The sequence below is a fragment of the Perna viridis genome, chromosome 3, assembly GCF_037379345.1.
Source record: "Perna viridis isolate PV_CMFRI_1.1 ecotype Kerala chromosome 3, ASM3737934v1, whole genome shotgun sequence".
NCBI classification, from domain to species: domain Eukaryota; kingdom Metazoa; phylum Mollusca; class Bivalvia; order Mytilida; family Mytilidae; genus Perna; species Perna viridis.
Window position 1 is genome coordinate 56730430 of NC_142447.1, and position 489244 is coordinate 57219673.

At 33.3% G+C, this 489244-nt stretch overlaps 15 protein-coding genes, 3 long non-coding RNA genes and 1 pseudogene across 55 annotated transcripts; 9 read left to right on the plus strand and 10 right to left on the minus strand.

Moving 5' to 3' along the window:
- Nucleotides 1-350: 350 nt before the first annotated feature.
- On the minus strand, nucleotides 351-4919 carry LOC148623024 (uncharacterized). 2 transcript variants are annotated; one of them, XR_015920901.1, is made up of 3 exons: nucleotides 4815-4919; nucleotides 2229-2432; nucleotides 351-509 (listed from the first exon to the last, which is right to left on the minus strand). It is a non-coding gene; the product is annotated as an uncharacterized LOC148623024 (long non-coding RNA). The 2 variants fall into 2 exon arrangements; XR_015920900.1 differs by lacking the exon at nucleotides 4815-4919 and having other exon boundaries at nucleotides 2229-2800.
- Nucleotides 4920-11086: 6167 nt separating this feature from the next.
- LOC148623025 (uncharacterized) lies at nucleotides 11087-63775 on the plus strand. 6 transcript variants are annotated; one of them, XM_088573483.1, is made up of 22 exons: nucleotides 11087-11223; nucleotides 12042-12429; nucleotides 12994-13090; nucleotides 17154-17641; nucleotides 40139-40288; nucleotides 40562-40687; nucleotides 47526-47645; nucleotides 48066-48143; nucleotides 48413-48534; nucleotides 49283-49372; nucleotides 49639-49728; nucleotides 49915-50028; nucleotides 50679-50907; nucleotides 51528-51686; nucleotides 51964-52049; nucleotides 52417-52508; nucleotides 55085-55122; nucleotides 55508-55655; nucleotides 56091-56167; nucleotides 57240-57290; nucleotides 57743-58269; nucleotides 63474-63775. In XM_088573483.1, exons 2-22 carry the CDS (start codon nucleotides 12120-12122, stop codon nucleotides 63477-63479), a joined length of 3198 nt encoding a protein of 1065 aa, XP_088429609.1. In that variant the 5' UTR covers nucleotides 11087-11223; nucleotides 12042-12119; the 3' UTR covers nucleotides 63480-63775. The 6 variants fall into 6 exon arrangements, with proteins under 6 accessions (XP_088429609.1, XP_088429607.1, XP_088429608.1 ...); XM_088573481.1 differs by having other exon boundaries at nucleotides 57743-58199; XM_088573482.1 differs by lacking the exon at nucleotides 63474-63775 and adding an exon at nucleotides 59516-59665.
- Nucleotides 63776-67206: 3431 nt separating this feature from the next.
- LOC148623026 (uncharacterized) lies at nucleotides 67207-91167 on the plus strand. Of its 3 annotated transcripts, XM_088573487.1 has the most exons (19): nucleotides 67207-67345; nucleotides 68924-68982; nucleotides 69490-69746; nucleotides 71476-72346; nucleotides 75124-75195; nucleotides 75876-75998; nucleotides 76235-76357; nucleotides 81121-81195; nucleotides 81460-81590; nucleotides 81875-81964; nucleotides 82251-82460; nucleotides 84118-84313; nucleotides 85091-85234; nucleotides 85556-85641; nucleotides 85804-85874; nucleotides 86196-86401; nucleotides 89505-89649; nucleotides 89953-90033; nucleotides 90231-91167. In XM_088573487.1, coding segments are annotated over exons 2-19 (2919 nt in total). In that variant the 5' UTR covers nucleotides 67207-67345; nucleotides 68924-68945; the 3' UTR covers nucleotides 90232-91167. The 3 variants fall into 3 exon arrangements, with proteins under 3 accessions (XP_088429613.1, XP_088429615.1, XP_088429614.1); XM_088573489.1 differs by lacking the exon at nucleotides 85091-85234; XM_088573488.1 differs by lacking the exons at nucleotides 89953-90033; nucleotides 90231-91167 and adding an exon at nucleotides 88393-88494 and having other exon boundaries at nucleotides 89505-89641.
- Nucleotides 91168-93608: 2441 nt separating this feature from the next.
- Nucleotides 93609-129254, plus strand: LOC148623027 (uncharacterized). Of its 6 annotated transcripts, none has more exons than XM_088573493.1 (17): nucleotides 93609-93809; nucleotides 95800-95845; nucleotides 100457-100525; nucleotides 117294-117397; nucleotides 119343-119441; nucleotides 119679-119777; nucleotides 120526-120630; nucleotides 121123-121221; nucleotides 122173-122271; nucleotides 122641-122739; nucleotides 123138-123185; nucleotides 123725-123823; nucleotides 124268-124366; nucleotides 125605-125700; nucleotides 127198-127396; nucleotides 127782-127910; nucleotides 128525-129254. In XM_088573493.1, the coding sequence occupies exons 2-17, from the start codon at nucleotides 95827-95829 to the stop codon at nucleotides 128593-128595; spliced, it is 1533 nt and encodes a 510-aa protein (XP_088429619.1). In that variant the 5' UTR covers nucleotides 93609-93809; nucleotides 95800-95826; the 3' UTR covers nucleotides 128596-129254. The 6 variants fall into 6 exon arrangements, with proteins under 6 accessions (XP_088429619.1, XP_088429617.1, XP_088429618.1 ...); XM_088573491.1 differs by having other exon boundaries at nucleotides 93613-93809; nucleotides 123138-123236; XM_088573492.1 differs by having other exon boundaries at nucleotides 93613-93805; nucleotides 123138-123236.
- Nucleotides 129255-135266: 6012 nt separating this feature from the next.
- LOC148623028 (uncharacterized) lies at nucleotides 135267-148344 on the minus strand. The gene is made up of 3 exons (XR_015920753.1): nucleotides 139384-148344; nucleotides 138083-138203; nucleotides 135267-135624 (listed from the first exon to the last, which is right to left on the minus strand). It is a non-coding gene; the product is annotated as an uncharacterized LOC148623028 (long non-coding RNA).
- A 92-nt stretch (nucleotides 148345-148436) lies between these two features.
- On the minus strand, nucleotides 148437-155459 carry LOC148623029 (calcium and integrin-binding family member 2-like). Of its 3 annotated transcripts, XM_088573498.1 has the most exons (8): nucleotides 155307-155459; nucleotides 151817-151851; nucleotides 151383-151500; nucleotides 150958-151105; nucleotides 150348-150454; nucleotides 150068-150156; nucleotides 149575-149631; nucleotides 148437-149182 (listed from the first exon to the last, which is right to left on the minus strand). In XM_088573498.1, the coding sequence occupies exons 1-7, from the start codon at nucleotides 155355-155357 to the stop codon at nucleotides 149613-149615; spliced, it is 567 nt and encodes a 188-aa protein (XP_088429624.1). In that variant the 5' UTR covers nucleotides 155358-155459; the 3' UTR covers nucleotides 148437-149182; nucleotides 149575-149612. The 3 variants fall into 3 exon arrangements, with proteins under 3 accessions (XP_088429624.1, XP_088429623.1, XP_088429625.1); XM_088573497.1 differs by lacking the exon at nucleotides 149575-149631 and having other exon boundaries at nucleotides 155307-155458; XM_088573499.1 differs by lacking the exons at nucleotides 149575-149631; nucleotides 151817-151851 and having other exon boundaries at nucleotides 155307-155415.
- A 5181-nt stretch (nucleotides 155460-160640) lies between these two features.
- LOC148623030 (phosphatidylinositol 3-kinase catalytic subunit type 3-like) lies at nucleotides 160641-187580 on the minus strand. Its single transcript, XM_088573521.1, has 23 exons — nucleotides 187429-187580; nucleotides 181819-182007; nucleotides 180638-180781; nucleotides 179868-179991; nucleotides 179317-179499; nucleotides 178045-178116; nucleotides 176989-177093; nucleotides 175740-175832; nucleotides 175409-175594; nucleotides 174602-174729; nucleotides 173700-173808; nucleotides 173158-173225; nucleotides 172654-172759; nucleotides 167939-168055; nucleotides 167469-167606; nucleotides 166646-166774; nucleotides 166134-166203; nucleotides 165748-165900; nucleotides 165069-165143; nucleotides 162957-163125; nucleotides 162315-162405; nucleotides 161581-161706; nucleotides 160641-160754 (listed from the first exon to the last, which is right to left on the minus strand). Exons 1-23 carry the CDS (start codon nucleotides 187497-187499, stop codon nucleotides 160740-160742), a joined length of 2661 nt encoding a protein of 886 aa, XP_088429647.1. The 5' UTR covers nucleotides 187500-187580; the 3' UTR covers nucleotides 160641-160739.
- A 164-nt stretch (nucleotides 187581-187744) lies between these two features.
- LOC148623031 (F-box/WD repeat-containing protein 5-like) lies at nucleotides 187745-198301 on the plus strand. Its single transcript, XM_088573522.1, has 8 exons — nucleotides 187745-187889; nucleotides 189998-190130; nucleotides 190359-190598; nucleotides 191125-191308; nucleotides 192165-192304; nucleotides 193053-193798; nucleotides 194189-194401; nucleotides 196353-198301. The coding sequence occupies exons 1-8, from the start codon at nucleotides 187759-187761 to the stop codon at nucleotides 196543-196545; spliced, it is 1980 nt and encodes a 659-aa protein (XP_088429648.1). The 5' UTR covers nucleotides 187745-187758; the 3' UTR covers nucleotides 196546-198301.
- A 1320-nt stretch (nucleotides 198302-199621) lies between these two features.
- Nucleotides 199622-265931, minus strand: LOC148623032 (leucine-rich repeat serine/threonine-protein kinase 1-like). 8 transcript variants are annotated; one of them, XM_088573508.1, is made up of 30 exons: nucleotides 265661-265931; nucleotides 248316-248560; nucleotides 245814-246021; nucleotides 238229-238405; nucleotides 237737-237891; nucleotides 230393-230610; nucleotides 229542-229702; nucleotides 228274-228440; nucleotides 226693-226828; nucleotides 225791-225920; nucleotides 224442-224465; nucleotides 218670-218852; nucleotides 218233-218348; nucleotides 217290-217390; nucleotides 216369-216497; nucleotides 215462-215629; nucleotides 214843-215041; nucleotides 213170-213418; nucleotides 212921-213048; nucleotides 212327-212481; nucleotides 211704-211952; nucleotides 209680-209903; nucleotides 208742-209268; nucleotides 208064-208321; nucleotides 207146-207370; nucleotides 206726-206854; nucleotides 205982-206188; nucleotides 204916-205095; nucleotides 203364-203486; nucleotides 199622-202793 (listed from the first exon to the last, which is right to left on the minus strand). In XM_088573508.1, exons 2-30 carry the CDS (start codon nucleotides 248556-248558, stop codon nucleotides 201480-201482), a joined length of 6483 nt encoding a protein of 2160 aa, XP_088429634.1. In that variant the 5' UTR covers nucleotides 248559-248560; nucleotides 265661-265931; the 3' UTR covers nucleotides 199622-201479. The 8 variants fall into 8 exon arrangements, with proteins under 8 accessions (XP_088429634.1, XP_088429637.1, XP_088429632.1 ...); XM_088573511.1 differs by lacking the exon at nucleotides 265661-265931 and adding an exon at nucleotides 259959-260421 and having other exon boundaries at nucleotides 245841-246021; XM_088573506.1 differs by lacking the exon at nucleotides 265661-265931 and adding an exon at nucleotides 259959-260421.
- On the plus strand, nucleotides 260865-274329 carry LOC148623033 (uncharacterized). The gene is made up of 4 exons (XR_015920755.1): nucleotides 260865-260946; nucleotides 262177-262274; nucleotides 269088-269219; nucleotides 273585-274329. It is a non-coding gene; the product is annotated as an uncharacterized LOC148623033 (long non-coding RNA).
- Nucleotides 274330-275261: 932 nt separating this feature from the next.
- On the minus strand, nucleotides 275262-303180 carry LOC148623034 (sodium-dependent phosphate transport protein 2B-like). Of its 2 annotated transcripts, XM_088573524.1 has the most exons (11): nucleotides 303149-303180; nucleotides 302727-302878; nucleotides 289170-289245; nucleotides 281109-281178; nucleotides 280657-280765; nucleotides 279123-279282; nucleotides 278493-278621; nucleotides 278110-278253; nucleotides 277570-277880; nucleotides 277189-277258; nucleotides 275262-276529 (listed from the first exon to the last, which is right to left on the minus strand). In XM_088573524.1, exons 5-11 carry the CDS (start codon nucleotides 280699-280701, stop codon nucleotides 275658-275660), a joined length of 1731 nt encoding a protein of 576 aa, XP_088429650.1. In that variant the 5' UTR covers nucleotides 280702-280765; nucleotides 281109-281178; nucleotides 289170-289245; nucleotides 302727-302878; nucleotides 303149-303180; the 3' UTR covers nucleotides 275262-275657. The 2 variants fall into 2 exon arrangements, with proteins under 2 accessions (XP_088429650.1, XP_088429651.1); XM_088573525.1 differs by lacking the exons at nucleotides 302727-302878; nucleotides 303149-303180 and adding an exon at nucleotides 297395-297545.
- Nucleotides 283084-302067, plus strand: LOC148623035 (schlafen family member 8-like). Of its 6 annotated transcripts, none has more exons than XM_088573518.1 (10): nucleotides 283092-283206; nucleotides 289206-289276; nucleotides 290128-290291; nucleotides 291041-291104; nucleotides 292706-293397; nucleotides 294888-295006; nucleotides 295340-295490; nucleotides 295865-295978; nucleotides 296196-296934; nucleotides 297542-302067. In XM_088573518.1, the coding sequence occupies exons 4-10, from the start codon at nucleotides 291067-291069 to the stop codon at nucleotides 298374-298376; spliced, it is 2688 nt and encodes an 895-aa protein (XP_088429644.1). In that variant the 5' UTR covers nucleotides 283092-283206; nucleotides 289206-289276; nucleotides 290128-290291; nucleotides 291041-291066; the 3' UTR covers nucleotides 298377-302067. The 6 variants fall into 6 exon arrangements, with proteins under 6 accessions (XP_088429643.1, XP_088429644.1, XP_088429642.1 ...); XM_088573519.1 differs by having other exon boundaries at nucleotides 283105-283206; nucleotides 289209-289276; XM_088573517.1 differs by lacking the exon at nucleotides 290128-290291 and having other exon boundaries at nucleotides 283084-283206; nucleotides 289209-289276.
- LOC148623036 (uncharacterized) lies at nucleotides 296822-306990 on the plus strand. Of its 3 annotated transcripts, none has more exons than XM_088573533.1 (4): nucleotides 296822-296934; nucleotides 305204-305306; nucleotides 305534-305704; nucleotides 306217-306990. In XM_088573533.1, exons 2-4 carry the CDS (start codon nucleotides 305249-305251, stop codon nucleotides 306462-306464), a joined length of 477 nt encoding a protein of 158 aa, XP_088429659.1. In that variant the 5' UTR covers nucleotides 296822-296934; nucleotides 305204-305248; the 3' UTR covers nucleotides 306465-306990. The 3 variants fall into 3 exon arrangements, with proteins under 3 accessions (XP_088429659.1, XP_088429657.1, XP_088429656.1); XM_088573531.1 differs by lacking the exon at nucleotides 296822-296934 and adding an exon at nucleotides 303257-303384; XM_088573530.1 differs by lacking the exon at nucleotides 296822-296934 and adding an exon at nucleotides 303292-303412.
- A 538-nt stretch (nucleotides 306991-307528) lies between these two features.
- Nucleotides 307529-323222, plus strand: LOC148623037 (uncharacterized). Its single transcript, XM_088573529.1, has 3 exons — nucleotides 307529-307620; nucleotides 311419-311592; nucleotides 322753-323222. Exons 1-3 carry the CDS (start codon nucleotides 307569-307571, stop codon nucleotides 323010-323012), a joined length of 486 nt encoding a protein of 161 aa, XP_088429655.1. The 5' UTR covers nucleotides 307529-307568; the 3' UTR covers nucleotides 323013-323222.
- A 1754-nt stretch (nucleotides 323223-324976) lies between these two features.
- Nucleotides 324977-403483, minus strand: LOC148623038 (cilia- and flagella-associated protein 46-like). Of its 5 annotated transcripts, XM_088573501.1 has the most exons (74): nucleotides 403349-403483; nucleotides 399819-399952; nucleotides 398958-399089; nucleotides 398278-398342; nucleotides 397444-397608; nucleotides 397014-397137; nucleotides 396193-396287; nucleotides 395645-395815; nucleotides 392955-393041; nucleotides 390848-390922; nucleotides 390494-390520; nucleotides 389549-389648; nucleotides 386718-386816; nucleotides 383636-383826; nucleotides 383292-383388; nucleotides 382730-382861; nucleotides 376856-376973; nucleotides 376058-376084; nucleotides 375002-375131; nucleotides 373565-373585; nucleotides 372618-372752; nucleotides 371974-372172; nucleotides 371207-371340; nucleotides 370191-370403; nucleotides 369622-369838; nucleotides 368770-368919; nucleotides 368205-368315; nucleotides 367655-367833; nucleotides 367209-367340; nucleotides 366777-366948; nucleotides 366397-366549; nucleotides 363825-363895; nucleotides 363546-363621; nucleotides 362801-362836; nucleotides 361222-361329; nucleotides 360785-360944; nucleotides 360420-360449; nucleotides 359561-359578; nucleotides 357280-357480; nucleotides 356464-356633; nucleotides 355352-355561; nucleotides 354693-354761; nucleotides 353993-354141; nucleotides 353341-353439; nucleotides 352699-352858; nucleotides 352424-352522; nucleotides 350697-350750; nucleotides 349947-350153; nucleotides 349676-349782; nucleotides 349366-349459; nucleotides 348218-348361; nucleotides 347669-347749; nucleotides 347143-347289; nucleotides 346879-346949; nucleotides 344449-344527; nucleotides 343886-343972; nucleotides 343546-343659; nucleotides 342865-342954; nucleotides 342554-342643; nucleotides 342068-342250; nucleotides 341666-341763; nucleotides 340706-340788; nucleotides 340137-340327; nucleotides 338016-338140; nucleotides 336607-336824; nucleotides 335160-335207; nucleotides 333217-333323; nucleotides 331450-331510; nucleotides 331168-331203; nucleotides 330790-330892; nucleotides 329729-329841; nucleotides 329331-329412; nucleotides 327188-327324; nucleotides 324977-325584 (listed from the first exon to the last, which is right to left on the minus strand). In XM_088573501.1, the coding sequence occupies exons 1-74, from the start codon at nucleotides 403395-403397 to the stop codon at nucleotides 325325-325327; spliced, it is 8700 nt and encodes a 2899-aa protein (XP_088429627.1). In that variant the 5' UTR covers nucleotides 403398-403483; the 3' UTR covers nucleotides 324977-325324. The 5 variants fall into 5 exon arrangements, with proteins under 5 accessions (XP_088429627.1, XP_088429629.1, XP_088429628.1 ...); XM_088573503.1 differs by lacking the exon at nucleotides 392955-393041; XM_088573502.1 differs by lacking the exons at nucleotides 335160-335207; nucleotides 362801-362836; nucleotides 392955-393041 and adding exons at nucleotides 363195-363209; nucleotides 392618-392719.
- LOC148623039 (uncharacterized) lies at nucleotides 377442-382709 on the minus strand (annotated as a pseudogene). The gene is made up of 2 exons (XR_015920754.1): nucleotides 382327-382709; nucleotides 377442-378755 (listed from the first exon to the last, which is right to left on the minus strand). The product of XR_015920754.1 is annotated as an uncharacterized LOC148623039 (transcript).
- On the minus strand, nucleotides 380690-382069 carry LOC148623040 (uncharacterized). The gene is made up of 2 exons (XM_088573858.1): nucleotides 381832-382069; nucleotides 380690-381460 (listed from the first exon to the last, which is right to left on the minus strand). Exons 1-2 carry the CDS (start codon nucleotides 382067-382069, stop codon nucleotides 380916-380918), a joined length of 783 nt encoding a protein of 260 aa, XP_088429984.1. The 3' UTR covers nucleotides 380690-380915.
- Nucleotides 403484-403693: 210 nt separating the features above from the next.
- Nucleotides 403694-421973, plus strand: LOC148623041 (PACRG-like protein). Of its 3 annotated transcripts, XM_088573527.1 has the most exons (8): nucleotides 404509-404692; nucleotides 405521-405682; nucleotides 410094-410161; nucleotides 413169-413259; nucleotides 415480-415614; nucleotides 417747-417854; nucleotides 419053-419133; nucleotides 421041-421973. In XM_088573527.1, exons 2-8 carry the CDS (start codon nucleotides 405617-405619, stop codon nucleotides 421095-421097), a joined length of 606 nt encoding a protein of 201 aa, XP_088429653.1. In that variant the 5' UTR covers nucleotides 404509-404692; nucleotides 405521-405616; the 3' UTR covers nucleotides 421098-421973. The 3 variants fall into 3 exon arrangements, with proteins under 3 accessions (XP_088429652.1, XP_088429653.1, XP_088429654.1); XM_088573526.1 differs by lacking the exons at nucleotides 404509-404692; nucleotides 405521-405682 and adding an exon at nucleotides 403694-403954; XM_088573528.1 differs by lacking the exons at nucleotides 404509-404692; nucleotides 405521-405682 and adding an exon at nucleotides 407238-408898.
- Nucleotides 421974-451985: 30012 nt separating this feature from the next.
- Nucleotides 451986-474412, minus strand: LOC148623042 (BTB/POZ domain-containing protein KCTD9-like). Its single transcript, XM_088573534.1, has 12 exons — nucleotides 474261-474412; nucleotides 464242-464369; nucleotides 463056-463099; nucleotides 461629-461773; nucleotides 460933-460994; nucleotides 459978-460109; nucleotides 459422-459489; nucleotides 458611-458706; nucleotides 457705-457854; nucleotides 456617-456722; nucleotides 454180-454313; nucleotides 451986-453951 (listed from the first exon to the last, which is right to left on the minus strand). Exons 1-12 carry the CDS (start codon nucleotides 474306-474308, stop codon nucleotides 453835-453837), a joined length of 1230 nt encoding a protein of 409 aa, XP_088429660.1. The 5' UTR covers nucleotides 474309-474412; the 3' UTR covers nucleotides 451986-453834.
- Nucleotides 474413-489244: the final 14832 nt, after the last annotated feature.

Here is a 489244-nt window from a genome sequence, read left to right on the forward strand (position 1 = left end):
ACAAACTCTTGTTATCAAAACTACTACGCAGTTTAAAAATCTTTAAAATAAAAAACTTTTAGCCATTTAAGATTCCAATTAAGATGGAACAAATACACTTTGAATATATATCCATCTTTTCTACTTTCCAAAACAAAAAGGTTACTAGTGAACCCATACCCCATGAGTACCAATTTTTATGATGAATCATTATTGCGCTTAAGCAGAGTGTTTTATACCTGTCTGCCTTCAATAATGTTTGTGCATTTCTTTCATTTTTGTTTCTGATGATTGTTTTTACCGATATGTATTATATTAAAATACAAGTAACTCTAATGTTTTGCCAACAAATAAGTGCTACGAAATCATACTTCAAATTTGTAGTTTTTATTAAGAGATGTTGACATGTACCAGCACTAGAGAATCATAAACTTTGTTTCATGCCTAAATAGTGTCCCAGCACAAAAATAGTTCATTTTGCTTTTGCTTTCTTCTCACTACATCTAGTGAAACTTTAAAAGGAATTACCACTGAAAAGAAATCAAGGAAAAGATGATAACAGTACCTTTGATAATTGCAAAATGTTACAATATGTAAATGCATGGAAATATACAAGTATTTTAGCCACATCATATGGAAGTACAGAAACCTCCTCTTGATGAGAAATATTCTTACATTTACATATAATTGTGTGCACAATCAGGCAAACATAGAAGTTGGGTGGTTATCATTGTCCCAGGTTTTGACTGGTTTTTAAGCCACCTAGTCAGTACTGGTTGATTGAAATTTTGCAAACAGTATTTCTGTAGCATTATGCTTTCTGTCCTACATTATAAAAAGTTAATACAATAAATATATATTATATTTTAGTGTTCTGAAATTTTATTCTTAAAATACCTCTATCAGCTGTCTTAATTAAGAAAAAATAAACACTTCTTTCTCAAAAATAATTCCAATATATCTTAAATGAAACATACCAAACTTTACAAAAATGTAGTATAATGTACTTCATGAGCACATCTTTGTTTCAATAACTGTTAATAACAGGTAACATAAGTAAGAGTAGAATGGGTTACTTTTCACCTGACTGACAGGTGGTCATTGTTAAAACAACATCCCCTCATAACTAGGAAGATCATTAAAGTGGTTTGAAGTGGTGAGTTTAAAACAATAAATTAAAGCCATTTCGTGTACTAGACAAAACTTCTAAATACAGAAACTGGAAAGTTCACTATTGATATTGCTTTAGGGCTTCTCCCATGTATGGTTTCTAGTCACCTGCTGATTTATAATGATGTCTGGACCCCCCCCCCCCATTTCAAAATATCTGGATCCATTCGTGTATGTTGATTTATTTATGAGCAATTACTGTCACACTGTAAAGTAAATAACAAATTTGATACATGTATTATTATGTTACAAATATCATAATTTCATGTATGAAATCTTTAATCAATACTGTACTGCATATACCAGTAACCATAGTTAGAGTACATGGACATGTATTTTTGAAGTTTTCAGTATAAATATCCTGTTCACAGACATACAAATGTAAACTGCAAATTTTGCTAAGACATATGAAAACTGTTCTACACTAGCAAAGTTTACAGTAGATCTATCACTAGTTCTGAAGCCCCGTGCAGGTCCGGGTATCAAAAGAATAGGCCTGCAGCAGCGCTAATCTTGTCGTAAAAGGCGACTAAATAGTGCTCAGAAACCTAGCTGGGGGCTCGGCGCTCTGCCCACAGAGCAACTAGGATGTGTGCCCCAGGTGGTGGAATGGGATACCCCTGGTATGTTACATGTTGGGGTCGTCAGGCTATAATACGGGAAACCTGACCGCAAACCATAGTGGTGCACCGTGTTGAGAAATATGTCACGTTCCTCGCACGTTAAAAAACCCTGCTGTGGTATTCTCCCGGAGTAGGAACCATAGGGCTCCGCCACAGGAGGCTAAATTGCCCGACCCTACCCATCTCTCCCTTTTTCCAGTGGCAATCAAAATTTGTCGACCCCATTGTCCTTGTGTCCCATCCCATCTTTCATTTCATCATCATTTCATGTTCATTTTATCATCCACTTCATGTTCATCGCCTGAATATAGCTGAAGTATTGCTACTCGGGCGTTAAACCCCAACAAACAAACAAACAAACAAACAAACAAACAAACAAACAAACCAGTTCTGAAAATTTTAAATTATTGTGTACATTGGAAGTATATGAACAAACTTATGTATACCTTCACTTACCTAATACATTGTACATGTATTAATGTCCCTGAAAATCAGCTCTTAAGAAAGGTCTACCTTTGGGTTCCTTGATATCCATCATATTTTCAATCCACTTTCTTGGACATAGAATTTCTAACCTAATTGACCGTGTCCTTCATGTGTCATGAAAATCCTGTATCTAACTTTAAGATCTGCATTCTAAATGTATATCTTTACAATGCACTAAAAAGAACCATATTGATAATCAATTATGACTTACATGTATATGGATATAATACACATGTACATTCCATACAGAATATTACATGCCAAAATCTGTATCACATGCGGTATCAACACAAGACTCCTATGTCAACCCACTTAGGGCTATTGATCGCGGGGTGATATAGGTCGAGGATTGATACCCCATCAAATACATGTCATGTTCATCAAAACATATATTTTAATTATATTTCAAGTGTGTTTTGTGTAGGGTGTGATATAAGGTATGCAATATAGGTCTAGGGGTGTGATATAGGGTATGCAATGTAGGTCTAGAGATGTGATATAGGGTATGCAATATAGGTCTAGGGGTGTGATATATGGTATGCCATATAGGTGTAGGGTGTGATATAGGGTATACAATGTAGGTCTAGAGATGTGATACAGGGTATGCAATATAGGTTTAGGGGTGTGATGTATGGTATGCCATATAGGTCTAGGGGTGTAATATATGGTATGCCATATACCCGGTAGGTTTAAGGGTGTGGTATATGGTATGCCATATATGTCTAGGGGTGTGATATAGGGTATGCGATATACATGTAGGTCTAAGGGTGTGATATACAGCATGCCATATAGGTCTAGGGTGTGATATACATTTGTACAGTATGCAATATAGGTCTAGGCTTGTGATTTAGGGTATGCAATGTAAGTCTAGGGGTGTGATATTGGGTATTTAAATCACAGGTCAGCCACAATGATAATGATTGAAAATTTTGAGAATGGGGCAATCTCTAATACAATAAATATGTAATCAAATCGTTTTTAACGCATTTAGGAAAAATTCAGCAGTAATATCATAAGCGCGGACTCTTTATGCTCTAAATGTTTGTTCGGCTACATATAAATACCTAATTTTTACTAGATATGCCTCTTTTTGATAGATCAACTACTGAATGTGATAAATACGCCACATTGCTTCATTTCATTCCAATCTTATTCAGATCTCACTAACCACTTCTAACGTTTCCATTACTTTACATGTTAAGAAAGTAATTTTCAAAGTTCCACTGTGAATTCCCAGGACAAATGACATCTTAAAATGGCATACCGTTGCAAAGCTTGGAAAATAAGGCTTCCAAAATCATTATGCTAATGGTACGACGATTGTAGAAATTCTTCACAAAATTTACTTGAATAAATAATACTGAAAATCCACATTTTTACCTGTTCTGCTAACTGACAGCATGGAGGCAAATTACTCCAACATGAAAACAAAATTCATACACTTTTGTAGTTAATTACATATATGATTTTAAAGTACACATTCTCAGCTTAATTTTACTACTTTTAATCATAATACACACAAATAATGCACTTACAATGCATATGTCTAGGTTCAGTGTGTTTTTGGTACTACATAGGGGGGGGGGTGGGCATTTGACCTGGAAGGGGTTAGTGAGACCTCAGATTAGATTTTAATTGCTCCCCCTTTTTCGCATGACTTCATGTGACATAGAAAAAAGGGGGAGCAATTAAGATCCAATTTTAATTGCATTGCCTTTCATTTTTACCTTTGAAACAGACATTTTGTTTCTGGTTTTGAAATCATATTGATTTAGCAATTCCATGATTCAAATGTTTATTTTCTAGTTTAAATACGCCATATTGTTTGCTACATATACATTTGTATGTTTATTCATGTACATGTACACATTGCTTGCATTTTAAATTCCTGGGATCGAATCAAACACACATGATACATGTAGGATTTACATGTATTTAACAGTACAATATGTATTAAATATATAACAACTTGAAAACTCTTAGCATATGTAAAAATGTTTTTAACAAAATTGTTCACAAAAATCACCTGTAATTTACATGAAAATGAGGGGTGGCAGCTTGGGTTCCTCATAAAAAGGGGGTGCTAGGACATTATTTGCCATTGTTGTAAATTTTATCCATGAAAATTATAATTTCAAAAAGGAGGGATGCCAACCCCCCCCCCCCGAACCCTCACTGCAATCATAAACATTAAAACTATACTTTGGTTTTTTGTACATCACAAAAAACGTACATTGCAGCTCCGAAAATCCGTTATTAGATTTGTACAGTCATGATAGTAGTCTATATTTAACTCCTTGGTAAGATTGACAAACAATTAACACTTTCAAACCTACAGGGCCCATCTTGTAATTGTAGACATTAACAATATACTAACAACTCAAAGAATGTACATTGCAGGTAAAAAAAAACGTCATTAAAAACTTCCGACATCTTCATGTGACTGTTTGACCGGGTTGCTCGAATAACCAATAACCTCGGTGTTAACCCGAAAACCTCAATAAAACATGTTTTCGGGTGGTATAATTGCTCACTGTGTTATTTAAACACACTTACAAATACGTTTTTTTATTCGTATTCCAGCAATTTCTAGATACCTAACGAAAGTCTGTAATAATCAATATGGCGTCATTACTTTGAAATTAGTCACTTGTCCTTCCGACGCCATATTGTTTTCGGTTATTGGAGGTACCGTGTTTGACCTTCGTCAGGTCAATTAGCAAAAAATAGTCCTGCTCGCTAAGATAAAATTCAAATAGTTTAAGATAAGCACATAATTGCAATTCAACAAATATTACAAAGGCTTTGATGTCATAATACTTCCATCTCTTACAAAAAATAAAGCATCACATATTGATCGGCGGCGGAGCGATATACTAAAGTAAATTTGCAAGGTGGAAAAGGGGAGGGCAAAGAGGACAGACCGTGGAATATTTAGGCAGTTCCATGTGGCAATATCCACTACCGGTATAAATAGCCTTCCTTGACAAAAAAACATGGACGCGGTAATGACAACCATATCTTTTCTAATATAGCTTTAAGACAGTTTCTGTCCTAAATTGACCCTAAGATGGTTAATGGTTCTAATTTTGGTTCTCCAATATTACTTAATGCTAGAGGTTGTATTCAATTCATTAGGCACCTGACAGGTCTGTAATACAGGTACTATTATATAACATCGAATCCCCTTCAGAACTTTACTAATAGGACTTTTTTTCATCGATTGATCGTAAGAGAAACAAGAAAGCTGAAGTCATTCGGTTTGCTTTCTTTGAAATGAGAATCAGTTCTCCAATTATTGTTATTAGCTCCGACATTTTCATAATACTTGTTTAATTTATTAGGTGTATGAGTTACTGAATAATGTTTCTCTAGATGTACCGGCAAAGATCCTTTTTAACTTTTGACTTATGCTCCTTGTAACTTTTTTCAAATAAACTTTTTTTCAATAGAAGAATATTACCTTGGTTCTCTTGATTACTCTTTCATGTAATTCACATAGATAATATGGCTTCAGTTCTTGTTTTGTAATTATAAAGTTTTTTTACAGTGTTTTGTTTGAACATTTTTATCTACTATGTGTATTGTGTGTTTACAGCGACATTTGCGTGAGAGTGTTGGCTATTCAGTGTTCTCACCGAGGTCAGGAAAAGAAAACCCATTGATTTTCCCCAATTCTTCAGGTTTTTTTTTATTTTCTTCCAATATAGAGGTTGATATAAAATTTTTGGCTTATTCACAAATTATTTATAAAATTACTGTGTAAAAGATAAATTAAAGATCGTTAATACATCTAAATAAAATCGATGATTTTTCAGGTATAAATTCAGGTGTACGAACCCTGGCTGCTACAAATCAAATACTAGTAAGGCAGTAAATCAATACACTTAAAACCCCGGTTTTCCCAAGTTAATCTACATTTCCTTTTTAAGTAGCAGTCCACCTAAGAATCATGCAGTGGGTGATTTATCGATTGCAGACATTTGAACCAAATTGACTTGCAATATGTAGGATTTAATGGAAAAAACAAGAATTAATATAAAAAAATGAAAAATGTTTTCACCGTAACCATAGCAACGACCATTCCTTAGCAACCACCAATTTTGGGCCTAAAAACACAAAAACATCACAATTTGAATGTATTTTTTGTATCTAATGGTGGAAATTTGTCAAACTACATAATTATATTAATGAAGTATGTCTTATGAAAAACAATTTACAGTAAAGTACAAAGCAATCAGATAGGTTTAGGTCTGGTTACCAGGTGGAGTGTTGCGTACCAGAATAGATGAAATTTTACCTGAATTTAACCTGTCAACCTCATGGTCAAATAAGATACACATTTTGGCAAAATACCACCAAAGTTTTGCTTGTGCCATAACTTTTTTGCCTTTTTACTAAGATATCTGACATTTGGTATGTGTGTATTTCACGCCAAGGTTGAGTGTCATATATCAATTAAGGTGACTTTTGAACATGACCTTTGACCTTATGGTCAAATGACATACACAATTTTATTTTGGCTTAAGTTCATGACTGATTTCATGCAATATTTCACCTCACAGTATGTCGTAATTCTAAAGAATCACTTACCCTTTATCACCTGATTGTGCGCAACTCCAGTAGCAGTACTAATTTTTTACATCTGTTATGAAATATGGGTTCTCTTAATTTCAAAGGAGAAGAACTCTGAGCTTAAATAATTATACCCCACGCAATGCAGTTGCGCAGGGTAAGATGTGTTTGACCCGTCCGTCTGACCGTCAGTCCATCAGTCCATCTTAAGTTTTCCGCACTTTTTTTAAACACTTGCAGATATTAAAATATTTTTTTGGTTAATAAGTTCACCATGATAATTTAAAGGACAAGTATACTTTTCGATAATTTTTATCGAAATTACGGGCTCTGTAATCATCAAAATCCACAGAAACAAGCGTTTTCCTGACATTTTTATCCTGAACATTTGCAGTTATTCACATGATTTTTGTTATAAATTAACCGTGATAAGTTACAATACAAGTTTGTGTTTGGTTTCACTACGATGATTTTACTGACATTACGGGCCTTGAACTTAGCAAAATTTACAGAAATAATCGTTTTAAGGACTTTTTTCCTAAACGCTTGCAGATGATGACACGATAAGTTCACAATGATAAGTTACAGGTCAAGTTTACATTCTGTTCCAATAGATGATATTTAATTCGGATTAATTAAAATTTAATTAAAACTTTGCGTTTTAAACTAACATTCTGAGTAACAGAATTTAGTTAGAAGAGGTTGGTTTTCTCATCGTCTATTTAAGCTCATCTTGGACGAAGGTCAGTGTGAGCCATTGCCATCATTTTGTGTTCATTGTAGTTGTCTGTTGTCATTGTTGACTTTTTCAAAAATCTGTTATTTTATATTGTTGCAATCTTTTCTAATGCCTATAAAAATCATTTTCAAAAATCTTTTATAAATTTCATTTTTGTTGCAATCTTTTCTACACCTGATTTAACACTCTAATTCCTTTTTTTATCTAGGTCCTTCTAAATGTATTTCTCTTATCAATCTACCTACATGTTTATGTCTGTGTTCCAGCATAGTTGAATATAGGGAAACTATATAAAGGAATATGCCAAAGAAGACAAAAAACTTAATTTTTTTGTAAAAACATCACGATTTAGTACTTTTGGTATCATACCTCATTAAATATAAATGGCAGGATTATATAACTGAAGTCATATACGGATACATCAGGATATTGAATCAGCATCAAAACGAAGTCTGCAACCTATATTTTACATTTCATTGACTGTATTAAAGTTTACTTCTGATCTCATGTATGGGCAATAATAAGTAGAAAGATCATGTAAACTTGTTGACTATAAATTTAAGTAGTTCAAATTTTACAATTATGCAATTTATTCTTAAATGCCAATACAAGATGAAATGTATAATTTTAGGTCACCCATGTTTGGTTCTCACATAGATTCTAGACAGCTACAAGTAATAGATGTAGGGTAACAGGCCAGTAAACAAACATTTGTTATTTTTTAGCTCTCCTTGCCAAAGGCCAAGTAAGCTTATGCCATCACTTGGCGTCCCTCCTCGTCGACAAATTTTCGAAATTCTCCTCCTCTAGATAATTGTGCACAAAATGACTGTCGGGATTTATGATCCGTGAAAAAACATAGACGCCGTTACTAGAAATAGAACATGAGTGTCAAAAGGCATTTTTTAAAAAATTACTCAAAAAACCGTTGCCTTTAGCGTAATTCTTGCAGGGGATAATATTGTCCAGGATTGCGAGAAAACCTATGCCGAAATTCTACAAACGATATTTACAACTGATGTAGGAGTTATGACCCCTATAAAAGTTTTTTTTGGGATTCCTCGTATGTACAACTTTGAAAATATTCTCCTCAAAAACAATTTTTCTGTATGGTATTCCACAAAAATAAATGTTGGGATTCTTGATCCGTGACAAAAACATAACCCATGTTACTAAAAATAGAACATAGGGGGTCAGAAGGCAATTTTTTGCAAACAACCCAAAGGTTGTTGCCCTTTTTTGGAGGATTATATAGTTCAGCGTCAAAAGATTGACCAATACCGACATTTTCGAAACGATTCGTTTACTAATGTAGGAGTTATGGCTCCTGAAACAATTCTTAATTTTTCCACATGTATATGTGCAATTTTGAAAATCTTTTTCTCTTAATCCATTTAAGATCAGTTAATGGAAATAAAGGATATTAATTCTTTAGTGTATTGTGCTCGAAATGACTTGTGTTTTTTAATCCATTAAAAATGTACATGGCTGCCTATTATAAAAATGGAACATAGGGATCAGAAGAGTTTTTTTTTTTAAAATAATTCAAAAACTGTTGCCTTCAGCAAAATTCTGGTTCAGGTCATAAAATGATATCAAAAGCGTTTCATGCATTTGACTATTCAGTTAATTTTAACTTAGCCTGTCTCATTGCCATTTTTGTCTAATTAACAAATGGTAAACCAGGTGAACGATTCAGGCTCTCTTAAGCCTCTAGTTATCCATTTATAATGTTTTTACAATATATTATAAAATTTAATGTTGATTTTCCAATTGTTCTTATCTAAATTTCTGGCACAAAATTCCATGTTGAGTAAGTCACAGTATTGTTTTAAACAACAAAATTATAAAACATTTTGACTTATTCTACAAGAACAAGATTGACAAGAACCTACATGTGCATGTTTACAAGAGTAATCATGGGAACCAAGATTCTAGCGGAAATGAAAAGAATGTAATCCTGGGACATTTTGATAAGAAGATGTGCATTTCAGTAAAACAGGAGTTAAAAAATGAAAATGGGATATAATGTCAAGAGTTGATCAACAAAAACAAGAAATATTATTCTTGGGTCTGATTGAATTCTCTCAAAATACAGAAATTAAAAAAAACCAATTTAGTATCAGTCATATGACACCTGTCCTCATTAACACTCATCAAGTCAAAAGTTGATATGTTATTTGACCATGAGGTCAAAGGTCAAGTTCAAATGTCAACCAGTCTAGTACGAGGCCCCTCGCCTTGAGAAAACATAACCCCATACCAAATATCAGATGTCTCAGAAAAAAGACAAAAGAAAATTATAGCCCGGACAAAATTTTGTATGATATTTGGCCAAAATTTTGTATGTCATTTGACTTGGAGTCAAATGCCAAGGTCAAAAGTCATCCAATCTAGAACATTCCATTCTAACTTGATGTGATTTACTTAATTGTCAAACAGGTCAGATTTCTAAGTAAAAAAAACAAAAAGTAATGGCACAGAAAATTGTGTTTCGTATTTTGCCAACATTTGTATGTTATTTGATCTTGATATAAAGGTCAAGGTCAAAGGTCACTCACTCTGGTACGCGACACTCTGCCCCGAGAGGATATACCAACATACCAAATACTAGAAGTCCAGGTCAAAAGACAAAAAAGTTATGGTCTGGACAAAGTTTGTATAAAAAGCGTTAAGAAGAAGAAAAGTTTTTATGGGGTGATTTAAGGCCCAAATGAGCAAAAAACAAAGATGTGCTACATATTTTTATTTTTAATATGTTTCAGTGGAGAGCACCTACTACACATCCATGCATACATTTAATTAATATCTTCTTGCTCTTGTTAGCAAAACGGGTCTAAACATAGCCTATTTTCGTATATTTCAAATTGTCAGAAATTAAGAATTTTGGTTGCTATGGTAACCAGATCTTAACCAATCTGATTGCTTTGTACTTTATTGTAAATTGTTTTCCATAATACACACTTCATTAATATAATTATTTAGTTTGGTAAATTTGTATCATTAGATATAAAAAAAATACATTAAAATTGTGACACTTATGTGATGATTAGGCCCTAAATTGGTGGTTGCTAAGGAATGGTTGTTGCTATGGTAACTTTGTAAACATTTTTCATTTTTTCATTTTATTCATTTTTTTCTGATATATCCAACTGATTTAAAGTCAATTTGGATAAAATATCTGACATCAATAAATCACTTTCAGTGAAAATTGCATGATTCTTAGGCGGACTGCTACTTAAAAGGTTTGATACGGAGAATACACGCAAAGTATCTATAAATAGTTTCGATATGTAAATATATGTATGTGTTATTTACAAGTTTTGATGCGTTTCGACAAAAATAAATTTGAATTTCACTTTTAACGCTTTTCGTTCAAAAACAAACAATTATTTATAAATGTGAAAGATGCGAATGCCAAATACCGTATATGCTATTAATAAATTTTGCTACAATTAGGTCAGGATACTGTCATTACACAAACTCGGAGACACATTTTCAGCGGGAAATTGTCTTTCTTGTGTTCTATTTTTAGAAGGGAAAAAATTGACGAAAGAGAAACTATTAAATAAGTAGACAATTGATAGTTGAAAGCCAGTAATCTTTTCCAGTAGGTGCTGTTTATTTGTGGAGGACATGAAAATGAAGAAGGTAAAGTTCACATTTTCAAACTAGAATTAGCTGTTAGCCACGGAACAATTTAAGGGAATATTTATTTATATTTTGTGTTTCATATACACCTACATATATGTCAAGTCACAAGTGGGGGAAACCATTGTTTGTTTTGTTTCAGTTTCTATTTCCATACCATTCAGCTTGGAACAATAATTGTATTTAAGTACATCAATGACTGCTTTGGTAAAGGATGTATTTATAAAAAAAAAAGTATACTCGACGTCACATACAAAAGATATTATACAAAATGGAAAAAAATGTAAGAACGTACTTTCTTACATTTACTTTTTTCCCTCTTTTTTCAACTTATCAGGGAAAAGTTAAAAATAGAAAAGGGTAAAGAGAAACTGCGTCCTTACTTTTTCTATTGCATATACAATATCACTTAAACTGTGAAGTGTAAGAGATAAGAAAGCATGTTTTCAGTCACATTATAATGGTCTTTATAGTCCCATAGAGTCTAACCTGTTGGGTTGTATATAAGTTCCTGACTTTAGATATTATTGACATACTTATAGTTACTTAATTAATAAAGTTTGACTAAATGTTTCATACACTTTACCTGTAGAAGTGTTTACCCTAAAAACACTGGCTATTTCCCATTGCAAAATTTCCTTAAATTACTATTTACTCGGGGCTAGGTTCCAAATTGCAGAAAATTTGTAACAAAATCACTGATATAGTCACGTATGTAACTTATGCTACACTTTTTATGAGATGATTACTTTTTTATTTCATCATTTTCAAAACGTTCATAAAATGAATATTCATAATTTTTCTATTTTAATTTTTAGGTTGCATCCATATATGATTGTAGAAAAGACTCTGTGTAACTTGGAAAACCTTGACAGTACAAAATTGTAAATTACAAAATGGAACAGACTAATTTGAGTTTAGGAGAAATAAAGAAACTTCGGAGAGAAATGAGGTCTATGAACCAATCCTTGGATCACTTAAAAAATGACATGGAAGGAATCCATCAAACACTTAGTAATGGGCTCCAGAAAATCTTCTCAGAGATAGAAAAATTAAAATTAGACAACCACAAAATTAAATCAAACTTAAAGTATGTTATGAAAATGAAAACAAATATCTCATGGGAGTCAAGTTTTTATTCTGATTCTGATGTGAGATGTAATCCATTGATGCATGGATCAAGAGAAAGCCTTGGATATTTTAAAGGTAATCTTACAGCTTATCATTTGGTCAGTATTATTCAGGACAATGCAGTGCTCATAATTTACTTCTTGTTTGATAAAAAGGTGAAAAAAAAAAGAATTTACAAAAAACAGCTAGAAACAGACATTTTGTGAAATACCAGTGCTTAATTTCATAGTAATTTATTGACAAATACAATTAACAATACATGTAAGTGAAACAAATTGTTATTGCATTCTTCAAAGTTTTTGACATTCTAGTTTTGGTGTCGTGAATTCAAGCTTCCCTGAATTGATATTTATCATTTTTTTCTGAGAAACACAGCTACAAATGTATCTGATGTCAATAAGGAAACCAGTACTATAAAGTTTTTACTCACAAAAGTTATAATCAATCAATTACTATGCAGGATACTAAGGGTTTAAAACTTTCCAATGCGAGCTAGTACTATTGTGCAAACCTGAATTAAAGTGAAAATTTAGTGGTGTTTAGGTAAGTTTGATATAGGATGTACACCATTGAAAGGTCAAGTAAAAGGGTTTCATATTTGGAAAATTTTGAACCTATAAGAATATTTTTGTATTGAAGGAACCCTACCTGACCACAAAGGTAGAAACTATACATCAGATGACACTGATGATGATCGAGACACATTGGTGTCAGATATTGTTGAAGATGGTACAAGGTACGGTTTGAATGGAGGTTGAGGGGAGATAATAAATCATATTAAGGGCTCAAGGAGAAATGATTAAATACAGGTAAGGAGGGTTCTAGGAGAAATGATTAAATACAGAGTAGGAGGATTCAAGGATAAAGAATTAAATGGGTAAGGAGAGTTGAAGTAGATATGATTAAATACAAGTTAGGAGAATTCAAGGAAAATGATTGAATACAGGTATAGTCCATGGGCTGGGAGGGTCCACCGTTCACACCCCCACTCATCAACTTCATGGTGGTTTTTAGGTACCTTTATATCTCCCATTACCGAATCAATTTGACGCCAAAGAATATTCTCGGATTCAAAAAGGCCAAAAAGCCAAGATTTTTGTGACTCAATTGTTTGAGCGTCTCAGCTTTCCTAGGATACCATGTGTAAACAAACTGAACAAATTTAGGTATTATTGTAGAGTCCATTGCATCAGCTTTACAATGGCACCAAGAAAGTTGCGGTAACACTTGGGGTTTTGGGGTAAAACGAAAAAAGTGTACCCCTACTCCGCCGAAAAATCGCTTAAATTGACATATTTTTCAATGTCAAAACCCTTAGAATATTTATGCTCCAGTAATAAATAGTTTATTTGGTATTTTCTGTTTAGTATTATCACAATTTATACTTCTGGGGTTCTTTTGATGATTTTTGGCAATTTTCGTAGTCAGAATTTATCAAAAAAGCGAAAAGTGGGATTTTCGATTTTTCGGCCAAAAGTCACATAAATTCAACTTTGCAAGTTATTGCTCCACTAAAACATCTCAAATTTGGCATCATTCGATAGATAATTTAATTTTCTACATAAATGAACCACGAACAACTATATTTCAAGAAATGATTTTCAAAAAATGTTAAAAATATTACCCCTACCCCTAGAAAACTGGTCGTAGTATCAAACGGAATTCTCATTCACAGCATACTAACATTGTAGAACTCATATTTTTAGGCATTCATAATTAAGATAATGATGTATCTAACATATCTGATCAATTCAGGTGGTTAGACTTTTCTTTTGGGGTGACATTACTATAAGATCGGAAAAAAGGGGAATTCTCAGAAATTTGTAATTTTCTACTATATCATCCGATATTGTCTTTTTTTCAGAATACCATAGTTTAAAGAAGCTTTTGTGTGGTACGGTTTATTCATATAATGTCTTAACTTCAAAATGAGCCCAAGTAATACATATTTGAACTTTTCCGAGTCAAGTTAGGTGGGAAATTGCCAGCCCTATCCATGATAAAAAATTTATGGAATTTCATGATTTCTTTAATTTCACCTATAATTGGCAATTTCTATAAAATACCGTACTTCAAACAAGCTTTTGTATATTCCTATACAATTAAGTAGTGTCTTAGCTTTCTAAAGAGCCCAAGTAATAAATATTTGAACTTTTCCAAGCCCAAATAGGTGAAAAATTGTCATCCCTACCCTTGATAAAAATGCCTCAACCTGAATTAAAATGTTAATTTTGGCATATGATCGGTGTACAATAGACATGTTGTGTGTTAGTACTTTAATTATTGATGCATTCAACATACCTACTCATTTCAGGCTCGTATTTTTCAGTTTTGATGTGACAATGAGTTTTTCATAAAAAGGTTAATTTTTGGATTTCATATTTTCTTCCATTTCAACGGTAATTGGCATTTCTTTTCAAGTATCCTACTTCAAACAAACTTTGCCATATACAAACACATCTTTGTAGCATCTAAGCTTTCTAATAAGCCAAGGCATCACATACTTTAACGTATTCCAAGCCATGAAGGCGAAAGAATGGTACCCAAACCCACTAAAATTTCCGTGATAAACCCAGAATTCGTATGTGGTAGATTAGCATTTTTTTAACGGTGTTGGATATATATATGCCTATCATTCACCGTAGTTGCTTCTTTGAATCTTATATGTATAAAAATAATGATAGCAAACAAAATCAAATCATGTAAAAAACTTTAATATTTTAAACAAATATTAACAATTTACGTGCTAAGATGCGTGATAATCTGTTTTATTCTTAAATTTCCCCTTTTTTGTAGTATTTTGTCGTCGTCGGGACAATAAAAGCATACTTTTGCTTGACAAATGCTAGACGGACATTGCGTACAGTTCGTGTATGCTATAAACGATCATTTTCTTTCACATTGGGGCAGATTTTAGTGAGTAGAGGTACCATTCTTTCGCCCAAATGGCCTGAAATACGTTTAATTGAGCTTTGCCTTGGCTCATTAGAAAGGTAAGATGCTACATAAATGTGTTTGACTATACAAAAGCTTGTTCGAAGTAGGGTACTTTGCCCATTACAGTCGAAATGGAAGAAAATATTAAAATCCGAAAATTCCCAATTTTATGAAAAACTCATTGTCAGCTTAAAACTGAAAATTACTTGCCGCCTGAAATGAGAAGATATGTTGAATACATCGATAATCAAAACAAAAGTAACCAACATGTTTTTTTTTACATCGAATATGTGCTAAAAATTAACATTTTGGTTCATATTTAGGTATTCTTTTCATGGGTGGGGTGGCAATTTTTCACCTAATTGGACTTGGAAAAGTTCAAATATTTATTACTTGGGCTAATTTTGAAGCTAAGACATATATTAATGTACTGTATTGCACAAAAGCTTGATAGAACTACGGTATTCTGAAAAAAAAGTAAATAACTGGTGATGTAGAAGAAATTCTGAAATTCTGAGAATTCCCCTTTTTACGATTTTATAGTAATTATTACCCCAAAAAGAAAATCTAAAGGCCTTAATTGATCAGATATATTGGGAACATCATTATCTTAATTATGAATACCTAAAATATGAGTTTTCTAGGGGTAGGGGTAATATTTCTTAACATTTTTTGAAAATCCTTTCATGAAATATAGTTGTTCGTGGTTCATTTATGTAGAAAATTAAATTATCTATCGAATGATGCCAAATTTAAGATGTTTTAGTGGAGCTATAACTTGTAAAGTCGAATTTATATGACGAGACCGAAAAATCGAAAATCCCATTTTTCGCTGTTTTTTTTTTCTTTTGATAAATTCTGACTACGAAAATCGCAAAAAATCATCAAAAGAACCTCAGAAGTTAAATTGTGATAATACTAAACAGAAAATACCAAATAAGCAATTTTTCACTGAAGCATAAATACTCTAGGGGTTTTGACATTGGAAAATATGTCAATTTAAGCGATTTTTCGGCGGGGTAGGGGTATATTTTATTAATTTTACCGCAAAACCCTAATTGTTACTGCAACTTTCTTGGTACTATTGTAAAGCTGAGACATTGGACTACATGATGATACATACATATGTGAGTTTACTTCGTTCTGTAGAAAGAAGAAGTTCGTAGAAGCAAATAAGATTAAAAATAGATTTTTGCTGCAACGAGGTATAAAAAGTAGCCAAAAATTACAAAATGCTTCAGTTTATTTTTTTGGCAACAAAAAGATTCGTAAATAGGAGCTATAAGGGTACCTGAAAATCATATTTTGGTTAATGAGTGGGGAGGGGGTGCACTGGGGGGGGGGGGTATCTTAGCCTACGTACTAGTAAGGAGGGTTCAAGAAGTGATTAAATACGGGTGAGGAGGGTTCAAGGAGGAATGATTAAATACAGGTAAGGAGGGTTCAAGGAGGAATGATTAAATACAGGAAAGGAGAGTACCTGGAGAAAGGATTAAATAATGGTAAGGACTGCTTTTGACATTAAGTGCAGCTGTTTTGTCTCAGTAGTATAAATATCCTAGGTAATGAAATTCGTTTAAGTTTTTTAAACAGTACTATTTAAATCTCCACATATCCTGAAGTAAAAGTTATTTTTACCAATCGATTTTGATCGGGGGAGAGGCTAGGATTAAAAATTTTTGTTTATATTGAAAATTTTGGCACTTTGCAACGAAGAAAAACAAAGACAGGGCCTAAATTTTCTGTAATTAGAGAGGCAGGATAAGAATTTTGATCAAGTCCCCCCTACACACCCACATAAAAATCTAACGGTTGTTCCCTTAGAAAAAAGTGCCTCGTGTCAACTTATGATATTTACACAGGAAATGTAGAAAAGAGAAAAGAAAAAAGTTTCAAAATCAGTTAAATCCAAGACCATTTTCTGATCAACAAATCAGTTCATCAGATTCAGAAAATACCTTGCCAAGTCATAAGCAGCGATTGCCACACCAACAGAGCGAGATTTCAAGTTCTCCAAGACAAAATTGTTTTGAAACAGACCAAATAACATTTTCAGTTCAAGATATTTTGCCTTATAATACTCCATTACAAACAATGAAGAAGGAATTAAGACCTGTCAGTGGCAGTACTAGTAGTTTAACTACTACAAGCACAGATACTAGCAGTGGAACATCTGGTACCATTAGTACTGTTTTTAGTGGAACCAGTAAAAGTGAGAATGGAGCTAGCAGCACTGATATAAATATCAGTAGCGGTGCTGCAGGAAGCTATGAAGAAGTTAGTGATAATGGATATGATTCTGACGAGCCTGATACTAACATCGAAATGGAAGTGAGGACAAAATGTCAAGGTAATATGATTTAATAGTGTAGTGCCTTAATAAGACGCAGTCAGTCTAAGCCAATTTTATTGATGCTTGTTACCAACAAAAAGCGGTGAAGAACAAATATCTATTTCAAATAGAGTAAAATCTGACGTCACATGATTTGTGTGTACAAACGTAAACAATAGCTTCCTACAATTAATTATCAATATATAATTAATGCAAATAATAACTACAGTTCCTATGAAATGCTAAAAATGAGTAACTTACGTGATGGCCAGCCTTAGCTCACAGAATTAATTAAAATATTCCTTGCGAGATTTGACATTGTCCTTGATCTAATAATAACAAAAGTCCGATAACTAAAGAAAAAGTATCTATGGAACCCATGGAAAACATATGAAACTCAAAAACGTCAGAAAGTTAATTTGAAGGAAAATAATGATGAAAATAAGTTTGTAATGTTTTAAAATAATTGTAAAACATTACCAAAGCATAGAAATATATATTTCAACGTTTATATCGACCTAAGTTTGAATAACCAAATGTGTACTTTCACTGTTCCAGTACACTACCCGCATGATATCATTACTTTGATATTATTCCTTAGAACCAAAATCACTTATAGTCCAATTAATATGATCCATATTGTCATTCTGACACATGAAGTACGAGATCTGTCGATGGTCGAATGTATGTTGTTGGTTGTTCTGTTCTTCACGAATTACACACGAACTTTACCGTCATCATTAGGAAATATTCTTGTTACAATTCCCATAGGCCATTCATTACGAATGAGTGATTTGGCCCTTAATAATACAACGTCACCTTCCTTGATATTGGGCGTGTCGGACTTCCACTTTCTCCTTGACTGGATACTACTTAGATTCCACTGTATAGATAGGTCACTGCAGATAACTTTATGACAAAGTGCGGAAATAAAGCAATACTGAGACACTTAAACAAGCAAATCCAACATTTTTTTCAGATATTATTTTCTATTTTGTTTTGAAAATCTGTAACCATGGTAACATAATAAAATTATACCTCAGTTTTCATAACAAATTTTGGGTGCCTTCCCAAAATTAATTGTCAAATACAGGTTTTCTAAAATATCAGTCACTTAATAACTGCCAGAAAAAGTAAGTTGGCAGGGTATTATTGTAAAAAAGCGAATAAAAAGTGTACCTTTTTCTGCTCATTTGTTCATGATTTTAATTCTTAAAGTTCGTGCAAAATTTTGCATTTTTGAAAAAACAGCCAGTTGGTGCAGGGAAGAGAACCCAATTCGGTGAGGACCTGAATCTTTCCAAATAGCTTAAAGCATGCATTTTACACCTCCTTACCTTCACAAGTATTGCATCTATTCATGTACGAATGCTCTACTACCCACAATCAATATTTCCACCAAGTTTCACCTTTTATTTATTTTAGTTTTACAAAATTAGACCGGGCAGTTTTGTGTACGAAACAGTGCACCTGAATCTTATTTGTATAGTGCAAACTTAAGTATTCACGACGCCATCTTGTCCGAAACATATCTGAGAGTACCATCAAACGTTTCCATTCAGAACGCAACGTCTTTTTGATCAAGGTCAATTACATCTGTACGATCAGAAGTATTCGTCTTCTGAGTTAGAAGTATTCCAGGGATTGTCCGTGTCAGTAGAAACTGGTACAACTGACCGGTTAACAATACTACCAACTTCTGCCATGAAAGTTATTAAAACATCGTGAGTCAAGTATCTAAGTTTGGATTCTAAGAGAATCTAGTCAAATATCCTTCTGGTCACCCCTATGAGTCTTTCCCATGCTCCTCCCATGCATGGGGTGGATTGAAGGTCCAAACGACACGAGAGTTCGTTAGACAGTTCCTAACTGTATCGTTTTCAACGTTTATCGCATGTACTTGAAGAGCATCAGTTGCATCCACAAATTGGTGCCACAGTCCGACCTAAATGTACTAACTTTACCCCTGATAGCAACAAAGCTTCTCATAGCACTAATAAACGCACTTGATGATAATTCTTCTACCACCTCGATGTGGATGGCACGTGAACTGAGGCATGTGAAAAAAATGGCGTTGGGAACTCCTACACGATCCTTCTATGAACAACTTTCCAGGGTCTGAAGGCATCAACAACACCTACACTTGTGAAAGGCGGAGATCTGCCATAATCTGATACTGTCTTGTTTCTCGGAGTTTACGACAGTGAACACAATGATGAATCACTAATGACACGATTCGTTTCATGCCAACAATCCAGTATCCTGCAGCACCTAGAGCGCTTTCAGAAAAGTGTCTCCCTTGATGCTAAACCTGAGCGTGAATATGTCTAACTAAAAGTCTCGTTATGTGACAATGTCCTGGTAGAATCAATGGATTCTTTTCACTATATGGTATGTTAGCTTTGTTCAGCCGTCCTTTTACTCTTAGTAGTCCTTGTTCGTCTTTGAAAGGATCTAATTATGATAAAGTACTTGAATTCTGAAGATGTTGTCCATTCTGAATACATTCTACTTCTGTTTCATATGCTTCTCTTTGTGCGACTTTCACTAAATAAATCTCAGCTTTGTCTAGAGATTTCAGTGTATCTGAAGTGTCACTGTCACGTTTAATTCATGGCTCTGAATGCGCACATCTTAACAGATAAGCTATACCCTTGACGAGTCTATTTCAGTCTGAAAACTTATCGAACCTTGACGAAATGAATTTGTTAAATGTCATATCCATGTCTTTAGTTGACGTTTAAACTACTGATACAAGAGGTCACACGTCCTTGTCTTACTTCGAATCGACAAATGAAGAATAGTTCTCTGGATTGTTAATGTTCTGTTGTCTATCCATGAATATACCCGGTCCACGTATCCAACTACTAGAGCTCAAATCGTCTGACGACACCGATCTTGTACCGATATCTGCAGGATTTATAGAAGTAGGAACATAGTTCCATTGAAATGGCATAGTAGACTTGCTCAACACTATGTTTCATCATACACATAAAAACGACGAGTCTGGTTGAAAATATATCCAAGGACAACTTTGTTGTTACCCCGGACTTGACTTTTTTATGAGCAACTCGGTGGGTGTTTCTAGAAAAGCAGAGGACGCTTACCCTACCGGTGCACCTGGTCCATGCTCCCAGTTTTTAGTGGAGTCCGAGTTGCTCATTTACTTTTGTTTCTTTGTATGTATGATTTTAGTTACTTTATGTTCTTTGTTGTGTATGTCTGTTTTCCATGTCTGGTCTTTGTCCCTGGATTACATTCTTTTGATTACCGCTATAACCTTGATTCCCTTAATTACTCTTTCGTATAGTGCTTAATTGGCGCTATAGGATGATCTAGGTTTCATGACACTGTTTCTGCGATCTCGACTGCTGAAACTGCCGCGCACAGTTCTAGCCTGGTGATGGTCTGCCTATGTTGAGGAGAAACCTTTGCCTTTCCTAACATGAATCCGACTTCCAATGTACCATCTTCTTGTATAGACCTTAGATAAGATACAACTGCAATAGCTTTCTCGGACGCATCAGCAAAAACGTGTAGCTCTAGTGCACTGCTCTGTGATAGATAACGAATTAGGTAGATACATACGAGGAATTTGTAAGGCTAGAAGAGTGCAGAGTGAACTTTTCCATGTTTCCCAATCGAGTCTATATTGTTCTGATAATGGTTTGTCCCAGTCGACGGATTGTGTAATTATTTTCCTTAGAATCAATTTACCACGCAATATGACGGGTGCTACTATTCCTAGATGGTCATACAAGCTCTTCAACGTGGACAGAATACCTCGCCTTGTGAAGGGTTTGTCCTCAACAGAAATTTTGAAAGTGAACACATCGAGTTCGAGATTCAAGTAAAGACCCGAACTCCGTTGAAGCGAATCATCATCGGAATCGAAGTCCAAGCTTTTAAGATTTTGCACAAGGTCTTCCTGAGGTAACAAGTTCATAACATCGCTACTATTTGATGAAATTTGTGTAACTTGATGTTTCCATTATTCTTGAGTATCTGCTGAGTACGTAACAGTAGACTAACAATGTCATCGGCATTGTCTGTTTAGATGAGGCCATCATCAACATAAAAATGTCTCTGTACAAAGTCCTTAACATTCGGATCAGCAAATTCAGAGCACTTTCTCAAACCATAAATAGCCACCGCAGGGAACGGGCTATTACCAAACACGTGTTTGGTCATCCTATAAGTAATGAGATCCTTGTTGAAATCATTATCCTTGTGCCAGAGAAAGCGGATAAAGTCTCTGTGATCCTCACGAACAGAGAATGAGTAGAACATTTGACGTATGTCTGCCAAAGTCGCAACACGCTTCTTCCTGAAACGAATCAAAACACCTAATAGAGAATTGTACAAGTCTGGTCCTTGTTGTAACACTTTGTTGAGTGACACATTTCCAAATGTCACTGGAACACGCAGCGGATTTTACCAACTTTCTTGTGGTGATATACACCAAACACAGGTAGGTACCATATCTCAGTGTCCTTGTCTATGGGGTTTGCTTCTTCCGCATGACCGTTATCTAGAATGCCTTGCATGAATTCCTTAAAGTGATCGAGTTTTTCTGGGTTCAACTCTAGATTCTTGTCTAACGACTTTGCATGTCACATAGCCATTGTGTAATTGTTCGGTAGACGTTTCTTGTCTCCTTTGAACGGTAACGGAGCACACCAGTTTCCGTTTTTGTCCTTTTACATTTCTTTGTCCATAATGTCTAGAAATAATTTGTCTTCAACCGACTTTCCTAGCTTGTTTGCCCCTATTGGCACTTTATTGTAGTCATAATTGTCTGTTTCATTCTGAAGCGATAGAATTTCACCAATCGTTAGAGTATTCGAACATTGCTTAAGCAAAGATGGACGACCATTGGCATTGATGTATGTTTTTATACGACTTAACACTATCATCGACGTGTTTGTTTCCTATGCAGAAATCTCCTATGATAACCCATCCCAAGTTCACACGTTGAGCATAGGGTGCGGTTGGAGGTCCAGTGAGTTGTTCCAGAACATGGTGTGCCTTAAGAAGATCGCGTCCGATCAAAAGAAATATTTTAGCATCATTGTCGAGTGGCAGAAACACCTTTGAAATGTCCTTTAAATGTTCATGAAACAAAGGTATGTCTGGAGTAGGTATTTCCCCGCGATTGTTTGATATCGCATCCAACTATATGATCGTAGGTAGATCCATCCTTGAAGTTCCATCTAAAGATTCGACATAGTGTCCTGAGAGTCGACGGCCACTACGTTTAGTCATTCCTGAGCATGTAGCTAGACTATATTGTTCAGGTTTACAGTTGATATCGAAAGTATCGAACAGCATTTACTCCCGAGTGATCGATTGCTTTGTTCATTGAGGATGATGTAGGCCTTGAGACGTTTCGATGGATTGTCCTTATGTGTCACATATGCCGGAAGTATCTTTGCACATTATTTTCTGGTGAATTCTCCTTTACAAATGTCCATACATGCACTCTGAACTATAGTCTCTTGAAGAAGGGGCTCCCCGCCTTGAGATTTAGGAGTCTGCGGATTTCGAACATTTTCATTGTGCATAAGTGTGTTGTGATTCGTGTTATTACACTTGGAACATCTTATCTGTTCCTTACAGATCATCACCTCATCATTATACAGACTTGTTGCCATCTTATCTGTTCCTTACAGATCACCACCTCATCATTATACAGACTTGTTGCCATCATTTTGGATATTGGTTCCACGGACTCTTTAAACCAGTTTGTGTGATATTCAAGATGAAGAAAAACGATCATTTCTTCCACTACCATTTGTCAACAAAGGTATAGATGCAATTAATTTGGCTAACATCCTCCATTACAAAAACGTTACCAACAAAATTCCCCCATATTTCAAAGACTAATCCATACCAATTATTTCATATTCCGATACTTCACCCATTGCATCCAGAATTTTCAATTATAAAAGGCTATTGCAGAACCTCGAGATTGAGGACTTCAAGGCTAAACCACCTCACTGTTCTTGCAAAACCTCTCCATTCAAATATGGTCCTTCTGGTCACGTCGTTACGGGAGATTTAACCATTATCGAAAACGAATCTCTGCGTCATATCTTTTCTAAAGGTCCCAAGTACCGTGAACCACGCTCCATAAATTGGAATTATAATTTAAAGTTCTTATGGATGCCACCGAGGACTATGCAAGAAAATGATAAAAGGAGAACAAGAAGACATTGATTCTCTGTCAGAGTGGTTAAAGGCCATGAAGTCTTTAATTTTGAAACGAATGAAAGTTTTAAGTAGGTCAATGAGTGCCAAGGCTACATCAGTTTTCAAAGACCCCGATGTAGCAAAAACATTGTCTACTATACATGACAAATATGTTGTCGTACCAGCAGACAAAGCCCAAAACAACATTGTTTTGTCTGTAAAACGTATCACATGAAATGTTTATTATCAGAGGTAGACGTAGAAATAATAGCATTGATAAGACCTATACTGCTACCACTCTCTCCAAAGAAGAGATTGTGGAAAACCATAAATCTGTGCTATCCTCTTTTGGTCTCTCTACCAAGGACGATGATTGTGATTTACCGTCTATGTACTGGATTCCTAAACTCCACAAGAATCCATACAAACAACGTTTCATAGCTGGATCTGCAAAATTACCACCAAACCTCTTTCAAAACTTAACTTCTATACTCACAACTGTCAAAGAGGGTCTGTAGTCCTACCACAACACGTGTTACTCCCGTAGTGGTATTAATTCAATGTAGATCCTGAAAAATTCGAAAGATCTTTTGGAGACAATCAGTTCAAGACTTTTATCTGAATATAATAGCATTAAAACCTATGATTTTTCAACACTGTATACTTCTATTTCCCATACTCAGTTAAAATCCCGACTTAAAAACATTATACATCGTTGTTTTTTCCAAAAAAGATGGTACACCTAGATTCAAATATATAATTTTGGTAGAAATTCCACATACTTTGTAAGAAATAATTCCAAACCATCTTCCAAATATACAGAGGAAGATGTTTACAAAATGCTGGAATTTTTAATCGACAACATATTTGTCCAGTATGGTGGACGTGTTTTTCAACAAACGGTCGACATTCCAATGGGAACAAATTGTGCTCCTTTACTTGCTGACCTATTCCTTCACTCTTATGAGGCTGACTTTATAGCTGATCTGATCAGAAAGAAAGAATATCGTTTGGCTAGATCCTTCAATCTCAATTTTCGCTATATAGATGACGTTTTATCTTTAAACAATCCCAATTTCGGGGATTTGATACATGGCATCTACCCAAAAGAACTTGAGATAAAGGATACTACAGACACTGTGAAGTCAGCCTCATATCTTGACCTACACTTAGAAATTGATGGTAAAGGAAAACTATTGACCAAACTTTACGACAAGCGTGATGACTTTTCATTCTGAATTGTCAACTTTCCTTTCATCTGTGGCAACATCCCTTCGGCTCCTGCGTATGGAGTGTTCATATCACAACTCATACGTTATGCCAGAGCTTGCCGAAACTACGCAGAATTTTTGTATCGCGCTAGAACTCTAACAAATAGGCTTTTGAAACAGGGTTATGTTGCTACAAGATTGAAGTCATCACTACAGACGTTTTATGGTCGTCATCATAAACTCGTGGATCGTTATGGTGTATCCATCAGCACCATGAAAACTGATTTATTCAACAGGTCATAGTTTTCCTTTCCTCGTTTGTCTACCCCGGACTTGACTTTTTATGAACAACTCGGCGGGTGTTTCTGGAAAAAACAGATGACGCTTACTCTACCGGTGCACCTGGTCCATGCTCCCAGTTTTTAATGGAGTCCGAGTTGCTCATTTGCTTTTGTGACTTTGTATGTATGATTTTAGTTACTTTATGTTCTTTGTTGTGTATGTCTGTTTTCCATGTCTGGTCTTTGTCCCTGGATTACATTCTTTTGATTACCGCTATAACCTTGGTTCCCTTAATTACTCTTACAGTCCTTGCTAAGATGAGCATTGGAATTAAGACACTTGAACAAATTCCATTGTCCTTTAAAAGTTTCAGTTTGTCTGTAATTGACATTCCCTTAAATGTTACACAACGCCCGAGTGAGTGATTCATCTTATAAGTGGCACACTTAATCTTCGGCTTTTGTATCGACTGTTTCTCTAGATTCTCTTGGCGGATGTTTGTTTTGTGCACGTGCACTCTAAAGTTAGGTTTGTCACTCTTCGGTTTGTCGCTCTTGTAGTGAGACTGTGATGTAACAACTGTGTTATATTGATCACTCTCAAAGTTGAAACCTGGGTCATTGTAAAGACTAGCTCGATCAGCTATAAAATCCACAAAGTAGGAAAATACAGGATACGCAACACTATATAATCTCTTGTAAGACGTAGCCTTATCTCTCCAACTAGATTGCATCGCAGCATGTAGTCTCGTAACAACTGGATTGACACCAACGAAAGTATCGAAATACCTGAGTAACTTCCCATACATCGGATTGTCTTTGTATGATTGTATTTCACAAAGTAAGTCATGTAGATCATACGTTCGCTTTCGATCCTTGAATGTGATTCATGGGGATTTCTCTAGTTTCGATTTCAAAGAAATTTCGACCATTTCTTCTATCCTGAAACGCTCCTCTAACCGTTTCCAAATTTTGTCTGTATCGGCGAAAGGATCAATTAATATTTGACCCTCCGATTAACTGTGCAAATTTGGGAGATTCTGGCCCGAGCCATTTGCCTCTTACTAAGGCGTTGTAGCTAGTTCCTTAAGAATAGTATGAAAGCTTGATTTCCAGATGGCAAATGACTCCGGCTGGTCATTAAATTTAATGAACCTTGATATATGTAAATCCTTCATTGAAGAGAAATCTAGAAAATTCATTCATGTCAGAACTATTTGACACAGGAGATAGGGTCTTAGGGTCCATTTTCACATTTTCAAATTGTGCAGATGTTTTCATAACATTTTGTTCTTCGACATATTTCTGAGTGTGTTGCACTACATCATCCTTAGAAATGCCCTTTAAACTACAATTTGATTCTAAATCACTTGTCGAGTCAATTTCTTCCATAGTCAATTTGTACTCGGATTATGCTACTGTAGCTTCCTTCTGCTTATTGAACAATTGTATGTCGGTTTGAATATTCACTTTTTTCAGGTCCATTTCGGCCTCAGCTTTTTTGAGTTGAGCTTCCTTTGTCGCGAATTCTAGTGAAGTTTTCGCTGCTTCAGCTTTCATTTTCATTTCAAGCATGGTGTGAGTACCGGATCTAGCTGATGACCTAGATGACCTAGACCATTTCGTAGATTTAGATGATTTCATAGATTTTGCCTTTTCAAGTCTTTTTCTGAATGTCATTAAGAATCAGGTTCACACGCTGTTCGGTGGTATTGTATCGGCTGCTATGTTCCTGTAATTCTTTCATACTGTCGTCACTGTTTTCCTTGTGAGAAATTGTGCAAAGTCCTCAGACATCACTTTGTATTTCGAAAACGAACTTTCAATTCGGTTTTTGCACATAGTGACTGAATTAAAAAATGTAGTTACACTCTGATCCATACGATTCAATTTCGCACTCCGCATGGTCGACTAAACGATTTACTTTATTCCTATATTTGTCAACAGCACTGTCATATTCTTCCTTTCCTTATAGTGTGGGGGCTCCATGTCATAGATTCACGCTATAGACCACTTACCTTGACTAGAAAATTTCACATGTGTGATTAAAAGATGTTCATTCTCTCATTGTTTTTCCTCGACAACTTCATAAATTCTCTGGACTTTATGATTAATTATAAAAACGATTTCAAGAGTTAAATCTTTTCCGGCGAATCAAAAGTAGTTGATTTCGTTTTGGAATAATTTCATTAACCAGGTTTTATAATCTTAATACCAATATCTTGCTTGTAGACACTGTTAAAAAAACAGTAGTTATTTAATATATTGTATATAATAAGTACCAAGTGTATATCATTCATTCCTGCTATTTAAAATCAAAACAAATGCTGCTTGATGTGTATGAATGAAATATAATGTCATTTGAATTCAAAATATCATGGTATTGCATTCAAAATTACTCATGATACCCGAATAATTCATTTTGTTTGTGTTTTGTAGTTACTGTAGTCCGTGTTCAGAATTATTCTAAAATATATTTTTATATTGTAGTTTATGTATTTTCCATCGTAATGTATTTTGTACTTTGTTTTGATTTTGGATTGCTGCTAGGCCTGAAGAACTGTAACACATGTCCTAGACCTCTGCTGTTGCAGTTCTGCGGATCTGTCAATCCTGACAAAACCACCCAATGGGTACGATGTGCATTGTGATGGATATATCTCTGCAATTATTTAGAATGATGCTTTATATCTAAATTTACTAAATACAAGTACATGTAGTTATACAAATTTTCAGCTTTTATGATTTACCATATTTTAATGCATTTCTGTGTTCGTGAAAATCTCTCAAAATGATCCCTAAATTCCCCAATGAAATGATATTTGTCTTTTACCTGTATATGTCTCCATATCTTGTGTTTTATATTGTTTCTCTTTGTACATTTTTATATCTGTTTATCTTTTCTCTTGGTGATGATGATTTGATACGGGTTACACTTTATAACCATGGCTGTACTGTGGTAACTTACCTTATATCTGTCCCTGTATTAGATGATGGGTAGTGACCTTAGTACTTACAGGGCAGCCATTGGTATATTCAACAACAGAAGATTTGTCAAATCTGGGCCACTAAAACCGTCAAAATCCACCTTCTTTGAATTGTTGTGTATTAATCTAAAATGTACATTTCTCGTCGTCAATCTGTCCATCCTGCAGTCAGTTAATCCTAATATTGACATTGTTTTTCTGCTTTTTGTACTCCATTTTATTTTGATCATCGGTAACATAGAGATGAACCCTGGTCCAGGATCATCTACTAGGTCATCGGTCACCGACAACTCACTATCGATATGTAACATCAATATCCGAAGTATCAGAAACAAACTTAATTTCTTAAACTTGTTTTGTGAAGATTTTGATATTATTTCCATCACAGAAACACACTTAGATCCAAACATTAACGACGAAGAAATCCATTTAGAATCATTTTCTAAATCCATTCATCGAAAAGATAGAAATGCGTTCGGTGGCGGTATCTTGATATTAACCAAGGAAAATATCCATGTAAAACGAATGAATATGTTGGAAAATGATGTTGATGAAACTATCTGGGTCGAAATTAGTGCAAAGGGTCAAAAATTTCTATTATGTAATGTTTATCGTCCACCAGGTACAGATTCGGAATTTTACACGCGCTTGAACCACTCGATAGGTACAAGTTACCTATACAGTCACGGTTTAGTGATCTGTGGAGATTTGAATACGGATTTACTTGTCAGAGAAAATAATAGACTTCTCGACACAATGAATCTGTTTAATCTCACTAATGTGATCAAGAAAGCAACAAGAGTAACTGACCAACGTAGATCTTTATTAGACCCTATACTTATTAGTGATACTTGTCGTACAGCTTTTCTGATGTTTTTGATGTTCCGAGATCAATATCGGACCACGATGCAGCTGTAGTATACCTACTGTGCCCACATAAAGAATCCGTAGCCTTTAAAAGACATATTTGGTTGTATGATAAAACGAATAAAGAAAAGTTTTCAGCTGATTTACAGGCTCTGGATTGGAATGCCCTCCTTCCCGACGGTACAGATGTAGATCAAATGACTGATATATTTACAGAAACATTTCTGGCCGTCGCGGGGAGGTCCATTCCAACTAGGGAAGTTACCATCAGACGAAATGACAAATCGTGGTTTAATAACGAATTAAGAAGGGAAATAAGAAAACGTGACCGTTTACGGAAAAGGGCATTAAAATCAAAAACCGACGATGACATTCTTAAGTACAAGAGGCAGAGAAATAGAGTTAATAATCTTAAAAAATCAGCAAAAGAAAAATTCGAAAGTAATTTGGACAATTTCATTTTAGAAAATGTTAACAACCCCAAAGCGTACTGGAAAATAATGAAAATGTTGATAAAGTCAAACAAAGGTTCCAACTCTATACCCCCACTTCAGAATATTATAAACGATCAGGATTTAAATGATATAGCATATGCAGATGACGAGAAGTGTGCATTACTAAATAAATATTTCTGTTCAATCACTAAATTGGATGAAGAAAATCATCAAGTCCCGGAATTTCAAAACCGAACAAATCATTAATTATCGGACGTACATATAGAAGAGTCTGAAATTATTGATATTATTAAGGTTCTAAAACCAAATAAAGCATCTGGACCCGATGTTATCAGTCATAAAATGCTTCAGCTGTGTCCTGATAAAATCGCTCTCCCATTGCAGAAAATTTTTAATAAATCTATTCAGCAATGCAAATTTCCTACTAGTTGGAAATTGGCAAATGTGACTGCTCTCTTCAAGAAGGGTGATACATCTTTACCATCCAATTATAGACCCATATCATTAATAAGTTGTGTTGGAAAAGTAATGGAAAGAATAATTTTCAAATATGTGTACAACCATCTTCACAGCAACAATCTCATCTACAAATATCAATCTGGTTTTCTTCCAAAACATTCGACTGTCCACCAACTACTTGAAATTTATAGTAACATCCTAAATTCACTTGAGAAAAAAGAAATTAACTGTTTTGTTTTTTGCGATTTTTCCAAAGCTTTTGATAAAGTCTGGCATAAAGGTCTTATGTGTAAGCTAGATTCGTATGGTATATCAGGAAATCTTGTTAACTGGTTTAAAAGTTATTTATTAGATAGACGTCAAAAGGTGATTCTAAACACATCATCCTCTAACAGCTGCTCTCTGTCGGCTGGAGTTCCTCAAGGCTCGGTCCTCGGTCCTCTCCTTTTTATAATATACATAAACGATATTGCAGGGAATTTGACATCTCTGTGCAGACTGTATGAGATGACACTTCTTTCAGTTACTCTGACTCTGATAGAGAGCAGATATTTTCTGTTATCAGTCATGATTTGGTGGAACTGGACAAATGGTCAAACAAATGGCTTATGTCATTTAATCCGGACAAAACTGAGATTATGGTATTTTCAAACATCGAAAAGCCTGATTTTAATTTCTCCTTAAACGGTACAAGCGTTCCAATCACAGATTGTCACAAACATCTTGGTGTTACATTTAGTAGCAATGCTAAATGGAACGATCACATTGAAAACGTTGTAACTAGTGTTAAAAAACACTTGAATATCTTGCGAAAGCTAAAATACCAACTTAACCGTAATACATTAGAGAAATTATACTTAGTTTACATTAGACCCATACTAGAATATGCTCCTGAAGTCTGGGATAATTGTGGGGTTTGTCTTTCGTCTAAATTAGAAAGACTTCAATTGGAAGCTGCTAGAATAGTGACAGGTTTACCTATCTTCACCAACTCAGAAAAACTCTACGGAGAAACTGGTTGGGAAAAATTAGAAGTGAGACGTAATAGGAGAAAGTTAAACATGATGTATAATATCGAACATAAAAATGCACCTGCATACCTATGCGATCTAATTCCACCTAAAATCCAGTCACTTACAAATTACCCACTTCGAAATGGAAATGACATTATGCAGCCTTTTTGTAGACTATCTGTGACAAGCGAGTCGTTTTTTCCTTCTACAATTAAAGAATGGAATAAACTCGATATCTGCACGAGAGAATTAGATTCAATTTCTAAGTTCAAGCCCGCTTTTAAAAGTAATACAAATATCTTGCAAGTTCCAAAGCATTTTTCTTTTGGTCCACGGAAACTAAATATTATTCTGACCCAGCTAAGACATTCTGTATCTTCCTTAAAGCATGACTTGCACAGAATGAATATAGTGGATGCACCTTTTTGTAGATGCGGAAGAATGGAAGATGTTAATCACTTCTTTTTTCATTGTCCGTTATATGATGAAATAAGAGCACGCCTTTTAAACCACATTAACTGGATTCCTGATACTTTAACAATAGATGTTGAACTTCTTACACGTGGTAGTTTGGAATTAACATATGATCAAAACATAAGTTTATTGAAGCACGTTCTAGCCTTTATCAAAGATTCTGAGAGATTTTCTGTTGTCTAGTAACTTGTAAGATATTACTTTGTGTACCCACTCTCCTACCACCATCATCACCATCATCATCACCACTACTTTTCTGTCAATTTTTTTTTTTTTTTTTATTTCTTTTCTATTTCTTTCTCTTTATTTTCTATCTTTAAATTTAACTGATTATTATAAGTATACACAGTTGATGCATGCTCAATGTCATTTTGTTATTGTATATTATACTGTATTTAGGAGAGAACCTCGTAAGTGTGATTCACTTTTGTTCAATCCCTTTTGTTTATATGCAAATAAAATATGTTTAAACTATAGATTCACGAGTCGTGGTCGTTTCCGGTCGGATTTGTCCTTTTTGGATTCCTGTTTCATCTCATCCATGGGTGCTGTATGAACTTCTTCGCTGTACTGCCTTAATAAGACGCATTCAATCTAAACTAATTTTATCGATGCTTGTTACCAACAAAAAGCGGTGAAGAACAAATATCTATCTCAAATTGAGTAAAATCTGACGTCACATGATTTGTGTGTATAAACGTAAACAATAGTTCCCTACGATTAATTATCAATATATAATGTATGCAAATAATAACAACAGTTCCTATGAAATGCTATAAGTACTTACGTGGTAGCCAGCCTTAGCTTAACCTTGAAGTTAATTTCAAGGAATTCAAGGAAAATAATGATGAAAATAAGTTTCTAATGTCTTAAAATAATTTCGAAAAATTACCAAAGCATAGAAATATATATTTCAACGTTTACATCGACCAAAGTTTGAATAACCAAATTTGTACTTCCACTGTTCCAGTACAAATAGTGCGAACTGTTCATTATGAAAATGGATATATTTTATACAACCACAAAAAATGCGGTCGTATATTGGTATGGTGCTGTCACCGTCATCTGTGTCGCTCATCATCGTCCGTATACACTTGATTTTCGTGAATAACTTTAGTTGTGGAAGACCAATCGTTATGATATTTTAATATTATTTTACTAACCCTTAAAGGAAGGTAACTATTAAAACTTGGAGTTTGTGGTCCCTACCGTTTTAGAATAAGGGCCAAAAAGGGTGAAATAAGTGTTACATTAAAACCCATGTAGAATGTTTATTTTTCTTCTGATTATGATTATTTTTTATTGTGTTCCTTCTTTAATTATGGTAAACAAATGTATTAGCAGATTTGATGCGTTTTAGACCATTTTCGAGTCATAAGGGGTCAAAGGGACCACACACCCCCAAAAAATGACATTTTAGCTCACCTGGTCATAGGCCATGTGAGCTTTTGTCATCACTTGGAGTCCATCGTTGTCATCGTTAACAATTTTTAAAACCCCTTCTCCTCTGTAACTATCAAGTGGATTTGGATGAAACTTAACATCATGATTGTTCCTTTGGGTTTCTTGCACAAAATGGCCGTTTGGATTTTTGATCCGTGAAAAAAAAAACATGCCCGTGTTACTTAAAATGGAACACTGGGGTCAGACGGCAGTTATTTGCATATATTTTGACTAAGTAAAAGTGTTTAGCATGATGCGAACAATATGTGGTCTAATTCTGGTGAAAATCTGTTGACCCATGTTGGAGTTATTGCACTTTTTGGACGTTTTTTGCTGTTTTTTAAGGGTATTCTGCAAAAACTGATCTTTTCATATTTTTTCATCGACCAAAAACATGTCCTTTGTTACTAAAAATAGAACATAGGGGTCAAAATGGGGGTTTTTTTTGGCTATTTTTTCCTCAAGTATAGAGGAATAATGAAGATGAAAGCAACTTTTAAGATAAACATGATATTCTGAGTTCACTGGCAGTATTGAAATTATTTTAGGCTGCCATTTTACAACCATTTTCACCAGTTGCTCGGTTTCCAATGATTTTTGGATTCCTTAGGAAACATTGTGTTCGAAGTTTAATGGTGATGACAAAAGTTTGTTCTTGGAGGCCATTTACCCGCTATTTTTATATTTGCTTTGATTTTAAGGATATTGTAATTATGGTCTCCTGAGTTTCATGGTGATGCTGAAAATGTTGTATAGCCATGGTTTAACTTAATTTTATGTTCTTTTTTTCAGCAAATGTATACTGGGCTAATGCCCCTCAGATCCGCATGGGGAACCCCTGCCCAAATTTTCTAAAAACACTTTGAAGGCATTTCCAACATTTTACAGTGCCTTAGGTACTCAGTTGAACTTACAGCATTCATCAATATGTGCTTTTTTCAGCATTTTTGTCAAACATGGTAACATAGCATGATACCTTTACTTCATTAGTTAATAGGGTATGATTTGCCAAGTGAGCGAATCAGGCTCTTCTCTTTATTTTTTGTATTATTTCAATTTTTTTTTTAAAGAATTCCTTATGAAAATCCTACCAGCCCATTCAATCAGATTTCAGATATGATCTCTTACGGTTTTCGAGTTATACGGGGTCAAATGGGCCACACTTTGAAAAAATGACTTTTTATTTTTTTTTTCAATTTCAATATATCTTATAAAAATTCCTGCCTGCATTTATCAATCTGTTATGATTTCCTCCGTTTCCTTTGTTTTTCTATAGCTATGACAGACAGCCCATGATAGACAGGTTCACGTGACCATGTCTGTCATGGGTAAAATAACCAATCGCAACACGCAATGTCAAAGTTGTCTTGTTTACTATGTTACCCAGAGGTGTTTCATTATAGAAATAAAAATTTTCTACTTGTATTGAATAAAATATAAATCCACATTTTACATAGTAATTCAATGACGATTTTCGAATACGATTACAATAGACCCTTTTGTGGTAAGTTGGTGAGCATGCTCAATGTGCACTTCCGCGAGGTAGGGCTTGGGTAGAACAAAAGAATTTTCCTCGCGGAAGTGTATATTGAGCATGCTCTACGCATGCTCATCGACTATCCTGCAGTTAGCACAAAAGGGTCTATACGATGTGCCGATATTCACTTTACCAACAATTCTGTCGGGCCAAAACGAACTTGCGTCTACGTACTTCGATAACAATTTTACAATTCCATCCAATACACTCTAAACTGACCATCACTATTCACTAATTATCTCGCTTCAATTAATTGCCCTTAAAGTAATAAAATCTCTGAACTGAATTGCTGCAAGTGTTATCAGTAAACAAATTAACATTGAATCTGACTTTTTTTTTAAATTAAAGTTAAAAAAAAAACAAATGTTATTTGAGAGACAATATTCAATTGGAAATAATGAAAAGTAGTTTTCTCTTCATTTCTCTTGATTGAATCTGGCAAAAACATAACAAAGCACATATGAATATTAAATAATTTTTTTAAAACCAACAAATTCAAAATAATTGAAAATCATTTAACTATCGTTTATACGACACTCAGTCATTCGATAAGTCCATAGTAATCATCGAGTTCTAAACGATGTAACTTAGATAACGGCTTAACTAAAATATTTTCCCCTAATCTCACTTTCGCAATTCTCGCATGTCCATCTTTTCCAGGAAACACCTCTATTATTCTAACTAACGGCCAATGTCCTCTCGAAACGTTTTGATTCATTACGAGTACAGTATCGTCAACTTTTAAGTCTTTGAATGTTGTTGTCCATTTCGATCGTTTCTTCGGCACTGGTAACAACTCACGCAACCTACGATTCCAAAAATGTCGAACAAGTTCTTGAACTCTACGCCATCTTTTCTTTGGGGTATAGACTTATAGTCCGTTTCATCAACCGAATGTGGACCAAATTGCCCGCCTACTTGTCCATGATTCGGAGTTAGCGGTACATCGTCTTTTCGATTAGCGGTCTAGAGTTCAAGAAAGACTCAGCACCAGTAAATGAAGTTAAACGTTCCTCATCATTTCCGAGTATTGCATAAATAGCTCGTTTAACTAATTTTATCAAAGTCTCGTGAATTCCACAGAAATATGGAGAGGCCAGTGTTGGGGGTTTGAGGGGGGTGGGGGCGTAAAATGCCAAATAATCCCATGATTACATACCGGATCATTTATTTCGTCCTCGTCCAACTTCGAAACTAATTCCCGGAGCTCACGATCTGCCCCACAAAGTTTGTTCATTTATCGGATAGCACCTCAGTAGGAAGTCCTGTATGATTCTCCATAAGATAAAATGCGTTTCGAAACGAATTAGTATCTAGTCAAGATGAACGGCCCTTGAAGTTAAGCAAGTAAAAAGACACAAACTACGTTTTTCTTGTCATTTTCCTCTGACTTGCACAGTAGTAAAATGTCCAGCATAATCAACTGCTATTCTTGCGAACACTTTTAACAGAGTTTTAAATCGAATGTCTGGCAATGGAGCCATCAATTGCTGTCCAGCTTTAGCCATTTTTTCTTCGACACTCATAACATTCATTCTCATACTGTCACGACCAGAAATAATTCATAGGTTTAATGTAAACATATTTATTTGCTCAAGAATACTAGCAAGGGGATTGGACTCAAGTTATAACAACATTATGGAGGGCTCTCCCATACAAACAATGATTACAAAGAATGCATAATGACGGCAATTAGATATAACTAAAAATAACAATAGAAAAGGAAAAAGTAATGCATATTAACATGAACGATATGAAACTAAAAAAAGGATACGGAACAAAAGGGGGGTCTGGCAAAAGGGCGGGGTGGGAGTAACGTGAGAAATAATAATTAGACACACAAACAAAAATATCCGTTTTTTCATCGTATGTGAGGCTTTCCTCACCAGTTAACAGAAATTCTATTGTCACGTTAAAACCGCCTAATTGTGCCAACAGGGAATATCTATGTTCATTATACAAATTGCATTCCATACATTCCATAAAACAGTGGATGCAATCTCCCAAAGGATGTCCACAACTACAAGAAGGGGTTGGCATTACATTTATACGATATAAATAGCATTTAAGGAACTGCACATATGTCTTAGCCTGGTGTGTATAACATTAACTTTCCTTTCACCAAAACTGAAGTACTCAGGGTTTTTCCCGTTGTCCTTTAATGATTCTTTTGAAAATACGTATGTTTCTTGCATTTCTTGTCTCTAAATTTAGCTGATTCTAGTCTCTTACTGTTGAATAGAAAAATGACCCTTTCGGTACTAGTTAATCTGAAGTGGGGTATGGTATAATCCGCACTGTTGCGTGAATTATACGACGAAATATGGTTATTAAGTGGGGGCATAAGATCGTTTAAGTATTGTGGACACAATTGATTATGAATAGAGCAAAATATGTTAAGACGTTTGAATCTTCTTCGATCTTCCAATAACTCCCAAGCAGTTTCATAATAAATCGATTCCTTTCTGGCAAAAAAGGTAATCCTGTTACAATACGCTTTAACTTCAAGATGCAATTTTTCTAAATTGTTTTAAAAAAACATCAAGACCACACCCGTCCCAGACTTCTGAGCGTATTCCATGACTGGACGAATGAAAGTTAGATAAATTTTAGCTGACTATTTTCTACAAAGAACATATTTAAGTTTTGTAAGAACGGATATTTTTTTGCCAGCAGATTGCATAATATTGTCTAAATGGGTTGAAAATTTCCCGTTCGAATCAAACGTTATACCTGCGTGATTATGAGACAAAACATTTTCAATGGGTTGGTCTTGAAATAATAAATCAAAGCCTTCCGTAATGTTGCATTTAGCAATGATTAAAGCCTTTGTTTTCTGGGAATTAAAGTTTATTAACCATTTTTCAGACCACGTTGTTATATTCTCTAAGTCTAAGTTCATTACATCCTCGATTGTAGAATACGATAGTGCGGAGTATGATAGCAATGTGTCATCCGCAAAAAGTCAGGTAAAACTGATGAGATTATCAGCTATGTCATTAATATATCAATTACTTGTAAACATCTAGGAACTTTGATTCTTTTCAAATATTCAAATTCACTAAACCATGACTTTGCTTTGCACATAAATTCCACTTCTAGAATCATCCCATTCATATCCACATATCCACATAACTTGAAGTAACATTTTACCTCTAATTGTGAAAGACGCAATAAAGCTCAACGAATCAAATAACATTGCAATTTTGCTAAGAAAATTCCTCTTTGTATATTTCAAATCTTCACTCGAAATATTCAAACTATTTTCAAGAGGCTTCACACTTTCAATGTCCCAAAATCTCTGAAGTATTGCATCAATTTCACCTCAATGCGATACCAACGAAATAGTACGATTGGAGTGTGTTTCACTTTGACCATTTTCCGGATTGCCGATACATGTCCACCCTAGCAGATTCAACCTTGTCATAGGCTCGCCTTGCCTTCATCGAATATCTCGATACGAATAATGCAAGCCCGAGTAGTCCAATCCAATGGATTTGTAAACTTGATTCCTTTTAAATGTCTCCATTTCTCACTGTGTTTTGCCCAATCGATTGGCTGCATATCTCCTGTCACTTTGTCAGTTGTAAATGAAACCATTTAAACTTTCAAGCTCGTATTCAACAGGCATAATTTTTGAAGTTTTCTCTTCATCATTTAACACATTTACTGTCACAGTTTGTACATGATCTTGAAGCCCCATCTCTGCTGCTACATTCGAATCAATGTACGTTTTTTTTTACTTGCATCACCAAGTAAAGCATTCACTTTCAGTCGCAATATTACAGGTACAGTTCTTAATGTCATTTGATTTACCTCTTTTCGGTCTTATGCGATCATCGTTCTGTTTTCCCCACTTACGGACTGTTCTGGTGTACTAATGACAGACTCTGAATTAATGTTTCCACTCTAACTGCTATTTTCGGAATGTCCAACATGAACACTGTGAAATCGCTAATTCTACGCTTGTGTAGCATACTATCGTGTAGTTCTTGATATCCGTCAATTTAACATTTTCTACTCATTGGGCGCTTCTGTCCGAAATTAGCATCACCCAGGCACCGATAACACAATCTCTTCTCTTTTGAAATTAACCACCTTTTTCGAACATCCAGACACCATGATTTTCACTACAGACTTTACGTATTCGTTTTCGAAAGTTCAGCTGCTATCTGTCCGATCTTGCAGTACTAAAGAATGTTCTTTTTGCACTAGTTTTATTTCTCCTGAAATCACAGCTTTCCAATCCACGAACGTTTTTTTTTGCGGCGATAGATTGGAATTAAGCTTCTTGAATAATTCCTTCACGAAGTGACTCAACTGATTTAATTTTACATTTCTCGAATATCCACGTATGATATTGCGTAAGATTAGCTTCTGGCAATTTCAGTTGCAGTTTGTTATTTAGCGATTCATTTGCAAGCTCATCAGTTCGACCCCCGTTTTTCAACGATCTGCAAATCGTTCCATGTCATTAACATTTTCAGATCTTATCGATCGAAATTTATAAGTTGTACCAAATGCCGCGCAATCTGACGCATTTTCCCGCCATATTTTCGCCGGAGTTGCTCTTTTGCTGCTTCGTTTGCCATCTCGGAATATCCAAGATTTTCAATCACATTCAACGCTTCGCCTGCAATTGTAACAATTTGTATTATGTTGTCGCTGGCGCTTGATCCACACATGACATGAATGTCGCTATCCAGGAATCGTAAGTCCGTTTATCACCGGAAAATTCTGGTTGAGGGTCAATGAATAAATTAATCCAACGCAGGTCCGCTTCTTTGTATGACAATGTATGTAAATACATCCATATTATATAAAAACCTAAGAATTAATTACTATATAACGGAATACTGCTAACCACTCGTAAAAAGACGGAACTTCTCACACTCATGGAAGAAATCCCAGATATCCAATAGAGCCTCGTTTAAGAACCTATTAATCTCTTATGGTTTTGGAGTTATTATGGGTCCAAGGGACCACAGCCCAAAAAATTAACTTCCTTGTCTTTGGTTTGATTTTGAATTTTTTTAACTCAAATTTTGTGCAATATATTGTCCAAACCAGTTGTTGTGTTTATAATGAATTGTAAAGCCCTATGATAAAGTGTGTCAAAAACTAATATTGTGTCCAAACTTGCCTGAACTGTTCAGGGTTCGACCACTGCGGTTTTATTATGCTGCGCTTGGCGAGCCTTTTTATCATATGGTGGTTGTAAAATATTATGGTACTGTAAAATATATTTTTGTATGTGTCTTTGTCTGTAGGCTCTTGGTTTTCGTGTGGTAAAGATTTTACGATAAGGTTCCATACCACAAAAGGTATATATACTACCTTGGAAATAAAACTGATATATAAGTGTACCGATCTCTTTAAAATTTCACACAAGGTTCAAAATATATTGAATTGGACATGAAGGGAATTTACTGAGGATGTATGTTTAGACAGCTTTCAAGTTTATTCAGGACTTAGTTATGAAAGTTTTGTTGTACATGTACTGCTAAGTAAAATATAACTGATATACTGGTAGATCGAAAGACAGAAGAGGAATGTAATAGCTTAAATGTATAGAAGTTCTTGTTGGTGTTTTCAGTGTTGTACCCCCATTTGATAGAGGGATATGAACCAGTAATGGTACCGTGTGATCAGATTAAGTTCAATGATCACAAGCAGTATCTAAGATCACTTGGATTTGTTTTGATTGACCAGACCCTGAAAGAGTTTATGTACAGAATGGCTATGGGTAAGTCAAAAGGCAGTTATTTTGTGAATAAAAATTCAAATATGATTCAAATATAAATTTATTATCAATTACTCAATCTTTATGTCTACTGTGCAGTGTCTTGTTAAAATAAGTAGACTACATTTAAACTACCGGTATTAGGATTTTCTCCTTGATCCTAACCAAAGATCAAAGTTATATTTATTCTATATCTTATGATAGAAAACTTTCTAGATTTGATTGTTATATTTTTACCATTTTTAAGGTTTTGACTCTTTCTTATTTTATGTGAAGTGGACAATAAGAAGAATGAACAGTTACCAAAAGGATTATATACAGTATTACTGCTGGATACCTCCTATAGTATTGGACCAGGAGGAATGTATGAAGTTAGAAAGTTTGTTCATGACTTCCTGGATGGTAAGTCACCCTTTAAGTAAATTGCAGTGGATAAAAATAGGTCAATGTCTGCTACATATACATGTATAACAAGTGGTACTGTGTTTGCAAGCAAAACACAACAGTCGCCAAAACCGGCAAATGGTCGGGTTCAGTCAAATTCTGAAGATGCCATTGAATTTGGAATGTAATGTTTTTCTTAGAAATCAGTTTTCATTGAAATCCAACAATGTTGACATTTTGCCAATTCTGGCGAAAAAAATGGGGACTTTCTGACAAAATCTGAAGCCCCCATTGAATTTAGAATGTCATGTTTACCCTAGATATCAATTAAATTTTATGATAGTACTCTAAGAACTGAAAATCGTTATAGGGCACAGTCACTTGCAAATTTTGTTTACAGTTGCTTGTATAGAAAAAACATACAAATTGACACAAACATATTCATCTTCAACTCACATCTACATTGATGTTTGTTTGTTTGTTTTTCCCTTAAATGGACAGCAATGAGTTATTCGTCATCTTTTCTTTTAAATTTTCAAAATTTGTCAGCTTTCCTTTTTCTTTGCAATAGCATTTAAATGGCCAAAGTGTTTCAACGCTCGTATGCTTTCTAGCAACCATTATTTCAGTTCCTCAAATACTTTCTAGGTTGGCGACTTACAGAAAAACTGTTGTTGTTCATTAATGTTGCCCATAGATGAAAGACATAATTTTGCAAGTTCTGCAATAGTGACTTTAACGTGAATAAAATGGAGAGTCTATATTGGCTATAATGAAAGTCTCTGACTGTCAAAGTCCATATTGGTTATGATGAAAGTCTGTGACTAATCATAGTCCATATTGGTAATGACGAGGGTCTGTGACTATTATAGTCTATATTGGTTAAGATGAGGGTCTATGACTATCATAGTCTATTTTGGTTATGATGAGGGTCTGTGACTATCATAGTCCATATTGGTTATGATGAGGGTCTGTGACTAATCATAGTCCATATTGGTTATTATCAGGGGCGGATCCAGGATTTGAGTTTGTTGGGGGGAGGGGGGCTTTAATTGAATTAAATGCCAAGCAAAGCAAGGCAAAACATATTATGAGGTGAAACTTGTGGTGAAAATTTTTTTTCTTACCGATTTAGGGGAGGCGTACGCCCAGTACGCCAGTCCTTGGATCTGCGCCTGATTATGATGGCCTTTGAATATCATAGGTGCTCTTCTTCTTTCACCAGACTTGACAGACAAAGAGCATAACATCAGATATCTTGCCAGAAGCAGGCAACACCGGAGTCCACCTTCAAATTTAGTCAAATATCTATCATATATTTAGCTATGATTGGGTTATTCTTGGATGTAAGGAGTTATGACTTATGACTGTCCTTTGAAAATAAGATAGTCTAATACAGAAATTAAAGAAACAAAATGAAATAATTATGATATATTTTGAACAAACAAGTGTGGACACAGACTGGTATTACCCAAGGAGCAAGTATGGACGCAGACTGATATAGCCCAAAGAGCAAATTTGAACATATATATATATATATATATATATATATATATGTTTTGTCTTGAATGTGTTTGCATTGTCTAGAAAACTCCTCCATTTATTTTTATCAATAATTGAATCATAATTATGTTACTAAATATCCACTGATATCAATAAATGGGGAATAAATTCCACATTGGCTTGCCATTACCATAACACAAGTCATATACATATTATAATTCCTCATTTCTCATTTCGTTACGGGAGATTTGACCATCATCGAAAACGAACCTCTGCGTAATATCCTTTATTTAGATCCCAAGTACCGTGAACCACGCTCCATAAATTGGAAGTATAACTTTAATGGATGCCGTCGAGGACTATGCAAGAAAATGGATAAAACGAGAACAAAAAGACATTGATTCTCAGTCAGAGTGGTTAAAGGCCGTTAATTCAGTTAATTTTGAAACGAATGAAAGTTTTAAGTAGGTCAATGAGTGCCAAAGCTATATCAGTTTTCAAAGACCCCGATGTAGCAAAAACATTGTCTACTATACATGAAAAGTATGTTGTCGTACCAGCAGACAAAGCCCAAAACAACATTGTTTTTGTCTGCAAAACGTTTTACTTCCAATGTTCATTATCAGAGGTAGACGTAGAAAATACTAGCAGTGATAACACCTATGCTGCTACCAGTATAACCTTGGTTCCCTTGATTACTCCTTCTTGAAGGTGTACTTGCATGGATGTGTTGAACTTGCTATGCCATGTTAAGGATTGGCCATTTCACTTTATGTGGCTTCGTTTGGTAAAAGTTGTTGCGCTAATTCTGGACTCTAACTTATTTTTTACATTAACAGAAAATCATATCAAAAGTTCATATCGATCGACCATAACTATAAAATCATCGCACGAAAACCAAGTGAATATGGACGACGACGACGTGGACGCCGCTGTCAGTACCATACCAATATACACGTACGACCTCATTTTTTGCGGTGACACTCTTATATTAAACACACACACACACACACACACACATATATATATAAGCAAACAGATTCGGGTTTGGACATGCTCCATTTATCAATTCCCTAGAAAGCCTGTCAATTACACTTCCTTGGGACCACACAAGTAGCGTGTGATTTGCTAAGAATTTACATATATAAGGCCTTTGTTTTTACATTAGTCCTAGTTAAACAGTTCTGTAGCAAAAGCGAATGAAACTGCATAATGGAAAAAATTTCCCACTTACAGTCATGTACACAACAGAAAACATTCGAATTTCTTATGAAACAAAATTACAATGCAGTATGAAGGTGACTAAAATTGTATTTTTATGAACATGTACAAACGTCATAATACATGTACTGCTCTCGCACTATGCCGAATATTCTTGCGACTGACATAAGAATGCCGTTCGCCGCTCACTCGCAATGATCGTAAAGCTATCGCTAGACATTCGTACTCACTCTTAAGTATTCGTGGTCGTTCGTGAGTTTTAACGAATATTAGAAACATGCTCCCATAATTCGCAAGGAATTGAAATTCACAATCCAATTGTAAATAATTCATATGCATTCTTAAGCCAATCGTATTGTTGACAAGCCATTGATTGTAATACATTCCTTATGTGTTTACGAGGTTGTTTTCTTTTTCGGCGGTGTAGCAACTGGTGTGATAGAATTGTTAGGTCTATGACCGGAATTATAGGAATTTATTATTTCCGTTTGGGTTTTATTGCTTTTCTGTTCATGTTTTTTTTTTCAGTTAGTCATTTTTGGTAGGACTACATGTAATTCTGTCCGATTTTCCTCTGCCTCGACCCCTTCCAGCTTTTTTCCACCTTTTTTTTTATCCTGAAGCGATCTTAAATAGCTTTTTCAATTAAATCAAATGTTTAGGTGTTTGCTTCACTGCAGTTTAGTTCAAAAATTAATTCAAGATAAAGGTATTCGAGAAGAATTGTTAAAAAATCGCTACGCATGCGTTTTTATTCGTTTTTTTTCCTAACTGCAAGAATTCGTTAGACTCGCAACGATTATAGCAAGCATTCATAAGGATCGTAAAAGGCATCTGTATCATTCAGAAGATAATTGTAAGAAATTCTTGTATATTATTGCAAAAAAAAAATCATAAGGTTCGTATGGAATTCGTTTAACTCGCAAAACACTCGTAAAGATTCGTAAGACAGTTGTAAACGATCTTAAGCATTGATGATTTTCAATATTTTAAAAACCCAATCTTATTATTTCTAACGAATTTCCGCGAGCGCCAAAATTCGCAGTGACATTCGCCATAGTGTGAGAGCAGCATAAACAAAAAATGGTTAAATTGATTAAAAATCATGTAAAGAGTTTTGGAACAAACGTCGAAAAGTTCATATATATGATATTCGCGTACGTGTATGGAACGTAAACTCCTAAAAGATGTGTAAAAGGAATGTCCTATTTAACCTTGGACCCCAAGTTTTTCCTTCAGCACAGCAAAATGTGAAGAAATATAGACCACATTCAATGTGTGCTATATATAAAATCCAATTTGAAGAATCTACCTACCTCCTGGACTGCTTTATGAGCATTTTTCCACTGAAAAAAATATTTTACAAAAACCTAAAGCCAAACCTTTATATATATATTTTCAGCTATATTCAGACGATGAACATGAAATTGATGATAAAATGAACATGAAATGATGATGAAATGAAAAAGGGATGGGACACAAGGACAATGGGGTCGAAAATTTTTTATTGCCACTGGAAATAGGGAGAGGTGGGTAGGGTCGGACAAATTTGCCTCCTGTGGCGGAGCCGTATGGTTCCTACTCCGGGAGAATACCACAGTAGGGTTCTTTAACTTGCGAGGAACGTGGCATCTTTCCCAACACGGTGCACCACTATGGTTTGCGGTTAGGTTTTCCGTATTATAGCCTGAAAACCCCAGCATGTAACACGCCAGGGGTACCCCATTCCACCACCTGGGGCACACATCCCAGTTGCTCTGTGGGGAGAGCGCCCTAGCCCCCGGCTAAGATTCTGAGCACTATTTAGTCGCCTTTTACGACAAGCTTAGCGCTGCCGCAGGCCTATTCTTTTAACACGCGGACCTGCACGGGGCTATATATATATATACTACTACTACTACTACTACTACTACAATGTAAGAGGTTGGAAATTAAAAGGCCTGTCGACTGTCTTTCAGACAAAAAAAATAAAGCCAAAGATGTTTTTTTCTTCTATCCTAGGTGAAAAAAAAACGAAAATAAATACTGGTTGTTTATATTTATTCAGATTCCATTGTAAACACACATCGGATCATTAGATCACGGTTCGCCATTAATATTTAATGAATTTAATGAATGAAGGTGGTCAGATGACAACTAATTTCCCGGAATACACCATGACCCAAATTCACGGGTATGACTATGACTCCCCAGTCCGTCATGCAGTACAAATACCATACATTAGTGCAAACCGGGTCTTAACAGTATTGTGTGGCAACCCAAAGTGGACAAAATTGAGCATTTTCTAATATTAAAAAATGATTTTTTAATATTACAAATCCATTTTCTAATACTACAAATTAGATTTCTTATATCTCGAAACACTTTTTAATTTTAAATTCAATTGAATTTTAAATATTAAAAAACTATTTTTTAATATTAGAAATTTTTTTTTCTAATATTAGAAAATGGATTTGTGGTATTCAGTTACGATTTTTTAAGTTTAGAAAATCATTTTGTAATATTAAAAAATGTGACTGATTTTGCAATATTGCAAAGTGATTTTCTAATAGTACAAATTCATTTTCTAATATTACAAATTCAATTTCTAACATTACAAATTCAATTGGTAATATTACAAAATGAATTTCTAATATTAAAAAATCTTTGCGAATATTAGAAAAATTATTTTGTAATATTTAAAAATTCATTTTCTAAAAGTGCTATCTTTTCCAACTTTGTTATAGTGTTATTTGATAATCAGAAAAAATGCAATGAAGACGGCCTCTAAACTTCTATTACAGTTATTAGTAAGTTAAAGTTATGATAGTGACTGGACTATGTGTACATCAATAACTGATTGGTGAAGTACTCACTCTTAATCTGGACTATACACATTTACACCCATTTGCACACTTGAACTTTCTACCCAACAAATGACTGGACAATTCCAGTAACTATTTTTGATGCTGATTTATTATATTCACCAATATGTGGAAAAATAATCTTTCTTTTGACCATTTTTTAAATATTTTAGAGGTGTTGAATTAAGTGAAAAGCAAAGTTATCTGCATTAGGACAAATATAGAAATAGGAATAACATGAGACATTCAATCCTTTAGGTTATTGTGGATATACACCTTCACAATGAAGAAAGTTGTTTCATGGCTGTACTCTTCTATCCCAACACACCATATAAAACTTAATCTCTAAAACAAATCTAAAAGTGAAAAATGTAGACCAGGGTAACATTTACAGTAAAATATGTAAATATGGCAAGCCAAAGTGGACAAAAATGAGCATTTTCTAATATTAAAAAATGATTTTTTAGTATTACAAATTCATTTTCTAATATTACAAATTGGATTTCTTATATCACAAGAAACTTTTTTAATATTAAAAATTCAATTGAATTTCTAATATTAAAAAACTATTTTTGAATATTAAAAAATTGATTTTCTAATATTAGAAAATAGATTTGTCATATTCAATGACGATTTTTTAATATTAGAAAATTATTTTGTAATATTAAAAAATGTGACTGATTTTCGAATATTACAAATTCATTTTCTAACATTACAAAATGTTTGATATTTTATAATATTACCATGGGAGGATGTAATATTACTAAATGAGGAATTTGTAATATTAGAAAATAAGTGTTTTCTAATGTTAAAAAATGATTTTTTTTAATTATACAAACTTATTTTCTAATATTACAAATTAGATTTCTAATATCACAAAACACTTTTTTTATATTAAAAATTCAAATGAATTTCTAACATTAAAAACGATTTTTTAATATAAGATATTGATTTTCTAATATAAGAAAACAGATTTGTCGTATTCAGTTACGATTTTTTAATATTAGAAAATCACTTTGTAATATTAAAAAATGTGACTTATTTTCTAATATTACAAATTATATTTGTAATATTACCAAATGTGTAATGTTTTATGATATTATTAAATCAGGAATTTGTAATATTAGAAAATGAATTTTTAATATTACAAATTGAATTTCTAATATTGAAAAATCTTTTCTAATATTAAAAAAATGATTTTGTAATATTAGAAATTCATTTTCTATTATTACAAAATATTGATTTCTGTCCACTTTGGCTTGCCGTATAATGTGTCACTTGTTTCACAGAAGTAGAGACAGCTACAGAACACAATCTGGAGGAAATGATCTGTTTGTTTGAACTAGGATCATGTAATGGTGTATTACATGAATTCACTAATGACTACTCCTTACTCAGAGAAAGTTTAGGTGAGTTTTTACCAAACGATATTTCAGGAGGATTTATCGAAGTCGTAGAAATGTCACTCAGAAATAGTTCTAGTTTTAAATTTTTTTTAGAGTTATTTGAATATGACCATAACATAATACAATGTATCAATGTTAAATTGGTCCAATGTGTCAAAAAAATTAACTTTCATTCAATTTTAGTAAAAATTAAAGTAAAGTCATTATTTGACATGTGCAGTTCCTCACTGTATTCAAAATATGGATATTGGGTTGGTCATCACATGCAAAGTATGCTGTGTCAAACCTTTTATTACAGTTCTACTTTTGAACTGTGTTGGGCTGAAATGTTGTGCCCTTACTTGCCCCAGCTGCCCAAACTGACTTCTTTGAAGCATTTTATCAATATAATGATTTAAATGTTTTTTTTTTATCTTAATACAGATAAAATAGACAAGTGTGGTGGCAGGACAAATTTATGGAGTTCTTTGATAGGCTTGTACTGCTATCTTCATAAAAAATGTAAGTATTATTGAGTTATGTACCCTTTGCTGACAAAGAATTGTTGTTCATTCAACACAGATATTAACAGAAGTACAAAAATGAACTTGAATATTTTCCAGTGATGAAATTGTGTGTCTCTGTATCAGTTTAATAAAAGCCAAGAGTTTTGTCGATGATTCATAGTTCTTAAATCCACTGGAAATAGGGTAAATTTAGTGAGTGTTTTTCTTTCAGAAATGAGTTTGTGCAAATAACTTTATTTATGTGTTTATATGACATTTATACAGCAAAGAAGTGTGTTATTAATGAGAAAACACATGGTGTTAGGATCGTGTGGGTTTCTGATGGAAATGTAACAGATGATATGCATGTCCTTAGTAACAGCGAGAATGAGGCTGACCTAGAGAGAGTAAGTATTGCCTATTTCTTCATATTCAACAATCATCAAAACAGCTTGATTACAGATCTCTGTATCATTCAGTGTATTGAGTTTGTAACATGTAACATTTTATCCCACCAGATTTTGTGTTCCAATTAATGTAATGTTTAACTCATTGTGATGATAGAAAGAACAGGGATTTTCTGTATCAAGTGAATACCTCATAATCCCTAACAAATCATCAACAAAATTAACTGATCCGAGAGTTATTTCCCTTTATTTTAAATTTTGTAGTGACTTATTTTATTCTTATCTTTTCAGTTGACTACAAAACATTGTGACATCCATTTTTTTTATTTTTATTTTTTTTTTTATTTGAAAACATGGGTTTGTGACTTCAAATGTTAGAAAATGTTTTGAAGACAAAATTTGGCATATGCCACCCACTGTCTGGGTCTTCTGTGGATACCATTTTAACTTGTAATGGCATGTGCCACCTAATGTCTGAGTCTTCTATGGACTTCCTCTTAACTTGTAATGGCATGTGCGACGTAACATCCAAGTTTTCCATGCACACCCACTTAACTTGTTATGACGTGCCATCTAATGTCTGAGTCTTCTTTGGACACCCTCTTAACTTGTAATGGCATGTGCCATGTAATGTCAGAGTCTTCTGCCATGTAATGTCTGGGTCTTCTATGCACACCTTCTTAACTTGTTATGGCATGTGCCACCTAATGTCAGGGTATTTCATTGACACTCTCTTGTTATTTTACAGATACAAGACAGAATATTAAAGTTTATGCCATATCTACTCCGTGAGAAGATGATTCTCTCAGCAGTAGAAGTAGGAATGGATTCTGAACCGGTATATTTTTTTTATAGGCATAAGATGTTGTAAGAACAATTATTAACTCATCATTACACAAAACATAATGTTTTCTTTCTGTCTGTAATCTGTTTTGTGCCTTATAAATCTGTTGAGGGCCTATTTTATTGGTTCAAAGCCCAGGGTCTCTATAATCTGTCTCTGGACCAGTTCCTAAATGGATTAAGTGGCTTGTTATACAGATTTATAATTTTACAGAAAAAAAAATAGTTCAAATGCTATTTATTAAATTTACTGTATCAAAGGAATTTCTGGAAAGATTTATAAAGAAAGGTAAAGGACAGATTGGCAAAGCTCTGTGGGGAAAACATGTAGGAAGATATTATCTGTATCAGGTAAGAAATTAAGGTTCCTGTGTTTGTAACAGCTTTATTAATATATGATGTTAACATTGTTATCAGAGAAAAAAATGCATACAGTTAAGTAATAGTTTGTTAAAAAGTTTGTTTTTAAATATTCCTTTTATTTGCTGCACATTTTAAGTTTTAAATAGTATTATACATAAATCAATGTCTTTATAGCATATTATTGGGAAGATGCTAGGAGATTTAAGAGATCCCCAGAACAGAGGAAAAATAAAAGAAGTGATTCAGAAACATACAACTGACTTTGACTATTTTGACAAGACAGATATAGTAAGTATACATTATCTAGCACATATATAATGAGTACACTTCTTATAGCCTAGATATAGTGAGTATACTTTGTCAGGCACAGATTAAGTTAGTACCCATTGTCTAGATATAGTGAGTGCACTTTGTCTAGCATCTGTATCTAGCTCATATATAGTTAGTACATTTTATTAGTGCAGATTTAGTGAGTAAACTTTGTCAAGCACAGGTATAGTGAGTACACTTTGTCTAGCATCTGTATTTATTACTTTATATAGCACACATATAGTTAGTACATTTTGTTAGCACTGATGTAGTAAGTACACTTTGTCTAGCACAGTTATAGTGAGTACACTTTGTATTACATATATATATACTGAGTACACTCTTGATAATTTCACTGGCCATTTAATTTGAAAAAAAAAACTGTAGTCAAAGTGATCTTTATATCAACCTTTGCTGATCTTTTACTGAGCAGAATTATTTTTAATATGGAATGATGAATTTATAAGACATACATGGCATTTTTTATCTATTTAGAACAATGCAGGAGCCTTAGCAAGACATTATATCTATCATATATCATATTTTTTTCACCTGCCACTTGCTTACTATTAGAGAATGTGTTAAAAGAATTCTTCACATTATTGATTTATTAATCTCATAATTAATAGGCTGAAATCAGTTTACTTTTGAGGGACAGATATAAGTTTACAGTCCCTGAGGAGTTGTTTGAGAGAGAACCACTACCGGAGTATGATGATGACCACAGAGTAGAACTATATACCAAGGAACTTTTCCCTCGCATCCCACCAATTGGCACACGTGTAAAGCCTGGTGACAAGTTCAAAGACCGACATAAACAGTATTATAAAGGAACAGTTGTTGCTCATTGTCGTAGAAGTAGGTGGAGTAGTTGAAAACACAAATATAGGTTTCCATGTACTTTTTTATACCCTCCACAAACAAAGTTTGGGGGTGGGTATAGAGGAATCACCCTGTCTGTCCACATTTGTTGTAAGCACAACTCCTCCTAAACTGCTCAAGGGATTGTGATGAAATTTTATAGGAAGGTTGGGTATCATGTAGATGTGCATGAAGGAATATTGTTACTGGTGGAGCACTCTAAATGGAGATAATCTGACTTGAGGGATTTAGGTGTCAATACCTTACAACTGCAACTCATCCAAAGCAGTTCATGAAATTTTTATGACATAAGGAAGAGTGGGCATCAAATGCAGATGTGCATAAAGGATTATGATAACTGTTGAAGGACTCCACGACTCCAAAGGGAGATAGTTGAATTACTGATTATACATGTATATTTAATTTCATTTGAGGTGGGGGTATTCTCTTTGTGAGCTTGCACACAATATTTCTAGTTAATCTTAACACTGGGAATAAAACTTTTGTGGTGGGGTTTGTGAATATTTTCTTTTTCTGTATAGAACTAAGTTTTTGTCTTAAAGTTAATATTTATACATTTTCTAGTTCTTTAACAAATTTTACAAATTCTTTGCCAGACACTGTAGTTGTAAAATGGGATGAGGAGGTACCACAACCAAAGATATATTTCTATAAATATGAAATAGAAAACCATGAAGTGGAAATTATATATGAGTATAGAAAGATTAATATAAGTATCCCTGGTGATATTGGTACCGGATGTCGTGTCAGAAGAGGTAAATAAAAATTGGTTCTGTATGTTTAAATGAAAGGAAATTTAAAATTTTCCCAAATTGAATTGCAGAATAGTTAAAGTTTATAAACTGTGTCTGTACACAGTGATCCTAAAATAATATTCAGATTGAAAATTGAACCAGTAAGATTATTAGAAGTAAATGAATTAATACAAATTAGTTGTTAAAAAACTTTTTGAATGATGTGTTAGAAAAAAAATGTGAAAAATTACAATTTTGACCAACAAAAATGAGTGAATTTGTATCTGGGATTTATCAGGTGTACACTGGGAGAGGGGAGACGAAGATGGCGGACGTAATAAAGTTGGTATAGTGGTCAGGAAACATGCTGGAAAGATGGTCACAGTAAGTCAGTAAATTAGTGTATAAGAAAATCAAGTTTGAAGATATTGTAATAAACACTGTTCTGATTGCCTCAAAGAGATATGATTGAGGGTAAAATTGCAGTATAAGGAGGGAGGAATTTATATTGTATCTGAACAAATGATGAGGCTTAATGTGACCAATGTAGGTCAAAGCTTGTCTCTAAAATCATATTCATCTAAAGTAATACAAAAGTCATATTAGCAAGCATACATATAGCTTGGTAAGTTCATGATCTATATTATTGGGCATAAATCCATACCCTTTCCACTAGAATTGCATTCCATTACGAAGGAAGCTATATTTGACAAGTACACCATATCTTATTATTGAAGTTAATTATTTGCAGGTAAAATGGCCCAGCGGTAAGAGTGCTAGATACAGGTTTGGTGCTGATGATTGCTATGATTTAGAAGTTATTGCTGAAACAGAAATCATAGAGTAAGTCATTTACCTTTGCATGCTAAGAAAATTAAAGAATGTGGTATAAAAAGTTCAAAAAAAGACAACAACCCGAGAAAGTACACATGAAAGTGAAGTTTTTTCAAATGCTCATTTAGTTTTATTATACCCCTTGCTTCCAAAGTGGAGCGTATATAGTCATGGGGGTATCCATCTTTCCATCCGTCCATACTTCCTTCCTTCCGTTACACAGGGGGAATTAATCTCTTTTCCATTACTCTTCCTATACCACTGAATGGAATTAAATTAAACTTTCACAGAATCTTAATTACATGTTCCCATTGTGTACCTCTTATTTTAGATTTTGATCTGAATCAATTTGGGGGTTTCACATATCAATACATTGACTAGTCATTTGTGCATATGGGGACATGGGGGACCCATCTCTTATCTGTTACTCCTCCTATACCACTGAATTGAATTGAATGAAACTTTCAATAATCTTTATTAAAAGTCCCCATTGTGTACCTCATATTTTAGATTTTGATTCAATAGTGCATGTTATTAAATGTCGGACTTGTGGGTATCAGGTTAGTGAGTATTGCTCACAGTTTTTCTAGTTATTTCTGCTGCTGTCTCCTGTTTTAGACTCACCATAGGTTTGTAACATAAGTATGTATTTATTGATGGAAGCAGTGCTGGTACATTTATTACCACAAAATATTGTGTCTGTTCATCTGACTATCATTCCATTCTTTGGTAACATCTGGGCTCTTTCTTAGTTGTCATATAGGCTTTTAGTTTTGATATATTTGTAGGTAGACAACCTTAAGACTTTTCTGTGTTCCAGGGTTGAAGACCTATGACCTTGAAGTATGACCTTGAATTTTTTGTTTTTGTTATTTTACAACTACAAAAAAATGTCAGTTATATAATAGTATCAAACTGTTGTCAGTGTTCTTGGCATTGATTACCTTTAGTTTATTTACAGAAACTTAAAAAAAAAACATCTCTGATCTTTTTTAAATTTTAACATATTGTTCCTAGGAACATGGCAGAGAGCACTATAGTTTTAAGAGGTTTTTGTCCTATTCCTTTTGGAAATAAGGGGCTAAAAGGGGGTAAATAGGTGTTATCATTAGAATTGATAGAAAAAGCTTATTGTTGACATATGTCAATCTGTTCCTTTTGAAATTCTGTTTTGAAAATAAATGGGTAGAAAATCGGGCCAAGCCAAAATATCAACTTTTTAGATCAATTTGTCATCACATGTGACCGATGTCATCATTGTTTACAATTTTTCAAAACTCGTCTTCTCTGACACTATGTGACTAATTAAAAATAAACTTGGTATGAATGTTTCTTAGGATTTTCTGTGCATAGATCTGATATAGGGATCTTTTGATCAGTTGAAAACCATGGCCACCGTTACTAAAAATAGAATATAAGCGTCAGACAGTAGTCAGTTATTGCCCTTTTCCACGTTTTATTGCTATTTTTAATGTTATTGCTTATAAAAATTTTCTCCTCAGAAACTACTGGACAAAATTTAATCAATATTAATATGATTGTTCCTTTGGTATGAGAGTTAGGAATGTTTATCAAAGAAAAAAACATGCCTGGTTTTACAAAAATGGAATGTTGCTTATCAAGATAGGTGAGTGATTCAGGCTTTTTAGAGCATTTGGTTTTACTTACTTGTGATTTTTCAATCAGATTTCAGATATCTTTTACCATTTTTGAGTAAAAAGGGGTCAAAAGGGCAAAAAATCATCTTTTTAATTTTTGGTCCCATTTTGAACATTTTTAATTGATTTTCAAAAATTATGTCATATTGTGTCCAAACCAATTGTTGTGTCCACAATATACTGTAAGCCCTATGCTAAAGTGTGTCAAAAACTAATATCATGTCCACACTTTCCCCAACTGTTCAGGGTATGAACACTGCAGTCATATCATGCTGCACCTGGCAAAGCTCTTTATTCTGATATTTTGGCAACTATTTGCTTAAAAGAGTATCAATCTATATGAAATTGTACTTTTAGGTTTGATACCATGAGAGGAAGGTTTTGATGGATTTTAAGGGTTTCAGCCCTTACCTTTAAGGGGATTAAAGCCAAAATATGCATGTTCTTCAACTTAATATAAATTGCTTACCATATTTCTTCTATGTCTTACTGTTCGTTCTTTGACCTCTGTCACTTGTGTCAGAATCATGTCAAACATTTATTCTCAATCTAAGTTCAGAGCTGTATTAAATTTGAATGTCAATACTTAGTCACAACTGTTCATGAATTTACATCTGTGGTATCAAGCTGTGCACTTTTTCCAACGCAGTCAGTATAGTTTTGCTTTTACCCTTTGACCTTAAAGATGCACTTCCATGGAAATGCAAGTCACCTGGCCAAATACTGATATCTTAGTTGCATTTGAAAAAAACTATTGAAAATTGAAATTGCATGCCATGTGTAGTTTCCTTGAAAGAAATGTAGAAAATTGTAAGTAAAAAGAACAAATTTTTACTGTGTCAGCTATCTTTTTAAAGATAGTACTTATTTTATCTTTCTTTGCCATATTTTAAGTTCCGTTTTTTAAGGTTTTTTTTTACTTTACAGATACACAGATGAAAAAGACAAAGAGAAAAAGCTGAAAGGTATAAAAGTAAAATGTATTAAATGGATTTTATTTATACATATATTTTTGGTGAGATAATGAAACGTGTCAAAATTAAACATATCAAAGTCTTTAAACTGAGGTAAATATTTTAAGAACAAAAATTTCTCAGGCAAGTTTTTAGCAGTACCTACCATACAAGAATGTCACATATTCTTATATATATAATATAAAAGTACCCTTATTATTTATCATTTCTATTTTATGTTTTTTTTTATGTTTTTTTTTTTTATAACTTGCTAGACATTTAAACATGTTCTTTAAAATCTATTTGATTTATCTTTTCAAAAGATGAATGATATATTTACATTGTTGATACATTATGTGAATAAGCTTTAAAACATTGATCATGCTTTACATATCAGCTAGAGAGAAAGTCCTACAGTGGGAATTTGAAGACAGAGAGGGTTTGTGGAGGACATTAGATGAAGAGGGAAATAATGCTGTAATTAATTTCTTGGATATGCAGAATGGAGAAAGAGGAAAGGCTGAAACTATTTTTGATGGAGCCGGGTAATACTGATCTTTATACCTGATCCATGAAGTTTCCAGATGATAACTTGATAACAGATAAATAATTTTTTTTACTTTTTACAGTTGTTTAGTACTACATGTATAAAGCATCGGTAATGTGGTATTTGAGTTAGGCTGTTTTGAAAATTTTTCTTTCCCTTTTTTTCACCATTATGTGGCAGGGTATCACTTAATATTGCATTAGTGACCATTTTAAGTTATGCTGTTTTAAAAAAAACAAAATGTATGAATATTTGAAAAGGCACTATTTTAAATGCTCTTCTACAAATGAATTGAATGATTAAAGACGAAAAAATAAAATAGTAGGATATAAATAATTTCTACAGAGGTAGTACATTTTCAATTTTTTGACTATTAGAAAAAAAATCTGGTTTATTTGAGCAATTCAAACAAATCTACTGATATATATTTCAGGTACTACTTTTATTTAGATAGAATGGAATATGAATTGAAGAATGATACCACAGTTAAAGGAAAAATCAGGGTTGAAGGTAAACTATTATAACAGTTTAAAAAGGATTAACTTCTATTTGCTTTAAACATAAGATTTGTTTTCACAATACAGAAATGCTAAACAATTGCTCCTGTTAGCCTCACTTGATATCTTATCTCTGTAATCATCAAAACGAAAACCTTTCAACAATGTTTATTTTTAATCAAAGACTGAAGTCTTCAAAGTCGCTAATGATCAAATATTCACAGTCACTGATTTTGGCATACTTTAAACATCCGAAATGGTACAAATGCGATGTGCTCAAAAATCAGGTGATTTCCGCTAAAATCTTGGTTCCCTTGATATTATTGTGAACTCTTTCGTAACCAGTATGACCCAAATGGCTATATATAGATATTGGTGTCCTGATAATATATATGACTTTTATATAATCAATTGTAACGACTCCTGTGTTTGAATCAGAAACCGGATAATATTACATATAATCAATTCTAACCTATCATTAACTTTTAATGTAAACTTCTTGTTCTAATACAAGCTAAAAAAACACGCATAGACATGTGTATAATATGTTTAAAAATAGGTGGGATGTAGCACTCTTTGGGTTGCTTATGATTTTACCAGTGAACCAGTTTATTAACCAGATTAAGCAGCTGGCAATGAATATTCATAAATAATGGGGCGTGCTTATGTATATGACCTATATAGTCCAGTAGTGAGCCTCAGTGCCTGAATCAGAAACTGGGTAATGTTCGAAGCTAACCGATGATTCCATGTAAAGTTCCTGTTCTTGTACAAGCACAAACACACATAGTACACACGTGTATAAAACTTAAGAGGTACATTTTTATCGTGCATGAAGCTAGAACTATGACGCTATGGTGGTGAACACAGCGAGGGTCTGCAGCATTTAGTGGCATATACTGGTAACTATATATTTATGCAAATCATAGGGAATAATAAGTAAAAAAATTATGAGTGCAAGAAGTCGCTAACAATATTAGCGACTTAAAAAACCAGTTTGAGTTTACATGATCCATTTCATCAAATATAGTATTACCTCTGGATCACTTGACTTAACAACAAATTAAATATGTGTTTCATTGCAGAGATAACTGCTGAGGAACAGGAGAAGAGAAGAGATAATGAGTGGGAAAGATGTAGGTACTAAAATAGTATTATAACTGATATGGTCCCCATAGCGAAATGATAGATTTCTGTTTTCCAGAGTAGTTAGTACTTGTACATGTATTATATTTTAGACTTTAGGATTCACCAAAATATTTGATATTAAAAAATGGTGTTAATTTGGAAGCAGTATTACTGAAGTACGTATGCATTTTATGACACGGAACTTGAGCAGGCAGAAAACTGACATATTTTAATGACAGATGATATAATTACAACCATTAACAAAGTACTAACAGCAAGCAGATGTTTTGTAAGAAATGTTCTAATAGAAAAAAATTAACTGCCAAATTATACATTAATTGCATTGTTAAGATTCACAAAACGTGAAATATTAATATAAAAAATAAAGCCTTGACATCAAAGAATGCATATTCACATTTTGTATGAAACCTTATTTAATAAATTTGAATGTATCTTTCAGATAAACAAAGGAAACGTGCTAATCGAATGAGACAAGGTGGTCAAGGTGGTCTGTTCATGGGCCAGATGGGACAAGAAGGTGGGATACATGGACTGTCAGGTCAGGCTGGACAAGGAGGAATAGAAGAGCTAGCTGGAGTGTTAGGTCCAGATCAGCAAGAGCAACTTAATGCATTATTAAGCCAGCCTGGTGCAAAAGAACAGCTTGCATCTTTACTACAAGGTCAAGGAGGGCAAGAGATGGCAGGAATGTTTGGGCAAGGGGGAGGTAATTCTGTGTCCAGCATGATGATGGGTAGGGGACAAGGGATGGGGGGCATGGGCCAGATGTTTGGTGGACAAGGCATGCCTGGTCAGGCAGGTGTGATGAGACAGGGAGGCTTTGGAAGAGGAGGCATGATGGGCCAGGACATGCCTGGTGGAGCAGGAATGATGGACCTATCAGGAGGGCCTAAATGGTACTGCAGTGTTTGTACCTTAGAAAATGATCCTCAATTATATAATTGCAGTGCATGTGGCAATAACAGGGTAATGTAAAAAAAAAAAGAAACTTTTTTTATGTTTATATTTTTCATGTGGTTTGCATTACATTGTACATTGTGTTATTTATTGAAAGATTATTAAACTAAAGTCTCTCATTTTCCATGATTATAAAAGAAACAGCAAATATATACTTTTTACCTTAAAATGAAAGAAAAAATGAAAAACTTTAAAAAGATTAAAGTGGTTTTTTTACGAAAGCCCATTGAGCTCATTTTTGTAGACTAAAATTATAACGCGAAAGTTATGTGAAATAACACGATAATTTCGTGCAGTAACATGGAACTTGCACATAATAACGCAATACTTTTGCGCAATAATGTGAATATTTGATATATATAATGAAAACACGCAGTATGGGGATCGAGATTTGATTTTTTTCTAATTCAAATGTCTATCATTTAGTTAAAATATACGTAGCAGTGAGCTCCCTCATGGTAGTTATGAATAAACTTCTCCTTGAAGGTGAAATTATTTTGCATCGATGTTAGCAAGAATCTATTTAGCAGCCACCATTTTTTTTATATCAAAGGTCTGGTTGATTGCTATATAATCAAGAGGGGGGGGGGGTTAGCTAGGTAATTTGTATGCCCCCGCTTAAAAAATTATTTGGTAGCTAGCACATTCTTGATATTAAAGTTTCATAAATTACTTCGTTTGACCAAATAAAACATTAGTACTTCTTGATATAAAGAACAAAACTGTTTTAAATCTCTATTTTGACCTCCAACACAAAATAAAGGGAAAATTGAAAATTTCAGAAAGTCCAAGTCTTAAAATACAGGTGGACAATTTATACATTTTCTTCTTTTATATATACAAACAATACAAATGTTTGGCTTTAATTCACGTAAGTTTTGCTTTGTTACGCATAAGTTGAATGTTATTACACAAGAGTTTCGCATTATTTCACGAAAGTTTCGTGTTATTACATGTAAGTTTGGACTTATTATGCAACAGTTTGGCTTTAGTACGCGACGGTATTTCCCATAAGTTTTGCGTTATAATGCGAAAAAACATTTTTTTAGTCAATGAAAATGAGCTGAATGGGCATCTGTAGTTTTCACCATTGACGAAGTAATAAAAAATCATTTTTTTCTTAAATATGCAAATATTGAATGCATAGAAAAAAGCAACTTTATTCCAATCAAGTGCCCTCAAGGTCGTACACGTTGCAAACAATGATTATAATAATTACATTAGATAAAATCCAGAATATATAATTCACTTACAGAAAAAGTCATGACCGCAAAGAGACTATCTTAACTAGCCTTGTGTGGCAAGCCAAAGTGGACAAAAATGAGTATTTTCTAATATTAAAAAATAATTTTTTAATGTTACAAATTGATTTTCTAATATTACAAAATTAGATTTCTTATATCACAAAACACTTTTTTAATATTAAAAATCATTTGCTAATATTAAAAATTCAATTGAATTTCTAATATTAAAAAACGATTCTTTGATATTAGAAATTGATTTTCTAATATTAGAAAATAGATTTGTTGTATTCAATTATGATTTTTAATTATCAGAAAAATCATTTTGAAATATTAAAAAATGTGATTAATTTTGCAATATTGCAAAGTGTTTTTCTAATATTACAAATTCATTTTCTAATATTACAAATTCAATTTGTAATATAACAAAATGTGTGGTGTTTTGTAATATTACTTAATCAGAAATTTGTAATATTAGAAAGTGAATTTTTAATATTACAAAATGAATTTCTAATATTACAAAATAAGTATTTTCTAATATTAAAAAAAATATTTTTCAATATTACAAATTCATTTTCTAATATTACAAATAAGATTTCTAATTTCACAAAACACTTTTTTAATATTAAAAAATCGATATATATATATATAGAAGGGTCTGAAAAATTCCCAACGATGTTAGAACTGTCAAATTTGCGAAGCAAATTTTTGGTCGTTCCCTCCGCGGGACTCGGAACTCGTACCGCTGTGACATCTATGGCAACACCGCCTGCACTAAGTCCAGCGCCCTAGACCACTCGGCCAGCTAGGCTATATTAAAATATAGCTTTCGCAAAATCTAGGGCTGGTGTTGCCATAGATGTTACAGCGGTACGAGTTCGAGTCCCGAGGAGGGAACGACCAAAAATTTGCTTCGCAAATTTGGCAGTTCTAACATCGTTGGGAATTTTTCAGACCCTTCTATAAGTTTACGTTATCTTCCCTGTATCAATTTGATCTGATGGAGCAGTGTAGCGAATAGAGTCGTCACATTCTGAGACGTTGTGTATATATATATATGTGTGTGTGTGTGTGTGTGTGTGTGTCATTCATTTTTATATGACCGCAAAAATTTGTTTTGGTGGTATAATCGAATCATCCTGTTGTCCTCAATGGCGCCACTATTGATGGTGTCTGTTTACTTTTGTTTATTTACAAATCTTGGGTCCAGTCTTTTTGCAATTTTAACAAATTGTTCCTAGGAGCATGGCGGAGGGTCCTATAGTTTTTGGAGCTTTTTTTTACCCATCACTTTTGGAAATAATGGGCTAAAATGGGATAATAGGCGTTATTATCAGAATTCAAAGGAAAAGCTTATTGCTGATGCAGCTTTTAGCTCACCCGGCCCGACGATATTGTTGTTATTTTGCACAAGTTGTTACTTGTATTAAAATATGGTACAATTACCTGTTTGATGGCACCATATACAAGTTATAACCTGTACAATTATTTTCTCTGCAAAAATAGGTATAACTCTTACAAGGCCTGGAGTTCCTGGCTTAATATTTTGTTTCTTTTTCTATGTTAATATTGAGAAAACAAAGCAAATGTAGCATATAAGTTGAATATTCTGTACTAGCAGCATCCTCAATAAAGACTTATGTCACTACGTGCCGTTTTGCAAATTAAATGGCCCAGGATTAAATAAGCATTAGAGTAGTTCAATAGCAGGCTAGGATCATAATGATTACTTTTCAACGATAATAAAGACTAGGCCAAGAAAGCAGACACTATTGTCAAAAATTGGAAGTAAATATGTATTTGGCCAAGCCAATTAGTCGATTCAAGTCCATTAATGTAATTGATTGATGTATAACATATTCAATTAAATCGGATCTGGCATCTGAAAAAATAAGCGACAATTACAGGGCATTTTAAATACATCAAACATGAAAACAGGAAGCAAAGAGCTAGCACAAAAAACAAAAAAAAAAAAAACAAACAAACAAACAACAAAACCGGTAAGGAGTGCTCACACAACTGAAACCCCCACTTCCCCATTTGATGACATGCGCCTTTTGACCTCTAAATTGATTTCAGTGGAGTAGGAGGAATTACGAACGGACACCCCTATATATTTGGGTATATAGTTTAAAAAAAACGGGATCGTCGAAGTCGTTTTTAGCTCATCGTGCCAAAGGCCATGTGAGATAGTACCAACAATTGGCGTCCGTCGTCGTCTTCCTTCGTTAACATTTTTTCAAAACTCCTTCAGATCTCCTATCATGACCTCTGAAACTACTGGACCAATTATAATAACTTGGTATGAATTAGGGTATTCTGCATATTACTGATGTGGGGGTTTTGATATGTAGAAAAATATGGCCACCGTTACTAAAAATAGAACATAGGAGGTCAGACGGAAGTTTTTCATATATATCTAAAAAAAACTGTTAGGTTTAGACAAATTATGACTGGGTAAAAGTGTTAACATGTTGAGATCTATCCGTAGTTCAATCTGTTAAGCCATGTTTGAGTAATTGTCATTTTCGACGACGTTTTACTATAACTTACAATTGCTGAAATGATCTTTATGGTAAGACCTACAAAAGTCTGTGAGGATCAAAGTTGTCGGACAACTCCTTGTTAGAGTTATTGCCCTTGGAAGGCGAAAATGATGTTTTTAGCACTATTCACCCGATATCTTGAAACCTGTAGTCGATAGAAACTTTCAACTGATTGATGAAATGATCCTTATGATAAGTGATGTCAAAGTCTTCTGTTGAGTCAAAATTGTCGGACAACTCTTAGTTAAAGTTATTGCCCTTGAAAGGTGAAAAATGATTTTATTTTTACAGTTTCATCCAATATCTTGAAAATATGATTTTCAGTTGCTGAAATGATCCTTATGATACGGCCTACACAATCTGCTACGATCAATGTTGTCGGACGAATCCTTGTTAGAGTTATTGACCTTGAAAGGCGAAGAATGATGTTTTTAGCTCTATTCAACCAATATCTTGAAAACTATAGTCGATGGAAAGAAACTTTCAACTGATGAAATTATCCTTATAATGAGTCCTACCAAAGTTTTCGTTTTAGTGAATATTGTTTGACAACTTCTAGGTAGAGTTATTGTCCCTGAAAAGCAAACATTTGACCAGATAAGTGATTGCGGCTCCTGGGAGCCTCTATTTTTTCATTTTCATGAGTCCATTACATCTGTGTTCGCTCTTTCCACAGATCCTTTGTTAGTTCCTATCATCAGAAAGGTAGGAAAGCAAGCCATGCCAGGTACTATTGCTATTGTCAGAAACCTTAATCTACAAGTATAGATGCAAACAACGTTATATTGCTAGATCGATCTAATGCTACCAAAACAGCTTAACTACTTATAGCTGACGAAATGGGCCATCAGAGTTACATGATAGCTATTACTTAGGAGGGGCATATTTTTTCTGTGTTGATTTTGGAAAAAAAACGATTTTTTTAGAAAACCGCAACTTTGTATTGTTCATCTCCATGTCAATATTATTTCTCATATGCAGCTCAAATCTAGATTTGAATATACAATGTATTAACTTATTACATAGTAATATATTTTTTTAAATTTTACTTTTTTTTCTGAGGAACACAGTACACACAGATATAAATTAACATGATTTGTGTTCGGTAATTTTGTTGTTACCCTTATTTTCAAAGAGTTTAAAGTTAAGCTAATTTTTAGAAAATATTTTTGAAGGGAATGTACAGCTATAAAGGAAGATGTGGAGGGATATGTGACACAATGGGTAGTGGTTGGGGGGGAATAAACGTAGTATCAAAAATATATCAAAGGAGGAAGCAACCGTCTGATTAAAATGCTAACAAATGTAACACAGTCGGACATGTTTGTAGTTTCAAATTGATCGCAGATGAAGATTGTTTAAAACATTATCTAATTTTGTTATTTCGGATAGGGTTTGACATTTGGTGAAGTTTGTTTATTTTTAGGATTGAAGATGAGAGATTGGTAATTGGGATGAAAGAATGGCTGGTGGGTGAGAGATGGTACAATCCCTGGCCATACCACAAAAGCATGTTATATTGCGCTGTTGTCATCATCGTGTCCTCAGTGTCGTGGTTTTTGACGTCTGTAGATACTATAAGGCTTACCTTGTAAGGATTACCTGTGCCATTAACAGCTAGTGAAAACAGGACTGGTCTAGTAGCCGCTCGACGCCGTCTCTTTATCCTTTCTAGGTCTACCTACTTAGTGTATTTTGCACAATGTTTATAAATATGTATGAAGATTACACTTCTTATTATGATGACATTTGAAAAATTCTTTTTTACATACTTAGCGCGTTGAAAGTAACCGTTGTTCGTTACTTCATGTTTTGGACGGCGCCTACTGTGTGCAAACTCTAACTAAAGCAGTTTGTTGAGTTGACTTTATTCATAACCTCTCATTTTAAAAGTAACAAATTTTGACTATGAATAAAGTTCCCTATTGTCTATTGCCAAAAAAAGATGTGCAAATTCCGTTAATGTCTGTATGTTTGTGTCAAGCAGATGCCTGTAACAATTCAGTACTTCAAAAGAAATTTTAACAAAATATTCGAAATGATGAAAATTGAAAAGTCAGAGTGTAGTACAATGTCATAGAGATCTATACTTTCACTACAATTATTGTGCGGAAACTTGTTTGTTTTTGGTCCCTTTTGACCCATGATTCTTAATCCATAATGAGTCAATCCAACCTTATTTATGGTATCAAGTCTTGCGTTTTAACTTCATAGATAGTCATACATTTTCACTCAAGTTGTGCGAAAAAAAACCCCAAAAAACAGACAAATAATGTTTGTTTTTAGTTTCTTATTTCAACCCTTAGGTTCATAACCCCCCCCCCCCCAAAAAAAAAAAAAATAAATAAAAAAATAAAAAAATATCCCAACCTTCCTTTATCTAGTATTGCGCCTTGTTTTATAATTTCATAAAGATCCATCAACTTTTACTGAAGTTGTTTCGCGGAAAAAATAGGAAAAAAATGTTTAAGAGACAACTGATACACCTTATTCTGCCTCGTACCTAGACTTTAACTTGTACAGAGTCAATACAGGACCTTTATGACAAACGTGAAGATTTTGACTTCCCAAGTGTAAACTTGTCCTTTCTTATTGGAAATAAACGAATATCTCCACCCTATGGAGTATATACATTTTATAATTAATACGTATTGTCGAGCCTGTGATCTATACACGGACATGTAGAGCATAGACATTGTCAATAAACTTAATCGGGGATACGTTCAGCCATCATCACTACAGAAAGTTTTCCGGTCGTCATCACAAAGATTCTATCTCACAATATATGTTTAATTATTCCATGTCTTACCGGATTGACAACCTGCCGATGTTGACACTTAATAGCTGTAGTTGTGTTACGGAGCAGGTCAAAGGTTCTATATGGCTCACTTTGGCATTTTCTTAAGTACAGGTGTTCAAATTACACAGATATACATTTCATTTCCCTTGAATTCTTAACACGATTTCAAGTTCAAGATCAAATGTTCCGACGTTCATTCATATTATTATAGTTGTTATTGTTTATGGTAATTTTTATTACATTTTTATTATTAATTTGTCAATTTCTAATACATTTTCACCATTTCCGTATTATTTCATTTATTACTTTATTAAATTTAACGACATGGCGTAAATGTGCATTGTTTTGAAGGGACCCCTTTGTGACTGGCGTCGGGGAGCTGCATCATTATTGCTAGGCTTTTACCAGATGATTATCACTTGCAATATGACGGGTGCCGCTGGTGGAGCAGGACATGCTTACCTTTCCGGATCACCTAATGTCCCTCATGGTTTTTATGTGGGAGTTCATATTGCTTGAGCTTTACTTTTGGGGTTATGTCTTCTTGTCTTCAGTTTTTATTGGTAATTTATTTGATTCAACTTGCTACATTGTGCGTGTACATAATCTTTACGTTCAGGTCATGTACATGGATTTTGACTTATTTGAATTGTCTCGTTGTTGACGCTTCGGTATTTTTACCGATATTTGTTTTAAGTTCCTTTTTGGTCCCTTATGTCTAAGCGGAAATGGTCACAACTCCCAAAATCAATACCGACCTGACCTTTGTAGTATGAAACCGTGTGGTACAATATCATAGAGGTCCATATACATACGATTGAAAAAAGTGTGGGAGAATGTCAACGACCAAACAACCAATCGTCGGTTTGTGTGTGTGTGTGTGTGTGTGTGTGTGAAATTGACTTGTTGGTCGTAATTTAATTAATATAAAACCTTTCAATTGTTCCATCCACTCCATTCTACTTTCTGTTCAGTGAACCTTTTCAGGGTCCTTAGTGTTTTCCTTGGAATAATGCTTTCAAAATCACGAAAGATGAAATCTGACGACTGACCAGAAAGGTCATCAGAACAGAAAGTAGAATGGAGTGTTGTTAGATCCTACGTGCAATGACTGAATGGAACAATTGATAGGTATATATTTTTAATTAGATTGATGTTGGCCGAAGTGGAGACTGATTTTTTTTCAAATGTTGCGAAACACAAACCTAAATATCAGCAAAAATATATATAAGCATCAAAACAGGGGATAATAAAGAGACACGAATATCCATGTAAAATGTCGATAACACAACAAAATACTATCATGAATAAACACTGACGATAAGAAATACAAGACATCACACAAAAAAAAACTTAATCATTTTTAATATGAAGTCGCTCAAAAAAACCCAAACAAACAAACAAACCGAGAGAGACATCGGGTACTCAAGAAGGGTAGGCATCCATCAAATTGCAAGTGAGTGAATGAAATGTGCTTATTCTTACTAACAGAAAATAAGGTACGCAAGCGTTCGTGTCAATCTGATTAAAATCAGTTGTCAATGCTTAATGATAGTATGATAGTGTAGCGTATATCAGAACAGCTGATTTTAATCAGATGGACGTAGGTGTTATACATGTATATCATAATAGTATTGTGGTTTAAATTTAGATTAAAATATAACTTTTTTTTGTATATACATTATAAGAGTTTGTTTAAACCCTATATCGTCTACCCTATATCGCATACTCTTTATCACACCTACATTGCATACCCTATATCACACCCTAGACCTATATCATACCCTATATCGCACCCCTAACACAGAACACACTTGAAGTAAAGTTGAAAAAATATATTATGAACATGACATGTCAAAATCTGTATCGCATGTGGTATCAACCCTCGACCTATATCACCCCACGGGCCAGTGGCCCTTGGGTAGTGCGAATTTCTTCTGACCCTACAACCCTCCTCTTTTTTATTTGGATATTGATATGTCGTGTTGGGAACCCCAACCCGACTTATCAATATCCAAATAAAAAGAGAACGGTTGTAGGGTCAGAGGAAATTCGGACTAGCCCTTGGGGGTGATTCAGTTTACAAAGAGATTTTCCGCTACCATATTCTAACACTTTCGGCTAACTAGTGGGGCTACATATTTGATTGTGGAAGCAAGCCCCTGTGGCCAACGTATGTAAAATATATTTACTCTATAATTTCAGATTATTTTTTAAGCTTATTATCTCTTCAACAGAAAAATGAAAATTATTTAGAATGAATAAGAAAACTGGAAGATTAATAAAATTTCTTAATTAAGCGTATGAACGGGTTGGCACTTTTAAAGTGTTTAAAAATAAATACTTGCAACACTAACTTATCTAATCATGTGACTTCGTAATTCTGGATCTAAATATAGCAAGGGGTTTTCCAAAGTTTTACTTCTCTATGCGAATCTGAAAAGAAAAATATTTTAAAATAATTATTTCAGTTTTTATCTGTGGAAAGAAAGTGTAAGGTAAGTCGAAAACTTTTCTCCTGATTACATTGCAAACACTAAAAGAAATCTCGATAAATATAGATTTGAATTAATAAGTAACGTTTTGAAAAAATACTAGTTTCGTTTTCCCTATCAAAAGATCTTGATGCAATAAAGCAACATCAAAATAGCATGACCGTTTGACAAATATATATTGTATTTATTCACATCGGTTGAGAGTGCCAATATAGGGCAATTAACCAACGCCGCCAGGGATTTTGACTTAATTGACTTTCTGCAGACTTTGGATACAAGCTGTTATGATACTGATCACTTAATCATATTTCATGCGAATGACAAGAGTCCTCTTATCTGGCATCCAGTGTTCCTTTGGAACTCGATTTCCTCCTTCTGGAAATTTTTGCCTTTTTTTATAAACTTGAGTCACATATTGAAAAAGACCCATTTTTACCATATTTGATTATGCAAGGGTAGACATTTTTTTTTACTTTCGATGAAGTCAGTAATTATTCACTATATACTGCAGTTGTCCTCTAAATGGCATTTTTTTTGCAATTATATCAATTATTCATTTTAATTAACTCGGAAATGCGTCACATTTCCAAGAAAGATATAAACAAATTTTCATGATGCGGCATAAATCCACTATCTTAATTGCTTCCCCGTTGTGTTGAGGGAATGTTTTCGCATATTTTTATACTTTTTACACGACCGCAAAAGAATGGCGGTCGTTTCTTGGTATGGCGCTGTCGTCGTCGTCCGGAGACAATCGGTTGCTCGCGCGACAACTTTAGTTGTTGTTGACATATTGTTATGAAATTTTGATATGATTTTACTAACTTTTAAAAGAAGGTTCTTACTTAATTTGAATTTTGTGGCCCCTACTGTTTAAGAAAAAAGGTATCAAAAATCACAGGCCCTTGGGAACAGGATTTTTTTTAATCACAAAAAATATCATAACATCATTTTGTTTCCATACTTGAGTTATTATGTGTGTTCTCAGACATATCCGCTTGCTATTTAATATGTATAAGCAAAGTTTATGCGTTTGGACCGTTTTCGAGTTATAAGTGCTCAAATGGACTTTTTTTTGGCCCGATTTCGATTTTTTTTATTGGATTCTTTATTAATATCCCTGCCTGCATTTTTCAATCATAATCCATTTATATCTCTTTCGCCTTTCGAGTTATGAGGGGTCAAGGGGGCCACACCCTATACAAATCGACTTTTCAATTTTAGGTCTGATTTTAGAATATATTTTTTAAATTTCTTTATGAAAATTCCTGCCTTCATTTCAATCAGATTTCAGATATCTCTTACGGTTTTCGAGTTGTAAGGGAACAAAGGGACCACACCCCCAAAAAGCGACTTATTTTATTTTTGGTCTGATTTTGAAATTTTTTATTTGAATTTCAAATTTTGTGCAATATAGTGTCTAAGCCAGTTGTTGTGTCCATAATGAATTGTAAGTCCTTATGCTTAAGAGTGTTAAAATCTAATATTATGTCAGGGCTAGAACACTGTGGTCGTATCATGCTGTGCTTTTCGAAGCTTTTTACTCATTAGATAATTTATAAATTTCATGATTTACTTCAGAAAAGTAAAGTGATCGGATCGAATGGCAACAAACTACACAGACTTGAATGGCGAAGAAGGTAGTAAATGTACTGTAAAGTAGGAAATATGCTTAACGAAAGTCCACTCAGTACCTACCTTGGTGATAAAAAGCTAACAAAAATATAATTAACTAATGTCATAATCACTATGAAATGTGGCTATTTCTTTCCTTTTGAGACTTGTTTTATTTCACAATATGTTCATGCCGCTCATCCTTTTTTTAAAGTGTTTAATTTGACAGAAAAATTCCGACCGATATCTGACAAAGCTTCGGTTACTTGTTTTGTAAATGTTTGTAGACAGCGAATATTTTAATGATTTCACTCGGTCTTACCTCCGCTTACCATTTAGTTTGCACTTTGTGTGGATTTCTAGCCCTAAAATGTACCAAGAATCTTAGTTAAATATTCTAAGTAAAAGCGAAGAGACCTTGATAAGAACAAAAATATGGTATCAATAATTCGGGTGACAAATACCAGACTAACACCATAAATAGACATGCTAAAACTTTTACTTAATTTGTTTCTGAAAATGTGTTTTTGTAGGCCAATGTGTAAGGAATAAAAAGCTAACGGGTGAGAAACATTCCAAGTCAATGAAAGATTCTGTGGGACACAGACATTCGGGCATGGGAAGTGGAGAGGAGCCAGTTGTCAAAAAGAAGACATTTTCATCATCATTAAACCAGCATCATGGTATCAACCATCACCCGAACCAGTTCCCATATCAAATAGACCAAAGATACAGCACATCTGAGCAAGTCCAGTATCTTATAAGTCAGAATATGGAACTTTTACAGGAGGTTAGTGTATACCATATAAATGTATTTGATAGACCTAGCCTTTGTTTCATAAAAAAATCTCACGTTGAGAATTTCCTCAAGCCCTGTGTTTTCCTCGAACTTCAATTTCCAGTGATTTGATTGGTCGAAATTTTTTAGTTGAGAAAGGATTTGAGGAAAATCTCAATTTGTGATGTTTTATGAAACCAGACCCAGGGACTGACGTAGGGCTTATATATTTTAACGACACGTGACTATATACTGTAACGACTTATGACTTATACTGTATCGACACAGGGATTATACTGTAACGACACCTGGCATATACTGTAACGACACAGAACTAATATTGTATCGAGATAGGACATATACTGTGACAACATAGGACTTATACTGTAATGACACAGGACTTTTAAAAGCTGTAAAGACTCATTGCTTCCACTGTAACGACACATGACTTATACTATATCGACACAGGGATTACACTGTAACGACACCTGGCATATACTGTAACGACACAGAACTAATATTGTATCGAGATAGGACATATACTGTGACAACATAGGACTTATACTGTAATGACACAGGACTTTTAAAAGCTGTAAAGACTCATTGCTTCCACTGTAACGACACATGACTTATACTATATCTACACAGGGATTATACTGTAACGACACCTGGCATATACTGTAACGACACAGAACTAATATTGTATCGAGATAGGACATATACTGTGACAACATAGGACTTATACTGTGATGACACAGGACTTTTAAAAGCTGTTAAGACTCAGTGCTTCCACTGTAACGACACATGACTTATACTGTAACGACACATGACTTATAATGTAACGACATAATACTTCTAATGTAATGACACAGGACTTCTACTATAATGGCACCGGACTTTCATTTTAATGACACATGACTTAAACTGTAAAGAAACATGACTTGTACTGTATCGAAACAGGACTTATACTGTAACGACACACCACTTCTACTGTCATGACACATGCCTTAGACTGTAACGGCACACGACTTATACTGTAACGACACAGGACTTCTACTATAATGACATCGGACTTTTATTTTAATGACACACTACTTCTACTGTAATGACACACATGACTCATACTGTAACGACATACGACTTATACTGTAACGACAGACGACTTATACTGTAATAACACACTACTTCTACTGTAATTACAAACGACTTCTACTGTAATAACACTTGACTTATACTGTAACGACACACGACTTATACTGTATCGAAACAGGACTTATACTGTAACGATACAGGACTTATATTGTAACGACACATGACATACTGTTATAACAATACCAGGGCCTAATAATATCTTTTAAGAAGTATTACAGTATCAAGAGACATATTTCCTTTATATATTGGTTGTTTATTAGTCTAAGTGTGACGTTAGTCAACTTCCATGTTTTAAATGAGATTTCCGGAAAAAAAATTGGTATTTGTGTTTTATTTTTCGGTTTAGTGGCATTTTTAATGGGAAAGCAAATATTTTGGGATCGGGAAAAAATAATTATTCAATTAGACCGCAAAATATGTGTAAGGTGTGGCACATGAAGAAGAAAAAACGGAGAGATTTTATTGCAAAATCCAAGTATTTATACCCCATAATCTCTAGAAATAATCACCAAAGTGTTTTGTGAAGTTTGCCTTTTTAAGATTTTAGTTGAAATGCACTATTGAAAATGGTTATTTCATGATTTAATAGGTGAGAGACATAAAGGGATTTGCTGGCATGATTAACAGCATCAATTCAAAGGTTGAGTACCTTATACAACAGTACAATCAGATGAAAGATGTAACAGATGCAATGGCATATAACTTCAATAAAATTAGGAGTCGGATACATATGGATAGTGAAGAAGAGGAGAATGACGACGAAGAAAGTATAACATCAAGTAATGAATCTGAAGATGTAGTCAATGTTGAAAGTAGAGAACAAAATCCTGAACACTCATCTAACATAGCAGAAAACCAAAGAACCGATAAACCGAGGCAGTCACAATATACAGAAGAACAGCCTTCTTCAGAAACAAAAACGTCTTCTCCAGCAGAGAAACACGACGAAATGAACCTGAAACCAGTATCTATAAGGAAACCAGATAAAGCAGTTGATCAGTCTGTCGAAATTGGACAACAATCTGAAGAAAATCAGGGAACCGAAGAACGACAATTCAAACCAGATCCAAGTCCAACTGTAGAAATAACTCGACCAATTCCAATGAAAAAAAATGATAGGAAATTAACTAAAGACAATGGTGATGAGCTAACACAGGAAACTAGATATCATTCGGAATCTGTCTCTGTATTCTCAGAAATGTCGCTCAAGACACCTATTATTTCATCTGAATCAAAGGAAATACCCCAATCAGATTTCAAGCTAAAAGTTCCAGTGAGGAAAACTAAGAAGAGCGTGGCTTCTGATCAAATGAGTCCACAGTCATCAAGAAAGTATAAGTGTAAACTAACAGGTAAATCCATTGACAATAGAGTGCAGTATTTAGAACAATGTGATACAGAGGCGGAACCTGTAAATCATTCCATGCCAAGACCTGTACACATGGCTGAGGGATATCCGGGTAGGTAGACTACTAAGACATTTTAGCATTATTTTGTTTATGTTACATTTTAGGGGTTTTTAAGTAGTTATCATGTCTTTTTTGTTTAAATTTGTAAACTTAACTAAAAACGTAATTTTATGAATTTCTCATTTAATAATCAGTGATTATGTTTTGGTACAATTTTTATTGTATTTGAAACCTCTGAAGAATAAGTGGTAATAAGGTAGAATACTAACAAATGCTGCGATTAACTTTAATATAACACAACTATTTAGCTAGGAGACATTTATTCTCTATGGGATCGAATTTCTGGAATTAATAACTTGATATTTTTTTTCATATGTGCACAGTTGCTTAATTGACCCATATGGTGGATTCCAATTTTTCAATAACCATGGAGCAAAATGAAACATATACTTGCAAAAAATATTATATTGAGTATCAAATACTGTTTTTAAAAGTAAAGTAGATACAGATAATATATACCATCTAAGCATGGTGTTGTTGACAACTTTCTATTTTCTTATAAACATTTGATCTTTCTTGCCATAGATGAGATGGTTGTTTCTGTATTGGTGGTTACCAAAACACCGCACATGTTAAAATGTTTTATTTAAAATGCTTGACCTTCAAAAATTATATTGCATCGTGTTATTTTTGAATTTATAAAGATAAATCTTTGAAACATTTTAACTGTAAATTATAACAAGTATAATAGCAAAACTGCATTTCTTTTTAGCGCGATTCAATATGAAGAAATCTTAAATACACGTTTTACTTAAATGTATATTTTTCCCCTGTCATGTATGTTCTCCAACATTTCAGTGGAATGAATATTGATTATAGACCCTTCTACATGTTTCATAGTGTGGCTTTCGTAATTTATCTGTTGTGACATTCATTCACTCCTGCCTATTTGCTAAAACATATTTAGAAGAGATTGTGGAAAACCATAAATCTGTGCTATCCTCTTTTGGTCTCTCTACCAAGGACGATGATTGTGATTTACCATCTATGTACTGGATTCCTAAACTCCACAAGAATCCATACAAACAATGTTTCATAGCTGGATCTGCAAAATGTACCACCAAACCACTTTCAAAACTTTTAACTTCTATACTCACAACTGTCAAAGAGGGTCTGCAGTCCTACCACAACACTGGTTACTCCCGTAGTGGTATTAATTCAATGTGGATCCTGAAAAATTCGAAAGATCTCTTGGAAACAATTAGTTCAAGGCTATTATCTGAATATAATAGCATTAAAACCAATAATTTTTCAACACTGTATACTTCTATTCCCCATACTCAGCTAAAATCCCGACTTAAAAACATCATTGTTTTTCCAAAAAAAGATGGTACACCTAGATACAAATATATAGTTCTTGGTAGAGATTCCTCATACTTTGTAAGAAATAATTCAAAATCATCTTCCAAATATACAGAGGAAGATGTTTACAAAATGCTGAAATTTTTAATCGACAACATATTTGCCTAGTGTGGTGGACGTGTTTTTCAACAAACGGTCGGCATTCCAATGGGAACATATTGTACTCCTTTACTCGCTGACCTATGCCTTCACTCTTATGAGGCTGACTTTATAGCTGATCTGATCAGACAGAAAGAATATCGTTTGGTTAGATCCTTCAATCTCCGTTTCCGCTATATAGATGACGTATTATCTTTAAACAATCCTAATTTCGGGGATTTGATACATCGCATCTACCCAAAAGAACTTGAGATAAAGGATACTGCAGACATTGTAAAGTCAGCCTCATATCTTGACCTACACTTAGAAATCGATGGTAAAGGAAAACTATTGACCAAACTTTACGACAAACGTGATGACTTTATATTCAGAATTGTCAACTTTCCTTTCATCTGTGGCAACATCCCTTCAGCACCTGCGTATGGAGTGTTCATATCAAATCTCATACGTTATGCCAGAGCTTGCCGAAACTACGCAGACTTTTTGTATTGCACTAGAACTCTAAGAAATAGGCTTCGTTATGGTGTATCCATCTGCACCATTAAAACTGATTTATTCAACGGGTCATAGTTTTCCTTTCCTCGTTTGTCTACCCCGAACTTGAATTTTTATGAGCAACTCGGCGGGTGCTTCTAGAAAAGCAGAGAACGCTTACCCTACCGGTGCACCCGGTCCATGCTCCCAGTTTTCAGTGGAGTCCGAGTTGCTCATTTGCTTTTGTTACTTTGTATGTATGATTTTAGTTACTTTATGTTCTTTGTTGTGTATGTCTGTTTTAGCGTTACACCTGATCAATGTATAGTAGAAGAATCCTTGTTGTTTCTTCGCATTGCTGTTTTGACTCGTGTACAAGTTCAATTTCTTTGTTCAGTTCAACGCTATTAACTTATTTTATTTTGTACGAATTTCATTGTACGTAATTTTGCAGCAGAGCTATCTTAGAAGGAATATAAAGAAGACAAAAAGCAAAGAAACAAAAAACAAAAACAAACACAATAACAATAACAAAATACAAAACAAAAGTAAAATCAAGAACTGTATAAATTATATATTTATCTCACATATTTTAAAAAAGGTATTGTCAAAATTCGTTTTACTTATTTCTTATAAGCATTTACATATGGAAAAAAATTAAGTAAAATAATTTTTAGTAAACATCTTCAATGTTGTAACAAAACATTTTAGAAGTGCATGCTTGGCTTCACAAGTAACACACTAAAATGATTGTTTTAAGTACTAGTCCAGTTTCTTGCTAAGAAAAAAAAATCTCTTAGTTAGTTTTGTCTACATAATTTATTTAAATTTAGATGACATGGGGGACATTAAACCGAAAGAGGACAAATTTTTAGAAGAGCTAGCCTTGACAGAGAACTTTAAAGGTATGCATCTTATTCACTATATTTATCACAGATTTTTAGAAAGGAAAGTTTTTCCGTTCTCAAACAGTAAGTTGATAAAACATACATTTATCAGAAGGGTTGGGCTAGGATGAAAGCATGACCAGAATTTATACAGAAAAACAAATTCACATTTTGTTAGATATCTTATAATAAAAGAAGACATCTACTAAATATATATGGTATGTAATATCCTTTATTAGATAATGTTTTATAAGATATCTTTTAAATTGTGAAATATCTGATAAACTTTACAAGTTATCTTATAAACTATATCAGATATCTTATATATTTTACATAATATCTCATGAACTTTATAATATATCATATATAGTTTATTAGATATCTTATAAAAAATAGAAAGTATTTTCTAAATTATATAAGATATCTGCAAATTGGAATAAGTATAAATAAGAGACAGGGTGAGTGTCTAATATTTATTGTAATGCATAACAAAATAAAAATCCAGGACTAATCGGGTGCTAAAGTGCAACTAAAAATATATTGGACAAAATATTTCATCCTTGCCCTCCCCTTCCATAAAAACTTATGATTAGTCCTTTATATGAGAAAATTGCTTCTTATAAAAAAAACCACATCCTAGAATAATAAGAGATATTGGTATATTGTGACCTTCTTTAACGTAAGCTCTTACTTTCTAGCAAGAGACTGTTTAGATCCTAAATCCAATGGGGCTGACACAGTAATATGTATCGATACATCTTCCAGCATGGAAGGACAACCATTTCAACAATCTTTGGAATTCATCAATCAGTTTATTGATAGTAAGTTGATAGAACCAAATATTGGCATAAACAATAAATTGAAGACATTTATAGACTTTCAGAGTCAAGTTTGTATTAAAATGCTTTTAAATTACTATAATAAATGCGATAAAATAATCAAGTAGATCTCATGTTTTCATTTTCAACCCAAATAATGGTAAAAAGGATTATACGAAAGTCCTTTCATTGAAAAGTCGATAGTTGACATGTATGGACTATTAATAAATTTTGAACAGACATAGAGAACTGGGCCACTGAGTATTCTATAGAGGAAAACATAGCCATTGTACACTTTGGTAAAGAAGCAAGGATACTGCAACAACTTACAAATGATTACAACAAAGTCCGGGAGTCTATAGGTAATTCAAATATAATCAGAGAGTCCATAGGAATGTCAAATAGAGCAGTCAGGTAATATATCTTAATCAGAGAGTCCATTGGAATGTCAAATAGAGCAGTCAGGTAATATATCTTAATCAGGGAGTCCATAGGAATGTCAAATAGAGCAGTCAGGTAGTCTATGGGTTTGTTAAATAGAACAACGTCAGGGAGTCTATGGGTATGTTTTTAAAATAGAACTAAATCAGTTAGTCTATTGGTGTGTCAAATATAACAAGTCAGAGAGTCTATGGGAATGTCAAATAGAACAACGTCAGGGAGTCTATGAGTTTGTTAAATATAACTAAATCAGGGAGTCCATAGGTATAGCAAATAGAACTACTTCACGTAGTCGTTGGGTATGTCAAAAAGAACAACGTCACGTAGTCTATGGGTATGTCAAATAAAACAACGTCAGGGAGTCCATTGGTATATCAAATAGAACTAAGCCAGGGAGTTTATAAGTAAGTTAAAATAAGTACGTCAGGATGTCTTCGAGTATGTTAAATATAACTAAATCAGGGAGTCCATAGGTATTTCAAATAGAACAACGTCAAGGAGTCTATGGGTTTGTAATATACAGAGGAAAATGTTTTCAAAATGCTGAAATTTTTTATCGACAACATATTTATCTAGTGTTGTGGACGCGTTTTTCAGCAAACGGTCTGCATTATAATGGGAATAGATTGTGCTCCTCTACTTACTGACATATTCCTTCATTTTTATGACGCTCACTTTATTCCTGATCTGATCCGAAAGAAGAAACTTCTCAACTAGATCAGGGAGTCTATGGGTATGTAAAATAGAACAGCATGCGGAACAGAGGGAGTCTATTGGTATGTTTTATAGAATAAAATCAGTTAGTCTATTGGTATATCAAATAGAACTACATCAGGGAGTCCACATGTTTGTAAAATATAACTAAGTCAGAGTGTTTACGGGAATGTCAAGTAGAACAAAGTCAGGGAGTGTATGACTATGTTAAATATAAAAACGTCAGGAATTCTATAGGTATGTCAAATAGAACAACGTCAGGGAGTTTATTGATATGTTAAATATAACTAAATCAGTGAGTCGACTGGTTTGTAAAATATAAGTTAGTCAGTGAGTCGATAGGTATGTCAAATAGAACAACGTCATAGAGTCTATGTGTATATCAAATAGAACTACGTCAGGGAGTCTGTATGTATGTCAAATAGAGACATGTCACGTAGTCTATGGGTATGTCAATTAGAACTAAATCAGTGAGTCTACAGGTTTGTAAAATATAAGTAAGTCGGAGTGTCTATGGGAATGTTAAATAGAACTACGTTAGGAAGGCTATAGGTATATATAAATAGAACAACGCCAGGGAGTCTAGAGGTATGCCAAATAGAACAACGTCAGGGAGTCTATGGGTATGCCAAATAGAACTAAGTCAGGGAGTCTATAGATATGCCAAATGGAACTACGTCAGGAGGTCTATTGGTATGTCAAATAGAACAACATCAGGGAGTCTATGAGTTTGTTAAATATAACTAAATCAGGGAGTCCATAGGTATAGCAAATAGAACTTCTTCACGTAGTCGTTGGGTATGTTAAATAGAACTACGTTAGGAAGTGTATAGATATATCAAATAGAACCACCTCAGAGAGTCTATTGGTATGTCAAATAGAACCACCTCAGAGAGTCTATTGGTATGTCAAATAGAACCACCTCAGAGAGTCTATTGGTATGTCAAATAGAACCACCTCAGAGAGTCTATTGGTATATCAAATAGAACCACCTCAGAGAGTCTATTGGTATGTCAAATAGAACCACCTCAGAGAGTCTATTGGTATATCAAATAGAACCACCTCAGAGAGTCTATTGGTATGTCAAATAGAATAAACGTCAGGGAGTCTATGGATATGTTAAATAGAACTACATTGGTGAGTCTATAGGTTTGTAACACATAACTATGTCAGGGTGTTTATGGGAATGTCAGATAGAACAAGGTCAGGGAGTCATGGCGTATGTTAAATAGAAAAACGACAGGGAGTCTATGGGTATGTCAAATGGAACTGCGTATCTCAGATAAAACAAAGTCAGGAAATCTAAAGGTATGCCAGATAGAAATAAGTCAGAGAGTCTGTAGATATGCAAAATAGAACTACGCCAGGGAGACTATAGGTATGTCAAATAAAACAGTCAGGAAATCTATAAGTATGCCAAATAGAACAAAGTCAGGGAGTCTATAGATACATCAAATAGAACTACGTCAGGCAGTCTATAGGTATGTCTATAGAGCAAAGTCAAGGAGTCTGTAGTAACGTCAAATAGAAGAAAGTCATGAAGTCTATAGGTATATCAAATAGAACAAAACAAGTATTAGTTTGGGGAAAGAATCTTAAGGCAAATAATTACAAAGTCAGTGTATCTATAGTTACTAAGAAAAGAAAGAACACTTATGATTAATTACAATTATTTCATATTCCTATATTTCACCCACTGCATCCAAAATTTTCAATTATAAAAGGCTATTGCAGAACCTTGAGATTGAGGACTTCAAGGCTAAGCCACCTGACTGTTCTTGCAAAACCTCTCCATTCAAATATGGTCCTTCTGGTCACGTTGTTACGGGAGATTTAACTATCATTGAAAACGAATCTCTGCGTAATATCATTTCTAAAGGACCCAAGTACCGTGAACCACGCTCCATAAATTGGAATTATAACTGAAGTTCTTATGGATGCCGTGGAGGACTATGCAAGAAAATGGATAAAACGAGAACAAGAAGACATTGATTTTCTCCCAGAGTGGTTAAAGGCCGTGAGGTCTTTAATTTTGAAATGAATGAAAGTTTTAAGTAGGTCAATGAGTGCCATGGCTATATCAGTTTTTAAAGACCCCGATGTAGCAAAAACATTGTCTACTATACATGACAAATATATTGTCGTACCAGCAGACAAAGCCCAAAACAACATTGTTCTTGTCTGCAAAACGTTTTACATCCAAAGTTTATTATCAGAGGTAAACGTAGAAAATAATAGCAGTGATAAGACCTATACTGCTACCATACTCTCCAAAGAAGAGATTGTGGAAAACCATAAATCTGTGCTATCCTCTTTTGGTCTCTCTACCAAGGACGATGATTGTGATTTACCATCTATGTACTGGATTCCTAAACTCCACAAGAATCCATACAAACAACGTTTCATAGCTGAATCTGCAAAATGTACCACCAAACCTCTTTCAAAACTTTTAACTTCTATACTCACAACTGTCAAAGAGGGTCTGCAGTCCTACCACAACACTTGTTACTTCCGTAGTGGCATTAATTCAATGTGGATCCTGAAAAAAATTGAAAGATCTTTTGGAAACAATTAGTTCAAGACTATTATCTGAATATAATAGCATTAGAACCTATGATTTTTCAACACTGTATACTTCTATTCCCCATACTCAGCTAAAATCCCGATTTAAAAACATCATTGTTTTTCAAAAAAAAAGATGGTACACCTAGATACAAATATATAGTTCTTGGTAGAGATTCCTCATACTTTGTAAGAAATAATTCAAAATCATCTTCCAAGTATACAGAGGAAGATGTTTACAAAATGCTGAAATTTTTAATCGACAACATATTTGCCCAGTGTGGTGGACGTGTTTTTCAACAAACGGTCGGCATTCCAATGGGAACAAATTGTGCTCCTTTACTTGCTGACCTATGCCTTCACTCTTATGAGGCTGACTTTATAGCTGATCTGATCATAAAGAATGAATCAATATCGTTTGGCTAGATCCTTCAATCTCAGTTTCCTCAATATAGATGACGTATTATCTTTAAACAATCCTAATTTCGGGGATTTGATACATCGCATCTACCCAAAAGAACTTGAGATAAAGGATATTACAGACACTGTAAAGTCTGCCATATCTTGACCTACACTTAGAAATCGATGGTAAAGGAAAACTATTGACCAAACTTTACGACAAGCGTGATGACTTTTCATTCAGAATTGTCAACTTTCCTTTCATCTGTGGCAACATCCCTTCAGCACCTGCGTATGGAGTGTTCATATCACAACTCATACGTTATGCCAGAGAATGCCGAATCTACGCAGACTTTTTGTATCGCACTAGAATAGACTTCTGGAACAGGGTTATGTTGCTACAAGATTGAAGTCATCACTACAGCAGTTTTATGGTCGTCATCATAAACTCGTGGATCGTTATGGTGTATCCATCTGCACTATGAAAACGGGTCATAATTTTCCTTTCCTCGTTTGTCTACCCCGGACTTGACTTTTTATTAGCAACTCTGCGAGTCTTTCTAGAAAAGCAGAGGACGCTTACCCTACCGGTGCACCTGGTCCATGCTCCCAGTTTTTAGTGGAGTCCGAGTTGCTCATTTGCTTTTGTTACTTTGTATGTATGATTTTAGTTACTTCATGTTGTTTGTTGTGTATGTCTGTTTTCCATGTCGGGTCTTTGTCCCTGGATTACATTCTTTTGATTACCGCTATAACCTTGGTTCCCTTGATTACTTTTTTACAATAGATATACTTGAAATAAAATTATTAAACGGTTTATTCTCATCTTCTAAATAAGTTTGATAACTGTTGTAAATGTTATAGGACGATGATGATTAGATCAAAGTCCGGAGAATGTTTTTAATTATAAATGAGTTCGAGGCATTTGAATTCGAATCAGACCTGTCTATTTTCAGTTTCTTTCACAAATTGCAAGCAAATTATATTACCATCATGATTTTTATTTTAGAGAATTTAAGTGTTGGAGGACCATCCCCTATGATGACTGGATTAGTTATTGCAATGAGTGCTTTGTTCAACAGAGGTAAGGGAAACGCGTGAGCAGCAAAATGATTATGCTGATACATACAGTTACTAATGAGTCAAAAATATATCATTAAAAACAGAGATAGCCTTACATTTCAACATAGTATGTCTTTAGAGACTGACCTTTTTTGATAATTAGGTTAACTATATCAGTCTCAAGAAAACTATTTACGCCTTTCACATTAAGAATTTTCATAAAAACACTAGAGTCATTTGAAAAAATTTAAATAACTGATCATGAAATGACTATCTGTAATGATAGGAGGTCCAGTGACAGTATTTGACCGCCAGATCAATCCTCGTGTGATACTATTGTCCGATGGGAACGCCACGGACCACAGAATTTTTGATGGACCAGACATCCTCAATCCAAATGGTCTACAATGGAATATGGTATGTCCAACTACGAATGACCATGTTCAAAGTGTTTTTAATTTACTGTTTCCAATGCATTGACCCATTATATTTCTTTTTTACGCCTTTTTTTTTAATTTGTGATTTAAGTCGCAATGAATTTTCGTAGTATTGGTCGTTAGTTGCTTCTTGTTGTTTTACGAAAAGACCTTTTTGCAATTAATGATATAAAATTGATCTATAACAGAAAGTATTGTAGTAAAGTAATAAGAATTATTTCCATGTACAAATTCGGATTGATAGTTTTGTTTCAATACCCGCAGATAAAAGATAAGTTGGTAGATTTTGCAGAAAGAGTCAAGTTAGAAAACCGCCATATCATTACGGTACCTGTCGGAAATAACCCGTGTCTGGTAAGTAAACTACTCCAACCTACAAATAATAGCATAGTTAACAGTTTAAAACATTAACTAGTATTCAACTTGTACAATTCTTCTTTTTTAGTATAACGTTAAAAATTCTGTACTATATTCTCTACTAACACTGTATTGATTTTCTGCTTAGACCATGTTTGTATGGTCGTTTTGAAGGAAAACATATGGATAGAATAATGGAATATGCTACGATTTCTACTTTCTGCTAGTTCAAAAGATGATACGTTTTTGTTACGACTTGACAAATTTGTTTGTAAACTAACAGGACACTTTGCAACCACTGGCAGAAATCACCGGGGGTCATGTCTCATCAGTAAACAGAGTCCAACAGTTGTCAAGGTCATTCTTTGTAGAGGTTATGATAAGTAATACAAGAAATGAGGGTATTAATGACGACATCAAAAACAACAGACAGGAGATAGCAGCTATAGCAAGAAGCTGTCCAAATGGACAGGAATTAACAGAGGATGAAATGGTAACCATTAATCCCATTATTAAATGTTTCAAGATAAGAATCATTGTGAAACTGAAGATATATCCTTTATATCTTGTGCCCACTTTCTCCCTTTATTTCAAATTAACTCTTAGATAAACGATTTGTGTTAGGTCGAACATTCAACATAACCCTGTCCCACAAGCCTAATTATAAGATTTCTAGTACGGTACTAAAAGTCCGGGTAGTTTCGGCAACATTTGGCATAACGTGTGAGTTATAATATAAAAATTGCAAACGCTGGTGCTGAAAGAGTAATCAAGGGAACCAAGGTTATAGGGATTTTGTCAAAGATGAAAAACTAATTGACAGTACGAAATGAGACGTCCCCGCATAGTTTGGTCACAGGTTTTCCTTTTCCATCAATCTCTAAGTGTATGTTAATAAATGAGACTGCCTTCATAGTGTCTGTAGTATCCTTTATCTCAAGTTCTTTGGGATAGATGCGTTATATAAAATCATCAAAACTGGGATTGTTTAAAGATCAAACGTAAACTATATAGCGAATAATGGTAATAAAGGAACTGCCTCAACGATGTTCATTCTTATGGATCATATCAACTATAAAGTAAGCCTCATAAGAGTGATAGAATAGGTCAGCGTATCGCGCAACACAAATTGTATCAATTTGAATGCCGGCTATTGGTTGAAATACACGTTAACCGCACTAGACAACTATACTGTCCATAAGAAAATTTCTGCAATTTGACAACATCTTCTTTGGTATATTTAGAAGACGATTTGGAATCGTTTTTTAAAAAGTATCGAGAATCTTTACCAAGTACTTCGTATCGTATGCAGGTGTAAATTCCTTCAGTAGTAAAAACGATGTATAAAGCTTTAAGTCGGGATTTCTGAGTACGTATAAAGGGTTGAAAAATTATAGGTTTATGCTATTATATTTCGATAAAAATCTAGCATTGATGACTTCCTGAAGATCTTTCAATTTTTTTCAGGATACACATTGAATTAATACCACTACGGGAGTAACATGTGTGTTAAGACTGAAGACAGAGACTCTTTGACAGCTTCCCTTCCAAATTTAGGACGTCTAAATTACATTGCCTATTAATGACGGAGTAATTTCTACTCAAATAACAACTCACTTGATGATGCACCGCCGTGTTGTTATGGGTGATATAACCATATGCAGGATTCCTATTTCATCTGCTTTATGCCTGATTTAACAATCACATCCGAATTATTTTTCTGTTTAATATCCACTGAGTCGATGCCACTGCTGGTGCACTAAAGGTCCTCAAAGTTATTCACCAACCCACTACTCAGACTTGTCTGAACCGAATCATCTTATATTTTAATTATCAAAATTTGCAGTTTTAAACATTTCAAAATACCTTGAACACCGATGCTTCATTCCTTGTATTGAACATCGTAGAACCTCTAGGTGATGGATTTAGATTCATATTCTGAAAGTTTTGGTTTTTAGTACTTAAGTTGTATACAAGTTTTTAGATTTAGATTTTCTTATGTATTTTATTCTAATGCTGCTGATGAGCGGTAATTCTTTAAAACACTTATACTGCATATTGACATAGCAATATTAATATGAATGATTGTTTTTTATGTATTTAAGGTTCTTTTTATTGATTTTGATTGGTACCATTTTTTTTAAAAACAGAACGAGGTTATTACCAAAGTTGTACAAGAGACAGAGGAAGAGATAGAAATTCAGCGTCTCAGAGAACAACAACAGAATGAAATTGACGAAGAAAGTGAGATGGAAGTTGGATTGCGTGTTCGACGTGGACGAAGTTGGGAGTGGGGTGATCAAGATGGATTCGGCACTGGAACTGTCATAGGACATAAATCTAGGGGTAGGCTTAAATGGCCTTTTTGTAGTCATTAGGTTTAAGTCCCATTAATGTATTTTTTCGTAACAAAACTAAGAAATGTTTTAAAATATTTAAATGTCATCTCAAAAGATATTAAGTGCTTTTAAAATGTAGAAATACCAATAAAATTCGGGTACAAAGTAATGGCAATGACTTGGTCTTTGACTTTGAATTTACATGCCATATTTTGCAATAGTATGGCACTGTCGTCTCCTGCGTCTGATGTTTGTACACATTTGGTTTACGGACACTAACGTGAATGAAATAGTACGAATATATATGAAAAAGCACCAGAATATGACATACCACAAAAGAAAAGTTCGAATTGATCTCGTGGTGTGTGACTTTAACTGTTTAGTAACTATGAAGGCCAAAAACAAGCATTTTCCTAAAGTTTGGACAATAACGTGGATAAAAGTTATGGATCTCAATGAAATTGAGGTGCAATGTGTAACACAACAAAATGAAAGCTTAGATTGATTTTGGGGCTGTGACTTGAGCGATTTAGAAATTTGTCACAAAAAAGGACAAAATATAAACATTGTCCTGGTTGCTTGACAAAATTTGAATAAAATAGCATGGATAATCTTTGAAAAATTAGGTTTGGGAATATTTTTCTCTTAATGAATGTTGTGTTCAAACTTGTCCAAACGTTTCAAGATTTGACCTTTGCGATCTTACGAAGCTTTGCCATGCGATGTATTGTAGTTCAGTATAAAGTCACCATTTATTTATTTTTTCATTTTAATGATTTTTTAGGGTATGTCAGGGTTAAATGGGATTGTGGAAATGTAGGTAGATATCGTCATGGCGCCCAGAATGCCCACGATCTAACAATTGTTGATGAACCAAGAATGTTACCTGACGATGTTCTAATAGCTGAAGGGGTCTATGTCAAGAGAGGTTAAATTTATTATCTCAAAAGATTGATATCTATTAAAATGTAATGGACGGTTTTACTTTCTAACGTTTCTGTTTTAATGAATTTGTTAGAATAAAATGTAGCGTCAAAATGTTTGCTTATAACTAATACCCATTAGAAGAATAATTACCCTATACTAGTCTATATTTTTCATAACACTTATTCATAAATTGTATGATAGATACATTTTGGTATGGTATATAAAATAGTTGTGCCTTTTATAAGTAAAGTAAAGTAAAGGAGCGGTATCTTTACATCATTTATTTGACGTTCCAGTGCATTTTCTTTTTATTATTTTCTAGGTAAAGATTGGGAATGGGATGACCAAGACGGAGGTGATGGATGCGTAGGATGTGTTTATAAATGTGACGATGAGGGAATAGTTCATGTATGTCAAATTGTTTAAAACGATTTTTGTAGTATTTTTTTTTTGTAAATGTTTCATAAGTGATTAAGGTTTTTCTCTATATATTTGTTTCTATTAATTTAAGTTAAACGTTCTTCAGAGGATGCAGATGAAAATACAATTAAAATTTACTTTCTTTGTCAGGTGAGATGGGAGAGTGGTATCCGTGGTAACTACAGGTTTGGGGGATATGGCAAAATGGATTTAGAAATTATGTGAGTATACCACTCAATTACATAATATCATTTTGGTTATATTTTGAGCTGTCCTATACCGTCTTGCACTCTTAAAAGACAACTGTCATTTCTTGCAAAAATTCTCAAAGCAATTATTTTGACAATTACAGTCATAAACTTTGATTTAACCGACTAGTTCATGGAAGAAATTATAAGTGTCACAACATAGGCGTATTATGTTATTACCTAATATTGCTTATAATTTTATTGATAAAATAACTGTTTGGAGATGTTTTTGACGTAAATAATAATCAGTAAGTTATAAATGATAACTCAATGTTTTTTTTCTTTTAAACTAAGGACTCCTCAAGAGTATAGAGTTTTGAGAAGTCAAAAGTCTCCAATACAAACTGATGGCCCTAGTGAAGACCCAGATGATAATACTGACCAACCAGTGTCCAATGACTCACGTACTCACGCCAGTGCCTCCTCCACTACAAATGTATTAAAACCGGTTGATATCCTAAGCCATGAGGAGAACAGTGATTCACAAGATTCAAGTAAAGGCTAGTCTGTTTTATTGTTAAAATGATGTTTTAATAAAAATAATTAAAGGTTAAAGATGTACTGTGTAATTATCCTAAAGTCAATCCTCCCAAGTCAAGGTTTTGAGTCCACCTTTGCTCCCTCAAAACCCTGACATCACTCATTTATATTTAGCGGGTTTCGTGCATCCAATTCCGATTGGTTTCTTCTCCGGGTACGAAGCACCGATGAAAATCGATTTAATATATAACGTTAGTGGAAAGGTAAACAGTAACACAAGGCAATAAACGGTCCGATATAGTAACTGATAGTTGAAAGAGGTTACAAATGATTCAGTATGAGCAAAAATGATAACTGCAGATTATGTTTAGAGTCTTTACCGAAAAAAAATAGACGTTATATGTAGCCATTTTGTAAGTTTTATCGAAGAGAATGATTTGATTGGATGTTGGATCCGGGTTAAAATTAGGTAACTCACTAGAGGGCGCTGGACGATACCTGCTAAATATGAATGGATGAAACACTGTATCACATAACCACAACCCACCAACACTGTGACATATTCCAACAACCCACCAACACTGTATCTCATAACCACAACCCATTCAAACTGTAACATATTCCCACAACCCACCAACACTGTATCTCATAACCACAACCCATTCAAACTGTAATATATTCCCACAACCCATCAACACTGTAACATAACCACAACCCACTAACACTGTAACATACCCACACCCACCAACACTGTAACATATTCTAACAACCCAATAACATATTCCTCACATCCACCAACACTGTAACATATACCCACAACCCACCAACAATGTAACATATTCCCACAACCCACCAACATAGTATCACATAACCACATCCCACCAACACTGTAACATATTCTAACAATCCATTAACATATTCCTCACACCCCACCAACACTGTAACATATTCTAACAACCCGATAACATATTCGTCACACCCACCAACACTGTAACACATTCCCACAACCCGACAGTACTGTAACACATTCCCACAACCCACCAATACTGTAACATATTCTAACAACCCATCAACACTGTAACATATTGTAACAACCCACCAACACTGTAACACATTCCCACAACACATCAACACTGTCACATATTGTAACAATCCACCAATACTGTAACACATTCCCACAACCCACCAACACTGTAACATATTGTAACAACCCACCAACACTAACACACTCCCACAATCCAACAGTACTGTAACACATTCCCACAATCCATCAACACTGTAACATATTGTAACAACCCAACAACACTGTAACACATTCCCACAACCCACCAACACTGTAACATATTGTAACAACCCACCAACACTAACACATTCCCACAACCCAACAGTACTGTAACACATTCCTCACAACCCATCAACACTAACACATACCCACAACCCACCAACACTGTAACAAATTCCCACAACCCACCAACCCACCAACACTGTAACACATTCCCACAACCCAACAGTACTGTAACAAATTCCCACAACCCATCAACACTGTAACATATACCCCACACCCACCAACACGGTAACACATTCCCACAACCCAACAGTACTGTAACATATAACCACAACCCTTAACATAATTACAACCAACCAGCACTGTAACATAAACATATTTTGGCTTCAAGAAATTAAGATGATAATGATTTTTTTCAACATAATTTATGCGTTTAGTTTTTGATTTGTCAAGATTTCAATATTTTGTTGTATATTTTACACGTTATTTACATTAAAAAAAACAGTTCAAACAACTTCAGTATGATAAAGTACCATTATGTTATAGTGTTACTAACTGGCTGATTCTGTATTTTCCATGGTATTGATTTAAGACTAGCTGTATTGGTCCCATGGACCATAGCGTTGAGGTCCAATTGAGCTGACCGAGAATCAGTGCGGGGTCAATATACAGAATTAATCAACTCGTAATAATTTTATCAAATTATTCAAACTTTCTGTACACCAGGTCCGTATAATCAGTGCGTATGGACATCTATGTTGGTCCTTTGGAAAGCTGTATTACCCTATGTATTGTTTGTATTTCTGATTTGCTGATTACAATATAAAGGTACACTTTAAATTATTTTATCAGTGTTATATCATTGATATTTATTACAATCATGCTCAAGTCTACATGTTTTATGTCCGTATGTCTGCTATCAAAACGATGTGGAAATCATTAATTTATTCACCCTACAACAGTGAATAAAATCTACTAAAACGTGTAATTAATATTGGTATTCCGGTCCATTAAAATTGAAATTTATTGTTCCACGTTCCATTGATACATATCCCAAAAAAGCTTTGGCTTCTTCTGTTGTCAATTCCAATATGTCGTCTTCCCTACATGTACATCCATGACAGGCGATCTTTTAATTTATTGATGCACAGCAAATGGTAAGTGGATACAAAACGGGCCAATATGACTTTTCGTATTGAAACGGGCCAAAAATTGAAAAGTTATTAACCGGTTAGATTTTCATATTGATTTATAAATCTATACGGACCAGGGTAACACATATATCATGCTGATTTTACCATATTAGGGCCGATTTTCAATATCATTAAATGAAGTTTTTTTATCTTCCAAATTAGCTGAATCACTAAATATCCAAACTATTAAGTTTTCTTGTTCATGATACTGTAATAGGGCTGGGACATTACATCAGGCTTCCTATATTTCATTTAAATTATCTGAGGAAGACTTAGAAATTAGAAAAAATTGGTTAAAAATATAAAAATAGAACCCAAGAATATTATTTGGCTGCACATTGATATTGATACTATTTGGCAGTATAAAGGTACATCATTATTAAACTGATGACAGGTTGTATATTACAGTTAAATGACTATATACGATCCTTTTCAGAACATTCATTTCTAAAATATCTTATTCTCACGGATAAAATCAAGAAAAAGATGTAGAGGTTTGTCTGACGATATTTTAGTATTGTCATATTTCTGTGTTATTTTTCTGCTTTTAATACAAGCATGTGAAACGAAATTGTTTTTTAGTGTCTAATTATGATCTTCATTTTCAAACAAAGTAATAACAAATTGGATAATACCTATTTCCAGAAAGTGAACCTATACCTAAAACTATTTGGCAGTACCAAATGGATGGGAACTGGATAGACTATTCTGAAGCAGACTGTGAAAAAATAGAAAAATTGTACACTACAAAAAAGCAGGGGACTTTAATTGTTAAATTGGGAGGTTTTAAGTGAGTATATAAAGGCTTTTATTATACAGGCTTCGTGATGATTTAATGGTTTCAATTGTACAAGAGAGTTACAAATACTCTCAGTAAAAATAAATAGTTTTGTCCACGTTAAACTTAAACTTTACATCTTTTCTGAAGTAAGAGCAAGAAGGATATTAACAATATAGATATTTGAAGGCAGCAGTTTTACTGGGATTTTGATACATTTTTTCCTATAGATACGATCATAGAAATTCACTGTCATAATGATGGTCTACCTCCACTGGGGCCTTTGCTTGATTTTTTTTTATAATTTCATTTTAGTTACCGAGTGACACCACACAAGCAGAAACAAAGGAATCCAAATAATGGGGATGAACATCCGATAAGAAGATTGGATCCTTGGTAGGCTGATATTTTTGTTAAGGCAAAATACCTGATAAAAAAATGAAATATATGTAATATTAAGCAATTTTAACATCAAATAAGAATTATCTGCATTAAATTAATTATCAAATACAAAGTGATTTAAAGTTGCCAGTGTTGTTATAAATATTACGTAAAAAATATTACGTAAATGATTTTTGTCTTATATTTTTCAGATACTTTATACATTGAAGGACATTTTGAGTTTCCATCTTCTAATGGCTGTTTAAATGGGCAGTTTTCACGCAATGTTGTGAGGAAACACATGTAAACTGAGAAGTTGTGACGGAAATATTTTACTCTCATTTAAATATTTGTTATTGGAATTTTGTGACAGTTGTGTCCTTGATTATAAATAAATACATAAGTGTTAGACAACTTATTCCTGCTTTAGAAAAATGGATAGTACTAGCTGTATATATATATTGCTTCGCTATGGGGAAAAATGACTTTATATTTTCATTGCTAGGAAATCGTTTGATGGGTTGACTTAAGTTTGTTTTATCTATTTATTACATTTTAATATTTCTATGTGACAAAAAAGTCATAACCAAGCGGCAATGGCATAACGAACTGGTCACATTGTATCTATAGTGATGGGATGGAATGTGAAACCAGTGTAAGAACACTTCGAATGTTTGTCGTTATTTGTCTTTCTTATAGTTCGTGTAGTGATGCATGAAATATTTTTTTTTAATTCACTGAATGAAATAATATTATGATCCAGTAACTATTTTATTTATAATCAAATTGTTTTAGTATTTTTGGTATCCTCTTTTAATTTCATTGTAACATTGTGTAGGAATAAAAGTGTGCAAATTAGCTGTCTATGCGCTTTTTTTGATTGCATTTGTATATTTTTACTGTCATATCAATTTAGCAGTTGTTTATTTCTAAATTACATGCATTAGGAAAATTGAGGGGATTTTTCCAAAATTAGAAAGACATTACCGCAAATTGTATATATAACATTAAGTTTTCAAAAGGTATGCTTACTGTACATACTTGGATTGAAGTGTTGGTATTTAATTCGGACATGTAAAAACCTAATCGAATAGCTTATATTTAACCTATTTCATATTTACCTACTTCTAATAAATTAATCCATTGTTATTCAGCAATCTTTTTATTTGGTTTACCAATGTACAACATCTTTATGGAATGTGAACTTTAGGAAGACCAACTTCGATATGAAGAATTTTTACAGCGTACAGCCATCGATCCATGAGGACACTGCCAATGCCCCTTGACTTTAGTCACTGGTTGTTACGTTGTTGATGTCTACACTACTTTGTGTAGGTTGTTACGTTGTTGATGTCTACACTACTTTGTGTAGGACGATTATTTTGTTGATGTCTACACTACTTTGTGTAGGACGGTTATTTTGTTGATGTCTACACTACTTTGTGTAGGACGATTATTTTGTTGATGTCTACACTACTTTGTGTAGGACGGTTACGTTGTTGATGTCTACACTACTTTGTGTAGGACGGTTACGTTGTTGATGTCTACATTACTTTGTGTAGGTTGTTACGTTGTTGATGTCTACACTACTTTGTGTAGGACGATTATTTTGTTGATGTCTACACTACTTTGTGTAGGACGGTTACGTTGTTGATGTCTACACTACTTTGTGTAGGTTGTTACGTTGTTGATGTACTTTGTGTAGAACGGTTATTTTGTTGATGTTAACATCTCAATAAACTATAATTTTGTTAATGTTTACATCTCAGTTACGTTATAACTATTTCGATGACTTCCTTTCTGTCGGATTGAAACCTACATCATTCACTGATTAATACTGATTAAGGGTAACAACAAAATTACAGAACACCAATCCGATTCATAATCAAGTCAAGTTCAAATTAAAATCTGACAAAATAGATATACACCACCGGAGTAGCTGGTAACGCAACGGTCCTGACTTTGTACCGGAGTTTCAAGCGAAATTGTGGGTTAAATCTAGGTTTTACAGCGCGCCTAACCTCCCTCTTCCATTGCGACGTGAAAATACCGATAATAATTAAATAGCATTTGCACAGTGTCATAATCGTCAAATCAGTGGTCATATCAGCACAAAGAATAAATTACAAAAAGCAATCGTTATTCATTGTTTTAGAAGAAACTGAGTATATTATATTTATGAGAAGAATGAAATAACTGAAATGACATAATCAAATACACAAATGTAAATGAGCAACCTGGATTCCAACAGAAAGCATAGATCAAGTGCACCGATAGGGTGAGCAATCTCTGCTTTTTAGACATACCCGTCGAATTGCTCCTAAAATGTCACGACGAAAGAGGCAAGGAAAACTATGAAAAGCTGAACAAATCGGTTCTTATGGTATAAATGGAATGATCCACGAGTTCATGATGACGACCATAAAACTTTTGTAGTGATGACTTCAATCTTGTTGCAACATAACCATATTCAGAAGCCTAATTGCAAGAAGTCACTATACAAAAAGTCCGCGTAGTAACGGTAAGCTCTGAGTTGTGATATCAAATATTCATACACAGGTTGCCACAGATGAAAGGAAAGCAGACAAAACTGAGTGAGAATCATTGCGTTTGTCGTATAGTTTGGGAGTTTTCCTTTTCCACCAATCACTAAGTGAGACTGATTCATGGTGTCTTTTATCACCCATCACCTTAAAAACTACGTGATGAGTCTCAATTCCTGTAATCTTGGGTATGTTATCAAACATATATTTTTCATTTCTGAAGATATTCTATTCTTAATGCGCAATCATTGTCAGGAGACAGTCTCTTAACCAAGGTTATAAAAAATACACGTCTCATACGCTGCCTAAAAAGTTTTATTTCCAATATCCATATCTTATCGAGAAATACTCTATTTCTGACAAACAGATTATAGATGATGGGTTTTCATAATATCAACACAAAAGAAATTGTATTTTTTACTTGAACACCATTATTTCTATCTTGAACTTGACACGTCTTATTAAAAAAAGTTCAATAGCAGAATTTGCAATAAAATGATTGTTTTGTAGAAATTTATTACTTTATGGCTAGATCTGATAAAAAAATGGCACAAGGGGATTTATCATAAACCTAACTTTTTTTTAAATGTACAATGTTGTTTCGAATATTAATTAAAATAACAAGAAACAGAAATATAACACACAGGGATATGGAAACAATATTCCTCTTCGACTGCTCGTCGCTTTACATCAAACTGTGCTATTGTTATGTCAACAGGATTACTTTTGTAACTTCCTGAAAAAAATGGTTTTGTGTTTTTTTCTATTATACAAAATTGTAATATTTTGCTAAGAAGTTAAAACTAATAAGTTTAATTATTACTTACTTTATTAAAAAATACAAGGAAATAAATCCTTCAATAAATTGGACGTAGTTTTTTAAACGCTACAGTCAAAGTGCTTCAAGGAGACTTGTTCAGTCTGGTTTTCTTCGTGATCAATTATCACGCATTTCAGAAAATCCAATAACTACTTTAAACCAGTACATCATTATCATTAATTATTAAAAAAAACTTTTCGACAGAGAAGTGAATCATCAAATATTACCTTACAGGATTTTCAGACATGCGATGAAAATTGAAAAATAACAGTGTTTAATGTTTTAATTCAGTAAATACTTTTATTGGACGATATTGGTTTGTAGTGTATTGATTACCACTTTCTCGCACTATATAGTTTATTGATCCAAAGATCTTTTCTGAACCAAAACATTGGAAATGGAATTATAGAAGTCTACATAGCCAGTAGGTAAGCTTTTCACAAGTACAGTTCTTAAAGCTGTCCTCCTTGATTGTATATGTGTTTATTGTCAGATCACAATAGTGTATGATGCTTTGATGGGTGGTTATTGACAATATCATCAATATTGATTGAATCTCGACGGATTCCAATGAAACGTATACGTTTAAAGTGGCATTTTTTTCAAGTCATTTGGAATATTAAATGGAAAGCTGATCTTTGATAGATAGTACAACAAACCGGCTCTCTCTATGGTCTCCCTCATAATCATCATAATATAAGTATGCCATAGTGGTCATCTCAGTACTAAGATTCATTATAAAAGAGAATACTTTAGTTTTAAAATTAAGTTTTCTTACCTGTGCAGCAATATACCTTCATATGCATATGGTATTGATTAGCTACGCTAGAACTAACTACTCTGATTCCCAGAACACTGTAAATATAAGATTAACAGACTCCTGAATCAGGGGTATGAGGAAATGCATTTCAAAAGGTATCTTACAAAATTCTTTTTCATATATCAGTCTTGTTGAACAATACTTAGTTTCTTCTAAAACATGTGTAATGATTACTTTTAGAAAATTATTTTTTTTTGTACTGCTATGACCACCGATTTTCTAGGTCGGTAGTGGGTTTGATCCCCGATTGAGGCATATCAAAGAACAATTTTAGCAATAACTGCATCTCTTTTAAGATGTTTTCAAAATGCTGGAAATTTCCATCGACAACATATTTGTCCAGTGTGGTGGACGGTCGACATTCCAATAGAAACATATTGTGCTCCTCTACATGCTGACCTATTCCTTCACTCGTATGTGGCAGACTATACAGCTGATCTGATCCGAAAGAAAGACATCGTTTGGCTAGATCTTTTAATATCAGTTTCGGCTATACAGATGACGTTTTATCGTTAAACAAATACTAGTTTCGGGGATTTGATACATCGCATCTATCCCAAAGAACTTGAGATAAGGGATACTACAGACACTGTGAAGTCAGCCTCATATCCTGAACTAGTCTTAGAAATCGATTGCAAAGGAAAACTATTGACCAAACTTTACGACAAGCGTGATGACTTTTCATTCAGAATGGTCAACTTTCCTTTCATCTGTGGCAACATCCCTCCAGCACCTGCGTATGGAGTTTTTATATCACACTCATATATTATGCCAGAGCTTGCCGTAACTACTTTTTGCATCGCACTGGATTTCTTACGATTAGGCTTCTGGAACAGGGTTATGTTGCTACAAGATTGAAGTCATCACTAGAGAAGGTTTATGGTTGTCATCATGAACTTGTGAATCGTTCTATGTATTCATCTGCGCCATGAAAACTGATTTGTGCAACGTGACATAGTCTCTTTCGTCTACCCCGGACTTGACTTAGCAATAATACTGTGTCTTATTTGGGTTACAATAAAAATCTGCGTGTCGGACAAGTACAAGGCCAAACTGCATAAAATACCTGACATAAGACATTAAACTCGAATCATCAATTAATCTCTGTAATGTAACATTTGAAGAACTTTCAGTTCAATAAGATGAACATTTTGTTGTAAAACTGCGACTTGTTGGAAACTAAACTAGTACGCAATTTACTAGTTAACAGGATTGTCAATACGACAAAGTAAAGGAATCTTCATTTATGTGTTATGTAATTTAATTCAATAGCTTGTTATATTTCATTATTGACTAAATAGAATAAGCCAGTACCTCATAGGGCTTATAAATAAAGCTTTCGATAACAATATTAATTATTTACTAATTCCTTTCAGAAGTTCCTCTATAAGTTATAATTAAACACCTTCAGAGTTTCTGCTTGAATTGAACTTTTGCTGAAAAAGATAAGATGAAAAAAAATGGACAAAAAATTGTATAATTTGGATTGGATTTTCTCAGAAATATTCAATCGTAATAGAAGTTTTTCATTATATATCACTGACAAGGAAGAAGTATGTGTATGATCTTGATTATAAAATATAATGGATATATTTCAGAGAAAAGATGACTGTAGCCTATCCACCATGACACAGACACCTGTTAGTGAGTAATTACCATTATATATTTTTATTTTATTCTTGACAAAAAACAACTATTCTGCTATTCAGAGAGGTACGTGTCTTGCTGGAACATGTTTATGTCACAATGAAATTTATTAAGTTACTTTAAAAATTAGAATGCATTGCATAACATATCGCTAGTATTGACATGCAAATATTGCTTTTTTTAAAATACACGAATTTACTGACATGATTAAGATATTTTTACTGCAAATGTCTCAATGTAAGCTTTAAATAGATCATAAATACATCTTCTGTACTTTTTACTTGTATATAATTATTCTAATATTAAATTTGACAAGTGTTCCCGTGTTCCGAAGAAAGTTCAAGATATTTGTAGTCACCTTTTCTATTTTGTCTGCGTTGTCAGCGTTTTAATCCGTTTTATTTGTATTTAGTTCTTCTTTACCTTTTAAATATAAATATTTTCCCTTATTCAATATACATATCTCCTGTACTTTTTCACTACTGGTTTCACCAACTTCGTCCGGGGATAATTTTATCGTGTAATATAAGGGAAAATAATTAACCGTAATGGCTACGGGAGGTTGAGGGTGCTATAACCCCCCCCCCCCACCATTTTCATCTACAATGCCTTTGTTAGTCCATTGTAAAGGTTGTTTTGTCATTTGTTACACGGACATTCCTTATCACTTTTCCTTTTTAATAATTGCTGGAGTTTATCAGTTGGTTATTTTGTTATTGCCCTTCACTGGAATTGCAAACTTTTTAGTACCTCAATTATACATCTTTCTCTAAATACAAGCATGCATAGACTTTTTTTCGCTGTTTTTTATTTGCATGAATCAAAAGTTTTAAATTACAGATAGTATTACAGGACATTAAGTTTAGAGTCACATGACTACTTTCGCCACACTTCTCAATAAAAATTAGTCCCTACGTTTTCATCCAGGAAGCTTTTGAATTTCGTTGAAAATTAATTTTGTCGTGACGTCTCAGCTTATGTTACCAAGGTTCGGTTGGTTGAGAATGTATAAGGAACAAGTACAGGGCTATACAAAGGCAAGAATAAAATGAGAAGACAATTCTCAATTCACCTGAATACATTAACTTTTAAACTTTACGTGCTGTAAAATATTTTAAAAATATTGACATATTGACATAGCAAATGCTCTGTCCACCGTTGACGATGGATATGTTGTAGTTCCTGATGTTAAGGCTTGATATGATCACAATTACAACATAGGTAAATTAGAAGCAAACGACAGGAAGACGATTACTTAATATCCTGTATTTTCTAGATAAGGATCCTTTTTTTCGTAATGTTAGTCTCTCCCTTCTATGTTATTGATAAACCTGCTGAATTTTATTGAATGTAAACAGCAATTACATATAGCAGAATCTGACAAATGCTGTATCTCTTTTCAATTATTTAACTTGCAATTTTCAAAACTGTCAAAAATAGTTTTTTTTTGTGGATTTAGAAACAAATTTAATGCTCTGCTGGAAAAATCTTTACTCTTAATTTTGTTATCGTAAGATATCAATGTTATGACACTTCACACCCTTTTAACATGTAAAGCTAAGCTAATATCTTCCAGAAGAAATATTAGGGAGTCAGTCCTGCAATTTGTGCATACATTTTAACATGAATTAGTTCATATGTGTTGTAACATTGTTAAGTAAAACTTCTATTTATGGTATTTTTCATTATCTTTAACACACATATTGTTAATATGGTAACATAATTGTAATTTTGTGATTTTTGTTAGCTTTTTGCACTCCAAAGATTTACATATCAGGGATATCCTTTGTTAAATACAACCAATGATGAATTTTATTACATATATAGAACAAAATAAAATTGAAATTGAAGAATCGATAGAAGTGTATTTACTATTCCGATTGATTATCATGACAATATTTGTAATGGATTCTGAGCATTGGTATTTATTTCATCATGCTCCCATTTATATATTATACCATGTAAGATCAATAACGTCTATTCTCTTGTGATAGACATATTAATGCATTTAGTCGTCGTTCCGATTCTTCTAATAATACTTGGAGTTGTAATATAAACACAATCCTAATCTCAAGAAATAATTAATCTTAGTGTACCATCAAATGTAGGAAACAAGTGTAATACTATTCCAGAGGAAACAGTTTCTAAAACTTTATCTAAGAACAAAGAAATATTTTATACATGATCAAAGTCAACACTGTGACAAGGATTAGCCGTCACATTTTCCAAGGAAGATCACAAAATGAAGAACAAAACCATTAATTCCAAACACAAAGACAACACGATTGTTATTCACAAAATTTCTTGGAAAACACACTTCAATTTCAGTAAACGAAGTCATTAACACTATAGATGCGATAAACAAAGACAACTAATTACTCGTATTCAATGGTACGCTATTTTTTCTGGAAATATAGAAATATAAAAGCATATAAACAGTATTCCTCTTAAGCCCTATTGTTCGTTGAACATATAGGAAATGTTTTGTAGTATTTCTTCCAATGTCAATGTTTACATGAGATTTTAAATAATCTATAACACTGTTACGCACCATCACAACATATTCTGATACTACAGAGCAGTGTGGTTTTAAACTATAAGGTTTGTTTATATCTCCCAGTTTTAGTGGAGTCCGAGTTGCTCATTTGCTTTTGTTGCTTTGTAAGTTATTTAGGTTACTTTATGCTCTTTGTTGTGTTTGTTTGTTTTCCATGCTTGGTCTTTGTCCCTGGATTACATTCTTTTGATTTTCACTAGAATCTTGGTTCCCCTAATTAATCTTTCGATTGAACATGTATCCAATTTCCATTTTAGAACATGGATGTAAATCAACAAACTTTTTTTATATCTCAAATCTTAAATAGGTATGGAAGAGTAATCAACGGAACCAAGATCCGAGTGATAATCAAAAGAATATATTCTAAGGACAGAAACAAGGCATGGAAAATAAACATACACAACAAAGAACATGAAAAACAGAGAGCATGGACTAATGCACCGATAGAGTAAGCGTCTCTGCTTTTCCAGAAACATCCATCAAGTTGCGCATGAATCACGTCCGGGGTAGACGAAAGAGGAAAGGAAAACTGTGACACGGTGAATCTGTTTAGTCTAGTTCTCATGGTGCAGACAGATACCACATAACGACTCACGAGTTCATGATAACGACAATAATACTTTTTGTTGCGATGACTTTAAGCCTTTAGCAACATAACCCTATTCAAGAAACCTAATTGTAAGAAGTCTTGAACGGTACGAAAAGTCCAAGTAGTTTCGACAAGCTTTGGTAAAACGTATGAGTACGTGCCACAGATAAAAGGAAAGTTGACAACGAGAAATCAACGCGTTTGTTGTTTAGTTTGGTCATGAGTTTCCCTTTTCCATCCATCTCTAAGTGTAGGTCAATATATATGACTGACGTTATAATGCATATAGTATCTATTATCTCAAGTTCTATGGGACAGTATTAAAATCCCCAAACTAGAATTGTTTATAGACAACACGTCTTCTATATTGTGGAAACTGAGATCAAAAGGATAAACAATGTTCCTTCTTTTAGTTAAGATAAGCTATAAAATCAACCTCATAACGGTAGTAAAAGTACCACAATATGTTCCCATTGGAGAAATAATTTTTTTTCTAGTTTTATTTTTTGTTATATCAAGTAAATTTTTAATTTGATATAGTATATCATTATGACAATAGTAAATGGTAGTAATCATACGCCAGTCAGTTTGACATAGTTTTTAAGACTTGTCTTGAAATAAGTGTTTGTTCCCATGTGCTCTATGAATAGACATGACAGCCATGTTTTATTACACGGGAAAAAATCTACATTTGTTTTTGGCGTTGTACCCTCAGTGAGGTCGACTCTCTTCTTTCTAACAGTTGATTACTATTTACTCATTTTCCCCCAAATTGTTAAAAGTTTAGCAATGTTTAGATTCTTAAAGGACAGATTGAACAAGTGTTTGCGCTATAATCACGGAAATTGTCTTTTTTAAGTAGCTTAAATTGCTTTAAAGAATTCCTTAGCATTTGACCACTTCACTACCCATCAGTAAATATGTCTATTTAGCTAATAAGCTCTGAAATCCAGAATTCGTATATCACTTTATTGAGTTTTCTAATTCATTGTATATTTTAAAAAGGGTTCTTGAAAAAGAATGCCATATTTCAACTTTGACATTGGTAATTGAATTACGATTCCAAAATGTAACATTGTTAATATTGTATCCTAGCTGACCTAATGAGTTCATCTTTGAATAATTCTATAGCTATCTTTCAAAAACTATATTTCATTATTTGAGCAATGAAAATGCCTTTTATGTCTTCATAGTTGGAAATATGTCAATAATAATAGTTAAGACATCATTTTTCTTCTCATATTAATTCCTCTCTACTTTCAGTCCCTAGAGTTCTATCATCTAAACATTCATATTCATAGTTTTCCTTGAATCCCAGGAGAAGCCATTGCTGTATATAGTTGGTATTTTCTTCCTGTAGTATCTATTTGCTCAAAGTGTTTTTAGTGAAAGTTAACCTTCTTCTGAAATTTTATGAGGATATTCGTATTTTTGAGTATTTTTACTTTTACTTTTTTTAAAGGAATTGTATGTAATATGATATCAAATCTAACTATTGATGGAGCTGACGAAGGCATTGAAAGAGAAATATGTATGTATTAATTTTATAATGTTTCTTTAACAAATGAACACTTATCGTTGAGGGTAGAATTTTGTAGAAGTTGCTATATTGTTTCAATATTTTCGAATTAACCATGTCATGTGCTCCCCATTTCCCCTTTGTTAACGATATTGCGCATTCTATGATTATTATTACCGTTTGGTTAATTCACTTTATGTTTTGTTGTGTTGTATGAGTCTTGTTCTTCACTTTTATTGTGTTATGTTAAAATGATAAAAGTATTGATAATTGGGCGCTTATCCTCCAAAATGTGCTTTATTCCGAAATGTCTGCTATAATTTATTTCCTTTTTTAAATTTGCTGTTGTGTCAAAATGAAAGAATGTACAAGTATTAGTTGCAGCTTTGCTAGTATTTTTTAGTGATTGTTATCACATGGGATTTTTTTGTACTATTTAATGTAGTCTTAGAACAAAGCGCCAAAAGGCAAGCTCACATTGATTATCCTATAATATTTATACTCGATTCGATTGGGAATCAATTTGCTTCAGATCAATTATCAGTGTGTACTGTTTCTGGATTTATCTTTTATATAAACAATATTATATCAGGCAAATTACGTTTTTTATACACTAGTAAAACTTATCGGTGATGGATTGGCTTCATATTTCGATATTTTTGGCTTTGAGCCCTTCATGTAAACAACTACTTTTTGGGATTTTGAACTTCCTAAGAAGTTTGTTCTAATGCTTCAGAGGAGAGATTATTCCTTGAAACACGTGTACAGCATAGCGAAAATGATTGATATTATATGTATTTTGAAACTCGTGTTAAATTTAGGAAAGAGCCCAAGATTTCATATAATAGGGGTGTAATTAGAAATAATTGCGAAAAGGAACGATCCTCAATAACCTTTTATTGGAGATCCCAATCTTATACAAAACATTATATTTTCAAATTTTGTTTCAAACCATGTGAGCTTTTGCCATTATTTGGCGTCCGTCATCGTCGTTAATATTTTTTTTTCAAACTTTTCTCTAAAACCACTAGTAGGTGAGCGCCAATTTGGAAAAAGGCCTTCTGTTAAGGTTTTTCATACACCTACCTAACACATGGCTAATTTTGGTATGTATTGTAAGAAAAGTCATCATAGCTTAAGGTTTGATTGGTCGTAAAAGTTTCCCGTGGTCACGTTACTTAAAAATCTCGCGAGATCAAAAATATGTCGAAAAGCTTGCAATTATACAGTGAGATTTATTTCAATACATTTTTAAACTTTTGATGTTGAATTATTTCTTTTCTTAATAGAAAGATAAACACAAAAACATTATATTAGTTTAGATTTCTTATTAAAATAACCTATTTGGACATGCATTAGTCTTTTTTAATCTTATTTCGAATACATTTAGGCGATTTATTCACTTAATGAAGATCAATGATGCGACTTTAAAGCCTTTAAAATAAATAGCAGTGGAGCTGTCTTCCGGATTGTTTTTCGTGTTTATCCCGGCCTCGTTTTATTCATCGGGTAAATTGAAATATTCATTAAAAAGATGTTATATTTGCGTATCATGATCGAGTTTCAGTCCCGTTGAATGTATACCCTGCCTATGAAACGTATACAAAGCCAATAAATTGGCATCGTTGTATTATATGCCAAACTGTCACACAGCAGAAACTAACCGCTTATCAACTGATAAAATATTTCCGACTTTTATAAATGCTTTAAGGCAAAAAAGTGATATACATAGAATGTTACTTATTGAATTGATCCATTGGATGACATTCCTTCAAATAAAATTAGGCATCACAAAAGCTTTTACAAGACTCATACAAGTAGACGACACCTTACATTTTTGCTGTGTATGTCTGTTTTCCATGTCTGGTTTTTGTCCCTGGATTACATTCTTTTGATTTCCGCTAGAATTTTGGTTCCCTTGATTTTAATCTCAATCGAGTTTTTCATTATCATTTAAAGTGTAAAAAACTTACACGAAGAAAAACTACTTGTTTGGGTACATCTCCAAACAAACTGACTATATCTAATACCTTACACAGTTGGTCGTCTTGCATTTTATGCAAAAAAATCGGAAACTCCATCGTATTCATTTGTATTTCAAAATACAACATAACTTTGGCGTGGTACAGAATCGACAAAAAATCAGATGAGAACATGTTCGTGTACCATTCACGTGACTTGTCAAATCAATAAGTGTAGAGGTGTTCGTACTGAAAAAAAGTCATGGTGAAAAAATACAAATATCGCTTTCTGCATACAGACAAGTTATTCAAATACGCGTCTTTTTGACTTCAACTCATTTCTTTATAAATATTTCGGGAACAACATAGTTGTTGGTGTGAATCATGGTCAGGGGAAGTCAAACTTTGTATCAAGTAGTTTTGTTTTTCACAACTGTCTTTGGCATTCAGTGTTATTAGTTTAAAAATTGAAAAAAAAAGAATGTGTAAAACTACGAATGTCTGCGTAAACTTTAGAAAAAGAAACCAAAATACTGTATTTGGGAGGGACAGTTATAAGACGCAAAATTAGGATTACTATTCTTCAATGAATATCCTACTTTGAACAAAATGACACTGATGAAATCTTTAGAGACTTTTCCTTCTTTATCGACAGGGTTTATTACATGACTGTTTGATGATAAATCTTACAGCAATGTAGAAAAAGGAACATTTATTTAAATTCCTTTTGTATATATACAGAAAAAAGTTATGGTTTGTCCGAATGCATTGCGTCATTGCTTACAAAGGCTCTAGTCACACTTTGTATTGACATCCCTTTGAAATTGCTCTATATCGAAGGTTATAATTTCTAATTGAGCATTTATACTTTCATAGACTCCTTGCTTCATATTACGAGGTTTGATTGTACATTGAAGCTGACAACCTTTACATGATTGTACTTGATATATTACCCACTGTTTTCTGCTATTACGATGTCAAAGTTGATATGAATGCTGAAACAGTAGATGGAAAGGAATATTTTTACTCAATAGTTAGTACCATATTTCATGTTTTGGAGGATTAGGCCGCAATAACAATTAAATACTTGACAACAAAATCAGAGAATCACCAGTTATCGAATAAAAGCCCAGCAAATAGGTGAAAAAGTTTCATCGCTTCATACTGGTGCAACCAAAGCATAGAGCTGATACTGTTCAGAAAAACTAGGCTTTTTCTAAGCTATTAGAATGTTTCATTTCCATGCCGAAACCTCTTATTACTTGGTAATTCTTTAGAAATTTACCACTTACTATTGTTGAGTTACCATGTAAATTACCTACAATTGACAGACAGCAAATTCTTTTGTGTCCTGTGTTCAACAAACAAAAATACAATATCAGTGGTTTGCTGATATATGTCAGCAGGCATGTCGACCATTTTCTGTGCATACTTGATCGTCTGTTTTCAGTTACAGATTCTGCGGTTTGGTGGCTTTTATACTCTGCCGTGTTCTAATTCATCATTAGGAAAAAAAATTGGGAAATTGGAGTCTTTGATATACGTTGGTAAATACAGATTTATATGCAGTCACTCCTATTCACCAAATGCTTTCTGGAAAACAACCCAACTGTGTAATACATACAGCCAACTGGAGCTGCTTTTTTTAGGTTGTATTAGGTAACAAGAATGTCTCGAAATACCTAAAGTGTTTTGGCATGCCGCATACAACATTTGACAATTTTATGAGCCGTTCTCTCACATTGGGCAATCATCAAAATTAAAGTCATCAAAAAAGCAATAAAAGCAATCTGGGGTAAAATATGAAGAAATTTTAAGAATGGGCATATGTAATCAGCCTCTAGCTTCTTAAAGCATTATAAGTTTTTCTAATTAATAGTGAAGAGTGAAAAAGATATATGGCTTTCATATGCATTCATTATTCCCATTGTTGCCTTTTCTGTCTCTAATTAAATACGCCCCTCGGACCCCTAATGGAGCCCTGTCGTCTTACGCGACATGCTTTATTCTGCCTACTGAAGTTGCCAGTGGTCCTCGACCGTTTTTTCTTGCGTTGGTTTAGCTTCCGATTAAGATATTCGTAGTTGTATATTTGTCCACCTAAAAGGGAACAATTCAAAAACATTACACAATACACAAAACGCAAACATTTACACACTTTAATATATTCAATCCTTTACATGTATGTAACCAAATGAAATATTGCCCATTGACCGATGTACGTGAAAAACTCTAAGATATTGTTGTTTCTAATCATTGACATAAATTTGAAGTAAAACGGTAAAAATACGGAGGCGTTTCCTAGGTCACAAGACGTTAGGACGGACGCAAGGAAACAGGTACGGACGTACGGACAGATACTTGAACGGACCAAAACATCAAAAATCCGCAACTTTTCGTTGCATATAATAAATAAGTATTTTCGATCATAAGTTACAAATCCTTTAAAAATACGCTTTAAAACCTTTTCCCTCGTTTTTGCATTTTTTGCGAATCAACCACGATCTTAGGTTTACAAAAGTAGATAAATATGTTCTTGAGTTTTTTTATGTTTATAAGGCAAAAAAAAAATGCCGGTCGTTTTATATGGAAACCCCCCCCCCAAATTTTGTCTTTTTACAAAATAATGTGTTTTTTTTTCATAAACTCTAAAGAATTTCTATAAGGTAAATTTAAAAATGAATATAGCTAAGATTTAAATTGATTAAAAAGCAATTTTGATATAATTTTAAAATATGGTTTATTTTTAAACCACGTTTTTATTTAAATGTTATATGATTTTGAAATACTCATTTTTTTGCTGTTTTTGCAGTTTTTAAAAAATTGTGACCTTTTCCCATTTTTACGACCGTGCAATTCTGAAAGTTCGATTAAAGACCTTTCCAAAGATATATAATATAGGCATGTGTTAGATAGGTGCATTAAAAACCTCGAAATCCCTTGTTCGGTACTCGCCGATAGACAAAATTCAGTGAAATTTGGTATGGTTGTTCCTTAGAGTGTCCTACACAAAGCTTATGGTTGGGTTTTTGATTGGTCAAAAAAACAGAGCCATCGTTATTTAACATAGACCATTTTTTTCCTATCGTTCAAAAACCGTAAAAATATAAAAGAAAATCTTTATGGCTCTTCAGTTCGATGTGATCTATCTCCCATGATCATTTCAAGTTGATCAAACGTCCAGTTTTAGATTTATTGCCTAATGCCATTTACACAGGTGCTAATGGTTCGCAACTTTATATGGTTGTTGACCTCGATGATTTCTACAAATGATGAATTTTTGTGTGGCTAAGATGACCCAGTCGGTTGCTGCAAACCTTTTTGGAATTTTGTATCTGCTTATACTACGGATATGGGGATCATGGCATAAATATTTTATACATCGTTGTTTTTCCAAAAAAGATGGTACACCTAGATACAAATATATAATTCTTGGTAGAGATTCCTCATACTTTGTAAGAAATAATTCCAAATCATCTTCCAAATATACAGAGGAAGATGTTTACAAAATGCTGGAATTTTTAATCGACAACATATTTTCCAGTGTGGTGGACGTGTTTTTCAACAAACGGTCGGCATTCCAATGGGAACAAATTGTGCTCCTTTACTTGCTGACCAATCTTAATCCTTCACTCTTATGAGGCTGACTTTAAAGCTGATCTGATCAGAAAGAAAGAATATCGTTTGGCTAGATCCTTCATTCTCAGTTTCCGCTATATAGATGACGTATTATCTTTAAACAATCCTAATTTCGGGGATTTGATACATCGTATCTACCCAAAAGAACTTGAGATAAAGGACACTACAGACACGGTGAAGTCAGTCTTATATCTTGACCTACACTTAGAAATCGATGGTAAAGAAAAACTATTGACCAAACTTTACGACATACGTGATGACTTTTCATTCAGAATTGTCAACTTTCCTTTCATCTGTGGCAACATCCCTTCGGCTCCTGCGTATGGAGTGTTCATATCACAATTCATACGTTATGCCAGAGCTTGCCGAAACTACGCAGACTTTTTGTATCGCGCTAGAAGTCTAACAAATAGGCTTCTGGAACAGGGTTATGTTGCTACAAGATTGAAGTCATCACTACAGAAGTTTTATGGTCGTTATTATGAACTCGTGGATCGTTATGGTGTATCCATCAGCACCATGAAAACTGATTTATTCAACGGGTCATAGTTTTCCTTCCCTCCTTTGTCTACCCCGGTCTTGACTTTTCATGAGCAACTCGGCGGGTGTTTCTTGAAAAGCAGAGGACGCTTACCCTACCGGTGCACCTGGTCCATGCTCCCATTTTTTAGTGGAGTCCGAGTTGCTCATTTACTTTTGTTACTTTGTATGTATGATTTTAGTTACTTTATGTTCTTTGTTGTGTATGTCTGTTTTCCATGTCTGGTCTTTGTCCCTGGATTACATTCTTTTGATTACCGCTATAACCTTGGTTCCCTTGATTACTCTTTCAAGACGAGATAATTTTTTTTATTAAACGAGCTGATCGCCAGCTGATATGTTAATATGTGTGCACCTATAAGCATTTTGGGGTAAATTTCGTAACCAAGAGATTTTCGTGTCTCAGGACTTCAGCCAACTTCCTATTGTATGTTGTATAAATGAGTTTTCAGAAAAGTTTCCCTGGATGTCATGTTACGTTTTTAATGTGTCTGAAACCTATTCCAGACAAAGCATCACAAACTTTGGGCAATTTAAATCAGTCATTATTTACGTTCTACAATTTATTTATGTCCTTTTAATATATATAAATTCTACATTTCTTTGGATTAATGTTATTGTTTCTAACATTATTGAGTATACCTGGACTGTTCTATTTCCTGTTCTACTAATTTAATAGCATGGCAATTTAGCGAGTCAATTAATATAACTATATTGACAACATTAGTAATGTATTCTCTGAACATTCATATCATAATGTTACACTACGTATACTGTAATATGTGCGATCAATAGAGTAGACACACTTGAGGATGAAAGCAAATTCTGGTTACGAAGCATGTGGTTCTTGCGTCTTGGATTTAAGTGGAATTTTAGATGTATTTCCTTTGTAATTTTAATGAAGTATCATTTTAACTACAGTAAACTGTTTTGCTCGTAAGGAAAACAGTCTTTCATATATTAAGTTTGACGATTAATCCGATTATATTGATACATTGCTTCTGATAAAACTAACTTGTAACATGAATTGAGATTTTTCATTTCTTCTTTTTTCACAAATAAATATGAGAGGAAGACCAAATGTGCTCTAACTAGAAATCTTGTATGATATTGCATGAAAGGTCACGTGTTCCCATGGAAAACAGCCATGCAATCTTCAACCTCATTAGCATATATATTGCACATGTACAACTCCGCTTCTGACGAAAATGACTTCGCGCGGAACGAGAGCACAAGCTATCCGTGCCTGTATACATCTATCTCTCACTGATCAATTATCGATTAATGAGTATGGTCAATTCATGTCACAAATTATTTATAGCACCGCCTTCTTCGTTATCCTTATAGATTCACACCCTGCGGGCTCAAAGTCAATTTGAATAACTGGTAAGACCGTGCTATAAATATAACTTATTCGGATTATTTTTTCTTACCATGTTACGGATATATCAAATTATGAATGTTTCACAATGAATTCATATTCCATGGAGGGTAATTCAAAAACATGTGTAAGCCACTGAGCCCTATCTATAAAATAATTGTCGCCATTTCTAATAAAGCATATGAGCTCCATTCGCTTGAGCAGTTGGAATTATACAACATGTAAATGGATATTGACAATGCGAGGAATTAGTCACGTTTGTCAGTGAAGTTAGTTAAAAAGTTTCTTTTTTGTTTTTGTCAATTTCATGATTAAGGCAGAGACAAAAGGCAGGCCTTAGTTTGTCTGTAATGTCTTTTACCTCAAGCTCTAGTGCTGCGGACAGGTATCAAAACGTGCTTTAGTTTTCGAGTTTAATGGGCCTAGAGGGTACACGGCTGTATCATATGTCAATGGAAAGATAAATTAATGCAGTTTTTGAATATCGTACTTATCAAGGTGAAAAACAGTAAAGTTTTCTGCTATTTTGCATTAATTAGAGGAGGGCTCAAAGATCAATCGACCCCAATACACTTTGATAAGTAATATAAAAGGAATCGTTCATTATAGGTATTGGGAAATAAATAACATGTAAAGATCACATGAATACAATTTCAAAAATGTAAAAAAGAACTTTTTTCCGACAAAAGTTGACTATTAAATCACAGAACAAAGTTGCCCCTAAAAATTGTTACATTTTAGTGCATTTTTAATGATTAAAAGATAATAAGACACCGTAGAATATTACAATGTATATATCAATATTCTTAACTGAATAACAAATAAAATAAACACAACGTTCTCGATTCGATATGCAACATAGGATTTGTGAAATTAGTTTGAAGTTGCAAGTTTTCACATATTTCAACTGCCTATCATACTAAAATTGTAAAATACGAAATCAATTCCCGGACAACCTGTTCTGTTTCCGAACTGTTGGTACAAAAGAATAGCATGAATATCATCCAAAGTAATTTATTTTTTGACATGATCAAGATTTTAAGTGCTTTTTATGCAGATAGATAAAAATTTGACATATTTTTTCTGTTATTCAAGATCGAGCGCTCAACAATGTTCGTTTTCAGGAAATTGGAATGAAGAATAGGATATGCATATAATCAAGACAAAGCACCAAAAATACCAAAATAGTCATGAGAATAAAATATATAAATTTAAAGAATTAACTAACAAGCCAGTCTTGATTTTAAAAAAATGGGGGTTTGGACGAGGTTCATTGCTAGAATATTAATTTTAACGCCTTTTCTCTGTTTTTCCTTAAGCGCCCGTCGATCTGTTCTTATATAAATGATGTCATTCCAGTTTAAACAAAGGAGGGAAACTCTGCCATTGCTTAAAAGTCATCTAGTATGTGACGGTAAAAAAGAGAACGTTACAAAGATTTTTTGTGAATGGATTATTTCAAATAAAATCGGCATTTAATATTATATCATGCAGACCGATGAAAAGTTCCCAAATTGAGTGGCTTATTTCCGATTCCTATATTTTACAGCATCTTCGTTAGGCAAGGTTTACAATCCTGCCCCTCCCATTGCGTGAAGGGAGGGGGCAAGACCGTAACCTTAGTGTAGCGAAGATGCTTTTTCAGTTGTGATCCCATATTCAGTTTGATTCTTATTGGTATTTAGAATATAACAAATCAGAATTAGAGTGAACCATAAAGTGGCTCACTTATTCATTCTTTGCGTGAAGCAGACAACCATGATTAGCTGTCCGAAAATTAAAACTATGACATTGTAATTGTTCAAAACAACTTTTCTACCTTGTCAAAATATGACAATAGAAGTAACGCACAATTCAATGCACAAATAACATACTACAACTGCTCTGTACATGTATGCTTACGCCGCAAAAAAAGGTTTATAACAACTTACAGACAGTAAATATAGCAAACGATAGATTGTATCCCCTGTTTTTAAACGTCTTAATCAGAGCCCCTCTCTTTTTTAATATTCTTGATCCGCCCCTGGCCTGGACAATGATGTTTCTTTTGAACTAATATTCTATAACAACTATGATACCATTGTGTCCTATTCATACAGCTACTAAAACTGGAGTCTTTTTGAGAGGTAAAAAAAATCTTAGAAGTTTTTATTGCGTCTGAACTTCTTACTTATTTTTGCGTTAGAAATAATATTTTTACAAGGAATCTTGTTTGTCTAGTTTAGTATAATCCGTTCAGAGCAGCGGCGGATCCAGAGAGGGTGCATAGGATAGGCTTTCCCTTTTTTGTTTGAAAATTTGTCATTTTCATGTGTAAAATTGGCAAAAATAGTAAATGATATCCTAGTACACGCCCCCTTTTCTGAGGAATCCCGGCAGGCACCCTCCTTTTTACAGTGTGAACACCATGCTTCCATGCAAAGTTCAAAGTTCACAGTTTATGTATTGTCAAATTTATTACGAAATCCAGACTTATCATGAACCGGTGAAGTGCACAATTATATTGTAAATAAGAAGTTAGTAACATAGTAATGATTTAATCAGTTGTATATTTTGTTCTTGGATTCACAATAGTTTTCTCAAAGAAAGATTTCTCATGATCTATGGTAACATGCATATACATGAGTTTTCTGCCTATTGTAAAAAGCAGCGTTGAATTTTCATCGTAGATTCTCTGCAATTTCTTAAAGACTTTTCAAAAACATCCACCACTTCTGAAAATTGTCTCTGCTTGTTCAGCAAGTAACACAAAAGTATCATAGACCATTAATTACAGATGTAAAGATGTCATTAGGAAGCATAGAACAGGAGTTGGACATTCATTTGGCTTACCCAACAAGAAAACACTCTTTGATAGACACAGATCAAGTTAAGGTATACAATACTAAGATGGTTAAATCAAATCTTCGTATTTCGTGGAAACTTCAAACAGAGGTAATTGCAATTTCATATCATTGTCTATGATTTCTTCCTTCAAAAGCATAGGAGCTATATATGTTCTACTTAGTTCCAAGTTCCTTCATGAAAATATATCGACTCTTACAGATGAAGACGATATTGGTCTGAGAATACAACAACACACTTTTTATTTACTTTAGAATTCTCTCTGCAATTACAAGAATTGCATCTTTTGACATAGTTGCTTGAACATTAAGACAAAAAAGAACCAAAACAGCAAAACAAGATAAAACAAAACAAATAAAAAACGAGAAAAGGATGTAAATATTTTGAGTTCATATTCTTTCTCGTCGATAGCATCACATTGTGTTTAACTTCTAGTATCAAACATACCGTCAATAAGTTTTATGTATTGCATATTGATATATCAAGCTGTTACTTTATCTATGAATACAAGATGGTGTCAATTACTATGTTGTTTAACTTATTGCCAAAAATCAATGTTTACATATTTAACATTATAAAATCTATTTAAATTAAATTTCGAGAAGGGTTTCTTCCTTATCCTTTTTAGTAGTATTGCTGATATTATCAGTCGTGATTTCAGCATCTGATATTTGACATTTCATTTGGAAAATATAGACCTAGAATTAATATAAAAAAAATGTAATATGTTATCGGAGACTAAACATCTGTGTAATTATTTTTGAAACATAAATTCCGTTTTAACACATCTTCTGTTGAAAAACATTATAAGGATCATTACTTGTGACTATGACATGTAACAAATATATATAATGGAGATTGTACTACTTCAATATAATCAGTAACAAATTAGTTATTAGTGATTAGTGATAATTAGGTGTTATCTCCATTTGGAACAATATGTGGTCCCAGTTTCTGTCGAATGACCATAGTAAGTATAATCGGTGAACATTCTTATCTTTTCTCTACAGAATACAGTGAATACGTAGAGCATTTTTACGATCGAATAGAAACTGTTTAATCCGATTTTCTTATCATATCAAATTATTTGTAGTACTTTAATAACATCGATCATTTGAAATTATTAGTTTATCTTGAGATCGTGCACTTTAAACAAATAAATTTATGCAATGCATATTCTAACCGGATTAATATTTAATGGCAAGATGATACTTAACTTCGTATACACGTTATAGTGAAATGCAATTTATTTTACCCAACAGTATTTTGAGAAAGCTATGTCAATTTATTGTTTTTTTTTTCAAATCCATTCTGTGCGTATACTTGTCCGAACGACTGAATGAAACTAAACTACGCAAAAGGGTATCCTTTCAAGTAATATTCGAAACTCTCAATATGGCCGCCATTTCAAAGTGACTGTCAAACAACCAGATCATTATGAAATAAAAAGACCAGCGAAGCAGCTTGATGCTACCGCAGTGGCGGGACCCTGAGCAACAAAGCAACCTTTGCCTTCTCACATTCCTTATTTTGGACGGCAAATGTTTCTGACACAGCGTTTATTTGAGTAATTATAGAAATTGAAAATTAAATTCAAGATTCGTCAATTCATCCAAGATCTCTGAAAGTATTTACTATTTTGTATTACGGTTATACACGGTTGCATTTTTGCGTTTCACCATATCCGTTCCTTTTTCTAATACAGTTTATTTTTAATGATAGATCGGATGCATGTTCCTGACCTTTCTCAAACAAACAGCGTGTGATCGCTATAATTGGCAGTCATTGAACACATTTCCTACATAACAATACACTATCAAACATAAACAACTACATTATAAAATAAAGTATTGATTTCTATAGCTTTAAGTAAATTGTCGTCTTACCAGGCTAATTACTACTGGAAACCTGATTCCTCTATTAGTACAATGAAATCATAAAGAACCAACATTGTGACGATAGTCATAAAATACTGTCATTTCATTTCCTCCAACCTGAACTACAGAGTTCTGAATAATCATGCCTCGCCGGAATAAAATCCTGTATATGTATACAAGACGTGTGAAAAACGCACTTGTCATTAGAATTAACGGCTTCCAGGCGAAGTGCTTCAAATCATTCAATCACATACGCTTATGTATACCACTGGGATAAACTTCACCACTGTTTCAATAAATTTCCATACAATATTTCACCACGGAGTAATCCACAGGAATAAGACAATTTATTTGGATATAAAATGTGGTCGCATGCCTCAAATAGGGAAATCAGTAAGTTCAATTTTATTCTCACTTTCTGTATGATGCTTATGTTTTCAGACAAGACTACTATCAAATTCATTTAGATTCCCTCTATATAAGTGATTACACCGGTATTTTTTTTAAACTGATATAGTGCATCTTTGATTTGATTATTGCTTAAGCAAAAAGGAAAGAACATCCGTGTATTGCAAATAATTCATTCCTGAAATCTGGCGAAACCACTGTAAAAGAACCATAAATATCAGATGTCCACGAGAAAATCAGGGATAAAAGTGACCAAGTAAATCCAGAAATGAATTGTAAGAAAGATAAACGTAAAGGCGTAATTCGGACTTACTGATGAGATAAGCGTCTCCAGCTTTACTATAAACACCCGCGAGCTGTTCGTGTTCTGTCCGATGAAATAAGGTGAAAGAATGTAATAAAGAATCAATTTAATTGTTCTTTGGTTTAAACAGTCAAATATCGGTTCATAGTCCCATGATGACAGTCATGTAACTATGCCGTATTTGAAAGCTTGGACTCAGTTAGACAAGCTATCAGGGAGCAGAGAAATAAGCCCTGCTATCTTTCTACAGTTTTACAAAACAAAAACAAAAAATACACTAGCAATACAGGCCTTTTGTGTGGTTAGATCATAACCACACTGAAGAAATATTTAGTTATCTAGGTTTGATCGGGCACGTTTGTTTTCACCAATGACTTCAAAAGATCACAGACATAAAACGAACAAACCCCATTAATTATTTTAATAAATCATCACTGAGGCACTGTCTCCTTGTGGTATGGTTTTAATCACAAGTATAGTTGGTCTGCATTTTCTCGTTTACGAAATAAGGTTGACGTTGTTTCAATCAATAAACCAAAAACCTATATATCAAGTCACAAAAGGAAACAAATGTAAACTGATTTTTTTTCATTGATTTCAGAATATTTATTACTGTCAAAGTTGGAAACATTAAAGAACGGTTTGCGTATTTTGTATTACACAATTAATAGAATCGCTGCAATGATTCAAACATAAAGTATGCTTATGTTGCTTTACCCTGCTTTAAAGATTGTGTGTGTATACTGAGAATGATGCATGTTTAGCGTTAATGCATATAAATTGTTGTCTCTATGTTATTTGAATACATCTTCAGCATTATTGATTAGGTTGATCATATAGTGAAAGCACAACAAACTAGTTAAGTCATTACAAAATAAAACGTATAACCCCATGTATTTATTCATTCATCATTTAAGTTCAGTGGTCATCGTACAACCACTTTAGATATAGTTCTATACGTAAACAAGGCTTTCTACAATTAACAATGTTTGATTGAGTTTTCGGTAATCGGATTATATGGCTACCGACTATTGATCTTGTTCCAGCTACGTATAGAAAGCCGGTGTTTTAATTGTCAGAGATGCAAAAGCAGTGATAATGCTTAAAACATTAAAAAAAACTTAACAGATCAGATTACAACATAAATAACATTTCTCCTCGTAATAGCTTATTGTAGAGTAGTTTTACGCAAATAAAGCTACATATATATACCTGAAAAAGAACACTAATTTGTCGACTCCGTTATAATTCGTAGTATTCTTTTGTTTTCTGTGTCATTACTTTCATCATACCACTAGACTTAATGAGAACTTATAAGTCTAATCTAACTACCTTTTTTAAAGTCCTTTTCGTTTATTTGTACATTTGTTAAATATAGACACCTTTCCTGGTTGATGGTTTTACTTCAACTTTTTATTCTTTTACGACTATTATTATAATAGAAATGTGTCGTTCAGTGAAGTTCTTTGTTCCGCTTTCAATATTGTTGGTGATCTGTAATACCTCCAGCAAGGTGTGTACAGAGGGGGTGAATCATGTATGGCATTATCCAAACACATCTTTTATCAAGTGCATTCTTGTTTAATATCCCTCAAAACATTCTCCTTTGCATTCCATTACCATTACTTTACGCATAAGTGATAAAAATAATTTACCCTAATCATATTTGTTTTTTCGTTCCATTTGTATGGCGTTTCTTGGAAAACACTGGATGCTTATATACTACTTGTATATCTTGTCCATTCAAAGTCCAAGTTGCTTGCTCCATGTTTTTCCTTTTATTTTGCCCCGTACTTCTTTAAATACCATGTCGTTCAAGTCCTGGAGTTTTTCCGTCACTTTGAACAACACTTAAGGACAGACTGTAATATAGAAATAAATAGAACCATTCATAAGTAACGTAACTCTGTTATATCCAAACGGACGTGTTCAAAATGAAAATCGATTTAGGTCTTCAATTGATTAATGTCATACCCGGGACGTCATATTTCAACAGTATCTAACAGCTGCGGCAACCAGTGTAACGGTCTCGCTCATACCGGACGGGAACGAGGATACCTGTGCAGATATATGCGCGTGCGGTTGATATGCGTGCGCAAAATAATCACTGAATATTGTCTATACACAATTGAATACCGCAATAGTATCTGATCTTAAGATAAGAACAATTTTGCTTATTTTTATTTGTTTGTAAAAGTTATATATATATATATATATATATATATATATATATGTCTCAGAATGTGACTTCGTGTAGGCGGTGTTGCCATAGATGTCACAGCGGTACAAGTTCGAAACCCGCGGAGGGAACGACCAAAAATTTGCATCGCAAATTGGACATTTCTAACATCGTTTGGAATTTGTCAGACCTTTCTATACGTTTACATATCTTCCCTGTATCAATTTGATCCGATGGAGCAGTGTAGCGAATAGAGTCGTCACATTCTGAGACGTTTGTATAATATTGATTTGTTGTAACATGCATCATTAATTTGATCCTCTATCCTACATAATAACATCTAAATGAACTGTCCCGTACTACCATACATCGTGTACTAAGTTACAGCCCTAGATTAATCCAACGAGGAGGAATGATCCGACCAGGGAATGCTATATTTTTATATAGCCTAGCTGGCCGAGTGGTCTAGGGCGCTGAACTTTGAGCAGGTGGTGTTGCCATAGATGTCACACCGGTACGAGTTCGAGTCCCGCGGAGGGAACGACCAAAAATTTGAATCGTTGGGAATTTTTCAGACCTTTATATATATATATATATAAACGTCTAAAATTGTGACGACTCTATTTGCTACACTGCTCCATCGGATCAAATTGATACAGGGAAGATAGAAACATCGGTAAACCCCTAGTTTGTTTTCAGATTCAAAACGATGTTAAACGGTACCAAAATAGTAAAAAAAACTCCAGCCGCAGAGAGTTACTGTTCAAGTTGCCACCGCAAATACATTACATAGTAGACGAAAAAACTTAATTTTAAAATTCAAACAAAAATGAAACCCATCATCCACGTCTTGCCTCCCCATAACTATCCTGCTATTTGAGTGGTTTTGATTACATTATTTATTGTTCATTGAACTTCCTCAAAATAATTAGTATTAAATACCTAAAAATCTTTTAGGTATCCTTACCATAGTTTTTTGTTTGCAATTCGGTCACCAGGCTATGGTGCTGTGGTTGTTCACACTATCTTTGAATTTCACCATACAAATATTTAGGCTTCATCTCTTCTGGAACAGGGTTATGTTGCTACAAGATTTAAGTCATCACTACAGAAGTTTTATGGTCGTCATCATGAACTCGTGGATCGTTAGAGTGTATCCATCTGCACCATGAAAACTGATTTGTTCAACGTGTCATAGTTTTTCTTTTCTTTTACTTGACTTTTTATAAGCAACTCGGCGGTTGTTTTTAGAAAAACCAGAGGACGCTTACCCTACCGGTGTACCTGGTCCACGCTCCCCATTTTTAGTGCAGTTCGGGTTGCTCAGTTGCCTTTGTTACTTTGTATGTATTATTTTAATTGCTTATTGTTCTTTGTCTGTTTTCCATGTCTGGTGTATGTCCCTGGATCACAATCATTTGATTACCGCTAGAATCTTGGTTCCCTTGATTACTCTTTTTTAATGTGTGTCAATGAACTTCATACTAAAATTCCAGTAGGAATTGTGGGTTTGACGGAAACATGTTTCGTTATGTACGTTTACTGTTTCTTGGTGTCAAACTATTAAGCGTTAAGCGGAAGTTGCATAGCAGCTGATGTGTACTATTAGTAATGATGGCATTTAACAAAATGTACTTATATTTTCAGTGACAAAAAGCGAAATAAACTTTCACAGCGCTGCTAAAGATAATGATCTGGAATCGGTCAAGAAATTGCTGAGAGAACGTGTTGACATCAATTGCAAAAACAACGTATGTATAGAAGCTTTGATAAATTATATATACAATTCCTTGAGGAATGCATTGCTTCAATCCTAAGTTGAGTAAGATATACATCTTTCAATTCATATTTATTTCATACAAAAGCCCCGGACTTGTCTATTTAAGTGTTTCTAATTTCTGAATCAGTTTGCGCCACCATTCTTTAAATAAAGTTTGAAACTGATCCGAGTTTGTCTTTGTAGATATGAAAAGTGTTATGGAACATTAAAGTATACATACTATTAATTTTCTTGAGGATAACTGTTTATGGTAATTTGTCCAAACATATAATCAAAGTCAGCCTTTAAACTATATCTCTGTCCGTGTAATACAAACGTTCATCATTGTCCTGATTTTGGTACATTACAATATGTTTTTATATCGTATAACAAAAACCATCAAAAAAACTTTCTTTTAAACCGATATCGGTAATATAAACTTGTCATGGCACTGACCATTGTATTAGTCATAGGGGGATCTTTTAGAAAGAATAATGAATACTCCAAATTTTGAATATTTTTTACTCTTCTATTGAAAAAAAAAAGATTCTAAATAGCCCCCATCACTGAACAAGGCAGAATTTCAAATAAAAATATTGAATTCGGATGCTACTGAAATATAAATAAAAATTCTTGTGCTGGCGCAAAAAGAAAATCCTTATCCGACATCAGATCCCAGCCCCCAACCCCCCTTAGGATAAAAATTGTTGGTGCCCAAGTGAGTAGTTCTTGACAAATTTACAGCTTTACTATATTACAAAAATAAATCGTAGATTTGTCTTGCTTCTCTTCAAAATGGGACATATGTGTTAATGTTAAGTTTTTACGAAAGATATGAACCCTGGCTGGTAGATTGGACCCAAACGAACACATCATACAAAGATATGCCCCTGACTGGTATAGTTGACTAATGGTGCACCTAGTCCATGCTCTAGTTTTTAGGGTAGTCCGGGTTGCTCATTTACTTTTGTTTCTTTGTACGTGTTATTTTTGTTCATTTCATGTTCTTTGTTGTATGTGTCTGTTTTCCCTGTCTTGTCTTTTCCCTTGAAATATATCCTTATGATTTCCTCTCGGAGCTTAATTGGTTCTCTTAAATACTATCTCAAGAAAATACAGATGGCAAAGATATTCCCCTCAATGGTATAGACTCATTAGTGGACCTCATGCAAATACTCCATACAAAGATATGCCCCTGACAGATATAGTGGACCTCAAGCAATTACAGTATGCAAAAAAAATAACTTACAAGTTTTCCCTTCTTTTAATTCCAATCTGTTATATAAGTGCATTGTTTTGGAAAATTGTCACTGCCAACTACAGCTAACTCGACCGATCAAAATGTGTTAGATCTTGATCTGTTTAACCCACTTCCAGCCTTTGATAAAATATTTTAGACATTCAGCAGACTCTATACTATTAAAGTACATTGCCTTAGGGATGATAGAAAATAATATCATTGAAAATAATTCATGACACGACTGTGTTTCACATCCACAAACTGTAAATGAGGTAACAGCAGATTTTTATACCAATATCAATACAAAAGTATATTTTTAAGAATTTGATATGAGACAGGAGCAAACGCAGTGAGAAATAATCTGGTTTGTTTACAATAGTACACTAATGTGATAAATTAGTTTACACTGGAAATATTCATTAATGTTAAATTATAGATACAGTGTTGCATATACCCCATGACAGTTCAAAATCAGCATCCCCAGAAAATAAGCACACACGAATCTATTAAATACAACATAAACAATTCAATTATCGATATTTGTATCACCTTTCGGAAAATTATTATAAAATCTTGATGAACGTCGTCTAAGCAACTGTTGGAGGAAAAAAAACACAAATGAAAAAAATATTGATCTTTACTAATTCTACTGTACTATTATACTGCTTCACCGGACTTCTCATTTTATTTATTTCAGTTAGACAGAACTCCATTACATTGGGCTGCAGCCAATGGCAATCTAGATATTATAGAGAAACTAGTAGAAACTGGAGCTGATGTTGAGGCTAAAGACAAAGTACGTAAACACGTTAAACAGCACGATGTCTTTGATAAAGAAAAAAGACCTTAACCAAAGAAAGTATACATCACATTTATAAATCACTCTGAACTTCTTTATACAAGATACCTGAGTAAATTGTCATCAATTTTTGTAGACTACCATAAAATGTTATTTGCAATTTGATTATTTCGACTATTGTCTGCGAGTTTAACAAACGCATGTTAATCTTTTATCTGGTTTATGCTATTGTAGTACGGGATGCGACCAGTTTTATGGGCAGCGTGGTTTGGTCATTTAGAAGCAATGAAGATATTAATCAACAGTGGTGCTACCCCTAGATGCACAAACAAGGTACCGGTTTATTTCGTCATGATCTGTAAAACACTAGTTTAAAGGGAAAATTAAAATGAAAAATGATTCAAATAAAATAAATGCAAATGATTTTTTTAAAAATAAATCCTCATCGGAAATACATTCAGCACCGGTCAATAATGTATCCGTTTGCGCCATGAATACTGATATGTACAACATGTCATAGTTTTCCTTTCCTGGACTTGAATGGTTTTTTTTTCCAGAAAAGCAAAAAAACGCATACCCTACCGATGCACAGGTCCATGCTCCCAGTTTTTAGTGGAGTCCTCGTTGCTCAATTACTTTTGTTACTTTTTATGTATTATTTTGGTTTTTTATGTTCTTTGTTGTGTGTGTCTGTTTTCCTTATCTGGTATTTGTCCCTGTATTATAATTTAGTTTCCGCTAGAATCTCGGTTCCCTTTATCTTTCCGTATATATCACCATTTAGGAAAAAGTCGTTTGAAATTTATATTTGGTATAAAAAGGCAGAATCAGAATTTAATGTAGAAAATCAAGATAAGCAACTGGGCACACTCAAATAGTCGTCGAAGTGTCCGACATTATTGGCATTTAGTATCTATAATTATAAAATAGATCCAAGATTTAATTGAGTGAAAAATAAAAAATCTGATCAGAATCTACAACTAAAAATCCAAGACTAAATATTTTATCATCTTCGAGCCCGAATATTTAAAACTGTTTTTCCTTCAGTAGCTCTTAAATTCACTGATCATTATTATTTCAGCAAGGAATGAGTATCCTTCATTGTGCTGCACAGAATAGCCATGTCAATGTCATGAACTTTATATTTGAGTCCCTGGAAAACTTCAATGTGGACGAAATGGAAAAGGTATTGACTTTAAAATGGCCTGCTAATACTTTTTAAGGGGTTTAATTTTGTAGCATGAAAAGTAGGTCAAATGTATTTTTAGACTAAATATCTTTTTTAACACTTGTAAGACAAAACTATTTAAACTACAACTAAAGTGACCTAAGGCGTAAGAAAACGATGGTTGTACAGAAAGAATGGTGGCATTTTGCCATGTGAGTTTTATCATTTATCTCGGGGTATATTTTTACGACCGCTAGAAGAATTTGTCGAAGGATGTGGTGAATAGTTCTTTCTTTGTCATAAAGAATAAACCGAACATGGTTTGTGTAATATAGCGGATGCGTCTATGATTCGGAAGACTCTTACCCTGCACCTACCTCCTTGTTTTTTTTTCGGGATGGTAATTCAAACCGACAAATGATCAAGTCAGAATTACAACTCATTTTAGTACTGTATTCTGTATCATTCAAAAGTTGATAGAAGGAAAAATGGATAATTATTTATTTCCAGTCTGACCGAACGGCCTTATTTTTGGCTGCAGAAGAAGGACATATCGAGGTTGTCATGCGACTGATAGATATGCGCTGTAATGTGACCATACGGGATAAGGTAAAATGAATCTTAAAACAGACTGGTGTGTATAAGGTTAAAGAGGATTACGAACTATAATACTATAGTATGCCATAAAGTTCAAGAGATTTAAGTCATATTTTTATAGGTTTGTTAAGTGGGAGAGAGTGCATTTGTTTCTTTACGGGATCAAACAAAACGCATGATAATATCAAAGTAAATGCTCCAATGGATGACTTGTCGCGCAGCTGGTTTCTGTACGACTTTGTCCTTTCTACATTTGTTTTCTCCATGTGAATTCTCCTCGATCGATTCCGTGTTTGAATAAGTCATTTCTATTTGTTTTTTAATATTCCCTCGATATTGATGAGAAGCTCCGTTGTGGATTTTATTCATTAACTTTGGAACTAAATCGCACGACCTTTTTGATTATGTAAATTCATTCATTAGAATGAACCATTACTTCTGCAAAACTTACATATTTGTATTTATATGTACTCTAAATCTTCAAAGTGATTTTTCATCTGTATATGTATGTACACTAAAAATCTTTGACCAAAAAATCGAAAGTAGTCTTTTCGACAGAGATTAAAAAGGGCGAGAACTCAGGTCAAATGACTTAAACACACACTGTACTGAAAACTCTAAAAGTAGTCAAAAGTTGAGTAACGATTGTTTTTCGTGTGCAGGGACGCATAGTCATAGAAATCTTTTAAGAAAACGTAGTCAATGAAGTGAGTGTGACTGGATTGTACCTCTCAAACCACAGGGGCCCGCTCCCACTGTCAAGTATGCAACTCGACTAGTATTCGTGTTTATATACTAGTCGGGCTGCATATTTGATAGTGGGATCAAGCCCCTGTGCTCAAGCAAAAATTAACTTAAGGCTCTAAAATTAAATAAAAAATCTGATAGGAGTACTTAGAGTAAACATATTCACCGCAATTTCCTTTTTCTTTTTTTTTTAAATAAATTATTTTATGTGGACAGGAAGGTGAAACAGCAGTTCATGTTGCTGCAAGAAAAGGCCACCATCACGTGGTTAAAAGGCTTTTAATGATTGGTGCTTTAGTAGATGACAGAGATGTGGTAAGTAAATCATAATGTCACTTCGGATACAGCTATATTGTTTGATAACCCTTAAAGAGTGTTAGCGTCATCAGATTGATCATGGCCATGAGCTGCCATAATGTGTTGACGTATAAAGATATATCCATTATAAAGATAGATCCATGCAGTCGTGTATATTTCCTCTGAAAGCTGTGGTTTCAAGTAAAATATTTTAATAAAAAAATAATCTACAAGTTTATTTAGAATTACCGTTTTCCCAGTACTAGAATATGTAATCTTTCTTAAACAGTAAAACACTTTAAAACAGTAAAAAGACTGAAAACAGAAAATGATGAAGAGATCTTCATAGTTTTTAATTTGATAAGTTAGAAATTCGTTTTTATCCAGGAAGGGAGGACCGCTTTACATGTTGCAGCTGAAAATGGCCACAGAGATGTTGTCGATGTGTTGTTAGAATTCAGTGCAGGTCCAGATACTGAAACAATCGTAGGTTTGCTTCATATACAAAACCAGTCTTAGATTTGCAATGTATAATGTAAAAAAGCCAATAAAACCGATGTTCTTTCAAAGTTGTTAAATCGTACAGATTGTTTAATATTTGATATTATTAAATGATCTTGATCGGTTAGGATTGATGTTTGTAAAAGAAAACAGGATTATGTTTTTGAGACACTTAGGGTCAAGCCTCCTTTTAAACATCAAGTTTGGGATCGGAGGCTTTTCTATGGACTTCATGTTCGTATGGTTGAAACTAATATTATTATTAGAAAAAGCTCGTTTTTTTCAATTTGCAACTAAAGATATTCCTTTTTGGCCTTTACAAAGTTTGTGTGCGCGTTCATATGCTAGAATAATCTGTAATCAGTAATTCATTTTAATTTCAGAAAGGGATGAGTCCACTACATTTTGCAGCAATGAATGGACATGAGGAGGTGATCCTAAATCTGATAAAGAATGGTGCTAATATTGATGCTCAAAATTTTGTATGTAGGAAAAAATGTCATTTAATTGAAATAGTTTTCAGTTCCAAATATTCTTTATCTTTCCCTTATTTCTTCATATTTAATCCCAAAAAGTCTTCGAATATCTCAGTAGTATAGTCTATACACACGTGTTATCTTTTGTAGGGATCGGGGTTTGGTTTGTTCTTTTACACTTTATGTACGGAATATTTGTTTCATTTCATTCATTTGCATATTTTTATAATGTTATAATGTTTACATCACATGATATCGCCTTTATTGTTCAGTTATATGTAAGATATACATATAAAACATGCAATTTATAATGTATTCTAATACACACCTAAAACTATCTACAGAATTCTGAAAGCAATAAACTTTCAAGTATTATACGCTATAATTACTATGTCATATTGTGCGTCAAAGTTAAACAATATAATTATCGTAATTTATATTATTAGGAAAGGTACGTCAAACATAATTACAATTGCAAATATAACTAATTTCAGCAAGGGAATACTCCACTACACCTAGCAACCTTGGGGAATTTTCGTCATATCATTGAAGTTCTGGTGCAGTCTAAATGTGACGTTAACATTCCTAATGCTGTAAGTCACTTTCTCACTACTGTTGTTGAATGTAAAATACTTGACATTCTTAGATTATACCAAACATTATTCTTTATCGATCTCCAAATTAAGGGAAGGTTTTAGTTTGGTAATTTTTACGTTTCGTTACCGTATTAGTTATAAATACAACTTAGTTGGTCTTTCCAGAAAAGCAGCAGTCGGCTTTCTTCAAGGCTAACCAGGTCTATGCAACCAGGATGGCTATGGAATTCTAGTTACTTGATTTACTTGGTGTGGTGTTCTTGATGTTTTTGAATGAATTAGGTCTTTCTATTAGAACACACATATTTTCTAATTTTTATTTTCTTATATTGCTTAACCTTTCTTGAATCCTGTAACCACATGCAGTTATTGACTTTTACGTCTGTAGCAGAAATTTCTTCATTAAAAACTTATTTTATAAAAATTTTCTTGGTCTTTTAGAGACAACAGTCAGCTTTACATGTAGCAGTAGAGAATGGATTCCAAGAATCAGTGGAGGTTTTACTAGCGGGAGGTGCAGACTTATCTGGCAGAGAGAAGGTTAATTCACAAGTCCTTTACATTTATATCACAGTAAAATGGTTAACGACCACGTTGCATATACTAATATATTTTGTACTATTCTGAAGAAGAAAAACATTACTACCGACTGCAGCTTTTTTTTTTTAAAGTTTTTTTACAAGACAAAGTCATAGCTTCTCCGAAGTCGATGATAATTCAAATTAAAAACCATTCACTTTTTATACCATCAATGCGATTTCCCCAAGAGTCATAAGTAGAACATGCATCACAATAGTTCAAAAAACAAAATTAGCGAAAAGATTGCAAAATACCAAAAATGTTGTGATAAATCAAGCAAGGCGAATTCGTAACTGGGAGTAAATATAAGTTTTCGTATAAATCAATTATTTTATAACCATGAAGTGAAATGTCTACTTCCATTAGTATATTTTATCACAGAACTAAAAAATTGACAGATAATGAAATGCAAAAAAAAATGTTTCATAACGTCATTATATGTTGTATTCTGTGTTCAGACAGGATATCTTAAGGAGAAACTGGTGTATTTTCTCTGGTGATAAAAACCCTTTTAGATCTACTAGACTAAAGATAAACTAAACTGTAAACATCTCTTTGTGTCCGTCTCCGTCATTTCAATAAAATTCTTCTTCTCTGAATCCAATGAATGGAATGTAAAATGGTTATGGCTATGTAGTAGTACTCAAATCATTTTAATTGTATGCTGGTCAGACCTGGCCGCAAATGTTTAATACTAGTCTTTTTATAGACAAAAAATCAGACCATCTATTTTAAGCTTGAAAAACTATACACGTCTCCATTTTACTATATGTCAAAATCGAATATTTTAATTAGTTTTGTTTCTCTTTCCATTTTTGACAGTAAAAGATAGGAAGAAACTGTCCATTATGAGAAGCCTTTACATTTTTATTGGGTGGAAATAGGTGACAAATCTTTTGAAGAGCATTTCCCTCGAAGATTATTTTGCTACTGATTAGTTTTCCTTAGTATTGTCTTGAAATCATACAAGGGAAGAAACTGTTATCCAATAGCATATGATCCTTATGACAAGACTGACCTACAAAAATGTTTAAATTGTATACTTATTAACTCCTTTGATGTAACTCTTGTGAGTATTGCTAAATAACAATGTTCCGTTAAATTATTTCCTTTAAGCTACAGCTGTTATCATGATTACCAAAAGATTTCTGCTTAATACAGAGGCTAAAGTTAATTACTCTTTATATTTTTGTCTACAGCTTGGAAAAACACCGCTTCAGTTGGCTTCTCGGGGCAGTTTTGTAGCCATAGTCGACATGATAATCAAAGCAGAACGATACTATGCAGTAGCTAGGGTAAATATAGGGTTGCAATGTAATTTATGCGACTTGAAAAATATCTAGAAAAGCTTGCATCTCCAAGATTATGTTTTTGTTCTTTTAACAGAAAAAAATCAAATAAGGGTAACAACAAAATTACCGAACACCAATACCATCCATAATCAAGTCAAGTCCAAAATAAACTGGTAAAATAGATGTTATACCACCGAGGCATCTAGTACTGCAGAAGTCCTGACTTGGTACAGGCATTTCAAACGAAATTGAGGGTAAAATCTACGTTTTACAGCGCGGTAAACCTCCCTCTTCTATTATATACCGAATATATCAGTAGTGATTAAGGAGGTGAGGGAAATCAGTGATATGCTTGGATCATATTCAATTTCCCAAAGCCTTTCAAGCTTTCTTTTGTAACAGAATGAAATCAGTCGGAGTTACTTTAATGCTTGCATGAGATTGATATGAAATGCTGACCACAAACGTTCAAATGAGTTGTGTCCCTTACCCTAGGTTTACCTACTTAAATAGCATATGCATGCTTTTGCGTCATAATCCGTAAATCAGGGGTCACATCAGCATTAAGAACAATTTACGACAAAAACAAAAACAAAGAAAAAACAATTATTACTAATTATTTTAGAAGAAACTGAGTATTTTTCAACCAAGACGGATATCTTGAAAAAAAAAAAGAATTTGGTAAGATACCTTTTGAGACGGATTTCCAGGAGTCTCTCATGGCGTTCAAGGAAATCAGAGTTAGTACTTGCTCTTGCATAGCGAATCAATTGTGAAATATAGACACCATATGCCAAAATTTAAGGTATATTGCAGCACAGGAAAGGAAAATTTATGAAATTAAAATTAAAGTAGTTTTTTAGCATAAATCTTAGTGCTGAGATGACCACTATTTTAAATTCAAGATATAGGTAACAAAATGCAGAAGAAGCTGCGATTGAGAGGAAATTTCTATGTATAGCTGCACTTTTATCTCTAAAATACTTTTAATGTCAAAATAACCTTTTTAACCATACGTATACTAACACTTCAAGAACATTTTCAACAGAAATAAAATCATTTGTGGTTAAGGCTTTATAAAATTAGTTTAACCCTACCGATTTTGTGCGCCCGTCTACAGTCAGGAGATGTTGGTCATTATTGTGTCTTTGTGTCGTATATTACTTTTTGATTTGATTTTGAAGAATTGTCATCGTTCTGTTTCCGTGGATTTAGTGTACTATTGCTGTCGGGGCCTTTCGGAGCTTACTTTAAGATGCGTTTGCATTTGTTGAAGACCTTTTGGTGATCTTTGTAAGTGTTTAGGTTATACGCTGGTGCATTTATTGCGTTTCACTATATCCGTTATTTTTTTTGTAAATTTACTATCAGTAGGTTGTAGTTGTTTTCTCAACACATTGCTTTGTTTTACATACGCAGTAAGGTTATTTTTTGCACACTACAAAAATATCTGCAAAAGCATGCATCTCCCAAGATTTCGTTTTTTTTTTCATTTAACAGGAATACATGGAACAAGAATTAGATTACATGGATCCGCATCAATACCTCAGAACACCAAAACATCCTTCGTCCACTCAAATGAAAGACATTTTATGGAAACTTGCAACTAAACAGCTGAAACCAGGTGATTGGAAAAAGTTGGCTGTTCACTGGAAATTTACTGCAGAGCATATCAGATGTATGGAACATCAATACACAGGTAAATTAAGATCACAATTGTGATAGATACAATTGATCTTTTAACACCTGAAAATATCTTGATGTAAAAAAAAAATATATTTTTACATAACATTTGTCACCTCAGTTTGATTTATCTTTTGTGTAAAACCCCTGAGAATTTTTTTAAAGCCTCTAGGCGCTTTCCTTACCATGTATACTCAAGAGTAACAATATTTTCTTCGTAATATTCTCTTCCTGTCGGAAAACTAATTAAATAATGACTTACGTAATTGATCTACCTAACCCTTTATGGATAATGCCTGTACGTAAACTTGAAAAAAAAAATACATCATCTGCTTTTTGACAGAATAAAATATTTGTTTTGGAATTACTGCTTGTAAGTAAATAAAATATATTTCTTATAGGTACTAACAGCTACAAAGAGCATGGGTTCAGATTATTGATGATATGGCTCCATGGTATAAGGAAAGATGAAAACGTTATAAAACTATTGTTTGAGGCCTTAGTTGCAATAGATCGACGTGGTCTTGCAGGTAAGGTGTGTTGATCAGTAGAATATAGTTCCACAAAGAAAACATGTGAATTTTAGGTCGCATATCATTAGCAGAATTTTATGGGTAGACAGAAATCATTGGTCTCGCGGTAGCGTTCTCTTAGAAAGAGTAATCAAGGGAACCAAGGTTATAGCGGTAATCAAAAGAATACAATCCAGGGACAAAGACCAGACATGGAAAACAGACACACACAACAAAGAACATAAAGTAACCAAAATCATACATACAAAAATACTTTAAAAACTGGTGATCTGTTTTTTTCCGCCACATTCCAAGTACTTTGAGGCATAATGATATTAATAAATATTGAACAGATTTGATGTCACACATTGAAAATATTATAAGAAAAGATATTCATTTTGCATAGTCTCGACATGAAGTAGAATTTGGTTGTCCATTCGTTTTGCTTACTGACATATTTCACAAGTCAGATTTGTAAAAGTGCTGGCAATGCTAAGTTTAACAAAATCACCAAACGTTTGTTTGAAAAGGTCAGTTCAATGTTTAGTTTTTAGAATATTATAAGCCGTGACTTAATTCATCACAAAGAAGTTATCACTGTTTGGCAATTTGTTGGTTTATTTTTATTTCAGAACAAATCCGTGGAAAACCTGATAGTAGATCACCGAAGGTTTGTATGGGAAGAATGTGTGCTATGTGCTAAAGATCATGAGGAGTATGCTATATCACAATTATCAAACAACTTTATATGTACCATTATAAAACAATGCTGATTTTTTTTCCAAAAAGATCTCGTGTAACTGTTTGAATACATAATTTATAACGTGTTTATTTTGGCGTTTAGTATCTTTTTCCAGTTTCGATAGAAACCAGTGTCATAGATAACAAAGAGCATGTAGATAGATTGATTAGTTACAAAAGTTTGTTTCGACTGTTGCTGCAAATTTTCAACTTTTAAACTTTAATTTAATATGTTCTAATTAATGGACGCTAATTGATAGTCTGTGCTAGAGGAGGCTGTGTTGAGTATTTTATATTTATATTTTTACATGTATTTGTTTTAACGAGGGAATAAAATTACTGATATAGGTCTACACCTACAGTTCATGGTAGACTATTCATTATTAGCGAACTATCGAAACTCGTTATTTTTTTTATTCCTATACACTATGTTTTAATGCACGGTGTTGATCTTCTTTATTTGTCTGACTGATATAAAAGGTGACGGAATGATGACTGGAACTATCTGCATGGTTGGCAATTTCGAATACTAAATATGTATACGTAGAAAAGAAAGTATTGCAAAAGGCTTTTATTCTGCACTTCAACTAAAAATGTTACTAAAATAAAACATAGGGGTCAGACAGTGTTTTTTTTTTTTTTTGCATATATCTCCAAAACCGTTAGGTTAAGCTAAAATTTGACTGAAAAGTGTTCAGCATGATCAGATCTATCACTGGTCAAATTTTGTTTTTAATCCGTTAAGCCCTGTTTTTGCTATTTTTAATGTTATTTCTTTCAAAAATCTTCTCCTCTGACACTACTTGACATATTGAAACCAAACTTGGTATGAATGTTCCTTGGTGTATCCTGCATAGAACTCTCGTGGGAATTTTGGATCTGTCGAAAAACATGGTCGCCGTTACTAAAAATAAAACATAGGTGTCAGACATTAGTTTCATGCATATATCTCCAAAACCTTTAGAACAAGCTAAATTCCGACATAGGGAACAGTGTTCAGCATGATGAGATCTTTCTCTGGTCAAATATTCGTTTTCATCGGTTTAGCCATGTTGGAGTTCTTGCCCGTTTTTGATTTTTTTTTTTTTTTTTTTTTTTTTGCTATTTCTAATGTTATTTCTTTCAAACATCTTCTACTCTGACATTATTTGATCAATTGGAACCAAACTTGGTATGAATGTTCCTTGGTGTATCCTGCATAGAACTATTGAGGGGATTTTTTATCAGTCAAAAAACATGGCTGCTGTTACTTACAATAGAACATAGGGAACAGACAGTAGTTTTTCACATATAGCTCCAAAACTGTCAGGTTAAGCTACATTCTTTCAATAGCTGAAATGATCCTTGTTATAAGGACTACAATAGTCTTCAGGGACAAAAGTTGTCAGACGACTCCTTGTAAGAGTTATTGCCCTTGAAAGTTGAAAAATGACTTTTTTTACCGTTTTCAGTTAATATCTTGAAAACTGTGATAGATTAATAGAAACTTTCAGAAAAATGAGCATCAAAATATCTATAGGAGCTATTATCGGTTCTGGCAAAATGTCATTACATATAAAGTTTGGCTATTTTGCCCTTAATCCCGATTCCCAAGATATCAATCAAAACATTACAAAATTGTAGAAACATAATGAGGTATCGATAACGAACTGCTTACCCCTCCGGAACACCTGAATGCACCCGTTTTGGTTGTGTTCTTGTTGCTCGTTTATGTGTACTTTTTTAGTTTTTTTTCTCGTACGACCTATCTTTCGTATGTTGTCGGGTTTTTTGTCAGCAGATCTTCTATTCCGTGAACCTATGATATTCTATTTTTACACTCTTATTAAAGACACATAATAATTATTCATTATATATCATAAATAGATGTCAATATTTAAAAAACATAAAATTCTTCACAAATGTTGCAAACCTGTGACAAAACTTTTAGAGCATTCTTCCTTGCTTCACAATTGTCATTGCAAACATACAAACAAACAAAAAATGGTTGCACTTAAATATTTCTTGAATTGGTGGTATGATAGTTTGAAACAAAAATAAAAAATGACCATATAATTTATACTTATAATTTTCAACAAGTTCGCCTTTCAATAGCATAAACTAGAAGTGACCCCATGACGTTTTGTAGGCCTCATCATAAGGATCACTTCATCAAATATAGGTTTACTCTGTCTTATATGTGTACTGAGAAATGAAAAGAAAAAGTCTCTATCTTGCCTTTCAACGACAATAGCTCCGATAAGTTACAAAAAATACCAATCGTATTAATTGCAAATTTTGATATGCTGTACATGTGTTTTAAGGTGTAACCCTCATCAAGCAAGCATTAGCATCAAATATATAAGACGGTCTAAATCCTACAACAATAATTATATACAAGAAGTAATCTTAACCAAAACTATCGAAATAGGAAGGCAAAATCAATCACAGAGAGGTTCTACCATGTGTAATACAAGAAATGATATGTACAGTAGGAATTGTCCAATTTTTTGCGGCTTATACTTTGTGGTATGTACCGTCTTAGTTGTAATTTGTTTATGTCTCTTTTACATGCAATATACAAATGCTCGGTATTATAAAAAAATATTGTTCCAACTGTACATCTACATTATATTCAAGTTTAACGATATCGGAACCGCCTGCTGAACATGCAAAAAACAATAGCGACTCGTCATTTTTCTCGTTACATTGAAAAATATTAGAATTATTTTCTAGCAAAAATTTGTACTATTCTTGTTTGTTCGTGTTTACAAGCTATGACCTTCCTGGTCACACGAAGAAAAATTGCATCCAGAGAGTAAAAACATTTCAATTATTTTGATACAATTTTGTGTAATATTATTTAGAGCATTTTCAGATGGATCTTCCTGCTGAATAAATGCTCTTCTCACTTGTTTGTACTTCTGTTTGCTAACAAATACGTGTTTTTTTTTTCGAAAACTTAAACAAATTTGCGAATTCTAAATTCGGAATAAGACGGTGATAGTCTCTGATAATTGTAGGATCACCACATTTACAAGCAACACATAATGGCGAGTTACATTCTATTATGTCTAAGCCATGAAATGTAAATGTACTAAAATCGATGTCATTGTTTAAAGAGTAATCAAAAGAATGTAATCCAGGGACAAAGACCAGACATGGAAAACAGACATACACAACAAAGAACATAAAGTAACTAAAATCATACATACAAAGTAACAAAAGTAAATGAGCAACTCGGACTCCACTAAAAACTGCACCAAGCAGGACGGATTGCTTATTATCAAAACCTTCTTCGTTACTGTTTAATATCATCTTCATTACGTCCACATACTCAAGAGAACATGACACATGGAGTAATAGCTGCCCAAAGCATACAAAGTCATGTAGAACTTCAAGGTATTTTTTAATAAATGTTCAATGATAAATGTATAGTCTTTATAACAGTAGATGTTTAATGGCAATGGTTGGTACCGGTCACCAGGAGATAAATGAGGATTTCCTTTGAAAAAGATTCTACACTAAACTTTCAAATCCCCCTTCACAAGCCGCATTTAGTGGCGTTTTCCCGTCGTCACAACAGTAGTTGATGTCGGCTTTATAATCTAACAAAAGGTTGACTATACGTTTATGACCTTGCCAACAAACACCATACAATGGTGACCATCCTTCATTGTCACATATGTTAACATCGCCGTGGTATCGAAGTAGAAGTTCGATTATATCAAAATATCCTCCTTCACTTGCTGCTGAATAAAAAAAGAACGAGTTGTACGCAAGTGATCGGGAAGTAGGTATGTTTTCCTGTTAGAGATTTCGTCCAACTTTTGAACGTCATGGTTTTTCTTGACTAACAATCAACAATTTCAAAGTATCCATTTTCACTAGCTGCAAATAATGGCGATTGGGCTCGTGGAATTATTTCGACTGTTTTTTTTTCTAAAAGAAGTTACAATCTGCAAATGTACCGAAAAAGTAATCAAGGGAACTATGGTTCTAGAGTAATCAAAAAAGTGTAATCCAGGGACAAAGACCAGACATGGCAAACAGACATACACAACAAAGAACATGAAGTAACTAAAATAATACATACAAAGTAACAAAAGCAAATGAGCAACTCGGACTCCACTAAAAACTGGGAGCATGGACCAGGTGAACTGGTACGATAAGCGTCATAAAAGTCAAGTCCGGGCTAGACGAAAGAGGAAAGGACAACTATGATACATCGAACAAATCAGTTTTCATGGCGCAGATGGATACACCGTAATGATCCACGACCATAAAACATCTATAGTGATGAGCAACATAACCCTGTTCCAGAAGCCTACTTGTAATAAGTCTAGCGCGATACAAAATGTCTGCGTAGTTTCAGCAAACTCTGGCATAATATATGCCTCGTTAAGGGACTGATTAAAAAAAATGTCAATTAGGGCCATATTAGCATAAGAAGAAAAAGACGCGTTATTTCCGTCTGTCCATTTCTACAAGCTATGCACAAGGGTGAATTATCATCAGTGTCACACTGGGAAGGATCAACTTTGTTTTTTAACAGAAGTTTTACAATCTCAGTGTGGCTTAACTCATTGGCAATATACAATATTGGTTTATGTCCAACGATATTGCTAAAATAGGATATATCAGCGCCATGTTTGATTAAAAACTCTATAATGTCTAAAAATCCTTTCTCGCATGAAATATATAGAGCAGTTAGATGTTTACTTCCTACTTTGTTTACATTACAACCAATATCGACAAAAAACTTTACCAGATCTAAATTCCCAGTGTAAACAGCTTCTAACAATGGCAGTATTGTGCTTTGCAAGTTAAATTTGCCTATATATGGATCATAGTGTTCATCGACGATTCCAAGTCCTGTCTCCTCAATGTCAACAAAAATGTTCTCAACTTCTGTTTTGTTTAATTGTAAGTACTTTACCAAGCTATAACAGAATGATTTTGACTTAAGTTGCCAATCATAATTAACATTAATAAGATTTAACTTGTAATACAGTGAAATAAATGAGCTTTCTATGAAACATCGACCGTATGCAACAGCTGCTATATCATATATTTTGTTATGTATGATAGAGTATATTTTATGTATGATAGAGTATATTTTATGTATGATAGAGTATATTTTTCCTACTTTTTCACATACGTATCACAAAGGGTATCAAAGCTGTGACGTAATTTTGTTCGTATTCTCTTTCTATTTTAAGTCCAACTACTTTACAAATGCTTATGATTCGCTCTTCGAGGTTGTCGAAAGGTACAACCAATCTTTATTGAATCCCTCTTCAAAGATGAGACACAAAACTAGAATACAAAGATGCATTTTGCTCTCTGAATTTACGATGTTTTCAATATCTTGTTTTATACCTTGTATTGGATTAGATAGTAACTTTGGAAGTTGCTCAATTTGCAGGTTTGAGGAAAGTCTACAAAGAAGTAGGAAGAAATCATAATTTTGGATGCTTGATTGAATGATGTCCATTTTATTTTGGGAGTTGTACTTTTGCAAGAGTAATCAAGGGAACCAAGGTTATAACGGTAATCAAAAGAATGTAATCCAGGGACAAAGACCAGATATGGAAAACCGACATACACAACAAAGAACATAAAGTAATTAAAATCATACATACAAAGTAACAAAAGCAAATGAACAACTCGGACTCCACTAAAAGCTGGGAGCATGGACCAGGTGCACCGGTAGGGTAAGCGTCCTCTGCTTTTCTAGAAACACCCGCCGAATTGCTCATAAAAAGTCAAGACCGGGGTAGACGAAAAGGGAAAAAAAGCAATGACACATTGAACAAATCAGTTTTCATGGCGCAGATGGATACACCGTAACGATCCACGAGTTCATGATGACGACCAGAAAACTTTTTGTAGTGATGACTTCAATCTAATAGCTACATAATCCTGTTCCAGAGGCCTATTTCTTAGAATTCTACCGCGATACAAAAAGTCTGCGTAGTCTCGGCAAGCTCTGGCATAACGCACGAGTTGTGATATGAACACTCCATACGCAGGTGCTGAAGGGATGTTGCCACAAATGAAAGGAAAGTTGACAATTTTGAATGAAAAGTCATCACGTTTGTCGTAAAGTTTGGTCAATAGTTTTCCTTTACAATCGATTTCTAAGTGTAGGTCAAGATATGAGGATGACCTCACAGTGTCTGTAGTATCCCTTATCTCAAGTTCCTTGGGGGTAGATGTGATGTATCAAATCCCCAAAACTAGGATTGTTTAAAGATAACGCGTCATTTATATAGCGGAAACTGAGATTAAAGGATCTAGCTAAACGATATTCTTTCTTTCGGATCAGATCAGCTATAAAGTCAGCCTCATAAGAGTAATGAATAGGTTAGCTAGTAGAGGAGCACAATTTGTACCCATTGGAATGCCGTTTGTTGAAAAACACGTCCACCAAACTGGAAATATGTTGTCGATTCGAAATTCCAGTATTTTGTAAACATCTTCGGTATATTTGGAATATGATTTGGAATTATTTCTTGCAAAGTATGAGGAATCTCTACCAAGAACTATATATTTGTATCTAGGTGTACCATCTTTTTTTGGAAAAACAACGATGTATAATTTTTTTAAGTCGGGATTTTAAATTAGTATGTGGAATAGAAGTATACAGTGTTGAAAAATCATAGGTTTTAATGCTATTATATTTTGATAATAGTCTTAAACTGATTGTCTCCAAGAGATCTTTCAAATTTTTCAGGATCCACATGGAATTAATACCACTACGGGAGTAATAAGTGTTGTGGTAGGACTGCAAACCCTCTTTGACAGCTGTGAGTATAGAAGTTAAAAGTTTTGAAAGAGGTTTGGTGGTACATTTCGCAGATCCAGCTATGTAACTTTGTTTGTATGGATTCTTGTGGAGTTTAGGAATCCAGTACATAGACGGTAAATCACAGTCATCGTCCTTGGTAGTGAGACCAGAAGGTTGATTCGTCTTTCATCCAAGACTGTACGTAATGTTCGTGCTGCTCTGAAAAAGTAATGAATTATATACTGAACTTTACGGCTATCCAATCATTTGGGGGGGGGAATGAAAATCAGTCATTTAAACTTGTTAAATGAAACCCCGGTCTGCAGAATAAACGTTATCATATCTTTAACATGCAAACTCGTCGTTCATTGAAGACCCACGGATGGTGGCTTTGAGCTGACATTTTTTATCCAAGGGGAGTTGTTGCATCTTTCACATATTCACCATTTCCATTCTCGTTATATTATAGTACATATTTTACCGCATTATGATGTTATTCAAAATTGAGGAAATGAAATATAATATGAAGTGATTGAGAAAATTATGTGATAAGTTCAAATTAAACTTTTAATTGTTCAAATATTGACTTAACAGACGATACCAAAACAAGAACCTAATCTTGTGATTTTATTCCTTAAAGCTGCATTAGCTGTCATTCTCGAAAATTTTTGTTTCTGTTGAAATATGCCTTAACTTTGAATTATTTCTACGAAATTGTATAATTTCATTTGATATCCACAAATAAAATGTGTTAAATACATGAAATAGGTGCCTATATATTCATTGTCTTGCAAGACAAAAATACGGTCAGTAACTGTCATTATGTATTTGAAAACTAATCAAGAAATAGATGAAATGAAATGTAAACAAGACACGTGCTTACCTGTGTATCCGTTGTTGTTATTTTTTTACCAAGGTTAAAGTATTTTTAACCCAGGTTAATGTCCTGTCGGTAATCTTCGGAAGTAATGGCGAAAAATAATTAGATCTGAGCTATCGATCTTCTTTGATTAAAAAACGTTGTTTTCACAATATTCTGTAGGTATTATTGACAGTTATTGCTTCAATTGCATTACTACAAACTTATTTCATTTGATCAGCAAAATTCAGTAGAATCAAAACTGAACAAATTTGGCAGCTAATGCAGCTTTAATTTGTTCAATTCTAAGACACAAAAAATAATGAAACAAAACTCTTAGCTAAATGTCACATTCTATTTTATATACAGATATAATATCACATTCTACAGATACACTTGTCTAATGCAGAGTTCGATAATAAACAATTGTTAAGCGTTGAAGCACCACAGGGTCCAGAGATTTATAAAAGTGATTCTAGGTTGTTAAGCGTAAATTGAAGCACCACGGGGTCCAGAGATTTACAAAAAGTGGTTCTAGGATCTCATTTGCTCATTTTTGTCGAAATTTTGTGCAAAATCAATAAAATTATCCAACAAAAAAGAGTTCCAAATTTATCCGCCGGAAACCCCCGAATGTTTATTACTGAATATTCGATTAAACTAGTCGACTTACTGAGTCGTCGACTATTACTGACCAGTGTCTAAAACTAGACATTTAAAAGATGTTCGAAAATTGTGAGGTGTTCGAAAGTTTTGTTTTGTTTTGTTTAAAACTGCATCGTTTGTTTTTGTTAGGTATTTTTACAATACTTCGTCAATAAACGCCTGTCTATTTCCCTACTGTGTTTACGTTTTTTTAAAATGGTGTGCATTGGCGTTCAAATATTGCGTCGTCAAGATTTTGTAAAACCAAACTACTGTACTGATGAACTCTAAGCGACATTTAACAAAATAACACAAAGGAAAGTCCATATATTATAATATTATAAAAAAGAAACTGTAAGCTGATTCAACCAACAGATATATCGACTTCATAAAATGTTGGCCAGCAGACCTATAGTATAAAAATAATTATTTAAACACAAAAGAAACAAATCATCATTAAAAAAAACAACAGAAAAAATAGTACAAAGTTGAGGTATTCAAGTATCGTACATTTTTTTCTCATTTAAGTCGGTAATGAAATTCATTGAAAATATATTTTTTAAACAGATTGGTCGGAATCCGTTACTGTCAAAATTTCACTCACTTTGCAAAGGAATTTTATTAATCTTTTTTTTTTTTTTGCGATAGAAAATTTTGGGTAGGATTACATTAACATCGGCAATGAAACACTTAAACAAAGTTTTGAACTGTGCTTTTTGGAAACAAATGTATAAAACTTGACTCATTCTTTATGAACTTTCAAATTGATTTTAATGGTAAATAAATTTCTTTTAAGTACCTGCTGAATACTTTTTAATTTGACATCAATTTCGGATTTGATTGTCATCAGATATTTTCGGGCATTTTCATTTGTTGAAATCAACAATTGTTCTATATTCCATCTTTATTTCTTTGACCATCTGTTCCATCCAACATATACTATTCTTATTATGAGAAAGATAAGTGCAAAATATATCGATTAGCAATGTGTTATTCCCCTTTATAAAAACTACCCAAATTCAGAAATGCGTGTTGATCTCATGTATCGTTGTAGGTGCAAAGTAGAATGTACTTGTAAATATGATATGTTATCCTTAGCTTACATTATGCAAATGTATTCATATTTATCTGTGACATAAGTTTGAAGCGAAAGGGTAATAATCATAATGTTACCATCTGTCTAACTCTCTCAGGGTCCATGTTTTTCCTTGTTTGTGAAGCTGGTAGCTTTTGCCAGATTTTTCTCTCATTAAAAGATGCTTTATAGGAAGATTTATTCCAATCTGTGACGAACCTAGGAACAATAACTACAAAGTTAAATAAAATTTGTTTCTTAAATGATTTTTATCAAACTAGAAAATACACGATTAACAAAAGATCGTTTTTTTATTGAAGCATATGAGGAACATGCACATATTCTATTTATTTTGAAATTTCTACAATTTCGACTTAAGTGCAGATATTACGAATTTTAAAAGTCGAAAATTCCAATGTTTACAAAGGTTAAAATTTTATACTTTAAAATCCCAACTCTAAGTTGCGAGCTTTTAACAAATCGAAATTTCGCTATCAAAAAATATTTGTATGTCCTTAAAACGCTTCATTTGTACTTCCATAAGAATGCGCCATGTATTGCACTTTTTTCAAATTTCAAAAACATATTATAATAAAACTGTTTACTGCTATTTCTTACTTAAAATATACTTTAAAATGTTTATACATACACGAGTGGCGTCAAATTGAAATTACATTTCTAACGACAGCTGTATGAATTGAGAAGAAACAAGTTATCAACAACTTAATGTTGCAGCATAAGCTTTTAAAGTTGGGTTGAAATCGGGAATTCCTGTATTGATGACAATACCGAGTAAAGCGGAGACATCGTACGTGTTGTCAAAGCCTGTGTATGTAGCTACATGTATATCAACGAACAGCCGGTCGCAATACTTTATAATCATATTTTTCAAATCGCGTTTTAGTTTAGTTTAAAAGAGTAATCAAGGGAACCAAGGTTATAGCGGTAATCAAAAGAATGTAATCCAGGGACAAAGACCAGACATGAACAACAGACATACACAACAAAGAACATAAAGTAACTGAAATCATACATACAAAGTAACAAAAGTAAATGAGCAACTCGGACTCCACTAAAAACTGGGAGCATGGACCAGGTGCACCGGTAGGGTAAGCGTCCTCTGCTTTTCTGGAAACACCATATTTTATTTGTCAAATAACAAAAAGGAAACAAGTAAATTCATACTTATGAAGTCCTCTTCACAATACAATATATGTATACAATAGAAGTACATAAATCAAGGTACAAGAACGTGCTCTCATTTTCTATTATAAATTCATAAGAGAAATATATACAAAAAGGTCAAATGTTGAAGGTGTGTTTTTGAGACTTATGATTAAACAATGAGAAACCGTTTGGATTTCCTTATATATTCAAATACCGATTTAAATATTCTTACATTTTGATCATATGAAAGTTATTCCCCAAAGGTAAGCATGTGTATATCTATGGTCATCTCAGCAGGTAGCCAGTGCAGATTGTCAAAAAGTTCTATTCTATAATAATAAAATTTTCTACATTCAAAGAAAAAATGTTTTACATCTTCATTTCCTGAACCACATCTACAGGCAGGGTCCGAAATAAGTTTGGCTTTGTATAGGTCAAAGTTAAGAAATGATGCCGAACATCTCAGTTGACTTAAGATTATATTTAATTTCCTTGGGCCATAAGAGTAATGTTTTGGCACTTCACGGTCGAACCACCCGGTACCTCTTATTGCATGTTTACCAATTGAATTAGAATTTCGTATATTTGGATCAAGACTATTCCACTGCCTAATTGTTGCTGGAATGAAAGAATTAGTTGTAATAGAGAGTCGACAATAAGGTAGAATAATGTCATCTCCATTACGTAATGGATAAGCGCTTAAACTTAGGACCTTAGCAGGAGTAAATATTCAGGTGTATCTTGATTTTGTATTTTATAAAACATTTGTAACCTTCTATACATGCGTCTATCAGCCAAAGATTCCCACCCAATTCCGAAATACAAAGTTTCTAATTTAGTAAATACTGGTAATCCTGTAACAATACTTGCTGCTTCCAACTGGAGTTGTTCTAGTTTAGAAGAGTTTCCAGAACCACTGTTATCCCAAACTTCAGAAGCATATTCGAACAAAGACCTTATATACACTAGATATAATTTTTCCAAGTTAGTTCTATATAATAACTGGTATTTCAATCTTCTCAAAACATTTAGATGCTTCTTTACATTTGTTATGATATTTTCAATATGGAGGTTCCATTTTGCGTGGTCACTAAATGTTACTCCGAGGTGCTTATGGCAGTTGGTAATGGGAATGTCAACATCATTGAAAGTAAACGTTATATCTGGAATTCCTATATTTGAGAAAATTATAATTTCATTTTTATCTGGATTGAATGACATTCGCCATTGCTTTGACCAGTCATTCAACTCCTGGAGATCGTGATCAATTACTGTTTTGATATGCTCATGGCTTTGGTCAGAATAATTAAACGAAGTGTCATCTGCAAATAATCGACATAACGAAGTTAGTTTCTCAGAAATGTCATTTATATATATATATATAAACAGACCTTGCAGCACAACCGCAGATATGCTACATAACGGCGACTCAAACGCATTTAAAACAACTCTTTGTTTCCTTGATTCAAGATAACTCTCGAACCAACGAAATAAATAATTTCTTAAGCCATAAGCCTGTAATTTCATTAGAAGCCCATTATGCATAACTTTATCAAAAGCTTTAGAAAAATCGCAAAAGACAAAACAATTAATTTCTTTCTTTTCTATAGAGTCAAGTATACAGTTATACATTTCAAGTTGATGAACTGTGGAATATTTGGGTAAAAACCCTTATTGGTACTTATATATCAAAGAGTTTGAGACAAGATGATTGTAAACATGCTTGTGAATAATCCTTTCCATGACTTTGCCAACACAACTTATTAACGATATCGGACGATAATTCGATGGCAATAAATTGTCACCATTCTTAAATATCGAAATTGCATTGGCAATTTTCCGTTCAGATGGAATTATGCATTGATGGATATTATTGAATATGATATGAAGAGGAATTGCTATTTTTTCTGGATATATTTTGAGCATTTCATGACTTATAATATCTGGACCAGATGCTTTATTTGGATTTAACATTTTTATAATATCAACTATATCACTTTTTTCTATATATAAGGTTTCAATAAAATTTTATGTTTTTTTATCATCGAAATCTGGGAGAATTGGATCTGCCTCATCAAGCTTTGATATAGATGAAAAATAATGATTAAGAAGGGTACACTTACTTATATCATCACACATATATCATCATCTCCTGGATTAAAAACAGTATCTCGATGTGGAGGAATATCAGACGATCCTTTATTTGATTTAATCAGCATTTTCATTATTTTCCAATAGGTCGTCGGAGAAGTTGCATTTTCCAAAATCATGTTATCTATATTTTGTTCAAATTTTTCTTCCGCACTTTTCTTCATATTATTGACCTTGTTTCTTTGCTGTTTGTATACCGATGTCGTTTCCGTATTTCTCTTCTAATTTCACTGTTGAACAAGGATTTATCACGCCTGCGTATCGTTATGAGCTTTGTCGGTATACAATCTCTTACAATCTCAAGAAATTCGACAGTAAACATTTTACAAATCTCATTCACATCTTCATATAAGGGAAGAAATTTTAACCAATTAGTTCGATCAAGCCTATTTTCAATTATTCTTTATGTATCTTATCGTAGAGCCGGACTTCTCGCTTGTATGTCCCGTTGGATTTTTCAGGGCAGTTTATAAATGAAATACAGGCATTTTGATATGATATTTGACGTGGAATGTCAAAAACATCAGAATAGCTATACGATATATAGTGTCACTAATAATAATTAGATCAAACAAAGAGCTACATCGTTCAGTGACTCTAGTTGGCTTTGTAATAATATTTTTTTTTAATTTAACAGATTAATTGTATCTATTAGTTTATTGTTATTGTGATTTAGGAGGTCGCAATTTAGGTCACCCGTAATTACAAGATTTTCACTTAATTGGTAACTTAATCCTATTGCATGACTAAATCTTGAAAAGAACAGATAGGAGTCAGTTGACGGAGGCTAATATGCAGCGCATAGGATAAATTTTTTTTAACTTTGGCTCGAATTTCTACCCATAAAGTTTCAACAATGCTATTTCCAAGTTGTGGGATTCGTTTGATAACAATGTTTCCTTTGGAGTAAATTAAAAGACCACCTCCATTACAGTTGCGGTCTTTTCGGATTATATTATTTGAAAAGTTATCAAGAAAATTTTCATCGTTTGAAATACTGTGATCTAAGTGTGATTCGGTCAGTACCAATATATCATATTCATCAAAGAAGTTATCGTGAAATCAAGTTTCTGTCGTAAACTTCGAATATTTAAGTTACAAATTGATAAATGATTTTCGCTTCTATTTTCTGCGTATGATGGACCTGGATTATTTTCGATATTCCCGAACATGAGAATGAAATGGAGAACAATCAGCAGAAAAACAATGTCAATATTTGGTAAAGTTGATTGCAGTAAGGTGAGTGCTAAGACCGTTACAGTACATTTCAGGTTAACCTTAAATATATCGAAATAAAATTTATTTATTTTACTAAGAAATCCATTTTGTTTAATTCTTATACAGTTAAACTGACCTATAGCCGTCCTATATCTCTGAATATCGCAATCCATTTTGGTGGCTTATATAAATAGCATAACGTCGAGAAGAGGGCCAACAGACGTCAACAAAATCTAGATTATATAAGTCATTTAACACACCATCAACATTTTAACATAATAAACCAAAAAGGTAATATACATTAAGGAGAAGGGAAATGATAAAATGTAAAAGTGAGGCATGGAAGTGAAACAATAAGAGCCCTCGAAAACATAAGTATGAAAAAAAATAAAATAAATATTTATATAGTTGTGCTTTATACTTCATAGAAGTTTGAAAAGTTTACACAAGATAAATAAAATACAAAAAGAACATGAAAATATAATCGTCAGGTTACTGCATTAAACTAGTAATGGCGTTGAACAATGTGGTGCAGTCTCTGTCTGGATTGGTATTTTTGACGAACTGCTTCATCAGAGGCTCTGAACCTTTGATACATTTCGGATAGTCTAGAGCAATCCAAAACAAATAACATTTAAGTAGACTTTTTCAGTTTATGAGTTGCATAACATTCGTCATTCCCACAATTATTATATTGTTATAATGCGGAATTTTGATGGAGTAGGATTTAGCGCGCCAAGAGGTCTACCCCTCTCGAAAATATAAGCTGTGAGAGAAGAACTAATATTTGGTGAAATACTGAAAAATAAACAAAAAACACGCACAAATTATATTATATCTATATATATTGTTATGGGACAAGATGATAAAAGTTAGAAATGTAAAAGGGCATGGTTTTTAATGCGTGATGAAACGAATTCTTCAAAATTTTACAAGATAAGGAAATTAAAAGTGGATACGAAAACAAGCACCGTATTAAATTGAAGAAGAAAGAATACAATAACCTATTGACTGATATAATATAATTGAAATTAAAAATTGAAAACCAGTTGACAATGAAAAACCTGTATGACCAGTTTTCAGTCTAGACAAACAAACAATATTTGCATGCTATGTTATATCTTACTGTTGGGCGGGACTCAATTGCTAAGACTATCAACTAGTTTAGTTCAATCATCATTTGCATAAATATTATATATAACATTGATCATGATCAAACACACACTAACGAGTTAACATAGGAACATAAAACTTTAAATAACAAGAACAACAGAGCATAAATATGATTAGTAGTTCAGAAACTTTTTAAGATAAAGTAATACATGTAATAGGATTAGGCGACTAGACTGTTGTACTCAAAATCAGGTACTGATGGTCTTGGGCGATCTGTTGAGTCAATTAAATCATTGATGCCATCATAACTACGGATTACTAGTCTACTGCTTTCTTTAGTTTTTTTTAACATAGATGCGGCCATCAAATGTCCAATTAGCTTCAATTAATTTTTCATACTTCAACTTTGATAGTTTTTGAACCAGACTTGTTCTGAATTGAGTTAGATTTTCAGTTATGTATATTCCATTGTCGTCACCCTTTAGCTGAGACTAACTTGTATATACCAAGTTTCTAGTACGATATGAAATGAAATGAAACGAACAATTATCTGTGATTTTCCATTTCGCACTTTTTCCTATGACATATGACCGACCTATATTATTTAGTGTTATGTTCTTTAGTTTAAGTTTGTTATTTATAATGTTTAGGACAAGATTGTCTGTATCAATTGGGTGAACGATTCAATCCTTCTCTTCTACAGGTACATTGATGTTGTGAAATCTGAGACTGGTCCTGCGCGAATATTGCTCCTGATTTTCAAGTCTATACTCAAGATCAGTAATTCTGGATTGACGATACTCCAAGTTCTTGTCATGTTCATTCGCACTTTTGATGGTGTCTGCAGCTGACCTTTGAAGACGTGATATGTCTACAAGCTGCCTAGTAATTTTCTGATTTTGGTTTTCTATTGTTTGTGCTTGTTTATCTATTTGTTCTTTGAGGGGTTTTACTTCTTTACTAACCCTTTTGTGAACCTTCTCTTCAATGGTTGTAGATAGTGTCTCTCTTAATTTATTAGCAAGAACTGGAATAATTGAACTCAGTACCTCTTTGCTTGTTAAACATCCATAATTTTTTCGGCAAGAGTTTTTCTAACAGACGATCTTTTGTCCAGACCAAGTTCTCCGAGATCACCGATCGAGTTGCGACGCCGAGTTTGTCGTTGGGTTTGTTTTTGTGTGACAGACAAAGTATCAGGGCTGTCAGAGATAACTCTCTTCTTTCCACTGGTGGTTCCTAGTTATGATGGAGTTTCAGGGGTGGGTTGTGAAAAAGATGATAGGCTATCTTGTATATTTTCTGTCAAAGAATCAGCCAGGTTTGTGTCACCCATTTTGACCTTCGACTGTTCACGAAATTATTGTCTATTTAAATTGTTTTTGTTGGTCTTTTCCTTGTAATATATAAATTAATACATACTTTTATCTTTATAACTTGATGTTACACATCTAAAGTAGCATTCAATCCCGAGGAAATCCCAATTTTTACGGAGACCTTTTATGTCAACATGTTGTTGCGTGCACGTCCTTGTTGAAATCGCGTTTTAATTACTGTTGAACCCCTCATATTTAAGACACTTTAGATCTGATTCATTTTATTTGAGTTGGTTTGGATATGACTGAGTATCAAGGTTATGACTAGCCTTAAGTGACTTCCGAAGTTGATTAAACCGTAATTTAGTAAACCTCCTTAAAAATGGCGATACAACTGAATTCATACCAATTCCAACAACTAGCCATCTTCTAGAGTTGTCGCCTAATGCTGACATGGTGACAAAATGATAAATAACTTTTTGATGACGAATTATTCTATTAGGCAACCGAACGTGAACTTTCAATTATGTATACTTTCGTGAATACTTTTAAGAATATGCGTGTTTGTAAAATGTAAAATCTACAGAACATATAGTTAAACATGTTCGTCAAAAAGCTGATAGTCTTTTGTTGAAGTTTGATCAACTGTAGTCATTGGTAACCAGCAAAAAAACTCTAACTATTATCAATTTTGAAGTATGTTTAATAACAATTAATTTTTCCCACTAAATTTTTCATTGCAGTATAATTTGTATATCATATAGTATAAAGATTTCATTAAATCGACAATGGATGGCTCAGAAAATGATTTTAAGTTCCCCACACAAAACAACCAAATTTTGCATAAAGTATAGAGTAACCTCCCCTTTTCGATGAATTTCAATGCTTTCTATGTAATTCATTTCTTTTTAATTGTTGTAGTTAATTAGAAACTATGTGAACTTGTGACTTTTTCACATGATATTTGGGGGATTGTTAAACTTCAAGCCATTCTTTCTTCCTTTAATGCAAGAATTTCCGGAGTCCGTATGTTTTCTCAGTTGTTATGGTAAAATCACTATTAAAATTATTAACACTGGATGATTAAATTTCAGTTGTATTTTACACTGTAAAACAACGCGTTTTGATTCTAAACACAAACCTAAACGCTTTTTTAGTGTACGTTGTGAAACATGTCAAGACTTGAACATATTTAGGTCTCAATGAAAGTGTTTACAATGTAATTGGTACTAAACATGTTTAAAGATGTATAGTCTATTTGAGTTTTATAAATCTTAGGAAAAAAATTCTTATGAAATCATTTTTCAAAATAATTCAATTTTTCAACTGCATTTGGTTTTCTATAGTGCATACGAACTCTGATAAATATTTTTTGAAATTTATTTCAACAGACCAAAGAAATTCTCATTAGGCTTAATGCACTTTTAATTTTAAATATTCAAATATGATAATTTTGTCTGTTTGAAAGTTGAAACAGCTATTTTAATATTTGAAGTAAATGTGCTAAACTACATAATAAAACTAGACTACTTCAGTATAGGACTATCTATAGGTGTCAATACAGACTTAGTTATTGACCAGAATATTCAAATAGCTCTTACAATACCAGGGCATACAAAAATAATAGAAATTACATTAAGCCTCATAGGAAAAGTTGTTGTTTATTACGATAAAATTCTGAAAATATTTCTAATATACTATAGAAATGGATCTGCAGTAGAAAAATTAAAATATTGTAAAAAATAAATTTATAAGATTTTTTTTCTCAAAGATTTATAAAACTCAAACGAACAGTAGGCGTTTTTAGGGGGTGCTGTCCTTTACTTGCTGTCGAATTATTTTAGTTGCATGTACTTTCTAACAAAATCAGACATTCCTTTCAATCAGATGTGTAATACAGTCTCAGACTCTCTCAAGCCTTTAACATGTGGGTGTCCAATTAAAATATGTTGATGGACTGATATAAGAAGGAAAACACTAAGAAGATTTGATGTAAAAAGAAACGAATTAAGAATATAACAAAATATAAATTTAATGGAAATTTAATTCCATCGAAGTAAACAAATAAGACGCGAAGTTCTCAGCGAATTTGATTTTTAAAAGTACCATTCCGAGTAAGATCGGGCAAAAGGTGGCACATCATTTTCCCCATGTAGTCATTTTCGCCTAAAATATATTCAGTAGATGCAAAATATGGACTTTGTTATTTGTCAACCAAAGGGAGACCCTCTTCTAATCCGCAGCCCTGAATGGATATCCTGATGCAAAATATGATATGGACTTAGTCATTTGTCGAAAAGGTGACCCCTCTTCTAATCCACAACTCTTCTGAAACCGCGGAATGGAATTGGACGAAACTTACACAGACTCTTTATTACATGATGCCATTGTGCACCTCATATTTCTTTCCTCATTTGAACGACTTTTGGGGTTTGGGGTTTCCTGATGCAAAATATGGACTTTGTTATTGGACTACCACGGGGGACCCTCTTGTAATCCGCAACTTCTCTTATACAATTGAATGGAATTTGATAAACTTTCACAGATTCTTTATTACATAATGCCACTGTGCGCCTCCTCTTAGTTTTACAATCTGAATGTCTAAATAAATTATGGGGTATTCTACATGGTTTATGGAAGTGGGGGTATCACCAAGTTAGCTTTGCTCAATGTTTTTCTCAGTTTAAATGGCAACATATACAGTGTGTAGATTGGTACTATCGTGGAGGCCAAAGCCTCGTGACTTACATGGACAGCCTTTTAAGCTTGATCGAATTTGGATTGTGAATAAATGCTTGACACAGGATGAGAATCCAAACCATCACATGTTCCTTATCAGTTCGTCACAACCTCTTAACCTAACCTCAGCTTTCCGCTGGTGGTATGACACCTCGTCTTAGAAATTTATGTTACCGATACTCAAGTTATTGTCTAAACATTAGAAAAATTCTTGTTTCTGGGCCTTTTGGTACATAGTTCCTAAACGGTTTAAGTTACAACTTCAAAAATTAATCAAAGCCTTCCTTTTATGATATGACACACTGTGTTACATTCCAAAGTGATTCATTAACATAAGTTATTGTTCACACATCAGAAATACGTTTCTTTTGGTCCCTAAATGGTTCAAGTCAAAAGCAAAAAACTCAAACTATGCCTTTTTTGTGGATACAATTTCACACTTTACTCAAGTTATTATTTAGGTACAAAATACCTGTGGACCACCATGACCACACTATGACACCATGATATCTCTGCAGATGTTTTGCAAAAAAAGAAAACAAAAATATATATTTCAATTTGGTTCCTATGTTCCTAAAATATAGCTTGCATTGCAATATTTCCTGTATGCCAAACTTGAAACAAAAACAAAAAAATTTAAATTACTTGTTTTATAAAAACTGGTCGAAAATAGGCTTAACCTTAAATAACAACCACTTAATGGACAAGGTAAAAATGCCCATGTATGCATATTAAGCTCAAACCAACAGAGTACTTGATTGATTTTATTTCAACAATTCAATAAATCAACAGAATATAATAAAACAACCAATAATCACTTTAAAAATATTTCTACATGTATATAATAAAACTGTATTTCATAACACTTTGTGTATAGCAAACAAAATAATAATCACAACCGACTAGTCATAAATGAATGAGCTCCAAATATATTTTATATTTCAATTCTTTTCAACTCAAAGCTAATATTTGAAGTATGGTGTTACAACAAAACTTGTAGGTTTTTCTTGTGACTTATAAAGCAAACAAGAGCATTGATCATGATACTTTAAAATCTCAGTTTCCTGATTTAAGACACATTTTCATGTGCTGAGTGAAGTAGGTTACCCTCCCATTTCCTATCTGTACATGAAATGGACCAGTTAGTTTTGGTGGAAAATATGTAAATACTTACATTAAGAATATTTAATAATGATTTTTCATAGTCTCTGGTAGATGCATTATTTCTTAGCAATTTTAAATAGTATGATAGTACCAGCAGCTGAACCATAGCAATTTATATATTTTACAAAATGAGATCAGCTTTAAGGGAAGTGATGACTGTTTTGATGGTCATCAAAAAAATGAAGCAATTTCATATGACATTGAATAAATCAATATACAAATGATCAAAATCTTAGAACCTACTTTCTACATGAATATTATAAAATGTTGTAACAAAAATTGGCATGCCCTCTCAAATAGGTCTTGTTTCATATTCGTATGTGGAATGTACTGAAACAAAAAGATTAGAAAATTAGTAACCAGTGTAATTAATGATAGTGCAGCGTCCCTAAATAAGAACTGACAATATGTGATTTCTGAGATTGTCTGGAATAACCGTATCCGGACCGGAAATATTTTAGGATCATATGACTTCTGAGTTTTGTTAGGCATAAAAATGACACATCCCTGATAACACCAGTAATCTTTTGTCAATGTAAAAAAATCGGGATAAAACGGCATTGTCAAAATGGAAAAAGAAAATGTTGTTGACACCCCTTCAAAGTTTTAGTGTGCTGTGCTAGATTGCACTGCAGACAGTAGGAAGAAGACTAACGCAGAAAAATACCATTTTTTGTTGTAACTTAGCCTATCAAAACATTACCAGAAATGTCTTTTCCTACCTCTACTGCAAAGAGCGATCAATCTTGGAAATCATATACTATGAGCATGTCTGTTCCCTAATGTAGGCAAGAATAGAGATCCATAACATGAGAACCAATCAATTTAACAATGCTTACATTGATGAAAGACCAAAACAGAGATACATGTACAAAATGCTTAAATTTCAAATACTCCAATACAGCCAATCTAATCAAAATTAGACCTAGCAAGAGTCAAGAGTTGTCTTTCACATCGTTTGTAATAAGTTTCTCTTTTGAAAACCCCAATTATCAGTACTTATAGTTCACATGCATAATAAAACAGAAGTTTATAATTCCTTAAGAAAAATCACTAATAATTAATTGTAAAACTCAGCCAGTGCTCTGGGAAATATTCACCAATATAAATGCAATAACTCTATATTACAACCTGAATCTCAGGAAATATTTCTATACATAGACTACAGGTGAAAATGTCACACCACTAAAAACAAAAGAGTAAGATGCAACTTACTTGAGGAAATCAGGAGACCTGGATATAACATGTTCAAACTCTATAAAGGATAACATTCCATCATCATCTAAATCTGTTTCTTCTAAAACCTATAATATCAATTATTCAAAATTAAACAAATCACCAATCAATTTAATTACTTGTGAATTACCATGTTTTGAATTTGGTATGCATATTTAAAACATTACACTGATTGATGTACTACCAGTATTATTCACTGTATATATCCAAAACATTGCATTGTTGTACTAAATGTATATATCATTTTAAAATATCTTACTTTATCTACTACAAATTGTTTGTCTTCATCAGAGAGTTCTTCTTTGGTGAGACAGGTCAATGTTTTCTCTAAGTCATCCCTGCTTATAAAGTTATCTCCATCAAAATCTGTCAAGACATACAGTAAAACAAGTCAAAACATGCAACAAATACTTTAAGGAAAACCCAAACCATTTTGGCCGTGACTTCTGACCTTGTTTAATTGGAATAGCCCAAGGTAAGTACCAGTTTTGCTAAATGAATTAATCTATTGAATAAGTAACAATGAAGCTTAAACTCTGTGGTCATTTGATAAATTCATTTAGCAAACTAGTATTTACCTTGGGCTATTCCAGTTCATCAAGGTCAGAGGTCATGTTCAACTCAATGTAATTATTATACAATGTAGTCTTTTTGCCAGGTTTCTGGCCACCTGAATGTTTTAACTGAAAGTAAATCATATACATATTATAAATTGATACAATTACTAACTTTCATAAGTCATAGGAAGGATGGACCTTCCCAGGATGTTTTCAATCATAAAAAAAAAGACAATCAACATTTCATTTTGCATACATTAAAGAATACAGATATAGATCTATCCTCACGATTAATATCCAATAATGTCTTACCATAGATTTTGAATGCATATGTAGTTTTGATATCTCTGGGTGCTGCCTCTGAGAAAACAGAAAACATGTCAAGGAAATCATCGAATGACATGTCACCTGACCCATCCTCAGAAAACACCTTACAAAGTCTCTCTTTAAATGGATTCTCCTGAAACATTACAGTTGTAACTACACAGTTATCTGCAATCATCATGGTATTAATTGATGAAATTTATAACTTTTTTTATACCCTTACGGACAGGGGTATAAAAAAATTATGACCGAAACAAACAACAGCTTTACAAAAAAACATTTTTCAAACCCCAGAGTGTATCAGAAATGTTTGACAGCTAAGCATATTGGTAAAAATTTATAACAAATGTACATTGTTCATGGTTATGACCATGAAATCATGATTAAAATGATGAATTATCAAAGGAAAATACCTTGATCTCGGTCATCTTTGTTAGTTCAGGTAATGATATTTTAAAAGAACTTGTTCTGCCATCTTTCATATCCAATGGAACATTATCTGGTGACAAATTGTGATATCTCTTAAATATCCTAAAACAATTAGAAGTATATTCAACACAAGAGCCATGTGTTGGCAATAATTACTGATACATTGTGCATATATCTTAACCTACCAACTATTTGTATCCAGCTGTTTTCATCTTACTTAATGTTTTTCTAAAATAAGAAATTTGAGTATAACTTGTATTGTCTCACAAAATGATCATGTCAATTAATCATTATCTAGATAACAGAAATCTTGTAATAGAATTAGTTAGCTTTCAATAACACTTTTAATTTGTGTTCCATTCAGATTAAGTCTAATCTATTCCAACTTCACTCCTATTTATTTTGAATACCCACTCACCTTAAAATTTCCTTCCTCGTAAAAAATGTACAATCCTGTAAAATACAGATCCAGCTAAAAAATAAGGTCTATAGAAGACACAATCCCTGAAACGAGGGAACCTAAATCAACTCTAAAACCCCTGGGTTATTTCTGGACTTTACCTATATTACATAGAGATTTCCAGAAGCAAATTTTAGCATGTGGAAATAATTTCTACTTCAAAATTGAATTTTAACTTCCATTTAGCAAGTATTTCCCCTTAAATTTGCTCACTGGATGAGCACATTGGCTAGTACACTAAACAAAAATCCTATGGTATTTTATACATTTTAAGTTAAGTAAAGGTATGAATAATTAAATACTATTGTTTTGTTGGGGATTACAATTTAAAAGCTTTCCAATGTAAGTAGGGCTAAAAGCAAAGGTTTTTCTTAGATTTAAAGAAATAATTTATGATGTGTTTCAGGAAAACTTGAAGTTCTTTATCCATGGTCAGTTCATATTTCATGTTTATTCTTTGTAGTTTCAGCGAATATTTTCATAATATGATAGTAATTAATTTGTTAAGGCTCATCATTACAGTTCAACAAATATAGGCTCAATTTGCCACAAGTTTCCCTCTGACTACAAATTTGTATATCCAGAAATTTTTTAGGCAAAGCATACATGAATGCCCTAGATTTTAGAAAATTATATCAATTTTAAGTAAAATTAAAACAAAAATTGACCAGACTTCTGCTGTGCTGTTTTTATCAATTATGCAGAAGATGGCAAAATTAGAACTAACACCTTAGTTTCACTTGATATGGTCCACTCATTTACACAGTTTAAATCATCTGTTACTTAGTTACTTTGATGATCTGTTCTCTTATCCTTAAGGTGAGGACCTTACTCCATTTTTAAAACTTTCTAGAGAGGGCATGGACAACAGTAGAGGAAGGAAGCAAGTTCCAGGAATTTACCATTTGTTGGTAAAAAAAAGTTATTTCTATTTATGTCTTGTTTTAAACCAGTGTATTACATATACGTATACTGTGTGCTAGGGTTTTTGAAAACTTTCAATTTCCCAGAATTATTTATGACAAAAATTGCTTTTCCACAATACAAATGAATGAAAAAATAGTATAAGTGCACTTTCCCTGGGTTTTCCATGGATGACGGGAAATAGGAATCCTAGAACACTGGTATACATGTTCATGTAGGTCTGTTGTCCTTGTATTGACCAGCATGTCAATTCGAATAGAGTCCACCTTTAATACATAGGAACATCTCAAAACATTACATGTACCTCAACTTAGTTTATTTTGGCAGTAAACAGACAGAAAGTAATAAGTGTTTCTCTTGAGTTTTTAGATAAACATTTTGCAATGCTATACAAAAATTTCAATTTCTTGCATTTGCTTTTTGCAGTATACTATTTACTATAATGTCTCCAGATAGGAATTGATCAATTTGAAGGCCCAAATATTTAACACTATTTTGAGATAAAGGAGTGTGATTGTTGTGTGGCAGCATGGCCTACCTGCGTTGTCGTAGGTAGTGAGATTTAAATAGCCAGTTAATTGACTTGGCTAAAGGATTAATTCTTCAGCCAAATGGGTTTGTCGCTGGCTATATGATATAGAATGCACTCCCTTTTACCCAAATGGAGGCTTTATTTATTATCTGCAAGTCATTCACTACAAATTTGAAGTTAATTACTAAATTTTAAAGATGTAGTGTTTGGGTTTTTAACAGAAAATAAAATTGAACTATCAGCTGCATATACATGTAGCACCAGCTTGCACTCATACCCCACACTGGCAGATATGTCATTTATATAACATAAGAATAGTAAATGGCTCCAATATACTTCCCTATTGGACCCCACACTTAATTGATATTGAGAAAATCAGATTCAGTGCCATTAGCACTTACTTCCTGTTGCTGATCTGATAAATAAGATTCAAACCATTTAATTGAAAGAAAGAAAGGTAATGTTTTGAATTGTTCCTCATACATTAAATATGAGCTTTATATTTATATAGACATAGCGTACAGTGTTGGTGTCATTTTTGGTAACATCGAAATCAGCAAAATTTGACGTCTTTTTTGTATTGCGACGTACATCGTTCTATAATCGTTACATGTAAAAAGAAGTGTGCTTGATCATTTTTTTTTATAAAATAACACACACAACACGCTTTATTATTTAATTATCTGATTCAATATTTATTTTTCGTACGTTTTGGTCAATTGAAATAATCAGATTACATCCTGATATGGTAAATATATAGTTTGGCATCAACCATTTAAAAATGATTTGAAGGACATTTTATCCTATGAGAAAAACGTTAGGAATTATGAAAACAAATTTCGTGATGCGAAAAAAAGTAAAACACCCACACTAAAACAGAAAGCCAACAAACCTACAAGCAAAAAAGTCTGTAGAACCCCCACCCCACCCCAAGGGAAATCATATTGTGAAAGCGTATAAAGTGAATCTTTCCTATTTGAATTTATATCTCTAATGTAGATGTATGTTGATATTTCCGAATAAATGTACTCATTTCGGAATTTTATAAGGTCTGTTGCTAAACATTTTGAGAAAACAAAACCTTGGCAAATCTCCCTCTTTGAGAGCGAAATCTCCCGTTTTTATTATACAACGAAAAAAAAAACGTGTGGTCGTATAATGTTATGGCGCAGTGTCTACACATTTCAAAATACTTTGATGCAGGCACTCTGATTCCGATTTCACCAGGACATCATTGCATATAAACAGACAGGAGTGCATGAAGGGGGGCTTTCTTTTTCCTGTTTTCTTTTCGTAATAATTTAATCTAGTACCGTAACTTTTCAATACTTTTTATTGTTTTCAAAATTGGCGTTAAAAGAGTTTTTACATTGCAAAATAGAACGTTACTTTGGAAACGTCAAAAATGCGCTTTGTGACATTTTTGTTAGGCACGGTTTTACATATATATATAACCCATTTGTTAAGACAAAGAAAAAAATGAAATGATAAAATCATAGAGGAGGATGAATACATTTTTAAGTATATGAAGAAATCAACTCAATACCATTTGCCTCTTTGAACAATTCGTTCGAATTTCGCATGGTATAAGCGTGAATAAATAAAATATACAAATTTTAGATGTTGTAACATTTTTGTTACCCATCCATGAAAATTGACGTTCTTGTGATCGAATAATGCTTTCCCACCACAATTAACGGCATCTTTCAAAGGTTTATGATTGTAATGTAATCTTAAAACAACGACCATTTTCGAACATTTTAATATCTACATTCTCCACATTCTAATGGCTATATTTCGGTTTTCGTAACGAGCCGCGGTTCAATCGAATGTGACACCAACAACGCACGCAACGTCATATTTCAAACCTGAATTGGCTGAAACAAAATGTAAATACATGTACAGTAGCTATCCAATGTCAATGAAAAAGTGTGGGTTTAGGTGTCTGGAACAAGTCACAGAGACAAAATGTGCCAAAACTGCCATTTTAACCTGATATGCATCAAGTTGGTCCTCTGTAAAAGTTGTTACTTTATTTCCCATTGTCTGTGATTATTTTCTACGTCCCATTTGAGGACTTCCGGTCTTCAAGTGGTAAAAATAGACCAAACTCGGATTCACTAAGGCAAGACTCCCGGAAAAACCGAGAAGAAAATAATGTTTAAAACACACGTTCCATGTTTGTCGATTGGTCTCAAGGATACCTAAAACTTTCTGAAGTTTTCGGGTGAGAAAACATGAACTAATTTCACCATCGGGAGTTGCATATTCTCCTCAGGAACAGTAACCCAAGATAGTAAATCAGTTCTATTAGAACTTTTAAAAATATGCCGAAACGCGGTTTTCTGTTTTACTTTTGCTAAATATTAAATGGTTATACCGGTATTATTGTAACCGTGATAGTACTAAATAAGTAACTGATATGTTAGGCCTCCTTGTCTCAGTTTTTGGGGGCCTCGTTATTCATCGCCATAGAATTAGAAGTATACAGGGCCCAAAAAGAGCACCAGGAAATTAAGTCAAAAGTTTGAAGTGTTGAAACAAAAATATGACACACAAGCTGAAACCTGTCAAAATTAGATGAAGAGTCAAAACACATTAGAATTCAGGTATCAGGATAATCTAATATACACTCCCTGATAACACAGTAATAAAGGTAGAGGACGATAGAGAGTTAAAAACTATTAACAATTAGCTTGTTTATTATTAGTTCTATCAGTAAAAAGTTTAATATATTTCTAAAATTTTATTTCATTTTTGGTTCTGAAATTCTAAAAATAAGCGTCAATTTTTAGGACAAAGTATAACTTTATAGCTTTCGTTCAAGAGATTAACAAATAATACAAAAGAAATGGAATTAGTACCCAGACGACATGTCTCCATTGGGCCAACGTTGGCTGATGGTTGTATCGTTGGCTTTTAGTTGGCGTTGGCAAGACAACGTTGGCCCAACGTTGGCCCAATGTAGTATTCCGTAGTTATGGAAGTGTTTCTTCTTGATTTATTTTTAACCAAAATGGTTTTTACTTGACAACCAAATGATTAAACACATTTTGAAATTTTAAATACTTTCATATCACAAAAAGGTTCTACGTTGGCCCAACGTTGGTCCAACGTTGCCCCTACTATGTTTGAACAACCATTTCATTTTATGTTTCTCTTTAAAAACTTGTTTTAGAAGCGAATTCTGCGTGATAGTATTGTTAAATTTTGATTTTTAAATCAAAACCATGATTACATTATTTGCATTATTCTACATTGTCCAACTCAGAGCCAACAGTGAGCCAACACTGAACCAACATTGAATCAACGTCGAAACGACTTTGTTAACAAACATGTTATAAAAGACTTAATATTATTCTTGATGCAAAAATGTATATCGTTCTCAAGAAAGTAAAACTAGAAAGCAAATCAGGATGTATGAAAGCAAATATTGTGTTGCATCTAAACTGCGATACTTAGTTGGACCGACGTTGGCCCAACGTTGAAAAACCAATATATATATATATATATTAATATAATTTTACTTCTTTCAAAAAGTATTATTGGCTCTTTTCTTGAGTTCTTTTAACTGCATGTTTAATATTCATGCAACAAGTATTCGCATTTTATATTTAAAACTTAATAGCACAAAATAATTATTATGAATAACCAAATAATTTATGATAACAACAGTGTACATGATTATCTCCCCCTTATGCAGCTTTGTAACTGAGACCACAATACACCTTTTCAAAACAAAAGTTGTCTCTCATTTTAAACAAATTTATACATATTTTCAATGTAAATTCATCCTAAACACAAAACATTGACAGATATTATCATATGTCTATTCAGTGCAAAAAATTGCAAATTTTCAATAATTAGTATACCAATGTCCGTAGTATCTGCTAATTTTATAATAGATTTTCTTCTTTTAATCTCGTAAACTACAATCAGCTTGTTATTGGTATATTCTTGCTGTAAAGAATTTATGATAAATTGAGGGGAAATGGGAACCCTTACTCTGTAGGAGTGCGCAGCATCAGCACTTTGCGGCATGACCAGGAAATACATAATAAAATTATGTTCTAATATCTTAAGGAATACAATCGTCTGGCCATATGGTTGGGTTAACATTGGGGATTCGTTGGGTCAGTGTTGGCATTACGTTGGGCCAACGTTGGCTCTCTTTGCACTTACAACGTTGAGCCAACATTGGGTATCGTACATTGGCCCAACGTAAATGACTCCGTTGAACCAACGTTGGCCCAACGTAGGAATGCTGTCTGGGTATCCATAATTTAACATTTTGTTTATGGAATATTATTAATGTAGGTGGTTTGATTTTCTTCACTCTTATGATGCTGACTGTATAACTTATCTGATCCAAACGTGAAGAAGGAACATCGTTAATCTCAGTTTCCGCTATACAGATGACGTATTATCGTTAAAGAGTTATCAAGGGGACAATCCTAGTTTCGGGGATTTGATACATCGCATCTACCTCAAAGAACTTGAGATAAAGGATACTACAGACACTGTGAAGTCAGCCTCATATATTGACCTGCAATAGAGATCGACGGTAAAGGAAAACTATTGACCAAACTGTACAACAAATGCGATGACTTTTCATTTCTTATTGTCAACTTTCCTTTTATCTGTGGCAACATCCCTTCAGCACCTGCATATAGAGTTTTCATATCACAGTTCATACTTTGAGCCAGAGCTTGCCGTAACTACGCAGACTTTTTGTATCCCTAGATTTCTTTACAATTAGCCTTCTGGAACAGGGTTTATGTTGCTACAAGATTGTAGTCATCGTTACAGAATTAAGTTTTACGGTCGTCATCATGAGCTCGTGGATCGTTTCGGTGTATCCATCTGCACCATGAAAACTGATTTGTTCAACGTGTCATAGTTTTCCTTTCCTCTTTCGTCTACTCAAGACTTGACTTTTTATGAGCTGCCGGTGCACCTGGTCCACGCTCCCAGCTTTTGGTGGAGTCCGTTGCTAATTTGCTTTTGTTACTTTGTGTGTATTGTTTTGGTTATTTTTGTTTTTTGTTGTGTGTGTCTGTTTTCCATGTCTGGTCTTTGTCCCTGGATTGCACTTTTGGTTTCGTTAGAATCTTGGTTCCCTTGATTACTCTTTACTGACATTTTTCAAGTCATTTGGTATCCAGTTGAAACAAATTGTGCCCCTCTGCTGGCCCACTTACGAGGAAGACTTCTTAGCAGATCTGGTTCTAAAGAAAGACTGGTACTTGGCAAGATACTATAACCTCAGTTTTCGCTACATTGATGACTTTTATTATTTGAATAATCTAACGGGTATGTTGAATTTTTACATCCCATCTATTCACTAGTAATTGAGATAAAGTAGACATCATTCTCGAAAGATTGAGACAGCTTTGAATTTTTATTGTGAATAAACATTTGACACACGATTGAAATTAAAGTGGCACCTTTTGACCCCTAATTCAATCAAAGTGCTGTAAGAGCTGAAGGGTTTTGATCCTTACAAAGACTGTGGCATAAACAGAAATTCATTTTACATAATGTAAAATAATACTGTTAAAATAAAATTACTTTCCCACATTACTTGAATTATTTTTTTAATATGTATAAAGTGAATGTTGATATTTGCTACTGATAGCAGATAAATAAACTGTAGATCATTAGTTAAACAGTATCAAATTTCACACATATTTACCAGTTTCATTCAATTTAACAAAAAATCCAACAGTCTAAAAATTAATTTGCTGTTACATTCAAAAACAATATAAACAGAGTATGTATTTTATCCTGTATTTATACTCAATAAAATAAATTTCAGTCTTAAGAAAATAATTTCCTAAATGTACACAAGATTTCCCCCAAGCTAAACTCTATATTTTGAATTTTCCTACCATTTTAAATAATAAAAATTACCCCTCTTCACTTCCTGTTTATTATTCACAAAATTTCTGATGTAAAGATGAAGATTTTGTATTTGCAGTAATGATATAATTTCATTAAGCTGAATACTAGACTGAAATATATTTTACTAGTTTTAAGAGGTATTGAATGGTTTAAAAGGAATTACACTTGGACTTTACCTTGTGTAGTGAAACTGTAGGGAAGTTTCTGACATAAGGTATTTTGATCAACAACCTAAAATTGGCTCCAGTAACAACCACCTAAATCTTTTGGGATATGACATTTTGTAGTACATTTCAAAAAGATTCATTCCTTTTCACTCACATCAAGAACATGATGTGTTTCTGGTGGTTAATTCCTAATTAGGTCAAGTCACAACCCCAAACTTATTCCAGCTTTCCTTTGTTGGTATGTGCATTGAGGTAAAGTTTCAAAGAGATCCACCACTTACATATAGTCAAATTTTTGTACAGACATCAAGAAAAATGCTTGATGTAGGCCCTCCTTCCTGAATGGTTCAAGTTTCAACAAAAAAAAAAGTATTTCCTTTTGTGGTATGGAATGTTGTCAATGAACATTATAGACATCCATAATGCTTTTACTTGTTTTAAACATGTTGTTAAATTCAATGAAAGCCTTGCTTTTGGTTCCTAATTCCAAAGTGGTTGGGGCCATGATCCTGAATATCAATCCAACCCTTCCGTTTGTGGTATGGAACTTTGTTTTAAAATTTCATAAAGATCAACCAATAATTAAATTATCACATGAGACCTATAGATGAAGATGACAGCATCATACCACTATACAGCCACTGTTTAAAATGAAGACTTCTCCATTTAAACTGACAATTCTACATGTCTGAATTAATCCTTCATTTGGAATTTTTATATCCAAGCTTACGTTTTAGGCAAGAGCTTCTCAAAACAACACATATGGGCAGATCCAGAAATTATGAAGACAAGTTTTACGGTGGACATTGATTATTATGGTGTTCTCCACCATGAGAACAGTTTTACGGTGGACATTGATTATTATGGTGTTCTCCACCATGAGAGCAGTTTTACGGTGGACATTGATTGTGTTCTCCACCACGAGAACAGTTTTATGGTGGACATTGATGGTGTTCTCCACCATGAGAACAGTTTTACGGTGGATTATTATGGTGTATGATATAATAGATTGTCATTACACTATAACATTAATAAACATTTACAAAATGATTAAAATAATAAAATAAGGTCTGACAAAATGAAAACCAATGTGAAAATAAATCAAATGCTGCTTATTGACTTAAAGCAGGTGAACTCATCAGTATGAATAACAATTGGTGATAGAAAACCTGAAATATTCTTTAACAGCCATTGACTAATATTTGCCAGACAAAGCAAAAGTTCAATATTAGATAACTTAAAAAAAAACTGACGATGATAATGAAATACTTTAATCATTTTTCTACATTTATTGACACATACAATATATTGCACAAAGAGTTTTTTAACTAAGATCTAGGAGACTGTATTCTCTTTACTTTCTCCAATACTGCAAAAAAAAAGAAGATTGAAATAGATTTTAACAAAATGGAAAGATACAAGCGATTCATTTATTTGAAATATATAAGTAAAGTTGATGTTTTAGTCCATGGCGTTACATGTCAAAATGAAAATTACTGTACTTATATATACTGTAAGTTGACACAAGTTCTCTCAATTTTTCTATTTCATGTTATTTTGAAATGAAGAATTGCCAAATTGCTATGACTATACAAAATAAATGTGTGATCACAAATAATGCATGGACTGTGAATAATAAGAACTTAAGAAAAACTATGATATGCATACAGCATGAAATATAAATTTACACAAATATGGATATGAAATGAAAGTACTCACAATTAAAAAATCAAGAACTTATAATACAAGAGACATACATGTAGACAAGGAAAAAATAAAGCAATAACTACAACCAAAATTCAAAAACAAAATGGAAAACACCCAAATAGCTACTGTTAAAAGTAAATGAGCAACACAGAAAAAAATTGGAGCATTAGCCTGGTGCACATGTGGGGTAAGTGGACTATGGACCTGGTGTACTGGTAGGGTAAGTGGAGTATGGAGCTGGTGCATTGGTAAGGTAAGTGGAGAATAGGCCTGGTGCACATATGGGGTAAGTGGGTATGGACCTATTGTACTGGTATAGTAAATAGAGTATGGACCTGGTGCACTGGTTGGGTAAGTGGAGTATGGGCCTGGTGCACTGGTAGGGTAATGTGACTTCTGCTTTACCATAAAAAAAACTGTGGAACTGCTTATGTCATGTCCAGTAAGAAAATGTCAAGAACATGTTTTAGATATAAGGTTACACATACTTGAGCCATTTTATGTATATTTTCCATGAGAGCAGCCATGACAGCTGTTACACTGATTTCTATCAAATTTTGCATGTAGTGGACAGCTTCCTCATCATTTAAATGGAGAACAAACTTATCTTGTACCTGGAAGTATATCATATATATTTGCACAAAAGAACTAAATTGAAAACAAAATATAAAGCAAGTCATTAATTTTGATTAAATATGATTTATCATTCTAAACATTATGAATAAACAATGATTAATAAAACATGTATCGATGAATAGAACACTTTTTTTTCAAATAATTCTTGGCTTACAAAACCACTAAGAATTCTATAACTTAAAAGATATTATATTTTTTTCTTTCGGTAATAAAATGCTTGGTATGATGCAGCTTGATATGATATAAGATATTGAACCCTGAAAAATTAGGACAAGTAAGACTTGATTCATTTAAAAAGTGTCCATATCATTTTATTCCCATTTACTTACAATTAATCCTTCCTTTTGTGATATGAGCCAGTGTAGTGCAACTACATTAATATTTGTACACTTTCAAAGATTATTGTGCAGAAAGTACAGGGTATTGGTTTCTTGTTCCTTAGTTAAAAGTCATTCCTTCTAAAAATAACACCTGCCTGATTTTAATGGAAAATTTTGGTACAATTTCAAAGATTCATGTATTCCATTCAATAAAAACAAATTATTTGGAAGTTATAAATGTGATAAATAAACTTTATCAATAATACCTTTTTGACAGTTTTATCAGGTTCTAAGGCAATATCAGGAATACTGGCATCGACCACCAAGGCAAACAGGTTTAAAATCAGGTTGGCCGACCTATAACATAATCAAAATAGGCAAATAAAAATACTGATAATTATACTATTTTTAATTTTCTTTCACAAATTATCAAAACAACACATTTGAACCTCTATCATTACATTTCTATTTTCTATACAATATTTCTTCAAGTTATACACCTTTGATCTTGTTTTATGCAGGTATCATACACCTTACAACAGGCTATATTCTCTTGTTACATCATTCAAATGTCAACTTGTGTCTAATTTCTGGTGTGTATTTTCCAATCAAATGCAATAATTAATTAGATTTATCTAAATGTTCCAATTTTACAGAAAAAATTGACAGCCTGGTAAATTCTTAATCTCAATGAAAGGTTGAACAATCACAAAGGTAATAAAATTTTAGTCTCTTGGCTATCAGATAATACACTTTCATAAAAGTGAATTCCATAATAAAATAATTTTTTATTTTGATTGTAAAAACACCAGTGTGTTCTCACAATAACATATGCTGGAAAGATATATAACTGCAGTACAAAAAGTACAAATTATGTCTGCATCCTGTATGCTGGAAGTAGGAAATACCTTCTAAGAGCCAGGAATGATGTGTAGCAGTGTTTCTTGAAGTCATGGAAATGTTCAGAGTTAGTACCACCCATAGCATCAACCATCTCTCTACCTAATCTCATTGGTGGTGGTAACACTTTAGGATCACGCCCAAGGATATATCCAAAATCTACATGGAATAATTTACCTGAAAAATATTTCCATTGACACAATATGAATAACAATGGTCTCATTAAGTATTGTAAGAAATGTTCTCTTACTGTTTAGGTCTATGGGAACACAAAAATAGGAACATGTCAAGATTATATAAAAATAAATCATAATTTCATATGCTTGTATATCTTCAAATCTCTGAAATACAAAATTTAAAGATTGTTCAAAATTATTACCTGTACATCGATTTTGGCAAAATAAACATTTCAATTCAGCTCAAATGAAAACTAGGAAGAAATGTTTTACTACACTAAAACTGATTTCAATCCTTCCATTTTTCATAAACACCAAACTACCAAAAATCAAATTTCTATCTATTGACATTTATGTAAAAAGGCAATGTCAAATATGACAAGAGGCTCCCAGGAGCCTGAATCACTCATCTGGTTTATTTTATGTCTTTCATAAGGACGCTTACCCTACTGGTGCACCTGGTCCATGCTCCCAATTTTTAGTGGAGTCTGAGTTGCTCATTTGCTTTTGTTACTTTGTATGTATGATTTTATTACTTTATGTTCTTGGTTGTGTATGTCTGTTTTCAATGTCGGGTCTTTGTCCCTGGATTGCATTCTTTTGATTACCGCTATAACCTTGGTTCCCTTGATTACTCTTTCAAGAGCAATAACTCTAATAAGGAGCTTTCTGACAATTTTGAATCAATAAACACTTTGGTAGGACTTATCATAAGGATCATTTCATCAATTGAAAATTTCATTCTATCACTTTGGTAGGATTTATCATAAAGATCATTTCATCAATTGAAAGTTTCATTCTATCTATCATAGTTTTCTTACCCTACCGGTGCACCTGATCCATGCTCCAAGTTTTTAGTGGAGTCAGAGTTGCTCATTTGCTTTTGTTACTTTGTATGCATGATTTTAATTACTTTGTGTTCTATGTTGTGTATGTCTGTTTTCCATGTCAGGTCTTTGTCCCTGGATTACATTATTTTTATTACCGCTATAACCTTGGTTCCCTTGATTATTCTTTCAAGATATAGGCTGTAAACTGCTAAAAAATACTGTCTTTATATGACCTTCATACAAACCAAATATCATAAGCATTTGTGAAAACACAAAAAAGTTATGACTCGAACAAAAAATTGGCTTGAAATCCATTATTTGATCATGAGATCAGAGGTCAAGGTCACCAAGTTTGGCACTGGACACAATGTGTTCAGTAGGCATTACATCATCTTCATATGACCTGTTGACATATCAAATTGTAAAGCCTATGTCAGAAGATAAAAAAGTTAATCTAGACAAGAAATTGGCTTTAAAAAATCAATTATTTGACCTTGAGATCAAATATCAAGGGCAAAGGACACCGACTTTGATACATGCCGCGTTGTCTGAATATGAAGTACCTGCACACCAAATATCAAGCATATGTCAAAAGACAAAAAAAATTATGGCTTGGATAAACTTTGTATGAGAAGAAGAACAAGAAAAAGAGCTTGAACAAGGGGAGACAATAACCTCATGCAAAGTTTTACAAAAAGCCCTATACTACAAAGAAGTTTTATTGAAATCTCATGCTTAATGTACAGTCAGTGAATATTGAAACCTTTATTTCCAATTCACTATGATTTTAATCTTTCTTAAATCTTAAAACAAGACACATAACCTACAGTTTTCTGATCAATACTTCACTGAACTTTCTGATGATGGATATTTACACATCTCTTTTAATATTCAAGCTAACTGTAAAACTTACTTAGATGTACAGTACAATTTTTGCAGGTATATAAAAAATATTATTTGTAAAATTGTAAGACAAAAAGAGGAAAATATGTATATTATACTCATACTACTGAATTAATACATTATTGTATGATGGGCAGTTACTGTTTGCATTTAGTCTGTCTGCAAGAAACCATGCTACATTACATTCTTGAGAAGATATTACACTATGTACCTGTTTTTGTCAGCAATAAGTTATCATAATGTCGGTCTCCTACACCAAGTAAATAGGTCACCACACAATAACCAGCTATAAATGATCAAACAAAATGAGTTATCTACCTTTGCTTATTCATGATGTTTAAAGCATTTCATCACATTTAAGACGATATAAGATCACCTTAGGTTAGTACATGTAAGGTAAACAAACTAAAAAATAATATTAAGTACTATATATCAAACTGGAGAAAAATGTCTATTTTTACTTCAAGTTTAAAAACTTTATCAAATGCTGATCCTAATGGACAAATTCAGAAACTGTATGGCATTCTGGGATTGCTATTGTTCCTGATAGGTCAAGACTTATCTATAAGTATGATGCAATGGCCCAATATTGTTATATTGATAGTTGTTGAATTTCTAAATGTTTAAAGTTGAGAAACTCTATCTGAACATTTAATCACTATCTGAACTCATTATAGTGAAACATAATAACTACTGATGTTACCCTATATATAAAGTCAATTGAGAATATTTATTGTTGAAATAGAAACAGTTCACAACAAATTATATGTGTTGATTCATTATGGCATACAAAAACATCTCTCTTTTTTTTCTTTTCTCAATTTAAAAAATTCCTAATCTAAACACTGAGGTAACAAACTTTTTACTCAGAATTTCAAGTAAACACTTACCACAACTTTTGATGTAGTTATCAAGCACCTCAGGTGAGATACCATAAGGTGCTCCATCCATAGGAGCATGTTTCTTAAGATAATTATGTATAGTATTTCCAGAGGCCAATACTTCAGCTAGTGGTGTAGATTCTTCAACAAACTGGACAAATCCTAAAGTTCAGTTTCAAAAAGTTTTTGGTTAGATAAATTTCTATACCATCTCTATCTATACAGTTAAGGATCTCATACATAAGTCAATGCTCCTTTTGCAATTCAAAATCCAATAAGAACTAAAAACAAAAGAGAGTTTCATAGATTCAGGTTTATAGAACTTCTATAAAATGTTAAAAGAAATTTTAGAATCAAGCTTTAAATATCTTAAGAATGTTATCTTAGAGCCTCACCATGTTTACTACTAGTAGCCAACACCTTGTAAGGGGTCAGTTTTAAATCTAAATTCTCAGTCTGCAGTAACTAAAATAAAAAAAAAACAATACATAATCATAATCGTATAATCTGTAGGAGCAGTTCATTTACCATTCACTTCTAAAATAAAAAATGTGACATCAGAAGAAAAAGATATACATAGACATATAGCTATCTGTAAATATCAGAATCTTATCAAAAGATATTTTCTTTACATGTATGAATGTTATATAGATGTTGTAACAGTAATTTATATTTTTAAGGACAAAATCATTATTGTGACAGTTTTGAAGTTCAAGGACTGTTATGTTTTTCAACAGTGTGTACCTTATTTGTCACACTCTAACATTCATTGGCTTCATATGTGATTCAACCATTAAATTTGACTAAAAGGAAATCAGACTGAAAACAAAACTTTTTATATACAACAAAACTCTTCAAAATATGTACATAAAAGAAATTATGAATGTCTTCAAACCAAGTTTCTAACCTTATCCATTAGGGTAATAATCTGAAGTATAAGTTGGTCTTGACGTAAATCATCACCGTGTTTAAACATTGTCACATACTCTGCTCCTGTGTTTGTTTTAAATGTCAGTCTGCATGGCATTAAGGCACTCTGTTGAAATACAAAATGAGCATGGACCCAAGTCTAATATAGGTCAACAACTATGCAACACTAAAAATAAATTAATTATTTAATATAACAGATTAAGTTTTATATCATTATAGTGTTGTTCAATAATGCTTTAAAAGGCTAACTCAGATAAATAATCTATTTCTAGAATCAAACACAGGTCTTAACAAAATATTGTAAAATTTGTTATCAGTTGGGTTTTGAATTGTGGAACACAAATATGAATAGAACCTCAAAGTGCAACTCTTACATAGATATGTTATAGAACATGAGGTACACAAACATTATAGAATGATAATGAAATTAATTCTACATATTGACACATCTAATTAAAATCAGACCTATCCATTGTTCTATTCAGTCACTGCTTCTAGGATAAAAAAAAACCACTCAATTCTACTTTCTGTTCTGATGACCTTTTTAATCAGCCAATCAGATTTCATCTGTCACAATTTTGAAAGCATTGTTCAAAGGGAAAAACCAGATGATTCTGAAAAGTCATCTGAATAGTGATGTTAGATCCTACATGCAGTGACTGAATGGAACAACTGATAGGTCTAATTTTAATTAGATTGACATTAAACACTGACAAACATCTCTATATCTCTTTTGCAAGTCACCTCAGAAACAAAAGACAGCTCTTAACACAACTGTAGTAGGTAATATTGCTATTTACCTTCATCAAGGTGGCCTTATCAACAGAAATACCATTGATCTTAACACTAGGGTCAAGGGGTAATGGTAGATCTTCAAAACTGGCAAAGTTTATCTTGTTTGTCTCTGGATCTTGAAGTAATGCTCTAAGTCTCTCAATCTAAACACAAAGATATACAACGTACCATCAGATCTTGGACATCAAAGGTGAGGTATGAAGTATCATATAGTTTCAAACTTGGTTGATTTCACAGATAAATGTTTACTTTTTATATTTTAAATATTCAACTACTCTACACAAACAGAACAAGATAAATTTAATTACGGTACAAAAGTATATTACAGTCCTTAAAAGCGGTCTAATTTAAGAAAACACATGTCTTGTCAGAAAGTTTGCTTCTTTCATAATATATATTTGTAAAAGTATCAGTTACTCAATTGTTTGAACACATTTCAATAATGTTGTATTTAAAAAAAAAAATAAAACCATACTTTTTTTTTCCTGCTGCCACTTTCTCTGGTGACAGCCTTGACCAGATTGACTAATTTCTCAATAAACATTTGTTGTCTGGCCAGGGTAGCTCTCTTTAACCTACACTCTTGTCCTCCCTGTAATATATCATTGATCTCCTTAAAAAAATCTAGTGACATGTTTTTGTTGCTACATGTATTTTGAAACAATAATACTGCTCAAAAAGTAAAAAAAATACTTACTTTTTTTCAAATATAATATAATTAAAGTCCCTTTAATTTTTTGCTACATTATAATTACAAATACAAAATGTACCTAGCCAGTAGTATCCAAATACCATGTAACATCCAACATTTGGCTTCCACCCTTGTCATATATATTATTATTAGGGCTTTCCATTAAACCAGCAACATCCGATCAGCCTGATCGGGCAACATGCGCAATTAAGCTTTATTAGATAAGGACATATGGGCGGTACTTAAACAAACAGCTGTGTATAAAATAAAAACAAATGCACGTGTGGTTATCTAGGTAAATATATGCAGACGACATTTAGAGTTAATTATTGTTTGCTACATAAAGAAATAGTTCTTAATCACCTTTTCAATTGAAAAATGAATTATGCCTTTCCAATTTTATTAATCTAGATATGCTTTAACTAGTTTACACCATATTTCTGACCACATGTTATATGCCTTTCTTTTTAGCACTTTTATATCTACTTGTCGCCTTAAATTTTTAGCATCTAGCACAGTTTTTGTTGATGTTGCTTCCCTATTCACGTGTTCATTCCAATCTAAGATAGCTAGATTAGTCCGTAGTACATAAACTTGCTGGGAAAAGTTTATCCTTTTGTCATGATACTGCAATATAGCATTGTTGAGGCTTTCAACATAATAACTGTCCATGCAGTGAATACAATCTACAGGTGATTTATACACTTGAGTGTTCATTAACGCTCGTCCAAGTAACATTTCTGCCTTTGGATCAGACATCTTTTGATGGCTCATACTTCAGTTCTGTTTTCCATCTTGATAATTCACTGCAGTGTTCATGATTATTTTTATAATGTTCTACAATATTCAGTATATGCCAAGTTTGCCCTCTTTGTACTTTGGCCCTCTGCAAATTGATTTAATTTCATTTGCAATGTTTTTTGTTGCATGCCAAGTATCATTTGTAGATTTAGTATCCATTCCATTGCTCCTTATGAATTTGTTCACACTTGTATTTCTGTCATGACAATGAACACAGATTTTTACTTCATACTCATCATGTAAATTGTTAAAATACTCGTATATTCTTTCTGTTCAAATCAGTTCGTGTTTCTGTGCACTCGGACAATCAACTTCAGAAATAGTTTCGACATGTAACACTTTGTGAGTTCTAGAACCAAGACATACAACATCAGTAAACATGGAGTTCTTCCTAGTTCCATGCCTAGCATCAGTAACAATGTCAATGCTGTCTTGAAGATCTTCATAGGAAGCAATTTCTTCGAAAAGTGCTGTTTTACATGACTCATTTACTAAACCTTCTACCACTGGTGAATATTTTTGAAATATTCCATTTAGGGTAATTACGCCAATACATCCAATATTTGAGGCCTGACAGAATCTTGAATACTGGTTTGGTAAAATACCAGAGACATAAAATCCATGAGCCATCCGAAGGTTACAAAGAAATTTGTCACCAAGGTAGGATGAAGAAGACCAAAGTAGATCATGTTGTTTGTCTTCACATCTAAGTTTACAAACTCCAACATATCCTCTTATATCAGTTGATTTTGACAAATAAATTGCTCTTGCAGATTTTCCCGTGATTTGTTACTCTCTGAATGAGGTTTTCTATAGACTTTTCACCAGTTATAAAAAGCTGTTGTTGGGATGCATCAATATCACAAGCTGTAAACGAACAGTCTAAAAATGGAACATCCTCCTCATCATTTTGGTTCTCAGGGTCCAACTTAAGTGTTAGTTTATTTCTCATATAAAAAGAAAATACTTCCAAAAGCATGTCTTTATTTGTTGTTCTACATTTGTATTAGGATTTCCATCACCCATGGCACACTTGATGTCATTGGCCATTTTATATATATGGTCTTTTTCATCAATGGATTCACATGTAAATCAATTTTTCCATCAATAGGTTTTGGTTTATCTGGCAATATTTCTCTTCTTGACACTTTCAAAATTATCTTTTGCGTATTTCCTTTTTTCTGGTCGTTAATTATTTTCATTATTTATATTAATATTCTGAAGAGGTAGTGCTCCATGATGATACATTTATTTTCATTTATTCAAAATTTTCCTCCAAACTGTGACATTTACAAATTTCCCACTAAAACATGGGGCCATCAAGGAATTTATAGTAATGCATTTTATTTATATTAATTGATGTATTTTGTCAGGATCATCATTACATTTTGAAACATTTTATTATTGACAGGTATATCCTCCCATCTGATTGATTGTTGCAATGTTTTGAGGATTGGGATAATGATTAAAAATCTCTATCATTCTATAACCTTGTTGTCAAAGGTCATGCATTTTTGTTTCATTAGAGGGAATGATAGGTTTTAAGGATTATTTTTAGGATTTTAATGAAGTTAATCAGATGACAAATTGCTGAATCGAAGAACCAGCTGAATACACCAACAGAAATGAGTCTGAAGAACAACAAGTTGACCTGCAAACTTTTGAAAGTGGGCCAAACCATCAGGAAGACATTCAGCATGGAGTAGATTGGGAATGTTTTTGTACTCCATGTGTAACTATAAACAGGCAAAGTTGGCTAGGTGAAGAGCAAATGGCTCACATTAGAATTAGTGCTATTAGGAAAACCAAATACAAAATATTTTGGAAAATGATGCAGAATAGGGAAGCCTGAGCAGTACCTCGGAAAAAAAGTTGTCTTCTTAATAGAGATAGATAGATGACTCAGTAGTGGTTGTGAGGAGAGAGGTTATGCCTATCTGTGTTTTAAATGTTGTGAGAGAACTTTATCCAAATCCTAAGTCAAAGCCATACATGGGGCACAGATGGTATTGAAAATTGCTAAAGTGTTAAATATGAAAATCTGTTATTTAGATCGATTTTTCACTTGCAGTATATTAGAATAGATTGATTTTTGTGTAACAACTTATTTGCTGACATATTATATTCTTTGGATATGTGTAAATGAATTTTGATATCAGTATTAATTTGTTGGAATAAGGTGAAAATTACATGTACTGCTAACAAGGTACGTGAAGCATGCCTGTAACCATTAACTTGCATGTGCATTTGTTTACAAACAAAAACAGCTGATACCAAACTCCTTCCACTAAATTCAAAATCTGTACAAAATTGTGTCCACTTCATATTTTGCAAAAGTAATTTCTCTAGGAATATTGATCAAATAGGAAATATGTTTTCACAATTTGTTTATTGTTAAGGTAGAAACATTTGCGACAAAGATTGTCAATAAAATCTGCTTCTAGCTCATGATATTCTAAAATTATATTCTCTGATCTTAACCCTGCCAGTTACAATAATATTTTTGAAAAGCAAGGGATGCAACCCTTATATACCCAGGCTGCTGCTTTAAAAGATATGAGGTACCAGGTGAAGGTGTTTTGTATTAAATTCTATATTTTGTCAAGAGGCCTGAAAACCACTCATATACAAAATATAAACAATGCCTTCCCCCAGTCCCTCATATGTTTTACTAGAACAGCCCACATAACAAAATACATAAATATATTGTGCATATACAGTTCATTTAATTTTACTCAATATGTATTCAAGAAGGTAAATTTACAAGTCAGTTTAAGGGAAAATATTTATAATCTTAAATTCTAAAAGGCTTCAATTATGCTGCATCCTGTTGTAATCTTAGTAACATAAGTTTGCAGAATAAAATCAGAAAATAACAGCTAGAAAAAATATGAAATGTAATTACTAAAAATTAAAATTTTTTACCTACCTAATTGTTTTTTTGGAATGGCGAGGGTGAAATACGAAATACATAGTTTATTTATTTTGGCCTTATTTAGGGTCTATGACAGGCTTTTAAAAAGGATGATGATTAATCTGTACTGTAAGACAAGCAGAATAAATGTAAGCAATCATATTTGGAAAGCCATATTTACAACATCTAGTGTCAATATTGCTGTCATAGATACTCATTACAAACTGCAATAAAAATAAGTTTATAACTTTATAGTATATTATTTTATTTTACTTTCATGTGTGTGTATTTTCAGTCATTAATTCATTCAAACTTGACCGAGAAGTACAATTGAATTCACAGATGTAATTAAGTGTTAACAATACTAACTTTGTGGAATTCTTTTTTTTTATCTAACAAATCAAAGTTCTTATATTGAAGATTTTATTTATAAAATAATTCAATAAAGCATTCAATCAATTTCCTATCCAGATGAAATAATTCAATTTGTCAAAGTTAAAAGTTGATGCATAGTGAAATATGAAAACAAACATCCTATGTTCTGAAGCAAACAAAGATGATGGATTACTTTGGCAGTGTCTTCCATTGTTAGATTTCAATCAATGGACTGAATGTTAACAATACTTCACTTAATAATTTCAATTAAGATTTTGATTAAAAATTTAATAGTTACACATGTAGTTCACTTCTCTATGTACTTACATGTAAAGTGATGTATAATTCACACCACTATCCATCAATACTTGGTGTGGATTATACATGACTTTTGTATCTACTTAGTTACCTTGACTAAAGCCTGACTGAATCTTTTCATTATACACAGGTACATTTCATTAACTCTTTGTTCTTTAGCAGTAGAATCATCATTTTCACATTCAACTGACACATACCTATTGGAAGAAATTTGTAAATACTGTTTCTATTTCATTTCAAGATAGTCATGTCTTCTTACAAGAATGATTTATGAAAATCTTATGTGATAGTTAAGTTATGATTCCTATGTAAATATTCTTAATATACAAAATATTAATTGTCAACATAATTACTTTTCTGTTACCAACCACTTTTGAATTTTATTTTAAAACATGTATCTCATGTATATAAAATACAGGAGCAACATTTAAAAAAAATTAAATACACCCAGTCTTCAACAGAATCCTTTAGGTGAAAGTAAAAAATGAAAAAAAAAATGAGAAGCAAGAATACAAGTTTGTATAGCCTATATGCCTTGTCAACAGTGGCAGAACTGCCATTTCTAGGGTTAAATTAAGTGTAAAAGGCAACTTACCAATAAAAATAATTAGACAGTATAGAATTATTGCAGGCTCTTTCTATAAGAAATGATGCCAAATCAATCTGAAAGAAGAGTAGATACATGTACATACATGAATCTAAATAACCAATGACAATTTTTAAAATACTTGGAACTTTTTTATCTAAACATGACAACAAAATCAATTATGTGAATTATGGCAGTAATGATGAGCTATAATTTCTTCATAATGTTGGGTTGTAAAGTTATTCATAGTACAATGTAGTTGTTCTATGGGATTTTTAGTGTTGCTTTCTGATGTCTAAGTATTTGGTTTAACGACATCAATTTGTAGTTAGTACCAATCATCAGTGTCTTTCTCCTCTATGTCCTATGATATTTTATAGTAAATACATTTTTTTAAATGTAGATGTTCATTTTTTTTTTGTTATGTCAAGTGAAAAATTTCAATACTTGTAATTTTCAAAACTTTCTGCACTTTCCCTAACTCATCATACTATTACTGACATATAGTTCTAAGACTATATGTATCAGCACTTTAAGTATTGAATGCTTACTTCCTTTGATAGTTTGAGTTCTGGACTTTCTTCCTGTTTTGGGGAAGCTCCACCCAATGCATCTATGATTGAGTCATGCGATCCAGCTCTAGTAAGCACTGTATGTGTCCTGGAAATAATCATACAATCAAAAAGTATCTCCATGAAAAACAAAGGAGAGGTGCAGTCACTATGAAATACTGTCTGACTATCAGATATGTCTGACAAAAGTTAAGTTGGTCAGATAGAAATCTGGAAGTTTATGACTGATTATATAGGAGCAAAAAAATCAAATTTGGGTTTCGGTCAGAAATCTATTTCATAAAGACTGGAGGTGAGTTGTCTCCAGGGAAAACTAAAAAGAGGGGGCAATTGCCTCAAGAGAAAACATAAGAAAAGTTATACCCAAGGAAAGCAAAAAAAAAAGGGGCAAATGATTCCAGAGAGAAAGTGATCACACACACTTTATGCTATCCAGGGAAAACAAAGAACTGGGGTGGGCAGTTGTATCCAGGGAAAACAAAGAACTGGGATGGGAAGTTGTATTCAGGGAAAACAAAGAACTGGGGTGGGAAGTTGTATGCAGGGAAAACAAAGAACTGGGTGGGCAGTTGTATCCAGGGAAAACAAAGAACTGGGGTGGGCAGTTGTATCCAGGGAAAACAAAAACTGGGGTGGGCAGTTGTATCTTGGGAAAACAAAGAGGTGGCTAAGTATATACAAAATTATTGTGTACACAGTACAGCAAAACCCGTGTAAACTAAACCCCCTTCAGGCTTAAGATTTTGTTCAGTTTGGGAATGAGTTCAATTAAACTTCTTTAAAATGCATTGAAAATGGCAATAAGAAATACCAGGTGGTGTCTCATTTAGATAAGTTCAGTTCAGACAGGTTTCACTCCATAAGAAGATTGACAACTATACCTATCTCTGTCTGACAAATCACTGATCGAGTCCCTCCTGGTTGTTAACTGGTCTGTATCATGCTTTATCTTCTCAAAGTCTTCATATCTTAATGCTTGGACTAGTTGGAACAGGTATAACAATAAATCCTACAGAGAAAACCAGCTTATACATGGCATAGTTATTAGCTAACTTGTTTGTATGGTCTACAAGACTGACTGATTGATTGTAGTCTAATATCCAAAGGAAAATAATTCGTGCATTTCATGATGAGAACATTTAAACTAAACCGACTATGCTATGTACTTGTCTGACCCACTGAGACATATTTTGAATGTGCTATCTTACAACCCACAGGATGGAGTGTTATCTCATTCAGACATATTATTCTGTCTCCAAGCTTACCAGTGATTCCTTTATTTTCTTTATACCTATGCTTGACAGGGAAGGAGTGACTCCCAACTTTGATGTCTTTGGTAAGACTGAGCTGGAGATCAATAGCGATGATTTTAGGTGGTCAACAAACATAGTGGAAATTGGCAAAATCAGAAGTAGATATACATAAAAAAAAAGGATCATAACAGTAAAAACCAGATTTGAAATAGCTGGATTCCACTGAAAATTAGGCAAACAAGCTACCTCCAGCCCACTGATGCAGTCATATTTTATTTAAGTTCTAAAAAATAGTAAAGGTTAAATTCTTTATGTAACTTGATGTTTTATTGATGCACACAGATGCTAAGAAGAGGATGGCTATGTGTAGCTCTCTTCAAACCAAATGTTGCAAAGTACCCTTAAATAAAAAATAAATATTTATGCCACATATACCTCATCATCAGCTTGCCTCAGTCTGGAAACAGCATACTTCCTGACAGTAGGATGAGTGTAGGCAGGGGATAACAGTTCCAAGGCATCATCAGCATCAATTGGACTCCAACGACTCATTAGTTCTATTGCTTGTTTGGCTTCTTGTGGCATCTTCCAATTCACACACTTTAAAAACTTTGTCAGGGCCTATATTTTGTAAATAAAGTAATTTTGTATCATGAAATTAGTTAAATATTTATTTAATTCAAAGACAATGGCAGTTTTAAAACAAGTATAACAATGGATGAATACATAGACATTTTTAGTTTTGAAATGAACCTCATCATCTTACCTTTTTCTGACTGGACAGATAGAATCTGAATTTCCACACTAAATCCTGTTCCTCAGAAGACAGCATTTTGGTTGGTGGATAAGCAACTATAGCCTGAAAACATTTTAAGACATACTGAGCTGTGTTTTACTTTGAGAACCAAGTCATAAAATGTTTTGACTTATCAAAATTCTTTAGAAATTTTTAAAGGGTTTATATTCATTTGTCCTAAATTAGTGAAAAATACACATCCCATCTGTCCTGCAAAATTATTTATACTAATTAGCTAGCTTTATTTTGTCAGGTATTAATTGTGCTGTATTGTGTATTCTTTTCTGTTTATTGACATTAAAATTTTAACTGAAGTGCAAGTAAAAGGCAAAATAATATTATAAAAATCAAAATATAACATACATACAATGTATTACAGTTTCAAAAATGTTTTAATTAGAAAAAAAAACAAGCTTGCTAAGATATATCAATGAGAGTAAGATTGATTGATTGATTGTTGGGGTTTAACGCCCGAGCAGCAATATTTCAGCTATATTCAGGCGATGAACATGAAATGAATGATAAAATTAACATGAAATGATGATGAAAATGAAAAATGGGATGGGACACAAGGATAATAGGGTCGACAACTATTGATTGCCACTAGAAATAGGGAGGGGTGGGTATAGTCCGGCAATTTAGCCTCCTGTGGTGGAGCGCAAAGGTTCCTACTCTTATCGAATACCACAGCAGGGTTCTTTAACATGCGAGGAACATGGCATCTTTCCCAACACGTTGCACCACTATGGTTTGCGGTCAGGTTTTCCGTATTATAGTCTGATGACCCCAGCATGTAACATGCCAGGGGTACCCCATTCCAACATCTTAGGCACACACCCCAGTTGCTCTGTGGGCAGAGCGCCTTAGCCCCTGGCCAGGGTTCTGAGCACTATTAAGCTTGGAGCTGCAGCGGGCCTATTCTTTTGACACCCGAACCTGCACAGGGCTAAATGAGAGTAAAAAATAAATTATATAGATAGATGTAAAAAGAAAATATATGATCAAAAGTAGAATATATTACTAACTCATTGACTTCCTCATTATGATCAAAGAGATAATTAATAAGTATATACCTCCCACTTGTCTTACAAAATTTCACCTTCATTTTGCTTTCTTATTTACAAATGCAGGACAAAAGGGATGACACTGTTTGAAGGACAAGTAATTTGTCTTAAAAAAGTCAATATTATATTATTTTCAATGCCCTATTATAAATTACATTAAGTTGATCTCTGGTTTTAGCATCAGGTTTCATGTCTCTATCTGTAGGTCCGCTGTGAAGACTTCTGGCCAATTTGTGGTGCTTACTCTCTACTAAATTTTCCTGCCATAGTAAAATAGTCACATCAATAACATTAGGAAATCATTACCAGAATGACAGAAAGGTGAGAGGTACCCAAAAAAAGACACCTTGAGTAAATTGCATGCTTCATTTTCTTCTTATAGCTTTTTCATAGTTGTACTGATAAAAAAACTGTGTAAGTTTTTTTTTCAGTTAGATAGATAGTGCTTTAGTTAAACTTTCAATAAGGTGAAAATAATACCACCCTTTTCAATTCATTTTCTCACAATTTTAGGTCCTAAACTTTGTGCAAAATAAGATATTTTGAAAATCAGCCTGCTGATGCTGAGGAGAGAACCTAATACAGCACGGGCAGAGGACTGAAACGTTCCAGATACTTTTCTTTATTTGAATTACACTTGTTTGCCATTTCATATATTACATCTGTCTATGTATAAATGCTTAAACAATATATCCACCAAATTTCTACTTTTACTTTTAAGTTTTACAAAATTAGACTTGGTCAACTATGTATGTGAAACAGTGCACAAAATATGTAACTGTAACAAACAGCAAAACAAATCCATCTGTAGTAAATTTGATGCTGTATAAAAGTGGGCCACTAACATTTACCATCATAATGAATATCTCTATCAAAAAAGTACAGTCATGTATATACATGAAACAGGTCAAAACAACTAACCATACTTTATGACCAAGCTATGCTTAAATTAGATCACTCCCCAAATGATGTCATCCTTCAATAGATTATGTAATAGAAGCTGTCAAAATAACTCTTTCTCTTTAAACAACTTGTTATCTGAAACAACTGGACAAGCCATATATAAGCATTGACCTGGAAAGTTATTCAAATTACAATTATACCTTCTTGATAATGTATTAAAAGTATCATACATAAACTTCTGTTTTACTTTTTTTTGGTTATAATTGAACTAATAAATATTTCATTTTAAATAGAACCATAATCCTCACCATCAAGATTTCAGGATCAGGGACATTTACAATATCAGCCTGGACTCTGTATTGAAATGGTTCATCACCACCCTGTCAACATTCAAGGCAACATATTTAGCAACATAAGTCCACACATATGTAACAATATCAGTGCATCAGTATGTCTGTGATGGGTCATAAATAACCATATTAGTAATACCATAAAGTTTTCAACAGCCTATTTTTTCATCACTTTCGAAAAATTTCAAAATTATTGTATTTTTTGTTAGATTGAAAAAGTAGAACAGATAAGAGCTATTCCAGAAAACTCTATGCCCCATCTCCTGGAACTTCTTGAAAACCCACCATTACACATGTATTTAAATATATTAAATTCTTAACATTGACTACATAGTTGCACATTTAGAGACTACCACATAAAATGTTTATATTTATACTGTGTTTTGAAAAGATATTTAAAGGTTTCCTAAAGAATGAAATTTGAATATCTCAAAATATCAATTAAGTCATCTAATTTCAACATCATAACATATGAGCCTGGGCAACTTTGTTATGAGGTTGAAATTAATAATAAAATGAAATGATATTAATAGGATAATTCATTGGAAGGTGTGAATAACCAAAATATGATCATGAGTTCTGAAGAATGCCTAGTTTTAACGAGTGTGCAGAACTTGTTCCACGCATGTTCTTATTGCATTCCTGGCACGAGTGATCATATTTTGGTTATTCACGATAACCAATTGATTATCCTATTTATTATATAGATTTCCTCGATTATCTGTTGCTATTTTCAACATAAATTTCAAATTTTGTAAACAGTGGAAATGATATCAAAGTTGTGACATTTTGGCGGGAGAAAGTTCTAGAGTGAAATTACCAAACTTATGCGACAGTATGAATTATCAAAATTTATTCCACTGGGAACATTCGATAAAACACTGCTATCTATATAAAAATTTGAAATATTCAAATTTCACAAGTTATAAAACCTTTAGTTTCCTCTATGATTTCTTCAGGCTGTTTGACTGCTTGACATTCTTGCAAAAAATCGCCTGTTTATGACATCACCAGTTGTTCCAGAAGAACAACATAAGAAAAATCTCAACATTGCTTTCAACCAATCAGATTTTGTAGACAATACAATAAAATCATATACATATTATTTGTTCATCTTATTGTCTCTGGTGCGATATCACAATTATCAAGCCATCCAAAATAGATTAAACAACCAAATCATATAGAAAGGCTTAGACAACCTGACAAATATGTTATAAACTCAAATCATACCTTCTCAAAATACACAACAGTGTACTGTACATCATTATAGTGGATATAAGGAAACTCTATCATAAGATACATGAAGTTCGAATCCCTTTTCTGTTTCTCGTTGATCAACTCTATTTCACGGAATGTTAACCGATCTAACCAATCCACCTTTACCATGTGACCATCCCGATGTTTCTTACTTAACTGTAACATAAAAAGAAAACAAATCTTCATAACTGACAGAGTTATTTTTCAATATTGAAATACTGAAAACCAGACATTGATTATGATAAGTGAAGACAACATAGTTTAACCTGATACCCTCAACAAACACAATTCTACTGGTATGGAAAGCGAGTTAATCTAATTACATTAATGATGAAGATATTTATTACTTTTTAGGCATTGAACTTGAAAGTGCAAAAATCAACCTTGTGAAGAACACAAAATCATTGATACAATTTACAAAGACAAAATGAAGATTCTCAAAAAAAAGGCAACTAAAAAATTGTCTACTAACTCAAATTTTGTTTTTAACCATGAAATAACTTAGTGTTTATACATGTCTTTACCTTGGCCAAACGGCTCATCTGATCATTGGAGTCTTTAGTTTTTCCAGGAGTAGTCGAATTGATCTGTGGATTTGCTTCTTCATCAGGCCACACTTTCAAATCCATCATACCCTTTCTAAAAGTTCTGGAAAAAAATGTGATTATGGCATCAGGAAAATTGTTGGCTGTAAAACAGATATTAGCTTTCATTTTCTTTATCAATCAGTGTTTATTTAGTTCTTTGATTTGCCTACAGTTCTTTAATTTTTTGCAGACTCAACTATTCATTTTTTTCCCAGTTAGCAGAATAAAAGAAAACAAAATTTGCTGCTACTTGTAGTTTCATTAATGATGACCACACAGTATTTTAGGATTTAAGACAATTTTCAGTATCCCAAAGACAACAAGTAGAAGAATCATCCTTCTTAACAAGTAAGGCATCAAATGATATAGAATCCATAACCTAAGGCCAGTCATCCTTCTTAACAAGTAAGGCATCAAATGATATAGAATCCATAACCTAAGGCCAGTCATCCTTTCAACCTGTACAGCTCAGATGTTGAAAGGATGAGGGACATTTAACACTAACATATCATGTGATTATTTCATTCTTTTGTTATTTCTTTACCCATTTTTGTTGTTGCTTCAAAAATAATATAAAGAGATGAAATATATAGGCTGGTATTAACAATACAAGTACTCATCATTATTTTTATTTTTATTAATTGACCTTTGTATAGCCTGCTCATTATTTAAAAAAAACATAGCTTAAGTATAATCATATTTCCTACCCTCTTTTACCAAACAGACTGATGGTAGTTCCTCCTACAGGTTTAGCCTTATTTGTTCCATAGATATCCCAAATAGTCATGGCCAAGACAGCATTTCTTGGTAAGTCACTGAACTTCAGTGGTAATGTCAACCACTCATTCCAACTGTAACAAAACAAACATTTCAGTCTTTAAGTCAATTACTCATTCCATCTGAAAAATATTAAGTACAGCTCTGCTTTAAAACCAGGTAGAAGCTTATAAAGGGTGATTTGCGCTCTTCTTAATACCAAATGTTTTTTATTGCAAATCCTTCTGTAGGCTCCCTAGAAACTGTGTTAGGAAATGTAAGTGCTAATATAAGTTGCCCACTGGAGATATTAAAACTTAAAATTTTGTTATGTTCTTCTACAGAAAAAGTAGGGGAAAATTTCCAGCCAGAATTTTTACACAATAACTAGTCAAATATTTTTTTATTTGAAATCCTTCGGTAGGCCTGATAGAAACTGTGTTTAAAAATAAAAGTGCAAATGAAAGTTGACCATTGGAGATATTAACACTTAGATTTTGGTTAAGTTCCACTTCAGAAAAAGTACAGGAAAACTTCCTGCCAGAATTTTAACACTATAATCAGTCAAAGAATATTTCACAATAAATATCACATCCCTGACATGAATTGAGGAAGAGTTGTTTTTTGGACCTAACAAATGTATTTATACAGTTTCATTGATTATCTGAAGGTATGATGAATCACCACCTGCCTGGTTTTTAGGTAGAACCATACTTCTAAAAGTACTCATCTCATTTCTCTGAAATAAACATCCTGATATCAAACTATCAATATGTATGACATAGAGATGGTGAAACTCCACTAATAATGGTAGTTCCATAATTCATTCAGTCTGACAAACTGGATTATTATTAATGGTGACAATTCCATTTGCATAAAAAACTACTGTACCTTTTTCTGAAGAGTTGCTTTATGTTTGCTGACTTTTTAAAATCATTACTGACATCAGTATCTATTATTCAAATTCTTTATTTGCTTAAGTAAAAAACACAGAATATGATCTAATCTGATTCACAAAGAATGGTGTCAATAAAGAAAACATCACTAATGACCATGTACTAAATTGGAAACATTGATACTACTTGCTCATGTTTTTGTGTGTGCTAAATAATTATTGTAATGTCTTACTTACTTCCACCTAGTACTGAAAGCCTTATAAGATGTACTGACAGCAAGGGATAGAGGCCGGCCATCAGCATAAATTCTACAAGTGACATAGAGATCAGCATGTCCTTCCTGATAAACCCCTGAGAACTTCAACATTGGATCCTTTAATAACTCTTGATAACTTGGTCTTTGTCTCTCTCCTTCCAGTGTACCACTTAAGCAAAAAAAACATAAGTTTGTATATGAAGTTAACTTATGACCTGATTCCAGTCTGACAAGGGAAAGAAAACAAAATCTCCTAGGCATAAGTGACAATTTTGAAAACAAGCATAATATGACATCCTTCACGAATTAGAAAACCCAGTCACCTTGAGCAATGTGCTATCAGCAATATAGATGTAGAAAATGTTTAGGTAACCAGGACACCATGTGATTTACCCAGTATTGGAGTCCATCTCTTTCCCTATTGCCACTTATTATTGATCAAATATCATTTTGTAAGGTTTTAGCTCTACTATACATTTTCACAAGGCAATACTAGAATATGTTTCTGGTGTACTGTACTAACTTACATTACATAATAATTAACTATATAATGCTCAAGAGGGATTATAATTTATACCATTTAAAGACATTTGAGAACTAGATAAAGTGATGCCCCTGCATTTAACCTTCATACAGCTATATCATAACTCATAATTGTAAAAAGCACTTTGTCAGATGTGTTATTGTGTCTGTGAAACACAAATGATGCCCCCGCAAGTGGTTTTGAGTAAAACTCAGCATAGCTGAACGAAACTTAAACTCAATCTATAACTAATCATGACAGACTCACATACCAAAAACCAGTCAAATATCTTCAAGCATTTACAAAAAAAAAAGCAAAAAACTATTATTTCAATACAATTTTTAAAGTGCAGGGCCCATTATTTTGGTAAAACTCAGTGTAGAAGAATGAAACTTGTACTCGATTTGTAACTAATCATGACAGACTCACATACCAAAAAGCAGTTCAATATCTTCAAGGATTTACAAAAAAAGTGCGGAAAACTGTTATTTCCATGAAATTTTTTTAAGTCCAGGGCTCATAATTTTGGTAAAACTCAGCATAGCGGAATGAAACTTTAACTCAATCTGTAACTAATCATGAAAGACTCACATACAAAAAATCAGTTCAATATCTTCAAGGATTTTCAAAGAAAGTGTGGAAAACTTATGGGACGGACAGAATTACAGACGGAATTACAGACGGACAGGGGTAAAACAATATGCCCCCCAACTTATCGTTGTGGTGGCATAAAAATCCCTTCATCAAAATTCAAAATAAAGTCCTCACTTGTGAAAAAGCAGTGAAATTACTAGGAATAGAGATTGATTATAAGTTAAATTTTGATGATCATATCAGTGTGATCTGCAGGAAGCCATCTCAGCAACTGAATGTATTAACAAGACTAGGCCCTTATTTGGATTGTTTAAGTAAACTAACTATATTTCATACTTTTATTTTGAGTAGTTTCAACTTTTGCCCTTTGGCTTGGCACTTTCATACAGAAAAAAATTCAAAAAAATTAGAAAAAGTGCAAGAAAGAGCACTTCGTTTCATATATGAGGAATATAACAGCTCTTACCAGGAACTCCTCATCAAAGCTAGGGTGCCTTCACTGCAGATCAGACGGATAAGAACTATGGCTTTAGAAACTTTTAAAATGGTTAATAATATTGCCCCTTTATGTCTAAAAATCAGGTAAAAGTAAAAAATTGTAAATATTCTTTCAGGTACTGGATGTGCCTCATTAACAGTCAAGCAGATATGGTAAAAAATCTTTTAAATTTGCTGCGGCAAAACTCTGGAACACCCTTTCCAACCATTTCAGGACTGAAAACATTTTTTTCTCATTTCAAGAGCGTAATTCAGTCCTGGAAAGGTTAGGAATATCACTGCTCTGCATGCAGGTAACTTTCTTTTAGATATCATGCTTATTTTTAGCTATACATTTTGTTTGGCTTCTGCTTGAATAATAGTACTTCTGCATTAGATTTTAGTTTCAGCATGTTTATATACCTTTATTTTTATTTCTCTGCCATATTATTATGTTTTAATTAGTGCATGCTATGCTTATTTTGTGCTTGATTATATGTATTGCTTTGGGTGTATGTGTCCTTGCCTTGTTTTATGTTCTGTTTTTGTTTTATTTCGGTCAAAAGCTCCTTACAGCTTGTGTTTGTATTTATGACATGCCGAATCAAAATAGTTTTCTTATCTTATCTTATCTTACCAGCAAAAGAAAAATCCACAACTAAAGAGCTAATATCATAAGTGATGATAAATAGAATTTATAAAGGGATGATTTATTTGTCATATGATTTGCTACACCATGATCATGATATTACAGGACTAATACTTTCATATAAGCATCAGAGAAGAAGTTTTAATTTGGTTAATCTTTCTGTAAATGGTTTTATACATTGTACCTTCAAGTGAAATGCAAATAGCAATTTTATGAATAACTGTCATATATATCTATTTTTCAGCCCAGAAACTTGAAAGATTTGCATGCATTAGAATACTTTATTACCCAATTTATTTGAACATTATTCAGATGGCATTCTATGTGACTTCAAAAAAAAAAAACAGATCCAAGAGTAGAGGCCATCAATGTAGACAACGAGACCCTTAGAAGCCCATTCTAGATGTGAATTTTGTGGAATATACCATGTAATGATTTGATTCTAATTACATTTATCTTGCTTGATAATGAATACATCTAACACAAGAGTTGTATCAGTTATCTTCAAAAGAAAGAAAGAAAAGAGTGGTTCTCTACATGGATACTTAAAATTTGGCACCATAGAAAACTATGACTGCATGGAAAGTTAAGATAAAAGTTTATTTTTATCCAAATCGGTTTATTTTTAAAGGGAAAGACCATGTTGTTGTGAACGTCATAAATATCAAAGTAATCTGTTAAATATTCATAAAAATTAAATTGAAACAAATTAATTTCCTTTTCTTAATTAATAAATCGAGATTTATAATCAGGAGATTTGAATTTCCCGCGCCTATGGGTGCAACCATGACCGGTTGAACTGTGACATCACAAAGTCGGTTTGTATAAAGTAAAAGTAAATAGGTAATTGATTATGATGTCCGAAGAAATCGCAAATTTGGGACTTTTCACCTATAATTGCAACCCAACAAACCAAAATAAATAGAAGAAATTGAGGCACAACATGTATAAGCAAATGTCAGATATCATCGACGAACAACAGGATTTGCAGCCAGATTACTAGTATTTGTAAGGAAAATCGTATGGCTACTTCCAAAGAATGTTCGTGTTGCTGGTAAAAAAAAACTTTAGAACATTTCTCTTTTATCATTTGTGCAATCGTAAGCTTGGCAAGTCATCGTGTTTTGGTGATTAGATAAACATGATCGTAGAAATATTTACGGAATATTCTTTGTTTACATATTATTTGCAGTACTTGTATCAGTACCAAACCAACTTAGTGAGGTCACGAGCCAATCGGAAGCTATCCGTAAAAATCAATAAAATCTGGCTATGATCTTCCTTCAGATAGGAGAGTTCTGCAAGATGGCTATCCCCTTATATTTCAAGGATTTCGAACTTTGCATAGCCTTGAGCATTTTATAAAAGCGCATTTTGCATTAAAGGTTATTTATTTTTGTTTATGTGGGTGTGATTTATCATAAGAGCCCAACTTAATGCAAAGGTGGTCTTTCCCTTTAACCTCTAAAACAGAGTTAAAGGAGTATAGAATCAATGAAATAGTAATTCTTCAATTTTATATGGGATGGCAGTGTTCTCCCCAAGATTTTTGGATAGCGCTGTATTCAGCGTGCATGACACAACATTAATAGGCCCCGTGTCGAAACATGCCACTTTGTATTTAATGTATTATTTAAAAATTGATTTAAAATGTACATTGCTGTTTAATTGTGTTTATATGAATTATTCATAGGTAAATATTTTACCTTTTTTCTTCAATAGCAGTAATTTCAACTTAAATACTGTTTTTTTGTTTTTTTTCCTTTTTATATTGAACACAAAAATTAAATTGATATTCTATCAAATTATGAACAGTAATTCTTCATAAACATTTCCTCTATTCATACACACTCAGGGTTCTACCTGCAAATTTTTGCTGACAGCAGACCCATTGGAAATTACAATTTTTCATTTGTTTTGAGGCCTCAATGGCTCATTTGAATGTGATATCCATTTGATTATTAATTAAGAGCAATCTCTATTCAACTCTTTTTCTAGTCTTTGTAACTTTCAATATATTAATAGATTTAGAATTATCTAATCAGGTACATGTAATAGACTACTCTGGTCTTAAAATTCATGTTGCCAAAAATTTTCAGGAAGTCAGAAGTATGGAGCTAACATACTTGCCAGGAAAAAAAATCTTATTCTTGTTATTTAAAGTTGACAAACTTGTTGCTTCGTTTTGTTTTTTAATTATTATTATGTTAAAATGAAGTTTATTCATGACAGGAACTACATATCGTGACTTAAGTCCATATTTGTTCATCACAAATGTTGTACTATTTTTAGACTTGGGAATTTTACTACTTATTTCGTAACTGATTTTCCTGCCAAAAAACATGTGCTCTTGATACACCACATGGCAATGTAAACAAAAGACGGCCACTTTCTTTTTGTGTCAAAGTGTTTAGAAAGTATCTGATGGAATAAATAATGTTTGGGAATTTAATACATTCTTTTATAACGTAAATTAGCTTTGTAATGTTGAAAACTTCTTGTGATTGTGCAACAATCGACTTTGCATTTATAAATAGCCACATGCTTTTGGTCAGGGTTGAGTTACCTTTGACCATAGTCAGTTTTGACTGGTTAAGTATAGGATATTTGTATCTGATTGACATCTTCCCTAAAATTAATTTGTTACCAACTGTTAAGAATCTTCATTGGCTTCAGACACCTGTGTGGTCATGCGTTGATCAACAGACCATAATGTGTATACTGCTGTTGGTTTCAAGAACTAATTACCTTGTAGGATACCATAAATGACCTTGGGGCACATACGTTTCCTGTCATAATTAATTTTTAATCCTCATAATAAACTTTATAGCACAGCCCTGGTAGCAAGATAGTACAGTACTGAGGTCAATAGAGCAGGGCTAACTCAATAGTGCTGCAAAGCGCAGTGCTTTAAGGGCCTGGGGAGAACACTGGATTGACATATAAAATTCATCAATCATTTATTAGGTGGTTGGCGAAGCCTTTCTTCTTTTAATTTAAGAAATTTAGGTGTGGACCTTTGAAAGTGCTCTATATCTCCAAATTTTCATCTGGTTGGAGGAGTCAAGTCAGTTTTTAGTGGAGTCAGAGTTGCTCATTTGCTTTTGTTAATTTCTATGTGTGATTTTAGTTACTTTATGTTCTTTGTTGTGTATGTCTGTTTTCTATATCTGGTCTTTGTCCCTGGAATACATTCTTTTGGTTACCGCTATAACCTTGGTTCCCTTGAGCCTGAGGCTTGATTACTCTTAAAAGTCCCCATTCAGGCCATTGAAAAGATGAACTAACTGACTAAGGAGAAGCAGTTGTCTTGGTCATAAAATCTACTTTCATTCTTAATAACGTACATCTTAATCTGGACATTGACGTCCAAGTCGCAGCTGTACACATAGTTGAATCTATCAGAAAATTCTGTCATCGGCCAAGATCAACAATTCAGGGGGCGTAATCGGGTATCCTGTAAAGGGTGAATTTTCTGTCGGCGAAGAAAATTAAGAAAAGTGCATGTCATTGACCATCGCTCTGATATTTTTACTCTACTAATTAGTAGTCAGCATTAATTATGTCATTAAATCACTTTTGGACGATGATAAAAATAAACAGTGCGGATAAAACAAGTAAGGCTAATTTTTCAATCAACACAAATTTAAAGCGCTTTGTCGATTCAGATTTCAGAAATGCATTCTTTCTTCGATTACAAACACTTTATTGATTTGTCAAATTATGGAGGATCTGTCAAATTCCAGTTCCATGCAGCAATAAAAAAATCTTCAAAAACTATGCCTTTACACTGTGTTGAAGATAGAAGGTAGCATTTTAAAAAAAAACATTTGATAAGAAGAAATCTGTTTCCACCATTTCATTTTCCGATAAGTGCTTTTCAGTATCAAAAGCAACTTTCAAAAAGAAACTTGTTTACAAATTCTTTGCCCTTTAGTTTTCACTGGCTTTTAGTACTCATCTCATCTTCATTGAAACAAGTGCCACATCCTCAGACATACATGTAGAACCATCGATGGTGTTCCAATCAGGGATCATGTTGGGAATAAAGCTGAATTTAAGAACATCAGTACGGGCATATGGAATGTAGAACTGTTGACTATGTTACGATTTGGTCTTGTATTGTGTGTATTATCTGCAGTTGGTATATTTGCCAATCCGTTTAATCCTTTATGGAGTAGTAATAATCTATCCTCCCATCTGCGATCTTTCAGAGATTTCCAGTTCAATTCTTTCATAATGTTTGTCGTAGACCCTTCCTCAAAGTTGTAGTTGTTCACAAAACGTGCAGCCCGCTTTTGCACTTTTTTAGTTCATTTACAAGATATTGGCAACTAGAGTCCCATACTGTTCTAGTATACTCAAGTATCGGTCAAACACAAGTTAAGTATACGATTTGCTTTACATCTCTGTTACAAAATTTTTTTAAGCATACTGAGAACACATGTTTTTCCCATCATACATGTGCATTGTAGGTCGAAAGAGATGTTGACGCCCAGGTATTTAATAGCGTCCAAAAATTTCAAGGATGACCCTTCTAATTTATAGTTGTTATCAACATGATGTTTTCGTTTTCGTGTCAGTTTCAACATCATCAATGAATGTACTTAGTGCTGCAGTACAGTACTGTACCATATACTTCACAGCATTAATCACAATTGAAGTAATTCCATCCAATTAAATCTCACTTTTATGAATTAATTATAGGGCAATAATAACAGATAATAAAATAGTTTCACTTTGTTCTGTGTACTGTCCAAGGAATTCTTGCCAACTGATATTTCGTCCTTTCCTGTGGAACATGTTCATGCCCTAAATATAAAAGAATCCAATAGATTGCTGATATTAAGCTCTCAAAAATTTAGCAATCACACATTGATTTTCATTGAGGAAAAAAAAATTGGTTAGAATTGCTTATCTGTATTGAATTTAACAGCAAGATCTACTCTCTGACCAGTATACTTCAGTCTGTATTGGGTCCATTTCCCCTAGTAGCGTGTTTGCCCTGGGTTCATTAGCCTTGGAGTCTGTTGGCCCTATGTATCTTTTAAAATAGAAAACAAATTAAGAAATGAAGACAATATTGAAAAATGATTACAAAAGTTCGAAGAAACATTAGGGAGTGTATTACATGTATGAAGTCCCTGAAGCGCTTTTAATTATGTACAGAAATCATAATTTAAAAAACTGTAAAAATGAAATAAATATTCAATAATTGTATATGTAGATAATGAAAAATTGAGATCCACACAATGTATGTATAAATGTCTCAATAAAGGAAAAGTGTCCTATACCTTCATTGACTCCACTGGGGTTACAATGTGTACTTTTGACATGATGATTCGTGTGGGTCTGGAAGGTATCTCAATTTATTAACTTGTATCTATAAGCAATATTTTCTGTTAGTTTTAATCCTAATTGATAATCCAACATTGTAATATTAAATGATTTCCTACATTTTTCAAAACCATAAAATGATTATATTAGAATAATAACCACAACAATTACCACCAATCACAAAATCATTGAGAAAATTTATACGCTATTGGTTATTGTGAATTACTCTTGCCAAGACTAGTGCTTGGAGATTTCACTTGCTTTTAATCTTAGCATTCTTGGTCTCTTGATTTGGTTATTCACTCTTTCCAATAAGTCTTTGTAAATTATTTTTGCAGTAAAGGCCATTTCCTCTGAAGTTTTGGACATTTATTTAGTTTGGAAGTAAATTAAGACAAATTTTAGGTTGATGAGTTCAGCCAAAATACTGATAACACTTGCACCAATCCAGTTATGTAAACAACTAGAAACACAAAGCAGTTGATGTTCCATACTTTAGCCTTTTACATTTTTCTATCCTTCTTGAGCAATTAAACACTAAATTACATGTATATTACCGGATATGTTTATTTCTGATAGAAGTCCAACAGAGGTTGAAGATGAAGATGATGGATGTCCTAGTATATGGCAACAATGTCCTGACTCTATCCTATTGCACATCTTCTCCTATCTAGAAGCAAAACATCTGACAAGGACAGCACAGGTCTGCAAGGTATAGATGGCAAAGATGTAACAGGAGATGTTTACTGTAAAATTAAACATTGCAATACAGTTGAAAAAATGCTTATCCAAAACAAAAAATGAAATAAAAAATAATGATTTCTTGTAAATTGTTCTTGAGAAAGTTTTTTTATTTATTTTTCATCAGTGTATGAAGTTGTCTGTTTAATTTTTTTTTCAAGCCAGTCTTAAAGTTAAAATATTTTTTATAAACAAAAAGGATTGGAGCAGAGTGACAAATGATGAGAGTTTATGGAAATCTCTAATGGACATGAGATGGAGTATAAAGAAATTGGCCAAAGAGAAGGAAAGCTGGAGATCTGAATACAAACGATTAGACTACCACTCACCAATCCTTCTCAGTGAAACCTTATCTGATCATGATGATGAGGTTCTCCACATCAGTTTTTCCCATGATGGAAAAATGTTCTGTACTACCTCCAAAGATGCTACAATTAAGGTATAGTCATTTATAGTTGGAAAGGGTATAGCTTGTATATTTTACACCTTAGTTCAAAAAGATGGTGTGACTTTATTGTACTATTAGGTAGTCTACTCACTATCTACCTAGACTCTATTAAACTTATAAAATATTGAGTGCCATCCAGTTCATGTTTCAAAACATAGTATTCTTATATCTGATGAAATCCATGGCAACAAAACATTTAAAAAAAGTATCATGGTATTGTTATACTTAAGAAATTTGGAAATATCTCAGTATGAAACATTTTCTTATATAGATAAAAAGACCTCTGTAACTTATCCAGTGTTTTCACTATTTTTTCTCCTAAAAGGTCAAATTTAAGATTTGAACAGGACAAATTTATTAATTCTTAATTAAAAGGTATGTAATTTTTTCAACTTGAATGGCCAGACAGGTGTTTGAAACATGCAAATTGGTCTCTAGCCTGTTCCTAATGAAAACCTTGCTTATATTATCTTGAAGTCTTACCATGATTCTTACTTTGATGTGTATGTACTTGTAGGTATGGACAGTAGAAGAACAGACTGTACTTAAACACAGTAAAAACTTCAGGGAGCTCCTGTCATGGGATTTCACACAATTCTCCTGTTTTAACCAAATAGACACTTTATTACTAGTGTCAAGTGTGAAAACCACTGACTTTATGGATAGAAGAGGTTATGTAGCTATCATCTCTGTTCCACATGGTATGTTTCAGGTTATGTAGCTATCATCTCTGTTCCACATGGTATGTTTCAGGTTGTGTAGATATCATCTTCGTTCCACATGGTATGTCTCAGGTCATGTAGTTATCACCTCCGTTCCACATGGTATATCTCAGGTTATGTAGTTATCGTCTCCGTTCCACATGGTATATCTCAGGTAACATTGTATGTAGCTATCATTTCTGCTCCAAGTGATATGTCTCAGGTTACATTGTATGTAGCTATCATTTCTGCTTCATGATATGTCTCAGGTTATATTGTACATGTATGTAGCTATCATTTCTGCTCCATATGTCTCAGGTTACATTGTACATGTGTGTAGCTATTATTTCTGCTCCATGATATGTCTCTGGTTATATTTAACCTATTTGATATTATTGTATAGGGCTAGATGTAAAGCAAGTAGTGCTTTCATTCAAAATGTTCAAAACTGTTGTAACTCAACCCCCATCAGTTTAATCTCTTTCAGTTTAAATTTAATAAAAGTATTGACATAATATGCCAGCAAAGCTGTCAAATGTGGTAGAGATGTCAAATTTGTATACCTGTTATTGCTGAAAAAAGACTGCTGTAGAGTGACTTTAAGTACGAATGGAAATCACAAAAAAATCTTGTTTGTCACATTTCCACTTCGGCACAGAGCAAGAGTAAATATTATAATTTGGTAGGAACTCCTGTTTTTAGTTTCTAGCTAATAAAAAAAAACATCTTTTTTTGTTAAAAGTTTAAAACTACATTTACAGAGTATCATCCTTACATAAGTGAAAAAGCTCATAAGTTAGGTAACTACAAACTATTGATTGGCTATAGTTAAATCAGTAACTTTGTTGATTTTCAGATTATAGGATTATTAGAGTGGTATCTATGGACCCATCACAGCTGTTTGGAGCTTGGTTAGATAACAATACATTTTTAGGAGGGTGTTTAGAGATCAGTTTGGATAGATTTACTACTACTGTACAGATAGAATCATTTGATGTAAGCTTATATATGTGATTAGTGTTCTCTCTAACCCAATACAACCATGTACTATACAGCATTCACTATGTCAACAGAAGCTAATTTTACATAGAAAATCACAGGCTCTTGTAATTTGATAATGACAAAAACAAAAGTTATATCTAGCAGTGCATATATTAACAAACAGGAAAGAAAATCAACCAGCTATCACAGACAGAATACTGGTGAAAGTTAAGAACCTTGTGATCACCAGGAGCAATGTGCTTTAACATGTTTAAATTTGGTAGACAACATGTTCTGTTTCAGTATTGTAAGGATGATCAGATTGTGTTTGTTGATTTCTGTTTAATAGTACCGTGAAAGTACTTTTATTTTGTGGGTACCAATTTTTGTGGCATAGGAAAAAACTATCAGTTCGTGTATTTTTGAGTTGGTGGATTTGACAACTCTATCATACATACGAACTGGAAAATTGTTTTTTGTTAGGAACCAAATTTTGTGGTTAACAAACCCACAAAAACCACAAAAATGGTTACCCCACGAATAATAATACTTTCACAGAATATAATTATATATTTATTATCAAGAAGACAAATTTGTACAATTTTATACCATGTATTTGGTGTAATGTTTTGGAATAAGATGAAAATGAATGGTTTGTGGTAGTTACTGATATTGACAACTTTAAAAAAATCTTTTTGTTGGGAGTTGCTAGGTAACCTTAATGAATCTAAATCCCCAAAATAAAACATACTTTATACAAAAGGTACTGGAAGTTCATAGTTTTGAAGACAGTAGTACCGATGATAAACCTCTCCCAGAAGTAGAAGAGGGAAATGGGAGAAATTTGTTTACATTTTCAAGTGAGACAGCCAGTCTTATCAAGTTTCTGACAGTAGCAAATATTCCATTTGGTGATGATTCCCAACTTATCTGTGATAACTGTAGAATTTCTAGTGAACAAGAATCCAATCCAAGAAAAATTCCTAAACGGGACCAAAGTCTGTTCACATCTGACATTCACTGTCACTCGGCAGATTCCAATGATTCACCTGACATTGACAAGAATGCATCATGTTCTTACAGTGTAGATATTTCTGACAATAACAGTACTTTTTGTGCCATCCAGGAAAATGATGAGGAAGAACCTAATCATTCATGTTCTTGTAGAACAAGTGATAAGTCTAGAAATCTTAACATGAACATTTCAGCCGATTTCTGTCGACAGTGTCATGTTCAAAATCTAAGTAGAAATTTGATCTTTGTTACTGGAGAATTTGCAGTGGCTTTACATCAAATAGGTTTTAAGAACGTTTCACCTTGTGTGTTAGATCTACCACTGAGTCCCTCTGGATACAATGATGAAAGTATACAAGCTGGAGAGACTCACATGGTGGTTAGTTTTAGTAACAATGATGTACAGCTACGACCTGTCAGAACTTCAGACAAACCAGATAACCTACTAGATCTGTATGGTCATGTAACTGGCCTGTGTTTATCACATGATAGCAGGTACATTCAGTTGTAATATTTATATTCTCTTTCTTGCATGTAATATGCAATATTTTCATAAAGGTTTCTACTTTTTTATTTATTCTGTCTGTTTAAAATTAGGAAGCTTTCACCATCATTAAATTTTTTTATCAGATGTATCCTATAGAAATCTTATCAAACAAAAAATGAATAAATCAGTATTATAATAAATAATGGTAAACATTGGTGTTTTCCAACACATACATATATTTGATCAAAAACATTTTAAAAAAATGATCAAATGCTGCATAGATCATTCATAGTTCGAATTTAACTTTAAATACAGAATACTGGAATTTATTTGCATATCTTTTTTTATGAATACATGTAGATTGATTGTTGCATATAACCGATTAGTTTTTCTCCCAGATATTTATTTCTGAACTGTAGACCCTGGATTGGAAAAGTGGATAGAACTGATCCTTGGAATACTCCTGACCTTTCTCCTTCCATAGAGATCAGGGTGATTGACCTTTGTACCCTAAAGGATACGGGAATTAGATATGAAGGTCATAAAGGTTATTCCCCATCTACCATGTGCTGCTTTGTATTTCTGGATGTGAGCAAAGATTATGTAGGCAGGTGAGTTACATGTGCTGTGATTATTGTTTAAATGGGTACCAGTAGTAGTACCAGTAATTATTTCAGTGAAATATATGGAAAACAACGCTAAAAAAGTAATCAGTTAATCAAATATCCAGGGACAAAGATAAAATCAAGATGCTTTTGCTTTACCTGCTGTTGTAGTTAAATATGAATGATTGATTGATTGATCATTGGGGTTCAATGAGCAGCAATATTTCAGCTATATTCAAGCGAAGTTAGATATGAAAGCAAGTACATGTAAATGTATACATAAGAATACATACATATAATATGCTATGTAGATACACCTTTGTGTATCATAACGAGACAGGTGTAAATGGTAATGAGATATAAAGCATGTTGTTGTCCTTTTATTTTTCATTTACAAAAAAACTAAATCAATGATTTATGTCAAGACAGTTATTTAAAAATAGGAATAATGCTACAAAGTAAACATTATTGTGACATCATGTTCCATAGATTGGGGGAAGATGCCACATTTAATTTTAGATATTTAATTCATTCTAATGTCATGAGTGAGAATTAGTTCTGACTAAAGTATATCACACATGAAGATACAATATTTGTATTACACTCATTTACATGTATAAATAATCCATTTGCCAATTTGTGGTTATTGATAATATTTTGGTTTTTTTCTAATTTAACTTGGGAGTAACTGTATAGTAGGACTAACTGGTTCCCTTGATTTCATTTCGAGTACAAGAGTCAAGCAAGACAATCTAAATGTTATATTTTGATCACTCAAAAATTTGAGAGTAAGGATTGTTTGTAGAAAATTATTCAGTTTGTAATTGTGTTTTTGAGACTATAGTTTTATTAGTTTTGACACATGGGGGAAATATAATTATCTGTAATAGTTTACCCTGTACTATGCCAACTAAAAATGGTAGTCTAACTTTAACCAAGAAGGAAAAATCAATGTACATTGTATGTACAAATATAATATTCATGATTATCTGTATGTTTAAAGAGAGCGAGAAAAGAAACCAAACATATTTTATTCTAATGGCTTTGATTGGCCAAAATGTCCTAATATAGAGTTTGTTCAATGTTTGTCCTACTATAGAGTTAGTTCATTGTTTGTCCTACTGTAGAGTTAGTTCATTGTTTGTCCTACTATAGAGTTAGTTCAGTGTTTGTCCTACTAAAGTGCTAGTTCAGTGTTTGTCCTACTAAAGTGCTAATTCAGTGTTTGTCCTACTATAGAGTTAGTTCAGTGTTTGTCCTACTATAGAGTTAGTTCAGTGTTTGTCCTACTATAGAGTTAGTTGATTGTTTGTCCTACTATAGAGTTAGTTCAGTGTTTGTCCTACTAAAGTGCTAGTTCAGTGTTTGTCCTACTAAAGTGCTAATTCAGTGTTTGTCCTACTATAGACTTAGTTCAGTGTTTGTCCTATTATAGAGTTATTTCAGTGTTTGACCTATTGTATAGTTAGTTCATTGTTTGTCCTACTATAGAGTTAGTTCATTGTTTGTCCTACTATAGAGTTAGTTCATTGTTAGTCCTACTATGAAGTTAGTTTACTGTTTGTCCTTCTGCAGATTTTATTCAGTGTTTGTCCTACTAAAGTGCTAATTCAGTGTGTGTCCTACTATAGAGTTAGTTTATTGTTTGTCCTACTATATAGTAAGTTCACTGTTTATAGAGACAATTCAATGTTTGACCTACTATAGATTTAATTCATTGTTTGTCCTACTATAGAGTTAGTTCACTGTTTGTCCTTCAATAGAGTTAGTTCATTTTGAGCAAAACCACATATTGGCAAATCAACTATTGGAAAAAAGTCTTTTACAGACTTTGACAAAAGAACTTAAGAATTAAAGATTGTTATCTATCTTCAAAATCTATAAGTTTATTATGAGTTGTTGTTAATAGAACAGACTCATCTAGTTTGAAAATATGACAATAAAATGTGTTTTACAGTGGAAGTGAAGATGCCAAGGGTTATCTATGGGACAGACATTATGGTGTAAACTTGGCAACATTTGACCATACATATGGTGTCGTGAATGCTGTTGGCTTTAATCCTGTCAACCAAGAGTACCTGGTTACTGTTAGTGATGACAACACTATCAAAATATGGAGATCAAAGGCTTTAATGAAAAATACAATCTAATATGTAATTGTTAATGTCCTTTTACTGTGATAGCTTTAGCTGTTCTGTTATAATACTTCAGAAAAAAACAAGTTTCTCTCAGAAATTTTTTGCATTTTGACTGTTTAATGTTTATAGAAAAATGTATGCTAGTGCTTTACATTCATAATTTTGGGACCATGACAGCCTGGGATCAAATTCTGTTTCATATTTATAAAATTAAAATATCTGTGATAGAAATGGAAATGGAGTTTATTTTATAAATTTTTATGGGTATTTTTCATATATCATTTTGTCCTAAGTGAAATCTTTTCAAAACTTTTCTGACCAAACCTGAAATTTTTTTCGTTTCTTTAGTCATCTTCATATCAACAAGAGAACTGATAAAAACTTTTAAATTAAGTACTTGTCTATCTACAAATGATACATGATGTATTTTGTATTTTAGTTTTTCATATGTAATTTGGAATGAACTGTTTAAGTCACATTATTAGTAAATTATTACCAGTAATGTAGTTTGAGAAAAAGCTTTCCTGAAAAGCAGGTGATCTATCAAAGTAGAAATACTGTAGAGGTATTTTATGGTATGTCAAAATTTTGCTAATGCAGTTCTTTATATGTCGATTTGAGTGGAACTTCTAATGTTTCAACAGAACCTTTACATTTTACCAAATCAAGGAAAACACAAAATAGGCACCCCACTAACAATAGTTCTTTCATGGGAACAGTTTGGTATCCCATTAACAATAGTTCTTTCACATGAACAATTTGGTGCCTCACTGACAATGGGTCTTTCACAGGAGCAGTTTGGTACCCCACTGACAACAAATCTTTCATGGGAACAGTTTGGTACCCCACTGACAATAGATCTTTCATGGGAACAGCTTGGTACCCCACTGACAACAGATCTTTCACAGAAACAGTTTGGTGCCCCACTGACACTAGTTCTTTCATGGGAACAGTTTGGTATCCCATTAACAATAGTTCTTTCACAGAAACAGTTAGGAGCCCCAATGATAATAGATGTTTCACTGGAACAGTTTGGTGCCCCACTGACACTAGTTCTTTCACAGGAACAGTTTGGTACCCTACTGACAATAGTTCTTTCACATGAACACTTTGGTGCCCCACTAAAAATAGGTCTTTCACAGGAACAGTTTGGTACCCCACTAACAATAGGCCTTTCTCTGTATCAGTTTACATTTGAGAGGCCTACAAATTAGCACTGAAAAACATGATGTATGGTTTGGTTCAGAATTAGTTCAAGTCACTTCACTACTGTCTATTTAATTTTGCACAACAATCATCAGATACTCTGAAGGGCTTGCTATTCATTAGAGATTACTGTACTGAGACTATCTAATTAAACAAGAAATCAATAGGTGTAGGAAGCAAAAACTCATTGGTACTATTAAAGTACACAACATCTGAAAATGTCTCTTTCACTCTGAACAAGACAGAAAATAAGAAACAGGTGAAATATGTCGACAACAAAAAACATTTTATGTAAATATTATTGGTACAGCATACTATACCTGTCGAAATCATTGGTACAGTTAGAGCAGTGCCAACCATACTGGTTCCTATGCCCATGAGCTAAAGAACAATTTTCTAGTGTCTATTACCCATCTAAAAAGCTTGATTCACTCCCATTTTTTTGTATACTTCCATAAAATCATGCAAGTCAGAAATGAATTGTAATAATATTTGTTTGAGTTGAATAATCATCATGTGAATAGTTATCATTACTTTGATGAATAAATGTTCCATAACAAAACTATGAGCTATGTTTTTGTTGATTTATGAATTTAATGAGATGTTTAATTTATCATTTCTCTGCATTTAGAGAGATTCAATCATTAACTTGAAGATAAGTCAACAAGAGTATTTGGTAATTATCCATGTAGCATCACTTTCATACATTAGTGAAACCATATATTATTCGTATTGAGATATCTGTTTGGTGAATGAAAATAAAATCAGTGTATTTTGTGGAACATCACTACAACTGTTTGTTGAGTCATGTTGTTTTTGTATTATAAGGTGTTAATATTGAAATAGTTTATGGTGTGATGTACTATTTAGGACTTTCTTAATCTTATAAGTCTATGAATGCATGTCCTGATAAATGAACTTGATAATAATTGACATTGTTTAATTATCAAACAAACATATTCATCTTTTCTCTTACTGCAGAATGATGTACACGTGTCTAAAAATGTCAACATGATGGTAAATAAAATCTAAGAAAGTCAACAGATTTCTGGCATATGCTTCTAGTTCTAAGAGTTTTTCACTGGAACCGTAGTATTTGTGTAGCTGTCTTTGCAAGAATCATGCAAAAACTGAAAAATGTGATACACCCCAAAGAAGGCTACATATTTTTATTTCGTAATTAAGTTGTATTATGGGTCTATATTATGAAATGTGTAATTATTCATTAAAATCTGCCTGCTCTTAGGAGATAATCAACATTGAAAATCAAATAGATTCTGTTGTATTTGAGTGGCATTTACAGAGTTATCTCCCTTAATTTTGAAATCTACAGAGCATTCTATATAATTGTTACCTCCTAAGAACACAGGTAATATGAAAAATTGAATGTTAATTTCTGTTTACTATGGCAATTCAAACAAAATATCAAAAATAAAAATATGTACGCTTTTCACCTGTGAATCACATTTTGCATGATTCTTAGCTGTAGTTCTACTCAAGCTGTTTCTGGACTGGGTTTGTCTTTTTAAATTTATTTCATGGATAATATCAGTCTTGATTTCAATTAATGAATAATATTTTAATGACAATTTAATACCATTTTTGCAATTATTTAGATGATTGCTTGCTATATTTAAAATATTTAAGACTGATTGTTCCCCTTGCAAAACATTTGGCAATGATAATGCTCACGTACATACAAAACCCAACCTGGATATGTTTCAGCTGTTTGAATGATTTATAAGTTGTGCTAACAAGATACCTGGATGGATGTACAAGGTGATTCTATTATCCAAGAATGTTATACAATTTAGGACTTTAAATGATTTTGTTCATGTCACTGTCACGACATGATATAAAACTCAGAAGGCAACAACACTAGAACAGTTAAATATAATTTAATAACAAACAACAGTAACATTACAAATGTACCGGTACATTGTTGTTAATAATGAAATAAATAAAAATGGCAAAATATAAAGTTATCTTAGCATCCCATTGTTATACACTAGGAAATCATTCACTGGCATTAAAATCCTGCTAACTGGCATCTCCACCAATAGACATGGCTATTCATTGCTCTCCCATTCAGCAGATCACTTACAAATCTAAATATTATCATGGCAACAACAAATGCATACAAGAGCCAAAGGATAAACCAGAAACTTATAGAACAATTATCACTAACTTTAAAAATAGGATTAAAGATTTTTTAATTACATGTAAATAAATATACAAAGCATATTCTAAATCTGAAGTGAGTACAGGGTTGATACAGACATACAGATTATGGTATGGATAGCCTTACACATATTACGGTATGGATAGCCTCACACTGATAAAGGTAGGTGTACGGATATCCTTACACAGATTAAGATATGGATAGCCTTACACCAACTAAGGTATGGATATCCTTACATTGACTAAGGTATGGATAGCCTTGCAGAGATTAAGGTATGGATAGCCTTACACAGATTAAGGTATGGATAGCCTTGCACTGATTATGGTACATGCACAGATTAAGGTATGGATAGCCTCACACCAACTAAGGTATGGATAGCCTTACGTCAATTAATGTATGGAAAACTTTACACTTGTTAAGATATGGATAGTCTTGCACTGATTACAGTCTAGATAGCCTAACATGCAGCTTCAAAAATCCTTCACTTAGTGTTTTGCTAACTTCTATTTATAATAGAATTTTCAAAAATCTAAACTTTGTTTTAATATCATAAAAGTTGTTCATAACATTACATAGTAAAAATATAAACAAAAGGAAAAATAATAATTTGTGACTTCATTGTAATTATGTCATTATTGTGCTATAATTTTACATCATTTAACAAAAACTGCTGAGAATTTTAAATTTTGTTGTTTTTCAGACATATTTACATCACAAAAACTATGTCCAAACCCAAGAAACAACTTGTATATTTTCACATATGATAATTAAAATATGAAATAATGAATGCATTCACTAAATATGAAGTAGTTTATTGGGTGTAGTCACCATTGCCTTGCCAAAAATATGACCAGAAAGTGACCAAAAAGTACAAAACTTAACAGAATATTTGAATATTGGTGAATTTCATGCAATTTTTCTGTCATTTAAATGCAAGATTATCAAAAGTCTTTATTTTTTCTCATTTGTGATGGATTTAAATCTCCAAATTCACAATTAAATCGGTTAGCACTTTATGATTAATTTTCAGTTGTATTTAAGGCCAATAAGACCCTTTATCGCACATTCTCCTTTTAAGAATTGGTATTGGTTAATTATCAAAACACATTGTTATTTTGAATTTTTGATCACATCAATGTTAACGGCATCAGTGTAGCAAATTGGTTTAACCAAAGAGAAACAACCAATCAAAAAGCTTGTTAAAAATCAAATTGAAATATTGATGAATCGTAACTCACGTACAAAATGCATGGAATTAAATTTGCTAAATTCAGTAATACTTTTTTAGAAAGAAGACTGAAACTTCCTAAAAACAAGAAAAAATAAAAAGGTTTCCTCAAAACTATCTACCAATATATAAAATTAATAATTCTGGGAAAATATATTGCACATGGTTGAGTTCAAAAATAACTGTTAAAACAAAACATTCATTTTACAACATATTAATCAGTAAATCAATATAAAAGTTCATGAAAAAAAACCTGCACAACAATTAAAAAGGAAATATAAGTAAACATTGTCTTCCATTAAATGAAAGAAATCTCACAGAATCTTGCAATTAATATTGACTGTTTCTCTTGGTAGACCAATGATCAGTTATTCTTTTTATGTCACTTGAGGAAAAGTACTCCCATATTATTACTTCCCCTTTTTTACTGTCACCACTTTTACTTAAGGATATAACAGAATTTCTGCTGGACAGTAAAAAATCAACATCATTTCCCATATGAGCAGAAGGTGTGACTTTAAGTACAGTAATTACCTTGCCATATTCAAAAGAGTTATTTTGACCAATGTTTATAACAAGAATATCACCAAGGTTGCGTCCAACCCACAAAGTGTCACCAACCTGAACCATTGAACACACTTTGGTATCATCCTCTGGAAAACTGCTGTCAGAGACAGACGAACAAATTCTAGTGTCACTTCTTTCAACAGGGTCTGACACAGCACTACAACTGGATGACCTTGGTGCTGATCTAGGTGACCTAGGTGGCACTGTAGGTGGATTACGAGGAGAACGAGCTGGTACAGGAGGAGCATTAAGCTGTGGTGCAGATTTGTTTGTAGGTCTCCTCAGTGGCACAGGTGGTGGGATACTAGTTTCTCCAGCAGTAAGGGAATTGCTACCTGTTGTTTCCGAAGAGAGGCTTAAGTTTGGTTCCCAGCTGTCATTCCTTGTCCCAGCAGTGTTAGTATTATTTGAGTCATAAGTCTGATTTTTATCTGTGTTTACCAATAATTCTGGATTAGACAGTTCAAATACATCTCTCCTTGCATCAGCCCCTGGCAACACAAAATTTAAGTAACTATCTTGTGTACGTTCAACAGTCCCCATCACTGATGTCATTATATCAACAGACTCTATGCTTTCTGCTGGTGCCAGACCAGATGTGTATTCAGACACAATGAAATTAAGTGGTGAAAAATACTCCATCTTGAAAATATATGTTGCTAATCGCAAATCCACATCATATTCAATAGCTATAGAACTATTATTTATCAAACACCATACCCGGTCATTCCAGTATACTAATGTTTTCACCATTCTGGGGCCATGCCATAAAGGGTTCTTCAAAAGTTGTCGAACATTGATACGATCCTCAACCATACCAGTTGAGTCACTCACAACACAGATACATTCACCACAACCAACCCATACTTCATTTCTAGACTGTCCACTTGATGGAATGTAGCACAAACATGTAGCAGGAAAGTTTCCAATAGTCAGAGTTTTGGTGGACCTCCATCCACAGAATGCCTCAGATGTCTCTATGTTACGCTGAAGTGTTCTCTTCACCACTGTTCTGTTAACGGGTTCAAATACCATGACTTTACCTGTATCTAAGGTAGCATATACTTTCTTCTCATCCTGCAAATTACACAACAATATATTCAATGCTTTATTAGTTCCTTTTGAAATTCTGATAAAATTTCACAGAACAGTATATTTTTCCCTTATTATTGTTATCTATCTTCTAAATTGGAGATTTTGAGATCTGTGAGTACAATAAGTTTGCCTATTTCCTAATTATATAACCTCAAGCATCAAATCAAACAATGTATCTTCCCCGATTTAACTGTGCTTAGCATGGGCTTTATAATATCATTTTGGTTCTTGTAACCATGAGAATAAATGATAAACATCAATATCTTTAAATAATTAAAGCATCTTTTAAACTATTTTTCCAATAGATATAACATTGACTAGAATTAATGACATCTATGACACAACCTCTCACTCACCACTTCTGGGTCATTTGCCCATCCCTCTATGTAACTAAGTCCTTGCACGGTAGTGCATCATCTGCACAATTAACAAAAGTTGTCAAAATAAAGCTAAGAAAGAGCATTTAAAATACATTTGGCAGGTTGTCATAAATCTTTTGTCTTTTGTAAATTCATACTGAAACTTGTGAGACCTTAAAAGTACTTGCTTTACCTGATTGTCTCCCTTTACACTTAAAATAGATGTCGCTATTGCATGAGGTGTAGGAAAAGTACACATTGGTTTTATGTCCTTCTTTACAAAAGACTGATTACTGTATGCTTCTATTTTGTATCCCTGTAATTAAAATGTTAATTACATGTACATGTACATACTTTTATTGATATATCATTTTTACTGTAAAGGTACCAATTTTTTTTGCTATTTTTGCGGTGGACAGAAAATCACGAAAAACATAATATAATGCTTATCATTTTTTTTAAATCAAATAAAAATCAATACCCATGAATATGTTCACTTGACAGAATCTGTGAAAATTAATACATTTACATTATCAGAAAATCTAATACATGACAAAATATTTCCAAAGTAGATTTTTACTTAAAATAGTCTTTTCCTTTTTTAAATGACCACTGTTAGGTCTCTTTAACATTGCAAAACTTCAGAAATGTGTCAACAGATTTGATTCATCTACCCCTACACAAGAATGACCATTTTGAACAGACAATTTATTGTACTTGTCTGACACTCTGAGGTGATTTTAAATGTAACATCTCACAGAAGCAGCAGTCCACATCAAGTGGTGTCACCTCACTCAGACCTATTATTCTGATATTTGAGCTAACAAGTCCACATGAAGTTGTCACCTCACTCAGACCTACTATTCTGACATTTGAGCTAACAAGTCCACATGAAGTTGTGTCGCCTCACTCAGACTTATCATTCTGACATTTGAGCTAACAAGTCCACATGAAGTTGTGTCACCTCACTCAGACCTATTATTCTGATATTTGAGCTAACAAGTCCACAAGAAGTTGTGTCGCCTCACTCAGACTTATCATTCTGACATCTGAGCTAACAAGTCCACATGAAGTTGTGTCACCTCACTCGGCCCTATTTATTATTCTGACTAACAAGTCCTCACTCTAACTCCTGTATGCTAAGTAAAGATGGCATGACGAACACAAAGTTCCTACACTAGAGGTGAGTACTTATCACATGAAATTCATATCTTTCTGTTTCATTAAAGTTTCAGTATAGCTCTGCCTTAAAACCAGGCAGAAGCTGATGATTAGTGATTCATTCATATCTTAGATATTCAGATTGAAAATCATTCAGAAGGCATCATAGAAACTGTATTCAAAAGTAATAGTGCAATTCAAGTTGGTCACTAGAGATATAAACACTTAATAGTTCCGTTACCTTCTACTATAGAAAAGTATGGGAAAATTTCCTGTCAGAATTTTAACACTACAAGTCAAAATTATTTCATGTATATGGCAGATTCAGGGAATTAATGCAGGAAGAGTTGCATTTAGGATGTAAAAAATGTGTTTGAACAGTATCATTGGTTGTTTTGAGATATGATGAACCACCCCTACCTGATTTTCAGACACAATACGTAGATCATAGCTAGTCTGACCACATAGCAAATTTCTGGAAATTGTCAATTTCTCTCAATTGACAGTGTAACTGCAACTATAAGGTGCTGTTATCGACGTTATATAAAATGTTAATATTCAGTAATTTATGACTCTATACATACCTCAGTTCCTATCCATATGTCCTTATCAACCTGGCACATACATGTTACCCTAGAGCCAGGGATACTTTCACCAGGAGACACATGACCAGTGTTGTTTGGTACAGTATATTTGTCTAGGGTTGTATATTTTCTACTGTTATCTGATCCTTCCCACAACCATACTGTCTCAGATTTCCTTGACTGATAAATGAAAATTATATGTTAAATTAACTATAATATATCAAGATTTCACATTGCTTCCTTCTCATTATCTAAAGATGATAAGTAACTTATATACTCAGTAACAATTAGTAACTAAGTACAATAAGAATACTACTTTTGGTTGCTCTTGGACCTCCATCCCCTGCTGCTGACACATCCATCATTAAATAACAGTGAATTATCCAAAATTTCCTGTGTAATTAACGTAAACAATTCACAAAGTCTGTATTTTCATTTTCTAACTTTCTCCCACCGTAATGCCTTAACACCTTTCTCTAGTGATGTCATCTTTCTTCAAAATCACTGATACTTTGAAATATCGTAGAGTCAGTCAACAAATTTAAAGTTTATATTATTAATAAAATCTACATGTATATAATAAACAGAATAATCAAATGTCCATCCCCAAAATATAATAACTCGTGCAAAGAATGCTGAAAGAGGAAAAAGATCTGCATATTTAATAAATCTCTGCATTCCTCCGCACTCATGATCATATTTTGGTTATTTACTCTTTCCAATTAGTTATCCTGTAAGTATGTATGTTAGATCCTTCATATCGAAAAGACCATAATAACCATAAAATTTAATTCAACAAAACAGGTCTAGAAATAAGCTATTAAGACAGTTTAAGAAAATGTTCGTTTTTGGTCCCTGTTTGGCCCCTAATTTCTAAACCCTAAAGAAGCATAACCCAATAAGCCCTTCCTTAAACTTTCTTCTTCATTAACAATTATAAAGAAATCTATACATGTATACTCAATTAATTGTCTAAAAACCATATATGTTTGTATCACCATAACATGCATAAAAAATAGTCTACACATAGACAATTTTACTACAAAAAATATTTAGCTTTTCTTACATCCATTGTGAATGAAATACAGTCAATAGATCCATCCTTGGGTGAATAAGGAAGTCTGAATTTCTTCTTTAATGCCACAAACTGAACTGTTCTCATCCAGGCATCAGTTATAATGTCATCAGCAGACGGTCGTTTGTCAGCTGACGTATCCCAGCATGCCATCATAAGTTGTTCAAGATGAGGAAAAACTGGATCAACATTGTAGTCCTTAGTAACAATAATAAAATCTTTAAAAGGACTTCATTTACTTTATCATCATAATATTAACTAATGGATATGGCTTAACACTGTTGATATCAACCAAAAAAAAAAGTTCTTCTTTAGCTGGTGCTATACATATAGTTTAGTGGTACTGACATCAAACAATCAGAACTGTTCTTGTATTAAGTATAACACTCAGTACATACAAAAAATTATGACATGCTTTAAAACATTTGAAAACACATGTGTATGTATTAGACTGAAACCAAAATATATGGTTTTGTGCTTGTAAAAACAAATGGAAACATTTTTTTCCAAATTATATGAAAACCATATTCTTCAATGGAAGACATATAATTCCCATTAGATTTACATAGACTTGTTTTTCATGAATTAACTTGTTTGTACAAATCATATGTGGTCCTAAATATATGAAAAACATATGAGAAACATGCTTTTTCAGGTGTTTTTTTAAACATATTAAAAACATATGTTGCAATTTTTTCCTGTGATAGTCTACAAACACAAGTAAATGCAACTGACCTGAAGTCTTGGTCTTTTTGACTGTGTTTTGATAGCAGTTGATATTTGAGCCAAATTTTTGTATTCTTCAAATGGTCTTCTTCCAGATATAACTTCATAAATGACCATAGAAAAGGAAAAGACATCAACCTAGAGAAAAGTAAAAAAATTGACACAAATGTATTAGTATATTATTTTTTTTTCTTTTTTAAATACCAATATCATAAACAAATTCATATATTATAAAAACAGTCAATTTTTAATACAGATTTAGACTGTTAAATCTGAGAAGAAGATTGTCGTTGTAATTGTGTGTTGAAATTACCATGTTCTTCGGTATTTACTAAGCACTTGTTAAATTTAACATACTTCAACATTTTATTAGTATATCAATGTATAGACAACACTTCATTTTAAGGTTTGATTTCTAACTTACATTACCTTTTCATCATAAGCTTGTCCAGCAATGATTTCTGGAGCCTGATAGCCAGGTGTTCCTACCAGTCCAACAGTACCACCTGATGACACAAACTTAGATATACCATAGTCTGATAGCTTAACATTAACTGGGGCATTCACGTCTTCAGAGAACACCAGTATATTATCTGACTTGAGATCTCTATATATAATGCCATGTTTGTGTAGATAACTTAGACCACTGGCAATCTGAAAAAAGAGCAACAGAACAGTCTTGTTAATTAAAGGTACTTTCAACAATGAATGTTCCATGACTAAGTAGAAAAATATATTCAAACTTACTGAACTAGTATTCTAGGCTATTTAAAATAACAAGGTTGAAGGTCTTCTCAAAGAAAGATCTAGCCTAAACTGTCAATGTTAATTAACCTATGTTTATTATGAGGGTTGCCTATGTAGTTCATGACAAGGCTAAAATTTAATTAAAACATCATTCTATGTGAATGTTGCTAACATCCTTCATCTGAAATAATGTATTATTACTCATAATTTTGAGATATTAACTTTGCAATTGAATGAGTCATTGGGATCTGCATGATAAAAATACAAAGATAAACATTCAATGCTGCTGGTGTTGCTCCTAGTGGGAGAAAATATCCCTTTTCTTTTGGAGTATTTTGGTCACAATTATTTGTGTATTGTTTGAAGTGTAATTTAGTTACCAGTATCAGTATTTAAAACAATGAAAAATGCATAGGCCAAATAAGTTTCAGTTCTGGTTTGTATATCTGTCAATATTTTTAGCTTGTCTATCGACCTAACGGACAAACCCTGTACGCAAGTTTAAATGTACCACAAAATCAATTAGTATGCCCTTTTAATCAACAATGATTCAGAATATATATATCAGCCTCATTCTTGTTTCAAGGCCTATAAACATACCTGAAATATCATTTTATAAGATATTTCTTTATCAAACACTGCTGAGAATATCCTATCCTTGTCTCTGTATTTATTGAATGGCTCTCTGTGGGCTATTGCTTTGTCAATAATTGTTCTCAAATTACCACAGGGAGCAAACTCTAAACACATGAGTAGGTGAGGCCTGACAGATATACCCAGGAATGATACAATGTATGGATGCCGTAGTTTACTTGTAACCAGCACTTCTTGTCTCATTTCCATGAATGCCTTCCATGCCTGATAAAAGTATAGATAAAGTAAATATGACATGACACCTGTATGACTTTGATTATGAACTCAGACCAGGATTAGTTATTGTAACCAACAGGTGTGAAAATTACTCTTCTAGTTAATACTTCAATCTTCAAAATTATACTGAATGCAAAATAATCTAGCTTTTACAGCTGTGTTAACTTTTGCCGATAAAAGCAAGCTGATTTTAGTTCAATTTATCATATTTAAAAAAATAATAAAAGTAAAATATCAATTTTTGTTTTGCCTTATTAATTATCCAAAAATAATTATTCCTTTTGATTTATTTGTATCAATGTTTACAATAAGTTGTATGCATTCCCTCTAAAAGATTGTGTAGTTTTTTTTAATTATCTAATTGAAACACCATACCTGCACCTACAATTCACATAAAACATGACTTACTTTTAAGCTGTTTGTTTCATCAGCATCAATTGTATATGTTGCGAAGTTTTTATACATATCCTCTTCCTCACTGCTCTCCACTGTGTTTTTGTCCTTTACTTCTCCATCCTCTGCTTGATCTCCTCCTGTATGATAACTACTGTCCATACTACTCATCTGGAAACTAGAGGCCCTTGGTGCACCATGATATAACTTGACAGCAACATCAGCGTCCTTGTAATGTCCTTTAAGAACTTTGCCTGCTACACCTATCCCAAGAATCTCCTCCTCAACAGTCAACTGAGTAATGTCCATCACAAATTTCCTTGGTATTTCATGCATGAGAAGTTCAGGGACAAGAAGTGCTAGATCAACTTTAGAATTTTTTGGACATGTGATAGTATCTGATGACATTACAAGTCTCGCACAATGTTCAACAGAGAAGTGGTCAATGCCCTGGGTCAGCGTATGACTGGCATCATAGCAGACAGGACACATGGCATACCTCTGAACTCGAGGCTGACCGTACTCGTCCCATTCCATCAAACCTATAAACATTGACAAACTATTACTACTCTGAATTAAGAACAAGTATTCATATCTATGACTGCAAAGTACAAGGGCAAATGGTTAATTAATAGGTTAATTTTGATTTGCACTCATTGTTGATTGATTGAAGAAATTTTATGAATTCCAAGATGGAATATTTAACAATTGTCATTTGACAAGACATTCAAAAGTAAGTCCAGTAAAACATTTCTCCCAATTTATGTGAGAGGCTAAATATTCACAAAACTTTTCATAAACACCTGACTTTGTTTGAATTTCCAGGAAAGGTCATGTATTGTCCATTTTATTTCTATAGCATAATGACAACAATTCTGTAAGAATCTGATTTAGATTTTGATATGCCTACTAAATACTAAAAATGTGTAGTAACAATGAGAAAATTTACTTACCTGGATAATGGTCATTAAGAAGATCATCTATTTCATCAACCACAATACCCATGATAGAGTAATCTCCCTTTGTGGACTGAACAGTGATAAGGACACCAGAGTGTGCACGGCCATTTCTCTGGGGGACTTTAGTAGACTCTACCACCAAACACCCAAACTCATGGCCCAGGTACAACCCATCTTCCCAATAAATCATGTCGTGCTTCTCAATCTTTAACCCAATACTGAAAATCATAACACAATAAATCAGTCCATGGTGCAGCTTGGTATGACTGTAGAGATTGAATACTGAACAAGTACTGATGCAAATATGGACACTTCATTCAAGCTTGATACTTGTATATTTCTGAGCTTTAATGGTGCCAATACTAAGGTTTACTTTTTTTTGTGGTTGAAATCAAGCAAGGCTTAATTTTGAGAGTCAAGATTTTAAATTAATTCCTATTGATGGTTAGGAAATGAGGTTTTCAAACAATTTCTTTATTATACTAGCTTTTGGTTCCAAATTCCTAAATTGTTAGGACAATAAAACCACAAAACAAGGTATTATATGAATTTGGAATTACATTGTATTTTGAATTTAAAAAAATAAGTGAAAAAATACTTATAAAACTTACCCTTACTTACGGGGGTTAGTCCCCCCTTCATGACAAAAGAGGGGGGTTAAGTTTCCTTGCCTTTGTTATTCAACTAACCTTAACCCTTAGTCATGACAGCATGACTAACCCTCTTAGTATTGAAACTGAAACGGTTAGATTTAAAAATATTTTCTTTGTCATTTTCTAAATTCCAAAATATACCAAATTCAAATAACCTATTCTTTCATGTATTACACGCATTTGTTTATACCGCACACCCCCTTCTTGGCAAAGGAGCTTGTCAAAGAAAGTTAAGTTTCCATGTAATGCGCACACTGGGAAGCAAGGAAAAATCACCACCAGAAGTCCACATTGAGTTGAAAGGATTCTTCTCAATTCCCAGAAATGTGTATCCTTTCATCATTAATCTTTTAAATAAAAGTATTTTTTTATGATTCCCTGTGTTTGCAAGCCATTTATTGATTAAAATACAGCAATGTAGTGGACCCATTCTAAAATGTTCTCATTTCCTGTTTGTTTGCAAATCAGGTATTTCACTCAAACAATGGTGTCATGTTCGACCATTTATCAAAAAAAAGATGTTTAAATTTAACAAGCTTGTGTATAGATTTTCGACATCTGGAAACTGTTCATCAAGCGGATTAAAGGATTAGTGACAATTGTTTTCACCTTTTAAAGTAACCTTTTGTTATTTGATAATTACACTTTGTTGTGTATTTGATACTTCACTGCACACAGGTGAAGAAGTTATAATTAGGACGGCCTGTGTTGAGAGAAAAATAAGAAACCAGTTGTGGTTTTTCATACAAACTATGAAATGCAAGAAAACAGCATTGATGGATAAAACAACTATTAAATAGCAGTAAAACTTTATTTGTTTACTTCACATAAAACTGTTCCTAAAATACAATGGCTCGATGTTGTCTTGCCTTGATGCCTTCAGTTTTGATTCCTGAAAATTATGTCTCCAAAAAAAAATCTAGAAACTGATTGTTTTGGTGTATTCTGCGCACCCCCCTTCTGGAAGAAAGAAAAAGATGAAAAAAGTGTGTGGTATACAGGGAATCAGCAATCCTAGCCGTCTGTTTGTGGTATGAAACTTTGTGGTAATATTAGTTTAAGTCACCAACTAATACTACACACAAACTAAGTGACATCATTGACATGAACAGTGTCATACCATTATACAACAGATTTTTGCAAACTATACAAATCTAAACAATTATTTTTTTAATTGAAATGATATACTGTTCAAACATAATTATTGATTAAATCAATGGAAAAATATATAAAAATGTTTTCATTTTTTTTTAGTGTAAAAAGCCTCAATAAAATTTGAGGCTAGACATTTTAAAAACATTTTGGACTGTAAACTATGAAGTAAATGGCTGAAGTACATCCACGGTACCACCCAAAATATCTCACCTGGCTGAACTTTGTCTTTCCAGCATCTTTTGAAACCTGGCAGGAGTGATAGAAGAGTTTAATGATTTATTGAGGATCCAGTCTGAGGTTAACAGCTCTATTCTGTACATCAGTCTAGAGAGTAACCTACTCCAGAACCCTGAGGGTATAAATGCCATCTGATACAGCCTAACAACCTTAACACCTTCTTTTGAAGATCTGTTCAGCTGAATGGCAGGGTATTTTGACAATTGAGAAGGAATAAACAATCTAAAATATAAACAAGTCATCTATATATAAATTAGAAACACAAAACATATACATTTCTTTTTATTTTGAGTTAACTTAATGAGAACAAATTAAATATTGCAAATGATTAAAGTTGCACTATATTAGTCATGGAAATATTTTTTCACTTATTTATTCTTGGAGGGTTTCTGATTTTTCAATTCAAAATTAAATACTTGAAGTGATTAACAATTTTCCACTTGATATCTGCTTCCTTTAATTGACCATTTATAATAAAATAAAAGGGCAGATGACACTTTACATAACATAATAGAGATTGGGCAACTACCAGCCATCTACATGACTCCAGTAAGTCATTAATAGCCATCATATACCTGTGTTGATAGGTTACTTACTTTATACCAGAGTCTACACTAAGAGCAATCTCAAATCTTTCCATCAGCTGAATATATTGATCTATATAGTCATTTGGAAATCGAGGGTCATCTTCAAATATCCTTCGAACTTCACATTTACTTATTTTACCACCTCTGAAGTTTGGGTCACCAGCCTAATAAAATTTAATACAACATGCAAATATATAAATATTTATTACTTCACTTTTTTCCATATAAAAAACTTGATTTAACTGTAGTAAACAAAAAAGCACAAGTTGACAAAACATGAGAAAATTCCACAAAAAAAAAACATTGAATTATTGAAAGAAAAAACAATCAAGCAATAAAAAAAAATCTGAGTTGGAATAAATTATTCATTCATCTCTATTGTACAGCAATTCTAAATGTCTCTGGGTTGAGAGTGAGAGCAAGAGTTTAAGATAAATGTACTTGGTTTTTACATTTTTTAATTCATGTAATGTTTGAACTGGCCTATGTATGATTACTTCTGTTGTAAGTTTCCAGTTTTAAAATAATATCTTTATGCACTGAAACATTTGTCCATTGAAAGCTAAAGAAATACTCCATTACTTGAAGATATAATCTACTTACAACATGAAGCAATACTTTTGACAAAACATCACATAACCACTTTGGATCAAGGAAGTACAAATTATTAAGTCCCTTCAACTGGTCATTGAAATGTAAAACAGTTCCTGTGGTTGTCAAAAACTTGGTGACTGAAAAAAATAAACAATTCTATGTTGATACAAAGTTCAAAGAGAGTTAAGTTCTTTACCTAAATTGCAAGAACAACTACATCAACAGCAACTCTATTTAACATTAGGTAATATTTCTTACCTTGCAGAATCTCTTCATGGGTTTCTATATCATTGTTAGGGATTTTATTGATGATATCAACAAAGTCTTGGAACTGTATGAATGGTTGACGCTGTTCTGCTTCCATGGTTTTCAATTTCTCCTGAATGGCTGCCTCTAAGAGAAGGTAACTCTTTGGTACATTTCTGCCTAGTAATGTATGTGGCCTGTTGTCAGGGTCAGGCATTCTATTGGCAAGGTCGTATAACTTTTCCTTCATCTCTGATATACCTAGTCAATAAATGTAAACCTCATGAGATATTAAGATGTTACCAAGGTTAATTTATAATGCATAAAAAGTGCCTTATAATAGTAAAACCTTTCTAAATCAAATCCTGAATAATCCCAACATCTGTCTTAACTACACACTTTTTACAGTCCCTTTTATCAATTTGAATGTATTTTGAACCTTCGAAAATCAAACACCTGTCTAGTCCAAACCAATTTTAAAGCCCTATAGTGGTTTGGTCTAGACAGGTTTTGCTGTATGTTAATACATACAGTACAGTGAATCATAAAAAAGTCTAAAGAAAGTACTAACTGTGAAATAACATACTCAATCATGTAAGTTTGAATTTATTTAATAAGAAGTCAAAATGGAATGGAATTTTTTTTAAATAAGTACAAGATTCTATTAATTTTTTTAAAGATAAATCATGAGGTTTGGATAGAGGTCATGTTGATTTGTGTGGCTTGCTTTTATGACATATTGTGTGACCTTAACAGTAATTGTTAATATAACAATGCAAGATAAAGCATTTAGTACTTCTCTGTCTAAGAATCAGGCAAAATGTGTGTAAGGTGCGGTACATGAAGGAAAAAACCGACAGGTATTATTGCATTTATACATCATTACCTCTACAAATAACCATCAAAGTGTTGGTAAAGTTTACCATTTTAAGATATTGATAGGTCAAATATAGTTGATATGCACTATGGAAAAATGGTAGGAAAATTTTCCCACACGTTTTCCCTATATAAGCAGTCAAAAAACATCTACATTACTGATGCTTCAGGATAAATTTAAATAGCTTTTTTCTAGATGTATTGAATACTGAGAATTATGATGTACCATCCATTGCCTGAGAATTATGATGTACCACCCACTGCCTGAGAATTATGATGTGCCACCCACTACCTTAGAATTATATTGTGCCACCCACTGCCTGATTCTTAAACCAAACTGAGAACTATGATGTGCCACCCACTGCCTGATTCTTACTAAGATTAATCATGCCTTTTTTATTGCAAATCATAAGTGAATTCAAAATCATTCATTTGTAATGAACATTTCAATTTAAAGTGATTCAAATAAAGCTAATGTGTGTTATCTAATTCCCACTGATCATATAACATTGGCAATGAAATTTACATCAGAATGTACATTATACAGTCATGTGAATGCACTGCATTGTAGCCTGATTAAAATGTAGATTTAACTAATTGTTTCATTAAAATGGAAATCATTGACAAGTGAAAGTCAAGATAAATTTTATTTCCAATTAATGCACAATCATCATACAAATACATTCACATTATGCAAAAAAGAAAATACCACTTGAAAATGTATTATGAGACATACAATAACCATTAATATTAGATTAGCAACAAAAATTATCTTAAATATCCAACTCTAATAAACAATTAAAATTTACCCTCAAATGAAGTGCAGGAAACAGGTATTATACAATCTGCTTCAAGTCTAGATGACAAACCACTGGCTTGGTCTCCTTCAGGGCCAAATCGATCTAATAAACACTGTTTTATTTTTAAAACATCCTGCTGTTTCGTTGGCAAGGTATTTCTGTCCAGGAATGTGGCAACTAACAGAATGCTCGCATTGGGCATTCTTGCCTATTCCAAACATATCAACATTATCATTGTATTATAAAGATTAATACTGATATTAAATCCTAAGTATGATTCTTTTTAACTTCACTGAGTTTACTTAATAAAATGCATGAAAGAAAATCTTACACAAAATTTACCAATAATATCACATCTGTATATTATGATAAAAATAACTGATTTAGATTTGTTATGAACCAAACTGACCAGAACATGATGATTTAGATATCTAGTTTTTTTACTAATAGGTTTAAAAACACTGTTTTTGATTTTTATCTCTATTTAAAAGATACTGGTTACATCATACAAACTTCAATTATCAATTCTATAAAATTACCTACTGTATGGTTATTTTTTTTTGTCATTTTTTTTAAATATTAAACCTTACTTAATAGATACAATATTTGTATAAAACAACAATTTTACCTGAATACTATAAAGATATTGTCCTATTTGATCTAATTCTTTGTCTATTGACCAAAGGTCCCACACCAACATGTACAAGGAGTTAGATGTGTAGAAACAATGATGAGTTGCTGCAATAGTTTTATCTCCACTCATGTCCCAAACAGAAAATTTAACTGGATTTTCTTTCTGTAAATATTTCAAAAACAAATAATAAGAATCATTCAGACAAGGTTACTATCATACAGCATGGAGAATGTACAATGAAGACATCCAGCATCTTAATGGACTTATTTCTTTCAGTACCAACTTTTTATTTTTGCATGTTTTCACGCCCATTCCTCTACGGTTGGAATTAATTTCAGAATGAGTGTTCTGAATATTTCTGGTATTGGGTTAATTAGTAAAACAACATTGTGAGTTTGCAGTGAAGATTCTCTTTTCACTACTATCTCAGATATCAAAATGTGGGAATGGATAAAGAAAACAATATACAGTACGTAAAAATAGACAATAATAAAAAATCTTTGAACAAAAAATCAGAAAATGGAATTACAAGGGGTAACAAAGAGGAGAATAGCCCAGAAGAATAAAAGACAAATGCCAAAATTTGGAGTATTCTTTGGTTTTGCTAGCATGGGATTAATTCTTTATCCAACAGCTGTGGTTAAGCACTTGATCGGCCCACACTTACTAAATGAAATGTTGAAAGTCCCATAACTCTGAAATTAAAAATCAGAAAAAAACTATGAAAAATAAAAGACACAGGTGTCAAAAAATATCAAAGTTTGTTCAAACAATTTTTTAATAATCATACAATCTATGGATATATTGACAAACAGACAGACAGCCTGATAGACTGACTCCATCAAGAGACATCAATTAACCCCAAAAATTTACTGATTTTTTTTTACAAATAATGATTTACTTTAATGATTTTGAGAAAACTTCCAGCCTTGGGAATAAGTTCTATATCATGTCTTTGTACACCAAGTAAATGATGGCTGCTCAAGGTCTGACCTTTCAGTAATCCTGCTAAAGTTGTTTTACCTTTATCCTGAAAGAAACAAGATAACTCAGTGTATATTCACTTGTAGTTCTTAAAGACATTGGTAAAACAAAATCTACCAACAAATAAAACTATTTAAAATATCATGAAACAAGTTTGAATTATAATGATGTAAATACTTTAACTGGAGGCTAAAAGAGCCTGAATCGCTCACCTGGTTCATTTTTTTTTTGCCTTTCAATAACAATAATTCTAACAAGGAATCCTTCTACAAATTCAACCCAATTGAGACTTTTGTAGGCCTTTTCATACGGATCATTTCTTCAATTTATCTTCATGTATTTCAAGACATTGGCTAAAAACTCCAAATACATGTATGTCATTTTTTTGCCTTTCAAAGATAGCAAATTTTGCAAGGAGTTTCCTACCACTTCCACCCAATGGAGACTTTTGTAGAGCTCTTCAAGCTGAAGAAGGGAGGTCCTCTATATTTTTCTCTATATTTCCTATTGAAATAAGTGGCTTTACCCCATTGTTCTATAAATAGACAGATGCAGTCATGTTTTTAACGGATCAAAACTCCAAACACAATTTTTGTGCATGATACCCCAAAAAATATTCATGCCATTTATCATTAAAATCTGTCAAATAGTTTCAGAGAAGATGTTTGAATAAAAGTTTACTGATAACCCCGCCACCACCAAGTGTTGGTAACATCTCATACAGTGAACTAAAATAGAACTTTTTTTTATATCAGTATTGCATGAATATTTATTGTATACCACATTTAATTACTCGAGTGGTATTTTCCATAAATTAGGGTTTTTAGAACTGTTATACCTTTTTCCCAAGTATGACCAGTTTTAACTTGTAGTATTTTTCACACTGTCTCAAGTCATTCCTCAAACTGGTTATTATCTGTTTAGACCTCTGTAGAAGATCTACAATCAAAATAAAAAAGAAGTCCTTTAAACTGTCATCAAATAGTACAATATGTAGATGATCAAGGTACATTAATTGAATGTATAATGTTGTTAGTACATGCAATCAATTTTCATCTTATTCTATATATATGTATAAAAGATGAAGTATGTGTACTCTTCTTTTGCCATTTTGCTGCTGAGTGGATACCAAACAAGAAATCTGTGAGCAATGGCTCACTAGTGATAACCAAGCTTTCAATCACGATATAAAGATAACATAAAATCAGTGAGCCATGGCTGACTAGTGATACCACCGCTTTCAATCATGATATAAGGAAAACATAAGGAAAATAACTAAGTCCTCTTTAACAGAAAGCTGTTGAATTTGGAAAAAAAATGGATCCCATCATATACCTACGGGAAGAAATGTATTAAAATTTCAAGCCGCATTTATGTGTAGCTGCTGAGAAAAATGTGCCCTAAAATTTAAACTTGCAAAGATATGAAATAAAAAAAAATAAACAAAGTCCTTGGTAACCAGAAAGTTGTTGTCAGAAACAGAAAAATTGTTTATGGGAAGAAACATGGACAAAGATAAAACAGCAAACCCACTCTTCTTTGGAGCGGGGGTGTAATTATTAGATGCTTTCTAATATTCAGGAAGTTTGTCTTCTCAGCCTAAAAACTATTTTTGCAAAATAATCCCAAGGCAAGAATAAATATCATTCTACACAGCAATAAGTTTAATGTTATATCCCCATGGAAACAAGTTTTCCTGTACTAGAAATTATTATAAAATTGTTTTTTATTATTACAGCATCCAGCCTCTGTAGACATATTAGATAGTTATCAGATCTTACCACTATCAGTGTCTACAACTTTTTTAATGTCTGGAATATTTAAACCTTCCATTTTTAATACACAGTTGACCTTCAGATGACCTAGCTCTTTCGGCAAAGATTTGATTGCTGGATTGCTAAAATACATAAAAACAAAATGTTTTATCATTGTTGTATCTTTTTTTTTTTTTAATCTTTTTCACCTGCAAGTAACTTAGTAAATAATTACTAGAGTTAACTATATTGACATATTTCATAAAAATCATGTACTAAATACATTAAAATCTTCTGCCTTGAGAAATCCCTACATGTGAAACCTACTTAAACCAACCTTATATCAAATACAAATACTTTACACAGAATAATGTCAGTCCCGAAAGATTTTACTAAAACAGATTCGCTTGATAGTGGATTTGAAAGGCATAAAAAGAATGAAGAATTTAAAGAATGTGACTAACTGAGAAATATCTAGATGGTGAAGTGAAGTTAGATATGAAATACTGGAATGGACTTGATGTAGACTGTTATAGCTGAGGTCTAAGTCCTGTAAACAGCTCCCTAGAAATGGAGGGAATGAGTAGTTATCTTCATCTGTATGTTTCTCCTCCTTCCTCCTACTCAATACCAGAGCTGATATCCTCCTGAAGAAGACAAACTCATTCAGTTACAAATACCATATACATTTCTCTAACAGTAGAAACTTGCCTCTCTAGTTCAACAATTAACAAATGCAGCCATATTTCAATGATATTTGTCTTTACACAGTTGTACCAGGAAGAAAAACTACAGACACATTGTAAATTAAGTGTTCATAACTAATAACCTAGTACAATACAATGTTTAAGGCTTCAATTTTATTCATTTAATGTTCATTTTTTAGAACAAATTTGTATCTTCATCTTTAACAGAACTTTGAGATCAGTGTTCACAAGGTATTCATTTGGACAGTTTCATATTCAAAATTGTATTTGTAAATACTATGCCTGTCAATAGTGCAGATTTTAGTCATAAGAGAAAAGTCAGATTTGAAAACAATGAACATTTTGGAAGCTAAAATGACATGAAGTGGCAAGCTTGTCAATAAGAAGCATCAGAAATAAACACTGTGGACCTCCATAGAAGCAGGTGTTTAGTAAAACATTACTTAAGTTAGAGCTGCCTTATAACTGAATACTTGACCAAATATCAATAATTTTTTATTTGTAATCTTTTTACTCATTGAATTTTGTGTAGTCTATAGAGATTTATAGATAATCAATGTGTCTATTTCCTGTTAAAGAATTTTTTTTATTTTGTAATACAAAGATTATGACATATTTTTGTAGTGGATATATTTTTTAAATCATTAAAAGTATAAACTTTAGACAAAGCACACTGTCTTTGAAAGAGAAAAAAAAAATTTTAAATATGAAATAGATGCTTTGAAGGGCCCAGATTGATACAATCACCTAAGTCAATAAGGACAAGTAAGGACACATACACAACAATTTTATGTATTCAACGGGTCATAGTTTTCCTTTCCTCGTTTGTCTACCCCGGACTTGACTTCTTATGAGCAACTCGGCAGGTGTTTCTAGAAAAGCAGAGGACGCTTACCCTACCGGTGCACCTGGTCCATGCTCCCAGATTTTAGTGGAGTCCGAGTTGCTCATTTACTTTTGTTACTTTGTATGTATGATTTTAGTTACTTTATGTTCTTTGTTGTGAATGTCTGTTTTCCATGTCTGGTCTTTGTTCCTGGATTACATTCTTTTGATTACCGCTATAACCTTGGTTCCCTTGATTACTCTTTTACAAGAATCCAAGAAGTTCATAATCAATACCAGCCTTTATTTTGTAGTATGACAATCTCTGGTACAATTTCAAAGAGATCCGTTCACTTATAGTCAAGTTATTATCTTATGCTTGTTTCTGGTCCCCTTTTGACCCTTAATTCCTAAATTGTTGAAGTAAAAAAAACATCAGTTTGGTGGTTTGGCACCTTCACCTAAAGACAAGCCATTATCTGGACATAAGGAAAATGCTTGTTTCTGGTCCCTCTTCTGGTCCCAAACTCTTAAGTGGTACAGGTAATAAGAAAATAAATCTCAGCCTTTCCTTTGTGGTACGGACCATTATGGCATAAATTCAAAAGATCTGTTCACTTATAGTCAAGTTATTGTCTGGATATACCAAAAACGCTTGTTTCAGACCCTATTTTTGGCCTTTAATTTCTGAACAGTTCAAGTCACTAGCCCCACAATCAATGCTAGCCATTCTTTTGTGGTATAGCTACTTGATCTATTCATACTCAAGTTATTGTCCAGACATGACGATGATGATACCAACAATTACTAAGGCAGCAAAATATCATTATACAACCTCAAAATTTTGTAAGTAATATAAAAATAAGCTCAATACAGAACCTTGCATAATGCAGTTACTGGTTTGTTTGTTTGTTGGGGTTTAAATTCCGATCAGCAATATTTCAGCTATGTTCAGACGATGAACATGAAATTGATGATGAAATGAAAAAGGGATAGGACCAAAAGACGATGGGGTTGACAAATTTTGATTGCCACTGGAAATAGGGAGAGGTGGGCATGGTCAGGCAATTTAGCCTCCTGTGGCGGAGCCCTATGGTTCCTTCTCCAAGAGAATACCACAGTAAGGTTCTTTAACGTGCGAGGAACGTGGCATCTTTCCCAACACGATGCACCACTATGGTTTGCGGTCAGGTTTTCCGTATTATAGCCTGACAACCCCAGCATGTAACACACCAGGAGTACCCCATTCCACCACCTGGGGCACACAACCCAGTTGCTCTGTGGGCAGCACGCCCTAGCCCCCGGCTAAGGTTCTGAGCACTATTTAGTTGCCTTTTACGACAAGCTTAGTGCTGCTGCAGGCCTATTCTTGTAACACCCGGACCTGCACGGGGGTTACTGGTTTGTACAGTTATCATAGGACATATTTTTTTCACTGGTTCATATAATATTTTATTGCCTAATTATAAGGTTTTATCTTGTTTATTAAATATACACATATTTTTCTCTATTTTCAAAATTTATTCAGGACAGGGCTGCACTGTAGATGTACTATTGCACGGTGCAATAGTCTCCTTGAGGAGTCTATTGTACTGACCCCATAATGACCTTTATCTAAGCCTTTTGATTGGTTGAACTTTTTTTAAGCGCTTCATTGAATTGGAATTTACACACAAAAAACATGTGTGTAAAAACGTAGATGTGACTCTCGTCTGCCAATTCATAAACATGGAGCGGTCAATTTCCTATTCCTGGTCGAATGATTGTCTCTTTGACTCTCAGTGCCTCGTGCAATAGACACACTTGATCATTCTCAGTACCTCAGGACAAATATTCTGGTCTATTGCATCCAACCCATTTAATAACTGTATACTCAGACAAATGGCATTATAATGTGTCAATGTAAATGACCACAAAGGTCATAACCATTTGTTAAATATTCAATTAAACTTTTTACTTGGCAAAACAGATACCATTAAATATTTTTGGCTACTCAAGTTCAGCAAAAACAAAGTCACACATATTTTTTCACAATAAAAATCTTGCTCAATAACAGATTTTCAGTAAAAGACAAATTGGGACTAATTCTTATGACAATACAGAATGGACATGACTAAACATACAATACAGTGCAACTCAATAAAGAATAAAATAAGTAACAACAACATGCAGAGATATTTTTTCTCAGTGAGATTTGTTTATTGAATACAGAATGACTTATTTGAAGTTGATTTAATGATAACTGTCCATATCAATAGACTCTTAAGTAGCTGTCTTTGTAAGAATCATGCACAATCTGAAAAATGTGATACACCCCAAAAAAGTTCCCTTATTTTATTTTTATAATTAAGTCGTTTTATGGGTCTATATTAAGAAATGTGTAATTATTCATTCAAATCTGCCTGCTCTTAGGAGATAATCAACACTGAAAATCCGATAGATTCTATTGTATTTGAGTGTCATTTACAGAGTTATCTGCCTTAATTTTGAAATCTACAGTGCATTCTATATAACTTTTATCTTGCAAGAACACGGGTTATATAAAAAACTGAATGTTAGTTTCTGTTTACTATGGCAATTCGAACAAAATATCAAAAATAAAAATATGTAGGCTTTTTACCCATGAATCACATTTTGCATGATTCTTAGCTGGAGTGCTACTTAACACAGTCTCGCAGCAAAATGAGAGGGTTGAAATCTCTGCAAGGAGTTAATTTAAATTAATCATAAAAAACTTCATTCACATCATGCAAATTCCACATATAAACTAAATGAAACTGATGACCACACTAAAATGAAACAGAATAAAGCCTCATGAAATAGAAGGTCTTCTCAATCCAAATATTGAATTTAATTTTTATCAGATCTAAATAAATGACATTTAATGCATGCAAAACCTAATCCATGAATTTAGTTCTCACCATTTACCATCAGGAACGAAAATCTATAAATATCATATACACAGTATACAAAAAGCATCCACATTCCTAGTCATACTTAGGTATGAAAAAAAGATAATTAGCAAGTTGTAAGAAGAAAACTTCATAATATCAGCCATTCTCAAGCAAGCTGTAAGCAATTTTTCAATTTACAGCAAGAAAGTTTTAGGAAGTTAACTTTCTATTGTTCCACAGGTATATCTGATAGAAAGTTCTCGTCAATTGTCAAGTTAACTACTTAATACAGTTCAGCAGGTAATGAAGACCAAATATATCCTGTGAAGTTAACTGCTTTACTCGCTATATCATTATTTAAAATCTAATGCTGTTGATCACCAAAGAGTTATATTGTAAACTTCAATTCTTATTACAAAGTTATTCATTTCTATTTTTCTGACATAAGCAATGCCTTTTTAAAAATAAAAGGCCATAAGGTTTCTGACTTTCTGATAGTCCAGATGAGAAAAAGAGTATCAATTTTGTCAATTCACAATTTTACATGTACCTTTATCTCATGGTTAGGTCATGTCAGGAATAAAGCATTTCCAAATGTCATAAATGATCACAATTTGTCAAGATTAAACTTAAAACACTATTGAAACACTAAAAAGTTTAAAATACATTGTAGGCAAAAATGAAATGAAATGCTTCCCGGTATGTAGCTTGACACACCCGCAAATATTTAACCCAAGTATAGACACACCATTCAAGCTTGACACAGCTCTGATTTGGATTAAAAATAAATGATTGACACAGCATAAGGATCTGACCAGGCTGGGTGGTCAAAGAACTTTAAAATTTGCAATAAGACATTAACAAAATAAGACACAAAACTCACAATTTAAATACCACAAATGAATCACATTGTCTATTCATCTGTACCTTGCAAGAACTATTCGATTTTCGTTCTTTAAATTGGTCCCAAAACAGTTCCAAAGGGTCTAAACTGTACCTTTTTTAAATCAATATCAGTCAATGTAACACAATTTCATATAGATTTGTCCACTTATTACTTAAGTAGATTTGTCCACTTATTACTTAAGTAAAATGCTGAAACCAGAGAAAAAAATGTTTGCTCTTTTTGGACCAAAATTTACAAGAGCATTAGATTAACAAGTCCAACCATCTTAGTACAGAACCTTGTGGTGCAATGTCATAGAGAGCAATACCCTTTTACTCAAGTTATTGTCCAGAAACAAAAATAGAAGTTGGCCTTTGACCCCTTTTTCAGTTCCTTATTCCCAAATGCTGAAGACCATCCAAATACTGTGAAAGTACATGTACTTTAAATTGTGGGAACCAATTTTTGTGGATTAGGGAAGAAACACAAGTTTGTGGATTCTTGAATTCGTGGTTTTGATGTTTTCAGTATACATGTGAAAGGGATTCTCCTTTTCGTTGGGAACCAAATTTCACGGTTTAGCCTACCCACGAAAACAATGAAAATTTGTACCCCACGAACAATAGTACTTTCATAGTAATCAATTACAATCCTCTTTTTTGAGGTATCAAGCCTTGTGCATTGTATTATAAATTTGTAGAGACCTTTACACTCCGACTATTTTTTTGTGTGGAAACCAGAAAAATGTTTCTTTCTGACCCCTTATTTCTTCCTAAATGGTTAAGTTCATACTTCAATATTAGAAATGGAATTCACAAACAACTCTTTGGCCACAGTCTTTCTACATTTTAGTGTTTAGACTGCCTATTATTAATCTTTAGAATTAAAAAAAAAACAAATATTCTATGAGAATGGTTGACTTACTGGTTTAATAGAAGAAAAGATAAACTGAAAGATAAAAGTTTTTAGACATGAATTAAAAGTTCATCTTGTTCTTCATACTTACTCATATAATAAACTATAAAATGTAAACAACTAAGACAACAATAGGATATGAAATGTATCATACTCACACTACACAGAAAATTTAAAAGAATTCTAAGGCAGTGCCCTTAATTACTCGGACATGGAATAACATATATTATAATGTAAATAAAAGTTACAACATTCATTAGATTCATTTTTTCTCATAAACTAAAAATTTGAAAACAGTACATAAAACATCTGGACACACCTCAGTGTAATCCAACCTCTCTACAAAACTAAGTATAATCCAACCTCTCCACAAACCTCAGTGTAATCCAACCTCTCTACAAACCTAAGTATAATCCAACCTCTCCACAAACCTCAGTGTAATCCTACCTCTATACAAAACTCAGTGTAATCACATCTCTCTACAAAGGTCAGTGTAATCCAACCTCTCTATACACCCAAGTATAATCCAATCTCTCTACAAACCTCAGTGTAATCACATCTCTCTACAAACCACAGTATAATGCAACATCTCTACAAACCTAAGTATTATCCAACCTCTCCACAAACCTCAGTGTAATCCAACCTCTCTACAAAACTCAGTGTAATCCAACCTCTCTACAAACCCCAATGTAATCAAATCTCTCTACAAACCTCAGTGTAATCCAACCTTTCTACAAAACTCAGTGTAATCCAACCTCTCTACAAACCTCAGTGTAATCCAACCACTCTACAAACCTACATATAACTCAACCTCTCTACAAACCTAAGGGTAATCCAACCTCTCTACAAACCTCAGTGTAATCCAATCTCTCTACAAACCTCAGTATTATCCAACCTCTCTACAAAACTCAGTATAATCCAACCTCTCCACAAACCTCAGTGTAATCCAACCTCTCTACAAACCTCAGTGTAATCCAACCTCTCTACAAACCTCAGTGTAATCCAATCTCTCTACAAACCTCAGTGTAATCCAACCTCTCTACGAAACTCAGTATAATCCAACCTCTCAACAAAACTCATTATAATCCTACTACTTTACAAACCTCAGTGTAATCCAACCTCTCTACAAAACTCATTATAATCCAACCTCTCAACAAACCTCTGTGTAATCCAACCTCTAACAAAACATCAGTAACCTGTCTGAAAACTTCAGTTTAAATCAATCTCTCCTTACAATTAATTTTTTTCTCTACAACCCTTGGTATAAATGATGCCATCCACAAACCTTAGTATAAATGAACCCCTCTTAAAGCCTCATTATAAATTAACCTCTTGGAAAACTCAATTACACACAATACCTGTTAGAAGATCTAGGCCCCAAACAGTTGTGAGACAGGTCAAGAAAAATCAACTGATAACATTCCCAAAGACCTGGTAATGGTAATCTACAGATCTTATTGTATGCTGCATACAGCTCTACCAGACAACCTGCAAATGTAAAGTTTATTATTTAATTTTCAAAATGTGAAAGCTCTGTCTGTGACATATACTGAGAAGGATCTACTTTAAAAAAATCAAATATTTACAACCAAATAGGTCTCATCAATACTTAGTATCGGGTCAGTGAACCTGAAAATATATGTCTATAGTTCATCAAATAAATGGGTGTAAATTCTATCAGAACATTGTTCTTATAAAGTACTGGTACCAGACACTAAATATTTAAAAGAATTTGCAGCCTCTAGAAACAAATACCAAAATAGACATATGGTAAACATACCTCATTTGACAGCCTCTAGAAATAAATACTAAAACAGACATATTGTAAACATACCTAATTTGACAGCCTCTAAAAACAAACACTAAAACAGATGTATGGTAAACATACCTAATTTGACAGTCTCTAGAAACAAATAATAAAACAGATGTATCGTAAACATACCCAATTTGACAGCCTCTAGAAACAAAAACTAAAACAGATGTATGGTAAACATACCTAATTTGACAGCCTCTAGACACAATACTAAAACAGATGTATCGTAAACTTACCTAATTTGACAGTCTCTAGAAACAAATACTGAAACAGACGTATGGTAAACATACCTAATTTGACAGCCTCTAGAAACAAAAACTAAAACAGACGTATGGTAAACATACCTAATTTGACAGCCTCTAGACACAATACTAAAACAGATGTATCGTAAACTTACCTAATTTGACAGTCTCTAGAAATACTAAAACAGATGTATTGTAAACATACCTAATTTTACAACACTTTCATTGATTTCTTCCAACTGGTTGTTATTTAGATATAAAGTTCGCATGGTTCCACACCAGTACTGCTCCAAACTTACAGGACAACGATCTAATTCATTGTGGGAGAGGTTTAATAATGTCTGTAATATTAAAAAAATAGCTCATTAAACACCATGTACATACATATATAAAACATTTAGCACCTCTATTTACTCCATACATTCCGTCCATGGTAGAGCTCCTTACATACCTCTATTTACTCCATACATTCTGTCCATGGTAGATCTCCCTACACACCTCTATTTCCTCCATATATTCTGTCCATGGTAGAGCTCCTTACACACCTTTATTTCCTCCGTACATTCTGTCCACGGTAGACTTCCTTACGAACCTCTATTAACTCCATACATTCTATCTATGGTAGAGCTCCTTACATACCTCTATTTCCTCCATAAATTCTGTCCATGGTAGAGCTACTTACATACCTCTATTTACTCCATACATTCTGTCCACGGTAGAGCTCTTTACACACCTCTATTTCTCCATATATTCTGTCCACGGTAGAGCTCCTTACACACCTTTATTTCCTCCGTACATTCTGTCCACGGTAGACCTCCTTACACACCTCTATTAACTCCATACATTCTATCCATGGTAGAGCTCCTTACACACCTCTATTTCCTCCATACATTCTGTCCACCAAGAGCTCCTTACACACCTCTACTTATTCCATACATTCTGTCCACGATAGAGTTCCTTACATACCTCTATTTACTCCATACATTCTATCCATGGTAGAGCTCCTTACACACCTCTATTTCCTCCATACATTCTGTCCACGATAGAGTTCCTTACATACCTCTATTTATTCCATACATTCTGTCCATGGTAGAGCTCCTTACACACCTCTATTTACTCCATACATTCTGTCCACAATAGAGTTCCTTACATACCTCTATTTATTCCATACATTCTGTCCACGGTAGAGCTCCTTACACACCTTTATTTACTCCATACATTCTGTCCATGGTAGATCTCCTTACACACCTCTATTTACTCCATACATTCTATCCATGGTAGAGCTCCTTACACACCTCTATTTCCTCCATACATTCTGTCCACGATAGAGTTCCTTACATACCTCTATTTATTCCATACATTCTGTCCATGGTAGAGCTCATTACACACCTCTATTTACTCCATACATTCTGTCCACAATAGAGTTCCTTACATAGCTCTATTTATTCCATACATTCTGTCCATGGTAGAGCTCCTTACACACCTCTATTTACTCCATACATTCTGTCCATGGTAGATCTCCTTACACATCTCTATTTACTCCATACATTCTAGAGCTTAACTGATTGCTGTTATGGCTGTTATAAATATTGGCTATAATCAAAGAAAGAACAAATCCTGGTCACATTTATTCAGTATTTTTGGAAAATATCTCAATGCTTTGTGCTTTTAAACAGTTTACTTCATGCAAATTACAGCTGATGACTTAACTCGCCATGTAACAATCCCTAGTGATAGGAAGGATACCAGACTGTTACCAGACATTACAGTAGGTAACCTTACTCACCATGTTACAATCCCAAGCATTTGGAAAGGATACCAGTCTGTTATGACTGACATCAAGTCTAGTTAATCCACAACACTGTCTGATGTACTCAGGTGGTAACATTTCTAATTTATTGTGAGACAAATTTAAAGTTGATAATTTTTGGCACTGTACACTGCCCACATCTTCTAAAATATGAAGAAAAAGGAATTCATTGCAAAACATTTCTTCCAAACACACTTAACAGGGAGAAAGGAGAGTGCAGAATAATTCAAACAAAAATGTATAGTTAGGAATTGATTTATTGCATAGAGAATGTAAAATAACAATAAGTGTTCCCAATAATTATTTCAAAAACTAAAATGATTTCTTGAACTTAAAAAGTAAAAGTAGATTGGAAATCTGCACAATGTTTACAATATGGAACGTCATTCATTTTACTATCCTCCCAAACCCAGTTCCAATAACAAACAATTTATTAAAATACCAGTATTTTAGGTAAATACACAAATTCATTTACAGTAAAGAACACATACACACATATATTACCGGTATGTATTTTGATAATAATTCATCATACATTTATATGATTATTTTATTTCAAAAAATGATGAACAACGATCTGACTAGGTACTGAACAGTCAATGACCTGACTGGGTACCGCTAAGTCAACGATCTGACTAGGTACCGCTCAGTCAATGATCTGACTGGTTACTGCTAAGTCAACAATCTGACAAGGTACTGCTCAGTCAATGATCTGACTAGGTACTGCTCTGTCAATGATCTGACTAGGTACTGCTCAGTCAAGGATCTGACTGGTTACCGCTCAGTCAACAATCTGACAAGGTACCGCTCAGTCAATGATCTGACTAGATACTGCTCAGTCAATGATCTGACTAGGTACTGCTCAGTCAAGGATCTGACTAGGTACTGCTCAGTCAATGCTCTAACTAGGTACCGCTCAGTTAACAATCTGACTAGGTACCATTCAGTAAATGATCTGACTAGGTACTGCTCATTTACAGTAAAACCTAATACTGGTCAAAAAGAAAGCCTGTACTCACTAATAGGCAATGCTACACCAAATTAAAAGATTTTTGCATATAGAATTAAAAGATTCCTCTTTGTCAATTTCAACACTACTCAAAAAAAATATGGCCCTGTAATTAATATCTTTAACAAAACTTGCTTCGTATCTAACTCTAACATCATCTGACACTACAATACACTCAAATCCCTAACAGTTCTTCCTTGTTCACAGTATTGCACAAAATTGAGGTCTATCTTACCTTTGTTATGTTTTGTGACGACAGAAAAACGATTTGGTGGAATTCTCAAGAGATACTTAAGGCAGTTATTGGATAGATTAAGAATGACTAGACTTTGTAATTGGAACACTTCATGACAAACATCCTCTAATTTGTTGTTCCCAAGCTGTATCTCAGCTAAACTGTTAAATACAAAATATATTAATATTCAATTATTCTGCTAAGTATTGGTCAAAACAACCTCTGCTTGATCTGATGAGTATATTTTTGCTTGTATACAGTACCACGAGTAAAATGTTTTTGTTAATGGAGTCAACCATCTGAAACATAGATCCATGAAAAATGGATCACTTATCTTCATTAAAACAAATTCCAACATTTCTTCATGTACATGAAAGCTAAGGATGAAGCTCATTGAAGTCCTTTTGATAATATAGAAGGAGTTACATTTACAAGATATTTAGACAAACGCACTGACAGACACGGAAGTAAACAAGGTTTATGTTTTTACATATCACATGTGAAGTTATTTTGTGTCAACTAAATACATGAAATATGAGTATGTAATTTAAAAAAAGAATACAGTAATGGATTGTCATGATAAAGAAATGCTGAAATTTATGGTATACCATTGATGCTGTCTACGAAGAGTTATTAACAAAATCAAACAAGTTTAGAAACCCTTGAATCAGGATTTGTTATTTTGTGCCATTTATATGGTTAATATGTCACTGGTTTCCATTTTGTATCTATTGGCATATTAATACTGCCAACCTAGAAACAGTGTCATGCTTCTGATATCTACTTAATATTCATGTTAATCTTGTATTGTATATATGACAAAGTTAGCTAATGAAAAAAATACAAATTACCATTGGCACTCAATAGATCCTTCTGGTCCCTGGAACTTGACAAGATTGTTATTGGCCAAGTTAAGGCAGACAATACTGGGTAAGCACCATGGTATATTTAATGGTAAGGAGGTCAAATTGTTATTGTTTAAGTCTAATTCTACCAGAGTTTCTACATAAGGGGATATCCAGTTGTAATGAAACCCTCCAAGACTTATCTGTCTGTACTTGGCAATATGCTGAAATGTAACAATCATATTCGTTCCAGATCTACAATCAGCATTTTTTTCTTTTATAGCAGAATAAAACAGGTAAAATTTCATAAGCTAAGTATCATGAGAGGCCACTAGAACCCAGGTCCATTCAACCCTTTTACAAAAATAATCCTTGAGTTTATATTGTATTATTATTATTTAATGAAACAATGCATAACATGATACCTTAAAGTAATACAATAATATCATGTATCGTCATATAGTATTGGCCACAATTCCCTTACATACACAGAAGACAGTCTTTATTTAGTCATTAAAGTCATTTCAATTCTTACTACAATTGTGTAAGGGCATATAAGAGATTTTCAGTTTTACAAGTATGACAGAAAACTAAATTGGAGATTGAGTAAGAAAATAAGCATTTTTTTGTTATGAATCCAGACAGAAAATAAAATGAAGGTATCATTCTGACCAATAATGGATACTGATGATTCATCCATAAATATTCACACCACTATACAATAACTAGAATAATTATGTGAGATGGTCAATTAAATTGCAATGTAGACTTGTAATGTGTTTCGAGGTGTACAAGTATAGAACTATATAATTAATATTAGTTGTTCTATTACAAGCGTTCTTCAGAATTCAAATATGTAATAAATATAAACCATCATTTCCTCTGGAGTGTTGTAAATAATGATACGTAACAGTGAACTTTCTAATACAAAGAAATTTATGTTTAACAGAGAAAACAATAAATTGTTCCAACAAATAAATAACCAAAAACCAAAAATAAATGGGTCCTCCATCCATTAGTTACTATATTGCTTTATGCACATCAACATATGATGGCCAGCCTTCCTATAAAATTTTATTACATTCCCTTGAGCAATTTAGGAGGAGTTGTGCTTACGTGGTTTAAATATGTAAAACCCTTAAGTTGGATTATCTCCTATTGGAGTCCACAAACAGTAACTAAATTCCTTCATGCACATCAACATATGACACCCAATCTTCTTATACAATTTCACTGAATTCCCTAGAGCAGTATAGAAGTTGCACTGACGAGATTTTAACATGTAAAACTATTAAGTTGGAAAGAGTAATTAAGGGAACAAAGATTTAAGCAGAAATAAAAAGAATGTAATTCAGGGACAAAGACCAGACATGGAAAACGGACAAACACAACAAAGAACATTAAGTAACTAAAATAATAAATACAAAGTAACAAAAGTAAATGAGCACCTCAGACTCCACTAAAAATTGAGGAGCATGGACCAAGTGCACTGGTAGGGTAAGCGTCCTCTGCTTTTCTAGAAACACCCACTCAGTTGCTCATAAAGTCAAGTTCCAGGTAGATGAAAAACAAAGAAGTTTTCATGGTGCAGATGGATACACTGTAACAATCCATGAGTTCAATCACATGTTCAGTCTGCAGATCATCAATTCCAGTACAAAAATTCTGACTATTTCAAAATTATCAAACCATGTTCCATCACTTTAAATGACATATTTGACTACAACGATGACAAAGCACATTGCACCATATCAAAATGTGGTATTAAAAATTACAAAGCATGCATCATTCTTACAACCAACTCTTACTTCTCTAGTTCCCTTACAAACAAAACCTTCCACACAAGAAGTAACGATGACTTAAGTTACAAATCAACAAACTTAATATATGGATTAGAATGCAACTTTTGTGATTTAGTATTTGTCGGAGAAACATGAGAACGATTAAACAAAAGAATATGCAGTCATCGTTCAGGAATTAACACCACCAAATTCCTGACAGTTCAATCAACAAGATCATTCAATCCTCTTCATGAAAGTTCGTATTTCAGAAAAAAATTTACCATCCTACAAACAGTCCCATTCTAAGTAAAAACTATCGTAGGGAAAGAGAGGTGTACTGGATACACAGACTAGGTACTGCAATACCTTATGGATGCAATGACAACATCAAAACTATAGGAAACCTTTCAAGCCAATATCACAATAGCATAAATGTGATGAATTTATTTGACAAAAATCCAAGATGGGAAAGGAGTCATGGCCATCGCCACTATACGTCACCTAAGTTACATGATGTCTCCATAAATGGTCTCCTTCCTTTCATGCAAAAACCTCTTGGACTTCATCACATTAGGACCAAACTTTATTCTATACCTCTCACTCTACTACACTCCCTTTACAAAACAAGTCTTGACACTCCTGTTTCTGACCCGACCTCATCATTATACAAATTTGTTGCCATCATTTTGGATATTGGTTTCCACAAACTGTTTAAACCAGTTTGTGTGAAAAGTCAAGATGAAGAAAAACGATCATCTCCTCCACTACCGTTTGCCAACAAAGGTATAGATGCAATTAATTTGGCCAACATCCTCCATCACAAAATTGCTACCAACAAAATTCCCTCATATTTCAAAGACAAATCCATACCGATTATTTCATATACCTATACTTCACCCATTGCATCCAAAATTTTCAATTATAAAAGGTTATTGCAGAAGCTCGAGATTGAGGACTTCAAGGCTAAACCACCTGACTGTTCTTGCAAAAACTCTCCATTCAAATATGGTCCTTCTGGTCACGTCATTATGGAAGATTTAACCATCATCGAAAACAAATCTCTGCGTAATATCCTTTCTAAAGGTTCCAAGTAATGTGAACCACGCTCCATAAATTGAAATTATAACATTAAAGTTCTTATGGATGCCGTCGAGGACTATGCAAGAAAATGGATAAAAAAATTTTAAAAAACCAGGAAGGATTCTCTGTCAGAGTGGTTAAAGGTTGTGAGGTCTTTAATTTTAAAACGAATGAAAGTTTTAAGCAGGTCAATGAATGCAAAGGCTACATCAGTTTTCAAAGACCCTGATGTAGCAAATACATTGTCTACTATACATGACAAGTATGTTGTCGTACCAGCAGACAATGCCCAAAACAACATTGTTTTTGTCTGCAAAATGTTTTACATCCAATGTATATTATCAGAGGTAGACGTAGAAAATAAAGCAGTGATAAGACCTATACTGCTACCACACTCTCCAAAGAAGAGATTGTGGAAAACCACAAATCTGTGCTATCCTCTTTTGGTCTCTCTACCAAGGATGATGATTGTGATTTACCGTCTATGTATTGGATTCCTAAACTCCACAAGAATCCATACAAACAACGTTTCATAGCTGGATCTGCAAATTGTACCAACAAACGTCTTTCAAAACTTTTAACTTCTATACTCACAACTGTCAAAGAGGGTCTGCAGTCCTACTACAACACTTGGTACTTCCGTAGTGGTATTAATTCAATGTGGATCCTGAAAAATTCTAAAGATCTTTTTGATAAAATCAGTTCAAACTATAATCTGAATATAATATCATTAAATCCTATGATTTTTCAACACTGTATACTTCTATTCCCCGTACTCAGTTAAAATCCAGACTTAAAAACATTATACATTGTTGTTTTTCCAAAAAAGATGGTATACCTAGATACAAATATATAGTTTTTGAAAGAGATTCCTCATACTTCGTAAGAAATAATTCCAAACCATCTTCCAAATATACAGAGGAAGATATTTACAAAATACTGGAATTTTTAATTGACAATATATTTGTCAAGTGTGGTGGACATGTTTTTCAACAAACGGTCGGCATTCAAATGGGAACATATTGTGCTCCTTTACTTCCTGACCTATTCCTTCACTCATATGAGGCTGACTTTATAGCTTTTCTGATACAAAAGAAAGAATATCATTTGACTAGATCATTCAATCTCAGTTTCCTCTATATAGATGACATATTATCTTTAAACAATCCTAATTTCGGGGATTTGATACATCGCATCTACCCCAAAGAACTTGAGATATAGGATACTACAGACACTATGAAGTCAGCCTACACTTAGAAATCGATGGTAAAGGAAAACTATTGACCAAACTTCACAACAAATGTGATGACTTTTCATTCAGCATTGTCAACTTTCCTTTCATCTGTGGCAACATCCCTTCAGCACCTGCATATGGAGTTATGGAGTGTTCATATCACAACTCATATGTTATGCCAGAGCTTGTCGAAACTACACAAATTTTTTTTATCGTGCTAGAACTCTGACAAATAGGCTTCTGGAACAGGGTTATGTTGCTACAAGATTGAAGTCATCACTACAGAAGTTTTTATGGTCATCATAATTAACTCGTGGATCATTATGGTGTATCGATCTGCACCATGAAAACTGATTTATTCAACGGGTCATAGTTTTCCTTTCCTCGTTTGTCTACCCTGGACTTGACTTTCTTATGAGCAACTCGGCGGGTGTTTCTTTGTTGCAGGACACTTACCCTACCAGTGCACCTGTTCCATGCTCCCAGTTTTTAGTGGAGTCAGAGTTGCTCATTTGCTTTTGCTACTTTGTATGTATGATTTTGGTTACTTTATGTTCTTTGTTGTGTATGTCTGTTTCCATGTCTGGTCTTTGTTCCTGGATTACATTCTTTTGATTACCACTATAACCTTGGTTCCCTTGATTACTCTTTCATGATGACGACCATAAAACTTCTGTAGTGATGACTTCAATCTTCTGTCCCAGAAGCCTAATTATAAGAAGTCTAACGTGATACAAAAAGTCAGCGTAGTTACGGCAAGCTCTGACACAACATATGAGTTGTGATATGAAAACTCTATAGGCAGGTGCTGAAGGGATGTTGCCACAAATGAAAGGAAAGTTGACAATGCTGAATGAAAAGTCATCACATTTGTCATTAAGTTTGGTCAATAGTTTTCCTTTACCATCAACCTCTAAGCGTAGGACAAGATATGAGTCTGACTTCACAGTGTCTATAGTATCCTTTATCTCAAGTTCTTTGGACTAGATGCGATGTATCAAATCCCGGAAACTAGGATTGTTTTAAAGATAATATGTTATCTATATAGAGGAAACTGAGATTAATACTAGCTAAACGATATTCTTTCTTTTGGATCAGATCAGCTATAAAGTCAGCCTCATAAGAGTGAAGGAATAGGTCAGCAAGTAGAGGAGCACAATTTGCTCCCATTGGAATGCCAACCATTTGTTGAAAAACATGTCCACCACACTGGACAAATATGTTCAAAAAAAAATCAAATGACAAAAAAAATGACAAAAAATCTATAAAATATTCCAGCATTTTGAAAACATCTTCTTCTGTATATTTGGAAGATGATTTGGAATTATTTTTTACAAAGTATGAGGAATCTCTACCAAGAACTATATGTCTATAGGTGTACCATTTTTTTTTAGAAAAACAACAATTTATAATGTTTTTAAGTCTGGATTTTAACTGAGTATGGGGAATAGAAGTATACAGTGTTGAAAAATCATAGGTTTTAATGATATACTCTAATAATAATCTTGAGTTGAGGGTCTCCAGAAGATCTTTAGAATTTTTCAGGATCCACAATGAATTAATACCACTGCGGGATTACAAGTGTTATGGTAGGAATGGAGACCCTCTTTGACAGCTGTGAGTATAGCATTTAAAAGTTTTGAAAGACATTTGGTGGTACATTTTGCATATCCAGTTATGTAATGTTGTTTGTATGGATTCTTGTGGAGTTTAGGAATCCAGTACATAGACGGTAAATCACAATCAGTCTTTGGTAGAGACCAAAAGAGGATAGCACAGATTTATGGCTTTCCACCATCTCTTCTTCGGAGAGTGAATCAAAGGCCATAACACTTTCAATCAATCAAAACCTTCCATCTTGTAATACAATTTCATAGAGATCCATGAAACAGTACATATTTTGTTTTATTTTGACTACTTTAAATTGAAAAACACAAATTATGCACTTTTAAAGCAAAGACATGTGGTTTTTTTTTTGGTACTACATGGTATGGGCATTTCATCAGAAAGTGTTAAATGGTATCACCATTTCAAGGTCACCTATTATTAAGACCAGCACTGTTGCATCCTAGCATGTATCAAGTCACCCAAATATTATAAACAAATACAATGTTTATGTAATAGAAATAAAAATAAACAAAACTAGACATGTGATAGACCTTGATAATGCATTTTATACCTACTAGAGTGTAAGAACTTTGAGACTTGACATATACTGATAGCTTATTAAAAACTGAAAAACAAAAACTTTGTAGCATAGTATCAACCCTATCAGTAAATTAGAGATAATACATGTATATATATAATACTGCATAAAAAAAGTACAAATTACATACTCAACACTTTTCAATCATGCCCCTTATTTTTTAACACCAGCATAATAATCACAGTTTTCTACAGCTATAAGAAACATTTAAAATACAAATGTGATAGCTTCCCTATCATAGGTTACACATATCATTAAAATGCAAAATTCTAGTAAGTTCATGAAATAATACAATATCAACCAAGGATCCTTTTTATAAAAGCGTTATGGATGGACCTGGGATCAGGGGCCTAGTTTTTTTTTAGCATTTTAGGAGGAGTTGACATGTGAAACTGTTAAGTTGGACTTCCTTCCTTTGCCGGCATAAGACAATTATTGTATTCCTTCATGCAAATCATTATATCATGCCCAAATTTTCTATGAAATTTCATTGAGTAGTTTTGGAGTTGTTGAGCTTTTAAGATTTTAATATGTAAAATCAATATATATGATTATCTCCCTTTGCAGACACCTGACATTCCATCATGTATGTCAATCAATAACATAAGAAGGCCAACCTTCATAATAAGTTATATCGTAAGCATTTGGACAGTTTAAGGAGCTGTGTGATTCTTATATACCTCCAAACTTTATTTACACTGGGTATAATTAACTCTAATAATATTAATTATGTTATAAAGAAATTTTATCCTTCTCAAATTTTAAATCATTTAAGCAATTTTATTAAGTTTCATGAAAACTGGTAAAAATGTTTATGAGATATTGTTGAGAATTGGAAATAATTCCATTTTGTAAAACCTTTCTCTGAAGTTAAAAATATATAAATTCTAACATGGCCTGACATGTTCACTTTGTAAACAAAGGCCTCTCTAATAGCATAATTCCCTGCTTGAACATGCGCAATCATTGTGATGAAAGGTCACTTTTCATTATGTTCATCAATAATTGAGGGTCCCAATCTCTATATTATTCCCTCCCATCAAACTTACCCCAGCTTCTTCATCATCATCACACTGATCCTCATTCCTGAAGTGTACACATGTCTCTAAAATCCTCCCAGCTATATCAGGAAAATCTTGGCATATCTTCTCTGTTAATGTAGCTCCCATATCATACAGAAACTTGGCAACTTCATAATGATTTCCTAAACAATTATAACAATGCTATTATTATCAAATGGTTTAGTATAGACTCCACAAATTGTCCAGGACAATTACATTACAATATACAGTTTCTATCACTAATTTCTTGCTCATCTATACCTCTGATTTAAGATGTTATTATTTTTGATTTTTTTTAAAAGTTACTTCTGACTCTAGTCAGATTCAGATTTACTACATTTGTATTACTTACTTTCAATACATAAATATTGCATTTCAATTTGTAAATAAGCAAATCTCAGAAATTAAGTATTAAGAAAAATATGCATCATATAAAAAAAATGTCTTGGTCATGTAACTTCATCAATGGTATATATTTACCAGAGCATGCAGCATACATAGGAGTACCATTATCACAATCTTCTAGATGGCTGACAAACAGTCGTGGATGGTTTATATCCATCGATGGACTCAGCCACATTTTAACCATCTCCAGATTACCTCCCCTACAGGCAGCATATAGCAGACAGCTCCGTACACCATCATCTTTCACCATCTCTGTAGAAAAATTAAATTGAAAATATTTCTCTATTATAAATATCTGGGCTATATCTGGTCAATATGTCTTACTCCCAATAACAAAAAATTCCTAGTTTATATTCAATCTTATTCCATAGCCTTTATAAAGGTATATAATGGAAATTGCAGGTCGAATATACAAATTAAGTTAATATATTAAAACAAAATTGAGTAAGTCTCACTTAAAGTTAACTAGTTCACCAGTAGCCTCAACTATTATACTCAGCAACTATCCTAAAGCACCACGTCATCAACTATAATACTTAGAAACTATCCTAAAGCCTCAATTCATCATTAAACATTATTTCATAAACATTAAAATTTTACTGAATCTCACTACATTAATAAGAATTAAGTGGATAAGTAAATCAACAATGTTTAGTATAACCAATAATGTAATAAAAGAAATTTTGTCAAAACTAAATAAATGGTTTCAATAGTCAGTGGAAACTACAAACAAATAAATATAAAATGGAATAATCAGAAAGTTATAACTCTTATTTTTTAAAAGCAAATTTTAAAATCAGAATGTGGTATAAAATTATATCATAGATACATGTAGCAATGCTGTATTCAAAGACAAAGAGATGAATAACATGGTTGACTGTTGTCATTAATACAAGTCACCTTCTGTGGAAAAATAATAATAGCAAACAAAAAAGAAGAGATAGAGTTATAATGGTCAGATTATTCCAGTAACTCTATAGAAGCCAAAAAAAAAAAAAATAATAACCAGTACCAGTATATTACATTCAAAAGTATGAAAGCAATGCTGTGACAAAAAAAACATGAAGTTAGGCATACTCCCAAGCTTACAACATATCCTATCTACATAAAGCCACAGACCAAATTTGAAATCAATCCATCCATTCAGAGTGGAGATTTTTGTGACAAAAATTTTCTTTATCATTCCATATAAGGAAAAAGTCCCACAACCCAGGAAGCACCAAAATCACTTATATCTATATACACCCTCACACTAAATCTGAAATCAATCCATCAATTTGGAGCCAAGATAATTGTAATGAAATTTGGACAGACAAGGTGATTCCAATATACCACCCATTTGTAGAGTTTGTGAAGATCCTTTAACAAGAAACTTAATTATTCCCTTGCTTTACTGATACTTGATTAATGTAGTATTTACACAGACATGTACATATAATGTATATATATTGTCATTAATGGCATTCAATAATTAAAACATTCCAAATAAATTTATGCTACGTGTCAAAGTAGGATTCATAATTTCATAGGCAGAGATTGTGTCTGGAGGATCATAGGCAGAGATTGTGTCTGGAGGAAAAGTAGTCCAATTGATTCTTTTTATAATTCTGAGAAATTTATACATTTCCTGAAGAAGATTCCCCCCCTACCCCATACCTTGAAATGACAACAATTGTTTATCATAAATACTACTGGGCTAAGGTGTACAGTACTGTCTTCTCCAAATCAGATCCTATATAAACCAGAGCTGTTATTATAAAAGGCTTGAGAAGTATATGTCTATGATATAGAAATAATGTTAGTAACATTTAGTTCTTCAGCTTTCTTACCTCCACAAGCTTCTGTAATATTATAACTTATTATTTTAAATTATTTGATACATGAATAAGTGACTTATCTGAACATCAACAAATATTTTGGAAGTGTAGCTTTTAACTCAAAACATTGCTAACTATAATGACAAATCATGATGTTTCATAAAAAAGTAAAGTAGTGCAGCGGATCCAACTTAATGGGCTTAGAGGGTATAAGGCTATATCATATGTCAATGGAAAGAAATATCAATGTATTTTTTTTTAATATCTGAAAAGTGGTAAAATTTTCTGCTATTTTGCATTAATTAAAGGAGAGCTCAAAGATCAACCCCAATACACATTGATAAGTAATTAAAGTGAAATCATTCATTGTAGGTATCAGTAAAGAAGTTACATGTAAAGATCATATGTATAGAATTTCAAAAATGTAAATTCTCTGCTTTAAACCAACAATATTAGGTAGCTTTTCTTCCAATTTGCATTTGAATATGTATTGTTTTCCAATAAATAACAAAAGATTAAATTTGATTTTATGCCTCAGGAACACTGAAAAAAAGAGAGCTTTTTTTCCATAACAAAATCAGAATAGTATTTTCTTAGAAAAATTTTAAAATCATATAAGATATTTGAAGTGACTAAACAGTCAAAAAACAGATGTTATATAGTCTCCATGCTCTTATTACAAAAAGAACACAAATTTGAATCTTTTATATGAATCTTGTACAAAAACATACAACTCCATGTAAAAACTTGTATTGAAAATTTGCAAGATAAGCATTACATACATCATTTTCTTGAATAAAAATGAATTAAAACAGACTTCTCCACATTTCAAGTAATTTTCAGTTATCAACATACCATAAGAATGAATATTTTAGGAAACATTATTTGGGAATGGGGAAAAGTTGGTACAGGCATTGTAAACGCTACCGTCCAGAATGACATCATTTACAGACTGACACTAACTTATAGCACTTAACTTATAAAAAAATAAGTTACTTTATATTCAGGTTTTTATGTTGTATCAACAGTTCAGAAACAGAACAGTTTATCCAAGAATTGATTTCGTATTTTACAATTTTAGTATGATTGATTGATTGATTGTTGGGGTTTAATGTCCAAACAGCAATATTTCAGCTATATTCAGGCGATACAATTTTAATAAAATCAGTAGTTAAAATACATGAAAATTTGCAACTTTGAACTCATTTTGCTGCAGATCGAATCACGATTGTGTTTATTTTATTTGTTATTCAGTACAAAATGTTTAGATATACATTGTAATATTCTACGGTGCCTTATTATCTCTTAACCAATGAAAATGCAATAAAATGCAACAATATTTAGAGGCAATTTTGTTCTCCGATTTTAAATAAAAATAGTATTTTGTCGGAAAAAGTTCTTTTTTATATTTTTGAAATTCTATACAAGAGATCTTCATATGTTAATTGCTTTCTGATACCTTCAATAAACAAAATTATTTAAATTACTTATCAAAGTGTATTGGCATCTTCTAATTAATGTAAAATAGCAGAAAACTTTACCATTCTTCACTTTGATAAGTACGATATTCAAAAACTACATTGATTTATTTTTCCATTGACATATGACTTTCTAGGCTCATTAAACTCGAAAACTAAATCACTTTTAAATGCCTGTCACCAGCACTTCAGTTCAAGCCTAATAATTTTATCAAAAACTGCCCTGCAATTAAAACTTAATCAGAAACTTGAAATAGATATAACTACAGATCAATTATAACTTCCAATAAGTCCTGAATATATCACTATAAACAAAAGTCTCTTACTCTGTCAACAATTATCCATGAAATCTCAATTTCAATCTGGTTAAGTAAAATCTAAATCTTCCTGTTTGGAATCTTAAACCACTTTCAAAAAATGTTTGAACAATTTTACTCAATATTTCAATAAATGCAAACTAGTGACATATCAAAATGTATAACACACCTTGAAATAAATGTGATATTCAAATAACTTATCAAATTATTTGAAGTCAATGTTTAGACATCCAGATCACTAAATATTGCAGAATGACAGACTAAGAGATGGAATCATAGGTGTTAACCTTCTAAGGAGATTACCACCTCAAAATTTTCTCAAAGCAGGAAATTTGCCAAGTTCCTGTTTTTGTAATATGTTTTGATTATCATTTTAACTTGAAATATGGAAGAAATTCCACAAATATGGCTAATCTAAACAGGAGGAAGATTCTTTAATTACGGCTAATCTAAATAGGAAAAAGATTCCTTAAATTTTCCCAAACAGCCAAAAGCAGGAGAGTTAAAACCTATGGATTGAATAAGGACAGGTAAGAGGTAAGAAAGTGACTTTTATAAAATCTAATTTTTTTTCCTGTTAAGCATTTCAGTTGTCATTGTGTTTAATTCTAAGTGAAACATTAGTAAAGTTACATGTATAGAAAGTACTTAATACTATTTCAATGACAAATACACTTGTGAATCTTCAATTCACACAAAATAAGCTTCAATTTACATAAAATATCATATAGAAACTGTATATACATGTTTAAAAAATAATTATAATGTTTTGTGCGATGTAGATGATGCAGGGATCTACTGTTAAAAGAGTAATCAAGGGAACCAAAGTTATAGCGGTAATCAAAAGAATGCAATCCAAGGACAAAGAAGAGACACGGAAAACAGACGTACACAACAAAAAACATAAAGTAACCAAAATCATACATACAAAGTAACATAAGCAAATGAGTAACTTGGACTCCACTAAAAACTGGGAGCATGGAACAGGTGCACCGGTAGGGTAAGCATCCTCTGCCTTTCTAGAAACACCCACCGAGTTGCTTATAAAAAGTCAAATCCGGGGGAGACAAACGAGGAAAGGAAATCAGTTTTCATGGTGCAGATGGATACACCATTACGATCCACGAGTTCATGATGACAACCATAAAACTTCTGTAGTGATGACTTCAATCTTGTAGCAACAAAACCCTGTTCCAGAAACCTATTTGTTAGAGTTCTTGCATGATAAAAAAGTCTGCGTAGTTTTGGCAAGCTCTGGCATAACATTTGAGTTGTGATATGAACACTCCATATGCAGGTGCTGAAGGGATAAAAAAACTGCAATATGTCCAATATAGTTATGTAGTCTTTCTCATAGTTGTGTAGTCTTTCTCATGGTTATGTAGTTTTTCTCATAGTAATGTAGTCTTTCTCATAGTAATGTAGTCTTTCTCATAGTTATGTAGTCTTTCTCATGGTTATGTAGTCTTTCTCATAGTAATGTAGTCTTTCTCATAGTTATGTAGTCTTTCTCATAGTAATGTAGTCTTTCTCATAGTTATGTAGTCTTTCTCATAGTAATGTAGTCTTTCTCATGGTTATGTAGTCTTTCTCATATTTATGTAGTCTTTCACATGGTTATGTAGTCTTTCTCATATTTATGTAGTCTTTCACATATTTATGTAGTCTTTCTCATGGTTATGTAGTTTTTCACATATTTATGTAGTCTTTCACATATTTATGTAGTCTTTCTCATAGTAATGTAGTCTTTCTCATATTTATGTAGTCTTTCTCATAGTTATGTAGTCTTTCTCATATTTATGTAGTCTTTCTCATGGTTATGTAGTCTTTCACATATTTATGTAGTCTTTCTCATGGTTATGTAGTCTTTCACACATTTATGTAGTCTTTCTCATGGTTATGTAGTCTTTCTCATATTTATGTAGTCTTTCACATATTTATGTAGTCTTTCTCATGATTATGTAGTCTTTCTCATAGTAATGTAGTCTTTCTCATAGTTGTGTAGTCTTTCTCATGGTTATGTAGTTTTTCTATAGTAATGTAGTCTTTCTCATAGTGTACTTATTTTTTGCTTTTTTCACATAGAACATAAAACATATAACAAAGTCTACCTTTAAAAGACTCAAACAAGTTTACCAGTAAAAACAGCAAAAATGTGTACAGGCAGATATAATTTGTGAGAATTCATACATGAAAAGTATTTGTGTAGGGGAGTTAGTAATGATCTCCCTGTGAGAATGAATACAGGAACAGTATTTGTGTAGAGAAGTAAGAAATATTCTCCCTGTGATAATGAACACATTAACGGTCGATATTTGTGAAGAGGAGTTAGTGATGCTCTCCCTGTGAGAATGAATACAGGAACAGTATTTGTGTAGAAGAGAAAGTAATGTTCTCCCTGTAAGAATAAACACATGACCGTGAACAGTATTAGTGTAGAGGAGCAAGTAATGTTCTCCCTGTGATAATTAACACATGAACGGTATTTGGGAAGGAGTAATCATGGGAACCAAGGTTATAGCGGCAATCAAAAGAATGCAACCCAAGGACAAAGACCAGACATGGAAAACAGACATACACAACAAAAAACACAAAGTAACTAAAATCATACATACAAAGTTACAAAAGCAAAGGAGCAACTCGGACTCCACCAAAAACTGGGAGCATGGACCAGGTGCACCGGCAGGGCAAGCGTCCCCTGTAGAGGAGTAAGTAATGTTCTCCCTGTGATAATGAACACATGAACGGTACTTGTGTAGAGGAGTAAGTAATGCTCTCTCTGTGATAATGAACACATGAACGGTATTTGTGAAGAGGAGTAAGTAATGTTCTCCCTGTGATAATGAACACATGAACGGTATTTGTGAAGAGGAGGAAGTAATGCTCTCTCTGTGATAATGAACACATGAACAGTATTTGTGAAGATAAGTTAGTAATGCTCATCCCGTGGGAATGACAACATGAATGGTACTTGTGAAGAAGAGTTAGTCATGTTCACCTTGTGAGAATGAATCCATTAGCAGTTTTTGTGTGGAAGAGTTAGGCCCAAAAAAGGTCTTGGTTCCTGCTACAATCAAGAAACTAGAAGTCCTGTTTCTCAAAGGCCCCTGCATCATTTGTTAGAAGATATTTTTTTTTAAGCAATCAGATGTATGTGTAAGACACTAATGATGCCCCAGCTCACTAAATTTGCCAAATTAAGAACATGTTTATTTTTGTATGACGACATGGTATAAATGAAGTTCAAAATCTGTATGAGGCATTTCTGAGTAAAATGACTCAGTGTAACTATCACCAATTTCCGTAATATTTCACGAAGATCAAAATCCTATGGCCCTGCACACCTTCATCATGTGTAGAAATATCCTGTAAAATATTCTAGATGTAGTTCAAAAACTGTACAAGGAGATAGCCAGACAAGCCATGATCATGTGTAATTCGGACAGTATGACAGACGGACTGACAGACTGCATGACAGACGGACGAACAGACAGGGGTAAATTAATATGCCCCCGACTGTTTGTCACAGGGGAATAAAAATAGGGTAAGTAGGTAGGAAAAATTATTTGTTATTTCAAAAACATTTTTCATTGAGTTAATGGGGAAACAGTGTACACTATAACAGTGCTTGAGCAAGATGGCCATTAAATGTTTAGGGTAGGCACAATAAACTAGGATATGGTAAGGTTGCAGGAAAAAGACTTATTATTCCGACCCAGTTGGTATAGTTTCCCTTTTTACCTTTTGACCTTAAAGACACACGTCCATGCAAACGCAAGTCACCTGATAGTGATTCTGTTTCCCGATTGGACAAATACTGATATCTTTGTGGCGTTAAAAAAAAAACTGTATCGAAAATTGTGTGCCACGTGTTATTTCCTGAATAGAATGTATAAAATTGTAAGTAAAGAGAACAAATTTTACAGAGTTGGCCATCTTTTTTTAAAGATAGTACATGTCCTTTTTTTTGTTTTTGGCCTTAGTAACACTCACCCTGTGAGAATTAATACATGTACAGTATTTGTGTAGAGGAGTTAGTAATGCTCACCCTGTGAGAAATTACAAGATGACGTACTTGGTTGATAACTCAATAGATGTCGTGCAACTTCAGTCTGTCCATACAGAGAAGCCAAATAAAATGGTGAGTTTTCTGAGAAGATGGGATCTTCGTCTGTCTCCAGAATGGCACCATTTGCCAACAAGATATCTATCAGTAAGTAATTTCCATTCTTAGCTATGATCTGTAGAGGGGTTCCCTGCAATCAAAGTACATACACATATTTACTTCTAAATACATTATTTTCTATTATACTCTCTAAGACCTTAAATATTCATAGCCATTTCACTCTATACCTAGGGGCTCTATGTATTACACAGTCCTATATTCGGAGAATTCATAAGATATTTAAGTGTTTTGATTGTTGTTGCTGACACAGCTTAATAAAATGCTGCGCCACAAGCACATGCTACACCCCTCCTCCTCTTGTGAAAAAAAACATCATATTAAATATTACTGGAATAACACAGGTTTGTACAGGATGTCATCCTAAGTATATTCTGAGTCATTCCTTATTCCCGCTCAACAGGAAGTTTATATAAGAGACTGACAAACGTTGCTAACAACATGTTTTATATGATACCAAATTGAAGCAATAATTTTGATTAAGGGAGCAAAGACTTTTGCAATGAAAATTTTGAATGTCAATACATAAATTGAACAAATTTTGAAGTTCCATAAAACAGGAAGTTGAAAAAGAGAGAAACAAAAATTGTTACAACGTTTCAGTGTTGATGATATAATGTTTCTCCATTTGATTTCTTTCTAAGGTCTTTTCCATCAATAAATGTATGGGAGGGTTGGAAGTCAGTTTTTTGTGACACAACCACTCAAACATATTTTGTAAGGGTTAATGTAGCTCCTAAATTCCCCTCATACTGCGCAAAATCAGAAAAAAAACTTTTTTACAAAAAAACTAAAAAAAATCAATAACTAAAAAATAAAATAAGAATCATCACAAAAAAGTATACAGATCTTCAGATTATTATAACTAACAAGTGTGTAAAGTTTTATGCAATAATCATAAATATTTCATATATACGATGCAACATGTGAAAATACACCCCCTTTTTATAAAAATAACTCAATAACTCAACAATTAAATATTGAATCATCACCAGAAAGTACACCGATCTTTAGATTGATATAAATAACAAGTGTTTAAAGTTTTAAGCAATAATTATAAATCATTTTTGAGATACGGTGTGACGTGAAAAGATGTGACGTGAAAAAAACACTTCCTATTTTAGTTACAAAGTCCAAAAACTCAAAAAGTTTTAATCTAATTTTCACCAAAAAGTATACAGACCGTTTGACCATCATAAGAAACACCAATTTTAAATTTAAACAAAGAAATTTTGACGATTTGTTTTCAAGTTACAGAGCAAAATATTTAAAACGGACAGCCAGATGCCAGACACTTGTATACCATAATACATCCAGTCAAAATTGACTGTGTATAAAAAGGTCAAATGTACAATAGCATATGTTGACTAACAGAAACTTTAATCTCAACAATGTTGTAATGGACATAATTGCATTGGTAATGTGATTGTACATAGATAGATGACAAGAGATGTACAACACTGACAATATCATCTGTAACAGACTATATGTATAGATTTATTCATTTTTCAAAAGTGCAACAGAGTAAGACAAGATATGCATTAGTATTGGTTGAGTTCACTACAGTCTAATGGAAAGATCTGTTCAAATACCAAATATCACATCTGTCAAGTTCCTCATTTGCTTTAAATTTAGCTAAATAGCTTAAATTGTCTTTTTTTTTTCTTTATGCTTAAAACAATTCCGTATTACAATGATACAAGGATACTTGTATCTTAATGTTAAACACTTCTGAAAATTAAACGAAGCACATTTATAGATAGAACCTCCTTTCCTTGTAAATATTTTGTAAACAGAAAAAAAACTTTAAGAATCAATCTATGTTACACAAAACAGAACATCACATCTTGCCCTAACAGGCCCACAGTGATATTCCCTTTCTCGACCAAGTGACGCAGTGATTTACCAAATCAGGTCTTTCACAGGAGTGTTAGTTGTGTTGATGTTATTAACCTCCAAACAAAAGTTAATCTGCATCTTTATCTTTTTCCATTCTTCTTAATATTTTATATTTTCTATCTCAGGTTACTGCCCTGATACTAAAAAATAATGCAAATTTCTAATGACAACACTACATCAAATTGACTGTGAAATGATTAAATAAACAGAATAAAGTATTAGCTCACTGTAATATTTTCTGCCTCAACTTCAAAATAGCCATTATTCTGTAAAGACCCTTTCATGCTATTTTTCTGGGCATGCTCAATCAGTACTTCTACAAGGTAAATGCAACACTTTCATGTAAAATTTTATAGAACACTGTTAGCATTTACCTTGTGGAAGTACTAACTGAGCATGCTCAGAAAAATAGAACAAAAGGGTCTATTGAACAACAGTAAATTGAGATGTATATCATGTAAATTTTACCTCATTTGATGATAAATTGACATCACAGCCATGATCTATGAGAACTTTAACATGAGCTGCACTGGAACTGTTCAGTGTACAGACATAGTTCAGTAATGGTAGATCATTAAACAGGGGTAATGCTAGAACATTTCTTTCATCACCATCAGCATCCCAATCTTCTATTAATGTAGTTAGTCCATCCTGTAACAGTTCAATGTCATCACCACTCAACAGTTCTGTAAATCCCTGTATGTTCACCATATCTGAACAAAATAAAGAACAAAACTTTCATGCAATATTTCAGGTAACTGGTTGGACAGACTTTTTTTCTGATCAAGAACTAACCAATCCATCAGTTGCTTAATTGCATGTTCAGGTACTACTTAAAAGTTGTAAGAGGTCACAACAACTATGAAAGACAGACAGACTAAGGGCATGCGCTAGGATCAAATTTGAAATAAAAAGGCAGGATTAAAATTTTCAAGATATAAAAAGCCAGGACAGGCCATGAGAACATGAAACATAGTGTGACAATGTTCTAACAACTAAAAATTCTTACCAAGTTTGCAGTTCGAGACATCTAAACTTGAACTTAGAGATGTGAATCCTTGTCAAGTTGTCTATGAAGCACCTACATGCTTCTGTTGTTATTTATAAGTCTGGTGAAATGGCAGTCATAAAAATAATCTTGCTGGTAATCAATGACAAATACACAGAAAAAATAAACTTTTAGTACCAGTACAATGTACTATAAACAAAAATGTTTATCTTATCAAAGATGTACAATCAGAGCTTTGTAATAAAACAAGATAAATGGTCACTGTAAATGAACAGTGACTACAAAAAGGTATTAAGTACAACTTCCAGTCACATGTGCATGCAGAAAGGTAAACCATATCAGGACAACTCTGGTACTAAGAAATGCATAATTTGTGACCCAATTTACTGGTACATTTACTAATATGGAGTAGGCATTGCCTATATCAGCAAGCACCATGAGCTTTACTGTATTCTTACCGTCTGTGTGAGACTCATGAGAATAGAAAAGGACATTGAAACTGCTTTAACACACAGGGGTGGGAGTCTGATAAGAATTTTTGTTTTGCAAGCACAATATATTATATTTCAGCAGCAAGCGAAATCAATATTTTATATTGAAAATCTGCCCTGTTAATGAATGAGTAAAAAAAAATATTTTTTTTCCAAACATTTGAACATTTATTTATTTAAAAAAAAAAAAAAAAAAGATCCCAGCACCTAGTCCCCCTTTTCCCCTCACTGTCAAAATGGTCAGTGACTTTATAGCACTTTGCCACACTTTACAAATCCAACCCTTAAGTGCATCTTTAACAACATCCTTTTTCAGTTTTAGCAGGTCAGATTAATTTGTATAGATAGTGGAAATATTACGGTTCTCCACGGATGGCGGTAATATTTTTTACATATCATGTGACGTAAGCAAAAATCAGATGCAACAAACAGCTGTAAATTCCAAAAATGAAAAGGATTGTCTTTCCTATCTTAGAAAAGCTATATATGCTTTGATTTAATACAATCAGAGTTAAGGTTCTTGACAACAGCAGCAGTGGAACAGAGAAGATACACTTACATACATCCACGTTTTTTCCAAACTTTTTAAAAACACATCAAATATTCATTTCTTTTAATACGTAAATAAATTAGAAAAGACTCAAAAACTATCAGAAAAAATGAAGTTATTTTTATTGAAACATAATCTTAACCTCTATATTTTTATTTGTTTGAACTAAGGAAACAATGAATTTTCTCTGTAAGGACAGTCACTATTTGTTATTTCCAGGACATGACTTTTTTTTCATTAGTATATTGGGGAGCCTTAAGGAAAATTAAGAAAGTACATGTAATAACTGTAGAGTTACACTGCTTCACGGTGCTCCATATAAATAGCATGCTTAAAACAGTATCAATAAGTACTGGCACAATATTTAGTTAGAATGATGCAATCATACTACTTGTCCAGGTAGTAGGTACAGCTGCTATGAGTATCATACTTATTTGATACTGTAAGCCAATTTAATTAAGATGACAGTTCATTACCGCTTCTTATGAAGCCAGATAAATACTGACTATCACTGTTGAGAAGTAACTTTAGGCATGTAGGTCATTTATCACTTAAGCAATTTAAGACCCACCAAATTGAAGTAAGATCCATCACCAAATACTCAAGTTATCAGAAGAAAACCAAGTGTTCACAGACTCCCAACAGAAATGATGCAAACAATGGCACATCAATCCATTTTCAATATAGTTGTTCTAACTTATTTCAAGTCTTTGAAGGATACATGTACTTTTATGTCCATAGTAGCACTGGCGTCAACGTGATGATCGTAACTGCAGTTACTATCATCAACATGGCGTAAGAATATTCAGGTTAATTTTATGCGGCTAATTTCTATATATATATTTTATATTTATATTGTGTCAATAAATATGAGCTAGTTCACTGAATGGTCGTTTTCCATAAGGTAGAAAGTTGATGAAAAGAAAGAAAACCGAGATGCAAAAAAATTTGATGAAGATTGTAACTATAAGTATTGATGTTCTTAACTGCCTGTTTCAACCAAACTGGGATTGATAAATATGATTGTGGTGCAAGTTAAACAAGTATGTTATCAGCTAAAAGAGTGATAATAATACTTGTCACATAAAAATTGATCATTTAGACAGCTTTTTTGGGCTGAAAATTGAACTGCTACAGTGAAAAAAATAGCAAAAAGTGTAGCATCTGTCCCTGGTTATATAGGAAATCTTTAGTATTCAAACTGATCCTAGAAAATTTATATCATTTAATCTTTTTAATGTTCTTTGTCCATCTATTTATCCTTTTTCAAACTTAGTATTTCTTCATTTCATAGGTTAATGAGAAACATGGATTATCACCAGGAAAAAATTACACAAAATACTAGCAACTTGCTTGATGAAAGACGAAAGCGGAAGAAGAAAATTCAAAAGTTGCCTGCCACTAAAATTACCAAATTATTTGATGGGTTTAGTGCAAAGGTTGACAAGATTTTTGGATAGCCTTCTCTTCTTCAAGAACAAGTTTTCAAACCTAAATAAATACATATAAGCGTCTATAACTTCACTAAAGTTATTTAAGCTATATCTAGGCGATGAACATGAAATGATGATGGAATGAAAAATGGGGATACGGAGACCAAGAACAACATCATGAGACAGAAGAAAGGACTTACCAAGAATGTGAAATTCCATGATGACATTACAGTGAAAAATCTTGGACTGATGTCACACTTAAATTCTAATGAAGATCTAGATAACATTTGGTTTTACAACTATAGTGTGTATGGGAAACTGAAGGATAGCAAACACCAAATAAGGTTTGACTTTTTTGACAATTTTAATGAGAAGATTAGAAAGAAGTCTGCTGAGTTAAAAGGCAAAAAGTAAGAACTGATATATTTGGTTTTTTTTATGTAGTTAATATTATACAAAGGGAAATAACTCAACTATAATTTTGAAATTTTGATCAAACACCTAGGTGAAAAGTTATTTAATAAGATGGCAACATAAATATTTTTGCTTTACTGCCTTCAGTTAATTCAGTTATTTTTTAGTCCTTTTAGGCTTAACTCTCCATTTTATTATATTCCCATAATAGTGTTTTCCTTTAGCAAAATAGCCTGTTTCAGAATCAACACTTTTCTTTTTTGTTTGATCTAAAACATTGGCAATGTTATTTAATATTACATTTATATTGTGTTTTTGTTTGTTGGGGTTTAACGTCTGAGCAGCAATATTTCAGCTATATTCAGACAATGAACATGAAATTGATGATAAAATGAACATGAAATGAAAAAAAAAGGATGGGTCACAAGGATAATAGGGTCGACAAATTTTGATTGCCACTGGAAAAAAAGGGGGATGGGTAAGGTCGGGCAATTTAGCCTCCTGTGGTGGAGCGCAAAGGTTCCTACTCCTATCGAATACCACAGCAGGGTTCTTTAACGTGCGAGGAATGTGGCATCTTTCCCAACACGGTGCACCACTATGGCTTGCGGTCAGGTTTTCCACATTATAGCCTGACAACCCCAGCATGTAACACGCCAGGGGTACCCCATTCCATCACCTGGGGCACACATCCCAGTTGCTCTGCGGACCTGCACAGGGCCATTCATATTGTGAGTTATATCATGAATATGGATAGTAATGTAACAGTACTTTCCATGAATGTAAGGGGCCTATTTTCAAGTAAAAAGAAACACTTGGATGTTTTTGATTGGCCATTGTCTGTTTTCAAGAAACCCATAGTAATGTTGATGTTTGTAAATAATGGGAAGATGAATGGGGTAATACTTGCACATTTAGTCACTGTAATAATAGATACGCTGGTGTTTGGGTAATGTTTAAAGAGGGTCTTGATTTTGTTATTCATGATTCTACGACAAATGGAAGATATATTACTATTGATCTTACTTTGTATGAACACAGATTATCTTTGGTTTGTTTGTATGGACACAATTATGATGATCCATCATTTTTTGACACTATACTACAGAGATTGTTATCCTTCTCTAACACTAGTTTTTTTTATTATGTGGTGACTGGAATGTTGTCCAAGACTGTAGTCTTCATACTTTTAATATCTTACACAATCGAAATCCACAATGCCACCAAAAGATTGAAGAAATTATTGAAAAGTTAGAATTAGTTGATCATTGGTGAGTATGCCATCCTAATGAGAAAAAGTTTACTTGGCATCAGCCTACATCTATAAAACAAAGTCGATTGGACTATTTTTTAGTAACTGAAGATATATTTTCACTTATGAAAAACACTAAGATTATTCCTGGTTATAAAACTGATCACTCTGCCATTATTATGTCTTTTGCAGCTAGCCTTGTAAAACGGGGAAGGGGAATTTGGAAATTTAACTCCCAACTATTGAGGGATTCAGAATATGTTGCATTAGTCAAAAAGTGTATAAGATACACAGTTTCTGAGTATTATCTCTCTGGTGACATTACTAATTTGTTTGAAGTTACCTTTTCATGCAATGATCAGCTGTTTTTTGAAATCCTAAAGATGAAACTCAGAACTCTGTCAATTACTCAAAGTGTAGCTAAAAATAAACAAGCTAAAGAGGCTACTTGTATTATAGAACAACAGGATAAAGACATTGAGCATGCTATGAACATCTCTCCCAGTGCAGAATTGCAAACATTATTGAATGAGAAGAAGTTAGAACTAGAAAATCAGAGGTCTAAAAGGATAGATGAGTTACTTTTACGATCACATGCAAACTAGCACGAAAATGGGAAAAACGCTCCCAATATTTTTGCAAGCTAGAAAAAAAAAATTCTATAAAAAAGACAGTAACAGAGATGATTGATGATCAGGGAATACATATTTCATAACAGTCAAAAATTCTTCTTGAACAACAGAATTTTTATAAATCTTTGTATTCAAGCATATATTCTGGTTGTGGAAATGATTTATTTTTTAAGCATGCTGTTAAACTTACACAAGATCAAAGTGACCTTTGTGAAGGTAACATAACATTTAATGAGTGCTCTTTTGCACTAAAACATATGAGAAATGGTAAAAGTCCTGGGTCAGATGAATTTACCATTGATTTCTATATTTTTTTCTGGAAAGATCTTGGACCAATTCTGTTTCGATCCTTACAATTTAGTTATGAAAAAGGAAATTTTTCTGCTTTCCAGTATCAGAGTGTCATCACTTGTCTTCCTAAAGATGGTAAGGACAGTACATTAAAAATTGGTGCCCTCTTAGCTTGTTAAATACAGACATGAAGATAGCCTCTGCAGCAATTGCAAATCAGTTAAAAACCATATTATCCATTATCATAAGTGATACACAGAAGGGTTTTATTAAGGATAGATTTATAGGAGAAAATACTAGACTCTTATATGATCTGATGCACTATTTAGAATATCATGATATGCCACAGGATTAGTGTTATTCATTGATTTTGAAAAAGCTTTTGATTCCATTGAATGGGAATTTCTAGTTGCAGCATTAAAAAGTTTTAATTTCAGTCCGTCGATATGCAGGTGGTTCAAGACTTTCTATGTAGATGCCAAAAGCTGTGTAATAAATAATGGTAATGTGTCAAGTTTCTTCAATCTTCAACGTGGTTGTATACAAGGGGACCCATTGTCACCTTATCTGTTTATTATCAGTGTGGAACTATTACCTATTAAACTTAAATCAGACCCAACTATTCATTGTGTTATGGTACAAGAGAAAAAAAATTTATTAAGTCAATATGCAGATGATACATTCCTAATGTTAGATGGTAAGGAGAAATCTTTATCAGAGTCTTTAAATGTATCTGAGTTGTTTTCTAAGGCTTCTGGCTTAAAGATGAATGCATCTAAAACCAAAGCCATATGGGTTGGTAGTAAAACGTTTTCTGATCATGTATTATGTTCTAATAAAAACCTTCAATGGTCAGTCTCAAATTTTAAAGTTCTGAGATTAGAATTTTCATTAAATTCATATTAATTTTTCTAAGAAGGTTAAGGAAATGTCAGGTATATTGAAGTCATGGGAACATAGAAAACTTACACTCCTTGGTAAGGTTACAATTATTAAAACTCCTGCACTTCCATAGATTACACATTTGATGACAGCCTTACCCAATTTGTACAAATAGTATAAATGAGATTAATTCTTTATTTTTTTCACTTTATTTGGAATGGGAAATCAGAGAGAATTAAGCGTAATACACTTATTGGAGATTTCAAGCAAGGAGGATTGAACATAGTTCATTTGAGTCATTTGCTTATTATTTAAAAATTGGTTAGGTACATAGTGTACTACAAGATACAGGAGGGACATGGCAGTCACTCCTACTCTCTGATTTAACAATGTTTGGGGGTGAAAGAGTTTTTTCTCTACAAAAGGAAAAGTTGAAAAAGTTGTCAACTTCTTTTCACAATCCTTTCAGGAGAGATGTATTTTTTGTCAATGTACAAAGTGAAGCCAGTTTTTAAGAAAAGTACAAGAGAAATTCTTTCTTTAGATATTTTGAACTTTGTACCTGTGCTAGATTTTATGTTATATGACAGTTGGCAGCACCACGGTGTTCAAGTTTTAAAGGATATAATAAACTTTGAAAATAACAGATTTTTCACATTTCAAGAGTTCAAAAACAAAATTTTCACCAATAACTTTTTGAGCTACTATAGTATCCTATCACAGATTCCTAAGAGTATTAAGAACTTTGTTAAAGGCACTGCAATGAGAATACTTTTGTTAACTGTTAGAATCAGAAACTGCAGACTGGCAAAAATACTTCATTTTAACAAAAACATGTTGTTCTAACAGTTATCTGAGAAGTTTTCAATACAAACTACTATATCATATTATTCCTACAAATTCCTTCTTATACAGTATCAAGCTACAGCCAAGCAATCTATGTTCTTCTTGGAAACTAGATGAAGAAACTAAATTTATTTTATGATTTTCATATCACAAAACATTTCTGGTCATCATTTTTGCATCTAATACATTTGTACAACAGAGATTTTGTATTTACTAAGCAGCCAGTATTATTAGGGTTTCCTTCAGAAGATTTATTTTCTAATTTGTTGTTGATAATTGCAAAAAAACTATCTATATAGATGTAAATAAAAGGAAATTATACCAAATATGGTTGGCCTCCTCAACCGTATAAGACAGTACCAATCTCTTGAAAGTTATGTTGCAAATAAAAATTGAACATTAGATAAATTTGAAAAATATTGAGCTCCTTTACAAGCCATTTTTCCATCATAATTTTACTACACAGAAATTTTTATTTATATATATATTATTTATCATGTTCTCTTTTCTTCCTTTCTTGATTTTTATTCCAATTGAACTTCTCTTCTTTAGACACATTGCAGTCCAAACTTATATATTACAATGAACGAGTGGTAGGTGAATGATGTGAGAATGGAAATTGAATATATTTACTATCTTTTTCATGGTATTTTGTAAATATGTTATATGTATCTATAACACGTTTATATGTCAGTGATTATTTTCTGTACACCATAGTAAGGTGGTGATGTAAGGGAATTGTGTAAAATCCTGACTACTAAAAACAAATAAAAAAAAAATGGGGATGGCACACAAGGGAAATAGGGTTAATGAATTATGATTGCCACTGGAAATAGGGAGAAGTGGGTAGGGTCAGACAATTAAGCCTCATGTGACAGAATACTTTAGCAGGGTTCTTTAATGTAAGAACCTGGTATCTTTCCAAATACGTTGCACTGCTAAGGTTTGCGGTCAGGTTTTACGTATCATGGCCTGATGACCCTTGCATGCAGCACACCAGGGTTAACTCATTCAACCACCTGAGACACACAACCCAGTTGCTCTGTGGCCAGAATGCCTTAGCCCTCGGCCAAGGATCTGAGCCCTATTTAGTCCCTTTCTAAAGCTTAGTGCTGCTGCGTTCTATTTTGTTTACATCAAAACCCATACGAGGCCAATTTAATAAGGAAAACATTTAGATTTTGGTACTGATCTGGATATCATGTATATTTAAACAAGAGGCTCCCAGAAGCCTGAATCGCTCACCTGGTTGAATTTTTGCCTTTTAAGGGCAATAACTCTAACAAGGAGTTGTCAGATAAATTTTGGTTCCATTTGATTCATTGGACACATTTGTGAGCATTATGATAAGGATCATTTCAGCAATTGAAAGCTATTGGCTAAACCTAACAGATTTGGAGATGTATGCAAAAATCTGCAGTCTGATCCTACTGTTCTATTTTTAGAAATGGCAGCCATGTTTTTTCAGCGATCAAAAATCGGTCAGTTCGTTAAGAATACCCTATAAAACAAAAATACCAACTTTCATTGAATTTTGCAGAATAGTTTCTAAGGAGCAGATTTTTTAAAGTAATAACATCAAAAACAGCAAAAAACGTCAAAAAAGGGCAATAACCCCAACACGTGTCAACATATTTTCACCAAAATTTGACCACAGATAGATCTCTTCATGCTGAATAATTTTACCCCAGTCAGATTTTGGTTAAACGTAACCGTTTTGGAAAAATCTGCTGTCTGACCCCATTGTTAATTTTTAATAACAGTGGCCATGCTTTATGCTTTCATGCTTAACAGAACAAAAATCCAAACAAGTCATTTTGTTAAGGATATCCTTTAAAACAAAAATACTAACTTTCATTAAATTCTGTAAAGTAGTTTCTGAAAAGGTTTTTTTTAAAAAATAACATTCAAAACTGCAAAAAAAATCCAAAAAGGACAATAACTCCAACATGGGTCAACAGATTTTCACCAAATTTTGACCACAGATAGATCTCAACATGCTAAACAGTTAAACCCTAATTTGGCTAAACCTAACGGTTCTGGAGATATAAACTAAAAACTATTGTCTGACCCCTATGTTCTATTTTTAGTAATGGCTGCTATGTTTTTCAAAGGATCCAAAAATCCCCACTTCAGTTCTATGCAGGATACCCCAAGGAACATTTATACCATGTTTGGTTCCAATTGGTCAAGTAGTTTCAGAGGAGAAGAGTTTTGAAAAATTGTTAACGACGACAAACGCCAAGTGATGACAATAGCTCACATGGCCTTTGGCCAGGTGAACTAAAAAGAGGTAAATCGAAAAAAAATACATCAAAACTCGGCATCTTCCCTAAATACCTTTTTTTGATCTTGTTTGGCACCATAATGAAATCCCTGACCCCATTTTAAAACAGATTTTCAGTATATCAATAATATCTATAACTGTATAAAAAATCAGAAAAATTTGGGTGTAAGCCATTTTGTATCGTCCCACCTTAACATTCCTTGATGAGAGCAGTATATAACGGTTATTTAAAAAGAAATATATCAAAAATTAGAGTTATGATCATCTTTCCACAAAATTTGTCGAAGTTACATTCATCAATCTTTTAAGTTCCGATCATCATCATTTTCTTTTGGATCTCGATTTTCTTTCTTCTGGTCAACTTTGAATTTTATGGAAGTGACCATTCAATGAACTAGTTCAATACTATATTTATTGACACAATATAAACATGAAAATGAACTGTTATCATGGAGAAAATAGCCTTATAAAATTAACCTGCATATTTTCTGCCATGTTGAGATGATGGTAACTTCACGTTGATGACAGTAATTGTAGTACATTGAAACAATTCAAAATCAATATCATAGGGTAACACACATCTATACATATATATCTTTTAATAAGACACTTTGAAAAATATTGCAGGGGAGGGGGGTAGTAAACTAGAGGCTCAAGAGAGCCTGAATCACTCACCTGGTTAACTACTTGCTTATTTGAAAAACTTCAGGAATGAGACAGGCTAAGTTAAAATCAACTAAATTGTCAAATGCAGGAAATGCTTTTCATAGCATTTTCATGACCTGAACCAGAATTTTGCTACAGGCAACAATTTTTGAATTTTTTTTTCAAAAACCTGTCTTATGACCCCATTTTTAGTATAGGCAGCCATATCTATTCACGGATTAAAAATCACAACAGTCATTTAGAGCACAATACACTACAGAACTATTATACTTATTTTCATTAAATGATCTTAAATGGTTTTAGAGAAGAAGATTTTTAAAGTTGTACATGTGAAAAAAAAACAACAAAAAAACTGTTTCAGGGGTCGCAACACCTACATTAGTCAATGAACGGCATGGGTCATTATGCTTAACAATTATACCCATGCCAGAAATTTGGTAACGGCAACGGTTTTTGAGTTATTTGCAAAAAACTGCAATCTGACCCCCATGTTCTATTTTTAGTAATGGCGGCCATGTTTTTTCATGAACCGACAATCTCAACGATCAATTTGTGTTGGATACTCTAAGAAACATATATGCCAACTTTCATTGAATTCTGTGCAATTAATTTTGAGAAGAAGATTTTCAAAGTTGCACATGCGAAAATACAAAAAAAAACTGTTTCCAGGGCTGTAACTCCTACATCAGTTGACCAATCGTTTTGAAAATTTTGGCATAGGTCTGCCCAACCAGAAATTTGCTAAAGCAACAGTGTTTAAGTTAATTGCAAAAAACTGCCATCTAACCCCATGTTCTATTTTTAGTAATGGCGGCAATGTTTTTTATGAATCAACAATCCCAACAACCATTTTGTGTGAGATACCCTGAGAAATATAAATGCCAACTTTCATTGAATGATTTTGAGAAGAAGATTTTCAAAGTTGCACATGTGAAAAATGCAAAAAAACTGTTTCAGGGAGTGTAACTTCTACATCAGTAGACCAATCATTTTGAAAATTTTGGCATAGGTCCATCTCATGATGCTGAACAATTTTGCCAGAAATTTGCGAAGGCAGCGGTTTTTAAGTTATTTGCAAAAAACTGCAATCTGACCCCTACGTTCTATTTTTAGTAACAGTGGCCATGTTTTTTCATGGATCAAAAATCCCAACAGTCATCTTGTGCAGAACACCCTAAGGAACAAACATCCCAAGTTTAAAACCTGTCAGTCCAATAGTTTCAGAGGAGAAGATTTTTTTAAATTTGTCCACGACAACAACGATGGACACCAAGTGATGGCATAAACTCACTTGGCCTTTGGCCAGGTGAGCTAAAAAATTAGTTGACAAATGAATTCATAAGTAATGTATTTCAAACCTTGTTGACACACATCCATGTTCCTAACACATAAACAGGTATTCAGTGTGTATCAATATTTGGCTGATCTTCCTCATTGTTAATATCACAAGGGTGTGTTTATTCAATTTAAGATATTGAGATATCACCTGGAAAATCCCTCAATTCAATAATGAAAATAATATAATACTTAGTAATGTGCTGATATCTAATAGTTAATAATCTTTAAGATGAGATAGAAACGCTTGTTCATCCTGAGACATCTACATTAATCACTATACAAAAGATACATGTATGTCCAATGACACATTGTTTAACTAAGTTAACCCATTATATGATGTACATCAAAACAAGAATATTCCCACTTCTTTCATTCTTCTTTTCCACTTTAAGTTTCAGGTATGTTTTATAATCCTTATCAAATAAATACATGTAGTTGATTGATTAATATACATGTACATGTATATCCGTTTTAGAATAGGTTCCATTAATATTTTTATCTGTATTATACTGACCTTATTTTATTGTTTCCAGAAAGTATAAAGTATCAATTAAATCACTTAAAAAAATCAACTATGATGACCTTTGAACTTGTTAAGTTTAAAGCAAATGTACATATAGGAAGGGAAACTCTTCCTGAATACTTTAAATTATGGAGTTACAAGTACCTATTGAATGAATATATAAAATCAGTTCTTTTGCATCATTGAAATGGAAAAGAAAGCTTATATCAGATAGCGAAAATTATTTTCCATGGTGATTGATATATCATATACATGTATATGCAGATGAGAGTGATCATCAATATTTCCACATGAAACAAGTTTGATTTCACATTGAGTACATGTATGATAACATTTGATAATCTCCTGTAATGGTGTCTCCACCCACCTATACAAGGTCCATGTATTGTGTAATCATTGACTTATTTTTATTAAAAGCTTTAATAACAGGGCACAGATCGATGTGACTGCAGAGGCTGAAGTTTGAACATTTAAGACAAATACATGTAAGTAAGGACAGAACATTCAAACTTGATACAGCTCTTATTTCATTTTGTGAATCTGACCAGAATGAAAGTAAATGAAGTTACAGTACTTTAATATTTGCAGTTAGATATAAGAAAAAAAACGATTAATACTACATGTACATTGAAGAAAATACTTTTTCAGATCTCTTTTTGACCCTTAATTTGTATACTATCGGGGTCACAAACCTTAAAGCCATCATACTGTGGTACGGAAAGCTTTAGTATGGTTTTGTAGAAATCTATTCACTTTCAACCAAGTGACTATCCAAAAACCAGAAAGGTGTTGGTTTTTTGCCTTTATGGCCTTTTTTTGGCCCAATTCTTTCCTGGATAAAGTAAAAATATGCGAGATCAATCCAAGCCTTACTATAATGTATTCTAGGATTCCAACTTCCGGACACTCAAGGTAAGTGCAATTTTAGTGTGGGAAAGAGTAACCAAGGGAACCAAAATTCTGGCGGAAATCAAAAGAATGTAATCCAGGGAAAAAGACCAGACATGGAAAACAGACGAACACAACTCAGAACATAAAGTAACTAAAATAATACATACAAAGAAACAAAAGTAAAACGAAAGTTGTTTATTATCATCCACTTTCCCTTTATCAAGTAGAAAAGTTAGTTTTATGAAAGAGAAATCAAGGGAACCAAGATTCAAGCAGAAATCAAAAGAATATAATCCAAGGATATAAGACTAGACAAGGAAAATAGACACACATGACAAAGAACACGAAATATCCAAAATAACATGTGCAAAGAAGCAAATGTAAATGAGCAACTCAAACTCCACCAAAAACTGGTAGCATTTACTAGGTGAACCAGGCAATAAGTGTCCTCTGCTTTCCTAGAAAACAACAACTCTGGGGTAGACGAAAGAGGAAAAGAAAACTATGACACAGTGAACAATTCAGTCTATGGTGCAGATTAATACACTGTAATGATCCATGAATTCATGATGACAGCCATAAAACTATTGTAGTGATGACTTCAATCTTTTAGCAATATAACCATGTTCTTCTTTGCAATATATCCAAATTTGTGATTGCACTGGATAAAGATTGCACCGGAACAGGTTAAACCACTAAAGAACATTTGCTGGAAGTTTAAGTAAACCATGATTTAAAAAGCTTTTAGTGAAGCTGTGGTATCCAGTATAAGGTAGGAACTGGAAGTATCTACATGTAAAAACTGATGTTACATTGCATTTCAGTTCCACTCATCAGTAGGGAAGACCCATCTTGTATAGAAAAATGCTGGCTCTGACACAATGAAAGACACTTTACAATGTAAATCTTACTCAGAGTACTGGTAAATACACGTACATTTGTACTTTACAACCTAATAGATTCAAGTTCAGCAACCAACAATTTTATATGCCCACTATGAAGCTCTGGAAATGAGAATCAAACTCACTTTTTGATTATTTTACCAGTCTGCAGTCCACAATTGAAAACAATTCCAGGATTCTATGCAAGTAATACTTAAAATAACCTGTCAACCTCTGAAAGTGAAAAAACTGGTCATCAACTGCATTGAGTAAAATCAAAGTGCTGATAGCAAAAGCAGTTTTTTATTCTTGTGAAATTTGTAGCATAAAACAAAATTTCAAAGATTATTTGATGTTAAATAAAATTGCCATCATACAATGCATTCAAAACACTATTAAGAAATGTCCTTTTTTAATATGTATAAATCTAAAGTCAATCTATACTACTGATCCAACTTCATACACTGATTTACAAATTTTTGTTCCATTTCACCTTTTTCCCCAATTTAAAATCTATCCAAAAGTTAATGTACACTTACATGTACATTCAAAAGCTATAATACAGTATTTATCATAATTTACATAACAAATATACTTAAATAAAACCAACATCAGCTTAAGAAAATAATTTCCTTAACACAAGATTTTCAAAATCTAGACACTTTAATCAATTTGAATTTTCCTGCCAATTTTACTTAGTTAAAATAAAAATAAACACATTTTATCTTTCCAAACACATTACTGCAAGAAATAAATTCCATAAATGTAAATTTATAATTAAATATCTTTCAAGGCCAAAAAGGAGTCCCTAAAATCTTGAGTTGATATGAAGACTAGATCTTAATTTTATTTGCTTCAATAACAGAATATTATTGAGCAGAAAATTGCAAGAAACATACATGTATTTACAAAAATGTACTTGTTATAAATTAGGTATTAAATGATATAAAAGGAATTACATTTGGACTACATTTCTGTGTAGTGTTCAGAAATAGTAGACCCCGTGCAGGTCCGGGTGTTAAAAGAATAGGCCTGCAGCAGCGCTAAGCTTGTCGTATAAGGCAACTAAATAGTGCTCAGAAACCTAGCCGGGGACTAGGCGCTCTGCCCACAGAACAACTGGGATGTGTGCCCAAGGTGGTGGAATGGGGTACCCCTGGCGTGTTACATGCTGGGGTTGTCAGGCTATAATACGGAAAACCTGACTGCAAACCATAGTGGTGCAACATGTTGGGAAAGATGCCACGTTCCTCGCACGTGAAAGAACCCTGCTGTGGTATTCGATAGGAGTAGGAACCTTTGCGCTCCGCCACAGGAGGCTAAATTGCCTGACCTTACCCATCCCCCCTTTTTCCAGTGGCAATCAAAATTTGTCGACCCTATTATCCTTGTATCCCATCCTTTTTTTTCATATCATGTTCATTTTATCATCCATTTCATGTTCATGTCTGAATATAGCTGAAATATTGCTGCTCGGACGTTAAACCCCAACAAACAAACAAAAACAAACAGAAATAGTAGGGAGGTTCCAGTGATAGACTGGTAACACAAGGTTTTTTTTTATCCTGAAGGATCAAAAACTCAAAAAATCTTGCATAATATTAAGCAGACAGACTTTTTTGATGACTTAATTACATGATGACAATGCATCACTAACACATGTACAATCAACAATCCAATCAATACGTTGCAGAGTTTCTTTCAAATAGAAGTCTAAATACCCCCACCAATAAAAAATAGAAGTCTAATTACCCCCACCAATAAAAAATTGTGACAATATATTCACATAGACATGGACTACAGTTTTTAAATCTCACATCATTATAGTTTCTATAGTCATATTTACAAGGATAGTGTGTTCATGATCAACATCCAGAAGATGTACTATCTAGAAAGAATTAAAGTTTCTAGTAAGACAAAGTTAGTCTAATTAAGAACAAGTTATTCTTTACACTAATCACATACCATGAGGTGAAATGTTGCATGATCAGTATTGATGCAACCAAATTTTAAAATCATATTTAATTAATAGGAATATTATCTTCTGTGACTATGCAAACATAACTTTTGGCTTCACTGTTGAAGATATAGAAAATTTTATAAAGATTGAAATACTGACATTTTGAATAAACAAACAATGTTTAAACACATGGTTCTACATGACAGTATTTGTGAAATTAATTGTGCAGTAGATATTAATTATTAACAAATTATTGGATGTCCATAGAATGATAATAGATCCAATCAGGATTAGTTTTCTACATCTCACTCATCAACTGATAATAGTGCACACCCTAACCTGGTGATTGATAACCGATAATTACCTGAGGTTTACCTGGAGGTTAATTACGACAGCATGTATTTTCATAAACTGAGATGACAATTCTTAATTGGCTTTGATAATTAACAAATAAATAAACACTTAACTTTGACAATACTGCAACTAGAAGAAAATGGGTGAAAACCGGTCACTGCATGAAATTATTTTATGAACTGTTAGCTAATTGAAAAATATTGGGTGAAGGGACAAATTACTGGATGTGACCCACAAAAAAAAACAGGACAGTTGACAGGTATGAATAAGCCCAAATTTGGCAAAATGCATCAAATGTGACCCATCATCTCTCACTCAAACATTATGGACTGCTAAATAATGTAACCAATACATTCCAAATGGTTATCAAAGAATAGGCAGTGTAGGTTAAGGACTGTGTTACGCCTTACACGTGACCCACTGCAGAATGTTAGATATTCATCACAAGTAATGTATGATCACGAAGTACATTTTGTATACAGTGTACATGTACATTTACTCAGAGTACATGGAACTTCTGTGTCACACTTCAATAATTCACATTAATCTCTAAATAATTATCTAACTGTAGAACTGATTTGTAGCAATTAACACTTATTTACTACTTTGCCAGTCTTGTACATGTACATTTGTAAACTGATACTCCAAATGGAAGATCTTATATACTTTCAAGTACTATTAAATATCCCCACACTGGATATATTGGGAGTTAATTAAACCCAGGGTGGTAATTTCCACAAATTGATGATGCAAATAAAAACAATTCTAACCTTAAAAGTCCTCTGACTACAATAAAAAGAGTTTCACTTACAGAGATGCTTCAGTGGAGCATTTCAGGAAACAAAGTTCAAAGGGCATACTTAAACTTTTACAAAATTAAAAGGATCATAATTTCCTAGTTATATCATGACCTTTATTCTAAGTATAAAGTTTCATGAAAATCTGTTCATTGGTTTAAGATGAGTTGCTTCAGTAGTGTACTGCTGCTACCATCGAGCATTCCCACTCATCTGACAGTAGACTGAGTGGTGGAAAGTGAGTCGACAGAGATTTTTCAGTGTTTGTAGACTTGCTGGAAAGCCTCATAAATTCAATTTCAATATTAAAAATTACCTGAATCAAATTAACTTGCTTCTCTTGGTCTTTCCTGCAGTTGAACCAGGAAGTTATTTTTCTTCTATAATAATGTCTTCTCATCAGAAAAAGGCCAACAATTTCTCACAAAAATGTACCAAGATTAACTGGATGATAAAGAAAATTTTATGCCATTCCTTTGATAATATTACGAATACAAGTTTTTTTCTGAAAAGTATTACACCCCTTCCAAACCATACGAATTATTTCGCGGTATAATCTCATTTTACAAATATTGGGTTATCTCCCGTAACTTTATTGGTTGAACAAAGTTTGAAACGGAAAAAGAGAAAATTTTATGAAACGAACTTAGTACGACTTTTTGTTATTTAGAAAACAGAGTCCCTCAAATTTAATAAAACGGGAAGACTGGAGAAGGACATATTCAAAATCAATAATATTCCTAAAGAGAGAATCAGGGTTTATAAATACTTTTTACAGATGCTTTTCCGAATTTCCTCTGACACTGCAACTCCTCTTTTTTTATTTGGATATTGATAACCCGACATATCACTATCCAAATGAAAAAGAGGAGGGTTGCAGGGTCAGAAGAAATTCGGACTATACAGATGCCAGCACTGATTTACATAACAGAGCTCTGAAGGCATACTTCAAACTAAATAAATGCTTTAATGATGTAAAGGCAAATGTGAAACCGTATATATATTTGACCATACTGTTAAACCATTTATGCATAGAGAGGCGAAATTTGGGGAGCAAATTTTGCCAAGAATTTAATTAAAGATAAAGATATACAATATTTTACAGAATGTAAAAACCTAAAGCATGAAAACATACATGTCAAATTATGCAAATGTACATTCAAATATGGTAAACGCTCGACCAAACAAAGATTAGATGTCCTACTAAACAAAGAGTGGTAGAGAACACAAAAGTCTGGTAAAGACTGGTATCGTAATTTTTAATTATTTGAGTAAATAAATGTTTCTTAGTTTCTATATAGTGTTTATTTTTCTATGTGACCATTGAAAATAATATATCAACTACTATTCTGGATATTTATTCATAGATCGGCATCTAGACATCGTCGCGCGATCAGTTCGCAAAGTCTGGTGATGTGAAGGAGTTAAATAGCTATTTATTTGCATTTAAATAAACAAAAAACAATGATGTATGGTATATAACTTGTTATGATTCAACGTTATTTTATTAAATCAACGTGTCTTTCCACTCGTAGACAGTTCAAAATGGCGACTAGATAAATAAACTAATAATGTTACGGTGACGATGAGGAAACGTAATTAATCAGTAAATAGATTCGAATGTCAAAATGTCCCATCTATTTTTTGTGGTAAATGATATAGTTGTTTACTTTGTATGTACCAATAAATGATGCCATTGGTAATATGTGTTATATTATACGTAATATTTAACCATTTCGTAACATCTTGATGAAAAGATAAATGGAATTTCTATACTTTATTTATTAGAAAACGAATTTCAAACATGCTAAAACAAACGAAATAATACTTAATGTTTAAAAAGTTTACTAAAACATGGCTAATTTAATTTGTCTGACATATGTCTTTTCTGCTTCTTCGGTTAAATGGACACCGTCTTGAAGAAATGCACTATCCTTAGGATTTTTAAGTCCTCTTACTTTCCAAATCACAACTCTGTTACTGTTTCTAAATTTGTCTTGTAGTAATCTGTCGATAGAACTTCTGTGCATCCAGTTATGATAGGTCCCATGCTATTACACTGGGATGGTCAATTTGACCCCTATCATAAGTTCACCTCCCACCTTCAGGGCAAGTTGCTTGATACTGACCACATGATATTTGGGTCAGATGAGGAACTTGCCTGTATGAAGGCTATTAAGTTGTCCTTTCCCAATGCTTCGCGTGTCCTTTTAAAATAAAATTGAAAGAAGAAAATTTTGACTTACGTAACGGACATTTATTCGTCTGCAAGACAGGAGAATAAAAGACATTACATACGGCAATACTTTGAATATTACATTTTTTTCTTGGATATAACTTACTTTACGGGCGATATTTATTCGCCTGCAAGACAGGAGAGTAAGAGACTTACAATACGATTTATTGACAGAAAAAGAGAAAGTAAATTAAATAGTATGTCCCTCTGGTCAGAAATTGTATGAGAAAAATATCTGAAATATGAAATTCTAATTTATAATGATAAAAAGATTGATTGATATATCAGGACCTTCAAAAATATTTTAAAATAAAGGGAGAGAGTAATGGTAATCTCCATATATTGATTGATTGATGGTCCATAAAGTTCAATTCTCCTACTTGGATTTCAAAAACCAGGGGCGTAGCTAGGCCTGTTTTATTTGTACGCAAAATTATGGCGAGGGGTCTTTGGGGGGTCGCTGAAGACCCCCAGTGAGTCATTGAATAAAACCTTTATTTCATCTTTAAAATGTGTGTTTTTATTTTTGTTACTTTTTCCGAAAGTACGCAACTGCGTATTTGCGTATAGGCAGCTACGGCCCTGAAAACTTATATATATTCAAAATTACTTAGATTTTTTTTTTACATTACTGTCTACGGACAACCTTTATTCGCCTGCAAAACAGGAGAGTAAAAGACCTGACTTACGTTTTTTTTAAATAGAAATGATATAAAATAATTTTAGATAATTTTTAGGTAAATAACGGGGAAAAATGAATTATCAAAGATTGGTTGATTGAGCATTCATTAAGTTCAACTTTCCCCTTAAATTTCTCTTTGTGGATTAAAATTTTATAAATTATTTTTTGATTGAATATTCCAGAATAAATTTTCTATGTGAAACCAAAATTATCCGACATTAAAAAAGAAGATCGCTTTCCAAAGGCATGTGTTTCTTCAGTCTAGAAAACAATAACTGGTCAAATAGAAATTAAATCTCACCGGCAAGCGATTCTCTTATGAAACAATTTTATACCCAAAATTTAAGACTAAACGTCTAACAGATTTTTATATTTTGCTCTAAATAATGAACTATCATACAACTGTTTCATTGTTGACTGAGATTTTGGTAAGCAGCTGATTTGACAAGAATTGCTTCTGTCTTAAAAAACTGCGTGATGTCACATATGACCAAAAACCAGTGTGATACTGTGAGACCCCAATATACAGCATCCTACCAAAAGCGAGTTTCATTTTTAAAATCTCCACAGAATCAATGTAAAATTATGTTTTTCTAAAAAAAAAAAACAACATTTCGTGAAGCTGCCCTACATGCATTTATATGTAGCATTTGTTGTTGTAGCATCAGTCTTGGTTAAAGTTTTAACAACAGAAAGATAAAAAAACAAAAGTTTTTATGTCTTTTTGAATTAAAGGATTAAAAAGATGACTTTGAAATAACATCACATGTAAGATGACCTAAATAGAGAAAAATGATGTCAAAATTGTTCTTGTTTTTGTTTCAGGTAAATTGTGTCTTTTTGCTTCATTCCACTGTCAGATATTTGGGAACTTGGCTGTGTGGTAGTGTGAAATAGACCCTCACAGAACATAAATGAGAACAGCGATATAAATCTATTACACAGCTTGTAGAAATGGTTCGGTTCATTAAATGTACAGTTCAATGCTTCATTTATATTAAGAATAACCTTTAATAAACCTATGGACAGCAGTATTTCATATAAGTTCAGGCTTCTCTAGGGTTGTTAATAAACAAATTATGAACTATTGTGTTAAATTACACACGATGTGGTTCATGTCTCTATTTAAGGAAGAAGAGAAAATATCATCAGCAACAAAATATTGGAGGTGAAACAAAGCCTTCTTCCAGTGATACAAATTTGTCTGACTGTTAGCTACAATATATGTTATGCCTACTTTTGATATTATTTGTACATGTACATGTAAATACACAAGTGCCTTTCCATTTTCAGTTGTCTAAATGAGTTACCTATATTTTATTTAGTAGATCTCCGAATATAACAAACTTACTTTTCAAAAAAAAATATTGTAAATATCTTTTCATTCCTGCCAATTCAGATTGTTTTTTAATTATCTCGTCCCCCTTTAAATGAGAGTGGGAAATACTGATTATTTATGGATTTTGTGAGTTCACAACTCCTCTGAAACTGCTGGACAGATTTTTTTTTTCAAATTTTGTTGGATTGTTAGATACAATATGTACATGTAGTTGATCATATTGCACCAACAGTTTGATTTTGACAGTTATGGGACTTTTTTTTTTTTGTTTTGCTGCGTTGAGTACATACATGTACACATATATGTATGGCAATACATACAATGTATCAATCTTTTTGTATATCGGTAGTTGTATAGAAAGTATTGAGCTGTGACCTTAGCTTGTTTGCATTATTCATTTACATGTTCATGTACTAGCATCTGCCCCAGTGCTTTCACATGATATTTTAAACCAGGAGTAATGGAAGTTTGTTGTACTTTTACATGGTATATTTGCTATCAACCACTTATCAAAGGCAACTTCTCAGGTTAATGGATTTTGTTCAAGTTTTGTTGATATTGTTTGTAGTTGATCATATTGTGCTGCTTTTTTAATTGGACAAATTTTATAGGAGTTACGGGACTTTTACAGTTAGACTTGTATTTTGTGATGGCAGTGGATATAGCTTATAGCTGTCTTGTTATATTAATCAATCACATTCTGAGAATTGTAATAATAGGTGGTCTATCTCTCACTCAAATGAAATAAAAAGCTTAAACTTAGAATGAGTTTTCTTAAATCAACTCTTGACACATGGACTACTATAAGGCTGTAGCTTATGATTGTGACCCTTATTCGTATCTACTTTCCCAATATTCAATGATGAACTGTTTTCTAAGATTTTATCTACTAGTATTGCAAAAGCAATAAGGCCACTGAAGTACATTTTGCTCAAGATAATCAACAATTAGACATGTTCAATGTACATGTATTCCAACAAATGCATATTGTAAATTGACAGCGACATACATTTTTGGCAACTACATGTAAACCTTTTTTTCTTATAACCCCTCGATCCCTAATAAAAATTAAGTAATGTACAGAAAAAATGTACATACATGTAAGACTCATCACATCTATCTGTGTATTAATCACACTTCTTGTTAGCGCAACTCCTTCTTGCGCTCAGGGAATTTTGTTGAAATTTTATAGGAAGGTTAGGCATAATATATAAATGTGCATGAAGGAATAAAATGTTAATGGAGGACTGAAGCGGGAGGTAAATCAATTTTAAGGTTTTAGGTCTCACATACCTTTATACTACAAGTACTTTCTGGTCATGTGGCCACCCTTCTATGTACATTCAGTACCAAAAAGACATTGAACTCTGATGTATGTATTGAAAGTACATTGTCTGTGTGTATGTTTATCGAAAGTAATCAAAATAATGCTGAGAATGTGTACTATACTACATGTAGTTTCTAGCCTTGTTAATAGTAAATATTTAAGCTTGCTTACCTACTGAAAAGACTTGTAGGCATAATTTTTGTGTTAAAAAGATTACTAAATCCAGACAAAAAAGCTTTCCAAATGAGATCACAAAGTTTAGTTTCTTTGTAACTTTGATAATTTCTGATGATATTTAGAGGTTGGCAGGTGGTTTTTTTTTTTACACGGACATATTGGTGACATGCTTTGATAAACTAAATAATATGTCAAAAAATGTCCTAATACAAATGGAAATTTTCGTAACAGATTTCATAGCTTCTGTTTGAAGGAATGCATAAGTATTTATTAGATAACTTGTAGCACATCTTCCATTCAACCTTAATTGACTGGGGGTATTAGCTTGACGTAGCTAGGGGGCAACACCTTGTTTGCCCAAACTGACCTGTTCACATTTTATAAGACTGAGAGCATTACTCCTACAAAATTGCTTTGTTTTTCGCTAAAATCTAATAAGAAGGTAAAGCCAAGCTAAATGAGGAACTTATGTCGCTTAAATGAAACTTTGGTGAGTTGTCGATATATATCTATTGATGAAAGCTCCCTTCCAAATTAAAAAAAAAAAGATTTTTAATGAGTTGAGCTCCCTTTCAATTTTTTAATAAATTTTTGATTTTTATATGACTGCAAAAAAAATCATATAATGGTATGGCGCTGTTGTCCTATGAAAACACTTGGTATTTGTGCGATAACTTGAGCAATTGTTGGTTGTTCTTTATAAAAAAAAAAAAGCAAGATTGTTAATTATTTTTTGAGGCTATGACCCAATTGTTTTAGATTAAGGGACCAAAAAGGAACCAAAAGCAAGCATTTCAAAGAATTTATCAACATGCATGTATCTCCAGTAAAAGCATAGGAAGGTCTTGGATATTGTTCCACAATAGTTTTGCCACAATGGTCAGACTAGTACTGGGATTGATTTTTGGGATTAAGACTTGGACGTTTTAGAAATAAGGGGCCAGAAATATGATTTTCCTGATGACAGATGTTCAGACAATAACTTGATTATTAGTGAGTGGATATCTTTGACATTGTATCACGGTGTGCCGTACTACCAAAGGAAGATTGGGATTTATTTTGGGGGTTGAGACTTGGAACTACATTTGTATTTGGAATAAAGGGTCAAAAAGGGCATGAAACAAGCACTTTTCTTATGTCTGGACAATGACTTGAGTAAAAGTCAATGGATCTCATATGAAACTTACAACAAAGTGCCATACCACAAAAAGAAGACTAGGATTGATTTTTGGGGGTCGTGACTTGAGCCAAGTAAGAATAAGGGGTCAGAACCAAGAACTTTTGTTTTAATTGTGGATGATACCTTGAATAAAAAGGGAATGATCTCTGTAAAAATGTACTACAAGATGCCATACCCTCAAAAAAGGGTTGATTTGATTGAATTTTGGAGGTTTTGACTTGAATCATTTAGAAAAAAAGTATCAAGCTGCGCTCTGCAAAGTATTTTATTAATTTTGGTGTTATGGGACATTATTCATAAAATGGGGAGAGAGATTTTCCATATTTGCACAATAACATGAAAATACTTCAAACAATTTCCTTGAAATTGTTGATTTTTTAAATTTTTATTACCATAAGATCCCTTTTGATTTTTTTTTTATACATTTTGGATTTTACTTTTTTGAGTTATGGAACATTAATATGGGACATTTTCCCATTTTTTGGGTTTAAACTAAAAAATGTTTCCACCAAAAGGCAATGACTGTGAATTTTCAATTTCTTTTGATCTATCCTTCAGAAACAGAAACAAAATTCTGGAATCTATGGAAAACTCTTTGTCTGTTTGTCTGTTCATGTTATGAAATCTTATAAAAATCTTAAATTGAAAGTACAATGTTTATTTAAGTTATTTGACTGCTTCTATTCTGGTCAAAACATTATCCTGTGTCATACATTTAACCAAAATAAAAATTCAGAGCTGGGTCAAGCTTGTTTTTTTTACAAATTTCCTTCTAAGACTGGTAAATGCTTAGTTTAAATGAAAATTTTGATAGAATTTATTCTTACAGAAATCTGTCAAAGAGGCTATTTTCTAGGATATACTGGTTAAACTTTTCTTAATTGTAAATGTGGGTGTGTGGGATATTATGAGATGAGCATGATCTCTAAGGTTCTTACCTATTTTTTCCCCTGAAGTTAGCTATAATATTGCTTGCTGTAACACTGAGGAAATCAACAACTATATTACAGTTGAAACTTGTACTAGGTACATTTATATACTGTAAATAATTTTGTCTCATATATCTACATGTATCTTTTTCTTGCATTATTTTTTTTAAATGCTCCAAGTTTTAAATCACTCACAGAAGGAACAGCTTGCAAAGACGTATGTTACACCAGTTGAAGTTGAACCTAATGGATTCAAACTGAGCATGTTGGTTATAGTTTGTGTTAACAGTAATTTTATACATACTTTGTGTAATTGTTTAAACTTCCTAACTCCAATAAAATCTCTTTTTTTTATTTTTTGTCTTTTTAGATCAGCATGTGTGGTATTAATATAAAGAAACCAAGACATGCAGAGAATTTCCTCAGGATGATGCAAATGTTGGTAATAATCCAACCAACAATCAGAGACTGATGAGGGCAGGACTAACGATATGTATATGAATGTTTAGATCATCGGTGAAGAAAAGACATTGAGGATTTGAGGGCTAATTACAGTAAATGTTTAGTACTGATTAGTCACAGCAGAATCATTGAAATAATCAAGTACTTCAATTACAGTCAATCTTGTCTTAAAACTTTTTCTTCTTTTTTTTTTAACCTGCCTCATATAGAACTCCTTTGAGTTAACACTATTGAAGTGATGTAAAGAAACAATTACTGACAATTTCTTTAAAACACCTACTTACTCATGTTACTGTTACATGTACATGTACCATAAACATCACTTAATTAAATTTGTGTTAATAAACTTTAAAGTTGACTCATTTCTGCCTGTGAATTAATGTTGATATGACGAATTATTAATTTTGTATTACAAATTATTAATTTGATAAAACAAATTAATCATTATATCATTGGGAACAAGTTGTATACGTTGACGAAGACGAATACTGTAAGAAACCGTTTTAGACCACTGGCACAGTAGATATGTGTGGCGAAAAAATAACTCCACTGTGTTATCTTACTTGATATAATATTACCGTTGAGTAGTTATTCAATAATATGGCCCTTAAAAGCTTCCATAGTATAATTTATTAATTCGATTTTCCCGAAAAAGCTAACTAGTTCTAATTAAAGACAACCTAACCAAATAATAAGTACGTATCTGTCATATGACAAATTTCCCATAGGACCCTTGTTGCACAATCCAAATAACAGTCTGCTTGTTTCATAACTCGTTACTCATAAAATACACAGAACGGTTTTCTATTTTAGGGCTGCTTTTAATGGATTTAAATTTGAGTATCATTATGAATGACGTAACATGATTTTTTAAAATATTTTGATCCAAACAATCAGAACGCCTGTTTGTAAAAGTTAAAAAAAACAAATTTATTCAATCGAACAGGCTTGCTAGCCGTATTCATACAGTTTTGTGTAACTTATTTATCATTCTGTAGCCATGTAGCTGCAAAGAATAAGACTAGAATATTGGTGGGATTTGGTAGGAACTCAGTGAGCTAATATACTGCACAAGGACGCGGTCATGAAATAGATCCATTAAATGGGAAAATTTTGTACTAGTGCTGTTTAAACTATTTTACTATTCATGGCCATACACTATTTTTTTACATTTTACATTTTACTATCCATGGTCATACACTATTTTTTTTACATTTTACTATCCACGGCCTTACACTAGTATGGTCATGGATAGTAAAATGTATAATAGTTTTAACAACATTTTAGTACAATTTCTGTCCATGTAATGGGTCTATCTCATGACCCCAAGTCCCCGAGATATATTGCACTGTACCTTGCACCTTTCTGTATTCTGGTTCACTGAGTGCAAAGTTTGAAATTAACATTCAAGATTTTATGGGTTCCTGTTTCCTGCAAAGTTTTGTTGGAGAGACATGAGAGACATGAATGCCTTGAAATAATTCAAATAAAAAAGAAAAATGATGAATTGACCTTGGTACGTGTCACCTAAACGTAACGTTCAATTTTCGTGTGCATGTGGTTTTATTGAAAAGAACAAAATGGATTTATAATAGAAATCAAAATTATTTACCGATATATAACACACGCAGTACAATGTAATAATGTATATTGTATCGCATAACACGATTCTGCCAAGATTGTGTTTTTTCTTTACTTTGTTCAATTAGCACAACCTCTTTGTCGAAAGAACAATGTCAGTAAAGTAGTCGGTATACCCTGGTGAGTTAAACCTAATTAAGGACAATGAACTGATGCAGCCAAGCCGCCATGTATTTTTTGTGGTCTATTGATCTCAATGGTTACTCTTGCAGTTTGGAAGTTTTACGTGGACTGTATTCTCCTAATCTCAACTGATTCTATGGTTTTACTTAACTGGTAAATCATCTTTCTCTATTATCTCGCAGTTCAGTTGCGGTTCATTAGAAAGAAAGTTTAATTGTCAAGAAATGGTTTTAACATATACTGGAGAATTGTCATTCCTTTCTTTCTCTAATTCTTCACGTTTTTGTCTGCAAGGTAACTTATCCTTTATTGAGTTGAAGATTGAGTCGTATGGGTCAAGAGAGTGCATAGGTGATGGAAGAAAATCCCATGTCCTGTACTTTTCAGGTAAAACACCTGGGGCTTTCCACTGGATTAAGTTCATTATTATAATGACAATAATTAAGACCAACGCAGGAATCCCGACTCCGAGCAGAACTTGCCATCCAGCAAGAGATAATACAAACACAATACCAGGCAAAAGGAAATACATGAGAATTAGATAAACAATGGCAAACCACCTATGATTGGCTGTAACATTACCCATGTATTTAGCTGCATTGATAGGAAGTTTTCGCATAGGGTAAATTATATAAAACACGAAGACACCCGAAAAGTTGAAAAATAAATGACACAAAGCAATTTGTAAAGAATTGTCAAAGTTCCCACTCCCGGCGGACGCGAATGCTGCTAAAAGACTGGTACCCGTCGTTCCAATATTGGCTCCTAATGTTAATGGATACATTCTGTCGATGTGAATTATTCCAAGTCCAACGAGAGGCGTACATGCGGATGTGAAAATAGAACTACTTTGTACAAGGAACGTTAAACCTGCCCCTATAAGTATAGCAAGAAAACCAGTCAAATATCCTAAAAACCCTTTTGAGTTAGCATTCACTATTCTCCTTATGATTTTTGCGATTTTACCGCTAAGAACTGAATGTAGTAATTTAACGATAAGCACTAGACAAGTGCATAATACGACTAGAGATAAGATCAACAGAAGGATGCCAAGGTTGGTGTCACTCCAGCCGATGTCCTTCATTATACCTGAAACACATATTCACAATATAGTCATGGAACATTAGCTTGTCAAAAATATAATCATCAACTTTGCTGTGATAATTTTTTATGCAGTATACTTTGAGAATAAATACTTGTTAGAGTTAATGTTTCATCTTATAAAATAATATGCACAACTTAATGAACTTGTAACTATGGTCTCACTAACCCCTTCCGGGTCAAATGCCCACCCCCCCCCCCCCCCCTATGTAGTACCAAAAACACACTGAACCTAGACATATGCATTGTAAGTGCATTATTTGTGTGTATGATGATTAAAAGTAGTCAAAATAAAGCTGAGAATGTGTACTTTAAAATCATATATGTAATTAACTACAAAAGTGTGTGAATATTGTTTACATGTGTGAGTAATTTGCCTCCATGCTGTCAGTTAGCAGAACAGGTAAAAATGTGGATTTTCAGTATTATTTATTCAAGTAAATTTTGTGAAGAATTTTTACTATGATCGTACCATTAGCATAATGATTTTGGAAGCCTTATTTTCCAAGCTTCGCAACGGTATGCAGCTTTAAGATGTCATTTGTCCTGGGAATTCACAGTGAGACTTTGAAAATTACTTTTTTAACATGTAAAGTAATGGAAACGTTAGAAGTGGTTAGTGAGACCTATATGGAATCGTCACTTACCTCCCTTTACCATCGTTGTAATATTTTCCGCATTACCCTGTGCTATCTGACTGATTACCTTGGAATCAATCTACGAACAGACAATATTCTACCATAAGTAGATATGTATCAACTTAAGTTAAAAAAACAAGTTTCATACATGTCTAGTGTACAATGGATTACTTCTGCCGAGAACTTAAACAGTGAAATGCGAGGACACATTTGTTTAGTTTTGTTTTTGTTATTTTTTTTGTTTTGTCTCTTTTGTCTTTTTTAATGTTTTTTTTTTTTTGTTCTTGTTTCATGTTGTTTTTTATGTGTTTGTTTTTGTTTGTTTTTTATTTGGTTGTGTGTTTTTTAGGGGTATCCACTTTCCTTTTCTTATACGACTCAAATACTTACAGAGATTATGTATGAAGTGAACGGTTTGGTTATGGCCTTTAAAAAGTCCGGTTCGTCAACTGTTCCATTGCGGTGAGGTAGACTATCGATGACAGCCCCAGATAAAGTGTATAGATAGCTCGAAGCCACTTCTACGGGGAGCAGTATGACTACACACATCCAATTAAACATATCATGAACAGTTGCTGCTGCATACGATCTTCTAAAATGGTTCCTATCTCCTGTTTGGCCCATTGCAACTATATAATTAGTGACGGTGGTTCCAATATTTGCACCCATTATGATTGGTATAGCCAATTGTACCGTTAAAACTAAAACGAAACAAAAGTAGAATCATAAATTAACTTCACAAAAAGTACAAAAAAAACATTTATTGCATCAAATGAATCTTCTCATAATATCATAGGCTAATGAACATTTTAAAATTTACTTGCAAAGTCTAAAAGGCAACAAACGGCTAATAGCTACAAGTCATGAATGTTAAAATATAGGCTACCATAAATATTTGGTTAATATTTGCGCCTTTCTTTTATAACTTACTATCGGCAGAGATCATAGAGACTACAATGGTCGTTGACGTGGAGGAACTCTGAACCAGAACAGTAGCTAGTACTCCAACCATCAAACCAGCCACTGGATTCGACAGTAGTACACTGTTTCCCAAAGCTTCACCAACAGCTTTTCCTATTGAGAAGGTAGAAACATCAGTATTTCTAGTTAAGTTTCGGTTTCTTAATGCACAGTATGGCTTAATACTGGTTATATCTATATATATATACACCACAGTTAAAGTCTTTTCAGTAGAATGGAAACTGAACATATGTAACATAAAGAACTATTAGCATTGGTATAATTGGTGATAGGGTAAGTAATTTATGTTTGCTTGAACAATTTCCTCGTCTGTGCATGATAGATATTATTACCTCCAAGAAGTCGGAAAGCCGAACTGAGAAAATCAAGGGTGCAAACAAACATGTAGAGTAAAGCCAGTAGTCCAACTATCTTGCCGAAAGATGTCACCACCCACTTAACCCTTTCCTTGTTGTTCAAGTCTGAAATGTAATTTTTTTTTTCAATTAAAAACAAAAAAAAAATCACATAGCTACCAGTACTCAGTTGAATTGCTATTAATTTGTATCCGCTTGAAGCAAAAGAAAGAATCCCTGTGTAAATAGTAATGATTATGCTTATCCATTGAAAAAAATTGATATTGTTAGTATTTTGTCTGACCAATTCAGTTCTCTGATTAAAACAAAAACGTTAAATTTTGCTTCCCGTGGGAATCTATTTCTGGGTCGAACCAACTGTCTTCGACGATTTTGCTGCATGTTTCGTTTTTGCAACGTTTGTATTTAGTATTATTATTTGTTTATTTTTTTTAAAACCACAAAAAAAGAAAAGGAAATTCCATTTATAAGTTGCCTTTTTGAGTAACTTTTCGAAAAGAAGTGTCACTGAAGCACAGTTTGTTTCTGTTGTGTAGTGGTTTGAACAGAGAGCATTGTTTACTGATATAACACTAATCTATGATTAAGGTTCTTATTAATGATTACCTTGCCATTTAACGGTATTATTGGGCAGGTCAGGGAGTTTGTACGGGTCGTCATCTTCTTTTTTAATGTCCCCATTCTCCCCAACAACGATTTCTACTTCAACGGCTTCTTTCAGTTTCTCGGCAAAATCTAACGTTTTTCTTTCAGGAGATACTTGTTTCTGTTAAAAAAAGAAGAAAAAGGCTTGTGACATTAACAAATAGGTGGAGTTTCCATTTTGTGACATTTTATAGTTCTATTGTTATTGAAATAACTTTCCTCTATTATTCTGATTTAAATGTATCAGCCTGTGGCAGCTGTCTTTGAAGAATGTTTCAAAACTTTAAAATAACTAATAAAAAACTTAGGTTTCACTCCACACTAGAGGGAATTGCAGTTAAAATATATGATTTCATTTGCATGCATTTTGTATACTTACTACAGTGAACAGTAACACACTTTAAGACGAAGTAGTGTTTTTCTTAAAATTTTCTGGACATCATGGTACCATAAGGCACAATTTTAGACTTTTTCTAAATATTTGTTCACGATAAAAATTAAATGCCAAACTTATTGATTTTCATTATATATGTATTTATTTTCTTTGATGATTCATTATTCATAATCGTCATATAATGTACAGTTATTGGAGGTACACTAACAAAATCATACCTAATTTTTTGTTAATGGTACGAATAAATTTAAACAAAAATTTTGAGATCAGGAAGATGTTTACTGTACATCAAATCACATGATATTTTATCTCTTTCTAAAATCACCAACATGCCTTCAATATAACAGCATTTTGTCATACAAAAGCAGGCTACAATTATTTGCTGAATTTAAACGTTGCAACTTTTTGGTGGGAGGATAAAAAAGAATCTTTTCATATGCAATTTCCAATAAACTCTGGCTGAAAATGTGCAATTTAAATATATCTATATACATTATGGCACATCTTATAAATTATATACACTTGTCAGGTTGTTTGACTGTTGATTTTTTGCATTTCCCCAGATTTTTGTTTCATTATGTAGTCCAAAATATTGAAAAAATAAATTGTAAATGCAATTCATTGGTCAATGATATAAAATGATGAAACACTTTCATTTACATAAATCAGAAGAAATTCACGGACCGGTTGTTCAAAACTTAGCCCACAGAAACACTTACATAGAGTAGATTGTAGATTGTAGTCCCAGGGGTAACATTTGTCCAGCGGGCGAAAAATTCTAACAAATTTGCACTAAACAAAGGGACTTAAATGCCATGTTCATACAAATTATTTTCTAGAACTAGTAGAATTATTGAACTGGCGTAGAAAAAAAATTGTTCCATTTGTAGAAATAAAAATGTGTCCAAAAATCATTTAGAAAAAGTGGCGCAAGTCGAGTTTTCTTTAAAAACGTAAAATGCTACTATGTTACACACATGTTCGTATATCAATATATCATTTTTTTTAAAGTAAAAAGAAAAAAAACAAATAAATATAACTTCTTATGATTTTAGTAAAGCTCACCGATTTACAATTGTATTTTAGTTCGTGTTTCCTTACCTGTTCTGTGGCCTGTGGAAGGGTGTATTTGTTTCCAGCCCCCATTATCCAGGTTTGTACAGTTGCGAAGTTTGCTTCTCCTTTTATACAATTCCTTCACTCATGCTACCTGAAATTTATGATATTATAACCAAAACATATTTAAAAGCCATAAAACATGTAGGATAAATCATACTGGAAATAAGTAACGTCATGCGACACAGAAATGGAATGGTGTTACCTACATGCATAAATAAAAAAAAAACATAATATAACAATCCCGAATGAAAATGTCTATCAAATGAAGTCGATAGTTTTTTTTCCTGTAGTCTTTTTTTATCAATTTGAATCAGTGTAAGTTTAGACGGCTTTGAACTTATAGGTAACGTCAATTAAGATTTTACCCCCCCCCCACACACACAACTCCCACCCCTGCCTCTTACCGAGGTTCAGATATTGCCCTGCGATAATACCTTTGACAGTTTCTCCGCGTGTGGACACAGCCCAGTGTTTTCCAAGCCAATAAAGACTATCTGATCCTATCTGTAAATATATTTTTGTTTTGTTTATTATAATCAAAATTCAAGGTCAAGAAGGAATAATTGTTCTGATGAAAGGCGTGATCATTGGTTGATCATGGGTTGATGCAAGGACAATGTAGATATATTATATAATTTAGTAGACATCTTATATTTTATATAAGATATGTTATATAAGATGTCTTATATATTTTATAAGATATCTTTAAAAAAAAAAAGAGAGAATATATCTACTGAATTATATAAGATATCTACAAATTGGAATAAATATAAATACGGCGTGCCACAAATCTCAGCAATTAAATATAATCCTGTGATAATGAAAAAGGACGATTAAGTATTTACTATTTTGTATTTAGGTTATACACTGGTGCATTTGTTGCATTTCACCATGTCCGTTCCTTTTTCTATTACTCCAAATAAATTATAAATTTTGTTTATTTTATGTTAAACAGACACATGCTGTGAAGTTATTTTATACATACATGAAGAATGTGTATGTGGTCTTGAACTTAATTTTACTCATGCAATCTGGAATATACACTCGTGATTTGTTCTAAATGCACAAAGGAGATCACTGGTGATACTTTATAACTGCTTATAAACCTGTACACGAATCAAATCCTCTATCTGAATACTCAACTTCGTTATGTAGGTGTAATAAATAGTTCCCTTCATTGTCTTATAAAGTGGGTTTTACAAGGTTGGCGATTTGGTTCATAGGTGTCTTAAAAGTGGGGTTATGGTCCTTTAGCCTAAGTCATAGAAATTTCAAGTTCAATGAAACTTTTAAACCCATAAATATTATTGTTAACAATTTCCTTGAGAACTTCAAGTTGGTAAGAAGGGGTACATTAGATGACGACATTTAACTTCAGAGTACCATGGTTCAATATTAAACGAAGTCCTTTCTGTTTTGCAGAAAGATTTATAGAGTTAACTGTTGAACATGCACGAACCGGAAATGCTAAAGCATCTAAGATATGGCCAATAGTACATTCCGCGGGTGTGTGGCTTCGCTTTTTCGGTACTTGAACATTTGTGTTTAAGTTTACAGAAGTCAAGTCGGTATTCGTTATTTATCAGAACTTCACTACCTATATCAAGAAACAACCATTAAAAAGATAAGAAAAACGACAAGAACTTTCAAAGTATGTTGAACGAAATCAAGGAAACTATAGGATTCGAAAGGTAAATTCAAAAGAATCCAAGTATAACGACTAGACAGGGAAAATGGATCTACACAACAAATAAAATAACACGGACGGATACAAGAATCAAAGAACGGGCGCTTAGCGTCACGCTTCAGTGATTTTTTTTATTTCAATCATTTTTTTTTTCTTCGAAAAACTGGATCAGTCTTTATACAAAGAAACCACAAGTATATTCTCCCGGACTCCACTAAACACCGAAGGCGTCCTCTGCTTCTCTAAAATCGCCCACCGAGTTGCCACTTCTGGGGTAGACGGAAGGTCAGGAAGACTGACACGGTGAACAAATCGGTTCTCATTGTGTAGATGGATATATCATAACGACCCACCAATTAATGGTGACGACCTTTAAACTTTTGTAGCAATATAGCATATTTGTTAGGAGAAAAGCCCGGTACATAAAGTATAAATGAAGATTTTTCAATATATGAGTCATATAAAATTGACCGAAAATATTCCGGACACCTATGCCCCCAATGGCGCTTTAAATTTCACAGTTGCTATCACAGTTGTCCAATCAAATATGCGAGTTTGTAAATATTCATATCTGAAACTATAATTAATACTTTCAAAATTTCACTGTAATTCCGATGTGTCAAACACCGGAAAGTCACAAAATATGACTAGAAAAAAAAGGCGACAAAACTAAGGACTTTGAAAAAGGTCCGAGTATCTTAAATGTACGACTTAACATATATGATAGTTATGGTTGTTTCGATCCCCATTCGAAGATGCTCCCTTACCTTGCCTGGAACCTGTTATTAAAATTGATAGATAGTTTGATATGGTATCTGCAAATTGGAGTAGAGAAGAAGCTTTAGGTAAGGGGGTACCTCAGTATAATAAGAAGAAGAACTGTTTATTCACCAATTAAGGGCCCATGAAGGGCATGATTACAATACATTTTTTTTTACATACAACAGTTTTGATTGAACATATATAATAACATATAATATAAACAGTTAATTTACAAACTAAATAATTGTCACATTTTTTTAGCTTTTACTTGCATTATGAGTAATACATCATAGTAATCAGCACATAGTGTTTAGTTATCATACTGGCACACCTCAGTTTCATTTACAAAATTGGATTATGATAATGGAGATTATAATTATGATCATCTAATTATTATATGAATAAAGAATGTAAATGTATATTCACTTAAGGGTATATCTATTTGCAATAGTGATAATAATGCATTAAAAAAAGAAAGAAAGAAAAGAAAAAATAAATAAGTGCAGTGGACATAATACTCACTAGAAGCCTCCTTGTGCCCAGTGCAGAGAAGCAAGTCTTTTGAGTTGCTTCAAGACAAAGGACACCAAGGGACGGTGCTCTAGGCTTCAAGTATGAAAATTAAGGATCAAATTTGCATATACTGGGCTTTTAATTACCCAAAATTCTTACATTACATATTACAATATAAGCAGAAAAAGATATGGGAAGATATTAATGATAGATAAAAAAAAAAATAATAATAATGATAAATAACATATACAAAAAGAAAAATTATAATTTAAACACCACTTGGTATAACAAGATCACTTAAACCAGATAAAATAATAGAGTTTTCACAATTTAAGATCCATATCTATTTGTTTTCATCACTGAGGTTAATAAAATGTGGACATGTAGATATTATTAACTCATATAGTACATCTCTCTCTTTTTTATTTGATGAGCATGAAAAAAGAAAATGTACTTCATCGTCTACTTCTCCTGAGGCGCACCTGGGACATAATCTATTTTGTCTAGGAATACCATGATAACGCCCTGTTTCTGTCTCTAGTCTATGAGATGAGATGCGCAGCTTTGTAATTTTTCTCCTTTGCTCAAAATTTACTTCAGATAAGTATTTCTCTAGCCCAAAATTGTTTTTAATTTTAGCATATACATTAAGTTTGCCTTCACTGTTCTTTCTCTAATTTCTTACCCATGTCTCTCTATAGTGCTGAGAAAGGATCAGTTTAGAGATTCGTTCAAATGAGAATTGAGTCATGTTTGCTAGACTATCTTTTATATCCTGAACAATGTTCATAACATATTTTATTGATCAATACCATGAGGGTTTATTTTGTCTAAACAAATTTTTAGATTCTGCATAGGCCTGTTGAAGCAATGGAAATTCCGCCTGTAAATTTTCTAGTCTATACCAATATTTTATCATCGATTTGATAATATCAAAGTGAAGTGGAAAGCGACCTAGTTCTGACAATACTGCTAAATTTGTTGACCTTTTATGAACACCAAGATGCCATTGAAGTATTTTCACATGTAAGAGAGTGCACTTATACCTACCATTTGTACTTGCACAATTTTGTGTCTTCTTGTGGCGTACTTTGTATCAAATTTGCAATAAAGAGGCAGAATTGAAATTTTCAAGAAACAAAAAAGGCAGGATCGATTATTGTCCTAATATTTATTGTTTACATTAAAAATCATTTTGGTGCTCTTTGCAGATGAAAAAAAGTGTTCTCAAAATAAAAATGCAGGACATAAAATTTGTTCGTAGCCTCCCCCCATTAAAATTAAATGGTTACTCCATAAGTAGATGTATGAATCCCTATTATATTAACTTACCTTATTTTGATTAAGTAAAAGGAACAAACACCCTTACAAAGGAGGGGGGATTATGACCCACCTTTTGAAATTTTAAGAAACATGACTCCCTGATGATGTAATAAAAATTTAGATCGCCTGTTTTAATTTTCCGAACAAGCTTGATCAAGAAAATAAATTATCGGTAAACATACATCCTGGTTGTAAATTAAGGCTATGTTATTTTTCCGGTGTTCCTACAATGATACTGCATAGATTTTTTTTGCAAATGGATGACAATCACTCATATGCATGTGACCTAGTTTCAAGTGGACTAATAAACAAAATTTTTAAGACTGATGGAAGTGATGCAAACACATTTGTGGGGATAGAATTTGTAAAAAATCATGATTATGTGCAAGAAAACATATGTCCTCAAATTTCAGGGGAGGGGCATTCACCAGATCTGCCCATATGAATCTGTGCATGGATTACATAATTTGCGTGAAACTATTTCTACATTTTTACTTCAGTAAATGAACTGGCAAATTGTGTTATATTTGCAATAATCTGTGACCACCTTCAATATTCCCCAGTTTAACAACTTGTCAGGATTAGGAAAACTAGCTCACATTCTCCAAGAAAAGATTATTGTTCCATATCTCCCACCCAACCCTCGCTGAAATGTTTGATAATCAAATTGGCAATACTCCCCCTAAAACTATCGGACAATGCTGATTATCAATTTTTTTCAAAGTCTAAGTATTAGTAAAATTTGTTTTTAAGTTTCCTCGTGAAATTGTAGTTGTGAGTTTGTGTAGGACAGACAGACACATGGACAGATGCCTGGCATTTACGGAAGGTTTTCCAAAGCGGCCCTTGAACCTCGACGTCATATTGCTTCTACGGTCAAAGGGAGATAAGTCATGAATTTCACACTAAATGTCACAATTCGATGACGATATAATAGTTTGCACCATACAATGCGCATAAACAATAGTGTGATTTGTCTTTAAAACCGTATTAGTCGGTGAAACACTGTGTCAGTCAGAGTTTTTCATGGTGAAATGTGAGAGTTACATCCACCAATCTGGAATATCCCAGGGGTTCTCCATAACCTCTTTTTGCATGGCACTGCGCCATGTGTTACTTTCCATGCGCCATGAATTCAAAACAAGAGCCATGTGTTCATTTGGTGTGCGCCATGTATTCAAATTTGCGTCACACATTGCAAATCGGCAATGTATTTCCCAATTACTCTTTCTTATTAATCACCTATATCTGTAATAAATCAATATGATTGGCGCATATGTTTATTCTAATGGTAATACAATGTTTTGATTGGTAATTTCCAGGGGGTTAAGGTGTCAGGGAGTGAAACGCTTGTGTAAACAAATCTCAGAATCGGTCAAATTTTCGTGATTATCACTGTCGGCAAAATTTGTAAGATTCAAATAAGCTGAATGATTTCTACTGTTTTTTTAATGAATAAAATTTGATAACTTTTCATTTAATAAAGGTATCAAGAGTTGAATTAAAGAAAATTTTAAATTTGAGAAGATCAGAGAGGGGGAAAATGATGGAGATCCCTGCATCCTATATTCTGGCTGTTCATTGTATATGAAGAATCACTGACCTGGGTTTGAAATTCACCCAGTATGGTGAAATTGGTTTCATTGTTCTCTGCCAACAATTTGGATGTTAGTATCGGACTTCCAGGTCATTGATCTCCAAATTTCATTGGGTCCCCTGAAAATCACAGCAGGGGAGTCTGGGGGACTTGTGAAAATTCTTAATCCAATTACCGAAATCTACACTTGTAACACGAGTCAATGGTTGATTTGCCCAGCTTTAATCCTAGCTGTTGGCACAGTAAAACAGCGGTTGAGACGATTAGCACATGGTATTAACATTTGGCAAATATAAAGTGCAAATCATTAAAAAGGGCATTTATTGTTGAAACATACTTCATAACTGTCCGGTATTGAGTTGTAATTAATTGCAGTCTATTTGATGACCAGACACACATTGGAGACATTGTAAACAATGTGTTCATTTAAATTTCTAAAATAGACAACTATATATGTGTGAGATTCGTCAAGGGATTATTTTTATATGGGAGTAAACATTTGTCGGCAATAATGAAAGTTCAAAATCGTTTAACAAAACTTATCATTTAAATAAAGATATATGTAGGTTGTATTTTTTAAACGCAATTTAAACAAAGCATATGTATACATACAAATAATTATATAGTAGTTATACAGAAACATGTGTACAGAAACATGTGTTAATATTAACCTACAAGGTAGAACCAGTGAGATCAGTGCACCATTACAAAATATGAAATTTATAAGAAAAAAGGGGAAAAAATATATCATAGACCAGACATAAATAGACCTCCTTATTTCAGATAAGTTCTGAATAAATGAGCAAATTTAACACTTTTTTGTTCCCAGTATTCATTATTATTTTATTGAATTTTTCCCAACCAAGGTTAATGCAATTTATATTCACAATAGAAGACAACTTGGTGAGAAGTAATTTTATTTCTTTTGAATACTTGGAAGCTCTAAGTTAGAACATTGCCATATAAAATGTTGTTAATCTTCAATGATAGAATTTTTACATATTTTACAGTCTGCCTTCTCTCTTGATGTAATTATGCCTACCTTTTTCAATTTCAAGGTTTTGTGCTCTTAATCTGAATTAGGCTATGTAAAATCTACATTTGTATGATTCAATTTCAGTCAACTTAATGTGCACAATCAGGCAAAAGAGTTATACAAAAGGTTTTGATAAAGGAGTCTCTTTGACTCAGTAATACAGACATTTTTGGTCTTAAGTAAATTTGCTGTTTAATTTGAGTCAAATAAGAGTTAAAATTAGTATTAAAATAGAATATCTCATCCACCAAGATATTACTCTGTAATATTATATGGTGTAAAAACTTCACTGAATGCATAATAATTTTTTACTTGATTGAGAGATAACCTAGCTCTGAGACTTAGTTTAATACAAATTTGTATCTTGATAAGCCATCAACACAAATCTCATGTCAAGTTTTGAGGAAGTGAATTAACATATTTAAGAATTAATCTACACTTCCAAAAATCCCATATAATGACTCAGTAGTTGATATTCCTGTTCCTACATGTCCTTTAGAGATTGAAAAAAAGTTATTATAATGTGTGGTATAAGCTCCCTCATACCTATATTTCTTTATAATTTTTTTACTAAAATTTATGCCAAAGATTGCCAACCCAATCTCTCAGCTAAGTTTGAAAATAAAGAATACTTGCAAATGTTGTCACTGGTAGTTTTATTTTATAGACACATACTTCCCCTTTATAATGTTACTAATTCAACAAGTAGGTACTAAGAATGAAAGACAAATGATTTGTTCTTGAAAACTATGTAATTTTTGTGTTTAAAGACCCTCCTCTTCTGATCTTAGATCTTAGAATGTGGACATGTACAGCTTATTGCTGCTTTAGGCTGATCTCATGTTCAAAAAGCCATGTGACAAATTCTAAGGCTATCAGACCATGCATACTGCTCATAGTCCTCTGTTTGTGCATTTGTGCAACATATAATCAGTTTCTTTGTTTCTATTGTAACAAGACACTCAGATCCTCTTCAACTTATTTTTAGATATATTGTGTAATATTTTTCCACAGTGGCCAGATTTAAAAGGGGGAGAGTTGTGATCATGCCAAATTCAAAGTACTGCTACTTTAAGCCTGCCACATTTTTTGCCTCTGTCATAATTCAGGATTTTCTGGCCTCTGTCTGTACTGTTTACTTTTATGTTGCTTGAGTTTATTGGGCAACTATTTCCTTGTACCTTTGTATAATGTTGTTTTTGGGTCAACTGCAGCCTGCCCTAAGGTGTGAGGGTTATTCATGGAAGACCCATGGTTGGCCTTCTTCCCGATGGGATTGTTATCTCTTTGGCATATTCACCATATCCATTCTCATTAAAATATTTAATAGAAATGTAAAGTTTTTGACAATTGACAATTTGCAATGAATCCTAGGGGAAAGTTGGACCTACATAGATTTTGGTATTTTTAGCATATATGTACTATGCCTTTGAATGCAGGCATGAATTGACATTACTTAGAACAATTAAAAAAATTAAAATTCTGGTAGTATAAGGTATCACAAACACTGAAAATTAATTATGTCTGTCTTTTTAGACTTTTCATAATGTAATAAAAAAAAACTATACATATCTAACCTTTCAGTAAACACTATTCTTATGCCTTTATCTTAGTAGGTTCAAAGTGGAGAAATCAGATCTGGTAAGAACACACCTGAAATCAAAGGAAAACTAATTGAAAATGGGTAAGATGATTAAAACCAAGTACAGTTGTAGCTTATTTCCAATGGTCGTAATTATATACATTGTTGTAATTAGATTTAGTTGATAAAAGGTATTTATGTTTTTTTTAATTTTGAAAAGACCTCATTCTGTAAACTATGAAACGTTACCCTTTAATTTTCTTTTATTCTGCTTAATGTTCTTTGTGTAACAGGCTGATTTTGGACAGCTTTTTTTTTTTTGTTTTTTTACAATGTCAGACAATGGGGTTCTATGACGTTTCGTTCTTTGCATTCTGGTGATGTTCAATGTGCATCAGACATCCCCTACGTTTAATATGGAGATGATCAAAAAGAAATGCATTTTATCTTAGGGTCCTATGATTTTCAGTCAAATTAAGGCTCTGGGCTCAAGTCATCGGCGGAAATGCTATATTTTAGTTAGACTGCTAAGAATATTTAGGTGAAAACATTGTACGGTATTACAGTCATCTGTCTGAAAAAATACATCTCCAGGCATGGGTCCACGGACATATGCGGCCCATTACATGTAGGTTTGCTGCAGTTTGTTAATTAAACTCGTTTTAATGATGGTACACAACACATGCAAACAGACAAATCATACAGCACAGTTTGAATTATTAAGACACACTACATATAAATTATAAACTTGTAACCGAAACTGCCATCCAATTGCTTTTTATATGTATTGCAGGTAAGATATGGAAACAATTGCTCTTTAGTAACTTACTGGTCTTCAATATAGCTTGGGAAGGGAAAGGGAGATGACATGATATACCTTAAAAGACATCATTGGATATTTCAAACCACACAAAAACATCCAACACATTTTTATTTCAATATTAATCTACTAGGAATGAACACCTTTTGGTACCAACATGAGTAGAGCTCTGCACATTTGTGTGACTGTAGTGATTGCATGCAAAAGGTCTTAATACATGAATCTATGCTAGTATCTTTTGTTTGTGAGCCAGAACAGCCCTTACCACTAGAAGGTGGAAATGGGATTTTGAAGCAGGTTATTATTTTTTAATGATCAATACTTTTTGTTGTAAAATATCCAAAATACCCTCTTTTTGGAAGTTGCATAAAACGTACATGTCACCAAAAATTATACAAACCGAAAAAAAATACAGGCAAATGAAAAAATAAGGTGTGAAATTTTTATAAGTTTATTCATTCTATCTTCTATATCAATTTGATAGAAATATTTCAGTGATAGTGTAAAAATAATAATTGAAGCGTGAGTATACAGGAAGAAAAAAACTTTTAGTGAGAAGGATCAATTTGAAATCCTTGAAACACTTAGGTTGACGACCTGATTCTGTGGTTGATGTCACTGTTAAAATCTTTCTTGTGTACATTTCTGAAAAAACAGACTTGGCAGTTAACGAAAAATTTCGTGAAAACACTGGTACACTGAAAGGGTGAACAATTGCATTATCATCCCTGTCACACTTTCAAGCTATACATATCTTCAATCAGCTGAAAAATTGGAAATCTTCATATAATGTGCTTGTTTATATGCTATATGTTTATATGACAATAATTGCCTTTTGCATTTCCAATATATTCTAATTTGCTTGTAAAAGTTTTTGGTGTTGAAAAAGCACAGTACCAAACCAAATCCTTAGCAGCTTCCTTCACAGGCAAGCTACATTACTTGACATCCATTATTGATCTGTATACGATCATTTCTCTTGCTTGACAGTGTGACAGGGGTGTTTATTATGATTGTATTAGTAAAATAGCTGTTTTGATTTACAGCTGAGGAAAATGTGAAGAAGAAGAGAATGTCTAGTGGGACATCAGCTTTGGATTCCAAACAAATGTATGTGTTATAAATTGAGAAAAAATGTAAAAAGAATCTGAACTCATTGTAATATATAGATATGTCTGCAATTAAAGTACATCTGAGGGATAATTAAGCTTTAATTAGAATTTTGAGTACTTTGAAGAAAACCAATTTGCAAAAATATTCACATACAAGTCATACACAGCCTGTTTTTATAAGATAATTAAAAAAATGTTGTTGTATAATGGTATGGCTCTGTAGTTGTCGTCAGTGTCGACTTCTTGTAGACACTTTGCTTTCTTGCAATACATTGAATATTAGTTTATAAAATTTTATAACAAGGTTTCAAACCACAATAGGAAAGTTGGTATTGACATTGGGGGTTATGGCTCCAACCATTTTACAATTAGGGAACTAAAAGCTTGGGAATGCCTTTAATGTTTTCCCACAATATTCTATACCCCAATGGTCTGACTGGTATTGATTTTTGGGGTTAAGACATTTTAAAAGTTACAGGCCAAGAAGGGGCTACTAAGAAACATGAATTTTCCTAATGTCCAGACAATAACATGACTATTTGTGTATGGATCACTTTGAAATTCTATAACAAGATGCCATACAACCAAAGGAAAGCAAGGATTGATTTTGGGAGTAAAGACTTTTCATGGAATAAGGGGCCTGAAAGAAGCATTTTCCCTATGTTTTTGATCTCATATAAATTTTACTACAAGGTTCCATACCACCAAAAGATGACTTGGATTGATTGTTAGGGTTGTGACTTGAGCCAATAAGAGTAACAAAAAAATTAGCAAACATTAATTGGATCCATAATGAAGTCAAGTCCAAAATAAATCTGACAAAACAGATATACAATGTAACATCACCAGAGTAGCTGGTTCTGCAATGGTCCTGACCTGGTACAGACATTTTAAAGGAAATGGTGGGTTAAATCTATGTTTTAAAGTGCGCCAAACCTCCCTTTCCCATTAAACAGCATTTGCTGGCTATAAATTGGTAATTCAGTGGTCATATCAGTACAAAGAGTGATTTACAAAAACCAAGTAAGAATAATGGGCCACAAAATGACCAGAAACAGTTTTTTTTTTTTTAAATTTCTTTATAATAATTTGAGTTAAAGGGAAAGAATTGCTTTGAATTGTACCACAAGTGCCATACGCCCAAAGGAAGATTTGATTGTTTTTGGAGGTTTTTGACTTCAACCGTTTAGGAATAAGGGGTCAAAAAGTGACCGCTTCAATTCTGATCAAATTCTTATTCTGTTTCTCATATCTAATCAAAATCAATATTCAAAACTGTAGTGAGTTTGAATGGTGTGTCCACACTTGCCCCAACTGTTCAGGGTTTGACATCTGCTTTCCTATTAAGCTGCATCCTGTGAAGCATTTTTTTTCAAGTATAAAATATGGAGTTCAATCTAATATCTGAAATCTAGTCATTTTAAGGCTGAATTTAAATTTGCAATTTAGCTACATTACAATTAAAGCAATAAATTATAACAGTAGATTCTGCATTGTCTTTACACCTCATGATGATAAGAATTCCCTCTAGAAATTAAAATTAGATATTATATATGCTGCAAACAAATCTAGGGGCTAAACATTATTTGCATTTTTTAGAACACATGACCTTCATAGATATGGGGACACTATACTGGATTGTACAGTATATATCATGCAAGGTATTCGAGAGTTTGGTAATGAAGTGGTACTCAAGTATGTCTGTGCCTTACTCAACTCTGGTGGTGGTATTCTCAGGATGAGGAATGTAGACTCAGTTCAAATAGGTATTCAACCAAAACATTTAGATACATGGTGGAGTGGCATGGAGATCAAGTTTGCGGTGCTTCTGTCATGTGATGATATTTGTAACTATTTTGACATGGTGGGTAACTATTGTGACCCAGATTTGTATCTGTTTGTAAAAACTGCTGAACATCTGTGTACTTTAGACTATCATTGTCGCCTGCCAACAGATACAGCTACACATGAAGTTTCTTACCAGTCTGTCATGAAATTGCTCCAACATAAAGGAGAACCATGTACAGTAAGTCATCTTCCTGAAATACCTGACAGTTTCCAGTATGGACACACGGATGACAAAATTAAGCAAGAAACCAAACAAATACAGTTCAAATATTTATCAGAGGGAAATTCTGGGAAAGGCATTCCAGAAAAAATCAAACAGTTGTCATCAAAATATATTTCTGCCTTTGCCAACCATGAGGGTGGACATATTTTTTTTGGTATTGATGACTATAGAGCATCTGCTAAGGGTGAATTATTGTCGATGGATGACCAAGAAAAGACAGGTAATGCATGTATGTTTGTTAGACAAATGACTTAGAATTTATTTTAAACAAGAGAAGTAATAAATGAAAAGGAAACAGAAGTAATACTAATACAATACTAATATACATGTACATTAATTGTAGAATATTCTAAAACAATAATAATGTACAATTTTACATGAATATATTGATATGATCAATGATTTTTCTTACATTTCATAAGGATTAAGGTAACCTGAATAATTAAGGATGTTAGCTGGTAATGTTCAGACATTTCTGTCAGATTTACGGACTCCTTTGATTTTATCCATGTCATAGGATCAATATTTTTTGCCTAGCAATGCCCACTTTTCTTTTCATAATTTCATTTAACACACCTTAAAATGTTATTTAGGAAACTTAAATGATATCCTTGTTATTTCTTCAGTGTTTTTAATAGATAAAACCTACTAAGACAAAACCAATGGAAAATCTAGGGAAATCCTTTTCCTGCCAAAAATTTAAATGCTGGTGACCGAAGCTTACATCTCATAACACAAATACTATGACCCATCTATTTTGTTCTATCATAAAAGATCTTAAAAAATTTCACAACCCTTGTTATACTTAGACCTGCTATCATCCTTAACATGCAACAAACTGCAATAAAGTTTTGGGGTCATCAGTTATGAAAAAAATAATTTAGAATTGATCACAAAGATAAAGGTTTTTTTTATATCAAGTTATAAAAAACAAGGATTTTATTAAAAAAAAAAATGGACAAAATAAGTCTTTAACTGAAACATTGTTGAAATTAAATTGCTTATTTATTATGTCTAAATACAAATTTTAAAATTCTTTAAGCACCAACCTTTTATATCTGACAATTATGGTGTGACAGTGTCAAATACTAAATCACAATCAAAACTCATCCTTGTTTAAAGCTAGAACTATTCATCCTCTGTAGTTGTATTCAGCTGCATCCCTGCGAAACATTTTATTTCACACGTCATGCAGTATCTTAAAAATTCCTTTGTATTTTTAACAAAAATGTTTTTATTTGTTCACAAGTTAAAGCTGTTATTTGATTTTCTCCTGGTTGGAGAAAGGCATATCAGGTGCTCACAGTGTAGTTGTTTATTCACAAAATTACATCCTGAATTCCTGACAAACTGCACAGGTCCATATAATGATCTAACAATGTATGTATATTTTATGAGTATCCAGTATGTAATAAAGGAATGCAGACAAGGTTCTGTCAGACAAGACAGATTGGCTGAAATTTGTATACACCTAAGTATGTTCAAATTGGGTATACCTAAGTTATGACACTTTTGACATATTGAAACTATACTTTCATGTAAAAGCTTAAATATCAAATGATTAAATGTGATTTTCTCTGTGTTGGTGAAAGGCTATGTATATGCTAGTTCATGTATCTCCAGATCGGCTCATTTTTCCCAATGTGATCTTAGTCGATACTTAGTGATAGACCCTCAGACTGCTATTAGACATTGTATTTTTTCACACAGTTCGGTTGATTAGCCAGAGAATGGAAAAAGTCATATGGAAGGAAGAAAATTTTGAAGCAGAGAGAGGAAAACATTGGGATGTTTGTTTTAAACCAGTCATTAGTTCGCCAAAGAAAAAGGTAATCTGATTTATTTAATCTAAGTTAAAGTTACCTGGCTCAACATCAAACTACAAAATTATTCCTAGGAGTATAGCAGTTATCAAAAAGCTATTGTCTAAAATAATTTTATGTTGAATTTGAACTTAGAATTAACTGTTTTAAGAAATCCATACTTCAATATCTGCTCTAAAGAAATCCTGGATTTTTGAGGTACTGCATGGAAAATGTTTTAGATATTCATAAACAAAATAGTATTAAAAATTTATGAAATTGGAAGCGTAGATACTTTTATCGTCTTTGGTGTCACAAACATGTTACCATATACTTTAAAGTATTGTGAACTAATTGTAGGCAAGAAGAGTAATAGTTGTAGTATCGGTATGCAAGTTCCCTGGTGGTATTTTTACCTCCACGCCAGAGAGTTACTATGTAGATGAACAAGGCAACCTAGCTACTTGGGAGTTCTCAGAATGGAAATTGTCAATGTTAAATCCATTGAGAGGTAGAATATCTTTACAATGCTTAATGATGAATTAAACCCTTGACATTGTTGAATGCTTTGATTATCTCCCTTTTGAAAATCAAAGACTTGTGAATAAAAATGTTAACTTGCTATCAAATTCAACAGTTAATACGAATCATTTCCATGCTTTGAAAAGAAAAGTTTTGTTAAAGTTACTACTCAGTCTTCTAAAGAATGAAACAAAACTATAATAATTATTTATTCTTTTGTAGATTACAGCCAAGACATGTTTAGATAACTTGCTTTGCATTAAGCATTGCTCTTATCCTTTTTTAATTCTTCCCTTTTCCATTTTATGAAACTTGCATATATAATTAAGGGCATTTGATATTTATGAGTTGATGTTTTTTCAGATAAACCAGAGCTTCACAACCGGTTTGTTAAACTTCCTGTCTGTGTACCACAGTCACCTCTGATATTTACACTAAAACATTCATTAGAGCGCATAGAGAAACGGCTTTTGACAGGTATGTGACATCACCAGTAATATTTCTTTCTTGGTGCTATAGATTCACTTATTATGATAAAATATTATATTGAATCAAAAGGATAGAAACTGCAATACAATGTGTGAGAGGGCATGAATATTAAGAAAATTCAAAGGAAAAAATGAACACAGTTGAAAAGCACGTACAAGTATCTGGTTGCCTATCAGTATTGTAATATTTCTAATGTATGTTGCAGATGTTGATAAAAAACTGATTCTACCCTCACATTACCTCGAAGGTATCAAAGATCTCAAGGTCAAAGAGTTTATAAGAACAACACTTGAGATTTTCAATGTTGATAGACATATCCTAATTGTGATAAACTCCTGGGGACTACAAGTCACTGCAATACAACCTCATAATGTAATATGTGATGTTCTAGTGCTGACAGAAAACCAAGGCTGCCATCTTGTGACAATATCTTATACTGAGAATGATAGAACACTGCTGCACTCTAGATACGTGGCAGCGTTTATCAAGGAGAAACTAGTCTGTCATGGAGGATGTATAGAAAAGTTTGGTATACTCTGTCATGTAGCAGCAATCGATAAGTACTCAAATGAAATAGATACAAGTTTGTCTGATTGCTTCTATCCTTCTCATTTTTATACCAATCCAGTGAAGTTTGAAAGTTTGTTGAAATCTCTGATTATCACAATGGCAGCATATGAACCAATAGACTTTTCCACATTAAATTCAGCCAAATCAATTAGAGAAGTACTAGCTACTGACAAATATTTCTTCCTTTTGACCTGTGATCAGTTTGATATGATAATGAAGCTGCAGTTTACTAAGGAATTGTGGGTTCATGGACCTCCAGGTTCTGGCAAGACAGTTGCTGCTGTGCAGTTTATTAATGAATTGAGAAGACGAGGCTGTAGAAAGAATGAAGTGTTGTATCTGGCAGAGAATGAACTCTTGTGTTCTTATGTCAGGTAGGATTATCTTTTATAATGGCGCAAAATGTATTTTTGGTCATATGATATCTCTCATGCATGACAAGGTATTCAAAAATATCTGTTTTATCATTGGGATTGATTGAGGCATCATCCTCTTTTGAATTTATCAAAATGAAATCAGGCACCAACAATGTGTAGTCAAACTTTTTGAGTGATAAAGTAGTCTAAAAACTAAATGTACTTGCGATGATGTGAACAAGATCAAAGGAAAAAAGTGCAGATTACCAATAAATCCTTTTCTCCTTCAATACTAATTGTGGTCATAATTGTAATTAATTGTGATTATGATTTTAAGTAAAAATGAAGTCAGGAAAAAAATGCAATGAAAAAAAAATCCAGAATAAAAGTAAAATAACTGCTTTCTGTTGGAGGGAAGTGAAATTAAGGTCTATAATTATGTTATTCTAACTTAATTTACTGTTTGTTGACTTTATACCTGAGTTGCTTCTGTCCATAGATTATGTGTAGATATAGGTTATCCTTCGGTGATTCTGTCCATAGATTATGTGTAGATATAGGTTATCCTTCGGTGATTCTGTCCATAGATTATGTGTAGATATAGGTTATCCTTCGGTGATTACAGGTCATTTAACTTGTGCCTAGTAACAACAAGGAGAAAGATTCTTCAACTCCACTTTGATATCAGTAACTTTGAGGAAACCTTTGGTAATGTTAGGAATGTTATTGTTGATGAAGCTCAGAATTTTAAGGACCGAGACGGAGATTGGTATGGATTGGCAGAGTATCTAGTGTCCAGACACCAGGACCATCATGACATGGAAAACTGTTCTGGATTTTTTTGGGTCTTCATGGACTATTCTCAAAAAGTACACAAGTTTAAGGCAGGACTGCCATCAGTTATTGGCAAAAACAATTACATGTTGAGTGAGGTAGCAAGAAACTCTAAAGAAATATTTGACTTTGCAAAGCAGTTCATGAATCACGTTGACTCTGTCACCTACAGTGATGAGCAGACAAAAGCTCAATTAAAACAAGTAGAAAGCAATCCTCAACTTGCTCATGAATATTCATCAGGACATGATGTTGAAATACTGAAATGTAAAAAGGAAAACATTGAGAAGACAATTTCTGAAGTACTCAGCCAGATGTTAGCTAGTGGTATCAGTATTAATGATGTTGCAATCTTGGTGGGAAAACGTAAGGACAAACCAGAAATTGAAAATGTCATGCAAGATATCAAAAAAGGAACTGAATTAAAAGACAATGTGTTTGTGGACACTGTTCATAGATTCAGTGGGCTGGACAGACAAGCTGTGATTGGTGTGAACCCATGGGTAAATAGTGAGCATGCTAGCCTACAGAAATTCCTCCTCAGTCTAGCCACCAGGGCAAAAGATAACTTAGTTATTATAACCACAAGTGATGACGTCAGAATCACAGAGCCTAAGAAAGACTAAGTACTGGTAACTTGTTTATGTCTTCCATAAATACTGTTGTTTGATTTAACATATCTTTTTTAGTTTTTGTTCATTCGTATTAGCATGTAATCTCATAACAAAATATATTTTTGTCATATTGATTTCTACAATATACATGCTATTTTTTGTAGGCTTATATGAGCGAACTTAGGATGAAATTTTGCAGGCCTATATGGGTAAACGTATGATGTAGCTTTTTGTACTTCTTATTTGCTGAAAACATGAGGGTATCTCTAATGAACGGTTGCTCACAGATTTCTTGTTATTTCAGAATGATTTTTTTTACTTTAAATATAAAAAATAGTTGGAGAGCTATTATGCACTTAAAACAAGGTATTATTTGAATGTGGAACTATTTTGAAATTTAGAAAATGACAAAGAAAATAATTTGTAAAACTAACCCTTACAGTTACTAAGGGGGTTAGTCATGCTGGCATGGGTAAGGGGTAAGTTTAATTTGATAACACAAGGCAAGGATAACTTACTAACCCCCTTAGTCATGAAGGTGTGACTAACCCCCGTAGTAAGTTTTATAAATATTTTTTTACTTATTTTCTTAAATCCATTATGATTCCAAATTCAATTAATTCCTTGCTTTTGGAATACTTTAGTTATTTAAATATTGCTTTTATCAATAGTCTAGCATCGGAAAAAAGGTTTTAAGACCCTGTGATTCCAATCTTTTTCCTTTGTTTTTTTTACAAATGTTGTGCGACTTTATATGAATTGCAATATTTTTATACTCTTCATTGCAATGTAGCTGTTAGAAAATTTTCTCTGTATGGCAGCTATAGCAAGGAATAAGGAACCATTAGAACTTCTCTTTTTTAATGTATTTGTATGCAATTTTCAAATTTTGAGATTCATTTGATTTTAAAAGTAATGTAAACTATGAATAGATATTACTAAGTACTGTAGTTCAGAAACTGGACAGCTTTAATTATTTCTAATTAAATGAATGACAATCATCTCAATAAATACGCATTATTTAACAAGTTTGTGATTGAATAAATATCATTATTAGAATATGTTAGTAGATGCTTTCTTTTGAAAGATAAAAGGGAAGTATGATTTTTGTTGGTTTTTTATGATTTTTTCACCTAAAATGCTTGCAGACGATAAACTGATGTTATCTAGGTAGCTTACAGATTAATTACTGGTATTTATTTAGTTCCACTCAGTTTTTAGCTCACCTGCCCGAAGGCCATGTGAGCTACTGCCATAACTTGGCATCCGTCGTCATTGTCGTTAACATTTTTTCTTAGCTCTTCTCCTGTAACACTATTTGACCAATTGGAACCAAACTTGGTTTGAATGTTCCTTGGGTATCTTGTGGGGATTTTTGATTCATTGAATAAAATGGCCACCGTTACTATAAATAGAACATAGGGATCAGACAGAAATTATTTGCATATATCTCCTTTAGGTTTAGCTAAATTCTGACATAAGTGAAAGTGTAAAAGTGTTCAACATGATGAGATCTATCTGCAGTTAAATTTTCATTTGAATCCCTTAAGCCATGTTGGAGTTATTGCCCTTTTTTCAACGTTTCATTGCTTTTTTTAATGTTATTTCTTTCAGGAATCTTCTAGTTCACTGTTGTAAGGTTAATTTAGTATCAGATGATTACTCATAGTTTGTTCAACTAGAAATTCTTGTCAGATTTGTTTAATTTCTTCAAAGTCAATAGTCTTTTCAATTTCATTGAATTACACTTTTCACTGTAAATGCAATAATTTTTTGAGGTTTCTAATTAGGGCCCCACCTTAGGCGGGTTGCCCTATAGTGATCAGTTTGTCCGTCCATCCGTAACAAATTTGTGTGCGCTCTATATCTGGAGAACCGTTATGATTTCAGAGTTTATACTTGACATGTATATTAATCAACATCAGAGGGTGTGTCATAATGTATGTACAACTTCCTAGGTCAAAGGTCAAGGTCAAAAACTTTGGTTTCTGTTGACAACCCCTTGTCCTGTGGTAAAGATTGTGTCCACTCTATATCTTGAGAACCGTTATGATTTCAAAGTTTATACTTGACACGTATATTAACCAACAACAGAGGGTGTGTCATAATGTAAGTACAACTTCCTAGGTCAAAGGTCAAGGTCAAAAACTATGGTTTCAGTTGACAACCCCATATCCTGTGGTAAATATCGTGTCCGCTCTATATCTTGAGAACCATTATGATTTCAAAGTTTATACTTGACATGTATATTAACCAACATCAGAGGGTGTGTCATAATAACTTCAAATAATGCTTCATATCAGCTTATTTAACACATGTTATTGACAGCGGAGCCCACAGAGATAGCTCCCATCTCAATGATATCTAGTCATGTCTAAGTAGATTCCTGCAAAAGTGTATATATTTTTATCAGGATCAGTCAAGTGGATATATTTTCAAGTATCAATTTTCATGATTTAAAACAATAATTAGTGGTACATAGTGTTAGAAATCTATTACTATTTTTCACGCTTTTCATTCCACCACGAAAATAATGAAAATTAGGACACTGCAAAAATTAATATATTTACAGTACCTCTACTTAAAAAAACTTACAATTTTGCAAATATACATGTATCTAAATTTGAATAAATAATTGATCTTATTATTCAAAATTTCATTAACTTGAAATGAAATAAAGTAAAACAAATACTCTTAAGAACATCAGAATGAAACCTACAATTATGACCAAATTGTGGACAATTTGTAGACAGAGAACATGTAACTTAAGGTGTATTTCTTTCATTTAGCAAGTAAAATTTTGAATCAATTTTCATGAAAATAGGGGGGGCACTTTCATCCTTGTACTTAATCTTTATTTTGTTTTGTCTTTGTTATGTGTACACCATTTGTTTGTTTATTTGTTTGAGTTTTTTATTGTTGATAATATTGATGACTAACTAAAAATAGAGTGTAGGTCGAACAGCACTGTATGGCAATCAACTAAAAAATGATAGCAGATATAATTAAAGACAAATGGAAACCTATCTTAATACATCTTCCAATCCTTATTTTAGAGTTTTTGCCTTTTGCTGTAATAAACAACCAAACCCAGTTTCTGAAACTTATTTACTGAAAGCTTGAAATATGAGATCGGTAAAGCTTGGACATACTGTACTTATATTCAGAGTTGTTTAAAGCTGTACCTGTAGTGTGTTTAAAAAAATGGGTTTCTGGAACTTCAAACATATGGCTATGTCAATGTTTTTTTCCCACAAAACCATTTTTTTTCTCAGATACATTTTCTATGAACAAGATTTTCTCACTTGTTTAAATTTAAAGCTTTTGACAAAGTGATTTATCTGTAGCTGTTTGTTATTTACCTTTATCTTTAATATGTGTATATGAGGACAGATTATTTGGTAATCATTTTAATGTTTTGGCATAAACACTAACACAGTCACATGTTTATAGATTTTCTTATTGTTTAAACCCATCACTAGGCTGTGAATGAGGGTTGTTTACAGGTACTACTTTTGTCTTATTGCAAGCTTATTGCAGTTGATCTTTTTGTACTGTTGAATTAGTTTTATAGTATTTTTTCAGATACCACATGTGAATTGGCTCAAGATAATATTTGTTATATAATGCATTTTATACTTATTTTATGTAATGATTTTTATTCATTCATGACTAGGTATTAATAAATTTCTAATGTAACAGACATGTTTTATGAAGTTTTTCATAGGTTTTGTGGCAAACATTTTACATGTATGTTTTCTATGCTACAAAAATAACCATTTTAAAAGGGATGCTATTATATAGACTGTTATTGTTAAAGCAAATCATCAATGAAGTAAAGAATCACAATTCAGGTTTCCACTCAAAGTACACCATCACCATTCTAGTAATCTACATGTACATGTATTGCCTTTCTAGTAAAAATCACTATCCACTGGGGGGTACTTAACAGGTAAAATGGAATGGGTGTTTGGTCCCAAAAATTTTTACCCACCCCAGTCATATATTCAGACAACAGTAATGCATTTATGTAACCATTTCATATACATGCATGAGGTTTATTAGTATCTCCATATCTCAGCAGGATGCTGATCAGAACATATGACATTGTATCTAAAGACATCATTGTCATGTCAGAGCTAATTGGACTACTTTCTGCTTATCAGTCAAGTGTCAATCTTTATTTACTTTGATTATTTTAAGGATGAATTAATTGATGTCAAATCAATTACTATGTGTAAATATATAGGTTACTTGTAAATTTTAATCCCAATCACATGTACGGCAACTAAAATGCCTACCCTTTTCATAAATCACTAATTATAAAAAGTAGACCGATATGGGCCGCACATCTGTACCTACCCGTTGAACTTAAGTTGCCCCCCTCCTAATGTCACTATATAACCGTTCAGGTATAACATCACCATGTGTCACCATTCAGTACGACTTCGCCATGGGTCACTATTCAGGTATACCATTGACACCTACAGTTTTTAGCTCACCTTGTCGTACTCCTACAATATATTAAAATTACAAATAAATGAATTAAGTGGTGAATATAGCCAGTTTTAATACACAAATAATAAACTTCATGAAATTATGGTGGGGACCGGGGTTATGGTGTCATATGGAACTCTTGCCATCTTTCTATCTCTTGACAATTTTGTTGATATCTCGGAATTAATCAAACTTTTACCAATTTTGTTTTTTTATGTAATAAAAGAATATATAACGAGAAAAACAGCTATCATATAAACTATAAAATTGCAATACTTGCGGTCTACCTAGGTAGAACAAAAAATAACTACACTATCTGCCTAACAATGGTGCTCTTTCGAAGTACACCATACAAACGTGAAACGACAATATCACTGCATTTAAATATTCACCGTTATTGATTCCAACTTGAAACGATTGTTTCCATGGTTACAAGAACGTTGAAATGCGCAAGTTCATTACGATGTGTGAAGATATGTTTACTATGTGGAATACACAATATCGATAGTTAATATGATTTGAGGTAGGATTTAATGGGGTTTATATGATATGTAAGTACTGTTATTGTCCTATGTTGTTGATTTGATGGGTACATGTCAGCAGTACAGTCACATACATCTATTTTTTTATTCTCCTTTCAGTTTTGCTGACGGAACATGTATACTAGTATTTATTATATCTTGGAATAACATACATAATACGGATGCTTCATAAAATTTGAATTTAGACTGTCTGTGTCAATTTGACAAGAGGTTTAGCATTCCTTTATAGTATTGTTTTGTTCCAATAATGATCCTAATGGGGAATTTATTATATGATATAGAATCACTGTATAAACTATATAGATAATCTTCTAGCAGTCATCATTCGATAGCTTTGTAAAACATTACTAAAATACTCTTTGATGTATTTTTAAATGGTTGCCGACCACTCAAGTAAATACCACAAACAGAAATAAAAACCAGGACAGTGTGTGTGTGTGTGTGTGTGTGTGTGAGGTGGCTTATCAGTATATCAAAAGGGAAAGCCAGAGTAGAATTGACATCAATGTAACCTCTACAATGCTAATTACCATTTGGCTCGATTCAGTCAGAGTAGCAATATTGCTCGGTCAATAAATCTTGAGGTTTATGTGTCATACTAGAACATTATTGATCTACTTAGTTCAATTTAATTCTGTATATTGATATCATCCTAAAACACCAGAGAAAAAAAAAACATTACGTTATTGGTTTCTTTACTCTATATACTTTGGTTGAGTTTACGTAGAGCAGCACACACTATAAACTCCGTCTTTATTTGTTCGAATTTATTGACGTAAATTAGTAGCCTTATGCTTTAATATCTTTGATCGATTATGTTGGTCAATACTTTGAACAAATTAAAGAAGAGCAAACATGAACCCTAGTAATTGAGGAAATTCTCCTGGGAATCGAACTTAATTGATAAAATAAATTGATGTTATTTTATCGTCACAACATACCTTTCAGTTGCTATTGTTATCTGCAATAAAGTCATAGACAACACTTTTGATAAAACAATTCAGTTTCGTGATTTTTAAAGAAATTATTCGTGAAAGGGGGGTTAGTGCGGTTTTTTCTCGTTAGAAATGAATTTGAAACAATGGGAAAATTGTCAAATGGGGTTCAGTGAACAATTATATAGTTAATTAGTTGTGGAGAGCTCGTAATCATGTAAATGTTACACGAATGTCATTTATCTCAAAGCTAAGTAGGTAACAGTGATATAGGTGATGCTCAAGTCAATTACTGCGCTAAAAAAAAAAGCGAAGTAAAATAAACGAGGCAGGAACAAGTAACATGTAGATACCGGAAGCAAAACCCAAATAAAACTAAATAAATCTACATGCACTGGCGGATCCTGAGGGGTGTAGGGGATTGCTGTCCCCTTTTTTATCGAAAATTTGTCATTTTCTTGTGTAAAATTGACAAAAATGGTAAATAATGTCCTAGCACTCCCCCCCCCTTTTTTAGGAACCCCGGCTGGCACCCCTCCTTTTCAAAGTGTCTGGATCCGCCATTGTACATGATTTACTCCTTCACCAGTGTTCCAGGCAATGACTTGCGTGATGAATTTGTGAAGCTTTCTTTTTACAACTTTACTATGGTATTATACGAACACTGCACTCAGGCTCAAGTTGAGATCGATAAACTGAGGAAGTACTAAATGATTAAAGGCGTTTATGAGATATTTAATCATTTTGGTAGATCACATTTACATGGAAATATTATCTATCAAGGCTAACCAAAAATAAACCACACAGACCGTGCCAAACTACACTTAAAAGCAGACTCTGTAACAATGTAACTTTTGTTTTAAAGGTATGCATAAAGATGGAAGAATTCATAACATGATCAAAGTATAACATGGATATCGCCTATTTATATAGAATCATTTTTCTTCTTGTATACAGTAATAATCAAGGTAAGACGAAAATTATCTTGATGCTAATTCTTTGTTGTATTGGGGCTGAGTGTAGTCCGACTTTTCAAACCAATGATTTATTAAACGTATGATTTGATTATTAAATAAATGTAATAAATTGAGATCGATCCTAATTCTGTTGATGCAAATCTGTTCATATATATACTATATATTTTTGTACATTAGCTTGCATTGAATGAAGAAAATTTATGAATGTTTATTTTCAGTGCAATCTATTGGTTGTTTCCGATGTACCTCTATGAATGGCAACAATATAGATTGTGAGGATACTTTCAACAACACTGACAAATATTATGTCTCTGATTGCTGGGCTAGTAGGAAGGATAGAATCGGACTATTCCCTGCCACCGAGTGCATCAAAATGACTGTCAGTGATGGTAATCTCTTAGTTTTTTTTTCAACTGCATTTTGTCTCCTTTCATTAGGGTCGGATTCAGACACTTTGAAAAGGAGGGGTGCCAGCCGAGGTTCCTCAGAAAAAGGTTGGAGTACTAGGAAATTATTTGCCAGTTTTTGTCAATTTTACAAATGAAAATGACAAAATTTTCCAATAAAAAGGGTTGCCAACCCCCTGCACCCCCAATGGATCTGCTTTAATAGCTTCCAAACTTTTTACTTTTGAGAAGTCTTTGTAATTGTGTGGCCCATGGCAATTGATTTACCTATAGATGGTTTGCCTATAGTATTGTTATTGAATAGTGAATACCGTTTGTATTGTAATTAAAGTGTAGCCAGGTTTGCTATTTAGTCAACTTTTTTTTTATTCTTGCATGGTCTTACTCACTTAAAAGGATGAAGTGTTGTGAAACCTTTGGGATCCGAATAGCGTCTTCCAATAAGTTGTTTATACTCGCTGCTATTCATAGTTATTTTCATCTTGCAATTTCAGAGAATAACGGCCATAAATTTACCCTCGTTGTGAGAGACTGTGTTGTGGATAATGGGGGTACTAATTCTGAAACAGAAATAGGACGACAGAGTCACTGTGGCTGGATGAAGGTGCTCCAGTACAATGGAGAACGAATGAGAGGATGCATACTTAGTTGTGACTTGGACGGATGTAACGTCGGTGGCAGACTGACTGTTAATTCTGTTTGGATATTGACGTTACTGTTTCTGTACTCACTCCTCCATTGAAATAATGGAGTATGATCTCTGCAATGTATAGATAACCAGTTAACATCATAATAATTAGTCACTACAATATTGAATACCATACACAAATGGACTTACTGATCATCAAAATTAAAATATATCTATAGGTAGTTTACTTCATCAAACGTAGTTTACTTCATCATAACCAAAATTTTAAGTGAAGGGTGCTAGATGTAAGTGATCTTGTTTTTAGGCACAATGGAATGCAAATTTCCTTTTTATTTGACAATGAACTTTTTGACTTTAGTTGTTAATACTCTTTGTCTATAATAGTAAATAATTTGTATTCTTTTTTTTTTGTTTATTGTTTTTCTTTTACTCTAAGAAACTGATAGCTGGATGTTTAGGTGACGCTTCCATAATTCAATAGTGACTTTATCTCATTTCGTCCTTCAAAAACTTGTAGTAACAATGTTAGTCGGACTGGATTTTGCATGCATGTACATATTAACTGTTTGGAAATCTTAGATGTATAGTTGATTTAAATAAAATATTGTTATAAAAAGCATTTTGAAAGTTTTGATACCAGCATGTCAAGTGCTATTGTAAATAGTTAAAAGTATGTTCTCCCACTTTAACTTAGACAAAATTACCATAGTGTTACAATTTTATACTCTGGTTTATTATCCGAGTTAATGATTTTTTTACGTATAAAAATGCAGGAACATTGCAAGTTTCCGAGTTATTTTCTTTGAGTAATGTTCCGCTATTTTCAATCTGAATATCGTACGTTTTGTATACATGCATATGCCGTGATTGGATAGGAAGTTCCTAAATCGCCAGTTGTATGCCGGGTATAGATTTTGTCTAAATTATATCTAGTATACATTTTTATATATTTGGTACATATATTTTGAACATCAATACGTTATTAGTTATCAATGTGATTCAATATAGTAGTATATAAATCTGTAAACACCATGAATTCGTGAACAAAGAGAGATATCGATTAAAAGAGAAGAATATAATAGGAGAAAATCTTAAAATTTTCAAAGAAAACTAAACAATATAAAAATTCAATACATAAGACGATAATAAGCCTCCGATTTGATATTATCTCATTGGTTACTCTGTCGTTGGTAAAACATGGCTAAAGAACTACTGACAACTTTTTGCATCCTGATTCAAGTTGTATGTGGTATGTATCTTAACGGAATGTTTAATAGTCAACCTTAGAACGTGTGGTGAACATCAACAGTCAAATCAGACGAAGTAAGCTATATATGTCAGTGGCGTAGCTAGGTTCTGCGTGCTCAGCACGCAGAACCTAGCGAAGGCACGTAAAGCTTACGGCAGGGGTTTGGGGGACGCCTAAGGCCCCCAACGGGTCCAGGGCAGCGGCCTGGTAGGGGGCCCAGGGGGCGACCCCCCCCCCGGAATCTCCGCGGATTTAGGATTTACTACACCCATTTTTAAAGGTGAAAATATCATGTTTGGTATAAAAAGTTGGATGCAATGATTCAATTTAATTTTAATTTTAGCTTGACTTTTTATCAAAAACATATCGAAATTTGAATAAGAAACCGGTTCCTTCTTTGAGTCTCTCACATCTACAAAGTGCTGGGCAGATCGTTCTTTATGGGAATGTGAGTCAAGACGCTCGTGTCTTTTGATATAGTTATGAATGTTCGACCAATCTGAGACAGGCGTAGTAACAAACGATTTATCGCGAGCACCTTCATTCCCAAACAACACACAGCAATATGATTGATTGATTGTTGGGGTTTAACGCCCGAGCAGCGATATTTCAGCTATATTCAGGAGACACACAGCAATAGCAATACATGACATCTTGAGAGACGGAATACCTTAACCAGGGATGCTTCTTTAACCACAAGGGAGACAGTTTTCTCATAATACCACCAATATCTCTGAAAGTCAAAATTTTATTCCATTTGAATTTATCAAAAATGACATCCTATAGATAGCAAAAAATGCACATGAACGAACTAAGGACAATGCGACAATATGCACTATAGATTTGCTTTCACGGTTGAAAGTATACAGTTTTTTAATGACTGTTTCTCAATTCCGACAGTCGAACACAGCTGTCCACAAATTTCAATACCAATTTACAGATGCGAACTTTAGACTCGAAACACGTGTCCTACGTGACTAAATTGTGTTAACCTCGATATCCTTCAGCTTGATGACTTCATTTTACTATTTTTTTAAACAAGATTAAACACACGAAGTCAAATGACTCCCCTAGCATGGACAGTCTTAGTTCATCCCCCCCCAAACGAACAAACAATTTTGACGATGCGATTGGGATTATCCCCTTCATTGCGACCGGTGAGCATATGGGCGCATATGCATATAAAAATTTAAAATTTTACATGTATGTACATGTACATAGTCGTAACCTTTTTGAATTAGTTTGTCTGAGGGGTGGGGGGGCGGGGTAAACTTCCATTGTAAATAAAACTTGTATGGTCGATGATGGACAATTATTTAGAGTTGATTCCTATTTTTAATATGTTTCAGATATGGAATTTGATTTTCCTCAAGTCAGCGTATTTTTGTTAAAGTTTCTATTCTCCTCGATTGCGACTATTTTTAACTGATTTGACATACTTTTGATAAACGTAGCTGATGAGACTTTAGGTCCGAAACACGTGTCCTGTGTGACTTAATTTTGATAACCTCCGGCATATCCTTGTTGACTCTATTTTATTTGGTCTTGCCTCGAATTTGGCTTTGCCCTATGGGTTGTGAATCTGGATTATTTCTTAGTATTTTTTCAACTATAGTTATGATAAAAAATGCCGACTTTTAATCCATATTTTATGACAATTTAAATAATGGCCGGTCATTTATTTTAGATCAATGATAGAAAATGGTACATACCTAGAAGAGAAATTGTCTACAGTTCCCCAGCTAGTCTTTATGATAAGAATTTTGCTATTGTTGTCCCGGGTCATATCTTCTCTCGCTATATCACCAATATCAGGGTAAGAGGGGCCATTTCTTTTCAGGCTTTTGATAGAGGATTGACTTGATGAACAAGTATCACTGTGACTTGACGGACTTGGCATTGATTTCTATGAAATTTCAGTGGATGCCACTTCTGGCTCCGTAGCCTGATCATCTGAATGGACAATGTCACTACTTGTATTATCTAGAATAGCTATTCGTTTACGGAAAAGGAATCTATCTTTTGACAAGACTCTTCTGCTTTCTTCATTTTTAAATTTTTGCGGAAGTATAACTTTGTATCGTTTAAAATCAAATCAAGTTAGAAAGAGAATTGTGATAAATCCAGAAATATTTCAATCGGTAGCATCTCGTTTGAAATAACCACAGATGCATTATACAATAGACCCACCATATGAACATTCATACTTTAGTTTTTCCCTTGGCTGTACAAAATAAGACCACCACCCCCACTCATAGGAAAATTATGTGCACGCAGGTGCGTCGCTGCGTCAATGGTAGCTACGCCACTGTATGTTACGGACACGGCCACCAATTGTAAATTTCGCGTTGTTACTACGTTAAAAGGGAAGACAATTGGCGGTAAAATGTTATTGGAGTGCGTGGACATTTTTTTTTGACGCAGTCGATGTAGTTTCGCTTTTTACCCTTTTACCATAAGTTAAACATATATAAATCCTTGATTGGGCAAATACCGATTACTTATACTCGTATAGTGGCGTTAGAAAAAAAACTGTGTCGAACACTCTTTACGTTGACGTACTCCCAAACAGAGTGGAAAACGCTCTCGAACCCACGTGGGGTCTGGGAGTAGGCCAGAGCGTCAACTGAGCAGCACAGCCGCTAGTATGACATACTATGACCGAGTTCTTCGGTCAGGTATCACGAAGGCTGGGCTTCGCTACCTCCAACTACTAACAGACATCTACTAACACAATCCCCGCAAGGGGCGGTGCGAGATCCGTAAGGGTAGTCAAGACCGTAAAAACCATCAATTGGAACTGTATCGAAAATTGAAATTGCGTGCCATATGTTATTTTCTTGAATGAGATATACAAACTTATAGCTAAAAAGAACAAAATTTTACTGCGTCGGTTATCCTTTTTTAAAGATAGTATTTGTTTAAAATATGAACAGATGAAAGAATGTAAGATAAGCAGTCATTTCACGAATTTCCAAGTTTTCTTCGTTGTTCGCGAAATTTAGAAAATTTTTAATTAATAACCTTTATTAAAACTTGTAAAAATCGTCAAGGTATGATAACCTGAGGTTTATTAAATTAGAATTCTTAAGTGTGTATATCTAACGTCATCACTGATATAAAGTAGTATAATCATTAGGCAAAAATATTAGGTCATAGACCAGTAATAAAAATCCTTAATTCTGTGATATTTCTCATTTTTTATATAGGCTTTGTCAAGTCAAGACATCAGGACAAATCAAAGTGCTGTTAGCACTGGATATTTTTGAGTCTTACAAGTGAAAATTGTAGTATTGACAAAATTTCAAAACATTACATGATGTAAAATAAAACTGTAATCACAAGTGGTTCCCATATTATTCAGAACTGTAATTTTTTTAATGTGTATAAACTGAATCTCAATCTTTACAACTGATTTCTGAAGTACAAAATGTAGTCAGTGGTACCCACATTTACAAATATTGTTCTTTTTCACATTTTCCCAAACTTTTAAACCTGTCAAAAAGGTATTTGCATTTACGTTAAAAAAATATATCAACAGAGTATTATTCATCCCATACAATAATCATACTTCAATAAAACCAATTTCAGCTTTATAAGATAATTTCCTTGATCCAAAACTAGATACTCATATCAATTTGAATTTTCGAGCTTTAAGTTAAGTTATATTTTTGTGTAGTGTTCAAAAATAGTAGCTGGGAAGATCCTGACATGAACCGGCGACAGAAGGTATTTTAATCCTGAAGGAATGTACTCAAATAACGAAGTAATAACTCGCTGCCCTTTTTCTCTTTACAGCTGAAACACTCGGGTGTTTCAAGTGTACTTCCAGAAATTATGACAATCCACAATGCGATGACACATTTATGAATTCAAACAGTTCATTTTATCAGGCTGACTGTATGGCAACTCTTGGTACCAGGAATGGATTATTCATGGCAACCCAGTGTGTCAAAATCGTTGTAGACGATGGTAAATAATCAATATTCTTAAATCAAGATACAGAATGCATTGCTTAAATACACGCACACTTGCTCAATGTTATTCTTGATCCAAGTTGCTCTCTGTTCTCAGCCGCGGGTCCAAGTATGGGCATGCCGGGCCTAAAATTAAGATTTTTTTTGGCATGAAATTTTGATTTTTCACAAATTCTACCCCAAAATTTTTCTTTCCTCCCTTAATTTGCTCGGCATGTTAAAATTCTATTTAAACCCCTAACATGAAAACCTCGATCCGCCCCTGGTTCCGTTTAGGGTCAGGGGACGACCATTAGATTCTTAGGAAATATTATTTCCAGCCTGATGAAAGTCAGATTATTTATTTTCACCATAACCTTAGCTAGATTATTTATTTTACATAGTAGTCTCAAAAGGGGGATTCTACACCACCCCCTCTTTTCAAGGACAAATCCTGCATAGGACCCCCAACCCCGACGGTTAGATGAAAACGGACGGCATTTCTATTGAGCATAGGGTAAACACAAGAATTATGCTTTCGTACCAAGTGGAGACGACTTCATCAGTGAAGATGTCTTCCAGGAAAAGGTTGAAGAGCAGAGTCAGGAAGCTCTGAAAACGGAAGGACTTACCCATCGGGGTAATCTACAAGATAGAAGTGGATGGAAAGTTCGGTACGTCTAAGATCCTCACCTTGAAGGACAGACAAGGAGGGAGCACCAAAGCATGGGCTTGCCCTACGCTCAACAAAGAAAAAGATTCCTTGCAAGGAGCATACGTTCGGAGCACGGGATTCAAAGTGAGCAAAAAGTCCAAACACGAATACCTCTCCTACGATTTGGTGAGGAAGTAAAAAAACTAACCGAGGGCTAGGGATATGGGGTTCGAAATTTCGCAATCCAAATTACTGGATTGGGAAAATTTTTTTGGTCACTTGAGACTTTGATCTGGAGGATTCTGGAATGAGCGGGGAGCGAGGCGTAGTCGAGCGAGGCGCGATTGGAAGAATCCTCCCTATGGCGCATGCGTAGTAAGGTCTTCACTTAAAGTGGTGGTGGAAGGTTTTTGCAGCTGCTGCTTTTCGTCGTAGTAGAAGCCAAGACATTTCACAACCCCTGAAAATTCAGATTCACCGATATCATCATCCACCAGGGCTTTGCTCACTGCATCTTTGATCTTGGATTGGTTGGATCTGACGATACGCACGGTATCTTTATGCTTTTTACGCTTTTTGCGGATGCGCTTGACTAGCACCGTCAATACCACCACCACAATGGAATTCACGACGCCTAGGGAGCTCAAGGGGAGGCATGCCACTGCACCTACTCCCGTGGCGGCGGTGCTGAGGGTGCCGGTGGTGCAAATGACGTTGAGTACGGCACACGCATCCAGAGCAAAAGACACCGCTTTATCCACTCGTTTATAGGTCTTCGATAGTCGGACGTACTTATGCATTTCGGATTTGAGCTCTCGCTTGATCGATTCAATCCTAGCTTCCCTATAGGATTGCTTCTCAGAGTCTACGGAGTCCATTTATTTATACCTAGAGGAGCATGCCCAAGATGGGGATGCTTTTGAAGGGGCTATTAGGGCCTAGGATCAATCCCTTACCATCGTAGAATCGACGTCCGCTCTTCAAGTACAATCCATCGCCGTAGGTATTGGGCAAAGTGCCCGGGTTGAGATACAAGCCACGACCCTGAGGTTTCACGCAGCACACTTTTCCACCCTTATTGAGGTACATTTCGGAACCCACGGCCTTTTGGATGGCTGCACTACCCAAACCGCTCGATGCACCCACGCCCAAAGCAGGTAGCACGGTTTTGGCTAGCACGGGTAACGCAGCAGAGGCGTAACCTGCGATCACGGGGAGGAATCCACCTTCTTTCAGCACGTTATGCCTCACCTGCTTCGGACTCATCTCAAAGACCATACCACCCTTACCACTCTGCAACAGCTTGGTGATGCGCTGGATCTGGCGGTGAGTGAGGAACATTTTATGCTCACCGGATAGGTTTGCATGCAACAATCGGACGCTCACGGGGCAACCCTTCTTTGCCGCACGCTGGATCTTTCCTGCCTGACCCTTCGTCAAGTTGAGACCGTACTCTTGATAATCCATTTATTTATACCTCAGGCAGATGGAAGCGTATGGTGAGATGCTCCCCTCGCAGATCGATGGGGCGACCGTCTTGATCGGTTAGATACGTCTGCATGCGGTCGATGGTTCTCAGGGTCACGGGTAAGTAGACTAGATTCTTGGGGGTCTAGATGATCTTCATGCCAGGATCGACCGCAGGAAAGAAGCTATAGATGGTGGACTGCTGGCTGGGTGCCGTTGACGTAACTTCCGTAGATGCTATCACTATTCACTAGGATGCTATTGATGTTGATGATATTGACGATATTCTCACCCTCCGCGTAACCGGTAGTGTCACGGTCGTAGGCATACGTCTGACGCCCAAATCCCAACACGCTGCCGTTGCTATTTATGACGTTGAAGTCCACTTGGTAGTGCCGAGCAAGGGTCAACGTTGCTCTCAGGGTCGCACGATTGGCATCAATAAGGACCTTAGCCTTGTGCTTATTGATCCGCATCTGCCGCTGGATCTCATCGTTGATATCGTCGATACCGTAGGAGCTGGTGCTCAGCTCGACGAGAAACCAGTTAGCCCCATCATCGGGAGAGTAGCGGAAGGAATTATTACCTGCATGAATATTGGGGATGGAGTAGTAGGTCTCCAGATTCACGAGGGCCATCTCGTAAGATTTCTCCTCGCGCAGTTGGAGGGGTGGGTTGAAGCGAGTCAAGATCTGGCTATCGTTCCCAGAGACGGTGAAGGAAAACCCATGCTTGGGTTCGGTATTGGCAGCAATTTTCCGCCAAAGTGAAGCGTCCATTTATCTAACCCTCCTCAGAAGATGACGCTCATCTTCAGGCCATCGGATTCGAATTGGAGGATTCGATCGGAGATGACCTGGGGCGAAGGCTTGGGTATTGGCAGGGACGTTGCGCTCAAAGTCGGTACGGATCTGGATATCCACCGTCGACTCTTTCAACCGCTCGGACTGATGGCTCACGTCAATGACGAATAGGGGATAGAAATCGATGAAGCCAGAGGGATTGATGCCGTCATTGCTCCGCAGACTTTCCACGCTATTGAATTTCTTGCGGAATTCGGCGGCCTCCTTATAGACCCTGGCGACCCTCCATTTGGTGAAGCCAGCATTGAAGTCCACGGCGGTATAGCACTCCGCATTGAGGGTCACGTGGATATTTCGCAATCGACAGTGGTCAAAGACAGCGGCATTATGCAGTTGGTTGTTGTCCCGTTCGGTCTGAAAGGCGACAATGATCCATCACGGTTTTTCTCGCCCGCTTTTAGCGGCTAGATGCCAGTGAAATTGCGAAGTCTGAGGCAGGGCGACGGAGTCGCCCTGCCTCATGCGAAATCCGCAATCGATTTTGGTCTTGCTCTGGATGGTCTTATAGAGGCGCAGCTTCTTTTCGTCGGAGGGGATGACGTGGGGGACAAACCAGGAGACCTTGCTCAAGACTACTTTGGCCACATCGTTGACGGCGGCGGCTCGGAGGATGGCATTGGCATCCGAATCGCACACCAAGGAGAGCTCGTGCTTGAATCCGTAGATGATCTCATCGTAGTCCTCGGCAAAGCCAAAGACGTGCTTGAAGGAGAAGGAAAAGGATCCCTTATTGGCTGGCTTGGTCGTGGAGTCTGAACCATAGCTGGTTGGGGCCTTGCGATTTGGAGAAGTCGGGGTACGTCAGCATTCCTAGCATGATGGTGGCGATACCGGGGTCGTTGAGGTGCTCGATCTGCTGGCGAGAGAGTCGGTAGCTGATGCTACGAAATAGATACATGGCACTGTTATGGACGAGCGATACCATACGCGGTACTATCATTCTTCTGAAGTCGACCTTCAATCAAGAGATAGCTTTCGGCGGGGTGGAAGAAGAGATCCTGGGTCTCGATATTGATGCGTATCTCTTCGCCGGCATTATTTAGCTGCGCTCCGGCTTGAGGTTCGTTTTCGTGAACCTGGAGACTTTCATCAAAAGTCAGTCCTTCGGTGATAGTGAGCATATCGGCCATCATATATTTATCTATAGCGCTGGACGAAGTGGTGGATGGTGGCAATGCCTCCGCCCGAGATAAGATTATTGAGACGGGCCTGCTGCTGCGAAGTCCTCTTAGACATGTTGGGTGGTGCCGGAGGAGTCTTCTTGCGGGTCACTTGACGGACGACATGGTCCACCGCTTTGCTCGCACCTTTCTTCACGCCTTTCATGGCTGCATTGGAGGCGGCGCTCACGATCTTGCTACCCAACGTGTTGGCGGTGGAGGAGGTAAGCACCCGTCTGGCAAAATTGGCAATTGTATCGAAAAGGCCTCGTCCGCCGACAGCATACCTCCGGCGATAACCGTAATTCACTACTAAAGGCATCGTTAATTTATTTAGAGGAGCTTTCGATACAGTTTCTCGTACTCATGCCTGCTGATATGACCGGACTTCCTCATGGCGTCGAGGATGGCAAAGATTTCGTTGCGCACCCCATTATTTCCCACCATGGTAGGCGGCAGCGCAAAAATTCAGACGGTCCAGCAATTGGTCGAACCACATGGGGAGGAAGACGGTCGATACTCCACTCCCATACGTATCCTGCTTATAGAGGTGCGAGACGATCTTCTTCCATTTCCTGCTTTTGCTGGCCTTGGGGGTCTGTAAGAGTGCAGAGTTGCCTTGATACATGGCACTGGATGCTCGTAGGATATCACCATACGTATTTAGATCCTCTACCTCGAATTCTCCGGGATGCTTCATGACCATGAGCTCCCATAGACCGGGGGTACCCTTATATCGTCTCCGTCGAAGGTGACTGGCACCGTCTTCCACTGGCAATCCAAAGGTATGGTCGGCCTGGGTGTCATACTGAGCTGAAGATAGTGGATTGCTCGATGGGTAGTGGATCGTCGTCGTCCTCGGCGGCAGGGGTAGGAGGGGGAAGGGCATGCACCGGGGCGGGTAAAGCGAGTGGGATATCTTCGATCTTTTTGGTGATCTAGGAGGCAGTCTTCTTTTCCGTCTCGACCACGGGCTTGAATATCTTGGAGAGGTCGCGGCTGAGTCCGATCTTATCTACGCCACGCTGCATATCGCTAGCCTGGATGCTAAAGGATGGTGAATTTCGATATGAATATAGTCTCCTCGTGGATACGGTGAAAAGCTTTGACGCGGAAAATCTTAGCACCATACCGGTAACATGCCTCAGGGAAAAGCTTCGAGTGCCTCTTGCATTTATCACTGCCCGATATTGATGGGTACGTGCACTGATGGCGGCGGACGATCTTGATGCAGCACGGTGGTCCGGGCGGCTGCTTAGGTTTACGGCGGGAGTGGGAATTATAGTTCCTTCCTTCGAAATCCTGCTCATCGAGGCGGTGAGCGTACCTTTCTACTGCAGCTATACCCCAGGATTTCGTAGTGAATAAGCACACGCTCCCACTGGTGCTTGCATTCAGGGGGCTCAAACTCTCGATCCAAGTCCCGTTGATTCTCCAGGAAAAAATCCTGCAAGTGATTCATTCTTTATCTAGACTCGATAGAACTCATCTAGATTGCATTGATATTTCCCTGCCGTCTTCGGGCTCGTGAGATCGATGGTCAGGAATTCATGAGGCTTGGCCCAGCAGTGATCGCATAGGGCATCGAATTGAGCCGGGGTGAGATCGCTGCAGTGATCCCGGTGGATATGATCGCGATTCCTGGCATACTGCTCGAAGAGGCAGATGAAGGTAGATTTCTCCCGGATCGATTGCCGCTGCAGCTTGAAGTAATTTTGGCAGAGGTAGAAGCAGTCCACGTTATTATGACGACCGCGCACGTGGTAGTCTTCACACTTGTTCTGCTTGCTTAGCATCAAGTCGTCGAAGACCATGATATTCTTGCGAGCGGGGTCGAGTTCTCGAGGATCGGGCACGTCGCTCACCTGCTCGAAGAAGAAAGGTTCGATACCGCTAGGCTTGGACGGTGGCTTTATCGCATCCACCACGTCGACCAAAGAGTGGGGATAGCGGTCCTTGATGGAGAGAAGGTCGTGGATATCGTCTTTCTAAAACCCCTTCCCCAACGCCCCGCAGTAGCTGGTAGATGGGCTGGTGGAGTGATTTTCCGAAGACGTGGAGTCGATCGTAGTCGAGCCATACATCGCGCAGGAGGAGGTTATTCAGCAGCGTCGTCTCGCCGCAGTCCGATTTCCTGATGATCAGACCTCCCATAGATTGCTGCGGGAGGAGAAAGTGGTCATGCCGACGACTCGCTGTGGGTTCATCGTAGGTAAGGTCTTCGACGTCCATTTATCTATATAAGATGACAATGTACTGCTTGAAGTGTAAGAGGAAGACGGACACGAATAATTGCGCCGTGATCACGAGCAATGATGGACGGCAGCGACTGAAGTTAGGGACCTGCGCCGAGTGTGGTACGCGAAAGTCGCAATTTATCAAGACGGTGAAGGGCGCCGGACTCATGAATAAGCTGATCAATTGGATGTCAGTCGAGATGCATCTGCTGGGGCATAATTTCACTGGTCCGGGACCAGACTCAGCCAACGACTCAATGCCGACGGTACCCCCAAATCTTGGTCGAGACCCGTCAATCGAGTCGATGAGGCTGCATATCGCCACGATCTTTGCTATACCAAGCACAAGGATACGGCCGCACGCAATTCGACCTGCGATAAGACGATGCTAGCCTCCCTTGATACCATCCCCAATCTCACCGCGTGTGAGCGCTTTGAGCGTGGTATGGTCAGATCCAGCATCATTGACGTCTTCTCCAAGTACGGCTGGTTGGTGCAGCTCAAGGATAAGAAAGGTGCCAGGGTGCGAGATGCCTTTCGGACCGTCCTCAAGGATTGCAAGCCCGAGCAGCTATGGACCGATAAGGGGGCTGAATTTTATAATCGTGAGGTGAAGGATCTGCTCCTGAAGCAGGACGTCGAGCTCTACTCCACCGAGAATGAAGAGAAGTCAAGCATGGTGGAGCGCTGGAATCGCACCATGAAGGAGAGGATGTTCAAGTACTTCTCTCGGCCAATTCCACGCGCACCTATCTTTCCGTCCTGGACGATCTCATCCGCCAGTATAATACCACCAAGCATCGATCCATCAAGATGACTCCCACAGCCGCCAGCCAAGGTCTTCTGGAATCTTTACGGAGACCTCCCACCCATGCAGCCGCAGCGATTCGACGTGGGCGATAAGGTCCGGATCACCAGGAAAAAGGGCACCTTTGAGAAGGGATATACTCCGCGCTGGACTGAGGTCTTTACCATCGCCCAGGCCTTGAGTACTCAGCCACCCACCTATCGTCTCAAAGACTACGAGGGTGAAGAGATCCAGGGATTCTTTTACGAGCCCTAGCTCCAGCGCACTGATCAGGATATCTATCGCATTGAGAAAGTCTTGCGCCGGCGGACCCGGGGAGGGACGAAGGAAATCTACGTCAAGTGGAGAGGCTACCTCAAAGAATTCAACTCCTGGATCAAGAAGTCCGACTTGCAATGATCCCAAGCAAGCTTTGTGGTCTCGATCAAGGGAGACCAGAAAGTTTTTGACTATGTATGCTTCAGTTCGACGAAGACCCTTAATGCGTCCAGATCCGTCAGCAGGCGATCGTAAAGGGCTTTGGTGATAGGTTCGTTGTCGGTCCGGGGAAGTGGGAGATATAGCAGGTGATACCTTTGCATGTCTAGGTCCGCATTCACCGACCGACCTTCCGATAGCAGCTTCAGTACGTGCAAGCAGAAGTGTCCGCAGACCACGTCTCCTCGCCGCTGCAGCTGGTCTATATTATATCAAATCTTCGGCCGCAGATAGTCGACCATCTTATTGGGTGGGGGTAGGCCGTAAGGGTCGAAGTAGACTTTGAGTCCTCCGCGCTTATGCCATCACGTCCAGTGCGTGCCGGGGCCATCGCGATCGTCGTGAATCAGGACGCCGCACTCGTTGGGTTGGAGGTTGAGTGGTAGGGCATCGCGCATCCTGAGGGGTTAAACCTGGAGATCCTTTTCTTCTTCTTCATCCTTCTTTACGTCATCGAAGCCAAAGACGTTGACGTTGGTGGAGGCATTCTGCCTCTCGAATTTATCGATCACCTTGAGCGAGATTCGATGCCCTCGAATTTTAGCTCATCCTCCTATCTCTTGTTCTGAGCAACGCGGTATGCATGATTGCCATCTACCTCATCTTGATGCAGAGCTGCAAGCACCGCCCACTAGAAGCAGCAATCATCCTCATTTTTCACATTGACGATCGCCTTCTTTTTCGCGAGTGCCGATGGGGTCGGTATAAAGGAGCTACCCGCGAGTGCCTTGAATTGGTTCAGGTGGATTTCTAGCTTCCCGACGCTGGTGAAAGTCCATCCGCTCCCTACGCGCATATATCTAGCCATTTTTTCCTTGACCTTCTCCATCCTTCTTCCTCTTGAGTGGGACGCCGCAGGTGGTCTTCTGCTCCCCTTGTTGATGCTCAAATCGCAGCTTCATTGACTGCGCACCACAATTTTGGCACAACTGGGTATGCTCATCAATCTGCATTCCGTTGGGGGCATTGCAGCAGTGCTGCTGCCTTTGGGAGGTTGGGGGTTTCTGAAAAATTTTGACAGATGATTTGTCTGTGAAAGTGACCGCCGTGGACGAGGGTGTGGAGGTGGCACTCTTGAGAATCGATCTGGGGTGGATAGGAGTTGGGAAAGACTGATCCAGGTCAGCCTAGTTTTTTGCGAAAAAGTCAGAATAACGATCCATGTCTACACTACGGGATGCCATCCTTTTATTTATTTCAATCTGGGGCACACCTCTCTTTAAGGTGTCCTTATCCACAGCCTTTTGGGCGACTTGTCTACGACTGAATACATATGCAATTCTCGTATTTACTTAGTGCTCAATAGGAATGCCGTCCGTTTGCATCTGACCGTCGGGGTTGGGAGCCATATGCAGGATTTGTCCTTGAAGAGGGAGGATGGTGTAGAATCCCCCTTTTGACACTACTTTCCATACTCTTTAAAGAGTCTTAAATTTTTTTCATGAAAATTTGAATGTTCATATCCGGGTTACCAAAATATATGGTTTTAGTTCTATATCAGGGAATATGTTACTTATTATGTTTGTTATTAAAGACATTATTAAATGAAGTTTATTCTCTATAATACAAGGCATAGTCTCTACTATATCCGACACGTGTCATTCCTCGACCTGAAATATGCCCGAAATTTAATGGGAAATTTTGCGAAGGACTTTTTAGGGGACAGATTCGAATAAATATGTATATGAATGAAATCTACAATTGCAATAATCAACTATGGTACGTTGGCTGAGATAACCCCCGTACACCCCCAAAAGCACCAACCAATACAGTTTTGTAGACAGAATTTATCAAAAAAATCGAAAAAATAGGATTTTTCAATTTTTCCGTAAAAAGTCACATAAATTCAACTCTACAAGTTATTGCTCAACTAAAACATCTCAAATTTGGTATCATTCGATAGACAATTCAATTTTCTACATAAATAAATCACCAAAAACTAATTTTCACAAAAGAATTTTCAAAAAGTGTTAAAAATATTACCCCTACCCCTAGAAAACTTGTCTCAGTTAAAACAGAATTCTCATTCTCAGCATACCGACACCATGAAACTCTTATTCTAGGCATTAATAATTATGATGATGAAATACCAAACATATCTTATCAATTCAGGCACAGATTTTCTTCTTGGGGTGACAATTCCTATAAAATCGAAAAAAAAAATGGGAATTTTCAGAATTTCATAATTTCTTCTATATCACCCGTTATTGTCATTTTTTCAGAATACCGTAGTTTAAATGAGATATCATGTGGTATGGTAGATTAATATAGTGTCATAGCTTCCAAATGAGCCCAAGTAATAAATATTTTGAATTTTTCCAAGTTAAGTGAAAAATGTCAATTTGAGCGATTTCTCGGTGGGGTAGGGGTACATTTTTCTCATTTTACCCCTAAATCCCCACGTGTTACTGCAAATTTCTTTGTACCATTGTAAAGTTTAAACATTGGGGTACATAATGATACTTATATTTGTTTAGTTTGTTTACACATACTGTCCCATGAAGACTTAGACACTCAAACAATTGAGTCACAAAAATCTTGGCTTTTTACCCAGTGGAGTACAAATATAGGCTTATACTGAAAAAGAATCTGAGAGTATTTTTTGGCGACAAATTGATTCGGCAAAGGGAGGTATAGAAGTACCTAAAAATCACTATTAAGTTGATGAGTGGGGGTGCACGGTTGACCCTCCCAGCACATGGACTACTAAACATTATCTTAGTAAAGCCATTTATGTACATGTATTTAGTATTGCCACTAGAGACTATTAGGGTGTTTTTATGAAACTATGGTGAGGGTAGCAAGCCAAATTTTTTTAAAGGTTTTGCAGTGGTCAGAATATTTATTTTCAATTTACCAGCCAAGATCAGAATATTTATTTTCAATTCACTAGCCAAGGTCAGAATATTCATTTTCTAGCATTTTGTAAAGTCAGACTTCATTTTCTGGTATGATGAGGCCAGATTATTTATTTCCTAAATATTTAGGAACAAATTATTTATTTTCAAAATCTGCCAGGCCCCATAAAAATCTAATGGTAATCCCCTTAGTTACTCTCTATAAATGTATCTATCAAAACTTTCCCTTTTCTGGTGTGGAACTTAATTGTACAAATTCATAAACATTTTTTTTACTTAAGTTAATGCCCGGAAACCAAAAAAAATGGTTGTTTTTGGTCCCTAATTTTTCATAGATGTGATAACCACCAACAATCAATCTTTGGAACTTTGAATTTACCCAACCTACAACATGTATCTCAAAGGATTCAGCAACATCTTGCTTCATGCACATCTACATATGATGTTAACACATCTAAATGAATGATTTAAGAGGAGTTGCACTCACAAGGTACAATATTGTATATTAACAGAAAGATCATCCCTACTTTGCATTTGATTTATAATTTGGTCCAACAAGGCCATAAGGATAAATCAACATATGAAATAAATATCATACTGACAACTATTCCAAAATAAATGTAATTTGTATTTTGTGTTTTTTTTTTCTAGAGAAAAATGGTCAGTACTATCTACTGCGTGATTGTGTGGTAGATAATGGAGGGTATACATCAGAGACAGAGATTGGTCGGTTGAGCCATTGTAGTAGCCTTGGAACTACCATTGAGTTAGGTGGAATTAAGAGTAAAGGTTGTGTTGAAGTCTGCAATACTGATGGCTGTAATAGAGGACAATCTCAGCTAAGTGATGGATTTCTCCAGTTAGTCCTAGTGATGACTGGATGCATTTTTTTTTTTATTCATGTTTTTTGACAGAAAGTTTGGTGAACATTGCTACTGGTATTAGTGTATTGTTGATTTATATAGTTTCTGCATTATACAAACTTTTATGTGACTCTTAGAATGCATGGAGATTAAAATTAAATGAAGTTTTCATATTTGACTCCGTTAATTGGAATTACCCTGAAGACTCAAATTTTGACAAGTACTTTTTATAGCATAAAAGTCATCATTAGGAATATCTACTACTGCTAGATATTTTACTTACCATGCTGATTTGTGCATAAAAATTGGTCAGTTGCCTGAAAATGAATATTTTTGGCAATTTTTTGTCAGACATGGGGCTTACCAGAGGTAAGACAGTGTCCAAAATGCAATTTTTCCAAAGCATGTTCTTTCTGATGGTCATTTAAGCCAAATAGTGTTCAGTGCAGTTGTAAGTGGAAGGTCAGGGGTCCCCAGAAGGGTCACCCATGAGAATAAATCAGGATTTTTTGACTTCAGATTGGCTTAAAACTGGAAGTGGATAATATAAGGGTTTGACATTGTGGAGTGGTGAGAGACATCATCATTCTGTCAAAACCAAGTGAATTAAAGCACTATCGGTCAATTCTGCTGTTGTCAGAGGCCGATAAATGAGCCCTACTCCTAAACAAGAGGCTCCCAGGAGCCTGAATTGCTCACCTGGTTAAATTTTTGCCCTTCAAGGGCAATAACTCTAACAAGAAGTTGTCCGACGATTTCGACTCCATGAAGACTTTGGTAGGACTTATCATGAGGATCATTTCATCAATTGGAAATTTCATTCATTCTATTATAGTTTTCAAGATATAGACTGAAAACTGCAAAAACATTTTTTTTTGGCCTTTCAAGGGCAAAATTATATGGAGTCGCCTGACAACTTTGATCCATGGAGACTTTTGTAGGCCTTATAATAAGAATCATTTCAGCAATTGAAAGTTTCATTCTATTTATCATGGTTTTCAAGATGTAGGCTGAAAATTGAAAAAAAAAATGTCATTTTTCACCTCTCAAGGGCAATAACCCTTACATCGAGTCGTCTGACAATTTTGATCCCTGAACACTTTTGTAGGCCTTATAATAAGGATATTTCAGCAATTGAAAGATATTGGCCAAACCTAACGGTTTTGGAGATATATGCAAAAAACTGCTGTACGACTCCTATGTTCTATTTTTAGTAAAGGCAGCAATATTTTTTAATCAATCAAAAAACCAAAGTCATTTTGTTAAGGATACCCTAAAAAAAATACCAACTTTCATTGAATTCTGTACAGTAGTTTCTGAGGAGAAGATTTTTGAAAGTAACAACATCAAAAACAGCAAAAAATGTCCAAAAAGGGTAATAATTCCAACATGGGTCAACAGATTTTCATACAAATTTGACCACAGATACATCTCATCATGCTGAATACTTTTACCCTGTCAGAATTTGACTAAACCTAACGGTTTTGGAGATATATGCAAAAATCTACTGTCTGACCCCTATGTTCTATTTTTAGTAATGGCAGCCATGTTTTTTAACTCATCAAAAATCCAAACATTCATTTTGTGCAGGATACTCTAAGGAGCAATCATTATAAGTTTCATGCAAATCTATTCAGTAGTTTAAGAGGAGAAGATGTTTGAAAACTGTTAACGACGATGACGGATGCCAAGTGATGCCAATAGCTCACAAGGCCTATGGCCAGGTGAGATAAAAAGCCACATCTTTTTAGGCCACCCTAACTCATGACCACTTGTCCAGCTCTCAAGTCCCTATCTTTGATAAAACTTTATATAAGATAGTCTTTTTATAAAGCATATTCACTCTGCTTGCAGATGTAATCAATTTGTGTTTTCTAAGTTAAAAATACACTGCCAGTGCCCCAAAATAGGAAAACAGCCCCAGACTGTATAGTTCCCGCATGGTAAAGGTTAAGAGTGTTTTCAAACAAATTTCCAAAACTTGAATGTACTACTAGAAAATAAACAAGACAAAAGTTTCACTCATTTTACTTTCTAAAACAAATAAATAACTGTATGGAAAATTTTAACAAGACAATAAAAATAGAAAAGCAGTATCACAGAATTCAAGTATTTCATATAATATAAATCATGACATTCAAAGAAAATAAAAAGCCAATTAAGGATGGATTCATGGAAAAGAAGCACAACATTAGGATGGCAGTGTGCACAAAGCAAAAATTGTCCACAAAATAATATTATTTTCACAAGTGTTTTGTAAAGCATTCTTTTACTTTCAAAGGTGACATAAAATGTTTAAATTTTCTTCAAAATGCTTTTTGTCTTTCTTTCCTATATTTTCCTTATTTCATATGTGACAATTACTGCTGCACCACAATGATATTAGGAAGTCCATACACAACCATATTATACTGAGATCTATCCAGATCAGGAGAATCCAAGGCTTCTTTTGTCTCCCTGTAGGAGAACTCTGATGGTTCATCTTCTCCTTCACCTTTACCTAAAGAAACCACAGTTTTAGAGGTTTCACCACCAGTATTCTCCTCTTTCTTAGGTCTCAAGTTGGGTGACAGTAAGTACCGAACAGCTTCACCTGGTGTCTTACCACCCTCTAACAGATCTGGAAAAACAGCAGAGTTAAAAAAAATTTTAAATACCCATTTTCCCTTCTCTTTTCATTACACCATATTCTTTCCTTTTTTTTTTTTTTTTTTTTTTGAAGAAAAAGAAGAATGAAAAATGAAACAAGTATTGTAGGTCCTATTCTTCTATACACTCATGTATATATATTTTTTTTATAATTTCCATTTCATCTATAAGTTTTAATATAATCACAGAGGTACTTAAAATCCTTAATAAGTCCATGTTATGCTAATGGAAACAACAAATTTTGATGGATCAAAATAAAAAAAGCAAATATGCATGTACATTTTACTCACACAACATTTGTTCTTAGTTTCAATGAAAATACTGTGGAATAAGGTCGAGCATCCTGATCAAAATATACATGCCTCCCTGCTTTTAAGTGAATGAAATGGAGGTTTAGTAAAATCGTGGTGAAAACCCTGACAACAAGAGTCAAGACACTAATTGTTTTAATAGGGTTGAAAAATTCAAATATTAATTCAGAAACTGAATCACACATGCTGTGGGTGATTGTACTTTTATGAAAGGCACACATAAGCAAATAATAAGGAATCTGAATGAAAACGAGAAAGGGGGTGTTTTTATCAAAAATTAGAAGTGAATTAACTGTGGAATATAATTAAGAAAAGTAGAAATATAGCAGTACGGTGCATTTTGACCACTTGTTATTATGTTCTATGATTATAACAACAATGTTGTGGAGATCCTCCTGAGTGTGTCCGGCAGATCTAAGATGGCGACTTAGAGGGAGGTCTGGTTTATATTTGTAGTAACTGTGATGACCATTCATGCGCCTGTTGAAAGGTTGTTCTGTTTCGCCAATGTAATGCAAACCACATTGGCACTGGAGAAGAAAAATGGTGTTTTCGGTTTTGCAAGTCACGTTGCAAAAAATGGCAAATTCCTTTCCTTTCCTTACCAGTGCTGATGTGGTATGCAGTATGTTGGCGAAACAGAACAACCTTTCGCAAATTTGTCAGTTCCAACATTGTAGGGAATTATTCAAACCCTTCTATGTTTACATTATTTCCCATGAATCAATTTGATCCGAAGGAGCAGGGTAAAGTTGTTACATAGTGAGACATTTGTATTATATTGATTTGTTGTGATATGTATCGTTAATTTTATCTTCTATGCTACATAACAACACCTAGTTGAGCTGTCCCGTACTACCATACATCACATACTAAGTTACAGTCCTATATTAATCCTACAAGGAGAAATGACCCTTCCAGGGAAAGCTATATTTTAATATAGCCCAGCTGGCCGAATGGTCTAGGGCACTGGACTTTGTGCAGGCAGTGTTGCCATTGATGTCACAGCAGTATGAGTTCGAGTCCCGCGGAGAAAATGACAAAATTTCTAACATCGTTGGCAATTTTTCAGACCCTTCTATAAGTTTACATTATCTTCCCTATATCAATTTGATCTGATGGAGCTGTGTAGCAAATAGAGTCGTCACGGAGGGAACCACCAAAAATTTGCTTTGCAAATTTAACAGTTCTAACATCATCGGGAATTTTTCAGACCTTTATATGCATTTCTTTTGTGATAGTATTTTTATTGTTGATTCCTACCTTTCATCATAAATTTGAGTTTACTGGAATTCTCTGCAAGTGTGCAATGCCACTGATTTGTCATTAAACATTTAATGCCTGTAAGACTGGTTAACATAGCCATCTCTACTGGCTTCTCAAGGCTTAATATCCCACTACTACAAAAAAAAAAAAGTTTTATACATCTAACATCAGCTGGAGTCTAAGCACTAACACAAAAGTAACAACAAATTTGTAAGCAGCTGCTCACTAATGATACCCCTGTTTTCCATCATAATAAAAAGGAAAATTCATGTGTCTGGTAATATGCACAATTACATATAATGTTCTTGCTACATACCACATTTTGTAAAAATCTGGTTTAACAGTTTCAGAGTTTTGTGCTGACAAGGTAATTTATAAGGATTTTGGGCAAATGTCTATGTTCAAAGGGGCATAACTACTACAAATATTGGAGATTAAAATGTCCTGGTAATATGCACAATTACTTATGATGTACTTGCTATATACTCAATTTCGTAAAATTCGATTCCATACTTTCAAAAGTTGTGTTGCCAAGGTTATCTATGAGGATTTTTGGCAAATTTAAGTTCAAAGGAGCATAATTCCTATAAAAACTGGGGGATCAAAATTTCCTGGTTATATGCACAATTACATATGACGTATTTGCTACATACCAAATTTTTTAGTAAAATTTGGTTCCATAGTTTCAAAAAGTTGTGCTGACACGGTAATTTATGAGGATTTTTGGCAAATTTCTAAGTTTAGAGAGGAATAACTCCTACAAAAATTAAGAAATCATAATTTCCAGGTAATATGCACAATAACATATGATGTTTTTGCTATATACCATGTTTCGTAAAGTTTGGTTCCATAGTTTCGGAGCAGTTGCCCTGACAAGGTAATTTATGAGTATTTTTTGCAAATTTCTAAGTTCAAAGGGGCATAACTTCTACAAAAATTAAGGGATCAAAATTTCCTGGTCATATAACGTTCTTGCTACTTACCAAGTTTCGTAAAATTTGGTTCAGTGGTTTGACAGGAGTTGCACTGACAAACCTTGTGATGGACATACATACAGATGAACAAGCCAAATACAATGTCTCCCCACCAAAGTGGGGGAAGACATAAATATCAAATCAATTTTCATTGAATTCTGTCCAGTTGTTTCTGAGAAAATTTTTGATAGTAATTACATTAGCAAAAAGACGAGAAAAAGGCCAATAACTCCAACATGGCTAAACAGGTTTACATGAAAATTTGACAACAGACAGATCACATCATCCTGAACAGTGTTTCAGAATTACTATATATGCAAAAAACTTCTGTCTGATCCCTATCTTCTATTTTTAATGATGGTGTCCATATTTTTAGACTGATCCAAAATCTCCACTCTAAGCAGAATATCCTAAGGAACATTCATACCAAGTTTTGTTCTAATTGGTCATGTAGTGTTAGAGAATATTTTTGAAAGTAATAATAAAAATAGCAAAAATAAAACATTTAAAATGGGCTTTACAGATTTATAAGAAAATTTGACCACAGATAGATCTCATTATGCTCAATACTTTTATCTCATGTCAGAATTTTGTTTAACATAATGGTTTTGGAGAAAATGCAAAAAACTTTCTGATCCCTATGTTCAATTTTTAGTAACAGCAGCCATGCTTTTTGATGGATCAAAAATCTCCACATTAGTTTTATGCAGAATACCCTAAGGAACATTCACACTAAGTTTGGTTCTAATTGGTCCAGCAGTTTCCTAGAAGAGTTTTGAAAAATTGTTAATGGCAACAACAGGCAATGACAGATGACAGATGACAAGTGACAGGCAAGGTAAATTAAAAATGTGAAGAAAATTTTGTATAACACCAGTGTGTAAGGAAAATTCAACTGTTATTGGCAAACAGGAATTAGATGTCATACAAGTACTTAAACGTGTCTCACAATACAGTATACCTATATGAAGCTTTATAGTAAATCCAACCGCCTGTGATTTAGAGAAACTGAGAATGTCTTACCATAAAAATGTGTTACGTAATGACAGAAAGACAGACAGAGGTAAAACAGTGTATATCCCTTCCTTAAGAGCTGGGATATCATAAAGTAATCAGATACTCGTACATTTAGTTTTATGAAATATTTGATAGAGGAAGGATCTTACCTCTTCAGAACATCTAACTTGGACTGTCTGGTAAAACTTTTACTGGTTTGTGCCATGTCCAGCAAATACAATATACTACATTCTAAAGAAATAAATCATTATTAGTCTTTACCAGTTCCATGCATAAATTTAATCTACCAGTATATCCATAGATATTATTTAAGTTATTTATTCATACAATCTAGTTGTTCGTTTGACCACATAAATGATCACCTTTAATAATTATCCTATCTTTTATTCTTACAATTTATACTCACCAATGGATATCCCTAACAATTTTTGAAGACAGATGACATAAATTTCACATTACAGAGATAGAAAAGAAAACCGCAATTTGACATATTCTTTAAAATTGAACTTCATAATAAGACAATCAAGATGACAGTATTTGTACTAACCTGGTACACTGAGTGCTGTAAGTTTTTCAGGTGGTAAATAGTTGATAAACTTCTCCATGCCATAGAATACAAAGGAGGAGTTTTCTGTCAGGTATATTTCCCACTCTCCAACACTGTAATACAACAATAGGGGATTAATGGAACACAAAGTGATACCCCACCATATAATGGTGTAAAAAGTGGGATGGTAAAATGAACAACCTTACAGGAAAATGCATTTTTGATTTGGCTGAAAATTGAATTTAATGTGTATTTATAGTATTAAATAAATATGCAAAGTTTAAAAAATTTACTAATATGTTCTAAAGTTTTCATCTGGTAACCGTCAAAAGACAAACAGACATAAGATGGACACCCAACTGTTTCGGAGGGTATCACATGATACCTCGCGACTTCTACAGGCTGGATATAAAAAATGAATATTTGATTGTTGTTAACCTCTATAAATTTCAATCATCTTTAAGCATGGACACCACCACCTAACAGTAAACTGTTGGTCATACTCCTCCATGTAATCTACTTGGAGCATGGTCATCACCAAAAACACCTAACCACCTGGCAGTAAACTGTTGGTCATACTCCTAAATGTAACCTACCTTCAAGCATGGTCATCACTCATAACACCTAACCACCTAGCAGTTAACTGTTAGTTGGTCATACTCCTCAATGTAACCTACCTTGAAGCATTGTCATCACTCATAACACCTTACCACCTAGCAGTTAAACTATTGGTCATATTCTTCTATGTAATTTACCTTGGAGCATGGTCATAACTCATAACATCTAACCACCTAGCAGTTAACTGTTGGTTGGTCATACTCCTCAATGTAACCTGCCTTGGAGCATACGTCATCAACCATAACACCTAACCACCTAGAGGTTAACTGTTGGTCATACTCCTCAATGAAACCTACCTTGGAGCATACGTCATCAACCATAACACCTAACCACCCAGCAGTGAACTGTTGCTCATACTCCTCAATGTAACCTACCTTTGAGCATGGTCATCACCCATTACACCTAAAATTAAACTGTTGGTCATATTCTTCTATGTAATTTACCTTGGAGCATGGTCATCACCCATAACACCTAACCACCTAGCTGTAAACTGTTGGTCATACTCCTCCAATACAGTCTGGAATACTTCTATAGGTTTGTTCTCCTCTGTAAGATAAAAACTCATAATGTATCAGTTATCAACATTTCTACAGAGCAGACCAAGCTTTTCCAACATACTCCGTTGAATGACAATTATGTGCATTTGAAATGCATCTTAGAGTGATTATCTTTACCAGTGCTCTATTTCTTAACAATACTAGTGAAAACATTATAAATATTATTATTATTATTTGTAACATTGACAGAGCATACAATTACCTAGTTAAGTAATTGAAGGAAATATGACATTTGACATTTTCAGAATAGAACAAAAGACTTACCAGTTTCTGCACTATCCAAATGTGTATCAACAAAATCTGTGATGGTGGTTAAAGGAAACAATCCCTACAATACCTACTTGTTTAGTACAATAAACAAATAACAGAAAAAAAAATTTACATTTAAAAAAATCTTCATAATTTTCACACAGGTAAATAGCATGAGTTTCTGATTTGAAACACAAAACATTCCAATTAAAAATGATTACTATTAAGTTCATTCTTTGCAATCTATTTGTGGGAACTTAATACTGTACTACAGTGTTTAAGATATGATAAGGATACATCTAAAATTGTTGGTATCTACAGCATGGCACCAATTTGGTACATCTCTATTCAATGGAATCTGGAAAGGAAAAGAACATGCCACTACAGGTATATAGAGTATACATTCTCCTCTGGTTATAGTGATCCTTAAAGAAATTTGAAGCAATTAGGATAATGAGAATCCTGACATGCCAGTGGCATGTAAAATACAATAGTTTTTATATTAACTTTGATGGCAAAGGAATCATATGTACTCTAACTTTAAAAAATACAATTCTCTACCGAATAACTCATGTTGCAGTCTTAAAAGATAATTTACACAGGTAATTTGGAGTTGCAAGTATAGCTAAAGAGAGAACACTTTTTTTTTCTAAATGGCTTAAAATATTGAACTGATGTTTTGTGTGTAGGTTTATATTAAGTAGCACACCAGCTAAGAATCATGAAAAATGTGATTTATGGGTAAAAAGCATACATATTTTTATTTTTTGATATTTTGTTTGAATTGCCTTAGTAAACAGAAATTAGCAATCAGTTTTTTATATAACTGGTGTTCTTAGGAGATAAAAATTATATAGAATGCACTGTAGATTTCAAAATTAAGAGAGATAACTCTGTAAATGACATCCAAATACAATAGAATCTATTGGATTTTCAATGTTGATTATCTCCTAAGAGCAGGCAGATTTGAATGAATAATTACACATTTCATGATATAGACCCATAATACAACTTAATTACCAAAATAAAAATATGTAGCCTTTTTTGGGGTGTATCACATTTTTCAGATTATGCATGATTCTAACAGACAGTTACTTAATAAGTTACACACTGAAGGTTGAGTTCTGTTTATTACTTTAGGCAAGTGTAGACACAATATTAGTTTTTGACACACTTAAGCATAGGGACTTACAGTTCATTATGGACACAACTGGTTTAGACACATTATAGCACAAAATTTGAAATTCAATATAAGGTGAAAAAAGCGTTGCTTTAAGAGAGTAATCAAGGGAACCAAGGTTATAGCAAGAATGTAATCCAGGGACAAAGACCAGACATTGAAAACAGACATACACGACAAAGAACATAAAGTAACAAAAATTATACATACAAAGTAACAAAAGCAAATGACAACTTGGACTCCAATAAAAAATTGGGTAAGCGTCCTCTGCTTTTATAGAGGGTGCTAATTAAAGATGTTTGCCTTAAATCCCTGTAAGTGATTTTCATGAGGAAACCGATAAAAAAAAAATTTCAAAATCTGACCAAAAATAAAAACATTTTTTGGGAGTGGCCTCTTTGACCCTTTATAACTCAAAAACCATAAGAGATATCTGAATTCTGATTGAAAAATGCAAGCAGGGAAAATCATAAGGATTCCAATAATACAAAATCTGACCAAAAATAAAAAAGTTCAAGTTTTTTAAAGTTAAGTCTACCCTGTAAAAAAACACTGAATCATTATAATCAGATGAACAATTTTCCCTTTATTTTCAAAATGGGGTGGGGCAAAAAACTAAAAAAACTATAGGGCCCTCTCCCATGTCCCCCAGAACAATTTAAAAAAAATGGATAAGTTTTACTCAAGTTATCATTACAATGTATATGATAATGAAAGTTAACAAATGTTAACAATGATAGATGCCCATGACGATAACAGGATGATACAATTATACAACCGAAAAAAAAAAGTTTGTGGTCATATAAAAAGTCCAGAAAACTAGTCATAATGGAAGGATGGAATGACCACAGACAGGGGCATTAAAATGAGCTTGAATTACTTACAATTTTAGCAGTTCTCTTGCTTGCATCCCTCAGACCAGGAATCCTAGATAAAGGATTATCAGCATTCTTAGCACCTTTCTTCTTCTTATCTCCAGCAGCTGACTCCTCTGGAACATTAATCATACCCATATCAATAAGATGATACATTTATTATGATATACATAACTCTCTTTATAAGACACTAAAATTTCAAGTACCAATATTCATAAAAAAAATTATATTCAATCCATAATAGTAATAATACAACTTTATACTAATAAGATATCAAATGACTTGGAACTGTATAAGTGATGATACAGAAATCATTTGAAATTATTATAAAAACTTGAAAACATTTCTTTGAAGATGAATCTATTACATTTGTAACCAAACCTGAAAACGACTAAAGGGTAAAGTAGAAACAAATAGTAAAAAAATCAGTTATGTGTACTGCTGCAATTCATAGAGAAAGGCAGATCAATGCTATCAGTGTTTTCCCAGTAACTACAGACATCAAAACATCTATACTAATACTTCATGGAATAAAATTCATTATGTCACCTCAGTTGATGAATAATGAACAAACCTTTAAATATTACATAATCTTACACAGACTTGAGAACAATACAAACATGGAAAACAATGCTGTTAGTTTGTTACTCTTACAAGGAAAGCAATGAAATATTTGCATCATTGTTACAAATTCCCAAGGTTAGTAACATCTCATATACAGCTCATTCTATCTTTTTGTTTGTTTATAACAGATATATCCTAAGAAACTATAATAAATGCCACTCAGTACAACTAAACAACAACAGCTGTGCAACATCTGTGCCTTAAACTGAACTAAAACTACTTTGACAGTAAATAATTGTGTAATGATTTTACTGTGCTTTATGTGGTAAAAAAGAAAAAAAAAATCTATTTTAAACAAAGCAAATTTGTGAAAGGTAATTTTTTAACCAAATATTGGCAGTTGTATTTGTGTTTTCCAATCAAAGCGAAAGTCAATAATAACATATAATCTGATCATCATTCTGACAGAACAAGGAAGTAAAAATGTCAGATGTAATAACTGAAACCATTCTTTTAAAATAACCAAGATTTAAACCCAATACTCTGAAGGAGAAAATGAACTAATAGAGGATAAATACAACAGATCCGTTGGTTGTGCACTCATACTAACGGCTTGACATCCTGCCATTTTGTATTGACTTGGAAGATAGCTGTTTATTCAGAGCAGATATTCTGCCAACAGAGGACTGTTTATTCAAAGCAGACATTCTGCCCATAGAAGGTTGTTTATTTAAAGATGAGAATCTGCCAGAAGATGGCTGTTTATTCAGAACAGAAGTACGTCCATTCATGACTGATCTCCTTGATGTCTGTCTATTGAATGATGCCTGCTTTGTGAATAACCTAGGCATACTCTTGCCCATCACTGATAAGTTTCCTAAACGATCAAATCTTATTTTTTATTTGGTGGTATTAACTAACCTAGTGATATTGTATGAAATATATTATTATATACAAATAGTTAATGATTTCCATCCAAATCTAATGAAAATCATGCAACTATAACAAAGCTGCATATACGAAGAAAATGATTCAAATTCTAATGAATTCCCTTGTCAAGAACGGAAAACAAGGAAATATTGCTGCCTGTCCATACAAAATTTAAATAGCCCAATAGAATGTCCTAAAATTCTGGAAATATCAGGAAAAATCCAAATGATGTGAAAATTCAATGCACAATTTTCAATTTTGGTCTTTCAGTAATTGATTCCTTACTTGTACTGTTCATGAGTTACTCAAAATTTCATGTCAAAATGGAGTCAACTTCAATCAAATTTGATAAAAAAAAACTTTAAAATCTTATTTCAAATTAACATCAATCAACAAAAACATTAAATTACAAAATGTATAAAAACAACTTTCTGAAACAAAATACAAGTTAATCATACTTTTAGGTGGAACTGCTCTACTACCAGTACCAGCAGACCCAATACTTGCTGTTGAATAGGATATAATGGTCAAAATATTATCTAGAAGAGGCAGTATGAGGATGGAATATTTTGTTTTAGCAATTATTTCATGTTGCAAGTAAGGGAAACACATTTAAGATTAGATTAAAGATGATAACATTTTCTCCTACTTGTCTCTATTTAGATATTGATATGAGATTTAGTGCAGCCAGTCATATTCTGGTAAACATATCATGTACTACTACAAATGATATATCATAAATAAAAAAATGCTTGATTTTGTTTACAGTTTCTGACTATGTATGACTCAATTTAATGACATAATTAAGATATACAATTTTCACATCATGATAATCTCCCTTTAAGAAAAAAAAGTGAAATAATTTGTGACTTTACATAATGTATTTGGTATTTTATTGACAAGTAAAGCATTTTAAATGATATTATATGGTTTGATCTGTTGGTATTTCATAATTATTTTTTATTCCATGATAGGAGATAATGTACTGAGTAATTTTAATATTAACCCTCATTACTAAATTATCTGATTCAGTTTTCCCACTTCACAGGTTATAAAGAAGTAAAATAAAATACCATCCTCAGCAACATCCCTTATCAGTCAGACTAGATGAAAGCAATCATTAATGATAGTTCTGGCTCAACAATAATTTAACTGTGTAAATGATGAAAACGTACTGATGTGACTATTGTAGGAAATACAATGGATTGTAGTATAGCAATCAATTAATTACAGTAAGATGGAACAGGGTAAACTAAGAAGTTGTTCTCAGAAAAAGGCTGGAAGATAATTTCTAAAATAAAGAAAATCACAAACAAAAAATTAGTGTTTTTTGTTTTGCCTATAGAATAACCGATACCAGTCTTAAAAGCATAAACAATCCATGAACTGGTAAATTAATCCACTAATATAACTAGTACTAGCAGTGGGTACTTTAAGTTAAAATCTGAATGGATTCTGTATTATCTAAATTTGTCATTATTTAAGTATAAAGAAAACAAGAGATTAATCTACTTAGAGATCCAGAACTATCTAACAATAAAATACACTACATAACAGGGTGAGTAACACAAGGAGTCACAACCTACCCTCTGTGCCTGTCAGAAAATTCAATTCAATCAATATCTTTTCTATTGTATTTCAGAGAAAGGTACTAGTAGAAATTCTTATAATAATATTTTATCTTTTCATTATAGTTCCTTTGTTGAACTGAGACTTGTTTAAAATTAAGAACAAATTTAAATATGAATTAAAGTTATAGAAATGAAAGATAAATATTTAGCCTGTAAACGGTATAATAAGCTGTGCATAAATGTGAGAGTGAGTCAGTTTAGTACCATGCTTTGATCAGTTGTCAGTTAAATGTCATACTTAATAGACTGATTCCAAACAATTCAGTATTAATACCTGGCTGTACTTCCTCCTTGTAGTTCCTATGACCAAACATCTGCAGAGAAAAGTCTCGAGAAATTGAAATGATATTGTCCAGTTGTAGAAACTGCAGTGCTTCCAGTGGCATCTGCATCAGCATTGGGTCAGCCAGTAGAACAACACATTCAGTGCTAGGTGGGGGTTCCATTGAGGTCTTCTGATTAGGATTACTGGCTGGGGTCATTGCTTCTGGACTAGAAGTAAATATCATCCAGTTCACTTTATTGGAAAGTTTTACCATATCAATACTTAAATTTGTCTCGACAAAGAGTACTAAATAAGATTATTTATAAAAAAATCCAAATGCTTCTTTCACATGGAAATTTCTAACGTAAATTTTCACATTTCAGGTCACTGTATCATCTGCAGTAATAATTCTTTTTAGAATATGACCTGTGACATTGAGTTAGCATGTTGGGCTTTGACAGTGATGTGGGTAGTGTCATAAGGGAATGGATTCATATTTTATTAAAATCTTAAACATAAAGTTTGTTACAGGAAGCTGCATTATAGTTGCCAGACTATTACTGGATTATACTTACAAGAGCAGGACATGCTTACCCTTCCAAAGAACCTGATGTTCACTAGTGCTTAGTTATTTTTGTGTTACATCTTATATTCCTTATTTTAATTGTAATCTATTTTATTTGGTTCGATACATAGTGTATGTAGATCATCTTTATTTCCTGATTTCACGTTCGGATCATGTATTTAGATTTTGAATTGTCCTATTGATGCTTCATTATATTTAGAAGAGATCAAATCCAAAACATTGAAAATCACAAAAAAAAACCATTTATCCAGCTTTCCATCAAATTTATTTGATACCCAATACATGTACCTGGTACACCACAATACATGTATAATGAAAACTAGTATATATCCTCAACCTTGTGCAACATTAAACTCTAGAAGAATGATGTCTGTGACCAGTGCATGATCACAATCTAATCTAATCACAAAACACTTAATGACTTGCCCAGCTAGATGATGAATGGCATTGACTTGTCTAAATAAAAATTGACTTCCATGTAAATTATTCAAAGGTGGACCACTAAATTGATTACTAACCTTCATTTCAGGTCTTTCTTTGAAATTATTTTTGAAAAAAAATGAACTAGTCTACAAGTATCTAAAAACACCAGCTTATGATAATGATTTAAAGATCAAGCACATTTACAGAATTTCTTTTAACAAACTTAAAAATGTTAAAATGTAAATCGAATGAAAGGATAAGAAATGTAATTCTAGTTTGTCTTCACCACATGTATAATTGTATGTAATACAAAATGTCAAAATTATATGAACTAAAAAGTTTAAAAGATCCCAAAAAGTTTTTCTGAACCTTTCCTATTAATGTCACAACACAGCTTAACAAACTGTACCTAAGGGTTCCTGTAAGTTGAGCAGTTATTGGTTTGAGATATGCCTCCATATCATTAAGAAGTTCTTTAAACTCTTCCTGAAGTCTGGCTTCTTCCTCTGCATCCTCTTCATCATAGATTGGACCCTAAAATTGAAAACATAATTCAACTTGATTACAAAAGAAAATTAAAAAAAAACAAGATTTTACATGCTTTAAATATAAAGTGTGTCAATTGACCTTTTACAGTAGTAAAAAAAATCAGTATCCAACTAGAAGATTATTAAGACCAACTCCACAACAACACCTACCCTTGTACAGGACCAATAAACAGCACCTACCTGTGTACACAACAAATAAACAACACCTTACCATGTACTTGACCAATAAACAGCACTTACCCCTGTACACAACCAATAAACAACACTTACCCATGTACACAACCAATAAAAAAACACCTAATGGTGTACACTACAAGTAAACAGCAACTTCCCCTGTACACGACCAACAAACAATACCTACTCGTGTATATGACCAATAAACAGCACCTACCCATGTACACAACCAATAAACAACACCTACCCGTGTACATGACCAATAAACAGCACCTATCCGTGTACACAACCAATAAACAACACCTACCAGTGTACATAACCAATAAACAAAACACCTAATGGTATACATGACAAATAAACAGCATCTACCCATGTACATGACAAATAAACAACACCTACTTGTGAACACAATCAAAAGAAAATTAAAAAAAAACAAGATTTTACATGCTTTAAATATAAAGTGTGTCAATTGACCTTTTACAGTAGTAAAAAAATCAGTATCCAACTAGAAGATTATTATGACCAACTCCACAACACCTACCCTTGTACAGGACCAATAAACAGCACAACAAATAAACAACACTTTACCATGTACTTGACCAATAAACAGCACTTACCCCTGTACACAACCAATAAACAACACCTACCCGTGTACACAACTGATAAAAAACACCTAACGGTGTACACGACAAGTAAACAGCAATTATCCCTGTACACGACCAATAAACAATACCTACCCATGTACGTGACCAATAAACAGCACCTATCCGTGTACACAACTAATAAACAACACCTACCCATGTACACAACCAATAAACAAAGCACCTAATGGTATATATGACAAATAAACAGCATCTACCTGTGTACATGACCAATAAACAAAACCTACCTTGAAAATGACCAATAAACAGCACCTACCCGTGTACACGACCAATAAACAACACCTACCCATGTACATGACCAATAAACAACACCTACCTATATACATGACCAATAATCAACACCTACATGTGAACACAATCAATAAACAATACCTTGCCATGTACACAATCAATAACCAACACCTCTCCGTGTACACGACCAATAATCAACACGTCTCTGTGTACACAATCAATAAACAGCATCTACCCATGTATAGGTTACAGACCACCAATTCAACCAATGAGCATTTGGAACATACGCAAAAATAGTCCTACGCAGAAATTACCCCTGTTCCTCATGGTGCTGTGAAAAAAGTTCTCATCTTATTTTAAAAATTTAAACAGTTTCTGAAAGGAAAAACATTTCTGTACATTTTATAGGTGCATTTTGCTTCTTGTGATGTGAAGCCTAATCTCCATAATGATTTTTAAATATACCCCTATCTTGTGAAAACACTGGGATTTCCCATGCTATTTATAGACCCTTCACTTCCGGTGACCAGTACTGCACTGCAAGTTTGCTAACCCCACATGCCATTCTGAGGATTGTGAGCTGACATATGTAGAATCATGCTGATATATAGTCCTCTGCAGGTTAAAGTTAAGGTAAAGTCCAGAGAAGCCATTGAATATTGTGAAATTAGCATAGAAGCCTATGGAAAGTGGAATTAGTGGTTTTTAGCCTATATGACCAATAAACAACACGTACCTTGAAAACGACCAATAAACAGCACCTTCCCTTGTACACGACCAATAAACAACACCTACCCATGTACACGACCAATAATCAACACCTCCCTGTGTACACAATCAATAAACAACATCTTCTCGTGTACACAATCAATAAACAACACCTTCCCATGTACACAATCAATAAACAACACCTACCCGTGTACTTTTCTTCAGACTTTCATCCAGATTTTCCAACATTTTCTGTCTCATCATAGCTTGAGCTCTTTGATACTCTTGTTTCAATAATAACTGCTGTACACTCTGTTTGTGGTCAGCAAACTTCACTAAAAGTTCATCTAGAAGTTGTGGACTAGTTTCTACTCCATAAACTTTAGCTCTACTTGGGGCTGGAATAAAGGTTTAAATAGTTCTGTATGAAGACCTGACTGTAGAGACAAATAATTATCTTTAAGTTTACACATTATGAAGATTTGAATATTGAATTCAATAAAGATTATCTGTAGTTTGCAACATATAGTAGAAAAGTTTATCTAAAATTTAGCAAATCAAATCTGCATCAAATACTCAACATATTGAAATCAGCCATTCCAGTAGACCTAGTAACCACTTCCTGAATCCTGTGTATCACTCTACAGGACACTGCCACACAGTGGTGGAATTTACACAGCCAAATCAAAACATTTTATGACCATACATTGTACACAAACTACAAAATGGCCTCAAATAGTTTAAACAAGTAACAGTTCTATGAATAGTCTATTTACCAGGTGTAGTCTGAGTTTTAGGATTTTTACCACCCCCAGCCTGTGGCTTAGGTTTGTCCAGTAATGCACCATACAAGTAAGATCTATCAATAAACAGAACACAACATGTTACAGACAGTTTTATGGATTCTTAATTCAATATATAAGAAGAAATTCAAGTATTTAACTAAGATTTCCTTTAAAAAAAAGTGCACCTATAAGTATAGACATGCTTCTATATGTAAGGAATGTAACTAATATCTGAATATATATCTTGTACAAAGAACTTTCGTTCGATTTACGCATAACATAAACTGCTTTGTGGTTGAATTTAAGTAAATCAAACCAAAGTTCTTTATACAAGATAACATATTCAGACATTAGTTACATTCCTTATAACTTAATATTTTGGCAAAAACTCATATTGATTTATTCCAATACACAAGTATTATTTCAGACAGGATTATTTCCTTGGTAAAAGAAGTCCAGTTAAAAGGGGGTGGTTTAAAGCTCATGACCTTGGTTTACTGATCAGGTCATTTTGTGTCCAAGATAGAATAAAAATGATGACATCTTTTCTAAAAGTAAAAATGGTTATATTAAATTAAATTCATATACAATTCCAATCTCATATACATCTTTTGCTGATTGGTCTTGTGTCTGTATCTAGGTCAAAATCGTATAAACTATGTTTACTTTGTATAAAATTCCCTAGTTTGTAAGTGAATCAGTGTTAACTTGATCAATTGACCAAAAGAGTTTAATACTACAGTGAAACTTGTCTACATTGAATCCTTCAGACTAAAACTTCAATCTGGGCAAGTGTTTGGTACATTGACTTGAAAGGGACATCAGAAAATGTCTGGTTACTGGGGGTTTGGTATAGATAGGTGTCACTGTAATAGTGACGTTTGTATACAAATCACATGTATTTGATACCCTCCCTTAATATAAAAAATAATTCCTGAAAAGCTAATTAACCTGTCAGGACTGTGTTGAAGAATGATAAAATTGAAGTTTGATGGGAATTCCTTCAATATTTCCAAGTGGTTAGGCTGTATAACCAATCTTTTCCAGGCCTGAAAACAATACATATTGATAATTAATATTTTTCCTTCTAACTCGTGAGTCTATCTTGTATGTGGTTCTGGTGTCTAAATATACAGGCTTAGCAATTTTGCTAAATTTTTTTTATTAAATATTTTAGTTTTGTGTCTTTATTATTGATCAAAAAATGTTGAATGTGGTCCTTTACACAAGCTAGATTGTCAATTGAATTACCTCCCTTTACCATGAAGTCTGAGTTTGGAAAAGCAATTTTATTCAAAATACAACATTTAAGAATCTAAATTAACATGAAAAATTTTCAGACAAACTACTCACCTGCCAATTGTCATCCAATGACTTTTGGACTGTTGCCATCAATGATCCAGACGATAGGTTTCCTGAGAGATCATGGTCTATCAAATCGTCTCTCTGGTGTAATAAAGCTGCTAACTTAGAAGTTCTAGGATCTACTTGGGCTTTGTTCAACAATGATCTTAAGGTCTGTGAGGCTGAACAACTCTGTGTACAAAAATTATAGAAAATTTAAATCAATCAATTACTAACCTCTGCATGGCATTTTTTGTATGATGAAACACATCATAAGATAAGTAAATCATTTGAAAGTACCAGATAAGCTTGTGTTCAAGGAAATGTTTGCTGAAGCTTGTAAGTTTACATTTGTTCATATTCAAATAACAAGCTTTTCTTCCTAATATTTAAAAAGAGAAAATATATAGAAACAAAATACCATGCATTTAGTTTGACATAAATATACATACTAGAATACAAAAACAAATTAAGGTATAAAGGTAAATTTTTTACCTGGAAAAGAGCCAAGAACTGGCTAGCAGACTGAGGGTCATATTGTCCATAACAATCAACTAACTCCAAAGCAGTAGTTCCAGCAATATCCTACATGAAAATACATGTACAATTATTTTAATTTCCACTGCCTTCCATTAATAAGTATTAAAACTCCAGCTAGTATATCATAAGAATCATCACTTTGTTGTTTTTACTTTTCAATGATCTAAAGATCTTTCCAACTGCATTACAAGAGGTATGTTGACAATAACCATGACAACAATATTAAAAATTGTGTTGTTTAATTAAATGGACAGATCAAGACATACCACAAAGCCTTTCTGTAGAGCCAGGTTAAGAACTTGTACCAAACATTCAGAAGCCTGTAATAGGTAATGTCTGCTTACTTCATCTTGATCCTAAAAATCAAATAAACATTATGCTACAAGTTTCTACAAAAAAATCCCCTACTGCTTCAAATTGCAGAATTTATCAAATGCTATACTCTAATAACTCCAATTAAATGCAGAGTTATTGGGTTAAAATACCTGGTATATAGTTTAAGCTTGGAAAATAAGGCTTTCAAAATTATAATTCTAATGGTACAATGATAGCAGAAGTTTCTCACAAAATTTATTTGAATAAACAATAATGAAAATCCACATTTTTACTTTCTCTGCTATCTGACAATATGGAGGCAAATTACTCACACATGTAAACAATACTCATACATTTTTGTAGTAAATTACAAATATGATTTTAAAGTACACATTCTCAGCATTATATTGACCACTTCTGGTCAACATACATAGTATGCACTAACAATGCATATATCTAGGTTCAGTGTCTTTTTGGTACAACAAAATGTGGCCATTTGACCCGGTAGTGGTAAGACCGCAGCTGTGTGCACCTTCACATGTAAATTTCAACAAAAGGAAAATATCCTTGATAACACTATATTAGAGAGCAAAAGCAGTGACTATGCAAAACCCAAGTATATATGTAGTTACCTTCATATCTCTAATCTGTTTGGAGTACCTGATGTAGTTTTTAGAAGTCTCCTCAACTTCTGATTTTTCCTCTTGCCCTTCTTCCTCCACAGAGTCTGATACTTTCTCCAACTCCTATCAAAGTAAACAGCATATCATAGTACATACAAAACATTTGAGTTGCCATAAATGCGAAAAAATAAATACTCATTCCATCCACAAATGTAAATATACAAAATAGATACTTAAGAAGAATGACTTCTTTGTTCATGCTACAAAATTCTTTAAGGGAGCAATAGAATAAGAAACCATTTGTATACCTACAAATCCTTATAACATGAAGTAGTGACAAAGTACTGACCATTTCATGAACAAGCCATTGAGTTGGAGGATCAGGACTGATGAAGTTAGAGTAAGCTCTTAATGTTTGTCCAAGACAGCATAATGCCTGAAATGTAATAGAAAGATAAAAGAAATACTGGCAGTCTTCTTTTTCAGATCTAGCAATGCAACACTTTAATTATTTTCGTTACAGTCCATATAAAATTCAGACACTGCCTATGGGAAGGTAATTCATGGTGTACAAAAACCCACTGAACAAACTATGCTATTTTTGGTCTACATTTGATATATTTTTATGTGACAATAGTCCTTTTGGATCTGTACTTTTGAGAAAATCACACTTAAACCTCCCACTAAAATCAACCAAATCAAACCAAATCAAGAACAATAACAATGTCATAAAATCAACCCTTAAAAATTATAAATTAATATTAAAAAAGATTAACAAACTAATATATTTAATGCTCACATAAATAAACAGATAAAATTACACAAAAAGCTCAAAGACTGCAGATATTATTAGGTTCAGTGTTGTTAGAAAGGAGAATGGCATTCATATTGAAGTTAATATGAAATACATACCCTTGCTCTTAATTTAGGAACACTTATACCCAGATTGTGAGCATCAACAAACTTAAGAATGGCATCATCACCTACAATCCTGAAAAAGACAAAACCATAAGTGAGACAGTTAGGACTAAGTTTTTATCAAAGGAATAGAACATCAGAATTGTTAACAAGTTACAAACATGAAGTTGCATGCTAGGTATACCCCCAATCATTTGGCCCAATACCTCTTATGAACTTTGATCTGAGTCAGTAAAGTAGTACTGGACAGACAATAAATCCCAACTGATACCTGAATATCGTGCAAGAATATCAGTTAAATTAATTACTCAGAGTGAAGTGTATAAGAGAATTTAAAATCTTTAAAATGCTTGACAAAAAGTGGGATAAAATAAAATTTATACACAAAAGAATTATTTTAGATGCAAACCAAGTGCCAGTTTCAGGGATTATTTTGGTGTTCCAGAGAACATAAAGGCATAACCTCGGGTTTGGAGATTAGCAGAAAAATGAATTACACTTCGTCCTCCAATATTTCAAATGGCATGTCCTTGGTATATACCAGTGCATTTTAGTGGTCCCTTATACCCAAATGTATGATATGGTCCAAGCTACAGCCAAAAATGTTTGTGCAAAAATGTATGGAACCCTATGGAATCAATAATTAAAGGGCTGTGGCTATATGTCAGTCTCACAAAACAGGATATTGAACATCAACCAAAATAGCTTACAAAGTCTATAAAAAGTCACAAACCAAATTTGAGATCAATCAATTGGAGGCCAAGATTTTGGTGATGAAAATTTTTCTCTATCATTCCATATGGTGTAAAATGGAAAAGTAAAAAAAACAGTTACCGTAGTTGATATTGAACAGCAACCAAAATTATTACAGTGTATGCCCATTTACATAAAGTCATATACAAAATTTGAAATCATTCCACTTAATGGGAGTTGAGATAATTGTGACAAAATTTGGATGGACAGGGACATTGCAATATATCAGCAACAAGTTCAGTGGCATTACAATTTGAAGTCAATCCATTCTTTGAAATCAAAATAATTACAACAAAATTCAGAGAGATGGAATGACGACCAAGGTGACTCCAATATATTACCTCTCCATTAAGTGGGTTTATAATATTTTTGCAATATACTACCTCTTCATTAGGTGGGGTTATAATATTTCTGTAATATACTACCGCTTCATTAAATAGGGTTATAATACGACCAAGGTGACTCCAATAAACAACCTCGTCATTAAGTTGGGTTATAATATTTCTGTAATATACTACATCTTCATTAAATGGGGTTATAATATGTCTGTAATATACTACCTCTTCATTAAGTGGGGTTATTATACGACTAAGGTGACTCCTATGTACTACCTCTTCATTTAGTGGGGTTATAATAATTCTGTAATATACTACCTCTTCATTAAGTGGGGTTATAATACGACCAAGGTGACTCCAATATACGACCTCTTCATTATGTGGGGTTATAATATGACCAAGGTGACTCCAATATATGACCTCTTCATTAAGTGGGGTTATAATATGACCAAGGTGACTCCTATATACGACCTCTTCATTAAGTGGGGTTATAATATTTCTGTAATATATGACCTCTTCATTAAGTGGGGTTATAATATTTCTGTAATATACTATCTCTTCATTAAGTGGGGTTATAATATTTCTTTAATATACTACCTCTTCATTAAGTGGGATTATAATATTTCTGTAATATATTACCTTGTCATTAAGTGAGGTTATACTACCTCATTAAGTGGGGTTATAAAATTTCTGTAATATATTACCTTGTCATTAAGTGAGATTATACTACCTCGTCATTAAGTGGGGTTATAAAATTTCTGTAATATATTACCTCGTCATTAAGTGAGGTTATACTACCTCGTCATTAAGTGGGGTTATAATATTTCTGTAATATATTACCTCGTCATTAAGTGAGGTTATAATGTAAAGATGTTGTTTTGTTGGTTATTGCTCTGCTTGTTTTATTTACATTTGTTTTAAACACATAAAAAAAAAAATGATGCACAAAAAAGAATTTGATATTCCATACAGATGAATATTATTTTTTTCATCAATGTATGTAATATAAAGCAAAATGAAACTAGAAAAGCTGTGAACAGAGATCATTAAAGGATACCCGCTGCTCCCTAGAAACTATACGCTCAAAATATTAACAAAGACATTCAACAGGAAATTGATGATGCTTCAGTCTGAAATCAAATTCCACAATATGGCATGCCAATATAAAGCAACATGATCAAGTGGCTCTGATTAATTGTGGCAGAGAAAACTGTAACAAAAAGTTCAGGACGGACACATGGTCACTATATACATCCTCCAAAACAGGGGGTAAAACAAACTAAATAACATATTTACATGTACTGATAACAAGAATAATACTTGTCTACAAACTTACTTAGTGATATCAACCCATTCCTTCTCCATGTGTGTGTAATGAGGAGTTGTTCTTATAAAATCTTCAACCATCTGAAACAAAGACATTACCACATGAGTTCTAACTGATAATCACCTACAACAGGACATTTAAGATAATTTTTTCTTAATAGTGCATTATTCAGTATTTTTCAAAAAATGTTCATTTTTAAATATTTCATCAGCTGGATCAATTTTTTAGAAGAAAAAAAAAAGAAATATTTAATTCATAGTATCTCCAATTTACCTTCAAAACAGATCCTTTCCTCATATCTTGTAGCTGTATATTTCTCATTTCTTTAGAATGCACCTGGAACATTTCTAACATAAACTCTCCACATAAAATCTTAATGTCAGCCAACTCTCTCTGTATTGGTAAACTTATGTTACGTATCTATAAAATAAATGGCATTATTGACATTCTGACATCAGCTATATTAATGGATAAAACTTACTGTGCCAAGCTGGGCTTGATTGTACAGTGGAATTTCAAAAATAAATTTTCAGATAAATTTGAGCATTTATTGCATATTTCATCACAATAAAATCAGCAGCATAATGACACTGGAAAAAAAAACTTGTAACAATAAAATCAAAGTAAGACTTGGTCAGAATGCAGTATAAATATGTTACAAATAGGAAAAAACACGCTCGAAAAAATATCTTCATCTTTATCTAGATCTTTATCTTTATCTAGATCTAGATATACATAGATAAATAGATAAATATATAAAAAAGACATCATATAAACATCATCTATCTATCAATATTACCTCTTGAAGTGATGTTAATGTCAGAATATCTCGGTAAGCTTCCTCAGCTATATATACAGCTTCTTTTAATACCATTATTCCCTTCAAATATACAACTTATAAATAGTAATTTGAATTAAGCAGAAACCAGTTTAAATAGACTGATGGACTATTCAAAACTCACCTGTTTTTTTTGTACAAATCAGTATGGAACACTGGAAAGAGATTATTACAGTTTCAATGAGTTATCATATGCTGGTGCCTGTTTACACATTACAAAAATCTGAGGTAGTAACCCATTGGAGACATGCATTTAGGAAGTGGTTACTGGATTTGAGGAGGAGACTGACAAAACACAACACTGCCAGTACAGCGACTTGCAGAAAACAAGAGACTAACAGAATACAACACTGTCAGTACTGAGACTGACAGAATACAATGAGACTAATAGAATACAACAATGTCAGTCCAGAAACTGACAGAATACAATGCTGCCAGTACAGTGTTATTTATAACATGTGCTACTTGAATTTCATATTATAGGTCAAGCATATTAAGAAAGTTACTTACCTGTAAATAATAGGTATGACATATCTCCTTTTCAATGGCCTTCCTAGCCAATACTTTCAGTACAGCTGCATGTTTCTTCATTATTGGAAGGACCTCTCTCCTGTAATTCATCATTATCAACTTCTCTGATGCTGACTCAAATTTCTGTGACAGAAAATTAAATGCATGTTTTGTAAGTGTGGACTGTACAGTATAACTGACCATGTAACAAGTGACTTTTTAGTGTGGACTGTACAGTATAACTGACCATGTAACAAGTGACTTTTTAGTGTGGACTGTACAGTATAACTGACCATGTAACAAGTGACTTTTTAGTGTGGACTGTACAGTATAACTGACCATGTAACAAGTGACTTTTTAGTCAGTACATTTTCACTGCCATTTAGTCCTCTTCATTAGCAGGACATGTAAAATTCTTTCTGAAAAACAATATCTAAAATAATCATTTCCTCAAAGATACAATTGTTTTCACCAGTACTTTATGGTCTGGGTACTATTGTTCATTTGCCATTAATCCCATGGTAAGAGATATTACAATTAACAACTAAGTTCAACTTCTACTGATAACTGTTTTTTTCCTAACATTTATGGAACATAATGATAATTGATATGGTGAATATGTCAAAGTGACAACAACTGCAACAGGATGAAAATGTCAGACCAAGGTCACCCATGGGTCTCCAATAGTGTATTTTATACAGTTCTTTTTGAACTACCAAAATATCTTGACAGTATATTTACTGGTAATATACGGTCACTCACAGTATATAATACTTTGGCCCTGCCCAACTTCCAACCCTCGTTTATCATAGCATCACTTTCAGGGGGCCACTACTAGGGAAGAAATGTAAAATACACATTGTATAAAAGTTAAATTTGATTAAAAATTAATAAGGATTGCAATTTAAAGACAATAACAGTATATTGAAATAAAAATGATATAGGAATTCTACACAAATTGGAACAACACTTGCAGCCTCAATATTATACCGGATTCAAAGCCTTATCCGTATATAGTTTTTATTTCTAGTCAATACTCTGTTATTGTCTATGTCAGCCTCTACCATAAATATTACATGATAAAGACATTTATTATGTCATTATTTTCTTGTTGTAGCCACCTTTTATACTAGATATACAAGACTAACCTCACAAGCAGACAAGATTGCCTTCAACACTTTAGGTTTATTAATGTCTCTTGCATCATCTTCTAGTATAATATCAGTTTGTATCTCTGCAAATCTGAAATATTTATAATAGTTATAATGTATTGATAAAAACCATGTTTTCTTACAATAAAGTTCAAATATATCTGTACAACTCATTAAAACTACAACTTTTACTCATGACCCCAAATGTTAATTTAAAAAACTGTACAAATGACAGCAATTACACAAATATTATAAGATGTAACAACATAAAATGATCACAAATGATCTGTGTAAAATCACCACTCACTTGGCTTCCATCATAGCTACAATAAATGCCGTCACACTGTTTCTGTTAGGTCTTTCATCACATATTCTGCGGAATTCACACAAACCATGAACAAGTACTCCTCTAGCCTGAAACACATAATTACTGGATTATTAAGGATTTAGAATTTTTTATCCTGGTTTTATCATACTTACATAGCAAAATTGCAATAGCTTCTTATTTTACAGTAAATGGACTCTGACCAATATTGCAATTTGATCTAATTTTGTTTTACTTCTTATGATCTACTTACTATTTTCTTGCAGTTTCTACTTTCATAATCATGCAATGTGGCATCAACCATTAACATAGTAGTGTTGTACCAGAACATTTCATCCCCTTGATGAATGGCTTGGGCTTGCTGACAGAAGTTAAAGGCCTGACCATGCTGGGACTCAGCTAGGGACAGTTTACCAAGAAGGTACAATATTTTTGCTTGGAGGGCTTTGTCTTCAAATGCCTGTAATATAATAATTAACATATAATATGTTGCTTTGTAAAGCCTGATGATTGTTTTATGAATGTTTATGTACTAAGCAGAAATAAGTCTAAACATGTTAATATTGCATATAAAATGTCAGAAAATTATCAAATCAATTAGGTCAAAAATAAATAATGATGGTCATAGAGAACATATAAAAGTTATTATTCACTGTTACAAAAAATGAAGTTGTTAGGAAAGTGTAAGGTATTCTCCAACTCTTAAAGGAAGTTGGTATGGCACAGCATGTGTGTGTGTGTGTGTGTGTGTAAAGCCAGATATCATATTTAAAATCAATCCATTCACTGAAGGTCAAGATAAACGCAAAGACATTTAGGAGAACAGACAAGGTTATTGTAATATACTATCCATTCATTAAGTGGGGGTATAGAAAGTGGCTTCATAAGAAAAGTAAACAAGTCACATTTTGATCTCTAAACAATAAACTGAAATAAAAAAAAATTATTCTTTTTTTCCTCATTGAATGATCAGATTCTATGACAAAAATGTTGATTAACTTACAACACCAGCATTGTTAGCTTCATTCAGGAATTCTCTTGCAGTTTGATAGTTACACTGTAACAAAAATAATGTACATAGAAGACTAAAATAATATAATGTACACATAAGACTAAAATTTTACTTTTGTTAATACAATGCATAAGATGTTTACAAAAAATCAAAATAATAAAAAAAATATACATCTACTTAATACATCCTACACAGTTAGCTCAGAGTTTATATACCAATTTAGTTTCAATGGTGTGTGTCTACATCACAAACTTGTGATTAGTAACTCAGTGATATCTTCTCTTAGTTCTCTGATGTGTTTATATACAGTTATGGGAGCTCAAAGCTTGCAATATCATGTTTATTGAACATTTAATATAATCAATATCTCTTTTTAAGTTATATTGTAAAGAATGATATTGCATGTACTGGCTGCCATAATTTTTTCAATACATTTCTCTGTAAAATTTTAAACAATTTCACACTCAGGAAGTTACTCTTCATCTTGATTTTTAACAAATATTTTGGTCAGGGCATGAAGATTCCCATTTCCTGTTAACCGAGCAAGTGAAATATTGCATGGGAAAGCCGGGATATTCTCAGTACTTCCCATCTGAAAAGTAATTTCTTGCAAAATAGTTTGATGCTGTCTTTCTGTAAAAAGCTCTACAGGGCTTATGTTTATTATTGAATCCAACTGAATTTCCATGTAAACTTCCTATTTTCTTTACATTTTACTAGCTGGTACTGGATGTAAGATTATTTTTGTAGTCTAAGATTATTTTTGTAGTCCAGAAGTTACGTTTTCTTGAACCAGTTTATGTGCGTTTGGGTTTCCATCAATGGATGTCTATGAGGATCATTATTTTACGGTTACATAAATTATACCAGTAATGCTTGACTTTTGTAGGACAATGACCACCTTTTGTAACGTAAGATAACTCTGAGCTTAAATGAGATATAGCTTACCTGTAATGAAACAAATGGTTTACAATGTATTCATTTATCTATCCATAAGCATGGAAACAAAATCGAACGCATCTGCACTGGTTTACGATCATGTGAACCATTTTATAGGATAACAGCTGTTGTAACAAAAATGGACAAAACTGATATTTTCCAAAGAATCTAAAATACCCTCCAGTTAGGCTCAGAGTGCCAGATTATGCATCTTACTTTTTTAATTTTCTCAGGGGGGAGTGTGCATGCCCCCAAACACCCCAGCAGGTTCACACAGGAATATTGAAATTTCTTCATGGAAAGTGAATTATTTCCTTAACTTACCTAAGGGAAAGTGTGGTTTAAAAAAATTCTTCGTGCCCTGTAATGGTATACATTTAATGTGATCGAGTCAAGTATCACAATTTTTTTTTCATATGTATTTGTTTTTGGCTGTCTTTTCAAAAGTGAACAGATTTATGCAAATACTTAGAAGATTTTTTTTTCAATTAATATTGGTCAGAATCTAATAATTTTGCCACTGAAAATAATTTTATTCTAAACAGAAACAGCCAATGTCAGCCATGAAATATCAGTCCTAATCAAAATGCCAAGTGTGCATTATCACAAAGTATGAATGTATCAGAAATACATTGTTTTAATGGAAATGATAAAATATGAAATGTAATAACACCACATATCTGTCCACACACCTCTAGTGTAACCACATATCTGTCTGAAAAGTAACTCAGTCATGTCTATTCAAATATTGGTAGTGTGTCTATACATGTACCACATACCTGTCTGATAAGTAACTCAGCTATATCTGTCCACACTTCTCTGTAGGTAATTACACTCAGCATTTTACCTAGATGAGATGGTATGACTTGTTCCTCAGCCTGAAGTAAAGAAATAAATTGAAATACATACATGTGTTTCCTGAATCTTTATTTGCTTTTTTGCATTACACTTATATCTAACCTATATTTGTTTTATATGTTTACATCTAATACAGTCAAATACAAATTAAGCAGTGCCAATAAGTTGAAACACATCAATATATCTTATCTTTTACCATGCTAATGACAGCACTTGAAGGATTTGTTCTTGGCTGTGGTGTCTTCTTATTAGCCTGAGCTTCTTCTTTCAATTTGGCCAAAGATTCTTTCACTCTCATCTCTTCCCTGGCCACCTGAATCTGTTTCTCCTGCCATAATGCTATTTCATCTCTTGATCTGGAAATATAAAACTAACTTCTTTACTAAAATAAGACATGTTTCCCTTACAATAATTTATACATATTATTTTACATCATTTTAAGCACTACATGTATTAGTTATGTTTATTTAATAGACCTTTTAAATAAAACCTGAAATATTTGTTTCCCTACGCATTCTGTACACTATGAGATGAATATTGTAAACTAGAGTTCACATTTTTGTAAACTTTTTTCCATTCTTTTTCATTGTAAAATTCAACTAAAATTTAACTGTAAATATCTACTAAACCCAACTTTCATTGACATATTAAATATATATTAGGCATTCTTAAGGGTTCTCAGCCTAAATATTTTTTGTGCAAAAGTACTGTTATGCATGAATCACTTTTTATCTACTTCTTCATGATTCTTAGATTGAGCTATGCTTAAAACTACAAATGCACTTATCTTTATTGCATTGTTAAAAAATGTATCAGAAACCAATGGAAATATACTCACAAAGCTTGGTCATCTTCATTAATCATAACTGGACCAGCTAATTTCTCATGGAAGTTGTAACCATTCTTCAGGTTTAGTTCCAAACATATCTCACTTGCTCTGTATTAACAGGAAGAAAACATGACTATAACAAGCACTGTAATCTCTTCATCACTATGCACATCAACTAATGCATGGATGGTTTAGTTTCCATATCTCAGAAAAAAAAACTTTGTCTATCAATGATAGGTATAAAGATATATCCATTATAACATCATGAAGATTTAAAATGGATGAGTTCAAGTCTAAATAAAAAATAATTGCATACATTTTTATATCAGTATGATCATTAATTCTAATGCAACATTCCTTGTAAGGAGGAATTTCATTGGATAACACAAACATTTTCAGGACATCAATTACATAATTGTCTCAAATTTTAAATGCACGCACAGATTTATTTCTAAAGTATTTTTAATTGTTACATTAAATTGGAGATACCTACACTGTACTTGAAAATATTTTGTTGTCAATCTACATTTGATGGTGGCAAATCCGCAATTTATGCCTCAAAATCTTCAAATACAATTTGGTTATCTCTTAAATCTACTACAATAATATAAATGGACCTAAAGATTTCAAGTTACCACAATAAAGAGTATGTAATAATTACCTGGAATGAACTAACACATAAAGTGGTTTGTTGTTGAGCATTGCTCTCGACAGGATATCACACATGACCATGATAGGTAGAGTAAGATGATTGTAACCTATTCCTCTCAGTCTGGTTACTAACTCATCCAAGTAATGCAAAGTCAACATCTACATATAAACATCAGATAGTAAGATAATCTCTAATGATCTTGTCCTTTCAAAATGAATTTAACATATACACTAACTATTTCAGTACCAAAAACTAGCATTATAATCTAAAAATAGGCAACTTGAGGAATGATTTTACTATAGTTGGTAATAAATTGGTGCTATAAGAAACCCTGAAGTTTAAGATCTTCACTTTTAAATTACAAAAATGAACTGCATATGTGACCTACAAGAGGTTAAACAATCACAAAAAAATCATTCCTCTACAAAGATTGACAACAAACTTATGGAACAGCTATAACTTTTTTTCGCTCATAATATAGGTGTGGGTGTTCCCATGGAAACCCTTACCTTGAGACCTTGATCTATTAATCACCACAACAAAGAATCTGGTAAACAACACCCCTCAATCATCCCTGTATTATAACTTATTACAAAGTTATAAAGCAGACATCAATGTGCTTTGGATGGACAGGTTTTTTTTTCAAGCTTCAAAAACATTATTATTGATATCTACACTACAATAAGATGACAGATTGATGGTGACTTACAGGTTTGACAACTGTGTTACTGTTAATCCCATTAGTTTTCATCATCTCATGACTGAATGCTTCCAACACCTAAATCAAAAAACATTTTATCTCATATATTTTATGCCTCTTATTGTGAATTGATAAACAATAATAATTTAATTTGATCTGTTACAAATTTTTTGATTGGTTGACAAACCGAGTTATTTTGTATGACTTGTTTTACTACTTCGAGTCATTTATGTCAATCAGTCCACATTCCATTTTTATCCCAAACAAAATAACAACAACTAACAAGTTCTTAATATTTATATTTGAATCCATTGGAATTTAAATCATGAGGAATGTTTCTAATTTTTTAACAGGTTACACAAAATAACATGGTTTAGGTCTGTTCTTATTCACAGTTTATAAGTGTAACCTGCTACAAATCATGACATTTTGTATAACCTGTTCAAAAATAAGAAACAATCCATTAATAAATTGATTTTTTTCCTTAGATACTCTTTGATTCAAAATTTAAGATCTAATTTTGCCTGACAATTCAGTTTGTTATTGTGTGACATCACAAAATTTAAGTTAATTATTCCCTGTAAAAATGTACAAAATATAGATCCACAATAAACGACTTTTAGCAAAGTTATTGTTCTTGTAATGATATATAATTTAATAGTCCTAACCTCATCAGGAGTGTCATAGACTGACCACTCCTCCACTGTATTAGGTAACACATCTAAAGGTCCCTTCCTTTTAGGTTTCTCCTTGACAGGAGCTGCATCCTTTTCTTTTCCTCCCTTTGCTTTTCCCTTAGCTGATGTTACTTTAGGATCCTGTGCAGGAGGATTTTTGGCAATTTCTTTTATTGCTGGTCCAGCCTGGCACACAGTTACCTGTGGAAAGTTTTTAAAGTAAAGCCTAAATTCACATCACTGTCACTAAATACTTGCTGTCAGAATTGACATAACAGTAATTTGAATTTTAGATTAGACTGTTCCCACATGCAATAAAATTTCTTCATTTTTCCTGATTATTTCAATCAAGTAATCAACATTGGATCTTGGTTTTTTATGGTGTCATTCACAATAGTAACTACCTACAAAGTACAGATACCCAGATGTAAAATATGAATGGACAGGATGGTGTACCATATCAAGTTTTACCTTTCCTAACTTATTCCTTACCAGCAACTTTGCCCATTTCTTGGTATTTCGATTAATGTTGGGAGATTTTTTTCTTTTTATATTAATTGACTTGGTACATGAGTACATTGATTTGTTTACATAAATTTGACATTGTCAAGTAAAGCACTCCGGAAGAAACATTTTTAAAGTTAGGATACCTACTGATTGTGTATAATTTCGAAGGGAGGTTTATCTAAAACTGCAACATGTAGTTTTTATATTACATGAACTCACAGTGGAAAATTTTCCAAAGAAAACATTCAACAGGGAAACAGAACAAGAAATCTGTGAGCAATGGCTTACTAATGATACCTCCTCTTTCAATCACAATATAAGGAAAATAAACGAAGTCCTTGGTAAACAGGAAGCTGTTGTTTAATTTTCCTGAAAATGGATCCCACCATATGGCATACCTTCAGAAAGAATGTCTTAAAATTTCAAGCCACTATAATGAGTAATTGGTGAGAAAAGTGTGACAGAAAAAAAAAACTGGTACAGACGGAAACATGGACAATGGTAAAACAATAATCCACCCTCCCCCCCTCACCTTTGGAGCAGGGGTATAAATACCTTTTGACGACAAGGATGAACTTCTAAAGTGGAGATCTTACCTGTAACAACCTTATGATATAAGCTTGAGCCATTAGTAAGTAGTCTTTATAACATGGACTATCATGTCCTGCTAACTCAGCCAGTAAAATCTGAGCTCTGATTAAACTTTCAATCTGTCTTACATCTTCTAAATCATTCAGAGTAAGAGATGTGTTAGCTGGTAGAACACCTAATAATGAAGCAAAATAAATTAACAACCATTCATAATTTAAACTTACAGGTATATTCATGTTTTTCTTCAGAAGCAAGGATATATTTATACCCCAACGAATTTGTGGGGGAGGGGGAATGCATTTGACCCATCTGTCCATCCATCACAACTTCTTATTGCCTGGATAAGTGCCTCCATTTTTACCAAATTCCTATAAACTTTAGTGCATGGTTAAGAGCAATAAAAACTTGGATGGGATTGGTTTGCACAGAAATTGGCCAAAGGGAACCACTTTTTGGAAGGGGGACTTCGTTAAAAATTAATTATCTAAACCTGTTGCCTGGATAGAGTCCCTCTATTTTTTGGCGTATTTCATTTAAACTTTAGTGAATGACTAGTAGCAATAAAAACTTGGCCAGGATTGAGTTAAGTTTATTTGGGTATGAAACTTTTCAAAAGCATACAAATGTGTGCACATGGGGTACTGTGAGTGTGCTCACAAAGGTTCTATCATTATTCTCTTATTTTTTACAACAAATTCTTTGTTATATTGTCTTACGTTGACATTGATTGACTTTTTGTGGTAATTAAACTTTATGCTGCATCCGTAAAATCTAAGGCACTACATATTTGTTATAAGTACTAAGTACTAAATATAAATTACCAATAATAGCCTGTTTAGCCACTGGAACTATTCCTTCAGGGTTCATTTCACTATCACTGTCACTGACAACACTGCGAGTGTCTGACCCTGTTCCATCTGTAACCTTCTTGACATCCTCCGGGACTGGGGTAGATCTACTCTTAGCTGAACCTCCTTTGGTTGTACCTTTATTCTTTCCTTTATCTGTTGTTCCTTTTTTTCCTGAAATTTAATCATAAATTTATTGTGATATTTTCAATGTAAATCGTGTAGTGTTGAACTGAATTACAATGTAAGTAGGTGTTAAATCTGCCTTTAGTAATAGAATCAGCAAGCAACTTTTTTCTTAATTCAAAGCTTCTTAACAGGCATAGATTTAACAAAAATAAAGGAATAGGTAGTGTTTTAGAAGCCTAAAAATTGCATGTGTAAATGTAAAATTACTAATTTATACCTAAAACTAAGGAAGTATACTTATAATATTGAGGCCAGTTTGAATGGGTCATGTGGTGGTATTTAAAAAAAAGCTGAAAACTAAGCCTTCAAATTCATGGAAGACAACTGACAATACTGTATACTTTTTTCATTTCATTTAAAGCCTAATTTCAGGACCAATTAAAGGAGTGTAAAAACCTAATTAAACAACATCATAGAAAGTGATAATGAATAAGTAGGTATGGAAAAGCAAAGCTGTGGTAAAATTGATCAAATTAAAGCATAAAAGCAACATAATTGGACCATATGGTAGTATCAATAATGATAGTGTAAAAATAAGTTGCATAATAAAAGCATCCATATATAGTATTCCATTTTCTCTATTAATTTAGTGAATCAACGTTACCCAATTTATCTGGTAAGTAAGGATAATATAACCACAATACACATTTTTCTGTTAATCAGAAACAAGAGAATTAATGATACTCGTTTTATCTGGTAATTAGGAACTAGAGGTTTTAAAAAGCCTGAATCCCTCACCTGTAGATTTTGACATCATGTGGTCATATTATTTGATCCAGTGGAACAAGAAATTAATCATCCTTATGTACACCATCTCTACTGTTGGCTGAGCCACCTGAGTCACACAAAAAGGGGATCCCTTGTTGTAAAGGGAATTAAGGTCAAAAACCCTTTCAAGTTTTAAAACATTGGCATCTGTGGTTGCAGAGAAGTCAAACTTTGAAAACTGGCCAATCAATTGCTTAGATATTTCATTACATATATAAGTTGTCTCTTTGTTTTTGTCAAGTTTGATCATCATTGGCTTAAATAGTATAAGCAGAGCCAAAAGAGTTTCCCCCTGGTGTTTCAATAGCAACTTTGATTGGCCTCAGCCACTCGCTTAGTCACCTGAGCCACAAAAAAAAATGGTTTGTTTGCAGAGGGCATTGAGGTTATCAACCATATCAAGTTTCAAAATATTGGCCCAGTGATTTTAAAGGAATTAACTAGTATCTTTAAAAATTGAACCAGCTTAGATATCGTCTGGTGGCCATCATTTCCACCAAGTTTGTTATAATTGGTGAAGTGGTTTACATGTATTTGAGCAAAATGTGGAAAGTCTATAGACGACAGATGATGAATGCAATTTGATGGCATTAACTCACGTGGACCTTTGGTCTAACACAGAGAATCAAGGGAATCAACAGCATCCTCATTTCTCCTGCACCTTTAACAGACTCAATCTCAATAGGATATGTTGATAAACAACTCTCAGAATGATGGTGAATGATTTAACACAAACACTGAGCATTTCTCAATGATAATTACAACCACAACACTGCAGAGTTGACAGAGCAAGTAAAATCATTCAAACAAATGTAGGAATTATTCTAAACAGAACAACAGATAATACTTTGATTAAGTTGTAGAACGCAGCTTAAGAATGAAAAAAAATCTAAGTTACCAAATGATACAGTTTTCTCTGAAAGCAAATAAGGTGAAAGAAACTCCTTAACTACCAATTAAAATTGAAATATGCATGATCAAATTGATAAATGCTACTGGATGGTAGAGGTATGCATCAGTAGAATATTTCATGATTTCAAGATAAGGGAGATAAAAAAATACATTTATGATATTATTATACAATTTTTTAGACAAACTTTTTTTGAAAAATATCCAGTCATATTAAGTCTACTACACCATGATATTGTTGTAAGTTTAGCCTGGGTGAAGCTTTGAAAGAGTAAATATTGTCATTTTTGACAGATAATTCCCCTACATAAATATTTCTAAATGTACCAGCAGGGATATTCTACATAAGCATTGCATATTTTACAAATTGGCATGTGTAAGTATATACCTTTTTTACTTCCTATAACTGAAAACCATAAATATGTATCATTATCTGGTTTTATAACCACATGTCATTTAAGCATGAACACAAACTAAAATATCAACACTTTGACTTGTAAACATGTAATTAAGAAGGCTCAAACTAAGAGTTGAGTTGTACATTTGGAAAGTTAAGCTATGAAATTCTCTTCTAAAAGGCTTTGAATCATGGCATATTCTTAAGCAACCAAAATGATTGTGAAACTAATACCTAAAATATTCAGCAAATAGTTGAATTCCTACAATAATTACAAGTAAAACAGATGGCTATTAAAATCTATTATCTACATAAAAAATGTACCAAACTACATACTTAATTCAATTAGGAAATAAAGGACAAAATTTTAATTTGAGAAGATAGATTATATTATTCATTTTCTAGGATAGGGAAAATTAAGGAAGTGTAGAGAAAGGATGTCTCATTACAAACATGTAATATTGGTGTTTGTTCCCTTGCAATAATACAGAGTGCCACCATTACTAAGCATATGTAGAGCAAGTAAGGAGATCAAACTAAATGACACAAGAAAACAACAAACAGACAAACACTTCAAATTTCATATTTAAATTCCTTGAATCTGTTTGAAATGTACAGCAGCAAGTTAAAAAAGTAAAATGATAGAGCCAACTGTTTTAGAATGAAAACAAAACATGTCATATTCTCAGCATAGTCAAGTCATAGGACACAACAAACTAAGAAAATGAAATTAATCAGAGTTCCAAAGAAGAATCTTCAAGGAGGAATAGGCCACATTGAAAATTAAAATATCAGTTTGAGTGCTAAGGTGGAAATATCTACTAATGTGCAGCTATGAAGGATGTTTTACCTCTCTTTCTGTCACTAGCAGCTGATTTTCCTGTATCATAAACAATTCAAATTCATACTCAATCTGTTGGGCAACTCATCTTAGCACTGTACAACCTATCACTTCGATTATATCTATATATTTATGCTAGATTTTTTTAATTATACCAAAGCTCTAATATTTCAACAGAAATAAATATCATACATCTTATCTGAAATGGTTATGGTTATGAGTGAAATGCTGTATAAATTAAATTAACCTGAAGTAAAGTATAGGGATGAATCATCTATGATATAACTGTAGTACATACTGTAAATGGGCTAACCTAAGTAACTTTAGAAATAAAAATTTTATAACAGGCTTACTACATTTAAACCTGTGGTTACCTTGTTCTTTCTTGGCATCAGTTTCTGTTTTCATGTTGAGGATGATGTCAACTGCCCATTCAATCTGATCTATAGCATCCTGTAGCGGGAACTCATTGTAATATAGCCACTGACCAAACTCAATCAGTAAGTCTACCTTCAACCATTCATTACTGGGACTCTGTAAACAATTAATAGTTCTATGATTATTTGATTGGAAATAGTAAATTTATCTTTAACTTCAGAGGTTTGTAACCCAAGTAATCAAAATGTGGTCATCCCGTAATGGATTAACTGGTGATAATGGTACATATACTTGTGAACAATTCATGATCTCAGATAAACTTCATGTAGGTATCATGAAAAAGGAGCCTGCCATAAATCAAATTCTGGTGAAAAATTTATAGACAGACTGACAGCAACCCATACTATTTTACTCTGCTGTATATTTAACTCACATTCAAAGCTTCAATGGCAGCTTGGTATGATATTAGCTGCTCCAATGTTTCTTTAGAACTAAGTGCTACTCTCCTCCACATGTGAGCCACATAATCTTCACTTTCATCCTGTCAAAAACCACAAGGTCCAATAATTATTCACTAACTTTGCAAATTATATACTTGTTTTAAGAATGAGTTTAAATTTGCATTGAAAACTCAAATATTCCTTTAAGCAAGTTGACACTCTTCAATGTAAATTCATAAAGCTTAACAATATAAAATAACCTGCAAAACAAGTGATAGTTATTTCAACCTTGTACAAAGCACAAAAACACTTCACCAAAGGCATTCACTAATTAAGACCTCATGAGGCACAATAATAATGCCCCGCTCTACACTTTTACAGTCCAGATGGAACCATATTTGTATTAAATATAATCATGATGGATGTGTGACTTATGATAATGTAACCTGTACTCTGAGGAAAAAGCATCAATTCAAACCTAAGTCTGTTATTGTGATTACTTGCAAATTACATATCCTTTGACTAAAAATCTGTAGGCCTATAAATAACGGACCATAAATCGAAGAGTATTTTTTGCAGACACAAAAAAGTTCTAACATGAGTTTGAAAAATTGGATAGTGCCCAATTCCAGTACATAGATGTAATTTCCCTAATAGAATTTTTAAAAAATTGTTCAAGTATAACTGAAACTTCTTCTCCAGCAGCTAAGATGATCTACATTCATTATAATTCTCACTGTAGTTGATCTGACAGTCCAAAAAATTGATTCAGTGGACTAACGATAAAAAAAATAAATCACACAGATGTATCTAAAAGGTAAACTACAATCACACCAGATGACTTTACAACCTACAATGTTCACAATGAAATCATTCTACTGAAGTGTCACACACAAATACAGGTTCATGCTTTGGTGGTTCACACCCTGTCCTAAAGAGAAGTGGTATCACACTCAATCACCTAATACATGGCCCATATTGTTTGGTACAAGTAATGTACTGTGAAAGCACTTTAATTGGTGGATACCAATGTCGTGGATCAGGGAAGAAACACAGACCCCATTTTAGTGAATCAGGGAAGGAACACAAGTTCATGGATTCTTGAATTTGTGGTTTTAATGTTTTCAGTATATACATCAATGGCAATCTCTTATTCCTTGGGAACCAACTGTCATGGTTTGGTCTATCCACAAAAACCACGAAAAAATTGGTACCCCACCAACAATAGTACTTTTACAGTATACCCTTTCAAAACTATACCAAAACTAAAACACTATCATAAACAAATTTTGTTCTGCAGATAATGATTATTTTTACTTTTACTAAACAATTTTAGCCATTCTAAATTCACTACTAGAACTAAGTGTGTATTTAACAGTTATGAATTATCTATTTACATAAAAATATTCAGTGCTATTTCATAGAAGATTTAAATGACAACTGTTTGGCTTATTACCCCAACATAGTGGTAAAGATCATTTAAAAATATTTAATTTAAAGAGAAGAGAATAACAAAGACAGCACTAACTTTCATGTAACAGATAATTTATAGTCATGACACTCAGATCAAACCTTTGTAACATTTTCATCATGCTTAGTCAGTTCATCCTTCATGAAATTAACAAGATTGATGATTGTTTACAACATCAAACAACTACAGGATAATGGAATGCTAAAAACTCATTTTTCATGTGTAATATTCCAGCAAGCATAATTGCATGTATCAGAAAAACAACTTTAAACAGTAAATTTTACCATATAAATCAACATCAAAAGCATACATTTAACTTAAGAAATAAAAATGCATGAAAAGTTTGCAAGACAACATCTATTAACTCTACAACAACATTTCCTTTTCATGCAACTAAAATAATACAAACAAAATTATCCCTGTACATGGAATTGGAAAATAAGATTTGAACAAAGACTTTAACAAATTGAGAAATAATGATTTGTGTGATCTCACTTTTGATCCATGGAGCTAGAAACAATAAGTGTTCAATGACAGGTAATGTAAAAGACGAATTTCTTGAAGCTTTTTGATGACCTGAGAACAAGTAATGAATACAGTTTACATTCAAAATATATACTAAATGAATATTACGGGCTACCAGTAATGTAGTTTACAGTACATTATCAATTCAAAATATGCAGACATACTTGATAATGGTCAACATGTAAAGAATGAAAGTTTCTTCTATTCCAGCCTGGCATTCCTGTATCATAATATCTAGATTATTTTATTATCCACATATCCAATTTTACTTGAAATTGATTACATTTGATTTCCTCTGTTCATGGAGCAAATTATCAATACCTTGAATTTCTGGATATCCATATTGACGCTCCTCCCAAGCTTTGCCTTGGTCATCACTCTGTGCTTAAATATCAATCTGAATAAAAAAAACAAAACATATACAAATAATTATAGAGACATGCATAACAACCATTTACTTACTCAATGATTTATGTTTACATTGCATAGAACAGAAACAATTATGCCACCAAATTACAGCTCCATGAATCCAAAATCTACTGACAATTTTAAACACTGAAACATTTAAGAATGAATTATCAACTCTTATTAAAAACTTACAGTCTATGTTTAGTCCTAGGCATATCATTAATAGCTTGGTCCATAACTCTCAACCCCTCTTCCCATTGTTTCTGAAACAAATTAAACAATGATGGACAGCTTAAGTAATACTAGATGTAGTAAAACAAAAAATTCACGAAACACTTGTGAATAACAAAAGTTTATCTTCAAGCAATTTATGTTGTTTTTATGACCAAACCATTATGTTTTTCCTATCTCAGAAAATATGTGAGCAAGATATTTCTGACAAGTTATCAGGAATCTTACAGTTAAGGTACCAGTACCGTATTGCATATCCCTGAGCGGGTGTACGTCAAAACATGGATGCTATAAAAATATAGTGCATTTTCTTTTTGCCTCTCTACAAACTTATGTTTTGTCAAAAGATATGAACAATGACTTATAAAATAGAGCAAACATCACATTGTAAGATGAAGAACTTTTTTAAAAGAAAATCTAACATAATAACATAAAAATGTTCCACTGAAAAGGTTGGTTTGGTGAGTGCAAAACAAAAGTGAAAGTAAGGAAAATGGCTATTTATAGTTCAAGACTACCTTCTGTCCGATCTTCGTGGACTAACCCTATTTTCTTTGCAGGAAATTATTTTTTCACATGTCCTTAGAAATGCTACATAAGTGAAAGTTTTATTGAATCAATTTACATATTTTTTAAAAAATCCTAAAAATATGCACTTCACTATAGAAGTCTATGGGAAAATTAATACGAGACTGAGACCTAGTAAGCCAGTTTTTCAAGTAAAGTTGGATATTCAGCAAGTGGTCTTTACCAGCTGAAAAAGTAGTACCCCAATGCAGGTAACACTTTTAAGATGAATTAGCCAACTTTTGAACCTGATTTTTTATGGTAGCTCTGGTTTTTTGCATTTATGGTTAATCTTTACCAAATTTGGAAATGCATTTTGTTTTTCATGAATTTGTAGGATATCAGTTCAATAACATTATTATCTTGACTATTTATGATGAGCATATCTATATTCAGGTAACCTGAAGCAAGTAATACTCCTGCATAAAGGATACTTTTCAAGTTACAACACATTTTAAGTATGTCGTTAGGACTTGAAAATAGTCATTTTCCATACATTGCCTCTTATATATGAAAAAATGAATATTTTTTTTATTTTTTGTTTTTCTTTCAAGTAAATAGCTAAAATGAGTTGCCATATAACTGTGTGGTTGATTTAAACACAGAAATGTCACAAAAAAGAACAGCCAATTTTTAGTGGACTTTTTTTAGTGGACTTTTTTTAGTGGTTCAAATGGACAGATTCTAATGCAGCAAGAAAAATAATGGTGTTTTTTCATATAAAAACTGAATTTTTTCAAAAAGTATCTAAAGCAGACAAATGTTATTATAATATTTATACCAGTAAACTATTTTTCTTGCATCATAGCTATCTGTTTTAAAGAAAAAATCCTTTTCCTGTCATATTGAGGTCCATTTGTATCTGCCTGGGGTACCAAAATGGCTTAAAATCTGTATTTTCTACATATGAAAAGCTATATTTTTTTAAAACTATGATATTGGTATAACTTTTTCTGGATTTATTATAATTGAAATGACCATATCTATAGTTTAGAACAGTTGGTTGTACCGGTACATATACTTTACTTTAAACAAGAGACTCCCTTGAGTTAAAGACAAAAAAGAAGGTTTGGATATTAATATTTCCATATATGGAACTCACAAGTGGGGATTAAATAATGATTTGGAACTCATAGTACAGCTCATGTATCTACCATGTCAGAATAAACCAGAAATTTGCTTAGTTTGACTAATGCAGCAGCTTTTTATCAAAAGTAATATTTTCTGGCTAACATTGAGATATTAGTCTTATGCCTGGAATAGGGTACCTACATAAATATTTTAATAGAAAACTCATGTTTGTAGCAGGGCAATGATATTCTGAATTTTAAGTATGAAAATGAATACTCTAGCAGAAAAACAACAACTTTTATGATTATAATGAAATGTTTATTAGTAATAGGTACCAGTATCGTATTGATCCCTGAGCGGATGTACGTCAAAACATGGATGCTATAAAAATATAGTGCATTTTCTTTTTGCCTTTCTACAAACTAATGTTTTGTCAAAAGATATGACCAATGACTTATAAAATAGAGCAAACATCACACTGTAAGATGAAGAACTTTTTTAAAAGAAAATCTAACATAATAACATAAAAATGTTCCACTGAAAAGGTTGGTTTGGTGAGTGCAAAACAAAAGTGAAAGTAGGGAAAATGGCTATTTATAGTTCAAGACTACTTTTCTGTCCGATCTTCGTGGACTCACCCTATTTTCTTTGCGGGAAATTATTTTTTCACATGTCCTTAGAAATGCTACATAAGTGAAAGTTTTATTGAATCAATTTACATATTTTTTTCAAAAATCCTAAAAATATGCTTTTCACTTTAGAAGTCTATGGGAAAATTAATATGATACTGAGACCTTAATCTCAACAGAAAAGGAAAAACATTAACCTACAATTCACAACATAGAAGTACTCATGGAATTTCAAATATCAGCCTTAAATTTGTTAGTTAACATACCTTATCAGTAAATGATTGGAAGAGTACACCATACATGGATGCCCTCAGTGTAAGATCATCTTCTGGACTACCAATGGTGGACTGAGATTTCTCTGGCATTGCTAATTCTTTTTTAGTCTCTTCTGGTCCTTCTTCACTTTCTTCTTGTTTTTCCTAAAAGAATTACAATACAACAAACATAAACCCTTTACAGAAACTAGATAAGGTAGGCTGTAAACTATTTAAATCATTTAATGATGACATATAAGGGTGCTAAATATTTGATTGTTTTGGTTTACTGTTCTATTAGAGCTATAAAAAAGTTCTTCTCTAAATCTACTATAATGGAGACAAGATGCATAGTAATGACAATACAAAATAAGATTTGAATCAAGACTCACATCTTTTTTCTTGATTTTTTCCGCTGTGGCAGTAATACACTGAAGAATGACTTTGATCGGCTCTCTCAGAAGTTCCCTCTCTATAGGCTGACTAACAAGAGGAACACAAGCATTCCAATAATGTCTGGCTGCGGTCATTACCATCTCATAATTATCTGCATTTCTGGCATATCTGAAATATCAAAACTGAAGGTGAAAACATGAAAACCACTGTATGACTCACAAAACCTTCACTGTGTAGTAGTCAAAGTAAATGTAATTGAATCTAGGCACTATCAATTATCATTCATGATAGGTACTATTTAATCAAAGTATTAAGGAATGAAGAAATACTCTATTTAAAGAAGTGACTATAAACTTGTTCTTAACAAAAAAAACTGCATTTTTTGAGACACCAACAAGAAATTGTACAGATAATTAGTGTTTTTATACCTAGCACTGTTGAGGAAAGCCTCCATTGCTTCTCTCCTAATTGCATTCTTCCCAGCCATATTATCCATCAAACTCTGGCCAAGAATACCACTGGCATATGATAACATTTCTTGTTCAACCAAGTACCTATGTCTGTTGTATAAAAAGAGTTAATAAGATAGGTACTATACATTAAATATCTGCATACACAATATGTAAATTTACCTGAACAGCACAATCTCATATGGCACCAAAAAAATCTAATTGAAACTCAGCATTTTCTAGTTTTACTTCTTCCAAGTTATAAGAAACCTTAAGCAAGCTAAGAAATATCAAAAATTATTACTGAGACATTCAATCACATTACAAGCAGAATTCTTCTGAACCATATTTGTCAGCTTTGTTGAAATATAAATTTTATTTCATATTTCAATAAATCAATCACTCTATAATATCTATGCACTTACGCTTCAATTTTCTTTCCTTTTGGCTGAGTTCCTGTAGCAGCAAACCTTAATGCATTTTTGCTACATCTGATAACCAAAGTATGGTTCTTCTGTAGATAAGATAAGTAGGTCAGTCTAGCCCATAACTGAAGTTCTACAAACTTGTCTGCCCATTTACATTCCTCTATCATTGATGCAATCTGTAAAAGGCAGAATGGAATTTAAATCCTAAGAATGACTTATCAAAAGTTTTCTTCATGTTAAATGTTTAGTTATCAATGTCACTTTGGGATCTGAAGTTTGTATTAAGCAACCCTACAACCAACTGTTATTAATAAATTTAGGAAAATCTACTCATTCTCTAACAAGCCTTGAAAACCAAAGTCTAAATTAGAGGAAAGAAATAAGTCCTTTTCTTCTGTTTGTTAAGAGGAAATGTTGTCTATGGTAGAAGTTTCAAAAGTATGGAGTAAAATAAAAACGTTTTTACTAAAGTAAAACAATCAAACATGTTACAAACTGAAGAAATTTATCTTAGACTTTCATGCCACGTTCTAACCAAATACTTGACCTCAGCCACAGGTGGAGTATCTTTAAATTCCATAATGCCATTCCTACTGAGGTGTAACATCTCGACAGCAACAATGGCTCTTGTCATCTGCCTTTGTCCGTCAGAATATGGCTAAATCAAATATTCAGGTATTCATAAGATATTTGGTTGATATATGAAAGAAAATGCTTTAAAGTAGAAGAATGAATAAAATAGAAATCATCAAATTTATTGTTTTTCCATTAAATTCTACCTGACATTTTCTATTTCAGATTACCAATGATACTGAATAATATTGGTTATGTAAAATGACAATGTTATGTCAAATCATCTGTGATGTCACAAATAAATAGAATAATGCCAGTTTTGAATGTCTCAACAGAACTCCGCTGAATGGATTTCAACAAAACTTTCAAAGAATCTTTGTTGTATATTCCCATTGTACAGCTATCTTCGTTTTTGATCCATATTAATTCTGAGGTCAAAAGGTGCATGATATCAAATGCAGGAGTTTGGGTTATCAATTTAGTGAGCATTGCTTGCAGTTTTTCTACTTTTCATTTAATATAATTGTCTAAAATCTCACCTCATCATCAGCACCAAATGTTTTGGCAATCTGTTGTTGTGCCATTTGTTTAGCAGCTACCCATGACTGTAGGATAGCCTGACGATTGGCCATAGGTATCACATGAACAGGATTCATACCATTAGTTACATCTATAGCATATTCACACACCTGTAAATTGACAGTAAGATTTAAAAACAATTGAAATAATGTACAGTATTTGACAATTAAACTTATATTTTCTAAGATTATACAGATAAATAAGCTACATGTGCTTATACAAAGAGTCAAAGATTTTAAGGCCTATTGTTATGACCCTTGCTATGATAAACTCAAATTAAATAAGGATTATAAGAGCTTGTCATTTTGAGGAAGCTGTCCATCATTCAATGCTGTTTGATTCCCTTAAGATTTCATGTCTTATGAGTGTTTTCCTACATTTTGTTTTGAACAATATCTAAATAAACGTGACATTGAACTAATTATTTTACTTTCTTCTAAGAAAACAGCATTTCTCATACAAAGAACTCCATTTAAAGATGTCGAGGTTACATCAGCAGCATTACAGTGTTTTATTTCAATTTGCCATGGGGTTATTATTTAAGTATTTAAAGACTACTATTAATAACTGCTACTAGTATTAGCTCTCAAAAAGTTCAGGCCAAAACACAGGTATACATTATACTTTTTGTAGCCTTTTGATCTTTGAATGAATAGCACAAAAACATTGACACACATGGATCATATAGAGAGGAGAGTAATGTAGTAACATGGTAATCACCAAAACATCATCAAAATTAAACAAAGAATTGTCTCTGTACAGCTAGGATTACTATGATTACTGATAATTTGTAAATACAATTCAAGTTATACCTCAATAGCTTTCTTTAGATCAGGCATTGCATCAGCACTGATAGAGACTTGTGTTGTAGATAGCTTAGGCTTGGTATCTTTAGCACCTTTCCCTTTCTTACTGGAAGTTGATGGTGTAGGACTTGGTATCTCAACTTCTTTTTGTGGCTCTGGAAACCATGGTTTCATCAATGCATAGGAAAGTGCATTACACACATTTACTAACATCACTGTTTCTCTGAAACCAAAAATAAATCAGCTTCCTTGTATTGCTGAACAAAAATACCCTAAAGATAAACTGCACTAAATCTCAATTTGATCAAATCAATGACATTTTCTTGGTTTTAATTTTTTCTTTACAATGAACCTTACAAATCGAAAAAAATTGGGCATTTAATTGAATTTTAAATCATTACCAGGCATGTTTGAGAGGAATAAGCTAAACACATCAAAAATGGAAACCATAAAAATGGGGTGGCAAAACAACTGGCAAACAATGACCATAAAATTTTGGAACTTCTTGATATTTAGAATGATATAAATATTGAAATTTTTTTTTTGAAAAATCAAAAGTTTAAGATATGACTTACGATGCATGACCAACTTTCCTTAGTCCCTCAAAACACGCCATTAATGGATCCATGACTTCTCTATGTCTTGTCTGTGTTAGTACATGGTTATTATAATTCCAGATGTATGCTGTGGCACAACATACCAACCAGGGCTCCTCCAACTCAACACCAAGCTGAAGGCCACGCAGGAAACTTGTGGTAGCATCTTTTGACAAAGCTTTGATCCAATCACTGTAATGAAAAGAGATTTCTGCACTTAAACACTAATCTGTTAAAAACCTGCCAATTAAAATGTAAATTCAAAAACATAATCACTGTAAACAAGATGAACAGATATACTATTGTATTAACACACATACTCCACACATGCAACATACTAAAATTTAAGTCTTCAGTGTTCCAGTTGTCAATTAGCTGATCAGTAAACAGAAAGAAGATGAGCGGGGAACCCAAAAAGGGGAGACACAGTACAAGTCATCATGCTAAAACATATATCAAATATCTAAGCATTTCCTCCAAAAGAAACTGAGAAATCTGCTATGAAAAATAATTGTTATGGAATGACAGAATAACAAACACAGGTAAAAGAGTATACCCACTTCCTATGGAACAGGGATATAAATTCAAGTCTGCACTTGTGCCCATATCATATGTTTGTCAAAAGTTATTAACTAACCATGTTATACCAAGTCTGTAAAATATCGGTTCAATTATCTAATCCTAGATGAGTACCAGAAAAACTAAAAAAAACTGTGAGCAAAACTCACCAAAGAATACCCTCACTTCCCATTCCAGTAACATTATGGTTAAAATATAAACAGTCATCAAAGAGGAAGTCCATGTTGCTTTAGTGTGAAATTTAATCATAAGATGTAACATAATTATATTTTTTTTGGTCAAAATATCAAATGGCTGAGATGTGTATTTGCAGAGAACTCTGTAATGAAAAAGTTATAGACAGATGAATCAATGGACACCTTGATTACCATATACCTCCCAAAAAACAAGGGTATAAAAACATAAAATGGCCCTACCAATATTCTATCCAGTCTGGGTCTTCTTCAGGCTTCTTTGCTACATAACCCTTTGGTCTCTTACTTTTATCTACTGGTGGAATTGGCAAATCATTCAACTCAACTCCTTCTGAACGTAGTAAATGTACTGTTGCCTAAATAAACATTTAATTATAATAACTTACAAAGTACATTACATAGTTATCCAACTATGCAATAATGCAAAAACATGAAGGCAACATTTATATCTATAAACTATAAAATATTGCATACAGTGGAAAAAAATTGTTTATTGGGTACTGATTTTGGTAGTTTTCATGGTTCCATCTTATCAAGAATTCCCTGTATAAACTGAACCTCTGCCAACATTCTGATCAGATCTTAACCTCTCCCTGTATAAACTGAACCTCTGCCAACATTCTGATCAGATCTTAACCTCTCCCTGTATAAACTGAACCTCAGCCAACATTCTGATTAGATCTTAACCTCTCCCTGTATAAACTGAACCTCAGCCAACATTCTGATCAGAATCTTAACCTCTCCCTGCATAAACTGAACCTGAGCCAACATTCTAATCAGATCGTTACCTCTCCCTGTGTAAACTGAACCTCTGCCAACATTCTGATCAGATCTTAACCTCTCCCTGTATAAACTGAACCTGAGCCAACATTCTGATTAGATCTTAACCTCTCCCTGTATAAACTGAACCTCAGCCAACATTCTGATCAGAATCTTAACCTCTCCCTGCATAAACTGAACCTGAGCCAACATTCTAATCAGATCGTTACCTCTCCCTGTATAAACTGAACCTCTGCCAACATTCTTATTAAATCTTTGTCATATAAGGGAACAGCTCTTTCAGGACTGGATGGTCTGGTTCCCAGTTTACTGTCTGCCTTACCACCGGTGTCTAAACTAGAAGTGACTGTATCAGGAGCAGTACCAGCTGCTGAAGCAGTTCCATCTTTTATTTTTTCTGGCTTTGGGCTGGAAGAATTATTTACTGTCATTAAGATCAATAACTGGAGCATGTGAAGTTTTGGGAAATAAAAATATATCAAGAAATTCATTAATTACTCTAAATTCCTAGTTTTATAACTGACATTAGTTCAAATAAATAGCGAATACTCTAAAAGATATTTTTTTTCATTTTAGTGCTACACATTAGAAAAAAAGTTTTACCAGCCATACAATAATAGCAAGACAAAGATGAAGACAGAACTTTTACAATTTTTTCCAAACTATTTTTGCAACGATTTCAATAAAACTTACACATGAAAGTGAGTCTTAAAAAAAAAACCCCAAAAAAAACAAAAAAACAAAGAACTTTTTTTGGGTCATACTATAAACGTGTACCAGCTGTTTTTTACCCTTTCTTTCATAACAGCTCAACAAACTATCTTTGTTTTTGAAAGTACTACAGAAGAGTTACCTTTCTTGTTTAATAGGAGCAACATTTTTCCATCTGTTGTCATCATACAGTAGACAGAATCTAGCAGCAACACGACATACATCCCAAACTTCTTGTTTTCTTGCAGTCTTAGCCAGGTCACCCCATAATCGAGCTCTGTAAGCACAAAGATGAGTTAACAGCATCATCATGAATGTGATAAGTGGTGCATAAATGCATTTAATTATCATACATTTAATGCAGTTTTCATAGAATTTAGTACAAAATATAAACATTTTTGTCTCAATGTATTCTATGTAAAATAAAAGAAAGTTCACAAAACTATTGACTGAAATATGTGTTTAAGTTAGATTGGAATTTTTAATGATTAACAAACTTTTCTATAATTTTTTTTACCAGCACTTTTTGCCAAAGACTCCCATAAAATTCGTGAAATTCCAAAATTCTTTTTCATAAAACAGTTGGCCTGTAAGTTTTAGACTGAAACAAAACTTAATATCTTAGTACAACATTCAAAGATCAGTAGCATGTAAATAACATCTTACATAAACTATTAACAAGTCATAACCTGCTGGTTCATGTGATTTTATCAAAACAGAACAAGGTTGAGTATCATTAATTATACTTGATTAGAATCAAATATTTGATTATAGAAACAAACCCAATATTTTACAGGCTAAGGTAGTTTGTTTTCTGGACATTTAAACATCAAATTCTAGTCCTTGTCTTCATCATATCATTTTAAATCTATTTTCATCAGTGGATAATAAATTTCTGTGAAAAATCCAATGTATTTTCATCTTAACCTGTAGAATAATTGGCATCATTGGAAGTTTAAACTTCATTAGAACAAACAATATAATCTATATTTAGATTACATTAGAACAAACCATATAATCTATATTTAGAATAATTAAGCATCTAAGGTAACTATGATAACTAGCCACAAACTAAACTCAATACTTAACTCTTCCCGCCCATCACAATGGCTGCAATATGTGTAATCTTCAATTTACTTTTGTCAGAAAAGGGCAATAAAATCTAAAAGAAGTCATTATATGACCAGGACCAAATGGAATCTTTGTCAGTCCTTAAGATATCAAATCAGAGTATCAAAAACCTCCTCTAAATCCTTCTTTATAGAGATATGACCAAAAATAACAGAATTCATCACTATATATGACATCTGTATAATTTACTGCTAAATACTATACAGTCAAACCTGTTTTAGTGACTACCTGTATTCAGACTGTACAGTCAAACCTGTCTTAGTGACTACCTATATACAGCATGTACAGTCAAACCTGTCTTAGTGACCACCTGTATTCAGCATGTATAGCCAAACCTGTCTTAGTGACTACCTGTATTCAGACTGTACAACCAAACCTGTCTTAGTGACTACCTGTATACAGCATGTACAGTCAAACCTGTCTTAGTGACCACCTGTATTCAGCATGTATAGCCAAACCTGTCTTAGTGACTACCTGTGTACAGCATGTACAACCAAACCTGTCTCAATGACTACCTGTATACAGCATGTACAACCAAACCTGTCTGACTACCTGTGTACAACATGTACAACCAAACCTGTCTCAATGACTACCTATATTCAGCATGAAAAGTCAAACCTGTCTCAGTGACTACCTGTATTCAGCATGTACAACCAAACTTGTCTGTGACTATCTGTATTCAGCATGTACAACCAAACCTATCTTAGTGACTACCTGTATTCAGTATGTTCAACAAAACTTGTCTGACTACCTGTATTCAGCATGAACTGTCAGACCTGTCTCAGTGACTACCTGTATTCAGACTGTACAACCAAACCTATCTCAGTAACTACCTGTATTCAGCATTTACAACCAAAACTGTCTTAGTGACTACCTGCATTTAGCAATAACCTGCCTTAGTGACTACTTGTATTCAACAATAACCCGACTATGACTACAATATGCCTATGTAGTGCATTCTAAGTAAAATTAACTTGTTTATAAAGACTGGTTTGACTGTATAACTACTAATCTTTCTCACCATATTAATGAAATGTTTACATCAATAATAGATAATGATAATGGATGGCCTTGTCATGAAACAATTTTATCATAAAAGCCAAACTTCTTCTACAGACAGCTCTCAGACATATTGTGAACAGCTAAAGTATGTACAGAATATTAACTTTTTATAAAGAAAACCTGTACATGTAGTTAATTGTCTCTTCACTTATAAGTCTAGAATATCTCCTTAGCTCAAGTGTCCTAATTCTCTAAAAAATCATAATTATAGAGCAAGTACATGTCTGATCTGTTATTCATTTAGGTAGACTTGCACATCCAAAAAATCAACAAATAGAATGATATAGTGAAGTAGTTTGAGGATTTGATACAGTAAGTGTCTTATGTTTGTACCTCTCCTTATCATTCTCATCCCCAAGTCTCTTCAAATGACCTTCAGCCTTCTTAACACATTTATTAAATTGTCTGGCCTTGTTAGCAAGTTTCTTTATCTGGGTCATTGGAGCTTTACCACCTGTTACATCTGTAATTCAATGAAATTACTGTATTACATTTCTGAAAGCATTTTCTGAAAATAACTATAATGTGAGCCATCAAAATATTTCAATCATGAAAATTTAACATAATCAACACCTTTGAAAGTTAAAGAAATATCTGCAAAATAACAAAAGCATTGCTACAAATAAAACTTACAGTATAAAATTATATGGACCACTGAAATAATAGAATGTTAAGGTGCATACAGAGTTGACGTAGTAGTGTATGCTATACAGAATTCCTCAGAAGACTACATAAGTACATTCTCTTTGTATCAAGTTTGTAGCTGTGCAAAATTAGTATCTAAAATGTTATTGAATAGAATCTATAAAAGAAGAAATTAGGAGATTTTCTAAAGATGATCACATAGTAACACTTGTTCACATAAGAGTTACAAATAAAAAGAATCAGTGTTTCAGTGTAGTATATCTTAGGTATAATATGAAGACCACTTAATATCTTACCATATATAACTCGTGTTAAAGAGCTAGTTTAGTTTTTTACTTAGTGCATTCGGATGCATGTAGAAAGTACTCGATGAAGAACACAAAATCTGCATACATGGCAGGTCAAAAAGTTATCCCTTTGTTTCTATATATTATGTCAAAAAAAGGCAAAACATGCAAAAAATTCTCCGCATAGACATACTGTTACAAAAATATGGAATTTATTTATGTAGTTGCAACAGATAATTTTAGCAGTGTCTTTGAATAGTATATATGTGTGAAATTTACAAAAAAAAAAAAAGTATCTTTGAGAAACACATTTATATATACATCAAAATTTTTGGCTTAATAGGAGTAAAACACCTTCAATTAAAATATGCAGAAATTGAGCATGTTGATATAGCATCTACAGAACAATGAACTAAGCAGAAATAGCAACTATAAATTAACAACTAAAGATTGTAACCTGCATTATTATTCTGTCCAAATTTCTCTGAAAAGTAATTGGTCAAGCATATAATGAAGCTCAAATCTATCAGCAGGAAATTAATATAATGAAGCAAAATAATAAACAAGAAAGATACATGGCACACATCTTGGACTGGGCTTTGATTAATACTATAGGGAAGAAAAATTCACTACAAGCTGGGGAGATATAAGTAACATAGGAATCAATATCTATTTTCATCTTTTTGTGCCTTGAACATTTTTACACTTCTTATAATTGTGTGAATCTGTATATTCTACTGAAAAGTTTCTACACAAATAGTTACATATATTTCATTGAGAGCAATGGTTATTGATTTCTAATGTCTCAAATGTACAATCTTAAATTTTCCCATGAGGGTTAAAATGTATTTATCATAAAGAACAATTATTATCTATTTGCAAAGAAAATGTAATTTCTTCTTTGTTTTTCTATTTTTTTTTTTATGTCATAGTGGTTTCAATCAATTACATGTAATATTCAAAAGCAAACATTTATGATGAACAAAGTCTTTTTAATCAGTGAAAAAATATATGATAATCTTAATCCACTAACAGTTTATAATTTTGAAGACAAATCATTTTTATCATGTGAAATAATATCTAGTTTCTTTTTAAATTAACATACTTATATCTGATCATAAATTAACATACTTATATCTGATCATAAATTAACATACTTATATCTGATCATAAATTTTGTATAAGCTATAGGTAACAATATAGAATATAAATAAGTGTATCATATAAAAGATTCACATAGTAAGTTTGTTTCTACCTTTAGTGTCACTTTCACTGTCAAGAACTAACTGGAAGGCATCTGGAGCTAATGCTTCTCCTGCTTTCACTAATAGCGATCTCTTCATCCTCATTGTACCAGAATCAGCTTTCCTGGCCTGTGGTTTACATATAAGTATCTTAATCATTATTGAGGATATTAAAAATGTCTAATACAGACAACATTCTTTTGTACTTATAGCATACTATTACCTCACAAGTTTGAATCAGACTGCTATAAATAGGTCATCTTGAAAGTTTTCCTTTTTTTGTTAATATGACATACTGTTTTATCTTGCAACTCTTTGTGATAGATTTAAGTAAGAAAATAACACTTTTTAACATTTAACAAATCTAGTTCCCACCCTTGCTAAATCTAACAAAGTGATATTTTGACATCAGCAAGTGTTTGCAATTTTGTAGGTTTCATTGACCTATATAATGTTAACAATAATCTACGAGATGCTTGGATGAGGGAACATTATCCTACATTCGCCTTCGTTAAAAAAGGTATCATAAAGCATGTTCAAAGTGTTGGGACAAACTAAGGCATAATGAAATAAAAAATTTATTTAACAATACAACCTTTAATCTCAAAAAACAAGTCCCACTTAAGAAGTTTTTTCAGTGAAAATAAGACTAATATGATTTTACATAATATACCTGAGGTCATTGAAGACCATGAAACAAGTTTAACAAATAATAAACAAAATCAAAATAAGACAGTTAAATGTTACTATAACAGTTACACAAACTAAAATAGTCCATATCATACTCCACATAACATGAAACATTCATTAGAAATATAACTAATAATAAAGTCCAATTCACTCTCATAAATAATAGTCAACAACACCCTAGGATTCTAAAATGGCAGACGAAAAGTTTTTATTAGTAACAATATCTTTATAATAAAAACGTTGAAATGTCTTAGCTGATGACCAGTTAGCAGTCTTCATAATATCAGAAATGGAAACACCAAACTTAAAAGCCTTAGATGTTGAAGCATCTCGAAAAGAATGTGCCTTGAATGAAGGATTATTTATCCCAGCCAAAGATAAAACTGTACATAACCATCTAGCTAAAGTACAAGTAGTAACAGCTTTAAAAGTTTTAAAAGAAATGAACAATTTCGAAGTTTTCCTTTTCAATGAAGTACGAGACAAATACTCATCAAGAGTATGAATTACACATAATTCTTTTCTTTTAAATCTATAAAGAACACAATCAGGTATTGGAACACCTGGTTTAGAAGTTTTTAAAAGCTGTCCAATCTGAAAAACATATCTATCATCTAACTTAGTTAATAAGGAAATATCAAGAGCTGATAAAGTCTGGGCTCTTGAAGCTTTAGTTATAGTTTTAAAGTTAAAAATTTCAGAGATAGATCTGCTAATGGATAAAGGGTAGATAAAAAATCTAAAACATTTGACACATCCCAAGTAACAAGAGGTTTAACATTAACAGTCCTAGTATTGAAATAACCTTTCAATAACCTTGAAACAAGTGCAGATTTATGAACCCATTGAACACCAAAATAAATAAGAGTCTGAAATAACATAGACTTGTGTACATTTAACACAGAATATGATACATTTTGACGCATCAAAAAAGATAAAAAGTTTATTACAACAATTTCAGACGGGTGGAATGGATTAATCCTCCATTTAGAACACCAAAAAACCCATTTTTTCCAACACAACTGGTACTGTTTTGTTGTGGAAGACCTCCATGAATTGCAGATAATTTTGGAATCAAAGTCATGAATTCCTTTATCCTTAAGGAATTCCCTGATACAAAACACGCGATTAAGTCTAACTTCCCACGGAAACACTCTCCTGAGTGTGGCTGCATAAGGAGATCTTTGTGCCTTGGGAGCCTGGCAGGAAAAGAAATCAAAGCTGAAATTAACAAAGAAAACCATATCTGAGTAGGCCAGTATGGAACTACAAGAATTGCTTCTTCAACATTATATGTCAACACCTTGCTAATCACCCTAGAAATCAAGCAAAAAGGAGGAAATAAAAAAGGCTTTTTATCTCTCCAAGAAAACGAGAAAGTATCTATCAACTCTGCTTCAGGATCATAAAGCCATGAAACATAAGGTTTCATTTTAAAATTTATCCTAGATGCAAACATGTCAATATCTGGTTCAAAAATGTGTACACAAATACGAGCAAAGATTTCTAATTTTAAGGACCACTCGCACGAGTCTGAAAAGTTTCTTGACAACAAGTCAGCTATTTCATTATTATCTCCAAGTAAGTATTGAGCAGAAATGAAAATATTTCTCAAGAAACACCAGTTCCATACATTGGATGCTAAACAATCCATATCAATGGAACACATTCCGCCCATTTTGTTGATGTAAGCAACCGCAGCAGTATTATCAGATCTAATGCCTACATGTATGAAGCTTGTATCTGAAATAAAGAAAGTTTGTAAGGCAAGAAAAATTGCTTGTAATTCTAAATAATTAATGTGATAAGTAGATTCTAGAGTAGACCATCTCCCTCCAGCAACCTTGCCGTCAAAGTGGACTCCCCAACCTAAATTGGAAGCATCCATTTCTAACCATAAATCAACAGGAGGCATCCGAATGAATTTGCCATTCAAATTTTGAACATTTCTTAACCACCAAACAATCTCTGTACCAGACTTGCTGGAAGGAGTCACATAGGCATCGAAATTGTTGTTATTCAAGGATAAATAATGCACTTTATCCCATCCAAGGCCCTATAATGTAAAGAGACTAACAAGACTGCATTAAAAGCATGCACAAAAAGCCCTATTAAAGAGGAAAATTCTCTAATAGAGACCTGTTTAGAATTAAGAATTTTTCTACACAAAGAGAGGATCTTTTCAATTTTTTCATACCTAAGAAACACTTTAAATAAAACAGTGTTTATAACAACTCCAAAAAATTCAATCCTCTGAGTAGGAACAAGAATAGATTTTTTCTCATTGACATTAAAGCCTAAAGAATCCATTTCATTGGCTATCAACTCTGTTTCATGCTTACACTTGATCTTAATTTGGTTCATAATCAAAGAGTCATCAATATAATAACAGCATCTAATTCCATTTTGCCTAAAAGTAGCATAAATTGGCTTCAGAATTTTTGTGAAAATTCTAGGTGCTGATGCTAAGCCAAAAGGAAGTACACAGAACTGAAAAAATGTCCCTTTCCAGGAAAAACAAAGATACTTCCTGAAGTCTGGGTCAATTTTCACATGGAAAAAGGCATCCTTCAAATCTAACTTGCACATAAAATCATTTTTCTGAACCAAATCCAAGGTGTAACGAAGATTTTCTTGTTTAAAGTGGTGATACACTACAAACTCATTTAAAGATTTCAGATTAATGACTGGTCTAAAAGAACCATCCTTTTTTAGGACAGCAAAAATATTAGAAATGAAGGAGTTACAAACATCAGAAACCTCTTCAATAGCACCTTTCGTAATTAAATTACAAACTTCTTCATCAATAAGTTTATCCTTATCCTGTGGAAAGGGAATTTCTTTTGGAATTTTTAGTTGAAAAGGTTCCTCATAAAATTCAATTTTATAACCTTTAACGGTCTCTAGAATCCACTTATCAGAGGTAAAAAATAACCAATAGTCATAATTAAGAGTCCTCACCTTAACAGGTATTCTTGACTTCTGATTTAATAAGGTCGATGGACAAATGTTCTTCTTTGGGTATTGGTAGGTACCGGAAATTCCATCAGTGGTCTTAACTGACGATTTTGAAAACGAGGGCGGTAGCCTCCTCTGAGACCTAAAAACCTGTTGCCCTGCCCTCCTCTCCTTGGGGCAGGGTGTCTGTAGTTTAAAGCCCCTTGACTATAATGTGGCCCATACCTGTTAGCAGGGATTTGCATGTTTCTAAGGACACTAGCAGCAGAAGGCTTAACAATAGGGTATTTATTAATATCCCCCATTTCTTTTAACTTACCAAGACAATCATCCCCAAACATGTGGTCTGTTCTAGGTACATCACTTGAACAAATCCTACTATAGCAATCATTTAAGTTTGATCTCATCTGAGATCATCTCATATTAGAAATTAGCAAAAAAAGCATGGCCTAACAGACTGAAAGCATCTGTCAAATCCTTTCTCCCTGAAGTAGGGTCAATTGATTCCTTTTTTGCAAATTTATCTGCCATGTATACTATAGGCATCAGCCCAAAAGCTAAATATTTCTGAATTTCTTGCAAGTTAAGGTCTTTACTTCGACCAGGTTGTCCCAAAGGATTCCAAATTTCTTTATTAAATTTTGGGGCACAGAGATAGGTTGCATTTTCTGGTCTAGCATATTTATTAGTAAGTTCTGTTAAACTATCTTTATTGGACTTCAAAGTTAGGGCAGCATTGATAGCCCTTGCTAGACCACTACCAATTTTTGGACCAGTCTTCTCTTCATTGTCCAATTGTGGAATATTCCACTCATCCTCATATAGACCTTCATTAAGATTAGACGGATCTAAGTCACATGGCACAGAAACTGAAGGATCACCAAGATCATTAGCAGTAGGAAGGGCTAAAGAGGGGGACTGGTCAAAAGCTTGATCAAAAGCATTCCTAGGGTCTACTCCTACTGAAACTGATCATAATCTTCTAAAAAATTAGAATCAAATTCATTGTAGTCATAATCTGGGACCTCCAAAAAAGGCTCATTTTTAAGGGGGGTGGGCTCAACTGAATGAGGCAAAGAAATTACGGGATTAGGCCTACTATTACTTGCAGAGGTCACAGTACTGGTTCTGTTAGACAAATTAGAATTACCTATAGACAAGGTTTGAGTGACTGGGGTAAAAACTTTAACACACGAAGGGACAGATAAAGGCACTGGCCTATCAGCGGTCTCTGAAGCTTTTAGTAGACCTGACAAAACCTTAATATTCTTAACGAGGTAATTAATACCTAGGTCTTCTCTTAGTTCTTCTAAATTAAAACTTGAAGAAACTTTTTTACCTGCAGTAGCAGACTTTTTAGCTTTCTTTGCAGAGCTAGTACTCTGTGTAGTAATTTTACGTTTAGAGGTACCCCATCTTATTATTCTACCTTTTTTAGTATTTGTATTAGACAAGGCAGTTTTGTCAACTGAACCTCTACTGTTCAAGACACCTTCATTCTCCTCCATATTAAATTCATCCCCAATATCAGATTGGCAAGAAAGAATATCAGTAATATTAATATTATCCTTAGACATAATTTCACTTTCTAAGATCAAAAACTAGGACAAACCAGACTATGTCTGGAATCTATTAATAGAACAACCGAAAAAGATTGTAACTAGACCACGTCTAGCATTACAATTATTGATAAAATCTAGACTACGTCCAGACTATTTAAATATTACTATGAAAGTTAACACAAAATAAACAAACTCTAGACCACGTCTAGAAATACATTTTAATCTTTTTCAAAACAGTATAAAAACTGCAGATAAAATAAACAAGAAAATACCTTTGAAAAGAAAATCAAAATCCATAAAAATGAAAGTCAAAATAAATGCGAACTACGTTCCCTTGGCAGCTTGCCTTGCGTCTCAATTAAATTTAATGGAGAAAGCACATGGAGCTCTGGTTTTATACGGGTCTAAGGTCGTGGTCATGGTACATGATTTTGACCTCTTTTAACTGAGAATGATATGGCTTGTCTTGCGACACATCTCAATTACTATGCTATATGATACCCTTTTTAACGAAGGCGAATGTAGGATAATGAATTTAAATTATCAGTGATGTGTTCACGTGTTTTTTTCTGTTTTATGGTAAATATTAGACATGTGCCAAAATATCCTAACAATATTGAGTATAAATTTCCAAATGATTAGTTACCAAGTTTGATACCTGTTTTATCGTTTTACCTGTTCTATAATCATAGCAGCCATGTCTTCAGGTCTATCTGGTTGTTTATAAAGTTGTGCTCTTAGTTCAAGTCTATGTAAAGCCACTTCCAATCTTTCTTTGTATACATTTCCATCATCCAGCTGTATAGCCTGAAAGTCAATACCATGATTGATACCAAAACAAGGTTACAGATACTCACACCTCAGTATTTTAAAGTTATAACAAAATGACACACAATTTATTACTTAAAAATATCAAGTTCAGTTGGAGAAATATCAGTTCCATATTTCATGAACTTTGTTGACAGAGAGAAATGATCTTTAACATTCCAGAATGAAAGTAAATACACCAGTATACTGTGGTAGATTAGCATTCATTAGTCAATTAAAACAAATCTGAATCAATTTGAAAACATGGAGAAATCAGATCAGGAGTGTGCTTGTAGAGGGACTAAACTTTATATGGAGATCGTATCAAGGATTGATAATTGTCAACAGGTCTTGGTTATACAGAAATCTATATCTTAGAAATAAAACAGACTTCACTGATTTCATAGCATGAATTTAGTATATTGTTTACTTTTTTTAGATGATCCATGGCAACCTGTATCTGTTCCTGGTCTTCTTCACACTTAGACAGCTCTGTGTGAATCTGGCATCTTAAGTGTATCAGTAAACTTAAAACAAAAAACAAGTGATAATTATATATCTTCAATTTTGTTTTGTATGTATCACATACTGTCATTTAAAAAAAGAAGAGAGAAAATGGTAATCAAATTACAATTATTCCAATAACTGTTGTAAATATTAATATAACATTATCAGGATGGGGCAAATATTTAACAAAAAAAAAGGACTGAACAGATATATAGCCACATCTCTTAACAGAACACAGTTAACTAAGCAGTTGAATACAACTTATACCTCTCTATACCCTCTAAAGCTTCAGCTAGAAGTGTAAGAGGTTTCCTGATATGGCGACGTAAGTTGGATTGAGTAAGGGGCAGACAGAGGTTAAATGTGGTTACACAGCCAGCTTGGATTACATTAGGATCCCCATTTCTTATGGCATTCATCATAGTTTCTTCACATCTCTTTATAGCCTGAACTCTAACCTGGAATCATAATCAAATATATCTATGAGTACACTACCTGAAAAGTCTTATTCATACTATCGTATTTTGGTGTGTATAGTGCACATTTGTGTATAATGCGCATGGTGGTTTTTCCATTAAAAGTTGATGTAAAAAACTTTTTTACCGATGTATGTATGTTTTGTACATGGTGAAAATAGTGTAACTTGTTAGAACCAGAAATATTTCTGGCTTTAATTTATTTGTAAAAAGAAGGGACCATTTCGTCTGTTTTGTGTATTTATTTCAATAAACAATATTATTTTTGTTACTTTTTTGTATTTATCTGTTTTGTCTATGTTTATGTGTATTAATTTACTATTCAGGAAAGAAATGCGTAACGTAGACAATAGCTGATATTGTCAGCTTGGACATATGTTTTGGTTACCTTTGAAAGGTTTCTATTGAGAGTAATAAATTTCTGAAGATTGCTAATTCTAGAAGGACTGTTTTTCTACAATCAATTATGGGGTCTGAGCGAACAATGCAGACAGTCATCAAATAGGGCATGTGTGTTGATAGCGCAGCCAAGCGTGATAATGAGATGCAGAATTTTCTCTGATGTGTATGAGGGATACATAAAGGGTTGTTGTTTAAAATTAATAGTTTTTATGTTAAATAAGGATTCCGATATTAGTTAACTGAAAAAAGGAAGCCAATATTTTCAAAAAGTAGAATATCCAATAACTATGAAGTAGAGTTCAATACGATGTGTAAATAATGATATTGTTTTTAAAACTAACTACTTTGTCCAATGGAAATATTTTAGGGCTCTATGACCAATGTGCCCTAGATGGTCTTATTCAGTAATTAAATTGTTTAAACTTGTGTGTATTTTAATTACTTCTTTCAAATCGTTAACAAGTTGTATACATCGTAAAGACATTATTATATACACATCACAAAACAATTTACAATCTCTTTTGATAATGCCAGTAACTAATTGTCTTGTTTCCTCGTCACGATTAATTAATCCCCTCAATAAACATGTCAATTGCTTGTTATAAAATTAACAGGTGAAACCATAATCAGTGACATCTAAATACCTTTTCCAATGCCTCAATAACCATGTGACAACATTAGTTAATCGATACACAACAACGAAAGTATGGCAGTTGTAAACATAATCTGCCGTGTTCTTTTGGGAGGAAATAGATTAAACCAACTTCTGTTCAAGAAGATTTTATTGACAATCTATGCTTACAAAGGTAAGAAGTCAACAAAAAAACTCATGAAAAATCCATAAATATGCTTTGGCAGCTCGGCATAAGTAGTCTCTGATTCGATGTTGACTCCCTCGAGGTCGTTAATTTTCGACCAATCTTAGGTCTGTAAAAATGTGTTTAAACGATGCATGGATGTATTATACGCATCCCCATATTCTGAAATTAGTTTCCTGATAAAAAAGTGTGCACAATACACACCAAAATACAGTATACACCTGTTTACAGGAAATTAAAATTGAAATGTTGTTTAATGAACATATTTCAAGCGTATGAGACATTTTTAAAGTTATCTTTAGTTTGTTTCATAATTATTTGTTTATAACTTAACATTTTTGTATTTATTGATGGTTAAGAATACATTTTAAATTCTGGAACAGAATTTTATATACAGTCAAACCTCCATAAGTCAAAGTTGAAGGGAACAGGCAAAAATGTTTAAGTAATCAGAGTTTGGGGCGTCTTAGGTCGAATATAAAACAGAAATATATCTGTCGGTGATGGTTTCTACATGTTTTTTTTGGTATCAGAGGCAGCATTATGTGTTAACATTATGCAAAACATAAATTTCTCACTCTGACAAATATAATAATGCGCCATATTATTATAACAATATAAGGAAAATAAACAAAGTTCTCAGTAAACAGTAAGTTGGTTTTTTTTCCGAAAATAATTCCCACCATATGGTATACCTACAGGAAGAATGTGTTAAAATATGAAAAAAACATAGTCAAAAAATAACAAAGTCCTTGGTAAACAGGAAGTTGTAGAATTTATTTTAAAATTAATCCCACAATATGGCATACCTACAGGAAAAAAGTGTTAAAATTTCAACCTGCTATAATGAGTAGTTGCTGAGAAAACTTTGACGAAAATTTCAACTTTCAAAATACAAAGTAAAAAAAATATGAAGTCCTCAGTAAACAAGGAGTTAATGTTGAATTTATTTGAAAATGAATCCTAACATATGGTATACCTACAGGAAAAATGCGTTAAAATTTCAACTGCTGTGACGTGAAAAATGTTTCGGAAACACTGAAACACATAGACTAGGGTTGAACAGTATACCCCCTCTCCTTTGGAGTGGAAGTCAAAATAAATATTTGGGACTAAATTGTCTGTTTTGTGTGTGGTAAAATGAGGGAATTCATTTAAGAAATAAAAATAAGGAACTTAACCATTATTATCAAAACATCAGATATTGTTGGTTATGTAAATTCCAAAGCTTGATTTATCAAATTCATATCTTTTTACTTTATCAAATACACAGATCAACTGCTTTACACTTTGCTAATCAACCATAAGTGTATCCATGAGTAATTACACAAGTCACACTTAACAATGGATTTAACTTAGATAATGTTTATGCTATAATGCAACTAACTTTTCCACAGATCAATTGACTTTGAGAAATCTCAGACATTTGATGGAACGGTTAAAAACTTTATTCATCCCATTTAAAGTCATACAAGGTACAATTATATTGGAGTAAGGAAAGTTTCACTTTGACTGTTGTAATTGATTGAGTTATTTAAGATTTTAGACTTACCTGAGTTTGACATATTGCTGTTCAGCTGCAACCCTTATTCATTTTGAAATGCTCACTACACAACTTTTCTCAGCTAATTCAATATAACAATTTGTACTTACATCTACTGATGATTTCTGGTAAGACTCTTGCTTATCTCCTAAATTTTTCACTGTCAATTCACTCTGTAGGAACTCCATTTCGAGGAAAAAACCTGGGTCCTAAAATGCATAGTAAGTTAACAACGAAAAAATGTAATAACCCATTGTCTTGGTTGTTATGATGTTATTAAGAATTGGCTATAATAAAAATTTTGTCTATTGAAATATAACATAAATTTTCCATGTGCATATTTGTTTAATGTGCGAAGTGCAATAAACAAAATATGCACATGGAAAATTTATGTTATTTTTCAATAGACAAAATTTTTATCATAGCCAATTCTTGTAAATTAATTTTAAAACATATTTTTATCTTTAAACATGAGAAAAGTAGCTCTGAATTTAGCTGAACAGGGGCGTGTCAATATATTTTTTATCCATTGAGATATAACAAAATTATTTTAATCAATCTGATTACAGTATTTATCTCAAATTAATTTATTTGGTCATAACATTTCATTACACTTCAGAATTTTATCTCATTTTTTTTTATATTGTCATTTATCATCAGATTTTGAAACACCTCAGATAGACTTTCATGTCGGCACTTTTTTTGTTTATTAACAATATCCTTATCTAGGGTTTTTATTTTTACTGTGTACATAAAAAGCATCACAGAAAAAAAATTTACATGAAATATCCTGATTTGTGGCATTTCACACTTGTAATCAAAGCAGAAATTAGAAATATTAAAACGCTAATAGATTCCAGTTAAAGTATTCATTATTGATTTGTAATCAAAATTTTATTTTGTTTTGGATTATTCCATTCACAGAGTGTTCATGTCTATATATTTTGTTTTGGATTATTTAATTCACTGAGTGTTCATGTCTGTAAAAGTTATTTTGTTTTGGATTATTCCATTCACAGAGTGTTCATGTCTGTATAAGTTATTTTGTTTTGGATTATTCCATTCACAGTGTTCATGTCTGTATGTTTTTTTGTTTTGGATTATTCCATTCACAGAGTGTTCATGTCTGTATGTTTTTTTGTTTTGGATTATTTAATTCACAGAGTGTTCATGTCTGTATCAGTTATTTCGTTTTGGATTATTCCATTCACAGAGTGTCCACGTCTGTATAAGTTATTTTGTTTTGGATTATTCCATTCACAGAGTGTTCATGTCTGTATAAGTTATTTTGTTTTGGATTATTCCATTCACAGAGTGTTCATGTCTGTATCAGTTATTTTGTTTTGGATTATTCAATTCACAGAGTGTTCATGTCTGTATAGTTTGATTTGGATTATTCAATTCACAGAGTGTTCATGTCTGTATCAGTTATTTCGTTTTGGATTATTCCATTCACAGAGTGTCCACGTCTGTATAAGTTATTTTGTTTTGGATTATTCCATTCACAGAGTGTTCATGTCTATGTTTTTTTGTTTTGGATTATTCCATTCACAGAGTGTTCATGTCTGTATCAGTTATTTTGTTTTGGATTATTCAATTCACAGAGTGTTCATGTCTGTATAGTTTGATTTGGATTATTCAATTCACAGAGTGTTCATGTCTGTATCAGTTATTTCGTTTTGGATTATTCCATTCACAGAGTGTCCACGTCTGTATAAGTTATTTTGTTTTGGATTATTCCATTCACAGTGTTCATGTCTGTATAAAAATTTTGTTTTGGATTATTCAATTCACAGTGTTCATGTCTGTATATTTTGTTTTGGATTATTCAATTCACAGAGTGTTCATGTCTGTATAAGTCATTTTGTTTTGGATTATTCCATTCACAGAGTGTTCATGTCTGTATATTTTGTTTTGGATTATTCCATTCACAGAGTGTTCATGTCTGTATATTTTGTTTTGGATTATTCCATTCACAGAGTGTTCATGTCTGTATAAGTTATTTTGTTTTGGATTATTCCATTCACAGAGTGTCCACGTCTGTATAAGTTATTTTGTTTTGGATTATTCAATTCACAGTGTCCACATCTGTATAAGTTATTTTGTTTTGGATTATTCCATTCACAGAGTGTTCAAGTCTGTATAAGTTATTTTGTTTTGGATTATTCCATTCACAGAGTGTTCATGTCTGTATATTTTGTTTTAAATTATTCCATTTACAGTGTGTTCATGTCTGTATATTTTGTTTTGGATTATTCAATTCACAGAGTGTTTCATGTCTGTATAAGTTATTTTGTTTTGGATTATTCCATTCACAGAGTGTCCACGTCTGTATAAGTTATTTTGTTTTGGATTATTCCATTCACAGAGTGTTCATGTCTGTATGTTTTTTTGTTTTGGATTATTCCATTCACAGTGTTCATGTCTGTATCAGTTATTTTGTTTTGGATTATTCAATTCACAGAGTGTTCATGTCTGTATCAGTTATTTCGTTTTGGATTATTCCATTCACAGAGTGTCCACGTCTGTATAAGTTATTTTGTTTCGGATTATTCCATTCACAGAGTGTTCATGTCTGTATGTTTTTTTGTTTTGGATTATTCCATTCACAGAGTGTTCATGTCTGTATGTTTTTTTGTTCTGGATTATTCCATTCACAGAGTGTTCATGTCTGTATCAGTTATTTTGTTTTGGATTATTCAATTCACAGAGTGTTCATGTCTGTATAAGTTATTTCGTTTTGGATTATTCATTTCACAGAGTGTTCATGTCTGTATAAGTTATTTTGTTTTGGATTATTCAATTCACAGAGTGTTCGTGTCTGTATCAGTTATTTTGTTTTGGTTTATGCCATTAATAGAGTGTTCATGTCTGTATAAGTTATTTTGTTTTGGATTATTCCATTCACAGAGTGTTCATGTCTGTATAAGTTCAAACATACCTTAACATTACTGTTTTTCATTTGATCAACACAATCCTGTGCAAGGTCTGGAAAGTCCAACTCAAGACAGAATCTAGCTAGTTCCAGTAACAAATAAGGCCTTAAAAGTGAAGGAAAATATAAAAAGAATAACAGAACATCGGAAATCAGTTATTCAGTTGCACTTATGTCATCTTATTTGAACTGTCAGTTAAGTTTTAGTTAAAGCCATTGTTTCCTATAGAGTTAACTAAGAAACGGCTGGTCGTGCTATCACTTAGAGACATGTTGTCCTTTTATTAACTATGAGCTGAGTTAAACATTTAAATCCATCAGAGAAACAATTCACAACTAGATGATCAATGCAATTCATAAAATTATTTTCCAAAGAAAAAGTGTAAAACATTTTTTAATAACAGAGATTTGAAGAGCATAATCAGTTTTATTATCAAAATCTGGAACATCCCTTTAAAATAAATTGTAAATTACAATAAAATACAAATAACTCAATACACAGAATAATGTTTCTAATTTTACCAGTAATAAATATTTTTATAACCAACCACCATTTCAGGAATCCAAGAATTACAATAAAGTTTGCATGTATTGTGTAAATGTTTAATAAAATGATAAATAATTGTACTCATGTTTTCACATAGAGAAAAAAAAAGTAAAAATACAAATCAATGTATGTCATTTTAGGGATACATGTAGGAAATTAAAATATCATTTTACAAAAAAGATTTTTTGTACAAATTACCATAAAAGAATAAAGAGGTCTAACAAAATGTATACTTTTTACATAGGATCTGTACTAATCATGATGTGGAAAATAAACCAATTTTAACACATTATCAGTAGAAAAAAATGTATAATTTGTACACAACACATGCATTTCAAATGTAAATTTCAAACTACAATTCAAACTTAAAAGAGGTATAAAACTGAGCATAAACACAAGTTTACCTGTCTGGTGAATTCAAATCTAAATTGCTAAAAATTTGTTATGATATGTTGATTAATAATTAAATTGGTTAATATTAGATACACAAAATAATGGTGCAAAAAAAAAAGCTGTGGATAGGAAAGTGGGAGGAAGATTGTGTTGGAGAGACAAGATAAAAAGGGAACTGTGTGCAATAAAACAGGGATGCAAGAAATACCTACATTATAATAAATGTTTGTGTATAATAATTTTTTTATTGTGGAGTAAAGTTGTGCAGTAAATCTTGAAGATAGTTTTTTTATTTAAAAATCTTAATTTAAACACAGAGAACAAAGACAGGAAGTACAAAATGATGGAAAACAACAACAACTCACTTGTCCAAGCTTTCAGTAGGTAACTTTTTGGTTGAAGTTGGGGTCGGAGTTCTTCGACCCTTGACTGGAGTTTTCCTATGTGAAATAAAGTGAATATTCTACATGATTATAAAGGTGATTCAGTGAAGGTTAGAAACAAATACTACTGCATTTACAAGGCAATATATGTGCAATGTTAATTTTGGGAACTACATTTTTTCAACTAAAGGTGGTTGATGAGCCACAATACAATGTATCATTAAGATCTGCTAACAAGTGCACTTTTATTATATTTAGACACACAAAGTTTTAAAAAGCCAAGCAAAAACTATACAAGAAAACCAAAGGAACTCTAATGGCCCACTTGGCAGTTTCTAATCAGAAACACAAAATGAAATTTGTTTTAATATGAATTTTCATTTAACCAGTGAATACCTAAAAAAGTACAAGGTATGATGTTAAAAGAGAAAAAGAAACAGTTAAGTATCTTAAACCTGAAATGTAACTGTAAAGCAGAAAAACAGATGCACAAACCAAAAATCAAAATGCCACAACATTTATTACAGTCAGAAATAAATACCCTGGTTATTATGGCCATTGAAGCACTAAATAACACACAGTCTATGATTATATAAAAGTAACCAAAATGAACTTCACATGGTTAAAAAGCCTTTACTGTTTGGAATGAAGTTTAACATTTGTTGGGTTGCTCACTAAATTTCTATAAATTTCTGCAAGATACATATATGTATAGTCTGTTGTCAAAATAAGTAAAAGAGACAGTAGAAACTGAGGCTAGGGCTTCTGTCTACATAAAATATTTTTTAAAACAAAGACAACAACTAAACTATCAAACTGATGGTCATTCAATAAAGGGAAGATCACTTTTATCTACTGAAGCTAACTATTTTATATGCCGTAAATAGACAAGTTGAACATCAATAACAGGGCTTAAAACTAGTTAACAAATGTACTCCTTTGACAGATCATGGAAACCAACATACACAAAGTGAATAAGAAAACAAGACATTAAAAAAACATGTAAAACACTCCAGTTTTTTCCACTATAAGACTGAACTATTTGGAATTATATGCTGACTTAATTTAATTCAAGGAATTCAATCTATGGCTCTGTAAATTCTATAAAAAAAATTGTGTAAACACAAATAGCTGGATACAGTAAATACTTTAGATGCAGTACATACTATAATAAATAATTTTAATTTTATCAACAGTTTGTATATGGATTTTATTAAGTATCTAAATGACTCCAAGTCATTTTACAAGAAGGAGTAATGTATATGAATTCCAACATTCCTCTGACATAACTTCAAACTGAAAGTTGTTAGATCATTGGTCAGTGGACATTTTTATTCAGCTAATTTGATACAATAAAAAAAATAAAACAGTAGGACAGAAATAAGTTACATGTCAGTTTCCTTAGTGACAGTAATTACCAACTTTATATATCATTTTTATCCCCAATGAACCCCCGACTTTTCAGTGTAGCCTTAACATAACTCAAAGTAAAAAAAAAACGATCGCTATTTCAACCTAGTACATTAGTCTATTTATCTTGATAGCACTCCTTTCTGTTGTCATGTGCTGTACACTGATTTCAGTACTGTATACAATACCGTGTAACTGATATACATGTACAAAATAAATGTAGTTTGCATAAGAGCAAACACATTTCGAACTAATCCATATTAACAGCCACAAAATATAATGTTCATCCCATGCAAATGAAAGAAATAACAGCAAACAATAAAATAAGAATTCCTAGCCTACATTGAATATTTGGATCCATCCATTTTCATGGCACTTCTACCCATAGACCCGTCCATTCTCACTGAACTTTGTTTTCCAACAGACATTCTACTTCCTACATGACTAAAATACCATAATTATTAAACTTCAGATCTCAGATCATGGCCCTAAATATAATACAAATGCAGCTACAATACTGTGTCATATCTATACACTTGTAAAAGATTAAAACATTAACTCCTCATCACATGAAGGTAAAAGTTTGTTTTGACCAATGAGTATATATTATAAGGATTATATCATGCTTTGTACATGCACAAGACATAGTAGCCTTCTATTGGTTCATGCCACCACTTACACATCCCCAGGATCCTGCTCAGCTTCCTCGACAGACAAAACATTATGTTGAGGAAGCTCAATTTCAGCTATAATAGCATCAAGTTCACTGAAATCATTGACAACATGGAATGAAGAGAATCATGGTCCGTACATATAACAGGCCATCTTAATAAATTATTGATAAGAACTGTAAAATATGTTTAAAATAGTACTCCTGTTAAAGCAAAAGTATTCATAAATGTAAACACAATGTATATACATACATATACCCTAGCTTGCCACGTGGTTGACCCTAGCTGGCCACATGGTTATTGCAGGGTGTATTGCCACAGATGTCACAGCGGTGTGACCCTAGCTGGCCACGTGGTTAGTGCAGGGTGTACTGCCACAGATTTCGCAGCGGCATGAGTCTGATTTCAGTGGTGGGAAGTGGGAACAAATAAAAATTTAGGGGAAGTCATCATATCCTTGTAATATATATTTAATTCTGATATTAATAGACTTGATTTATATTAAAAGATACACTCCCTCAAATTTTCCTAAATTATATCATAAACGATAAGGATATCAGCTTATAAACATGTGCATCAACAAAACATTCATTACAATCAATTTCAGCAGTAAAATGCTGACAATGTGATGGACAAATTAATTGGTGAGTGAACTGTGGTATGTTTTAAATGGAAACAGTGAACAAAAAAATGTTTTAACTGTAAAAAATTATCATATTATAAAGGATTTACAAAAACAGACATCTTTAAATAATGATTGTTTTGTAGTTTACCTTAAACTTGCCACACAGTTGTTTGAACCACTTTTATCGAAATGTACATTAAAAAATAATACCAAAATAAAATTAAGTTCTTAATTTACTTCAAAGAATTATGTACTATTTTCTAAATAAAAATTACTGTAAAATTATTTCTATTTTATAGTTATGCTCTTCAAACGTGCAGTGCTTCATACATTAGAACAAAGCACAATATTACTTACGACGATTTAAAAGCATCTTTACGAGACTCATGCTGGCCCATAGAAGATGCTGACAATCTATAATACCACACAACTAAATATTTGTTTATCATTCACTTTAGAACTCCTAATTGAAAATGAACCCCACATTTTTTAAGTTCACTTCAATTATATTTATAGTGCCAATTTTCAGCTCTTATAATTTGTTTTAAGTAGGACGTACACTAACAAGAGGCTCCCAGGAGCCTGAATCGCTCACCTGGTTAAAGTTTGTATTTCAAGGGCAATTAATTGAACAAGGAGTTGTCCAACAATTTTTACTCAAGACGACTTTGGTAGGACTATCATAAGCATCATTTCAGCAATTGAAAGTTACTTTCTATCTATTATACTTTTCAAATATTGTTTGAAAACTTAAATTCAGCAACTGAGTTTCTTTCTATCTATTATAGTTTTCAAGATATTGGCTGAAAACTGTAAAAAAAAAAACCACAATAAAAACGTCCTTTTTCATCGTTCAAGGGCAACAACTCTTACAAGGATTCCCTGACAACTTTGATCCCTCAAGACTTTTGAGGCCTTATCAGTAATTGAAATAATTTTGCTAAAACTAACTGTTTTGGATATATATGCGAAAAACTACTGTCTGACCCCTTTGTTCTATTTTTAGTAATGGTGGCCATGTTTTTCTACGAATCAAAAAACCCTATTTCAGTTCTATGCAGGATACCCATAGGAACAATCATACCAAGTTTGGTTTCCAATGGTCAAGTAGTGTAAGAGGAGAAGATTTTTGAAAGAAATAACATTAAAAATAGCGATAAAACGTTGAAAAAAAACTCCAACATGGCTTAACAGATTAAAATGAAAATTAAGACCACAGATATATCTAATCATGCTAAACATTATAACCCCGTCAGAATTTGGCTAAACCTAACGGTTTTGGAGATATATGCAAAAAAACTAATGTCTGACCCCTATGTTTTAGTAACAGCGGCCAAATTTTTCGACAGATCAAAAATCCCCACATCAGTTCTATGCAGGATACCCCAAGGAACATTCACACCAATTTGGTTCCAATTGGTCATGTAGGTTCAGAGGAGAAGAATTTTGAAAAAATGTTAACGACGACAGACAATGACAACGGATGCCAAGTGATGACGCCAAGGACCCTGGTAAATTTTCCATGTGCAGCCTGGAAATCTTAAACAAATATTAGAAAGTAATTTCATGTAGACACAGTCATGACAGACTAGGACTTAATTGATAAAAAAAACCCTCTCTTTAGCTTTATACAGTCAGATTAATTTCAAATATCTGAAATACGGTATTTTAATGCCAGTATTCACAATATGAACAAATTCATTGTTCCATAAATGTACAAAATATCACCCTGAAGTTCTTTGAAATAAGCACTACATGAATATCTGTTTTAACTCACTTGATTAGGCTGTATTATTCTTCAAACCAGACATTTCAAGTCACATGTTCAATATTTTTCCAACTATTTTTCACCAGAATATGAACTTAGTTTTGTTAACATATTTTAGCACCATATTCATTTCTTTCCAACTATTGTTTTCACATTATAAGTAGTAAGCAGAACTGATATCTGATAAAATGAAGTGCAGGAAAAACTATTCTAAGTGAAAAGATGCAAGTTTGACTTCATATATGTATGCTTTTATTTGTTCAATATTTCATAACACTTCATAGGGAGATAGTCCTAATCCATACCTCTCTTTTTCTTGGTCTTCTTGGTTACGACCAGCTGGACTAGTAGTAGTTGGTGGACGTGATGCCCTAGATTTTGACCTGTTTTGATTGACAGTCTGTGGGACACCCATCTGATTAAGTAAGTGTTGTATCTCACTGTAATAATCTCTTGGTTCACTTACGTCGTTTGCCCTTAAAAAAAGACAGAGAATATATAAATTCTATCTAATCTGCTAATCTGAGCTAAATTGGCTGAATAAAATATGCTTTTCTCCCCATTTAAAAAGTACATCATCAGTGAAATAATTAGGCTACTTTGTACATTTGGAATAGTTTATCAACCTTGACCAAATAATAAGACCAAACCATCTTCAGCTTTAGTCAGATTAATATTTGTGCCTTGTCACCAAAGATACAAATGAAATCAATAAAACATATCTCATTGCAGAATGACGACATTTATTTACTTTTGATTATTCTAAATCATCTTTCATAAAAAACCTACTAGGATGGATACAAGATGGCATTCCTCAACAACAATAGTTTTAAATAAATCATTCTCTACTTACACTTTTAACTTAAGTATCTTATAATATACAGCCAACTCTGGTGAATTCTTCACATCTTTATGTAACTTTGCTGGCTCTAACAACTGATTCCTTACCTACAATTCAGAGCAATGATTACAAAAAAAATTAACTTACTAAATAAAACAGATTTTAACATTACAGTGGGATTACATGCATCAGCAACATAGAAAAACATTAACTAAAAGACAAGTTGTATAAAACAATTTTAAAGCATTCAATCTATTCATTAATTGCATTAATTCTAAGGTGAAAATGCCATATTTAAATTCAGGGCTCTGAAATAAAGAGATAAGCAAAGACAGATTTGTTTATGCTAATGTATGATAATCTGTATTGTTACTGTATTTGATGAAAATGATTTGTAAAGTCTTGAATTTTGTGATATTTCAACATAGGTACTATGGAGAGATCTAAATCTGTAGAGCTTAATTTGGAGTCGAAATTCATAAAAACTTCAGGAAACATGTAAAAGTAAACACCTCTGTAATGATGAAGTTTGGTTTGGCAATAGGCAAACAGAAAAAATAAATTTCACTGCAAGAACTGATTCTAATAAGGAATGTTTGATTTAATAGATGACAGAATGTTAATAATGCCTTAATCTAACTTTGACATCCACAAATGAATTCGCTTTATTCAAAATTTTCACTGTATTTTTACTACCATTTGCTACTATATGTATTTTGTAAGTGATCTATAATCAAATGTTACAAAACTTATTCAGTTGGGAAAAAAGTGTGGATTAAAAATAAATATTAATAGCAAGTAACTATTAATGAGAAAAAAAATGTAGGCCTTACAATTAATCCAAAAACTTGCTTGTACAGTTGAGGAACATTCTGTTTGATAAATGAAGCTGCAGGGCCAGCTATTCCTGTGGCATCAGTCTTCTTCCCTGCATCAAGATGGCATTCAATGAGAGCTCTGGAATTAAATAATGAAAAATGTACACATGATATCATTTAAGTAATCTTCTCTAGTAGAAGTTTAAAACTCTTTAAAAATGAGATGCATGATATCATTCTTTTTAATGTAATAAGGAAAAAGTACTTCTTCCATCAGCATCAGATTTTTGTTCAATATAAATTTTAAAATATTAGGAAGAATTTAATATGTAATTTTGAATTAAACAAAAGAAGCATCTGTAAGATATATATTTGAATAACATTTATCATATAAATTATTCTTGTTGTACATGATAAATTTGTAAAATTAGAAATGAGATAATACATCATTAGCTGTGCTCGCCATTCAAAATCCTGATCATCAATATCATCAAGAGCTTTAACAACTTGATGTAGACTGTGAGCTAGGTACTGTCGATACTTTGGCTTTAGGAAAGGTCTGCAGAACTGCCAATATATCACAGAAGCATTGTATACCAGGAAATGATACCTAAAATAAATAACATGATATGTGCAGGTATATTCAATATTGATTATGAACATAATCATGGGAAATTCAAATACTTAATTGTGTATAAACACATATGGTCAGAAAACTAGACAGATCTTCGTAAAATGTCTATTTTATTTATCTTTGAACAGACTCCTCAATCAGGGGTATAAGGAAATGCATCTGAAAGGGTCTCCTATCAAATTATTTTTCTAATATCAGTCCTTGGTTCAAAAATACTCTGTTTCTTCAAACAATGAGTAATGATTGCTTTTTGTAAATTATTCTTTGTGCAGATGTGACCACTGATTTACCGATTATGACACTACACATGCAAATGTTTATTTAATTACCACTGATATATTAACACCGCAATGAAAGAGGGAGGTTTGGCACCCTGTGAAGCGTAGATTTAACACACAATTTTGTTTGAAATGCCTGTACCAAGTTCATTGTGGTATCAGCTACTCCGGTGGTGTAATATCTATTATGTCAGATTTAATCTAGACTGGACTTTGATTATGGATCAGATCAATGTTTGGTAAATTTGTTGTTACAATGCACCTTTATTTTCTGTAGTGAATGCAAGGTTTTAGATACATAATGGTTGATTCATTTTAAATATTTGTTCAAAACTCTTCATAATTTTTGTAATTTCAGCACTCATACCTGCCATTATTTTTAGCAAAGTTTATAGCTTTGATTAGGTACACAACTGCCTTATCTAACTGTTCCTGTAAAACAAAAAATATTAAATTAAAACAGGCATCACATCAAAGACACAGCTATACATGTCCATGGACCCTTTCAGTTGTGTTTAATCTCCTTAAATTTAAACAGCAAATAATGATACCTTATATGGCAACATTGCTCTTTAACTCCATTTACAATTTTCAACCTTTGGGCTTACACATACATGTTTACCATTGTAAGACATTTATCCATTTTGCAGGGATCTATCTCAGGGTGTTAATAAGTAAATATATATGCAATTAACTTTTCTAAACTTCACTGTCATATATTTCATCTACTAATAGTAATACACAAAAAGTTTCTCATGACAACAACTGGCAAATGGCTACATAAAATTAACTTGTTAAGCTCTTAAAATATGTTAGGTACTTTTTAAATGATGTATGGGATAGAGACATTTTTGTGATAATAATTAAGTTCAATATCTATCACTTTAATGAAAAGAATAAATAGAATCTTTCACACTCTAAGGTCACAAAGATCAAAGCAAAAATTGCAATGCTGTATGGATATACATATATGTACTTATGAGTAGTAAATTTTAATTATAGCAAAAGCAAAGATTAGCTCGTGATTTTAGGCAAAAATAAAATTACTGGATCATTAGCCTCCTTAGGTGCCAGCAGCTGTGCTTGACATAGGTAAGCCCTACATAAAAACTGATTTCCTGGTGGAGGCTTCATAAAGTACATCTTCAGACATTCCTTTGCCATATCTGTCAATCCATTCTACAAACAGAAGAAAAATGCATTAAAAAAAAAGAACATGCATTTTTACCATTCCTCAAAATACAGAATTTTACATAATAATTAATAAAACAAAATGAGTGATGCAGATGACCATGATCTGACAGGTACCTTTTTATGTCATGACCATTTCAACTGTTGTGATATCTACACATGCTGTGGTTGACCCTTTAAAAATCTACATTTGATAAATCCTAATTAGTAAAATTCACTTATTAAACTACCACTTAGCTTAATCACTAAATGTGACAATACATATTAAGAATGAGTAGTTTAAAGGTTTTTATCTGAACATTTGGAGAAAAACAAAGTAATAATGAGATACTAAGACTAAAATTATTCAACATTATGGATGGTCTTATAGTAAATTTGTCAAAAATTTCATTAGACAGTTTTAAAACCTTCTAGTCATACTTTTTTTCATAAAGGATTTTTAATTGATTTGATGTGTAAAAAGGCATATTACCAACAATTTTAAACAAAATATATTGATTAATATCAACATTATGGAGCAAAGTTTATAACTAAACAGAAACCAATGCAAAAAACACCCTCTTACAACATATTTCCTCATGCCTGCTAATGTTTGTAAAATGTCCAAAGACCTTTAAATTTCATTGTATGGTACACATGTAGTTTTGAAGAAGTACCTATTAATGTATACCTTAAATCTATCATACTTAGTACCTTGTGACTTGTTTTGTGAATTACCTGAAATGCTGTTTCTGCACATATTACATACAAATCTGGGCCAAATGATTCTGGGGCATCTATAGCTGGTTTGCTCTCAGCTACATTCCTTAATAAACTGTAGGCTTTGTGGAGTGGTTGATTCTTCTCCTTTCCTGTCAAAAACCATATTTATGATATATACTCAGTGAATAGAAAATGAATACAACTTAAAAATTTAGATAAGATTTTATCTATTTTAGAGTGAGGTGTTCTTTTCATTAACACAGGTATGGTTCATAGATAAAAAGATATTAAAATGATCATGTCTATATTTTTTAATTGCTTTTTGTAAATTATTCTTCGAGCTGATGTACATTGTAACCACTGATTTATCGATTATGACACTATAGCATGCGAAGGCTATTTCAGCACCACTGGTATATTCACACCACAATGGAAGAGGGTGGTTTTGCATGCTGTAAAACCTGCATGTATTGAAATACTTGTACCAAGTCTGGACCATTGCGTACCTGCTGCTCTGGTGGTGTAATATCTATTTTGTCAGAGTTAATTTGGACTTCACTTGATTATGGATCGGATTAGCGTTTGGTAATTTTGTTGTTACCCTATTTTCCAGTATTGCCATTATCAGACTTTTCAACTTATTCAATAAAAAAATATTAATCATCTTTGCCATTGATTCTCTGGGATGTCACAAGAAGAATCAGTATAATTAATCTATTTTGTGTAGAAACGAAGTTCAATAGTTTAAAGTACTTCATTATTACAATCATGGTCCAACAGGGGAATACCAAACAACAGAAAAAAAAGATACACAATGTAAGTCTGAGCAAATACCAACTATAACAAGAATATTATTTGTAACTGTAATTTTTGCCAATAATTGTTTTTGAAAGAAATAGATGGTAAAAGAGGTGCACCATCTGGAATTATGGAAATACACTATTTGTATCTTTGTAAACAAGAAATTGTTCACTTAATAGCATAAATAGTCAAATAACTAAAATACAAAAAAAATTGGAGCAAGAAAAATTGAATTTACAGTTGTTTTTGTGTTTGATATGCTATTTTTTTTTATTCTTCATCCTTATCATAATATTGAGCTGTACATGTATGTCTCCAACCTACAAATATAATGTTGATGGAATTCCTAGTTTTACATCAAAGTGCCCTGCATTTATTTTGAGGATATACACTGACTTACATGTACAAATTATTTTATATACAATATAGACAGCCAATATACACTGTAAATAAACAAGGAGTGGGGAAAAATTCCTTTAATTTTGTCAGTTATTGCCTTAAATTATTGTCTAAATTATTTTGTATATATGTACATTGGATATTGATATAGTATATATTCAGATTCATTTCAGTGTATGCTGATACTATATTCATTACAAAAAGTTATGAAAATGTTACATGATTTACCTTATTTAATTTAAGTGAAATAATGTGTGACAAGAGTTTGGACAGCACTTATTATAAAGGAACAGAATGGTGGCAGACACATAATTTTCCAGCAGAATTAAGGAAAATTTGATTATATTCCAGTCATAAAAAAACAAACTCGCAACATGTACATTAGTACACAGTGTACAAAATGTATGTATTGTGTATGTTTCAGCCTTGTGATTTTGTCATGGGAGACAACACTTAGCAATTAGAATCTCTCTGTAAAAATAAAAATGAAGTTTGGAATTTACTATGCACTGATATTCCATGAAATAAAACCATCCACCAATCTTCAATCTTCAATCAGTGTCATTATCAACAGGACAACTCTCATGCATGTTGAACTCTATATTGTTTTATATATTGTCTCCTTTGTAAATCCTCACTTGTATTTAACATGACCATTATGACTGAACTCTACACATTGACATACTCCGAAATAGAGTGGGGAAATGCTCTCTGACTCACGAGAGGTCTGGGAGTAGGCCGGAGCATCAACAGAGCAGCCCAGCTGCTAGTAGGACATACTCAGACTGAGATCCTGAAGGCTGAGATCAGCTACCTCCAACTACTAATAGACATCTACTCACACAGTCCCCGAAAGGAGCTGTTGTGCAAGATCTGCAAGGATAATCAAGACCATAAAAAAGACCAATCGGACTGAAGTGAAAGAGTAATCAAGGGAACCAAGGTTCTAGTGGTGATCAAAAGAATGTAATACAGGGACAAAGACCAGACATGGAAAACAGATATACAAAACAAAAAACATAAAGTAACTAAAATAATACATACAAAGTAACAAAAGCAAATGAGCAACTCGGCGCTCCAATAAAAACTGGGAGCATGGACTAGGTGTACCTGAAGGATAAGTGTCCTCTGCTTTTCTATAAACATACGCCAAGTTGCTCATAAAAAGTCAAGTCTGGAGTAGACGAAGGAGGAAAGGAAAACTATGATACGTTGAACAAATCAGTTTTCATGGCCCTGATGGAATTACACCGTAATGATCCACAAGTTCATGATGGAGACCATAAAACTTATGTAGTGATGACTTCAGTCTTGTACCAACATAACCCAGTCCCAGAAGCCTACTTGTTAGAAGTCTAGTGCAATACAAAAAGTCTGCGTAGTTTCGGCAAGCTCTGGCATAATATATGAGTTATGATATGAACACTCCATATGCAGGTACTGAAGGGATGTTGCCACAGATGAAAGGAAAGTTGACGATTCTGGATGAAAAGTCATCACATTTGTCGTAAAGTTTGGTCAAAAGTTTTCCCTTACCATCAAAGTGTAGGTCAAGATATGAGGCTGACTTCACAGTGTCTGTAGTATCCTTTATCTCAAGTTCTTTGGGGTAGATGCAACAGATAAAATCCCCAAAATTAAGATTGTTTAAAGATAATACATCATCTATATAGCAGAAACTGAGCCTAGCTAAACAATATTCTTTCTTTTGGATCAGATCAGCTATAAAGTCAGCCTCATAAGAGTGTAGAAATAGGTCAGCAAATAGAGGAGCACAATATGTTCACATTGAAATGCCGACTGTTTGTTGAAAAACTCGTCCACCACATTGGAAAAATATGTTGTCAATAAAAAAAAACAGCATTTTGTAAACATCATATGAAACTTTAATTGCAAGGGAATTACAGTAACTTAATACGGCATGTTAGAACTGTCAAATTTGTGATACAAATTTTTGGTCGTTCCCTCCTTGGGACTCGTACCGCTGTGACATCTATGGCAACACCACCTGCACAAAGTCCAGCGCCCTACACCACTCGACCACCTAGGCTATATAAAAATATAGCTTTCACTTGCCGGGTCATTCCTCCTCGTACTAGGATTAATCTAGGGCTGTAACTTAGTACACAATGTATGGTAGTACGGGACAGTTCATTTAGATGTTATTATGAAGGATAGAGGCTCAAATTAATTATGCTTGTCACAACAAATCAATATTATACAAACGTCTCAGAATGTAACGATTCTATTCGCTACACTGCTCCATCGGATCAAATTGATACAGGGAAGATGTGTAAACGTATAGGAAGGTTTGAAAATTATATATATATATATATATAATTTACCAGCATGTTTCTGGGCCGCTGAAAGCAGAGTTCGAATACTTGTATCCATAATGGCTAGTTTAAAAGTGTAACTTCACTGTTTTCGCATTTCAACTTAATCAGACGACGCCATGTTGTTTGACAACTTCTGTAAATCGGTCTACGCTAAAATAATTCTTTGGTCGGACCCAATTGGTGTACTCATTAAACGTTTTATCGACAAAAAATTTCGAAAACAGCAAATATGCTAAATGTTTAAAAAATTAAAAAGAACATTTTTATTGTTTTTTATAAATTAGCTTAATAATGCGAATTAATATATCGTCTTAGTAACATAAACCACTTCCGTTATTGTAATATCCGGTTTTATGATGGTTCCCTGTTTGAAACAACTGTTCTAATCGTTGAATTATCTCATACAATCAGTTGAAATAGAGTAAACTCTTTTTTAAAATATGAATACATTTATTTTTTAAAACGTTTGATATATTTCCGATGGCAAGCTTTGGACCAAAACGTGTTGGCTCAGGTGGCACATCTTCCAAAACTGCTGCGAAATCTAAGCCTGATCAACCTGGTCGATTAGCAAAACCATCAGATAAGCTGAATCCCAAAACAATTGATCCTGCAAGTGTAACTTTTGTCACTTTTATCTGTCAGTGTCTGCTTGGTGTGCTGAGGTTTTTTTTTCTTCACTAGAATATTACTAAAGACAAGTATCAAAACTGCATCCTTTAGTGCGAGCAAAGTCCAAAGCAAAGTATCAGGTTCCAATTTCAGCAAATTAAACTTCATGTGATTTACCATTTTGCCAAGTTTTTTTTCAGAAATTTTTCATCAGTATATAAGTAGATTCCAAATATTTCTAAATTAATCAGAAGAACTGATACGGTTCAGTGTTTAATTGCAGGGTTTTACATGTATTTAGATCTCCGGAAGTAAATAATATAGATGCCTTTTAAATGCTTTGTTTAGGCTGCATTTATACTCTATCTGAAGCTTTATAATGTACATAGGTATTGTGTTTTGCTAATGGATGATGGTTGTGTGAGAATGATGAATTCTTAGAAGAATTTCTATACATTTAAGAGTGCCTAATATCCAGTTGCAGATCCAGGTGGTGGTCCAATGGCTCACCAGACCCACCCCCAAGCTTGACAAATTTCCCATGTGTATGGTTAATTAACATTTGAAATAAATTATCACCTTGCTAATTGTTTTGATTGCAATATCCATATGACTATGGATCAATCATTGTTATATCCCTGTTAATTGTAAAAGTAACACATTAAGGAAAACTTCAAAGTGAATTAAATGCAGACTGTACATGATTACATACAGGGGTCAGATGTCTTATTTTGAAAGGTAAATAAAATTTTTCTACTACTGTATATAGTCGCCTATAAGTTAGATTTTTGGGACTAAATTTTTAAATGCTGGGAAGGGTTCCTACTTATAGAGGAGATCTAGCTTACGAACTAAAATTTTCAGCATGAAAATGTCAAAAGCTTGATAATTGATACAAGCGTGACACCAACATTGAACAGCCAGACCGGCGCTGTTTATACCCCAATTGATATTAAATTGTAAATGTCAGTTTTAGGAAGACTGTCTTAAAAAAATGAGTTGTTAGAGTTTCATAGAATTTTTATTTTATTCTTTGTTGTTTACTATATTTGTGATTTTAATTTTGGTTATTGGTTGTACCAAAATTAGAATGAATGAGAAAATGGCTGCATCAAAACAATCCACATGGCTTGTCAAGAATTTAATTACTAACTACTGTCAAAACAACTCTGTCTTGTCATTTATTTCAACATTTATTGAAGTTATCAGAACAAGTCAGCAGTGGTGATCAGCCAATACTTGTTGTAATTAAGGAATTATAGCAATGCAGCTGTCAGAAATCAGTCCAACTTACAAGTGGGTCGAGGCTAGAATCCAGAAATTTTGGACTGAAAAGGGGGGTCTCACTTATAGGTGGATTGACTTACATTCAAGTATGTACGGTAAAATGTAACTTGGTGCAGCATTTTGTGCATGCAAGAAGATTTACATTTTAAAATTTTTTAAATTATATGAAATAATTTACAATAATTAACTCACAAATCTACAAACAATATGGTGAATTCTAGCACACAAATCTGTCCATGATAGTTTAAATCTACATCTATATAATACTGTTTTTAATAGAGTGTGTTTGACACGCAAAACAGTTGGCACTGATACAAGTACTACAAATGGACGTCACATTAACTTTCAACATGAGTAGAACATATATCAATATATATGTACAAGAATATGTTTCATGTTATCATTATGATAATCAGGCCTTTCATCAAGAGGCGATACCAGGTACTTTTACCCTTCTAAACTATTGAAAGGTACCTCCAGAATTTTAAAATTTCATACATTTTTATTAAACAAAATGATGAAAAGTACCTCCTTCAAAAACCAAAGGTACCTGCAATGCAAAAAAATAATGAAACCCCTGGATAATAATTTTGAAGCCTCTCCCTCCTTGCCTTTCCCTAAAAATATTGACTTCAAGATAAATATCTTTTGTCAAACAGTCCTGGCTCCAATCAAAAGTCTGAGCAGGATGACAATATTCAGCCTAGAAAACGTCCCAATTCCACTTTGGAAGAAGTATCTGTTACTCATGGAAGATTGCCTGAAGAATCAGGTCTAGAATGTTCATGAGACCTGCATCTTAAACTTTATCCATTATGTCCAAAAACTTCTCATAAAGAAAGTCTTTCTTTTTGGCAGAAATATAACCACTTCGTTTCGAATAAGACCTATTCATGAATTTCTCGTTACAAAGTATAGTGGTCGCAACATAACATTTCAGTGCTCATGGCTAGAAAGACATGCAGGCATCATTTACATGTATTTACCCTCTCAAAACAGTTGCTTTGTAGTCTAGTGTCTTTTATTTGGATTCGATAATTTGGGTGTGTTATCTTCAAAATCTCTTTTAGATATGGCCCACGAACACAATAGGCTGGCAAAACATTTCTTAAACACAATTTTTAACTCTTTTAAGTCATACTAAAGTACATCAAACAATTTGTCATGCAATCAATATCAATTTGGGACCAACCACAATTTTTTTTTCTGGATCCACCAATGATATCTTTATTTTCCTATCAAGTACCCTCACAAGTGTCAGACAATTCAGTTCTTAATACAGTGATTTAAATTCAATAATTAAACCCCTGACAGTTGTATACATCCAAGAACAGTATAAGCATCAATTAATACTAATTTGATATTTATAATAATGTATACTATTACAATGACAATATGAGGAAGGCAATGGCCTTAAGCAGCTGTTAAGTGGGAGCAAAATCCGAAGCAAAAGTGTCAGGTTCCCTTTTCAACAAATTCGACTCCATGCCAATTATCATTTTGCCAAATATTTAAGAAATTTTTCATCAGTAATAAGTGGGAGATGGCAAAGGGCATTCCAAATATTTATAAAATTGTCAGAAGAACTGGTCTGGGTTTGGTGTAGATTGCAGGGTTTTATCAAGTAGCTTTATAAAAAAATTGCATAGATGTCTTTTTCGTGATTTGCTAATAGACGAAAGTTTTTCAAGTGCAGTTGGTTGAATTTTAGACAAATTTCTATGCATTTAAGAGGGAGCTTTGCTCGATTTCAAGTTTTGTAGCTTAAACTGTTAAAACATTCTTTGCCAAAGTTTATAGTCAATTCTTCCTAAATTTTAAGACTTGCATTTATCAGACAGACCCTCAATACAGCTAATTTGTCTCTGTATAGAAGGCTCTTTTTATCCCTGTATTGGTGGTTATTTGGCTGTACACAGTTCTTAAAGTATTTAAAGCTGAAAACGGTATGTTCAGTGTTCATTAATATTAATTAACTAATCTATAGTGAGATAGGTTTGATTGATTTTCCAGTTTTATGCTTAAACTGTAAAAACAACAAATCAATTGTTATCTGGTTACCTAACCATCAACAAATAGAGATCTGTGAATACTAACTATCCAGTTATGGGACTCTGTTCATAAAAAAAGGTGGGGTCTTCACAGTTTTCAGTATATACTCAGTAGTTGTTGTCATGTAACTTTAGAAAAGTTATTATTATTGATGTTAGCTGCAGCCCCATGCAGGTTCGGGTGTCATAAGAATAGGCCTGCAGCAGCGCTAAGCTTGTTGTAAAAGGCGACTAAATAGTGCTCAGAAACCTAGCCAGGGGCTAGGCGCTCTGCCCACAGAGCAACTGGGATGTGTGCCCCAGGTGGTGGAATGGGATACCCCTGGCGTGTTACATGCTGGGATTGTTAGGCTATAATATTGAAAACCTGACCACAAACCATAGTGGTGCACCGTGTTGGGAAAGATGCCACATTCCTCACACGTTAAAGAAACCTGCTGTGGTATTCGATAAGAGTAGGAACCTTTGCACTCCGCCACAGGAGGCTAAATTGCCCAACCTTACCCATCCCTCCCCTTTTTCTAGTGGCAATCAAAATTTATCGACCTTATTATCCTTGTGTCCCATCCCATTTTTCATTTCATCATCATTTCTTGTTCATTTTATCATCCATTTCATGTTCATCGTCTGAATATAGCTGAAATATTGCTGCTTGGACGTTAAACCCCAAACAATCAATCATGATGTTAGCTGCCTCTTCAATTGTTATGAATTTCCTATTTTCCATTTTCAAATTTTGCATTTTATTCATACAAAAAGGGGGTGTCCCATAATTGCACAATAACTGTGTAGAATGTTGTATTGTGTAAGGAAGAACATAATAAGTGTCACATAATATTAACGTAACAATACTTGTAAATATCATCAATGTCCTCTCGTGTAGTTCTATATATTATCAATAACTTCAAAACACTTCAAGCAATTTTCATGAAACTTTGTTGAATTTTTTATTAGTGTAAGCTGCTTTTGATTTTTATGTATTTTTTGTCAAGTTAGGTCCCTGCAGGCATATATAGCTGGGCTTTGCAATTCATTTTATTATATCTTACTTCAAAGTCAATGCACATAAAAAGTAAAATTATATAAGGACAAACAGCTTATGAAAAGATACAGTCAAACATATGAATTGTTAAAATATTTTAACTCATTACAAGTACTTTTCTCAGCTACTTATTTCTCCGTTTGCATACTTGTTAAATTTCACAATAGAAAAAGAAAAAGACTTTATTTGCACAAACATATTTACAGTAAATGGTTAAGGCATGAACAGAAACAGTACAATGTAATATACATAAATTTATGACCATGGTGTGACAGTGGTGTAAATCTGATCAAAACAGATAAATATATAGTTTTAACATTATATATTAATATAATTTTTGTTAAATTAAATTGACCTTCGATTCCAACATTCATTCATGAATTTGATAGTTACCGTTTAATATATATATGCTATGTCTCTTGGTGTGAGGTGAGGTTTTGATGAAGAAATTAAATCATGGTTGTCCAATTTCATTCTGTTTTGATTTCTTTGCGGTGTGTAGTGGGTGCACACAGAAAGAAATGATATTCATCCTCTATGTTCCCACTATCATATGATTTACAAGTATGTTTTTTTTTCTATATATATTTTTGTACCAACCCCTTTCTATTTCTAGTGCATGTGCACTCAAACGAAATTTACTTATGATAGATCTTTCTATTTTAGATTTACATAAATCAGTATATGGGGGTCTTTTAGACGGAATAAATATTTTATGGAAAAATGACAGTTTTTCACTCATAGCTAGTAATCCTACTAAATTTTGCTTAAACTGATTGTGTAGTCTTTGTTCCATTCTTAAAATGCCGAGGTAGCAGAAAGATTTTACTGTTTCTAGCATATTTTTATCAATACTAAAGTGGTTGAGAAAACTTTTACCATTTGAATTGAATATTATTATTTTTTTTATTTTTTTTTGTGTTTACTTAGAGTTTCCATGAAATGCAATAATCATTAAGAATGTTAAGTGCATTTTGCAGGCCGTTTTCTGTTTCTGACAGCAGAATAATATCATCTGCATACATCAGTGATGTAATTTTCAAATTACCAATAAATATTGGTTCATTGTTCCCATTTTTAAGCTGATCAAAGATAACATTTATAAACAGATTAAAAAGGGTCTGACTGAGGACATCACCTTGTTTAACTTCACAACTGGAGGGAAAATATTGACTTAAACCTTTTTGGAATTTATTTTGGCATTTTGTGTTTTGATACATAAAATAAATGATATTAAAAAAAATTTTATTCGGGACTTTATATTTTGATAATATATAGAAGGGCCCTCTCGCCAAACCGTATCAAACAACTTTTTAAAGTCTATAAAGGCGACATGGACTTTCTTTTTCTTTCTTTTGTAGTTATCTATTATTGATTTTAAGGTAAAAATGTGATCAGTAGTTCTTGATTTTGGTTTGAATCCAATTTGATTTTTATCGATCAGTTAATTGGATTCAATAAATTGATACAATCTTTCATGAATAATGTTATTAAAATATTTACCTAGATTAGAGGTAATTGGTATCTCTCTATAGTTTGGTGGATCTGATTTATCTCCTTTTTTAAATATTAAAGAAATGTAACTGTGTAAATACATGTATTTTAGATATAACTACACAATAACTAATACTTTAACTACAATACTTTAAAAATTTTGTAATCTTAATTCAAATAAAAACTCAAATTCAGCACAAATTGCCCATTCTTGTCTTCATTGTTCAAAGTTCTGTTAAATTGATATCTTATTTTTCTTTTACAGTTTGCTTCATCTCCAAAGAGTCAATCTTCCTTTGCTGCAGTTTATACCAAAGGAGGTGTACCATGTCGGTAAGATTTAGAGGGGGTGTTCAGTTTAATTTCAGAAACAATGTTTTATTTCATACCAAAAGAGGGAGTCTTTCTCATTAAAAATTAAAAATTTCTATCATTTGAAATATTTTGTCAGTCTAAACAATTGAATATGTTGTAAATACTGTTTGGACAATGGGTCTTATAAAGCAAAGGTTTTGATCAAAGGTTTGGTATTTTTATGAATGATTGCAACCATATGTTTTGCAGTTTATGGCTTATATGCTGAAAACCATAAAAGATATAAGAGACATTTGATTGATGAAATGATTCTATATAAAATTTTCAAATGGTGCTAGGATGGTTCTCTGAGACAGATACATTATTTCATGATTTTGTTCTTCTTGATTAATTAATATGGCCACCACATTTCTAACTTTTGCAGGTGAGGAATTAAGTCTCTTACATTGATTTTTCAAACCTTATTTTGGTCAAAATTTCTGCAATGAAATTTCAAATTGTGACTTAAAACATTTTACTAAGATTTGTACATAACTAACATGGAGATCATGAGATTTACAAAATCCTCCCTCAACTCTACTGTATCAATTAGTCTTCCAGAGGTCACCCATTAGGACTTTAATTATACCCCACTCTATGCGTGGGTGGTATATTGGAATCACCTTATCTGTTCGTCTGTCCATCATTCTGTCTATCTGAATTTCATAGCAATTATCTTGGCTCCCAATGGATGGATTTATTATACCCTAACTCATTAGAGTGGGTGCTATATTGCAATCACTTTGTCCGTCGATCTATGACACTAATTTTGTAACAGATATCTCAGTTTCTACTGAAGGGAATACTTAGATAATTTGGTGTATTACTTCTGCATGGCGACTTGTACTGTGTCTCCCTTTCCCAGGTTTAATAGTGCTGCGGACGGCTAAGGATTTTTCGAACTTAAATGGGCCTAGAGGGTATCTGGCTATACCACATGTCAATGGAAAAATTAACCAATGTAGTTTTTGAAAATCATTCTTTTTTAACTGAAAAGTGGTAGAGTTTTCAGCTATTTTAGCATTAATTAGAGGAGGGGTCAAAGATCAATAGACCCCAATACACTTTGATATGTGATTTAAGTGAAATCATCGATTGTAGGTAACGGAAAACAAGTAACATGTAAAGATCATATGTATAGATCATATGTATGTATATGGAGTCTTTTTGAGAGGTAAAAAAAAAGTTTTTATTGCGTCTGAACTTCTTATTTTTGCGTTAGAATTTTTACAAGGAATCTGGTTTGTTTTTATCAAATAGTTTAGTATAATCCGTGCAGAGCAGCATCAGATCCAGAGGGGGTGCATGGAATTGGCTTCCCCCTTTTTATTGGAAACTTTGTCATTTTCATGAGTAATATTGACAAAAATAGTAAATAATATCCTAGCACACACACCCTTTCCTGAGGAACCCCGGCTGGCGTCCTCCTTTTTACAGTGTGGATCCGCCATTGCAGAGGATATTGCATTTCAAGCATCAGCCTGGCACACAGTTAAACATCATAAGACTTAAATATTGCACATACTTCCATGCAAAGTTCAAAGCTGACAGTTTATGTATTGTCAAATTTATTACGAAGTCCAGCCTGATCATGAACCCCCGAGTCACATTTTTTGTTTGAGAATCCCTGATTCATGGTTTTAAAAATCTTGACAGTTTTATTTGAAGTCCAAGCATACAAAGACAAATGCAACAAAAAAATATGTATACTTGTATGTACAAAAAGTAATCTCAATACCTTAAGTCTTTTCTTCAAAACTTAAGGTAGACTCGATACTTAACATGTGTATGTTCATAAAACAGTCCAGAAACTAGACAAATTGCCTGGAAACGATTCCGTGTTATACAATTTTAGTACAATTAATAGTTTAAATATGTGAAAATTTGCAACTTCAAACTCATTTTGCAATGCCTATTTTGCAGATCGAATCGAGAGCGTTGTGTTTATTTTATTCGTTATTCAGTAAAGAATACTTAGATATACATTGTAATATTCTACATTGTCTTATTATCTCTTAATCATTGAAAATGCACTAAAATGCGACCATTTTTAGGAGCAATTTTGTTTTGTGATTTAATAGTCAACTTGTGTCGGAAAAAGTTCTTTTTTTGCATTTTTGAAATTGTATACATGTGATCTTGACATGTTATTTGTTTCCCAGTACCTACAATGAATGATTCCACTTATATTACTTATCAAAGTGTATTGGGGTCGATTGATCTTTGACCCCTCCTCTAATTACTGCAAATTAGCAGAAAACTTTACCGTTTTTCACTTTGATAAGTACGATATTCAAAAACTACATTAATTTATCTTTCCATTGACATATGATACAGCCATATACCCTCTAGGCCCATTAATCTCGAAAACTAAAGCACTTTTGATACCTGTCCGCAGCACTATAACTGAAATGGTTGAATGGAGGTATTTTTTATTACGACGTAGCATGCAACATCTTGTTTCAAATTTGGTGTGTAGATGAAATTCATAAAGATGGGGCATTAGGTGTAAGCCATTTTAGGTGCTATGGGATATCAACTTCTTGTTTCATCATGTTCATGAGACTTTGCCACTTTTCACAATATGGAATGGTAGAGAAAATTTTCTTCACAAAAATCTAGACTCCCAATGGATGGATTGATGTTAAATTTGGTTTGTGGCTTCATATAGAGTTGTTTTAGTTATTTTACATTATTAAACTTCTGTATAAGTGGGGTATGAACTTCATGTTAGAAATTATTTTTAAAAATGTATGCCCTCATGTATATAGATAATTTCCTAGTTATGATTTTTACACTTTTTTTCCCATGGACCCCTACCAAGTATAGGAAAATCACAGAGCCTATAGTTTTTGTTTTGTACTATTTAGTTAATCTACATGATAGGATGTTTCTAGTACTAAGCACTTTCAATGCTGTAGATAAAATGGTAAAGTAGGCAGTGTTCTGCTACGCATTAAACTTTGTTTTTTATGAATATTTTCAGATTGATCCATGGATCAGTAAAACACAAGTTAGCATGGGATACCATTCCAGAACAAGTTCCATTCGATCCTGTACTGATCACATTGTCAGAGGTATCCTTTTTTTTTTTTAAGAAATTCATCTTTTATAATGTATAAAGACAACAGCTTACTTAAATATGATTACAGCTAAGCATATTAAAATATTGATGATTAAAACACATTATGTTAAGTATGAGGTATAAGTGCATTAATCTTTGAATGGTAATTTGGTTATTTATTGGTTTGAGGGCATACCCCAGTACTTGTACATTGTTTTCCAGTTTTCATCTTGTAAGAATGGTTGTAAAGCATAATTTATGAATTAACTAGCTCTATGATTCACAGTGGTACTTAAAAAGAATTTTAAACTTCACAGCCAACTATAATAAAACAATGTACATTTATTGAAGCCAGTTAGATGCTCATTGCTTGATCTCTCTACAAAATCTGAATTTGTGGAAATGAATTTCATTATTATACTGTTGTTTGTAAATACAAAATGTATAAAAATCTTCTCCCTCACTTTTTGAGCTAAAGCTTTAAAATGATGTAGATTATTGAAACATGTTCTTCTGCTTTGGTCAGATATATTTAATGAATTTAGAGGTAGTCGATCATAGGAATTTCAATATTCCAGGATGGTACATTGTTTTTAGGTGTAGTACTTAATTTCCCATATATTCCATATGTTTAACAAAGGAAATTGTATTATATGTGCAGGGTATCATCTGTGTCTCCCAAACATAAAAATGTTTTATTAGGCAATCCTATGAGTTTTTGTGAAATTAGGAATGTATTTCATTCTTTTATCCCTTTAAAAACAGAAATGTGGTGGCCACTGACATTGCTTTAACAGTGATTATCCATGATTTCATTTTGTATAGTAAGGAAAGTTAAAGGATATAGAAAATTATTATTTTGTGGGACATGCTGTAGTTATGAATATGTTCATAATTGTTTTGTGTGTACCAGTAATTTATTTTTTATGTATTTCTCAGAGATTCCATGGACATTGAGTTATAAGCAAACTATGTTGGAAGAAAAATAATCATTTGAATAAATAAATTATTATGCCAAATGGTAGTAAAATTGTAATGTAGCAAATATTGTATATTTTGATATTAATGGGTATATTTATTTGTGATTTTAGACAGAATTTTCTATGATATCCTGAAAACTTGTAATATCCTGATGCAGGTCCAGCTATAATAAATGTTTATAATTTCAACTGAACTCATTTTTTCTTTAATTTGGAAATGTCTTGCCATCGTGTTAGTGCATTCACTGAGATATACATTTTATTTCTTTGAAAATTTTTGGTCCTTCATTGGTTTTTATTGCACAATTTATTGCTTTGTGATATCAAGTTCAAGGTTACATTCAAAATTTTTAACAAATAATTAATAAGTGGTGCATGTTTTATGGTGATTTTTCATTGCCTTAATCTAATTTTGTCGATTTTGGATGTTCCAAGTTGTCTTCTGCGGTTGCAGGATGATACTTGGTTAATAGTGAATGATTTCACCCTGATGTCAATAGTGCTTGGCAATGTTGGTCATTAATGTGTCTTTGTGTAGTAATTTGACCTTTTAGTTTATTTTGAAGAAGTGTTATCGTTCTGTTACTATTGATTTTACTACTTTTGCTATCAGGGCCCATCAGAGCGTTTACAATTATTTAATGTGATCTTTTTAAGTATTCATTATTTTTGTAAAGGTTATACAATGGTGCATTTTTTCTATTTTTCAAGTTACAATTTTGAAATGCAATTTTAGGTTATTGCAATTGCAACCCTTTCATCACTATTTTCAATTTATAAAAAAAAACATTGCACATTTCAAATTATTTAGAACGACAAGATTGCTACTTTTAGCCATACATGTATGTCCACTGATGCCTTAAAAAAAGTTGAAGTGCACAAATTTCATAACTCCTGTAAAATTTAAAGAATGACCAACTGCATATGGTGACTAACAGTCCTACAAAGTTTGAACAAAATCAGTGGACCAATTTATGAGGAGTTTCTTTAACAAAGTCAAGTGTGACAAACAGATGACACATGGACAGACATACTCTGGTGTATCTATGTCTGTGTCTGCAAAAAATGTTACCTGCAAATATTGATATACCTGTACTTGGACTTTTATTGGTCTGTTCTGATCTGATCAGTATCACCAAACACAACATTTGCATATTTTCTCTCACTTTTAGCTCATGAAAACTTAAATCATTCAAAAAAAGTTATTTTTATTTTCTCACCTTGGGCTTAGTCATTTATTTATCTTCTTGTAGGGATTACAGGAGAGTGTTCACCCATATGCCTTTGTTGCTAGAACAGGATTTAAAGAAATGTTAGAATCTGATGGTGCCATAGACAAAGTGCTGCCTCTTCTTTCAAGGGTGTGTTTTGGCATTAAAAATGCACTTGTAAGTTTCTAATTATTATAAACATTTTTGTCATTTATATTTTTTCAGGGTTTTTTATGGGAGGTTTTAAGTTGAAATTCATCATAATGTTGTGGCTTAATCATATAAAAAATGCTTTCCAAACATGAAACTTCATTATAGTGTTGTGGTTTGATCTTATAAAAGTGAAACAGGAAAGTAAATAAAATTACATGTACTTTGATTTTACTTAAAGATTGTTTGTGAAATCCAACAAAGGCTTTGAGACCACTGCTGTTTTAAATAAAGTGATAAATGGTGACCACTGTTCAGTCAGATTTAAAATATAGATTTGTTTTTACTATTTTCAACAACATCACATAGGTTGAACCTTTTCGGAATTCCTGTACCACTAAAATGTAAATAATTCACGGAGATTAACAGTTCTCGCCTTTAGCCACTAGCAGAAGCCTGGGCTAGTAAAAATTAATTTGGGCTAGAGAATTTTAAAGGAAAGGACTGGATTAAAGTTTTTCATTTACCTATCTTTATGTAACCTAAACAATCTTGCATTCATATATTGGTATGACACTGTCTCCATGGTCCTTGTATGCTGTCTTAAATAAACTTGTGCATTTCATAACTAGAAATTTGATTAATGGATCTTGAAAAAAAATTTGGGACAATACAACAACTACAATAACAAATAATTTTTTATTTAAGTGTTAACATTACATATTACACATCAATAAAAGAACATAGATTATCATAAAAGAGGCCAATCGATATCGGCTTATGAGATGTTACAAAAAAACAAACCACAAAAAGCAGGGTAAAAAATATAATACACTATAACACTGGAAACATTATACTAAATGAATGCATGTTTTCAACTATAAAACATTTTATGTACACAACTGGTTAAAATCGGAACCATTTCTATATATTTGACATTAAAAGTTTGTTACTGTTATCTGAAAACTAAAAGTCCTTATTAAAAGCACAGGCATTGGTGAATAAATCTTCTCATAAATTGGAGTCAAAATTACATTCAAACAAGAAATGTTTCTCATCTTAATACTATTATTGTTACAGTAAATACATAAACATTAATTCAGAGGTGTAGGTGGTTTATTATTTTGAGTTGTAGTGAACCAGATCTGAACAATGACTAAATATGTTATTCATTTCTGTTTTCTACAAGTTCAACATAATTTTCTGTACAGATAGTATGTTTAAACCATCTGTAAAACCTATAAACTTTTTTGTCTTTTGACATGGGCTTTTGATATTTGTCATCTGGGTAGATCACTTAAAAATGATGTGTTGCATACCATGGATTGTGTCTTATGACCTTGAACTTTAACCTCAAGGTCAAATTTCTGTTTTTTGGTGACAAACTTGTGTCCAACCTGTAACTTTTTGTCTTTCAGTGTAGGCTTTTGACATTTTGCATGTGGGTAGATCACGTAAAATTGATATGTTGTGTATAATGGATTGTGGCCTATGATCTTGAACTCATTTTTTTTTAGACAAACTCTTATTCAGGCTGTAACTCTTTTGTCTTTTGATGTTTGGCATGAGGGCTGACAGAGATGGATTCCATCTCAATGATTTCTAGTTACTGGTAGTATAAGTGCACAAGTCTTTATGAAATTGTAGGCATTTGACTTCAACAATAAACCACTTTGGGACTGAAAGGGATAAAAGAAAAAAACAGCCATTTTCCAGGCAATAACTTAAGCAAAAGTGTATGTATCTTTTTTGAAATTGTATTACAAGGTTTCATGCCACTGGAAGATTTTGATTGATTTAAGGGGTCAGAAAGGGGCTGAAATTAAACATTTCCTGTAACTTTTATACAATGCTTATTTCTACTGTCAATAATAACGACAAATTTTAAATTTATTTGACTTCTTTACTTGTGCTTTGTTTAACTTTTTATTACAAACCAAATTTAGAGCTGCATCAAGCTAGAATGTTGTGTCCTTTATTGGCCAAACTTTTCTGGGTTCAACCTGCGCATTCCAAAGCATTTTATTGTTGTTATTTTACACCAAACAACATCATAATGAATTGCCAGCCCATGGTAAAACAAATAATAAATTTGATTCAACCATGATTTTTTTTCTTTAATTCAAAATTATATTACAGCCCTTATGATTTACTCCTAGGGAAACAAGGATCCAGGGGTATTCTCTGCAGGTTTGGATGCCATGGCACAGCTGAGCAATTTGATTGGACCTCACCTTAATCCTCATCTCAAAAATCTTCTTGTACCGGTAGGCATTAAATTTTTATCATCACTGTTTGTAATATTTATACAGCCACAAAAAATTGAGGTGGTATAATGGTATGGTACTGGCATTGTCATTCCTGTAGTTGTAGTTGTCATTTGTAAAAAAATGGTTTTGTGTGATAACTTGGATACAAGTTGGTTGATCTTTATAACATTTAATAAGGTTTTAAACCACAAAAATAGGGGGTTATGGCTATTTTAGAATTACCACCATACCACCAAAGGAAGACTAGAATGTTTTGGGGTTATGACTGGAACCTTTTGGAATAAGGGTCTGAAACAAGCAGGGTTTTTTTGTTGGAACAATAACTTGAGTAAAAGGGAATGGATTGCATTTAAAATTTACTACAAGGTGCCATACAACAAAAGGAAGACTGGATTGATTTTTGGGGTTGTGACAAGAGCCAAGTAAGAATAAGGGGGGAACCAAGGTAATAGTAGTAATCAAAAAGACCAGACATGGAAAACAGACATACAGAACAAAAAAAACATAAAGAAACTAAAATCATACATACAAAGTAACAAAAGCAAATAAGCAACTCGGACTCCACTAAAAACTGGGAACATGGACCAGGTGCACCGGTGGGGTAAGCATCCCCTGCTTTTCTAAAACACCCATCGAGTTGCTCATAAAAAGTCAAATTGGTAGTCAAAAGAGGAAAGGATAACTATGACACATTGATCAAATCAGTTTTCATGAAACAGATGGAAACAAAGGAACCAGGAACAAGTATTTTTTGCTGATTTGTGATTGTTAACTTGAGTAAAAGGGAATTGATTGCTTTGAAATTGTACCTCAACCATACCCCCAAAGGCAGGTTGAGATTGATTTTGGAGGTTTTGACTGGAACCATTTAGGAATAAGGGGCCAAAAAATGACCACTTCAATTCTGGTGAAATTCTTATCTTGTGTCAAGTTTGAATGGTGTGTCCAACTTACCCTAAATGTTCAGAGTTGCACCTCTGTGGTCGCATCAAGCTGAGCCCTGCAAATAATTTTATTATAAATTGTTTCAATTTACTTGAAAAATTCTAACAAATTAATGTCTGTCTTGAATCATTTTTCAAAAAGAATCATTTTAAATAAAGTTATTTTGGATTTATCATAAGGGATCTTAGTTCTGCTTATCTTAGAAAAAAAAACATTTAAAATATAACAATAAGATCATACTCTGATTTAGGTGTCTAAAAGAATGATGGACAAGAAGTTTAGAGATAATGTTACAACAGCATTGCAGTCCCTTGAACAAAATGGTGGAAAGGTACAGTGAAACTAATTGCTTTCCATAACCCATACAATTGGAAGAAACACGTTTTTTTTTAAATAATAAATTTGGCTTACTTTTTGTCTCAACTGTGACAAAAGTTGCATAAGGTGAGACTGAGGTATTGTATTACCGACGTTTGTGTCCATGTTAAGATTTTATGTTAAGTTTGTTGCTAGGTCAATCATATTTGGTATGTAGATATATTGGCATCACTACATCACAATTTTGTATCACTCTCATGCCCCAACAGTCACAGTCTCATTACTTCAAAACTTCGAATTTGGTAAGATTTGAAAGTTAAGTTTTCAGAATTACTTCAATTTAACATGAACCACTTATACTAATTCAAACATATTTAGTATGAATTGCATTAGCATTACTACATCACAATTTTGTATTTTTTTTAATTTTAAAAAAAAATTTTTTTGCATGTACCCCCTCAGTCAGGGTGTATTGACTGAAATATCAAATTTCCTGTTGAGATTTCTTATTAGGTCAGGTTGACATGAAGTACTCATGCTACATTGTAGGTCAGTGGTATTTAGTGTATAGTTAATAGTTACATAACCATCACAACATTAAAATCTATATCTATTTTATGCATATTAAATATTGACCACATGTAACAGCGACCATGTGCAACAGGTCAGACATGTCTCTGTAATAACAATTTATATATCATTCAAATACATCAACATGTATGAATTAACAAAAAATTATTAAATTTACCCAGAAGATACCTGCCCAAAGATATGTAGTATTTCATCCTGAGACATTTTGCTATGTACCATGACATTTTCCTCAACATTAAATTTATAATTATTTTTATATAATCCTAATTTCTGTGTCCTCATCTGTAGCCACTGTGATAAGTGAAATAGTTCTCGATGGGTCTTAACACAATTTTATAATAAGATTTAATACCACAGAAAAAATGTTTGTATCAATTTTTAGGACTTTATGCCCCAAATGTTTAGAAATTAGGAGCCAAAATCTAGCATCAAATCAGAATTAACTATGTAGCTCAAATACATGTATAAGTTTATGGATCTTGTACCACAATGTCTCATACCACAAGAGTCAGACTGGGCATAATATTTGGGGTTTTGAAGTAAAAAATTTATGAATTAGGGGTTGAAAAGGACCAAAAACAACCATTTTTTTGGTTTCAAAAACTATAACATGAGTAAAAGGGCATGGAACTTCATGAAACAAAGTTTAACCACAAAGAAATACTTTTTTTTGGGGGGGATAACCTAAAGTCATTAGGATTATGAATAAAAGTGGTAAAGAAGCAAGCATTTTATAAAACTTTACTTAATTTATACTTATGAATACCAGTATATGTATAGATTTCTATGAAATGTCATACCACTGATGTCAGGTTGGTCTGGATTTTGGCGGTGATGACCATAACCATAAAGGGATAAGGGACAAAAAGGGATCAATAACAATTTCCCAGTTTTTTGGGCCGTGTAAAATGTATGCATCTCCGTAAAACTGTACAAGTAAGTTCTATACCAGAAAAGGAAATTTTTTATGGATTTAAAGGATTATTTACCTTACCTTTAAGGAATTAAGGACCGAAAAGGGGTCAGAAATAATCATTTTATTAAACTTTGTATGAATTTCTTATTTCTGATGTCTTATTGCAAATTTTAAAGATATTTGACCACTTTCATTGTGGTCAGATTCATATGCTGTGTCAACCATTTAATCACAATCCAAATTTAGAGCTGTATCAAGTTTGAATCTATACTTGTCCAAACTATTCATAGTTCAACCTCTGTGGTAATATCAAGCTGAGCCCTTCGAAAGCATGTTATTTAGAAAATAAATAGAAGCATTTTGTAGCTTTAAAAAAGAAAGTGTTACTAATTTAATGTATTGATATTTGACAGGATGCCTTGCCAGTGATCAAGTCCAAGATTCCAACATACACAACAATATATACTTGATAGACTATAGATGGAAGTGGTATACCCAAGTCTTTCAAATTATTCAGTATGTTGTACACATCAGGATTCAGAAGGATCTAATTGTGTTTAACTTTCTGACAGAATGTGCCTTATTAGGATCTGTAACAGGTTAAGGGTATAAAATTATCCTCTTGTACTTTCATACATATATCCATCTCATCTTTCAATTTTTTAACACAATACTATCAAAAGGGATTAAAGTTTCCTAGAAAAAATCATGATAATAACATTTCAAATATTTTGGAAAGTTTGGCTACTTGGTTAATTTTTGAATACTGGTTACAGTCGGGTCTATGTACATGTTGAAATTACAATCTAAATCAAATCTTTATTCATATATAGATTATCACAAGCAGAGTATAAATTAATCTATTGCAACTAGCATGCAAACACCTACATTCCATCTACCAACTGACCCCAGTTGATGGGTCACAACCACCAACATTACTTATAACCCACCGTTAGTTATGATTGAGTGTATGTCATGAATATCATTATGTGGGTTTTACCTACCATGGAATAAAATTTTAGTTTATATTGTACTAAAAGTGAACCAAAATTTTACCAATAAAGTAAGATTCACTGTGCTGTCTGTCAGTCCTGGAAAATTAGACCTGTCAAATGGTCTTTAAATTTGTGTGCTGTAGAATTTTATTTTATTTTAAATGTGATTTATGGAAATAATGGAGTAGAATGAAGTGTTATTTTATTCCCTTCAATGGAGTCAAGAAATATTATCCATTTACAAGAAATATGCTCACCAAGTACAGGTAGTTATTACAGAGTATCATTTTCTTGTTCACTACTTGCCAATGTATATTTATATTGCCTGTCAATAAAATGTGTATATTTTAATGAGTGATATTAATTCATTATGGGTTAAGAATTATTTTAATCTGTGGGAAATTAAAGTAACATGACACTTTAACATCAAATTTTCAACCTAAGTATTTTTTGTGTGAATGTAATACAAATGTTGGTCAAAATAGTAACATAGTGATAAAATTAAGTTCAGCAACTTACGTACTTGTACGAAATGCCCTCCCAAGATTCTATGATAACAATAAAGATTACGCAGCAACAAAGGAACTTGCGAAAGAGGAACAAAACTTAGTTGTAGAGGAGAGGTTAAAAGCGAAAAACAGATTGAAAAATGGCAACATAGGAAAGCAGTACAAATATACAATTAACTTGTACCACACATAATGCTCTATTCTAGTAAATTGAAGGGAAGCACATTCAACATTCCTGCAAATCCATCTACCTCAAATAGGAAAGGAAATTCATTGTAACAGTACCATTTTGAAAAAAAACTCAATAAGGAGATAAAACAATCACTACAGTCCATCAGAGCCTCTAAAATAAAACATTGTATTGAGGGTGCAGATAATGTGATATCGAACAATAAGAACAATCACACAATAAATACTAACTATGTCAACAAAGTGACAACTGAAAACGTGATGAAATCAAAACCAGAAAATCTACTCAACATCAGCTTGAAGACCTATTACAAATGGAATGTAGAGACACAGAATTTATACTAAAAAATGAACAGGAAACCTTAATGAGTGACACTAAAACTATTTTTAACAGCAGTATACATGAGAATATTCATAGTGAAAAGTTTAATCACATAGAATATCAGGAAAATAACATAAACAGAAACAATCCCTTGTCATTACAAAATGCAGGCACTGAGAGAGAAAAGGAGGACATGGTGGTCTACAACAAACCGACGGCAGTCAGTCATGCCAAGAAACCTGTGAAAATGATTTAAAAGAACAAACATGCCTCAAGCAAAAGCACCTTGGTCTCCAACATCCAATATCCAAGAAAACGGAATCTCACCAAAAGAAGATAAATTTAAAACAACCAAACGTACCCATACAACCAGAATTTGAACACAGGATATGTGCAAATATACCCAGCGAACTACAAACCCCGTATCGACAAATACATCCATTCTTACAACAAAGAGCAATAATACCAATGCATGTCCACAGCTATGCACAAAGACCGATATGGATCCATCCACCTCGTGTGACTCCGAATATAGTCACTCAAATGCAGTCAAAGGAATACTGAATATCAAAAATTTCTATGCGAATAAAGTATTTCTGATAGAAACTCTGAAATCTTGCAACATAGTCTGTCACAGAAGCATTGTCTCTTTGAATTTGAAAAGAAGAATCTTGAGTCATTTAACAATTGTAGTGCGTCAAATGTGTAGATAGGAACGATCCAATATGCCCTTTTAAAAAAAATACGAGGCTTTGAGGCTGTGCCATCATATGGACACCGGAAGTTGATCCATTTATAACAAGAACCACAGATGGAGGAGAAAGAATAGCGGTAGTATTACTTAATCTTGAAAGCTGTGAAAAACCATTATATATTTTATCAGTTTACTGCAAAGGGAAACAAGAAATACAACGACGAATTTCAAGAAACTACTGATGAACGAAACATGAGACAATCATCGCATACTGATCTTTGGTGACATGGACTCGTCTACACTCTGAAAACCTAGACACGAGAGACAAGCTATTTAAGAACTATTGTGATTCACTTGGTTTATGCCTACCTGAAAAGTATCCCAAGGGTTATATTTATATTCATGAAAACAGGAAACATTAATCACAAATTGATTATTGGTTGATCGATGAACACATAAAAACATCGTCAAAAAGGTTGAGATCATTCACGACGACCCAGTTAATACCTCAGATCATAAACTTACTAGAACCTATGTTGACGTTAAATTAGATAGAAAATCAGTAAAAATGATGATAAACCCAATTCTGAAGCATATCAACAGAAGGTAAAATGGGATAAGATAGATCTTGCCGATTCTGAACAATTTATCAAGGACAATCTAAACGAAGTGCACTTTCAGGAAGAGACAATTTTCGAAGTTGTAGAAACCCTTAACTATCCATGCCTCGTTCTAAGAAATGCGGCGGAAGAAAGCACAATTGAACCAAATAGGAAATTAAAAAAGTCAAAAGGAGGTTAACACCAGAAATTAAAAACTGTATTGTAGAAAGCAGAAATGCATAATATCTTTGGAAAACAGCAGGGAAACGGGAAAAAGACCACCCTTTATTCATAGACAATGTCAAAAAGAAACGAAACCTCAGAAGAGTTAAACGCCTGAAAACTGCATGCGAAAGGACTGAAACTTACTCTGGGATTAAGGATACCTCCAAAAACGATTCAAAGCTATTTTATAAACTGGTACAAAAACAACAGACATTCTTATCCACAACGATGAGGAATATACTAGCCAGGAAAGTATCAGAGAAGGATTCTACAAGTATTTTTTACAACTAGCTCAATCAAGTCAACATCCTCAATTCGACTCAGAGCATGAACAATCTATTAAATTAGACTTTCTGTTAATATCCAAATTAGCCTTGCAAGAAGAGAAAAGCAGCATTACTATTAGAAAAAAAGAAGTGCAAGATGCAATCAATAGCCTGGATCGTGGAAAGTCTCCTGATTTCTTAGGTTTAACAGCAGAACATCTACAACATGGACACAAACTGTAACAGAATATATCTTTAAGCTGCTAAAGCACATTTTTCATAAAAAAATAGTCCCCTGAAGATCTGAAACAAGGACTACTTACCCCAATTCTGAAACAAGGAAAAAACCCGAAAGATGCTGGAAGCTACAGAGGTAATACTGTACTTCTTACCATAGAGAAAATATTTGAAAAGATATGGCTTACCAGAAATAAAAAAAAAAACAGCTTGACAAGAAACAAAATAAACAACAAAGAGGATTTTCAGAAAATGCTTCATGTATTAATACAGCCTTTCTCTTTACTGAGGTACTAAACGAAGCAAAGCAAAATAAATTACCAATCTATGCTGTCAACCTTGATGGTCGTAGAGCATTCGACACGGTCTGGATAGAATCTCTTCTAAGGACAATCTATTTTTCTAATGTTAATATTGATGTTTGGGAGCTATTAAACCAACTATACCAATCAGCAACAATCAAAGTAGAATGGGAAGGCACGGCATCCAATCCTTTTACTATCAATCAAGGAGTCCGACAAGGAGGCGTATTGTCAGCTCAGTTATATAAATAATTTAACAACAGTTTATTAGAAGCCCTTGAAGAATAATGTATTGGAGCAGAAATAGGTCACTTAAGTATACCAGCACCAACATGTGCAGATGACATCTGCTGCTTAACAAACAGTGCTATTGAACTGCAAACTGCACTGTACATAGTTCAAGATTTCGCAAACAGAGAAAGACAACAAATTAATAACTCAAAAAGTAATATCTTGAGATACAACACTCCAAACATAGATATTAAGATCTAGAATCTATGTGAAGAATCTATACTAGAAACAGATAATACAATTCATCTCGGAATTAAGAGAAATACATCAGAGACTGTTAATATTGAGGAATTAATTCAGGAAGGGAGACGCACAACATACAGCCTATTTGGAGCTGGACTACATGGAAAAACTGGTCTTAGTCCAACAATTTCAGTACATATTTGGAATACCTTTGTAATGCCGAGATGGCTCTATGGCACTGAAATTATTAACATTAATGAACAGCAAAGATTGGAACAGTTTCAAGTTGGTCTATTGAAGCAGTTACAATGGCTCCCCAAGAGCAGTGCTAATGTGGCAACATACCTCTTACTAGGTCTAGAACCAATTGAATTACAAATTGACAAAGAAATACTAATACTATACGGTCAGGTTGTCAGAGACAGTAATACCCTAGATTACAGCATTGCCGAAAGACAAATAGCTTTATATGATGCAAACAGTAGAAGTTGGTTCTCAAAGCTAAAGAAAACCCTATTCAAATACAATCTCCGACAAGCACATACACTCTTGAATGATCCACCCTCAAAGAGTGTATGGAAAAATCAAATAGAAAACAAAACCAGACAATATTGGGAATCAAAACTCATAACTGAAAAAGAGACTAAATCCAGCCTGAAATACCTTTCCACCAACTCATACAAGATGAGAAAGTGCCACCAAATTTGGAAATTCACTCATCCTAACCCGATTGAAGTGGAAAAAGCATGCATTAAAGCTAGACTATTAACCGGATGCTACATACTCCAGTCAAACAGAGCAAAATGCAATCAGTATGAAATAGATCTTACATGCCCTCTCTGTCATGATGGGCCGGAAGATAGAGAACATTTTCTATTTAAGTGCAGTGCTCTGAACTACCCAAGAGATAATCATTTACAGAAAATCATTAATACCATCAATCATTCATCACTCAATATACAAATTAACTCAGACAACATGATCCAACTTATATTAGACTAATGGTTTATTCAGTCCTGACACATACCCAGATTTGACAAACACTTTTGAATATCAGAGCAGAAACTTCATTTACAAACTTCATGTGCTTCATAACAGGTTGATGACAACGAGTTACACACACCATGATATATTTATGAACTTTAACTTTTACTAAACAAACCTTACGAGGGTGCACATTCTTCATAGGTGGGATTTCCAGAATAACAACAACGTGGCGGATTGTACCTCCAATTTCGTGTATTTTGGTTCAGGATTGTACTCTTAAAATTAATGCATTTATTTTATATTTTGCAGATCAAACCAAGATGTCCAAATATAGGTGCTTCTACTGCACAAAAAAAAAACAGAAAAATTGCAAAATATTGCCAGCCATCAACCAACATATCATCCAACATTACCTTTAAAAATAAAAGAAAAACTATTTTATGCTAAGTCGGGAAAATGGGGTGTTCAGACTAAAGATTTTGGATTAATACCACAACATGTTCTGTCTTAAGATGAATACTTGAAATGCGATGAGGAAACGAATGAAATATAAGTGGATAAACTTGAAACAAATCGTGAGGAATCTTTTGGAAACATTTCTCTTTCGGACAACCCTTTCAGTTAATCCAAAATCTTTAGTCTGAACACCCCATTTTCCCGACTTGGCATCAAATAGTTTTTCTTTTATCTCATTGAAGGTAAATTGCTCAATTTTGATATCATTAATATGGCAGTTCAAACAAATTTCACGAAGTAGTTCATCAATGGAATTGATGTTTTTTCGATTTGTTAAAGTGTCGTCAAATTTGAATAGTGATGCATAATGTTCAGTCCACGCATTACATATGTTATTATCGTTAGTGTATGATACACCATTCACGTTTAGTTCACAACAAATAGTTTTATGTTGTCTTCTACTTTTTAGAACGGACCACACGTGCTTTTGATCATTTTCAACAGAATCTTCAATCAATGTGCAGCACTTTCGTAGATGTTCATTATAGGCTTTTTCCAGTTGGTGTCGGAAATCAACACTTTTAGACCAACATGGTTTAAGATGCTTTATGAATCGTCTGCGAGGCAGAGTGTCGTTATCAGCGGACTAGATTGTGTCAACTATAGATTTATAGTACACTTCTATATCATCTGGGGAAGCAGCGGTTGGAGCTTGAACACACCATAAATTTTGAGACAATGCAAACGAGTAGTCAATTAGAGCGTCTGAGGTTTTAGCTTTTGACCAAGCAACTTCTCACAAACAAATTCATTAATATCGGCACTATCTGAGAACGGATTTGAGTCTGTCATATTGTCATAAGCACATGCTATTGGTTTATGGTCCGAAACATTGCACATATGATCATCGTTCGTTACAAAAACTTGTTGTCTCTATGAGTAATTATGTGATCAATTACAAATTTTGGACCGTTAGAGTATGATTGGAATGTGTGGATAGGCCCTCTAGCAAAGGGACACGCTATTGTTTCACAGCAATAACTTTTCTAATAGGCTGCACCGTTCGTCTTGAGAAAATGATGAGATATGGGGTCCAGACACTTTACAGTTGAAATCGCCAAGCATGCAAACTGTCCCGTGATTAGAGAATGTACTGTAAATATCGAAAAGGCATTCGAGTTCGCGGATAAATAGATCATGTGGTTGCGTGACAGCGGGTAGGTACACAGACAAAAAGAAAATACTTCGTTCATTTGGAATTTTCAGTTCTATACCACATATTCTGCTACTGTCTATGTCTATTTCGTATATAAAAGGACATAAATGTTTTGAAACTAGAAAACTCGCATTACGGGCATTACATCTATAATTTTCGGGGGGAAAATCATCAACGCCTTTCCCATAAGCTCTATAACGACGACTGTCAATAGTGTCAAGAAAATCAAATTGTGATTTACGTAACCAGTGTTCGGAAAATGCGATAATATCAATGTTGTTGTTCTGTAAAAAGTTTAAAAGATAAGGAACAGATGACATAATGCCTCTGCAGTTCCAACAAGCAATATTAAGTTTCATTGTCTAGTTATTGTATATCTCTGTAGTTATTAATGGCCTAATTTTTCATTTCGAAAAACATCCCAAGGAAGCCAATTTTTCATGAAGATACCTTCAGGCCAGAAAGATGGTTCATGTAATTTATATTCGTCACATTCGTCAATGTTAACTTGAGCGGAGGCAGTTCTCCTGTTTGACCTGTCGAAATAACGGAGATGTGTTACTCGTACACCTTTCTCTAAAAGAAACGATCGCATCGCAGCTTCAGACGAAATGTATTTGTTGATAATATCAATATAGAAACGACTTATTTTGCGCTTTTCCTCTCGCACGAATCCGCAAAATTTGGATGAACTTTTAGGATAACATGCTGATGTCGGAAAATGCACTGGGATACCTTATTCACAAATATCAACATGCAGAGCATTAGTGGGTATGTCCCTTATTCTTGTATCGGAAAACAGTTTTTCTACAAGAGTCAGAGATTTTTTAGACCTAGGACTTTCCAATGGACCATTGCTGTGCAATGTTTGCATGATGTCAGAGATTCTGAAACGCAGTGCGTAGATCGTCCTTATGATTCTGGGATATCAGAACGCCTAGAATTGTCAGGTGATATAAAGTGTGTACTTCTTTTGTTTGGTGGCGGAAAGTCAGAACATTTGACATTGTCTGATGATACAAGGTGGCTATTTCCTGTTGAAGAGTTAGACCTAAGGTCGACTCCTTCAAGCTCAGATAGATTAGGTTTAGTCTTTAGAATTTCAGCATATGATCTGGTTGTTTTATCAACATTTTTCAGCTCTTTTTATGCGTTGCCTAATTGCTTTATGAGGTTAGTTATTGACGAGGAAAGTGAAGCGCAACTAGTGTTTATTTGGAAGCAAAGTTTTCGTTAAACTCCTTGAGTTTGTCGTTGATCAAATTTGTTTTGTTTTTAAGACTAGATATTCCTAACGCACGAGTATCATTTAACTGGTTTAGTCTAGAAGTCTGATTTGACACAGGTTTTAAGTTCATTTAAGCTTTGCTTTAATGCTAGCATATCACTTCTTATCTCTGTAACATCAGTTTTTAACTGTTTCATTTCGGCGTTTGAGTCATTTAGCTTACTTCTCAATTCTACCATGCTAGATGCTGGTTTTGAGTTATTTGAGCAATTTAGTTCACATTTTTTCCCAGTGAATGAATGTGCGTTTTAAGATTTTTTACATCAGCAGATGAAGCAGTGTTCGACGCACGTAACGTAGTGATTTGATTCTGACAGCTTTGTAGCATTTCTTGGTTTTTAGAGTTTATATCAGCGAATCGCTTGTTTTCTTTCACTAGATTTTCAACAGTTTTATTGAGAAATTCTATGTCTGGTGTATATTCTCCTTTGAAGGAATTCAGTTCTTGTTCGATCCTCACTATTGAGTCCTTTGTAAGGATTTTGAGGTATCAATGGAAATGTCAGTTTGAGACAAGCTAATATCATTTTCTTGAGAAGTAGGCCGGTAGTCTCTGCTAACGGTCACTCTACCAAACAAATTTTGGAAATCGTGAACTTCTATCTACGCCCACATGTTGAAAAACTTCCATCCTTTATAAAAGACACCACCAATTATGTATTAAAATGCAGTCTTTGAATCTTCTTCCTCCCAATGAGACCCTATGGACGTTACCTCACTTTATACCAACATTCCTCATTACGACTGCATCGGAGCTAGCAGAGAAGTGTGGGATTCTCGGGAGCTTAAACGTCCACCTACTGACTGCATAGTCAGATTGCTCACAGTGGTTTTAAAAAAGAACAACTTTACTTTTAATGGATACCATTATTTACATATAAATGAGACAGCTACGGGCACCAAAATAGCTCCATCTCATACTTACATTTTAATGGGAAAATTTGAAGAAAAAAAACTTCTTGGTTCTTCGATTGAAAAGCCTCTGTCCTGGTATAGATTTATTGATGACGTGGACTTGAGGCGGACAAATGAAGAAGAGCTGAGCAATTTCATTACCGATGCCAACAACCAACACCCTCCTATCAAGTTCTCACATAAAACATCTACTACAACTATCTCATTCCTCGATATTTCCAGCCCATTATCAGAGGGTGAGCTGTCCACACACCTATACTCAGAACCAAATGACACCCAACAATACATTATGCCCAAGAGCTGTCGTCCAATGCACCTGACTAAATGTATACATTTAGTCAAGCTCTTTGTTGCAACAATGAATTTTTCAAAAAAGGCATTTGGATCAACTAAAAACAATTTAAGAAGAAAGGTTTATTAGTATCGCACCATCAAAGAAGGTTTCCGATAAATTCATAACATCTCAAGGAATTGTCTGTTACAGTATAAGGCAAAGAACAAATGTAAAAGAACTCCTTGTGTCCTAACATTCCACCCTTGACTTAAAAAAAACCAGCCAAACTACCCATTCTTGAGCACTGGACCGCTGTCGAGAAAATCTCTACTCTATCCAAAATCTTTCCTGAGCTACCTATGATTGCTTTCGGGCAAACAGACAGTTTGCATAATCAGTAAGTACGGGCAGAAATATCCAAGAGTGAAGATGTGATTTGTTTACTTAGTTGTCCCGTCTGTGACCTTTAACGTGTTGGCGAATCCAACCAATCTTTTCACAGACGTTTGAATGGGCACCTAACAAACAAAAATAGCCCTTACTTACAATAAGTCAAATTACCGAACCACGATCCCGAGGATTTCAACAACATGCTAACCATAACCGTGGAACAGAACAGGATTAGGAGCGATCCACAGAGGTTAAAGCGGGAGGTGTTTTAGATAAAAGAACATCCACAAGGAATAAATAAAATAACATTTAGTACTTCCACGCTTTTATATTATTTATTTTCTTCACAATGTTTGTTTATGTTTCGAGTTGGATTTCTCACAAAGTTCAAGATAAAAAAAACACGCATTTTTGGTTTCATAGCTATAACATGAGTTAAAAGTGTTGTATATGAAATAATCCGTAAGATTCTATATACCACAAACGGAATTAATTGATTTTATGGTTATAACTCTAATTGTTTAGGAAAATGTAGCAGAATCAAGCATGGGCCACGATCTACTGCATTTCATAAAATCTTACTATGTAAAAGGTAGGTGTGTATAAATCTCCATAAAACTTTATCACAGGGTTCCATACCTCCTTTGTAAATCTTACAATAATTTAGTTACTTTCATCCTGGTCAGAATAATATACTGTGTCCATAATCCATATACAGAGACAAATTGGAAATTACCCATACGGAATGATCTGGGTTATCGTCTAGTATTACCGATTCAGTTTAGTAACATATACCCTTTTCAATAGGAAGTTGCCTTGACTTGCATATTAGTAAGTCACAATGACTGCATATATTCTGCACTTGGAGAGAAGATAGTCTGTTTTGTAATGGGCCATTTTAATCTTTCATAAACCAGTGAAAATAACAATACATGTCAATGCCGACTTTTAAAATTAAAAAAAAAAGAGCTCAATACCCATTATACTACTAGATACCTCAATACCCAAGATTCCTTCTTTCTGTATTTCCAACTCAATCTTTAAGAAAACGACACTTAATGGGGATATTTACAACGAATTATGTAGTTCAGGGAATAGTGTTGGTCTTCCCTTCATGATAGTTATTGACATGTCAGATCAAGATCTTTATTCAACTGATCGAAATATAACGTATAACAAAGTACTATACGTATCTCTCTAACCAACTGTACACACTAAACCGAAAAGAAGTTCATTGTAAAAAAAACAAGCGTAAAACAATGAACGATCAACAGACGACTACTACTAAATAGACAGAGAGATTTTAACTTTAGAAAGAGAGTGTACGTAATATAGTTATCTTCAGGGAATAGAACTGATCTCCTTAATTGAATGACATTCTTAGGTAATCAGTGGACAATTGACACAACGTTTAAATCTCAATTGACATATCATCAGGAAATGTAGTCAATAAAAGAAATGCCATACCCATACCCTGAAGTAAACTATTATGATATTACTCGCTGCACTGCAAATAACATTGACTAAAATGTATTTTAAAAATGTGGACGTCCGTTCATATGTTTCATGAACATTACTTTTTCTATGCAAGTGTTCGTATGCTATATAGATAACCCGATGTTCTTAACGTTTAAACGATTTTGCGTCGTTTTATATAATAAACATTTAGAAAACTACAAAAAGCAAAGAGGCCAGTTGCTTGTTTTTGTTTGTTTGTTTGTTTGTTTGTTTTGTTTTTTTTTTTTTGTTTTTTTTTTTTTGTTTGTTTGTTTTTTGTTTCATAATGTGCAAAACCACTTACTTGGATATAAACACTGGTCCTGAATTTTGATTAATTTTGATAATGACATCTACGTACACTTGGATGTTGCCTTTTTGTTTTTACTACTCATTGTAGATGAAAGTACATGAACCATGAAACACTTCTACTTTGGGAATGACATTAACGTCACTCACTTTTCGTCCTTTAATCACAGTTTCCGCTGTATAGATGACGTATTATCTTCAAACAATCCTAATTTTGGAGGTTTGATACATCGCATCTCCCCAACAGAACTTGAGATAAGGGATACTACAGACATTGTGAAGTCAGCTGCATATCTTGACCTACACTTAGAAATCGATGGTAAAGGAAAATAATTGACCAAACTTTACGACAAACGTAATAATTTGTCATTGTCAACTTTCCTTTCATCTGTGGCAACATCCCTTCAACACCTGCGTATGGAATGTTCATATCACAACTCATACGTTACGCCAGAGCTTGCCAAAACTACGCAGACTTTGTATCGCGCTAGAATTCTTACAAATAGGCTTCTGGAACAAGAACCAAGAACCAAGTTTTATGGTTGCTCATTTGCTTTTGTTACTTTGTATGTATGATTTTAGTTACTTTATGTTCTTTGTTGTGTATGTCTGTTTTCCATGTCTGGCCTTTGTCCTCAGATGACATTCTTTTGATTACCGCTATAACCACGGTTCCCTTGATTACTCTCTCACTACAAGCCAATATTAGAAGTCCGAGTCGTTCACGGAATTTCAATCTTCTGTCAGTCTTCTTGCAGTTACTACATATTGTTTTTGGTTTTATTTTTGTTTGCTTTCTTCTTACAATTTAACATTTTACTCTTTTATGGTTTCGCGTACATATTTACGTATGTTTGTAGAATTTGTGTTTCAGTTTTAAGCACTAATTTTGAAGAACAAAAACAAGAACCAATTTCACTAAGGTGTGCGAATTTTATCAAAAATAAAACAACAACAAAATAAATAATAACAAAACATGAGATTTCATCAATATCAATTAAAGTCGAACATACATTATGCCTTGGCATAAATGGAGATGTCTGTGCGTAATATTGTCATGGCTCCTAATACTTAAGCATTGAAAACACTCAACGATGAACTGTGGCAAGCGAGAGATTGTACGACTATACCCAAAAGAAACCCATCTGGTTGGCAAGCTACGGAGGCTCTATGACTTCTTAAGTTTGTTTTGAGTGTCTACGGATGGACAGCCTCCTTTGTCCTGATTGCCATCTTGGTTTGGCCTTCACGTTCTTTGCCAGTGGGAGATATTTTAGGCTCGGAGACAAGCTGATGAACACAATGGTTTCACATCAAAAACAAAACCTTTCGAATCAAAACAAGTTAGCTGTAGGATTTGATGTAATCTGAAAAAAAAATAGTTATATGAATTATTTTTTTGTATTGATTTGTACATCGACCTGTTTGTTTAGTGGACTTTTGTAACAAAAACTAAACCTACAACAAATTATTATGTTATAAAATGAAAGTCATTATATGAAATTGACTCTGTTTTATTTGTCTGAGGTTTAAACATTTGATTACTACTACTCAGACGGTACTTGGTTGTTGTCACTAAGATAGAAAACCAGATGGTCTAACTGCTAATATCTGGCTAGTTGATATGGTAAAACACGAGTACTTAGTAACAACTGTCCTTGTTTCCGTACACAGTACCCATATAACAATGTATTGTTTACAGTGAGGGAGGTTTTTCTCTCTATATATTTACATTGAATTATGCCAATTTAATATTGCTGAAGTGACCTGTCGTAAATTCCAATGTTTGGAATAGAAATGATCGACCAATCAACGACGGATCGAATAGTCCCCGTAAGTAATTCAGCTCTATTTACGTCAAAGGTACCCGGTGCAAATGCGGGGGAGTTGACAGTAAACACTAATCTACGAATCGTTTAATTTGAATGTTTACATTTTCAATTAGAATGTTTGTCCTCTAAAGTCTGAGGAATTTTAATTCACTTGACATTTAGGGATGAAAATTTAACGCATAATAATCAAACCGCAACTTAATTTCCGTCAATTTATCAACGCTCCGCTGATAACCTTATAAAAAGTGTTTGCAGGGTAGCGACACCCTGAAGCCAAGTGTTTGCATGGTAACGACACCCTGAAGGAACCAATGTTAATCCAAACCAAGTCTTAGGAATATGTCCTACATGCCAAATAAAAAGTCTTGAATATGATAAATTATTTTGAAATTAGCGTGTGTCTTTGTTTTTAAGGAAGCTATACGGTAAAACTGAATAAACATTTTTTTAAATAGTATGCCATAAAGTCGTCAATACAGTATTTATAGAAGTTTTTCTCGTTTTTGTTCTCTAGAATAGTGAATAAATAATCGAATATCTTCAAAATCATTTTAAGATTTTTTTATGTTATCCTACAACGCTGTCGTACAAGTTCGTGTGCAAAAAAAATGCTAAATACATGTGCAAGAGTAAAGTTATTATATAAAATGCACTTTTTCGTACTTTTCATGATATGCAATGTTGTAGCTGAATGATTAAAGAATTTACAAATGTTACAATGACATTGAATCCCTATATCTGTAGCTTGAATCATGAAATAGCACCACAAAAAAAAATACATGGCCGATTTTAATTTTCCAAAAAACGCGCATTTTATCGATCAGTAAAACTGTTTTCTCTCCATTGGTTCTATATCATGTATACCTTGCAAATGGTACCGCAAAATTAAAATTCTAGTTATATTTCAGCAAAATCAACATCAGTGCTTCATAAGAATTCTTTTAGAGACTTTTCGACAAACTGAATAAAGTTTTTTTTATTTAGAATTACAATCAAAGCATATGTATTGAAATTTAAAAATGGGCATAAATTTAAGTATTTTTTTTTTAACATGAACACCTTGTTGGGTGTTGCGTTTCAGACAAATTGTTCCACTAGGAAGTGCCAATTTTTCTATCATTTTTTTTGTTAAGGTAATTTGATTGTTAGAAGTTTTCGTCAGGATATTTTAGACAGGGGCAATAACATACATTATATGACATAGTGTGCATAGTAAATCACTTAAGAGATTAGTGCATAAATTAATATAAACAAGGAGAAATACTAGTAAATGTGAAGCATATATAAGCAGCAAAAACAACATTGTTTAACGAAATTTTAAATTCTTGTGAGTATGAATATCAATTTATGTAGAAAATTAAAATAATATAAAACTACACTGGGAACCAAGATTCCAGCGGAAATCAAAAGAATGTAATCAAAGGACAAAGACCAGGCATGGATAACAGAAACACACAACAAAGAACATAAAATAACCAAAATAATACATACAAGGCAGCAAAAGTAAATGAGCAACTCGGACCCAAATAAAGACGAATTATGGTCGGGCTGCATATATGATAGCGGGTCAGTCCCCTGTGGTGAAACTGAAAATATATCACCTGTTTTATCCAAAAATATGTTGCATTTGATCAAAACACCGCTTTCTGAGGACGAAACAGAATGTGTTCATTAATGTTATGGCCACCTTTAACCAAAAAATAAAAAGCAACCACGAGTTCAGTGCGTGAAACAGTATTATTTAAAATAGAAAAATAGAAAATAAAAAAATAAACGGTAATATTCCGCGCAATTATAGGTGTGCAACATGTAAATCTAGGGTTTCCGATTATATTTTGGGTCGAAATTCATCGCAAAAATAGTACGTTGGTAGGCAAGATGCCAAATTCAGATACACAGATAATGGTTATAGTTTTATATAGATAGTCGATACATATAATGCATAATTACTTCGCCTTTTCTTTCTTTCTCCTTTTAACATGTAAAAATTTAGTTGTCTCAATGCCACAACTGTTGAATTTTAAATCAGTACATTGGAATAAGAGAGTTTACTGTTCTACAATAATGTCCTTAAAACATTATACATGACTGAAATAATATGTTTCCTATTTGCAATTATAAAATTATTCTATATCAAAAGGATAAAACAAACAAACAAACAACGAAGATTTACTAATTTGGTCGTCATAATTAACCATACGATTTGTTTTATTTTGGATGAGTTATTGCTGCAAAAGTGTAAATGTAAAAATATAAAGTTTTGTTAAAGGAAGCTGGAGCATCAATATTTTTGTTCACCCATTTCTGAACAGTAACATACTAGTTATGCACAAGAATCATTGCTTGATCGAGTTTATTATTTACCCAGGTTAGAAACAGTATCTGCTGGTCTTTTTTGGCGCAGTAATCTCATCAAATGTTTTCTAGGATGCCGGATACGATGCTGAGCTCCTGGATGCAGTGCACGAATATCATGAAGGCACATTGTTGCACAGAAAATGTCTATAAAACAACAGGAGATTCTAGAACGTTCATATCCTATTGCCATTCCAAAAAGAGATGACGGAAATACTACAAGAAGTATGACAAGTCCAGGTTTCATTTGTATTGTAAATCGTTTTACTTTATAATTGTTTTCAGGCTAAGAAATCATAATTCCGAATGTGGTGCAATGATAGATTTATAGCACGTGTACGGTTCTGTATTGGTTTAAAATTAGCAATGATCAGTTCATGACCATATTTATATGTGCGTTATCTCGTGTGTAGGAGTGTTGGGGATACATTCATTTAAACGAAATACAAAAAAAGTATTTGATATTTATGAACTAAAATCCTCTTTTCTGAACTTCCTGTACATTTGTTTATACACAATGTTGCATCTTGTGATATAATAAATGCTTCGTCAGAATGTTTGTTACTTGATGTTTTCATTACAGTGCGTCTACTAAATAATTAAAAGAGCTATAGACTTACAGTTTCAACTGTTTTAAAAATATATATTGTAGACAAAATTTGGGACAATTATCCACTACCAGTAAGGAGTCTTCTACTGACAATGAATATATGAGTGGCTCTCAATACTTTAATATCGTATACCATAAATTGTTTATTCGGTATCTTTGTGAATCAGAGGACAAGCCTGATACCAACAACTTCTTTGGTGCAAGTCATCCGTTTGTCTATTTGTTTGGAATTTTTTAATTTGTTTTAACAAAAAAAGAAGTGAGTATTTGAGAAGAAAAAAAAATTGTGACGGCCTTTTTACAGTCGTTTAAGTAAATATTATGGGCAGAGATTGTTTGGACACTGTTGTTAGATGCGAAAATGCTTGGTAATTTCAAGGATTAGAATATTTGAATTGAAACGGATTCATTTATCAACAACTAATTTCATTTAATTTAAATAAATATCGCAAACCTTCTAAGTTTATCTATGTCGTTCCAATACAATATGAGTGCGTGGGACGTGGTTTAGACTATTTCTATGGCATGGACACCAGAATGATATAGCCGTGGTGATATGACATCATACATAATCTGACGCTCTAATGCTGAAGGTCGATGTGACGACTGCAGATAAAACCTTTGTTCCGTATAACGGACAGGTGTAACAATGCGTGTACTATGTCAGTTTTATTTGTACTTAAGAATTTTAAGTCCTCAAAACACAAATTAGCTAAAGAAAGGTGAGTGGGTGCAAATGCATTGAAAGCTCAACGATTATTATTCCATTATACAACGCGTTTCAACCGTGTCAATGCAACTATCATCATCGTGTAGCCACTACTGCCGCATATTTTCAGTGTCACACCACATGTACTTGGGATCTGGATTATTTTTTTTTTGTCAATAAGAAAAAATATACAAAATCATGTGGTATTACATTAAATATTGCATTAATACTATCTATATGACGTTTTCTGACATATGGGGGTCAGCTGTATTTCAAACTGTTTTCTCAACTTTTAAGAAAGATAATTCAAATAATTTAAAATGTCGAATTAAGGTCCAATACAATATGACTGAATTCTGCCATGGATCCGTAATTCTGCTACATGTACAACTAGTTACTCCAAATAGTTCTCGGATGATACCGATATTTGCTTATTTACAGTTCGTCTAAACAAACATCGATTAATTCTTTCATCGATTAATTGGCAAAAGAATTTTCAAACGTTATTTATTTTACCATCCTTAAGAATTTCATTATTATGATGTAAGTATATATATATATATAACTACTTACAAAATCATGATGACTTAATAGGAAACTTCGAGACGAACCGTTATATAGTACGTGGTAGTATCCATGCATCCTAAGATTCACTTGACGGGTTAATCTTGTTATGTCAAATACCTGTACCCAAAACAATGAAATAAGATATTTGAGGAATTATTTCTCCGGTATTAAGTAAATATTGGAAAAATTTAAAGGACGGGTGATTAAACTCGTCTTTTTATACAATCGTCAGACAAAACGATATGTATGGAGTTAAACAATCCTTCATCGGAAGTTAACACCTAGTATTAAGTTTCTGTAATGAGTGCCCGACAGCTATAAAAGTACATCATATCGTCAGATGCTAAATCTCAGTCTTCGAGACCGAGTTTTAAGTTTTTGACTTCATACACGTATTTGGTTGAATAGGCTGATATTTCCCGTCTCTTATTAGTTGCTAAAAGTAGATCCAACTATTGTTGGTGGCACAAACCTGAGCATACCTGACAGAAGAACCCAGGTATATCTTGTATACTAGGGAGGTGTCATATTTCTGTAGGAACAAACTCTGAGTTAATCAAATTAAACACCCAAGTTATAGAGGGACGGGAGCATTTCTTCTTTGCAACTTCAATAAGAAGGAAAAATACTGTATGAAGTTTTTTTTTAAAGAATCCAAAAAAAAACTTCATACATTCTATACCAGATACGTCCGCCGAGATCAGACCCTTAATAGATGGGATAAATATGGAAACAACATTTAAAGCTTGGCACAGCTCTGGATTTTGGTTGTGATTTAATGTTTTTTAAAGATTTTGGCCGGAAAGGAAGTGGTCAAATAATTTAAATAAAAAAAATATTACATGTACATGGACAAACAAAAAAAAAAAGAAAAAAAAAAATACAGATAGTATTACTTCTATAGCATTCACAGTGTCATTGTATTCGATGGAAGCGCTAGTCCAAAAATGGGAAGTTGCCCTATATTTGTATGAATAAAGTTCCGTGACCCAACCCCCCCCCCCCCCCGCAAAAAAAAAATCGGACTTTTCTTTTAAATTGGTGTTAGTTTTTTTAAGTAATTGAGCAATGTTAACGACGAAAGATATAACGATCGGACACCGATATATGTCCCATCTAGATGACGGGAGTATAAAAAATTAAAATAAAATCATACTGGTTTACTAGTATTCTCTTGTCAAGAGGCAGAGCAATACGATATTGATCTTTGCCGACAGGTTGTTTTGTTTTTCTGCTGTTATGAATCACAGCTCATGGCTAAAGATCCTTCAAAACATGATCGGTTAAGTGAATCTAATAATACATTTAGCTATCTTGTTTATATTTTGGTCGTAAATAATCCAAACTTCGAAAATTATGTTCAAGCTATCTACCAAAACAAAAAAACAAAAAAAACTTAAGTTGACCAAATAATTCTCGTATACCTTTTCTTGATTTAGATATTACACTAAAAAAATGACAGACTAAATATTAAAATTTGACAAAAGAGATTATTTTGATTTTCGTATTGTTAATTTTACATTCCTAGGTGATGATATTCCCGAAAATAGACAGTAGTATTCTTTTAAGTGGGCATCAAGATCTTAGTGAGATAGATATATTGTCGTTTACTGAAACATGGTTGAAACCATCTGATGCGGATGACTCTACAAAATTAATTCATTATCAAAAACCATTTCGTATGGACAGAGAGGGAAGTCGTAGAGGGGATGGGGTCATAGTATATGTCAAGGACAATGTCAATGCCGCCAGACGATCCGACTTAGAATTACCTGACCTAGAGGTAGTATGGATACTACTAAAGATACGTGATCAAAAAGGTTTTATATGGGACTTTTTATACCCCACCTCAAAGTAATATTGAGGTATGAAGTAGGATAGAAAGTTCTGTGGAGTCTGCTGTAAATGATGATTCTTGTGACGAGGTAATATTAACTGGTGATTTTAATGATAAACAAGGTGAACCCAAACAAGAATAAGTCGTATTTGTGCTACGTATAGTTTGGAGCAACTGATAAATGATCCAACAAATTTTACTGAGAATTCATCGTCTGTCATAGATTTAATGTCACTAGTTGTGTTGATTTTGTGCCTCATACTAGAGTGGGACCTCCTTTATTAGACCAGGTTAGGTATCATTGTCCTGTAATTGGGATATTAAATTCTCCCAAACCCACCAACAGTTCATTCCAGCGTAGAATGTGGCTGCACGACAGAGGCGATTATGATAATTATCGTCAATTATTATCAAATACCGATTGGCATCAATTCTTGTCAGATGATATTGACCGAATTGTATCTAATTTTTCTGAAGTCATCCTGGATTCGGCCGGCGAATCGATCCCAAATAAATTGGTAACGGTTCGGAGGGCGGACCCCAGATGTTTTTTGTCTTATAAACGGAACTAGACGACTCTAACACTCATCTTCCTCTCCCTATCATAGGTGAAAATGAGATTAACGATTGTGTTATCAGTGAATCCGAGGTCGAAGATGTGTTGAAAAACCTTAACACGGGTAAGGCTTCCGGCCCTGACCTTATTAGCCCTAGACTTCTTAAGGCCGCATACTCGGAACTGAAGAGTCCCTTATGTAGACTTTTCAATCTCTCTCTCTCTCGAGGTCTTTCTTTCCATCTATGTGGAAAAGAGCGAATGTGACGCAAGTTTTTAAGAGCGGAAATTCGCGAGAAGTGCAAAATTATCGGCCCATTTAGCTACTGAATATTATTTCAAAATGTATGGAACGTTGCGTTTATAAGCACGTACATAATTTTCTGACAAAAAATCGGATTATTACTCAACACCAATCAGGGTTTACTCATGGTGACTCAACTATCAACCATCTACTAAGTATTTCAAATTCATTCGACCATGCTTTGGATAACGGTAAGGAAATTCGCGTTGTTTTTTTTTGGTGATATTTCCAAAGCCTTTGACCGCGTTTGGCATAAAGGCTTACTATACAAGTTACAACAGTACGGTACGATATTTAGTAGTTATATGTCGGACCGACACCAGCGAGTTGTTTTAAACGGTTGCTTTTCTAATTGGAAACCAGTGAAAGCTGGAGTTCCGCAAGGATCTATACTAGGACCTATATTATTTCTTGTTTTTATTAACGACATCGTCAAAGACATTGATGCTTGTATTAAATTATTCGCCGACGACACTAGTCTTTATGTCATAGTAGAGATGCCAGATATTGCAGCTCAAACATTGAATAGTGATATGGAAAAAAATCACCAATGGGCTATGCGATGGTTGGTTCGATTTAATCCTCATAAAACGGAAACGATGTTGATATCACGTAAAAATGCACGACAAAACCACCCTCTATTACAGATGAATGATTCTGTTCTTCAAGAAGTCATCAGTCACAAGCATCTTGGTATCTATTTCTCCGACGACGGTTCCTGGCATGATCATGTTGATTATATCATTAAGAAGGCATACAATAGGATAAAAATCCTACGAAGCGTGCGATTGGTTCTTGATCGTTTTACATTAGAAAAAAATGTATATGTCGTTCATCAGACCGATCTTAGAATACGGAGGCATTGTGTGGGATAACGATTTACAAATTTTAATTAACAAGATCGAGGGAGTCCAAATAGAAGCCATGTTACAGGTGGTACCAAATTAACATCGCTGGTCGAGCTATATCGCGAAACCGGTTGGGAAAAATCTCCGGTAGGAAGAAAAAACATAAACTTGTGATGATGTATAGGATGGTGAATGGTGATACCCCCGAGTATTTCAGTACCCTGGTGCCAAATGCGCGGGCTAACATCCATGACCACTTTACCCGCCATTCACATAACTTAACTGAGTTACGTACTAGGACGTCATTATACTCCAATTATTTTCTGCCGTCCACTGTCAAAATGTTGAACGACCTTCCAGTCACCACTCGGGATTCTAGGTCCTTGAATATATTCAAAACGCGTATTAAAATTTCGAACGATCGTAAAAAACCTATGTACTATAATATTGGTAGTAGATCCGGTCAGGTCTTGCACGCCAGATTGCGCTCTCGCAATGAGCATCTGTACAGGCAAGGTCTGGTGGCCAGTTCGAACTGTACCTGTGGACAAAGAGAAACAAACAACCACTTTCTACTTGAATGTAACAATTACTCTGAGATTCGACGTAACACCATACATACTTTGAATTTCCATATCAACATTGACATTCTCCTCAAAGGGTCTGATGCTCTAACTTTATAACAAAATACAGATTTATTCTTAAAGGTGCAAACTTACATCAATGCTTAATTGTGTATATACATATATCTGTTTGTATTGTGTGTTATTTCCTGTGCATTTCAACTCCTCAATGCCCTTTTTGTATACTTTCATATCTATCCCTCTTCAATTTAGATAATATTTTTTATGCAACTTTTACCTCTCCAATAGATACTTGCATCAAAGATACAAAATTACATAAGAGCATGCTATTATTGTCTTAAGATAGTTCGTTGTTTATTAGGAGCCGGATTAGCATAAGTTTCAACTTGTTTCCGAATCCTTGAGTTGTATTATAATATCGTCATTTCATATATTGATGCATTCTTTGAAATAAAAAATATGTTTAAACTAAGATCTTACAAACGAAATGAATGTAGCAATCGTTCTAACATTTATCAGAAATTGAAACGTTTCCTAGTTGTTTAAAATACTTGAAGGCGTCGGGTCCACACACAAACTGCATGTGTTTGTTACTGTTTGGTTTTGTTATTTTATTTACCCAATTGCTTTTAGTTTTTTTTTGTTTTTTTGTTTTTTTTTTGTCTTGTTTTTTTTTTTCTTTTGCATTGCTGTATATTCTTGTAGTATGCTCTGTGTAATATTGTAAGAAATATAATTCATGGGAGCTAACTTGTGTCCTATCACATTTGTTCTAATTGAGCAAATAAAAATGTTTAAACTAAACTATAGTCTTATTTCTAACACGATCCAATAGATTTATCAATTTTGTTTAAAGTTTTCTTCGTAAAAGATGTTCAAATTATTGTCTATTCTTTGACACCTCTCGGTGATGGATTTGGTTTCCTCTTTCGATAGATTTGGTTATGAGTACTTCTTGTATACAACTAATATTTTGATTATGACCTTCCTACATATTTGATTTTAATGCTGCTGATGAGAGGTCACTCCTTGAAACACGTGTACAGCATATCGAAATTTACAATATATAAAACTGGTATTTTTTGCATTTTTGAACCTTGTTTTCACAAATAAAGATATTCGACCCCAAACTGCATCCCCACATAAAAAACTAAGTCATTCTTTAGTATTGCACTACATCAAATCTTGTCTATTTAGTACTTGACGTTACTACTCAAAAATTATAGTGACTGATTATTATTTCCATTTCTAAACAGATTATGATGAAAATCAATTTCATAAAAATAACTCTCATTTCTAAGTATCTATAAGACAATGTACGAAAATGCTGATTTCAAAGAATTTGTAAAGAGTGGTCGAGGTACTAGCACTCCAAGTTTAATAATATTGGTCTACAATACGACACTTGATGTACTCATATGATACATTTATGTTTTCTTGGTTCAACCATATATAATTTAAACCTAGGTCAAACAACAAATCACGAACATTTGAAGCCCAGTTTCTTTTACCAGTATTTGCATCATTTAGTAATAAAATGTAAACATTATACACTATATTAGGTCTATCATTTAACAAATGTAACCACTATTTAATTATCTTTAATCTTCGTACAATAAACATGGGTAAATGACCTAGTTCTCCATATAAAAAAGATGTAAGAGCATTTCTACTAAGTTTTAATGCATATCGACAAAAACGGCTATGTACTAGTTCCACATCACGTGCTCTGCGAAAACCCCAAATCTCTGAGGCGTAACTCAAAACTGTTCTAACCATGGTGTCGAAAAGGAAACACTTACAATTCTTTATTGATAAATAAGTTTTTAAGCGATTTCATTAGAGACGATAACGCTCGTCCTCGTTGCTGAGACGCTCGTTTCTGTGTGTGAGCAAACTTCCCATTGTAATGTAATAGCATTCAAAGGTAAATATAGGAGTCAACTATTTCCAATTCGCTTCCTTCAAAATTAAAACGATTTTCTACCCGTCGCCACCCATTTCGCAAAAAAGCTTTTGTTTTGTCAGAATTCACAAATATATTCCATTTTCGGCAGTATTCGGAAAGTTTGTCGAGTAGAGCTTGTTAAGTTTCGGGCGATTTCGCAAACAAGACCGTGTCGTCAGCGAACTGAATTAAGTATATCAAATACCCATTTAAGTCAATGGCATCATTTGCTGTTGTTTGAATATCGTTAGCAATGTCATTTATGAAAAATAAGAATGACAGAGGAGAGTGTGGTTCCCCTTGTTTTACACCCAGAAAATTGTCAAAAGCATCGGAAAGTCCTCCTTCTGTCCGGATTCGCAAGCGTACAGACGCATAGACGGCTTTGATCATTGTTAAGAATTTATTACTCAAGCCACATTTTAAAAGTTTATACCACAGGAGTCGTCTCAAGACCTTATCGAAAGCCTTGCGGAAGTCGACAAATACACTATATAATTTCTGTTTGTTTTGGAGAACGTGAGAAATTATCCCATGTAAAACAAATATCGCATATATTGTCGAACGGCCCGGTCGGAAACCGAACTGATTGTCTATCAGTATCTCCTCCTCTTCAACCCAAGTAAGCAAACGGTTGGTTAAGATTGAAATAAAAAGTTTTGACATGATGCTAACCAGTATAATTGGCCAGTAATTATTCGGATCAGTGAGGTCTCCACTCTTGGGAACTGGTATCACAATACCCTCGGTCCACAAAGACGGAAATATTCCATTATTGAAGATATGATTAAGCAGTATCTTGAGGAACGGAGCAAAAAAGTTCGGATTCGATAGAAATTTTTCACCGATGAGTTCGTCACTCCCAGCGCTTTTACCAGTTTTCAATCGTTTAATCGCAGATAAAACTTCGTCTTCGGATATTTCGATATCAAGTGAGTCAATATGAATATCATTCAGAAACTGATAATTTTCCAAAAGATTTAGCACTTCCTCAGAAATATCGGGAGGATTACCACCAAGAATATTTTCAAAATGTTTTAATAGGTTGTCACTGTCTACCGGACACTTAGATTTGCGCCTCGGTTTCACTGCCGACCAAAATTTTCTCGGAATAATTTTTGCGAGTTCACAAAGTTCAACACCTTTTCTGCGATTGAAGTTGGTTTTTGACGTCCTTTTTACACCATTATAATGGTTTCGGGTTGCTACGAACTGTTCGCGGTTAGCATCCGTAGAAAGTTCAGCGCGCATGAAATTCGGTACGTAGACGCATACATTCCTGGTTGAACCAATCATTATTGTCCTTTCGCGAAGCACGTGTATTGTTCATTATAACAGTTCTACCGCAAATAGAAAAAGCGCAATCATATATGAGTTTACTTAGTGTTTGAACTGCTTCGTGCACATCGGATGCATCACGTATATTATTTGCGGTCGCCATTATATCGTCTCTGTGTTGCGAAAGTAATTGTAAAAATGCCTTGTTATTGCTCGCATCCCATTTAAGGTATTTATGAACATTAGGTAAATATGTGTAAATTCTGATGGTAAATTCAACGAAAATTCAAGCGGAGCATGATCGGAAAACTCTGTAAGTCATAAATACTAAAATCACTAATGAGGGTATAATCCACCGAAGATATCAATAGATAATCAACGACACTTTGTCCGTTACTAGAAGAAAATGTGAAGTTCTTTGTGGAATTATCGCCGAGTCGACCATTTGCGATTGTAAGACCAGTGTTGTAACACATTTGTAACAGTTTTCGACCACGAGAATTGACAGTTTTATCGTTCGTGTTACGCTCAGAGATTAAAGGGACACTAATAGATTCAAAACCAGATATAAATTTATCTAAGTTCTAGTTTTCTAATGCATCTGGTAGAGTACCAACTCTACTATTCATATCACCACAAACAATTACTAAACCTTTTGATTTATATGAAAACACCAAATTCTCTATCTCATCATGAAAATCAATATCACAAACATTATAATAGTTTGACCTTTCATGTGGAATATATGAAAAGCAAATAAAAACATCTTTAGAATAATTAAAAAACAATTTGCATAGTTTAATATGAAAGTTGATTATCATTTAGTATGATACCATACTCTAATATTTTTTTCAATAACAATACCGTTTGTAATTTGTGTGTACGGTAAACAGCTATGCCACCTTCTGACCTTTGACCTATATTATTCTTTCTATTTACGTAAGCAACATTCGAAAAATTTTCATTGACAGTTGTTTTATTATCTATTAATAAAGTCTCACATGAAAATATCAAATCAAAATCAGCGACATAGTTTATAAAGTCAATGTCATCGTAACACGATTCAAGACCATTTAAGTTCCATGAAACACATCTAACTGGATGTGACTGTTCTCTTGGCAACCGCTATGGTTTGTATTCCCGACCGTCTATAAAAATTTTGCCCTTCACGAAATAAGCCTTTATGTCCGGGTCACGCAAGTTTTTCATATTAGGTAGTAATTTTTGAGATTTTGGACCTCTAGCGCAAGTTGTTCTGAAATACCAAAGGCAGATCCTTTGAAATTTTCAGCATTTTTCTTGACACGGTCACGATGCTCAGTAGATTTGAATTTCACAAGAATCGGCCCGACTTTTTCCCCTTTTTTGCCAATGCGGAATGCGTCGGACACTGAGATTTGGTCTGGATTTTCTAGTTTTAACGTGTTTTCCAGGAAGTCCGTAACCACCGCGATGCAGTTTTCATCGTTGGTTTCAGGAATATTGTAAAACATCAAATTGTTGTCCATAGCCTGCATTTGGATATCAAGAACACTTTCTTTTAATCTTGCATTTTCTTTTTGTAGCGAGGTGAGTGACTCACGGACTTGATCGTCAATTTTCTTTTTATTATCATTTTTATCTCGCAAAGTTTTTGTAATGCTTTCTATTTAAGTTCGAAATTCCCGTAGATCGCTTTTCTAACTAGTATACTAGTGGAACTGCATATTTGATAGTGAGAGCAAGCCCCTTATTTGAATTGAAATAATAGTCCATATTTATGACCAAAGTGATCAAGATAATTATAAATAGCTAATACTGGACATGTCAAATTATCCTCACTCAGAGGTATATACACAGGCACTTGGGTCCATAATTTTTTTTTTATCTTAATTTTTTCCCCAAATTTTTCTATTTTTTTAGGTGGAATGAAAATTAAAAAAAAATCCTGGACCCAAGTGTCTGTGTATATAGGTTACAGACCACCAATTCAACCAATGAGCATTTGGACAATACGCAAAAATAGTCCTACGCAGAAATTACCCCTGTTCCTCATAGTGCTGTGAAAAAAGTTCTCATCTTATTTAAAAAATTTAAACAGTTTCTGAAAGGAAAAACATTTCTGTACATTTTATAGGTGCATTTTGCTTCTTGTGATGTGAAGCTTAATCTCCATAATGATTTTTAAATATACCCCTGTCTTGTGAAAACACTGGGATTTCCCATGCTATTTATAGACCCTTCACTTCCGGTGACCAGTACTGCACTGCAAGTCTGCTAACCCCACATGCCATTCTGAGGATTGTGAGCTGACATATGTAGAATCATGCTGATATATAGTCCTCTGCAGGTTAAAGTTAAGGTAAAGTCCAGAGAAGCCATTGAATATTGTGAAATTAGCATAGAAGCCTATGGGAAGTGGAATTAGTGGTTTTTAGCCTTAAGCTGAAGCCATGGCAAAATGAAGTTTCTTGAAATAGCTTTAAACTACTTGAAGATCTTGTTAACTTTGCCATGAGAGGAATACACTACAAAAATCCTTCAAAATATGCATTTTTTTAAGTTATAGGTCTAAATTATGGAAAATTGGTCTTTTTGGCTGATTTTTATGTCCTATCTTGTAAAAAGTGTAGAAAATTTAGTAAAAATATCAAATATTAAACTTTGAGGGCTATATTTACCTAAATATGGTGGTAATAAGCAATTGAAATCAAGTTTTGTGTAGATTTGAGCAAAAATTAGGTTAGAAATGAGGAAAAACTCACTTTCATTACTGCGGTTAAGGCCATATAAGCATTCCCCTATGGCAACATGGAAAATCCATTATTGAGTACTTTTTTTGCTTTAGGTGCCCTTTACTGGTCATGTTTTAATGTGAAAACACTGTATTTACAAATTTAAAGCCAAATATATAACCTTTTGTGAAAATTTAAAGATTTAGGATTTTTGACATGTGATCAAGAAAAAGGGGGAGGCATGTCAGAAATGAATTTTTAAAAATAGACCAATTTCTCAGAAAATGATTACTTTTAAATCTATCTCTTTATTAATATTGTTAAAAAACAAGTTGTGATTGATTTGTTTTATTTGAAAAGTCAGAAAAAGTTCTTTGCAAATATTTAATGCATTTAAGTATGGTAGAATATTGTCACTTTTTTGCTCGCGCAACTTGGTTACCCTATATTTAAAAATCAAATATTTAAAAAAGTGCTTGTCACATTTCACTGAAACTTTGCAAATGCATTCAGTATGTGTGTAGGAAGATACCTGTATAGTTATTTATTTTTTCTAAGACAAAAAGTAACTCTATAGATAGTTATGGGATGCAGAACACCGTGTTTGATATTACCGGTAGCCGATCATCGTTAATTTTCAAACTTGTGCAAACATTTCATGGTAACAACATATTCTCAATCTCCAAGGAAGATAACGCTCGTGTAATATTACATACCAATTACTTTACATGTTAAAAAATAATTTGCTAAATTTTACTGTGAAATCTCAAATGCACACCATTGCGAAGCTTGGAAACAAGCATTTCAAAATGGTTATACATATACTTATGGTACGATGACCGTATATTTTCTGATACCAAAGATCCATATTTTCGCCTGTCCTGCTGACTAACAGCATCCTGTTGTGGCTAGAACAATAAAGAAAGGGATAAAATTAATTATAAAGATCCCTTCAAAGGGACTAAATCCAAGAAGCATCGAGTATTAATCAATTGGAATAAAGAAAATTAGGGGATTCTTATAAATGATTAAAATTACTATTCTTCACATCTTCACTTTGTGGTTGTTGATCTTAAAATATTAATGCGAGGATAAAGATTCTGACTGATGCTGTGCTTAACACATTTAACTGTTAATGAGACATTCTGTGAGAACTAAATTTCCTAAATGAACATCTTTCAAGGCCAAAAATGAATCCCCCAAATCTTCATTTTCTGAATTTTATTTGCAGCAATTATAAGAAATTAATAAGCTGAACAATTTCCTGCAACACATCTTAATACTGATTTTTAAAGTGATATTGAATTATATAAAAGGAATGACATTTTGACAGTATTTTGTGTAGTGTTCAGAAGAAGTAGGGAAATATCAAATGGTTTTGCATCAACAGACAATTCTGGTAGATAAAAATTTTGATGGCTTTCCTTCCATTTTTCATAGGTTATATTTTGGCATTTTTATTTTGTCTATTTATATTATTTTATGGTATAGACTGTTTCTATGATATGATATATTCAAACTCACTATGTACATTAATGTCTTAAATTGTGGCTTCACTGACAACAAATCAATTATTGGTGTACCAGTCAGTCAGGTTACATTTTATAGTTATTGTAAAATTAGTGAATAAATTTTTCCGCAAATAAAGCAATTATAACAATCAAGCTAAAAAACTTGATATACAGTATTTATTGATTTATAAAACATCAAAACACCAATTTTAGGATCAAATGTACATACATTTCAACCTTTTTCATATTGACTGCAAGTCATTGAAATTAATGTGGTCACTACCCCATACATCCTTATAGCCTTAAATAAGACAACCTTCTTTTGCAAGCATCAGACAATAATTTTCTTTTATGCTTATTTCTATAATATTTAACGTTATTGAAACTGTCATCAAAATACATTGCGATTTGACCTGTAAGATCATAATAATGGATTACCTCCCTTCACAAGCATTAGCCAATCATGCAAAAATCAAGCATTGATTATATGATAGACTGTATATTCCCAATAAAATGCTTTGCTCGATTCAGCTAGATACAACCACAGAGGAGTCTAACCCTGAATGTTTTGGGCAAGTATAGACACAGCATTAAAGCTTTATACAGTTCTGAATTTGACAGTGATAAAATATTTAACACATTAAGAAATTGATCAGAATCAAAGTGGATCCTTTTTGGACCCTAATTCCTACACAGGGTAAATCAAAAAGTGCAACATGTTTTCCATATGTCTATAAAACACCTGAAAAACATTTGGTCAATATTTTTTTTTAATGTCAAGGACCACCATGAAAAACATAAAAAAAACATGTTTCTGTCTTATGAATTAATTCCTGAAAAATGGTTACCGGTAAATGAAAATCATGTTATTTATTTGTTTTCAATCGGATTTCATGTATAAAAACGATATGGATTTCATGTATGAAAACGATATGGTTTTCATATGATTTTCAAAAACATGTGACTTCATGTATTTTATAAGCACAAACAATTTTGCCGTAATGGTCTTAAACATATGTTTCCATGTTTTAAAACATGTTGCAATTTTTTCTGTGTAGATGGTCCAAGTCACAACCTCAAAAATTAATAACAGCCTACTTTTTGAGGTATGGGACATTGGGATAGAATATCAAAGAGATGTATGAAGTCAAGTTATTGTCTGGACATCATGAAAATGCTTGTTTCTGGCTTCTTTTTGGCCCATCATTCCTACGAAGTTTAAGTCACAACCCCAGCTTTCTTTTTGTGGTATGGCACCTTGTGTGTTAATTGAATAGAGATCTATACACTTATACTCAAGTTATTGCATGGAAACCAAAATTGACTACAAACACCAGACAATGACAGCATGATACCGTTATAGGACCAAAATATTTTTGTGGTCATATAAAAATATAACCTTCCTCTGCATTGACAAAAACTCTGATATTGTCTGTCACCACACAAATTACTAAAATGCTTATTAAAATTATTATAATCATTTTGGGGTGGTACACCAGTATTAAAGCTGGAGGGATAGTGTTGAGCATTAATCCGGAGCACATTAACAATTACTGTGTAAAGTTGACAATTTTATTCATCTTACATGTAGTATAAGCAATACTTAGATAACAATCTATTAAAATCATATAATACATGTACATCTTTTATACCATTGTTTTACTCAATGCACACAAAAAGCCTAACTTATAGGAACTAAATACATGTACTAAACTCATTTCTATCATTCTCTCAAATCAACTTTATATATATATCAAGTCTGTACAAGATCATGTAAGAAAACAAGGAATATCATTGCACTTAAATATCACAAAAAATGGTTATACACTCTTTCAAGTAATTATACAAAAAGATTACTGGACAAATATTTAAGATAAATGAGTAATTTTCAATGTACATTTTAAGAAATCATGAATGTATTAGTTCTGGATGAACTTTAACTGTAATGTTTCATTTTAATAAACTCAAATTAATCAATACATATTTGAACTTCATGATAACTTTCTATCAGAATACCAATGAAACACATAGTGAAACATAGCCAAAAAGTCAAATGAAAGGGCCATTATTCTGTAAAATATTGACTTGAACAAAAATGGAAACTTAACTTTTTAATTTCTTTAATCCTAAATATAAACCAAATAATAACTCAATAAGTTGATAATAAGATTCTTTTAAAAAGTGAAAATTTCAACAAAAGTCAAAAGAATTGTAACCCTATCAATATTCATATATCCCTGAACCAAACCAAACAAGTACTATCTTTAAAAAAAAAAAGCTGACGCAATAAAATTTTGTTCTTTTTACTTTTAAGTTTCTACATTTCATTCAAGAAAATAAACACATGATTTCAATACAAATTTTTCAAACGCCACTCAGTTATCAGTATCAGTATCAGATGACTTGTGTTTCCACAGAAAAGCGTCCTTAAGGTCAAAGGGTAAAAAGCGAAACTATACCGACTGCATCGGAAAAATTATTAACTAAACCAATCAGTCATCTACAAACCCAATATTAAGTTAAATTTTAACTAACCAAAAATAAAATTATTCACAGGGTGCAGATTGATATGACTGCAAAGGTCTACCCTGAACAAATATGAATATATTTACGCTGACAATGCTCTAAATCTAGATTTTGAACAAAACCTAGACACAGCATGTGTCTGACACAAAATTAAAGTACCAAATGAAATTGGACATCCACCTTTTATGTTCAAATATCAAGGATATTCACAGTTAGATTCAGACCATAAAAAACTCCTAGAATGCAATTTGCTTTCATCAATCAAATTTTACCAATTTGTAAACAAGGCCTTTAATTAATCTAGTACATGGTCAGATTCAGCCAAAGAATGCCTAGGATTTGATTTAAAGAAAGTTTAATTTTGTACTGTTTGTACCCTGATATTGAATTATTACAGAGCTAAGTTCAGAATTAAGAAAATGTAATCAAATTCACAACTTTTAGACAACAACTACAACAATGACAATGCCATAATATCATACAACTACAAGTAAATAAAAAAAAATCTGGTCATTTGAATCTAATGAAAAACTATAGCCTCTTTCAGTTTGTGCTGATAGGGTAGAGGATTTAAAATTCAACTACTGATCAAAAGTATACAAAACAAAAAGACAATAAAAATGTATTACACTACTTGCAATAATAAAATCTATGCTTCAATTTCTTGATTGTGAGTCAAAAACATCTTTGACTCTAAGAGACTCCATATATAACAACAGTTTCTTACCAAACATGTACTGGTACATATTTCTATATTTGTATGAATTAAAACACCCAAGTCAAATAAGATAAAATGCCTGTATGCTTATTTAGCAAATGGACGGATATATGTGTCACTTGAGACAGTTGATTACATAACCATCGATTTATACACTTCTAGATTATCTGACAGTTTGGGCCATGTGCAGTGGGTTTAACATCAATTCAAAAGCTGCACCCTTTAAATTGGCCCCTCTTAGGTTAGCTTCTTGTAAATCACAGCCAGACAAGTCACAATTCTAAAACAAACAAAAAAAAAAGATATATAATTAGTTATGCAAAATTACAAACAATAAAAAAATGAATAATTGCAAATCAATATCAATATGAATAAACTCATTTTTGTACTAGGATTTAAAAAATTCAAATTTTTGAATGTTAGACAAGAAAAAAAAATTTCTTGCAAAAACTTATTCTTATTTCTATCTATAACAATGAGTTTTAATCTGAAGGTCACCAACACAAACCTCAAGATCTGCCCCGGCCAGCACAGCTCCTCGGAGATCACAGTTCTGAAGATTTGCATTTTTTAATGTAGCTACTCTAAGATTGACACCAGCCATGTGACTTCCTTCCAAATCTACATTCTTCATCAATGCTCCTGTTTTAATAATGTCATAAGATTCATAAAAGCAATTATGGGGCAAGTTGTAAAAATGCAAATTTTTTTAACTCAGTTAGGTGAAAATAATAGATAAAAATATTCACATATTGCATTTTAAATCTCAACTTGAATATGTATATGCTGCATTCACACATAATGAGTTTTCTGATACAGTTTGGATCAAACATTTTAGTTTGAAATGTTTCACAAAACACTTGCATTCACAGGGAAGTTCTAAAACATTTTTTATTACTTTCACATGGTTAAATGATACTGATTTTATACATGGGAGCACCTCTTTTAAAACAAATTGTTCCAAGATGTCAGGTCCACATGAGGATTTAATATGTTTTGGAAACCTTTCAAACTAAAACACATTAGAAAACCATACTTTTTGCATTTTCCATGATAAGTTTCAACTGAATCATTTTCAAAACACATCACTGATTGGTAGAAGTGTGAACACTACATCCTTTTTAATATATTTTTGAAACATATTAAACACCCCTGTGAATGCAGCAATAGTTTTTATAACACATTTGAACCAATAAAATGTTTAGTTGTGATTTGTCCAGAACAATTTCTAGAATAGTGAAAACATCTTCAAAACATACAATTCATATTTCAAATCTATAGTGAATTTCAATCAAAACATATCTGACAGAAAAGCTAAAATTTCATGTAACTGGTGCAGAAATATACTAAATGAAATAAAGTATTAAAATTAGAAATACTGTAAGCAAGATTGCCCCTATTCATAAGGACTTAAATGGAAAATGCTTGTCAGATTATCTTCTTTTTGCATCATCCAACAGTAGTTATATTCCTTCATGCATATTTACATATGATATCCAACCTTCCTATAAAATTTCATAAAAACCCCTTTAGCTGTATAGGTCTCACTAACCACTTCTAAAGTTTCCATTACCTTACATGTTAAACAAGTAATTTTCAATGTTTCGCTGTGAATTCCCAGGACAAATGACATCTTACCATTGCGAAGCTGGGAAAATAAGGCTTTCAAAATCATTATTCTATGGTATGATGACCGTAGAAATTCTTCATGAAATTTACTTGAATAAAAAATACTGAAAATCAACATTTTCACCTTCTCTGCTAACTGACAGCATGGAGGAAAAAACTCACACGTTAACAATATTCATACACTTTTGTAGTAAATTACAAATATGAATTTAAAGTGCACATTCTCAGCTTTATTTTGACTACTTTTGATCAAAATACCCACAAATAATGCACTTACAATGCATATTTCTAGGTTCAGTGTGCTTTTGGTACTACATAGAGGGGTGGCCATCTGACCTGAAAGTGGTTAGTGATAGGAGGAATAGGAGGAATTGCATTAACAATTTGAATTACCTCCCTTTGGAGTCCTTTGACACTAATTAAATTCCTTCATGCATATCTTTTAAAATTCATACCATTCCCAACCTTTCAATAAAATTACATTAAAATCCTTTGAGTTGTTCAGGAGGAGTTGCACTTAAGAGGTTTGAACATGTAAAACCCTTAATTTGGATTATCTCCCTTTGGAATCCTTCAACAGTAATTATATTCCTTCATACAGACCACTTCATATGATACCCAACCTTCCTGTAAATTTCATCAAAATTCCTTGAGAGGTTTGGGAGGAGTTGCAGTTACAAGGTAACATGTAAAGCCTTTAATTTGAATTATCTCAACTATGGAGTCCTCCTACAGTAATTATGTTCCTTCATGCATTTTGCATGCACATCTACATATGATACTTTAACTTCCTATAAATCCCTTGAGAGGGTTGAAGGAATTGTGTTACTATGTTTTAACATGTAAAACCCTTAATTTTGATTATCTCCCTTTGGAGTCCTCTGGCAGTAATTAAATTCCTACCTGCATAATCTACATATGATACCAAACCTTCCTATAAAGTTTCATCAAAATCATTTGAGTGGTTTAGGAGGAGTTGCACCTATGAAGTTTGTTAAACCTTTAATTTGGATTATCTCCCTTTGGAGTTCTCCAACAGTAATTCAATTCCTTCATGCACATCTTCATATCATACCCAACCTTTCTATAAAATTACATCAAAATCCTTTGAGTGGTTTAGGATGAGTTGTAATTATGAGGTTTAAACATGTTAAACCCTTAATTTGGATTATCTCCCTTTGGTGTCCTCCAACATTATTTATATTCTTTCATGCACATCTACATTAATACTCAATATTCCTATAAATTTTCACCAAACTCCCTTGCTCAAATATAACAGTTGCAGTATAAGTAAGTATAAACATTAATTAACACACCTTCCATATTGGCTCGACTACCAGCTGGATCTTCAAAATTACATCCCCTTAGTGATGCACCTTCTAGATTGGCACATAACATTTTGGCACCCAGTAAATTGGCAGACTGAAATTGAGAGCTCAGTATGCAATCATTTTAAATATTAATCTGGCATCATTATAAACTAAGTCTCTGTATTATTTTTTTTATAAAATGCTTGCTGGGTGCAGCTTGATAAGACTGCAGAGGGGAACCCTGAACAGTTGGGGCAGGTATGGACAAACCATTCAAGCTTGATACAGTTCCGAACTTTGTTTCTCATTAAAAACTTGACACAGGATAAATATTTGACCAGAATCAAAGAGGTAAAGTTTTGACCCCTTATTCATAAATGGTTCCAGTTACAATCTCAGCCTTCTTTTGAAAGTGTGTTACTTCAAATTATTGTCCGATTATCATGAAAATACTTGATTATGGCCACAAGCCTGATAATCAATGCCAATCTCCCTATGGCGGTTTGGAACCTTGTGATAAATCATCAAAGAGATCCATTAACTTAATAGTCAAGTAATTGTTCAGATATAATGAAAATGCTTGTTTCTGGCCCCTAAAAGCTAAATGGTTCAAGAGACAACCCCAATAACCTAGCCCAGCTTTTTGGTATGACACCTTGTGCTTAAATTAAAGAACTATACAGTTATACCTAAATTATCGTCTGGAGACCAAAATGCCTACAGTGGCTGGCTGCTGATGACAGCATGATACCATTACAACAGTTTTTGCAATCATGTAAAAATTATTCTGATTTCTGATAAAAATATTTTACTTAATCTACTAGCTCCAATTTTTTTAATATCAAATTAAATCTAATAATGCCTATAAAGAACTGCTAACCAATACGCTCTTACATATAAATAGGTTTGTAATATCTCTTAAGAAATTAATCCACCTTCAATATTTAATTTACAACCCTTTTTAGGAACCAAAGCAATCTATGAGCTGCTAAAAACATATTCAAAAAGAAAATGACAGAAAATTATGACACTGCTGGGGATTATAAATTTTGAAAAAAAAATTCCACCTTCATGAAAGATCATTGTCTACTTACATCCATCTTTGTATGTGATAAATCAGCTCTCTCAAAGTTACAATATGATAGGTTTGCACCAGCTAAATTGGCATTCTTTAAAACAGCATACTTGAAATTGATATACCTCAAGTCAAGTTTAGATAAATTTGCACCAGTGAAGTCCATACCCTGAAACAATTTAAACTGAATAAGAATATTCAAAAAATGCTCCCTCAGTCACAGGTTAATACAACCATAGAAGTTGCAGCACCTGGGACAATTAAATCTATATTCAAGCTTAATAAAACTCAGAGTTCTAATTGTGATTGAATTGTGAACACAGCACCGTTTGTGACACAGAATGGATGTGTGTGTAATAAAACTTTAAATAAAAGTTGACCTACTACTGGCAAAATTAAATATATAAATAAAAGTACATTGTTAGATTCAAAAGATCAAAGAACTCCAATAAGTATTTTTTGGGTTCAATTCAGTTTATTTTGCACCTTTTAAATCTTAACTAAGACAATTGTCAGCAAGCTCACAAAAATTATAACCTTAATTCTTAATATCCACTATTAGGAACCTAGAGTGATTATCTTCCTTGATGCACATATTTATATGATGACTGACATTCCTATAAAATATCATAAAAATCCATTGAGAAGTTTGACTTGTGAGGTTTGAAAAAAAAACCCTTATTTTGGATAACTCCCTTTGTAGGTATCAAATAATAATTATCTTCCTTTATGAACATCCACATATGATGCCTAACCTTTCATTAAAATATAATTAAAATCCATTTAGCAGTTCTGGAGTTGGGCTTACAAGATGTGTAGACAGATGGATGGACAGACAGGGTAATTAGTATATAACCCCTCCCCAAAGTCTGTTTTTGGGGGGTATACAGCAAAGAAATATTTCTTTCCATATCTAAATCATTACCTGGCATCTGAGTTCCTTATCTGTAGGAGTTGATAATAAACGTAACACCAATTCCCTTCTTGAAATAGGTGTGTTGTCATCAGCTTTCTGATTTTTCTGTAATCATTAAAGAATCAAATACTTTGTTTTTCAGAATTCATCAAATTAAATAAGCACTGATACCAGTAAAGAGGTGTTGAATACAGTTAATGGATTATCTTAAGGCCAAGTAAACTGAAATGATAGATTCTCATCCAACCTTCACAAAAAATATAGGGTGGGTGGGAGATTTTATTTTTTTTATTTCTTATCAGATATTTGCTAGCCTACATTGTAATTTTAGCTAATTGGAGTATAAATATGTCTTAAATCCACAGAGAACATCAGTTTCAGAGAAGAAACATCGCTTTAGTCATCAAGAAATGAATGATTTGTGTGTTATAGTTTCTCAATACTAGAAACTAGCATGAAAGAATTCTGATTTTGAACTTCTTCCCAATTTTTTTTTATATTTTTGTCAATTTTTTATTTATTCTTTTTTTTAGGGGGGGGGGCAGTTACAGTAAATCAGCTCCTCAATCACTAGACACTTCATCAACTTGGTAGACTCATGTACAACAAGATTGCATCCATGTACCAGTATTACTCCTACTCATTTCAAATCTTTTCAAATAAATCAAACAGAAAATTTGGGTTTAGTGGAACTCAATACAGGAGTAAAATATATAAATAATCATGTTAAGTTTTGTATAGAAAATCACTCCCCCACGAAAAAACAAAAATGACAAGGTGAGCTCCCTGCTGTATGAGTACAATACACCTCAAATAATACCTCAATATAGTCCTCTAAATGGTCAATCATTGATCTCAACCCATAGAATTTGGCTTCTTCTAATACACCTGTGTAACACAGATAAAACAGTCATGAAATCAGAAATAAAACATATAGAGGATAGAAATACATTATATCTAAGTATCAGTAAGAAATAATAGAAATATTTATTCTCGAACTAAATATACTAATAAAATAAGCAAAACATGTCTTAAATACTATGAATCCTAATACAAATACTTCATTGGCACAAACTAATAAAGGAAATATGGCTATGACCCAGTTATAGAATTATGACATACACACAACAATTATGTAATTATCAAGATGTTTGTTCTACAATATTGATAAAAAAAACTCCACTAAGTTAAACTCACACAAAGTAAAACCAGCATTTTGAAACTTTTATCATGAAAAAAGGGGAATTTATTACAGTATTGCAAAAATCATAAACAAATTGTGATATGAAAATTACAAAAACCTAACAATAAATGCAAGTAAAAAGTTCTAAATTTAAAGTAACTTTCATAGAAAATTTTATAAGATGAATACAAACCCTCTGCATTGATTCCTTTATCAATCACGACACGTCCATGTCTGAGGTAGTTAATGATTGGCTCAAAGTATCGAGGGCTTCTGTCTATAAGGTAAGCTCCAGTCTCATCTACACTACTACACCATGATACAGCTGTAAATATGTTTTAAATAAACATGGTCACTTCAAAACAGTCAATGTATAAACAAACTACATGAAATAATAAAACAGGTGTCTATGGACATCAACATACCTAACGGCATGGGAGACACCATACCATTCTTTGACAGCAATTTTTTTGAGATGGTTTAAAACATGTTAGACTAGTATATGCATTTTCAATGTACATGTATGTTCAATTAATATGTTATTTCAGGGATCAAATATTTGCAAACATACCTAATGAGAAATGAGTATGGAATTTTCCAAATGTAACATAGTAACTGGAGTTTTTGAGTGCACATTGAATAAACAATATAACTCAATATTTATAACGAGAATGGATATAGTGAATATAACAAGAGACAACAACCCAATCTGAATGAACAATTTCAGCTGAAGGCCACCTATGGATTTCAATAATGAGGAAATCCTTACACCACAGGGTAGGCTGTGAAACAACATTATACACAGGTACAGCGAAATAGTTGCCCCTTTATACTCCAGCAACATAAAAGTGAACTCAATGTGAAAACTATACAATATATACAGAGGCCAGAAATAAAGGAGAGTTGCAACAAATGTGGCAGGATTGAAGTACATTGGCATGATTACAACCCTCCCTCTTTGAAATCTATTCACTGTGGAAAAATATTACACAATTAAACACACCTAAAAATCAGTTCAAAAAGGTCTGAGTCCCTTGTTACAACATAAATAAAGAAAATGATTATACTTTACACAAATGCACACAGAAAGGACTACTAGCAGTTAACTGACATACCAGCTCCAGACCAATATCAATACAAATACTTACATGTATCCCCAGAAAACATCCTTGCCAACATGCTATCTGGATCTTGCTGTGTTAAAGTGCTTCTAAAATGGATTAATAAAAAACTAGCTTTTATTTGATTCAGTTTAATAACTACAATGAACCAAAATCATCACATTTCAAACAATATTCTTAAATCTTGGAATACATTTACACTTATCACCTTAGAACAAGTCATATCTAACTAGTACTAGCATTGATTTTCTTTTGCACATTTATCTCATCTTCTGAAATGAAATGAGTTCCTGTGTGATACTCCTTTCATCTGGGATTAAATGTACAAATTTAAAAACAGTTTTTAAGTTAACATTGTAGTGGTAAAAGAATAACACACTACAGAGTGTTAGTGAATCTCTTTAAGGATCAGTTATGGACATGATCTTACCTTGTTGTGGTAAAGAGATAACAACCTACATTGAGCCATTCTGTCTGAGGATAAGTTATGAACATGACTTCACCTTGTTGTAATAAAGAGATAACATTCTACATTGAGTGTTAGCCATTCTGTCTGAGGGCCAGTTTACTTATCTTGTTATGGGTTAAGAGACGACCTCCTACATTGAGTGTTAGCTAAATTGCCTAAGGATCAGTTATAAACATGATCTTCCCTTGTTGTGGTAAAGAGATAACAACTTACATTGAGTGTTAGCCATTATGTCTGAGGGCCAGTTTACTTACCTTGTTGTGGTAAAGAGACGACCTCCTACATTGAGTGTTAGCCATTCTGTCTGAGGATCAGTCAAAGGTGATGGGTTATGAACATGACCTTTCACAGCAACACTATCACCACTACTGTGTGGTATAGAGGTCAGTCTTAATGGAGCTGAAAAATTATTACAATATATATAATACACTTCAGGTGTTATAAGGTTATAATTAATAACAATAATAAGTTTCTCAATAATTATCCACCTATTACGTGTTTTGAACAGGTGCTTATGTCTGAAATACTTAATCCTTCCAATGCCACATATCTCATTTTACTTTCACAATCTACTGCATATGTACATTACCCTAATATGGAATGGGTTTAAAGTTTAAATATAAAATGCTAAAAGTTTAATTGTTCGTTGCTTGGCTATCTCATTGACAATCATACCACATCTCCTAATTTTATATTAACAGGGGCAGCATGATATGACCATAGATGTCAAGCCTTGAACAGCTGGAGCAAGTAAGGATGCATCATTTAAGCTTGATACAGCTTTGAATTTTGATTGTGATTAGACGTCTGACACAGGATAAGAATTTGCCCAGAACCAAAGTGGCCCTTAATTCATAAATGGTTCCAGTCACAACCTCTAAAATCAATCCCAAACTTCCTTTTGGGGTATGGAACTTGTTGTACAAGTTAAGAGGTCCATATACTAATAGTAAAGTTACTGGTATTGTCATGACATCAAGAAAATGATTGTTTGACCCCTTGTTGACCCCTCATTCTAAATCAGCTCAAGTAGCGACCACCAGAATCACTCCCAGTCTCCCTTTTGTGGTATTGAATCAAGCAGTACAATTCAAAAGAGATCTATTCACATCTCAAATTACTGTCCAGTGATAAAATAAATGCTTATTTCTGACCCCTCCTTCTTAATTGGTTTTAGTTTTAATCTCCAAATTCGATCACAACTTTCCTTTGGTGGTACAGTACCTTTCAAAGAGATCCATCTTAAAATAGTTAAGTTCTTGTCTGGACATAAGGAAAAGAATTGTTTCTAGCCCCATTTTTGCCACTCATTCCAAAATGTTCAAGTCTTAACCCATGAATTTTTATGGTAAATTTATATACCAAAAATCATGTCAATATCTGGAAGCGTTTAGAAAAAATGTGTGGAAAACTGTTATTTCTGTGAATTTTGCTAAGTTCAAGGCCTGTTATTTCAGTAAAAATCATCAGAGCTGAAAAAAGTTACACCTGACCTGTAACTTACCATGGTGAACTTATATACCAAATTTCATGTTAATATCCACAAGCGTTTAAAAAAAATGTCCGCAAAACTTAAGATGGACTGACGGACAGATCAAAAACATTATACCCTGCGCAACTTTGTTGCATTGGGTATAAAAAGTTCTTGGATCTTTATATAGAGATATAAAATTATACTAACATCTGAAAGGTTCACCTTCTGAGACATAATAAAAATCATCATCTCTGAAAAATAAATTAATAAGTTAATATTCAAAACACATTATATATCAACATTGCTTCAGCTAGCAGCAAAGCATTCATCACACTCCAAATTAACTTTATAATAAACATGTACAATGGCCTTAAAATTAACATTTAACATACATGTAACTGACTCTTTAAAACAACAGTTCAATTTTTAATTTTACTAAAATGCATTCTTAAAGCTGCATTAGTTGCCAAATTTGTTCAGTTTTGATTCTACTGAATTTTGCTGATTTAATGAAATAAGTTTGTAGTAATGCAATTGAAGCCATAAATGTCGATACAGAATATAATCAAAACAAACCTTTTTTTTTAATCAAAGAAGATCGATAGCTCTAATTACCATTACCTCTGAAGATTGCCAACAGGACATTCGCCTGGGTTTAAAATACTTTCACCTTGGTTATAGATAGCAATAACGGATACAGGTAAGCACATTACTTGTTTTATTTCATTTCATCTATTTCTTGATTTATAGTTTTCAAATAAATAATGACAATTATTGACCACATCTGTATCACATTATATCACTATATGTAAATTACAAAAAGATCCTTACGCTATATTAAAACTTTTTTCTTTTACGGCTTGAGTACGTCAAAGAAACAGGTCTTCCTTGCCCTTGATATACCACTTTCTCTTTGCAATCAGATTTTTTTTAAAGAATTGACCCTTACAGCACATGCGAGGATTAAGGTCACCAGGAGTTAATGCATATGAATTTTATCTAAGTTGACTTTTTATCATACAAGACAATACATGTATATGTATCATCACCTATTTTATGTATTTAATGCATTTTATTTGTGGATATCAAACGAAATTGTACAGGAAATGTACAATTTAGTAGAAATAATTCAAAGTTAAGGCATGTTTCAACAGAAACAAAAATTTATGAAAATGACAGCTAAAGCAGCTTTAACCTGCCTAAAATGATATAATGTGGTAATGCAGTAACTGTTATAAATTTCAAACCATAATTAGTAGAAAAAAAGAATTCCTTAAGTATGCTAAAAATACATGGACACCTTGAGTAAATCAACGTGTCTTATCTGATATATTTATTATGCAAGGTTCATTCATATTTATACAGACATGAAATACTATAAGTTATAATATACCTCACTAATAGAATATCATCAAGTATGGCTCCAAGAGGGTTGTAGAATATTTTTGCATCAATGCTTAGTTTACTACCTGCTTCCTCTAGAAGATTTCCAAGATCAGAGTTTTCAGCAACTGCTATTATCTGCATTAGCAAAAGAACATGTAAATAGAATGAGAAGATTTGGGACAGTTAACAGAATTGGCACACCATCTTTGTTTAATATACCATCTTGGCTGAATCTATCATACAAAATATATAACTGAGTAAACAGAAAACATATGAAAGCCTTGTATACATTTTTGTTCCATCAAGTACTTCTGGTTTTTTTTTAATTTCCTGTGAAGAAAATGAAAATAATTTGATAATTTGATATTTATATACTTTGCTTTATACTGTGCATCCATGTAGTATAGTGGAGTATTGGGTGTGACTTTAGAACAATTTAAGCAAATATTATATGTTAATATCCCACTCAAATGGACAAGATCAATAACATGTCTGAACCTGCATCACCATCATGTGATTAAGTATTTGACATGGGAAAAACTTAGATCAGAATCACAGTGGCTTCTTAATATGACCCCTTATTCTTCAATAAGCACAACCCAAAAAAATCCAGCCTTCCATTGGGGGGTATGGCACCTTTGGTACAATATCAAAGAGATACACTCAGTTCACTCAAGTTATCATCTGTATTTAAGGATAATGCCTATTTCTTACCACTTTTTGGCCCCTCATTTCTTATCAGTTCAAGTCACAACAACAAAAATTGATCTCTGTGATCCATTTGTAGTATAGCACCTTGCACTACAATTTCAAATAGATTCCTTCACTTATAGTCAAGTTATTGTCCTGACATCATGAAAATGCTTGTTTTTGGACCCCCCTTTGGCCCTTAATTTTTACAGTAATAACCACTTAAATCAATCTCAGCTTTCCTTTGGTTGGATTTTTTTTATATGGTTGTATAAAAACAGAAATTCAGACTTACAACAATTGAAAGGGAGCTTACAGCAATAGAAAAAAACTGATTTCCATAGTTTCATGAACATGGGTGCAACCACTATTGAGATACAGTTCCAATAAAATGTTTCAAGTCCTGCAGAAGGCAAACCCTGACTCCATGGGGCATATGTGAACATAAAAATCAAGCTTGATACAGTTCTGAATTTAATTGAGATTAAATATTTGACACAAAGAAAAATTGTTCCAACAGACAAACAGACAGACAGGAAGAAACCTATACACCTCCCTCAAATTCGTTTGCAGGAGGTATAAATATATAAAACTCAAAAAGCAGCTTATATCAATAGAACAAAACCAAACAGTTCAAAATAGTTTAATGACAATTGCTAGAAGTGTTTTAAAGTTATTGTGCAAGTACGGGAAATCACCCTTTTTTATAAATGAAGTCCAAAAACTTGAAAACAGAAAATCCAATATTCATATCAATTGAACTTGGAGCTAACATCAGTAGTAATAAACTATCCAAAGTTTTATGAAAATAGTTGGAACCACTACTGGGATATACTTCAAAAACGTTGAATTCCCCCTTTTTTATTAACAAAGTCATATAACTTGTACGTTATGCCAGAGCTTACCGAAACTATGCAGACTTTTTGTATCGCGCTAGAACTCTAACAAATAGGCTTCTGGAACAGGGTTATGTTGCTACAAGATTGAAGTCATCACTACAGAAGTTTATGGTCGTCATCATGAACTCGTGGATCGTTATGGTGTATCCATCCACACCATGAAAACTGATTAATTCAACGGGTCATAGTTTTCCTTTCCTTGTTTGTCTATCCCAGACTTGACTTTTTATGAGCAACTCGGCAGGTGTTTCTAAAAAAGCAGAGGACTCTTACCTTACCGGTGCACCCGGTCCATGCTCCCAGTTTTTTAGAGTTGCTCATTTGCTTTTGTTACTTTGTATGATTTTAGTTGCTTTACGTTCTTTGTTGTGTGTGTCTGTTTTCCATGTCTGGTCTTTGTCCCTGGATTACATTCTTTTGATTACTGCTATAATCTTGGTTCTCTTGATTACTCTTAGAGTGGGTGAGATGGGAAACTCATTAAAACATTGTTAAAAAAAAATAATTCAACAATGTTTATCAATCAAGGTTTTTTTACCACTATGTCAGTGATTAGTCATGGTATGTCTCTTTCTTTGGATTCAAGATTTAAGGTTATAAATGCTTACTAGAATCAAATGCTGAGCAAAACAAAGCTAGATCATTCAGAGAGTTTAATTTTTGAAAAAGCAATGCTTCAAACTACAGTGAAACCCAAAGAGATGAGACTTCATCTATTTTCAATAGGTTGATGAACCCAAGAAATATTCATGAAATGAAACATATATGTAATTTTATTCAGTCCTCTTTTTCTAAAATCTAATGTTTGTATCTGAATAAACATGTTTAGATATTTTATCCTTTGTCTTTTTTCATGTATTTCATGAAAGATTAAATACCAAGACATTGTATGTGGAAGGCATCCATATTTTAATGATTATCCAATAAATAGTCTCAGTCTTAGTTTCATACAAACAAATTTTAACAAAATTATTTTTTCCCAATTTTAAGGGGTGTATGCCCATCCTTCAATCAATCTAATTAAAACTAGATCTTGTAATTTGTCCACTACGTACCTGCATTCACGGACAAATTACAAGATCTAGTTTTAATTAGATTGGTCCTTCAATCTGCCTCTGTTTTGAAACAAAAATCTGTTTTGGTAAGTTTTTACATTTACTTTAAAATGTGATGTTAACACTTTCATTGTTTTCAATATATAATTGTTATATGCTTCCAAAGGGAGCTAAATAGTAGAGAAGTCCAGAAACGGAAAAATGAAAATTTAGAATCTGATAAGACTGAGCCCAAAAAATTTCAACAGGGTATATATTTTGACAGGCCTCTACAGCAACATTTTTCTTTAACTTTAGGACAAATAAAAGTAAAATGTACATACCAAAACTTATTGGTCTGAGTGAAAATGGAACTTATCTGAATAAATTCAACTTTGATTGAATGGATTAAACAAGAGGCTCCCAGGAGCCTGAATCGCTCACATGGTTAAAGTTTGTCTTTCAAGGGCAATAAATTTAACAAGGATTTGTCCAACAATTTTTACTCAAGAAGACTGGAAGGACTTATCACAAGGATTATTTCAGCAATTGAATTTTCAAGATATTGGCTGAAAACAGTAAAAAAAAAAACTTCATCTTTCATCTTACAAGGGCAATAACTCATACAAGGAGTCATCTGACAACTTTCATTCCTCAAGAATTTTGAAGGCCTTAAAATAAGCATCATTTCAGCAATTGAAAGAGTTTGGCTAAACCTTACAGTTCTGGAGATATATGCGAAAAACTACTGTCTGACCCCTATGCTCTATTTTTAGTAACAGTGGCCATATTTTTCTACTGATCAAAAATCCCCACATCAGTTCTATGCAGGATACCCTAAGAAACATTCATACCAAGTTTAGTTCCAATTAATCACGTAGTGTCAGAGGAGAATATTTTTGAAAGAAATAACATTAAAAATAGCAAAAAAAAAAAAAAAAAAAACGTTGAAAATGGGTAATAACTCCAACACGGCTTAACAGATTAAAATGAAAATTCAACACAGATAGATCTCATAATGCTGAACACTTTTACACAATCAGAATTTAGCTAAACCCAACAGTTTTGGACATATATGCAAAAAACTACTGTCTGACCCCAATGTATGTTCTATTTTTAGTAACAGCAGCCACGTTTTTTCAACCTATCAAAAATCCACACATCAGTTCTATGCAGGACACCCCAAGAAACATTCATACCAAGTGTGGTTTCAATGGTCAAGTAGTGTCAGAGGAGAAGAGTCTAGATAAATTGTAAACAACGACGATGGACGACGACAATGGACGACGGAACACAAGTGATGACAATAGCTCATATGGTCTTTGGCCAGGTGTGCTAATTATACATCTGAACAAAACTTTATTTATGCCACATCCTTGTCAAAATTTGTTAAATGCATGTAGGCGTTTTAACATGTGTCTTTCAATCTTATTTCATATCCCATCTCAATGTTATCATTTATATTTCAACAACTGAATCCCTTTGCCTGCCTGGCATCCTGTCCTATCCTATCATGTCATACTACATCTACTGCTGATTAGTCAAGGCTCAGTAGCCAAAATCCAAGGCTACTGAATCCCATGTCTCTATAACACAGTGTTGATTCTGATGGATACAATTGGATTACAATTATCTATGTGTTCTTACTATGTTCTGTATTTTAAAGTATCTGACAAAGGACCAGTTTAAAATCATCGTTAAAAAATATAATTGACAAATTTAATATTTATCTCAACTCTTTTTTTTGTTGTATGTTTATTAGTTTGCTTGTCAAAGTTGACATGGCATAAAAGATGGATTCAATCTATTTTGTGCAAAATGATTTTACTTGTCTAACCCTTTTTTTACTCTGGTATCCTACAACCAGACAAATGTTATTGGACATACATTTACTTCTTAGCCAATCAGTGGAAGGTAGCCATGATTTCAACTAAATTCTGCAGAAATTAAGAATATCTTAATATTCAGACAAAAATTCTTCCAGCAAATGAAATAAATTTCAAAATAAAGGCCTACTACTGTGAGAGTACTTTCATTCCACTGCGTTTTCAATAGGGTCAACCAAAATATTCAACGGAATACAAGATGTAAATAGTGTATTGCAGCAAACAATAAAAATATTTGTAATTTGAGTATCTGTTCAGAAACTAGTCTTATCAAAGGCACTGAGAAGTCATTTAAGAGGGTGTCTATGCAAAAACCAGGCAGTGGGTGGCACATGACAAATTTTGTTTTCAAAATATTTTCCTCCATTTCACATCACAAATCCATCCTTTCTCAAAGTTGAATGTTGGTTTTTGGTAACTACAACAATTATAGAGAAATAAATTACATAGAGAGCATTGAAATTCTTTGAAAGAGTAATCAAGGGAACCAAGGTTATAGCAGTAATCAAAAGAATGTAATCCAGGGACAAAGACCAGACGGAAAACAGACACACACAACAAAGAACACAAAGTAACTAAAATCATACATACAAAGTAACAAAAGCGAATGAACAACTTGGAATCCACTTAAAACTGGGAGCATGGACCAGGTGCACCGGTAGGGTAAGCGTCCTCTGCTTTTCTAGAAACACCCGCCAAGTTCTTCATAAAAAAGTCAAGTCTGGGGTAGACAAACGAGGAAAGGAAAGGAAATAACTATTTAATTTGAGCAAAATTTGGTTGCTTTGCTATGGAAATTTAAAATCATTTTCTGAGCCAACAACGGTGGATTTCAAACAAACTATACTATCAGACATACATATGATATATACATTACATTGGAACAAAAAATTCAGTGGGATCAAAATTACCTGGTGCCAATCATATCATAGGATCAACCTGATTTTTACACGAACAGCCTCTTAAACTAGTTGATTCCTGTTCACAATAAACAAATTGAATATGGATGAAAATGAATATGAGTAGACCTTGAAAGACCTCAAAATCAAAAATAGAACATTCTGAAAATTCATGAAAATGAGAAAGGGACGGTAATATCTCAAAACGACTGTTTTGTCTTATGACGTATGATTGATTAATTTATTACTGGTATTTGTAAACAAAAATAGTAACAGGCAGTGGTAACTGCAGCAAAGAACGATTTGATTATTTTGGATTTGTGTCATGTTTGTGTCTGGTAGTCATCATCCTACAGTGATAAAAAGACTTTGATCTACAGTGATTTAGACGGCACTCATCATTTTTACCACTGACAAATAACTTGCAGAAATGGCGAAGGATTTTAAAGCACAGTTTGCAAAATTCATTTTGAATAGTTTTTATTTATTTTTTTTGTAATTTTAATGATGTGTCATTAATTGGATTTAATTCTAACGGTCTACATAAATTGACGCTTTATTGCCTTGTATTCCACTCCAATCAAGAGTAAAGTACCTCTGATTAACATATTAAACATGTATCTTCACTGACCTGTGGCATGACCATCATTTAAACAAGAGGCTCTCAAAGAGAACCTGAGAAACCATATCCTATTAACTAAGTAAATAAAAGTATCATGCTTTGCTGCCATGTTTGACAAACAACTGCTGAAGAAGAGCATATATTGATGAATGCTATAAGTTCAAAAGAGTATCTATGGCACTGTATAATGCTAGAAATGCCTTCAAAGTGTTTTTAGAACCTCTGGAAAAAAAATTGGGCAGGAATCCACTATGCCTTATTATTCCCCAAAGGCCTGAGGGAGCATTAGCCTAGTACAGAACATAAAATGAAGTTAAACCGTGGCTATCCAAAATTTTCATCATCACCATTCATATCAGGAGACCATGGTACTATGTAAAATAATCATCAATGAATCAAAGCAAGCATAAAAATTAGCAGGCAAATGGCCACCCAGAAAACTCTTTCAACACCATTCAACTGAAAACACCTAGTTTCCTAAAGATTGAATCTGAGCAACTGGTGAAAATGGTCATAAAATGACTACCTATAAAATAATTTCAATACATCCTATAAACTCAGAATATCATGTTTATTTTATGGGTAGCTTTCATTTTCATTATTCCTCTATAGTTGAGGAAAAAAAAGCAAAAAATGCACAAAAAAAAAAAAAAAATATGTTCTATTTTTAGTTACAATGGCCATGTTTTTTTGACTGATGAAAATTTTAAATGATTAGTTTGTGGAGGAAATCCCAAAGAAAATTGTGCCAACTTTTATTAAATTTAGTTGCAATTGGTTTTAGAGAGTTGTACACATTAAAATGACAAAAAAATCTGTTTTCAGTGACAAAAATCCTACAACAAGCAAAAAATCATTCCCAAAATTTTCGCAAAGGTCTACACCTACACTTAGAAATCGATGGTAAAGGAAAACTATTGACCAAACTTTACAACAAACATGATGACTTTTCATTCAGAATTGTCAACTTTCCTTTCATCTGTGGAAACATCCCTTCGGCTCCTGCCTATGGAGTGTTCATATCACAACTCATACGTTATGCCAGAGCTTGCATACACTACGCAGACTTTTTGTATTGCGCTAGAACTCTAACAAATAGGCTTCTGGAACAAGGTTATGTTACTTTGATTGAAGTCATCACTACAGAAGTTTTATGGTCGTCATCATGAACTCGTGGATCGTTAGGATGTATCTATCAGCACCATGAAAACTGATTTATTCAATGGGTCATGGTTTACCTTTCCTCGTTTGTCTACCCCGGACTTGACTTTTTATGAGCAACTCGGCAGGTGTTTCTAGAAAAGCAGAGGGCGCTTACGCTACCGGTGCACCTGGTCCATGCACCCAGTTTTAGTGGAGTCCATTCATTTTCTTTTCTTACTTTGTATGTATGATTTTAGTTGCTTTGTGTTCTTTGTTGTGTATGTCTGTTTTCCATGTCTGATCTTTGTCCCTGGATTACATTCTTTTGATTACAGCTATAACCTTGGTTCCCTTGATTACTCTTTCTACCTCTGATGGTGAACAATATGTAATCTCTATCAGAATTTGACTAAATTCAATGGTTTTTGAGTTATTTGCAAAAAAATGCTTCCATGTTTTTTCATCAATTAAAAATCGAAACGGTCATCTACATGTAGTGCACGATACCCTAAAAAAAAGTAATACCAATATTCATTAAATTTTGTTCAGTAGATTCTGAGGAGAAGATTTTTAAAAATAATAACATCAAAAACAGCAAAAAAAACACCCAAAAAGGGCAATAACTGCAACCAAGGTCAACAGATCTTCACCAAAATTACATTACAGATACATGTACATGTAGATCTCATCATGGTGAAGAAAAAAAACAGTAATACCAACTTTCATTGAATTCTGTATGGTAGTTTCTGAGGAGAAGATTTTTGAAAGTAACAACACCAAAAACAGTAAAAAAACGTTTAAAAAGGGCAGTAACTCCAATCTGGGTCAACAGATCTTCACTAAAATTACATCATAAATAGAGCTCATCATGGTGAACACTTTTACCTCATGTCAGAATTTGATAAAACCTAACAGTTTTGGAGATATATGCAAAAACTGCTGTCTGACCCTTATGTTCTATTTTAAGTAACAGCAGCCATGTTTTTTTTTACTAAGGAACAATCATCTTAAGTTTCATCCAAATCCATTCAGTAGTTTCAGAGGAGATGTTTGAAGAATTGTTAGAGACCACTACAAAGACCAACAAGTGATGGAATAGCTCACCTGGCCAATAGCCAGGTGAGCAAAAAAATTGTAGTTTAAACCATTTTTTCATTAAATCAATCAAACTGCATACATTTCATATCATGAGGTAAAATATTTTGGGAAATGTAACACATATTCGAAAATGCTGATACCAAATTTCCAAAATCATCATGATTCAAAAAGAATAGTAGTTCTATAACTATTGCAAACAAAACTTGTGAAATATACTGTATTGTTGAAAGAACAGAAAATGTTACAAAAAGGATAGAAAATTATAAGGGAGGTAACTGACATTTTGAATAAAAAATGGTCATTTGTTAACACACTTGGCTCTACACAATTTTGACTGTTGAATTTACAGTAATTTTCTATTTAATTGTGCAGTAAAAATTAATCTACAGAAAATAATTGACTGTCCATGCAATGGTGTTGCATCCAATCAGGATCTTTTTTTCTAATTGTTAATCATCATTAATAACCCTGATCAGCTGATTGCTCCTCAGTAATTATTTACAGATAATAAAACATTCCATTACCTCTTCAGTTGGCAACACCTTTTATCAAATTTAAGGCTCAAATAATCATAGAAATGAGATTGAAACACAAATTTTGGGGTTTGAATACTGGGTTTTCTAGATAATTTTCACAATTCAGAAAGTGGAGGAATTTCTGTTCCACAATAGAACAGTAGAAAAGTTCTTATTCAGGTAAAAATGATCAACTCACAGTTGGTTCACATGTATGTGATTTAAAATTGATGCATGCCATTCAAAGGATTTTTTGCCAATCAAAACCAAATCATGAGTCAGTGATGACATCATTGAGAAGTCTCTTGTACTGCAACCATTATATTTGAAAGAGTAATCAAGGAAACAAAGATTCTAATGAAAATCAAAAAAATGTAATCCATGGACAAAGACCAGACATGGAAAACAAGACACATACAACAAAGAACATAAAATAACCAAAATAATGCATACAAAGTAACAGAAGTAAATGAGCAACTCAGATTCCACTGAAAACTGTGAGCATGGACCAGGGGCACTGGTACACATGTAGGATATTTCTAGAAACACACGCTGAGTTGCAAAAAAAAGTCAACTCCAAGATAGACAAAAGAGGAAAAGAAAACAATGACACATTGAACAATTCAGTTTTCATGGTGCAGATGGATACAGTTTGAGCAGTCAAAATGCATTGACCGTTTATTTACAAGTGATATACAGTCACTGAATAAATATAACTTTCTGTTGTGACGTCACAAATGTTGCATTGTTTTGAAGTTGCCAAGATGCGGTCCACTTGAATAAATAACATATTTTCTTACTAAAAACTCATTATTGGTTTAAAAATTTGTTGCAGTATAATAAGAACAGTGCATTGACTTTAAAAAAAACTTGGATTTATGAATTCTGCTCGAACCGGTGAAAATACTAGGCACACCTTTGCATTTTCCCACAGTTCTAAGCTTCATCCGTATATCAGTTTTATGAATTATGTTAAGTCACTGCACCTGTTATTGTATATTTACTCGTTTTTAATACTTTTTGTTCTATATGACTTTGACAATAAAAATGTAAACAACATACTTCAGAATAAATCTACATCTGTCTAAAACAAGATTTGACGTCTGAAATTCATATAGTTCTATTCCTTAATGAATGTATAATGCAGTGCAAGTTAGCAATAATTTGTGACAAATTTCTAGATTTAAATGAAAACTTCAAATGTCTTCCTATGACATGAGATGAGATTATGCGATCATACCTTTCCATCTGTCAAATTTCCATTTCGGAAAATGACTATCCTTTTCATTTCAGGGTGTAATTTGTAACGCTTATAACACAGGTTCCACGGGAGTTGACACTTGGGTAATTTACGAAAATAGAATTGTCGCTTAAGTTTAAGACAAAAATGCCGCTTGTGTTAAAACAAAAAGTAAATTCAGTATTACAATCCCGATCGTGGAAAATGTTCCGACAATTTGCATTTCATAATGATAAATGATATTTACTATTACAACTTCTTGAATTAGCATAGGTATCAATTTGGTGTGACAAGTTAGTTAAAATTGTAATTTTTTAGTAATTTAGGGAAAATATCACTGAGGGGCATGATATAAAAATGACAATTTCTTTGTAGTCCTATGTCTGATTTTGATAGTTTTGGTCTTATTAGACTCACAATACCACAAGCTTTCATAAAATGTAAAAAAAGAAAAACATAAAAACTCATAAAATGTTTTTAAATCTCACTAACCACTTCCGGGTCAAATGGCCACCTCCCCCCCCTACAAAATTAACTACAAAAGTGTATGAATATTGTTTACATGTGTGAGTAATTTGCCTCCATGCTGTCAGTTAGCAGAACAGGTAAAAATGTGGATTTTCAGTATTATTTATTCAAGTAGATTTTGTGAAGAATTTCTACTATCATCGTACCATTAGCATAATGATTTTGGAAGCCTTATTTTCCAAGCTTCGCAACGGTATGCAGCTTTAAGATGTCATTTGTCCTGGGAATTCACAGTGAGACTTTGAAAATTACTTTTTTAACATGTAAAGTAATGGAAACGTTAGAAGTGGTTAGTAAAATCTACCCAAGTTGAATTATCTCCTATTTCATTTAGATTTTCGTTTGCCTGAGAGAAAATGGCTGCGATAGGTTGTATTCCTTTCAGTGGCGTAATCCTCTGAACAACCCAAGTTATGTTGCCACCGGGATGTTTTCTCGTTGGTGCATCTTGTACACTGTGTACGCGAATAAGTGCAATTGCCTTTTCTATTGAAAAAAAAAATCCACCTTAGTTTTAAATTCGTTAACCATAGAATTAGAGACAGCGTGATTGTAGCACAAACATGAGAAATTCGGGACTGAAAGGCCGAGAAGGAATCATCAGTAAAACGGGTAAAATCTTCTAATTATTAAAAAGTACGACCCCCACTGTGACGACCTTTACTTTACTCTTTATGACCCCTCAAAAACGTTAGTACGTATGAGGTGGATGGTTTTAACGCAATAGCGCTGATGTACTAGTATGTAAATGATTAAGATATCCCTGTATTTTGGATATATTATTCTTTTTTTATATTAAGTGTTCTATTTCTAATATTGCTAAACGACTTTTAAATACAATAAAATGGTTTTCTGATACAAAAAATTCGTTTACTTAAATAATTAAATAACACTATAACAATAAAGTTGAGAAGATAGAACTTTCCGTATATCCGTTACACTCTTCATTTCGTGCATTATAAAGCTAGGACATCGTTGATTCGAGCAGTTAATTCGACTGTCTTTGTGGATATAAACACTAAAATCCCCCAAAATCTTTTGTAACACAGTGTTAGCCAATAATTTGCACGATATGAGTGACGCTGACCACCAGCTGACTGTCCCTATACTTGGTTTAATTTTCGTTTTCGTGCTAATATATATACTCAATACTGCTAGACCCGTGAATGTGGGTCATGGTGTAGTCGGGGAAATTAATTGTCATGTGACCACGTTCATTCATTAAATACATTATCAGGTGATTTAATGTCGATATGTGACCTAGTGATCCAATGTGTGATCTGCATGATACACATTGTACAGCGTACAGAATTTGCCGATTCTTTGAGCCAGCCAAATACTTTTTCGGATAAAATCAACACTTTCCAATGCATGTAAGACATATAGGTTAGTTAACTTATCGATTGATGAAAAAATATCCAAGGCCGAATTTTTTTTAAATGTTGTTTCCGATCATCATTCTAAAATTTTGTAAGGTCGGTAGGTTGGGTTTTATTTTTATTTAAATGTTTTAAATGAAATAAGTCATATAATGACTTATGTATATTTAACTCCTTGGTGACACCAAACTCAGAATACAATGATTTCAAACCAAATATGCAAAGACTAAACATGTAATAGACTTAGTCCACGGCATATAATACTTTTTGGGGGATTCGGTGCTTGAGATATTTTTTTGTTTTGACGGTGGTAAAAAATATGCTGAATCACAAAAAGGATTATCCACAACCAAAAGCACACTCACGGCTTGTGTGTTTACAGTCGATTCTAAATAGAAACAATCAGTAATTCTATTAACTTGACTTACATGACTTAATCCATTTCGTCCACTTTTGGACATAGGGCGACTACCAGTGTCTTTCTACCTTCTTCTGTCCATGGCTGTTGTTCTTGTCTCTTTCCAAGTCTTGTTTATCTTCTGTAATTCTGCTGTAAGTCCCCTATGCCAAGTGTTTTGGGTCTTCCTCTCCTCCGATGTTCTTGATGGTCCCAATCAAATGCCTGCTTGGTAACGTTTTTGTCACTTTTTCGTAGTGTGACCTATCGATTTCCATTTTCTACTTCTTATTTGGTGTTCTATATGTTGTTGATTTGTCCTGTTTCATAGGTCTTTATTGGTTTTTTTCTCTGGAATGAGTCAATCACTGTTCCTCCATGAATAACTTGGTAAAATCTTTGTAAAGCAGTTTTATGATGTTGATAATCTTGTCGGGAATTCCATAGTGTTTCAGGATTTTCGATAGCCTTTGATGGTCTATGTTATCAAAGGCGTTTTGGAAGTCGACAAAGTTTAAATATAAAGATGTTTACCATTCAATACTTCGTTCGATGATTATGCGTATTGTTGCTATTCGATCAACACAAGATCTTTCCTGTCTGAAGCCTGCCTGTTCTTCTCTTAGCTGTTTATCTAATTCGGTTTTCATTCTGTGAAGAATGATACTACAGAGTAGTCTGCTTGGGATCGACAGTAGTGTTATGCCTCCCCAGTTGTTACATTGAGACTTGTCCTCTTTCTTTGGAATCTTCACAAATAATCCTTTACGCCAGTCTTCTGGTATCTGTTCTTTATTCCAAATTTCATTCAGTAGTTTGTGTAGATAAGTCACTGACATATCATCGAGTGCTTTTATAGCTTCTGATGGAATATTATCTATGCCGCCTGCCTTTCCAGTCTTAATTTTTTTTATGGCTTTCAGAACCTCGGTCTTTGTGATGTTGGTGGTTCTGATATTCAGTGGAGGACCAGCTTCAAGCTCTGGTGGATGTACAGATGGATGGCGATTTAGAACTTGGTTGAAATGTTCCTTCTGTCTAGCTGATCTTGTTGTTAGCTTTTTCCCCTGAATGTCTCTAACTGGTGTATTAGTGGTTGATGCTTTTTCACTCCACTGCCTCGTGATGTTATAGAAGGTTTTGATATCCCCTTTACCACATGCTGACTCAGCTTCCTATGCTAGTTGTTCTTCATTATTTCTTTTGTCCTGTTTACCGCTAGTCTTCACATCCTTATCCTTAACTCTATATTTGTCTTCAGCTTGTTTCTTTTGCTGTCTTCTTGTTGCACTAACTACTCTTTCTTTTAATTTTCGCCTCTCTTCAACATTTTGCCAAGTATCTTCAGACATCCATTTCTTACGTTTTTTGGTTGAAGATAGCACACAGTTTCCTCACATGATTGTAGCATTGAGTGTTTTGTAATTTCCCAAGCTGAATCAATGTTGGTATCGTCATCCTGTTGGTTTTCCAGGACTCTAAACTTGTTTTGTAAGGTTATGCGATATTTTTGGGTCTTAGAAAAGTTGCACATTAAATTTCCTTCTGGTATTTCCATTGATTTTGTAGACAGAAGTTTTAGTTTTATCTTGGTAATTAGTAGATGATGATCAGATGATATATAAGCACCTCGTTTACGCACTCGACTCTCCCTTTTACCTACGAGTAGGCTAACCGGCGACAACCGTAGATCTACAATTTTGATCCCAGTCACACTAGACGCATTGCACTGGAAACACCATCAGCACATTAAGATAGAAAAAAAACATCTCAGGCTTTTTTTCTGAAAGACAATTAGCAGACGTTTTAATTTTTATTTTTTTCTAATCTAAATCGGTCGGTTGACCGTAAACATTTTTTAGGCATAACGGATGGTGTATTTATTATTCTAGCAGTTGTATAGGTTGTCTGGCAAGCTATTTTCTGATTTGGGTTGGAGGAACGAAATTGCAACTTCTTGCATTGTAGGAGTAGTTTATATATATATCTACAAATAATGTAAGATTTGGGTTATGGGTTTTCAAAAGCGGTTTTGAAATCGATTTTTTTCTTCAAATTGTTAAATATATTTTCAGTAGAAAAAAAATGCTCATAAAGCAGTCCAGGAAGTAGGTAGATTCTTCAAACTACAATTTATTAAGAAACAAGTTGGATTTGGCCGAAATTTCTTCCAAGTTTAAAAATGATCTTCCTTTTACATATATTTAAGGAGTTTATCTTCCATACACCTACGCGTATATCATGTTTATGAACTTTTCGGCGTTTAGTGCAAAACACATGGCATTAATTTGATGAATCTGTTAAGTTGGTGTGGTTCAATTAGTGTCCATTACTATAATGTGAAGTTTCGGGGGCATAATACATCACAATAAATATAGAGGTTACATTGTGTATGTCAACGTAAAAGTACAGTATACGTGTAAGTACATTCGTTCGTCGTCGTCCGTCGTCGTCGTTAACAATACTTCAAAACTCTTCTCCTCTGACACTACTTGACCAATTGGAACCAAACTTGTTATGACTGTTTTAAGGGTATCGTGCATAGAACTGATCTGGGGATTTTTGTTTGTACATGTACATAAAAATATAATTTTAGTCCCCTTCATACTTAAACATTGTACATGTAAATATTACTCTTTTTTAAGATGTTTATCACATACAATCTTTTATAATACTTAAAAGTTTTTTTTGTTTAATTTCCGATTTAAAGAAAACCATCACATTATGACTGTGTCTTTAAAAATGTTTTACAGCCATAGTGATGTCAGATGATGTTTTACAGCCATAGTGATGTCAGATGATGTTTTACAGCCATCGTGATGTCAGATGATGTTTTATACCCATGGTGATGTCAGATGATGTTTTACAACCATAGTGATGTCAGATGATGCTTACAGCCATAGTGATGTCAGATGATGTTTACAGCCATAGTGATATCAGATGATGTTTTACAGCCATAGTGATGTCAGATGATGTTTTACAGCCATCGTGATGTCAGATGATGTTTTACAGCCATAGTGATGTCAGATGATGCTTACAGCCATAGTGATGTCAGATGATGTTTACAGCCATAGTGATATCAGATGTTGTTTTACAGCCATAGTGATGTCAGATGATGTTTTACAGCCATAGTGATATCAGTTGATGTTTTACAGCCATAGTGATGTCAGATGATGCTTACAGCCATAGTGATGTCAGATGATGTTTTACAGCCATAGTGATGTCAGATGATGCTTACAGCCATAGTGATATCAGATGATGTTTTACAGCCATAGTGATGTCAGATGATGTTTTACAGCCATCGTGATGTCAGATGATGTTTTACAGCCATAGTGATGTCAGATGATGCTTACAGCCATAGTGATGTCAGATGATGTTTACAGCCATAGTGATTTTACAGCCATAGTGATGTCAGATGATGTTTTACAGCCATAGTGATATCAGTTGATGTTTTACAGCCATAATGATGTCAGATGATGCTTACAGCCATAGTGATGTCAGATGATGTTTTACAACCATAGTGATGTCAGATGATGCTTACAGCCATAGTGATGTCAGATGATGTTTACAGCCATAGTGATATCAGATGATGTTTTACAGCCATAGTGATATCAGATGATGTTTTACAGCCATAGTGATGTCAGATGATGTTTTACAGCCATCGTGATGTCAGATGATGTTTTACAGCCATAGTGATGTCAGATGATGCTTACAGCCATAGTGATGTCAGATGATGTTTACAGCCATAGTGATATCAGATGTTGTTTTACAGCCATAGTGATGTCAGATGATGTTTTACAGCCATAGTGATATCAGTTGATGTTTTACAGCCATAGTGATGTCAGATGATGCTTACAGCCATAGTGATGTCAGATGATGTTTACAGCCATAGTGATGTCAGATGATGTTTTATACCCATAGTGATATCAGATGATGTTTTATACCCATAGTGATGTCATATGATGTTGTTTTATACCCATAGTGATGTCAGATGATGTTTTATAGCCATAGTGTTGTTAGATGATGTTTTATAGCCATAGTGATGTCAGATAATGTTTTACAGCCATAGTGATGTCAGATGATGTTTTATACCCATAGTGATGTCAGATGATGTTTTATACCCATAGTGATGTCAGATGATGCTTACAGCCATAGTGATGTCAGATAATGTTTTATAGCCATAGTGATGTCAGATAATGTTTTATAGCCATAGTGATGTCAGATGATGTTTTATAGCCATAGTGATGTCAGATGATGTTTTACAGCCATAGTGATGTCAGATGATGTTTTACAGCCATAGTGATGTCAGATGATGTTTTACAGCCATAGTGATGTCAGATGATGTTTTATACCCATAGTGATGTCAGATGATGTTTTATAGCCATAGTGATGTCAGATGATGTTTAACAGCCATAGTGATGTCAGATGATGTTTTACAGCCATAGTGATGTCAGATGATGTTTTATACCCATAGTGATGTCAGATGATGTTTTACAGCCATAGTGATGTCAGATGATGTTTTATAGCCATAGTGATGTCAGATGATGTTTTATACCCATAGTGATGTCAGATGATGTTTTACAGCCATAGTGATGTCAGATGATGTTTTATAGCCATAGTGATGTCAGATAATGTTTTACAGCCATAGTGATGTCAGATGATGTTTTATACCCATAGTGATGTCAGATGATGTTTTATACCCATAGTGATGTCAGATGATGTTTTATACCCATAGTGATGTCAGATGATGTTTTATAGCCATAGTGATGTCAGATGATGTTTTACAGCCATAGTGATGTCAGATGATGTTTTACAGCCATAGTGATGTCAGATGTTGTTTTATACCCATAGTGATGTCAGATGATGTTTTACAGCCATAGTGATGTCAGATGATGTTTTATACCCATAGTGATGTCAGATGATGTTTTATAGCCATCGTGATGTCAGATGATGTTTTACAGCCATAGTGATGTCAGATGATGTTTTACAGCCATCGTTATGTCAGATGATATTTTACAGCCATAGTGATGTCAGATGTTGTTTTATACCCATAGTGATGTCAGATGTTGTTTTATACCCATAGTGATGTCAGATGATGTTTTATACCCATAGTGATGTCAGATGATGTTTTACAGCTATAGTGATGTCAGATGTTGTTTTACAGCCATAGTGATGTCAGATGATGTTTTACAGCCATAGTGATGTCAGATGATGTTTTACAGCCATAGTGATGTCAGATGTTGTTTTATACCCATAGTGATGTCAGATGATGTTTTACAGCCATAGTGATGTCAGATTTTGTTTTATACCCATAGTGATGTCAGATGTTGTTTTACAGCCATAGTGATGTCAGATGATGTTTTACAGCCATAGTGATGTCAGATGATGTTTTACAGCCATAGTGATGTCAGATGTTGTTTTATACCCATAGTGATGTCAGATGATGTTTTACAGCCATAGTGATGTCAGATGATGTTTTACAGCCATAGTGATGTCAGATGTTGTTTTATACCCATAGTGATGTCAGATGATGTTTTACAGCCATAGTGATGTCAGATGATGCTTACAGCCATAGTGATGTCAGGTGATGTTTTACAGCCATAGTGATGTCAGATGTTGTTTTACAGCCATAGTGATGTCAGATGATGTTTTACAGCCATAGTGATGTCAGATGATGTTTTATAGCCATAGTGATGTCAGATGATGTTTTACAGCCATAGTGATGTCAGATGTTGTTTTATACCCATAGTGATGTCAGATGATGTTTTATAGCCATAGTGATGTCAGATGATGTTTTACAGCCATAGTGATGTCAGATAATGTTTTATACCCATAGTGATGTCAGATGATGTTTTATACCCATAGTGATGTCAGATGATGTTTATAGCCATAGTGATGTCATATGATGTTTTATAGCCATAGTGATGTCAGATGATGTTTTACAGCCATAGTGATGTCAGATGATGTTTTCCTTAGAACATTCAATAGACATTGATTTTGAATTACACTGTTAGATTAACTATAATTATAGAAGTACGAGTTACAACATACACTCAAATCAACCAATGCAGGCATTGATATACTACAATGTCATAAAAACAACATTTTGATAATTTCGTAAAGTATTAAAAATAAATCTCTTTCTCTTATATTTGCACATGATATGGATGGATCGCTTCTTAAAAGGATGAGGGTTTTATTAAGTATCAAGACATTAATATATATTCTCAAACAGCCAATTTACATTGATACAGAGAAAATCAAAAAGTACATAGCATACACATTCATGAACACACACAAGTATTTATAATGTGTACAAAACAGTATCGTTAATGTTTAATAAATTTACATAAATTTGTTTTTACTTGACATTAGTTCAGAAAACCTAAAGGTGTTATGAGCTTTCAGATAATACCTAGGTAAAAGTCTTATGCGTTTTACGGTTAAATTTATACATTCCAATGTATAGTGGTATTCGTCTCCTATTTTTTGACGTGAGCAGAGATGACATTGTCGGTTTTCTCTATCTATATTTTGCTATCTGCCTTTTTCTGTTGGTTATTGATGGTTCGTAGTTCTGAACCTACACAATTTTATTGCGTCAGTTTTATGTAAAATATTAGAATATTCTTCAAATTCAAACCTAGTCTTAAAGATTCTATAATTTAATGCTTTTGGAGAGTCAAACATGGTTGAATGCCAAGATTGTACGAATTGGTCCACTTTCGAAATTTTCGTTATTCTATATGTATGAAAAGCCACATTCATTAAAAATTGTCTGTATAAACGACACCCAGCATAAGGATAAGTTGTGTTCTTTGATTTTTTTACCTGTTTTATATACTATGCGTGAGACTTTGTCTGTTTACCAGATTTCCCCAAAATGTAATGCACCTTAACTTTATATCAATTTCTAGTGGGTATCTACCCAGCTCACTGTATATCATATAGCTAGGGGTAGAAGATTTCAAATTTTTAAAAAATTACAGAATTTCTAGTGAACTCTTTCAAATACATCATTATTACCACATCCAATAACCTCACAGCCAAAAAGTAATATAGGTTTTACCATTTTATGAAATAAATCAATTTGAATACTAATTGGAAGTTTATAGAGTCGTCCCAATTTAAGAAGCTCATACATAGCTCTAAGAGCTTTATCGGCGAAGTAATTTTTTGCCATACTAAAATTACAGGTTTTGGTAAAGACAATACCAAGATAATTGAATTCTTTAACAATTTCAATATCAGCGGTTCCATAAGAGAATTTTAAGTCTTTGCTGGTTCTGTCGAATCCAAAAAACCATGACTTTTGTTTTATTTACATTTACCGTCAATTTCCATGTTTCACAATATTCTTGAAAAGCAATTAATTGAGCTTGAAGATCCTGTGGTGATTCGGCCAAGAGAGCGGTATCATCGGCATATAAAAGAACAAAAGTATATTTTTCCATTGACATTATTAAAGCTGCATTAGCTGCCAAATTTGTTCAGTTTTGATTCTACTGAATTTTGCTGATTCAATGAAATAAGTTTGTAATAATGCAATTGAGGCAATAAATGTCGATAATACCTACAGACTATTGTGAAAACAACGTGTTTTTTTTTTAATCAGAGAAGATAAATAGATCTGATCTAATTATTTTTCGCCATTACTCCAGAAGGTTGCCGACAGGACATTAACCTGGGTGAAAAATGCTTTAACCTTGGTAAAATATTAACAATAACGGCTACACAGGTAAATACATTTTCAAGGCTAAAAACCACTAATTCCATTTCCCATAGGCTTCTATGCTAATTTCACAATATTCAATGGCTTCTCTGGACTTTACCTTAACTTTAACCTGCAGAGGACTATATATCAGCATGATTCTACATATGTCAGCTCACAATCCTCAGAATGGCATGTGGGGTTAGCAGACTAGCAGTGCAGTACTGGTCACCGGAAGTGAAGGGTCTATAAATAGCATGGGAAATCCCAGTGTTTTCACAAGATAGGGGTATATTTAAAAATCATTATGGAGATTAGGCTTCACATCACAAGAAGCAAAATGCACCTATAAAATGTACAAAAATGTTTTTCCTTTCAGAAACAGTTTACATTTTTTAAATAAGATGAGAACTTTTTTCACAGCACTATGAGGAACAGGGGTAATTTCTGCGTAGGACTATTTTTGCGTATTGTCCAAATGCTCATTGGTTGAATTGGTGGTCTGTAACCTATATACCCAATACTGTTAGACCAGGTTTGCACTCTTGTGTGGTATTTGTTATACATGACGGGCAGAGGGGTTTCTTAACGCCCTTGGCTTTCATTTGAGGTATCACACGGACGGTGTAAAGTATCGAAGCGTTTACACGGTCCCCAGGCAAAGACATACCCGTGAATGTAGGTCATGGTGTATTCGGGGAAATTAGTTGTCATTTCACCACGTTCATTTATTAAATTAATTAAATGCGTTATCACGTGATCTAATGTCGACCCGTGATCTATTGATGTACGCTATTTATTGTACAGCCTTCAGCATTTGCTGAATCTTTGACCCAGCAAAATACTTTTTGGGATAAAACCAACACATCCAAATGCGTGTAAGGCAGAAAGGTAGGTCAAAAATAGTGCACGCCATTCAATTGATGAGAAATCTCCTAGGCCGAAAAAATAATGTTTTCCGATCACCATTCTAAAATTTTGTCGGGTCGGTAGGTAGGGATTTATTTTTATTTATTTTTTTAAAATGGAATAAGTCATAGTGACACCAAACTTAGAATACAATGAACCAAATATGCAAAAACTAATAGATTTAGTCCACGGCCTAGTCCCTTTGGGAATTCGGCGCTTGAGATATTTTTTGTTTTGACGGTGGTGGTCAAAACAAAGAAATATATAATTCAAGTGTCGGATCTCAAATGGGATTATCCACGACCAAAAGCACAATCACTGCATATGTGTTTACAATCGAATCTATATACAAACAACCAACATTTCTCTTTGTTTTCCATCTAAGATAGAAAGTAAACAACTTTGGCTTTATTTTCTACTATTTTTTTCTGAAAGACAATCGGCTTAACAAATAAAAACTTTCGGGTAGGGGGTCGGAAGGAGGGTCGGTAGGGTGACCGGAAACAATATATTTTTAGGCCTAATAGGATGGTCTATGGTGCTAGAGGTTGTCTGGCAAGCTATTTTGTTACAAAACACATGGCCTTGAGGAATATGTTGAGTTGGGGTAGTCCAATTAGCTGCCCTTTAAAAGTTAATGACAGTGTTGTGAAGCACTGAATGTACATACGCGTTATGTTAGTTCTGAAACCAAATAATACTGGCAGTGCCTCTGGATATATTTTATACAGCTGCAAAACAAGTACTATAGTATAGAAAACATTTTTTTAGGCTATTTAGAAGTTGATAAAATTGTTTGATACGAGATTTAGTTGAAATATTGATTTTGAAGTGTTAACTGTGAGTCAGTATCGATGGATTCGGCCTTAAAGTCCTTCATATACCGGTATTGTAATTTTGATTCATATAAGCTTTTCTCATCTAAAAACTTCGAAGACAAACATGGCACTGTCCTGTCGTTGTGTTAGGTATTCCAGTTATGAGTATAAGTATAAACACAGGGGCGGATCCAGGATTTGAGTTGGGGGGGGGGGGCGTTAATTGAATTAAATGCAGTGCAAAGCAAGGCAATAATTATTATGGGTTGAAACTGGTGGTGAAATTTATTTTTCTTACTGAATTAGTGGGGGGCGTACGCCCGGTACGCCAGTCCTTGGATCTGCGCCTGAATCAGGGAAGGTCTGGTTTCACGCGCAGTAGGGGAATATTTGAGGGAACGAGGAATTTCAACGGACGGGTGAATTTTTCTCAATCGGGTAGTATCATTGTTTACTCTACTAAGCCAATTTTTCGGTTTGAACCTTATTGACCGCAGTCCTCGCAATTGATTGCCATACTTCAAACCATGATCATATCTGAATATTTGCAGTTGATGTATTTATCCGGTCTTAAATAACTGAAACATGTATTGTAGTTATTAATATACTAGAAATGAATTGAGTGCCTGATTAATCAAAGGACCATTCATTCACTGAATCACATAAGTATGGCTTAGACGTTAAATAAATTGCCGCCATCCATATAAGTATAAGAAGCCTGATAAAATGACTCGTCATACGAATGAGGTTCAAGCTCAAAGTTGTCACAACAAATCACGCAAAAGATAAGTGCTCAAGTACGGAAGCCCATTAGTGCCAGGTGACTTATTTTTAAGTAGTTATAAAGACTTCGTATCTCGTCATAACGACTTAAAACGAGATACGAAGTCGTTTAAACGAGTTAGCTATGCCGTTATAATGAGATACTAAGTCGTTTAAATGAAATGTTAAGTCGTTTGAACGAGTTCGCTAAGTCGTTTAAACGAGATACTAAGTCGTTTAAACGAGATACGAAGCCGTTTAAACGAGTTAGCTATGTCGTTATAACGAGATACTAAGTCGTTTAAACGAGATGATAGGTCGTTTAAACGAGTTCACAAAGTCGTTTAAACGAGATACTCTGTCGTTATAACTAGATACTAAGTCGTTAAAACGACTGAGAAATAAGTAAACACCTGGCACTAATGGGCTTCCGTACTCAAGTGCAAGAGCAACACGCATGAACATATATATCCGTTGATTGAATTCCACATACTTAACACAGTTTTAGGTTATTGTCCTGATTTCACAACAAGTTTTTGAATTTTTCCAGTAATTGGCAAATGACACAACTTTATAAATATTGCAAAACCTTGTGAGTTGGGAATTACTGTCAATTCGAGTCTTCCATGATTCAGTTTGAACACTTTAAATGTTTTCGTTCACTAGTTTTTTTGTAGGCTAATTTTAAAGGAAAATGTCCCGTAGATATAAATTCATATCTGTACTCCTCTAGTATATTTGTAGAAAACATTGCATACATCAGGAATAAGGTAATATTGTTTATGATTTCCTATCATCAAGAAAGTAAATAGTCAAAAATATCTGTCTGGATTTATAGCTTACACCTAACAAAAAAACTTATGTAGAAACAACAGTTTTCTTTGTCTATTTGACTACCTGTAGGATGCAAGACCACAATGCTCTCACATATGTTGGAATGGGTTGATTTAACAAGAATAGGTATGGTTTATATGTCAAACAGACAAAATCAAAAGGAATGAAAACCTCAACCCAAGGCCACCAATTGGTCTTCAATGAACGACGGCAAAACCCTCATACAACAGAGGCTGCAGCTGCCCCAAAAACTTCATTGTACACAGGTACAGCGGAAGACTTCCAATATATATTCAAGTAAAATAAAAAATAAACTAAACTTCAGGTACAAACGAAACAAGACACAGTCAGACATGTATTCCTGAATTGGGTCAGGCGCAAAAAATGCAGCGGGGTTAAAGTACTTTGGCGTGATCACAGCCCTTCCATTTTAAATTATGGCCATGGTGGAAAAATATTACACGGTTAAACACACCACAAAATCAGTTCTGAATCCCTTGTTACAACGGAAATAAAGGAACTGAATATAAATTACACAAATGTACAAGTCTTTACTTTCAGAATACGTTTGATTAAAAAGTGCTGCAAGCCGTTTAAATATGCCCTCTCATTTGTTTTCAAATTGTTCCATACTCCACAATCATAAAGAGTGGACGGTAGGACAACTGTATAAGTCAATAAGCACTTTTGGGTTTGACATTTCCGACATTATTCGACTAGGACAAAAAATCAATTTCTTCCTTTTTGACAATAGTTATATGTTCTTTCACTCGAGTTCAATTTTAAGTTAAGTCCCAAAAAATGCAGTGGGTTGAACTAGTACACCTCTGCACCTCTAGCAAAATATGCACACGGTATAATATCCAACTCAAAAGGAGTCTGATTCCAATGCAAACACTAAAACATACATGTCTTATGATAGCTTATAAACTGTACACTATAAAATATCTTACATTTTTAAAATATCTTATAAAGCTAAGGAGATATCTAATGAGATTAAATATATTATATAGTTTATATGTTGTTTTTCATTAAGTTTACGAGTTATATCTTATAAACTTTATACGATATCACATATTGTTTACGCTAGAAGATATTTAAATCATTTATAAGATATCTTAAAAGTTTTATGTGAAAATCTTGTATAGAAAAAAGTAAAAGATCTTTTAAAGTATATGGTATAAAAATTCTTTGTATACTCATGACAACCGATCCCAGAGTAACGCGATGACGGACAACCAATCCAAAAGAAACACGACGACAGAGTTCCATTCGACAATGCCATTACCACTCCAATTAAAAACTATAATTTACAAACAGTGTAAACTGCGATTTGAGATATCATATATCGATGTAACAGAGAATTCTCTTGAATACTTGGATGTTAGTTACAACACATTTTACTCCTGGATAGGGCCGATAAATAAAACAAAGTAAAAAAAGAACTTTTAAAGTATATGGTATATCTTTGAAAAGATATGAAAGTAAAGACTGTTTGCCATAAACCAGTGCCATGCCAGTGTTTGAAATACTGTGTTTAATTTCGATATAGATGGCTCTCGTTTGATCTTTATTTAAAATGTTGAAGATCAATTTCTTAAAGTGAATAGCATAATTTCGGAACTTGCAAATCATACGCATTGTAT

Bases quoted from the DNA above. Each gene is read 5' to 3' on its own strand.
- LOC148623036 (XM_088573533.1), top strand. From the start codon at position 305,249: ATGGATATCGCCTATTTATATAGAATCATTTTTCTTCTTGTATACAGT. The intron at 305,307-305,533 runs GTAAGACGAAAA...GTTTATTTTCAG, and splicing joins TGTATACAGTAATAATCAAG to TGCAATCTATTGGTTGTTTC. The intron at 305,705-306,216 runs GTAATCTCTTAG...TTGCAATTTCAG, and splicing joins CAAAATGACTGTCAGTGATG to AGAATAACGGCCATAAATTT.
- LOC148623030 (XM_088573521.1), bottom strand. From the start codon at position 187,499: ATGACAGAATTTTCTGATAGATTCAACTATGTGTACAGCTGCGACTTG. The intron at 179,500-179,867 runs GTAAAGACATGT...TTTATGTTACAG, and splicing joins AGATGAGCCGTTTGGCCAAG to TTAAGTAAGAAACATCGGGA. The intron at 177,094-178,044 runs GTGAGGATTATG...TTACTATGGCAG, and splicing joins CTGATCCTGAAATCTTGATG to GAAAATTTAGTAGAGAGTAA.
- LOC148623031 (XM_088573522.1), top strand. From the start codon at position 187,759: ATGCATTCTTTCTTCGATTACAAACACTTTATTGATTTGTCAAATTAT. The intron at 190,599-191,124 runs GTATAGTCATTT...ATGTACTTGTAG, and splicing joins CCAAAGATGCTACAATTAAG to GTATGGACAGTAGAAGAACA. The intron at 194,402-196,352 runs GTGAGTTACATG...TGTGTTTTACAG, and splicing joins AGCAAAGATTATGTAGGCAG to TGGAAGTGAAGATGCCAAGG.
- LOC148623029 (XM_088573497.1), bottom strand. From the start codon at position 155,357: ATGGGAAATAAAGTAACAACTTTTACAGAGGACCAACTTGATGCATAT. The intron at 151,106-151,382 runs GTATTTTCCTTT...GTAATGTTTCAG, and splicing joins CAAAGATGACCGAGATCAAG to GAGAATCCATTTAAAGAGAG. The intron at 150,157-150,347 runs GTAAGATATTTT...TTGATATTATAG, and splicing joins AACAATTTGTAGTAGATAAA to GTTTTAGAAGAAACAGATTT.
- LOC148623037 (XM_088573529.1), top strand. From the start codon at position 307,569: ATGGCTAAAGAACTACTGACAACTTTTTGCATCCTGATTCAAGTTGTA. The intron at 307,621-311,418 runs GTATGTATCTTA...TTCTCTTTACAG, and splicing joins CCTGATTCAAGTTGTATGTG to CTGAAACACTCGGGTGTTTC. The intron at 311,593-322,752 runs GTAAATAATCAA...TTTTTTTTCTAG, and splicing joins CAAAATCGTTGTAGACGATG to AGAAAAATGGTCAGTACTAT.
- LOC148623027 (XM_088573491.1), top strand. The intron at 100,526-117,293 runs GTATGTATTAAT...TTATATTTTCAG, and splicing joins AGGCATTGAAAGAGAAATAT to TGACAAAAAGCGAAATAAAC. The intron at 117,398-119,342 runs GTATGTATAGAA...TATTTATTTCAG, and splicing joins ACATCAATTGCAAAAACAAC to TTAGACAGAACTCCATTACA.
- LOC148623042 (XM_088573534.1), bottom strand. From the start codon at position 474,308: ATGAAAAGGATAGTCATTTTCCGAAATGGAAATTTGACAGATGGAAAG. The intron at 457,855-458,610 runs GTAATGATTTAG...AAATTGTTTCAG, and splicing joins ATAAGGAACTCAGATGCCAG to GGTATGGACTTCACTGGTGC. The intron at 454,314-456,616 runs GTGTGTTAATTA...TTATTAAAACAG, and splicing joins TAGTCGAGCCAATATGGAAG to GAGCATTGATGAAGAATGTA.
- LOC148623041 (XM_088573526.1), top strand. From the start codon at position 403,823: ATGGCAAGCTTTGGACCAAAACGTGTTGGCTCAGGTGGCACATCTTCC. The intron at 415,615-417,746 runs GTAAGTTTCTAA...ATTTACTCCTAG, and splicing joins TTGGCATTAAAAATGCACTT to GGAAACAAGGATCCAGGGGT. The intron at 419,134-421,040 runs GTACAGTGAAAC...GATATTTGACAG, and splicing joins TTGAACAAAATGGTGGAAAG to GATGCCTTGCCAGTGATCAA.
- LOC148623034 (XM_088573524.1), bottom strand. From the start codon at position 280,701: ATGGGGGCTGGAAACAAATACACCCTTCCACAGGCCACAGAACAG. The intron at 277,881-278,109 runs GTAAGTTATAAA...GTTTCGTTTTAG, and splicing joins CTCTATGATCTCTGCCGATA to TTTTAACGGTACAATTGGCT. The intron at 277,259-277,569 runs GTAAGTATTTGA...GTCTGTTCGTAG, and splicing joins TCACTTCATACATAATCTCT to ATTGATTCCAAGGTAATCAG.
- LOC148623025 (XM_088573481.1), top strand. From the start codon at position 12,120: ATGGAACAGACTAATTTGAGTTTAGGAGAAATAAAGAAACTTCGGAGA. The intron at 12,430-12,993 runs GTAATCTTACAG...TTTGTATTGAAG, and splicing joins AAGCCTTGGATATTTTAAAG to GAACCCTACCTGACCACAAA. The intron at 48,144-48,412 runs GTAAGTATTATT...ACATTTATACAG, and splicing joins CTGCTATCTTCATAAAAAAT to CAAAGAAGTGTGTTATTAAT.
- LOC148623038 (XM_088573501.1), bottom strand. From the start codon at position 403,397: ATGGATACAAGTATTCGAACTCTGCTTTCAGCGGCCCAGAAACATGCT. The intron at 354,762-355,351 runs GTTAGGACTATT...TTTTTGATTTAG, and splicing joins TCTATGACACTCCTGATGAG to GTGTTGGAAGCATTCAGTCA. The intron at 349,783-349,946 runs GTAAGTAGATCA...TATGTGTTTCAG, and splicing joins GTAGAAACTGCAAGAAAATA to GCTAGAGGAGTACTTGTTCA.
- LOC148623032 (XM_088573506.1), bottom strand. The intron at 217,391-218,232 runs GTAAGATCTGAT...TTTTGATTGTAG, and splicing joins AGTTGTAGACACTGATAGTG to ATCTTCTACAGAGGTCTAAA. The intron at 209,269-209,679 runs GTAAGTAAATTT...CAATGTTTATAG, and splicing joins TCTTAATGACCATTATCCAG to GTTTGATGGAATGGGACGAG.
- LOC148623035 (XM_088573515.1), top strand. From the start codon at position 283,170: ATGGTATCTGCAAATTGGAGTAGAGAAGAAGCTTTAG. The intron at 291,105-292,705 runs GTATGTGTTATA...TGCATTTTTTAG, and splicing joins GCTTTGGATTCCAAACAAAT to AACACATGACCTTCATAGAT. The intron at 296,935-297,541 runs GTAGGATTATCT...CGGTGATTACAG, and splicing joins CTCTTGTGTTCTTATGTCAG to GTCATTTAACTTGTGCCTAG.
- LOC148623040 (XM_088573858.1), bottom strand. From the start codon at position 382,069: ATGTCTAAGGATAATATTAATATTACTGATATTCTTTCTTGCCAATCT. The intron at 381,461-381,831 runs GTAAAAAAGTTT...GATTATGATCAG, and splicing joins TAAAAAGTCTGCTACTGCAG to TTTCAGTAGGAGTAGACCCT.
- LOC148623026 (XM_088573487.1), top strand. From the start codon at position 68,946: ATGGCAACAAACTACACAGACTTGAATGGCGAAGAAG. The intron at 81,591-81,874 runs GTATGTCCAACT...CAATACCCGCAG, and splicing joins ATGGTCTACAATGGAATATG to ATAAAAGATAAGTTGGTAGA. The intron at 82,461-84,117 runs GTAACCATTAAT...TTTTAAAAACAG, and splicing joins AATTAACAGAGGATGAAATG to AACGAGGTTATTACCAAAGT.